General features: G+C 40.4%; 17 protein-coding genes and 2 long non-coding RNA genes across 32 annotated transcripts; 16 read left to right on the top strand and 3 right to left on the bottom strand.

Annotated features, from left to right (window-relative positions):
• Positions 1–18,893: 18,893 nt before the first annotated feature.
• Positions 18,894–48,659, top strand: znf1035 (zinc finger protein 1035). Of its 2 annotated transcripts, none has more exons than XM_034697084.1 (4): positions 18,894–19,433; positions 37,989–38,043; positions 39,528–39,579; positions 39,664–48,659. In XM_034697084.1, the coding sequence occupies exon 4, from the start codon at positions 39,705–39,707 to the stop codon at positions 47,961–47,963; it is 8,259 nt and encodes a 2,752-aa protein (XP_034552975.1). In that variant the 5' UTR covers positions 18,894–19,433; positions 37,989–38,043; positions 39,528–39,579; positions 39,664–39,704; the 3' UTR covers positions 47,964–48,659. The 2 variants fall into 2 exon arrangements, with proteins under 2 accessions (XP_034552975.1, XP_034552976.1); XM_034697085.1 differs by lacking the exon at positions 18,894–19,433 and adding an exon at positions 26,510–26,592.
• LOC117822382 lies at positions 31,307–31,821 on the bottom strand. Its single transcript, XR_004633162.1, has 2 exons — positions 31,729–31,821; positions 31,307–31,433 (listed from the first exon to the last, which is right to left on the bottom strand). It is a non-coding gene; the product is annotated as an uncharacterized LOC117822382 (long non-coding RNA).
• A 9,972-nt stretch (positions 48,660–58,631) lies between the features above and the next one.
• Positions 58,632–66,970, top strand: im:7147486 (zinc finger protein 865). The gene is made up of 2 exons (XM_034698097.1): positions 58,632–58,913; positions 63,562–66,970. The coding sequence occupies exon 2, from the start codon at positions 63,615–63,617 to the stop codon at positions 66,594–66,596; it is 2,982 nt and encodes a 993-aa protein (XP_034553988.1). The 5' UTR covers positions 58,632–58,913; positions 63,562–63,614; the 3' UTR covers positions 66,597–66,970.
• Positions 66,971–69,715: 2,745 nt separating this feature from the next.
• On the top strand, positions 69,716–75,150 carry LOC117822927. Its single transcript, XM_034697887.1, has 2 exons — positions 69,716–69,927; positions 73,007–75,150. The coding sequence occupies exon 2, from the start codon at positions 73,059–73,061 to the stop codon at positions 74,643–74,645; it is 1,587 nt and encodes a 528-aa protein (XP_034553778.1). The 5' UTR covers positions 69,716–69,927; positions 73,007–73,058; the 3' UTR covers positions 74,646–75,150.
• Positions 75,151–78,464: 3,314 nt separating this feature from the next.
• si:dkeyp-84f3.9 lies at positions 78,465–87,323 on the top strand. Its single transcript, XM_034698608.1, has 3 exons — positions 78,465–78,747; positions 80,305–80,429; positions 81,901–87,323. The coding sequence occupies exons 1-3, from the start codon at positions 78,708–78,710 to the stop codon at positions 85,381–85,383; spliced, it is 3,648 nt and encodes a 1,215-aa protein (XP_034554499.1). The 5' UTR covers positions 78,465–78,707; the 3' UTR covers positions 85,384–87,323.
• Positions 87,324–88,160: 837 nt separating this feature from the next.
• On the bottom strand, positions 88,161–89,569 carry prss1 (serine protease 1). Its single transcript, XM_034698229.1, has 5 exons — positions 89,457–89,569; positions 89,160–89,316; positions 88,780–89,033; positions 88,554–88,690; positions 88,161–88,453 (listed from the first exon to the last, which is right to left on the bottom strand). The coding sequence occupies exons 1-5, from the start codon at positions 89,494–89,496 to the stop codon at positions 88,304–88,306; spliced, it is 738 nt and encodes a 245-aa protein (XP_034554120.1). The 5' UTR covers positions 89,497–89,569; the 3' UTR covers positions 88,161–88,303.
• Positions 89,570–93,340: 3,771 nt separating this feature from the next.
• On the top strand, positions 93,341–97,204 carry si:ch211-261d7.3 (myb-related transcription factor, partner of profilin). The gene is made up of 4 exons (XM_034698228.1): positions 93,341–93,473; positions 93,768–94,508; positions 94,906–95,328; positions 95,420–97,204. The coding sequence occupies exons 2-4, from the start codon at positions 94,253–94,255 to the stop codon at positions 96,259–96,261; spliced, it is 1,521 nt and encodes a 506-aa protein (XP_034554119.1). The 5' UTR covers positions 93,341–93,473; positions 93,768–94,252; the 3' UTR covers positions 96,262–97,204.
• A 1,373-nt stretch (positions 97,205–98,577) lies between these two features.
• zgc:66448 (uncharacterized protein LOC327401 homolog) lies at positions 98,578–104,558 on the top strand. 4 transcript variants are annotated; one of them, XM_034697465.1, is made up of 4 exons: positions 98,733–99,205; positions 99,471–100,501; positions 100,616–100,792; positions 102,800–104,558. In XM_034697465.1, the coding sequence occupies exons 1-4, from the start codon at positions 98,809–98,811 to the stop codon at positions 103,076–103,078; spliced, it is 1,884 nt and encodes a 627-aa protein (XP_034553356.1). In that variant the 5' UTR covers positions 98,733–98,808; the 3' UTR covers positions 103,079–104,558. The 4 variants fall into 4 exon arrangements, with proteins under 4 accessions (XP_034553354.1, XP_034553353.1, XP_034553356.1 ...); XM_034697463.1 differs by having other exon boundaries at positions 98,578–99,205; positions 100,616–104,558; XM_034697464.1 differs by having other exon boundaries at positions 99,471–100,792.
• Positions 104,559–105,964: 1,406 nt separating this feature from the next.
• Positions 105,965–117,689, top strand: si:ch211-261d7.6 (zinc finger protein 184). 2 transcript variants are annotated; one of them, XM_034697947.1, is made up of 3 exons: positions 105,965–106,339; positions 108,977–110,521; positions 115,962–117,689. In XM_034697947.1, the coding sequence occupies exons 1-3, from the start codon at positions 106,216–106,218 to the stop codon at positions 117,233–117,235; spliced, it is 2,943 nt and encodes a 980-aa protein (XP_034553838.1). In that variant the 5' UTR covers positions 105,965–106,215; the 3' UTR covers positions 117,236–117,689. The 2 variants fall into 2 exon arrangements, with proteins under 2 accessions (XP_034553838.1, XP_034553837.1); XM_034697946.1 differs by lacking the exon at positions 115,962–117,689 and having other exon boundaries at positions 108,977–114,321.
• Positions 117,690–118,860: 1,171 nt separating this feature from the next.
• On the top strand, positions 118,861–127,469 carry LOC117822912 (zinc finger protein 440-like). Of its 2 annotated transcripts, none has more exons than XM_034697866.1 (6): positions 118,861–118,972; positions 119,363–119,462; positions 122,986–123,498; positions 123,998–124,773; positions 124,861–124,957; positions 125,529–127,469. In XM_034697866.1, the coding sequence occupies exons 2-6, from the start codon at positions 119,426–119,428 to the stop codon at positions 125,558–125,560; spliced, it is 1,455 nt and encodes a 484-aa protein (XP_034553757.1). In that variant the 5' UTR covers positions 118,861–118,972; positions 119,363–119,425; the 3' UTR covers positions 125,561–127,469. The 2 variants fall into 2 exon arrangements, with proteins under 2 accessions (XP_034553757.1, XP_034553756.1); XM_034697865.1 differs by having other exon boundaries at positions 124,861–124,983.
• Positions 127,470–129,092: 1,623 nt separating this feature from the next.
• LOC117823002 (zinc finger protein 90-like) lies at positions 129,093–136,386 on the top strand. Of its 3 annotated transcripts, none has more exons than XM_034698017.1 (6): positions 129,093–129,223; positions 129,472–129,687; positions 130,997–131,509; positions 132,364–132,767; positions 132,856–133,090; positions 134,684–136,386. In XM_034698017.1, the coding sequence occupies exons 2-6, from the start codon at positions 129,528–129,530 to the stop codon at positions 136,033–136,035; spliced, it is 2,664 nt and encodes an 887-aa protein (XP_034553908.1). In that variant the 5' UTR covers positions 129,093–129,223; positions 129,472–129,527; the 3' UTR covers positions 136,036–136,386. The 3 variants fall into 3 exon arrangements, with proteins under 3 accessions (XP_034553908.1, XP_034553910.1, XP_034553909.1); XM_034698019.1 differs by having other exon boundaries at positions 129,116–129,228; XM_034698018.1 differs by having other exon boundaries at positions 129,173–129,292.
• Positions 136,387–139,191: 2,805 nt separating this feature from the next.
• Positions 139,192–153,447, top strand: LOC117822775. Of its 2 annotated transcripts, none has more exons than XM_034697684.1 (10): positions 139,192–139,293; positions 139,769–140,311; positions 142,546–143,052; positions 145,302–148,903; positions 148,992–149,253; positions 149,488–149,685; positions 149,774–149,866; positions 151,016–151,202; positions 151,491–151,698; positions 151,802–153,447. In XM_034697684.1, exons 2-10 carry the CDS (start codon positions 139,825–139,827, stop codon positions 153,065–153,067), a joined length of 6,810 nt encoding a protein of 2,269 aa, XP_034553575.1. In that variant the 5' UTR covers positions 139,192–139,293; positions 139,769–139,824; the 3' UTR covers positions 153,068–153,447. The 2 variants fall into 2 exon arrangements, with proteins under 2 accessions (XP_034553575.1, XP_034553574.1); XM_034697683.1 differs by having other exon boundaries at positions 139,205–139,389.
• Positions 153,448–155,275: 1,828 nt separating this feature from the next.
• znf576.2 (zinc finger protein 576, tandem duplicate 2) lies at positions 155,276–160,090 on the top strand. The gene is made up of 5 exons (XM_034697729.1): positions 155,276–155,407; positions 157,117–157,302; positions 157,406–157,521; positions 158,003–158,146; positions 158,285–160,090. The coding sequence occupies exons 2-5, from the start codon at positions 157,158–157,160 to the stop codon at positions 159,128–159,130; spliced, it is 1,251 nt and encodes a 416-aa protein (XP_034553620.1). The 5' UTR covers positions 155,276–155,407; positions 157,117–157,157; the 3' UTR covers positions 159,131–160,090.
• Positions 160,091–163,057: 2,967 nt separating this feature from the next.
• On the top strand, positions 163,058–171,423 carry wu:fe05a04 (zinc finger protein 623). 2 transcript variants are annotated; one of them, XM_034696924.1, is made up of 4 exons: positions 163,058–163,334; positions 164,998–165,529; positions 165,815–166,776; positions 168,631–171,423. In XM_034696924.1, exons 2-4 carry the CDS (start codon positions 165,007–165,009, stop codon positions 169,360–169,362), a joined length of 2,217 nt encoding a protein of 738 aa, XP_034552815.1. In that variant the 5' UTR covers positions 163,058–163,334; positions 164,998–165,006; the 3' UTR covers positions 169,363–171,423. The 2 variants fall into 2 exon arrangements, with proteins under 2 accessions (XP_034552815.1, XP_034552814.1); XM_034696923.1 differs by having other exon boundaries at positions 163,058–163,444.
• A 1,409-nt stretch (positions 171,424–172,832) lies between these two features.
• Positions 172,833–176,119, top strand: si:ch211-79k12.2 (uncharacterized protein LOC568844 homolog). Its single transcript, XM_034696927.1, has 4 exons — positions 172,833–172,894; positions 173,000–173,065; positions 173,205–173,490; positions 173,598–176,119. Exons 2-4 carry the CDS (start codon positions 173,039–173,041, stop codon positions 175,166–175,168), a joined length of 1,884 nt encoding a protein of 627 aa, XP_034552818.1. The 5' UTR covers positions 172,833–172,894; positions 173,000–173,038; the 3' UTR covers positions 175,169–176,119.
• On the bottom strand, positions 175,350–188,024 carry si:dkey-34d22.1 (discoidin, CUB and LCCL domain-containing protein 1). 2 transcript variants are annotated; one of them, XM_034696925.1, is made up of 15 exons: positions 187,829–188,024; positions 183,615–183,833; positions 182,878–183,015; positions 181,781–181,832; positions 181,624–181,696; positions 181,399–181,532; positions 181,271–181,308; positions 179,700–179,855; positions 179,171–179,283; positions 178,880–179,051; positions 178,602–178,691; positions 178,088–178,181; positions 177,850–177,887; positions 177,660–177,770; positions 175,350–176,775 (listed from the first exon to the last, which is right to left on the bottom strand). In XM_034696925.1, exons 1-15 carry the CDS (start codon positions 187,929–187,931, stop codon positions 176,381–176,383), a joined length of 1,926 nt encoding a protein of 641 aa, XP_034552816.1. In that variant the 5' UTR covers positions 187,932–188,024; the 3' UTR covers positions 175,350–176,380. The 2 variants fall into 2 exon arrangements, with proteins under 2 accessions (XP_034552816.1, XP_034552817.1); XM_034696926.1 differs by having other exon boundaries at positions 177,660–177,767; positions 187,829–188,019.
• Positions 188,025–190,814: 2,790 nt separating this feature from the next.
• On the top strand, positions 190,815–203,581 carry LOC117822282 (glucocorticoid modulatory element-binding protein 1-like). 2 transcript variants are annotated; one of them, XM_034696929.1, is made up of 10 exons: positions 190,815–191,435; positions 192,797–192,938; positions 193,259–193,317; positions 193,610–193,731; positions 193,819–193,922; positions 195,824–196,008; positions 196,326–196,475; positions 199,346–199,483; positions 202,658–202,774; positions 202,868–203,581. In XM_034696929.1, exons 2-10 carry the CDS (start codon positions 192,814–192,816, stop codon positions 203,371–203,373), a joined length of 1,506 nt encoding a protein of 501 aa, XP_034552820.1. In that variant the 5' UTR covers positions 190,815–191,435; positions 192,797–192,813; the 3' UTR covers positions 203,374–203,581. The 2 variants fall into 2 exon arrangements, with proteins under 2 accessions (XP_034552820.1, XP_034552819.1); XM_034696928.1 differs by lacking the exon at positions 190,815–191,435 and adding an exon at positions 191,505–191,605.
• Positions 203,582–209,051: 5,470 nt separating this feature from the next.
• ptprub (protein tyrosine phosphatase receptor type Ub) lies at positions 209,052–407,428 on the top strand. Of its 2 annotated transcripts, XM_034697921.1 has the most exons (30): positions 209,052–209,568; positions 275,350–275,481; positions 310,153–310,424; positions 322,259–322,340; positions 328,423–328,538; positions 334,143–334,317; positions 339,194–339,487; positions 349,629–349,946; positions 352,268–352,377; positions 355,732–355,933; positions 357,575–357,677; positions 357,768–358,041; positions 362,699–362,735; positions 366,084–366,222; positions 367,193–367,216; positions 367,445–367,599; positions 368,738–368,925; positions 377,861–377,930; positions 378,030–378,106; positions 384,669–384,705; positions 385,875–385,972; positions 389,216–389,332; positions 390,174–390,328; positions 393,283–393,418; positions 394,142–394,291; positions 396,917–397,231; positions 399,994–400,119; positions 402,066–402,223; positions 405,020–405,155; positions 405,267–407,428. In XM_034697921.1, exons 1-30 carry the CDS (start codon positions 209,499–209,501, stop codon positions 405,327–405,329), a joined length of 4,329 nt encoding a protein of 1,442 aa, XP_034553812.1. In that variant the 5' UTR covers positions 209,052–209,498; the 3' UTR covers positions 405,330–407,428. The 2 variants fall into 2 exon arrangements, with proteins under 2 accessions (XP_034553812.1, XP_034553813.1); XM_034697922.1 differs by lacking the exon at positions 367,193–367,216 and having other exon boundaries at positions 209,257–209,568.
• A 136,961-nt stretch (positions 407,429–544,389) lies between these two features.
• LOC117823505 lies at positions 544,390–544,969 on the top strand. Its single transcript, XR_004633418.1, has 2 exons — positions 544,390–544,436; positions 544,549–544,969. It is a non-coding gene; the product is annotated as an uncharacterized LOC117823505 (long non-coding RNA).
• The last annotated feature ends 26,610 nt before the right edge of the window (positions 544,970–571,579 follow it).

The raw sequence follows: 571,579 nt of genomic DNA, 5'->3' as shown, positions 1-571,579 counted from the left end.
TTTCTTTCGGGTATAGGGCTACTGACTTGGTCTATTTCTGATTTGTCTGTTCCTCAGAGTTTTTCAGAAGTAAAGGTGTGTTCCTTTTCCCTGGTGCATTTGGAAATGTGAGATGATTTCCAGCTTTACATGCTGCTTTCAGTCCATCAGAGAGTTTATGAATCACCAATAATTTGAGACTGGCCTCTGACTTCTGGGATCATGATGTTGTTGATTCTAAAGCTGAGGTCCACAAACAGCATCCCTGCATAACCTCCAAAGAATATGACCTGCTTTTCCAGTTTGCAAACTACAAGGTGATTAAACTAGACATAAACCAAGGCTTGATCATGATTAAACCTGTTTGTTTTCTTCACACAAAAAAGCAACACATCAATATGCAGTCCTTAAAAACTACACAACACTTATCATTTGTTTCTGAGCAGGGTGCTCCACCAAGTGGACAAACGTTTACATAAAGATAAAACCATATCTAGAAATAGAAATCACACACACTTTTTGTGCCAGACTTAAACACTGACAACAGTGTTTTGCAGAGAGTTCAGCAGGTTATAGTAAATAAATACCTTCTAACATGTATATCTGTTTTCATTGCTGTATGACACAATGAACTTTCAAGCAGGCATCACTACGTTTCCTGGGTTGGGGAACAAATCATTTCAGAATGAAGCTGCACACGAGGAAATAAAAGTCAGTGAGACATGAATTATGGTGATATTTTAGAAATGAACAACAAGTGAAATATAGAGTCCATACTGTCAGACTTGGCTGTATTTCTATGAACTAGCTTTTTAATCTAGATGTCTTTTGTCACATGTCCACTTGGCACATGATGTCATATACTTCAAGAGCAAAAAAGCACAGTCAGCATACACTCACAATCACATGCCAGAGTTTGACTAGGGTAACGTGTGCTGTTGACACATCTTCAACTGGACTCTGACAGAGGTACAGTTGTTGTTATATGTTACCCTATATGTGTACAAAATGGTGCGATGGGGCTGAGACAGTAAAAGCATCTGATAACGGCTATTAAGAGGGTAAAAAAAGGATGAAGTCTGTTTTTTTTTCAATGCTATAGTTCCTAAAGCATGCTGCTTTCTGAAGAGGTTCAGATTTCTATGAAGTGGGAAGAAAATCATACTAGCATTTATCTCACAGACTGCTTATTAGGTTAAACTCTGTAAGTCAAAGACAGTTTAGGAAAGTGATTTTCCAGGGGCATTTAGATTTTGTTGTAGGAAGTCAAGAACAACAATAATTTAGGCTTTCAAGGGTATAAAAAACACGTATAAAACACAGAGAAACTGCAAATGACATACAGTACAACCAATTAATCACTGTATCTTTGCTTTGTCATTTCAGATCTCTGAACAGTGATTTGAAATTGCCAAAGTCACTTTGAATAACATAAGTACAATAGATGCATCAGACAGAAAAGGCTATACATATATGGACCAGTATTTTGAGCTGAGACAGTCTCTCATCATGTCTCTCATTGTTTTCTGCCTGGCCTTTGTTCTTGATGTGCTCGGGAATGGAGTTATCTGGGTGACTGGAAACATTTTGGCAAGTTAATTCTCGTGGTTTTCAATGTGGACAGATGTATGTCTGTGGTGTGGCCAGTGTGGGCTCAGAACAATCATAATATCTGTAAGGTGTCCTGTGTGAGCTTGGGTGGTTGGGTACTGGTTCTCAGCTCCCCGGATCTTACCTTTAAGAACGCAGGGCTATCATATGAAAAATAGAGACATCATCATCTGCGTCAACAACCTTGCCCTTTCCAATGACAATAAAACTGTGAGTCCCACTGTGAGTTTTGTTTTCAGGCCATGACCACCACCTGCTTCCTCCTGGGTTTTGTTGTCCCCTTCACTGTCAGTGTCTCCTGTTATGCTATGATAATGCATCCTCCTAGAAGAAAACACACATTGAGGATTTGACACTCCCACCAGTTTTGTTTTTTGTTTTTATATTTTGATGGCTGCTTGCTTTGAGTTGTTTTCTGTCAATTATTGGATGTCCTTCAAAGCTTGATTCGAAAAGAAAACTGGACTTGGTAGAAACTCCAGAATTCCTAATTCAAGAATTTCTATAAAGTGCAGTTACCTTTTCGGATCAAGCTTTGAATTACCATGACCTGGATGACTAAGGACCTTCACAACCTTTGGATGTCCTTGTTTAATTTATATCAATTTGCATTATAATATCCAACCAGGAGTACTGTTTTAATGTATGGATGATGTGGGCAATATGATTGTTAATGACAATAAAAAGCTTAAATATTTATCACTGGCTTATCACTGGACCATTAAAGCTGGGGTTGGTAGTCAGATTTAGATACACTTTTTGTTATACTGGTTAAAATGATCTGGCAATCAATACATAATGTGTTCTTAAAAAAGAGGGAAACAAAGCTGCTATCTACAGCAGGAGTCAACCTGGGAAAACACCAACCAATCCCTGCCATCAGGATCCAAATTATGAAACCAATCAAATCCTGTCCTGCCGTTCTGCCCGCCTCCTTCACGTACATTTCATGTTTGTTGTTGTTTTTAACTTTCACTGTGATAATGTTTTGGTGTTTTCATATCGCTGAGTGAGACATGAGTTGACTTGGTGCAAAACACAAATGATGTGCTGAGGACCGGTTTTAAATCAGTCACGATCATATGGTCGCGAATCAGCGGCGCTCATGCATGTGAGCGGGGGCGTCATTTTGGGGGAGCTCTGAGGGGAGAGGGCGTTAGACGGAGTCCTGAGGAATGGCTACAGTCAATTTCATGCTAGTTTTCTGTGACTAACAACCCTAGCTTTAACATCCAGTGTATTATTTTAATCAAATGAAAGCACATTCGTGAAATGAAGCATAGTTTATTTTAACGACAGCACGGGTGTGAATGTTTGATATTGTGTAAAATAATTATTATTATTATTATTATTATTTATTTATTTTTTAGAGCACCACATTCAAACAACAGTTTTACACCATTTTCAATCATCATAACATAAAGTTTTCAACCATTTCACAGTCTGCCAGTGTCCATATCTGTCTCTCTTTTCATCGTCCATCTCCAATGCCACTCTCCCCCTCTTTCCCCCCCCCCCTTCCCAGGGCCTTCCAAAAACAATGAAAATAAATGATTTCTCTGATAAAACAGATAACAAGAATATTTCCATTCTTTTTAATCTTTATTTTGGTAACCTTTAGAAGTTAAATCTTTTTTTAAGTGTTTTTGTAATTTTCTTTATAGTATATTTCTATATCAGTGATGTCATTGTGTATTATTCAGCTGTACAATTAAAAATGTGATGAAAAACTCAAGTCAAAAAGAGTGATGGTTATGTTTCATTCAAAACTACACTGCACATCAATGCTGTATGTGAATATTTAGTGAACTGTAATTTGGGAAAACGTCGTGGACGTATGACGCAGCGTTATGATGTCATTGACGTGCCTGGTACCTCTCTCATGACGCTCCGGAGACTGGAGCGTAGCCTCGGCCTGCTAGGACGCCTTGTGGTCACGTAACACGAAGCAGTATTAGAGGGACCCTACTCATGTAATTAACGGTGTTCCGAGATGTTCCAGCTCTTTTGGTAAGCTATGCTAAAGTTATAATTAAAACGATAACCGCCTGAATGCACGGGGATACAAAATACTGGCCCCACTGTGTGAAAACGATAGCCGAGGCTAGCAGCAGCTAATGGTAGCTCTCAACTGATCATATTATTCACCTATAACATCACGTTTACTTTAGGAAATGTGTTGGTGGCTCTAACATCATGCATGTCTGTGACTCTGGATTCTTCAGTAACAAGTCACTAATGTAGATACAGCATGAACGCTTTCTCTCAGAGAAGGTTAATGCTAATCAGCGGGCTAACTACAGTAGACGCTAGGAGGAGTGTTAGGTCGCCCCCAGGTGGCAGACTTCTCGTTCGTTCGTTTGTTTGTTTGTTTGTTTCAGCACACAGGGATGAATGATGGTCGTTAAATCCTGATAACAGTATGTAACTAATGATTATGATTTTGATCATCCAAGGTAACTTTGGTTAAAGTTATGTCAGTGCTATCATTTTCAAGAGCAATGAAGACATTTGCAGGTGCCAGTGTTATCGCCCTACTGGTTTCTATGCTAACTAGTTTCCGTGACCCAGCTGTGTTGTATTTACATAAAGGCAGGCGCAGTGCTCTGCTTCAGACAAAAGATTTGCCACACATTCACAAACATATTATTAGAAGTTCTCGGGTCTCAGCTCACATCTATTGCAGCAAGAATAGCTTGATCAGTGAGAAGTGCATCACAGCTACCGACAAAAGTAATTACATTTGTAGTAGGGATGACCACAATTAATCGATTATCGATTAATTGATTGTTAAGAAATTACTCGAAACACGCATTTTTGTTATCAATTTTCCGTCACGTGGAACAAACATCATGTGGTCTCATATTACACTCAGCTATCAGGGAGGTATTTTAAGTTTAAAGCATGTTTCGATGTGAATCAGCTGTTAAAGGTGTTGCGCACAGCGGAGACGCTCAGTTGGGGGCTGCGGCTGCGCGTAAGGTCTGCACGTGCGCTTTTTTAAAGAGGATCAATACGCAACTGCTGCCAACAACAACACGGGCACGAAGAGTGACAGCTTTAAACAGGACATTTTAACCTTTGGATACAAAGGCAACAGACAGGTGGGAAATTCAGGTACACTATGTTTGCAGACCAGCAACATAATATCCGTCTGAGCTTTTCTGCAGCTGGACTGATAGTGACCCGATTGCGCTCCCGGCTGACACCTGACTGAATACACATGATTATTTTTCTCAATAAGAACGAGTAGACAGAAAACTGGACACTGAGAGTCTGAGCCTGATCGTTGATATTCTGCGTGTCAAACATGTACCCGTATTCAATCCCGGCAGTGATATGCATTTTGTTGCTGTAGAAAATATAACTTAGGGGGAAGACAACGTATTTGGCCTTTTTTTTTACGTAAGAATAATAATGTTTTTTTTTTATCAATTTTTTATCAAAGATCGATCACGGAAAATACTTAAAATGTACATCCCTAATTTGTAGAAATAAAGTATTTTCAAACATAAGCAGTAGGGATGCGGGATATTGGATTTTTTGCCGATATCCAATATGCCGATATTTTACAACTCATTTAGCCGATTACCGATACAGATTTTTTTTTTCCGCACACCTAATTGCAGCGATCATCAATTCTCTCTACTCGTATCACATTTGTTATGTAATATTCATTTCTTGTGCAAAATAAGAAAAAATCTTAAAACTTTGAACTGCATATTTATTTATGATAATTGCTTTCAAACAAAATTCATAAAAAAAGATACATCCTACTTAAAACTTGGATGATGCTCTCCCTGAGACAATCATAATAATTCACACAACCAGGGCAAATTTGGTCAATTTCACATTTGACATAGTAAGTAAACCAAACCTCTGTTCACAGGGAACATGTGAAAAGTGCAAATGTACAGAAATTAAACCCAAATTAAATAAAATGGTTTACTCTTTGACAGTAAATTTGCCTGAATTAGTCAGCTACATGTACCTTACAGACTGCTGCTTAAATTCAAATGTAACTTCAAACACGACCCCAACATTTGTACAGCAGCCCATTATTGTATTGGTTAATTATATCGGCTGATATCGGCGTGTTGGCCGATATTCGATAGTTCATTTTAAAGCCAATATCAGCCGATACCAATAATGTGCTGATAATATCGTGCATCCCTAATAAGCGGAGTTGGATTCGTTCCCACGAGGGCAAAATATGAATCTATCAGGACTCCGCTGTCTAAGCTCGTGAGCCACCGAGCTCACTCTGATATAAAGATTTTGACAGGTATCAATCAACAACGTCATCATCCAGGTCACAGCCAGGGAACATGTTGGTCTGTGCTCATCTGAAACAACTGGTTTGAGAGTTGTCTCTAAACTACGGCCTTATTAACCACTTCACTGCAGCCCACTACGTCACTTTACTTTGTGACAGGTTAAACATTTACCATTCGTGAGCTGTTTCATTTTCACAGCTCTTTTGCATTGGAGCACTTTTACTTGATTAATGCTAAAGCTGTGATGATGGTTGGAAGTTCGACATGAAGAAAGTGTAGCCTGTATCACCACTGTTTTCCTAAAATGAGCCATTAATATTATGTTGTGTTTTAGTCTTTTAGTGTTTTAGTGCTTTTTGTTGTATAATTTGTGAAGAGATGCATCAAGCTGGCTGTATCGTTGCATGATTCACTTGGTATTGACAACTGATCACATCTGAGATACTTTCTAGTTTCTGTAGAGGTGCAAAAAGGACATAAATATAGCATCCATTTGACTCAGACCATTGCTTTTAATTTATGTTTATATGCAATTGTTTTGCTTGTTTTTATATGCACATTTGTGTTTCAACTTGAATTTAGATGGTTTCTCAACATGTGCTCCGCTTGTTGTTAGCTCAGAATTATTAATACAACTTAAAAAACAAAACATGAATCACCTCAGCCTCGCTTTGAACCAAGTAAAAAGTGGATATATTTTTCATTCTCTATCTCTAGGCTTCTTGTTGTTTTCTGCTTGCTGCTGGTATAGTTTGAAAGTTCAGGATGACTCACAGGTGCACCTAGATGGGAACTGTCTAATAGGAGAACATAGGAGTGTCTAAATAAAAGTCTATCTTATAGATAACAGTGTAGATCGATGTTTAGGCTTTCCATTGATTTGACTGGACCTTTTTTAATTGATTATTGGTTTTACATTCAAGTTCAGTCAGGGTCAGGATTTGTTGCTTCTGCAGTATTCCAATGAGCTATCTGTCCTGGGAATTATGGGCTCTGTTAGATTTTGTTGTACAAAAATGTCCCAATTGTGACAATCCCCTCTTTGAAGTCAGTGTTCCTTTTGTGGATTCAATCATTCTGTAAGTTGTTGTTGCTGTTGGCATCTATTCTAGTCTTCTTGCAATCTGGTTTGTTAGCTGTTACACAGGTTTACAAGGGATCAGTGTCCAGTCCAGATCTGTGTTCGATCCGTCTCCGGTCCACTGCGGTCCGACTTTCCCGCTGTAATCACTGAATCAACGATGATCCTCCTCCTCTGCTCATCCTTGTTGTCTTTATCGTCCTCTGAAACCTCTGACCTGTTGACTCCAGGCCTGGCTCCACTCAAAATTACATTTTGTTGTCGTTGTTAAGTGAAAAACAATCTAGCGATAACATGGAGTTTTATTCTGAAAATTCACTAGATGTTTTCATTTAGTTTTGGTGCCTGATCTCCTGTCCTGCTCAATCTGCTCTGTGCAGATTGATGCGTCGTACTCTGGCATCAGGCAAAAATAGAAGTCTTGCATATCTGATTCAGGGGGCTCTGGCCTGCTGGATCAGAGACGCAGCCAGAATGCAATGGAGCGGATCCAGTGGAAGTTAACACATTCAATCAATCAATCAATCAATCTTTATTTGTATAGCGCCAAATCACAACAAACGTTATCTCAAGACGCTTTTACAAACATAGGAGGTCTAGACCACACTATGTCAAATTATGAACAGAGACCCAACACCAAGACAGGGTAAGACTCAGTCTGACCCCACCTTAATCCATCATGAGCATTGCACATCACAGTATTTAGCTAGTTACAGTGGTGAGGAAAAACTTCCTTTTAACAGGCAGAAACCTCAGGCAGAACCAGACTCATGTTAGACAGCCATCATGCCTCGACTGAGTTGGGTCTTACCAGAATAGAAACCTATCAGATCCGGTGCCGTGAAGGACCGGTGACGGACCAGACATGGATCTGGCTTACTGTTTGGATGCAAGATTGAAGTAGCAGTTCTTGTTTCTAGAGTTCAAGATTGTTGCAAGTAGGAATGCATCGAAAATTCAGCCACCAAAAGACTTTTATCACTGAAACAACACGGCCGAAACAGAATGTTGTGATGACACAAGAAAAAAACGCGGCCAGTACGTGCTTGTCTGAATAAGGGCCAACATGTCTGCATCCGTTATTCCTTTAACTGCAGCACTAAAGCGTCTTCTAAGCAAAGAGGTTGAGACAGACCACGGAGTGAAAACAATGAAAAGTACACTCTTAGAGTCAGTCAGCACACGGTTCACTGAGATCTGTTCGGATCCTCTGCACTTCATCGTGGCTGTACTTGATCCACGTTATAAAGATCATTACTTGGATGAGGGAATAAAGCAGCGATGCACGAGAAACGTTCCATGCCGCGATGGATGCGGAGAACTCGCTTGGAGCCGGAGAAGCGTGCAGGAGAAGGAGAACAGAGCGCAGAAAAAAGGACTCGTCTCTCTGAACCAGATGAGGGGCATGCACCCTCGTTGTCTGATATGTTCAATGAGATCCTTGATTTTAGTGAGGTTAGTACACAGTCAGAGCCATAAATGCAATGGTAGGGGAGACCGGGGACAGTTGTAACATTTTTGGCATTTCTGTCTCTAACTTTGAGCTCTTTTAACGCAGTGTGTTCAAACTGATATACAAACTAGCTTCAAGTCTCTGCTAATAAATGGCCAAGAAAGTGCAACACAAACAGAAAATGCATGGCTTAATCTCAAATCCAAGGAGTGAAATGTTATAACTGTCTGTGGGCTCCCTACTAATAATTGGTATAATAATTTATTTTGTTGTTTCGGTTTTCGGGCTTGGTTTCCTCATTTTCGGTTTTCAGTTTCAGCCAGGAATTTTCATTTTGGCGCATCCCTCATTTATATGGGTATTTAGTGGTGCTGTTACTCAACTTAGGTCTTGATCCCCACAGCTGAGTATTAAAAATCCCTCAAAGTATTAAAAATGTGCAGTGACTGCCATCCACAGGTTAAAACTGGACTACTGCAATTACATTTTTCTATAGGCTGATCTAGTGCTTGATGACGTATTTCATACAGGCTTTTGTCACTGAATCCCATAAAGCAAACCTTACTCGGCTCTGTAAACTGTGAGGAGTGCAGTGGACTATGAGAATTAAGGCTGGTTTCAAAAGTATTTTGGCTTTAGTGAACATTCTAGCCTTGAGCTCTTAGCTCTGAACTGCTGATATTTGTTTGTGTGTTTGAGACTATGATTTATGACACAGCTGATTGTATCAGCACGAAGGCGTGAGTGTCTTCACCAAGTGGCAACCTCCAGTCTAAAAATATGAGTCCAATGCTGAAGTGCTAAAAACTGCAGTTCATCAGGGATCTGCTTGAGGCTGGCTCCGGATGTACCGGAAGTCATATACACATGAATGGGAAAAAGACGATCTTTACAGCAGAAATAAACTTATTTACAGCCTGGTACAAAAGACGAGTGTAGTCTGGATAGCTCATTTCTCGATGTGCTCTCACTGGGAGGGGGGTGAATTTTTTTCTAACGTGGCAATTTCGAAGATATTGAGATTACTAGTCTTCCAATGAGAGGCACAGCTGACTGTGGCAACACTGTAACTGTTGGTTAGGAGGCTCAAACTCCGCCTCTTTACGTCACATTGGCTCAACAGCAGCAATATGGCTGCCGCAGACAATTGGTCTCAAAACAGCTCTTCAGAAACAGATGGGTGACGTCATGGATACTACGTCCATATTTTATACAGTCTGTGTTCTTCACCCTAATGCAATACCTTTGACTGCCATAGGGTTGAGAAATCTCTGTCAACATTCAGTTGCTGTTGTTGCTACTGAAGCGGAACAGTCACCCTCCTCTGTAGTAATCACATCCAAACTTTGTAGTAATCGTCATATAGTATGAAAATACATGACAGAAGTTACCAGTCTGAAGCTATGTGCAGATTTTGTCTTTATTGCTTTAGCCTTTCGGTGGTCTCTCATTAACTTTATGCGTTTTTAAATGTTCTTGCATTTGTCAGTATTAGTATTGGCCGAAACCAGTTTTAGAAAGTCCAATATTGTAATGATAATGTTAAGTGTGCTGCTGATGCTGGGGAACTGTTTCTGTTCCAGGTTGCGTTCAGTGGTTGCTTTGGGGTATACTGCTTTTAAACCTTTAAGTGACTTTCAAGGCAGAGGTCAGCAGGAAAAGAGTTTGTTTCAGTGGTGAGTTGTCTCCTTTCAATGCACTTGTCACTGCTGAGGCAGATTGTAAGGTGTCCTTCAGTAAGGGCATGAGTAGTGCAGGGAATTTTTGTGCTTGGTTGATGACTCTCTGGATGACCTTCCTGTATGCTGCTGAGCAGTAAGCATAACATTCTGTAACAGTTTTCCGCTTTGGAGCAGCGGAAAAGGGCCAGAGCAGCTTGGAAAACAGGCTGATATTCCAGAGAGCCCTGAGGAAGTAGCTATTGTTAGGATTTATTTTTTTGCCGAGAAGTGGATTTGACTGTATTTGAGAGGTTCACTTTGATGTGGGATCTTAGGAATTTAAAGTTAGACAGTCAGATCTCTCTTCAATGAACCAAACAAGAAAAATGAAGTAAAGGTTCTGTCTAAAAGTTTTCATCAATAATTTTATTCCACCAAGCGGACCAGTTCGGTATGCAAATGTAAGCGTTTCCACTATCAAAAGTTGGGTACGGTACCAAAATCACCAATCTGTTTGGAACCCTTCTGTTTGGGCACCAAGTGTGCCTATCCAACCCTAAACTGTGGGGTTAGACACGTGTTGGTGGAGAGGAGGGAGGAGAGATCTTACTTGAATTCATCAACTAAACAGAATATCACATACTGGTGTTTTAGGATAAACAGGGCATGCATGCTCACAATAGCAGGCAATGCTTGTCCAAATCAGATTTGCTATTGTATTAAAGAAACAGTCCCAATAAACATGCAAACATTTTTGACATCTTGCTTGTACCTTTGGTACAAAGGTTTTGCTGGAGCTACTATGATTTGGAGGCTCGAGTATAACTACTGTGCGCTACAAACACACAATCCCTAAGCTAGCTTAGTTCATACTTTTCTGATGGAAACAAATGTTCCTCTATTATGAGTGACTATTCACCATGTCAGCACACCACAGATACGTGATGGAAGTTGGATGCATTTCACCGTGAAATGTATTTTTTTAAAGATAGTTAACTCAATTCTCAATGTTAATTGTGAAACATTGCTTTTGCAAATGCCTGTAAATGGCCTCAGTTCGTCAAGCTCTATCTGGTACACCTTGAACACAAGCTAAAAACCCATCCCAACCTCTCTGGCAAGGGTTGATAACATAGTGGCAGTCTGTCTAAACTGGTCAACATGTGTCATCAGACCTAGTTTGGTTTCTTTGATATCAATTCAAAGTGACATTATATTCTGATACATTGTTAATGATGGAATTTATTCTTTTTATCCTCTAAGGTGCAGACACAACATGGAGAAATGGACAATCTCAGCAGATGAGTGGACATTCAGCTCATGAGGACACTCTGATTGCAGATTCAAGTATTCCCACATTGCAACAGTTTTTGTGGGCATCTGGCTCGAGTTGGACTCATACTTCCAGTTTGAAAAGTGATGCCATCAGCCTATGGACAAATGAATTTCATCATGGAAAAGCAGAAATCTCTGAACAGTGTTGCTTCAGCACAGTTAATTGGAGAATCAAGCACTTTTATCTGCACCGAGTGTGGTGATGGGTTCAGCCAGTACTCTAATTTGCTGGCACACATGCCCATTCATGGACCTTTGGAGTCATTCTCCTTTGATGGCTCATCCAATGGATTTGAAATCCCACGAGAATATGTGCTACAAGAAAATGGAACGCTGACGGTTGTGAACGGCTTAGTGCAGTCACATACACCAGTAAAACCTGCATCTCCTGGCATTCTACCATCACATTATCACTCTGCCTCCAGCAAACCAGTGTCTCCAGCCCCAATGCCCCAGCCTTCTTCCTGTCGAGATGTGTTTCGGCCAAGGCCACCAGATCTGAACATGGACAAGTCACGTCAGGGCCATTACCGTTGTGAAGTATGTAACAGGTCATTTAACAGCCTGCAAAGTTTAAATCGTCACCAGCAATACAGAAATACAGAACGAGGTTACAAATGTACTTTGTGCTGCAAGATTTTTGAGGGTAGACAGGAACTTAAGAGACACCTCAAAGACCACACCAATGAAAGGTTTCACTGCTGTAGTCATTGTGGTAAGCGGTTCCTTAAAGCAGATGCCCTGAATGCTCATCTAAGAGAAAAGCACAACTCCTCCAGTGCAACAGCATCAGATAAACCTGAGACTAAGCAGGGGAAAAAGACGGAGAAAGCGTATCCTTGTCGAAAGTGCAACCTGAATTTCTTCTGGATTTCTGATTATCAGATACATTCACTGTACCATTGCAAAGGAAAAGAGCCCAGGGCTACTCTTTCATCTGAAATAGAAAATGAAGTGAATATCAAGAATGGAGAAGTCACACAACTTGAAAACTGCTACAATGGCAAATCTGTCAACATTAAGAATGGAGATAGTAAAATCTTTAGGGATACTAGTAGTAAGCTTGATCACTCCGTCACACCATACAGATGTGGTTTATGTGGGGATCGTTTCCAAAGGTTGACAGCCCTTAAAGAGCATCATCGCACACATCAAACACAGGAAGAGATAGATCAGCTAAGTCAAGAATCACAAAGAACTTTTAAGCGAAAAATATCACCTAAAAGCAGGCGTCGAAGAGCAAGTAATCCGAATGGCAAATTGCACCCTTGCAAACACTGTCACCGTGTCTTTAATCATTCTAGTAGTTTATCACGGCACATGAGATACCATAAGGGTACCATGCACACATGTGTACTTTGTGGGAGACATTTCCCACAGCGCTGTGATTTGAGACGACATATAGCCATGTACCACAAAACTGAATTGGAAAAGAAACCTGGTTTGAAAAACTTGATCACAAATCCACAAAATGGGCCTGAGAACAATCCTGTGATCAGTGAGAAAGTCACAAGCTCCCCAGATGAGAAAACTAAGAGTTCCTCTGACACTGAACAAACAACTTCCCCAGAGCAGCAGCAAGTGGGTAAACAATCTGGAAAAGGGGGCCGGATAAACTACAAGTGTCAGGAATGTGGAAAGAGATTTGGGCTGTTATGTGTGTACCAACGCCACTTGCGCTACCACAAAAAGGAACCGAGCAAGTGCCCGAGGTGTCCAGCTCAATTCATGAATTCTGCCTCCCTTGAACTTCACCTTCAAAATCACCCAAGCAATGGAGAAGCAGGGGATGTTGGACAAACAAGCCTTACCCCTGGTTCCAGGGGGGACCCTGCTCAAGAAAAGGGTAATCAAGAGGAAGTAGAGGATGACTATATGGACAATACTCCAAATGATAAAGCTAATTCCTCAGAGGCTCTGTATGAATGCACTGAGTGCACTGAGACATTCTCATGCCTGGAGACATTTCTTCAGCACCAGTCCTCTCATGGCTCAGAAAACAATGGGTAACTATCATGTCTGACCTGTCATTGTTTTTGCCAACAATCACACTCTGGGACTTGAGTGTTTTTGATTGAAAATATTTTTGTATAACTGTGTAGATTATAAATATAAAATCTGTGATTCCGTTCTCTCACTACTCTTAAAATCTTTGTTTGCTATAAGGAAATAATCCAGTCAGAACCAGAGGGAGGATGGATGGTGGGTGGGAGAATATGAGGACATTAAATTATATTGGAGAAGTGTTCAACAGGCCACGGTTGGATCTTAAACGTTGCTTTTTATTCTTTTTTGTACGGTATTGCTACATTGTTTTACTTGCAATTATGTGACTTTGGGATGTGGACATGTGGTCGCCTTTGTGTATATCTTTTTTGGAAATATAGCATTGTAACTGATAAGCGTTTTAATTTGTACCATTAAAATTAAGCAGAAATTCTGATATTGTCTATCGGTTTTGCTTTCACCACCTTTCTGCTGCTATTTGGCAGCAAGAAAACCTACGTTGTTAGAACTGTTCAAATTCAAGGGTACTTGACAATTTCAGGGACATTTTTTTTCATTTGATAACAATCATACCTGTGATGTTTGAGTATTGGTTCCTGAATCCCCCTTTAAAAAGGTCTACAGAGACTTTCAGAGGTGTTAACCCACAAGGCACAGTGTTATCCTGTGAGAAAATATAGTATGTAAATGAAACCACAATGTCCAATATGGGTGATCTTGTCTATGTATTCAATGGCATGGACACCAAGCTGGAAAGACATACATGTTGGTGAAAAGATGGTTGTGTATAGATGGGTATATTGATAAAGGTTTTCTGCTCCAAAATAGCCTTATGCTGCCAATTATGGCTTTCACTTGTTGCTTAAATAATGCGGAAAAAAATGATGGCACCTTAGTTCTTTACTTCAGAGTCAAGCCGGACTTCGACCAGATCAGTTCCCGGTCCGTCTCCACTCCGCTGTAGTTCGGCTCCACGCCATCTCTTCCGTCAACACCCACCGGCTGCAGTTTCAGAATGCAGCACATAGCCGGACCACTGGACAGCTGGAGTCACGAGACCAAGGTTTTAACTCTGTAATTACTGACTCAACGATTATCTGCCCCCTCTCCTGATCCGTGTTGTCCTTATTGGCTCTGAAAACCTCTGAACTGTTGACTCTAGGCCTAGCTGCGCTCATCATGACTGTTGTAGTCAAGTGAAAAATTATCTTGTGATAAGTGTTTTATTCTTCATTTGAACTGGCTGTTTTAATTTTTTAATTTTGGTGCCTGACTTCCTGTCCATCTGCTCTGTGATGATTTATGCATCGGGCTCCGGCATTCAGCAAAAATAGAAGTCTTGCATACCTGCTGCGCCTGCCTGATCAGAATTGCAGATGGTACGAAACAGAGCGGAGCCAGTGGAAATTAATACATTGACTATAATTGAAACCCATCAGCTCTGTGACGGAATGGAGATGGAGACGGACTGGAGACAGATCTGGTGGAATTAGCCGTTTGCGCAGTTAATGTTAGCAATTTGTGTTTGCAGCTTTGTCCATAGTGAATGTTGTGTTGCTCTTAGAGGCATGATCATTTTTGCCTTGCTGTACCTTTGGCATTGGGGTCACAGCCACAGTGCAAAATTAATGGTTTCCATGACATACCAAGGGGATATAGGTACTGACTTTCCACATGTTTATCATTAAAGACAGAAAGCTTTTAATGGTGCTGTATTGACTACTTCCAGAACATTTGGGCACCTAATAGCTCTAGGATCTTGTTTATTATGTTCATTATAAATTATTATTATTTATGAGACTCATTCTGTTACAGAGCATTGAGGCTGAAACAGCTTCCATCATGTTTAAGTTCATGCAATAATCTATGGAGGTGGTAGGAGAATGCAAATGTAATGTGTACTGACAAGGAGATGTGTGTAAGGCATAGTGATTTGGCAATGCATACAAATATCATTTGGAGTGAAAAGAGCAAGCACATAAAAAGGTACCCATGGTACAATGCATTGTCCACAAAGAAATATCCGATATCATGCTAACCTTGAGTTACTTTCATCAAATACCTGACCAAAAAGACATGGCCAGAAAGTTGAAAGTAAAAAAATGGTGGGTCACTCAGGAGAGTCAGGTTGGAAGGCTAATAAGCAAGATGTGCAATTCCTAACAGGTTATTAAGTGGGTTCCTGCTCATTGACATGTTTGGGAAGTTACATCACCAAGTGCCTTGTACTCTCAAAATACAGTTCACAGTCATATCCCTTTGCTGCATGTCACCCCCACTCTCTACTCCCCATGTCTCCTGTTACATTTCAGCTGTCCTATTCAAGCAAGATTAAAATGCCAAAAGTTAATGAAACAAACAAAAACATTACTTGTGCCCCAATGAAAAGGATTGGCATTCAGTCAGGATACCCTTCCCATAATGCTCTATGAGCAACGTACTTCATGGCTATGGTGGCCAGAACCCAAACAGCAATGCCAACTTCAGCAGACCCAGGCTGTGTTCAGACCAAGTGGCAACCTCCGGTCTAAAAATATGAGTCCAATGCGGAAGTGCTAAATACTGCAGTTCATCGAGGATCTGCTTGAGGCCGGCTACGGAAGTACCAGAAGTCACATACACATGAATGGGAAGAAGCCGATCTTTACAGCAAACTAAACAGGTTTACAGCCTGGTACAAAAGACGTGTGTAGTCTGGATAGCTCATTTCTCAAGAATGAGGGGGGTGAATTTTTTTCTAATGTGGCAGTTTCTAAGATATTTAGATTACGAGTCTTCCAATGAGAGGCACAGCTGACTGTGGGAGCACTGTAGCTGTTGGCTAGGAGGCTCAAACTCCGCTTCTTTACATCACACTGGCTCGACAGCCAACTATTGACCTTAAACAGCTCTTCAGAAACAGATGGGTGACGTCACGGATCCATATTTTATACAGTCTATGGATCGTACAAGCTCCAGGTATTTGGGCCCCTAGTGGTCATCATGACCCAAACTTGTAGGTTGGCAGTGAGAGCCAGTACTTCAACAGGGTTATCAAGTGGGCACCTGCTTTTACTCTTTTATCCAGTTAAATCCATTACACCTTGGAGAGGCTCAACAGTAAGCTCTGCTATCCAAGAGGCACCCACTCCATGTTAGCTCTCACTTGGATACCTTAGACAAAGTTCAGGTAAGAAAATTACCTAAAAGCTCTAAATAAAACCAAAAAAAACAACAAAGCAGTGGTGGGGCCAGTGGCTCTGGATGTAGTTTGCTTTGACATTGGATTAAGTCTCAGCAGCAGGAACCTCTGGTGGAGGTGGAAACAGGGTGGGGCTAGGTTTGGCTCAAGTATTGGGACGAGGTTTTTGTTAGACCTAACATGAAACAAGAAAATAACTGATCAACTTAGCCACCTTGTTCCATTTTGTTTACTACCGCTGGCCTGGTCCAACAAAGTCTCCACATCCTCATAGCATGATTTAGTTAAGTGAGGGGATGCAGTGTACTCCTTACAATGTGTTCAACAGCAGATGTTATTCAGTACCTGCATTGATATCTTATGTCTGCCACTGTCCAGAGATCAGTGATTGTAAAGCTTCACTCTGTTGCATGTCACTATGTAACTTAAGTTAGCATGCCTTGCCACCTGTTACTTCAAAAGACTCAAAGTAGTGAGTTGTGAGCCTAGCAGTTTGGGATATCGTAATGGTTCTATTGATCAATTTTTTTCAAACGTCCAGACACAGATGAAAAACAGCAACTATTCATTCACACCTGAGGAGCAAGAGGTTCTGGAGCTAGGTATCTCTCTCCCCCTCTCTATCTCTCTCATGAACGGTCATGGTCAGAAGAAGGAAACGCGTACATTGGCACCAAAACCGAAGGAAGAGGTTCTGCTATTGGTTGCAATGCTGATGCAGAAGGTGGCACAAACTTTCATCCCCATTAACTACCAGTTCATGTGTCCTGGTCAAAATCTGACACTGGTCTGTTAACCACTAACTAAAGTTTGTGTTGATGACCATGTGCCTCCCTGGGGCACTTGTTACTCCTGCAAGATCCCTGAGTGCCGTTAGCCTAGCGGTTCAAGCTAGGTCGTATGCGGGTAGTCCTCGTTGCGGCAGTTCAGCTCCTGGCCTCCCGCAAAGATCCCAACCGTGTTTGTGTATTTCTTCGAGAGCATGATTCCAATGACTGACTTGTATGGCTGAGCACCCTTTGGTCATCATTCAACACCAGGTGCAAATGATAACTTTAACCGAAATCATGATCAAATGGAGCAAGCCAATTTCCCATTAAAACTGGGACCTCTATTTATTTGTATTTATTCATTTATTTGGGGGCAACATAAATGCCCTTGCAAATGTTCCTTACAGATGCATTATGTAAATTCAATGAGATTTGTAAGACCCAGGATGTAACCTTTCAAAATCAAAATGCAATGACACTGAAAAGGAACAGTGACCGACGTATCATAGGTGGGCCTGCCATGGAATACCTGAGTTTGTGAATTACCTGGTAACAGGCAACAGACCAAGTTTGTGCATTCAGACCTTTCCCTCTGTCAGATTATTTCTATCTGAAGCACCAAGCTTCATCATGAAAATCATTTTTTAAAAATTGCTCCCCCTGTAGGGCTGACTTGTTGTCAGGCTCCAGAATCTCTGGTTTGCACTTTATTGCTTGGCAGACTATCACTGCATTGGAATGCAACTGATGGGTCCCCTATCTCACATGTCATGCCAAAAACAGTCCCAAAAAGCAATGCCTGTTTAAAGCAGCATTTGTCAGTAAGGGACAGGAGAGACAGGCAGGATTGATCCCATCCAAACTCTTTTCTTTTTCCCTTTCCACACTACTGTATTTCTTGCCTTCTCTCTGCACCAACAAGTGCAACGTCGGGAAGGCACATTATGAAGAGCAACCTTCGATCTCCATTTAGCATAACACATTTCTCTATGATGCCATGGTTTTTGTCTGTTGTCCATTTTGTCAATACTTTGGATATTGGGAGGGGGGTTGGAGGGAACATTGTTTCATAATTGTATTATTTATTCAGTGATCTACACCTCCTGAAGTAAGTCTGATGGGTAATTGAGATATAATTTAGAACAAGCTTTGTAAAACTGGTCACAAAATAATAGACAGTTCATAAGGGTATGTGTACCAATTATGGCAAAACTATCATTCTCCTCTTGAAACCATGTGGGTTTTTTTCCATGAGAACTGGTTCTTCTGTGCCTGGGGGACCTGCAAGAAGGGAGGGAGCCATTTTGTAACCAGGCTTACCCACAAAATGGTTGTGTGTACTCATTAACCCTTTAAGGACCGACCACATCCAGTCTATCTACTAATGCCGGTTTTCAGTGAGTTCTTCAGTGATTCTGAGTGTTCAAATTCAACATAGTGGTAATAAAGCTGCACCTGAGTCCCCTTCCCCTCTGAGGACTCCAACAATCAGCCAGTAACAGAAGGCACAAGTGGTGCTGCCTGACTGCCTGAGCACGTAAGGAGGGCAGGACAGCAGCAGCAGCAGCAAAGAGGAACCACGACGTGGTTGGCCGGAAGGAGTCGTGCAACCGCTCCGCCAGGCTCAGACAGGAACAGCCATAGAGCGCGGAGGGGCGGTCCCTCTCTGAGTCCCTGCACCTTGTTATTGGTTGTATTATATGCACGGTTGTATAACCTACGTACAATGCTATGCACATTTTTTTGGAAATGCGCGAAGAATTACTAATCTGATGGAGACGGATTGAAGGCTATCACCGGGCTCCGGAGCACAACAACAAGGCTACTAGCTTGTGTGGTGAGGGAGAAACACAAAGGTTTTAAGAGTGACTCACTACCACCGACTTACAGTCCAGAAAGAAAGGAGGTCTCACGGGGAAGACGGAAGCCATAGTCAAGGAGGACTGCATTTGTCCCCTGATTCTAGACGTCCTGTCTGCTAACGGAGTCCGTGATGGATAAAAGAACAGACCATGCTGCTGAGAGACCCTAAATGATACCCGACGGAGGGAGGAGGAGAAACGGGGAGCTCTGAACTGGTAAGAGATCTTCTGCCCAAGAAGAAGCCGTTAGCTTTCTGTTGTCAGTGTTAGCTTACATTGTGGTAGGCAGTAATGTAGCTAACGTGCTAGTTCCACCAGTGTTAACGTCTAACGTCAGTAAAATATGATCTAACACGTGGTTGAAGTCACAAACCACGCCGCTGCTGTGGATGAAATGCGGTCTTTGTTTAGCACCATTACATGTTTACTCGCTGCCCTCTTTCAAAGAGGACTTCATGCACAACACAAAGCATCAATCAGGACAGGGGAAACACTGCATGTAGACCTGTGCTCATACACTGTATGGAATATAAATCACAGGGAAGGCTGTGCCAAAACTCACAGAAACTACCTTAGTATGGAGGGCAAGAGGTGTTAAAAACACCTGCTGCCAATTATTCACAAGTGTTATGTTATTCAAAAGGTTTACTATCTCCTCAGCAACTTATTGAAAAAGTTACTACCCTGCTGCTTTTAAATATAAACTACCAATCTGTCAAACTTGCCCCAAAATAAGTATTTTAATACTGCCATTAACTTATATGGTGTATTTGCATAGTTAGTTTGCTCCCCCTGTGTGTGTGGGTGAGTGGCTGTGTGTCTGTCTTCATTGTGCTCCAAGCAATGTTGTAATTCCACCTTTCCTCAAAATAATATATTACTTCAAAGCATATCCTCATCTTTAAAATATGGTGGCGCTGAAGTGCAGATCACAACTGCAAATCAGAAAACGCAACTTCAAATCAGAAAACACAACTGCAAATCAGAAAACACAACGACATAAACCAAACTGGAAGAAGTAGGTAGGTTTTCTGATTTGCAGTAGTTTTTTCTGATTCGTAGTTGTGATCTGCACTTCAGGGCCACCATATTAAAATATTCCAGCCTAATTCAACACCCTGTGAATTAAAGCGCCATAACCAAGATAGAATTATCAGTACCACACATTACCGCCTTAATCACAGCCAGTTCAGTGCTGGACTATTTCGTTGATATTTAATATCTCTGTTTGTAACAGCAGCAGAGTTGATAATGGAGTCGAAACTAATGTTTATACGGGGACATGGTGATGCCTGTCCGGCTTCTGCGACCCCATAATGCGATTTGTAGTCACTAGGGGGTGTAAGGGTACACACAAGTTTCAGTTCTGTTCGGTACACTATTTTGAAGCTTGGTTCGTTGTATTTTTGGTACAGTAAGGGGAGAAAAAAGGTACAAATAAAAAGCAGCTTTTAAGATATAATGAGATAAAAAAGATATAGAATAAAACACTATAGTCTATATTAGGGATGTATATTTTATGTATTTTCCATGGCAATTTTAACGATCAATTATTGATTAATCAATAAAAAAAAAAACATTGTTACTCATGTTAAAAACAATGCCAAATACGTTTTTTCCACCAAAATTGTATTTTCTACAGCAACAAAATGAATATAACTGATGGTATTGAATACTGATACATGTTTAACACTGATTATCAACGATCAGGCTCATAAAAATATTCTCCGTGGACATAGTCTTATAAAGTCAGGGCTCATAGTACAAACAAAAAGTACTTCAGACTCACAGAGTCCAGTTTTCTGTCTACTCGTTCTTATTGAGAAAAATAAACATGTGTATTCGATCAGGTGTCAGCCAGGAAAGCAACCGGGTTATAATCAGTCCAGCTGCAGAAAAGCTCAGACGGCTCTGATGTTGCTGGTCTTCAAACATAGCGTACTAGCAATTCCCACCAGTCTGTTGGCTCTCTATCCAAAGGTGGGAAATGTCCTGTTTAAAGTTGTCAACCGTCGTGTCGTTGTTGACAGCAAAACCTTTAACAGCTGATTCACATCGAAACTTGCTTTAAGCTTAAAACACCTCCCTGATAGCTGAATGTAATGAGACTGAGTGAGTGAAAATTGAAAACAAAAATGCGTGTTTCGATTAATGTCTTAACAATCATTAATCGATGAATTGTGTGCATCCCTAGTCTATATCAATATAGTTTATGTTGCATTAAAATAACAAGTTTCTTCCGTTGAAGTTCGCCCATCTCTTGTCATCGTCTGTCCCTCTCCACCCTGCCCTGCCTCTCTCCCCATGAGCAAATCTAAAAAGCTGCTTTGCCCCGGCCACTCACAATAACCATTCTTGTGTGCAGCGAGAACAAGGACACAGATAAAGACAGTAGTAAGGCTGCTAAAGAGAATCTGGCCGGTACAATAGAAAATACTGGCTCAATTATTTGGAGACAGTTCGGTTTGAAATTTCAGATAAGCGGCAGAATAATTATACTGTAGAGAATGCCCAAAACAGGCTGTAACAAGTGGCAGAAGCTCGTGTTTTGGTCGCAGACTGCATGCTGCAATAGCAAACTTGCACTGTTGAATGAATTGTTTGGAAGACAAAAATGATGCCAGGCCCAATGCTCAGTAAAAATATGGTTTACAGTAAGAAGCACTTACATTAACATGCCTGTGACCAACAGTATCCTGCTTTCACTTCTGAAATGAGTTTTTAATTTCCATAAGTAATGTTTTTGGTGTCATATTTCATTTACATATTGAGAGTGCAGCTGGCTGTTGGTTAAAGTGCCTTTGTATGACATGGCATTGGGTCGTTGTGGATTTAACTGATTTAGTCTTTATTTCTTCACAAAAAAATGTGGAGTTTGATTTGTTCTGTGGTGGAGCTTTCTCATGGCGCTGTAGTGTTAACTGTGAAAAAGTTGTGTTAGTCGTTAACTACATATTAACCTCATTAGTAACAAAGTCTAGAATCTGTCCAACAACACTTAGCTAACAGTGTTCCCGATTGTCAGACAAGTCAGCTATGCCTCTCATGGAAAACTTGTCATCTTAATAGCTTCTAAACTGCCATGTTATGAAAACATTCCCCCCTGTACAGTGTGTTCCGATCAAGAAATTAGCTATTCAGACTACACTCATTTTTTGTACCAGGCTGTAAACATGTTTATTTTTGCTGTAAAGATCGGCTCTTTTGAATTTGTGTGTATGTGGTTACCGGTCATTTCGGAGCCAGCCTCAATTAGACTCCAAGGAACTGCAGATTTTAACCCTTCCGCATTGGCTTCAATTCTCGCGGCCAGAGGTTGCCACATGATCAAAACCAATTATCTTGCACACAACAACCACGGTTTTCTCCACCGTCTTCTAACCGGTTCATTTTGCACACCATTCACTCAATTCAAAAATGCATGTTACTAATTTGTCTGTTTGGTGCCACTTTAGAAACAAGGCAGTGCAAGTTGGCAACCCCTGTGGAAGGGTACCTGCTTCTATGTAAAGGCTCACTGTAAGGTAACACAAACAATACAGTTATTATATTCAGGTGATTATACACTCATTTAAACATACTCCTGAATTTTATATTCCGTTATACCAAGTCTGTTCTGCTAAATGCTGTTCACTGATACACACTGCAGCTTCAGATCAAGTACTCACTATTTCATAGGGAACCAATGAGTGATCTAATTTGAATGAATTTGGTTAATCAGTCACGGTGTCGGGTGAATTTGGTTAATCAGAGTAGTTAGACAAATTGTGTTTTCCCAGTTAATGTATTTCAGTTATGAATCTGCACATGGTGAAAACAAGACAACCACGGCCTACTGCTGGATTTAGGGCTTTAAAATTCACTCCAGTTTGAACCAGGGTTAACATTAGCTGGCATTTACCGGCTGTTAGCTGGTTTCACGTCCAGTTGTCTGGCATATAGAGATGTCATCGGCCAAAATGTCCGGTGGTAAAATTACCAAATATATAACTAATTTAAGACGGGGGTTTTCCCTCTAAACTGCACGTGAAAAAGTAGACTAGTCTTATATTCTGAGTCTACACTTTTACAGACAAACATACATTCATGACCGGGCCGTGAAGCAGCAGATTTTTTTGAGTGTTGACCAAACGCCATGTGCCACGTGTACTGATTGACAGCGGCACGGAGAAAACAGTCAAACCTGAATACTCAAAAACATCAGGAAACCGCTTCTCCACTGATGACGGACGTGCTAAAATGTGTGTAACCATAGCTCCTACTTTGACAAGTTCACAGAAGGTTAAGATCATATGCTTTATGAATAGTTTAATCAAGTTTAGCCTCTGGGGACTGATTGCATGCATGTGGATTACTCCCTTCAGCGCAGTGTGCATAGGACATTACCAAACAGTCCCCCGTTACTTGAAAACGGAATTTGGAGCGGCGTTGGGTGCAGAGGGGCACGGAGGACACCGGAGACCGGACAGACATGGCAGGTCACGCCTGTTGGCCCCGGACCAGAGGAGGCTCAGGTTAGAGTAAAAGTGCAGGGCTCACAGGATGATGGACAGAGAAATCTCTGCTGCCTTTCATCTTTACTTCAGAAGTTGGACTAAAACAAATAAATTCAACATGCTGCAGTCATACGGCCCTATTTCACAACTGCCGGACATTTTAAGGTGGAGCATTTTCTTGTCACTCAGTGCTTGATTTCACGTCGTGATTCAGAACACCTTAAAGGTCAAAATGATTACTGACCAGTGTTCGCTCTAATCGTTTTTCTTGTATGACAAACACTTTAGTGCTTATTGGATCATGTCCACGTGAATGTAAACTGGATTATGCAAACTGCACTTTAAGTTAAAAAAGTCTAGGCTTGCTCGTCCGTTGCGCTACAATACAGTCTCTCTCCCTCCCCCTCTTTCTCAATGCAGCAGGTTGGCATCGACGCGCTGTCTCCCGGTGCTTGATCATGTTATTTATGAATTGATCGGTTTCAAATTTTAAATTTGATTTTCTAGCTTACCGTGTCAGTGTTTTATTGCTAGTAAATGTAAGTTATTAAGCAGATATGGCTATTCAGAGCGTATGTCTGACAGTTGTTCTATATGGCCGGAATTCTGGAATACCACCGGCCAAACTGGCTGATGTAAAAAAAAAAAAAAAGCCTACCGTAAACTCTGGTTTGTACATAATTAGTACATAATCTGTGTAACCTTCCCATTGATATAATTACATCAGCACTTCATCTGGATCTAAACAGTGTTGGAAGATTATTGAAAAAGAAGGGACAGATACCTTACTCGTAATTTCAGCCTTCCTATTCATTCCTACCTCGTATTATTCTTTTATTACATTTTGCAGAGTTTTTTATAATGTCCATAGTCTGTGGATAATTTGATTTAATTAGTCTGTTTTTAAGTTTGCTTCCTTTGTACCTTCTTACCTTCATCAGTCAGAAGAGTTCAAGGTCTTACAATCCTTGATCCCAGGGCTTGTTCTTACCGTCTGTCCCACAGGGCAGAACTGAGATGGACTAAACGGCATTGAAAGTTGCTGTTCTCTGTACTTGAAAGGACTAACAAAAGAGCTGAAGCTAAATGAACTGCTCTCATTGGGTGATTTGAAGGTGATGTTGCACAATGTGGAGGCAGAAACATCAGGCTGGATCTGCTCTGCTTGATGTATTTGGTTGATTTTGACAAACATTTGCCGTTTTATTCTGTTCTGTCATGTTATTTTTATGTTTTTTAGACACTTTGCAGAGGTTCATGATGACATGGCATGCTTTATTCCTGGCAGACAAGAATTGTCACCAGACATATTTAAATGGCCTATTAATAACTGGAATAATGCCTGATCTGAATAACAACGCTTCATGTGAACACCTCTTTGAAACAGATTGGTCCGATTCAGTTCAGAAAGAAATTCCATCCGATCAGGGGGGTGGTTTATGTGGTTGTCATAGACTGTATGATAAATGAACATAGTATCCTTGAGTCACCCATCTCTTTCTGAAGCACTGTTTGAGGCTTATCGTCGGCAGCTGCCATATTGGAAATGCTGAACTCAACCTAAGTTCTGTTGAGCTAGTGTGAGGTAAAGAGGCAGGCTTTATTCCTCTTCACTAACAGCTACGGTCAGCTATGCCTCTCATATGCAAAACTCGTAATCTTAATATCTTCTAAACTGCTGTGTGATGCGAGCGGCCTCAAAGCCCGCCTCTTTACATCACAATGGCTTGACAGAAGCAATATGTCTGCTGTCGCCGATTGGCCTCAAAACAGCGCTTCAGAAACAGATGGGTGACGTCATGGATACTATGTCCATATTTTATACAGTCTGTGTTCTGGAGCCAGCCTCAAGTGGAAACTCAAACACACGCGTCAGCTTCTTTTGTCACTTCAGAAGCTTGGTTGTTACTGTTGATGTTAGAAGAGGAGATGTGACATAATTATTTGACACATTTGTTGTTCAATTCAGGCTCCAGCAACATTATTTCTGTATTAGAAGAGCAGTATGAGTAATGACAAGAGAAAAGGTTACAGCAATGACCGGATGAGTCATCAAACTTCCCATAATCATTGTTTCCCTTGAACAAACACTAGAATCTGTTATGCCGTAGACTGAGGTATCCTTGTCCTTTTATGGGTAATTTAAGTGAGTGCTTTGTTTTGTGGAATAGCATTGACATCAGTTTTGTGGCTCTACCAACTAGATTGTTTCTGTGCACGTCTTGGCTTAGATTGACCACACAGGCACGATAGGTCAGCGCCCGTTTGGCAGTATTTTGGTTTCATCTTTTTACAAAGAAAGGAGATGGAGGTGCGTTGTGGAAATGGTGCTCCTTTTTGTCTGCACAGTGAGATTGTCTTGGTAAAGGACATCTCCTGCAGCACTGGACCCCAAGACAGCAGAGTCTTGTGTGTGGATACACAACCTTTCTTCTCAGGGGCCCTGTCTCACATGAGTCCAACAGCAAGTGATTGTCAATGGGTGAAGTCCCTTACAACACCAAGGCAGACTTTATGGAGTGTTTTTTATTGTAAACTGAGCTTAATTTGAAGCCTCTTGAGAAGGCTAGCCTGCTTATGCTAACAGCTCTCCCAGAACAATGGGAGGCTTTGCTGTCTGGCTAGTATGCCAGCAGTTCCTCGTGCATAAGGCCTGAGTCTCCGCTCTGACCTGTCATAATGGTCAGAGCAGAGAAAATGGGTGTTACAATGGGTTTCAGCACCCTCCCACTACTTCTTCTGCGTGTGTGTGTTTTCCACTTTAATGCCTTACTCTTGTGTTACATGGGGGTGCAAGTACAGAATGTCCTGGTCTCCATGGTTACCAGAGCTTCACCCCTGAGGAGCCCCTGCTGCAGGTTCCTGTTGATGCGGCCTTGGTGAGTTGGCAGCTGCAGAGGCCCACACACTATCAGAGAGTTAACTGGTGCTCACATCAAAATAAGGTCCTATGATGTCTAACAGGACTAGTCATCCCATACCATAACCTTTACCCTCTTAAGTGGGAGACGTCCTGATAGACAGTGTATAAAAGGCCCACAGTAAGCAGCTCTGATACAGGAGATATAAGAGCAAAGAGGAAGAAAACCCATTGGCCTTCGCTGACCGATTCTTTTGAACAACAGACCCCTGGGACGGGATGCTCAAATGTAGCCATGGCCCACCAAACTCGTATATTTGCTCCAATGGAAATGATACTGCCTGGTCTTTGTGGTGCTCCCTTTGAGCCACTTGAAGATTTGAGATTTCTTTCACACCAGACTGCTTCTTGCTCTGACCTTTGCCAAGTGAATAGGCACACTTCATGAGTTGGCTGTACATCTAACTTGTATTCAGTTCACAGTGGTGGATATGAAATCGACGGTATAACTCTATGGCTTTAAGCATCTGTCCCCATCCGTTTTGCTTCTTAGGAGAAGTGGAGGTTGAGTTCCCTGTGTCCTGTGCATACTATCACAGTCAGAGTGTAAGTTTGTGTCCAACTATTTGTCTGTTTCACTGATCCAGCCAGGGGCAAAGCCCTGTCAAAAGACTGACTTTTCTCACATTCAGTAAGGGTCATGGCAACTTAATTGGGCCTTTTTTTTAAATAGGTATCTGTGAGTGATATCTGTGCTGCAGCCAGTTGGTTATGGCTGCTCAGTTTTGTTCTCTTTAACAGTTTCAATGCAACAGCCTCTTAAGTGGCTCATTCTGTTCTTGTCTGTTTGGTGTGCTGCACTTGAGCCAGTGGTGTGTTTCCAATTTAGTGGCTACTCTGCAGTGCAATAATACAAGTTTTATACTATTTTGGAAGTAAAACCAAAAGGAACATTTTAACTTAAATTTGGTTTCCTGAAGGAGAGGAGGGAAGGACAACTTTTGGTTGTCCCTCCATGCAGCTGGGCTCTGTGAAGAGTGTCTACTGATCTTAAGGCAAGGCAAGGGCAAGGCAGCTTTATTTGTATAGCGCATTTCATACACGAGGGCAACTCAATGTGCTTTACATTAAAACATTAAAAGCATTGGAGACATTCAGACAGGCATACAATAACACATAAAACAGAAAAGAAAAGGAAAATTAGAAATATTAAAAATTACATTAAAATTTTAATTTAAAGCGAGTTAAAATAATCTAAGATAGGAAGGCAGTGGCAAATAAAAAAGTCTTAGTCTTTGATTTAAAAGAGGTGAGAGTTGGAGCAGACCTACAGCTTTCAGGGAGTGTGTTCCAGATATGTGGTGCATAATGACTAAACGCTGCTTCACCATGTTTCGTTCTGACTCTAGGAACTGAAAGCAGACCAGTACCTGATGACCTCAGAGGTCGAGGTGGTTCATAAAGTAGTAGCAGATCAGCAATGTATTTTGGGCCTAAACCATTCAGTGCTTTATAACCCATCAGCAGGATTTTAAAGTCTATTCTCTGACAGACAGGAAGCCAGTGTAGAGATCTAAGAACTGGAGTGATGTGGTCTACTTTTTTGGTCCTTGTTAGGACTCGAGCAGCAGCATTCTGTATGAGCTGCAGTCGTCTGGTGAACTTTTTATGGAGTCCTGTAAAGACCCCGTTACAGTAGTCTAGTCTGCTAAAGATAAATGCATGGACCAGTTTTTCTGCATCCTGCTGAGACATAAGTCATTTAACCCTCGATATATTCTTAAGGTGATAATAGGCTGACTTTGTAATTGTCTTAATGTGGCTGCTGAAATTAAGGTCTGAGTCTATGACTACACCAAGGTTTCTGGCTTGGTTTGAACATTTCATCATTGCAGATTGGAGCTGAGCAGTAACCTTTAACCTTTCTTCCTTGGCTCCAAAAACAATCATTTCAGTTTTTTCTTTGTTTAACTGGAGAAAGTTCTGGCTCGTCCAGTCATTGATTTGTTCAATGCATTTACTCAGTGTTTGTATGGGACTATAATCCCCTGGTGATATGGTGATGTAAATGTGTGTGTCATCTGCATAGCTATGGTATTTTATTTGGTTGTTTCTTATTATCTGACCTAAGGGGAGCATGTAGATGTTGAATAGTAGAGGCCCCAGAATGGATCCCTGAGGTACTCCACATACGATTTTCATCCGTTCAGATGTGTATTTACCTATAGACACAAAATAGTCCCGGTCATTTAAATAGGACTTAAGCCAATTTAGTACTGCACCAGAGAGTCCCACCCAGTTTTCAAGTCTGTCCAGTAGTATCTTGTGGTCAACTGTGTCAAAAGCAGCACTAAGATCAAGTGATACCAAAACTGAAATTTTGCCATTGTCTGTGTTTAAATGAATATCATTGAGGACCTTGACTAGAGCGGTCTCTGTGCTGTGATGTGATCGGAATCCTGATTGGAAGACATCAAAACAGTCATTTATCATTAGATAATTGTTCAGTTGTTGAAAAACAGCTTTTTCAATAATTTTACTTAAAAAAGGGAGGTTTGATATCGGCCTATAGTTGTTCATTTCAGATGCATCTAAATTGTTCTTCTTCAGGAGTGGTTTAATTACTGCTGTTTTCATGGCCTGGGGGAAGACACCTGTAAGAAGAGACATGTTGACAATTTGAAGCAGATCTGAGGTCATGCAGTCTGAAACCTTTTTGAAAAATGGTGATGGTAGAATATCAAGGCAGCAGGATGAGGATTTCAAATGTTGTATTATATCTTGTAGGTTTTTGTAATTTATTGGATTAAATTGTGTCATAGTGATTGAGTTGTTTTTTGGTGGACACACAGATAACACATTCCCAGTACCTCGTACAGTAGTGCTGACTGCTTGTCTGATTTTCTGAATTTTGGCAGTGAAGAAGAATGCAAATTCATTGCAGGCCTTGATAGATAAATGTTCAGAGGCCACTGGCACAGGGGGGTTTGTTAGCCTGTCGACTGTAGCAAACAGGGCGCGTGCATTATCTTTGTTTTTGGAGATAACGTCTGAGAAGAAGGTCTGCCTTGACTTTTTCAGTTCTAGATTAAACATGTGAAGTCTTTCTTTATAAATGTCATAATGAACCTGAAGCTTTGTTTTACGCCACCTGCGCTCAGCTTTTCGACATTCTTTTTTTCATGTTTGACCTGCATGGTATTCCTCCAAGGCGATTTTTTCTTATTGGAGACCACTTTTACTTTAGTTGGTGCAATGGAATCAATAATGTTTGTAATTTTTAAAGTGAAATCTTCTACAAGTTCATTTGCAGAGAACCTAGAGAGGGGGGTTATGGAAGAGAAAGCCTGAATAAATATATCACTGGTACTTTCAGTAATGTAACGTTTTGAGATAACCTCAGTTTGAACATTAGTGTTCACAGATAAATCACTTTCAAAGAAAACACAGCAGTGATCAGAGAGAGCAACATCAGATACCAGAACCTTGGAAATGTTTAGACCCTTGGAGATAACCAAGTCTAGGATGTGGCCCCTGTTGTGTGTGGGCTGCGTCACATGCTGAGTGAGTCCAAAGTTGTCAAGGACATAACACAGTTCTTCAGTCACTCTGTCCTCAGGTTTGTCAACATGGATGTTAAAATCACCAACAATTAAAACAGAATCAAGTCAGTGCAGATAAGAGACAGGAGTTCAACAAGGTTATCAAAGAAATCAGTACAGTATTTAGGTGGTCTGTAAATATTAAGAAATATAGACCGAGAGGATGTATTTAACTGAAGAGCCACATATTCAAAAGAAGTGAAATTTCCATAAAACACCTGCTTGCATTTGAATAACTCATTAAAAATTATACTAACACCTCCTCCTTTTTTATGCGTTCTAGTCTCACTCATGAAAGAGAAGTTTGGAGGGCATGATTCAATGTGTACAGCTGCACTGTTATCTTGGTCTAACCAAGTCTCCGTTAAAAACATAAAATTGAGATTATGTTTAATAATAAAATCATTTATTAAAAAAGATTTGCCTCCTAGAGACCTGATATTTAATAAAGCTAAGTTTAGTGAGTTAAAACCAGTTGTGTTATTTTTTACAGCTGTTTGTGGCTGACAAGGAATTGGAGCTAAATTTAATAAGTTGGCAGATTTAGTCGAGTATCTTCTGTTTCTTAGCAGATTTACCCTTTTTCTATTTCCTGCCAACAGAGGAATTGAGGAGGCTACCTGAATTCCACAGGGCCCCGGCTTTTCCTGGTTGAAAACATTAATGATATCAGCTTTGAAGCCTGGACCCGGCTCATATCAGTTAGAATTGTTATGATGATGACGATTCTGAGGAGGTGAAGGGGCTTTGTGAAGTTTCTGTGATGGTGGTTTCGGGCGCGGTGGTGGGCTGGGGGCTGGGCGATGGGGTAGATTTAGGGGAGAAAATATGGGATTTGGACGGGGTGTAAGCTTGATTCCAACATTGACAAGCTTTTTCATCTCATCCGTAAAATCCAGGAGGGGGGAGGAGGGAGAGAGAGTGACTGGAGAGGGCGGGGAGTTGGCTGGTGTTTGGGGTGGTGAAGAATAGAAGTCTCCTCCTGTTGGGAGTGGAGGCCACTCCTCTTGTTGGGGGGTGGAATATGGCCGCAGTGGAGGCCACTCCTCTTGTTGGGGGGGTGAAGATTGCCGCAGTCTAGGACGCTCCTCTCGTTGGGGGGTTGAAGTTGGCGGCACTGGAGGAAGCTCCTCTTGGGGGGGTGAAGGTGGCGGCAATGAAGACTCCTCCTGGCTCAGCGATCTCAGTCGTTTTCCTCCAGAATGTGGTCTTATCTTCTGTTTTGTTTTGTCTTGTCTCTTGTCCTTGGCCAGGGAAGCTGGTGTGTGATACACAGAGTAAAATAGGTTGGAGGTGAACAATCTTACTCCTGACTTGTTGAGGCAAAATCCATCTGCCTTAAAAAGGTGTCTGCGTTCCCAGAAAATATTAAAATTGTCAATAAAGTTCACTGATTGAGCAGCACATGTAGCTTTGAGCCATTTGTTCAAAATCAACAGCCTGCTGAATCTTTCGTCCCCTCTTCGGACAGTCGGTAGAGGGCCACTGATAAACACCACAGTATCAACAGATCTGACTTTGCGCAGCAGATCAGTAAAATCTTGTTTCAATACCTCAGATTGTTGCTTCACAACATCCAAGGCCCCAGTGTGAAGAATGAGTGATTTCACCGTTGTGTGGTCAGCAACAATGTCCAGAATTTTGTCATAGATGTCAGAGACCGAATCGTTGGTGAAGCAGAGGACTTTGGTGTTTCTCTTGCCACAGAGGCTACTGACCTCTTTCACGGCACCATCGCCCACGATCAGTGTTTCAGGGCCAGTCGTCAGCTCCCTCTGCAGCCTTTTGCTTATAGATTTGGTCTCGTACCTAAGGACTGTGATGACAGACGTACTTGTGCAGGCATAGACTAACATATGTAATTGCAGCTCACCTGCCTTGGATGGAGGCATCTCCTGCATAGACTGTATAAAATATGGACGTAGTATCTGTGACATCACCCATCTGTTCCTAAACGCTGTTTTGAAGGCAATCAACGGCGGCAGCCATATTGGAATTGTGGAACTCAACCAGGCAGAGTGTGACGTAGTGTGAGCCTCCTAGCCAACAGCTATGTGTTCCCGACTGGCAGTCACGTCAGTCATGTCCTTTTTTGGGCAAAAACTCGTAATCTTAATATCTTCTGAACCGTCACGTTAGAAAAAAATTCGCCCCCCTCACGGTGTGTGCCGATAGAGAGATTAGCTTCGCAGGGCCAAGACGTTTTTTGAACCTTTCTGTAAACATGTTTATTAATGCTGCAAAGATCGTCTTTTTCCCTTTCATGTCTATGTGGTTTTCGGTGTTTCTGCAACCAGCCTCAAGCGGATTCTCGATATATTGCAGTTTATAACACTTCCGCATGGGCATCATAGTTTGAGACCGGAGTTTGCCGCTTGATCTCCTGTCAGGGTCATAATATCCCGATTTGTCCATCCCGAATTACAGATAGAAAGCTCACTGGGCAACAGATGTGACTCAAACGGGAAATGGTTATACGTAAACAACAGGTCTTGGAAGCACTGATGAAGCAGCAGAGTACCCATTTGTGGTGATCTCTTGAGAACAGAAACAGCTGATCAGTGATAAGAATGAAAGTATGGAGTGAGGAAAGAATTAGTAGAGAACCCTTAGCCAAGTGACCTCAGCTGCAACAGACTAACAATAGCAGCATTATTTTAAAAAAGAAAGGACAGTAGAAAACCCTGACAATAAACAGGTAAAAACATGGTTGCAGTAATGACCTTGACAGCTCCTGCTCCAATGTAAAGACTGATTTATACTTCTGCGTCTCCCCTACGCAGAAGGGGCTGACGCGGACATGAGCCCCACATACTTGTGTGTCTGTGTCGCGCAGCAATTCTCCGCCGAAATGCATGAGGGCAGTGCGGTCTCTCTGATAGCCGGCCGCCTGCTTCAGGTCGGAAGTATTGTAAATGCGGGAAAGACAAAGCCACCGAGCGGACCAATCACAGGGCTTGAGGTCCACGTCAGCTCTACGTGGAGTTAAATTTTGGAGAAGGTGCACATCAGCTACGTGCGTATGCCTCGGCGTAGGTACGGGAGCTACGCGGACCCCCGGTGTAGGGTACGCGGTTGATTCAACGCAGAAGTATAAATCAGCCTTAAGGGTAGGTCCCCCCCCCCCCCCCCCCCCCTTCTATACTGACAATCACCTCCTGATTTTTCCTCATTGACACTGAGGTCGGCCAAGGCCACCAGCTGTTCACCTGCTTCTTGTACTGTAACTCATTGTGGGAAATGATTTCCACCTCTGTTATGTAATCTGCAGGCTTGACAACATGTCTGCTGAAGTACTTGGCTATGCTGTCATAAGTTAGCACAGTGTCCAGTTTGGGGTTTGTCACCCATCCCTTGTATGAGCCTGTGTGAAGCATGATTTGTCCTGCTGCGTCGTATCAACAGCGTAGCCTATGTGCATAGGTCTGCGTAGCTCCCGTACCTACACAGAGGCCTATGCACTCCAAAATGTAACTACGCATCAACATTGACACAGACCGCAAGCCCTGTGATTGGTCTGCTTGGGGGCCTTGTATTTCCTGCATTTACAGCACTTCCGGGATCCTCTCCCATCAGCATTTCATCGGTCGTGTACTTCATCTCCTCTGATGTGTCCTCTATTCTTCCCATAGGCTGTATAGAATATGGACGTAGTATCCGTGACGTCACCCATCTGTGCCTGAGCGCTGTTTTGAAGCCAATCGACGGCGGCAGCTATATTGGAAATGCTGAACTCAACCAGGCAGAGTGTGACGTAAAGGGACGGAGTTTGAGCCTCCTAGCCAACCACTTTGTGTTCCCGACCGGGAGTCAAGTCAGTCATGTCCTTATTTGGGCGAAACTTGTAATCTTAATATCTTCTGAACTGTTGCGTAGGAAAGAAATTCACCCTCCTTACAGTGTGTGCCGATAGAGAGATTAGCTTCGTAGAGCCAAGCCGTTTTTGAACCTTTCTGTAATGTTTATTAATGCTGCAAAGATCTTCTTTTTCCCATTCATTTCTATGTGGTTTCCGGTGTTTCTGCAGCCAGCCTCAAGTGGATTCTCAATGTATTGCAGTTTATAACACTTGGGCATGGGCTTCATCGTTTGAGACCGGAGGTTGCCGCTTGATTCTTCCCTGTAATTATTGCTGTATGATAAACAGCAACATGTATCAGCTGTAAATTAACATCATACGCTCAGAATCGCTGTGATAAAGTAAACAGGGAATTTAGCAGGGCAGGAAACAGGCAACCTGACTGTCCTGCCTGCAAGCGTTTCGGCAGATAAATAATACAGTAGCACAGAAAATGTATAATTAGCAATTTACCAGGTGCTAAAAATTAAACTGATAAAACAGAGCAAGTGGTAGGGATATTACAAACGATAATGATATTGCACAGAAACAAAATGGTTGGGATATTTCACAGGAACACAAGTTGTTGACTGATTAACAATCAGAATAGTTTAAGGTAGGATGACTTCCTGTGGCGTTCTGGGGTGCATTTAGGGGAATGAGTCTTGCTCTGAATGTGATCCTGTGTTTCAGCAGCAAGCTGTAGAGAGGGTGGTGGATGTTGTCTATGATGGCGTGGAGCTTTGTCAGTGTCCTCCTCTCTGACACCACTGTCAGAGAGTCAAGCTCCACCCTGACAACATTACTGGCCTAACGGATGAGTTTGTTCAGTCTGTTGGCATCTGCTACCCTCAGCCTGCTGCCCCAGCTCACCACAGCAAACAGGATAGCACTGGCCAACACATACTCGTAGAACATCCTCAGCATCGTCCTGCAGATGTTGAAGTTTAGCCTCCTCGGGAAGTAGAGTTAGCTCGGGCCCTTCTTGCAGACAGCTTCAGTGTTCCTGCTTCCTGAAGAAAACATTTGCGACCATTGCTGCAATTTTCTCCTTTTCTGAATCTCACACTTCTACACATGTATTTCCAGAGACTGAGCATGGCTGTAAAATGTAAACATTCACGCAACGCCGTGTCACAAAAACACCAACGTAAAGATCGATATGCCCATCCCTAGGTGATAGTTGTTCAGGAATGACACTGTTGGGGTATTAGGAACAGGGATGATGATTGCAGTTTTGAGGCATAACGGCTCAGTTGCCTGTGACAGTAAAGTGCTTAAAATGTCTGTCAGTATCTCTCAAGCACTGTCACAGTCCTTGAAGACCTTGCTTGGCTTTTTTTTTTTTTAAGGTTATGTTTTTGGGCATTTTTGCCTTCATTGGATAGGAAAGCTGGAGAGAGACTGAATGTGGGGAGCAGAGAGTGGGGGAAGACATGCAGCAATGGTAGAGGCCGGGAGCCTGCAACCGCTGTGACGAGGACTATAGACCCTTTATATGAGGCATGTGCTTAGAACGCTAGGCCAATAGTGCCCCAAAAGAGCTTCTTTCCTACACCATAGGGTTCTTAGGTTTGTGGTCAGGGTAGTTTGTGATGTGTTGCTGCTTATATAGCCCAGGTCAAATGATTCATACTCCAGAAGGTCCAAACCACCCCAGTGTGTGTTGCTGCTTCTCTGAACCCATGCCAATCAGTGCATTCAAAACAGTCTGTGAGCACAGAATGAAATATGATCATAGAAACTCACATGCCGTCAGTTTCTCAATTTTGGAATAGCTGAAGATCATTGATCTGGAATGCAGAATACATCATATTCTTATTTATCCAAGTTTTCATTAGGAGAAGAATAGTTCTTCATCTCCTTGTAGGCGTGCACTCACAGCCTTCGCAGTTTTGTCTAACTTAACTTTGTTAGAGGGGCTAGCCATGCTAGTCTGCTGTCCTCACAAGCTGTGGTCTACCTAGCAACGCTTAAAGATTTGGTGAAATTTTCAATTTTTCCAAGAGTTCAAATTAGTTGCAGTATTATGTCCATAGGGTAGAATCCCCAAAAGTACCAGGAACAAGAGAAGCTACTGTACTACTGAGTGCTGACATGTCAGTGCTTAAAATCTTTAAAACCAAATTGGAACCTGGTTCTTTGTCACAAAGTAAACTCCTTTGGTTCTGTAGCTGCTGTTGGAGTTTTTCTCTGCTAGCAGGAATTTTCGTGGTGATGTTTTCAGATCACTTTTGTTACTTACTGCCTTATTAGCAGTGTTGAGATGTTCCTTGATGATTGTGATCACATGATTGGTGTTCCATGTGAAAGAGACAGCTTGACAGGATTAGTTTTTAGGTTTAAAGCTGGGGTTCGTAGTCAGACTTGGATACACTTTTTGTCATACTGGTTAAAATGATCTTAATGTCCCGATGGCAATCAATACATAATGTGTTCTTTAAAAAGAGTGAAAAAAAGCTGCTATCTACAGCCGGAGTAAACCTGGGAAAACACCAACCAATCACCGTTTTGGGTCCCACAATTTTAAACCAATCAAATCAAGTCCTGCTGTTCTGCCCGCCTCCTGCATGTACATTTCCCCGGCATGCACTCCCCGTCTCCTGCCGCTGCTTCCCCTGCCTCTATTTACTGCCCCTCTCGCTTGACCTCGGGCCTGTCCCCTCTGACCGGATGAGGTGCTTTGCTCAGGACTGTAGTCCGGATCAGAGTCTTAAAAGCTCACACCACGGGGGCTCTGACAAGCAAAAGAATTAATGACATTCAGTAAGTCCTACAGAAATGTATATGTACTGTAGCGTCCGTCCGGACTCTGTAGTGATGACGAGCCGATTCGTGAACACGTTGAGTTTTAATAACCGGTCCCTGTCGGCCGTGATCACGCCAATCAACAAAGCAACAATCAATGTTTGAATGAATGAAAAACTTCTCCTCTTATTTCTCCTCTCTCCCGCTCACACACTCTACACCTCAGTCTCCTGATGCCTTCACTAACCGTCAACACTGTAGGAATTAAGAACATCTACACTGAACACGTTTAACAAACAGTAGAGCTGTTACAGTATTATATGCGTTATAACTTTTCTCCTGATATCGTGTCACCGGTACAACTGGATAATGCTAGAATGACAGTTGTGAGAACTAACACTTGCCATGTTTGTTTGTGTTTTTAACTTTCACTATGATAATGTTTTGGTGAGGACCGGTTTTTAATCGGTCACGATCATATGGCCGCGATATGATCACGATCAGTGGCACTCGCGCATGCATGCAGGGGCGTCGTTTTGGAGGAGCTCTGAGGGAGGAGGGGAGGGGTTAGACGGAGTCCTGAAGAAATGCTACATTCAAATTCATGCTAGTTTTCTGAGACTACCAACCCTAACTTTAAGTTCTAAAACCATAAAGTATGTTGCTCTGACCAGAAACTAACTACTGTTGTACTGTGGTTGCATATTATGTAACTAACCCAAAACCTATGAAATGTTTAACACCTGAGAGGTGGATTTGAAGAGCATGTAGCTGCCCAAAAATGAAAACTGGCAATGGCAACAGAAGTTAATTTACATTCACAGCAACTACACTATACTCCAACAGCAGCCCAGTGACATGACAAAATAACCTGTGTATGGAAAAATACCAAATAACTTCTCAAGCAGGATTTAGAACTCCACTGCAGCTCTGTTTGCTAAATACATAAAATAAATGAATGGTATGTAATCAAAATGAGTATGCACATACTAAATCTACGTATAAAAAGTCCTTTGGTAAGAAAGTGAGCCCAGAGTTTCCCCCATTTGTCAGTCCAGCCCTTTGCATATTAGTTCACTGCTTTTGGTGTGTGCCATTTCAAGGACACAGGCATTTATCTGTCTTGGCTGAAGCAATACCTGATGATGCTTTTTTAGCTTCCTGAAACCAAATCCATAGTTGGTTCTTATTTTACTAAAAAGAAATGCATTTCTGTCAATTTTACAGGAGCCGGGACTGATGTCTTTGAAGATTTGTGTACCAGCAGACATTGGAACTCCAGGTACAGCACTTTTTTTCTTGTTAGATAACATTATAATGGTTGTTAATTCTCATGTTTTTTTCTGCAAGTAAAATTGGTTTTATAGTGTGCTTAATGTTATCATTTCCACTGCTCATGCTGTACTTACTGGTGTTAAGCCAGAATAGGTCTGCCTTTGCTTAGCTCAAATGCTAAATGCAAAATAGATGGGTATGAAGGAATTCCGGTCATAGGTAGCCATGCATAAGAAGAGTAAAGGATACTGTGTTCATTGGGATTTGGCTTAAGACACTGGTGAGACATGAAGTACAACCCACTTGGATAAAATCTTCAACCTCTTGGAATATAAAAAGAGGTTAGATTCAAATTCTGTAAACAGGGTCACTTGTCAAGTGTTCCTGTCTCACCCTCACTGCACCCTTCGTTTCTTCTGGTCTGTCTACCAGTCATCCCTGCCACCTGATCAAGCTCAACATCCAGTGGTGACATGATGACAGCAATACTTACCAATTCACTATCGTTTCAATGGCATATGGCTTCTGTCAAACCCTTATGATAATACAGTACAAGTAAGAAAGAAAAAACTCCTCACTACTGAGACGCTGGAGCCAGATCTTCATTTATTAAATGGCAAAGTTCTTGATCAGCAAGCCTGTTTCTATCTGGTGTTGTTTTTTCACCTTGCTTCAGCTTCTTCTCACACATCACAAATAGAATTTGGTCCCCATAGCTTGGAGTCAGGGCACTATGGCTTCTTTCTTGGGCATCATCAAGCTAACATTGTACCAAATCTTGGGCCTTTATTTTGTGAAGCAGATTTGTGTAGGCTTTAGGTCTTTTATAACCAGGCTCCATAGGTGCAGACTTGGCCCCTTAGCACTCACCTGTAGGACTTTTTGCAATAGTCTACTCCTTGGAGGAACCCACTGACCTTTTGGTCTGACCCTTAGGAATCAAAGGGTCAGAATCTGACCCCATGGCCGACAGATCTTCTGGGACAAATTAACCATAGTTGCTTATCGACCAGAGGTACCAAGAACTTTTAGTTCCAGGAACAACTCTTCAAGGAACTAAATGTGCCCTGTGGCTCTTTGTTGTCTGTGTTTCCACCGCTGCCTGAAGTCCTGCAAAGATAATGCAAATCAGGACATTGACTTGAAATAAAAACACTCTGGGTACACAACCAATCAGAGACATTCAGCATTGTAGGCCATATCCCACAAAGTTCCTGGACCTACTCCCTGAGCAGGGACTTTTTGGGGGAATAACTACTCTGGAACTAAGTTTAGACCGTGATTCCTGCTGTCCAAATGCACAGAGTTCCTATTGTTGAGGGGGACTAGGGGGAAGTTCCTGCTGTCAAAAAGCCCCTGATGTCAATATAATTGATCAGTTTTGTAACCTAGTTGATGTCAAGTTTTTACTGGAGTAATTTTTGATTGTTTTTAAGAAACTATTATTTTTGTCACTTAACACAAGTAAAATGAATCCAATTATATTTCTAGGTTTCTATCCAGATGTAACCCACATCCCAGACAGATCTAGCTCCAAGGAAAGGTCAGAGATGTTCTTCACAATTTTTCTCTTTTCTTATATGATGTTATTTGTGTTTTATAATTCTTTGCCTCTTTACATTTTCAGGATTGTATGAAATAAGATCTTGCTCCGAGCCTTTGCAAAGGATGGCTCATAGGTGGGATTCATACTTCCATAATCCTCCACCATTAGCATCGGACCCCAGCACTTTCAGAAGGCCTCAAGAATCAGAAAGAAGTCCTCCTGACCATATTGAGAACTTCATCGGACACCATGATTTCTCCAGCACAGTGGCTTCACATGAAACCCCTCCTAACTCAAATTTCAACACAAATTGTTTCTCAGACCCCAGTGTTGGAAATTCTCGTTCAGACTGTGTTTATCAGAGATACTACAAAGACACTCAGTGGCAAGCAGATGACAGACAACACGAAAAAGATTACTTGCCAAATAGTGAACTCTCTGACTTTTCCACAGATGGACTGTCAGCATCTGTATCTTTTCCTTCATCTTTTGCAACAGACATACAAGGACTAAACCAGGACTGTGGAATACTAGCTACATCATTTCTGGAGAACTACTCTGATGTCAGTAGCTGCTCAGATGCAGATGCCAATGAAACAAGACCCTCCTGTAAATTTGCTGCAAGTAGTTCATTTCCGAAACCTAAAATTGGTGTGGCTGCTAAACACAGCTCTTCCGAATGGATTCTTCCTCGTCCTGGAAACATGAACTTTCAAACTGAGAGTCAATGCCCTGGCATGTCAGAGACCACAGTCCGCTTGCAAAGCCCTTCAAATGTACATACAGGAGAACACATAGTTCAGATTGCACATGACAAGATCAGCAGTCCAGACAAAACATTCAAATACGAAGGGGAAGATCAGCTGCCTGCTACCTCTGATGTGGTGGCAACTTCCAGCACTGAGAATACAAAGGATGCAAATGATACTAATGGTGGAAATCGGAAACAAATGAATGAAGTTGAGACAAAACAAGGGGAATCTTCCAACATCCTGACAAGTACCTCCAAAAACTTTATTGATGGAAAAGAGGAGTTCCCAGTCGGCAATAAGAAAGAGCAGATTTCAGAAACTACTCTAAATAGCATGACCACTTTTGAAGATGAGCAAGATCATGTTGATGAAGAGTTAATTGAAGAGGGATTAAAGCAATCAATCCTCCAGGAAAATGAGGGATTTGATAACTCCACTGGTGGTCAAGCTAGAGACATGATGGAGGATCAGCTGGATGAAAGTGAAAGGTTGGAAGGTGAAAGGAAAGAACCCGAATCCGCGAATGGTCAAGATAACATGGAGACCAACAGTCAGGAGACTAAAATGAAGTCAAACACTTCTCAATCTTCAGATCCACTTGTCATTGATGCGTCTGACTCTAAGGATGTCACTCATGGATTGGGAGAATGCACCAGTACCTTGAAGAACAAACCTAAATCCTGTTTACAGTTTCCCGAGCATCTGGAAAGGATGGAGGAGGATAATGACTGTACAAGCTCTCTCGCTCCTGGTGTAGGTGATCATTTCAGCCTTGCAAGTGACGAGGATGAGGCAAGCATGGACAGTCATTCAGAGCTCTGCTTACAGCCAAGTAGCCCAGACAAAGGGGAAAATCCCAGTCAAGACAACAAATGGACAAGTCAAGTAGAGATGGCAAATACTGCTACTGCTTTAGATTCTGATCAAAATGGTCCTGGTGAAATTCTATCTGTTGATACTGGAGACAAGTCAATGCAAGGCGTTTCTGATAGCATGGATGACAGCAAACAGTCAAATACTTCAAGCACAGACATGTATCCCTGTCTTCAAAAAGAAAGGACAAGTGCAACAGAAAAAACAAATACGACTTCTTGTCCTATTCAGGATCAGCCACCTATTGAAACCCTTGAGGCACTTGAATTGGACAGTTGTAGTGGAGATGTGGCTGAAAATTCAAGAGAATCATTTCAAAGGTTGGATGCATCTACAGAAGAATCATCAGTACTTGACATGTTGTATGGTGAACCTCTCTCAAGAGAGGAGTCTTCTTGTGACACTGAAACAAAACTTGACATCAATCAATATGAAGACCCATCTTTGGTTGGACCTGATGATAACAGCATGGACTGTTCAGAAAGCCGAGCACCTCAACTAAAGTCCTCAGCACAAATGAGAAACCTTCTGCAGCCTGTTGTAATATTGAAGACCTCAGAACCAATAAACACAATAATGAATTCCTTGCAATGTGCAAATTGCCGACACACAACCCTAAATATGGATCAACTTATTGAACACCAGCATAGTTGTCATTTAGTGTACAACTTTCAGTTTTGCGAGACATGCAATATCTACCTGATGAGGAGTGAGGAAGCAGAAAAACATGTGTGTGGTGAAACCAAAGGGACTGCTGCTGCAGAGAGCTCTCAGCTGTCCTCTGATTCCAGCAAACGGAAGAGAGGGAAAAAAACAGGCAAGCATAAATGCATAAGGTGCCAACTCAGATTTTCAAAACTGTATCAGTACATTGGGCATATGAGGTCTCACACTGGCAAAACACCTTATCTCTGTGATGGATGTGGCTTATATTTTTCAAACTCTACTTCCCTACGAAGACACAAGGTTATACCTGGGAGATGCAAGAAGTCAGAACGGCCTGTTCAAGATTCCAAGTCTGACATCAGCAAAACAGAATCACCACCACAAAAGACCTCAGTCCAGAATAAGCCATCAACAAGTCTACTCAAATGTCATGTAAAGCTTGTTGACGTCTCCAAAACTCATCTGTGTGTTCTATGTAGTAAAACCTTCTCGACTTCACAGGAGGCCAAAAAGCACTTCAAAACCGAACACAAGGAGAAGAAAGTTTCAGTTCCTTCAAATCAGTGTACTACAACACAAAGCAATGAGAAAAGCCAGACAAAGAACGAGACTAGCAGTAAATTCAAATGTCCTCTTTGCCCACGCGTTTTCAAGTTCTCATACAACAGGAATAAACATTTACGCTATTGTGTCAAAGATTCAGTATATGGTGGCAAAGGAAAAACTGATGGTAAATTTCCATGTCCCTTGTGCCATGCAACCTTCTCTTTGTCAGCAAACCGGAAAAGACATATACATACATTTTGCCTCAGACAATATCTTGGTAGGCTTGGAAAAGTAAGCAAAATGTCAAAGCAGAAGTTTCAACAGATAAAAAACGGGGAGACTGAACAGTCAAGACAGTCAAAAGAAAATGAGAAGAAAGCACTGACAAAAGAGAATGAGAAGAAAGCCCTGACAAAAGGATGTGTGCAGATAAAACGAGCAACCCAAGCTTTAACAGCAAAGACTACACCGCGTTACTATTGCAACCTTTGTCCAGCAGTATTTTTTGATGGCTCCGGAAAGTACAGGCACATGAAGAAACATGAGTTGTTCAAACTCACTGGAAAAGTTTTTAAGTATCGGAATTCAGTTTCATCAGTTTCATCAACTGAAACTAAGAAAAGTCTAAGCTGTTCTCTTTGTGGCAAATGTTTTGGCACAACGCAGTCACTGGTGAAACACAAGCGCTATCACAACAAAGCAGAACGACCATACGCCTGCCTGCAGTGTGGGAAATCATTCAAGAGGCAGGCCCATCTGATTGGTCACACAGTTACACACCAGAAAAGGTTGCAGTGTACGGTCTGCAGAAAGATTCTACCAACTGTTGGAGAACTCATAAAGCACAGACGCTTACATCCTCAAAAAGGAAACCTAAAATGCCCATACTGCACTCAGGAGATTAAGTATCCTGCTCACTTCCTCAAGCATGTACGCTCCCACCAAAAACAAGAGGAAAAGGCACCACAGCAAGAAGAAAGACTGTCAATAAAAACAAAGCAGTCCTTTGAACCTGTGAAAGAGGAGAGTGGAGTGAACGAGCTGCAGTGTTCCCTTTGCAGGGAGGTATTTTCTAATGCCCATCTGCTGAGAAAACATTGTCTGACTCATGTATCCAGATCTACGAACAAGTGTCCCTTTTGCAAGAATAATTTTAGTAATCGCCGCTATTTGCTTCGTCATTTGGTCGTACATACTGGTGATAAACCCTTTTCCTGCATTCACTGTGGGAAACAGTTTTACCGGGATGTTTACCTTCAACTTCACGCTGAGAAGTGTTCAGCTGCCCCAACCACACATCATGTCAAAGCAGACCCTGACACCCAAAGAAAATGTTCTCTTCAGTGCTCCTATTGTCCACGGGTGTTAAAGGACAAAGCCCGCCTGATGGCTCATCACAAAGGACACATGGCAAACTCTCTGGTTCTGTGCTCAAGATGTCGGAAGTTCTATGGACCTAAAAGAATAAAATATCATCAGAGGAAATGTAATGGTACTTTAAAGGATAATGCTGCCTCATCACCATCTGTTAATATCAATTTAAGTGAAAGCACACCACAGGTTGTCAAGAGAATGCCTTTACAATCGAGTGCAACCAAGATGCTTCAGTTCAAATGCTCACACTGTTCAGAGAGGTTCAGGTACCGATCATTGCTCTTGAGACACCTTGTTAAACATACTGGTTTGCAGCCCTATGCATGTTCACAATGCGGCAAGAGATTTCGGAGTCGTACTATGTGTACACAGCATGAAGCATTCTGTGATGGGGACCACAAGAGTATGGAGTCTGACGTAAAAAGTGATGCTGCAACACAATCCCCAAACATCCCCAATCTCAGAGAGAAAGCACACAGGCCCCAAGTAAAAGGTGACGGTGAATTCAAGTGCAAATTCTGCACCAAGACCTTCATGAAACCCCGCAACCTGAGACGTCATATTTTGACACACAATGAAGTTAAGCCATACCGCTGTAAAGCCTGCGACAGCTGCTTCTCAAGGTATGATCATTTAAAAGTACATCAGTCTCGTTGTAGAGGGAAAAAGCAACGCTTGCAAGTTTGTATTCCCAAAATCAGCATAAATGATGTTGGCAAGGGATGGCAAAATAAGTTTGGGACTGATTTTGCTGAAAAACAGGAGACGTTTGAATGCAGAGCCTGTTCAAGAATCTTCCCAACTCAGTCTAAACTTTCTCGACACAACACTCTGTACCATATAGAGAAACGATTCAAGTGTCCAAACTGTTGCTCAGCATTCTCCCATGCAAAAACTCTGAAAATGCACAGGAGGATGAGAAAGTGTAGAAAGGTCTCTTTGTCAACATCAGCAACATGTCTACCACCAGGCAACAACTCATCCACAGAAAATCTGATAAAACCCCTGCATGAGGTGCGCAGTAGTGTTTTTCAGAGGATCCAGCCCTATCTTAGCAAAAAGCATAGACACGTGTGTAGATATTGTCCCCGTGCTTTTGTAACCAGTGGGCAGTTAGACATGCACACTCGCCTGCACACAGGTGAGAAGCCGTATGCCTGTGATTATTGTGGTATGAGATTTATAAGGAAAGACTATGTGAAGCGTCATTACCCAAAGTGCAACAAGAAGGGTGGACAAAGTAAAGTTCTCTGTGATGGATGTGGTGGATTTTTCTCTCCTGATAAGCTACAAAATCACAAAAAAAGTTGCATCTTACTGCCAAGCTTTGCAGAGTCAACAGGTAGCCAAAGCCAACCGTCAACCTCTAAAAGCCCACCAAAAGGCTTTTCCTGTGCATACTGTAGTTCCCGTTTTTTGCTGTTTTCACAGCTCCAAGAACATTTCATAAATTCACACAAGATGGAAACGATGGTATCCCCTGTGACTACTGCTCCCCTACAACAACATCTGTCAAATATTCCCAACATAAAGGAAGAGCCTTTGGTTGAGAGTTGTAGTGTTGCTAATGTTATCTGTAACCTAGATACAGCTCTAGATATGGAGGTGTCTGACCAGTTTTACTGCGAAGTGTGTGACATGTCTTTTACATGCAAAAGTGGACTAACTTCTCATCAGCGTGTACACCAAAAAGAGTATCCTTATAACTGTAAAAGATGCAAACGAGGCTACTGGAATAAAAACCTTTATCGCAGTCATTCCAGGAAATGTAGAATGCCATGTGTATCAGAGAGCAGTACATCACCACAGCTGGAAGTTCCCTTGAAAGCAAGGATTGATTTTGCGCTGAATGACTCTGTTCTTTATGGCTCCAAATCAACTGGCACTGGAGTTGTACAGACAAACTCCTCCTGCCAGGAGGACATAGTGGATGACTCCCAGAGAAATTCCGATGTACAACGAGAGCAAAGCACCTCAAGTAAAGAGAAGAAACCGGTGCTGTACCAATGTTCAGAATGTGATAAGAGCTTCTCAGATGGCTTAATGCTCATCAGTCACCTTGAAGACCATGGGAGACAGGAACAAGAGAAACGGCGCAATGCATGCTCTAAGTGCGGAAGGGTATTCTCTAGTCAAGGAAATCTTCAAAAGCACTTGAAGGTCCATCTCCTCGATGGAGATAGTTTTTCTTGCCCTGACTGCTCCATGATCCTTGACTCTCTATCTAAGCTTGAAATCCACAGAACATGTCACGATCCAAATAGACCGTATTCTTGCAAATTATGTAATCAAAGGTTTTGGACAAGACCAGCTCTATGTAATCATTACACTGAGGCCCATCCAAATGATGTATATACTTGTCGTTTCTGTAACAAGGCCTATGCAGCCAAAAAATCACTGGCAAGACACTACAAAACTTGGCATTTTAAAGAGCTCAAGGATCAGGAAAGAAAAACGCAGGGAAAAAACAGCAAGGAAAAACAATCCAGCAGTCAACCCAGCTCTGCTGAAAGCAATGGGGATGAAAACCACTGCAGTGGGGACAGCGACTCAGACTCTGCTCCTTACTTTCCATGCCATGTGTGTGGCAAAACTTTCCCAACATCAGAAAGCCTAGAGGATCATCAGCGTTGTCACCTGGGCGAAAAACCACATGAATGTGAGGAGTGTGGTCGATGTTTTTTCCAGGCATCCCAGTTGCAGCAGCATCAACGAATGCATCAGTCTGAGTTTCAGTGTCAGTTATGCGGCAGGGGCTTTGTTACTCTCTTTGCACTGCGTACTCACAAGCATTCTCATGGGAAGAACCGTCCACACCGGTGTTCTAAGTGTGACCTCAGTTTCACAGGACCCTCACAGTTGGCAGAGCACATGACCACCCATCGTGAAGAGAGTTTCCCTTGTGATATATGCAACCGTGTGTTTCCCTCCAAGAGTAGTAGAGTTGAGCATCGAAAAAGCCACTCTAAGTCAAGCAAGCGCCAGCCACCTTCAGTTTCAAGGGAAGATAATGAGAAAGTTGGGTCATCTGAGCTTAAATACCGCTGTGGTGTCTGTAATGACCGTTTCAGAGACCCGGAGGAGCTCTCCGAGCATGGTTGCATTGCAGCTAAAGAGCGACAATACTCATGTTCAGACTGCGATAAGCATTTTCTGCATGCATCCCACCTGAAAAAGCACAGGGCCACCCATAAAGTATCATGGTCTAGTAGTGAATACCCATGTAATCATTGCAACCGCAGTTTTTCTTCATCCCAGGACTTCCTCAGCCATGCTAAAAGCCATGTTGACTCCAAAGCAAAAAGTGATCCCAACACCCAGGAGGAAGATGGAGGTTCTTCACAGAGTTTCATTTGTCCAGTCTGTCACCAGTGTTTCACCAGTGCAACAGAACTAATTGGCCATTTTCCTATGCACCCTGATGGTACATTTGAATGCAAAATTTGTGGAATATCATTTCCTTCAGAGAGTCAGCTTAAAGAGCATGAGCAAAGTCATCCAATATCTGATACTGAATTTGAATGCACAGAATGCGGCCAGAGCTTTTTAGGAGGCAATGATTTCTCCCAGCACGAATGCTCCCACCAAAAACGCAGAGAAAAGGCGACTGGAGACTCAAAGCCGTCAACTAAAACATCCCTTGCGACCCATAATCCCACAGCAGAGGAAGAAGAGGTTGACGTGACGGGAGAGGATGTGTATGATTGCGTTGTTTGCTCAATGCAGTTCTCCTCAAAAAGTAGTCTTCTGGAGCATCAAAATAATCAGCACACAAGAACCAGAGAGAAACCATTCAAATGTGAGCTTTGTGGGAATAGGTTTGCCCTAAGGCGGTACCTGAGAGAGCATGAGAGAAGGCACCGTCAAAAATCTACAAAGCAAAATAGCAATCAGTTGGCAGAAAACAACCTGAACTGTACTCAGTGTCTGATTACGTTCCATACAGCGGAGGAGCTGTCTTCGCATATGAGACTGCATGCTGAAAAAGAAGGTGGAGAGTACCGTTGTGACATGTGCTACAAGTCTTTCAGCCAGTTGTCTTTACTTAAGCAGCACCAAGAGAGTCATGTCGGCGAAATTGTATATGAATGCACAGAATGTGACAAAGCGTTTGCTTTTCCTCACTTGTTGGAGGAACATCAGCAGACACATGTAGGGTCCTCTCAGTAGAAAAAGTGTTATGAACCCTCCTATCTTAAGTTTCCTTTGAATAACTGAAACTAAACTTACTTGAATTTCCTTTCATGCCTTATGTCTGACTGTACCTCGGCTCGTAAACACTATGTAAATCTCTTTGGTATTTTTGGCCCTTGTTGTACATACGAGTCTTTGCTCATGTCACTTTGACAGGGTTTTTTCTCCTACATTTCTACATTTGCTTTCTGTATAGTTTGAAGTTGTAATTTTTGAATTTTCATGCAGTTCAGTAGCGGAAAAGCATCTTGACAGTGTTTGTAAATACAAAAATGTGTACAGTTGATACATATCCTGTGTGTTAGATACAGGTAAACATGATTGGTTATAATGTAAATTAAATGTCTTTTGATAAAGGCTCTTTTTTTTATCAAGCATAATAATTTTTTGTTAGACACTTATTTTAAGATAGCCTTTATTTTTGACTCATGTAAGATTTCAAACGGATCGTTTTAATATTAATTTTCTGACTTCTCATCTATTAGAGGTATCATTGAAATTTTCAGTTCAACATTTTCCTGTTTATCTTGTGTTACATTTTTGATAGAAGCATCTTGTTCAGATGTTTGAAACATGTTCATACTGTATTTTTCTCATAACATGAGAATGTTAGTTTCTCAAGAAACTCAAGTTGATGCATTCACAAAGGAGTAAAATCAACTAGAAAATGTATTTCTGGCTCTATTGTCTTTTTTTGAAACTTCAGTTGAAGATGGGAACGAAGCCAATGGAATATTGGCTTGTTAAATCAAAATCATCAGAATCAGCTTTATTGGCCAGGTATGTTTGAACACACAAGGAATTTGACTTGGTAAATTGTGCTCTCTTTTTACAAGGCATAAGAATAAGACATACAATAAAAATAAAAATATAATAATAACATCAGCTATAAATACAAAAGAACAACAAAGGTGTGACTAATATGTACAGGCTAAAATAATATAATAGTGCAGAGGTAGTTTTTACATTAAAAAAAAGTATATGTGGGTGATGGTTAAATAATAAAATAAAGAAAAATATGTGAATTCTGCTTGGAGAATTGTTGCATTGTATATTTACATGTATACATCATGATTAAGAAAACATGTAACCCAAAGCAGTAAAGCTAAGAAAAGCAAGCCATCCAAATAAGAGCTAACAAATTGAAAGCTGGTGGAGTTATCACAGTTCAAAGCTATGTAGTCAGGCAAACATCAGGCAGAATTTTTTTGTTTTGTGCTGGACAAGCAGTGGCAAAACAATATTTTTTGAAAATGGTGTTTATCCTGAACTTCCTTTGTTTGAATCATTTCATTTCATCATCATCTTGATTTCCAAAAATACAATTGATGTTGTGCTTATTTTGCGCAGCCTTCTAAAAGTTTACCACTTGAAGATAATTTAATATTAGAATTTCATGATGCAATTATCTGTGATCATCTGTTTTTAGGCTTTACAGCATAATTCTTTTGAAATACATCTGTTAAAGTTTTAAGCAAAAAGATGAGAATCTAATATTAGGATGAAGCCCCCCAAATACAAGAATCAGTTTCATTCATACATTCTGACATGAAGCCAAAGTAAATTGAGAGTAACTGCAGGAGCAAAAAACACGTTGTCTTTCTGACTGGAGGACCTGTTTATGTTTATGTTTATTTATTTGCACATTTAAAATAGATAAGATAAATAATATACTGTGCAGGAAGAGGCAGAAAACTCTGAGAGCTTATTTTGAAGCCTCCACCCAAATAATGTTCTAATATCAGAAATTAATTTTAAAAAAATACTAAATTGACACATATAAAGACAATGGTTGATACTAAAAAATAAAATAACATAAGAATATATAAAATTAATTTGTCATTAATTTGGTAAAACATTTAGGAGGATGAAGAAATAAAGTTTGATGAGTTGAGTAAGAGTGGACCTGTGAAATTAATTTGAAGTAAGATCAGGGATATTCCCTTCTCGTTGTATTTTATACAAAAAAACCACATATTTGACAGATATTGATGTTATAGATAATAATATATATAATAATCTTTATTTATAGAGCACTTTTCAAAAACTGTTACAAAGTGCTTAACAACGCCTCAAGGACGTGCAAAATAAAGAGCATTTTAAAAAGCCATACAGACGGTGCAAGTGTCATTACCATTAAAAGAACATAAAATCATAAAAACATATAAAACAAAGTAAAAAGCAAAATAAAAGCAGGACCCTGTGCAAGACACCATGATCAAATAAAATCAGGAAATGCTCTTCGATAAAAGTATGTTTTGAGAGATGAATTAAAAGAGAGCACAGAGTCCGCCAACCTAATTTGCTCCGGCAGTTCATTCCACAGCTGTGGGGCCTGGACTGCAAACGCCTTGTCCCTCCTTGTTTTAAGACAAGTTTTTGGGACTGACAATAGCTCTTTGCCCGAGGATCGCAGATTGCACACTGGAGTGTACGGTGTTAAAAGGTCAGAGATAAAACTGGGGCCGAGACCGTGCAGAGCTTTAAAAGTAACCAATAAAATCTTAAAATCAATTCTAAAACGTACTGGCAGCCAATGTAGTGAAGCTAAAACAGGCAGTCTGTCAAGGGATTTTTGATTAAGACAGGTAAAAAAGCTGTTACAGTAGTCGTACAGTAGATATTAAGAAGCTGGAGTTTCTAAAACAAAGGAGCAGATGAGACATGTGGCTTTAATAACCTAATAGGACCTGACTAAAGCAGATTATTGTCAGGCCAATTGATGTAAAAGTAAAGATAAAGGATGAATTAACCCTGACATTTTAAAGGGGCATGTCTATGACAAATCTAAAACTTAAATGGACCTTGATTCAGAGGTTCCAGTTAACAGGCCTGAGCATTTTCTGGAACACCCCTAAGGTATGATATTTCATTTTCCAGCTGGGTCCTGGTACTGAATTAGAAAAAAAAAAAAACATTTGGAATTGATTCTGTTTGCTTTGCTTCACCAGTGACAATTAAACTTTTTCTGAGTAAGTCAAGTCACAAGTCAGAAGCCAAGTGAGCTGCCTTCAGCTCCGACTCAATCAGTCACATGACCCCTCGCTGATGAATAGCAAAAATCCCTGCAGCTCTGAGTTATGAAGGTGCTTAAACTACAAGGCAGGATTTTTTTTGGTGGAGGTGGTGTAACTTCAGGATGAAGGTAAGATTTTCAGTGCTCGCATACGCTCTACCCTGAAACTTCTAACCTTGTCCAGCAGGTTTGGTTTGAAATAAGATATAAACCCTTTTAAAACCAGCTACTGGCATTGTTTTCATGAGCTCTATGGGCAGATAGTCAGGAAGGAAAGAGTGTCAAGAGACTCATGGATCATCTTTCAAATAATACATTAATTGTGCTTCTTACAGAGACTGAAGGATGCACTAAAGCACTGCACTTGTTGCAGTCATAACATTTCAAAGTAAGATGACTTACAGCTTTGACTTATATGAGTAGCTACCACACAAACAACCCTGTTGTACTGGGCCCAGGAAACATTGGAGCAACCATGTGATCATCTTTTCATGTCACATGATTAAAGTTTTAATCTGTACCTGCCTCCACCTGCCATCAGTGCTTCTTGCCATAGTCTGTCCTACGGAGGAGCTCAGACAAATAAGAAAGACATTAATGCACACTAAGCAACAAGACATACTGTATTTTTCACTCTGCTTGATATCCTGACTGAAATTATTCATTATTAATTGCTGTTTGTACACACATTGACATGAAGTAAGCTTGCCTTCCTGGCTTTTCTGCACCAGTGGCATGAACTTGTTCAGCTTCACTGAGATTCTGAAGGTTGAAAAAATTGGTCTTCAAATTGTAGCCTTAGAAGTTGGAGTAAAAGCACTGACACAATGTGACAAAGTGTTTGCAAAGCTGTTTGACTTCAATCACATTTTTACTTTTAAACATTTAATGTCTCCCTTGCAGAAGAGGAACAGAAGCAAGGGTTATTAAGTTAGTGGATGCAGGATCTTCTGAACCTCATGGAAGACAATCAACAAGGGGGATATTACAGTAGATTAGTTATTTCTCTCAGGGCAAGGATTCATTCTTATTTTGTTTTCAAAGAACTCATTGATTCAAAACTAACCTCTAGGTAGGTATTGCAGTTGAAGGAGTCCAGGTCCAGCTTTAGACTATGGGGGTGGCTTCTATCTCATACAAGGCACCAGCTTTGCCCTCTGTCTTTTTCTCTCTCTGCACATCTGGATCTGCAATCAACAGACCTGCCTGTCATCAAACATTTCACTACATGCACTGATGGTCTGTCCCTGTTGAAGTGTTATACCGTACAGAGTTTATACATATACCTCAGGTCCAACTCTCATGTAGCCTGATTTGTCACCACCCTGCTGCCCTGCTGTCTTGCCTTATACCTGCTTTCCCTGTCTCCAGGATCTCCATTTTTCCATATATGCTTTGCTACTTCACCAAGCCCACCTGCCAGCCAACTTTTCCCAAATGACTTCTCTATTTCCCCACACAAACTTCATCCAGTCCCTTTTTACTACTCCCCAGTCAGCTCTCCTTGATAATCTGTTGTCTGTCTGCATCAAGGTGCAGCTGAACTCATAACACTTGTAGTTCTAGGTTGGTAGTTTGCAGTACATTTATAAATCGTCAAAAACAAGACTTCATTTTAATTTTAATTTTAATTTATTTATTTATTTATTATAGGATAGCCCCTTGAGACGCAGCATCTCGTTTTCAAGGGGTCCCATAAGTCCCAAGACTTGAAACTGCAACGTTGTTTACGGCAGCTCAAGTAGTTCCTTCAATTTTTGTCTGGCCCTATAGTTGATATGCAAAAACCTTAGGAGACAGCATTTTGGATGTGAACTGCACCCTGGGAAATACAGCTACACCTATTCTACTGGTCTGTGTTTGCTTGTACCCAGCTGTCATCTGAAGGTCAAGTTACAAGCTATCAACATTCATGGATTCCTTCCTTATCAACCAGAAGGGGGGCTTTACTTGTGAGGCAACGGGACAAGAGCTAAGTAATTCAGTTACATCTTGTTACAGGAGCTACTGCTGCGTCATTGTTTTATGCATTTAATAATTGGACTGTTGGGTGCTTTTAAGGATCAGTTCAGAGGTCATTTTAATTTTATACAGACGTTGGTGATTTGAAGAAACTGTGCATCCATCCAGGAAATGAGAGAACATACATTTTACCATGGGTATTTTCCAAGTCAGCTATTGACATCTTTTGTAACATTGCATACAATGTATGTAAGACAACCAAGGCATGCAAAGCCAATACAAAACAGTGGATTAGAGTGGTATGTAGTGCACCCAATAAATATATTATTTTACTCTTTTTAATAAAAATTCACATGTATTTTTTATAAACTCCTGGAATTTCTTCAAGACCAAGGTGAGTTTTTCAGTGCAGTGTGTGCTAAGTCTGTGCTATGGTTACCTCTGACCTGACACCACAGCAGGTTCAAAATGCCTCAACAACTTGAACCCTGCTCCTATCTACAAAGAAATGGAAACCAAGGCCTCCATCAACCAAGTGACATCAGATGTGAATCTGTGCCCTCAAGCATATGAAGAGTTTAGTATCTTTTGTGCAAGAGGTTTGTATCTACATCTCCCCCAAGTCCACAAAAAATGTTAGAATGACTCACCAACTGATACCACTACTCTACAGCTCAACAGAAAAGCGATTTTGGCCCATCATTACACCATCATCTGATTTACAAAGAACAACAAGGCTACATAGTCCAGCCTTGAATTGGTTGAATTAAAGGGAATGCTGTGTGCTTAACGTGCAAGGTTACAACCTGGGTATCATCTTCTGATCCTGAATCAAATTCTAATCAAGCTAAAGACTGCACTTAGCCTGCCAACTAGTAAGAACATATGCACAAGGAGAAACTAGCAACAAATGGGTATCTATAACTGATTAATGCCAGAGAAAAGCCCTGTTTGTTTTATTGTTGTGTGCAATCAGCCTTGAGGACTCTCCATTAAATAAATGAAAATAAATCCTGGTTCATCAGTGTTTGACTTGTAATAAGTTCCTTTTTATGTGCTCAAGGTTAAATCATTGACAAAAAATCATATAATATGAGAAAAAGTGAGGTGTGCAGTCGAGTCCCCCTTAACACTTGGTGCAAGTAATAGATGAACTGTTAAGGCATTGGAGCCCATTATTCACTACTCACAACTTAAAGAGTGACAGTTATATTTTATACACATGTAGAAGCCAGTAAAAATTATGTGTTTTGGGGGCATATTGGTGTCCATGGGCAAAACTTTCTCAGTGCATCACATGACCTGCAGTTTTAACTGTAGCTACAGCGTCACTCACAGCCAGCCCTAACAGACTTGGTGCCCTAGGCAAGATTTCAACTAGTGCCCCTTGTATTCAGGGTTCCCACGCGTCCTGGAAAACCTGGAAAACCTGGAAAACCTGGAAAACCTGGAAAACAGTTGACCAGTTTTCCAGTACTGGAAAACACCTGGAAAATGGGAGAAAAAGTAAAATGTCCTGGAAAATCACATATAGTCCTGGAAAATTATTCCAACATGGCTGTGTGCGACCTGATCCGATTAACAAACAGATCCCCATTCATTGAAAGTTGAGAGCACGCTGTGCTGGAAAAGACAGCAACACTGCGCAACTTTTTTCACATCTTTTCTCCTTCACTTCATAATCATGCATTCACAGAAAACAGGGGTATATTGTTTATGTTTTATGGTACGTTAACCTTGTAGAGTACTCTTTTGATTCAAAGAGTATTATATTTAAGTTGTAGTGTGACCAGTGGAGTCGCGCAGAGAGCTTGGGGGTCTGTGCCTCACAACTTTCTCTGCAGGCTGAGAGCTAAATTACCGTACTCTTGCTCAGTTGTTCTCAAAATGGGGTCCTGGGACCCCTGGGGTCCGTGAACCGTAGCGTGGGGGTCCGTGAAATAATTTGAATACATTTCTAATAAATTATAAAATTGTGCTGTGTCATTACAAAACAGCATATACACCATTGTTATGATACCATTTGGTGGCTCGAAGGGATATGTGAGTCTTCCTACTGTTAATTTTCTGAAAGCGTTTAAGATCAATTACTTGAAAAGTATAAATGCTGTCATGTTGAGTCCACAAGGAATGAAATGTCCCTCTCTTTTACCTTAATTTTGCAAAAACTAATGGTTTGTGGGTTGAAAACCCTTTTACGTACAGTGTTTTTATGAGAAGCCTTATAATTGCCCAATTGTGTGCATTTATTCTGTTACAAAACTATTCTTACCCTAACCCTAGGTTAGGGTTAAGGTAAGGGTTTTGATTAGGGTTAGGGTAAGGGTTGAGTTAGGGTTGTGTTAAGGGTTAGGGATAGGGTTAAGGTATGATTAGGGTTAGGGTTGTGATTAGGGTTATGATTAGGGTTAGGGTTGTGATTAGGGTAAGGCTTAGGGTTAGGGTTAGGATAAGGGTTAGGGTAAGGGTTATGATTAGGGTAAGGGTTAGGGTTAAGATTAGGGTTAGGATTAGGGTTAGGGTTAGGGTTAAGATTAGGGTTAGGGTTAGGGTTATGATTAGGGTTAGGGTTAGGATTAGGGTTAGGGTTATGATTAGGGTTAGGGTAAGGGTTAGGGTTGGGGTTAAGATTAGGGTTAGGATTAGGGTTAGGGTAAGGGTTAGGGTTAAGATTAGGGTTAGGATTAGGGTTAGGGTAAGGGTTAGGGTTACGATTAGGGTTAGGATTAGGGTAAGGGTTGGGGTTAAGATTAGGGTTAGGATTAGGGTTAGGTTAAGGGTTAGGGTTAAGATTAGGGTTAGGATTAGGGTTAGGGTAAGGGTTAGGGTTAAGATTAGGGTTGGGTTAGGGTTAAGATTAGGGTTAGGGTTAGGATTAGGGTTAGGGTTATGATTAGGGTTAGGGTAAGGGTAAGGGTTAGGGTTAAGATTAGGGTAAGGGTTAGGGTTAAGATTAGGGTTAGGGTTAGGATTAGGGTAAGGGTTATGATTAGGGTTAGGGTAAGGATTAGGGTTAGGGTTATGATTAGGGTTAGGGGTTAGGGTTAGGGTTGTGATTAGGGTAAGGGTTGTGATTAGGGTTAGGGTTAGGATTAGGGTTAGGGTCAGGGTTAGGTTTAGGATTAGGGTTAGGGTTAGGGTTAGGGTTATGATTAGGGTTAGGGTTAGGGTTAAGATTAGGGTTAGGATTAGGGTTAGGATTAGGGTTAGGATTAGGGTTAGGGTTAGGATTAGGGTTAGGGTTAGGGGTAAGATTAGGGTTAGGGTTAGGGTTGTGATTAGGGTTAGGGTTAGGATTAGGGTTAGGGTTAGGGTTTGGGTTATGATTAGGGTTAGGGTTAGGGTTAGGGTTATGATTAGGGTTAGGGTTAGGGTTAAGATTAGGGTTAGGGTTAGGGTTAGGGTTAAGATTAGGGTTAGGGTTATGATTAGGGTTAGGGTTAGGGTTAAGATTAGGGTTAGGGTTAGGGTTATGATTAGGGTTAGGGTTAGGGTTATGATTAGGGTTAGGGTTAGGGTTATGATTAGGGTTAGGGTTAGGGTTAAGATTAGGGTTAGGGTTAGGGTTCGGGTTAGGGTTAAGATTAGGGTTAGGATTAGGATTAGGGTTAGGGTTAGTGTTATGATTAGGGTTAGGGTTAGGGTTAGGGTTAGGGTTGTGATTAGGGTTAGGATTAGGGTTAGGGTTGTTATTAGGGTTAGGGTTAGGATTAGGATTAGGATTAGGGTTAGGGTTAGGGTTGGGATTAGGGTTAGGATTAAGATTAGGGTTGTTATTAGGGTTAGGGTTAGGATTAGGGTTAGGGTTAGGGTTAGGGTTGGGATTAGGGTTAGGGTTAGGGTTAGGGTTAGGGCTAGGATTAGGGTTAGAACTAAACTCATGCAAACAGAACCAGGACCAATCTCAAGCAAACAGAACCAAAACCAAATCAGAACCGAACCAAAACCGAACCAGAACCGAACCAGAGCTGAACCAGTACCGAACCGAACCAGAACCGAACCAGAACCGAACCAGAACCGAACCAGAACCGAACCAGAACCGTACCAGAACCGAACCAGAACCGAACCAGAACCGAACTGAACCAGAACCGTACCAGAACCGAACCAGAACCGAACAGAGCCGAACCAGAACCCAATCAGAACCGAACCAGAACCGAACCAGAACCGAACCAGAATCTAACAGAACCAAACCAGAACATAACTAAACCAGAACCGAACAGAACCGAATCAGAACCAGAACTAAACTCAAGCAAACAGAACCAGAACTTAACTCGAGCAAACAGAACCAGAACCAAAGTCAAGCAAACATTATTAATGTCCTCAGGTTGGCATTGAGATAAATCAGATGCCTCAGCTTGAATGGGCTGATCTGATTTCTCCTCCCAGTGAGTATTTGCCCAGTCTTCAAGAAGACTCTCTCTGAAGGAACAGATGTAGCCAGGATACACAGCCTCCCCTCCATCACCTGTATCCTATATCCTCACATGTGATTGGCCACATGGCTGCCATGCTGACCAATCAAAACAAAGTTCTGCTGTAGGCAGAGCTGGGACTGAGCACTGTGAGAGCTAAGCAGCAAAAGCAAAAACTGGGAGCCGGCTCTCTCTCGATGTGAGCTGGCTTTTTGTTTAGGTTTATATATTTATTGCCCTTACTGTCTTGTTGTGTCCTTACTGTCTTGTGGTGTTCATACTGTCTTGTTATGTCTTACTGTCTTGATGCAATTTTACTGTCTTGTTCTGTCTTGTTGCGTCCTTACTGTCTTGTGGTGTTCATACTGTCTTTTTGTGTCCTTACTGTTTTGTTGTATCCTTACAGTCTTGTTGTGTCCTTACTGTTTTTGTGCTCTTACTGTCTTGTGGTGTCCTTACTGTCTTGTTGCATCCTTACTGTCTTGTTGTGTTCTTACTGTCTTGTTGTGTTCTTACTGTCTTGTTGCGTCCTTACTGTCTTGTTGCGTCCTTACTGTCTTGTTCTGTCTTGTTGCATCCTTACTGTCTTGTTGCGTCCTTACTGTCTTGTTGCGTCCTTACGGTCTTGTTGCATCCTTACTGTCTTGTGGTGTTCATACTGTCTTGTTATGTCTTACTGTCTTGATGCAATTTTACTGTCTTGTTCTGTCTTGTTGAATCCTTACTGTCTTTTTGTGTCCTTACTGTTTTGTTGTATCCTTACAGTCTTGTTGTGTCCTTACTGTCTTGTTGTGTCCGTACCGTCTTGTTGTGTCCTTAAGGTCTTGTTCTGTCTTGTTGCGTCATTACTGTCTTGTTGTGTCCTTACTGTCTTGTTGTCAAGTACCAGTGTTCCATTCACCACATCAAATTCCTTGTGTGTGCAAGCTCACTTGGCAATAAAGCTTTCTTCAATCTTGAACCGTATACACTTCAAAAAGTGATTTCGAAACCATTTTTTAAAAACCAAAAGTGGATAACAAGCTTTTAGATGTTTACTGGCATCAATCCGCAATTTAATTCAAATTTTATAAAATAAAATAGTATTATTTTTCCTATTATCTTCAAATTTTCTTCCTCACTCATTTAGGGCGCAGTCGGCGCCCCCTAGCATTTGCCTATACTGCCTATACCACGGGCCGGCCCTGGCGTCAATCTCAATTCGCGCGGTGCAGCCGAGTCGCTCAACATAACCAACCACTTTCTCTAGGGGCTTCAATGAACTGCGCATGTGCGGACCAACCTCTTGTGTCTTTCCGTTCCGCGCCTGTGAAGTACCCTGCAGCTCCACCACAGCTCCCAACCATCTCAAGCTCGGCACTCTTCCTCCTGGCGGGGTATCACGTTTTTGTCCAACCAAAGATCTGGGCAGAACAGCTTTTCCTCTTGGGACTGCATGGTCTCTGCGTGACCAGATGTCTGCTGAGCCATTTCTCCTCCTCATGCTCAGCTATTGTGGACTCGCTGTGCAGCATAACGCTTTCATTCCTGCAGCTGGTGAGTACATGAAAATGAAAAAGGTTGGATTTTGTGCAGGACCTGGTCCACAGGGTCATCATTGATAGCTTGCTAGCGTTAGTTCTTCATTTGTTCGGCCTTCTTCATGAACGTGGCCGGTCACCTCCCCCCTGGTTAGCTCGCACTAGCAGCCCCATCTGAGGTGTTTGGAGAGGGTAGCTTTCCCCAGCGTTATGAGGGAAAGCTCTTAAAATGCTGCTGATCAGTAGGACTCGTGTGGACGGCTCATTTGCATAGAAGTGGAGCCAGAATATATTGATCTGATGAGTATAACAGTAATGTGTATTTCTTGCGGTATGCTTGTTAGCAATGATGCCAGCTAACGAGCTAACAATACATGAGCGTCGGACCCCGATGTGTTGACAGCAGCAGCTCTGATCCAGTTGTTGTTCTGATGATCACCTCATGTTTGGAGGCTGACTGGCTTGTTTACCTTTCTATTATTTGCTCATCAAGATAATGCAAGACGTAAATAAGACACCCGAATCCGTTATCTTTATATGTTGTCATTATAGACTTAATTTATGCTGTGGTTTGTTATCAAACAATTATTTTTTCACAATATATCAGTGGTGGACAAAGTACACAGCTTCTTTATTTGAGTAGTATAGATACTCCAGATTAAATATTACTCCAATACAAGTGAAAGTTGCTCTGTCAAATTATTACTTGAGTGAAAGTCCTGGAGTACTTGCTTTTAAAAATACTTAAAGTATTCAAAGTACTTATTAAAAATTCTTTAAAAAATGTAAAATACATAAGTGCAGTGAAGAATACATAGGAGTACATTCAGTTACATCATGTTTATTTAGAAACCATTACATGAAATCTCTAAAAACTACACCATGGAATAAAAACAGAAACTAAGTTTTGATTTGATTTGATTTGATGACTTTATTTCGAACATGTAAAAGTAAAAAAAATACAATTAAAAAAAAAAAGCAGAAAAGAAGAAAGAGTTATACAAACATAAAATAAAAAGAAACAGTTTTACAAAAGAAACAATCAATATTAGCAAGCAGTGAAACAATTTACTCTACAAGTTACACCAAGCACAGACAACTTATGATGTTCATCTGGAATAAAACAAACGTTTTGTAGCTCAGCTCGCTTTCTCAGGTTGGAGTGTGAATGTTTGTTTGTTTGAGCAGAGTGGGAAACAAGGAGAACATTTAAAATGATACTTATCATTCTTCATTTCAAAAAACTCTAACACAGGCTGAAGATATGACCATGTGTGCTCATGAGGAGAAATATAGCCATCATTACCACCTCTAAATGAACCGCTCTCTGTTTGCTCCACGTTCAACCGTGGAGACGCACGATATACAGGTATGACTAAACCCCTGAGACAAACAGAACTACACAAACACAGTTTACTGTCTTTAGGATCAGATTTCAGAAAAGAGAAGGAAACTCATGAGCTGACTTCAAAGCAAAAGTAGAGAGTAACTAGAGCACTGATGTAGTGGAGTCAAAAGTACAATAATTGTCTTCTAAATGTAGTGGAGTAAAAGTAATAAGTTACCCCAAAAAATAATACTCAAGTAAAGTACAGATTATTAAAAAAATGTACTTAAGTACAGTTAGGGTTGCAAAATTCTGGGAATTTTCATAGTTGGAAACTTTCCATGGGAATAAACCAGGAATTGACTAAATTGAAGGTTGGCTCTCAATACGGAACTTAAATATAGTTGGGGAAAATATATTTGAGCATAATCCTGACTAAACCAACCAGATTTCATGCAAGTACAGTTGAATATCTATGCTAAAGTACATTCTATTCTATTCCATCCCTCAATCATGTGCACATAGCACACTGCTTACTGCAGGGCTATTGAGACCACGCCCCCTACATGCACTTTTTATTTGCGTGTTGAATGGGACTTTTTTGGAGGGAGAGGGGCACTCTTCATTTAACATTTTGAATGGGACTTTGATGGGATTGCATTTTGTTAATTTTTGAATGGGTTGGGTCGGGGGATGAGTAATATTTAACTCAAAATTCCCGTTTTTTTCATCAATGAAAAAAATGATTGATCAATAAAATGTTTAACACTTGATAAAGTTCTTCTTACAAATACACCTGTTTTAATTGTATTATTTTGGATGGATGTCTGATGATAACAAAACAAATATTTATGCTTGGATATGATAACTTTCCATTAAATTCCCATAATTTCCAATTTGGAATATTTTCAAAATTTCCCCAGCTTATCTTCCCATGGAAATTTACCGGAAATCACGTACGTTCAGTTTGTAAAGCACACTTGCTCTGTGGTGATGTGTGTCACATTGACTCATTTATTCAGACCTGAATACACTTCTGTTACATCGTCTTTGATGAGTTCTTAAGCAATGTTTCCTACATTAGTGAGCAAACATCTTAAAAACACTTTTAACTTAGCAAGTTTGTCATACTTTGGCCCTGCTTAGAGTCTAGATATCTATATCACAGGTTTGCATCATTTTACCCCTGCTTTCAGGATAAGGTAGCTAGACTACAGCATACTATATAAATCTGTCAAAAATAGGGTGTGGACCTGTTGTTGTTGGGAGTGTTTCAATTTCAGCAGAAGACTTGACAGGTTTCCAGGCAAGTCTGTGTCTCTTAAGGCAGGTGTATGTCTCTTTATGTTGCAATGAAGGGCATACCTGAGGTGCTCTGTTGAGTAAGATTCTGGGAAACAATGCAGTGCAAGGCAGCAGTGACAAAGAAGAGCTGTTCATTATGTTCTTCATCCCTTGGCCCCAGTTAGATAAACCTGCTCCACTTCACTAATGCTGCAAGACTCTACGAGAGAGTGATTGTGAAAGGAGCCCAGTGTATACTTGTGATTGCAAACCATGTCAAACTACCTTCCTCGGCCACTTTTATGAATTAGCCCGTTAGCTTTAGCTTCTTGAAGACTCAAGTCATGTGCCATGATGGAGCCCTGCGGTGGCGAGTGATTCCAGATTGATTTCCCCCAAAGCAAGTCTTTATTGTTTGCTTAAAGTGTAGAAAGAACATGTCGATAATATATCAAAAATGATATAATCTGAACCCTGACTTTACATCCTGATGGGGGGGTGACTGGGGAGGGGGAGGGTGGAGGGTGTCCAATTATTCCATGATCACTCAATTGAGTATAATATGTGAATAAGAATGTGAGAAAAACAAATAAAGTCTATCTAAAAAGGAAAAACTAAATAAAATGATATAATCTACTTGGGATGCACGATATTATCGGCACATTATCGGATATCGGCCAACACGCCGATATCCGATAATGTGCCGATATAATTAACTTATAAAATAATGGTCTGCTTCACACATGTTGGGCTCATGTTTTAAGTTAAATTTGAATTTAAGCAGCAGTACATGTAGCTGACTAATTTAGGCACATTTACTGTCAAAGAGTAAAAATTTTTTTTTATTTGGGTTTAATTGCTGTATGGTTGCACTTTTCACATGTTCCATGTGAACAGAGGTTAGGTTTACTTACTTACTATGTCAAATGTGAAATTGGCCAAATTTGCCCTGGTTGTGGGTATTGTTATGACTGTCTCAGTCAATCAATCAATCAAGCTTTATTTATAAAGCACCTTTCATACAAATCAAATGCAACCCAAAGTGCTTTACAGTGATTCAAAAACAAGAAATAAGCAGAAATGAAACAATGGCAAGACATATTAGGGGGAAATAATAATAATAATAATGATAATAATAAAAATAATAAGATAACATCAAATAAAATAGAGACTAATTTACACCAACAATAAAATGTGTGTAATTAAAATAAGTTAAAGCATCAAAATTAAGAATAAAAATAGTTAAAATAAATAGATTTAAAAAGGGTAAGGATAAGAGTTGAAAAATATATATTAAGGCTAAAAATATCCATAAAACTGAGTAGATAAGTAAAAATTAAGTAAATTATTGAATGAATAAATGCATAAAAATAGAATAAGGTAACAGTTAAAATTACTAAAATAATAAAGTAAACATTTAAATCAATATTATAGTAAAAGGTGGTAATAAAATTGTTAAACCCCACATAAAAGCCAGACTGAATAAATTTGTTTTTAGTTTACATTTAAAAGTCTCAGGGAGATCATCATCCAAGTTTTAAGTAGGATGTATCTTTTTGTATGAAAGCTATCGTCATAGATAAATATGCAGTTTTAAGTCTTAAGTATTTTTCTTATTTTGCACAAGAAATGAATATTACATAACAAATGTGATAAGAGTATCACCATAATACTGTACGCTAATTCCAATACAGAAGAGAATTGATGATCTCTGCAACTAGGTGTGCGGAAAAAAATATCGGTATTAGTAATCGGCTAAATGAGTTGTAAAATATCAGATATCAGCAAAAAATCCAATATCTTGCATCCTTATAATCTACCTTTTAATTACTAAATTTTAAAGAGCTAGACTTATAGTGAAGTGTCCTTGTTTTGCAGGTGTATAATAAAAGCATATAAAAGATTGTTTAGCTGACAAGACTTGCATAATGAAAAACGAAGGGTAGCTAGAAAGATTTATTGTTGAAAAAAATATTGATTGCAAATGTTTAAATTGTGATTATCCATTTTCGTTCAGTGACATTGATTTGTGTCTGCTCTGTGTGATTTACAGGAAACATCCTTGTATGACTTCAACACCTGGATTGCCTTGTTGGTTTGGCTGCCATGATGCTTGGTTTACAGGGAAGTACTTCATCCCCAAAAGTGTTTCGTTGTGTGGCATGTTCGGCCACCTTCACAGGATTGGCCTCCTTACTAGTCCATCAGGCAACGCATGCAAGTGCACTTCCCAAGGCCCCTACCCCTCCACAACAAGGCAGCAGCCCCCATGAAATGCTGTTTTCAAGTACGGACTCATCCAGTGAGCGCCCGAGTCCATCCACTCTACTTCCTGAGGGCCCTTTACCTTCTTTTTTTATTTGTGACTGTGGAGACGAATTTCAGGACTTTAGTCTAATGCTTGAGCATAAGCGATCACATGTCTCTCAACTACAGCAAACGCAGCCTCTGGATAATAATGATACTGCCTCTGGACTGGGTTGTGATGAAGCTCTGCCGACCCAACATTCATCATTCAGTCCAACTGTAAATCAGCCAGATTTGGTCCTTAGATGTCTCTCTACCTCAGGGACCTCAGCTGCTGAAATGCTCCCGTTAACACAAAGTCAAGCAGATGAAAGCTTGGAAGATGGCATTGCTAAAGTAAGTCCAACCCAAAGCCAGTGTACAACTCCTCTAGATGAGAGTGATGAACAACTTGAGAACATGTCAGCAGAATCAGAACAAATGCTGGAGACAGCAGAGGACATGCATTCCCAGGACACAACAAGTCAAAATAACTTGAGTTTACCCAAAAGTAATGCCCTTATGAAGCTTTTAGCATCAGCATACATGAACTGCTCTCCAGCCTCTCAGTCCCAGGATCAGAATGATGACATGGTGACCCCAAAACAAGAAGTTGTCCAAGTTGACATAACACCAGGACCAAAAACTGAGGTACCCCCCATCAATGATCTCTCTATTGCACAGTTAAGGCGTCTGCTTGCAACACCTGGTATAAAGACAAAAGCTCCATCCATAAGCAAAGTTCTCGAATCTAGCAAAAAGAGGGTTGTCTCTCTGACTAAGACTTTCTCACCTGTTGTGGTTCTTGAAACTCGGCAAAAGCTTAAGGACCCTGGCAGTAACGGCATATATGGCAGGTATCAATGCGGCCGCTGCCGTAGGGTCTTTCAAAACTTGGACAAACTGACAGAGCATCATTTCTTGCACAAGAAAGAGAGGATTAAATGTTGTCGTCGCTGTAAACAGCTGATCATTGGGCGTCTGCCTTTACGTGACAATCACGTGTGCCCTCATATGGGGAACAACACTACACAGCTGTCAAGCTCTTTAAAAAACAAGTCACCATTTGCCCCTAAAATAGTGCCATTCCATAGTCAAAACAATGCAAGGAAAGTTTTCTTTTGTCCACTGTGCAAGCACAGCTATGCACGTAGATGGAACCTAAAAATGCACAAGTGCTTGGGCCCAAGGTCATCACCTCCTGGGCCAGCCAATCCTTCCATTCAGAAAGTGCTGGCATTGAGATCAAACACTAAAACTAAAACAGATACAGAGGTGAACGCTGGATCTCAAAGTGTTGCTGTGGGCACTGAAGTTTCTGGTCATATCAAGGTAGAAGTGACCTCTCCAGATTCAGAGCAGTCTGCAGTTTCACAGTTGGCCTGGGTGCATCCAGCAAAGAGCTTCTCCCCATTTTACTCCAAATCTTCCATGATGGAACAGAGTAATAATGCTGCTTTGAGTGTGATTTCTCTCCAGCAAGGAGAAGAAAACAGTTGCTGGGATGCAGCAGCAGGTGATAAAGAAGACAGCGATGAAGGGCAGTGGACAATGCCCTTGGATGATGAATTGGAGGTGCTTAGCTCTGCAGAGAAAGCTGGTAATGGTGCAGGGGGGACCAAATCTGTGCCCTCAAGCCTGCGCTATTTTGTCAGAGATGGTGTAAAACGTTACCCTTGCACCAGGTGCCAGAAAACCTACAGTCGGCCGTGTACTTTGAGGCGCCATCTACGACTGTGTGGGTTTAGGCCTCGAGGACTAGGGGCTGTAGCACAAAGCAGCACACTAGGTGCCATGCCACCAAATGCCAACAATAATAAACCAATGTTTCCTTGTTTCGTCTGTGGGAGAATCTTCAATCGCAAAGATAACATGATGGTCCACAGAAGGAAGTGTCAGTTGCGACGGACAGTGGCAGGGGCTGTGGGTGAAACTGGGCAGCAGAACATGTCAATTACTTCAGCAGACTGTGAGACCCAAGTGGATGATGGAGGCAACTGGGGTATCATGTCACTGCCCTCAGTACTTCCAAGAAGGGTGACTTGTGAGTGTGGTGCTGGATTTACATCTCCCAGGCTTCTCCTAGAGCATTTGCAGAAGCATGCACAAGAATCGTACACATGCCCGACTTGTGGAGAGACCGTAAGTTCCTGGGCTGACTACGAAGTGCATCTGCAAATCCATATGCATCCTCATCATCAACTGCTTAAAGGATTACAGCCACAAAGATCACAACCCCTTTTACTTAGATTTCAGCAGCCACGGCCTCAGCAGCCGCAGCCCCAGCAGCAGCCATCGCAGTCAGTTCATCAGCCTGCACAGAAGCAATCTGTCAAAGTAGCAACACAGCTTCAAGATCCATCATCAAAACAGCAACGACTTGTGTGTACACGATGTGGCAACACTTTTGCCACTCGTTGCTCCCTTAGAAGACACCTAACCTGGAATCGATGCAAAGGTGCACGGGTTACAAATCTGCCCTCAAACCCACCCAAAAGCTATCACTGTTCCCACTGCAACTCTGACTTCCCAAACACAATCAGTCTTTTATTTCACCAGAGGAGTGGGGCCTGCAAGCCAGCCATAAAGCCTGTGCGCTGCCCTGTTTGTCTTCGCTGGTTTGGCACGGTAGAGAGTTTGCAGAAACACCTGCTTACCCACAAACAGTCCGAATCATACCGCTGTGATGTTTGCCAGGGTACATATCCAAGCATGAAATCACTCAAAAACCACCGCAGGAGGATCCATCGCATCATGGCTGGAGACAGTAATATAAAAACACAAGAACAATTAGCTTCTTAGGGATTCTTCAGATTTTTTAATGAAAAAAAATGACCTTTACCTGAGCGTTCAGTATTTCAGAACAAGGCAGATTGATTATGATGTGTTATGTATTTGCCTTTTGAAATGTCATTCTTTTTTCTTTTTTACTCTCCATAGATTATAAGATGTTGTACAGCCACTTGCTTTTTATACAGCTCTAAGAGTGTAATTGTAGCTTGCCAATGTAAAAAAAGCTTTCATATACTGTACATTTTGGTTTTATCAACTTAATCATTTTATGACATAGTCACATTAGCCTGTAAAATAGTATTTGGTAGTCAAACTTTTATCACATGATTGTGATGTAGCTTGCTGTCTGTTGTGTCAATAAACTTGAATGTAAAACATTTCAATTTTTGTTTTGAGACATGGTTTCTGGCATCTTATATTCCTTATAACAAAAAATGCTGCATTATCATGTAGAGATTTTACCGTAAATATTTTCTACAGAAAAAGTTTAAAGATAACAGTAATAACTTAATTAATAATCCCTTATTAATATACAAAAATAAGTAGATGCCTCTATTTTGGTCTTCAAATTCGATTATCCATAGGGGAGACCAGATACAGAGGGTTGACTTCCTAGATTGATTTGAATAATTGATTTGATATGTAGTAACTTCTGTGTATTTAATTTAGAAGTACTTGTTTAAAACAAAGTTAATTGAGTGCACTTGCCTTTGGGTTATACATGGGAGTATTAATGTAATATGTGTAGTGTCTCTCTGGAGGCTGGATTGCTACTGGAATAAAGCAGACTGCAGACTTGTTGCCACAAAGCATTAGTGTCTTGCAAGCACCAGGGTTTAGTGAGTCATCATACAAAGAATGAAGCTTATTGTTTGCAGACATGATGAACACCCTAAGGTGGCTCTTGTCCAGTTCAGTCAGTTTTGCAAAACTGTCGCTATATTATCCTGTTCTTATTAGTTTATCCTGATAATTAGATTTTTACTCCCATGCAGCCTTGTGCAACAAAAAATACTACCACACGTATTTTTGAAGGGTGCTGAAATATCCACAATATAAATAATGTACGCAGTGTCTGTAAATTCAATGTGCTGCACTAAAGTGTGTAAAAAATGGATGTATGATGACAGAGGGGGTACCAGGTTTCTTAGATGGGCATTTGTGGTAGTCCATAATCTTTGTTGCTTGCCCTTAAGATCTTAAAGGTACCCTTGTCAGTAGATCGCCCTCTTCCATGGCAGTGGCAGCAGTGGACCAGGTGGTGATGGAGGAAGTGAGGCTCAGTAATGGGAGAGCAGTTCACCATAGTAGTCACTGCATGGTAAGTTAAAAAGTCTGTTTACTCAACTAGACCAAGGTGCACACTGAGCTAAAATATAAGATATCCTCTCTCTGGGGATCAGTGTGTTTGAAGTCCATGTTTTGCTTGTTTTTAAGATTACACTTCTTCAGGTGTTACAATTTTGCTTAATTTAATGGCTATTTAATGAATAAATAAATAAATATTGAATTGGCAGTAGTTGTAGTAATTAAAAATGATTAAATGTCTTCCATTTAAAACAGTATGTTACACTCAATGTTACCTGTGTCCTTGACAATGGTTACCTACAGACTGTAGTCTTCCTAAAATGAATGAACTGAGCTGTTTCTCATATTAAACAGGAAACTTACACTTATAGTGAGGTAAAATAAAGTGAACAAGTCAGCATGAGTCAGGAAGAGTTCCTTCACTCAGAGTCTGACTTTTTTTTCCCCAAAAACTTTGTTTATTGGCTTTTTCACAATTCCAATAAAAAAACTAACATTTTGTGTACAATTCACAAATAGAGACATACAGGGGCGATTCTAGGATTGGATGTTTAGGGGTGCTGAGCACCCAGAGAGCTGCTCAGCCGGGCAAGATAAACTTCACTGTTTTGTACATTTTAATTTAATTTCATTACCACATTTGTGAAAGAAAAACACTTTTTGGGAAAGTCTGTGACTAAACCATCAAATCTGATAAAGTTGATTTAAATACTGAGCCACAGCAAAAGAGAAATGGATTGGAATCATAACAGAAACATATGGTAACCCTAATTTCTGGGGAAGACTACTCATTTTGATACAGCAGCTCCTCAACATATACATAAACAGTATGTATGTTTCTGGAGTAAACCAGCCCCCTATAGTGAGTACCAAAAATACCAAAAATTGACATTGGAGTTATTTTTTGGACTTTCATTTCAAATGCAATGCACAACATGTAAAACACATGAACAGAAATGTACCTTTTCAATGTTTCTCTCTGCCTTTTTCCTTCTTGTCTGTATTTTAGAATTTCATAAGTTTTGCGTGTCACTATTCTCTGTTTTCTTACCTGGTTCTTCCTGATCTTGCACTCTCTCCTCTACTTCCCCTTTTTCATCACGGTGGAGCTGCTTTATTTTTGTTGTTAAAATATGACATTTCAACCAAGTACTGTATGGTTTTGAAACTTTTGTAGCTTGTTAAAAAGGACATACAGTAAAAAAAATATATAAAAATCTCTCAAATTTTAAGGGTGCTGGGATTCAATTTAGGGGTGCTTCAGCACCCCCAAAAATGGGCTAGAAACGCCTATGGAAGATAAACACTGGACAATCAACTTCCCCCCCGTAAGAAAAACAGACACAAACACACAGAGAAAGTTAAAATAAAAAATAAAATGTATATAAGTAAAATAAAGCAATTGGACAACAGTAATACTAATCATATAATAATACATATACATACACATTTATTCTTTTTTGGTTGTTATTTTGTCAAAGTCCCTCTCCCATATTGTTAAAGGTGGACCATGAGACAAGTATGAGTGTGAAGGGAGATAAAGAGAGTGTCTGACATTTTAAATTTCCATTTTTCAGTCAGTTGTGCTCAAATGTCTCTATGAGATAAACAAACAGAAGTTAACATAGCCATGTCAAGTGTATACTGTTGCAAACACATGCATACTGTTCACTAGGATGTCATAATTTAACTGCTAAGTTCATGCTATCCTATTTATTTGTGTTATATGCACCAAAATTCAAGGACTCATAATTGGAGGTGAGGCAGAAGAACCTCCAGCCGACAGGTGTCAGTATAAACCAGCAGAACCTCGACGCCCGGCTGTCAAAGCGCGCCATCCACCGAAGAAGAGGGAGGCTCCTGCTTCCTCTTCTTTTAGATAGATGTGGCTAAAGAGCTAGCTGCCCTGTACGCCGGCTAGTTATCCAGCTTGTGGGTATAAAATAACGACCATCGACGCTTTCTTCGCGGATTGTTGCGAACATAAAGCAGAATCCTGACACAGCTACACAGACAGTGACTGAATGTGAAGGTAAGGCAACGTTATTCACCCTCAGCTAATGTAGGCTAGCGTTAGCATTGGAGGCTATTAGCAAGACAAGCCCGCGTTCACAAAAATAACATACACACGAATATTCAACATGTTTCTACCAGTGTTTATTAAGCGATGATGAAGAAGGGTGTACATGCCACTGTTAAACCTGGATGATGTGTCACAACCGAGAGGAAGAATGGTAACATATAGAGTTCATCATTAGGTCGTAGCACTTGCCTTCAGATACATTCAAATACTTCTAGTCTTTTATGGGATTAACAAGCTGCAGTCATCTATCCATAGCTAATCATGCGTTTCATGTAGCTCGGAGCATTCGTTGAATTAATGGGACACATTAATTTGGTCACCATTGGACTACCTCAGGGGCGTCAAACTCACTTCAGTTCAGGGGCCACATACAGCCCGAGTTGATCTGAAGTGGGCCGGACCAGTAAAATCATAACATAATAACCTATGAATGACGACAGCTTTAACTGTATCCCTTTGTTTTGGTGCAAAAAGTACAAGTACTTTCTGGAAATGTTCACATTACATGAACTATCTTTCTACAAAAACAACTGTTGTGTTTTTTGCCATGATGAGTCTCACAGTGGGCCAAATATTTTACTATTTATTATTAATAATAATAATAATAACAATTAGTATTATTATAATACATTTTATTTATAAAAGCGCTTTAAAAGATTCTCCAAGACACTTTACAAGAAAATAAATTATACAATAGAAAAGCAAAGGAAAGCAAGGCAGCAAAACAAAACAAAAATCAATCAATTATAGGTTAAAAGCCTTTGTAAATAGGTGGGTTTTGAGTCCAGGTTTGAATTTGGTGAGTGAGGGAGAGAATCTGAGGTGCTGGGGGAGAGAGTTCCAGAGGGTGGGGGCTAGGGGTGCAATGGATCAAAAAACTCACGGTTCGGATCGGATCACGGTTTTTAGTCACGGATCGGATCATTTTTCGGATCAGCAAAAAAAAAAGAAGACAAGACAAATATAACTTTGTTCTCCATTTATTTTGTAAAACACTTTGCCCATTAAATAAAAACGAGATTCAACTCAAAATGTACAGCTTGTGCAAAGCACCCTATCTGTGGGCCCAGTCCTGCCTCATTCACTGCATTTCATGGCATGGCAAGTGAAGGAGCAGAGGAACTTCAAAAGTTTCACTCCATTTATTCTTTCATTTGCTGATTTTCACCGTCCACTTTTCTTTGAGCTGCAAACTGTGAACACACCGTTTTCGTGCATTCTAGGGTCCTACAGCTGGCAAAGTACCAATATGCGAACCGCTCCAGAAACGAAAGTGAAAGTTCAAAATTGCACTCGCAGCAGTGAACTCTAAGTGACCCAGGAACAGCCTGTCTGCGTATCTGACATGGAGACAAGTCCCGGTAAACACACTGTGACCCGACCAAAACACAGAGTGAAGGAATAACAGTTCGGGGGCCATAAATAGGCGGCCGGATGTTGACGGCCTCTGGTCTAGTGGGTGCGCAACAGAGTTTCATAACGTGGCTTAATCACATTCAGCATTCAGTGTATTTCACAGGGAAACCAAAATGCTCCCATACATGTGACTTACAAGATGCAGGAGGTCTTTCAAGTTCCTCTGCTCCTTCACTTGCCATGACAACAGCTGCGCTTGACGAGTGAGTGTGGATTGAACATGCGGTCATCACGTGAACACGCGCAACTTTTTTCATCAACCGATCCGCAGACCACGTCCGTGCCGAACCGTGGAGAGGCATCCGTACGGATCACGGATCAACGATGATCCGTTGCACCACTAGTGGGGGCAGTGACAGAGAAAGACCTGTCCCCCCAGGTTTGGTGCTTGGGTTTGGTGAGAGGGGTGAGGAGGTTGGCATTTAAGCCCTGAAACCTGCTGCTAACGCACCAAACACACAGGTTTCCCATTCACCTGACACAGAGTGTAATGTTTACTGTAGAAGAACAGAGAGATTATAATAATGAAGAAGGTAAAGTTGATTATTTTGGACCCCTCAGCTCCAGCATGAACAGTTTGCTTGCTGGACAGTGTTGTATGCAGGGGTGTAGTGCTAGTGTTAGTAGTTAGTGGATCATTTTATATTGCTCTAAACAGTTTTTATGAATCTCAACCAGATTATGAAAACAGCAAGTCATCTATTTTCTCACTATGAGAAAAAAGGTCCCTGGAAAAAAAAGCGCTGTCAGGTGCGCTCCATCAGCACTATGATTTTATGCGACCCCCAGAGGACAAATTTGACATAGTAGTTACTTTTATAAAAAAATATAAGATAAAAAAAAACCTTTAACATGTTGCAAATCTGAAAAGCTGTTTAATAAACATATGCTTAAAGGCCTTCTCCGGTACTACCACCCCTCCCGCCGTCTCCGATCCTCTGACTCCAACCTCCTCACTCCCATCACTAAATCCAAGCACCGTACCTTGGGGGACCGGGCCTTTGCCATAGCCGCCCCCACCCTCTGGAACTCTCTCCCCCCACACATCCGTGCTTCTGACTCACTCCTTTCATTTAAGAAACAGTTAAAAAATTACCTTTTCAAACAGGCATTCCCCTCACATTAATTTTTCCACCTCTTCCCTTGTCGTCTGCTTGTCTTGTATGTCTTTATTTGTATTTATTTATTTATTTGTAAAGCGTCTTTGAGTTGTTTAAAAGCGCTATATAAAACTTAGGTATTATTATTATTATTATTATTATTATTATTATTTAAACAAAGTAAAGTGTTGGAGCTTGTATTATTCAAAATTTTGACTCCAATATTTACCCTTTTACTGCAAATGAATATTGGCTCCAAATATCAGTTATCCGCCTCCTTGACTTCTAATAATCGGTATCAGTTTCGGCCCTGAAAAAACATATCAGTCTATCTCTAGTTAATGTCTTCTCTGTAATTTTTTCACTTTGCAAAGTCGTTCCGAGGGCCGGATTGGAACTTCTGGCAGACCGGTTTTGGCCCGCCAGCCGCATGTTTGACACCCCTGGACTAACTGATAGTACTATATTAAGTGTTGCCATTTCAGTGATCTTTTAAAACCTTCTTTTTACAGGACAGATGTGGAAGAGTGCTCAACTTCATCAATAAATACACCCGAGTGCAACATGACCATGGAGAGAGGGAGGCAAAAACTGCACAACGTCCTGGATGATGGCTTGGGCAAGGACTTGATGGACGCTGGGCGGTTTTGCTTCAGTTGTGAGCAGATATTTGCAGATAGGAGATGCGTGGAGGAACACATGTGCTCTGCTGCAAGTCACATCTGCTCTTGTGGAACTGAGTTTGCTAGATACAGTGACATGCTGGAGCACAGCACTACACATGAACCAGGGCATCAAGTGCTTGACCACGAAACCATTAAAAAGCGCAGAGTTGAGAAACGCATAGCAGAGGAAGCACAGCTGAAAAGATTAGAGACAGGTGAGGTTGTCTGGAAAGCACCTAAATTAGGGAATGTGGCATCAATGTCTTTGCCTGTGAAGCATATGCGGCAAGTACCCAATGCATCAGCTCACATGTCACTGCAGCCTGCACAGATTTCGCAAGTGCCTGGGTTGTACCCTACTTTGTCACAACCATCTCTGCTTCAAAATTCTTTAAACTCTGCAACAGACATGAAGAATATTTTTGCAGGTGTAGGTGCACCGACAGTGGATCTTTGGACACTTTACCAGCCAGTGGTGATGTTGCAAACGGTGCGCAAATTTAGCAAGAACAAGCCATACTCCTGCAGCAAATGTGGTCAGTGTTTTATAACTAAAAAGTCTCTCATATCCCATCACAGCGCTCATGTTGTAGATAAAGTGTCGGGCTGTATAGGATGTGGGCTGCTCCTCTCTAGCAGGAAGATAGTGCCTCGCTTCCATGTTTGTAATGCACCCAACAGTTCTACCAAATTCAAACTCATTACTGCAAGACCGGTAGGTTTCAAGCCACTTAATGAGGCAGGACCAAGCAAGAGTCAGAGTTCTCCTGGACCACAGGTCTCTCCCTATCTAGAGTATGGAAGGCAGAATCCCCATGCCGCCATTAATGGCATTCAGGCAACCCATGGCACTTCAGCTCTGCAGTTAAAACATTTGAACATCGGAACATCCAGTCAAAGCAACCAGGGGCTTCATGTCTCTCCCTCCATGCATTGCAAGAGACAAAATCCAAACCCAGCCAAGCCTTTCATCTCCCATCCATCAAAGTTTCACCGTCCAAATCCCAATAAAAGTGGTCGAGGGCATCCCATGCTTCTCTCTGGGCAGTTGAAGAGACCCACAACATTCATATCAGTTGTACCAGGCAAACACATGCAGACATCTTCTAGACCAAATGGATTCACATGTCGAGTCTGTCTTATTCCCTTTGAATCTGCCCAGATGCTTCAGAGGCACAAGTGTATCAAAGCACAGGAGTTCATGGCACAGCGAGGTAGCAGTAAGAATAACAAAGTCACAAGGGTCACACCAATGGCAGGCCAGCTTCCTGCCCAGGTGAACGGGGAGAGGAAACTTGGGGCTCCTAGTGACATAAAGATAACCCAAGTCATGGCTGTGGATGTGGAACAAGGGCAAGGAATCGCTCCTGTGGAGGAGGACACAGAGATGGATATGGACGATGATTGCTATATCATCGAAAACGGACCAGACAAATCTGCTGAGATGATTTACCAAGTGACCTCATCTGTCCCTATTAAGACTTGACGGACTGAAGAGTCACATCCGATTTGCATGTCACATTTTGTTTTTTAACAGGACCAAGTGCATAAAGAACAAAGTCTTCGGGTTGGGGCATCTAACTGTTCAGGTTCATAGCACGGGAGCTCAATGCTTTCCTGGCTTTCTCTAATGTAAAAAGACAGAGACATGTATGATGAATTGACATCAAACATCCATCTTCATTAAGTTGGATTTCTTCTGTCAGTGAACGTTGAAATATTACTTTCCCAAAAGTCCAATATTGGTTGTACTACAATGATCTTAGAAGATGAATAAAGTAACATTGTGTTCAGATGGTATGTTAATGGTTTACTCAAGTTTGCCGAGATAACCATGTGCTGCATTATTGTTTTTTATTTCTATATGTTTTAGTATGATCAGAATGTGTTGTGAGGCTGTTGAATTTACCACAATACCTTGTGTTCTTACCAGCTTTGTCAGACTTATAGAATACAGTATATGTTGTATTAAACTATATTTTTAAACTCAATGTGTTTGTCCTGTTTTGATAATGCAGCACCTAGTATTATTAACAGTAAGTCAAATTGATAAGATAAGATAAGATACTCCTTTATTGGTCCCACAATGGGGAAATTCATGGAGTTACAGCAGCAAACAAAAAGGTGTACAGTACAAGAATTTAACAAGAATATATATAGAAAAGAAATGTCCATCAGAGACGACAGATTGGCCATAATTCTCCTGTCAGCCACCACCTCCACAGGGTCCAGGATTGAGCAGGCCTTCTTCACCAGTTAGTTCAGTCTGGCTATCCTGTCCGCCCACATCAGGTGAAATCCTTCCAATGTGGAGTTTGTGTCCAGTGTTAGCTCTGTTAGCATGATGCTACTCTGCCAGTATTCCCTCTGATGCTGGGTTATTTATTATGCTTAGGTTATTTGGATAAAGACTAAATGCATATGCTTTTAACCTCAGATCTCTGTCAATAGAAGCAGTACAAGCAGTAATGGTAGTTTACAACCTGGAAGGCCTTTATGAGCCCTAGAAGTATAGTCCAAGTATAGATATGACAGAAGTGTTAGTAAAGTAAAACAAGTATTTCTAAGTGTAGTTGATTGAAATTAAATTAGAAATAAGAGGTTCAGTTTAGGTCAGAAGACATCTTGATATCAATGTCATGACCTTTGAATGCAGTCTGCCTCTTGTGACTTACACTTGGTGGTATCAAAAAGAACAATGAATTCATCATATGTTTCAGGTCTGTGTATTAAAATAGGCCGCCCCCCTTGATGCATGCTCTATGTAATTGTAACTTTATTTCTTACTCAACAGAATACGGTGGCCCTGAAGTGCAAATCACTACGGCAAATCAGAAAACACTACGACATTGACCAAACCGGAAGAAGTAGGTACCCTCGGGGGACATGACTCATTGCTGATTGGACTGGTCTATCTTTTGACACTGATTCGCCGTTGTGTTTTCTGATTTGCCGTTGTGATTTGCACTTCAGGGCCACTGTAACAGAAGGATTTAAGACATACTCCCTTTTTGAAGTGTCATGATATTGCCAGTCTAATCACCTCTTCAGAAGTATGCTAGCATTTTGAATGAAAGAATGAATAACGGAACCGCTTTTTTTTTTTTTGCATCCTTCTCGACATCTGATAATGAATCTCTTTAAATAAGTGGTGTAACAGTATTTCTCAATCGCTAAAACAGTAAACCCTATTGTCTGAAACAAATTCTTAGCGGCCTGAACCCATGTATGGAATCAGTCACTCTTTTGGCAAAACCATAAACACTTTTCACCTGGTTAGACACAACTTGCAAACACATTCTCACTCACTAAAACACATGCTGCACTGTGATGCACTTGTGTTGCATAATGGTAAGCACAGGTAGCAAAAGTTTAACACATTTGAAGCACAGGTGTCACAGCTTGAACACAACCACTCAAAACTGATTACACTTGTGTCTAATGATGTGAGGAAACCAGTATAAGCCAGTTCAGAGAGCACTGGTTGTTGAGGGTTGTTCAATGGGCAGAAATAGTCTGAGAGGCAGAGGAAGAGTGAGTAAGAGATGGTCGAGGAGGAAGAGGAGGGGAGTGAAATCGAGAAAGACAAAGAACAGTAACCTCTGATGAAATCTTATCTACTGTGATAGACCATGTTCTTGTCCATGGAATGACAATGAGGGAAGAGAATGTGGATGAAGTCCTGTGGCCTGACCCAGCATGTAAAAATTATGCTGTGGCTGAATGATTGTAGATACTGTAAGCACTTAAGTTTGATTTTGTGGATTACACTGTAATGTTCTTGTTACTGTATACAGGTACTCAATTCAAAGAGGATTTTTATTTTTTTTTGCAAAATTGATTTAGCCTACTGTGAACAATAAACATTATTTATACAGCTTCATATCCTGAGCATTGTGTTTTAAATTTTCTGATGTGGTGAGTAATGACTGCTCAGTATTTTTCATTGACTTGGGGTATGATCTGACAACACTGATTGGTTTTGCAGGAAGAATTCAGAGGTTTGGTGAATGTAGTTTGAAAATTTGGTTTTGTGCTTATAGTGTTGAGTAAAGCGTGGTGGATGTCGTGGTGGATGTCTCTACTGGCAGGTCTCCCTTCATGCACAGTTTAACCTCTGCAAATGATCCAGAGCGCAGCAGCACATCTGGTCTTCAACCAGCCTAAGACAGCTCATGTCACTCCCCTGCTCATTTCGCTACACTGGCTTCCAGTTGCAGCTTGCATCAGATACAAAACTCTAATCATGACTTACAAAGCAGTAACCAAAACTGCTCCAGTTTACCTGGAACCCCTCATCCAGGTCTACTGCCCTTCTCGCCTGCTACGCTCAGCCTCTGAAAAGCGCCTAGTGCTTCAAGCACAAGGCCTCAAAATCACTAGCTCGACTCTTCTCTTCTGTTGCCCCTAAATAGTGGAATGAATTGTCCAACTCCATTCGATCTGCAGAGTCCCTCTCTACTTTCAAAAGACAGCTAAAGACCCAGCTCTTTAGGAAGCACTATGCACTTAGCTAGACTGTTCTTCACTGTTGTCCCCGGTGGCTGACCATGTCGTCCAGCTACAGTTGACTCACACTGTCCTGCTCTACTCTGGGAATCTGTGTTCAGCTCTTGAGTGACCCAGCACTTTGTACTTTGGTCATTATTGTGGTGATGTTAATTGTTGATGATGATAATGGAAAATCTTAAATGGTTTATTTGTTTCATTGTAGATGTTCCTTATTTTACAAAAAATAAAAAAATAAAAATCCTTATTTACTTTTGTGCATTGCCTTTACACTGCTTGGCAGTACCTGCACCCAAATAGACTTGAAGCACTTTGTTACTCTTACTGATCTTGTTTCCTCTTGTCTAGATCTTTGCTTGTGTTGTTCTTGTTCTCGTATGCACGTCGCTTTGGATAAAAGCGTCTGCTAAATGACATTGTAACAAAAATGACATTGTAAGAAATGTGTTTTAGCAATTGAGAAATACAGTTAATGACAAGTATTCATTCTTCCCCGTTTTCCCCACTAGAGGGGGTCATTTTCAAGAAAACAAGTCGAAGTTGTGCGTCCATTTTTGATGAGGTACATATTCACCCAGAAGAATGGATGCAGCGTTCACGTGCTGATTTCGTGCTTGTTTTCTCTATAGCATTGAAAGTAAATCACCATGAGAAAGCAGAAACAAAACACCTGAACACAGACATGTCTCAGTGGCTGGTGTGCACATTATGCACTTGCTTTTTTCCCCTAAATTCTTCCCCAGCAGAACGATGAGAGGTGCTCCATGTGAAGTTGAAGTCTGTAGTCACCCACAGCACACAAAGTATCCATTCGATGAGTGCATTCTCTCGGCGTGATTGACACTTTCGGGGGTTGCTTTGTGCTTGGATATCGAGTGGCCTGCATCTGCAAACTGCCCCGGAAAGAGTGGCAATCCAGGTCCTTGTTAAAAACTCAGCATATAGACCTGTGCACTTTCTTAAAAAGGGGCTGAACAGATAGCAGATGTGAGCTTTGAGCCGGCCAGTGCTAGCTAGCTTGTTGGGCAGCGGTCAGTGCATGGCTACGCAGAGACAAGTCTTGACTCTCTCCCACGCAGGCAAGCTGGTTTTGTTCTCTACCATCTATTGCATGTTTTGAAAAATTGCAGTAAAAAGCTCTATTACCATAAAGACTGTAATATGAACTGACATTGTACTGAACTGTTGGGTGTTGTGTGGCCTGTAACGTGAAATAGTAAGAGGCCTACCAGAAGATAACGCCTACATTGTTAGTCATGCTGTTGTTATCGTTTTATGATAATGAAAGCTGGATGCTGAGGCTGAATGGTCCTTCCATGGTGTTTGACATACATCTAAAGATGCGTTTATGTCACGGTGTGTTTGTGTGAGCACTGGTGACAGCAATCAGAAGCCATTCGTGCCTTTTATATATCAGTAACACTTTTAATGTACCTGAACCGAAGATGAAAAGTAAGCTAGTCTTTTTTTAGCAAAACATCACATTCAAGTTCTTCACAAACCACAGCTCCATGCTGTGAGTCTCTTGTTGAGCATGCTCTGATAACATAAGTTTTACAGTGTCTTTAAAGTCTAAGATAAGAGCTGTGATGGATTCACTCTGAAGGTAAAGTTATCCATGAAGATATTCTAAAGGCACCACTTTCAAAACCATTAGAAAATATAACATACACAGACATTATATATGTATATTATATACATGTATACAATGTCTGTATATAATATACATGAATCGTTTAGGGTTGGATTTTATTAAGTTGTTAATTTATTCTAAATGTTATAATTAATGTTAGATACTTTAAGTTCATTATTCTAAGATTTAAAAAAATAAATAATAACACATGAATATAATTCATGTTCTGACATCTATTGTAATTTTGTGATAACTGATTACTTATGTGAATACATTAAGAAATCAAAATACATAATGGCTAAATAATATTTTTGTTGGGGAGATGTGTAGGTTGTTTCAGAAAAAGGAATATTCGTTATCATTATTGCTGCAAGCTTACCAAAGTCATGAACATTTTTTGGAGATATCCCCCCTCTGTTTTTTTCACAAATGGCACCCTGTGTATATATATGTGTGTGTGTGTGTTGTGAATGTTTTGTTTTTAGGGTCATGTTAACTGATAAATTCTGATGCCCTTTTATTCATCCAGCATTGAAGCCTAAGCTGATGCCAACAGAGCCTTTTGTTCAAGTAATAGATGATCCTTTTTTAATGCAAATTAATTAAATGCTGAGTTTTTAAATAAAATGTTAATCAGCAAAGTAACTACTAGCTGTTACTCTATAGAAAAGTAGTACAGTACGTAATTAAGTGTACGAAAAATGTGGTGAAACTGCTTGCATTGAGTTTGTTATTGTTTCTTTTGAAAGTTTTCTTGTTATTAAGTTTCCTAAAAGCCTGTGCTTGAATCACTGATGTAAAATGTGTTCGTCACATATAACGGTTTGGACTTTTTCTTTTCTCATCATCAGGTCAGCCACTTGACAAATAAGCACAGCTTAAACTTTACTCAAACAACGATAGATGTCTGTTTATAATTGTTGTGATGTTATAACATTTTGCTGTATCAGTGCACCTCAGTGAATTTTTGCTTATAGCATCTTTGTCTCTGTTTGATCCATAGATCTTGACATGGGGAGTAAAATGTCCTTTGGCAGAGGAAGCAGTGACCAAAGCACAGTTGCTGAGTTAACCTCTGTGACATCGCAGACTCGAAACTCCATTCATATCCCGACAGACTGCAAGCAGGTAGCTTGTGAGAGAGACAGTTAACCCAACTTTTTGCTTTGGTTCAATTTCTAAAGAAGCTTGCTGATATGATATTAATGTATTTTCTGTTTTTAAATCCTCCCTTAATGTTTTTCAAAATGTGCTGTGTATTATTTCAAGGTTGGGACACCGTTTAGGCAAGGCAAGGCAAGGCAGGTTTATTTGTTCAGCACCATTCATACAAAGAGCAGTTCAAAGTGCTTTTCAGAGTTAATAATAAAACAAAAACCAGATAAGTAACAATCAAAAAAACATACAGCAAACACTTAAAACATTTACATTTTATATGCTGCCAGTTTATGTTTGGCATACTCTGTCTCTCTATCTGTACTTATGTAACTTAACGTACAAAGTGAATAGTGTTGGGTCTTATTATTTATTTAAATTAGGAGGGATCATTCTAAAAAAACAGCCTCCCTTCACTGCTTTGGAGTCCATAACTTGCGGACTCTTACTGTCCCGCCGGACACAGAATCACAACTGATCTTGTCTTAACCGTACTGAACCCTTTAAACACTCGATTCATCTCAGAACTTATTCCCATGAGTGAAGACTCGCACATTGAGTCTTTTTTGTGTCGAGTCGCAGCCCGACGCTGGCTCAGACCTCTTGCCACCCTTGCAGGGTGTTTGTATGCCCAACATCTAATAGATCCAATATAAGCTTAATTCCATAACACCATACCTTGAGTATAATGTATAATGTTTCTAAAAATGTTTTGAAATAGTTAACTATTTGCTCACACTGTCTCTCATAGAGTGATGAAACTCTTCTCATCTTCACTTCTGAGAGCCTCCTCCTCTCTGCAGTGTCCTTATTATACACAGTCATGTAACTAACCTGTTGCAGGTTAACCTCATCTCATAGTTGAGAGATGTTCATCCAGGTGTTTTTATCATTACACAACTTTTTTTGTGTTTTGCTGTCCCTTTCCCAACTTGTTTTGAAACATGGAATTTGAAATGACACTATATTTTTCATTAAACATATTTTTCTGTTTCAATATTTGATATGTTTTCTTTAACTATTATCAATTAAATATATTGTTTATATGATTTGCAGATCAAATCAGTTTTACTGACATCCTACACAGTGTTCCAACTTTTAGATTTTAGCTTATTTTGTTATGCTTTTGTTGATCGGCTGGCACCCAAAAGAAGGGGGAACAGTCTCTCAAGGGTTAAGATACTTAATAGTAATTTGATTCTGTTTTATGGGATCGTTTTCATTTATCAACATATGTTTGCAAGTTTCCAGTGTTTACTCTTTATCTTTGTTTACATGCATTTAGGTGTAATCCAGGGATTTAACTTAATAGAGTCAAGATACAGATTTAAATGCAATAGAAAAAACAATCAAGGCATTAATGTTAGTTAACTATTAAGTGTTTAGTATATGTCCAGCACCCCATTACAATATGAGTGACAGATCTATATTTTCCCTTCTGCAGATAACTGAGGACAAAAGATGCGGTGAAGAGGACCTGAACTCCAGGGAGGACGAGGACAGGAAAGTGACTGAACCTGCACCTGAATCCCACTCATCAGGCCATTCAGAGTCTGATAGCCTGGTGAACTCTGAAACAGAAGGCAGGACCAAGTGTGAACACAATGAGCAATCAACGCCAGAGGTAGGGATAGAAGCCAGCATTCCAATGACATCTGCAAGTGTGTGTAGCTCCACGACAGACAGCCAGAGACAGACTGTGGGGGGCCGCAGAAAACGAGGGCGTCCTCGTAAACCAAAACGTTTGTGTCCTGCGGACCAGAAAATTCCAGATTCTGCTGTTTTTGATGCAGTTCAACACAAGGAGATTAGTACGACAATACCTTTGCCAACACTCTTAAAGAACCATACCAGTGATGATGTGCCTAACCTTGCAGAGGGTCCCTTAATTAGTAATTTATCTCACACTGAGGCAGCTGGACTTCCAACTGTATCTGAATGTAAAGTAGAGGATGGTGCCCTTGTGCTGCCAAAAAGAAGAGGAAGAGGAAGGCCAAGAAAATGTGATGTCCCAAGCGTCACAACAGTGCGTGCTAAGGCTCGAGTTCCTGCTCGAGCTAACATTGCAAGTGGTCCTGTGCGAATATTGAGAAGTAGAGGAGATCAACACCTTTCGACAAAGAACGGAAAGACTGAGTCTAATATCAAGACGGAACCTGTGCAAAGTGAAGAGACTCTCATGGAAATTAGCGATACGTTTAATTTTCAAGATATTAAAAGACGAGGGACTGATCTGGCTGATCAGCAAATCCCAGCGAAAGTATCCAGACTGGATGTTTCCCAGGAGGCCTTGGTGTCAAGCAAGAGCACATACTGTTTGGAGAAAGGTGAGACAGATAAGCAGGTGGACTCAAACACTGACAAACATGAGACTGATACAGATGGAAAGGGTAGTCGAGGCTCACTAAAGCCTGGCGAGGAGCAACAGACACAACCAGGGCAAGGTTTACTGTCACGGAGAAATGTGCAGCCATCCTCTAAGCAATCAGCCGAGCTACTCTCAGAGAATCCCAACAGTACAAACGTGTTAAGTCCCAATTTAAGTGAAAAAATAAAACTCTCTTCAGACTTTTGTGGCAGCCAGGTGTCACAATTAAACAGCATGCTTCAATCTGTAGGGAATACAAGTTTGAAGAACTCAGAGCCCTCCAGCACAAAAGTCACAAAATCCTTGGAACAATCACCTGAACCTATTGGAAAAGTCTCTGCAGTGAAAGCTGAAAACACAGAGATAGAGCTGGATCGTTTAAATCCTGTGGCACAGTCAAATACCACTAAAACCTTAAAATACAGTGCCTTCCCTAACGTTATACCTGAGGGTCCACACAGTCAGAGAAACTTCATGAGACGGAAGAAAGGTGCCAAAAGAAGGAGAAGAATGAATCATGTTTTCATACCGAAAGCAGATCCAGTAGAAGGAAGCGATTACACTCAACAACAAGCAGACTCTGAAAAGATGGATGTGCAGGACAACCCAGATGGCATTGCAAATTTCACCTATATTAAAAGAGGGGGGAAAACTCTGTTGAAATGTGATTACTGTGGGCAAACGTGTAAATTTCTCTCTCAGCTCATCATTCACCAACGCATTCATACAGGAGAAAGACCGTTCAAATGCCCCGAGTGTGGCCGAGGTTTTAGCAAAAATTCAAACTTAAACCTTCACCTCAAGGTGCACAGGAAGAACAGCTTATTTCAAAAGTGTCAGTTTTGCAAGATCAGATTCTCCGCCTCTGAGTATGCAGATCATGTGTGTATTCACGCAAATGTGCTGGAAGAGGATGCTGAGAACGACAAATATGAAGAACCCATCACAGAACCCATCACAGAGACCATCCGGGAAGTCAGCCCTGGACTTGATGCGCCAGTTAGCAAAGAAAAAAGAGAGAAAAAGGTGTGTGAATACTGTGGCAAAACATTCCCATTTCAGTCTGCTCTCATTAGACACGTGCGTGTCCACACTGGAGAGAAGCCTTTTAAATGTGACATATGTGGGAAAGCTTTTGGTCAGTCCTATTTCCTGCGTGTTCACGAGCTGACACACTGGTCTGTGAAGCGTTACAACTGCACACGCTGTGAAAAATCCTTCAGTCATTACAGCAATGCAAAAAATCACACTTGCGTTGAGGACAGAAGTGATGATTTTCAGCCCAACAGAGGTGCAAAGCCTTCACTTACATACACGTGCCACATTTGCAAGAATGTGTTTAACCACCTGCAGGAGTTCAATAGCCACATGAAAGCCCACAGTGGCGCAAAGCTTTATCGCTGCATGTATTGTGACAAGCTGTTTGGTTTGCTGTCCGAATACAATGCCCATCGCAGTCAGTGCAGAGGCGAGAGGAGTGCGTCCAGCTCTGCAATAAAAGAGGAGGAGACAATGACTTTAATACAGTATGCAGTACCTGCAGGTAGATTTTCATTGGGGCAAAATTCAGCCTCATCCCTCACAGCTGCAAACAGCGAAACACAGAGAAAAGCATCCCAGACCGCCCGCAAGAAAGGCTCTGCTTACTTTAAGAAACCGTTCCAGTCAACTGTCATACCTGCTCACCACCTCTCACACTTTGTTTCAAAGTTGAACAAACTGGATAACCGCTCAGACCCCAGGAAATATTTTTGTCCAAGCTGTGGGAGACTCTTCAGACACATGGGTAGACTCAGAGCCCACATGCTCACACATCCCCCTTCTACAAGTTACACCTGCGCCTGCTGTGGTAAGACTCTGAAGAACTGGAAAAAACTGTGGCATCATCAGAGAATCCATCGACAGAGGCCGGGCCGCTTCACCTGTCCCCAATGTGGGCAAGGTTTTCGGTTTGTGGAGTCGTACAAGCAGCACATGAGCCAGCATCCAGAGTTCCAGTGGACCCAGGTCAGAACAAAGACAGCCTCCCTGCCTTATCAGTGTGAGCAGTGCAGGAGCAGCTTCAGGACTCTAGATTTGCTTTTCAGTCACCAGCTTTGTCATTCCTCAACACAAGACATGCACAAGGTCTGTGATTTTGATTTATCCATGGATGATCATGCTACACAGTCTAGCAGGAGGATGTTTAATCCTCTGTTAAATAACCACATGGCTCCATTACATACAGAACCTGAGCAGAACCACTCTTCACTGGCCACTTCGTTTAAATATCCAGACCCAGTTAGCAAAGCAAACATGGTCTCTTTTGTCCACAATCAAGGTGTTGAGTCAGGTCAAACTATCCAATCAAGAGAAAACAATCATGACAGAACAGCTGAAAACAAACTCAGAAAACCCATTACACCCCTGAGAACTGTGAAAAGATACAAGACCCAAAATGCCAGCATATCAAATGAAGGATGTTCAGATGGTTTTAATTGTGCTGTTTGTGGTAACTCGTATTCTGCCATATCAGACCTTTATCAACATTATTTGCAGCATGCTCGATGTCAGGTGTAATGTATCAAAATGGAGATCCCTCACCCAGTATATCTGTACATCCACTTTTTACCGTGCTAACACAGGAATCCTGTAGTCTAAGCTTTGAAACAGTTCATTTCACATCTGAAAAAGGGTTTCAGAAATTGAAATGCCTCAAAAAGGATGCTCACCGTCATATATTCAACCTGTCATGCTCAGCTTTCACACTCAGAATTACACACTGAGGGCCGGATTCACTAAGAATGGAGTGCAGCCACTAATAGCACCAAGATTTGCACAAGGTCTAATTCACAAAGCCATTCCACTGATGACATTCAAGTGCACAAATGCCCACAAACCTCTGTAGCTCTGTGCAGTTTGCTCCAGTTTTGCACCTGATTGTGACTGAGTTCAGCTGCCACAGCTGTCATCCTGAAGGTGCTACATTCCATCCACATACTGTATATAATACCCAGAAAGGAGAGGGAAGCTTCTTACCATTTGTAGAGTCCATTCATGACTAATGTGATACGCATTTCACAGTTTATAACCAGTTGTCTTCCTGCAGAAAGCAGCTGGTTCAGGTCACAAAAACAAACAGATAATAAACATTGTGTTGTGCGTAATGTGTGTCGTGCATTAGTATGTACGGGGGTTGAGCCTCAGACAGCCAGACTGATTCAACCCCCCCCAATTATCATAATAATGGTAATTTCAAAGTAATGTTAACAGACTTAACGTACATATGTGTTATTTTTAGGTTATCATGAGTTTAAAAGGTTGCATTGAATGCTCATAAACACTATGGTGCAGTTACGGTGCAACTTTCAGCAGACAGTAAAATTTTCACTCTAACTGTGCAGGACTGTAAGTGCCAGTGAATTGAGTGTGATTTGCAATGAGGTTCAATTGCATAGAAATGAATGCAGCATTAAAATGTATGCAAACAACACTGGAACACGGAGATGCAATTAGCTCTGCAGCACAGTTTGTGGAGCATTTAACCCTCTGCTCATGCTTTGTGAATTAGACTCTTCTTTTTTCATTTGCACAAGTTCAACAGGCTCAAACGCTGCACAATCCTTTAATGAATCAAGCTCTGAGTGTACAAAAGGACAGCAAAGTAATTCCACCAAGTTTGTCAGTCAAGAAGAAGCCTTTAATTCTTATTCTCTTGTTACATTATCATGTTCCTTTTTAAAAAGAACAGAATAAAGGTTGCATTTTAAATGTAGGTATATGAATAGGTGGATTGTGCCAAAGGAGCCGCCAACTCACTGAGAAAGGTGCAGCAAATATTTTGTACATTCAGCGTCAAGCTAAAATCAGGCCTGAGACATTATACTACACGATTCTACAAAACAGGCATTTGATTGTGTACTTTAATGAGTCAGAAGTCTACAAGGGAAATAAAAACTGATACATTCAGAGCCCTCATTCATCATTGTTGCCCTCAGGTCATATTCAAAGTTAGGATGAGGAAAAAAAAAATTAAAGCAGATTCAAAACTAATCATGCAGCTAACCTTTTTGTTTCACCAAACTGGCTGATAGTATTACAGTGTATTAATATTACCAATTAATTACACAACTGTGCAGTTTTACAAATGTCAACTGTTAGTATTATTTGAAGTCATGGATGCCAAGACATGCTTTGCTCTGGTCTCTAATGCTTGTATCTCCTTTTTGTATTCAAAATTCTTCAATGAACATCAATTCTTTTCACACACATGTTTTGCAAATAGTTGACTCTGTTGTCCACAGGTATTGTGATGGCTGAATACAAGTGATGCAGAATTGTCTTTAAGGTGCGTTGTTCGGCTTCCATTATTGTTTACTGCCTTTGAAAACCTACATTTTCATCTTTCAGTGCCGGACTTAATTTGTTTGAATTATGACAACTTGTAAAAGATGTTTCCCTATTGTACATGACTTCATGCTTTAGTTTGTCTTCAACCAATAAAGGTCACTTTTGTATCAGTGTGTGGTATTCTGTCATTTTAAGGTCAGAATTTCATGCTTACATGTGGGTAGATAAACACTTTCTCTTGTTTTGAAATATCAGCAAGATCCATAGATTAAGAAATATCAAAACAGTTTTTAGAATCTTGATGAATTGCTGATTTTATATATTTTGTCACAATTAATTTGTTTTTTAATAATGCATGTAAAATTACATATTTGCATTTCAAAACAGTAAGTCCATATTAACAATGAGAAGTAATTCTCCTCAGTGTCTTCATTTGGAAATCAAATGAAAGCAATAAAATGTACTTTTCTTCACTTTTAGATCTATTATTCAAACAAATGCTTTGCTGCTACATCAGAGAGGGGATAGAAATAGATAGATAGAATAGAAAGAAGGAATAAAATGTGATTTAAATACAAATAAAATAAAGTATATACAGAAGCGCAGAATAGTTTTAATTATCTACGTACAAAAGTACTGGGAATGAAGGGGAGGTTGCTCGCTCATATCCGTCTGATTACCTGTATGTTAAGCTCATTCTGTAGGTGGACGTCAAATTTCTAGTGTTAAATGGTGCTGTGAATTAAGACTTCCTTGTCACTCAGTTTTCGCAAATACTGAGGTAAGTTTGAAAATACATCAGATCAGGGGTTGTCTCCAAATGTATTAATTCCACAGTAATATGATTGAGTACAAAATTAAATTTCTAGTCAAACAGTCAAATAAATGCAGTGTGATTTATGTTTTAAGTCATCAAAGGCAAACAAATAACTGAAGTGTCTTTACTTGGAGGACATGGTACTGCTGATCTAGAAGTTGTACACAGAAAGACAAACCTCAAGCAAAAATTATGTAGAATAATTTTTATTTTACAACAAGTCAACTTTACAATGTGTTCACAGTGATTTTGGGCATAATTGTTGTTAATTTCCAAGCCCATGTTTCAGCCATGAAACACATGAGACCGGCTGCCAACCAAAGAGTCATCCATTTAGTTGGAGGACATGGTGCTGCGGATCCAAGAGTTGTAGTTGCAGACCTTGGCGTAGACTCCAGGCTGGTTCCTCTCGGCACAGCCGTAACCCCAGGACACCACACCCTGCAGCTGACCATTGCACACAACAGGGCCACCAGAGTCTCCCTGATGGGACACAGACAGAGAAGAAAACATGTGAGCAGAGATGTTCTGATGTCTTGTCTGATCACTCGATGAAACGATAATGAGGACTTTGATCTGGTACCTGGCAGGAGTCCTTGCCTCCCTCGAGGAAGCCAGCACAGAACATGTTGGAGGTGATCTGTCCAGGGTAGGAGGATCTGCAACTGCTGTCGCTCAGGATGGGAGCATCCAGGCACCTCAGACGGTCAGGGTAGTTGCCTAGAGAGTAGAAGAATGAATACATGTATATAATCATACATTATCATGTACCAGAGCTATGTCTCATTGATTTTCAGTCTTTCACTGACTTCCAGAGCCGCTCATGTTGCCCCATCCAGAGATGAGACAGCGAGAGCCAGAGCTGGCACAGCTGGAGGGCAGGGACACGGTGCGGACGTAGCTGTTCAGGGTGGCGGGCTTGCTCAGCTTGATCAGCATGATGTCATTGTCCAGGTTGCGGCTGCTGTATCTGGGATGACGGATGACCTTGGCAGAGTTGATGAACTGCTCTGTGCCCTCATTGACTGCAATGTTGTGCTCACCAAGACGCACCTGGATGCGGCTGCAGAGACACACATGAGAGTGTGATCATAGGGTGAATGCAAAATCTGTATAGCAGCCTTGCGTTGTAGCCCAGGCTGCTGCAAAGATTCAATACATTTAGTTTGGATTAAACATTTTTCCTTACGACTTGTAGCAGTGAGCAGCAGACACCACCCAGGTGCTGGAGATCAGGGAGCCTCCACAGAAGTGGTAGCCAGAGTTCAGAGAGACCTGGTAGGGCACAGAGTTCTTTCTGCACTCATAGCCTCCAACAATCTTGTCATCCTCAATGGGAGCAGCATCTGACATTCAAAGAGAGTTTTGAAGTTAAGTTTAGCAGGACATTAATTATCACAGAAATGTCAGGGTAGTTAAAGTTATAGTCACACCCTTGAATGGACATAAAGACTAAAGTCTTCACTCAAAGTGAAGTCATACTCACAAGCCACTGCGAACAGGGCCAAAAGAATGAAAGCCTTCATGGTGGTTCCTGTCTGAGCCTCGGTGTCTGCTCTGCTGCTCTGCAGCCCTTTTTATACCCTCTCTGCCTCCCTGTTATCTGATTGACCAAGGACACATATTTACATTTTTAGCTTTCTCTGTTTGTTTAATGTGTGTGAAAAGACATCTGGAGGCCCCGGGGCCAAGTTACTGATGATTTGTAATTTGTCCCGGTGTTACCTGAAACACATTTATTTTTATTAACCCTTAGACACAGGTACCATTTTTACTGAATCTATGTTCAACACAGACAAACATTTAATTTTAGTTGAATATATAAATCCTAATAAAATGAAATAATTATCTGTGTAATCCAAAAATGGTTTCACAAATATGCTGACTTTGCAGTCTTCTCCTGACTTTAGTTATATCCTTATAGACAGACAAGAAGACCAATATTTTTCTACAGCTCACATCAAAATGACAGCTAGACATGACATGAAGGTGGCTGTACAGTGGAAGATACATGAAGAAGTAAACATGTTTGTTAAAGTAAAAGGCTGATTTTACAGGTTCAGGGTTTGATCAATGTTCCTGACAATAAAACATGAATAGACAATTACAGAGGCAATGTTTTTTTTAGACATTTTAAAAAAGAAAAAATTGATTGATTTTGAGGAATGTAACATTTTTAATACACTTTAAATGATGTTAAACACCTGTATTTTATAATGGAAAAAAAACACAAAGATTGATTATTTACTATAACTTAGGTGCTAATGCAATATATTTCCAGGGAGTTATCACAGCCTTAAATATGTCAATGATGTGCAACAACTTTGATTTTTATGCATTATTATTTTTGACAGTGTAAGACTTAAGTCAAACAAAATCCATGTGACTAAAAGGTCAATGTACAGTTATGGCATTAAATACTTTAATTATTATAATTTATTACTTTCAGAATGTCTCAGATAAACATATATATATGTATATATATGTGTGCATCTAATACAACACCCCTCATTGCTTTCCTCAATTCAGGTGTATTTCGTATTTACAGAACAGGAAAAATATACAACTTGACCATGAGCACACATTTTTCTGTTTTTAAACATCTCATTTTTAGATTGGTCAGTTTTTTATGATTACGTTTGTGATGTTAAAAAGAAATAGTGATTTAAATCTGGTTGTAAATTTCATCTGTAATCTTTCAGAGATTTAACATGTCTCTCACATTTTGAAAAACACTAAAACTAACTTCATGAACAACTTATTGAGAAACATAAATCAAATTCTTGTCTTTGAAAACAGTAATACAGATTATCCTCATGGACTAATACTCATATTCTTCTATATTCTATATTTGGATTTTCTGATGTGTGGAAACACATCTGGAGGGTGAAACAGTATATTGATATATTGATATCAAGTCGTACCTCCAATCACACTCTAAAGTTGATGACACAGATGTAGTTTTTATTTGTTTTCAGATCAGATCATTGTGTTGTTTCCAGGAAACCCAAAAGCATTTCTTATTCATCTCTGTAACACCTGTTCTCCTTTCAATGAAATGTTTACATTGCTACCATTCTTTGAAACCAGTCATTTCAACAGATATCTCACAGCTCTTTATCTTAGTTTTTTTCAAGGATTTTTCTATCCATCTTGCACAATGATTAAATATTATCCTACCTGGGAAACAGCCGCATGGTCAAAGAGGAGAGCACATGGATTTACATACTATCTTTAGACTTATATCCAATCAACCAGAACACCCCTTCTTTACCTTCTGTTTACTACATTTTTACACTCTAATAAAATGTGTTATGTTCCAACAAAAAATACATGCATTCAAGGAAAATCATTGCAGCAACAAAAGACAAACTGACGATTGCATTTCATCATAGTGACATACTAAAAAACATTTTTTAATCTTTTTTCCTGCATTTATTCCTAATTATTTTCTCATAGGTTTTTTTAATGAAACCATACGAAGTTAATAAAAAGATGTTCTCGAGGAAATCAGATGAAATACAGAGTCTGTGTTTTATTGATTGTGTTTAGCTGTAATGAATTGATTGTGAATTACCAGAGGTCATTTCATGAAGGCCATAGTTTTTCTCCCTTCCAAGCCAGTCGGATTACATACTGCCTGTAAACTGTGTTTTTCATCATTTGGATGTTTAACTGATTAAATCCACTAGGTCGATTTGCATTTGATTAGTAATTAATTATTGATAATTAATTGAAAGATTTGCGCTCTGTCAGAATTATTCTGCATTAATGAAAAAACTAATCTGGCCCTCCATTAGTCCTTTCAAAAAAAAGCCTTCGTTTTACGTGAGTACATTTTTGATTACTTAATACCATATTCTGTTGATAATATGTTGCAAAATGTTTATTTATTGCACTAAGTACACATGAATTATTTTGTCTGTAACCATCTTTTCCAAACTTTGGTGTTTTTTTTATATTCAAGAGTAAAGGTGTTCATATACAGGTAGTAGAAGACAGTAACCCATAAATCAAGTAAAGACAGATTAAATAATATAAACATATTATACACACAGAAAACAGGACAACAATACAATAGGCTATATATAAAGTAAATACACTTATGACAGCAAAAATTACATATATAAAATAAGATATACTTTACTGGTCCCCCATTGGGGGAAATTCTTTTGTTACAGCAGCTTACAACACGGGGCAGGGGAATACAACAATGTACTAACATAATTAAAAAATATAATAACAATAATAATAGCAATGACAAGGGTAAAATAGAATAGAATAAAATAAAATAGAATAATATATATATATATATATATATAGAGAGAGAGAGAGAGAGAGAGAGAGAGAGAGAGAGAGAGAGAGAGTAAATACACTCATGACAACAAAAAAACAAAACATAGACAAATATGTAAATAATTGTTTACCCAGGAGTCTCAGGGAAAAAGGTGTTATAATAGTTCATGAATTTGATGCCTTTTTTGCCATTGACTAAAAGAAATAATTTAATAAGGGACTTGAATTCTAGAAGGAAAATTGAAAACTTCGGAAGTGACTTTGAGAATATCTGTTTGTGAATGAAAAACTTGGCATACAGTTTAATGAAGTTTATTGTATATTTAAGAGCAATATTTTCCTTGTTATCATAGTAACAAACAACATCTTTGAGTTCAGGAGAATTCACATAATTAGCAGCTGAGAAAAAATGAGATTCAATGTCTTTCCAGAATCATTTGGATAGTTCACATTAAAAAAAAAAGGTGATTTAACTTATGATGGTTTTGTTTGGTTTACTGTTTTCTTTTTTGTTTTAATTTGGAAATTTTGGATGAGTGTATGTTTGTATGTCTATATATATTTGTATATATATTTATATTTCTGTTTGTGTATATGTATATTTTTATTATTAATATTTTTATCAAACTTTATCATTACTATTTATAAGCTGGAGTCACAAGTGTGGTCATTGTTGTTTGTAATGTTGTAATATGATAATATAGTAATAATCTAATCATATGTACATTGTTGATGCCACTAAACAAAAGGCGCTCATATATGTATCTGTCACCATTATTGTAAAATCCTGTGAATGCTAATAATAAAAAAAAAAAAGGTGAGAAATTGTTTCTGTATCGTTTTTGAAATAGTTGTACTCATTCTCAATATCTGTAAACTTAACAGGGTAAATTTGATGTAGTATTTTGAAGTGTTCCTCCTAAGCTTTGTTTGTGATGCAGTATCTATAAGGTAAAAGCCAGGCCCTCCTCCAGAAGCTATCATAATTTGTTGTATAATATGTTGCAAATTGTTTATTTATTGCACTAAGTCCTCATTAATCCATTTGTCGGTAACCATCTTTTCCAAACTTTGGTTGCTCCTGCACGCACCTCCTCGGTGACGTCACTAGTACGCGACTGTCCTCGGTTTGTGTCGGCTGCTGAGCTAACAGCTGCAGCAATTGTGTTTTGTTTTTGTTTTGCCTACCATGTGCAGCTATCTTGAGGTAAGACACACGACAGCCTCCGTCTCCTCATCGTTTCTCTTCAGGTGTCGCTGGCAGCTCAGCCTCCTTGCTGCTTCTCCTGAAACAACACTCGCTCGTTAGCTTACAGCTAGCTCCGATGCAAGATCAGCACCTAATGTATGCGGAATGCGCAACCATTGCGGATGTGGTGCAGACAAAATTGCGCATCGATGCGACAGAATACAGAAGTCACCATATCTGAGATAAAGAAGAACGCTGTTTATAAATGCTTCACAGTAGTAAGCAGTGTTGTGTATTGTTTTTGTATTTCAGCTCTGGGGGCGATTCTCTGTCCGGATGAAGCAGCTCAGACTTTGACAGCTGACGGGTAGACTACAGTATGCCTTCAACACAGCATAGTTTGTTGTTGTTTTTCTTTCCAGGAAACTATAAATTTAAATGAAAATGATAGTGGGAAGTAAGTGGCTACAACAGCAAGCCATTAAAGTATCTGGACTTTATTCTATAATCTTACAATAAGATTGTACCCCTCTTTTAGATGCTGTGATGTCTTGAATCATTTTAGAAGTCAAAAAACAATCAGTGCACTTTAACTCTGTATTTCCTATGACATTACTCCATTACATGCAGTGCAGCTGTTCAAAAAGCAGGCTTATTATTATCTGATGCAACAACTGGGACTTGAAATGTATTTAACTGTAGGTTCAGTCGCACCTTGAACTTGTGTTAATGGGGCAGCAGCTGTCAGTATCAGAATTGGCCCAGCAGTCAGTTCTGCTGTGAATCAGGTCTGACCCATGACTGAGTACTACGAGGAGGGGGGGCTGCTGTACGAGCAATCACCTCCCATGCACATCAAAGTGGAGTCTCCGGAGGGACCCTTTGGAGGGGGAGCCTCGGAAAACGGCTTCCCCAGGGAGGATGAGGACTCGGATGGTAGCTGTGACCAAAGCAGTGGATTACCTGGGGGCCTCCCCTTCAACGTGGTAGTGGTGCATCCAAACATCATGGCACCTGGCATGTCCTCAGATGACCTCCTGTCAATCGAACAAAGTAAGCTTGAAAGACATTAAGAATTTGACTGGATGGGATGGGGGCATTTATTTATTTATTTGTTCATCAGAGCAGAGTATGTGCTCTCAAGTAGAACTGTGAATCAAATATGTACATATGTATTTAAAAGAAAAAAGCTTTATCAGCAGATTAATAAAACAAATCCTTTATAGGCATTATTCCATTTGATTTATGCAAACATCTACAGCATTTTGCTTCACCATGAGACAAATTAGCTGAGCTAAAATATAGATATATTTTACTGTTTCATGCCTTGTAAGAGGTAGTATTAGTTCAATATGTGTTGTTTTTGCACAGTGTAAACAAAACTGTCATCGTAAAGCACATTTCTCTTCCTCACGTGCTTGATATTTTCCCATTACTTTTCTCTCCCCAGGCAGAGCTATGTCAGCTGCTTTGGCCGCTGGTGGTGCAGGAAAAAGAAAAAGCCGTTTCAGTGGGGCCGAGCTAGAGGTGTTGGTGTCAGAAGTCACTCGGTGTGAAGGGGAGCTCTTTGGTCCTGCAGGGAGGCTCAGGCGGCGGGAGAGAGAGCGCATCTGGGCAGGAATCCTAGAAAGAGTCAATGCTGTTTCAAGAGTCCCACGTACCCTAAGAGAGGTGAAGAAACGCTGGGACGACTTGAAGAGACGCAATGGAGGCAGGCTAGCTGATGCTCGCCATCGCAGCTGTTACCTGCCGTCCAGCAGAGGGGCTTCGATGCTTGGACGTCCACAGACAAGCCCCAGGCTTCCACATGCCAGACAAAAACAAAGTACCAGACCAAAGCCCAGTTTCCCATGCTTCCCTGACCCAGATACAGGTAAAATAAGTTGTCTGGTCTGATTATTCAGCTATAGTCTTTATAGATTTTACAGTTGTAACTTATATTTACTTACAATTGTTTTTGGCAGTTGTAGGAGTGGAAGGATCAGAAAGAGATGGCTTGGAGAAAGATGAGGACAATCCTGAGCGGGAAAGAGATATTGGAGAACCTGAGTGTGAACCTGTAGAGAACAGCATGGAGGACAAATTGGGATTAGGACTGGGTCTGGGCATAGGACCACCCCCTTCCTCAGAACGATGGCTGCCTCCTTCACCCCTTTACAGTGCTCCTTTCCTTAATGGCAGCCCCCAGCCCACTAGTCCTCAGCCATCACTTGGAGCGCAGCAGGGTCCTCTTGAAGCCCCTCCACGCAGCTCTTGGCTTGAAGATGAGCTACGAGGATTAGGGGAAGCAGCAATTCAACTGGGGAACAGGGTAGAAAAGAGTTTGCGGGAATTTGGGGATGGTTTCAGACAAGACATGAGAACACTTGTCACTTCACAAGAAGCTTTAGCAGTCAGTCTACAACAAAACAATGTCCTCTTGCAAAGGCTGCTAGGAGTGCTTGAGGCCCAGCAACAACCACAGCCGCAGCAACATCGTGTACAACAAGCACACCAAACACAATCATCTCAACAGCACCTACAGTCGCAGCCAACTCAGCAGCAGCAACTACAACACATCGAACCACAGCAGCAACTACAGCAACAACAGCAGATTGAAGAACCACTGCAGACACAACTACAGCATGCTCAGCAGCAGCCAGTGGTAGCCCAGCATTCAAATAATCAGTCAGCAGTAGCAGTAGTGCCTGCATCATCGTCCCCTGATGTACATGGCACTCTTCCCTCTGATCCACCCACAGAAACAAATGTGCAGAGGCCAAGGCGAGGAAGAGCTGTCGATCACAGGCGCAGAAGACGGCGCTGAAGTATAATTACTTACATGGACATCATGCATATTTAGTGTTTGAAAATGTTACAGAAAGTGATGCGTTGTTTCTTTTGAAATCATTTTTATGAAGAATAAACCGAGTTATCTGGGGTGTTACATAACACTCCAAATCAGTAGCTCATCTTACACCTAAGTATGTCTTCAGAGAGGACTGAAGTAGATATGAAGATTAGACACATGACATAATAGGGTGGCCTTGATATAAGCTTGGATCTGAGACATATGTTTTATTGTGCTCAAAAACTTCCCGAAAAACAAGTTGGACTGCACTCATGAGATTTTAATGCCTGGACAGCAGCACCAAGCTGTAGGTGCTGATGTTTCATATGCATGTCACTGTACAAGCTTAGCAACAGAACTATGAAGCTCATAATGCTCTCTCTAGTTCAGATTTGTCTTAAATCTCCTGATACACTAACTACATCGTCCGAAAGTACCTGTAATCTGCAGTTGCTAACGTATATAGTGGTTATACAGCTATTGTAATTACCTGCTTATGTATGCTTGTGCTTTTTTAACAGTTTCATGGTACTTACTTTTGCAGCTATAGCTGAACAATAAAATTAGACTGTGTTCTGTTCATGGTGTTTTGAAAAAAAAATTATACAATTGAAAAATAACTGGTTTTTGGTGGTCTGCAAAATGAACAAAATTGGGGCATAAACATCACCGCAGTCTTAAGACTTTAAATCAATATGTTTCTGGTGGGATTCCAAACCATACATAAGTCTGTAGGGGGTTTTTGTTATAAACTTGCATGCAGAATGATGGATGTCTCTGTAGATAGGTGCAAACAGATGAAAACAGCATATGGCAATTATCGAAGTAGTTTTGCACAAGCTATATTTTGTAGATAAGTACTGCTCTGGTGAAATGTTATTAAACCTAAATAAATATCAGACATGGACTGTAAAGAAAACCAGCTGATCATTGTGGATTTTTCACCTATAGCATTTAAAGTTGTATAATTAAAGCTGCTGTTGGTAGTCAGAGTAAACATCTGTTCACAGAGAGGGACTTTGAATGTCAACACTATCCCTCCCAACCAGATTTCCTCTTAACCCCCCAACACAGATCGTCGTCTGCAGTCATGATAATGCCAAACTCATAACCAATCGGAGGATGTAGTAGGGGCCGCCCCTTAACCAATCAGGATAGAGGATTGGAGATAAGCTATGATTGGTCTGCCATAACGGTAACAAGGGGAATAATTACATTGCTTGATACAAAGGCATTGGAAAACGCAGATTACTCCACTAACCAATGAGTACCGATGGGCATTATGACCTTTCCTCCAAACCCAGAAGAAAAAAGCAACATTTTTTACACCATTCCTACCAACAGCAGCTTTAATGTGAGTAACAGCTCAGTTCATTCATTTTAGGAATAATTACTTTATCCCTTCGCCAAGTTTTTAACCACTCCTCTTCTTTTTAACAGATGGCTGCTCAGAGAAATAATTTCTTCCTCTTGTGATGGATCTAATTATTTTCAAGTCTTTATGTGAGGTCCAGTCTTTAACAAACATTTCAACAAATCCCTATACTCTACATCCACTGAGTTTTTACTTTGAACAATTCCTTTAGTTCTTACTTACCGGTAATTGACAGCAAATACTCTGTGGTGACCTTTGCACAATTTAACTCTTTAAATAAAATGTTAAGTCCTCTAGTTTTAATGTTTTATCTTCAGCTTTTTATTCATTCAATAGGGATGTGTTGTGTTCCTTACATAGACATACAGTTGTGCTCATAAGTTTACATACCCTGGCAGAATTTGTGATTTTTTTTGGGCCATTTTTCAGAGAATATGAATGATAATATAAAAACTTTTTTTTCACTCATGATTAGTTGTTGGTTGAAGATTTTTTTTTTTATCAAACAACTGTTTACTCTCAATTAGGGCCACTGAAAAAAAAAATAAAATAAAATAAAATTCTTTTTTTATTATTATTCTGAGATTAAAGTCAGAATTCTGAGTTTTTTCTCAGATTTCTGACTTTAATCTCAGAATTCTGACTTTTTCTGAGAATAATAAAAAAAAAATGTTTTGACCTTAATTTTTTTTTTTCAGTGGCCCTAATCCTCTTCCGTACTTTTAATATCATAATGACAACAGAAACCATAAATTCTGCCATGGTGTGTAAACGTATGAGCACAACTGTACATTGTTTGTGTAGAAAATTAAGTATTTTAGAAACAACAGTATGATAATAAAAATCTGTAGGGCAAAGTCTTTTACACCATTCCTACCAACAGCAGCTTTAATTGTTATGCTGAAAAGTTTATGTTGACTTGCTGAAGTTGTGAAAAGCGTGCTTGGTGTGTACAACAACAATATCACAGCGGTAGTGGGAGACGGTTTCTTCAATTTAATTACATCTCCTGACATAATGAACCACAGCTGACTGAAAGCAACACGAGCTTTATTTTGAAAACCTCGGTCGGAAATCCCATTCCTTGTCCACGCTTGCTAGCATGATACTTGTGTGTTCTTGTGGACAAGGGGGTGCATGGGGGAAACATGGCCGCTGTAGACCCGTCGGAGTCTCCTAAACGGCTCGAATCCCCTGCGGAGGAGGAGGTAACATGTGGGAAGAAAACCGAGGCGGAAGAGTTGGTGTGCAGGTTAAATCAGAAAGATGGAATATGTGTTAATAAAACCACAGAGAGCACCGACGAAGTGCAGAGGACCAGTCCTGGGAACGACGGCGGCTGCACTGCCAGCCATTCCGAGGTTAGTGTCGAGTCCGGTGCTGCTGGAGCCGACCAAACGACATGCAATTCACCGACAAAACCACCGACGACGGGGGAGAAACACACCGAGGCTCCAGGCAGCGACCACAGGGATTTCGACTGGTCAGAAACCGAGGACAACAACGAAGAGGCGCTGAAACAGAAGCAGGAAAATGATATGTGTGGTATGCTAACATTGTTAATGTTTTTTTATAGTTAGCTTTAGCCTGCAGGCTAACCTGAGCCGAGCTACCTCTTCATATTGATATATATACATATATGACACCGTGCAAACTCAGCTAACACACATTTCCTTAAGAAAATAAAGCAAGCATCATGCACTGTAGTTTGTGATCTCAGTTTTGGATAGATAGCTCTGATAGGTGTGCACATATTCCAGGTAAGCCAGTTGTTGACTGTTCAAATCTGTGATGTGCTTTTCTTCCCCAGACCTGAGTAATGTAACTGAGAGTGCTGAAGAGGTACAGCAGGACACACATGTTGATGATGAAGCTACAGATGATGCAGAGGAGACACACGATGAGGAGGAGGAGGCGAACTCACATTCTGATGCAAAGCACACAAAGATGCAACCAGAGACCGAGGGGCCGGTCGGACAAGTTGATGGGATAGAGGACGCTGCTGCTGCTGCTGCTGAGGATGAGGAGGAGGAGGGAAAAAAGAAGGGGGAGAAGGGAGCTGACATAATAGTTAAGCCAAAAAAGTGCCGTTTGGTGTGTAAGGAGTGCGGGAAGAGGTTCACCCGGCGCGAGACGTTCAACCTTCACCGCCACTTTCATGCACACGAGGATGAGCTCACGCCCCTTACCTGTAAAGAGTGCGGCCTTACTTTTCAGCACCGCAGCAGCCTCATTAAACACAGGAATGAACACAAGGAGAAGGAGGAGCAACTTCTTGTTCCAAAGAAGGAGGTGCAGACGATGGAGGCGGGTAGCTTTGAGTGTGCAGAATGTGAGAGGATCTTCTCTACAGTGGGAAAGCTGAGAGACCACAACTGCGTCAATGCTGTAGAAAAGCCTTACCACTGCCCCCTGTGCCGCCAAGAGTTCCAGTTTAAGGTTTCTGTCACTAAGCACATGATGACCCACTCCCAGGAGAGCAACTTTACATGCCAAGAGTGCAGTCAAACTTTTCCAAATGCCACGGCCCTGCGCTTCCACCAGCGATGTCACACCGCCCTAAAACCCTATGAATGCCCTGAGTGCGGCATGGTCTTCAAACACTACTCCGTCATGGAAGACCACCGGCGCAAGCACACAGACAACACACGCTCTCACCTGTGCAACATCTGCGGTAAGACCTTCAAGTACAGCAGCCTCCTCCATCAGCATCAGTATCTGCACACAGGCCAGAAACCCTTCCGCTGCCCTGAATGTGGCAAAACATTTGCCTTTGCCCAGAACATGAAGGCACACTGCCGCCAGCATAGACGGCTGGAAAACAACTGTCCCAGTGAGCAGGTGAGCAAGCAGGCTCCTGTGTCCTCGCAGGAAGCATTTAGTGGGCTGGGAAAAGAGAACACACACCAGATTGAAGAACCAAAACGCTCATTTAATTGCCCTCTTTGTCCCCAGACATACTTGGCGCCAGCTAACCTGAGAGCCCACATGCTAGTTCATGAGGCTGAGTATGAGAAGCTGGATCGGACACCCAGACCCCCAACTGAGGTTAACAAAGTCTGGGATAAAGGACTCGCCTGTCCCCACTGCCCAGGTGTTTTTCGTGATGAATCCGCTTTAAATGTACATCTGGTGAGTTTTCACAAGCCTGTAGCACATTATGTTGAAGAGGTACCGTCCCCACCTAAAAAACTATTTATCCCTATAAGCAGTAGTACTAGTAGTGTGCAGGGCAAATGGAGAGGTGAAGGTCTGAAGTCTTACAAATGTTCTGAGTGTGCAAAAACTTTCCGTCATCGCTCGGTGCTAGAGCTGCATATGCGCATACATTCCAAGGACAAGCCTTACCAGTGCAAAGTGTGTGGAAAAGGCTTTAGATTCAGTAGCTACTTACAGCAGCATCTCATCATCCACACAGGCAAGAAGCCATACAAATGTCCCGACTGTGGGAAGGATTTTGCCTTTATGCAGAACATGAAAACACACCAGAAGCTGCATCAGGAAAAACCGTTTCGCTGCACAAACTGCCGCAAAGGCTACAGCGATGAGTCCCAACTGCAGCAGCATATGTTATCACACAATGGTGACAAACCTCACAAGTGTGACCAGTGTGACAAGAGCTTTGGATTAGCCTATCTGCTGCGTGATCACATGAACACACACACAGGGGAGAGACCGCATCACTGCAATGAGTGTAACAAATCCTTTTCCTGGTTTAGCAGCCTGCTTGTTCACCAAAAGATTCACGCTCGCAAGCGCCAGAATTTTAGCCAGTATAATTCTTTCCCCCTGGTTACTAAAATAAGAGGCAGGGGGAGGAGAGGAGGGAGACCATGGGGCTGGTCTCGACAATTAGGTGGTTCAGGTATGCTTAGTGCTCAGCCGTCTCCATATTCAATTTCTGCATTGAGAGATGCTGAGTTGCATAGAAGGGCAGTCCAGACACAGTCTTCCATGGTCTCATCCCGCATGGATTTACAAAGCAGAAAGCAAAAGGAGCCGTGGTTACCTGACCTTCACCCTCAACCAGTGCAGTGGAAGGTAGACGGTGGAGAAGTAATGCCTGCCCCATCATCACAGCAGCAACATGCAGCTCTACAGCAGAACCAGTTTGAAAACCCATCACAGTCAGGACTACAGCAGCACCATCAGAGGAGTCCGGGCTGGGCAGATAGCCCTTTGTTAACACAGTCAGGCTCCACATCTGTTCAGAGCTCAGAGTCATCACACATGAAAGAGAGTCCTGCTTCTGTCATCAGCTCCTTCCTGGCAGCTGTGCCACAAAAATCCAGCCCGTCAGCAGTGAGCGAGATGGAGCACAGGCAGCCCAAGCCTCTTATTTGGAGTAGCCCAACCACATCCACAATGCTAGCTTCCACAAGCTCTTTGCATGATTTTTCTATTCCGTCCTACATAGACGGTGCAGCTTTGTGGAGCATCAGACCTGCCCTACAGGCTAATTCACAGAGTTCTCCAAAAAAGCTTGGTCAAGAGCTTCAACTGCCAAGATGGCCAGGTGCCCTGGTGTCAATGCAAAAGGAGCCGTCCACACCTTCAAAAAAAGAGGACAGTAGGGTGTGGGACCTAAGTGATCCTCAAGTTATACCATCAACTCTTAGCCAGCCAGAGAAGCCGTGGAACGGCTGTGACCTACAAAACCAGTGGGTTCCAGGCTTAGTGGGAACATCCACGTCAGCTCAAATAGACCAAAGCAGTGCTATGCCAATTTCCACTCCTGTTTCTCATGGGGTGGGTAGCACCTTGTGGGATATACAAACACCACCAGGTATTCCAAAGACTTTGAACTCTGAGAAATTAGTAAATACTCAAGAGTTTCAGCTTCAGCAAAAACAGGTGGCGTCTGGCTGGGCCAATATACAGAGTCAAACGTCACAAAAAGTTCCTATCTCCATTCAATACGAGCCTCATCGGTTTGGCCAGGGGTTGGGAACACCAATATGGGGCTTCCAAAGTAATGCTGTGGGTGCTCAAACACTTCTGGGCACTGGGCAACTCAAACCTGGGAATGGGCAGGAGCTGCAGCAACAGCCGATGGTTACAGGAACTCAAATAATCATAAATCAGCCTTCTCCCTTTTTTTCACCTCCCCTTGCTCCCATCCCTCCTCTTGCTTTGCAGGGCCCTCACCCTCTTCACTCTGTCGCAGTTGGTGCACTTCCAAGACCGCCACACCCAAATATTTTTTTCACACCACAGGCAGTCATGAGTGAGAGGCCACACTTGGCACAGACCCTGTCCCTACCTCAGCTTGCCCCTCGGACAGAACCTCACAAACTTGGACCCCGCCTGCCTTTTGCTCCAGAACGGCTCCTCCAGTGCATGATATGCGGGTGCTCTCTTCCACGAGAATTGGATCTACAAATGCATTACTTACAACATGCACAAGGAGAGATTTGACATTTGTACACTAGAAACAGAACATAGTCTGTTTTTTGTTTCATTTTCACATGTATATTTTTTTCCAGTAGAACCTTGTTTATTTAACCCTAAGTTGTGCGGTTTAGCCGGTTGAGAGGATGGGCATTAAAAACAAAAAGATAAAGTGGAACTTGATTTATTCTGCACACTGCCCATTTTAGGGTGTATATGTGTGCCATTAATTTCCTTTAACTATCTTTTAAAATGCATTCATGCTATCTAAATGCTTTCCTGGTTTAAATAACTTCTGAAGGGGGCAGATTGAGGGGTTCTACTGTTTGCATTTCATTTTATTGCCAACAGCGTTTAGATTTAGAGTAAATTAGTACTTTTATAGCTCTGTTCATATGTCCTGAACTATTTGAACTGTGTTCCTTTATGTACAGTATACTGTGTGCCTTTTATGAGTACAGTCTGCATGTCTGCTGTCTTTGTATTCTAGACCTAGTTTGTGCTTCAAGTAGACTCAACAATCAGACCTCACTCCCGAAACACAAACTATTTCCAACATCCTGAAAAGAATTGTTGGTTTTTGCTTTTGATGAGGGGAGGGGGAGGGTTGTTGGGCTCATTGATTACATGTGTCAAAACATACAATGAAAAGTGGACTGCTTACAGTACAACAAGCACTTGTATTCAAAGGGGCCAATGTCCAAATATATTTTAAGATAAGTTCGCATCATAACAAATTTGCTAAGAGCATAAATATCTGTAAACAAATGAGAAGTTTACACCATTAATAAGTAAGTTTTCTCCAAATGTAACTGTTGAGATTACAATCAAAAGGGAGTAAGTAGCTTCTTAACATAATTATTCAAGACACTGTTATTAAATAAAAAGACATTTTGAAATAGATTACTTTCATTATGTCATGTTTTGTCATTAATATTTTAGCAATGGCAAGACAAACATAAAACTGGTAATATAAAATAGATGTCTTGCTCTGATCTGTCTATTTTCTGAAGATGTGTCATGGCTTGTATACTTGATAATTCTATTTTGAAGTCATTCTTGGCAACACTACTTGGCACCTACTGTAAAACGATGAGTTACATTCATTGTGCATCTCTTAACTAAGTGCGTATTTCGGATTGGGGAGTATCTATGATTATAAAATTAGGTCCACTTTTGAGTACAATTCATTGTGTTTATTTGTGAATACTAAATGACTTCATTCCATAACATTAGATTTAGCTGAGTACACAATCCTGTTTCCTCTTACAATAATGGGCATTTGAGTAGCTATGGTGGCCCAAAAAACTGACTGATAAACTTCATTACTACTGTAAAATAAACACATGGTCATTTGTATTAAGAATTGTCCCTGTGTGTCTTGACCTTCAGCGTCTTCATAAACATGTGCCCTTCTACCTCTATCCACTGTTAAAGCATGGAAAGAAATAGAAATTTCTCATGATGTCTACGTATCGGATTAAATAAAACTTGCCTTTGATTATGATTTTGTGTTGTGTTCTACTTGTTATGAAACATAATTCAAAGGTTTTAATATTGTTAAAGGATATTAAAAGATTAACTGCAAAACGTATTAAAGCAAATTAGGATCACTAAATTTTAATTTTCACTGAGATCCTGCCCGGAGGTGAGCATAATGTTTTCAAACACCTTACACTTGTTGATGACGTTACAATATTATTTGTAATTAAATACTGAATGTCCAAACCTGTATTCCAAGGTTTACTTTGCCATTCAACCATGTTAAAAACATGAAGAATGAACAAACTAGACCTTATAAATTGATCAGTACATAACCTAAAAGCCTGTAATAAATAAAAAGAAAACATTGTAGCATGTTATTTCGGTCTTGTAACTAATTGGTCCACTGTCTGGCAGTAAAATCACATTCCGTGTGTCCTCCCTATATTTTGTGTCCATGAGAACTCAGTGTGTCAACAACTACTGTCTAATTCAGGGGTGTCAAACATGCGGCCCTCGGGCCAAAACCAGCCCGCCAGAGGTTTCATTCCGGCCTGCGCAACGACTGCAAAGAGAAAAGAATTACAGAGAAGACATTAACTGCAATTTTTCAATAAAAGTAACTACAATTTCAAATTGATCCTCTGGGGGTGTGAATAAATCATAGTGCTGACGGAGCACTAGTGAGAAAATAGATGACTTGCAGTTTACATAATCCATTTGAGATTCATAAAGACTTGTTAGAGCACTATAAGATGATCCACTAACTACTAACACCAGCACTACACCCCTGAATACAACACTGTCCAGCAAGCAAACTGTTCATGCTGGAGCTGAGGGGTCCAAAATAATCAACTCGACCTTCTTCATTCATATTATAATTGATCTGTTCTTTTGCAGTAAACATTACACTCTGTCTGGTGAATGGGTAACCTGTATGCTTGGTGTATTCGCAAGAGGTTTCAGGGCTTAAAGAGTAAAATATTTGGCTCAGTATGAGACTCATCATGGCAAAAAATACAACAGATGTTTTTGTAGAAAGATAGTCCATTAAATGTGAACATTTTCAGAATGTACTTTTTTGCACCAAAACAAAGGGAAAATTAAGAGTTGTTGTCATTCATAGGTTATTATGATTTTACTGGTCCGGCCTACTTCAGATCAACTTGGGCTTTATGTGGCTAATGATCATAGACTGTAAATAAAATGATAGTAGTGTGGGTGTGGCCTGTCTGGAGTTATTAAAGACCTATAATCAAAGTATCCAACCTGAAAACGACTGGAGTAACGTTAAATCTGGAAAGATAATTTTCGATGCAGTACATTCTGTTTAATTATGGTCTGACTCAAAAATAAAAACAGTTATACTCATACTTCTACATTTTAATTTTTGGATTCAATGCAAAACTCTTGAAGGAGAAAACCGACGAAGAAGAAGAACTTCCGGTGGCCGATCCACTGCCTGATGTGTCTGCGCGAGGGAGCTGATAGTCCCTCTTCGTATCTCTGAATATATTACTCAGCGTGCTGTTGTAATGAACCCGATTGGCATGCTAACTTTGTATTTTGTCCCGTTTTGTTGTAAGTGACGGTGGTACACCAAAATTAAATTAAAAAACGGTGGTGCCGTGAAGCTAATGAGCATTAGCTAGAGCAGGCTAGCTATCCAAAACAGAGCCAAGATGGACGAAGCTGTCGGAGCTGCTGCTGCTGCGGTCAGAGAGGACGGAGCTGAAATGAGACCCCCCAACGGAGACCCAGCATCTGGAGACAGCAAGTGTCCAGCGGCTGAGAGCAACAGTGAAAGTACGTATTTAGCAGCCTTTATGAGACCTAAACAGAGCTTCAATCACACCATCAAAATATTCAGACGTAGCAACCTCCTATTCCGATGTCAGTACGGATACAAGAGTCATGTCTGTAAAAATGACTGCTAGCTGAAGCTAAAGATGCAACGAAATCAATACTAATTCAACTTATCTTTCTACAGTAGAGGATTAGGGTCACTGGAAAAAAATAAAAATTAAGGTCAACATTTTCTATTATTATTATTATTATGAGAATAAATTCTGAGATTAAAGTGTAACTAAACCCAAAACCTCTTCTTCTTTTTTTTGCTGAGAACATACTTATATAGGGATTTAGTAGTGCTGTTAATCAATGTGGGTCTTGATCCCAGTAGTTGAGCATTAAGTATTAGAATTACTCAAATTGTGTTGAAAATGTGTGTAGAGACTGCCATCTGCAGGTCGAAACCTGACTACTGCAATGGAGTTTTTCTAGTGGCTGGCTGAGTTCACGGTGACATATTTGGTACTTGCGTCTGTCATCGTACCCTATATAACCTACCTCACCACATTCAACAAACTCCAGCCCCGACCAAATTTATGTATTGACGTTCCAATGGCATTTTTTAAAATTCTTGGGTAGATGTAATTCCTTAAAACTCGGGGGTTTAGTTACCCTTTGAAGTCAGATTCCCGATTTTAATCTCAGAATTCTGACCTTTTTCCTTACAATTCTGACTTTAATCTCACAATTTGGATTTTTTTTACACAAGTCTGACTTTAATCTCAGGAACCTGACTTTAATCTCAGAATCCTGACTTTAATCTCACAATTCTGACTTTAATCTCAGAATTTGGAATTTTTTTTCTCACAATTCTGACTTTAATCTCAAAATTCAGACTTTTTCCTCCCAATTTGGACTTTAATCTCAAAATTCAGACTTTTTCCTCCCAATTTGGACTTTAATCTCAAAATTCAGACTTTAATCTTAGAATTCAGACTTTTTTCTCACAATTTGGACTTTAATCTCAAAATTCAGACTTTTTCCTCCCAATTTGGACTTTAATCTCAAAATTCAGACTTTAATCTTAGAATTCAGACTTTTTTTCTCACAATTTGGACTTTAATCTCAAAATTCAGACTTTTTCCTCCCAATTTGGACTTTAATCTCAAAATTCAGACTTTAATCTTAGAATTCAGACTTTTTTTCTCACAATTTGGACTTTAATCTCAAAATTCAGACTTTTTCCTCCCAATTTGGACTTTAATCTCAAAATTCAGACTTTAATCTTAGAATTCAGACTTTTTTCTCACAATTCGGACCTTAATCTCAGAATTCTGACCTTTTGACCTTCATTTTTTTATTTCTCTGGTGGCCCTAACCGTCCTCCGTATTTTTCTCTAAAAATATTGTGCACCTAATTTTGTGGGCAACACACATTACTGTCTATGCCACTTGAAGTGGCATCAATGTCTTTTTCTCTCTCTCTCTTTCTCTGTTACATACTTCAGGTTCAGCCTTCCTTTTTAAAAAAAAAAAATTTATATTCAAGAGTAATGGTGTTCATTTACAGGTAGTAGAAGACAGTAACAAATATAAATCAAGTGAAGACAGATTCATAATATGACCATATCATACATACAGAAGACAGGACAACAATACATTATATGTAAAGTAAATACACTCATAACAAATCAAAAACTAAACTAAACCGTATACAGAATATGTAAATAATTGTTTACCTAGGAGTCTCAGGGAAAAAATGTGTTAGAATAGTTCATGAATTTGATGCATTTTTTGTCTTTGACTAAAAGAAATGATTTAATAAGGGACTTGAATTCTAGAGGGAAAATTAAAAACTTTGGAAGTGACTGCGAATTTCTGTTTGTGAATGAAAAACTTAGCATATAGTATATTGAAGTTTATGATATATTCAAGAGCAATATTTTCCTTGTTATCATAGTAACAAACAACCTCTTTGAGTATTAGAGAATAAACATTATTGGCAGCTAAAAAAATGAGATTCAATGTCCTTCCAGAATCTATTGGATAGTTCACATTAAAAAAAAAAGGTGAGAAATAGTTTCTGTATCGTTTTTGCAAAAGTTGCACTCATTCTCAATATCTGTAAACTTAGCAATGGAATTATAAAGTATGTTAATGTTTCGACCAAATTAGTCCCACCTTTTGGAAGCACTCAAGAGTTTAACTTCAGCCAATTTTGATAAAATAATCTGTTTTCTTATTCTAACAAGTTTCTAATTTTTAGACTAATATTACATTTTCTGAAGTCAGGCTAAATCTGAGCTCTGTCATTTGATTGGACAAAGCAAGCTTTAGTTATCAGAGAAGAAAATCACTGTTTTATTCCACAACACTCTATTGCAACTTTGGTGTTTTGTAACTTCCACTTAACTAAAAAATACATCATGTTCTGCGGCCATCCTACCAAATTACTGAATGATTTCACAAAGGTCATTAAGTGTATGTATCATACATTTGAGCCCTTCTGTAATATGTTGGAAAGCTTCTAATCAGTTTTGATAATAAAGACTTAAATTGGTCCCGTGTTTTTGTAATTGATGTATTTTCCTTTTTTCAAATGTCTGGAACTAGGAGTGGCTTTAAACCCTTTTGTCCCCTCTTTGTCTTTAGGGGTCGGGGTTTTCTGCTGTCAGGACTGTGGGGAGACCTTCAGCGAGGAGGCAGCCTACACGGAGCATTGTCATCAGCATTCAGACAAAAAAAATGATGGTGCAGAAAAGGACACAGAAAAACATTTCTGTACTCTTTGTTCTCTATCATTTGTTGGACCAAGTGAGTTCCACTCACACATGGAAAAGACACATGGTGAAGCCTCCCAGAAACAGCCTGATGTTCAACAAAATCCTGGAACAAGTCAACACACCTATGAATGTCCTGACTGTGGAAAATGTTATGAAGTATTCGGACACTTTCTCAACCATCAGCGTTCACACAGACAAGCCTCCAAATCAGTTTTTCATGACCTTGAACATTTGAAAAAGAAGTCATTTCAGTGTGAGTCTTGTGGCCGGAGTTATTCTCGAGCCTCAGCTCTTGATGCACACCGGCGCTGTCATGAGGAAAAGTTAGTGAAGGCACGAAACAAGAGTTCAGGCGATGCAGTCCACACTGAGGAGTCAACAGTTGAAGCCAAGCCTTCTCCAAAACAGACAGACAACACTCCTGAGAAAAAATATAAGTGTTCATGTGGTAAAGCGTTTACTGCTCTGATGCGCCTTAAAACGCATCAAAGATTCAGCCGCAACAGTCAGTGCTCTCCAGAGGACATGATAGACAAACCAAAGAAAGCCGGCAGTGAATTTCAATGCACTGAGTGTAATAAGACTTTTAGTAGCCATATAGCTCTCTTCAACCATCAGCGATGGCATTCCAATTTCTCAAGTGATCCTTCAAAAAAGTTCCCATGTGAATTATGTGGAAAAGCATTTGTGACTCTCAGCTTCTACTACAGGCATCAGCGTACAGTGCACAGTGATGAGACCCCAGCTAAGTCCTTCCTTCACCAAGTGTGTCAGCTACAGAAGAAAGCGTTTGAATGTAAAGACTGCGGGCTTAAGTTTTCCAGGGAATCAGCACTTCACTCCCATCAGCTCCTTCACACGGATAATTTCAGAGAAACAGAGATCGGGCAGACCCCCCTGCATCCCGAACAGAACACTCTGGAAAGTGAAAGAAAGGACACAGAGCAGGAAGAAATGAAACCAGAGGATGTGCTTTTTACCAGTGCTTCTGAAAACGAAGTAAATGTAGATGAAACTGATGAGGACGTTGAGTGTTATGGACCTGGGGACTTCAATGTACAGGTGATAAGTGCAAGTGAATCTGAGGGGGAGGAGGAGGAGGAGGAGTCCGTCCAAGACCTGAATCCTGATCTAGAGCTGCTGTGTGAATCAGATCAGGAACAACGAGATGACGGTGACACTGGACCTTTTGCCAGCAGAACGTTTTCAAAACCAGAACTGGATTTGAAAATCGTACAAATTGACTTTGAGCCAGCTGACGTGCAGTGTGCTCCGATAGAGAGGGAGCCCGAGGGTAACTCGACAGGGGAAAGATTTGATTGCCCAGATTGTTACCGTTGGTTTACTAGTGCTTCATCACTGCGCGTTCACAGAATGTGGCATGGCATTCGTAAGAGGAAACACCAGACTCAAGGTCAGTCAGAGGCAGCTCACACATTCGACACATGTGGCCATGAGGCCAGTAGCTTTGTATCACACCGCAGTCACATACAACACCACACAAATCAAAACACAAACAATGATGTAATGTATCCAACAGAGGGATCAGAAAAGAAAAATTTGACTTGCAATGAGTGTGGTAAATGCTTCTCCAGATTGTCTGCTTTAGTCTCACACCAGTTGCATCATCCTAAAAGAAAACAATTCCAATGCCCTGACTGCATGATGTCTTATTCCTATGCTGCTAGCTTGTTTAATCATATGAAAAACTGCTCTTCACAAAAGAAAGACAATTCTTCTGACACTCAAAAAGCGTACAATCCAAAGAAAACCCTGCTAGGCCCAAAGCTTTATCATTGTGAACAATGCGGGAAGGGTTTTTGGTCCCTGGGAGCTTACTCCCATCACAAGCAAAATCAAACTCAGTGTGTAGATTTGAGGCTCAGGAAAGGTGATATAGATTCTTTGCACATGGTTAATGGACACTCACGCTCCAGTGTTAAAGTTGCGTGTCCGGTATGCGGTAGAAAGTTCCGCCACAAGGGCATTATGGCGTTACACATGCGAAAACATGAAAATGGAAATCATAAATGCGAGCTCTGCAACAGGTCATTCCGTCTTTTTTCCAGCCTCCTCAGACATCAGGTAGTGCATAGTGACCAGTTACTCCCACCTCCTATCAAGTCTTTCCAACATCAGGTCGATCAGTTAAAAAAGAACACATACAGCTGTCCTGACTGCGGGAAGCTGTTTTCACGGGCCAAAGCGCTTCAATTTCACATGAAAAGCCACGGGTACGAGACCGGCCACTCGCCATCGTCACCCAAATCCTCTGTGACTCTGGAGGATCTCCAGTGTGCAACATGTCTCGCACATTTCAATAACAAGGCCTCTTTGAGGGCTCATCAAAAACTTTGCATCAAAAGAGAAAGTCAAGCTTTTAATTGTACAGCAGACCCCTCAGAAAATGATGCTACTAAATGGCCCAAGAGTAGTATGGAGGCGAGCACACCGGAAACCTCCAAGCAAATAACAGTTACAAAAGTTAAGCAGGAAGTGGACGGTGAGGAGCAAACGGCGGGAAATGAAACGGGTTTTGGCACGAACAATTTAAAATACAAATGCAAAAAGTGCGACAGAAGCTTTTCAGTGATTGGAGCTTTAAATTTCCACAAAAGGATTCATGTAGAGAGTTACAAACCTGTAGTTAAATCAAGATTGTCCATGTCCGTGATGCTTAAGAAATCTAAACAGGAAGACTCGACTAAAGGTCTATTTCACTGCTCCGAATGTGGAAGGAGATTCATGTCAAACTCAGCGCTCGGCTCCCACAGACGATGGCACAAAGAAAAGAAACTGTCGCGGTCCTTGCCAAAAGATGATGATTTGAAATCTCTTAGCAACAAGACAGACGTCGGACCCTTTCATTGTGACAAATGTGGCAAACAGTTTTTCAATCATTGTGTTCTCCAGCGCCACCAGATGTTTAATCCTCTGTGTCAGACCAAGCCTGAGCAAGAGCCGGATTCAGACAAGATCACAAGGAGCAGCGTCATGCAGGAAAAACCTGAGTTTTCATGTCCAGAATGTAAAAAAACATTTGTGCAGCATTCACTGCTAGCTGCTCACTGTGAAAATGAGCACAGTCAAACTTTGAAAGCCGCACATCTTCAAGGACACCACCACGGCTTGGTTGAGGAAGTCCAAGAACATGTGGATACGACTGTTCACAAGTGTGAGTCTGTGTCTTCAAATGTGAAGCACAAAGTTCACCAGTGTCCCCTCTGCTCTCTGGCATTTGCTAAAGCAAGAGGACTGCGTGCCCACAGATGGCAGGTTCACTCGAGGGGCACTAAAAGCAAAAGTAATCTGATCTTGAGCATAAAGAATCCCCTAGCTTCAAGTAGTGAAGTCAGCACTGATGATTCTTCAGTTGTAGAAAATGCTATAGTGAAAGATATCCCTGTTGGTAGAGAGAAGAAAATCAAAATAGACCCCTCGCCCGTGAAGTTGAGCTCATGCCTTAACAGTGTGAAGCAGAGTAGCTCTGCAGGAGGTGCCATCTTTGACCATACGAAAGAGGGCCTGGAGGTAAAGCATGGGTCCAAACAGGAGATCCTTACTCCTGAAACCACGGCAGAGATTTCCCCACCTGGTGCCCGCTTGTCTGAGCACACAGTCAAATGCCTCTTCAAGTGTGACAAGTGTGGGAAAGCTTTCCAGACAGAGGAACAACTGGGCAGCCATAAGACCAAAGCAAAGAGCCGGCCTTATTGTTGCGCCCTTTGTTGTCAAGGCTTTTGGACTGAGAGTCAGCTGCAGCAACACCTCGCCTGGCACGATGAAGTCCGCTGTCGACTCCCAAACGAGGTCCGGTACAGGCTCAGTGCCGCTTTGACCTCAAAGCCTCTTAAACTCATCATGGCCTCTGCTAGCACCAAAGGGAAGTCCTCTCCCATCAAACCTGACAGCCTGTCACAAAACAGCCACAAGTGCCAACATTGTGGCAAAGCCTTTCTTTCACCGTCTGCGTTACAGAAACATGAAACTCAACATTGTAATGACTCGTATCACTGCTCAATTTGTCCCAGGACCTTCAGCGAGATACAGGACCTGATCGATCATCACCAGGAATGTATCGGTGATTACAAAAAGCTGAATGACGCCCCTGCTGCTGTCACATCAGGAGAAACCACTGGCCTTACTTGCCTTGAATGTGGAACTACTTTTAGTCAAGAAACTGATTTGCACCAGCACTATACAGAACATGCCCGTGGAGTGTTTTAGGCTGAACTACCTGAAAAGGACTGAGATGAGATCAAGACACTGTAGATTGTAGATTTGTTTATTATTATTAATTCAGAGTTTGCCAAACTACCCAAATGTGTGAAGCAAGAAATTCTTTGTGAGACTGTCGTGTTGGTTGGGTATAAACATGCTTTCTCTATTGACTGTATACGTAGGATTTGTTTTAATGTTAAAGTTGTTGTTAAGTTGTTTGAGTTACATTTCCATACCCTGGCCTTTCCTCTACACTGGATTAGTATCTTTGTACAAATGATAGATCTCATGGATGGACTTTTCTAGCCATCATTTGATTCACATTTGAATAGATCTCTTGGACCTTGTCAATCACTGGATGATGTATGGTAGTTTGTATCGAAACATGAGAACATGATCTAGAAACATTTATGCATGTTACCTATTTCATAGAGCAATGAAAGTGAGTCACTTGTATTACTAAGCTTATGAAGCTATGGAATGAATTCAGCACAAAAACTGTGTTTACATTTTTCTGGTATCATCTTTGAGAGATTGGGGTTTTGCAGAATTAAGGTGTTTATGCCACGTTCAGAGAGCAGACATCGAAGTGAGTGATCTGTACCATTTATGTAGATTGATCACAGAAATGTGCTGATGTTAAACACCACAGCAGGGTACCAGCTGAAGACATTTCATAATCAAGTGGTTGTATGATGTTTGCATCATATTAGTATTATTTGTTGTTTACGCTCCCGTTCATTCCTTTTCTGTTAGATGTTGTGAGAGGATAAAAACTAAAGTAACACTGTCATGTAGAGAAGTTGTTAATCTAAACTTGTAGAGTGAGAAATGGTATTTGTGTTGTAGAAGAGATGTAACTTTATTATATTAATATTTAATTTCTTCAGATGACCAGATCTGCACTTAGATGACTTGTTGAACTTGCTGTATTTGAAAGAAAGAAGAAATTCTGCTGAAAGTTCAAATAAAAAGATTAATTCTTTGCCTGAAGTTCTGAGGTGCTTGATTAATTCAATTTCAGTTTATTTGATCCACATGTTTCCAAATGGTTACCTTCTTTTCTCTGATTGGAAAAATATTTCCTCATGTTCTACTTAGTCTATGGGGCTGAGATTTGTGCCACTAGAAACTGAAATTTTAATAATAATATTGAATTTGAAAAGCATGATTTGAAATTGAAATTGAAAGTAATATTTTGAAACTGAATTTATGTGCTTTGAAATTGTATTTATCCTACTTGAAAATTCAACTCTATTTTCCTTAAAGGCACTATGAGGAGTTTTTAAGTGGTTGAGAAACAGACTGAAACTGATACTGATGCCTCTTTATGACCTTCAAAAGTAAACAAGACCATGCACAACAACACTGACAGCTTCTCTGTTGTCATTTTTAATGCCTGACACCGCTCTGAGGGGGTAGGTGTCAGATCAGATGATTGACACCTCGCTTTAGAAACACCCCGTTATGTCTATTTTCATGGCAAATAATCACACCGTGTGATACATTGGTATGTTAAACACAACAGGATGAGGTTATTGTCTGATGATACAAATTTTGCATGTACAGAATAAGAGATAAGAGGTATCATGTTGTCCACAAGGGGGCGCCAGAATCGATACAAACCAAAAGTTCCTCACAGCAGCTTTAAATTCAAAAAGCAAATTAATTCAGTTTCAAAACATTACTTTAAATTTCAAATCATGCTTTTCAAATTCAATATTATTATTCAATTTCAGTTTCTAGTGGCACAAATCTCAGCCCATATTAGTCCAGGCCGTGTAACATGAGGATCAAAGCTGCAGTACATTTAAAAATGATGTCCAACACTTAAAGCAGTGTTTTTAAACCTTTTTTTAACCCAAGGCACATTTCTTACTTTAAAAAAACCCAGAGTCACACCACCAACCAACAATGGTAAAATTATAAAAAGCATGATTATAAATAAAATACTTAAAAATAAAAGAAGATCAACACAGTAAAACTAATAAAATAAGTAAGAGTGGAAAGAAAAGTTAAAAATAGGAGAGCATTAACAAGATAAGGTGAATACAAGAAATAAATAGATAAATACATACTTAATTTTTATAAAAAAAGATAATAAATGTTAAAACAATGATTTAAATTTCATCTATTGATCATGAATCATTTGCAGGTGGTCTGTTCCCTGATTTAATTCTTTAAAAAATGTCATCTGTGATGACTTTTTTGACATTTTCACTGAAGTTAACAATTTGCAAACTACTTTCAAATACGTCCAACACACTGAACAGTGCTACTGCCATAAATAGAGGTTAAGGCTCCATAGAAGCTTCACTGTTACTCAAAGATAACCAAGGTTATAGTCTAAACTTTTCAAGTTAAAAGGATCACAGCTAAATAAGACTTAGCACTTGACCTTGACCTGCTTTCAGCCCCCTCACCTAATGTATGAACAAAGAGAAAGGCCAAAAGTCTTGTACATTACACATGCTGCAGTTAAACTTAAGAAGTAACCACACTGACCCATTGGATAAAACAAATTCACTGATTTATTTATGATGATGAAAATACAGCAAATGAAGTGGCAACATTTAAACATGTAATTTATATATATGTATATGTATACATTTGTTTTTGTTTTTTTTCTGCAGACACACCGCGAGGCTTTACATGTGCACAGTGTGGACTGAAGTTCATAAACTGGAGAATCTACAAGACTCACCTGCGCCTGCATACTGAGGCTTGGTTGGGAGAAAACAGGAATCCTGCAGCACAACTGGACTTAAGGAGAGAGAACGATGGTGAAAACATAGATAACGACACAGGTGATGATGAAAATGTGTCAAGAAACCCCTCAGAGTTAATACAAGGTGTTAGAATGGACAGGCGCTTAAAGAAAAAGAAACGTTCTTGTATTGTGTGTGGTAAAGTTTATAAGTACCTCAGTTCATTCCTGAAACACCAGCAGCAGCACAAAAATGACAGTCCTGAGATGATTTACGTCAATAGAGGGTCTAAATATGGGTGTGCAGACTGTGGGAGGGTCTTTGGAAGGAAAGCACGGTTACTTTGTCACATGAGAACTCACAGGCCACGTGCACCAGTAAACTTAAAATCTCTCAAATGTGATCAGTGTAACAAAAGCTTTACCAATGAACATTCTTGGAAGAATCACATTGAGCTCCATAAGCAGAAACCATTCTGGTGTCTGAGTTGTCCCAAAGGGTTTTTCAATGAACAGTCACTAAAGAAACATCAGCTGAGACACAATCAGAGAAAACATACCTGCAGTATTTGCAGCAAGAGCTTCATTCTGCGCTCACACCTTACATATCACCACAACACCCACACTGGAGCCAAACCTTTCCAGTGCACAGTCTGTGGGAAAGCCTATGCCCATCCTATGAATCTGATTACACACCGGAAAAAACATGCTAGAGTTTATGCTGGATCCAGTGGGATGCATCTGGGGTTGAAGAAAGCCATTGTTGCAAAGAAGCTAGAGATTAAAAAGCAGAGACTGACTTTCACCAGAGTCACTGAGGAAAGGGACACAAACATGAGTGAGCTGCCAGGGAAGGGAGAATGTATGGAGGAAAGAAGAGGCGAAAAAAAGACTGGTGAAGATGCTGAGTTTGGGGACAGTGTACATTATGGCGGAATGAAAAGTAGGGCGCCAGAGCATCACTTCAAGATCTCAAAGGCACTGGGCCTTGATGCAGTGAGATCAGAAACCTTTCAGCCACGCAAAAAAGAGCAAGTTGGCCAGAAAGAGACACAAGAAAGAATCCTGTATGAAGACCACAAGTATTGTGAATGGGAGTGTTGTGTTTGTGATATGGGCTTTGATGAAGTTGCAGAACTGCATATGCATTACATAAAGCATGCTACTGGGGAGCTGCCGATTCCACATGATGATCTATAGGACTGAAAGCTTCCAATCTGATGTCCAGGGCTAGGTAGGTGGTTTAGGTGTATCATGCGTAGGGGGCTTAGAATCTTTTTTTTTTTTCTGAAGTTATATTTTTGGGGCTTTTACACCTTTATTGATAGAGAGAGAAGACAGTGGATAATGTAGGAAACTAGGGGAGAGTGGGGGAATGACATGCGGGAAGGGAGCCGCAGACTGGATTCAAACCCGGGACCACCGGCTACATGGGCGCGCAACTTAACCATTGAGGCCAATTCCGCGTCCATGGGCTTAGAATTTTGAACCTCTGTCTTGTAACACACATTGAGGACAAACATTGATTATTAGTATGCTTAGCTTTGTCTGTCTGTATTTTTTAACTGAGGGGAAATGGTCATATGCTGATTATGTAACTGAAGTATATTTACCTCTATCTGTTTCTGAAACTTAATTAAATGAATTGAAAGTCTTTTTTTGTGCTGTTTGTCTTTCTGTCCACAGGAAAAATAATTAATTGTTGGGGTTTTTCACTCATTACAGTGTTTGCTGAGTACTCTGATGTTTAGCAGGCAAATTAGAGTAGTAGTTAAAATATTTTTGAGCTTAAGATAAGATAAGATAAGATATACTTTATTGGTCCCCCATTGGGGGAAATTCTTTTGTTACAGCAGCTAACAACACGGGACAGGGGAATACAACAATGTACTAACATAGTTAAAAAATATGTAATAACAATAATAATAGCAATGGCAAGGGTAAAATAGAATAGAATAAAATAAAATAAAATAAAATAAGGCAACTATTACAGATGTATACACACTATGTACACTTCTATCTGATAAATAGATACGGTAAGTTATTGCACGGATTAAATTGCACCAGGTTATTTAAACAAACATACACAGTATGAAGAACAGTGCGATTCAGATGGATACAGTAGTTATTTGTGAATGTGCCAAGTCACATAGTAACTTCCATGTAGTGGAATGAAAGATGAGAACAGATGATTAACGGGACACAGCAGTGCTGGTGTTAAACAGTCTGATTGCAGATGGGATGAAGGACCTGCGGTAGCGCTCCGTCCTGCAGGGTGGGAGTCTCAGTCTGCTGCTGAAGGAGCTGCTCAGGGACCCCACAGTCTCATGCAGGGGGTGAGAGGGATTGTCCATGATGGATGTCAGCTTGGCAAACATCCTCCTCTCACCCACCTCTTCTATGGAGTCCAGAGGACAGCCCAGGACAGAACTGGCCCTCCTGACCAGTCTGTTTAGTCTTTTCCTGTCCCTGTCTGTCCTCCCTGCTCCCAGCAGATCACTGCATAGAAAAAAGCAGACGCTACCGCAGTGTCATAAAATGTCCGTAACAGAGTCCTGCACACTCCGAAGGACCTCAGTCTTCTGTACAGGCCGTCGGTGTTGTGTGACCAGTCCAGTTTATTGTTGAGGTGAATGTATTCATTCAATTTATTTATGCATCCAGAAAAGATTGTGTGGTGCCTTTTCCAACAGGGGTGCTGCAGCACCCTCAGCACCCCTACTTCCCACGGCCATGCCTGTAGGGCACATAGACTGTAAATAAAAAGGTAGGGCAGTATTACACTTTCCAGTGTACAGCCTAGGAAGATCCCACCCCCGTCCAGAAGGGGGCGGTAAAGCACCTGAAAGCTGTGTTTGACCCGCCAAGAACATTAACAACAAAAGAAGAAGCAGGAGAGGACGGAGAAGAAGGAGGGGAAGAGAAGATTGTTTGTTGGTATGCATATCGTGAAATATCCTAACTCCTGCGTTAATTTGACTGTTCAATTGTCCGTGCAACCGGGGTCCTCCAAAATGTTTGTGTAGTATTCTCGATGCATTAGAAATGCTAACATTTGCATCCTGTTTTTCCTGCTATCAATGCATGCTGTGCAGGCTAACTCAGCGTGCAGCTCTTATCTACAACCTTTATCTGTGGTTATTGAAGGGGGAATTGTTCAGCGAAACTAAAATCCCCTGTTCCTGCAAATAGGAGTGTTGAATTGGGATCCCCTTCATGCCCTGGTCTCCAGAGCACGAAGGAGATCAGACTCCCAACCTCATTGTTTTTTGAGCTAGGATGCTATATTTCAATCACACGTTCTTCTGTTTCCCAAATGTGCCACAGACTTCTGAAAACGTGCATTTGAGAAGCCAAGAGAACGGACTCGAGCAGACAGCAGGGGAGAAAATGGAACCATATGACCTAGACTTGTTCCCTGACACATGTGAGTATTTGTGTTATCCTGTGTTCTTCTGTGGTCAGATCCAGGTAGACCCTCTACCTACCAGTGGAATAACTACCGAATAGGGGAGAACGGGGTTGGTTGTCACACTTTTTACTGTTTTGATGATTGCTCATCATCAAAACCTCTTTCAATAGTCATTCCTAATTAAATTAAAGCTTAAGGCGTTGGCTTGAAATGTGTATCCCTCTCATTTTCCAACTCATTGTAACAAAGAGGCAATTAACTATCAAAGAAACTCTGATACATTGTGACAACCAACCCCATCACAGGGATGGTTGTCAAACACTATGGGGTTGGTTGTCACACACTATGGGGATGGTTGTCTCACACTATGGGGATGGTTGTCACACACTATGGGGTTGGTTGTCTCACACTATGGGGTTGGTTGTCTCACACTATGGGGTTGGTTGTCACACACTATGGGGTTGGTTGTCTCACACTATGGGGATGGTTGTCACACACTATGGGGTTGGTTGTCACACACTGTGGGGTTGGTTGTCTCACACTATGGGGTTGGTTGTCACACACTATGGGGTTGGTTGTCTCACACTATGGGGATGGTTGTCGCACACTATGGGGTTGGTTGTCACACACTATGGGGTTGGTTGTCACACACTATGGGGATGGTTGTCACACACTATGGGGTTGGTTGTCTCACACTATGGGGTTGGTTGTCTCACACTATGGGGTTGGTTGTCACACACTATGGGGTTGGTTGTCTCACACTATGGGGTTGGTTGTCACACACTATGGGGTTGGTTGTCTCACACTATGGGGATGGTTGTCGCACACTATGGGGTTGGTTGTCACACACTATGGGGTTGGTTGTCTCACACTATGGGGATGGTTGTCTCACACTATGGGGATGGTTGTCTCACACTATGGGGATGGTTGTCGCACACTATGGGGTTGGTTGTCACACACTGTGGGGTTGGTTGTCACACACTATGGGGTTGGTTGTCACACACTATGGGGATGGTTGTCACACACTATGGGGATGGTTGTCTCACACTATGGGGATGGTTGTCGCACACTATGGGGTTGGTTGTCACACACTGTGGGGTTGGTTGTCACACACTATGGGGTTGGTTGTCTCACACTATGGGGTTGGTTGTCGCACACTATGGGGTTGGTTGTCTCACACTGTGGGGTTGGTTGTCACACACTATGGGGTTGGTTGTCACACACTGTGGGGTTGGTTGTCACACACTATGGGGTTGGTTGTCTCACACTATGGGGATGGTTGTCTCACACTATGGGGATGGTTGTCTCACACTATGGGGATGGTTGTCGCACACTATGGGGTTGGTTGTCACACACTGTGGGGTTGGTTGTCACACACTATGGGGATGGTTGTCACACACTATGGGGTTAGTTGTCTCACACTATGGGGTTGGTTGTCACACACTATGGGGTTGGTTGTCACACACTATGGGGATGGTTGTCACACACTATGGGGTTAGTTGTCACACACTATGGGGATGGTTGTCACACACTATGGGGTTAGTTGTCTCACACTATGGGGTTGGTTGTCTCACACTATGGGGTTGGTTGTCACACACTATGGGGTTAGTTGTCTCACACTATGGGGTTGGTTGTCTCACACTATGGGGTTGGTTGTCTCACACTATGGGGTTGGTTGTCACACACTATGGGGTTGGTTGTCACACACTATGGGGTTGGTTGTCTCACACTATGGGGTTGGTTGTCACACACTGGGGTTAGTTGTCTCACACTATGGGGTTGGTTGTCACACACTATGGGGTTGGTTGTCTCACACTATGGGGTTGGTTGTCACACACTATGGGGATGGTTGTCACACACTATGGGGTTGGTTGTCACACACTATAGGGTTAGTTGTCTCACACTATGGGGTTGGTTGTCACACACTATGGGGTTAGTTGTCTCACACTATGGGGTTGGTTGTCACACACTATGGGGTTGGTTGTCACACACTATGGGGTTGGTTGTCACACACTATGGGGTTGGTTGTCTCACACTATGGGGTTGGTTGTCACACACTATGGGGTTGGTTGTCACAATGGTATTTCAATGGAAAAAATCTTTTTAAAAAGGCAAGAAGGCAGAACTAAATTTGAAAGTTTAATTGCACTGACAAGAGATAGGCCTACATAACTTAATGCATTTTAACATAAACTGAGCAAGGAACATGAACAGGAAACAAATGTTTAGGCCAGCCTATGGAACAACATAAAGAACAAAACAAATAGGCCTAACAATAATGGCCAACTCAACTGTTTGTTACATGTGACAACCAACCCCAAAGAGAATGTGACGACCAAACCCAACTGGAAATTTTTGCTAGCATCAAGGCTAACAATCATCTAACAATTAGTTAGCTAGCTAATAAAAATGTAAACTATAGCATTCCCCTCACACTTTGTAAGGGTGACACTTGTTTTATTATAAACCCATCGTTTAAAAGCCTACAAGAAAAATACTGAGGAGCTGAATATTTACAATTTGACATGAAAAACACAAAAAGTCCTCTCACCTCAAGTTCAGCTGTATTACTCCAGAGAAGATTATGTAGGTGAGCTCTGATCCTAATTCTGGAATTGTCCATACCCCAATTTGAGAGACAGCGCCCTCTGGTGGTGAGATATGAGTGTGCCAACCAACCCGTGTGACAACCAACCCCATTCTCCCCTACATCACTATATTGTTAATTGTCCATATGATTCATTATTATAACCTTAACTGAGGACTTGATAGTTGTTTAAAAGAATAATTTCAATAGATACTGCTCTTCTAAAGGTACTTTGTTAAATACAGAAAAAGTCTGCTGTTTGGTTCTGCCTTACAGATACAGTGTTAAGAGAAATAAGATGAGATATACTTTATTGGTACCCCATTGGGGGAAATTCTTTTGTTACAGCAGCTAACAACACGGGACAGGGGAATACAACAATGTACTAACATAGTTAAAAAATACAATAGCAATAATAATAGCAATGGCAAGGGTAAAATAAAATATGGCAACTATTATAGATGTATACACACTATGTACACTTCTATATGATAAATAGATAAGGTATGTTATTGCACGGATAAAATTGCACCAGGTTATTTAAACAAACATACACAGTATGAAGAACAGTGCGAGTCAGATGGATACAATAGTTATTTGTGACATAGTAACTGCCATGTTGGGGAAAGAAAGATGAGACCAGCTTATTAACGGGACATTGTAGTGCTGGTGTTAAAACAGTCTGATTGCAGATGGGATGAATGATATGAAATATATAAGAAGTTTGGGTTAAGTATGTGAAGAAATAGTGTTAAGTATGTACATGTAGAGTACATGTTTGTATACCAAAGAGCAAAGTTCAAAATATCTTGTTTGATTTGAATGCAGCTTTATCTCGATTTAAGAGGAAGCTGTAGACGATTTTTTATTATCCTTTATTTTCTGTCAGTGTTTTCCTCTATTCTGATTATATGAATATCAATGACATATAAACTTCTCCTCTCCCTGTAGCACCCAAGAACTCCCTGCAGTGCAACAAGTGTCACATAATCTTCTACGATCACAAGAAACACACGCGTCATATGAAGAGGAACCACCCAGAAGAATATGAACAGTTTTTATTGAGGACTTCCTTTTTTGTGTGCTATGTTTGTAGCCACCATTTCTCAAGCTCCGTAGAGCTCATAGCTCACCAGAAGACTCACACGGACAAGAAACCTTACAAGTGTGTGATCTGCGACATTGCCTTTGTAAGATTATCACAGCTCACCAATCATAAGAAAATTCATTTCAGCATGGATGGTTATCCATGCTTGGACTGTGGCACAATGTTCAAAACTTTGTGTATGTTGACTACTCACCGCCGCAAACACACTGGAGAGATGCCGTTTATTTGCAAGCCGTGTGGAAAGAGATTTGCAATGACCAAACATCTGGAGGAACATTCACGTTGTTGTTCTAAAGGAGGTGGAGGAAAAAGCTCAGCTAAAGCAAACCAGAAGGTAGTAAAGAAGAAATATTATGGTAAGAAAATGTCACAGATGTCACACATGAAAATGGAAAATACTCTTAGTTATTTTAGGGATTTTACCGCACAGTAATAGTCCATATGTTAAATTCTCATTCAGATTAAAATTCCTAACATGACCTGTTGGTCACATTTATTTGATGGTAGTTATTCAACAACTTTTTTTCAACAGCATTTGATTACATATATGACACTTGCATTTGCTAGTAGACGAATACAACCCACTGTCACAAAAAACTAAATATGATTGAACTGATCCAAAATTCTAAATTATTCAGAAAAGACAGTCTATCAGTAGTTTATATTAGTTTGGTTATCTTGTAAAATTATTTAGTTTTGTTAATTTTGTAGTTAATTAGTTTGGTTAAAAAAACACTAATGGATTCATGTCGTCAAATTGAATCAAGTTTTTTTTATTATACAGTCACAACATATGTCTTGTAGTATCTTGGATGTATCACAATGCAGTAACTTTTTTCCCATTCATTTTTTTAGGTGTTAAGAAAATCTATCCTTGTTCTCTGTGCAACTTGACTTACAAGAGTTCTTACACCATGCTGAAGCACATACAAATCAGGCACGCTTCGCTGCTTTCTGCAGCTAGTAAAGCTCCTCCAGGTGGACATCCAATGGCCCTACCTGTCACCCAAGATACACTTAGGCGGCTTCTGACCAAAGGACCTGTGAACAAAATTGACGCCCAAATGGACCCAAAGCAGATTTCCGCACTCATTGACTTTTTGGCATGTATGCAGAAAGGAAACTGTGTTGTCAAACAGGAACAGGTGACACCCCATGCTCCACCACTGGAAGTTCAGGAGATATCACAAGAAACAGAAAGTGTGAATTTGAGTCTCAGTCCACCACAACAGGATTTATATGGAGAACCATCTGATAATGAACCAACGTCAGAAAACCAACCACAGAGTGAGAGGGATAACTGGTCTTTTGGTAGAGGCACAGTTCACCTAAATGAATCTAAAGGATCCTGCAGTACTGCTGACGTTATAGGCACTGGCAGACTCACTGGAAAAGCTACAGATGAAACAACTGAGAAAACTCTCACTTTGCAGACTGTTTCATGTTCCATTTATCAAGAGGCTTCTGTTAACATGGATGTGAAGAAGGTAATAATTAAACGAGAAATAAAGCATGAAGAGGAGAGTGACCATTCTGGTGTGGTCATTCTTGAAGAGGTCCTTAGCTCTGCACCACAATTGACTGCTGATGAGGAGGTGTACCTGAAGACGGAAATGAGCGGTACAAAAAAGGTGAGACAGTAACTGTACCATTACATGTCATACAGTTAAAATCAATGAAGAATTTACCTTTTTAACTGGTATTTGTCTTATTTCTAGGTTTTCAAACCTATTGCTGTGAATGGAGTGCAGGACATAAAAATCGAACAGGTCATATCACTGGCTGAACCAATGTGGGAGGACAGACAGAGGACAAGTGAGCAACCACAGCACCACAGTGATGTAAGGACAGTCCTGGTGGAGGGGGAGTGCGGCCTTGTGCTGAATGAGGCTCATGCCACACAGGGCAGTAGTTTCTGCTGAAATGAGGAGCTAGTTCACGTAAACAAATCAAGTCCAAGTAAATCTCAGACCACCCCGCATTACTATATTTTCAGAGATGTTATTGTTCATCCTTAGCCTTAGACTTGTTCATGTCCTCCAGGATCATTGGCTGATGACTGGTAGTGAATATCTAGATACATATTCAAAAAAAGGAAGAAGCATGTTTGCATTTAACCAATTTTCCCGAGAAATGAAAATGAGTGTTCATCCCTCACCCAATTTTGTGAACAAATAGAAGAGCCACAAGTCAACCAGTAGTATCTGCACTGACACATTTTCACAAGAACACTGTAAAACTGAATTCCCTGATAAGTCCATTCTTCTGCTATGTTATCTAATATACTGAGAATGCTTTGACACTGAAAATACAGCAATTGAAATGGCTAGATTTTAAGACGTAAAGAATCTGAATTGAGAAGTGTTTATCTTTCTAATTTTTGCAGGCACACGGGGCAGCCCAGTATGTACCAATTGAGAACTGGTGTTTACCGACTGGGAGGTCTTGGAAGACTCACCTGCATCAGCATCCTCAGGAAGAGGGTGAGAATGAAGCGAAGAAAAGCAAGGATGAAGACAGATGGTGATGAACCATGAGAAGTTAAGTGCCAACAATCCCTTCAGGACACCAGGGGTTGGATGGCAGAGTTTTTATTTTAAAAGTTATATTTTGGAACATTTTGCCTTTCATTCATAAGACTGCGGAAGAGAGATCATAAACATAGGGAGCAGAGAGTGGGGTATGGCATGCAGCAAACAGTCGGGGCTTTGTATGGGGAGCATGCTTAAACCACTTGGCCAACAGTGCCCCTAGTTGGCAGAGTTTTGATAAAAAATTAATGTCATTTTTGTTTTGTCTGTGGTAAAGTTTAAAATTACCAGAGTTCATTTATGAAATACAAGCAGCCGCACAACAAATCTGCTCCTTCAAGTAAATGTGTCCCAGAGTGTCTAGATATAAGTGCCCAGACTGTGGGATGGTCTTTATCAGGAAAGCACGGCTACTTGACTTTGACTAGTCCAGGTCATGTTGACTAGTGAACTTAGAATAAAATAAAATAAAATCCTTTATTGTCATTGCATGTTTGCATACAGCAACATTTTGTGTGTCTTATAAAAGAAGACTGTTCCGTTCATCCGCCTAACACATTCAGATACACGCATTTTAAAAATAGTAAAACAAAGTAATTAATTGAAAGGGATCAAGGTCATATGCAGTGATTGCACATCAGTCAGTCTGTGGTGATGCCATTAAAATTGACATGGTAGTGGTGTGGAAGGGAGGGGGATTGGGGGTGAGAGTTCACTTCATTTATTACTGTAGGGTAAAAACTGTTCTTAAGTCTTGAGGTGTTGCATGTAAGGGTCCTCTACCAGAGGGTAGATGGTGAAGGGGATGAGTGTTATCATTAACAATCCTACAGGCTCTGCTATGGTAGCGAGACCTGTATATGAATTCCATACCAGGTTGTGACACAGTATGTCAGGATGCTCTCCACTGTGCAGTGGTAAAACGACTCCAGTAGAGTTGCAGTGAGGTTGGCCCTCCTCATCGTCCTGAGGAAGTATAATCTTTGTTGGGTCTTTTTTACTAGAGCTGTGGAGTTTACAGTCCACTTGAAGTCCTGGCTGATGGTCGGTCCCTATGAATCTAATCCTGCAGACCCTCTCCACCTCCTCTTCACCAGAGTCACTGAGGAAAGGGATGCAAACATGAGTGAGCTGCCAGGGAAGTGAGATTGTATGGGGGAAAGCAGAAGGGAAAAGTCGTGTGAAGATGCTGAGTTAGGGGACAGTGTGCAACATGGAAATATTAACAGTAGGGAGCCAGAGCTTCACTTCAAGATCTGAAAACCACTGCTCCTTGCTGCACTGAAAAGAAAACCACTTAAAACATCAACATAACTAGAGAGACACAAGACACAGTCATGTATGAAGATCACAAGTATTGTGAATGGGAGTGTTGTGTTTGTGATATGGGTTTTGATGAAGTTGCAGAGCTGCATATGCATTATATAAAGCATGCTGCTGGGGAGCTGCCGATTCCACATGATGATCTATTGGTCTGAAAGCTTCCAATCTGATGTCCAGGGCTAAGCAACGTAGTTCAAGTAATTAACTTAGTTTTTAATGTTTGTATCATGTGTAGTGTGCTTAGAATTTTGAACCTCTGTCCTGTAACACACATTAAAGACAAACCTCCTTGAGCAATTGATTATTATTAGTATGTACAACAGAGGAAACCTTGAAAGCCTGATGCAATGAGATTTTACAAGATTTTTTTTAACTGAGACGAAACGGTCATATGCTAGTGACATAAACTGAATGTATAACTGAAATAAATCTACCTCCTTATTCTGGAACGTAATAAAGTGTTTACACCCTTACATCATGTTTATTTAGAAACCATTACTTGAAATTTCTAAAAAATATACCATGGAATAAAAAAAGCAACTATGTTACTCCAAGCACAGACAACTTAGTTGAAATGTTCATGTGGAATGAAACAAACGTGACGTAGCTCAACACGCTTTCTCAGGTTGGACAGTGAATTTTTGTATGTTTGGGCAGAGTGGGAAACCGGGAGAACATGTTTCATTCTTCATTTCAAAAACCTCTAACACGGGCTGAAGAAATGACCATGGGTGCTCAGGTGGAGAATTATGGCCATCATTACCACCTCTAAATGAACTGCCTGATCTGAGTGAAATTTGCTCTGTGTTTGCTCCACGTTCAACCGTGGAGACGCGCGATATAGAGGTATGACTAAACCACTGAGACAAACAGAACTACACAAACACGTTACTGTCTTAGGGATCAGATTTCAGAAAAGATAAGGAAATTCATGAGCTGACTTCAAAGCAAAAGTAGAGAGTAACTAGAGCACTGATAGAAATGTAGTGGAGTGAAAAGTAAAATAATTGTCTTCTGAATGTAGTGGAGTAATTTTCTCCAAAAAATAATACTCAAGTAAAGTACAGATACTCAAAAAATGTACTTAAGTACAGTACTCAAGTAAATTTACTTTGTTGCTGTCCACCACTGCAAAAGTTCTGTGACGACTCCGCCATTGTTGGCCTAATCATCATTGGGGACGACAGGGAGTACAGAGAATTGATGCAGGATTTTGCAGTCTGGTGCCAGAGAAACCCCCTCCAGCTCAATGAAGGAAAGACCAAAGAGCCGGTGGTGGATTTCAGAAGAAGCAAGCTCAGGTCTTTTGGTGTGGAGGGGGCTCTTCTGAAGTCCTTCTTTGACTCAGTGGTGGCATTAACCATCTTCTTTGGAGTGGTCTGCTGGGGAAGCAGCATCTCTGCTGCTGACAGGAAGAAGCTGAACAGACTGGTGAAGAAGGCCAGCTCTGTCCTGGGCTGCCCACTGGACCCCGTGGAGGTGGTGGCTGACAGGAGGATGATAGCAAAGCTATCTTCTCTGATGGACAACACGTCACACCCCCTCCAGGAGACCATAACAAGACTAGGTAGCTCGTTCAGTGACAGACTTCTTCACCCGCGGTGTCTCACGGAGAGATACCGCAGGTCTTTTCTTCCTGCAGTGGTCAGACTCTATAACCAATAATATATATATATATATATATATATATATATATATATATATATATATATATATATATATATGTGTGATTTTAAGATATGCTTATCTTTTACCCCTTTAATTTTAATTGCTAATAACTTTTTAGTAATTGTTACTTTATAGGCTCTTGTTTGCTTATATATTTATTTTGCACTGTCTACTCTGTCACTGTGACACTTGAATTTCCTTGTTGTGGGACGAGTAAAGGACTCTCTTATCTTACTCTCTTATCTTATGTGATGGTTTTTATGGGAGCATTGTGGAGATGCCTGGGCACTGTGGTACAAAGATGACTGTTGAGCATGTAGTTTTTCAATGTTGTCATTTGTCAATACCATGGTCATATAGTAGATAGCCAGAACCTCAAAAGCACAATAGAAGGGTAAAGGGGTAAAGGGCTGCCACTCCAGCCCAGAAGGGGGCGGTAAGACACCTAAAAGCTGCTGTCTCCCGCCAACAACGACAACAACAAGAGAAGAAGACGAAGAAAGAAGAAGAAGATGAATATAAAGTATGAAGATAAGCCCGGGCAGGCATTCAGTATTTGGTAACGTAAGATTTTCCTATCTTTGCATCTCTATATGAAAGCTGCATGGTCGTACAACATATCTAAAGGGTATGCATTAGCAGAAATGCGTAAACCAGTGAAGGCTATGAAGCTTACTTAGCGGACTACCGTTGTCTTTATACCTGAGGTTGTTCAGGAGGAATTCCATAGTAAAACTGAAACTCTCTGTCTATGCCAATGAAACTGCTGAAATACATTTGAATCACACGTTCTTATATGTTCTCTAGATGTGTCTTGGACTCATGTAAACATGTGCATTTGAGAAGGCAAGCTACGGGAAGCCATGCAAAGCCAAACAAACACTGGACCAAACCCTGTGACCACAACAACCACAGAGCTACAGATGGAGACCAGGACTGAAGCTCAGCCAGCACAAAGTGAACCACATGCACAGCTGGAAGAGAGGGACCTATTGACTTCAGACAGGCTCAATCCTCCCATAAGTCAGTATTTTACTTTCTTTGTGTCATTCTGTGCTTTGTCTATGGTCTAACCAAACATCATCATCCTGTAAATTAATCAATCAATCAAGCTTTATTTATAAAGCACCCTTCATACAAATCAAATGCAAGCTTTACAGTGATTGAAAAACAAGAAAGAAGCAGAAATAAAACAATGGCAAGACATATCAGGGGAAAATAATAAAAATAATAATAAAAATAATAATTTAATTAAATTCAAATTGAAATAACAAAATAAAACAGAGACCAATGCACACCAACAATAAAATATGTGTAATTAAAACGAGTTGAAACATCAAAATTAAGAATACAAATAGATAAAATAAATAGATTTAAAAAGGGTAAGGATAATAGTTGAAAATAAAACTAAATATAAAACTGAATAGATAAATAAAATAAATACATAAAAATAGAATAAGATAACAGTTAAAATTTCTAAAATAATAAAGCAACATTAAAATCAATATTACAGTAAAAGGTAAGTAATGCAATTGTTAAACCCTACTTAAAAGCCAGACTGAATGCGTTTTTAGTTTACATTGAAATGTCTCAATATCTCTGTCAGTTCCTCTCAGATCCTCTGGCAGGCTGTTCCATAGTTTTAGGAGCGTCAACAAGTGTTTTAGTTCTGCTCTTAGGAACAGGGGGAAAGAGAGAAGAGAAAGGATCTCCCTTTAGTTGTATTTTATCAATGAATCAATCAATATTAATTTGCATAACGCCAAATCACAACAAACGTTATCTCAAGGTGCTTTTACAAACATAGCAGGTCTAGACCACTCTATGTTATATAATTAACAAAGACCCAACACCAAGACAGGATAACTCTCAGTCTTATCTAATCTTAATCCACCATGAGCATTGCCCCTCGCAGTGTTTAGCTAGTTACAGTGGCAAGGAAAAACTTTGTTTTAACAGGCAGAAACCTCGAGCAGAACCAGACTCATGTTAGACAGCCATCTGCCTCCACCGAGTTAGGGTTGGAAAGAGGGATAGAGGAGAATAAGAGGGAGAGAGAGTGATGATAGTGATGAGAGGAATAGTAGTTGTAATAGCTGCTGCCGCTGGAGTCCAGCATGTCCGTATCAGCTGGAGTCTTGAACGACCACAGCAGGAGGACATCTATGGCAACGACTTGATTTGGATTTTATTTGGACAGTCTTTGTAAAGTAGCCATGTTTATAATCCAGAGTGAAAATGTTTTACAAGCCTTTAATTTATTTTAGGGTTTTCTTCTATTCTGATTACATGGATATAAGTGACTTATAACCTTCTCTCCCTCCCCTTGTAGCATCTCAGCCCCTTTTGCAGTGCCTCGAGTGCCACATAATCTTCGGGGATCACAAGAGACAAGAACGTCACATGAAGCTGAGCCACCCAGAAGAATATGAACAATTCATACTGAGGAATTCCTTTTTTACTTGTTACGTTTGCAGCCTCCAATTCACAAACTCCACAGAGCTCAAGGTCCACCAGAAGACCCACATAGAGAAGAAACCCTACAAGTGTGCGATCTGTGGACAGGCTTTCAACAGATCATATCAGCTCACCCTTCATAAGAAAATTCATCTAAGCAAGGATGGTTATCCATGCACTGACTGTGGCAAAGCGTGCAAAACAATAACATTGTTGAAGTATCACCGCCGCACACACACAGGAGAGAGGCCGTTTGTTTGTAAGGAGTGTGGAAGGAGATTTGCCATGTCCAAATATCTGAAGAAACATAGCCTGTCACATTTAAAAACGAGTGCTAAGGGAGATGGGGGAAATATCTCAGATGAAGCACAAGAAAAGAAAGATGATGGTAAGAAAATGTATATGTCACAGATGTACTTTTATGTCTTATATTAAAACAGGAAATACTGTACTCTTAGTTATACAAGTGATATGGGTCTCCAGTGACAGCCTGCATGTTAAGTTCTCGTTAAAATTAAAATGACATAACTCTGCTCTAGAAAGTCCCATTTCCAAAGCATAAAAATGACAGACTTATTTGATCCCTTAATTTTCCTCTAGCACCAAAATGAGGGTCACATTTATTTGACGGTGGTTATTCAAAAATTTTTAAACACTTTTAGACAAATGTTATCCACCATCACAGTAAAATGACACATTTTAGTACAGTAAAGGGAGGCTGTAGGTACACATTATACCTAGGACTATTATTTGCTCTGTGCTACAGCTTCACACAGCTGCAACATGGTTTAGGCTTTAAGACTTGGTTCCATTTTCTGATCCAAAATTCTAAATTATTAGGTACACACAGTCTGTTAGGGATCTATATTTCATTTAACAAATGAGTTATAAAAATGAAAGGAAAAAAAGGATGGAATTTGGCCTGATAATTGCAATGCATGAATTACATACAATACATAGGTTAACTCTTGGGGCAGTAAAAGCTCTCTTAGTACTGGAGCTGTAAGAGGAACTGGAAAATCAATTTTAGTGTCTTGTATTTTTTTGTTGTTTCGTAAGATTCATTTGTTTAATTTTTCCCATTGGTGTAGACCAAAACAGATAAGTGAGGATTGTTTTAATCAAAGTAAAAATTCTATAACCTTTCATCCTAAAACATCACAAACTTATAATAAACATTGACCTGCTGTTTGCAAAAAATATCACAATGCAGTAACTTTTATTTTTTTATTTATTTTTTAGGTGGTTCTGAAAACAGTCCTTGTTCTACATTCAACACCACTTTGAAGAGCACCAACTCTCTGCTGAATCACATGAAAGAAAAGCATTCTTCGCTGCCTGCTGAAACCAGTGAGGCTCCTCCTGCTGGACACCAAATAAAACAAAGTACACCCATTATTTCTCAATCAGTCTCCCAACCTCTGCAGCTGGGGGCCCATGGACCTCTGCATAAAGATGGTGCCGTTATGGACACAGAGCAGATGCGCAGACACTCTGACTCTTTGAAAATAATGCAGGAGATAATCATTAAAAAAGAAATAAAGGTTGAAGAGGAAGACAACTGGGACACGTCTGTTTGCATCACACCAAAATTGACTGCTGACCAGGAGCTGTACCTGAAGACGGAAATGAACACTGCAAGACAGGTGAGACAGTAACTGTACCATTTAGTATAATAGGATAAAAATCAATGAAGAATTTAACTTTATTAACTGACATTTGTCTTATTTCTAGGGTTTGAACCCTGTTGCAGAGCACGGAGTTCAGCTCCTTATGAGCCAGGGGATCGAAATCAAAGAGATCATCTTAGATCCATCGCTGGCTGATGCATCATCACTGGACTCTGATGTAAGGACAGTCCTGGTGAAGGAGGAGTACAGCCATGTGCTGAATGAGGCTCAGGCCACACAGGACAGTAGTATCTGCTGGAGTGTGGAGCCAGTAAATGTTGGAAACACCTCAAGTCCAAGTAAGTATAAGACCACTCTACATTACTACATTTTCAGGGTTATTGTTGTTCATCCTTAGACTAAGACTTGGTAATCTTCTGATGACTGGTAGTGAATATCTAGACACATTTTCGAAAAAAATTAGAAACATGTTTGCATTTAACCAGTTTCCCCAAGAAATAAAATTGAGTGTTGGGAGAGGTAGAGTTTACTTTGGACATTAGGCCACCAAGGTGAAAGGAAAGGGAGACTGTAGTAATGCAAGCAAATGCCTCTTCAGCCCCAGGACCAAATAGAGTCCCCTACCCCTAGCTGAATTTATAAAAGGGCATCATATGTACTTTGATTCTGTTGAAGATTCCTAATAATAGTTTTGGATAAAGAAGATATAACAAGAGCTTGGTGTGTAGAGCAATCCTAATTCCCAAGGAGAAAGAGTCTTCTGCTCAGTTTAGGACCATATCCCTCCTGGATGTAAGGTAAGATTTTTTCAGTATAGTAGCACAGAGGCAAGCAAACTACTATTGACAGGAATCAACACATTTCAAATCTTCAACTGAAAAGCGGACAAATTATGAATGTTTTCTTATTCTGTCTTGACTTCATTATGTTTTTCTTTGGTTGAAATCATAGACGGTATAAAATATGGACGTAGTATCCGTGACGTCACCCATGTGTTTCTGAACGCTGTTTTGAAGCCAATCAGCAGTGGCAGCCATATTGCTGCTGTCGAGCCAGTGTGACGTGGGGCTTTGAGAGGCGGGCTTTGAGCCTCCTAGCCAACAGCTACAGTGTTCCCACAGGCAGCTGTGCCTCTCATTGGAAGACTAGTAATCTCAATATCTTCAAAATTGCCGCGTTAGAAAAAAATTCACCCCACTCACAGTGAGAAGACATCGAGAAATTAGCTATTCAGACTACACTCATCTTTTGTACCAGGCTGTAAACATGTTTATTTCTGCTGCAAAGATTGTCTTTTTCCCATTCATGTGTATGTGACTTCCGGTACTTCCGGAGCCAGCCTCAAGCGGATCCTCGATGAACTGCAGCTTTTAACACTTCCACATTGACTCATATTTTTAGACCGGAGGTTGCCGCTTGGTTGAAATACCTATATTCTAAAAAGATTTGTATTCATATAATGTCTTTCTGGGTGTCTTCTGGTCCTTAATCTCTCACAACTTCTTTTAATCCAACCAACTGAGCAGTCACATTGCATTGTGTTATTTAGCTCAAGGCACCACATATGGTTCACAGTCACTTTCAGACATTAAACTTTAAATGTTTTTATGTGAAATGATTTGAGATAAGAAAAAATTGTTGGAGGGGTTGAAGACTTAGCACTTCACATTGTATTGCTCCACCCTTCACTAGAATTGTGAACAAAGAGACGAGCAATGAGTCTGGATTTAAATGCAGCAGTTAAACTTAACTCGTAGTAAACACACTGACACATTTTCACTGGATTATTAGGGGAAACAAGTTCACTGATGAATTCAGAGGTCTGCTACTTCATTTATACTCTGATGAAGACAATAAAGCAAATTAAATGGCCATATTTGAACATAGAAATGGTTTGAATTGAGATGGGGGTTTTTTTTCTATTTTTGCAGGCAAACAGGGCAGCCTTGCATGTAATGATTGTGGACTGAAGTTTATCGACCGGCAGATCTTTGAGACTCACCTGCACCAGCATGCTCTAGAAGAGGATGAGGAGGCAGAGGAGGAGGAACCTGAGACAAGAGAGGACAGGGATCCTTCAGCACAACTGGACTGTACAAAGGTGGATGATGGCGAAACCAAGGATGACGACACAGGTGGTGATGAAAATGTGTCCACCATGAGCAGTTCATTGGAATCAAAACCCTCAGGCTTAACACCTGGTGGTGGAGTGGAAGGAGTTTTGATGAAGAATGGACTTCATTCCTGTTTGGTGTGTGGTAAAGTTTATAAATACCTGATTTCATTCAGGAAACACCAGCAGCAGCACAACAAAACCGCTCCTTCAAGTAATAGTGTCCAAAAAGGGTCTAAATATGAGTGTCCAGACTGCGGGATGGACTTTATCAGGAAAGCACGGCTGATTGGTCACATGAGAACTCACTGGTCACGTGGACCAGTAAACTTAGAATCTCTCAAATGTGATCAGTGTAACAAAAGCTTTACCACTGAAAAGTCCTGGGAGTCTCACATTAAGCTCCATAAACGAAAACCATTTTGGTGTGTGAGTTGTTCAAAAGGGTTTTTCAATGAACAGTCACTAGAGAAACATCAGCTGAGACACGATCAGAGAAAACATACCTGCAATATTTGCAGCAAGAGCTTCATTCTGCACACACAGCTTATGCATCACCACAACACCCATACTGGAGCCAAACCTTTCCAGTGCACAGTCTGTGGGAAAGCATTTGGGCATCCTTTAAATCTGATTAAACACCAAAAAAAACATGTTAGAATTTATGCCGGATCCAGTGGGATGCATCTGGGGTTGAAGAAATCTGCAATTATTGCAAAGAAGCTAGAGATTAAAAAGCAGAGACAAACTTTCACTAGTGTTGCTGATGAGTTGGATGCAAACATGAGTGAGCAGCCAGACATGGGAGATTGGGTGGAGGAGAGCAGGACACCAAAGGGCTATGTAGGTGCTGAGTGTGGGGACAGTGTGTACTCTCCAGACTTTGACTGCTGGGAGCCAGTACATCACTGCAACACATCAAAGCCACCTGGTTCAGCTGCATCTGATGCACATCATGAATCCACGTTTGAAACCTTGCAGCCACAAACAGGACACCAGTTACACAAAATGGAGACACAAGACACAATCCAGTATGAAGATCACAAGTATTGTGAATGGGAGTGTTGTGTTTGTGATATGGGCTTTGAGGAAGTAGCAGAGCTGCATATGCATTATATAAAGCATGCTACTGGGGAGCTGCCGATTCCACATGATGATCTATTGGGTTGAAAGCTCACATAGGTCATATTTTCATACTGGTGCAGAGGGCTTAGTGACAGAGTGGACAGTTTAGTTTTAATCAATATGTATCGAGTGTTCTTGGAGTTTTTAGTCTTTGCTCATTGTTCACATTGAGGAGAAATACCAATGTACTGTTGATTATTGGTATGTGCAAGAGAGGAAGCCTCAAAAGTTCAAAGACTGATGCAGGGACATTATTTTACAGATTTCTGTTCATTTGTTTTTCTTTTTACTGAGATAAGATGGACATTGTGTTAAGGTGACAATCTGAGAATCCAACTGAAGTTAATCTACCTCCTTGTATGTTTTACACCTAATAAAATGTAACGCATAAAATTAGATTTTTTTGTGTTTTCTTTCCGTTCCAAGGCAAGGCAAGGCAAGGCGACTTTATTTGTATGGCGCATTTCATACACAACTCAATGTGCTTTACATTAAAACATTAAAAGCATTGGAAACATTCAGACAAGCATGAAAGAGCACAATAAAAATGTCAAATATTATAAAACAGAAAAGAAAAGGAAAATTAGAAATATATTAAAATTAAAATTAAAATTTGAAGTGAGTTAGAATAAGCTAAGAAAAATATTTCAACATGACAATGAAGTGAACGCAGATTCTCACATACATTAGTGATGCATTTAAATTATCTGAGCTCATGGTATGACCCTCGACTGCCAGTGTGAACTAAATTGTCTGCATAATATATCAACATGACTTTCCCTGAGAGCTGACGATTCACCACAAACTGGCTTTGAATTGTGCTTCTGTCAGGAAATACTCAACTTAGTGTTTCTTACATCATTAGTTCTGCCTTCCGTTTTTTGTGAGGATGTTATTTCATCAACCCGCAAAACTTGTATTGTGATTAGAAACTGTATTGCTGTCATCAGGTCACTCTCTTTGCTTACATGTGATGAAATGTTTAACGCTGTAGTGCTGCTCCTTCTGTGGTCACGTATTCATCTTTTAAACGGTTGAGCTGGTTCTCGGTTTTCCAATTCTATTTATGGATTTTTTCAGATGCCTTTAGACTGCCATTAAGATACATAGAAGTTTTTAAAGCAGTCTCAAGTCTACAGCTTTGCTCCCCAACTCTGTAGCGAATACTGGACAATACAAGACAACAATTCAAGAGGGCATACTTACGGAAGCCCTTAAAGGACATGATTAAATACATTTTATTTTCTCTGTTTTCTCCAGATAATAAGAAAAATAAGTTGAGATCTCAAAAAACAGAGAAAATAAAATTGTATTTCATCATGTTCTTTTAGGGCTAAAAATAAAAGGAGCTCATTTATTCATATGGTAACCAAGTAACTTCAGGTAGTAGGAAAGGGCTGTATTCAGTTTCTTTAATTGTTTTGTTTTTTTCGCACACATTGTTTAGCAACTTTTGCCTCAGTAAAGAGTAGAAATAAGTTTTGTTGGTGAAATTTATCTTACAGGTTGAAGATCAAAAACACATTAAACAAGCTTTGTTCTCTGGATCAAACGAGATAAATGATCCCATTATCAAGAGAAAAATAAGTGGAGATAACAAGATTTGTTTTCTTGAGATAGTGATAAAATTAACTAGTTATCTCGAGAAAATGGAGAAAATGAAATTATTTAATCATGTCCTTTTAGGGCTCCTGTCTAAAATTTAACATGCTTTTTAAAAAAAGTTTTGTTTATGGCTTCAAACCCTTACATAAGTTAATTTCATGATGGTATATTTTATACGGTGGCCCTGAAGGACAAAACAAATTTACAAAAGATGAAACACTATCACAAAGTTGGAGACAATTTTACATTTTGGAAAACATTTTTACATTTTATAAAACAAAATTAAATCAGCAAAACACTTTTACCAAAGCCAAAACAAATTTACATTTAAGGAAACAAATTTACAAAAGATGAAACACTTTTACCGTTGAGTCTGACTCCTTTTAGCCTGACTCCATTTAGCCTGAGGCGATGTGGTCTGAGGCCGTTTCATTTGAATTCTGACACATGTTGAAGGTTGAGCGGAGATATGACAGAGCTTTTCTGGAGACATGATTCTTTTTCATCTGAGGTCTGACACCTCACTCTGAGACCCGAGGAAGTCCTAATATGTAAACCATGTCCATCTCCGTGTGGTTTCTCTCCATCAAAACAAACTCAAGCCCCGTTTCCACCAAGCGGTTCAGTTCGGTTCGTCTCGGTACGGCACGCATTTTGTGGCGTTTCAATTGACTAAAACCGGGACAGGTCCCCAAATTACCGAGCCGTACGTCCCACTTCTTGGTACCCCTCTGTTGGGGTGCCAGACATACCGATCCGACCCCAGAAGGTGGAGCTAGAAACACCGCAGTCCGTTGGTTGGTCGAAAGAATCGTCACTTCCCGGGCCACAGCGGTAATAAAGAACAACACATAACCCCGCCATGTTTGAATCTCCAGTGGACTTCGGGAAGATAGCTTTTTTTGTTTGGAAAATGGCGTAAAGAAACAGCGTTCCATGGTCGACCGCGGAGGTGCAGACTTTCCTCGCGTTTTTTCTTCTTTGTTATATTTATTAGTGGGGTACACTGTATGGCGCTGCCATGACGACATACTATTACGTAGCAGGCTATCAGCATCTGGCTTACTCCCCGCCCACCAAGTAGGGCACAGTTGGCTGTGGAAACGCAAACAGGATCAGGCGTTACCGATCCAACCCGTACCAAACTGTACTGATCAATACCAGACTGCTTGGTGGAAACCAGCCATAAATGAACCCTCACTAGATCACTACTGGATCACTTCCAGTACTTGGTACATTCCCTTTCCGTAAAAATGAAATGTTAATTTATTTCAGAAATTGTAAAAGTGTTCCATCATTTGTAAAAATGTTTTTGTAAAATTGTTTTATCTTTTGAAATTTTGTTTCCTTAAATGTAAATTTGTTTTGTCCTTGGTAAAAGTGTTTTGCTGATGTAATTTTGTTTTATAAAATATAAAAAAGTTTTCCAAAATGTAAAATTTGTCTCCAACTTCGTAAAAATGTTTCATCTTTTGTAAATTTGTTTTGTCCTTCAGGGCCACCGTAATTTTGGCTTAAAACAAACCAACAAACAAAACAAAGTTTGAGGACACACTTAGACAAACTACAATTCCCATGATCCTCTGCGGCTTATTGCAGACGTGACGTCACATTATGTGCAGCTGGTGTGCAGCAGCTCTGTTGTGTTTGCTTTGTGCGAAGCGACGCGGAGATGTTTGGGTCGATGTATCAACATAGGTAACGTTAAATGTACATCTTCCTGAATTCGTTCAGCTTTACTAATGTCTGTGTGACCAACAGCCGTGCAGAGTGAAAGAAGAAACAGCCTACCAGGTACATTAACACACTAGAGATGCTAACAGGCAGCCCGTTTCATCGCAGAGGATTTGGGCTAACTCAGCGGGCTACCATTATTATAGTACCTTAATATTTTGAAAGAAATACAATTAGAATCATGCATTGTGACAAGACTGTGTTCATACTCATGAAAGAGATGGATATTCTAGTTGATAGCTTATATCAGCATCCAACATCTATCCTGGGCGTCGGTCTGATTCAACTATTAGAAATCCATTCATTCTCTTTCCCCAGCTGTAGTCATGTAAATGAAAAAGATACAAATAACTGCTTTTGAACAGTGAAAAGGCAAAAGCTTATTCATTTTGTGACAGTTAGATACATTTGAATCTCACATGTTCTTATGTGTTTTCAGGATCCTTCATAGACACATGTAGACAGTGCATTTGAGAAGCCGGGATATAGGGAGTCATGCAGAGTCAGACCCAAGCACACAGTGGGCCAAACCCTGTGGCCACAGCAACAGCAAAGCTACAACTGGACACTCCAACTGAAGCTCAGCCAGCACAGAGTGAACCACATGCACAAGAGGAAGAGAAAGGACACGCCGGTCCTGCTGAGACTGAAACATCAGTCACCTCACATGAAAATGGGACAGAGGTGCACACTGCAGAAACACATGCAGGTGTGGCAATCGCACAAGCAGAGCTGAATGAGCCTGCTGATCAGCCACTCACTGAGCCCTCAGATAGCATCAAGGGGATGGAGATGGACTCTGCTTCAAAACTAGGTACCCCCAATGAACCTGTACCTGATAGAAATACAAACTCTAAGTGTGGTGACCCAGGGTCAAAGACAAAGCATCAAGGGGTGCATGGTGGAAGGAAATATGTTCCTTCTAAGAAGGCAATGGTCGATCCGCTGAAGATGGACATGTCCATGGTCTTTCCTCTCTCATGTGAGTATTTTACTGTAGTGGTGGGCGAATCGATTCTGTGGTGTTGATATATCGATATTTACACGCTACTCGTATGAGTATTGATTACTCTAATAAAATATCGATACCAATTAATAAATGCAAAATAAAAGCGCATGTGTCACTTCTGACTCTTTTAGGGTAACTTACTCCAAAGTTTGGAACCGACAAATTCAGAGCCATCATGATCACAGTGTCATTTTAACAGTAGTCATGGTGAAGAGGCTGTTTTAAGCTTTCCACTCAGATCATTTAAATAGAGGATGTTGATTATTTATTATTTATGTGTTTTCTAAATTTATTTCATTGTTTAAAAAAGGCCAGCAAAGGATTTGCATATTCAAGTTTTTAATTTAACAGTAGGGGAAAACGGGGTTGGTTGTCACACTTTTTACTGTTTTGATGATTGCTCATCATCAAAACATCTTTCAATAGTCATTCCTAATTAAATTGAAGCTTAAGGTGTTGGCTTGAGATGTGTATCCCTCTCATTTTCCAACTCATTGTAACAAAGAGGCAATTAACAATCAAAGAAACTCTGATACATTGTGACAACCAACCCCATCACGGGGATGGTTGTCACACACTACTATGGGGTTGGTTGTCACACACTATGGGGTTGGTTGTCACACACTATGGGGTTGGTTGTCACACACTATGGGGTTGGTTGTCACACACTATGGGGTTGGTTGTCTCACACTATGGGGTTGGTTGTCACACACTATGGGGTTGGTTGTCACACACTATGGGGTTGGTTGTCACACACTATGGGGTTGGTTGTCACAATGGTATTTCAATGGAAAAAATCTTTCTAAAAAGGCAAGAAGGCAGAACTAAATTTGAAAGTTTAATTGCACTGACAAGAGAGGCCTACATAACTTAATGCATTTTAACATAAAATGAGCAAGGAACATGAACAGGAAACACATCTTTAGGCCAGCCTATATAACAACATAAAGAACAAAACAAATAGGGCTAACAATAATGGCCTACTCAACTAGGCTACATGCAGTCACTGTCTGAGTTACAGTGATGGCAAATGTTGGGTCTGCGCACTCAAACTCATTTCACCATGCATGGTTTTGCCAACATAGGGGTTAGTTGTTACATGTGACAACAAACCCCAAAGAGAATGTGACGACCAACCCCAACTGGAATTTGTTGCTAGCATCAAGGCTAACAATCATCTAACAACTACTCAGCTAGCTAATAAAAATCTAAACTATAGCTTTCCCCTCACACTTTGTAAGGGTAACACTTGTTTTGTTATAAACCCATCGTTTAAAAGCCTAGAAGAAAAATACTGAGGAGCTGAATATTTACAATTTGACATGATAAACACAAAAAGTCCTCTCACCTCAAGTTCAGTTGTCTTACTCCAGAGACGACTATGTAGGTGAGCTCTGATCCTAATTCTGGAAATGTCCATACCCCAATTTGAGAGACAGCGCCCTCTGGTGGCGAGATATAACGAGTGTGCCAACCAACCCGTGTGACATCCAACCCTGTTCTCCTCTATTTGTCATGGGACTTGTCTTTCAAGGGTTGCATTTTATTGAAAAAAATAAATCACTGAAAGTATCGGTATCGGGTATTGAAAAAATTGCCAAAAAAGTAATCTGTATCGCATTGAATCATATAAGTGTGGTATCGCCCAGCACTATTTTACTTCGTTTGTGTTTGTCATTTTGTGTTATACCTACTGTCTACTGTTTACAGTCATTTTATAACATTCTTTTAAATAATACTGTTCATCAAAAAACACTTCTATCTATGGCTCTACTGTACAGAAACATTATCAAGTTTGTTTAAACATATACTTCTAGAATCTTATGTTCATTAGCAGCCAAACAAAATACTGCAGGTTGGAACTACATCCTTTTAACATTCTGTAGAAAAAGCAGTTTGCACATGTGCAGTTAGGTTTTGTTTATAAGAGCACTGCAGGTATCTGCACCAAGACAGGGTTGTGTATTCGGGGGGAAGGTTTAGGGGGTGTAGACATTTCATTGTAAAACATAAAACCGAAATTTGCCATTACAAGTGCAAAATAATCTGTTGAATACATATCCCTATCACAATGTTGGTTTTATTGCAGCATTACCTTGCTGTTAAGGGAAAGCTGTAGAAGAGGTGGGCTCTTTTGTCCCAGAGATTCCAGAGTATATTCTTATTACATGGATTTAAGTGACAACGTCTTCTCCTCTTTCCTGTAGCATCTGAGCTCTCTTTGCAGTGCCTCGAGTGCCACATCATCTTCAGTGACCCCAAGAGTAAAGAGCGTCATCTGAAGATGAGCCACCCAGCAGAATATGAACAATGCATACTGAGGAATGCCCTTTTTGCCTGCTACGTTTGTGAACGCCACTTCTCAAACTCCACAGAGCTCATGGTCCACCAGAAGGCCCACATAGAGAAGACACCTTTCAAGTGTCTGATCTGTGGCCTGGCCTTCAAAAAGACATCAGAGCTCACCCTTCATAAGAAAATTCATTTTGGCCTGGATGGTTATCGATGCACTGACTGTGGCAAAGCTTGCAAAACAACGACATTATTGAAGTATCACCGCCGCACACACACTGGAGAGAGGCCGTATATTTGCAAGGAATGTGGACGGAGATTTGCCATGCCCAAAACTCTGCAGAGACATGAATTGTCACATCTGAAAAACAGTCTGGGAGATGAAGGAAATATCTCAGATAAAGCACAGGAGAAAGATGAGGGTGAGAATATTTCTATGTCACAAATGTGCTTTCTTGTTACATGTAAAAAAAGAAACACCCTTAAAGTGTTCTTACACAGCTGTGTTAAGCACTCGATTCTGATTGGTCCATCCTCCATTTTAGTTGTCCATATTTCTTGAAGTAGATGATGTCAAGTATATATATATATATATATATTACAGATAATGGCAGATTTACTATAATCAAATCTATGCAAAAGAAAAAGTCTGGTTAGTTTCATGTTTTTCACAGTGAAGAAAAAAAGATAGAAAAAAAGCAGAGAAAAGGCACAGAAGGATAAAGACACATACACTGTGGACAATGACAGAGAAATCTACAAAATATAAAATGGTGCATGAAGGAAACACTTGCTATACAGCTTTGTTCAACAACCTATAAATGGAAAAGAAACGTCAGTTTAATGAAAGTAATAACATTTTCAGAAGTCTACAGAGTTAACCTTTACCATAGGTGCAGCTCAATCTGTGAGTGTAACAGACTGTTTTGAATGAAAGAAACAACCATTTTTAGATAATAACAATCATATCCAGAAAAATATTTGGTATAAAATTATTGATTTGTTAAGTTAGAAGCCATGTGATAAGCAGGATAAACCCTTCAGGGTGAGCAAGACCCCAAAGTCAGAGTTCTAGTATGCATAACCACCTGCACACTATACAAGTCCATGTATGTTATGTAGCCACCAGCTAAAAACACAAACAAGTACACCCCAAATATTGATTATAAGATAATTTTATTGATTTCAAAATGATTGATTTGTACAGCAAAAAATAAATGGCGCGTCTGATTCGACTACTGCTAAATTCTTCAAATTCTTCAGCCTGCTTGCTGAACATTTCAATTCACTGTCAAGTTAAAACATTAGCCTGCTTATTTGTTGTAATTAACATTGAACTGAACATTTACATTGAAGGTAACGTTAAACAAGGTGAACAGGACTCCTGCAGTCATTATTTCCTGACCCTCAAAACTCTCAAGACCAGCCGGAGAAACTAACAGTTTTTTTCTAGATTATTTGCTTGGGCTTTTAGCCTTCATTGGATAGGTCAACTTTAGAGAGAGACAGGATATGTTGTAAAAAGAAGGGTGATGACATGCACCAAATACTTGTCAGGGACTGATACAGGACTTGTTTACCACTGTTGGAATGGGGACTACATGGGGCAACTGAGCTTAACCTGTGTCCTTGGAAACTTTGGAAAGTTTTAGCCTCAATGCTTACCAATTCAAAATGCTCCAAAAAGCTGAACCAGGAACGAGGATTGCAAATTTTAAATTGCAAATTAGCCATGGTTAGAAGTCTTATCTACACTGCTTCGGTTGCACTATTATTAGATATAACGATGCCTACATGTACTGTCCCTGTCAAATAAAACATATAAAATGGAAAGTAACATTTTTGCCACAGTGAAATGGGCCTGGGTCCATTCTGCAAACTGATTTGGTGTAATGTCTGTGACCAAGTCAAGATTATTCAATTCAGAATAATTCTTTTTGTTATGGGGGTTTGACCAGTCAGAATCAAGTATTTAACACAACCAGGTAATAATCTGCTATAATAACCTGCTCACTATACATTACCCTTTTCACATGTCTTGTCAGTGTTCTCAGTGTTCAATGTCCGTTCAGACTGACATTTCTTAACAGCTATGAAATAGAATGAAATCAAAGTTTGTAGAGACATTCATACTTCCAAAGCATAAACAAATGACTGACTTAGCAGATCCATTGACTGTCCTCCAGCACTTCCCAGAGAGTCCCATGTAGTTGGGGGAAATTATATGACAACTACTCTAAAATTGAAAAAAAAAAACAGTCTCTTAGTGGTCTGGCATAAATACAAATAAGTAATTAACCAAAGTTAAGTAATTCATATGGTAATGACATTTTAGATAGTGATTGCATTACATACATTACATACATTACATACAACATAGAAGCTTACTTTCTTAATTATAAATACTGAAGTTATAAAAGAAAACTGAAACGGTTACTCCAAATATCTGTATTTATTTTCTCGTACATTTTTGTTCTCTTGTACGTTAATTTTTTTCCTTTAGTATTGTTGAAAACAAATTATTTATGCATTATTATTTTGAGATTTAAAAATATATATATTGAAAATTCCATAACCCTCCATCCTAAAACAACCCACAACCAAAATAAATGTAATTTAGTATTATAGATAATATCACAGTTCAATAACTTTTTCCTTTTTTTATTTCTAGGCGTTTCTAAAAACTATCCTTGTTCTGCATGCAAAGCCACTTTCAAGAGTCCTAAGACAAGGCAGCGTCACATGAAATCCAAACATACCTCCCCTGCTGCAGCAAGTAAGGGTCTTCCAGTTGGACACCAAAGAGGTACGCCCATTATTACTCCAATATCCATATCCCAACCTACACTGTTACAGCTGGAAGCCACTGGACCTCTGCAAAAAGTTGATGCCAACATTGACACAGAACAGATTCGCAGACTTATTGAATCTTTGGGAAATGTGCAGAAAGTAAACCAAGTTGTCATATTGGGGCAGTTGCCACCTCACGCACCACCACTGGAAGTGCAGCAGATATTTCAAGGAACTGAAAATGTGAATTTTAACTTCTATCCACCACAAATAGATTTCATGGGTCTGAAACAGCAGGAATGTAAGACGGTTGAACTGGACCCTCTAAACAACCCCTGCGACCCTATGGAACAAACAATCATACTGGAGCCTATTACACCTGATGGACAGCTTGAAACGGCCCCTTTCTCAGAACTAGGTTCCCACATAGTAACAGTTGAAAACACAGAGTTCACTCTCATTCAGACTGAACAAACAGAGAGACCTGAGGGAGAGGAGTTGCCTCAGATTCTTCAACAGCCAGGCATTAGTGCACTTTATTCAGATCCTGTGGATAATGTGATTTGTCAAGATGAACAAAACCTAGAGCAAACAGTCATATTAGAACTTACCCCTGCCTTGATTCCAACTGTGGAATTGGAACAAACCCAAACTATGGCACAAAACGTTTTTTTTCCTTCCACTTTGGTAACAACTACTGAATCAGAGAAGATTCCTGATACGGCTCTAGATCAGATGGTAATTGATGCACCCAATACCAACCTGTCAATTCCACCTCTTCCTTTGAAGTTGGAGTTGACACCTCCACAGAAAGGGCAACAGGACAAACCCTCGTACCTTTTTATTCCAGCAGAGCCACTTAGAAAAACTCCAAGTGAATCTAAAACCCATCCCCAAGAGGAGGTGAATTTGCAGATGCAAACGGCGAGTAAAGATCTGATCCACCCCTCCCTGAATAAAGCTGTACCACTAGAGACAAAGGAAAATGATGTTCAGGAACCATCTGAAGGAGAATCATCTCACCAAGAGCGTTCTCAACAAAAAACCTCTAAACAACATGGCTCTGAACAAGATTCATCAGAGAACTTGATGCTAGAAAGCCAGGAGGATCAGGAGAAGGTGGACAACCTGTCTGGAATAGTGGAGCCATCTGCTAAAGAAGAGGGTCAATCAAAATCAGAGGCCAAAAAGTTCTCACAGATTTCAGAGTTACCCTTAAATGTAATGTCAGCTCAAGAGCTGGTGAAGGTACGGAAAAGAAAACCAGCTAGAGCCTTTTACTTCCAAGGATATAAGCAAGATCTGGCTGGATCTATATACGATGATTTTTCGATATATGCTGCCCCTGCTAAACGCCAAAAAACGAAAAAGTCTCATCTTGTTGTTAAATTTGGCCCACAAAGCAAAGATAAAAAGAACAAGAAACAGAAAAAGCCATCACAGCAGCATAGGACAATGCAGGAAGAAGTGTTAAGAGGTAAAACACCAGCCATACATCTCTCAAAGAAAAAAGTATCATCACAGAAGAAGGGGAAAAAAGGAAAAAAGAAAGGGGAGCATGTGGTATCTGCTGACACATTAAAGTCACCTGCATCAATCCAGGACCCACAGCTGCAACAAAACAAAGAGGATAAAAGAAAAAAGAAAAAGCAAAAAGGAGTAGCTGGGATGGATGATGCCAATAACATAAGTAAGCAAAAAATTGCAGCATCACCCGTTTCTAAGAAAAAACAGGTGAAAATGATTCAAAGAGATCAGCCCAAGATTGCAAAAGTTGGAAAGGGAAAGGACATTTCAGCAAGAAAGGTAAAAGATAAGTCAAAAACAAGCACCGCTTCAACAGCCCAAACTAGCCAACAATTAACAGAAGACTCTCTACTTCTACTGAAAGGCCACAAACAGCCTCAGTTGAAAGTTTACAAGTTAGACCCTTTAAAAGCACCTGGCAGTACGCTAGAGGATTCACCTAATGAGTCCCAAAAAATGTCTGGACAGAGTAAAGACAAACTCAAACATCCAACAAGTGTGTCAGTAAATTATCTCGTAACAGAAGGTAGGAAAAAGGGAGGAAGACCCAAGAAGAACCAGAAAGCTCTTTCATTATTGTCCTCAAAAAAGGGTTCCCATAAACCGGCTGAGTCCCTTCCAAACAAGCCAAAGACCACCAGGAAACGTAAAGCCTCTTCAAAAGTGGAGACTGAAGGGGTGATAACTTCTTCACATTCCAAGCGTGCCTTAGAGTGCCAAGACTGTGGGGAAAGATTTAGTGAGGTCTCGTCCCTTCAGAAGCACAAGACATTGGTTCATGTTGTAGAGAGTCCTGGTCTTACTTACACCAATGGGAACGTCTTTGAAGGTGTCTCCAGGTTGGAACTTTACCAGCTTCCACAACCGCGCGATAAGGCTGTCAGGTTGATGAATGCTGCAACAGGCTGGGACACTGAGCCTGAAATGGGAGAGATCGCATCAGAAGACAGAGAGCGAAATGTCTCTTTTCCTGCTTTGATTCCATCGCCATCTTTACCTGTGCCACCCTTGGATGTTGAAATAGGCACCTATGTAGATAAAGCTGGCTCTACAATAGAATCAGACAATCAGTCAACATCGGATCAAATAAGAAACAGTGACACTCATTCAAATATCCAGTCTGTGTCGTGTTTTAGTGCCTCTGTTCAGACACACAGTTCAGAGACAGGTGAGCCTTTGGTATCAGATATGGACAAGCACGGAGAACCTACCTTGATAGAAAAAGATTCAGAAGTCCAGAGTACTTTGGATGAAGACATCAAGGAGGACTTTTTTGAGGTAGATTTGGTCACTGTAGGGGAGCAGAATGAGAGAGATAATCCAGAATCTCTTGAAGACAAAATTCACCAAAATAAATCAGATGGACCCTGCAGTTCTGAGGCAAGAGGAACTGACAAAGTCCCTGAGCAAATTTCTGGTGAAATAGCTGAAAAAACTCTAACCTCACAGACTGTTTCATGCTCCACTCATCAAGAGGAGATCAAAGAAGAGGAGGAAGAAGTCTTGGTCCAGAAAAAAAAAGAAGGGGAAGGGAATACTATGAGGAATGCTGCAAAAAGTGGGGGTAGAGCAGGACATCAAAAGAGGGACCTGGTCTCTAAGAAGGTCTCTGCGAAAGATACTGTCAGAGGATCAGGATCTGAAAAAGAACAAGTCGAATGTCAGGCAGCTTACGAAAGCCGTCCAATCACCTCTGATTCAGAAATAACTGATGAAAGTGGGACCAAACCTGAACTTGAGGCCAACAGTGCTAATACTTCTGCAGAGAGAACTCCTGATGAGCGAGTCGTGTTTGAGCCGGAGTCGATCACCACAGGTGTAGAAAAGGTGAATGAAAAAGAATATGACAGGGACACGTCTCCAGTTGTCATACTTGAGAGGGTCCTCACTTCTACACCAAAAGTAAACGCTGACATGCAGCCGAACCTGAAGATCACAAAGAACAACAAGAGACAGGTGAGTAACTAACGTTACCAACAAATAGCATCCAGGAAAAATTAGTGAAAGATTTCATGTAGTGAATTTACATTTGTCTTCTTTCCAGGGATTTGATAATAGAGCTGAGAAAGAAGTACTGGGAAGCCAAGAGATCAAGGTTGAAGAGATTGTCTCAGATCCACCCCTGGCTGGTCCAGCATGTCCAAACAGACGGAGTGCAAGTGTGCAACCGCAGCACCACTGTGATGTGACGACAGTCCTTGTGAAGGAGGAGTGCAGCCTTGTGCTGAATGAGGCTCAGACCATGCAGGGCAGTAGAATCCGCTGGAATGTGGAGCCAGTTAATGTTGTAAACACCTCCAGCTCAAGTAAGTATAAGACCACTCTGCAGTTCATCATGTATGATAAATCCCATTATTTGCTTTTTCTTACACCGTGTCCTAACAGCATGCAAAACGAGTTAGCATTGACAGTATTAATAAGAACTACTGTTTTCTGCCTCGTCTGTATGGAACAATAACTGATCACTGCCCTGCCCTTCTTCGGTAGGGTGGCCTTTGAGGACTTATTTTATCATAGGTTTTTTGATGTGTTGCTTTCAGTGATAAACAGTGGTGCAACAACCAGAGACTGTAACGTCCCTCCTGAGTTCAACAGCAACCAGTGTATCTTCTACCCAGTGAAGGAGGAGGAGAGGGAGGTTCCTGTGGGTGCTGCTCAGACCAGCAGCGAAAATGTTTCCATAGGATCATCTAACAATGTCCAGCACACAGAGTATCAAGCAAAACAAAGTAGCTTAAGTGAGTCATTGTTTTTTCTGGTGATGTTTTCCTCTAACCAAAGGTTAAAGGAAGAGCTCTATTTGAATGTTGAATATGTTACCAACAGATGTAGGGCGCCATCCTGTGGCTGACTACCAGGAGAAGAGAGTGAGCTGTTTATCGTCAGAAACAGGAGACAGTGACTTTACAGCTGGTCATGGTATGTTTCTTGTTTTCTTAAATGGTGATAACTTGTACATAATCTATCACCAACCTAACCCCCAATTTGTACAGGGAGGGTGTGCGCCGCGCCACAGGTTTGCTCTGTCCGACGGTGTGCGCCCTGCTACACAGGACGCGTGTTTGGAGCGTAGGGCCAGCTCAGAGCAGCTGAGTTCAGTATAGAGAGAACAACATGGAAACAACATGTTACAGAGCCGCTCTTCGGTTACTCAGTTGGATAGTATTCCACTACTTTTGTGCTTTAATCATTGCTAAGTATGCTGCATAACTACAAAGTTTAGTTTCTGCAAGCTTAGATGTGTTTAATATTAATAATTCTGCTCTACTTTGTTGTACTGTTAGCTTCTGACACAATTATCATCTCATCACAATGTCCTGTTGTAGTCAACATGGATCATGGATATGTGAATCTTTGGAGTTCAAATCCATAATCGATGAGTATTTCTGATATATACCATCTTTTAAAGGGTTGAGAGCATAGACTGTATAAAATATGGATGTAGTATCCGTGACATCACCCACCTGTTTCTGAAGAGCTGTTTTGAGGCCAATTGTCGTCAGCAGCCATATTGCTGCTGTGGAGCCAGTGTGACGTAAAGAGGCAGAGTTTGAGCCTCCTAGCCAACAGCTACAGTGTTCCCACGGTCAGCTGTGCCTCTCATTGGAGGGCTCGTAATCTCAATATCTTCAAAAATGCCGCGTTAGAAAAAATTCACCCCCCTCTACAGTGTGTGCCGATCGAGAAATGAGCTATCCAGACTACACTCGTCTTTTGTACCAGGCTGTAAACATGTTTATTTCTGCTGTAAAGATCGGCTTTTTCCCATTCATGTGTATGTGACTTCCGGTACCTCTGGAGCCAGCCTCAAGCGGATTCTCAATGAACTGCAGCTTTTAACATTTCCGCATTGGACTAATATTTTTAGACCGGAGGTTGATGCTTGGTTGGGAGACGTATATGTTGTTTTATTTTGAAATTGAGCGGATGTTGCATGCCATCCTCGTGTCTGACTTCCTGTCCAGGTCGATCTTTTCTGGTCAGATTGATGCGTGCTGGGCGTGGGCGCTGGTAAAAAAAAAGGTGATCAAACTAACTCCTATGACTGACCCCTATTTTAATTTTCAGCTGACACTGATGCTGAATGGCAGCATCCTCCAGATGTCCAGGACTTTCTCCTCCAGAGTTCTGATGAAGAGGATGTGGAGGGTTTTGAATTGTCTGATCCTCAGCTTGACTCTGAAGCAGAAGTAATGGCCTACTTCAACAAGAACCAAGCAATCAACTCACAACAACCAGATGACACATCACAAAAGTACAGTATATCTGACTTTTTTTTTTTACAGTGTACAAACACTCAGAACAAAAAAACACATTTTACTACCAAGTTTTCAAAAGTTAACATTCTCATAGTGTGTAGAAAACGTGTGTTATTGTGACTTACAGTGACCTCAAATTGAATAATTCAAGAAAAACTCAATGTTGGACATTCATATGTTGAAGAATGAATGTTAACTGTACTTGCTATGAGGTGGTAATTGTTATGTTCTTGCATGTGATGCTCAGTTATTTACACGATTGCTTATTTGATCCTCCTCTTTAGTTCGCCATCTTCAAAGATCCATTCTCAGGCACCACGAGAGGAAGGGAGGACCAGAAAGCCCATTGATTACTTCTCTGATTATTTTGGTTGGGACACCTGGGTAGAAATTGCAAACTGTACAAACAAACTGTCCAACATATCCAATCCTGTCACAGCCAGAGAGGTCGCACAGTTTGTTGGGATCCACATTGCAATGGGGACTTTAAAGGTACTAAGTGTTGTGTTGTGACCCTTTTCTTGAGTGCTCTTCTGGTGTTGTTTTTCACATGAAAGTCCACTAACAGTTGATTTAATGTCTCACTACTTTTCAGTTTCCCAGTCCGAGGCTCTACTGGGAGGACTTGACTAAGGTGCCGCTGATTGCTGAAGCAATGCCACTCTCTCGATTCATCGAGCTGTCTCGTATGTTGAAACTTGCTTATCCTGCGAAGGATCTCGTCGACAGTGATATTCAAAAAGGGAGACAGGATATTGATTCACATCAAAGTAGTGTAAATCAAAGTGAAATTTCACCACCCAGCGATGAACAGAGGGCAGTGAACACTCCAAAGGACAACTCAGTAACACAAATAGATCCCCTGTGGAAGGCACAGCCATTATTGTGTCGCTTTAAAGCAGGGTGCCAGTCACTGAGACGAGATGGCAATTACGCAGTTGACCAATATCCACTTCCTCTGACTGGGAAGATGCACAGTAAGAAACTGTCTCTCCACTGCACTAAATTAATTGGATTTGGTGGTTTACTCTTGCATGTGGATTTTAAAATGGGTCGGAGTTGCAAAGAAGATGCTGTAGAAAAAATGGTTCCCAGAGGTAGTATGGTGTTTCTTTGCAAACAGGAACTGTCCACCCCTGCTATGCTGGAGCGTCTGTTAGTTGCCGGGGTTCATGGTGCAGGCAGGGTCGGAGGAGCACGAGGACAGATTGGAGACGAGTTTGTGAGCTCAGATGGGAAGTTGATGTTACGTAGATCACACTGTGGCTTCATACTTTCTACTGCAGGGAATGGCCAGAGGAACATGGCTTCGCTCATTGACAACTTTGAGAAGGCCCAAATGTCAGCTCATCTCAACAGAGACCTTTTAAATCTTTACTCCATTCCTCTGACTGCCTCCGCCCCTACCTGCTGGCCTCAAGCCTTGCTCTGGTACCTGACAGATCTCACTTTGGTCAACTCCTGGCTCCTTTACAGGCAGGATCACAGGGCAGCGTCCACACCTTTGTCTTTTATGGCCTTCAGGCTGGAGGTATCCAAAGCTTTCATCCAGTCAAGCGGCTCTGATACCCAGGACTCAGTTCCGTCTCGATCTCCTCTAGAGAAAGCACATGCAATACATGAAACCCCCAATCCTAGCCTGGTGGAAGAAAGTCCTCTTCCGGATGCAGCCACACGGTATGATGGCTCAGGCCACTGGCCAGAGCAACTTGCTGAGGGAGAAGGGGGAAGATGCCGTTTTGGGGACTGTCAAAGAACATCTCGAGTGCTTTGCCTTAAGTGCTGTGTCTTTCTTTGTATCTCACGCAACCACAACTGCTTTTTAAATTTCCATAGTCAAGGGGATCTAGGAAAAAAGTAGCATACATTAACTTTTTCAGTGTTTGTCAAAAATATTGTTTAGCCCCAATGTCTTTTAAACTTTTTCAAAATGCTTTCCACTGTCCTTGCTATTGTTTTGAGATATATTTATGCAGCAGTTTAAAGAACATGCTTTATGATAAGCCTAATTTGTCATAGAGCAAGTGTAAAAATAAATTTGCCTTCAAAGGAAATGCAAAAATATGCTTAAAGCCATGAACTTTGTAAAATAAGTGTAAATTTTAAATTTGTCATTTCAATTATCAAGTTTTTTGTACATTTTAAAATGGATCTCATGCACATTTCATAATGAGCTCTTTGTTTGGTTCTATGTATTTAAAAAGTGAAATTGGATTTAAAACCAATAAAAGACTAAATATACATCATGTGTTGTTTATTGAATCTTTGAAAATTGATTTTAGAAAAGTGCTTTCAACAAACTTTTGCTGACAGTCATTTTGGCAGGTCATATTTAGTAAAGCAGGTGCTGGGATGTGTTTCATCGACAATGGCTCTGATATATATTTATATGTTTCAGTTAGCTTAACCATCATTCACAGAAGCATCCCGAAATTAAAGAAGCAAATTGGAATTCAGCCAATTTTAAATGATACAGCGTAAGCTTCTCCATTTCAAAATACAAGAGATGGATTGTTTCAATTTTTTTTATGTGATACAAGGACTATGTCTTCCCATTTGCATTGATTAGGTAACCTATTTTGAAAGAGAAAATCCAAAAGCTAATGTTAAAATATTGACATTGACTAAAATATTATATACAATATTGACTAAAATGTAGGAATGTAAAAATATTACAGATAAGATTGTGCAAATACATTTATTTGACAAGTAAGACTAGAACAGGATGCAGGAAAGAGGCGGGTAAACAAAACAACTATTGTACTTTTCAATAATGTGTTCTGCGTCACGTGACAGAAATCAACCATAGAATTGGTTTGAAAAGAAGATGAGTTTGGTTCAGATCCATGTCGAGAGAAGGCTGTCTCCCTTGGTGTGTTTTGGGATTGTTCTTGGTATTTGTGTTTTTTGTTTTAATAACACGTGTGTGTGAAATGAGGGACATATACAATTTGTTCTACTACACTGTAGAACTTTTAATAATAATAATAACTGTATTTATATAGCACATTTAAAAACAAATATTTACAAAGTGCTTTGACAAACAAAGCATGGTTCAAATAACATAGCAAACATTTCGAACGATAGGGAACTTTAACAATGCAAAAAAAATGCAACAAGGTTCAAAGGAAAACATGTCAATTAAACAGAATGAATTGGTGGGACAATAGACCAGTAAATCATTGTTGAGAGGTTTTTTTTAAGGATAAATGAATAAAATAAATAAAAATAGATGAGTAAACAAAAGCATTAAAAGGACAATAAAAAAGGTTTTTGGAGGATAACATCACATCGGGAAAATTAGAAAAAGTGTTCAGGATAAACCAGGAACATTAAAATAATAAATTTGAAAAATAAAAATAAATTAAAACAACAGATAATCAAAAACAATTTAAAACAATTAATTAGTTGGATAAAAATGAATATTAATAATAATAAAGTAAAAGTGGTTAGAAAGATAAAGTCACATAAAAGCAAGTCTGTAAAATGGGTTTTAAGAAGAGATTTAAAATATGTACTTCATTGTTTCAATTAAACAACGTTTTTTCCTTACAGGGACACAGTGTTCTCTTTAATCAGCAAAACAACTAGTATTGAAATATGGAAGCATATATGTACCAAAATTAAAAACCAAAAATGTTACCAAAAATTTAAATTTAAATGTAACCAAAAAAATGTGCAAGCTTGAACATAAAAGTTAAAATGAAAAAGGAAGGATTTCTTTTTGATTTTATTTTTGATTTTAAAAAAAAATGTGTATTCATTCGGAAAATTATAAAGCATTTCTGTGAACACATTTTAATTTGGGAATTTTCTTTTTGATTTGAATTCTGATGCTAATTAGGAGGGGCATTTTTTTTTTAGATTTAAAAGCATAATGTCATTTTCTTTTTCATTTCAATTGTGTAACATAATTAGTATTGTTGAAGATGACAATTAAAATACAAATATGATTTTTGAATATTAATTATATTTATAGGTCAAATAATGCGCACATGGTACATATATGCTTCCATATTCAAACTTACTTGACCACTGTTTTGTTTCCTCCATATATTATCCTGACAATACAGTAGTGACGAATCCCCCGGCAGCCATTTTAGCTGTAACACCAGCGTACACTAGGAAGTGTCCGATCTATGTGTTGTGCTTCTGTAGGGTCAACTCTCTCAGTCAAACTAGCTTCAAAGAGCGGGGAGAGGTAACGTGAACGTCTACTCATTCTTTACATGTTACAAATCTATTCTTCTGTGTGGATACAAGTAAGCGTGCATGGTAGTAAACCATGCACATTATCACTAATCGATGTGTTGAACCATGGTGCTGTGAAAAGGCGCAGAAAGTATTGTATCTGATTTGAATGGCAGCCAGTGTTGTTAGCGCTAACCGATAGCAAGCTAGCTACCTTATTATTTAAATTTGTATGATAGCTACGTGCTAGTGTGATAAACTAAATAGTTACCATTGCTGTAGACGCCTTCCGTTTCATAGCTAGAGTAGTCTAAGAGTTTTAACCATGTTGTAGAAGCTCGTAAGCTTGCACGTATAGCTAGTTAGCTTAGCATTAGTTAGCGGCCTTGCAGACAGTAACGTAGCGTCAGCCACATTTAGCTGAAACTTGATGCTCCAAGGGGAACTAGAGGAATAGTTGCACATATGCATTGTGATTAATTTAAACAAATGTTCCTCTCACTAACTACTCAGTGGGGAAAATGATGTTCCAGCTTTCAAACATTGATTGACGATAGAGATCCCATGTTGTGGATCACACAGTTTTGCGTGCAGCTGCAGCTTTTACATGGAGCCAAAACGATCACTGTAATGTGTGGTATTAAAAATAAAATTTGGCATTAAAAAACACAGCCTGAAACTGAATAAAGAAACATTGGCATTGAAACATTTGTATTGTAACGACTTCAAAACAGGTATTGCATTTTACAATAAAAGTGTTTCAATGCCAATGTTTCTTTATTTCAGTTTCAGGCTGTGTTTTCAATCCTAAGTTTTATTTTCAATACCAAACATTAAGGTCACCATTTTGGCTCCATACTTTTAACCCTCCTGTTATTTTGCGGGTCAAATTTACCCTTTTTAAAGTTTATTTTAGGCAATATATGCCTTCCAAACCAGCTTAATGCTGCATCAAAATCTAGGCTGCATTGGACAGGAGAGGGGTCTCGTGTTAATTTATCAAATTCACTTCATAAAGAAAAACAAAATTAAAATGTAAAATAAAATTAACAAAAATGTCTGTCATGTAAAATATTGTATTTATATTTAGGGATTTCCAATGTACCTTTAAAATAAGTTTTAACATGAATTTTAATGAAACACGAGTGAGTTATCCTCATTGAACCATGATCTGTGAAAATTAAAGAACACAAATGGACTAAATCTTTTTTTTGTAATTAGTATTTTATTGGTTTTTAAATAAGACTTATCACATTTGGGTGAAAAACAAATGTCTCCTTTTATTTTTTTTTTACACTAAACAGATAAAAATAAACCCATTTAACTAATAATAATTGAAAGCAAAACCCACAGTTAAAAAACAAAAACAAACATCGACAATCCACATTACCAATGTATTTCAAATACTCTCCCCACTTTGCCACATATTTCTCCAGCCATAGACTAAATCTTGAATTAAATGGTTAGCAATGGAGTTAAAAAGTGGATTTTTTGAGGTTCTGACACTTTTGGGTAATTAATAATAATAATAATAATGAATTTTATTTATCACGCACTTTACATTTGGAGCAAATCTCAAAGTGCTACAGGGCATAATTGAATATTCCCCGGGTCAAATTGACACAGGAACATTATTGATGTTCTAGATAAACAAATATAACAGGAGGGTTAACGTCATGTGTTACTAATCTTTTGTAATTTTAACCTTGTTTTGCACAGATCAAGTGTGAGGGCTTGCTGAGACTGCCCAGTGTATCAGGATGGACTCTGACATTTTGAACATAGAGGAGATAGTGATGGGACGGGGATTGCCGGATCCACCCCCAGAAGCCCCCCCTGAAAAGCCAGCCGAACCCTACAAACCGATCACTCTGAATGGACCTCCAGCGTCCACTGTTCAACCCTGTAAGTAGGAATGTGTTGCTAACTTGTGGATGAAAAGGGCAAAAGCAGCAGAATTCTTTTTAAATCTTTGCACAGTCTCTAAAATCTTCTCCTGTTCCTTCAGACCAGCATGAGAACCTGCAGTGTTTCCAGTGCTTCATCACATTCTGCAGTGCAAAAGCCAAGGAGAGGCATATGAAGAAAAGCCACAGGGAAGAGTACAAGCAACAGCTTCAGCAGGTACGCCTCACATTATTAACTCTTGCATGTTGATGTGTAGATTAGATTGTGCTGTAGAAATAAAAATACATAGAACAATATCAGTAGTATATAAGTCTATTTAGATAATGAATTTGTCCTAAGATAACATTTGTCATGAATTGGCACTGTAAGAATGAAAATTGATTTTTTTTTCTGTCTCATCCTGTAAACCTTTATTCTTTTACATTGTTGTAAAGTTACTGGCATTGCAAGAAAAACTATGAGTGCTAATATATATTCATATGATGCTGATTGTGATTAATTAATCTCTAATAAAATGTTTGGTTATAAACAGTATATACATTATAGACAGTGTTAGCTTTTAATAACTTAAATAAAAATTGCTCACACTTAATTTTCTTGGCAAACAATGAAAATGTGATAAACTTGAGTTTAACATTTAGAATAAACATAATCTAACGCTGTTTTCACATTGCCTGTCTTCTTTGCTTCTCCACAGGGCAACACATTATTCACCTGCTATGTCTGTGATCGTACGTTCCTGTCATCTGAGGAACTGACACAGCACCAGCCAACACACAGCAAAGATGACAAGCCCTTCAAATGCGTTCACTGCAAAGAGAGCTTTAAAACCTTCTCTGAAGTGAGTAAAATGTTTTGTTTTCATTAATAAAGGTTGTCAATGGCAGCACCAAACTCACACACTACAAATGCCAACACAAGTACTGAGCACATTGTGACTTTTATGACATGCATTTTGTTCTACTTCTCACCTTTGCAGCTCACAACCCACAGAAGACAGGTGTGTCCAGAAAAACAGCTGGTATGTAAAGATTGCAACGAAACCTTCCGGAGTCCTGGACTGCTGCGCACTCATCGCCTGACTCAGCATCCACGTCCAGATGTAGAACCTGCAGAACAGCCAGAGGTCCCTACAAAAATCCACCGCTGTAAGAAGTGTAGCCAGAGCTTTGACACAGAGTCAGAGCTGATAGAACACCAGGAAAAGTACCCTGAAGGTCAGCAATGCAACGGCAGTGCTCAACCTGTCAAGAAACGTGGGCGGCCTACCAAAACCGAAGACCCTCCTGCAGGCGCTGAGAAAAAGGGAAAGCGGAAAAAAAAGGATGAGGCAGAAGCACCTGAGGAGGAAGAGAAGGCCACCGACACATCAGAGTCAGCAGCCTCTCCAACTGAGGAAAAGGGAAAAGCAGGTGCAGCGAAACGTGGCCGTCCAGCTAAAGCTGCACCAAAATCAGAAACAGAAGAAACGAAGAGTCCAGAGGATGAAAGTCAGGCCTCCACAAAGGAGAAGAAACCTAAAGTTGATCCTGCTCCGGCCCGTCAGCACCCCTGTCCTGAGTGTGACCTCACATTTCCTGCCTTGATTCATCTTCGGGCTCACAAGAAGGAGAAACACACCCCACGGAAAGCCCACCCCTGTGAAGAATGTGAGGAGAGCTTTGCCCGTCCTGAGCAGCTGGACGCCCACATGTCACGAGCTCACGTCGTGGGTCGCTTTGCCTGTGCAACCTGTGGGAAGAGCTTTGGTCGTGAGCGCACCTTAAAAGCTCACGAGAAAAGCCACCCAGAGGAGAATCCTGAAAACCCAAGTGCCAAGAGATAATTGAGACTTGGGGACCTTGCAGAAAGTGTATGGTTCTTGAAGATTTTAGTCATGAATTGTCCTTCTTTTTTCTTTTAACATTGGAGATCTGGTGCTCCAGACGATGCTTTCACATGAGTTTGTAATGGTTTTGACAATGATGTTTTAGCAAGCTTTGAATATAGAGATGAGTTTTGATCATGAGCTGTTGAATTTATGGACAAACAGACACATCTCCTGGATTGACTAACCAAATGTAGTTGAATCTACCGTTAACACCTTTTGTCTCAAAGTTTCTTATTTTATTATTTGTAAAAACAAAAACAATTTTGAGTAACTTTTAAAATAATTTGTTTCAGTTTGAAAGTGTGAACTGTGTGGTGTGAATTTCTTACTTTGTGTTTTAAGTTACACAGCTCATTTTGTGGTTAAAAAATGTTTTTTTTTATGATTTCTCGAAGCAGATGGGTAAATTCACATTTCGACATTTTGAAGCTAATTAGATATCTAGTAGAGATACAATGTTTGAATGTTTAGACAGTTTGTCATAAGAAAACCATAATGTACAGCTTCTGGTTCCTATTATTGCTTTTTTTACATTTTATGTTTCTTTCTACATTAAGTCCGATTGACAAAGAATTTTAGCTTAATTCAGTTAAAGTTTAAATTAATTTCAGCCAATTGCTTCAGATCAGATGTGGAGTGTTTGGCTTGTGTGCAGAAATGATCCATTATAATCCTGATTTGTCTCACAGTAAAATTTCCTCCTTTATTTTTTCACATATTAAAACAATATTTAATGTCTTAGACATTTCTTAAATGGAACTCATGGCTCTTTAATGCCTACAAGTCCCATAGGGAACTGTATATATCATGTGTTATTCACTGATCTGATTGTCTTTCTCCCCAACTGCAATGTGTCTGGACACTGCAAAAATGTAATAAAACAAGCTTTCCCAAGGGAGGCTGCTGAGGAAACAACCCAATGTGCTGGTCTTTATCACTTGTTATGCTTGAACCCTACCTGAAATATATATTATGTGAAGAGTACTTATTCTATACTTTCAAAGTCACACACACAGTGAGTATATCACAAGGTTATATTGTAAATTAGCAGGATTATTGGTGAGTGATGCCAGAGATGTCTTCCTGCTGTGGACGTACCAGACTCCAGCTGATACGAACATGCTGGAATCCAACGGCAACAGCAACTACTACTAATCATCCCATCACTATCATCGCTCTCTCTCCCTCTTATTCTCCTTTTCTCCCTCTTTCCAACCCCAACTCGGTCGAGGCAGATGGCTGTGTAACATGAGTCTGGTTCTGCTCGAGGTTTCTGCCTATTAAAAGGAAGTTTTCCTCTCAGCTGTAATTAGCTAAACACTGTGAGGTGTTCTGCTCATGGTGGATAAAGATGAGATCAGACTGAGTCTTATCCTGTCTTGGTGTTGGGTCTTTGTTATAATTAAACATGGAGTACGGTCTAGACCTGCCTATGTTTGTAAAAGCATCTTGAGATAAAGTTTGTTGTGATTTGGCGCTATACAAATATAGATTGATTGATTGTATATGTTAAATACATATTTAACTGTTCTTTGAAAAGATAGCTTCGGTTGATACTTAACTTGAGCTCCAGTTGCACCCCTCAGAGTTGTATCAATATACTTTAAACTGGCAGTAATGTGTAAGCATCCCTTTCCCCTCTAATGAGCTTTTAGAAGAGACTTGTCAACACATCAGTAGTATGCTGTTTTCATATATTTTGAAAATTTCTTAGGAGCAAAGCTGCTGTTTTCTTGATTCTGTATCAAATAACAGAAATACCAGAACAATGAACAATGTTGATTGATCACTTATTAAAAACATTTTATTCGTCTTTTATTGGGTCTATTTTAACTTTTGCGATGATCTGTTGGTTTGATAACCTCCGCCTTGTTAACAAAAACAGAATGGGTAATATTATCATAGTCTGTGATTGTTGGCGTTAATCTTAATGATCTTGGCCATCTTTATCAAATAAGAGCCACTCAGGCAAAGGCCATCCTTGAAGACCCTCACCACCCCCTTCATTCAAAGTTTAAACTTTTGCCAACAGGGAGGAGGTTCACAAACAGATACAGTATCTTAGATCATTTGTGTCCTCGGCTGCTGGGTATTTAACCAAGCTGTAGGTTTGTTGCCATTTAACATGCATTGGTGTACCTTTTTTTCATATGCAGAAAAATGATGTCATCCACAGGAGTAATGTAGTTATGTATTTAAATTAAATGTGTGAACTTATGTTTGTTTATTATGTGTATTGCTTGTGTGTATGTGATGCTTGTGGGGACTTCTGTTGCAAACCGAATACGTACGTCTCTGCCTCCGGAGTTTCTGACACCCTCAAGTCAAGCTGGGAGGCAGAACTTGGGGAACAATTATCAGAGGATACCTGGAATGTAAGCTTGAAATATGTGCACGAGTGTTCCATTAATGGACACTGTTCAATACAATTTTAAATTTTGTAGACTGCACTATTCAAAGTCCAAATTGCACAGAATATTCCCTGATATTTCACCACACTGTGATAAATGCAATTCAACAGAATCAACTTTAACACACAGTTATGCCCTGTGTCCCAGCTTGCAGAATTTCTGGATTGGAAATATTTAGTTTTCTTTCACAAGTTCTTGGGGTTAAGATTAAACCTGAAGCCATATTGATCATCTTTGGGGTGTCAGAGGGGCTCAGGAATCTCCAAGTCTCTAAACAATGTATTTTATCTTATGGGCTGCTTACTGCTAAGAAACTGATCCTCCTATTTTGGAAGAAGAAAGAATAAGCGCCTACTCTCAAATTGTGGTTAACAGAGATGATGGAAACACTTCATGTAGAGAGAATTTGATTTATTCTTAAGAACAGACTTGAGAAATTTGAAAAAATTTGGCACCCACTGATCTCCTTTTTGCAGAGCTGAAATGATCAACTTTTTGTGTGGCCTACATTGTCAGGTCCTTAGGAGGGTTGAGGGAGGGGGGAGGATGGGGAGAATAAGTTATTGTTCTACTGTTAACTTAATGCTCTGATGATGACAGTTTTGCATGATGATAAGGAATGAATAATCCGACTGGTTGATACTGTAGACTGTGAGATCAGGCCTTTGAATTGCACTGTTACATGAAAATTGAATGTCTATGTGGATGCTTTGTGGAGATCTTGTTTTACTTAATAAATATATTGAAACACAAAACAGTACTTCTCTGTTCAACATTGTCTGTTCGTAAATTTTACCTCTGGTGTCATGTCATATCACCAGAGAAGGGAAAGGGAGGCATTTCCACAAAATACAGAGGAGTGTTAAGGTAACAAGGGTAGGGAGTGGACAAAGGAGAGAGGAGATAGTGTTGACTAGGTTATGGTTAGGGCACTGTGCATTAAATCAAACACTGAAATGATAGGGGAACATGAGACGGGTGTATGAGAGGGATGTCGAGTGGAGGAGTCTGTAGAGTGCGTTATTTCGAGGTGTAGGGAGTATGTATGAGACACACAGAGAAAGGATGAGGCAGGAGCTAGGGGAATTGGGATTAGGGGAGTTCACATTGAAAGGGGTATTGAGTATGGATGACAGCACTGGTCAGGGTTTTGTTAGGTTTTTAAAGAGCACAAGGATTTTTCACAGGGTGTGAGGGAGGATGATGGGGGGTGGGGGGTAGTTATTTGGATATGGGGAAAGAGGGGTAAAGGTGTATAGGGAGTGTAAGATTGTGCGTGTGTGTTTGTGTGTGTGTGTGTGTGTGGTGGGGGGGGGGGTGTAAGTTCACTGTCTGATCCACACTCCGGAGCAGATGGGGGCGGTAATACACCTAACAAGCTGGATGCCAGCCGCCTGCTAGAAACAAGATTCAGAAGAAGAAGATGTCATACCACTCCAAGCCACTAGGTGTGCTCGAGCACCAACAGCAACTTCCTGTTTCCGTGTGGGTCATTTGTATTTCCCTCCTTACTATTGTGTTGTGTGTGTGTGTTCGTAGCTTGCTAGTCGACTAGCACTGCTCTCCTAATTTCCACGTCGAGTTAGTGAATCGTTTCGTTTATGGCTTACAAACTGCATTTCTTTTTTTGCTTTGGTATAAAAGTATACAACTGAGGTTTAAAAGCATGTGGCCAATTATTCAGAAGCAGCGCCATGCCATGATCATTTCCTCCTACCTGGTGTGAGAGGTGAAAACAGCTCAATGAGGTGTGTAGTAAATGGACTGACATGGAAAGTTTGTTTGTCAAGCTTGTGAGAAATAACAGAAAGAAGAAAACGGAGACATTAAGGCACAGAGACGTGTAGTTGATTGACAGGTAAGTCAAGACGAAAGGGAATATGAATGAAATGTCAAAATTAATTCACATGAAAACATTCTCTTCTAGACTCTGACTCAACGTTTTATATGATTGTCACTTAAATGGTCATTGCACACATTAGTGATGTTCGATACCTACGATTTCCTTTCCGATCTGATACTGAGTAAAATTCAGGCTGTTATTGGCGATACCGATACTTAGTGCAAATAAAATGAAATAAAATAAAATAAAGATAAAAATACAATTTAGATATATACAATGTTACAAATTGAATTTAGATTAAATAGCAGTAATTACAGGCAGTATTAAAAATGTTTCAGTAGTGACAGGTTGACATGGTGTGATTAAAGTTGGTAATGACAGATTAATCAAAAAATAAAAATAATATGGGTATGTAGTATGACCGTGAGTTGTAGTAAACAATAATAATGTACTATAACATAATATAATATAGCAAGATGATTATATAATACAGGATATTATGCATTATACTGCCAGCAGCAGTCAAGAAAGTCAGTTCGGGATGAGATGATGGAGTGTGACTGAGTGTGACAGACAGAGCAGGGATGGTATGGATCTGAAATACACCTAATGTGTCTGGTAAATCTAATAAAAAGTAGTGTATTTCTGAGTTATCTATTTATTTATTTATTTTAAACTCATAAGTATATCGAGGCAGCAACCTCATTTACAATATAGCCGAGCTAATACAACAACAGAAAAACTAAACAGAGGACAGAATCATACAAAATATGTGAAAATGGTGTTTTAAACACACAAAAAAAAGAAAATAAGTAAAAATAAATTATTGTTTAATTATTAAGAACTAGAACTAGTAGTTCCAACCAACCGCGCATCATTTAGAAAAGATCTCAATGGTTTAGTTACTTTCTACTGTGTTCCTGTTAATGATATACATTCATAGACTGTAAAAAAATATGGACGTAGGATCCGTGACGTCACCCATCTGTTTCTGAAGAGCTGTTTTGAGACCAATCGGCTACGGCAGCCATATTGCTTCTGTCGAGCCAGTGTGACGTAAAGAGGCGGGCTTTGAGCCTCCTAGCCAACAGCTGCAGTGTTCCTGCAGGCAGCTGTGCCTCTCATTGGAAGACTAGTAATCTCAATATCTTCTAAATTACCGAATTAGAAAAAAATTCCCCCCCCTCACAGTGAGAGGACATCGAGAAATTAGCTATTCAGACTACACTCATCTTTTGTACCAGGCTGTAAACATGTTTATTAATGCTGCAAAGATCGTCTTTTCCTCATTCATGTGTATGTGACTTCCGGTACTTCCGGAGCCAGCCTCAAGCGGATCCTCAATGAACTGCAGCTTCTAACACTTCCGCATTGGACTCATATTTTTAGACCGGAGGTTGCCGCTTGTATACATTGCATCAAATGACTGAAGTATCAAAAGTATCAATTTTTTTATTTGAGAATCAATTTTAGAGCATAAAGATCTGATATCGGAAATATCGATATCTCAGTATTGATCTGCACATCACTAGCACACATGCTAAATTCTCTGTTTCATTCCTTCACAGACAGAAATCATGTCTATTGAATACACCATTGATATCCAGCTAACTGAGCTGGGATTTCCAACGACCACTCTAGATCCGCTGAACAGCTCGGACAGAGAAACACCTTGTCGCTCCACATCACCTGATGACACATCCTCACCCAGCCACCCTCCCACTACTACATGCTCAACCTCATACAAACAAAAGCTCCTGGTCACTGGCCATGAGTGTGATGATGGGAAAGAAGCAGGTGGAGTCAACCAGGATGAAAGCTTTGAACAAAGAGCAGTGAATTCCACATCCCCCCTGTTAATACCTGCTCAGAGTCTTCAAGCTGAACCAGACGTAATACCTCTTGAGCTGCCTGTGCCCGCATTAAACCACTTGACTTCTAGACCAGAACTGCTGCAACAGGCCAAAAAAAAAGATGGGAGTAAAAAGAGGGGTTCAACAGAAGAGAAACAGGATGACTCTGATGACAGCGATGTTTCAGTAGTTTATGAGGATGAAGCGCTTGATGAGGAGGATGAGGATGAAGAAGAACTTAACCCTGGTATGACTCATTCACGCCACGCTCGTAAACATCCAGTTTAATATTGTTGACCCTGTGCATCCTTTGAATATGCTGAATTGCTGTAACTGTATACATTAACATTGCTTGTTAACCTTTGACCTGTTTAACTCAAATATGTTGTATCAAGTGTACAGTGAGATATCTGTCAGATAATAATTATAATTTTATAGATTTCATTGATTTTCCTGCATGCTGTTTGAACATCATTAACCAATCAGATTTAAACATTAAACTAACTTTTTTATTTCATTCTCCTTTCCACAGACTCGAGTAAGTTAGGGGACTACAGCTGCAGTGTTTGCGGTCTACACCTTCCCTGCAAACTCATGCTCCAAGACCACATGAACCTGCACACTGGAGACCACCCGTACTACTGTACCGAATGTGGAAAGCGCTTCCGCCGGACCATCAACTACCGCAACCATCTGCGCAAGCACGCTCAGACTGAAAGGGAGCGCTTCAAGTGTCGTGTTTGTCGTAAGGACTTCACATACCACGAGGATTTGAAATACCATTTGGCTATTTCTCACTGGGAGGATAAATATTACGAATGTGATCACTGCAAACGTGTGTTTACCTCCCTGGAGGCGTGTCAATATCACGTGACTAATCATCAATGTCTGCAGAAGGAAATCTGTGAAAGGTGTGGGGGCTCTTTCCCCTCTTCTAAACACCTTGCGCGACACAAGAGGGACGACTGCCATAACGTTTTTAGATGCACAGAGTGCAAAAAAATCTTTATCAAAAAGAATTCTCTGCTGAAGCACAGCTTCACCCACCTTGGTGTGTCGGCTTACACCTGCGTGCGATGCCACTGCCACTTCCGCCTGCCAAAGCTTTACCTTCTGCACAAATGTGAACCTAAACGCATTCACTGCGTGGCGTGTCTGAGAGAGTTCTTCAGTCAGAAAGACTTCCAGCAGCACAAAAAGGACACTGGCTGCTGGGGCAATCAGGGGCCCAAAGGGGATGAGATCAGATGTTTGGAGTGTGGACAGATGTTTGACACTTTGGATGAGCTGAAGAAACACGCTGGGGCTCACCAGAGGGTGCTGAAGTGTGCTGAATGCGGGAAGGGATTCAGGTCGGCCTTGCTCCTAATGTCCCACATGGGGGGTCATGCCGGAAAGTCACCATGCCTTTGTCAAAGCTGTGGGCTCGGCTTTCCCCATCAGCAGAACTACAACGGTCACCTGAAAACCTGTGGACAAACACCTCAGCCTAAGGTGAGTGTGGGGCACCATGGGGATGTACAGTTTATTTTTGTCCTCCCATAAATTGAGTTCTGGTAGCAACCATTTTTCTTCAGGAGTAACTTATATTAGGCAAACATGCAGTATTAAACTTGGTGGGGCCCTGGTAGCAATTGCACTGTACTCCTGCGGTTTTAACACTTCACAAGGGTTTATTAATCAAGGCTGAATTATCCACAGACATCTCTGCTCTTCAAAACAAACTGCTACCTATTTATTAAAACTTAAATCCTCTTTTTAGGATAATTAAAGTACTCTCCCACTTCAGCTTTCTGGTCCCTTAAATTTTTTTTCTATTCATAGAGGGCATACACTTTATCCACCTTAAACTCAAAAAATACTTTTCCATAAACTCTCACATGTACTGTTAAGTGATGGTAGTTTGATCCATGCACATTGACCGAAAATGATGTCTTTCATAGTAAATTGAATGTACATTGACTCAAGCTGGACCCCCTATCAAGATACTTCTATCCCTCAGCCTTTAGTTCTTTTCATCTTGATTAAATTTAAATGTTTCACTTCTGTTTGTAATAATTAAGCCTGATTTATACTTCTGCATCAAATCATCGACCTGTGGTGGTTCTGGGGAGGGGCCAACAGGGGCCAGTGCCCTTGTAAAATTGAACCCGGACCCCCCTGTGGCCCCTCCTCCACACCAAACAAATATCATACGATAAAATATGCTTTGGTATCGCTTTAGTGTAAATGAGCATAAATGTGCAGAAAGGTGCTACATTTGCCATTACACTGCTATCTTTCCCCAAACACAGGTAAGCAAATATTACCTTTTTGTTCAGTCTTAAGCGTCTCATAAGTTGCACATGTTACATTTATGTCTGTTTCAGACAGACAGAGAGCAGAGGAGACTGGACCAGAGAATGTCACCTGGTCCATGTATGACTTTTATTAGTCCTGACCTTCAGACTGCTGGCAGGGAGCTTACAACACTGTACAATGATTAGTACAAAATAAGTATGAAAATGAAAATGGACAAAACAGAGAGCACCGACTCTGAAGATACACACACCACTAGATGGTGAAAGCTCATTTTGAGACATTCAATGACTTCTTCTTTGCAAGCCCTCATTTTGGGTGTGCAGGAGTTAAATCTCTGATGACGTGATATCAAAGCAGGAGTTATTATTGTTAGATTTTTCTGAAATTCTGTTATTGTGACAGCTCTAGCCATGTAGTAATTAACTGATTGAATATGCACTGTTAGCTGAGAAAATACTATGCATTTTTAATAGCTAATAAAACAATGCTAAATTATGTCTGCATAGCGTTATCTAGTTCTAAGTCATTACAAAGGTAAAGTCAACATGCTCTTCACCTGCCCTAACTCTCTTTTGTCAGGGTTGAATGGGTCCCTCTGACAACACCCGTGGCCCTAGCCTGCTGCCACCCCCACCCCCCAATAAAATTGGTCTAGAACCGCCACTGTCATTGACGTAGCCTACGTGCGTCAGTCCGTGTAGCTCCCGTACTGCATTTACATCACTACCGGGATCCCTGTACATCGGCTGCACATTTCCCTTGTATTTAATCTCCTCAGACAATTAACAACATGTATCAGCTGTACATTAACATAAAACGCTCGGAATCGATGCGAAAAAGTAAACAGAGAACATAGCTGGTAACAGGCGACCCGACTATCAGAGAGACCACACAAACGTTTCGGCGGAGGATTGCTGCGTGATACGGACACATCGACGCAGAAGTAGGTAGTGCTCACGTCTGTGTCGACCACAGCTGTGGAGGGTCGACGCAGAAGTATAAACCAGGCTTTAGTGACAATGATGTTTCTGTTGTTTCTAATTTTAGAGTTCTGCCAAGAAATCTCATGCGTCGAAGAGGACTCCATCCGGGACAACATCGCTCAACACAAAGCCAGAGTTCAAAGCAAAACAAGTCAGAGCAAATAAAAAACTCTGCAAAACTTCTGCTGTTCCAAAAAACATTAACCCAGCAGAGGTGACTCATAATTCTGCACCTGTGACAGAGGATATGTCTGCCAGTGTTAATCCATCATCTGGATTATGGAAGATAACTCTTGACAGACCTCTGCCTCCAGCTAGTGATCTTGTCTTCTTTCTTCCTGTTTGTGCAACACAAACAGATGGCCTAGCTCTTCCTTCTGTGGTAAGTCAGACTCCCGCAGCTCCAGCTATGCAGGTCCAGTCTCAAGTACCTTTCCCGCTTGTTTCACATGAACACCTCGGAGTGAGTGCTGCCCTCGGACCGCCTCTGGATGCTCCCCTGGATATGGTAACTGGGATTAAACAGGATCCAATTTGTGACTTACCCTTTGATTTGTCCATGAAGTCATCGAAGTCTGCTTGGGATGCCGCTCCTCTCCTTCCTGTTAAAAGTGAGCCTGTTAAAAGTGAGCCAGAGGAGCTTAAAATCCCAATAGATGCTTATAACTCTACAGGACAAGAACTGAAACACAGCAATGTAGATCCATACCATGAAGTGAAGTGCTTCAAAACTGACCCGATGGATCTGTCTATATCCTCTGGACTGGTCAAGGACATTAAGAAGGAGGCCAGCTGAGGGACCCTCTATGAAGCATGTGGCATAACCAGGTTGTCTTATGTCAGCCTTCTCAACAAAACATAACACCTTATTCCAAAACAACGGGTTTAACAACATGGTAATCAATTTTCTTTGTTTGCCTAAGTTCTCTGTACAAGGCTTCTTGGTCTCATTCCACTTTTGACTCATCTTCCCCACAAACATGAGTGATTGTGGGCTGCTTCTCTACTCAGGTAATAATAAGAAACAGCAATAGGGGTTAGAAAGACATGAGGGCAAACAGTAGCCCTGTTTCTGAGATTACATTATGTAAATCAATCACTAACTATATTTATGTTTCCAACACACATGACCATTAAGAGCTCTTTTTTGTTTTCTGCATTGTACAAGATAGGTGGTTATGACCAAGGGGACTGCTGTGAGGTACTGGAGGCCAAGATGCATGAGTGTGGTGCAGACACGGCCAAGTGGAGGTACACTGGGACCAGGGTTTTATTTTTAGTTACTAATTCATCCGTACGAATCCATCTAAATCGTTATTCTGATTCCAATACTATTTTGACTGATGCATTGCAATGTTTCATTTTTCTGAGATAATGCTGTCTACTGAATGTAAGGTTGCTTTGACAGAAAGAGAAGGCAACAGGATGTATTCAGTTTTGTGTTGCTTTTTTTCTGCCCTGTTCCAAGGTGTTTCTATCAAACAGAGGAAAATGTTAACATTTCCTGGGCTGAGATTTTATACTGACTAAAGAGATTACCATAAGGGACTTAAGTAAAATGGCTGCACTGCAATTAAAAGTATCCGATGAAGCTGCTTAAATAAGTCAAATCTTGAGAACTAGTTCAAAAGAAAAAAAATGGACTAGATCAGATAATCCAATCTCTAGTTTGTGTTGTGCAGAACTTTTATGTAGGGCTGATATAACTTTGTTCCAAAAAATCTGCATCAAACAGAGTATTTAATTTAGAGCAATTATTAGGAACTCTTAGTGTGTGGATTTTGGTGCCCCTGTAAACAAAGTGTATATAGTGTGAAGTTCCTTAACTTCCTAATTATCTGGATTGCTTATCTCGCTGTCGGCCTTTATCTGGACCAGTTTGAAAATGGGACAAACGTATGATGGATTATCCTGGATAATTCTAATATATATATAACTTTTTGATTACTGTGCTCTGAACATAGCCTCATAGCGTTCTCCTTCATGCTGATGGTTGGGTGTGAAGGATTAGTTACCATGGCTTTGTAAAAGAGATCCACCTTCATGATAAAATGTGGCCTTAGGCTCATTCACCCATCTAACCCATGAATCTTGCTGTGCAATTCACCCCTCTGATCATGGTTTTTGATTCATGGTGGCTGTCAGAGCGAGATTGATTATGGAAGTTGATGTTTCTAGCCATGCTTACACTGGTGTAAAATAAATGAGCATGACATTTCCAACGAGGTCAAAAAATAATCTGGATAAAAGTCCATAAATTGCATTTCCTACTTCAGGATGTCAAGATCCTTCAAAGACACACTTAATGTTGTCTGCACCTGTAGCATGGGGCTTTTGTTTGACAGCCATAACAATAGACTCTTTACTGTTGTATCTGGCTCTGTCCCACCACCGCTAAACCCTGATATGATGAAGCAGGTTATTGAGTTTTTTTCCTACTTGAAATACTGAATAGACTAACCTGTTAACTGTGTGACTTATTATAAAGAGTAAGATAAGTAAATAAAAACATTCCAGCTCTGGTTTATGATTGGGTTTGTTGGGTTTGTATTTTAGGTGATGCTTCTGGCGATCAAAATCTTGGTCAAAAAGCCATGCAATATTGTACAGAATCTCTCACAGCATTAAACATATTCTGTGTTCTCTGGGTTAATTTACATGTATTTAAGTTAAAGGAATCACTGGATTTTTAGGTAGACTGCTGTAGACAGGAAAAGTGAGTCCTTGTTTAGTTGCGAATAATAATGGTGATCAATATTTTGCAATTCTATCACCTGTTGATTTTGTGAGTCTGTTGATGTTTTTTTATTTTTCTACGGGTGAATAAACATTTGCACTCGATGCTACATCATGATAATATGGTATCCTTTTTTGTTCTACAGATTTCTATTGTATTTTGTTTATCTGGAAAGACACTCCCTTCGTGTGTGCTCCTTGTGGGTCTTCCTCTGTAGAGAATGTAGTGATGAATGAATGTGCAAAATCCCACTTAAAGGATATCAGTTCCCTTTGTTTGCAGAGATATTGCAGATTCAAAGATCATCCAAAGGTTCATGTAAGTATTTTACCAAGGTAAGGTCTAAAAACCAACCTGGTAGATTGACTGTAAGTCTAAACTGATTTTTGGTCAATACAGCAAAAATAAATAGTTTAAACAGTTAGTTAAACAATATATTGGCTTTTCCCTGGATTCATTTATTGTAGAGTTTTGTCTCTTACCCCCAAAAACTTGGTACTCTTTTATTACAGACCGGATCAACTACAAAATACTTATCCTCACCTTCAAATCCATACACAACCGTGCCTTTCCATATCTCTCCCACATTTTAAATGCAAACACAAAACTCATCTGTTTAAACTGGCTTACTCCATCTGCAGTGGCGTGTCCAGACGGGTGGCACTGGCATCCTTTGAAATCCAATTGGCCACCCCAAAATCCTAAACTATGACTGGCTGTTTGCCTTGTCAGAGGTGGCATTTCTGTTAAAAAATCTATCATTTGGGATGAGTTAAAAGGCTGACAGTAGATTTCTTTATTAGTGCCCTCAAATGTGACTTTGAAACACATTTTGTAAGACAGTAAATAATCAAGCTTATAAGATTTATGCCACTTTGTCGTGGTTTTTTTTAAGTCAAAAGGAATATAACAACTGTTTAATACTTTAATGAAAGGCTGTGAAGACAAAGGGTAAATGTTATTTATTTGTTAATGCACTGGACACCCCTGCCTACGTGAGCACCTCAGTTGGGCCACCCCAGTCAAAAAGTTCTGGACACGCCCCTGTCCATCTGACCACAACTCCATTGTCCATTCTTTTTAAACTTTTTAAACTGTATTTTATTCCTGCTTTTTATTTAAACTCTGTGATGTAAGGTGGCCTTAAGTGTCAAGAAAGGCACCTATAAATGCAATACATTATTATTATTATTATTATTATTAGTATCATTATTTTTATTCAAAAGAAGAAAAATAACATCTCGCAGCATGAATGTTGCTCACAAAATGTATACAATGCTATTTTTTTGTTTGCTTGCTGTAATATTTATAGATTTTTTCCTAAATTGAAATTAATATAACCATTTGTATTTTCTTTTACTTTGAAAACGTATTTTGATATATTTTTATGAGTCATTCACATACACTTCAGATTTTTCAAGTCAATGCATCATATTTCGTATCATGTTCTGGTAAGTTGACATGTATATGTCGTACATCCATTGAATGTAATGTTGTAAGAAAAAGACGCGGGAAAGGAAGACGGTCATCTTGTCACGTGATTTAAAAAACCCGGAAACACAACCTCCACCAGATGACGAGAGAGCTGAACGTGAGTGTGCCACAGTGCAGATGTAATAACGTCATTAAGAACATGTTCATTGTCTGCCTGTCTCCTTAACACCACAAACAAACTCATTGAAATCCTTTATTCTAGTGCTCGCCCAGGCTGCAGCAGTAGCGTTTGTTTACATTCATGGACAAAGAAAAGAGGAGCGACACTGTAAGTAGACGGGACACTTTGCCTCTTGCAATATTAAGAGGAACTCGCTAATTCAGCACAAGACGAGACACATTTAAGTGCTTTATCATTTTTATCCTATGCTTCATAATTTGCATAACTGCGTCATTATTTTCTACAGTGCTCCTGGATGGAGATGCATCAGTTCATTGGTGACCTTATCACATCTGGAAGCAGCACGAAGAATCAGCCTAATGGGCTGAACGCAGCATGGGGCGTGGTCGGTGACGGTGCTGATGGTGGTGGTGGTGGTGGTGGTAGTGGTGAGTCTGTAGGGTTCAGAGGTGCTTCACTTGGACCTCCACTGCAACCTCAACCTCCCCAGGAGAAGCCAGAGGCAGAGCCTGGGAAACAGATCCAGATCGGTGCTACACAGAGGAAAGAAGAGACCAGGCCAGCTCGAAAAGGTAAGAGCCACAAATAATTTAAAGGCATGTTCTTGAGAAGATTCAAGACTGTTATTTAACTTTTTTTAAATTTTTTTTTTTATTCTCTATGTCTCTTCAATGCATAGATGTGTATTTTGCCTGCACCTGCCCTGGCTGCCCTTACTCAACTTCTTCACACTTATTTGAGACTTTAAAACACAGACAACCTTTGACCTCCAGCAGCAACACTCCAATGAGCCTCAGCTTAGCAGACACTGAACCAAGCAGCACCACTACATCTGAACTAGAGACAGGACCATCCTGCCGCCCACACAGGGAGGAGGCGAATAGAGGGACTCAGAGCTCAGCAGTACCCTCAGACATACCTCTTTCCAGAACTGATGCCGGCTCCTTGTCCCACCTCTCCTTATTTCCCTGCTTGTGTTGCCATCGCAGCCTCCAAACTTGCGCCCATGCATTGAGCCACCATGACAGTTTAGATTCACCATTTTCTCACACCCCCGCCCACGCTCACGCTCACGCTCATCATCATTTTCACCACCACCACTGTCCGTTAACCTCTTGTTTACCCTGCCCTCAGTTCTCAAGCCCCTTCCCTTGCTTGTCTTGCCAGCACTCCTTCCCCACCTGTGCTCAGGTGTGCCACCACCAGCACAGACAAACAAACACAAAGCAACAAGAGGAAGGGAGCCGGGCAGCATCGACCATGTTGTCACTGCATCCCTGCATGCACTGCTCGGCTTCCTTTTCCAGACCTTCACAGTTGCTGCAGCACCAGCGCTGTGAGCACGCCCAAAAACCATCCGGCTTCCTCTGCACAGAGTGCGGCAGGACCTTCAACTCGCACAGCAACCTCCGCATCCACCTCAATGTGCACACTGGAGCCCGGCCCTACTCCTGCGCTGACTGTGGAAAGAGTTTCAGCCAGTCTGGGGCTCTGAAGATCCACAGACGAATTCACACAGGTGAGAGGCCATATTTATGTGGATTTTGTGGTAGGGGGTTCCCCCATCTTGCAGGGGTCCGGGCCCATCAGAGGACCCACACAGGAGAGAAACCCTACCGCTGTAGCCACTGTGGGAAATGCTTCACTCAGTCTGGAGCTCTTAAGATCCACACTCGGATTCACACAGGAGAAAAGCCTTTTGTCTGCGACCTCTGTGGGAAGAGCTTCTCAAACCGTTCTGGGATTCGCTTCCACTACCGCACAGTCCACGGACTCGCCCCTGAACATACTGGAGAACCTGAACCAGGGAGTGTGTATCAGGGACCAGCAGGTAGAGGTTATCCTCTGGGGCGTCCAAAGACTTTTCCTCGTGCCAGCATTGGGCTTCATACCCATAAAAGTCTGGATAGCAGCTCACATACAACTCAAAGTTCCACAGCCTCTCCTGCTTGTCGTGGCTCGGCTTCTCTTGTGCGGAATGAGAGTAAATCTCCGTCAGAAGGATCAGACCCAGACAGTGACAATGAGGTGCTGGTGTACACATGTGAAGACTGTGGACTGCGTTTTAACGATGCCCCGTCCAGGAACAGACACCAGACTGTGATGCACTACTCCTCTGTAAGGGGAGAGGAGGAGGGCCAAAGGAAAGATTTCAGCACAAATGAGACAGTCTGTGATAACATTGTAGGGGGAGATCATGACTTTGGTATAATACAACAAGGTGGAAATAAGAATAGACAACAGAAATGAAAAGACTTGTGTTAGAAACATATTCTGGAGTTAACTCCTTGATATCACACTTCTTTAAAGCTATTCCGAATTGATTTCAATTACAAATTGCCACTTTGTACAAATATATCACTGCCAGTTTCCATCACAGAACAACCTTTAACACCTGTCTGCTGCAGTCACACACCAGTCCAAATCTTGATTCATTTTCTTAACAAAGTTGATTTATTGGGCATTATTCAGCTGTGGAAGTAATGGAGTGTTTCAGTGACATTTTTAGATGCAACAAAAGGCCTGGTTTTAGGGGGAAAAAGTACAATCTTACGTCTTTCATATATTCTTCTTCTTCTTTGTCTCAAAATCAACTTGAAAAGCAACATCTTTCCAGATTTCTAAATCAAGTTTTTAGTAATTGTATGTGGTTAACACCAACATGTCTCCAACAAAAATGACTGGACATTCAATGGAATAATAGAAAGTCACAGAAGCCTAAAAAATTAAATAGACCACATGATGGAATCGGTGGGTGTGTCTTAGTCAAGGTCACTGTGGTCCATGCTAATCCATGTAATGTTCAGTCCTCCATCTGGATCACAGCTCCACCTTGCCTGTCGTGCCTTTGTTTTAATTTAACGCAATGTTTATTCTGTTAGAAATGGATGAAAATGATCTGAAGTGTTAGAACCAGCCGACAAATAAATACACTTTTAAAATGTTAACAGCTCTAGAGTGCCACCTAGTGGTTCTGCACAATCACAGCAACAATTCTAACCACTTTGTTACTCTGTACCATTTATAGTGCTTTATAAATGTTTCTTTTAAACATGCCGAAATGATACATTATGAATAAAAAGTTTTGTGAGGACAATTAACATATTCAATAGACTTGTTTTTGCATTAATACATTGCTGTAAGTGTTTTTTAAAAGTGCAACTTGTGATAAAACATCTCACTATTAAACAGTTCCTCTGAGTCATGACTGAACGTGGATTTTCTTTGTACAACAACATATCTGTGTAAAGAAAATATTTGCATCCATATGGCTCTCAGATCAGTGTACTGTACACGTAGTCCACCGTGCCTTGTAGACTTTTGGCTCATCCCTGGGGTGCAGCTCTGTCAGTGTAAGCACACTGGACAACACTGTCTGGCTTTGTGTTCCGCTGAGATCACCCTCTGGTCCTTACACATTTATCTCTCTAAGAAGAGTCTTTTTCTCAATGTCCGAGCTGCTCACAAAGGCTCTTCATACGTGTGCTTCTGTAGGGATGAGTTACGTGACTTGGGTTCAGCATAGACCACACTGACAGGGCGTGGGCCGTTAGCATGAAGAGCGGGAGTACAGTAGCCGTTGGACAGCATTCTGTGAGAAGGGCAGTCATACTGAGAGCGGCTGGATGTTGTCCTCGTGCCGGCGCTGGGTGCTGGTACAAGAGGTCCATGTGACTCAGAGGGCTGCTCGCTGAATGGGGTGGCGTACTCGGGCTCCGGGGGAAGAGGCTCAGCGTACTCTGGAAGGCTTCCAGGAGTGTCATAATGGCTGAAGGTGAAGGGGGCTGTGTAGCCCTCTTCTGAGGAAGGTCTGAATGTCGACCCGATTTTCTGTCCAACAGCAGGCTCGGCATAGTCTGGAAAGATGATTTCACAAAGAAGTTAGTCAAAACAAAAATTATGTTCCATTTGAAATGAAAAAGCAGTTTCATCTGAACTTGCCAATATCAGTTTGTCCAACTTTAATCGAACACACATCTATTTTTTCTTCGTGTTTCTGTCATTTCTGTAGGCACTGCCAGCACGGATCAGTTTCCAAGCAACCAGCATACGCTCTAAGGTCCCAGCCACAAGCAAGGTGTAACAGGGCTGTGACAATCCTGTCTCAAACATGCAATGTAAAGGGGGTTAATGTCTCCTTAAAATCAGGGACAGTAGGCTTACAGTGCAGCACTTGGATCCATCCAGACCTCTTAGAAGAGGCTGAGGCGTGGGGGGCAAAGACCTTACCCAAGAGCCCACAGGGAGCCTCAGAACCAGAGCTATTTTAATTAGACAGGCTTTAGTGAGGGCTCTGATTGTCTTAGCTTTGACCCTCTGTCCTGTTTATCACTGGACCTCTCAGCGAAGGGCCCCCTCACTGGGGGGAGGGGATGGACGGGGAAGGCAAAGAGTGGGGGAGCTGTTGAACGGGGAGGAGGGTGTGCGCTGAGCGCCCTTTATCGAGCTCCAATTAAAGGGTCCCTTTCAGAGCGGCTCCCTGGACCAAAGAAAGGAATGTTTATACCGCGGCTGGGTGATGGGCTGAGCTGGGGGGGAAAGAATGGAGCGCCCGTGGAGAGAGCTGTTTGCTTGTCAGGCCTGGCAGGAGCTTCTCAAACTGACTGCTGAAGCCAGAGAATGTTAGAGCAGGAAACAGGGTGTAGGGACAGCAGTGCCTCAGAACTTTAAATCACAAGTAAACCCTGACAGTCAATGAAAAAGGGAGCAAAAAAGGCCGCAGCTGAGTATGACTTCTTACCATTAAGGGGAGGGCTTGGCAGAGCATCATGGACATTTCTCTTCAGAGGGTAGGAGATAAGCTCGGACTGGGAGCAGGGGAGACTCTTTGACTGAAAGCTTTGACAACCTGCTTGACACACAAGCATACAGTTTTAGAAGATTTGATTATGGAAAAATGCTGAGAAATAGCGAAAGAGGACGAGACTTACTTGTGGGCAGAGAGTACTTTAGTTGTGATTCTTTTTTCCTGCACAGTGAAGAAGATGAACACATTTAAGTTCTGGACATGACAGTTTCTAAAGCACTCAAACATCATTCTAAGGGCTGATAAACAATTAGTCAAATTTGGGTGGACAGAAAATGAATGTGTCTTTTGTCAGGCAAAAATACTTTCTTCACTTTCTTCTTAAATTCCCAATGCATAGAAAATAATAAAAAATCTGGTACCTTCTTTTCCACCAGACTCCAGCTAACAAACAACTGCCACACATTATCAGCGCCAAGACCACTCCCACTGCCACTATGACTGGCTGACTGGAGCCTGTAGGACAGTAAGTGGGTGAGTGAGCAAACAGTTGTACAAGTGCGAGGGAGGAATGCATTTTATTGCCATACAAGCAAAGACAATGTGCATTGTTTTAACTGATGAATCATGTTAAGTAAACAATCATTTATTCTTATTGTAAAAATATAAAATACATATTACTTTGTTGCAATATGTTTTCTTTCTGTTTTTACTTAATTTAATTGCTCCTATAAATGATTGTTGATATAATAGTTATTTTGCATAAGGACTTTGGTTGTTGTTTTAGCATGGTTGATGGATGATCATAACATTTGCATGAATCTGTGAACATCACGTACTTTGATCCTCCTTGTTTTTATTACTTGTTATTGAAGGAAGATAAAGAAAAGTAAACATAAGTATTATAAAAAGTACAAGTGATAGAGAGGTACACACTCAGTCTCGTCTCCACTAACACTGGACCCTCAGTGGGGGTCGGAGTGGGGCTGGGCTGTGTATCCATGTTCACTTTGATGGATGGAGATTCTGTTTGAACATCACACACACACACACACACACACACACACACACACACACACACACACACACACACACACACACACACACACACACACACACACACACACACACACACACACACACATTATAATTTCACACTGCTTTACAGATATAATCCACAGGTGTTTTTGGCACAAGACAGCAGGACCACCCACCTGCTCCTGGGCGTGACCTTGGGGTGAATTTGGCAGTACAGCCCAGGACCTGGACCTGAGATGAGGCTCTGCTTTGCCATTTCACCGGCTGCAAACGGACAAACCGAGCCACCACTGGGGGGAAAAGGCTGTTGAGCGCCCTAAGGTGGCCGTCAGTGTAGGCCTGAAACACCTGGAGGCCACACCAAGCAGGTAAATCATTGACAGAGAACACCAGGAAGTACACATCAGCTCTGTTTAACAGAATAAGAACCAACAAGCTCACATGAGTGAAAGCAGAACAATACACACCTTTTTTTCTTTGCTCAGAGCGCCTTTGTAAAGCTTCCAATTTTTTCTGTCCTTGCTGAAAAGAAGAATGAAGGATTCTATGTAGTACTTGTTTGATCCTGTTGTTATTATTCCTGAAAAAAAGAGCATGCTTTTTAGTTTTGCATATGATATGTTTGATGGTTACAAACAAAACAAAAGTTCTTTGTTGGAATGAACTGATGCACTCTTTTAATCTACATTTTTTTTGTGTCCTTTTGTCAACAAATCTTATCAACAGACAAAATCAAAAATGTGTAGAGCCACCTCTCAGCACTTTTGGACTTCCCTGTCCTAACATTATAATCAACTTCCACTCATTGATATATTTTAGTAGCTTTTGGCCAGTGTCAGAGTCATAACAGACTTCAAATAAAAACACAATACTTATTTGTTGACGGTAAGCTATAGAGTATACAGAATGACAACAGGCTTATACTTTTAATGACATCATTAAAGTATATAAAGTTTTGGTAACATTTTCAAAACAACAAATCCTTCTTAAACGTACCTGTGATTGTGCTTCTGTCACTCAGCTCCAGCTCCACCCACGGCTCTTGGTCATTACTGTCTGCTGTCCATGGTAAGAACATTGTGTGCTCTTGACTCTTCTTATCCCAGAAAGATGAGGCATTCAAAGCAGACACACTCAGGATGGTGTTACATTCTGTTGGTTTTGAGCAGAGGGATTAATGGACTGATGAATGTTAACCCTAGTAATTTCATACATAACCCCAAATCCATAAGAGTTAAGTTGCGGTATAAAATGTTCATGAAAACAAGATTCTGATGGTTTGCTAATAATTTAAATCCTTTTTTTTTTTAGATTGAAATAGTGCAAAGACTATATGTGACGTGTTGAAAATGAAAATGTTACCCTTATGGAATTGGGGTTATACAACATTAAAATACATAAAAAGCAATAAAAGATGAATTGCATGAACTAAAGCTAGTTTTTCAAACCCTGAAAGGCATAGAAGTTTCTGGCTATCATAAGTACTGCTGTGTGAAGCCACGTTTACAAAATTCTTAAAGCTACAGTGAGGAGTTTTAATTTTGTGTTGATCATAGTGACCACTGCAAACAAGCTGTCCTGTACCTCTTAGTTCTCTGCTGACCCTGTCTTGATCATGCACATGCACATTAGCAGAAGCAGCATTTTGTCATGAAGGAAAATCTACCTACTCAGTGTTATTTCTGTCAAACTTATCACCCCTCGCTGTGAATCTTTTCTGTGGAAAATGCACACAAAGCTGTCTAACACCAACCACATGGCAGACATGACAGTCTTTAAAATGACTTCTTGGCAATAGTCGGTATTGCCGCTTATTGTCTGGTTTGCTTTTGTAGGTCATCTTTAGAGGCAGTGGTGTTATTCTGAGTCTGCTTCATGACCATAGACTGTATATATAATGGACGTAGTATCCTTGACGTCACCCATCTGTTTCTGTAACACTGTTTTGAAGCCGATCGTCAGCGGGTGCCATATTGGAAACACCGAACTCAACCTAAAGTCTGGGGAGCCAGTGTGAGGTAAAGAGGCGGGGCTTTGAGCCTCCTAGCCAACAGCTACAGTGTTCCCGCCTGTTAATCAAGTCAGCTGTGCCTCTCATAATGGAAAACTCGCAATCTTAATATCTTTGAAACTGCTGCGTTATGAAAAAATTCACCCCCTGTACAGTGTGAGCCGATCGAGAAATGAGCTATCCAGACTACACTTATATTTTGTACCAGGTTGTAAACATGTTTATTTCTGCTGTAAAGATCGGCTCTTTTGAATTGGTGTGTATGTGGTTTCTAGTACTTCCAGAGCCAGCCTCAAGGGGACACTCGTGAAACTGCAGATTTTAACACTTCCGCATTGGCTTCAATTCTCCCAGCTTGAGGTTGCCGCTTGTTCATGACCAGTCAAAAACTCCTCACAGGAGCTTTAAATACTAAAGACTTTCTTAGGAAATCTAAATGAGCAATGTGAATGATATACAACTATTGTAATACATTGGTTAAAATACTGTAGATGCTAAATGGTTATGCTCTTTGAAACTTGTGTTGTGCAGTTGAGTAGTGATGTCGTTCTTGTACCTTGACTGAAGAGCAGCTTCTTCTCAGATAATGATCCCCTGCCAAAAGAAAACAAAGGTCAATACGACCAAAGAAAATCAAGTACAAACGGATTTTGAACTTTTTGATTACGATTAAAGAACACTTACATTTTTGACAGGACACCGTTGGCAAAGGTGGATTCATAGAGTTTAATACTTTTCCCACGGTTCACAGTGACATGACCTCCCAGACTATCAGACACTGCTCCTGCATGAACTGCAGCCTTGCATAGGACTGAGGTCTGCATAACAGAATACATGATGCTTTTATAGAAGTTGAATCAAACGCAACATGTGCTCATGGGCTAGCTTGGTGAACTGTTGTTTACTTACATCTCTGTAACCTTGCTCAGAGTTTCCCCAAACATCGCCTGTGACATTCTTACACCCAGCAGGACAGTACACACTGAGGAACAGCAGAATGAGAAGTAAGACACATTCATAGCTCTACTAGAAAACAAAAAGGTAAAGGGTTATAGAGGTGACTTACCTCAATAGCTGCCAGCTGTAATGAGATCCTCGTTGTAAACAAGAAATGAGATCTGTTACGATAAACAGACACTCAGATTAACACTCCACACATATCATTTAAGCTTTCTTACAAAGAGCTTAAACAGCACATCTCCAGCTTAGATAATCCCATCAAACAACACACAATCAGACTCTGTGTGACACAGGCGAACATGTTCTATGTGCGCTATATTCGGAGATGAGCAGTCGTCACTGTTGATGTGACTAAAGCCTTTGTTTCTGTGACTTTGTCACAGTTCACGAGTACAGTGAAAGGTCCTCGTGTGATCCAAGTTAACAGACAGGGGTTTGTACGTCTGGACATGGGCTTAGCTCCAGACATCCAGACACTGCCAGATTTCATAAACAAGTCAGTAAAAACAGGAAACTATGAACATACTGTACAATACGGATGACTTCAGACAGGGGAAAGGAAGCTATCCCTAAATATAGACCAGGATTCAGACAAACAAGCCCACATGGTTATTAAAATGATACAGGAGCAAGAACTTAACCTTTAGGTCTTATTGCTTCAAAGTTTAACAACCCTAGATAAATCAATGTGTACGTTTTAATTTGTTGTTTCAATGGCAAAAAGAGATACATTATGCAGACACAAATGCAAGATCAACCGCCTTGCAGTAAATGTGGGATAGTCTTGGGTTTGCAATGGTTAACGGTTTAAGAGGGAGGTGAGAAAAAGAATTCCAGCCACTCCAAGCGACAGACTGAAGCCTGAGGCCTCACTCCATTCAGCCTCAGTGAAGGAGTCTGTCTCCGGCTCTCTGAGCAAACACGCCACAGCAAGGATAGCGATGGAGGATGAATGCCAATAAGAAGTGACTCACACACACACGCACATCAACACACACACATGGGAAAATGTTCACACAGACATTGGGTGTGTAACTAACTCCGGTGTGAGCTTGTAGAGGAGCAAAATCTAAAAGTTCAATATAAACTACAAATATGTATGGCTCAGCTGAAGCTTGTTCTACGTTAGTGAACCACAGACGTCATTCTTTTCATGAGCATGTTAGCACTTCACAAACAGTGGTTCAGCTCTGAATATCATACCTGGGTACCGGTCTGTGGTATAAGACAGTAGAAACCCTCGTCCTGAGCGGTGTGGGCCTGACCTGAAACTTATTGTCGCTTCATTGCTTCTTAGAGTCAGATTCTTCTGTGATGCATCAAGCCTCCCACACACTGGACCTGTAAGATCGCACACACACAAACTACATTTGTAAACGCACACACACATTTCCACAGTGACCACAGACGCCTGCACAGATAGAACCTCACATTCAGATAGTTAACCACTATTTCCTGTTATGTTTGTCTCTAATAACAACAACTCTATAGCTATAATTGAAACGGATAGACCGTCACATGAAGAATGTACATGTATGAGCACCTCCCCATCAGAGAGAACCAAATTAAACTCATAAAATAGGTTTTGTAGGATCTGATAAAGATCATTAAAGGCTGCTCAACTGAATATTTTACAGCCTATATTTCTCAACCAATATTCTGCTGCGATGTCAGAACTTTATGCCCTTAAGGCACTGTTTGATACACCTGGTTTGGAATGATGCACATGCCTCTTGCATAAAGGGGTTTGCCTGTTCAGTCGATGTGTCAATAGAAAGGCATGCATGGTGTGTATTCCACAATCATAGCTGGAAGAACGTCACTTGTCATATACAGCATTGAGATTATATAAGTGTAGTTTAAGAAGAGAATGAAAACAAGAGAGGAGATTAAATGGACTTCTATAATGTCTGAGGCGTTGTAATGTTAAATCTTCTTACCCAGACTCTGTTCTCCGTTCTTGTCTATAATCACAAGAGAGCCGTTTCTGCACCCTGGACTGTTCTCGATGTCGAAATCCCCGAACAGCAGTCGCAGTCGCCCCTCTGGCACCCGGAGCCTCCACTTACACCAGGTGTTGCTGGGGTAGGTGCCCGGGTAGTTCTGAGAGGCCAACGTGCCAGACTCTGGGCCCAGCACTGTGTGTCCGCAGCCATTACCTGAAACAACACACGGAGAACAGAGAGGCTGTGAGTCAGAAAATCAGTTTGGGGGCTGTTCTGTTTCATCCTACTTATGACCATGTTGCAAGGAATGGCTGCTGCTTCCGGTTGCTTTTTTGGTGTCATGGTTCAGATGTGCACCCCATGTACAGAGGCTACTCCAGCCCAAGTTCAATCCCAGCCAACAGCGCTTTGCTGCCTGTCATTCCCCACTCCCTCTACTTAGTTTCCTACTGGATCCACTGTCATATCTCTCAATTAAGGAATAAAAAGCCCAAAATAAACTTTAAAAAATCTTCTGGAGTTTAGCTACTTCCATGCATCTGATTGAGTGATATGGTGATGTTTTATATATGCATGCATCAGCTCAGTGCCTTCATTCTCTGGATACTGTTTATCATGGAGCTCCTAGGTTCATTACAAGTCTTAAGTCCCTAACTCATCACTGCTCCCTGTATGCTCAAGTTGGCTGGTCTGCATTGTCTACCTGTAGATTAAATCCCTGGCATGTCCTTATTTATAAGGTGATTCTTAACTTGCTTCCCTCATATTTATGTGATTTTATTCACTTAAAAATACTGGAAGCTATAGTCTCTGACCTGTGACACAGTCACAACACTTGTTTTTGCGTTCGGTCCCCAGAGTGCGTCTTGAAATGGGAAAAAAGAGTTTTAGATACTCAGCTCCTGCAGCTTGGAACTTGCTGCAGGAGAATTTGGGTTTGAGGGAGCTTGTCTTTTTAAATGTTTTTGTAGCAGCCATGAAGGATTTGAGTGTTTAGAGCTGGGTCTCTGTACTTTTTGTTGACCGCTTTTTTCTTTGATCACTTTATTTATCTGTTTGTGCACTTATCACGATTTGATTATCACTTTTCGTTAATGAAAGGTTAACTTATTTTTGTTTTTACGTCAGTGGTTTTTGCTTTTAGCACGTCAGACACTTTACCAAGCCCAACCTCAGCCTCTCAGCGGCTTTTGGATCTTTGTAGTCGCTATTACAGTTTTTAAGAGTAGAATGAAGGCATTGGAGGAAGATGTATCAGCTTGTAGATGCTTTGACTGATGAATTCTTTAGTCCATGATATGTTGTCATGTTTTAGAGTTGTGTGTTGTTTGTAATGTTGTTGGAACGTACTGCTGCTGAACTTGGCCAGAAAACTTTTGTAAAAGAGATTTTTCGTCTCAATGAGGTTTTTCCTGGTTAAATACAATTTAAATATACAAAATATATAAAAAATGTAGGGATGTGTTTGTTGTCACTTCAAACCCTTTCAATTTAAGGGCAGAACATTTTTATTTATTTTAGAATTTGAGAGTAACAAAAGTTAAAATTGAGGATGTTTCATAAAATGAATCACTGTGTAGAATAAATGTCATTGTTACAGAGTACAAACAAGTTTTGATAATATTAAATTCCAATGAGAACAAGAAGTGGTACTAAGAGATATTTCAGACTTTTTTTTCAACTTATTATTGACTAATACTGAAAAATAACATCACATAGGCATATTTACATCTTTTTGTTGGACTCAAATTCAACATCCAAAAGGGCTCTGCTGAACATTACTGAAGACTAAAGGAACCAGCAAGTTCTTATGTATTTGACACCCCAGAATGAGCAGAGTATAAGCTTCTTCTTTTTTTTAAGTTATATTTTTGGGCATTTTTTCCTTTAATGGATCGGTCAACTGAAGAGAGACAGGAAATGTGGAGAGTAAAGAGTGGGGGAGGACATGCAGCAAATGGTCGAGGCTGGAATCAAACCTGCGACCTCTGTGACGAGGGCTATAGCCTCTATTGTACTAATAACGTGCCTCAAAGTATCAGCTTTTTGAAGGTTTACCAGTCAAATACTCAAATAATGAGCTCCCCAGTTGCTTCAGCTGTCCTGTTAAACAGGTACTGACTAACAAGAAATATTCATCTCCCACAAAACGGGGAAAATTCAATTATTCTTTAACAAATGTTACCTCAGTTGAACTTTTAACACATCAGTGCCAGTGAAAAGTAAGCAGCTGAGCACCTCAAGTTCAAACAGAAATCCTGATACCTCAGACGTGTCGTCATGAGTTCTCTTAATTCAATACACAGAATATTAATGCTTTGTTATTGCACTACTACAGGACAGATGAGTAACAAGTCTCCTCTGAACATGCACAGCAGACCCGGGCATGTTTCTACTCTTCTGATCATTACTGTGAGATGACACAACTGTACTCAAAAGACTATAGTCTGGAGTCAGAGCAGAGGACGCTCCCCTAATACAAAACGTTAAATAATTTCCCCGTGTGTGAAAATATTATCCGATAAAAACTCTTTTTTTCTGAGCGTTTCCTTTAAAAGTTGATTCATAACATTCTCTGACCTACGGTTGGTATGACTAACCCGTCTGACTGGAACACAAATATTTAGATCCTCTAACATCCCGTGGGTTGCAGAAAATAAATGAGTCAATTACCACAGTGGTCACACAGAGACAAGTTCTGTGGGGGTGGCAGACTCAAAATCCCTCTCCCCACAAAATGTCAAGAGTTGACGTGCTCCAAGAATGGTCAAAACTTGAAAAGGCACCAGGGTCAATCCAAGCCCTCGCATCATCCCTGTCCTGTCTTCCATATAAGGCTGCTGGAGATCTGTAGAGGGGGAACAGGAGGATAACCTTCCCCTCACCCTGTGTCACACACATCCTGCATCACAACAGCCGTTCCCCTGCTTCCCGACAGCTCCTTGGCCCCTAACAATACCGTAGACCTTCAGATGTTATTGCCCCTCCTCAAACCCCCAAAGGATTCCCTGGAAATGCCACAGCGACACACTGTAGCCACAGGCAACAGAGCGAGGATCTGTCACCTTCCGGTTGGAGGCCTCAGTGGCTGCAATGCTGGGGAAGTTCTGGGTGGCTGGAAATCTTTCCCTGCTCACTGAACCTTCTCTCCGGGGCTGTCTGTTTCGAGTTTGATTCAGAGTGTGTGAGCTCTGAACAGAAAGTTAGAGACTAAATTGCAGGAAAATGCGAGCGAGCTGGGTGGCAGGATAGCAATCCAAAGCAGCCCAGCGACATTGTTTTCCACATGCCTGCAGGTCCTTACAGGTCCACACTAGCAGACGGGATGTTCACCTGTGCTACCTGTCACTACATCGCCGTATCCTGTCTTGTGTGTCAATCACAATGTTGTAACACCAAAGCTGCAATGTTTCCCCCTCAACCTGGCCCCACCAAATCTCATTGCATACTTTCCATCAAGCTCAGTGTGATTCAGAAGAAGTAATTGACCCTGGACTTAATCATCTTCCTCTGAGAGACAGACACAAACAACTAGGGAGATTTGTGGTGTTACAGTCACAGTCTGTGGGGGAGTAAATTGTTTCTCTATTTGTCTGTGTATATGTATGGTGAGTGTGATTCATAGTGAGTTGAGTGTTGTTTGGAGAGAAAACCAGTGGGAAAGGTAGGCTGACAGCTGGGAGTAGGTAAACATGCACAAGGGAAAAGTATGTAAAGAATGCAACCATAACATCACATCTACCTTTGTGCAAACCTGGGAAAGGAAATACAGCATTTTGCCACAGACTTAATCACAGACAAAGAAGTCTAAGCAGTGTTAGTTTGTTCAGGATCATGCTGTATAGACAGAACTGACAGCAGAACATGTCGAAACGGTCAGGACTTGTCTATCTAAAACAACAGGGCTGGGTAAAGGATTTAAAATGTGATAAAAGATAGCCTCATGACTTGTGTTATGATAATGACAGGCTTGGGTAGGATGCAAAGCCCACTTGTGCTGGTGGCACTTCTGAAATGCTTAATTTAACTATATTTAAAAATAAACCATCCATTTAAAAAACAAAACAAACAGTTACTTATCTGGTATCTGTTTCTGTGGACCATTAAGCTGGTGCTCGTAGCATTAAGCTCACAGTATGATTGAAACAGACCCTCTTCTCAAAGTCTTTATCTTTTCAAAGGCGAAAGATAATAGGTCATTTTCTTACCCTCCTGGCCGTGAACACCAATAGAACAGACGCTGAAAAATATCCAGAAACCAGCAACAAGAGACTTCACAGCATCCCGGATGTTTTCGCACTTTGCCAGCATGTTTTCCAGGGGTCTGCATGTAGAAAAGTAAGGTGCAAACCCTGACGGCTCGGGGTCCTGGCTTCAGTGAAAAGTTGTAGTACAAAGTTCTGCTTATTTTCTATTGGCTAAGGGGCGTGAGTCGAGCTGTGATTGGCTCTCCGTCAGTGTCAATCAAAAGATCGCAGGCATTCCATTCCCAAGTATGGGTGGGCTGATTAGTAGGTGTTGGAGAGATGGGATTTATGGCTCTTTGAAGGGAACCGGATCTTGAGGAGCCGTTCGTTTCAAAGAGCCGTTCAATAGACTGGCTCCTTGGCTCATTGGTATATTTATTTATTTTTTAGAAGTCAACCAGGGGGAACTCGTTTTTATCAAGGAAACAATCACTGGTAGCAGTTATAAGATTTTGATCAGAAAATTCAAACTTACACATCTCACCAATATTTATACTCTATTGGTGGGAATTATTCTGAAATATTGATTACAATTTCATTTGGCATTGTAAACATTTCATTAGATGGTGGCATATCCTCACGCTTCAACAGTGAGCTCACTATTTTGAAAATTCCCTCACCTTAAAAAACTTTGTGGCACTATAAAAACTACACAGGCTACAGACTTTAAATTACTGTAAAGTTTTCCACACAAGAACATTTTTACAATACAGGAAAACATTTAAAGATAATAAATAAGAATACATATATACGTATATAAACGATACAACTAGAATAAAAATTAGGACATAATAAAAATGGGAATGCAAAATTGTACTACCACAACTGGTGTTTCTACACCAAGCGGCAACCTCCGGTCTAAAAAAATGAGTCCAATGCGGAAGTGCTAAAAACTGCAGTTCATCGAAGATCTGCTTGAGGCTGGCTCCGGAAGTACCGGAAACCACATACACACCAATTAAAAAAAATACGATCTTTACAGCAGAAATAAACATGTTTACAGCCTGGTACAAAAAACAAGTGTAGTCTGGATAGCTCATTTCTCGATCGGCACACACTGTACGGGGTTGATTTTTTTTTCTAACAAGGCAATTTCGAAGATATTTAGATTACGAGTCTTCCAATAAAAGGCACAGCTGACTGCAGGAACACTGCAGCTGTTGGCTAGGAGGCTCAAAGGCTGCCTCTTAACGTCACAATCGCTCGACAGCAGCAATATTGGCCTCAAAACAGCTCTTCAGAAACAGATGGGTGATGTCACGGACCTACGTCCATATTTTATACAATCATGTTCTACACCTGAACTACTTTACAAACAAGAGCTCAGCTCCTTGACTCGAATCCAAGATATACTTTATTGGTTCCCCATTTGAGGGAAATTCTTTTGTTGCAGCAGCTTACAACACAGGACAGGGGAATACAACAATGTACTAACATAGTTAAAAAATATAATAACAGTAATAATAGCAATGACAAGGTAAAATAAAATAAAATAAAATAAAATATGACAACTATTACAGATGTATACACACTATGTACACTTCTATCTGATAAATTGATAGTAAGGTATGTTAAGAAGAATCCACATCGAAACAATGTAAACAATAACAAAGTTAGGAAAACAACACTTCCCATCAAATCACTTTACAAGCAAACATTAAAGGTACTGGACAAGAAGCCAAAAAGTTATCACTACTGCAATATCATACAGAAGTATAACCTCTTAACTTCTGAAAATTGTGTGGGTTTTGCTGATGCTTGTTTAGTGTTTAAAGTGATAAATGGTCTGGCTGCTCCCCCATTAAAAGAGTTTGGAAGTCAGCAGATAATGGAAGAAGAACTAGGACAGCAAATAGAGGTTACTGTGTCATACACCACAGATCTTCTGAATTTTGTAAACCTGCCCTCTCTGTTAGAGAAACAACTGATTGGAACCAAGCGGCAAACTCCGGTCTCAAATGATGAAGCCAATGCGGAAGTGCTATAAACTGCAATACATCGAAAATCCGCTTGAGGCTGGCTGCAGAAACACCGGAAACCACATAGATATGAATGGGAAAAAGACGATCTTTTTAGCATTAATAAACATGTTTACAGCCTGGTTCAAAAAACGTCTTGGCCCTACAACGCTAATCTCTCTAATGGCACACACTGTACGGGTGGTGAATTTTTTTCTAGCGTGATGGTTAAGAAGATATTAAGATTATGAGTTTTGCCCAAATAAGGATATGACTGACGTGACTCCCGGTCGGGAACACACAGCCATTGGCTAAGAGGCTCACACTACGTCACACTCTGCCTAGTTGAGTTCCGCATTTCCAATATGGCTGCTGCCGTCGATTTGCTTCAAAACAGCGCTCAGGAACAGATGGGTGACGTCACGGATACTACGTCCATATTTTATACAGTCTATGATTGGAACTCATTACTGAGTAAAATCAGAATTGCTGAATTTAAGTCCTGGATGAAATCATGGCTAAAATCAACCAAATCTTGTACTTAAATATAATGACTTTCATAGTGTACTGCTTTTAGCTATTTATATTTTATCATCGTGTTGATAGTTTGGGTGTTAATGTATCCCTCTTGTTTTATATTGGTTATGTTTAAATTATGTAGTGTTTGTTTTAAACAGAGGCATTGTCTCTGCCTCCTGCCCAGGGACTACAGATGTAAATTAGCTGCTAGCTAACTCTGGTAAAACTAAATGGCTGCACACTGTCCCTGTTGAAATAAACAAATAAACAAAATAAAGTGTAGACAATAAGTGTGAACAAAAGACTCATGGGGCACGCAGGTGAGACGTGAAGGCAGCGTGGGCAATCTGCATATAAAACGTCTCCCAAATGAACGGCTCGCAACTGCGAATCGGTTCTCACCGTTCACTTAAAAGAGTCGTTTAAAAGACCGACTCGTTCACGAACGTCACATCTCTATTCTGCTGTCTTCGAAGCTAACACTGACCCAAATTGTTAGATTACCTCACTGTTCCAGCGAGGCGCTTTCAACTGTTCAATAAAATTAAAGTAAGGGTTCAAAGTAGATATCATGAGGGTAACATTTAAAGTTAAGTTTGCTCGAATTATCTACACAACTATTTCTTTACTCTACTAAAAAAGCAAACCCTGCCATCTTCTGGTGAAATGCTGGCAACAACAATAACACAACACGCGACTGTTGAACACTTTATATTGCATGAAAACCAACATAAGACGACACCACTGAAGCAAGCCGTGTTGTTGAGTCTGTAACTAAACACGGGGCAACAGGCTTTAATAGTACTTTGTGAACACCTTTAGGGACATAACACATGTATCTGAGGCTTGATATCACCCAGCCTGTGCAGTGCCATGGCTCAGAGGTGCTCAAACCAAGCCGTGAGCTCGCACATAAGAGCAGTTTGACCGATTTACACATCGCGTGCGAACTAACCGCTTCTCGTGACAGCGGGACAGATGCTTCTCAGGCAAATGCTGCCTTCACTGCAGGAAGTGTAACGAAGCAGCACGGCGCATGCTCTTCAGCCTCTCCTACAAGCGGAGGATGAATTATCTCCTGCTGTAAAACGGTAGGTAAAACTGTGATTATATGATCTAAAGTGTGTTTTGTAGTTTTGGAGTCCACCCGTGTGTTTGTGTGCACTCTCTGTGGAGCAGGAGCGCGCACCGTCGCACTGTTGTTGGCCGGGGTGTGCGTGCCGCCGCACTAACAGACGTCAGTTTGAGTGGATGAAGGAGGGTGAGCAAGGCACGCAACTGTCCGTGTCGGAGTTGGTGATCCAACAAGGGCTACTTGTTATAGGAGTAAAATATAACGATCGGTCACCTTTATCACACGGAACGGTTGCCTTCTGTTTCTCCACCATGGATTTATCCTTCTACACAGTTTGTTTGAGATTTATATCCTCCATTTGTGATCTTTCGATATCCCCCTCCAATGTACCCTTATGCTTTTGCTACAGCTTGTAATGGCACTGAAAGAAAAACAGGGACACAATCACATTTTAATGTAGTTGTTTCCTTTCAATGATTGCTCTATTTCTGTTTCTGAGGGGGATTCACACTTCTCTTTTTAAATTGCAAGGGTCTATTGATAATAGTTTCACATTTGACACATCTTAGATGTCTTTTTATGCTTTGTATCTCTGAACACCAATAATTCCAGTAGTTTTGGACATTCGACAACCTTCTACCTCATAATTTAACTGTCACCTTTTCAAAAACCATATGGGACTCATATACATACTTTATTGTAATGTACACCTTTTTGTTTGCTGCTGTAACTCCATGAATTTCCCCATTGTGGGACAAATAAAAGAGTATCTTATCTTATCTTATCTTATCTTATCTTATCTAATCAAATGCCCACAGACACAAACAAACACAGTCTATAATGCACAGGGTTATATCAACTGGACTTGTATATTCTGCTTCATCTGACTTGCTACCACCACCTTTGCCAGTTCTATTATTTCGATGAGTCTCATGCTGTTTTCACATATGTTGCTTGATAAGTAAATGGAAAAAACTTTGCATAAACAGTGCTCATGTGATGTGATTTGATAGTTCCATTATCATAGATAAACTTATGACAAGACATGGCTCTTGTTAAATCCTCAGTGACTGTTGTATTGCTGCAGTATTTTACACTTAAGGCTTCATTACCAAGGTGTTTAGCTAAACCTTTAAGCTTTTCCCATTATCTGCTGCAGGATATTCATGCACATTCTTAATAGCAATAGAAGAAGCAGGCCCCTGTGAGGATTATGTCACTATTAACCCAGTACCAATTCATTTCTATGGCAGTTGCATGCCAGAAAAGGCTGTTGGGGGAGGCTTTCATAGACTTGTGTATGCATTAGATAGCATCCCTGCATGCGTGTGTGTGATTTGGATGTTAACATGCGTGCCCAACTCTCTCTGCGTGCAGCTCGGTGGGGAGGGGTGATGGCGGGTGCTGAGGTCACTGTGTCTTCAGGGGATCTCATGATGCTGAAGGAAGAGGAAGGAGAGGCCAGTGGCAGCGACCATAAGACTCAAGTCATCCTGCACCTGCAACCCATCCTGCAAGGGTAACATTGTTTTTATTAGCATGCACTGTAATGTCATGCACTAGCCAGAAAGACAGGCATATATGGATGCACAGTCAAATATTCTGTTTTCCCCCATGTGTGTAGCTTTGATAGGAATATCTTAACTCTACATTGTTGCAGTTTAACCCAAGTTAAGTTCAATGCAAAAGTAAGGAATTAAGTAAATAAATCATTTGCATTTCTGTAAGGTTAGACATGCAGCTGTTTACATATTTGACTGTTAAATTCAGAACTAGTGAACTGTCAGCTGACATGAAATGTTTATTCTGTGAAGTGTAACCCTCTGTCACCCTCTGCAGGGTAAACGATGACATTGCTGACACTGGCACTACAGTCTTGGCCATAGAGACACATCATGGTAGGTTTACACGTCCCTCAGAGATTTAACACCACTAACAAAAAGACATATCAAATCCAGAACTTGCTTAGTTCAGTCAGTGTGTTCTGAGTACTAATAAATATCTCAACCTAAAAAAATAAATAATTATTTGATAAGAAATTTGATGAGCTCACTGGTTTAGATTTTTATTGTCACATGATTTCAGCATTCATTAGCATCATGGAAGGTATTTTTGAGTGACTTTAAACATCAAAAAACAATTTTATGTTTGCACTTATTATATTTCTGTTTTCATGCTTATAATCTGTAGAAGACAGTAAAGCAGAAGGAGAGGAGATCGAGTACGGCTACCCCATCACCTGCGGAGACAGCCGAGCTGTTCTACTTTTTAAAAAGTTTGTGTGCCCTGGAATCAACGTGAGATGTGTCAAAGTAAGTTAATGATTGAATGTGATTATTCCTTTTTCTATATTCCGATTATATTTAAGCATACATTATGTTTTCTTCTTATTTTTTCAGTTCAATGAACAGCTCATCAGTCCTAAGCAGTTTGTACACCTGGCTGGAAAAGCCACTCTGAAGGACTGGAAAAGGGCCATCAGACTTGGAGGGGTAATGCTCAGGTACACTTAGTCCTGTCTATTAAAAATGCATTATTAGTCTGAAGAGAAAAAAAAAAAAGAGTAGCTACTGTATGCTGCTGGGTCACTGCAGAAACCCCCTACAGGTGCTCTTTGGATACTTCGGGTCATGTGGTTTGCTGTCATGAACTGACAGAACCATTGATTGGGTAGTTCTAAGATCTTTATAAGGTGTAGCTTTTTGGGTCCACTTTGATTTTGTTGTGTTGTGTGCCAGGTCTGTTTTTTCTTCCTTTCTCTTAATCTGTGTTTTCATATATTTATTTTTCAAAGATTACCTCAGAGGCTTATCTTTGCCTTTATCGACAGGACAGTGGACACAGTAAAAAGCAGGGAAGAGAAAGTGGGGGATCAATCCAGCATTCAGTCCACCTTTATTTATACCTGAGAGATCATTGAGGGACATTTACAATGATACTGCGTCAGATACAGAGGTAATTAAAGGAAAGACGAAGCAATTGGAGAAACGTGAAAAGAGACTGAATTTAAGACAGTTAAAGTCATCAAATGGGATAAATTCTGACATGAAAGTAAAACAATCCAAAGACAGAATAAAACAAGGTGTATCAGAAAGAATGTAAACTGTACTAAAATGGTTAAATGACTGTTAAAAATGATTTTATTTTGTTTTTTAAACTAATAAGTTATGCTTATGTAGGACAGTCACAAAGTGGTTTAAAGGTCAGTGATCTAAAATGTCCATAACTTTAACTCAAGGAATATGCAGAAGTAGCTGAAGTGTGTGTCTAATGCAAACAGTATAGGAATCAGAGAGGCTCAGTGAGGTATAATGGTAATTTACCTAAAAGCGCTTTATACATTAAAAGAGACAGATAAATATTCCATCTCTTCTGGAGAGATGTTCACGTAGCATTATTACAGAGGATACACCAGTGAATTATGGAGGTTATGAGTAATACATCTAAGTGCAGAGTGATAAATGGAGTCCAGGAGTTCAAGGTATTTGGTATTGGACCCAAACTGCCCACTTTGAGAACTGTAGCTTCTGTACAAGGGGCTTGACTGCAGAGTGGCTCCTCTTTGTTTTTATTTTTGTTCTCTTAGGATATTTTTGTTCTCTCTTTACTTATTTTCCCTCCCCTCATCCTGATTTCCTTCTCTCCTTTTCCCTCTTTATTGATAAAGTGATACTTCCTTGTTTTCAGCCATTAGACTTGCACATTCAAGGAACATAATCCTCCCACTCAGCTGATCAGTGTAACTCACCACTACTGCTGAGATGGTCCTGATTAAGACTTACTGTACATTGGTGTCCCCTACTTTAAGAATATATTTTGCCATGTAAAAGACATTTTGATTCCATGCAGATCCATCAGTATGTCTTTGTGTTTTGTATTTTATTGAGTACACTATTAGTCAGACTAGTGTTTTCCCCATAGCTTGACTGGAGACTCATGCAGGCTAACAGTTACTTTGAATGACCTTAAAGGGAGTTCCTCACATTACACTTGTTGTGTCAGGGTTAAACTGTCAGACTTAAAACACCTCAGTCTCATGTAATTTGCACTTGCATGGTGTCTGTCTGCATCAGGCTTTGCCGCTACATTCCAGAGGTAGCGGGTAAGCAGCAACATCATGATAGCAGGATCAAATAACACGCAAGCAAGCTATTGAGGGATACTTCTCACCGGACTGATCGTGTTTGCACTTGTTCTTGGTGTTTCTGTGAGTCAATATACTGTACCAGCTCAATGATATCTTTATTTCTCTAGGGTTCACATCACAGGCTTCCTGTCGAACAAGCCTCAGGGAAGCTATTCGGAATGTTCAACTTATTCAATTTACCCTTTGACACCCCCTCAGCAGTTGTGAAACAAAATGTTTTCTTGTGTTGCTCCTTTGACCTGCTTCTCCCCTCACAGGAAAATGATGGACTCCGGCCAGATAGATTTCTACCAGCATGACACTGTGTGCAGCAACACCTGCCGCAGCACTAAATTCGATGTGCTGATCAACAGTACGCGGCTTCCTCCTGGGACCTCAGTGCAGCCGGGCCCGTCGTGTCTGCCTCTCGACCCTCTTGGAGGACAGGTGCCTCCCCTGACAGGTAGATTCCAGTTGGCATTCTCAGTTAGATTTTTTTTGCCTCTCACATATGCTGGGGCTGCTGTTTTGCAGGATGCAGATAAAACTTTAGAGGCCACCTGGATACAATGTTTCTGCAATCTGAAAACAAGAGGAGTTATTCTGAAATCTGCTGTTGGAGGATAATACAGATTCTGGATATTAGTTTAACAAATTATTGCAGATTAATAATGCACTTGTTTCTTTAATTGACAGTTAGATCTTCTGAACTGTCTTTCCTCTTCCTGCTCACATTCAATAGTAATATGAGATGTATATGCAACTCTGTTTTCATTCCAGGGGAGGTTGTGCATGATGCAGCAGAGGTAGAGGAACCTTTAGAGGAGAAGTTCAGCGCAGCAGCAGAGTGGAGTCCTGGTCGAGCTCGACCTGTAAATCCCACAACAGCTAATGGACATGCTGCAAAGAGAAAGAGAGCTGACACGCCTGGTAAATATATGAAGGGATACACTGTTGCTTGTTAAACAGACTGAACAGTATCAAATATAGTGAGGGAGAAATATTCAGAAATAGGTGGTGTGACGCAAAAGCTATTTTGAACATCAAGGGCTGGAGAGAGGCCTCATTCATTTTGCTTACTTGTATAATAATATGCCCAACAGCAGGTACTACTCACATACAGTGATTTTTTTGTATAGGAGTTACTACATTAGCAGGCCTATAAGTTTCATGGTACTCTCTATTGACAGATTCTACTTCAGATTTTGAATCTGTACTCAGGGTCTGGAACTTTAGTATAATAAGCGGCCTAGTTTCTGTTTGTAGTATGATTGAGGTCTGAGTAGTACTGACAAATAACGTATCAGCAGGCTTCGATGTATGCAGAAAAAACAGTCCATATAGAGAGCAAAAGCAGAAGGAATGCCATCCACAGCAATGATATCCCACTTCCAACCAATGGTAATGTTACTAGTGTTATAGATCAAAATTTTCAACTTAAGCAACTCCATTTAAAAAATGTGCATTTCAAAAGTTGATTCATTTTCTTCTCCCGGATAGACATGACAAAGCTTGCATTTCTTCCTTCTCTAAATATGCGTCATAATATTGTTATTTTCAAAATAAAAGCTCCTGTGAGGAAAGGTTTTAGCTGCTTAAGAAACAGACTGGATTGAATATTGATGCCTTTTCTTGATCTACAAACGAAAAACCAGAGCATAATCATGAAGAAATATTAAGTCATTTTTAATGGCTGAAACTGCTGTGGTCAGGTGTAGCACAAAGTGGTTAATTTTATGCTACAAAAAGAGACAACTCCATTATTAAGATTCACTGTGAGTTATACATTTACCTGTTGAAAGAAAGCAGGATGAGAATTGTTTGTCCTAAAAAACAAGAGAAAATCAGCAAAGAGATAAGAGGCACTGCTTTGTCCACAAAGGGTGCCAACATTTCTCACAGGAGCTTAAAGGCCTCTTAATCACAAGTAGATTACAAGAAATCAGTCTATTTTGTGGAGGAGAGTCACGGCAGAGTGAAGCCTCTGGATAACTTACTATCTACAGTTACACTGAGACCTCTTAGAAATAGATGATCAGTCCATCGGCTGGGGGATGGAATGAATCAAGAAATGACAGCGTTTACTTTGCAGGAATATCTGGAGGGGTGAATATATCTTCATTTTTGTTCTAAGCACTTAACAAGTTAATGGTAGGACTGTAAACAAGCATGAAAGGAAGTCTTGGCTAGAAGTAGCCTGTCGCTAACTGTTGGCTGGCGAGCTAATGTTGGAGATGTTGGCCATCCCACTGAGAGGCACATATTGTCGATAATAGCCAAGGATAGCTGATGGGTTGCAAAACTAGTTTCATGTAAAAGTATAGCAATCCAATGTATCACTTAATGTCCATTGTAGCTTCAACTACATCATCTGAAACCCAAGAAGTGCTATTTACTTCTGATATGACCCACTTTGTCAGCTCATAAAGGGCAGCACCCTGGAGGTATATTCTATAAGTTCATAAGGTACCTTGCTATTATGGGAGAGGGCACAGGTGCAGCTCACTGACCTGCAGTCCTCCTGGTGTCACACATTCCCGAGTCGTGTCCTTTCCAAGGAGGCAGCCCTGCTTTATGATGAGGACGAGAAATGTAACATTTGGCCTGAGTTTGACAGCTACAATCATGAATGATAAATTAAAAGAAAAGGGAGAACTGAATGCTAACACCAGTCTGCTGCTTCTCTAACCATGTTAAAACACAGAACCGATGAACTTCTGAATCTGCAGTTTAGAGATTTTCTGCTATTCTATCACATAGGCCTCAAATATGGGGTGACTATTTTCAGGAAGAGTCGCATCCCTTCATGTTAACATGGACTGGATCTCAGCATTTCTATGTGTGCCTTTCCCAGCAGGGATCTGAGCTTTGATTTAAGGGCTTTTAAAGGTGACCTGATTAGGCATTGTTCCAGCTGGAGTTGGTAACTTCGCCTCAGGTGATCTTTCCTGTGAATGGTAAATTACGGTGCCTCGCTGCACAAACAGTATTGCTTTTCAAAGAGCTTAAAACAAAGTGACAAATCTCAGTAAAACCACTCTACCTAAGACTACGCTGCTCTATCTCAGGGAATGTGCTTCTTCACATTATCGAAAATTCTCCGCCTGGAGAATCATGAATTGAGCTTCAGATAGCTGTAAATGGGAGTTCAAATATTTCCCAAGGACATATTGCATTTATCTTGACAGACATTTAAGCAAACGCAAAAGTGGACGCATTTCTTCTGAGATAAGATATCAAGCACCTCTGACATTTCATCACTCTAATATACTTAACCTCTATTTTGTTCATCTTTGTACCGATTCCAAGTCATTTTTCATCCTTAGTTCAATCTGCTGGTCCTCTTTTCTTACCCATTTCCTCCTCATTCCTTTCTTCCACTATCAACCGTTTAACATCCTCTCCCCCAGCTCTGCTTCTCTGCCGTTTTCTCTATCTTGTTATTTCTTTCTTTTTTCATTGTTTCTTCAACCTTTGCCGGTTATTTCTGCTTCCCTCCTGAATTTATTACCCTCTTTCAAGCCTTTAACTCTCCTCTAACCTCACTTCCAGAGATTTTCCTGCCCCCATACTCAATCTCATTTATTCCACATTTCTTATTTATTTTTCTCTGCCTTTCCGTTCTCATCCAGTTTAGCCATCTGCATCCACAGGAGTGCGTACTTTTGCACACATACACAAATATTCACTATGATGTTCTCAGCAGCACTTTGTCTTTTTAAAATGAAAATACCAACACACACCTATACAAAGTCCACCACATATCATAATAATGTCCCACTTTTACTGACCTCGTCCAGATGGAGTACTGAGCTTGTGGCAGGGTGTGGCAGACTCTGGGCTGATGAGGGAAGTCCTGTCCAGCCTCCAGACTGAATTATTGGCCACTCTGAAAGGAGTGGAAGCCCGCAGTGAGAAGGCCAACCTTCAGGAGACAGGTGAGCTGCCACGATGAGACTGTGCTAACTAACGGGCTGAAAAGAACTGCTTTGAATTAAGTCACATGTCAGTGAAGTTTCAGAACAGTCATTAAAAAAGCAAAGAGTGCAGTATAAAGTTAGGGGTTATCACAAAGGTAGAAGGCTGGAAAGACGACTACCACATTAATTACATTTAAAAAAAGAGCAAACAAAAGCTCAGTGTAATTAAGTCTGAGGAAAAGAGATTCCTGAAAACTATGTCCAGAAAAACTCTGGTGGGATGAGGAAACATTCACGCCAGGAGGAGGGCTGATAAAACAAACTGGCACTCCCTGCACCCTTGCCCTCCCTGCACACTTCCTGCAGAGGGTCCGTCACTCAAACCAACCCTTCCTCACTCAAGGTTCAAGGTTAACTTTATTGTCTTTCAGTCACATTTAAAAAAATGAAGGAACGAAACACATTACTCAGGTCCAGCAGCGTACAGAATACAACAAGCTAAAAATAGACTCTGTAAACAAATAAATAGATAACCTAAAGCCTACAGTAAGTAAATATAAAAACGTAGTTTAAAACCAGCGAGAAAGTGCTGTAATGTGTGCATGCAGTCACAGCCGTAAAGTGCAGAGAACAGACTTAGGTCAGAGAGTTTACATTCCACCTCAAAGTAAACTCCACTTGAATTCACACTTACAGCTAAATGAAGAACACTTCATTAGAGGTGGAGGAATCAGATACAGTGTCAGGCTTTGTAAGGTACTCCCCTCCCTCCCATAGGAACAGGAACTTAATGTAACCATGGTTACTTGTCATAAAACTAATGAGTAGTCGACATAAATAACCATTCAGAGACTCATAAAAATCCCTCCACAGTGTGAGGAACACCTCTCAATCACCTACCTCTTTAGGTGGCATTTCTGTTTCTGTTGAGATCTCATTGTTTGTATCTAATGCTTATCATGTGCTTAGTTGTTGCATGTTTCTATAAATAGAAAATACTTTACAATCAAATAACATGTCAACTACTTTCAAGACTTGAAAATCTACATGCAATGTACAATTTTGAATCTATTTCATACGATATTTTTTGTATCATTTTTAAAGCAGTTTATATCTGCAAGGGTTATAACAGATCTTTGATTAATGGCACATCTTGCATGGCGAAGAAAAACCTGTGTTACACTTAATTCACTGAGTCAGCATCAGTGCAGAGTCACTGAGAGGTTTTGAACTGCACTCAAAGTGGTAGACCCTTCACGTCACGTGAGCTCACAAACAGAGTGGAAGTGTGTCAGCAGAGGGTGTAGGGAGCAGTTTCAGAAAGGCCCATTGAGTGTGGTCGAAAACCTCTAAATGTGTGGAGTGGAAGTGGGCTGTTAAAACCCTCCAACAGCAAGTCTGCACTGCTGCAGGAGTAATGCTGTTTTTTGGTCATCATGGAGAATGTTCTGTAGATGAAGGTTGTGTGTTATAATCTGAATTTAAGTGGCTTTGTGAAGGACATGCACATTATAAACTACATTAAAAACAAAAAAGGAAATCCCTCCAATAAGATAAAGTGTGAGAGATTTGAATGAGTCTGCCTAATGTTTTTTTTTTTTAACTGCAGATGAATTATTACACTGTAAAAATGGATTTTAGGTTTTAGTTACCTCAGCTCACTTTCTTAAGTCAGTTCAACTTAAATGTCAGTTTTACTTGAAATATCAAGTAAAATAGTGTCCAACTAATCAGTCCAACCAGAGTAGTTCAGGTAACATAGATTTCCATGTTGATACAACTAGATTTAAGTATGGCCCCTGCACAAATGCATAGAAAACCCCTTATAGTCACTGGAGTGACCAACCTTTACAATCCCATGTGCTGCAAGAGACACTCAGTTTGGATCAATGTTTTAATACTTTTCTGCGTGCAGTGCAGAAGCTAAGTGTTTACAAAAAGATAAATGTTCGATGTGTGATATCTGTAGACTTTTTTACTACTTAGTTTCTGTTTTTAAACCTACATAGTTCTTATATAGTTAGAGCACTTCTCTGTTATTCTGCTTACAGTTTTGTGAGCTAAGTGTTTACTTCTAGATCAATATTGAACATATGGCTGTTGCCATATTAATCCATTCTTCATGATAGTATTCTGATGCCAAGTCCAATTCAAACATAAAAGCTATTGTCAGTTTTGACATTGAATAAAGTATTTTGAATGTTGTCCCATGTTGAGAAATAATTTTTATGTAGTATGTTTTTAAATAGAGGCTTTGGTTGTTTTAAGTGAAGTACTTGTTTTTTTAATGATAATTGGCTGCCTTAAAAAGATAAGTTGATTCAACAAAACACTTTGTTGAGCTAACATTTTAGACATGTTTGCAGAAGTATTAATTATAAATTGATCCAACACGATGCTTAGTTCAGGCAAGTTACCTTTACATGTTTTAAAAACTCAATATACCTGTAGAAACATGTTGATCTAATTTGTTTTTACTAAAAAGGCTTGTCGATTAAACTTAAAGTATGAAGTTGATAGAACTAATTTATCAGCACTGTCTTTGTCACCCCAACTAATAAAACTAAGTTTGAGGAACTAAGACAAATGTTGAAACAACTTAAATTTCTTGGCTTGCTGAACTTAACATTTTAGGGCCGCCAGGTTACAAATTATTTTACATTGAACTAATTATTTTTTCTTACTGTGTAGTGTGACATTTAAGCATGGTAACACAACATTCCTATTTTTACAGGAGTGATGGGGGTACATCTCAGAGCTTGACGTTGTATCTAACCTCTACATATTGTGATTCTGCAACTGTGCCAGAATTAAGTTCTGCCATCACTACACCTTTTGCAGTTACACATTGCACCCTGAAACATGGGGATACTTGTGTACCATTGTGTCATTTTACACCTCTACATACAGCGTTGTGACAGAAAAGACTAAACACACTGGGAAGTTAAAGGTAACACAAAATGAGAGAGGCACACAATCTAAAAGGCAGGAATAGAAACAAAGGAAAGAAGTAATGCATCACATACTTGGGACGGGAAAGTGACTAAATCAATCTGGATATTCTGTCTGACAACAGAAATGAAAGTAATACAACTAAAGAGGTATTTCACATTCTATGAAGTCTAGTTTGAGAAGAATATTGCAGATTGTAGAAGTGGTTTGTTACTGACATAAGACTTTTTGTTTTGTCAGATGCTGTTATCCTTAATTCCCTGTGCAAGATGTTTGGACTTTTAGACTCAGTGAAGCAAGCTTTGAACCTGAAGCGCAGCCAGGATGAGGAGAACAAAATGCATCACAATGTTTATGGTAAGAAATGTGACAGAAATATGATAAAAGCTAAATAAACATACAGGAATATCATGGAGAACTGAGTTTATTTTATTCTTTTTGCTCCTTTAGTGTTAGATGACATCTTGGAGGACCAGAGGAAGCAGAGTTATGATAAATGCTCCTACAAAATTCACTCCTTGAAACACTTACGACAGCAACGTCACAACCTGCCAAACAGCCAAACGCACAACCTGCTGTCCCCTGTCAAAACCAGCCCAGGAATCCAGCCTCCAGCTTCTGCTTTATCGGCTGCATCATACGCTCAGCTCAACATCAACCCTCACATCTTCACCCACTCCTCTACCTCCACCAGCCGGGGTTATCATGCAGGAGCTGGCAGGACGGACAGGGGTGGCCATGGTGCCAGACTGGAGAGGGAGCAGGAGCTGGGGGAAATGGCAAACCGCGAGAGGTTTCACACGAGGGGACGGGAGGAGACCTCCGGGATCCACAAAGAGCCTGGACAGAGGACTATTAAACTTCAAGCAGAGGAAGGAGAAGAGACGGCGGGGTTGCATGAGATTGAAAAGGTGGTAATAGGAGGAAAGGTATCAAAGAAACATAAAAGTAAGTAAAGATCATGACCTCAAAGGGAAGCTGACTAAGGAAGGGAATGTGCCTGGAGCGAGGAGACTAGGAGGGGGAGGAGATTAAAAGAACAGCGTAACTGTCACAATCTGTACTCTCTGTCTCGCATATTCATACACTTTTATAACAGATTCATTGTTTAACTCATTTTTTAAAATCAAAAATGCAAAAATAAAAATCACTGTCTCGAGCTTCCTTATGTTTACATTTTTGTGTTTCCAAGATAACAACAAACAAAAGTTAGGAAGGCTACAGTATTTTGCATTTCTGAAATACAAAGACATCTCTTTGAGTTCCAGGAAATTAAGATGGACATTTTTTTTACAACTACTGTTTTCTAAATCTTTTCTAAATCTTGAGTGATTAAGCAATAAAATAAATCATGAAAATAATTAAAAGGACGTCCTGGAACACAGACTTTTTCCCGAATACAAACGAAGTATGTATGAAATCAGTCTATATTCCTAAATCAGATTTTTAAGAGGCTTCTGATGTCTGTAAATATGATATTGGGTTCTATTTATGATCTTTTGTGATGGTATGTTTCCTTGTCTTAAGGTGGTTGGCAACTTTTTCAGATTTTGTCACAAATATTTCCTCAAACTTTTATAATTAATTTCCAAGACTATTTGTAATTGAACATGTATTTAGTGAACTACACTTGTGGGTTGAATCATACATTTTTGGGGATTCTGTGGAATATATCTCTCACTCAGGCTCGTCTTTGGGCTCGTTTTGCAATGCCTAAGACCTGCCTCAGATCTATGCATCAAACTATCATAGTCTGAGGAATAGATTCTTCTTATTATTTAACAGTGAAAACAATATAAAGTACTGTGACTGTTAATGTGCTGTTCTACTTTAAACAGGGTGCTGTAAACTGATGTGCTGCAAATACATAACTCTCTTTATTTCCTTTCCCTCTTCTCTTTACTCTGGAGAAAATGTATAGTAGAAAAAAACATGTGCACACAAGGATGTGACGAAAAAACATTGATGTTCCAAAATAATGTTGTAACATAATGGACACTTTTGAAATAAAATACATTATGTTTAATATTTAAACAAAGGCAGTGTTTTAGCTTGTGTTCTACAGATAAAGTCATGATGATGACATTTGTTAAATGCAGATCGTTCAATGACTAACTGACATGCAAACGTTTTTAGTTTGTTTTTTATTTTTTTATTTTTCACATTGTGGTGCGAGTCTAACTCCTTTCATTCATCTCTTCCTCACAATCACATTCAGCTTACTTCTGATTGTTAGTGCTTTGGCCTTGGTTCAGTTCATTTAAAGCTAACTGGTAATCCAACAATGAATGACACTAAAAACTAGAACAGCAAGTCCTGGAGAAATTACAGTGTGAGGGCTGGCAGTTATGAGCCTCTGCTCCTGTTGCTGCCAACAATGATGCCGCTACAGCCTCTGCCACCTGCAATTTGCTGCTGCAATCATCCCAGTCCTTAAGCAACCACCTACAGATGAAACAGTAACTACTACTAAATACTACTTTATCCTCCCCCTTTTTAGTTTAATGGTATGAAATCTTTCTTTTGTGATTGCCAAAGAGCAATCTATGTGCCAATGTGCACAAAGTACTGCTTGCTACCTTAGAGTTTGAACCTATGACGTTTGAGTCTTCAGAATGGTGGAGATACCTTCTGTTTTATCAGCTTAGTCACAGTAGAGACAAAAAAGCAACACACTATTCCACAACTTGAGGATTGTATCACTAGTGCAACACTTCTGTCATGGCCATTAAACTTTAAAGCAACATTCCAAATATGGGTCATGAAATCTTTGGAGAAATCACATTATTCAGATCGTTTCAGGAGTATTTTCAGAATTAGTAACATTAGTAACATTCAGACAAATATTAACAGGATTTAAATTTTTTTTAAATAAACTAGTGATTACTATAAGAAATATCTACCACTATGGGCTCACTGTTTGAAATATGTGATCATTGGAATATTGGAATTTTAAATATTTAAAAATGTTTTTTTCCCATTGGGATATTATTTGACTTAAGTTTTGGCGGGTAACAGATGCTAACGTATTTGGCATGTTCTATCTCTTGACCAGAGATTGAGCCTTGCAGCGAATCTGCATCCTTTAAGGAACACTGTGCGAAACGGGAGTTCCTTACTAGCTGACCAACTAGTGGTGCCATGGGTATCTTTTTTGGACTTGTTTAGCATCAGTAGATTGGACACCTTACATAAAACTTAAATACTCTAACACTTGTAGTTGCTGAAATATCATGTTACAGTCTCTTAGACTTCCATTATAATTTTCAGTATTTAAATCTCCTGTGAGGAGGTTTAACTGGTTTTGAAAAAGAGAGAAAGTACAGTGATGCCTGTATATGCTTTATATAAACAAACTAACCCAATAGCAAAAGTATCAGGAAATGCAATTCAAAGAACAGTGCGGAAAAAAACCCAACTCTTTATACCTTTGTCACTTCAAGCATTCATAATGGAGGATAAATCTGACTTATTTCCCATGAAAAAAGAAACTAAGTTATTTAACTACCTCTGTGTAAGTACACCTGTACAGAACAAGATCAGCAGCGATAAAATAACTCTCCCGCACTCTCCTTTCCCACAGGGGGGCGCTTCATCTATATCAATGCATCATGCTAACATTGAGAATAGTCGTGCATATCTCCTGAATGAGCTGTAGAGTTTGACATTAACATTATGTTTCTGGCACAAAGGTGAGGATAATAGATACATGCCACAACCTATGAAATAATAACAATAACTATACTGTAAAGATAGCCTGATTGTGCGAGTTTTGCCAGTGTTCACACTAATAAACTAACTGCTGTGTTGGTTCATTCTAAAAGCATTACAAAATTGTGATTACACCACAATCACTGATGTCAGACTTTTTTTGTGACATATACCACTGTTTGGTGATTGCTGTTTCAAAGTTTCATCTCACAGATATAGCAGAACTTTTCCACCCTGTGATTTTCTGTTTCTTTGACTTTAGAAGCACCAAACTGCATGCCGAGGCTGTGTGTGCTGTGTGATGGACAGTTATAGTTTGATAGCGCACTCCTCTCTGTACTGTAATGATATGTTATTATGAATGAATGCACGACACTGCCTGTGCAGATGTAGTTGTTTGTGAGGGGGTCGTGAGTGGCAGCGGAGAAAATGCTTGATAAAAATGACTTTCATCATAGTGCAGCTGTCTACATCCCCACTGATGCCTGTCCTCTTGTCGGATTCAAACAGTGTTTTGCAACATCCTGTTCCTGCAAATTAAACTATCATGCAGTTGAACAGATCCAGGCCAAACTACTCTCTAGTTTAAATAAATTGCTGCTCTGTGCCTTGAATACCAGGGCACAAAAATGGCTACCATGCATCAGGCAGGTGCAATTACAGGTGTTAGCTTGACATACGCTGTGCTCCTTTAGTTAAATTAAGTAATTTACAGAGCAATCCATCGTTCATGTGTCATTCAGGGCTAACAATATTAGAGACTGCGATGTGCGCTCATGTTGGAAGCCTCAGATGCGTCTGTTTGCCCCCTTTAATTTAATACACCACTTTAGTGTTCACACATGACAACAAACTGAGTGATGAATAGCCTGCATAATGGCCTCTTGATCCAATTGGGATTCCTGGAGCCACAGCTAAATGTGTCTGCCAAACCATGTTTTAACATCAGGTTAGTTCATGCAGGGGAGCTAGTGCAACATCAGCACTTTTGCAAGATGTTTAATCTAAAGGTGAATCTTGGAGAAAACTTGACATTGTAACGTGTACCAGAGGACATCCAGGGGACTAGTGTCCATCAACTCAACAAATATTCACCTTTAATACTTTCAGTATGCTGTGCATAACTTTGTGATGCTTGAGAACCCAGAGGATATTTTTTAGTGTCATAGTCACAGCAGCTCTTTCAGTCTTTATAAATTGAGATGTTTACTTTCAAGTAAAATCAAATCCAAGGGTGGGTTTTTGTCAGGCATCCCCTCAACAAACATGGCCAGCTGCAAGTGGAGAAGAAAAAAGTAAGCTCATCAAAATGCAGATTCAGTGCGCACAGAATAATATATGGAGATGTATGCTTTGCACCTGTCACAAAGAAGTATAAAGGTATGCTGACCTGTCTTTCCTGAGTAAGGAAAGTGTGTGACTACCTCTACCTCAACCCTCAAAACAGCAGCTACAATGGAGAAACATCATTGTATCCTGTACAGGTTAACTGTAGCTGTGTTCCATCTAGAAGCTGGATAAAGAATTAGTATTTAAAACATGGGAACTGACGTGAGGAAAGTACACAGCACCATGACGGGTATCTGGTGAGTGTGTTTTCAACCTGATGTTGTCAGACTGGGATCCTGCAACTGCTCAGCTGGGAACATGGTGACAGCTGTTATGAGCTGTTCTGTGGGAAGATATAGTAACTTCTCTTTTGAATAATGCTAGGTAAATAAATAATAAATAAATAATAAATAAATGAAAAAGACCATCACCATGTCAGGGTTCCAACAAACACATTTAAACCCTTGTTTTAAAATACTGACACAGGGGCGTTGGTGGCCTAGCGGTCTAAGCACCCCACATACAGAGGCTACAGTCCTCGCTGCAGGGGTCGCCGGTTTGATTCCTGGCCATGAACATTTCCTTCCCCCACTCTCTACTCCCCATGTTTCCTGTCTCTCTTCAGCTGTCCTATCAAATAATGGCAAAAAAAAAAAAAAAAAAAAATGAAATAAAATATTGACATGGCCACACACACACACACACACACACACACACACACACACACACACACACACACACACACACACACACACACACACACACACACACACACACACACACACACTCTGATTCGAACCCTCTTGAACCTGATTGGCACTTCCGCATCTGCAGTAGCTTGTCCAGAGGGGTGGCCAAGGGTGGTACTGGCACCCCTTGAAATCCAATTTGCCACCCCAAGGGCCACCCCAAAATCCTAAACTATGATTGGCTGTTTGCCTTGTCAGAAGTGGGGTTTCAATTACAATCTATAATTTGTAATTTGGGATGAGTTAAAAGGCTGACAGTAGATTTCTTTATTAGTGCCCTCAAATGTGACTTTGAAAAAAACATTTTTTGTAAGTCCTTAAAGAATTAAGCTTTGAAGATTTATGCCACTTTGTCATGTTTTCTTTTTTTAGGTCAAAATAAATATAACATGTTTGGCCATAGTGGAAGCAATATATTCCATGGAAAAACTGACACATTACCTGCGGACTAAAGCACGGACCCATGGTCAACGCTGGAATAAATGGACTGATTACAAGAATAAAAAGACAGGTGGTGATACCTGCTGTGCGGAAAACACTTCACAAAACAACAATATAGATACTGAGAAAGAGCCCCTTACTATATTTATGTTTGTTTATGTATGTTTTGTGTATTTGTTGTGCTTTATGTTTGTCAATATTGGAAAAAAGCAAATAAAAAGTAAAAAAAAAAAAAAAAAGGAATATAACAACTGTTTGATACTTTAATGAAAGTAGGTTGTGAAGACAGAAAGGGTAAATGTTATTTATGTTTAAATGCACTGGACACCCCTGCCTATGTGAGAGCCTCAGTTGGGTCACCCCAGGTCAAAAAGTTCTGGACACGCCCCTGCGCATCTGACGTCACTTTCAAACCTCAAACAACCTTTCGAGAAAGTAAAAAAAGTCTGCCTTTCCAGTGTCTTAAACTCATAGTCCCCACAAAGATGTAAGTACAGGTGCACAAAAACACCCAGTCCTGGTTTTACATGGCTGACGTTTGAGTACCACACCGTCGTTGCAGGTTCCGGCCGCTTGGAGGCGCCCTGCTCTTACTTTGAGCATGCAGGGGAAGAAGTGGAGGCTGGGAAAGGAAAGTGGGCTTGAGAAGAAATCTCTTCCCTGAACTGTTTACCCTGACGTCAGTTTGCAGAACTAGCTCTGCCCTGTCTCCCTCAGTGTCTGTGAAAGTCTTTTCAGTGAGAATTGGGGGAGTAGATGGGCTCGGCTCTACCTGCTCACGCGCCCGGACCTCACGGAGTGAATGAAATGATTCCTTCTGCTCATTTAAAGTGGACTAAAACAGCTACGCGATGAACACCTGCGCCTTTCTGTTGATTTTGACTGTTCAGATCTACGCCGATGGCATTGAGGGGCCAACAGGTAAGGCATATTTCCATCTCCATGTCTTGAGTGCAGTTTGAAAGTTTTGGCACGCTGTTAAACTCTGCTTCTGGAAAAAGCAGTGCAAGTCTGGGGAAGATGTCAACTTTGTGCTACCTTAACCTGACACGCTTGTGTGTTTATCTGCGCCTTACCGCTGCTGAAGTGGGACAGTGGTAGTCCCCTCTGGCAGGAAAAAGCAAAAATATTATTCAGACGAGTTTGAAAACGGAAGGATAAGTTTGCGTAATATCAGAGTCATGCGAGGAATTCGGGTTATTTTAGGGGACTGGGTCTGGGTGTTCAGGGGAAAGCTCCCATTTCCTAAAACTGCACAATCCTCGTCTCGTTGCTGTCTTGGCTGTTCTGGTTTTACTCAGGCGTATATTTTAAGGTTGCCTGGAAGGTGTGACATTGTGTTCCTCACTTTGATATAAGTCAGAGCCACATGTCTCCTTAGAAATACAACGAACAACATTTCAACGACCCTTAGGCAATTTAATAGATATTTGAGAGTCAGAATTTCCCCAAAATCCCAGCAGCCCGAGTTCAATCAGTGATGATATCCAGGACCTGGAGCTGCTCCATGCCGTTGTTAGGGTTGGAAAGCCTGGTTGGATAGTGTCTCCTTACATATTGATGAGGTTTGAAGTATTCTTATGGGTATTTTATGTTTGATTCTAAATCCTCTAGCTGCTGTTTTTTCTCCTGTTGTGCAGAGCCATGCCCATGTGCTCACAGAAATCACCTGATATCAGAAATAGGACTTGAAGAGTAGTTAAAAAGAGGCGGTTGGTCTTCTGTTTTATGTGCACTTTTGAGGATAAGAGAATCAAAATTAAACATTCTCTTTCACTACTCCCATGTCAGACACTTTATTAGATTTTTGTTGTAATGATTTAAAAATATGTCTACATTTGAGAGCCTGTCACTGCCACACACTGGAGAGATTGAAAGTGAAACCCAGAGTGGCAAAAATAAAATCCTTTTACAGGAATCTGACATAGACCTTTTCATATTCATGTTTTCAAAATATGCTTTTATACCCTGAGTACTATTAGTCATTCATGCAATGCTATTACAAAGCTGCATTTTGGGCTTTTTTTTTTATTAAAGCGAAAAAATGTTGTGGGCCTTTTCAAGTCTCTTTGTCACACACACACACACACACACTCATACACACACTCAACTACACACACACATATACATGCATAATTTTTTACCCCGGTAGCACATAAAACCAGGGTAATAAGGGAGAAATATTGATGACATTTACACTGCAGGGTCTTTTAACACTGTGTAACAATGCGGCCTAGTGTTAGTCATACGCATGTTAAAGAAATGCCTCATTATGTGGAGATCAGAAGGAGGCTTGACTTTTTTTGGTTGAAATTTGCTGCTACGTTTGTGCTCCCCTGGTGTTTTTTTGTTTCATAAGGAATTGGTAAAAACATTTCTAATCCGTAATACTCATATTTAGAGCGCAGCAAGAAACAGGAACGAAAAAAATCAACAAAACCATGCAAGCAGGTTGTGTATTGTCACGAGCTGAATGGAGCAGATCATTAAGAGGAATGGGCTGCAACATATGAAGGATTAAATCACACGCAGGTAATTAAAAGAGCTCAATGGAACAGTGGCGCTTGACTACGACCATGTCAGAGAGCCTGTCAACAAAAATTTACATGGTGTTTTATTTTTTTGGTGATAACCAGAGTGTGACATCTGTGCTTTGACTTTCCCTAATTGTCAACCCTACTAGTTCCCTTGGCTGCTGCTCCTCCTGCTGACTCCCTTCATGCTTTTCTGCTCGCCTGAAGAGGAGAATCTAAGGAGCATAAACGCAGGCTTGACTCCCACAATCTTCAGAGTGTCTCGTTTGATTAACACTCCGCCTTTATTGCTGTAATCGTGTGAAGACCACACCTTAACCTTCAATGCTTAATAACACTTAGAGCTTTGCACTCCTTTGGGGATTTCATGCCTTTTTCACCTGATCCAATCCATATTTCCCATAACTCTTTCTTTCTTATGCCGCGGTCGGTCCAGGCTGTCAGTTCGGGGGGGGAAGTGAAATTATTAGAGGCTATGAAATATGGAGGCTCTCTGCTGCACTGGACTGACTGTAGTAAAGGGGGAAAAACATCACATTCGCATCATATTTGCTCACACACAGAGAGGTTATGAGCATGAAGGTCCAGTTTCCATGTGCAGCGCTGTGGGTTTTTTCATGCTGTAAGAGTCCAATATGACACTTCTACTCTCTCTGTTGTGTCATATGGGATTTGAATGGATGTTCACTTACCATCTGTCTCCTCTATTAGCAGAAAATGTTGTCAACTCAGTGGTGTAATTATCTCTCATCTCATGACTCGTTTCCCAGTTTGATCTAAAGTTAAGGCAGAATATCCTTTTGGCTTATTTCAGTGGATAAGTGAAGGCTTGGATACAGATGAAAAGGACTGGGACGCCAAGACCATCTAGTTAAAGTGTGGTGGAGTGTATAATAATAACAAACATCAGAAATGGTGCTTTGAAACGTTATACGTTATCATTACCATGTATGAGCAAGAAGGAGTACAGCTCTATTTATCTGACAGGCAAATAATTGTAAAGCAAATTCTTGTCAAACATTTGCTTTTTATGGGAATTTCTTTTATCCTTTTCTCTGTCAAATGTGGTAGTAAACTAAATATATGTCTGAATTTTGGACTTTTGGTCAATAACAGCTTATGTGAAGAACATTTCTTTTTACCAATATTGAAGGCAGTCCAGAAAAACAGCAACGTATAGGAGAATTTGTTTTACTGCCTTGTCATATCAATACATAAATTGATTGAAAACATCCTTTTCCTTTTTCCTTAAATTCATGTTATCAGAGAGAGAGAGAGAGAGAGAGAGAGAGAGAGAGAGAGAGGAGAGAGAGAGAGAGAGAGAGGAGAGAGAGAGAGAGAGAGAGAGAGAGAGAGAGAGAGAGAGAGAGGAGAGAGAGAGAGAGAGAGAGAGAGAGAGAGAGAGAGAGGAGAGAGAGAGAGAGAGAGAGAGAGAGGGGATAGTAGTCGTGCTTGAGTCAAGTATTGGAGGGAGAGTCAAGAGAGTGAGCGCTGCTAATGAAATCAGTGTGGTGAAACAACATCACCAGACAGCAACATTTCCTTTTAGTCCCATTCAAGGTTCCTCTGTAAGCTCTACACATCTGCACAACAATTAACACATAGATGCGTCCAAACCATAGACTGTATAAATAACGGTAATGTGAGGTAAAGAGGCGGACTTTGAGCCTCCTAGCCAACAGCTACAGTGTTCCCGCCTGTCAATCAGGCGGGAACACTGTAGTCAGCTGTGCCTCTCATAATGGAAACTCGTAATCTGAATATCTTAGAAATTGCTGCGTTATGGAAAAAATTCACCCTGTAGAGTGTGTGCTGATCGAGAAATGAGCTATCCAGACTACACTCACTGTCTTAACAGACTGTAAACATGTTTATTTATGCTGTAAAGATCGGCTTTTTTAAATTGGTGTGTATGTGGTTTCTGGTACTTCTGGAGCCAGCCGCAATGGGAACCGGGAAACTGCAGTTTTTAGCACTTCTGCATTGGCTTCAATTCTCACGGCCGGAGGTTGCCGCTTGGTCCAAACACAGCAACATGATTTTACAGCAAAGATTTTCAATACGTATCGTATTGTGACCCATCCATTGTGATACACATCATCTGAGGTCCTTGTCAATAATCTAGCCGTGTCAATATTTGACCTTTTAAAGACCAAACTCCTAAATATGCTAGCATTGACAGGTGCCCTGACACACTGAAACATGCAGACAGAAGAAAAAAAACAACTAAGATTAAAAACAAGCATGCCATCAAAACTATTCAGTACACGAGCAAAATGTTTCTTCAGAATGCATATTTGTTGCGTTATTTCTCTCACAGCCTCTATTTGTAGTGGCTTTATGAGTACTTAAGAGTCCATTAGATGCGTTCTTTGAGACAATAAACATCTAACTGATAGAAAAGAGCCTGAGCTACGCATTATGGTTGGAAAAGAGGGAATGTAACCATCATGTCGGAAATATTGTCTCACTCGTACCACAGGGTTGCAGACGACCCACAAAGTGGAAGTGTTCCCTGCAGGAGCTAGGCCACCATCTGTGGAAAGAGGGTGAGGGGCGGTGGGGATAGGGCCTAGAATCCGTCTCCTGAAAAAGACTGGTTGATTTCCATCTTTGCGGGATCACAGGGAGTAATTCACACAGCAGATGGAAAACTTTGCAACAGGGAGGGAGAGGGGGATTGGAGGGAAAGAAGAGAGAGTTTTATTTCTATAAAAGAAATAAAGAATGACAGAAGGATTGATTCACGTGGATTTTTTGTTTTTGCTATGGGCATAGTAGGACTTGTGCTTGTGAGCCATTCTGCCTCTAGCACTACCATGAGTTATTAAAGAGGATGCCTATGAGAGGAGTCCTCTGCTTCCTCCACTTCTCTGTCTCTGATCTGTTGTAATTCGCAGCTTTGTGAAGGAGAGCGAGCCGCTCCTGATTGTCTCACGTCACATGACTGGAAGACAAAACATATACATGTACTGCATGTGTTCAAGAATCCTGATTAATGCACAGCAACGTGTCCAATCAGGGGCCTTGTCTCTTCAACCGGTCACATTTCTCATTTTCTTGCGATGCATCTCACCTCACTTTGTCCTGAGCTGCTGAGTGTGCAGACATTTCTTTACGCTAGACTGTAGCTCACGCACATCTTGTGATGGTTGTGCTTAATTAATCCTGCTGAGCATTTAGTTACTCTTGTTTTAATGATCACATGTTACTGCTCTGCTTCTAAATCAGGCCTGACTTTTATTTATATATATTTTTTGTCTTTCACAAAAGCATTGTGAGTTTCGGTGTACTCAGGCGGAGGATTGTTTGCTCTTCTTAAAGGTCACGGACGGGTTGGCAGTCATGTTTCTAAGGCAGGAAGAGAAAGAGCAGGCCATGGCCTTTGAGAAGAGGGCAGTGCCCAAAAGCAGGATTGTTCCCGCCGGTTGTGTCCTCTGCCATGTAGCCTGGCCTTCTTCTCTGTGACCTGCGCTCTTCTATATCAAATCTCAATGGTAAACAAAGAGGTCTTGAATAAAAACAAACAAACACAGTGTTGATTTTACTAGGGTATGAAACCTGCTCTCCTCTATTACTATGATTTTTCTAGCATATTCATGAAAATAAGGCATGGATGTTAGCATCTTTGCTTGTTGCTGTTTTGCCAGTAAGAGGTAAAAAAAGAATCCGGCACACTCAGGAAGGTCCCACATTGCAGAGTGACTCAGCTCTGACTCTGATGCTAGCTGGGACTTGAGAGAGCCACTATGAGCTTTTCAGGGTTACCCTGAGACCTTCCAGCCCCCCCCCCCGGAACAGATGCCAAGACAGAGATTTACAGTCAGCTCCCTGCCCTGGCCTTCCTCTTCCTTTTCCTCTCCACTCTGCAGCAGCAGCCTGAGTGCAGGCTTCACAGCTCCTTCGGCCAGGTGTTATTAATGTGGTATTGATCTCTCAGACTCCGGCAAGTCCATTTTACTTACATTTGATCAAAGTGGCATCCCGCTTGTGGCCTGCAAGTTTGATGTGGAGTGGGAATCAGCAAGCCAGCCAGCTAGCCAGCCAGCCAGCCGGGACTCGCATGACGTAATTGCATACAAAGAGCTGGGTTTTCAGCCGAAGAGCGTCTGCTGCATTGTGTGGAGAAAAAAAGTAGAAATCTTCTCAAACATGAAAGAGTGAGCCTCATTTCCATATGAGGGCTGTATATATTACAACTAAGCTCCAAAATATCCTGTTGATGTGCTGGTCTAAAATGACAGCGCTATTATGCACATTATCACTTAAAAGCATGTGTTTTACTTGAATAATGGACCTGAAAATGTATCATTCAGCACAGATGGGCTGGTGTTTAAAGTTCTGATGTGAAGGAGTGCGAGACTGCGTAGCTCAAGCACACTCACACAGATGTGTAATTATCCAACAAAGAAAGAAGCAGGGCTGCGAGTTGCAGACGTTTCAATCCTTGTGTTTTTTTTCTTCCCCGAGGTAGCGAGCTCCAGACTGCACAAAGTGGGTCTCCAAGAGTGATGCTGCAAGTGCTGCTCTTTATCCTCCACCCAGAGGAACGAAAACCTCCTGAGCGGTTTATATTTAGCCCACTGGCCGTGTTTCTCTACCTTTCTCCTGTGTCAACAAAGTTCCAGCCAGTTTCACCGGTCCCTCTGATGTGTGTTTGTGTAGAGAGTAACAAATGCAGGGGTCACCAGAGTCAGGGTTCAGGATTAGGGCCGGGATTGCGGCATAAACATCCGACCTGTTGTCTGAGCTGCCTGCAGTGCTCTGCTGGTGAAATCTGAACCGCTGACACTCCTCTAAAAGTCAAAACACTCGTCTTCAGGATATTTCTCTCCCCGGTGGTGTAACAGATGCGGGCTTCCTCTTGTCTTTGTGCTGTGATGCCTGCTCTCTAAAGGCAGGCAGTATTTCTGGTTCGACCAGTGGTCTCTAAGGTCCGAGAAATCCACAGAGACCCAGCAGTGAACCCAGACACTTATCACCCAGATGTATGTCACGCTTGTTAGACTGACACTCTTTCACATAAACTTTATTAGGACAGTGAAAATTGAAATGCATTAAAGTGTAACAGAGCGTGGATAACGTGGGGTGTGCTGATGTAAAGAGCGTAGTGTTTGAGGCCTTCACAGCATGACATCAAAGTGAAACTGAGCCCCTTCAGAAAACAACACACCTGCTCAGTTGTAGAGCTTTATCTGGGGTTGCTGTTGCCCCTGTTTGTTGTTGATTTGAAGGCATTTTGTCCCTCTTTCTGTGCAGCTCAGTCGCATGGCACAGCGGTGACACTGGGCTGTGACAGCTGCTGTTGCTGGTGGGTTATGGGTAGGTCATGGCAGCTGAAGTTGCACAGGTGCCAGCTGGCGGTAAATCAGTCAGCGGACTGGTTCCAGACCTGTTGAGCCCCCTTAAAAGGTACAAAGAAGTACGTGATCTACAGCTTTATCAAATAGGACTTGATATTGATGAAGCTCACTTTTTTTTTTACTAATGGGGGTTTCAGAGGGTTCATGAAATCTTTAGTTGAAGTGAGAACATCAGACTCAGCCAAAGTGAAACTGCAGTGACGTGGATGTTGCATGCAGTTTCATCACAGCTCTATGCTGGAAAAATTCTCCTTGTAGAAAAAATATGGTTTGATTTTTCTCTGACTATGTATGGAATCCTTACTCTAAACTCACTGTACTGGCATCATACCTGTCTTCTTTTTAAAGTAACTAGAAACAGCAGATACACGCCGGCTGTGGGAGGATGCTATAATATGATAGCAGCACGCCCGGTTCTCACAGTCAGCCAGGTTCAAAAGCTTTTGTCAAGTGATGTTGGTAAAGAGACTTTGAGAACTTGGTGATCTGGACTCTTTGTTCACATTCGGCTGTTGAATGTGAGACAGAACAAAAGCAGACCTATTGATTTCCCAAACACAGCCTGTCACACTCAGCTTATTGTCTTGTTCCTCTTGAAACTCTCCTTTCGATCCTGAATGACCTTCCATCACAGTCCTCCTCGCTTTGACATGCTGCTGCTGGGGATTGTTAGCACGGTTTTTATAGAAACAGTCCTTCCCCTGTGGCTGTTGAGACATTTCAGGGGCAGGCAGTTCAGGGATTGCACCTTCCTTTTTTTTCTGGCAATTCTCCAGTGTCATGTTATTCACTGTGTGCAATTCAAGTCACTCATTAACAAATGACTCATGGAAAACACTTTCTATTATTCATTTCTTTTGACAAGGTGGTATAAAGACCTGGGGGCAGTGATGAACTCTGGACTATGCAGGAGTCATATCTTTGAATGCTTTAACAGAGAGCGCTCCTGATCGGAAAAGTATGTGCTTTCTAACATCAGAGTATTTATGTAGCTCAGAAACAAAGACACAGCAGTATTCCTCATAATGTGAGCATATGGACTTTGATGTGTAAGTCTGTTTCTACACCCCAAATGAGGCGATCCTCCTCTCAGCTGAATGTCAGGTGGGGTAATCTTGACAATCCTTCCTCCAGGCACTCTGGTGCTTCGCAGCCCTCCAGTGCCCTCCAGCTCCTCCTAGGCCACTGATTGCTGAGCGGCTTCTTGAGAGACAGCTCTACAAACAGTTTGAAAGACCTTTTGTTTGTTCCTGTGCTTGGCCGCCTGATTTGGCCCGCCGGGCAAGAGGAGGGCAGGAATGGGAAGGAGATGGTCCCTAAGAGATGAAGGGGTTTGTGGCGGGATTGAAGTGGGCACCAAACATGACCCGGAGCCTTGTATCCTTGTACAGTGAGGCGAAGACTGTGTCCACAGTAGTGTTTGAAAATGCCTCTGTCTTGGCCTGCCATCCATGCTAAGCTGGCAATGAAAATTGACCTTTTTGAAGGCGCCTCCCATGGATGATTCCTAAAATGCTGCTCTCACAGTGCGCACAGGGGAAATGGGAGCTTTTCAGAAACGCTGACACCACCATTGTGATGTGATCTACTGTAAAGCTGCTGCCCTGAGGGGCCTGCGCACGCCCCAATGGAGGAGATTTCAGCGCTTTTCTATTGTTTTTGGCATTTTGATATGAATGGCAAGCTTTTTAGAGAAGTGCCGTCCGTATCATTTTTTAAATAGCGTGAAACCAAAGGCAGTGCACCGTTTGCGTGTGTCACATCAGCGCACACCCACCAATATGCAAGAATGTCCAGGGAGCCCACGGGGTGTCGTTAACAAAGAGCTTAATTCAAACCTCAAACAGAAGATTATAATAATTGCTCAGCCCTTCTGTGTGTGCGTCTGTGTGTGTGGGTGTTTGAGAGGGTGTTTGTATGCATGCTGGTGAGTGCCATTGTGTTTTCTGTGCTTGTGGCAGGGGGCAGATTGGCGATTGTTCCCACCTGATTATATGTAAATATTCACTGCACTCCTTTGGCCATTGTGAACTTCCATAAATCACAAGCGTGTGGATTATTACAGAGCTTTTGTTTGCTTTTTTCTTCCACGGTGGGAAAATGCTAATGACAGAATTAGCATACTGCATTAAGGACATATTCCTGTGATGATAAAACGTTGCGCTGCAGAGTGTAAAAAGCAGGACGCTGTTGTGGCAACAGGCTTCAGGGTGCATTCTGTGTTTATAGAGTAGGTGGACTGCAGTGTGTGTTGGAGACCCAAGAGCAGGTCAGCCCTGGCCTTTGTCTGACAGGACAGCCAGGGTAATTAAGAATCAGCTTAAACTGGGATTATGGCTGGAAGTAGGCTGATCACAGGGGACAGGAGAAAAGGCATTAGGAGAATGGTGGTTAATATGGGTATTACTCTGCTTAGCTGTGGTATCATGTGACAATGAGAGAACAGACAATAGAACCCTGTTGATGCTCAGATCCCTTGCTAATAGGCTTTACTCAAGATAGCTTTGTTTACCCACAGTGTGCTCTCCACCTTCCTTCTTTATCTCCCTTCTTCACACATTCAAACTTTTCATAATTTGTCTCAACCTAATTAGAAAATGGTAATATTTTGCCGTACACTTCCCAGAGGCATTTTAGCAGTGTTCAGACGCATTTGCCTTACACCAGCACCTTTGAAAAGAAACATTGATGATTGTTCATCTCTCTTGTGAATGCTCGCTCACACACACACACTCTCTTGCTGTTTTTGAGATATTTTTCTGGAATGTAATTAATGTTCTCATTAACTGAGTGAACGAGCTGCGAGGCAGAACTAAAAGCATGATACCCTTGGGTCCTCGCCCTCCTCTACTTTAGGAAACATGGCCGTGGAAATGGATAGCCTGTGTTTGGTGTGTGAAACAGAGAATGGTGAGGTAGCTACTTTCTTCTTAGTCCAGCTTTTTATTGTGAAGGGGGTAACCTGATACCTGCAGCCTCTGCACCACAACTGAAGCCATTTACCGCCCTTTAGAAAGGATATGGAAGCAGGCCAGTGTGAATAACAACAACGATGTGAGCAGGTTTATCCAAACACAGAAAGGTGACATTAAATGGCCTCGCTAATTCATTGCATTACTCTTATTTACAGTGAACCTGGGCCTCTATTCCTGGTAACAGCTCTTTCATTGTATTAAAAAACCTTCCTGCAGGTGGATATTTGGCAGAGTTATCAGTGCATGGCGTGACACAGCATTGCTTTGTTTTTGACCTTGTTGAGAGGGAGCAGGGAATTGTTTTCCACAGTCTTTAAGAGCTAATCCCATCAGAGGGAGAGCACAGCATGGAGGGATAACTCAGTCATGTCTGAGGTAGTGCTGCCAGAACAAGAGGCAGACAGGAATGTGTTTGTCTGGCTAACTTGGCTTTATTCACTCCTGACTGGAAAAGCAAAAGGGGAGGTGGGGGGTGGGGGGTAGTCCTCTTAGACAACTTGACTTCTTAATTCCTTTCTCTGAGCCATGAGAGAGAGAGCGGATGTCTGATTCTGTGAGCCTCTCGTGTGACAGTGAAAGCAGGAGACATCTTTGGATTGGGATTCAGTCGTGGTTTGGGGAGATTCAACGGTGGCTCAGACTGTCATTATGGCAGATGAATTAACTAGGTTTTACCTCTCAGAGGAGGGTTTCTCGCTTCACTGGCTGTCTGTTGGCTTGGTTAGGCACATGTGCTCCTGAGGGGAACGGGGCCCATTCTGTGCTTAGGCCATCGAAGTGAGGATTTATCCCAGCCCAGTGAGTCCCTGTGGTGCCACAAACTCCTGCTGAAGGATTTGAGGAAGGTCTGCCCGCCTGTCTGACAGAGCTTGGCAAGATGATTTTTCTTTATCTGTTCTAAACGTTTAAGTGGAAACCTGTGGTTACAATGAGCTGGTTGAAAATATTAAAGGGAGGAATGTGGGTGAAAGAGGACACAGGGGGTTTTAGTGAAGAAAATGTGTTTTTCATAAGTGGTGACGGTGTTGTGTGCTCTTACAAAACTACTGGAAAAATAAGTCTAAAACAGCGTGGAACCACTTACATGATGAATCACACTTTATTAATGTTTAAGAATTGGAGCCCAATCACTTCAACATGTTATATTGATTGTTAACTAAAGTTTCTATCTATCTATTCAACACAACTAAACACAGCCATAAACCGTACTGCTATTTCAAACATTTCATCGCCTTTTTTCAAACTGACAGCTGGTTTATGTAAACGCTGATGAAATGTGTGGCTCTTTGAACATGCATTCTGAACATGTCACTTTCTCCAACAAAGCATGACTGCCAATGAGCAACATTAAGTAACATTTAAAATGAATAAACTGCCACTTAAACATGTGTCCTCATGCTTGTGTGTAACAAACATTTTCACACAAAAGATGACAGCTAATCAAACAAAAGTCACCATCGTATATATATGAAAATATACATATAAAAATGAGGGATATTTTAGAATATTTGAATAATCGTTTAATAATAAATAAACATCAAACTGGGCGTGGACTTAGCCTAATGGTTAAGTTGGGCGCCCATGAAGCGGGTGGCCCAGGTTTAGCTTGCGGCTTCTTTCCTGCATGTCATTCCCCCCACTCTCTCCCTGTTTCCTATACTATCCACTTTCCTCTCCTCTATAATAAATGTGTAAAGGCCCCAAAAATATAGCTTAAAAAATAAACATCAAACTGTTAATTTAACTTTTATCTCATCTTTACAATGATTTTTTTCTGTTTTATTTATAGCCCCTGGTTGTAATGTGGTACAAACTTCTTCCAGTGGTTTAAGGGCATCTGAAAGCTGTTCTATTTGCCATTATATAACCAAAAGTTCCATATAACATAAGAAAGCATACTCTGTGAGACTTCTGGAAGGAACGTCTACCAAAAAATGAACATAAATGAGGTTAAGTGCAAACTTTATAGTTCAAAGTAGAATATCCTTCATATTTCTAGAATAAATTTGCACCGTCATTGAATGGGTTTCCCTCTCCTTTTGTCTGTGGAGTGGGGTTGGGGGCAACTATTCGAATAATCAGCGCATAGTTAGCTGGTCTATTGAATAGAGTTTTTGCCCACCCTTAATGAAAATCATAAGTAGTCATCAAAAAACCTACAAATATCAGATTAAAAAATGATAACAGTTTGGTCTAGATTAACATTTTTAAGACTGTGGTGTTAATACCTTTAGTGTAGCGTGCACACACACATTATGTTGTACAACATATTCACATGCTCTATGGAAAGTCAAGACCTCGGCCTATTCACTAAATTAAGAGATTAAGACATGCGACCCAGTTTTTCGGCTTAAGACGATGCCCTATGAACTGGTGACTTTCAGCCAGTGCGTCTGTGGTCGTTGATGCTATAGCTGTCAAAAACAGAAAGAGTGAAGACATATCTGAGGGATACACTTTGGCATTCTAACGAAAAGAGACCCTTTCCGTTTTTGAGCTGTTGCATCCATCGCAGCCTCTAACCCATTCAGCTGAATGCCTCCAGTTAACAGGGGTCACGTATTAAATCAGAACACCGGTTTAGTTTTGGAAAGTGCTGCTTCTTCCCACCCCAGCTTCCCTGTTGTCAGCATGATAGACAAAGTACATAAGTATATAAATAGAAATATTAATAATAGTTAAACTACTGGTTATTCTGGTGCCCAGTGAAGGTGTCTATGTTCCATTATTTAGTAGACTACACTGGCACATCTGAGTTTGCTTGCCAAGTTATTAAAAATCTGACCTGTCTCAAGTTCAGGTTGGTAAAACATGACTTCAGGGTTTTACATTTTATTGATCGATTAATATCTTTCAGCTCTGTCCCAATAGTTCAAAGGTCAAATGGTTGATGAGAGGAACTTTCCTGATGAATTAAAGAGCCAAAAAGTTGGAACATGTACACAGCTAGAGGAAGGTAAATGTTATACTCCAGATGAGATCTCCCACTCTTAAATATTTTACACAATGATGGGGTCTGCTCTAGGCTTTTCCAGTTGGAAGACGAAACTTAAGCAGTACTTCAACACCATAGCTAGTTTTTACTAAGTGTATTTAAACACTTGCTGGGGTTGCATCTGTTTGTTTTCCTCGAAGGCTTTTATTGTGAAGCAGCTGCAAAGAGCTTTGGGTCTGAATTACTGGAAGACAAACATGGGGAGCATCTGCTTTCTCACAGCTGTTGCCTGCTGCTGATTTGGTTCCGCTAAGTACTGCTGTATTTCACTAACACATTGATCAATACAGTATCGGGCTTTATTAATGATACTGATATACAAAATGACTCCATGGCTTTGGCTCTGATCTGGTTGATCGACTGGAACCCCCTCATTCAACTAGCCACAGCTCTGTAACAGTCCTCCATGTGGAGCTGGTCCTGTCCTACTTGTCCAGACATGAAAAAACAAGATATCACATCCTTCCCTGTCAAGGTGCTTTTCTTTCCGGTTCTTAATTTCTCTTCCTTCACTCCTCCATCATTCCCTCAGCGTGTTTCTCTCGTCTCCATGTCTTTGTCCTTGTCCTCTCAGCCTCAGGGGCGTCTCAGGGATCTACAGTACGCTCAGTGTTTCTTGAAGGGTTCAGTATTCCAGGCAGGGGTGAGCGCCAGCTCAAACTAGACTCGTCTTTGAGTGGGTGTGTGTCTGCCTGCCTCCCCAGACACTCATTAAGCTTGTGCGTGAAGGTGTGTGTGTGTGTGTGTGTGTGTGTGTGTGTGTGTGTGTGTGTGTGTGTGTGTGTGTGTGTGTGTGTGTGTGTGTGTGTGTGTGTGTGTGTGTGTGTGTCTGCAGGCTGAGGGGGGGACATGCGGGCATGTGGAGGTTAAAAGGCCCCCGACAGAGACATAATTTCCCAGCCTGGGGCAAAGGGAGAAGGTAACTTCATTAGCCAGTTCCCGCTCTACAGATTAACTTGATTATAGTAACCAATTCTCTGTGGCGACGTTGATGCAGACTGCAAACGTCACACCTGGAACTGAAATCTGTGCATCTTATTTGCTGTTTGGAAGCGTGTGTGTGTGTGTGTGTGTGTGTGTGTGTGTGTGTGTGTGTGTGTGTGTGTGTGTGTGTGTGTGTGTGTGTGTGTGTGTGTGTGTGTGTGTGTGTGTGTGTGTGTGTGTGTAGATGCACATGTGAGCATGTGCAATGAAAGGAGGAAAAGAAGGAGGGTCAGCTACACCTGGGACATTTGGCTGCACTGTAATTTGCAAAGTGACTCATTTTGAGTTAATGAGCAGGTACACGTTTTAAAATTTGGTTGATGGAAGGCACACTCTTGCTTTAATGTGTACTTGTGTGTATACAGCCCCCCCCCCCCCCCCCCCCCCCCACACACACACACACACACACATACACATACACATTTAGCAGCATGTCTTGTAGATTTCTATTGTCTTTGTTTTCCTACTCCTGAATTATCTGGTAATGTATCCTTTGCACGGATTATGCACAAAGATCAGCAGTCATGCATAGTCACACTGCTGGCCTTTTCATTGCTCGCAGGGCAAACAATATTAACCTCTTTTAACCTGAATTGATTCACAGCACCTCTTGACTTCACTCTCCACACTGGAGGATAGGATTGTTGAGACTTCACGTATACATATGTTTTCACTCCCTTGAGGCACACCTCGTGCTAAAGATGTATCAAAATTAGTTTTGTATCATTTGCAGGAAGTAGTTCACTGAAACAATGAAACCCTTCCGCTTTTCTTCTCTGAGACTTTATTGACCTGAAAATAGAGGAATTTATTTTCAAAGGGCTTGTTAGATTAGAACTGTCTAAGCCCCCCGCATGAAGCTGTGTGCTTCAGATTAAACACTTTAAGTCTCTTAGGGGGGAGTTGTCTTGAAGGCCACTCTCATGCCTAGACTCGCCTCTTATCCACTAATGCATTGTTCTAGCTTTGTCTCTGCTCTCACCTGTTGCACCGGAACATGTCTCCCCTGTGAATCCGTGCATGTTCTGCAAAAGTATGTTTTCTTTACGCGCAGACTCTCACTGCTGTAAAATAACATAAATAAGAAAAGGCTCTGGTGCAGTAAAAGTATTCCTGAGCCCTCTATCAGACTCCCAGTGAGGGTATTTTTTCTGACCTACAAATGCTTCAGAAAACACACTCGCACAAACACATATACACATGCTCAGGCTTGTCAGCTCCCCAGTCATGTATCCCGGTCAAGGTTAAGAAGAGTGAGGAGGAGGGGGACGGGGAGGGCAGGTAAAGCTGGTGGAGAAATGCAGACACATGGAGATGAGAAGAGGGAGCGAGGGATTGGGAAACGCAGCCTCTCACATGTTGTGCCGACAGCAGCTGCCCTGTTGTTGTCACTCTGGAGCTGACAGGCCAGATTCTCTGGGATTCTGCCGAGCTGCCGCTTTTGATAAAGTGTTTTTAGGAAATGAGGAAAACTGAGCTGACTGCAACCTCTGCCTTTAACGCCCGTGGAAGTGAAGTTGTCTTAGCAATCATTGCTTGAAGAGCTTTTCGTGCTAATTTCTTGCTCCTTGGTGGCTGCTCAGAGAAGACAGCAAGGACAGATTGTGATGCTGCAGGGAAAATGAGCACATGGACACGTATATGTTTACAAGCGCAGATTATAATTTGAGGGGAAATTACAGTTTTGGATTTCTCCAGTCATGTCTTTATTATGATGGTGCTGTGTGTGTGGTTTGCAGTACAGCCGCCAGGCACCAACAAACCCAGACAAAGGCAGCCACTCAGGTAGATCATTAGTGGTTATATCAACATGAAAGCTCATAACACAACATGGTATGTTATTATCTCAGCAGCCACTATACTCACGTTGTTTTGGCCTCTAGCGGTACGCAGGGTGGAGAGCTTCCTGTTGCCGCTCCTGTTTTTGTTTGTGGCACCTTTTCATGGCTGGGGATCTGCTGCCTGCATGCAGAAAGGTTGCCCTCTCTCCATGGCCTTTGATATAATCATTATGAAAAATAACCAGGAGTGGTCAGTTGATCAGGATTGGGTTTTTTTACTGCCTGTAGCTAGGGTCATGTTCAGAGCCCAGCAGGGACACACAGAGTGCTTTTTTCCTACTTACTGAACCATTTCAGACACATCATTAAATTCTTATATTTGCATATGGGATTAAATATCTTGATTTATTATTTTGAGGTTTGTTGAGGCCATACTTGTCAGTGATAGAAAATATATAACCTGCTTTGAAAGTAGAATTCCACCAATGCATGTAAAGTGGATTTGCTAAGACTGTAGAAAGAACTGCTGGAATGATGGATGTTGAATGGACTCCAGCTCCAGCTGTTTTGTTTAAAAAAAAAAGACATTGAGATTTTGTGTTATTTAAACTCTGACACTTCCCTCTGACTAGAGTTATAAAATCTCAACACATTGCAATATATTCAAGCTGTAAGCCTTATTTTGTGATATGTATCCCAAGATTCTGGTCCATACACGAACCTAACCCCCAAATATTATGTAGTGATGCCTTCTCCAACAAAAAACTGTCTGTCTGGTCAGAAATGTTAAAATCTGAAATTTGCTTTCTTTCAACAACATAAACAGATTGACATTTAAGTGTTAGAAAATAAAAGATGAAGGAATTTGCTTTATTTGGGGATTTATGGGCACACACTTGGCTGAGTGGTTTAGTTGCCCATGTAGCCTGTGGCCTCTCCCACGTCATTCCCCAACTCTCTCCCAGTTTCCTACGCTATCCACTTTCACTCTCCTCTATGAAATAAAGGTGAAAAAGCCCCAAAAATATGACTTTATTTAGTGTTTTATTTATTTTAGGGCTATCAGACGATTCATTTTATAAATTCTGAATAATGGCAAAATTTTAACAACTAATCGCAGATTTTCAACTAGTAATCACGATTAATCGAAAAAAAATGTGAACTCTTATTTTTTTTATATGAACAATTTAAAGCTCCTGTGAGGAACTTTCGGTTTATGTAGATTTTAGTGACCCCCTGTGGACAAAACACACTTTGCTCATTTTGTCTTGTACAAGTTTAATTAATGTTTCTTGACAAAAAATGTCATCCTGCTCTCTGTTGAAAGTCCGATGTGTCACTCATCAAGATTCTTTAGACTGTAGAATATATTTAAATTAAAAGCTGAATCAGCAACTGACCCCTGACTCCTGACACCTACCCCTGTCCAGTAGTTTTAGGCATTAAAAATAACTATACAGAAATAGTCTGTATTTTTTTTTATACTCTTGTTTGCTTTTTTAGGTCAGAAAGAGGCAGCAGTATTCATTTCAGCCTGTTTCAAAACCTGTTAAAAACTCCTCACAGGAGCTTTAAAGCAATTCTTACCAGTGTCTTGATTTAGGAATCAAGTGCTTGTAATGAAATGTATTTTATGATCTTTTGGATTAATTATTCAAATAAATGCTTGACTGCTCCACCAGTGTTGTGTGAAACCAAAACTTAGAGGTAGGAGAAAGATATAAAGTGCTCATTCTTTGAACTGCATTATACATTTTTTTCCCCAAAGAACAAACCTCTTAAAAGATGCTCTGGACCGCATGTACAAAATGTCCAATCAGTGTTGTTATGGTGTGTAGTTACTAAATTATGAAACTTGCTGATGTCCAGTGATTCCACGTTAATGCAACAGCATTTGCGCTGTTCCAGTTTGGTTGCCTTCTCTGCTTCATACATGTCCCATATGTGGGAAACTATTGTTCCTGGCACTACTAAAGCTTGACGAACCTGAAAACGTCCTTTAAACCGAGCCACAAGTCCCACTGACATCGTTCTAAGTAGCTGCACCTGTAGGCTTAGCTCATATACAGTGGTAGCTCCAAGTTGAACTACTTAGGTGATATTTTCGTTCTGTTTGACACAAAGTACAGATCACTTTTGACTTGCTCTATGTGAGATTTTTAAAGTGAAATGTGCCGTTCAAAAGTGGTGTTGTTATGTTCTGGTAGCAGCAGGAGCAGCGGCGTAACTATGGTGAGCCGAAAGGGATATAGAAGGCACACAATTAAAAACAAAGGTTCTAATTGGGATCAGCATGTCAACTCTGACAGCCCTAATTTATTTAGTATAGCAATGAGCCACATACAGGGTTACTTTAGAACACCTGTCCCTACAACTAGATGGACAAAACACAAACACACACATGCACACACAAAAAGAATCCACAGTAACCAGTAAACAAAGCCTGATGAAAAGCAGCTTTCATTTAGGATTTTGTTCACAATGGAATGCATTATTTATCCAAAAAATGTATTAACTCCACTGTTTTAACCCAAAAGTGAAATTGCTGGTTGTTTTTCATGGTTTGTATGAATTCATCTTTGAATATTTTCTTTTCAGTGTTCCGGTTGTGACATTAAATTACATGTGATGTAACAAATGCCGACAAAAAATCAAAACAGATGCCAACACATTCATCCCCCTGCCTGCTCAGTGTCTTCTTTAAACTCATTGTGAGGAAGAAATCCTTCATCTAAATGATACTGAAGCAAAACATTCATGTCCCTTTTTGAATGATCAGTATGCAGATAAATAGTAAAGTGCTTCTTTGGAAACTATGAGAGGTCTCCAGGTTCACTGTTCATTTCCCATGTTGTCTGTTTTGGCTTCTTTAAACTCTCCTCTCTGAGCACCATGCTCAGCAGAAAATCAGTCTTACCTCAGAGGAGGGGCAAGCACAGTGGGGTTAGCAGAGGTGGTAATGCTATTATGACTGCTCCGGATTCAGCTCTGCTTGTCATACTTTTTTTTTGTGCACTGTTCTGCATTCACATCTTTATCGAATGGATCCATTCATTTGACACAATTCCCCCCTACACACACACCCTCAGGCTAAACTTTCACAGGGGGGGCTATATTTACACGGCCTCCTCCTTTTTTTACATTATTTTCAGATGTGCTATGGCATGTTCTTGGCAGCGATGAGAACTTTGCATGTCTTTAGCGCCCACGGCACAAAGAGCTAGGAGTTAGAAATGTTTCATATCCTGCACAAAACAGCACCATGCTTTAGTCGAGTTTTCATGAGTCTGCTGGCAGGAGCAACCACAACCTGAGCTTTTCATATGCATGTGTTTGGTGCTGCCGGAGCTGAGAAAGAGGTGCTCTCTGGGCACAATGAGATCCCTCTCTTGTCACGCTCTGTTTTTTCCCCAGTTTTTCTATCCTTCATTCCTTCTCCTCCCTCTCACTGTCTTTCCTTCTCCTTCTCTCCTCGTCTCACATCATCCCAGCCTCTTACTCTGTGGGATCTCGCAATCTCCTGTGTGAAGCCTCAAATCAACTCCAGCAGCAAGACTGGGCAGAGCGGGTGTCATCCCGCAGCAAGGCCACGCAGCAGCAATGTGAGATTGACGGGCTGTGTAGCCAGATGCATTCTGCTTCACTGCACTTACTGTGTGTGTGTGTCTGGGCACGTGTGTGTTTATGATTTGCGGGATGGATGGAGACAAAGGGAATGAGAGAGAGAGAGAGACAGAGAGAGGAAACTGGAGGCCAGGGGGAACCAGCTTTGCTTTTGTGGGGTTTACATAATTAATGCTTTGTTAAACAGAACTGTGTCTACACAGAGTATCAGCTCAAATCACAAATACAAATATTGTCAAGAGGATAAGCGTGGAAAACTCTCAAAAAGCCTCGCAATGGGCTAAACACAGCATCTATATATGTTCATCACTCTGGTGGTTGAAGGTAATTAAATCCCAGGTAATGAAAAGCTCTTTACTTTGTCTCGGGGCCGTTCAGACTCCCTTGAATCCCTGCATGAATTTATCGTCGTCTGTACGTTTGTGTCGTGACTGCACCAGTGTGACCAGTTTTATTGTTTGATCAGATTGTTCTCAGTTTCTTTTCCTCTCCCCTCACTTTTAGATAAACATGTTTGTTCTGGGGCTTTACTGACAAATTGAAGTGACTTAACTCAATCATCAACATCCAGGCCGGTCCAAATGAAATCATTTTTATGAGTGTTTGTGCGTGTGTTTCTCCTGAGCTCGGGTTACAGTTGTTTGTCATTCAGAGGCAACCGGGGCTCGCGAGAAACCACTATGATTAGCCTTCCTGCCCCTGGGACTGTATAGCTTTCCAGGACCTGCTCTGTCAGCACCAAACAGGACATTTATCACAAACTCCACCTCAATCCTGCAGCCCCACACAGCATGGGAGGCAGGCTCATATCTTCTCCTGCATGCAAACACAGAAAGACAAACACAGCTATGAAGATAATGCATTAATGCAATGTGTGGCGGTACAAATAATTGCAAGATGTGGGATAGAAGTCCCCTGATGGATGCAAACCATAACAAATACACAAAAGCGTCCATGACACGAAATAGAGAACAAAAGAAGAAGGGAACATAATGAGTTGTGGGGTTGTAGGGGTCACTCAAAGTTGTATGAAGCACTCACAGTCCTTGATTTTACATCATGGCTTATTTATGCGTACATTAGTTTTAAAATAACAACTGATGTGAAACAGTTACAGATATCATGGTGCCTCTTTCTTAAAACCGCATGCAATCAATTTTGTTCACCTCCTCAACAATATGTACTTACTACTGAAGGTGTTAATTCAAACTTGGCAGCCAAAGCAGCTTATTTACATATCAAACAGATACTGAGCAACAGTAGCATACAGAATTTATGGATGTATTTCTCAACCTCTGTCTAGCAAAGGTCCAGGGTTAGCTTGTTTTTAAGCTCTGTTTTGGTCTTTATCAACCAATTCTCAGGCAGTTTAATGTTTTACCATGATGCAGATCTTATGTTGCTAGTAGCAATGTATAGCTAGCTGCTTTCTCAGTATTTCTGCCACTAAAGGCTTTGAAGATGGCCTCTGGTGTTTTTAAAGCTCTTCTACTGTAAACAGATGGTTAGAAAGCTAAGGTGGAGTTAGCATCGTGTAAAACTAAAACTATGTGCTAAATATGCTAAAAGTAATACAGTCAACTGATTTTTTTTTATCAGTTTCATGTTTTACCTTGTTGCTACTAGCTATATGTAGCTATTTGCTTACTTAGTAGCCTATTTTTCCCACTTGAGGCTTTAAAGATGATTCCTGTAATTTTTTTTAAAATCTCCTTTACTAAAAATGTGGAATTAAAATCCTGTAAAGCCAAAACCCTGATGATAAAAGATACTAACAGTGACCTTCCTCAGTAAGGAAAGTAGCTATTGGCTGTCCTAAATGTAGCTAGAAGTCGCTAAATGACGTCATCACTTAATTAGCATAATTTAAATTCTAATGGATGCTGCAGGAGAGACGTGTGACGTTGAGGGAGAGCAAAAAGAGAGTTAAAAACACAGTAAATATGTTTAAAATTACACCCCCCCCATAGCAAAATTGGTCAGATAGGTCTGGGCTAGATCTGGCGTCAAGCCGGCACTGCTGGCTGACTGCTGGCATGGCAAGTGGACCAGGTCTGGCAATGATGGTATGGTATATATGATGGCATGCCACATCTGGCCCAATTGTGGCTTGGTTTATGTGGCCCAGGTCTGTCCATGCCTTATCCGGTGGCCCGACTAAGGTAGAGCTTGTGATTAAGCTGGCCCATGTGTGGGCCGTCTCTGGCAAACTATATCTGGGCCACTTAAGGGCCGTCATTCTTTGAGGTATGTTGGCCAAGACTAAGTGTATTGTGGGCCAGAACCGGGCCAGACCAATTTTGCTATGTGGGACTTAGGAGCCGACAACAAATGAAAGTGAAACATTACATTTTTCAACCATAACATTTTCTAAATTTGTGTTGTATACAATCTTCATTAACAGTCTAAATGGATTAAAAAGAGACAGTATGGGTTCAGCCAGCGTTGTCTTCCTACATGCGTGATACATTTTCAGTCTGAATGCTGAGGGATGAACAACGCCTGCTCTAAATGCAGCCGCTGCTCGTTGAGAACGACACTTTCACGTCAGTCTCAAAAAGTCTTCATTAAACACCAGAAAAAGTCGCTAGATTTGTCGTTTTTTTGAAAAGAGTCACTAGAGGGTTCTGAAAACCCGTTAAGTATAGCGACAAAGTCACTAAGTTGGCAACACTGACAATGACACATGCAAAGCAGCTAGCTAGCTAACGCATATTTGCATTTAGCAGCTACATTCTAATAATTTTCACAGAAGTTTGTGGAAAAAAAGGTGCTTGAAGAGAGTGAATGACGTCTTTAATTCATTACATGACCACAGGAATGTTTTCATATTAATGCTGACATGTTTCTGCCTCTGGACGTATTAAACTCTTTGCTCAAAATTTAAACTCATCAACTTCTCATGGTGATAATATAACATTTTTAATTTTAAAACTTTGTGTGTAGTGCTCACTCTGTTAATATAGCTTTGGAAACCTCCCAAGTGTTAGCATTAGCATATATCAGTCATAAAGCCTAATTGGCAGTGTGCTAGCACTTATGTGTTAACTAGCTATTAAAAATGGAATAGAATAAACACAAGGCTGAGAGTGTTTACCCAGCACTACTGTAAATTAATCTCATTAGTGAGTCCATGCACACAAAGCACTTATTTATTTATTTATTTATGAGGAAACATATTTGAGTCAAGGATGTTGAAGCTAAACAACAGTGGAAAAACTTTTGGGAGAAGAAATTAATGAAAAAGATTAATGACAAGTTTTATTAACCCTGCTTAATTAGACCATCAAAGCATTACACACACACACACACACGCACGCACGCACGCACGCACGCACGCACACACACACACACACGCACGCACGCACGCACGCACACACACACACACACACACACACACACACAGGTGAAGTATAGCAGGGCGCATTGCAGTCTCACTCATCAGACTCAGGCGTTGTGAGTGTAAATCAGCCTCAGAGCTCCGTAAGTCATACTCATAATGCACTGCATGCAACTGCATGGCAGTATTTAATATGACTGAATGACTGTGATGAAAAACTGCAGATGAAATGGCTTTAATGTGGTCCTGACTTACTGTTGGTGGTTCGTGATAACCCTCTAAGAAGCTCTTTAAAGGGTAATGCACTTTACAACTCTACTCCGAGCAACACATTAATAACCTTCCTGAAGGCAATTTTGCCATTTTGTCTTCATTATCTGGAACTCATCGAGGTGTATGTTGATATACTACAGCAGCACTTATCATTCAATTTGAGTGATGTACATTCATGATGAAGATGTTTAGTTACCAAGGTTTGTTGGTCCATCAGAGTAGAGATGGATTGATTAGTCATTTCAGGAGTTTGATGCCCAAGATTTGATCAAATGTTTCATTAGAAGATTTAATCAAAGAATACATAAAGTAGTTGGTACCAGCTTCTTGAATGTTAGGTTTTGCTGCATTTCCTCATCTTAAATTATGTTGAGGAGTTATCATTGCAAATTGCTTTATTATTTATCAGTTTTCCAGCTGTGTCTGTGCTGCAGTGTTTGCAAGAAGCAGCACCCTTTTTCAGTAAACACAAGCAGATGAAAGTGGCTCAAATAGCCCGTTACGACAATTGATTTTCCATTGTATGAAAAATTGTCCTGTTTCTAATTACATTTTCGGTCATTAGGAACCAACCTTCAACAAATCTCTGAAACATGTCCGTACATTATGTGTTGAATTGTTCTAAAGATTTCTCTGATGCGTAAACTGTCACGCTGCTATGTGTCAATTGCGCCCTGCTCGTCATTAGCCGGAGGTTATAAACAAGATTGTATGATCGATACTTTAACCCGCTGAAGCAGTCTGTCATGTCTCCTCCATCACACTCTTCTTCCCTCTCAGATACACAGGGTGTTTCTATGACTGGCTGCTTGTGTGAAGTCAATAACACATTTGTTAGAAGCCCGCCCGGCTCCCACAAGAGGGACCACTCCGGGTTCATCATTGGCTGATTAGACATACGTTTGTCTTCTATCGACCTGTTAGGCCTGCTGCATGATCCACAACACTTCCTCTCTCCACCCTCTCTCCGTTTTTCATCACGCCGCTCGTCCTGCTGACAGCTCGCTATTCATACATTAAAGTGGCACAGGGACTGACAGCGAATTTGTCTCGCTGAGGTTTGGGCTGTAATTGTGCCTGGAGATATGTTGACCCAGTTAAAGGCAATGAAGTGATAACTGACTGGATGCGAACTGTGGATCAGTTTTATGGAAAGCGAGGACATTTGGAAACATTAAAAAATCGGAATCTTTCGAGGGAATCTGGACCTCTTTTGACATGCTAATGTTTTCATTCAGTGTGCAAATAATTGTGCAAACTGGTGTTCATTAGGTGGTGTTTGTACATTTCAGCTCTCATTACCAGGAGGTAGAGAGTTTTGCTTTAAAATCTAAATAATTTTACAAACTTTCCAGATAGCAGTCCAGTATTGGGATCTCTTAAAGCCTCATATTGCAGTCATTATGTAGAGTGCAACTTGTTCCTTAACACTTCTTTTTAAAAGATCCATCAATGCCCAAAAATTGTTACCTACCATTGTCAAAATATGTTAAAAAAACAACAATTCTGACTCATTGGAGCTGTTCAGAAGTCCATTCTCCAGGCTGTGCTATCAGAACTGATGGGCCCATTATTGACATAATTGGAAGCTGTATCTCTCAAGATGGAGAGAATAAAAGCTTTCTTGAAAGTAGAACACAGTTCAATACAGGAACAAACATCAGTAATAATGCTCCAAACAGGGCTGTTAATTTTTTTTATATTCAAGTGCTTCAATAAATTGCTGCTAAGTTCTGCTGTAATTTCTCCTGGGCTCTGTAATTTTTTATAGCTATTCTTAAAATAACAGACAAGAAAAGAGAGGGAAAGTGCCTTAGTGCTAATTGCCTCGGGAGAAAGCTTGCTCGTAAATGTGCCGATAGTGGAGCTGATATTACTCTACCTCTGACTCTACCTGTGCTGGGCTCAGGTCTCAGGTGAACCGCTCTGCAACAATAGAAAAAGGAATACTTCTATGAGCGGCTCGCAAGTACTAGTCAGGGTTTGCTGTGCTTTTTTCAGGCCATTTTGCCCCCAGCAATCTTTCCTTACAGTGCTTAGAAATAATGCTAATCATCTGTGATAATGGGTAGGAAGGAGAAGGAGGTAAATACAAACCAATCAAGAGTGAAAAGTGTCAAATGGGTGTACATAAATTTCCATTTGAAGAGTTCTGTATGCCTCTCAAACAGACTGCCAAGTGGCTGTGTATTTTTTTTTTTTTAAACCGAGCTCAAACTGCCACAGGCAAGATGGTAGCTGTTATTTATGTTCAAAGACTTTGGCTGTGATTGAAAAGGCACCACTCTCTTTGATACACCACTGTGTATCAATCAATCAATCATGAGTGTGTATGAGTGAGCTCGCCTCAGACTTGCGCTGCCTCGTAGTTTTACAGCACTCACATCATTAGAGTTTGTAAGAGGAGAAGTCACGTATAAGACGAACAAGGTGGAGAAGGTGGAGAAGCCGCGACGCAGCTCGGTCTGCTGACGCGCCTTGATGATGTCTCTGTTCTTCGTTCGCTGGGGGAAAAAAAGGGAGAAGTTTAGCGACTGATCGGACGCTAATGAGACATGACTATTGCCTGTGATTGGAAAAATGAGACATCCGAGGTTGCTTTTGTTTGACATTTCTCAGCTTGTTTAAAATCTATCCTGCTGTTCATTCCTGTGGTGCCATTTTCTCTAATAAAAATCTCACCACTCACTGCTTTAAGTACCTTGTTATTTTTATTTTTCATGTACTTTCCTATTTGTAGACAGACAGGAGGAACTTGTACTGGCAAGAGCAAAGGTGCAACATGACAGCAAAGTTAAATAGGTCGAGGAAAAATGAGTGTTTCACACTTATAAATAGGTGTAGTTTATTTAAATTCAGACAGTCACACATTCTGGCTAACAGCCTTTAAAGGTTCTTTAAAAATTAATTTGATAGAACACCTTGTTCGTACTAATCACACAGTGTTCTCTGGTTAATAAAACATCGTCATGTATTTTTTGTAGATCTTTAAAAAAAAAAAAAATTGTAGTTTGTAGGAGTTTCATAAAAGTATCAGCTGGGTACAATAAATATTCTAAAAGGTGAAGTCCTGTCCGATGTCCTTTCTTTGTTTTTCAGTGTTCTGTGTATTTTTATCAAAGCATTTATCTCTTTTGCATCCACATTTCGCTCCCACACTCCCAGACAATATCGCTGTTGAACGTGTCTGCTGATACGCAAGCCTGTGCTCGCCCGTGACTGACAAACATCCCCTCTCCTGTCCCCTGAGGCCTGCGGTTGAATAATAAAGACCCAAGGACAAATTTTCCCCGCATCTGAATACAGCAGCGTTCGTTCTTTCTGATCTCGATTATGAAACAGTGGCTGGTTTTTTTTTCTGTGAAAGCGCCGTGTTAATATTAATCTGAAGTGAAGTTTTGACACAGGCTATTTATTGGTTGAAGTCAAGATCGGAGTGTAGCTGAAGGACTGATTTTGTCGATTAACTCCCAGCAGGAACTTCAAACGAGAGCTGAGAGTGAAACCTTCCAGAATAAAAAGATTCAAAGCAGTGACCCAACTGATTACCCTTGTGTTCACCTTGTCAACTCATAGCTCTGTGAAGAACACAGGAGGAGAGGAGGGAGAGACGCTAATCTCAGACGAGCGACTGATACTTTTTATGCAGATTACATGCAGAGTATTTTTAACCGTGCAAACTCTGGTGGATAACAAATTGTTTGTTTGGGGGCTTTGACAGTTTGTTTGAATATGTAAATAGTGCTGAGGGAAGAGAGTGAGGGGAGGCAGACAGAGATAACGCTGCTCATTTGCAATCAAGTCTTTAGATGATACTTGCTGGCAACAAGTAACCTTTAAGTAACCTCTTAACATTCGTTTCATTCTTTTATGTCCTCTTTAGTAGCTAAGAGGAGGCAAATATGCTTTCCAGAGATCCCCACAAAGTGATGCTGCCCCTGTGGTGGGGGAAGTAATGCGTTATCCTTTCATATTATGTTGTGTCATCTTTATAATTATTATAGGTTAGTTTATAAATTGATTGTGCTTTGCTGTCCAACATGTTTTAGTGTGGGATCACTTTATATGTTACATTTACTCTTTAAATTCCCTGGCCCTCTTCACAGACACACACAACACACCTTGAGCTATCTTCTCTTTATAACTACAATGGCTTGTCCCGCCCCGCCCCGCCCCCTACAGTCTCTCGCTGTATGTGTTTGATGTGTTGACAGCACTCATCAGCAGCAGGTGCACAAATAACTCAACTTATTTCGTGTGAGGTGAAACTTGTTAATGACGTAGAATTACACAACAATCCAAGATGAAGAATGGCAGAATGGCATTGGCAGCTTTGCATGAATTTAAAAACTGTAGTGTATGAAGGTTCATACCTAGCATGAAAAATTGCATCTCATCACTGCATACAAAAGGAAGGGGCAGAGAGCAATAACAGATTATCCAGTTCATCGACCTTGAATGGTGATCTTGTACAGGTATAAAAACAGAGAAATGTAAAATGTTAGGCTGTTTACCTTGGCAGCTTTAGCCCAGGCATGTTCTATCATTCATTTCATCCAACAGATGCTATTTTTATAGTCTTGCTGTGTATTTTGTGGATCATATTTTCAAATCTTAAATCAGCAAGAAACTTATTTTGTCAGGATATTCTATGCCAAATTTCATACTTGAATGACAAAGAACGCAATAGTTACACCTTATTTTCTGGATTTATCGTGCCAGGGGCATTTTTCAAAAAGGGGGTTTTCGCCCCTCACACCAAACTGCCCCAAGTTAAGAGTGCTCATTATCAACTTGAGAAGGCCCAAGGTATAGGCTAACTGAAAGCACTAGAGAAAAAAAAGTAGCAAAAAACATCCTGAGGGCTGGGCCTGGTGCCCAGCCTGTGTATGGGAAACACTGGCGTCATTGCACAGTGACTTTTATAGATATACTTTTACAGTGTATTCCAACTCTTTACTGAAGCTGTAGGGTGCTCACATTGAATGCAATAAAATAACTTAAGCCTGTAGATCTATCCTTTCATCCCTCTATATATTTCAACCAATTTTAACTTGACACATGGCTCCGTGTCTTTGGAGCCATTAGTATGTCCAATAAGTGAACTGAAGACAAATCTCTCAATTTACCACTTCAAATATGTTCCATAATTTATCTATCTGGGAATGAGCTTTGGGATTTTGACCAAAAGAAAGTTACTTGATGTTTTAATTTACATATGGAGCTTCCAACGTAGCGAGAACGTGTACCCATGTAGCTGTGAAAGCAATGCTTTTAACAGATAGTCCAAATGGTGTCTTCCACTTGCATTTTAATGAGCTTTAGATGCGTCACAATCCGTATGAAGAGCAAAGAAACAAAACCCATCATCTCCCGTCTGATGACAATTTTAGTTTTCCCTTCATCCCTGTTAACAATCACCTGGAATGAAGAATGTATAATGAACAGATGGCCATTTAAAGTACAATCCCAGGAGGGTGAGTAAGACCCTGTGCAAAGCAGAGTGGTCTTACTCATTCTGTTCCCCAGTTTGGAATGCTAAATAAAACTTTTTGCCACAGTGTCAACAAGTAGTGCTCAAATGTGCTCCTTTCTGTAGATTGATTTGATGTGACGTGGGTGATCAGGTTGTCCCTAGTTTTGTGTTTAGTACTGAGAATGAATTACTGTCTTTCAGGGTTTTGACTGATCAGAATCAGGTATTTAAAACAGAGGAGTTAGAGACTATTTCACAGATTAATTCATTTTTTTTCTTCAGATGTTTGGTTTAAAAAAACAAAAAAGTCTTGGCTTGAAGTTACTGCCAGCCACATTGGTTGCCAGAGGCTAATACATCATGACATTGTCAGATTTGGTTCCAAGATTGCCCGTAAGCTGACATGAACTGCAGACTGCAAGATCTTTATTTGTGTAGTTACAGCCTGGTTGTGTTCTCACCCAAGTTTCTTATGCTGTATGACACTTTTACGTAAAAAGAAACTTTTAGGAAAGGAAGAAAGTGGATGCACTTAATAATTTCCCCCTTTTTATTAACAAGGATCAAGCAAAGCCAACTCCAGTTCAAACCACCTTCTTCTAATGATCACTGCTGGCCTTCAAAGTGAAAAGCAGATTCTATAAACGGAATTGTCACCTGCTTTGCATCTTTAGTAAATAATAGAAATTATTACTACACAGTTACCGAGGGGAGGTAATTACAGCATGACAGGTCTTTGTCATGTAAGGTATGTCTGTCAGCTCTTGATGTGGGTGTTCAACAGGTGACATCTGTTGAAATACTTAACCCACACTAGGAGTTTATGATATGGCTGCTGTTCATCCTTTAGTCCAGTATAAATCCAGATATAGTTTATGAATTCTAGGGACAGATGTGATTTTCTCTACAAGTGGAACATGAACAATCAAATGCTCAGGGAACAACTGCAGCTCCTTCTCATTTGAAGGTTTCTGGTTTCTGAACTCTGTAAGAACAGCCGACCAAAGGTCAGGTCCAAAACACGTGGTCTGGATTATGTAGGGGGGGGGGGGGGGGGGCTACTCTTTTCCAACCAAGGTCAAACACTTTATGGATCAAGTTGAAAATGTTTGATCTTGGCTGGAAAATAATTAAACAATACATTAAGAATGTTTAAATTGTGGTTAATATTAATGAATCCAATTTTATCAAAAAACAAACAACAAAACAAAATATTTCATTAAGGGGTTTGGGTATGGGGTATGATACATTTGAATGCAAGAAGTCTATAATTGATTTGGTCATTAACTACTCTGCACAGCTGACGTAGCGATGAGCTGATTGGCTGTTGAAACAGGCATTACGTTGGTGAGTTTATTTGTTTAAATTCAGTCACAAGAAATCATCAAACAGTTAACGAGCGGCTAAGCCAAGCTGAGACATGCCAGCTAAGAGGAATGGAATTTTATGCTTCTAAACTAAAAGGGTTTAGTCTCATTTCAAACCTCTGGTATGAACTTGACCAGGGTTGATTTTTGACAACTATTTTAGATTCAGTCTTTTGACAAAAATTCGTATGGTTTCAGTTTTAGTCACATTTGAGTCATTTTTGCTCCTCACAGTTTCCGTCTCGTTTTAGTCGATGACAACTCAAAACATGTCAGCCAAGTTTTAGTTAATTAAAAGTCATGACATTGGGCTGTGTTTCCCTGTCGCAGCGGTACCTGTGCCTGTGGTGACAGGCGTGCTGAATAGACATTCAGGTAATTTTGTTCTCAACTGCATTGTCATCTTTGATGGTTGAGAGTTATTCAAAACTGTGACTTGTCATACTTAATGTGCTCTTTAACATATCCCCATACTGGGATAATTTGAAACTATTACAGTTAACAGCAGTGAAACAGCAAGTATTAAACTTGTGTCACAGTGGTAGCTGGTTGTGCCTTTGTCACAAAAAAGGAGAACAAAAAAATCATCAGTGAAAACGACAAAGATTCATTGAAGCAGGGACAATTTGTACCTGTGGATCTCTTGTTGCAGATAAGCGATCTTACTTTGGTTGTTCCCCCTGATAGAGACGTTGACGTGATGAACAAAGATTTGGCCATATTTAGTGTTGTCATCTTCCTCTACCTCTCTTTCCAACCCCAACACAGTTGAGGCAGATGTCTGTCTTACATGAGTCCAGTTCTGCTCGAGGTTTCTGCCTGTTAAGGGAAGTTTTTCCTTGCTGTTGTAGCTTATAAATGCAGCAAAGTGCTCTGCTCATGGTGTATTAAGATGAGATAAGACAGAGTCCTGACTGTAAGATGGAACTGGATCGTATCATGTCTTGATGTTGGGTCTTTGTTAATAATATAACATGGAGTATGGTCAAGACCTGCTATGTTTGTAAAGCGTCTTGAGATAACATTTGTTGGGATTTGGTGCTATAACTATACAGATTAATTGATTGATGATGTTGTCTCACTCTAGTCATTAAAAAAAGAGCCTTTATGAGTCCTTGTATTCAACATTATTATAAACACATTAACACTGAACTTGACTTTAGTCCCTCCTGAGGGCCTCTTTGATATGATTGTATCTGTGGCTGCAGGAGCTGAGCTAAGCCTTCAGGGTAGCCTTGATGAGGATAACAGAGGTCAGCAGCGCGCCAGTAAAACATTGTATTGCACTTTTCTTGTGTGGTTAATTTGTGTGCTTGAATTTCCCAATTGAAAAGTTGATTTCCACGTTTCTCTCTCCTGCCTGTGTTTTCACATCATGCACGTCACATGCTCCACACGCTTCCCAGATAAATGAATGGGAGAAAATGGATTAATTCTTGGCCTGCTCCGATTAATTCCAAGAACAGGTCATGCACTCTCACCCACTTGCATCCTCCCCTCACACCCACTGACCCCCCCTGTGTGTTCATGCTCTAAAATCAGCCTAATTTTGGAGGTGACCTGCTGCTCCTGAGATTAAGTTATGTATCCTTCTCCTAATCCTCGAAGACAAGTGTGTGTGTGTGAGCGGTGTGGCCAAGTTCTGCAGCATGTCATCCACTAACAGATGGCATAAATCATTCTCTTAAACGCTGCATTAAGTATTAATCATTCTCAGTGCTGTCACTGTCACACTGTTCGGTGGGCCGCTCGCGTGCAAAGTGTGATTAATGGAGGTGGAGATTTAAGGAGCCACTTTTGAGCCCCCACCCCTTTTACCTGGCTGCCCCTATTGGCTGTAGCTGGCCTGATGGGTCACCTGCACTTTCAAAGCAGTGATCTCGGAGGAGTGACCAAATGGATCAGAGCGGATAATTCACTCTTTATTGTGGCGAAACCGATCCGTCTCTTCAGGGAAGATAAAGTAGTAAAAATGAGCTACCATTTGTCAAATGGACCTGATATCATGTTTCATTTGTCTGTGCAGCTTTTGTCTGTGATGCTCTTTTCTTTCTTCTTCAAGCAAAGTGTCAGAAAACCCAGAGAACACAACTAAAGAGAAATAGTTTGATACAGTAGGGGGCTTGAGATTATCTGGAGCGAGAGTGTCTCATTCTCTGCACCATCACACTTTGGAACTGTGGATATTACCTCCATAATTTACTGCCATTTGGTGGAGACAGAAAGTTTCATGCAATTGTCTGTTTGAGATAAGTTTTCTCAATTTTCTTGACAAAATTCAGTGTGAAAGAACTTGATAAAACACATTTGCGAGCAGTGAAACATTTGACACTCTTACAGTTGGTGACTGCAGAGCGTTTAGTTGCCTTTTGACAGCTCAGATGTCTTTTCGTTGTTTGCTTTCTTTGTGTTAATTCTTCGCTTATGAACTGTTTTTGGATTGATTTTCTTCAAACCTGTGAAGGAAACTTTGTTGGCTGATTGTTGTAAATGTTTTCACTAAGCTTTTATCCACATTTGAAAAACCATTGTGTCTGACTGCTGTTGAATTTTAGATAGTAGTCCCAAATATGAGGGCTTCGGTTCTTGTGAGCAGTTACAAAGATTGCTCAATACCCTTACTCAGAGAGCATAATTTCTGCCATTATAGTAAAGGCTCCATTAAAGCCTCTTTCACATACGCACTCCTGAAAATTACCAAACATTTTCATGAGTTTTGCTTCCAAAATTTAAAAACTTAGAAATTATTCTCCTTCTTAAACCTCTGATGTTTTTATTCATTCTGTTTGCACCATTTGCTCTTTTGGTTTTGCATGGGTGCATGCTCTAAACTCGTTACTCCTGCCCATTTGCTGGGAATACATTTTCTTGAATATCACATTGGCTCACCTTCTCAACTTCTTGAGGACATTTCTGTAGAGGGAAAGCTGGAAAAACTATTATTACAGCTGTTTGCGCTCACATGCAACCCACTCTGAAAGTTTCAGGAGGTTTTCAGGAGCTTCCTGGATATGTGAATACAGCAATCGTGAGTCAATCCCAACACACAACGTTGTCTTAATCACTACTAAATTGTTTGACTTCCTCTTTACTCAGCTCCCTTCAAATTCAGTGCACAACTAATTTTTGTAAAAAACTGAGCTGTGTCCAATACACTAGTGCTACCAATATACCAGTACAAGATGCAGTGAGAGGGCTTTATTGTGTTATGGTAGGGAGAAGCGAGTGCTGCTTCTCTAGTGCAAAGCATGCTGGATACTAGGGATGGGCATTTCAAGCCAAAGTGCTATACGATAATCATTGGCATCTATCTATTCGACGATTATTTGAATAATCTCGCGCCCCCTCCACACACACATGCAGAGACCTGTCCTATTAACCAGCAGCAGGACGAGGTGCTGCTAGTATTGGGCTCGGCGTCTGTCTTCATCTTTATGTCAGTGTTTCTGAGACGCTGTGCGGAGTGTATATTCACATTTTACAGCCATGCTCAGTCTCTGGAAATACGTGTGTAGTGTGAGATTCAGAAATGGAGAAAATCGCTGAGACTGTTGCAAATGTTTTCTTCTTCTTTTGAGGTTTTATGCAGTTTGCATTCTTCTTCTCCTGTTACTTAATGCGGTTAGCAAACAGCTTTAAGATGCTCTATAGCCACTGTTTGGCGGGAATACCATATTACAACCAGGCACCGGTAAAGACAATGAAAAATTTTACATTTAAAATAAGAAATTATTCGCAGTAACTCTTTGATTTTTACTAAGTGAACAAATATTTGAATATTCAAATATTCCAAGATCATGTCCCATCCCTACTGGATACATAGTGAGGCAGATCAGTCAAGTGGCACCACTTTTTAACATTTTTTTCCCTTATTAGGTCCTTATCATGAAACGTAAAGAAGGTGGTGTACTAAGTGTTGTACGGTGGTGTGAGTCTCTGCAAATTGTTTGTGCGCTTACCTCACAACTATCAACGCTACAGTAGACTGAGCTCCACTATGGTACAGGTAGTTGGCAGGGTGGTGAAAACAGATGCTGCATATATGCATAGATACTGCACATTGCTGAACACTATGGAAGTCTCCACGCAGGAACACAGTTTAAACCAAAGATGCATACAGGGAACCAGGACACTCTGAAAAAGAGACCACAGTGTCAGATGGATCTAAAACACATAGTGGGTCAGGTAAAACTTCACACTCATCTATTATTCACTAAGCAGTTTGCACTTGCTCTTTCAAACCAGAGCAAAATACTTTTCAGGAATTAAAATGTCCTGTAGCATCCTGTCTGATTTTTTGAATTTCTAAGGTAGTTGAATTTCTAGTCAGGTGTTGCTGGACTTCTGCTGGAACTTGTGATTTTGTCTGTTATAAAAATGAACCTCTAATTAAAGTAGTTTTTAAGCTAGGCCCAAATCTCTCATAAGACAGCTTTCTCTTCATCATCTGTCACCATGTTTCCCATCTCTTACAAAGCCTTCCGGTTATGTGCTCTGTCAGCTCTGGCCCCAAGTTGAACACTCTCCTCTCTGCTCCCCTCACTCCTTTGCCACCCTCGCCCCTCGGTGCCTGGGTTTCCCCCCTCTTCTTCTCAGCACTCTCGACCTGATGTTGATGCAGAGTGAAAGACCACTGGCGCTCCTCTGACATCCCCTGCTCAGCTCCCTCTGTGTCTGGTCTCCAATCTACTGCCTTTGCATCCCATTTTCTTTGCTCCAGGCTCCGAGCTTCATCTCCCACTCTGCACTCCTCTCTCCTTCACCCCTCCTCCCTCATCTCCCTCATCTCCACTACTGCTGCTGCTGGGCTGCTCCGAGTCAGAGCTGCAGCTGATGTGGTTTGGCGAGCCGTGCCAACTGAGATACAATGCATAATTATGTTGTCAGAGGACATCATGATGGAAACATCTCGGTCCCAAGATATTACGTTGGGATCCAATCACTCTGCATCCTTCTCTTTGTGCAGCTTCACAAAAACGGGGCTCAAAACGTCTGGAGAGAACCAATTGGTGCTTGTTTTCACCACTCTGAGCAGTTGTCTCTTCCAAAAAGCTTGTTAGAGAGATTCTCACAACAAGTCCTTTTGTTTTCATGACTCTTGCAGCTGAGATATTTTTAGTGATATGCTTTCAGCCCATTTGAATCTTCATCTATGAAGCCTGGGTTCATGCACAGGTTCATCCATGAGTCATACGTATATGTTGAAGCAAATTAATGTGATGTTAAGACATGCTCTAAAAGAGATGCTCCCAGAGTTCCTAGAGCAATTAACCTCGATAGATAACCCTTGGGATGTTATTGGACTCTGCCTCTTTCCATCAATGTTGGCTCTGATAATTAAACTAGAAGATATCTATCAGCCTCTGGTTCAATTTTTAACTTTTTCTTCCTTTGCTGACTGAAATTGAAATGTGATGTTTGATGATGTGTCATTAATGACAGCTAATTTTCCCCCAGGCTCCGCAGGCACATTATTTGGCACAATAGAGGAAGAAGAGATGCGCACACGGGACATAAACAATTAACACAAATGACTTGAAGGAGTCTGCAATTTTTGAGAGATACGCGTTCCATCAACACCTGCATTCAGAGCCAAATTGCAGTTTCATTGAATACGCAAGACGTTACAATAGCCGCCCAATTTCAGTGTAATTAGATTTTATAATTAGGAGACAAATTGATCTTTCTGAAAATCTTCCTGAGCAGAAGCAAGACAGACGCTCGCTGAGAGATGTGAAGTGTACCAGCAGGGACTCTCCGCCTATAGAGTAGACAACAGGGGAAATATCAGAGCAACACGCCTCAAATAAAGCCGCTCAGCCCCCCATTTCCAGTCTAATACCATGTGTCCCCCGGTATTTACACCTTTAAGCTCCTCAGTGAGAGGCCTAAAACTGCTTGATCCCTGATTAACACCCTTAACTTTGTTTACATTGGCCGTGTAATGTAGCTGTAGAAGTCCCAGTGGGGGAACTGGTAGGGAAATGGCTCCTCAGGTGAGCTTTATGCAGATTTTTAGTCGTATACATTATTGAGTCGTTCACCAATTGAAAAAACCTAAAGAATGTACCAACCCTGTGGATCACTGAGTAAAAATGTCCCCCCCTTATTTTAACAGTTCATTTCACCTTCAGCTTTACTGACACAACTTTGCACCTTCATGGAAGATATTATTACACAAAAGTGCACGTCTTGAAAAAAGCTTGTGAGAAAAAGCAGTGAGTAGACACCTCATGAAAGGATGGGATTATTTCCTGACCTTTTGCGAAATCACATTGGTCTTTGAAAGCAGCTAAAACCTTTCACAACGTGCCACCATGAAAATGTATTTGAGGTGCTTTTATGGCCTGTGGAAAATGATCCCTCTTTTAAGCTGAGGTGTAGTATAGGAAGTTCTGATTCATTTTTTACTCACAAAAACTCTTGGCTTTCTAAAAGCAACATTTTGGGGAGCAAAGTGGGTACACTTTGCTCAGCTACAAGTCTCTTTTTACATGAACCAAAATGACTAGCTTTGTTCCCTATTGCATGATTTCCTTTAAAATCACAGCAGATGTGAAACAAGTGTAATTTAAAATGATTGGCTTTTGAAGATAAAGACTACAGCAGTCATATTTCAGTGATTTGGATGATTGGATATGCTACATATTTGATTTTGGGGCCTTCATTTGGTGTTTGATGTGCATGGTTGTCGACGCTCCAAAGAGAATATTAGAGAAGTGGGTCATTTGAGATGAATTTATTCTGTAAAATGAAAAATAGATCCATACAGATGAATTGCTAAGTAAAGACACGGCTCATATGTAGAGCTTAAGCTGCTCCTTTGTCGTGGTGTGTTAAATGGAAGCTTCAGTTTGAGATGAGGAGAGTCCAGCAGCAATAAAACATCAAGTCTTGTCTCCGCATAGAAGTCAGATATTTCCTCTCATTCCTTGTTGAGAGCTGCATATAACCTCTGATTTCCTATTGGTTCAACATCTGTACATGTGAAGGGGGGATGGAAGTAGCCTTTAGGGTCTTACATCAGCCGACCAACTGGGGCAGAATTTCAAGTGAGGCAGAGCGGGGTGCAGACATATCTGAGGGCTCCGCATGCTTTAATGTTGGCTATGTTAATGTTTAAGGTTACATTCTGCATTAACACCGCTGATCATACTTTGCCGCTAGCATTGAAAATATTACTGTTTGTTGCAGCTTTGCTATCATGGAACTCATGTGCTTGATTTCAGGTTGATAGTTCCTTGAAAAAAAAAAACCACTTAGTAGAAACGTAGCCTGGAGCGTAAAAGGTGTTTTAATTTTGGCATGTGCTTTGAATACAAACACAAATGATAAATATGGTCCAAAAACTGCAAGAAATGTCTTTCCCTTTCATTCTGGAGTTATACAGCACCTTAACAATAACAGTCAGCCCAGAAAGAAAAATGTTGTGAGGAATTTGGATGTGCAGTCAGAGTCCACATTAGTGTTCAGGGCTCTCATTCTTCTGGCCGGCAGCCATTTATAACAAATGAACCCCTCTCTCACCATCTTCCAGCCTCGGTCCTCTACATCTGCCAGAATAATGTCCTCATTCTGCAGATCTCAGAGATTTTTCCTTAGATATTCCAAAGTTACCTCAGCAGCAGAATTGCATGAGTTTTCAAAGAAATGTATTGTTAAGGGACCAGTGCTTTGCAGGGCCCAAAGGGACTCTTTTGTGTACTCTCGGAGTGTTTTCATGTTGAATTGGATGTTTTGCAAAATGGTGTGAGAAATGTGCTGAGCAACGTTCCTCAAAAGTTTGGAAGTGACAGTGTTCCCACACCTGGAATGTATATTTTGATATTATTTGGTAAAAAAAAAAGCAGCCAAGTCATCACAATATTTCATCTTCATCCGTCGTTTCTCACAAGCAAGACAGCTGCTGCCGTCAGTCGGTGGTAGACGCCTGCTTTTTCATTGTCCAATAAAGCAGAGGATGAAAGCACAGATGCCGCAGATTTCTCGGCACATTGTGTTTTCCTTTTTAACGTCTTCCACACACATGAAGAACTCATCTCAGCTCACACAGGGCACAGTAATTGAAACTGCTTAGGGATTCCTGGAATTGCTTTCTTTGGCGAAAGCTAATTCCAAACTCTAAAAGAGAGGGGGAGAGAGAGACAGAGAATGGTGATCAGCACAGAGCACGGTGATCGAAAGGCCATCACCAGCCTGTATGTAAGACTCAGTGGAAAATCTGCTTCAGTGAGTACAGCCGCGCTGAAGCTACATAGGTGCTTCCTGGGGCGAGCTTGAGCCCATTCCTCAACCCTCACCTCCCTCACAATGGGCCAATAGTTTAATTAGCTTTCTTACAGCAAGTCTTGGCAGCCTTCCCCCTATCTGTCCCCCACAGACTTTCTCACCTCAAACACTGTCCCTTACTGGTTGGCTGAGGTCCAATGGACAGCGCCACTCCCTAAGATCTTAACCTCTTTTACTCTTAGTGCTGAACTGCTAGGTTTAGTTTTTCTAGTTTTACTGTTGGGGATGAAACATTTGAAGATTTGGTGCATTTAAACAGATAATCACCCTCCATGCTGATGATACTCTGATATTCAGTATATTTTTAGAGTTTTTGTGGGATAAATCTCCTTAATCTTCGCTGTGTCCGTGCTGTTTTTAATTTTAACAACCAACTGTCTGACGTTTGTGACTCCTAACCAGCTGGGACAGAACAGAAATGTAGATTTGTTCAAAGTGGTATTTTCCTCCCCAGAGAGCTTTGAGTAGCTCTTCAAAGTGCTGTGACTGAGGCATGGCTAATCACTTTACACAAGGCTTTTTGTTCCTGCCGTCTCCACTTGGCCTTACATGGCTGGGACACGCTTTTGTCCTCGTCTTGTCTCACCCTCGTTGCTGACACGCCCAGCCGGCTCTCATCTTCTTTCCTCTCTCTCTCCACAAGGTATCGACAGCAGACAGTCAGAGTCTTGCTGTTTAGTACCCGAGAGACTGGAGGAAACACTTGTGCACACTTCTGTATTATGTTTGAAAACACACAGCGGCAGTGACCTAGAATCAGCCCCGGTTCGCTCGTGTTTTTCTCAGCGTCAATCTGGAACTCGTCAGGACTCCAAAAAAATTCAAACCACAGATTGATGAGGAGTATCAGCAAGCTGGTAGGTGACCAACACCTACCATCTTTCATTTTTACACATTCCACGTCTGCTCCAAAAAACAGCTGAACCAACAGAGTCTAGTATTTCAGCTGGGATCTTTCAGATATCAGCATTACTGTGTTTGGAACGCTGTAAAAGTCTAGTACGCAAGCAGTGACATTTAACAGAACCCCCGAAGTGTCTTTACCACCTCTTTGCTTCACCTCTCAAGAATGGAGGAAGAAATAAGAATTAACAGAGAGACAGGTTGCTTTATTGGCCTTGACATCAGGACGGTCTGGATTTTGCTTTGTTTGTTGCCTCTGTTTCTATCTCCTCTAGGATTGAGTGTGAAAGCTCATCCTCATGTGTGATTGCTTGATGTCTATTCCCATTTCCCCACACGTCCATCTTTGTTTGAGTGACGGCCTATCTGCTCAGTGTCTCTGTAGTAGCAGCAGCAGCAGCAGCAGCAGCGTATATCGCACATATAAATGAACGCTTACAGACGGAGGCACACTTGAAAACTCTTGCGTATCGACTGGACTGGCCGCTTGGCTCCGGCCACAGTGAGATTGATGCAAAACACCACACGACTGGGCAGGTGGCAGCTGCACCAGGAAGTAAGTCCACAGCAGGCCAAAGAACCATGTGTTCATAAGAACTGCCCGGATACGAGACGACCAGGATCAGGTGGACGTTGACGGCTGGCTGGGTGGCAGCCCAGAAAGAGTGACGGAGCAGGTGGAAGCTGGAAGGAGAGAAGAAAACTGTTGATAAGTGTCTTTACTCCAGTTTGACTTTTTGCCCTCCCCAGCCTTTCTTTGTTCCCTTTTTCTTTTATTTATTTTAGCACAGTGCTTTTTGACTTTGTTGTCAGTCAGATTAGCATTGTTGTTTAGAAGTTGCCCCAAAGGACCGTTTCTGAGAGCCATCTGGAGAACCAGGTTGTCTGTTTGTAGATACTGAAGCAGGTCCCTCAGTGTCACTTCACACATAAACAGAAAGTGTGCTTTTTTATTTCCTTTCCTTTCTCTTTTGTTGCTTCTCTCTTCCTTTCTGTTTTTCAGGACATGAAGGGATAGCTTTAATTTTTTTAACTGAGGTTCTGGGAGATATTGATTATTATAAATGTTTTACCAACAGTAGAAGTAAATACATTTAATTGGCAAGGTTTGTTTTTCAAAATAAAACAAACAAACAAAAAGAAATGTGACAATGAGTGGGAAACAGACTCAAATCAATCTCAATGTGAACAAACATACAGCTTGAAACTTAGCTGTTCTCTTAAGCTTCTCACTTTCACAGAAAATCAAGAATTAAATGAACTCAAGAAACAAACCATCCATCCATCCATCCATCCATCCATCCATCCATCCATCCATCCATCCATCCAATCATCCATTATCTTGACTGCTTGTCCCGTCAGGGGTCATGGGGGGCTGGAGCCTATCCCAGCTGACTTCGGGCAGAAAGCAGGGTACACCCTGGACAGGTCGCCAACCTATCACAAGGCAAACATTGAAAGACAGACAACCATTTACGCACACACTCACACCTACGGGCCAACAAACCAACCTTGTTTTTTTCATCATGAATTTCAATTTGTTTGTCTGCCATTTAAGGTGTAATTGGTCCTCAATTAGTGATATTACAGTGTTGAACCCTAATCTTCTGGAACTGCTCGATGGCGTCAGTGACATTTTTAGAGTGCAAGTGTCTGAGCTACTTAAATAAAGTAATTGCAAGTGTTCTCATAATTGAAAACATTAAAAATGGGGAGAGTCTTATTTACCTGTGACTATTTCTAACAGTTTATATGTGTAGGGCACACCTGGAAAAGAGACCCCTGTCTCGGTGTGTCTTCCCTGCCAAAACAAAGGACAAAAAAATAGCTTCCAATGAAAGTTTGATGACCACCATTTTTAAAATATATTTAAGCAGTAAACTCATATATTTGCATAAATGTAGTGGATAAAAATGCTCATGATGGGCGTGGATTTAGCTCAGTGGTTATGTTGCGTTCCCATATGGTGGGCAGCCTGGATTCAATTCCAATTGTGCGATCCTGTTCCCGCATATAATTCCCCCACTCTTTCACCTATTTTCCTGCTCTATCCTCCGTCCTCTGCCCTGTCCTCTCTAAAGAAAGGTGTAAAAGCCCCAAAAGATATAACTTTTAAAAAGCACATTATTTGCATTTATTATCACAGAATTTCGCAAAGTTCTGTGACAATATGTTCTAGATTAAATGGAAACCAGACTACTGACAGTTGTAGAGTCCTGCAGTGACGCTGTACCTGTGTGTGTTTGTGTGGTTGTGTGGGGGTGAACACACATCCAGCTCTCCTCTCTTTAAACAAACAGTGGCATGTCCCTCCCTGCCTTCTACTGTTTCCCTTTTTCGCATGCGTCTGATCTCTTCTCAGACCTGTGAAGGTTCATATTCAACATGAGACGTCCCACATAAATCCCTGCATCAACAAAAGGGGACACACTGACCTTTCTCTATCTGTCTGATCACCTGCAGAGCATGTGTCAGGTGTTGCGGCTTATCGGACCTAAGGAGCAGAGGGCAAAGAGAGATTGTCTAATTCACTGACCACGGATGGTGACCTTATAAGGTTAAAAAACAAAGACAGAAAAACATAGAAATGGAGGGCATTTTATTCGGACAGCCCTCTCAGGTGTTGTTTTTATGTGAAAAACACTGAAACTACTGAGGTGCAAACAGCAGATGTCAGTAGTTTGTCTCAGTGTTGGAGACCCTGACAGAGCACCTTTCAGGAGGCTGGTTTCAGTATAATCTCACTCTGATAATCAGCTGCAGAGCTCAGTCAGCATAACACTGTCCTTCTTAATTGGCTTGTTCTGTAGTAGCACTACTGTCACTTCCTTTCTTCACTGGTTACCAAATAATAATGTCATCACGCTCAAAAGGGAGGATGCCCCTTGTCTGCTTAGCGATTAAGTCATCAGTTACTTGGATACTTTTCAGCTTCTGACAAGCTGAGACTAATTTGCAGTTTAATTGAATAACTGTATGTTGTTGACTAAACCATCAACACGTGTCACCTTGTTTGATGTTTGTGACATTTACTGCCATGCAGATTTCCTCTTTCATTAATGTGATATATTTACAGGGGAGGTAGCTCTGTCAGTTAGCATTAGAATAGCTTAGCTGTAATTTAATACAGGTCCTGTCCTTTTCAGTGGCAATGCTGGCAAATTAATGCCAAATTTAAAGTGATTTGTCCAAAACTGTATGAAAAACCTGTGATTTGTCATAGCACATGAGATATTTGTCAGTGTGGTGTTTTTGCACTGCTTTGAAGGGAGTTGATCTTAGAACCCTCCCTGATTTATAGTTTCTAGTCCAAAAATCATTAAAGGGTTTGTTGCACTACAAATAAAAAACAAACTGTAACAATGAGCCTCTACAATATAAATTCTTCAAGCAGTCTTAAAGCAAACAGTGCTACGCTAACAGCTCTATTAGCATTAAACTGGCTAACACCAGAGCTAAGCTAGCATGCCAAACAAAACAGTAACTGATATTTCACATATGTATACTTTTCCAGCTTCACTTCTCTAAGCTCTCAAAGGGAGGCCTCTGGATTCTTTAGGCTAACTATGTTAGCTTTAGACTTGCTCATAGCTAGCAGACGACTTGCTGGTGAAGCTAATGAAACACTACAACCTATTGGGGGTAGGGATGACTAGTCATTGATTATTGAACTGGTTATTCTACAATATTGAAAAATAACTTAATGGGTCTTTTTTTTTTATGACTTAAGTTTTATTGGATTTAAAATTTTCAACAGCACATATCCACAACATACAGGACCAAATAGTGCCAGGCCAAAAAGTGAAAAAAAAAGCAAAACGATAAAATGTGAGTTTGACCGGCATGAAAAAGAATAAAAAACAAACAGACAAATAGACAAAACAACAAACAGAGAAGAAAAATACTGTGTAGACAATAAAAAAGCACAAATAATGAGAATAACAAAATACCAGTATTAACAAGAGATTTTGGGCGAGTTAACAAGATGTCCATCGTACCACTTTCAGACGTCCTCTACCCATACTTCACATATAGATATTTAATCAATGTCCATCCAACAGTGTCCACACTGCTTCCTTTCACCGCGCCATCACCATACCTCCTGCATTCAGTTCAGAGTCCCAACAACCACACTGCAAAGAAAATGTCTCTATATGTTTACAAATACAAACAACTTGTTGTACAATGTATACATTATATAGTCTGACATTCAACAAAAACAGTCAGCTAGTGCCCAGAAGGTTCCCCTGTGGTGAGTGAAACTGCAGAAACTTTCCCTATTTATCATTATACTTTTTTACCTCATTTATTAGGCTGTAGGATATTCCTTAATGGGTCTTATTGAAAGATCACGATGAAAAAAAAAAGAGATGAGAAGGAGAGAAAAAGATGAAGTGCTATATGATACATATTTTAAGGTGAGGGACTGAAAATCTAAAACTAAAGGCTGATTTATACTTCTGCGTTGAATCAACGGCGTACCCTACGCCGGGGGTCCGCGTAGCTCCTGTACCTACACCGAGGCCTACGCACGTAGCTGACGTGCACCTCCTCCAAAATGTAACTCCCCGTAGAGCCGACGCGGACCGAAGCTCTGCGATTGGTCCGCTCGGCGGCTTTGTATTTCCCGCATTTACAACACTTCCGGGATCCTGGACATCAGCCGCACATCGGCCGTGTATTTCATCTCCTCCTCTCTATTCTTCATGTAATCATGTCTGTATGATAAACAGCAACATGTATCAGCTGTAGATTAACATAACATGCTCTGAATCTCTGTGGAAAAGTAAACAGAGATCGTAGCGGGACCGGAAGCAGGCGGCCGGCTATCAGAGAGACCGCACTGCCCTCAAGCGTTTCGGCGGAGAATTGCTGCGCGACACAGACACACCGACGCACAAGTATGTGGGGCTCATGTCCGCGTCAGCCCCTGCTGCGTAGGGGAGATGCAGAAGTATAAATCAGCCTTAACTGTGATTCTTACTTTTGTCTGTTAAATTGTTTGTCACTAATTTCTCCTCAAACATCGCACATTACTGATATGTTTCTATGAAAAGCAAGTTTCAGTTTACAGATCTTGCAGGCAGCTCTTTTCTTTGCAGCATCAAATCAAATGCACCTAGACCTGATGGTGCTCTGTCGTGCTCTGTCTGCTCTGGGCACCTCCTGTTTTGTTTACCTGTCGCTTCCTGGTCACTGTTTTGCATGTGCCCTTCTGAGCTGAGATAGTCATGATGCAAGATGTCTCTCTTCTTAGCATTTCAACTTTGCACAATGATCCCATGGCACTAAAAAATGTGCGTTCACATCAACAACAACTCATTGACTTTCTAGTTTGGTCATCGATTTTTGTAGATGACCTTGAAGAATCATTGCATCCTGGTTTGGTGGTCACCTGGAAATTATTTAGTGCATTGAGTGGATATTTTCATGCGAGTGCTGTTAACAGTCTGAATATAGACACTGTTGTTTAACACCAATGACATTCTTGCTTCACAAGTTGCTAGTGGGACTGTAACAAATGAGGTCCTTCATGCCAAACAGACCAATAAAACTTGGTGGACTTATTGACTGAAAGCTGTTTGGGGTCAGCCTCAGTTTGGCATATTGAAAAAGGTTATGTGTAATATGATGCCACATTCAAATGTGCTGCTGTCATTCAAAGTAGATCAAACCATACTTGTTTTGTCCAGATGTAGATGATTTGCTTCTAAGTATTAAACTCTCAATGAATAATTAATTTTCCAGCTCCCCCTCCCCCAACCTGAAACTTTGATTACTGCTAGTTGCCATTAATTTTTAATGTTGTAGGGAGAACTTGAAAATTGAAACCAAGTTCTCAGGGGCTTTAAAATATGCTGCAAATATGCAAAGGTTCAGCAAACACAATGTTATACTCCAGCTTTACTGTCAGCTTGTAATTAAACTGTTGAAATCCTGCCTGGTTTAGGAGAAACATTTGCCTGTGAATGCTTCCTGATTTTCAATGTTTACATAATTTTTCAAGTGCATTCGGCGTTATTCACTTCTGGTGTTTGTGTTTGACGCAGCTTGCAGGATTTTTGCACTAAGTAACATCATAACTGGTTATCCATCTGTGCCTGTATTTGTACTGTTTTTATTTCCTTTCCTTTTTTCATATAAGGAGAGTGCAGCTAATTGTGACCTCTGTTCCTCCTTAGTGCTTGCAGCAACAGTTTGAAAACGGTAGAACAAAGGTCATGTTTCTCAGCTGAGTTAACTTGCCAAAACCGGTTCCAGATCAGGGATTAATTACCCAGAAACGTCCTTTAAAAGGGTACAATTATCTGCCCTTTTTTTCCTCCTCATTGATGCCAAAAGTAGAAAGAATTACAGAAAGGAAAAGTCACACAGCTTCATTGCTAAAAGCGCAGCAGGAACAATGGGAGAGAGAGGGGAAAAGGAAAGAAAAACAAAGTCTACTCACTGACACGTTCCTCTCCCCTCCCTTTTTGTGATCCTGTTCATGGCTTGGAGGAATTGAAAGGCTGCAGGTCTTGGAGACAGCAATTGGCTATTTTTGTGTTAGCTGAATTGACAGGCAGCAGAGCGGTGAAGCTGCTACAGGGTTTGCGGTTTAGCACAGTTGATAGACACCTTTCTTTTCAAGCAGGGAGGACGCTGCGGGCAGTTTGATTAGGATGCACAGTCAAATGGAGTCGGCTCAGCTGGCCAGGAGATGCCTGCTGTTATTGTGAGGTCAGAAATAATAGTCTGGTGTCTGCTTGTGTGGGAGCTTGTTTGCTTTTCTGAAATAATTCCGGACACTTCATGCAGACTCTGTGGTGAGGACCTTTACATAAAACTTAAGGTGGCCCTTTGGCTTATATTCAGGAGCACAACCTCACTGCGGGCAGTTTGGGAAAAATCACAGAGAAGTTGTTATCTAACTTTGGCTGCTATACCAGTGAACAACTTAGCTATTTACTGTAGCTGTTCAGCTACGATGATATACAAAAAATGTTAATTTTTTCTTTGACATTTTCAAGTCAGCATTGTTTCACATTTTCCAGTTACTGCAACATTTGGACCAAAGACCTACAGCTGCTGCTTCTTAATACATTTACAATAAAATATGTTTTGTTTAACACCTTATAGTAATCAAATAATAATCTTTATGCACATTTGAATTCTAACCATAGCATAGAAAGCATAATAATGATATGATTCATAATTCTAAGGTGGATCTTTAATCAAACAAGTTTAGAATTTATTGGAATTAAAAGCATCAGTTATTCCAAAAGAAAGTTGTTTCATACTGCTGTGCTCTGACCTGTTTTTAAACAGATCAATGTAGCTCTCTTTTTAAATCAAAGTACTGTAGCATCTCCAATAGGTTAAAGATACATTTTTTTTATAACATCATAAACAGGGTTCCCACGCGTCCTGGAAAACCTGGAAAACCTGGCTGCGTTTGACCTGACCCTATTAACAAAACACATCCCCATTCATTGAAAGTTGAGTGCACGCTGTGCTGGAAAGACAGCGACACTGCGCAACTTTTTTCACATCTTTTCTCCTTCACTTCATAATCATGCATTCACAGAAAACAGGGGTATATTGTTTATGTTTTATGGTACATTTGGCTCAATTACCGTACTCTAGCTCAGTTGTTCTCAAAGTGTGGTCCTGGGACCCCTGGGGGTCTGCGAACCATAGCATGGGGGTCCGTGAAATAATTTGAATACATTTCTAATAAATTATGAAATTGGGCTGTGTCATTACAAACAGCATATACACCATTGTTATGATACCATTTGGTGGCTCGAAGGGATATGTGAGTCTTGCTGCTGTTAATTTTCTGAAAGCGTTTAAGATCAATTACTTGAAAAGTATAAATGCTGTCATGTTGAGTCCACAAGGAATGAAATGACCCTCTGTTTTAAAGTATACAAGTGGGATTTACTTGATTCAAATTGAAGTGTTATCTGTTCATCACTATGGTACAGGTCTGAAGTATTTACATTGATACGTTTTACAATACAAATAGTTCCAAGGGCAACTAAGAGTGCAAATGGTAGTAAGCATGTACTTTAGTGATGGAGAGTTTGGCTCTTTTCAGAGAGCCGGCTCTTTTAACTCGGCTCCCAAAGAAGAGCCGGATCTTTTGACTCCCGAACGGCTCCTAATTTAGGATCTTTTGTAGCCGTATGTTTGACCTTAATTTTGCAAAAACTAATGGTTTGTGTTGAAAACCCTTTTACGTACGGTGTGTTTATGAGAAGCCTTATAATTGCCCAATTGTGTGCATTTATTCTGTTACAAAATCATTCTAACCCTGATCCTAGGGTTATGATTAGGGTTAGAGTTGTGATTAGGGTGAGGGTTCTGATTAGGGTCAGGGTTGTGGTAAGGGCTGTAATTAGGGTTAGGGTTGTGATTAGGGTTAGGGTTGTGATTAGGGTCAGGGTTAGGGTTAGGGTTAGGGTTGTGATTAGGGTTGTGATTAGGGTTAGGGTTAGGGTTATGATTAGGGTTAGGGTTAGGGTTATGATTAGGGTTAGGGTTAGGGTTATGATTAGGGTTAGGGTTATGATTAGGGTTAGGGTTGTGATTAGGGTTAGGGTTGGGGTTAGGGTTAGGGTTGTGATTAGGGTTAGGGTTAGGGTTGTGATTAGGGTTAGGGTTGTGATTAGGGTTAGGGTTTGGGTTAGGGTTAGGGTTATGATTAGGGTTAGGGTTAGGGTTAGGGTTGTGATTAGGGTTAGGGTTGTGATTAGGGTTAGGGTTTTGATTAGGGTTGGGGTTAGGGTTAGGGTTGTGATTACGCTTAGGGTTGTGATTAGGGTTAGGGTTCGGGTTGTGAATAGGGTTAGGGCTGTGATTAGAGTTAGGGTTGAGATTAGGGTTAGGGTTGTGATTAGGGTTTGGGTTGTGATTAGGGTTAGGGTTGTGATAAGGGTTAGGGTTAGAACTAAATTTAAGCATACAGAACCAGAACCAAACTCATGTCAACAGAACCGGAATCAAACTCAACCAGAACCGAACCAGACTTGAACCAGAACCAAACCAGAACCGAATCAGACCTGAACCAGAACAGAACCAGAACTGAACCAGAACCATACCAGAACTGAACCAGAACCGAACCGAACCGGAACCGAACCAGAACCGAACCGAACCAGAACTGTTCCAGAACCGTACCAGAACCGTACCAGAACTGAACCAGACTTGAACCAGAACCAAACCAGAACCGAACCAGACCCGAACCAGAACCGAACCAGAACCGTACCAGAACTGAATCAGAACTGAACCAGAACTGAACCGGAACCGAACCAGGACCATACCAGAAACGAACCAGAACCGAACCAGAACCGTACCAGAACCGAACCAGACTTGAACCAGAACCAAACCAGAACCAAACCAGACCCGAACCAGAACTGAACCAGACCCGAACCAGAACTGAACCAGAACCGTACCAGAACTGAACCAGAACTGAACCAGAACTGAACCGGAACCGAACCAGGACCATACCAGAACCGAACCAGAACCGAACCAGAACCGTACCAGAACCGAACCAGAACCGAACCAGACTTGAACCAGAAACAAACCAGAACAGAACCGAACCAGAACCATACCAGAACAGAACCAGAACAGAACCAGAACAGAACCAGAACCGAACTCAAGCAAACTGAACCAAAACCAGAACCAAACTCAAGCAAACAGAACCAGAACCAAACTCAAGCAAACATTATTCATGTCTTCAGGTTGGCATTGAGAAAAATCAGATGCCTCAGCTTGAGTGGGCTGATCTGATTTCTCCTCTCAGTGAGTATTTGCCCGGTCTTCAAGAAGACTCTCTGAAGGAACAGATGTAGCCAGGATACACAGCCTCCCCTCCATCACCTGTATCCTATATCCTCACATATGATTGGCCGCATGGCCGCCATGCTGACCAATCAAAACAAAGTTCTGCTGTGAGCAGAGCTGGGGCTGAGCACTGTGAGAGCTAAGCAGAGAAAGGAACAAACTGGAAGCCGGCTCTCTCTTGATGCGAGCCAGCTCTTCTGATTCACTATAAAGCATCGGCTCTCAGAACCGCAGCTTTTGATCATGACACATCACTAATGTGCTTAATCTGTGTTACAATTATGAGGGGGCCATGGACAATTTTCTCACCTGTAAGGGGTCCCTGGCTCCAAAAAGTTTGAGATCCCCTGCTCTAGCTAGCAGGAGTGCAAACTCCTGATAGTGAAAACTAACGGAACAAAAAGAGCGACACAACTGCACAGAAACTCCACGTTGTAGACATAGGGATGTCTACAATGTAAACTGTCTTCCTGCGTGGCGATGTCTATTATGATCAGGGGATCATAATAGACATCGCCACGCAGGAAGACAGTTAACATTTTTTTAAATCTCTGAGAGATCTTCAAATACAGAGTGCGTCTTTACACCGGTGAGATTTTTTCAGAGTTTACGGTAACTCAAATAAAAAAACGTGACATTTGCTTTGTTTTGTATCGACCACTTAGCAGGATGAATATCATGATTAAGCAGGTATATTTTGAGTCTGAGTTGAGTTGAGAAACATTTGTGGACATTTTTGTCATTCAGATCTATTTAGGTCATTAAAGCACTGATCCTCTGATCATTATTATTATTTAATTATTTCAGTAAGGCAGCTTCCTGATTCCTTTGCTGACTCTTTTGTTTTTTTCTTAGCTCATTTTATATTTATTGAGAAAAGAGAAAGCTGAGATGTTGCCCATCATTGTTGCTTGGTTGCACTAATAAAGTGAAGTGCTGTACATCTGTGGTTGCATTATTCTATTATCAATTTGCCATCATTTTTAAGTATGTAAGAGATGATTTCATTGATAGCCATAGACTACATGTCTTTCAATGTAGAATTCCACTGAGAGGAACATATTAGACTATTTAGGAACTAAATTAGGAACTAAATTTAGACGGTTTTGCAACATTTAGCAATGTTGGCATGTGCTGTGTGGAAAATAAGCTGTTTGCAAGTTATCTTAGAGCATAAGTGAAAATTACAGGAAATATATGAACAGTGGAAAAAATGTAATGTACTTGAAGGTTAATGAGCTAGCCTTGTCAGTGAAAAGGAACAGCTTTTGGACTTTCCCACTCATTAATTTATGCCTTAAAGTAAAGGTGTGAAGGTAGATTCTTGACAGGAACCGGCACAAAGACCCAAACGCACGACTAATTCACAAAAAAAAGGCTCTTGAGTAATTAAAACATAGTACAGACGAAACATCACAGCAATTGCTGGAAAACTCTAAAGACAGAAACAAAAATACAGCAGCGCTGGAAAACCTCTAAGGACTAATTTCACTGCCCCAGACAGAAAGACTTGACAATGTGGATTACGACCGTACAAGACACGACAATCTGGCACAAGACAAAGGGAGATGCAGACTAATATACATGAGGTAATGGGACACAGGTGGAAACAATGAGGGGTGGGGACGACATTCACCACAGTGGGGAAACACCAGGGCAGGGAGTGAAGTTGCCTGAAACGAGAGGAGAGACGTGACTACAAACAGTAACATTACTAACAGTGGACATCACAAACATGCAAGACAAGACTAAAATAAAAGGTGCAACTCAACATAAACGACAAGACATGACAATTCTCCATTACCTGGTTTAACAGCCAGCACAAGACACTGAGATGAAATCCCAAACATCCAAGGATCTATAACAGGAGTGCAAAGTTATTTTACAATTACCAAGGGGGTATCTGCCGTTTTCCTGAAACAAATAAGAGAAAAACATATCTGACATTACAAGATTCCAGAGGCAATCAAAAAGCAGTTTTTTCTGATCAGCTGTTCAGTTCAGAATCACAAATGACAAAAACACAGTTGTCACATTTTAGAAGTTAAGTTGAAAGACTGTTTATTCTCACATCGGAAAAAATACTCTATAATTAGTTTGATTTATCAGTAGAGCAGCTGTACACGTTTCTGTAGATGAATTAAAAGTATTGTGTCATCCAAGAAGCTACATCCATCAAACTATTGGATTCTCTTAAATATCATTCAAACCAAAAGTTGAACACCTAATCAGATTAAATGATTGATCAAATAAGCACTGTGTGAGACTGTTATCTTATCACAGATTTTTTTGGCTCACCGTGCTAAATATATGCAATTTCATTTCTCTCCTACTGCTACATTTCATATATCATAACAAGTTTTTTGATATTAGGAGCACCTATGTTGTTCCAGTCCCTTGAAAAACACAAGTGCTGAAATGAAAGTGGGTTTTTTTTAGTACAGAGACGCATCCCACAGTCCTTCACCACTCTCAACACAAACACTCTGAATATATCCTCCCTTTGAACTTACATTAGCAAATGAGTTTCTTTATGTGTCTCTCAAATGTAAAAGAGCACTTCTAAACAAGAGCCTGAAATGAAACAGATGTTAAAGATGGAGCCAATAGAGAAGGTAGATTTCCCCCTGCTAATGAAACCAATTCATTATCAAGCCATTGCAATCTACTCCAGTCACATCTTTTCTTCTGTGAAGCTGAAGAGAAATGTAAAGTTGGGATGAATATGATTGAGAACTTAAGAAAACCTCGTCTACTCAGAGAAGATCAACAGTATGGAAACAAGAAAAAATGATTAAAATAAGCTCCTTATGAGCAGCGTGAACTGCATTTCTCCTCCCCTTTACCCTAACCCCACAGGAACAGAGAAGTGAAATAATTGATGTTTTTTTTCCTCAGAGAAGCAGAAACAGGAGACAACAAGCTCAGATTGCTTTTGTCTTAGCGCCCTTGTTTCCCTTTGTGTTGCCCTCAGAATAGCGCTGAACGAATAATATACAAGGAACAATATTTTTTTGACTCGTATTCTTCTGACATCTGAGATACTTTTTATCAGTAACCTACTGTGGAGGATGAAATATCACACCAGTCCTCTAAAGAGAAGGAAAAATTAATTTCAAGATGAATTGCAGCCGACTAGGATCTTAGGATTCAGGGTGAATGCAGCTGTATGAAGCCTTTGTGTCATTGTTCATCCTTAGAAGATGAAAAGGGAAATGTTCTTGAACTGTGTAACTTCATTTGATTTATGATATTAAAATTATGGGGGAGGAGAGGAGTCAAAAAAGGTGAGGCTGTGTAATTTTTCATTTTGCTCTTTCACTTTTTCTCCTCCGTAAGTTAGATTTAAGTTTGAAAGCGCAAAAAAATAAGAACTTGGTTTTGAACCATTAATCTTAAAGGTAGATTATCTAACATAAGAGTAGCAATTATTATTATCTGCCAAAAGCCAACTAGATCAATGTGTCAGATTTAAAAAAACAGAAGCTTTTGATTGTTAATACTTTTAAAGGTAGACCATTTTATCCCAATAGTGTGTTTTTTCTCTCAAGTGCACTGTAGCTCCCGAATTCTCTAATTCAGTAATTACAAAACTAATTTCAAAAAGGTAAGACACTTTATAAAATGTTATTAAAACAAATGATGTTTTGTAAATCATTCAAATCCTATATTCTAATTTTAACAATACAACAACCTATTAAATGGTGAATCCCTCAGGCACTGCATTATAAACAGACATGACTCTAAAGTAGAAATCACTGCTTAGGCTAAAAGTCCCCTCCCAAAGTCATTGTCTGTAACCACAGTTTGTCAATGCATCACACATGCAGATTTAAACTGTACAATGCAAAGATGAAACCATATAGAAATATAATCTAGAAACCCTGATGACTTATTTGGGATTGAATTCATTTAAGATGTGCTAAGGCAGAGTGGAAACTGTCCTGTAGTCTGACTAATTTTACATTATTTTTTTAAATCATGGATGCCGTTTCCTCTGCTCCAAACAGGAGAGGGATCACAAAATCCAACATCCGGGATGGTATAAAGCATTTTACACATCTGGGAAGGCTCCATTAATTATGAACAATATATAGAGGTCTTTGAGCAACATATGCTGCCATCCAGTCAATGCCTTTTTCAGGAAAGACAATGCCAAACCACATACTGCATGTATTACAACAGTATGGCTCTGTAGTAGAGGAGTCCTGGTGCTAAACTAACCTGCCTGCAGTCTGGACTTATCACCCACTGAAAACACTTGGCAGACTGTAGAGCAGCTGAACTCCTATATTAGGTAAGAATGGGACAACATTTAACTCCAGAAACTGTTCCCTTCAGTTCTAAAATGTTAAGTGTTGTTATAAAAAGAGGTGATGCAAGACAATAGTAAACATGCCCCTATCTCACCTGCTTTGAAATATGATGCTGGCATCAAATTGAAAATGAGCATATATTTCTAATAAACGATACATCTTTTAAAATGTCATCATTTGATATGTTGTCTTTGCACTATTTTCCATTAAAGATAGGGTTTAAATTATTTGAAAACCATCAGTTTTGTGTTTTTTTTAAACATTATTCACAGCTTCCCACATTTGTCCCAACTGGGGTTATAAATGTGTCAAAAAGTAATAAAGTGTCATTCAAAGAGAAAGTAACAGCAAGAATAAAACATGTTTGAATACTAGGTAACCACGACTCACCAACTCACCATTTTGTTAACTTTAGCAGCTGTTGAACAACTTGGCTACCATGCATACAAATGTATTACCCTCTGACAATCAAGTATTGATATCATTGATTTCTTTCTCCTACTTTGAAACCAATAACATCTTTCCAACAGTCCACCAAATCCCTCTAAACCAAATGTATAATACATTTAGCTCATCATTATTAAAGTTTTATACCAGTTACCTCTACAGAATGAAATAAAGTTAAGTACTGCTGTTAAATTAAAACTTGGTGAGTGGTAGAAATGGCTCCCGAAGAGAGAGCTGGAGGTTCAGTGTATGGCAGCCATGTTGTTTCGGACTAAAATGTGATTTGTCCTTCTGGAATATTGTTTTTCCTGCCTCAGATCTTGTTGTGGAACAGTCTAGTGTCTTGGATGTTGGTAATACCTTACACTGTTTCAAAACAGTGTTACAATTTAACAACTGTGGGCCACTGAAGGCTATAAGAGTTGGCAGTTGAAAAAAAGTTGACATAAATTGCCTCATGTGCTGTCATCTGAGTCAGCTGAAGTCGGGTTGAAGACTGGGTTTATTGCATTAGACTGAAAAATGTAAAATATAGTCAAAAGCTCTTTATCTTAAGGGCATTTAAATTGCAGCTACCATAATTACACCAATACTTCAGACCAAACTGCCAGTGATCAATTGGCATTGTGGGAGATGTAGGCTCCAGGTTTTTACAGCGGATATGCGTGCTTGAAAAAAAAACAGCAAGATTTTACAAGTTATGCTGCGGGATATTTTAAATATTTTAGGACGAAGGACAAATCGCTCTTTTTGTATCCAGTGATAAGTGCCCTTTAAAGATTTCAATGAGATTCACAAACTCATTGAGTGAGCATTTAAAGTTATTACAGAGGGTTGTTTTCAGATTCAGTGTCGTATTATTTGAACATTATGGGATAAGGGTGTCACATTCCTTTAAATAAAGGGGAGAGCCAAAAGAAAATGTTAATAATGCTTTGAGGGCCATCTTTACCTTCACTCCCACCCCCTATAAATTTCTGTCGCGACTCTTATCTCTCCACCACTGGATACTTTATGTCAGTATATTTTAGAGAGGCTCACCCTGAAGCTCCTCACCTTTACTGTACATGTTCTCCATCTTCAACCCTTTTCTTTGCTTTCTTACTCTGTTTCCCGGCCCTCTGTGTGTGTGTGTGTGTGTGACCGGGCACACCCAGGCACCAGGGGTTGAGTTATTAATGCCCGAGGAGGCAGAGAGATGATTTCATTGCGTATTCAGGTGTGGGGATGGATGGCTTTCAGAGGCAGCCAGGGGAGTGCTAGAGAGGAGAGCCTCTGTGGAGAATAAATATACCTGTCTGTGCTGCTGATGCATCGCTCCACACTCACTGCAATGCAAATCAAACCACCCCCCCCTCCCTAACTGCTTCCAGTATTACTCACTCATTCCCACCTGGACCCCCACCAGCCGGGTGCTCAGTCACCCCCGTACACTCAGATGAGTCTCTTTGCGCAGAGCAAAAGAGGCTTTCAGGTACGGGCGGACTTCCCAGAGCTGGGTTTGATTCCCATTTGTTGATGATGATCCGACAGCCATCCGTGCCTCATCATCGCACTACATTTCCCAGGTGACTTCACAGGTTCAGGTGTTCATTACCCACCCTGACTGGCACATAATTAAGGGCACAGGCTGTTGACATTAAAGTAAAGGTTGTGGTTGGTTTCTCGGTACAGACATATCATCTTTTACTTTTCTCTGAATAAACGAGAGGCTGGTGGTTTCAGCCCCTATCTTAAAACTGGAAGCATTTTCAGTTGGTTTTGGTAAATTTCAGGCAATAACAACAGGGTGATTCTATTTCCTGGACCACAAGAGAACACAGCTGTGTGTTCATCACTTGTTTGCACTTAGTCTTATTTATTTATTTTCCTATGAGACTGGATGTGAAACTCTCATGTTCAGTGCCAAACACTGCTGGCAGCTAAGGATCCAAAGAATTTCAAGGAAAACAACATGAAGGGTAATTGCAGTTGTTTTACAACAATATATATATTTTTTAATTAAATTGTCTTTTGATCAAAGAATAGTTTTAACTATCAGGAATGCCTTTGATTGGCTTTTGTTGTGTCAAAGTTAGTTTAGAAGATGGATACCACTCTCATATCTTCTGTTAAGCAGAAAAAGATTTCTGCAGCTCTTTCTTGAGTATTGTGTTTGGTGATTGTTTTCAAGCAAGCGAGCAGCCAACTCTGTCTTCAAAGAATGTCATTCATGTACCGTTAATTGCAACAGAAATATCAAAAGTACTGAATAAATATCATACGGGGATGGAAAAAACAGAAATATAGTTATTGAAGGGTTTGCTGTTTAACAACAGGGCCTCTCTGATATTCCCTAAACTCTTATCTCCATTGGTGCTGACATATTTAACTGGTGACATATGTTGGCATGCACAGAAATGATCTTGCTGGTGGGGACCCAGGACTGACTTCCTACTAGACCCAACCACCCAAAATTTACATTTTACTCACAATAAAATAGCAAAGATCCCTCAGGTTGGTACGGTTCACAGCAGAACATGATTCTTGTGTCAATTTGAAGCAGTTGTCAATCATGATGTCACATTTCTTCTTTTGTATAACATCAAATAACCTATTGAAACTAAACTTCTGTGAAAAGTATAAACTTTAACACAAACTAACATTAGAAGAACGAACACATAAGACAAGCGTGTTTAAAAAATAAAATTTGACATTGTATTTTAATTTTCTTGTTTGAAGCATATACCATGGAGGAGGCAGGCTTTAAGACACAGTCACAGGGGAGAGCTCCAAATGTTTTGGCATTACTTCAGGGGAGAAGTTGTGTCATCTATTTTTTTATATAGCTTATATAGAATTTCTGCACATTGTTACGGAAGGAATAGGCGTAGAATTAATTAAATAATAATAATCTGAAACTCTACACATAGGCAAAGTTTCAACTTAAAAAAAGAAGGATACTTTAAACAGCCAACTTTTAGTCTAACTATGACCAGATGACCAGAACTGAAGAAGTGCCATAACAGGGATAAGATTATGGAACATTTTGGGTAACACTTTACAATAAGGGTCCCTTAATTAGCGTTAGTTAATGCATTATTAAGTATTAATTAACAGTTTAATAATAGTTTAATAATCGTTATAATGTATTACCTAACATTAACTAACCCCATTAGTTAATGTATTAATAAGCAGTTAATTAATGTCCACTGCTCAGAGTTAATTAATACATTATTAAGCATTAATAAAAGTTACAAAACTTAATTAGTTAACCATTAGTGAATGCTTTCTGGACCCTTATTGTAAAGTGTAACACATGCATCACTTAAGTAACACATTATAAATGCTAAACTGCCTCATAAGCATTACTTAACCATAATTAAGCATTAGTGAATGCTTTTTGGACCCTTATTGTAAAGTGTAACACATGTATCCCTTAGGTAACACATACGCTGAAGCAAAATGAGTTGAAATGTAGTTGAAGCAACACATATACAGAATTCAACACATTTTATTTAGAATAAAACAGATAATCACAGATAACATCTCAACTGGCACAGAGAAGTACGGTGGCCCTGAGAGCTCACAGCACTGCAACTTCAGAAAACACATGCAAAAAGACAAAACACAAGCAAATTAAGAAAACATCTTCATCAATTTGACAACACATACGCAGCATTTAGAAAACGCGATGCAAAGACCACAACACAATACATTAGAAAAACGTGCTGCAAATAGACAGCAACACAACAGAAGTGTTTCCAGAGGACACCTAAAAGTGATGCACACGCTTATGCTTATGCTGATGCTTATGAGGCAGTTTAGCATTTATAATGTGTTACTTAAGTGATGCATGTGTTACACTTTACAATAAGGGTCCAGAAAGCATTCACTAATGGTTAACTAATTAAGTTTTGTAACTTTTATTAATGCTTAATAATGTATTAATTAACTCTGAGCAGTGGACATTAATTAACTGCTTATTAATACATTAACTAATGGGGTTAGTTAATGTTAGGTAATACATTATAACGATTATTAAACTATTATTAAACTGTTAATTAATACTTAATAATGCATTAACTAACGCTAATTAAGGGACCCTTATTGTAAAGTGTTACCACATTTTGCATATGTCACATTACTGAAATTAGTTAACCACCCATTTAGTTTGTAGTTTGGGTTCGAGTAATGGAAAGAGGAGAAGTCATTCTTTAATCATTGCTCACCACTAGAGACCTTATGTGCCTTTTTTATTACATTGTGAAAAGTGTTGAAATTAAATGAACTAGACTTTATAGCAAGTCTCGATACAGTGAAGGAATTAAGGGGATGAAACACAGTTTCTCTTTTAAGTTTACTATAAATGTTTTATCAATTTATATCAGATTTATATGAATGAATAAATCTGTGGTCTGGGATCATACTAAAAATAAACATTGTTTTATGCTTCCAGTGAGCTGTCTCAAGAAGCCAAGAATTAGTCATGTCCACACAAAGAGACATCCCTTTAACTAACGTACACCACTATTCACCTATCCACTGTTTAGAGATCTGAGTGGTTTGTATAACAAGTCAGTACTCCAACAAGTCCCACTAATTCACAATCTGTTCGAGCTGAATCTTTGAGAAGATTAACTAAAGTGTTTCAGATCAAATGATTGCTTTCAACTTTGTTACAGATTGTCCTCTTTGAAAGTAAAATAAAAAGTGCACATTTTGAAATTAGACTGTTGCAGTCCATTCTCAGACTGCAGCTCCAATTTAAAATGTCAACTCAAATATTGTTGATACCACGAGGAAGGGCTCCGACTCTCCTTTAAGTTTGTCCTCTCTTCATTTAGCTGTGTTTGGTTTATTCAAGTGGAAAGTTGTCTGAGGAGAAGCACCTTAAATAAGCTTCCTCCAGCGTCCTTATGCTTAAAACATATGCAAATACAGGGGATAAGCAACAACTCTGACAGTATTCACTGTGCATAGCTGACACTCTAATTAGGTAGCAGGGAAGGGGATTAAACAAGTAAACAGAGGAAGAGATACCAAATCTAAGCTACATGTGACACCAACAACTGATACAAACAGAGAGAGTCACTGCCTTGATTAACTGCACAAATAAAATCAGGGAACATTTTTATGTATCTGTGTGACTGTGGTGGCGAATTGGAGTGTCTGGTAAACAAGTTGCAAACTTATTTTATGTCCGTATGAAATCAAAGAGAACTACTGCGTCCATCCTCTGATGGAGCATGGCTCATTGTTTCCACTGTGTAAATCTGAAGGTGTTTTTATTGGCTATAAAGTCAGGGTGGTTGTGTATTAATTCATATATGTCGAGATCTGTGTCCCAGTAAACTCTGAAATCTGGTTTAAACCAGAAAGCGTCAAAAGCTCTTCCACCTGTCTGTAAATCAACCCAATCATCATCCTCGTCTAAGCACTCTGATTTCGCCTTTCATCCTTAACCTAGAGCGTCTTGGGTTGTTTTTCAAGATTTGATCTAGTTGTCCAATCTTTTCACTCCCAAGAGACACAGCATGTTCTTTCTGTAGGCCTACCTTATACATTTAACAAGCTCACAAACCTGGCTTGGAGATAGAGACACTCTGATTATAACAGAGAGCCTTAAGCCAGTGGCACAAACATTTTAATTATAATTATATCTAAGGGGCTCCGTAGTCTATACTAATTTGTTCTCATTAAACACCTTCCCAAAGAATAAAGTAGCCAGCAAACATTTGGCTCAAACTTCTACCTGTTAACTATTTTTGTTTGCCAAATGTAGTCCCTAGAAAATAAATATAATTTATCTGCTTGGTGAATTATTTAAATTTAAAGCTCAACCAAGAGCTAGTTCTCTCAATAATCCATGGTGCCATCTTTTTCTGTAAAAGTATAATCTATGAACCACAAATAAACTTTAAAAAGTAACACCAAACTTAATGAGAGGCAATTCATCTTGTAAAATGTTGGATTATATAAAGCTCAGTTAATGAGCAGATTATTTAGAATTACTGAAGTGATCCATCTATTTTTTATTGTTTGTTGTTAACTTTTTGTTTTTTCATGAATCACTTTCTATAAATTAATTTCATTCATCATACCTGGGAGACTATTATGTTATCATCATGGTGCTTGTGTGTTGGTGTATGATAAGTGAACACCAGTAAGGTATAGTGTATAGTGAGCAGCTGTTCATGAGGATTCCGACAGAGTTAGTATGACTGTAGCTGCTTACCAAACAAGTTCAGACAGCGTAACCCTCAGATTCCACAGTTTGTAAAGCTTCCACGGTGACAGATTCATATCAGTCTACTTGTGAGATGAAATAATAAAACTAAACATTTAACTCAAGGTCACATTAAAACACTAGCCTAATCATTTGTTATTATTTAAATCAAACTGATCATGTCTGTTGAAGGTAATGTGAGCCAAGGTGAATGTGACTTCTGCAGAAATAGATATGTGGACATTTACTGTATGTGCTCATTTGGTTCTCCTTCTTGACACAACTTCAACTTCAAACACAAGAGTTATAACCAGGGTGTAAAATTAACTTTTTAACTCATCTGCCATTGGCTAGTGACCTCCAAAAATTTACCAGCCAACAATATTTTTCACCAGCCAAATAAAAACGTATAGTGACATTACTCTGTTTAGCTTTCTGTTCCTCTTCTTGATCGTCTCCTGCCTCTTTGTTTATCCTTTTTTTTTGTGGTGGCTTCACACCGGGAATGTGTCGCCACATCTTCCTCGAAACGCTCTTCCCGCCGTGCTTCTTCAAGCTAAGGGAATGAATAGAATTCCAGTAGCTGACGTCACGCCGTTCCCGACGTACCAAATCACAACCATAGACTGTATAAAATATGGACGTAGTATCTGTGACGTCACCCATCTGTTCCTGAGAGCTGTTTTGAAGCAAATCGACGGCAGCAGCCATATTGGTAATGCGGAACTCAACTAGGCAGAGTGTGACGTAGTGTGAGTCTCTAAGCCAATGGCTATGTGTTCCCGACCGGGAGTCACGTCAGTCATGTCCTTATTTGGGCTAAACTTGTAATCTTAATATCTTCTTAACCGTCATGTTAGAAAAAAATGTACTCCCCGTACAGTGTGTACCATTAGAGAGATTAGCTTTGTAGAGCCAAGACGTTTTTTGAACCAGGCTGTAAACATGTTTATTAATGCTGCAAAGATCGTCTTTTTCCCATTCATATCTATGTGGTTTCCGGTGTTTCTGCAGCCAGCCTCAAGCGGATTTTCGATGTATTGCAGTTTATAGCACTTCCGCATTGGCTTCATCATTTGAGACCGGAGTTTGCCGCTTGACCACAACACAAGCACAGCGCGCCCGAGGGTCAAAATAAATACAGCCTGACAGTCGGCAGAAATGGGCGAAAGTATGAAAACAAAACCTCACATGCAATACAAAATTTTCCATCAACCACTGGCGGGTGTGTGTTTTTGTTTTACGCACCAAACTAATTTTTTACCAGCCATTGGCACTTGGCGGATGCTAATTTTACGCCCTGGTTATAACTTATAACATTGTTTCTATTATTACTACCGATTATGGTTTTAGTTTCTTTGTAGGAATTTGCAGCTTAGAGATGCAAACACCAGTTCTGCTGCTGCTGCCTGGATTGCCAGACAGGATCTATTATTGAACATCCTTCGTGTTTTCTAGCCAACCAATTTTTACAAAAAGTACAGTTTTTGCCACAGTGTCAACAGGGGAGGTGAAACATGGCTGACTATTTTCCGCAGATTAATTTGATATGATATGTGTGATCAGGTTGTCCCTGGTGTTGCTTTTGCTGTTGAGAATTAATCACTGTTGTTATGAGTTGTGACCTATCATAATCAAGTATTTAACAAAGCAGGTTAATAAGATGAAGAGTGACTGAGTGGATCTGTAACATTAAGCCGTTTTATAAACATCAAGCTAACAAGAAATCAGACTGGGAACAGTTCCTAACTTTAACAAAATGTTGGCAGTATCTGACTTTGCTCTGGTCATCGCGCTTAACAACACTGTAATTATTCAGGTAAAAAATGGCCGCTGACACGCCTTACACCCATTGATCCTGGTGAAGGAGGTGAGGAGAGGGAGGGTGTTTGTCTTGATGGATTAGCTCAATCTCTCCTGCTGCGCTGTTAGGAGATGACATTCCCGAGCAGTGCTGGCTACCTTCCTTTTGAACGATGAGACTTTTGTGGGGAGGAGTCTGCAGGCTTCATTTACCGAAGCAGCAGGGAATAATATAGTGGCAGCGTTTGGATGTGTCAGGTCCCATATCTCTGGCTGTTCTATTAGAAATAGACCCCAGTGCGGGACAATTAACCCCTGGCCTCAGCAGCAGATCTGTGCAGTAAGAGCCCAGCACGGGGCAATAAATCAAACCCAGAGGGAGAAACACACACTCCCTCCTTTGCTGCTGCTGCTACTGCTGGTGCTATCACCCTGCAGACTGAGCATGCATGATGGTAGATATTCACTGTGTTATCGTATAATCGCTTGAGGTGCAAGAGTGAGGTAATGGGTTGGCTGTCCTGAAGTGAGAACACTGTCTGGAGAAAAGTTCAACACCTTGGACCAACTCTAAACCAAAGATCAACAAGTCAGCTCATCTTCCTCATGCTGCCTCCTGTCAATGTGCAAATAGATTCCTATAGAACAGCAGGCAACGCAAGAGTTTTATTTACCTTGATGATATGTTGGTGTTTGTCATGACGCACAGCCAGAGCCCAGTGGTATTAACTAATCCCATTCATATGCATTCACATGCAGGATATCAGAGGCTGGGATCAAACCGCATACCTCTCCACTGATTCTACCGCTGACCCCCAGCCGCCTAAACTATATGGTGCTTTGTAAAGGCTGTATATCATCCCTGTTCTGTTTAACCCATTTCCCCTGCTGTAGTCTGAAGCTCTACAGGTGATGATGATTGCTTAACGAGATGCACCTGGTCTTGAAATAGAGTTGAAAAGTTCAGTGCTGATCTTAAAGGCTTCTGGAGTTAGCCAGCAAGTTTGTATTGCTGTGTTTCAGTACTTCTGCCTTCAGTTGGTGATAAGTTCATGATTTGGATTTGTATGTTTGTAGATAATTTCAATTAAAGCTAGGGTTGGTAGTCACGGAAAACTAGCATGAATTTGAATGTAGCATTTCCTCAGGACTCCGTGCAACCAGAGGGGACAGGCCCAAGGTCGAGCGAGAGGGGCAGTAAATAGGGGCAGGGGACGGGTAGTGTACGCCGGGGAAATGTTCGCGCAGGAGGCGGGCAGAATGGCAGGACGGGATTTGATTGGTTTCATAAATTGGACCCTAAAGGCGGGGGTTGGTTGGTGTTTTCCCAAGTTTACTCCGGCTGTAGATAGGGGCTTTATTTTGCTCTCTTTTAAGAACACATTATGTATTGATTGCCAATAACAAAAAGTTTATCTAGATCTGACTACCAACCCCAGCTTTAAGGGTCAGAATTATCAGGTGTATCACAATATGATACAATATGCAATACGTAGCCCACTATAACGATGACGTCACAACGCAGCGAATCTGTGATAATCAATACATTTCAATAGATGGACTTCATGGACTTCATTATTTCTCACAGGCTTATCCACAGTTGTATCACACAAGTCAGGGTGACAATATGTTGATGTATTGATATTTTTCCCACTCCTGATTTCAGCTGTGAGTATTGAAGGTGTTTCATGTTGTTAATTTTGGGGTCAGCTGAGGGAAGTTGTTCATCCTATGGGGCCTCCTTAGGGTAGGCAGTGACAAATGGGGACTCGTCCAGGCAGAAAGAACGAAACCCGAAACATGAACTGAAGTAACCTTTCTAGTTTTTGAGCATTGATTAAATGAAGTTTTTAGTTTCGAGTATGTAGAACCAACAATTACCGAAAGCTAGAATTGGCATTGAATTCTTGATCTTTCAGTAATTTGCTAACCAGATATATCCTCACTTAAATCAGCAACCAGTCCAATTTAATCTCTATTTCTTCATTATTTTTTAAAGCTGTTTTTAATGCTGACTTTAAACCCTGATATATTAAAAACAAAGATATAGATCATTATATTTGTGTTATTTTCTCCATAAAGGCCTGCTTATTTTGCACCACTACATTTTGTATTTGCAGTTTTCCCCTCTGAAAATCAAAATCGTGACCCGCCCTATCACAGTCTTCCTTTTGTCCTCAATTTTATTTGGCCTGTAACCTACCAAACCAATGCAACAATCATTATAACCTGTTAATGGCTGAAAGCAATGGCTATCTTCTGCATTAGTAGTAAAACAGTGAGTTATAAATCCTTTCTACAATGAGAACAGCTGCTTTTTTGTCTGCAGCCCGTCATATTGAGACCATTTGTTTAATGGCAGATTAGAGGGAGGAATGAGTGGCGATAAAGCTGCAGACCACGGGGGTCACCTTCAGGACCCGCCCGTGGTTATTCCTATCATTAGCATGTAGCATCTCATGCTGTCCTACTCCAATGATTACTGACACAAGCTCTTATGACTTTGCTGTTCAAACTGCCCACTGTTACACTGTAATTCTCACACTGATGGACTAATGTGAGATATGACGACAGATGCAGAGAGCAGTGACTGCAGCACATTATTCAGGACCCAAGGGCCATTAAAGCCATAGCTATTAAATATAATTTGAAGAAATTAGCTTTTTGGCGCATGAAATAGCAGGTTGTGAGGTATTATGATAATCACTACTTTCCCCAGGGTGCCTGCTTCCCCCAAATGTTATTACTGCTTGTATGCCTTTGTGGATTGGTTTTGGGGTATGTAGTTTTGTTTGTGAATTTTTATGGGAGGGGGTTTTTCTCTGCAGGTGCAGGGGTACTCACTGACTCTGCTCAGGTTTGGGTTCTGTGTGTCAGTCTGAAGTAATCATTGCCTTACTTGTTTTAAGTTTGCGAGAATTAATGAACATATGAACACACTTTATTTTGTCCAATTTTAACACCCAGTGCTCTGTGTTTGACATGGGATATTAACCTCACATTCAAATGTATTAATTTTTTTTAATGAAGTCAAGCTGGTGGTCACAGTCACTCTTGCATTTTATGACACTGTTAAAATTTTAAATCTTTAAATAGTTCCTTACAAAGTCTGTTCTAAACATTCTGCAGTATTCTCTGATACTCAAAGGGCTGGGCGATAATTCCATAATGATAATTATCGTGATATAAGGGGGCGCTAATGAGTCGTTAGCCTAACACTTCATTTAATACACTTCATTTAAATACTTTCATTATGTTGGTAAAGGAAGAGCACAGAGACAACTTCTGCTATGCATTTCTAAAACGTTTAATGTCCACTGCGACCGTAGTACAACTGAACCCTGCACTGTGGGAAACATCATCACTCTGCCCGCTACCCTTAGTAATCTTAAAGGGGAGTACACAACTCAAAACAATACTCTCCTAAACTGATACACAGAATACAATTTGAAATATCTTTGTTGTAAATTTAAATCAAATTATGCAAATAACCTCAACCTGTGAAAAATTAGAATCTACAAACTAAAGCTTAACAAAAGTCTCATCTTACACAAAAGACCTGCTTCCTGTTTCTTAGCACAAACTAACAACCTGTCTGGTTTCTTCAACTTTCATTCAGGACAATAAATCTGCCTTTACATTTAAATGAAATAATGATTGATATTTATCGTGATAATTATCGATAGCGACTGGTATTAAATATTTTATCGTGATAACAGCATTTTCAATAATGCCCAGCTCTAGATACTTATATTAATATTCATGTGAGGCATTGTCTAACACAGGTTTATTTGTATGGGAGGGTCAAATGTTTTAGTTTGACTATTCAAGGGTTGCTTTATTTATCTATCTATCAGAGTTGTATAGTGATCTTTCAGCAGCTTTCATTATGAAGCCAAACAGCACCAGATCAATATATGATCTATGTACAAAACTAGGTTGCAGCAGCTTTGCAAAGCTTGGACATGGTGAACTGTTCACTATAAAAGCAAGTGCAGGTCATTACCTATGAGACAGAAAAGAGGTGGTCAGTGGTGCTTCAGAGCACATTTCATTGTGGCTGCTTGGTTTTGGCAGTTGTTCAAGTTTACAGTGCAGAATGACGACATCTTGGTTCATAAATTCTGAGCTCTTAAAACTGAACTGTAAAACTAAATGTTTTCCTTTTTTAATGTTTGATTTTTCTTTCTTTTCAGCGGCAGGCTGCACGTTTGAAGAGGATTCAGACCCTAACCTGTGCGACTTTGCCCAGGGGGAGGAGGATGACTTTGATTGGCTGCTGTTTCGGACGTACAGCTCGCCTTACACCAACTCCGACCTCCTGCGGGGTGAGTGTTACTCCCTCCTAAGGCTCTGTACTGTAGTTCTTTATAAATCTTACACTGAAACACAGTGAGTTCATACTGCAGCAGACAGAGCTATTTTTTTTAGAAATGCCAGTAGTTTTGTGAGCTTCTGTTTCTTTAAAATATAAAAAAAACATTACTTTTGTATGAAGCGGTGTGGCAGTCATATCCAAAAAATGTGACTATGTGCAATCCCGTCTTTATAGATGTCCAGCCTCCATTATGCATCAGCTTTAATGAAGCACTCACCCTAGATTTGTCTGCTTCCCGCTAACCCCAAGGATAATTTTATGTTAACCAGCCTCACAGGACTAATGGAAACCAGCATTTTCCTGCCATCATCCTCTCTGCTGCTGGTTGCCAGAGGGAGATGGCATGCATAGTTTATAAGGCGCTCCTCCATCTCTGCATTAACAAATACCTACAGGGATCTGACAAAGGGAAGAGTGCTGTTTCACCTCCTCAGCAGAAACACCGGTGGCAGCAGTGGGCTCTGTGCCGGAGCACTGTTACTCTGGAAGCTTTCAGTATGATAAAGGAACAGACCTACCCATCAATCAGACATTGTATGTGAATTGAAGCAATCCACAAAAACAGGCGCAATTTATTATTTTCCAAGCGAGGGGGCAAAAAAAGCTTTACACACTCAAGACAAGGTAGTGATTTAAGAAAATATTGACTTGTAGAGCATTTAAAAATACCCTAAAATGCTGTTAACTGTTTCACCATGTTTTCTAAAAGCTGCAGATAATTCTGATTTATAGGACTAAAACTCCCTCTTGTCCTCAGGCGTCCTTCAGAATATAATTTTAAACTCAATAAATCGCCAATTTTATCCTAAACTCTCAAACCACACCTCGTTCACCTCCACATTATCAGCATTCGAGGGAGAATCCGCCTGCAGCCACCAGCCAATTCTCGGCAGGCGATGAGATAATTAATATTTTTCCCTTTGGGTTTAATTAAAACTTCCTGCCATGGTATTTAAAATGATCTGAGGCCTCCAGTGGAGCAGAGTGGCACAGGTGGAGTGAGGCTGGTACTGTAACCTGCACATGGCGAGAGCTAGATCGATCTGCTCTGAGAGACAGGAGACAAATTCAGTCTAATTTATGATCGGCTCAGCCTTCAGCCCTGCAGAAGAAGCGGTGCTCTGCTCATGTTCTTTGTCTGATTGGTGTCCCTACGTATTGAAAACTCTGCCTGTTACACCATGACATTTTCACTGGCACAGGAAATGTTTTCTTGTCTTTTTTCCCTTCTTTCTCTCTGAATTAATCCCGTGTTGACTTCTAACCATGTCTCACATTAAGCAGCCAAGGTGGGAGGATAACAAGAGTTTATGAGATAAGGCTATTTACATTGGACGAGTATTAACTTTGTGGGGCTGAGAAACTGGCGTCGAGGGAAGATTAGTAAACACAGCTGAGATAGCAGCAGCTTGTGTCTCCCAGGAGAAATTACAGACCACCGTTCCCATGAAAGAGAAAATAGTCTTGGAAAAAAGGAGTGGTGAGATCTTAATAAGAATGGCCTGTTTTTATCACTTTCCCCTTTATTTTGAATTAGATCAGAGATGTCTGCTTGCTATTGATAATCTCGGCTTCTCTTGCTGTTTTAATGAACAAGATCATCTTGCTGGAGGATGACCTTGTAAAGAGGAATGTGTCTGCATGTCAAGTGTACCTCGTTTTTCTGAAAGGCAGATTTATCAGGTTGAAAAGTTATGGGCCTGCTGCTGTATCCATTACAGAGTATCAGGTTGGCCTTAAAGGAGAAATCCATTATAGGCTTGAAAAAGCTTGAAAAGAAGATTATGGTAATATATCTTCCTTTACTTGTCCGCCTTGTTAAGTGTTGTAGTTTTCTAATTCTAATAACAACAGGTCAAACGGCATTTCCAGCTGAAATACAATGAAGATAAAAGCAGCCTTCTCAGATCTTTGACATAAACAGCTCACCACAAGCTAAACAAACCCATCTTGTTGCTTGCACTTTGTGCCAATGTGCAAATAGCAGCAAGAACTCCCATGTTTGTTTGGCAACAAAAGTCAGGAACACAAAAGCAGATTTGGGGATTTACTGCTCGTGTTTTTGATCTATCTAAATGAATGGAAACAGTCTGCAAATAATTGAGATTAAAGATAAAAATGTATGTTTGATATTTTTCGGTTGCCACACAAAAGGAAATTCTAACAATTGCTTAGCCTAGGATTAGCTCCTTGTGCATCTTTGTATCTTTGCAGATGGGTCACACTCAGTGTAGAGTCCCATCTGGTCAAACGTCTTGGATTAGAGGTTCTGGATGTTGTCCAATATCCACTTGTTCTTGTCACAGTTCTGCTGCATTTGCTGGACTATACCCGAAGTGCCCAACCAGTTTGCAGCATTTTGTAAACGCATTCCTGAAACCAGTGTTAATTTGATTTTAGACTATGACAAGCTAAAGTGCATCACTGATAATAAAAATTCTGACGAAAATATGTTTTGATTTAGTTGACGAGATGATGACGAGGCAAAACTTTAGTGGCGGACTGTCCATGTTTCCCCCGCTGTGCATCTAATCTTTAAAAATAAAAGTGATGCATTCCTGTGACAGGCACAGTGTTAGCTTGGTCACTACCTGCAGCAGGTGTGCTGTGTGAACCAGCTCTCCCCACCTCCATGCCAAGACACAATCGGGGGACGTCTGTTTAATATTTAATGTTTGCTGTTTTTGCCGCTCTCACTGTAAAAAGCTCTCGTCTACAGCTTGATTTATTCCAGTTTGGTGAAACATCAGACACATTTTGTAAGTTTTAATCAACTCCTTGTTATCAAAGATGCAGATGCATTTCAGAGTGCCGTGAACAGATTGACTGTCCAGTGCCTCTGTTGCTGCGAGGTGCATTCAAGGGCCGTCGTAAATGTGCAATACAGCCCTTTCATGGCATTTTCCTGTGAATCAATAGAATCACAATACAGTCACAGTGGTCACATCAAGAATGTTTTCTTTTGACTTTTTAGCAGGGCCAGGCTGAATTATTTAACTTAAGATATTACACAAGCAAAAGTGTTAAAGGAGTGAAATGTTGATGATTTTAACACTTGGTATAACCCTGTTACCAATATCTGATCAACTACATGAATTATTTAAAGAGTGAAGATGTTTCGGCAAAAATCAAAGACTAAAATGTTTTGAGTTTCCGGCCGCTGACTAAAACTAGACTAAAACTATAAAGGGCTGAAAAGACTAAAATGTCACTAAAACTAACAGGCATTTTCATCTAAAGACTAAGACTAAATGTAAAATAGCCGCCAAAATTAACACTGCCTGAAACCACTGTCAGACTGACGTAACAATAGACTTCAATGCGCATTACGCTCCTTACTGTGTTAGAGTACAGACCGGAGTAATCAAGAGGGACCTAAGTAGGAAATTTAATTAAAACATTTTTGAAGGATTAATTATCATGTTAATTATACCCTTTATCTGCATTGCGATTGACCTACTACAAAAAGAAAAACATTCAAAGTGCACATAGTTGGGCTCGTCACACATTGCGATTTTGTAAATGTTGTGGTGGAGTGTCAACTAACATGAATCATTAATAAAGCACAACCAAAGCTCACAAATTAAATGCTCACACCATACAGTCTGATTGTCAGACATGACCTGAGTGCTCACACTGTATGTGATAAATCAGGGACAAATTATCACCTCTCTGACATGTCAACAAAAAACAGTAAATGTGGAAACTTTGTTAAAGTATAATTAGTGGTAAAGTTGTTTTTCTTGGATTGCATTAAATTGCACAGGTGGTCATAATGTTATGGTTGATTGGTGTTTCCTTGACCACCAGGCCATAGGATCTCAAATAAGACTGTAAACACCCATTTGGGATACTAGTACACGTAAGGGGTTAGGAAAGGGTCCCAGTTCAACTCTCTGTACCAGGTGTTTGCTTTCTGTGCCAGTGAGGACACAAATCTCCCTCAGTTATCCACCTCAGTCGACAGAAAATGTCTCTTGGATGTGCAGAAATTGAGGCTTTAGTTTCCAGCTGAGTCATACAGAAATGTTCTGACAGTTCTGAAATAGAGTGTTGAAATATGCCACAGCTTCTTTATCACTGTGTGTTGCATGCTAATCTCCAAATTCTCCCCCCTCCCTGTTTTTAAATGTTGTCTCTGCTGCCCATAGCGCACAAACAGTGAAGGTAACTTTCAGAAAAAGGCTTCTCTGCAGGCTGGAATCCAGCCCTGTCTGTCTGTTTGAACATCATATTGTAACAAGCCATGAGGTGAATTGATTTGTTTTATTAGCTGCAAGCGCAATAGATCTTTGAATAAATACCCTCAGACATGAATGTTCTCTTTATCCGAATGGGACCTTGTGTCGCAGAAAGGGTAAGGCTTACATGAAGCATTGCTTTGAGCATTATCTGGGGGTCAGAGCCTGGTCAATCGGCACATATTGTAGCAGCAGGCTCAATGTAATGACCTTAACAGAGCTAATTCATACAGTAAAACACACAGTCCTCCATCTGTATCTCTTGTATCCTCTACCAGTCGTCTGTGGAGGACAATGTCATATCTTCTGGCCTTTACTATCCGTCACCTCTCACCCCTGCCTGGCCCCGGGCACACACACCACAGAGCGCCATCCATGAGTGCGTGTGTGTCATTGACAGTGACTCGAGATTCATCTGTGTCTGTGAAAGGACGAAGCAGAGTGAGGAGACAGATACATCTGCTGTAGGAGCACGTTGTTATCAGAGCTGACCAGCCGTCCTCACTGGTTTAATACCCTATTACACTGCCCTCCTTCACCTTTCCATTCTCACAGACTACTTTACCACATTTATTATATATCATCTCATTTTAAAGGTCTCAATTATTGTTGATTCACAATAGGTTGGCTTTGCCCTGCAACATTTTAAACACTTGCATATGTGCTGCACGATATCCTGCAAATACTTTATTCAGTTGCTCTTGACTTTTAATTAAAAGTCTTTATTCTGCACGGTGGTGCAGTGGGTAGCGCTGTTGCCTCACAGCTAGAAGGTTCCTGGTTCAAAATCCCCGGCCGGACAGGTGCCTTTCTGTGTGGAGTTTGCATGTTCTCCCCGTGCATGCGTGGGTTTTCTATAGAAATACTGACAAGTTGTGAATTTTCTTAAGTGAAAGCCTTACAATGCATTAATGTAAACCCAATGATACATTTAATAATTGCAGCTGCATTGTTTGCAGCATAACAAAAAAGTGAAAGAGCCATTCACCACCCACAACAGCTAACTTCTCAAGCTAATAATGATGCTATGCAAGCTAACAGTACAGTCATCTTCAGCGAACGCTAGAGGCTAATTTTAAAACTCTTTGGGTGTGAAGAAGAATATTTTTTAATGTTTCAAAGTTAATTTGTCCATTTTAAACAACTCACCAACAGTTGCCAGTCATTAACAAGGACACCTAGCAAGCTAGAAGCTAGCTCAGATGAAAGGTGATCAGTGAGATAATTTAGTCCCAAAGAACAAGTCGTGTACACTGCCACAATACAGACTTAAAATCAAAGAAGAGACTATATGAAACAGAAACATATCAGGCAGGGAAAAAAACAGTTGCTTTTGAAACCCACACATTTACTTAAAATCTGTTATAGCTTAGCAAGCAGCTAGCTTAATACACATAGCAGTTTAAATTTAGCTTACACTTCATTTTCTACAGTTTTTTTCCTGATAAAATTTTGTAAGCCACCAGTACAGAAACATTGTGAGTTTTTAAGGTCCTTTTAAGGTCCTTTTAAGGTCCTTTTAAGATCGTAATTGAAATTACAATGGTGAAATAGTTTTGGCTTTTTTAATGTCTATATAAGTGCAGTTAGAGAACATGAGCTTGTAAACTCTTTTCTTTAGAAAGTCTAAACTGTCCCTTTGTGTGAAAATCATTTTCTTAATGGGTGGGGTACATTTCTGTTGTTCAACTTAAAAAAGAAAAGAAAAATATAGTGCAGATTTGAAATGGTGAGCAGATATGTGGAGCCTGAAGTCATGGTTGAGTAAATCTTAATAAAAAATGATGCAATGGCTTAAGCAGTGTATCAGCTTTAACAGGCTTGGCTTCAAGGATAAAACTGTGGGACGAAGTACAAAATGAGAAATGAAAGAAAATGGCTTGTTGTTTGTTTTCTGCAGCTTTTTTCATGAATAGAGGTTGAAGAGAGAGAGAGAGCTTCTGTATTATTTTCATTTAACTTGAGTTACAAAGGACAATCCTTCCCTTGAAGAGATGCGTGTGTGGTTTTTGTTTCAGCCAAATGTTCCACCCACTGATTTCACTAATCAACACACCTTCAGTCAGAGAGGGAGGAACTAATTAGTGAAATAAGCAGCTGGAGTATTTGGTAGGAATGATAACCTACCGAGAACCGGACACCAGTGGCTCACAGTGATAATTGCTTATGACACATTACTTCAAGACAACGATCATATTTATTGATCAGTGATGTGTTCATATAAATGTCTGGAGGCTCATTCTCCGTAAACGTATCAAGGAAATGCCTCTCACCACATACAGGTATTGAATTAAAACAAATTAAGTGAATAGTCATTTGGGGAAGTGGACAACAGCTCCCTTTATGCTCTCTCAACAAGGTAAAGAGGAGTTGTTTATGTGAATGATAGAGACTTATTGTTTCCAGAGCAGACATAGTGAGTCTAACTGGAGGTAGCTCTTTGAAGATATTTTTAAGTATTTATTTCTGCACACACATATACATGCACACACTCGAGTGATAGATAGGTATGGTAATGCAACCCCTTTTTGGCTGTAGTTTCCATCTAATTAGTGTCGCTTTAGAGGGACAGCCAGAGTGCTTTTATATCCGAGGTTGCAGGTTTAACAACATAATTGAGGCTTGGGAAGCGCACTCAGGATTGTAGCCAAATAGACCCACTGGGTGAATCACCTTAACTCAGGTGAGATGAAGTTGCCGGTCACTCAAAGCACGAGAGTTCAGCTCATTAAAAAGGCCGTGCGGGTGACGACTGCAATTTAGCGGCAGCTTCATTCATCTTTGCTGCATATATTAGGAATTTTGTTTTTAGCTCACATATAATTGGCTCTATTTGACAAACTCAAGCAGATGGAGATTTATCGTTTATCTTGTGCTTTAAGCTATCTCAGCACAGTTTGTAGAGGAATGAATAGTAATGTAGGCTGACCTAGAGGGTTACTGCATCAGCACATGCAGTCCAGCTTCTCTCATATTTTCTTTGGGGAAAACATTGCAGCTTCAGTATAAGGTATTTTCAGAATGTTTGGCTCCTTCTTGTACATTTCCTTGTGTTAAGTTTATTGAATCTTTGTGAAATCCTTTGGAGAAAATGTGACTAGATTCTACAGCAAAGCTGAAAGAGCATTGTGCATCTGTAGTTAAAAGAGTGCCTTGAGACAGATGTGAAGGTCCACATGCTGACATGCTCACAAAAAGAGCTGTCAATTTCTTAATTGTTCGCTGTTTTTTATTTTTTTGCCACTATAGTAACTTGAGTTTTTGTTTTTGCTACTAGAATTTAATTAGCTTTAGGGATGAGTATTAAAACCGTTTTTTTTTTAGGACCTTGTTCCACATTTTCAAAACCTGACAATCAATAACATTTGGGCTTTTTTATTTTTCTATCGAGTCTCACGGGTCCTGTGTTTTAATTAAGCGGCAGCCTCCAGTCTCAAAATATGAAGCCCTTGCAGAAGTGTTATAAACTGTATTTCATCGGGCATCTGCTTCAGGCTGGCTGCAGAAAAAAATGGGAACCCAATACACACCAATCCAGTCATGACTCTTGATTCAAATAACTGGTGCAAAAACATACATCTATTGTCTTGTAAAATAAACACAAGGTACTGTTTATCTTTCAACGTTTTTGGATTAAATTGAATTTCCAGCCAACAGGTATTAAAGTACATAAGGAAGAGTTCTGATAGTCAACTGCTTGCAAGGATGTCTGAGCATGCAACAAGGTCTAAAGTTCAGCTACAAGGCACAGCAGAGGCTGTACTTGCTCAGACAGCTCAGGAAGTTCAACCTGCCCCGAGAACTGCTCATCATCTTTTACACCTCAATCATCCAGTCTGTCCTGTCTCTCTCAATCACTGTTTGGTTTCCCTCTGCCTCCAAACGTGACAGGCACAGACTGCAGCACACAGTCAGGTCTGCAGAGAAGATCATTGGAATCAGCCTGCCTTCCATCCAGGACTTGTACCGGTCAAGGACCAGGAAGCGGGCCAGTAACATCTCTGCAGACCCCTCACATCCTGGACACTCACTTTTCAAACTCCTCCCCTCCGGTCGGCGTTACAGAGCTCTGTACGCAAAAACCTCCAGACACAGAAACAGTTTCTTCCCCCAGGCCGTCACACTGATGAACACTTAACACTGTGTCATAAACCAGCTACCTCATGGACAGAGCCACCTTTATCTTTGCACTATTGCACGTTATGTTTTTCTATTCTTTCTTTATTGCACTCGTGCCTTTTTTACTTATATATATATATTTTTTTTTATTAGTACTTGATTTTTAGTGTCTGTCTATTTATGTTTGTACAGGGAGTACGCAAAAAATACCAGAGTCAAATTCTTGTATTCTTGAGAAACATTGTGAATAAAGTTCTTTCTGATTCTGATTTTACCCAAACAAAAAATAAGAAAAATGCAAAATGCAATCCATGTTGCAGGATAATATCTTGTGTTGTAAAGACATTGTAACCTGGATCAAAGTTGTGGAACAACAAACTGACGGAATAGCATTTCCATCCAGAGAGACATGAACTATATTACATTTAGTGGCTAGGTCTCAATGAGTGTACAAATATTTAGCTATAGTGGATGAAATATTGCCTGTAACACATTTTAACAAATAAATACACACAAACAATAATTGCTTTTAGAAAAACAACAAATCAGTCATGTTGTGTGCAGAAGAACCAATCAGATACTTAAGGTGTCTTTACTCCTAGTCTCTTCCTAATACAAACCATAAATAATAAATGTATCTCATGGCTGCTAATGTGCTTAGGGCCAATATTGATGCATAAAGCCTGTGTAAGCTCAGCACACAGAGCTTTGGTCACAGAGATGGTTACAAAACCGTTGGCAATTTTGTATCATCTAATCCATCTAAGGCACTGTGTTACATTCTTAGTAAGCAAAAGATTAACAGAGTTAAAAGAATCTTTGTGATCAAATGTGAACACTTGAATTATCTTTAAAGCCATTTCTACTCCCACTGGCTTTGAACATGGACTCCAAATATTTGAAGTTTACTTTCTTCTTCTCCTCTGCTAATCACACACTCCCTCTTTGGTGATCATGGGGCTGGAATAAGCTTTGTATGTGTGCCTGGTGTGGATAGTTTCAGTATGTGTGTTTGGAAATTTCCCAACCTCTGTGCACTCCATTACTCCCCTGTGCTCCACTTTTGCTCCAGCTCTTTCTGAATGTTCACAGATCACAGGATCCAGGGCCTTGGCAAGTTATGTGAAACCAGAACACACAGAATCCAAGTATTTCTAAAAATGCTGTTTGTATATAGGTCTGTGTTAAGCTGCCTCACTATGCATGAATTAGAAATAAACGAAGAACGTAACGAAAAGTTCTGCGTTCGTATCCACAATAAGTCATTCATGATCCATTCTGGGCTACATTTGTTTTACCAGAGAGAAGGCGTCTCTGATGTTTCAGTCAGCACTCAGACGCAGACAGTAGAGCTGTCAGAACAAGATGTATTCAGATTTGTTCATTAATTTAAAAAATGTTCACATTTTTGACAGCTCTCTTTGCTCATGTCTGCTCAAAGCAGAACAGTTAGAGATGCTAGAAAGGATCCTCAGTTATTTTCACAACATAAACCTTTCTTTTGCATTAATCATCAACTAAACGATTCAAAATCATAAATAACACTGATTGATTATTACTCTAGCTGGATAACAGGCTTTTCCTGAAAACATCAGTGATCCTTCAACATTTAGTGTCTCATTTCCTTTAAATGCTTGATCGATTGCATACACAGACAATGGGCTTTACTGTAAGCAAGCATTTAGTCCTGAAACAGTGCCGACATACAAAGTAGTTTTGGTTGGATGTTCTCAGGTTGCTTCTCAAGTATCTTTCGCCATCTTTCCTACAATTTTAGAACGTTTGATTTGATAACGTTGCTAAGATTTAAAGATGAAGATACCTTTGTGCTCTGTGTGCTCCTAGAAACTGTTTGCATGTTATCTGCTCTGTTGTTCACAATTTATGCCTGACGTCATTAGTCATTGCCAACTAAGAATGTGGTCAAACTGTAAACAGATGAGGAATGTTCTAAAGAGACGATTTGCCTCTCTTTTTAACATACATTTAATTTGACTGACTGACTAGTGTAAAGATTAATTAACATCCATGAAGCAGTCAAACTTGAGCAAAATGTATTTAACACGGCCACACCACATCTTTCAGTGAACAATGTCAAATTGGTTTACATAGGGTGGCTAACATTAGCAGAGCTAGCCCTACCAGCCATCAGTCTTCCATGTAGGTTAACATCCACATGCCTGTGCTGGTTACGCAGTACTCACGATGAGTGCTTACAGCATTTAACACGACACGAAACATAAAACTTATATCTCCATTTTCTAGATCAAAATACTGACAAATTTGGATGCTGCTGGCCTAGGAGTCTAAGCGCCCCACATACAGAGGCTACAGTCCTCGTTGCAGAGGTCGCCAGTTTGTTCTTCCCCCACTCTCTGCTCCCCACATTTCCTGTCTCTCCTCAGCTGTCCTATCAATAAAGACAAAAAAGCCCCCAAAAATAACTTAAAAATATTAGATAAAATAAAATACTGATAAATCTCGCTTTGCTACGGAAAGCCATCTATCATCTTCGCTTTTTTACATCGGGGTAGTAGAGCATTTTAACAGTGTTTCAGTGGCTTTTACTGGAGCTAAACACCGGGATAATGGTGGGTGACTTCAATAAAGCCAATACATAGCAAAAAATTATTCTGGCATCTCAGGCCTATAGTAATAATATCATTTCTAACTAGTTCAATTAATAAAATTGTTGTTGAAACATGCTCACATCACTAAAACAGAAGGTTAGGGTTATAAACATTTACTTGAGTCAAGAATCAGTTTCTTAACTGATAACTGAAAAATAACATCAACTGTGCATGATTCAGGGTTTATTAGGAATGCCAACAATACCAGTGTTATTTGAACATAATACATATATAATACACCAATATTTTTGCCATACCAACCTTTTGATTGCAGGTTTATTGAGGTATTTGAAAAAACAACAATGTTGCTTATTCCGCATTGGTTTACTGCACATACTCCACTTTTGCCGGTGATGTTATTATGCTGCTACCAACAGAAATGAAGTTCCCATGGTCTACATAAAAAAAGAGCAAGAGTGCATATAAGGTGGATCAGTGATGAGAATGAAGAGGTGAACTCGTTCTCTAATAAAAAAAAAATAGAGTTCAAAACTTGAGTCATCCTGCTTTATTAAAATTCTCGACAGAAACAAGCCCTTATAACACTAAACTCATTTTGCTATGGGATCACAGCGCTGCACTTATTATTGCCAACTTGCTGACTGGCTATATGAATGTCATTATTCTCCAGCATACACTTTATTTTCATTGTCAGGTTGACTGCTCTTCTAAGGGGAAATAAAACGTTGTAGTGTTCTCCTGTGGGAGTGTGAAGCAGCCGCCATCTGCTTATAAATGCAGTGCCCTGTGTCCCTCTGGGACCCTCATTCATACTTCACAGGTCCCATTGGGAGAACTGGTTGCATTATCAAGGATTCATGAAATTGCTTCACTGTGCAACAGCTCTTCATAAGCATCCATATAACCATTCAAGAGAACGTTTTATGTCTGATTTGTAGACATATTGCAAAGCTTATTTTTTAAAACACACATTTAAATTTAACATCATGATTTAACTTTTACATATTTTACCCTTAAATCAAAATCATGTCTTCACTTCAAGGCTAGTCCCACACCATCCACACATTGCTGTACTACTACAATACTACTGTTGTTCTTGCTTTTTTTCCACAACTCTTTTAGTCGATTATCTCACCCCAAAATAAAAAAGAAATGTCATCTTTCAAAGAACTCCAGTATCTCTACCAGCTGTCACTGTGGCTGAGTAGATCTAAGATGCATCATTGAGGACTAAAACAGCACTTTATATTTCACTGCTTTTAGTATCCTAACTGTAATAGAGGCAAAAAGATTTAGATAATGTCAAAGATAAACACCTTGAAATGGCGTGAGCAGCATTTGAATGTGATGATTGATCCTCTGCTGCGAGACTTAATGGCTTAAGTGTATTTTCTCCTCAGAGTTGGTGGGTGGCGATCCTTGAGCTAGGAGGGGCTCCGATTGAAGGTTATTTCAGCTCCATCTTTCACTGGAGAAACATTGATTGAAGACGTATGAACCTCTTGAGTTTGGCGTCAGATTGGCAGTCAGATTCTCACGAAGAGCCAAGAGGGTCCTTCAGAAAATAAAGACGTGGGGACACAACATTTCCCCCCCTTCCTTGTGTTCCCTCTAAATCTCTCCTCCATCCCTGCCTTCTCATTCACACTCTTCCTCTCAGGTGTAATTTAATTCAGCGGCGTTACCATAATAACTCTTGTCTTGCACAACACCCTGTCAGTAATTGATATGTAGGCTCGGCTTCTGGGTGGAGCCATTTGCATTAAATTGTGTTAACTGATATGATAATGAATGTGAAAGGCCTGATGCAAGCAGAATGACTAACTGGAGATGGATGGCTATTCGAATTATACACAATAAGTAATATATTATATCAAGTCTCAGGGGAACTCTGCTCCATCTGCATTTGCTGCCTGTCTTTTACCAGGATCAGCCTGGTTATAAATAGCTTGTATCACATCTGGCAGCTCCTACCATCCTCATCCACTTTACTTTACTCAGTGCGGGATGCAGAGTGAGTTAGAATTAAAAGGGATTCAAGAAGTAGAGCTAAGTAAAATATACTGTGCTAGAATCGTTTTATTTTCTGCATTGGAGGTATCTGGAAAAAGACAAAATGTCTGCTACGTCTCCGTCTTTTATGTGCCAATCTGTTCAGTATGCTGTCCATCTTTCTTAGACGGGCTGCAGACAATAAGCCTCTCAAGCTTCACCAAACTTTGTAATTCTCTATTAACACATATCAAAGGCTTATTGCCTCTCCAATGAGTTATTACTTCATGAAAGGCTCGGATAAAGATGAGACAGTCGGCTAAAACAAAGATGAATTAGCTGCAGCGAAGTGAACTTTTTATATTTAAATCTTTTTGTTGAAAACATCATCATCCTTGAATCATTCAGAGTATTCAGATGGTGGATTCAGCAGCCTCTGAAATGAGAGATATTCTTTTTGAGGTATGCCGTCTGCCTTTATGGCTTCTGTAGGATTACTGCACTCAATTCCTCTTTCACAGTCCCTGTTATTTCTGTTTTTACTCCCTCCATCAAATCTCTCCAGTACCTCCTACCGTCAGGAATATATCGACTGCCATTACAGAGTGGGAATGGCATAAAAAGGCGCCTGTCTTTCGCAATTATGATCAAAATGTGGCTGCAGAAGCCTGCGCGAGCCACAGCTTGAAGCCTTGCAATTGCTCTGAAAACAGAATATTTGTACCATAACAAAAAAACATCATAGACTGGGCGATATAGCTCCATCATGGCATTGCGGCCCCTACGTTCTGAGTGTTGTTTGTAATCGGAGTGAAGAGCATGTCCCTCCGAGGAACGCTCCCAGGGTGTTACAGCTAATGACTGCTGGGGCTTCTCCACGAGGAGCTGTCTGACAGTGTTTGCTCACATATTAATATCAGAAGATGGGAACGGGGACAACGGAACACGCTGCAAATTGGTGCGGCAACAAAGCAACATGTGCATGAACAAAGATGGCACAGGCACTCAAACGCACACCATCCTGCGTTCATATAGTGGGCTGACTTACAGGGTGCATATACAGGATTTAATTATGTCAGGGAACATAAGAGCATCTGCAGCTGCACTGCCTCGTGTCTGTTTATGTGAGTTTTGAGACAGCACCATAAAGTGAAATCTGGAAGCTCTGCATCAGTTTTATTGTGACAGTACAATTATGAAGCTCCAGCTCCCACTGCTATGTGGGCCGCTCCTTGTCACCTTGCTAAGGGCCCCGCTCTCTAAAGGGAGCAATAGAAGAAAGCCATAATCATAACTTCAGTCGAAAAACTCATATTCTTTTATACGCTCTGCTTGTAATGTTTTTCATTGCAGAGAAAACAGGGAAATCCAGAATCCAACTTGAGGGAAACATAACGTTTCAAAAGCCCTTCTCGTGAACATGACTCCTACAGAGAGGCGAGCCTACTCTCTCTGTCGTCTGATGTGTTCTCTTTGAGGTGGCGGGATTGGACTACGATACTCAGCTGGATGCCCCTCGCATCGCCACAGAAACATTCCCACAAAACAGCTGCAGGATTTGCACCCTGCTTAACCTAATTTATATGAGGCCTCTCTGGGAGAAGAGCAGTCGTTCTAGCCCTGGATCACATGGACCTATTTTTACATGCATACACTCCCACACAAACACACAAACACACATTCACACACTTTTTCCATTTCACCGAGTCTCAGGCTGTTCTCTCAAAGTGCACATTTGCACCTGTATCCATCCCCCACAGCTTATCTCTCACTCATTTGCTCACACTCCTCTCTTTTTCATAATGCTCCCTCCCTGCCTCGCTCTTACACTTGTATTTCTCACAGAGCTATAGCATGATACTGTAAATAAGATCACACTGCAGCTCTGGCTGGTGTATTAAAAATGCAGACTCAGACAGACGAAGATTTGGCTTCAATTCTCTGGAGAAGCGAGCCGTCTGTGCTGTGGCGGGGCAGGACCAGCCACGCACACAGCCACCTCAAATCTGTGCTCAACTCTGCAGGAGTGTGAGCATCTGGGTGTGAGTGTGTCGCTATTTATTTACTCAGTTGTCCTCGAGTGTGTTAGTTTCCAGACTCAACCTGTACCTGCTCAGCTGAATTTCAGCTTATTTGCAGCCAAACAACCCCTCTCGGTGCTCTTATTTTGAAGAGGAACTCTCTCTTCTCCTTATCCTGCGTCAAGAAGAGTCGAAAAAACACACACACAGAGAGAAACAAACTTGCTGCAGAATACAGCAGAGCCAATTAGAGGCTAATCTAACAACGCACAACAATTTCCACAATGCACTGGCCTATCTTATTTTAATTGAATTAGGAGAGAAGCAAAATAAAGCAGATATTCCCTCCGCATTTCTCCGAGCCTGATTACAGGGAGCGAACGCTGTTAGAGATTGCGGTGGCTGGGTCAGAGTTGTGCTATTTCCTGCTACGATTAGAGGGCCAGATAACCAAGATTTATTAGCCAAACAGCCTGACAATTAATTAGGAAGCGGGGCTGGACTAATCCTGTTTCCACGGGTCGAACCTCCTTGTACTTCCGAGAGCAGCAGAAGAACACTTCAAAGACAAGGGAAATAAAGAAAGGCTTAAATCAGCACCCATACATGTGCTGTTATGGTATAGTTACTGTGTTTGTGGCCTGTGTTTGCAACTGTGAGTTAAAGTGATGCAGGAGTTATTATTAATATATGTCTCTTCAGGATGGACACATGCAAGGCTGTTTACAGTGGATGGCTGCAGCTGGAAATCTTCCCTCTGACGTATTAAGCGTGAAGGTTTTAGCCCATTCCACAGTTCAAAGACTTGTCTCTAATGCTGCTGGCTTTAGGGCTTGTCCTTTTTTTTCCTCCTTTTTTCTTCCCCCACTGCTCTGCTGGGCTTCATCTCATGGAGACCTCTCGCCCTGGGAGGCTTGGCAGGTCGCAGCACCACACAGAAACGTACAGTCTGCTCCCTTTGTTCCGAGCACTCTTGGCATTTGGTCCCATAAGACCTCAGGCTCTTTAAACGCTACACACACCAGCAAGCAGATGGCTGGGAAGCTTTGTTTTGGTCATTAGTAAGCCATCTACTTTGGGACTGGTGCTATTTCTTTTTTATTACAAAGTCAGGCAAAGGCTATAGCAGAATTTGGCTCAAGGAAGAAATTGGTAAGGAGTGGATATGTGAAATATTGGATCAAAAATTATGGCAGACTCACGACAGAGGGCAGTTAAACTGAGGGGCTGTGTTAGTGTATAGTTAAAGCTTATTATGCACCGAGTGGAAGTGAAGTGATACCTGAGCATATGGTGTAGCACCCCAGAGGAAGTCTGAATCTGCTGTCATTATGACCCACAAAAATAGAGGAGGAAACACAGACACTTGTCTCACTCAGCAAAGTGTAAACGAGCACACAAGGCTTTAAGAAATCTTGTGTCTACATGACATCAGGGAATCAGAGGAAATCAGTATGGTTAAGTTTCACCAGATTTTGTGTTTTATATAAGAAATTCAATTATCAATGTTGAAACACTGGATTTGTAAATTAAGCTTAAAAATGTGTAGATCGTGAATCATTCTTCCTCCACAATCTCTCAAAATATCCACTAGTTTGGTTAGCACTGGACTCTGCCTCACACAGAGTGAATTAAATGTTCATCATGTATAAACAGTTTATCTCTCTGTTCCATTTATGACATTTAAGATTTTAATTTCCCTGACATTTTAAGATTCAAAACCGCATTGTACCAAAATGGACACGTGTACATGACATTTACACAATAGCACACACATTGGTACATAATGCAATGGCAAAATATAGTATTTTATGCATAGATTCTTGAATTCAGTCATAAATTATGGATCCCACAGTAGATGGTCTGATCAAAGTCCTCGAGAAAGCTTGGTGACGTCTTTTTTCCCCAAAGAGAAAGTCTGCATCTAAAATGGGAATAAACTCTTAAGTTTAACAGAGCTGCCTCCATTTTTGAATATGGGTCATGCTGTGAAAGTAAAGAAGAACATATCAGTGAGAGTGTACTTAAAACTTGCTCAACCACCTCCCGTGGATAGAGAGAGGGTAAAACAGGGAGGTAGATCTTCGCCTGAGTGTATACCTGTTCCAACCTGTGAATCTCAGGTTTTTACAGCTTAACTAAGTTATTTTCGAGCACTGCACTTCTTGGCTGCATTTATCTCAGAGTCAGCCGGTGGATCCTTGGGTCTCCGTCCATCTGGCTCTATTGTTGATTGCAGACAGACTGGCTGATGAGTGCAGCCTGCATGTGGAGGCAGAAATGGGGCCCTGCGCTCGGAGGAGCTCCCTTTAGGCCGGGTCTTGGCAGGGCTTTTCAGAGCTGCTCCCTCGCAAACCCTCTGAAAGCGAGCACAGCAGTCTCCTCGGCTGCCTAATGGCCGTGCTGCTGCTCTTCAGAGTTTGGCAGTTGACAGTTTCTGATCCTTTTTAAGCACGAGATAAAGCCCTGGCAGACATCGAGAAGTGGAGTCTGAGTTTTCCGCTGAGATTTGGTAACTGGGAGATTTTCATGGGGAAAAAAGGTTTTGTGTGCTGTGATTTATTGATTATTTTAAAGTGAATTTTGTAAAGCTACGGTCCTTTCCAGGATTTCTGGAGACGACTGAGCAAACATCTTTAAATTCATCATTTTGCAAAGTTTGTTTGTTTGAAATTCCCCCTTGACTTGCTAACTTAGAAATACTGATGACACAAGAAAAACACAACAAAGTTGGGTTGGAAGTTTTTTTCTTTATTAGCTACGGACCATTTCCAAGGACAAACCGTATCATCCGCATGCAGGTTAAGTCAATAACTGTTTGTTTCCCAATGTGTTGAACATATATCCATTCCAAGAGGCCAGTGCTGTGGTCCAAGAAAGACTAGTCCATCATCTGTGATCAGCTCTAATGAATCTCCTTTAGATACAAAAAAAGGAAGAGACAGAAACGAAGACTAGATGGCAAATCAGAAAACAATTTCTGTTTAGTAATACTAAAAGACAAAACTGGAAGTAAAGCAGAAGGGCAACAGATTACATACAGCGAACCGAGGAGAAAGAAACAGAGTCTGTGGAATTTGGATTCCAAATTTGTTCCCCCTGCGTCTGTTTTAATCACTCCTCATTGTGTTTAGTGTGCACAGTTGCGTACCTAAGGCAGTGTGTTGAAAACAAAGGCTCAGTGAGGACTTGGCTGTGCTGCTTTACCGCCTAACTGCATTTCTGTCTTTTTTTCTCCTTTTATTCTGAAGGATTTTTTTCTTCCTCTCTCACAGTCTTGTTGTCAGGACAAGGATGTCACACGGCAGACAGGCACCACAAAGAGGGTCGGAAAAAAAAAAACCCACTCTGCTCTTAGCCGGCAGAGGTAGTAATCGATGGGACGTTGAACAAAAAAAAAGAAAACAGAGGAAGAGAAGCACACTTTCTGCCAGGCCTTGGAACACACAAACCACTTTCAAGAGGGAGAAAGACGTGCTTTTTGACAGGCTTTGCTGTCCTGCTGTATACACATGATTTTTTAGCAATGGAAAATACTGAAATGTGATATGAAAGCAGGTGTGGCATCCATTGTTTTAAAGATGGTGGAGTAATTAGTCGTCTGTGTTACCGTAATGTTCTGTTCTGTATCCACGAGAGCATGGAGACACACAGCAGGTGTTTGTTTTCATACAACAGACATTCCTCATCAAGTGACAGCCACGGTCACCAAGCAGTGCTTATTGCACATTGGTGCATAAATTACCCAAAAATACAACAGCATTCATAACGATTTTTTTTTTACTATTTGAACATGCAGAAAATATTTTATCACTGGCGTTCATTAGTTTTTAGTGACAGCTCTGTAGCTTTACGAAATCCCAGAGGAGGGTCACTGCAGTCTAAACTTTAATCAGCCTTTTTACTCAGCAGACATTTTGACAGGTCAGATTAGAAAAAGCACAGGTGTGATTAATTACTATTAATGGCTGACAGTATCAAAGGCACTTGTATTACTCCTGCTGTCTCACTGGTTTTGTGTACTGTGACACTTAAAACAGAGCAGTTGTTAAAAAGATCCGGTTGGGTGCACCGGTGCCTAATGGTTAAGCCACACACCACATAACTGGCCAGGGTGCTATTTTTTAATGGGAACTTCTGTGGCATGTCACACCCCCCTCTTTTCACCCAGTCTTTCCTGTCTCTCTGCTCTCGGAGTTATCAAGTAAAAGCCAAAAAGCCAAAAAAAAAAAGTTGATCTATCCATTGCCACATTACTGCCTCTGCTCTCAGTCTGGATACCTCACAAATAAGATAGATCAGGTAGTTGTATTTTTTTCTGTGATAATCATTTTCAAATGAGGACAATTTTAAAGGCAGCCTCTATAGCGTCAGAACTTGGGAAGCAGACATCAAGTTCTGGTGATAGCACTGAATAAGAGAGATGTCTCTGTTCCGTTTGTGGAGCTCAAAGCAAATTTGATATCAAATTCCAAAGAGATTTCTTTGTTCAAAGTTGTTCCAATAAAAACATTGGACTTAGTCTGTGGACCATGTCACCTTGATGTTGTATTTGGAAAGGTATTTGCGATCAAAGCGGCTCTGGAACCTGTTGAATGGCCGATTTGTATTTGAACGGTAATTGTGTAAGAATTCTTGAGCTGTAGACCTTTTTTTCTTTTACCAGCAGACATTTTTTTCCAACCAGAAAATCAAAGCATAGCTGTTACTTATGACATTGACAAGTTTTCACAGAGACAGACTGTTGCTTTTATCCCACTAAATAATTTCCAGACTTTACGTCGAGGTCTGAAGTCATTAGTAGCAGTTCAATCATTTTGTTCTGATGAAAACACAGAAGTGTTGATTCCTGCCGCATGACGGAGCCACAACATTTGACATCACTACCCATGGTTCTGTATTATTGGAATCTTTATATATTTGTGTGTCCAGTAAGTTTTAAATCATTCCAGTCGCACTGAATGTGAAATTTGAATCATTCATGGGAGTTCAAACATTTCAACTCACAAAACAAATTTGCTTGATGCTGTGTTGGGAACATAGACTGTATGAATAATGGACGTAGAATCTGCAATTTCACCCATCTGTTCCTGGGCGCCGTTTTGAAGCCAATTGTCGGCGGGAGCCATATTGGTAATGCTGAACTCAACCAAACTTAGTGTGAGGTAAAGAGGCAGGGTTTGAGCCTCCTAGCCAACAACTATGTGTTCCGCCTGTCAGTCAAGTCAGTCATGTCCTTATTTGGGAAAAACTTGTAATCTTAATATCCTCTGAACTGGCGTCGACCCCGTACAGTGTGTGCCGATAAAGAAATTAGCTACGTAGACCCACAACGTTTTTTTGAACCAGGCTGTAAACATGTTCATTAATGCTGCATAGTTTGCAGTTTATAAAACTTCTGCATGGGCTTCATATTCTGAGGCTGGAGGTTGCCGCTTGGCTGGGAAGGCATATCAGCATTAAGATTTGACTTCCTGGGATGCATTAGATATGATCGATCCAACCTCATTTAAAACTAATAAAGCATTTTAAAGGAAAGAGCACAAATTTTTACCTTTTGTTACTTTAGTAAAGTATGATTAATCAGGTTCATATCTCTGTCGTCAGTCAAAGTTCAGCCTCTGTGTGGCTCAGGGTTTACAGTGAAACTGAGACCCACATGAACAAACACTTCTCAGCTGGAAGTTAGTTTCCTTTGGAGAAATCTTCTCAGGGGAATATTATCAAAAACAGGCTGTAATGCGGTTAATTTCACCCTTGTATCTATAGGATCTTGGTGAGTAAGGCCATGGGAATATTTTCTTTGCTTTTGGTCAGCACACACCTTCAGAACTAAGCACTACTTAGAGTCTAAGCTTGTGAATCCAGCCTGAAAACTCTGAAATTGTAGAAGCTAAGTGAAATGTAGTCATCATTAATTTCACCATACTTGGACATCTTTCTTGTTTGCCTCTTGGAGCGCTTTATTACATCCTTGTTGCATGTTGCAACAGAGTGTATAACACCTGTTTAAAATACTGGAGATGTAAACAAACAAAGAAAATTCTCAGATTTTCTTGTTAACTGTTGACATCTCCAGAAATTCCTAGTAATGTTTGCAGCATCTCTGTGGAGGCCAAGGTCACGGCTCTACTAGCTGTCACAATGATGAGTGGTTCTTCCTGCGATAGAGCGTCTGCCCACCAAACAGGGGGGGATTGACAGTTAATCACAAGCACATTACACCTCCGGGATGGGCGGAGCAGCAGCCTCCTGCCTCTGGCTCCAGCCTGCCTGTCATTATGATGACTCTGCGGCCTATCAGTGTCGGCCTCAGATTTATCTGCCAGCCACTAGACTGTGGCCTCGTCCTGGGCTGAGCCTGGCACCTGTCCATCCATCAGCATATAAAGCCCTCCTGTGATGTGGCGGACACAATCGCTCTCTCTGCACAGCACCGCGCCACCACATGGCAACGCTTTTGTTCACATTGTTAAGTCCGTGACTACATCTAAATAAATGCTGCAGAGTGTTTGCATAGAATGTGCCCCAACAATACAAATCTGTAGAGCCACAGAGAAGCTACGTTATTGTTGGAAAGCTTTCAGAGTTTGTTGGGACTTAAGTGTTTTTGGAGAGATATTGTGGGCGGACAACTTTGCCGATGCCAGTGTTTGAAGGCTCTTTTAAACAAGTTGAGTAATTACTAAAAAGCATGCTGAAGGCCATTTAAGCTGCATCTGTCCACACTGCTGTGACATGAATTTCCAGATTAGCCATATATGTGCGTGAACAAACAGTTTGTGTGGAGAGGAACGGAGCAGACTGTATATAGGGTTGTTTTGCTTGAATTGCTTATTATGCTGATTTATCACTGTTGACTCTAATATCCTGGGATATAGTGCGCCTAGAGCCATGCAATTAAATCACTACAGTGTTGACTTTCAGTGGAGCTCTAGAAACTACAAATATCTTTCAAGTACACGTAACATGACGGTCATATTAAAAAAAGAAATGTCTCAGGAGGTGCTTTGGACTTTAAAGCATGTCGGCATTTGCCAACTGTCACTCATTTCCTCCTGTGACTAGCTCATTAGCTTTGTGTCAGGACAGATGACCAAACCATTGCGTGCATTATTATGCTACTGCACCCTCCATCCCTGGAAGCCTCTCATTTTACCACAGGGGCATGTCGCCATGCTGACATGCTAATGGGATCAGTCATTGATAACAATGAGCTAATGAAAATCTAATCAGAAAAGCAGCCCGACGTTGGATTGTTTTTCTCCTTCCCTGGATGTCGCTCTGCCTCTCCTCTGCGTCCTGTGAGATTTGCAAAGTCATCCTCTGAAAATATAATATTCATGCATCCATTTAGTCCTTTGTGTTACCTGAGGGGCTTAAAATTAAGTTCTTCAAAAGATTTAAAAGCAGAGGTTGTCTTTCTATTGCAGCAATGTTAAATTTAGCTTTTTAAAGGGGTGTACAGGAACTGAGTTAATGGAGCCCCATTAATTTGTTCTATTTTAACTTCCTCCTCCTGGGGTGTTGAGCAGCAGGACAAAGAGTAGGTCAATGCTGCAGATGAAACAAGGTGTTAAAAATCCCAGCAGGGAGGATCAGATGAATCTGAACACATGGAATTAGGAGCATTCCTGTGCAACAGTTATGGAAATCCAGAGTTTTGCATACAGTTGCACTGTCATGATGGGGGACAATGTGTTCTGCTCTTTTCTCAGTTCATGGCAGTATTGCTCATGGGACAAAGCTAAGTGGGATGAAGCCCTGAAGGCCTAGATGCTGCGTGGAATAAATGGGCAGGCTCTACAGAGAAATGTGCGAATGCCCTGTAGGCGTTAAATGTAGGCCGGCGGTGGAGAGCCATATGCGCATTGTCTGGAATGGAAATGTTGGAAAGTTGCACCTGAGTTACATTGGAGCATATGTTCAGCAGTAGATTTAACATAATCAGACATTATGTAAATGCTAAATAATAAATGTCCCTGAAAACATGTTTTTTGTTTACCCTGAGTCTTTTTTTTCCTCTGCAGAAAAAGTATGAATTTATGAGTTTATCCCTGAAGGCACATGTAATGGATACAGTTTTTTAGCTTTAAAAGGCTATTAGTATCTTTTACGACTTACTGACAGATCGACTACCTCACATACCAAATAGAGAGAATACCTTGTCTATTGATCATGATGGATGGTGTTACAAAAAGACCCTTGACCTCATATTGAAGCACAGCACTTATCAATATTATATTTGCTGTTATGGAAGCCCGGGGCTAATTGTTCTATAGGGGGAAGAGTGTGTCTCTTATAGCTGTGTGATGTGTTCTCATGGGGGATGAAAGGCTGATAAAGTGCTGCTGAGCGCTTAAAGGCGAGGTTTATGGATTTCCAAATCAGCCCCAAGCCACAGCTGAGCAGGCAACGAGGTTCCAGCCGCTCTCTCCACATGTTCATAATGTGCGTTTTCTTTGCTTTCCAGATCTTCTGTATGTTCCAGATAACGGAACACGGACACATTATCAGAGCTGTCTGTCAGCCGCACACACTTAATTCCCCATCAAGAAGTTCAGCACAGATGCAAATTAGAAAGGGGATTTGCAGGCAATTGCTTTGCTGCAACAAATCACAGCAGCAACAAAAAAGAGCATCAAAACTGCGTCTTCACAGTCTTGATGTATCTTAAATATAAACACTTCTTCTTGAGTATCGTGCAGTTTATTTATGATGCCTTGGTTGGTTTAATGCATTTTCTTGGTGCCCTGTGGGCTCTGTGACATGTTCATTTTGTACAACATCAGTGAGGGCTTGCACTTTGGCCAGACAGCTAATGGTGATGCATGGCTCATTGGTGAGAAACTTTATTTTTTTTCTCTCTACAGACCGAATAGAGACAGAATTAATCAGGGCCGCATGGTTATCTTGTTTGTCTGTCTGTGTTAGAGGTCATGGCCTGACTACATGGTTGATTACATCCTTGACCAACCTTCAGAGCCCCAGGGGTGATCTTACCCTCCCTGTCTTGCGAGCACACACACTCCCATAGAGCACACTGTGCAACAAAAGGCTGAGAGTTGGCACTGCAGGTATCAGGCTGCGAGGAGATAGAAATCAAGCAAGTTTTTTTTGTGTTTCACCTGTACTCAAACTAGGGATGCACCGATCCTACTTTTTAGGCCCTGATATCGATATCAATACCTGGGCTTTGGTATCTGCCGATACCGCTACTAGCCGATCCGATCCCAGGGGTCGGAAATATAACTTTGGCACCCAGCCCCGGTATCATTTGTGCGCGGGAAACACATTAAAATTAGAATCATGACGCAAAATAATGCAAACGAGCTGACTTGTTCAGGTAGGCTGGGGTCCAGGCAGAGCAGTGTTAGAAACATTATTTACGTGATGGTGAACTGTACCTGGGTTCCAAGTGCGAAATAAAGGGTGGAATCCCTTATTTCAAGGATCTGGAACAATTAAATCCAATAACCTGTCTGTTTTTTCACACTTGGAATCCATTAATCGAAGGTTTCTTGCTTCTTTGCAGTAGGCTACAGCTGACGTAAACTTCTTCCTTTGGGCTCCCATTACACTTTTCAGCTGGACTGCCATCTGTCGAAACATTACCGCTGCACATGTTGCAAGTTTCCCACGGAGTTGTTAGCAAAAGAAGCGTGACATGCATCTCAACTGCAGAGTCTCTGTAGTTATCCTCCATCATGCTCCACCGGGTAAAAATGCACAGACCGACTGGCGCTGATGACGTAGGAGACGCACATGGCTGTCGTAAGCCATATGGATCGGCAATATATATCGGCCCCTTGTGTCTGATCCAGCCGATATCGGATACCAGGATCGGATCGTTACATCCCTAACTCAAACTAAGAAGATTTATAACAAACAATAAGAAACAAGGCGAGATATTTTTTATATGAAGAATGATACTATTGAACATGGCCTATTGTTTGCTACAATACAAACAGATTGTGGTAGGTGGTATTCCTCTGCTGCTCCATGGCTCAGTTTTATGATATGTTAAGAATCTGAGAAGTCAAGAATGTGTTAAAGGACACATTTGCAATTGTTCTTTTCATTAGTAATGCTGGCAGTGAAATCTGAACTAATCTATTTTAATGAGTCATTAATGTCATTCATATGGTCGTGATCGACACTGTATATGGAGGATTTTCTTCTGTTTAACCCAGACTGCAGCACACGTCACCTCTGTCTGCCTGGCGGTGGCTTAAATGGACAGCTGGCGTGACAGAGTCGCTGATGCCTGCAGAGGAAATATTTCTGCTCATCCTGTGTTGATTTAACTTGGAATGAGAAAAAAGCAGTCGCACACTTATTTCCAAAATGCTGCATGCTTATTAGGACTTGCACATAGTTTAGGCTACAGCACGGATGGTCAACAGTGCACCATGTAGTTTTAAGCATTCAGGACTCAGTGGGTGATTTGGCTGATCAGTGCTTCTTTAGCCTTGATGAGAACAAATCAGGGAACTTTTTTTCTTGTTGCCTTTAAATGCTTTGTGGAAATTTCTACTTGTAAATTATGGAGTAAAAATTACAGCTTTCTTGAGATTTTTTTAGGTTTCATTTTTATTCTTTATTTTCTCTTTATGGATTGGAGAGACATAGAAGAGGGTTGGGGTAGACATCCATTTAGGGGTGGGGGCCAGGAGGCGAATCTGCAATCGATGAGACAAGGACTATAGCCTCTGTACATGTGGTGTCTGCTCTACTGACTGAGAAAAACAAGTCTCATGTTTTGAGAAGTTTCATCCTGAAATAGCAAAAACATTTTTTTCTCAAGCAATAAAATGACATAATTTATTAAAATGAGGACAAGGTGGTCCAGGGTTTCTACACTTACACAAAGAGTCTTGTGGGCTCCCTTTGAAATCCACTTTTTCCTGACACAAAACTGTATCAAACCAAATCACAGAATACAATGTTAATTATACGTATGAGTCCAACCAAGCTGCTATGACACAAAACGACCATGAGTCAATGTTTGAGATCTCAAGTACTGAAAGTGATTACACTACGAGTACTACAACCACTGAGTGCTGTTTACTCTGTATAGGACCTAAAGTGAATGACTGAAAGAGGAACTAGTCCAAGGACAGCCAAGAATCCTTTTTTTCATGGAATGGCTATTTGGTGTTAACTTTAGACATAGAAAGACTGAGAACAAGTGCCTTTTCAAGTTTTAATGCATTTAGATAACAAGGCAGAAGCAGACAAAAAGCAAATATCTATGTCCCTCCCTCTCTTTTCTCTTGTGTCTGCTCGTCTGCTTCTCTCCTGGGCAAATCTGGCAGTTGATCCTGAACTGCCTGGAGGACAATTCAAAAGGTCAGCTCCAGCAGACTGTTGAGAAAATACACCTTTTCTCTCTCTTCCCTTAGCTCTCTGCTTGGAAAGAAGACAACAGCACTTGCTGACGTGGCCTTATCTTTCACAAATGCTGGAAGGCACGGGCTACTTCGACAAAAGCACCACTTGTATTTCATTTATTTTCTGTTGGAACATCAGTCCTCGGCTGGCCCCTTACTCGCACACTCTCCATTTCTACCGTGATGTCCCCAGAGGCGTCAGTAATGGTCTACTAGCCATGTACTTCAGCACGATAAAGACCTGCAGAGAAACCAGTCACAGCTCTGGGAAAGAATGAGAGGATAAGACAAAGTTTAGAGGAGGAATTGAGGATGAGTTGTTTAAGGGGAGACAAAGAAAAAACACCAATAGAAAAGTTCCTCTCAGTGCCACACCATAAGAACTATTCCAGTCTGTTCTCTTAACTTTTTAGCATTTTAAATCATGGACCCAGGATGCTTTCAAGTAAAAATAAATAAATGTATAAAGTAATACTGTTAGATCATTAACACTTGTAACTTAATGAAGGAGGATATATCATTTAAAATTGATCTTTGGTCAGTGAGAAATACCACAGCCAGAGGGCTGTTAGTTTCAAAGAACAGAAAAAGTCGATACTTGATGTACTCTGCTTTGAATATTTTAAAAGTTGTGGAGAGAGAGAGAATGTGCGTGATGGATTATGGTAGCGATAATGAAAAATGATATGAGAGAGAGAGAGAATGAGTGTGACGGAGGCGGAGCTGTGAGTGATAGAACGAGTGGGGGGTGAAAATGAGATTAGGTTCCTCTCTTCAGGTGGTGTGTCAGCCTTGGGAATGGAAAAGCTGTCAGTCCTTCATGCCGTGATGCAAAGCTGCAGGGCTGTTCTATTGATCCAGGTGCAATAGAGAAGGCTCTAATGCAGCTAACACTGATGTTTTTACTTGTTTGACATTATGGTCTGTGTGTTAGTGGACGTGTTATCTGGTACAGTAAATCAAATTATAACACTGAAAACTGAAATACGCCATTGATTCTAATTGACTTATTTTATTTGCAACATGCCTTACATTCTAATAATCAATAGAATAGAATGTATTGATTGCTGTGTTTCTAACTTTTAAAAAAAAGGGACACAGTACACGTAGCTAACATTAGCTTAAACCACTAGCTAGTTACAGTTAACAACTCTAGCTAGCAGCCTTAGTCATTCCATCCGGCAGACTTAAGGCTGATTTATACTTCTGCGTCGCCCCTACGCAGCAGGGGCTGACGCGGACATGAGCCCCACATACTTCTGCGTCGATGTGTCCGTGTCGCGCAGCAATTCTCCTCCGAAACGCTTGAGGGCAGTGTGGTCTCTCTGATAGCCGGCCGCCTGCTTCCGGTCCTGCTACGATCTCTGTTTACTTTTCCACAGAGATTCAGAGCGTGTTATGTTAATCTACAGCTGATACATGTTGCTGTTTATCATACAGACATGATTACATGAAGAATAGAGAGGAGGAGATGAAATACACGGCCGATGTGTGGCCGATGTCCGGGATCCCAGAAGTGCTGTGAATGCGGGAAAGACAAAGCCGTCGAGCGGACCAATCACAGAGCTTGCGGTCCGCGTCGGCTCTATACGTAGTTACATTTTGGAGGAGGTGCACGTCAGCTACGTGCGTAGGCCTCTGCGTAGGTACGGGAGCTACGCGGACCTACGGCGTAGGCTACGGCGTCGATTCGACGCAGAAGTATAAATCAGCCTTTAGTCTAACTTTTCACTTTCTATTGTATGATTCGAGGACATATTGTTTCCTACAACATACTTTATATTACTGTTATAGGATTTGAAAGTCAAATGTAGAGAGTATAACTTTAAGAGTCCTGGGGCTTGGTTAACTGTAAGCTAGTAGCACAAAAAGAAGATGTTGAATGTAAGACAAAAACTTCCCTTTACATAACTGTGTAAAATCTAAATCAGATTCAGGCACTCTTGGACGGAAAGAGAGACTCTGATAAATAAGCAGACCCAACCAAAATAAGAGGGTATTGTAAATATCAGTATGTGGCAAACTTTGTTAACAAAAGTTATGAAAGTCAAAACAGAATTAAAATCTTGCCAAACTTCCTTCTAAATGTTGAGACAAAACTGTTGTGCTGCTTTTCTTTTTGAGCATAAGGTCAGCCTCAGCCTCCTCATAGGAAGGTACTCATTGCTTGTCATTGTGATAAGTTGATTAAGTCCATGTGGGGTCTTATTATTGGTTTGTCCCTGTGTGCGATCTTCCATTAGGAAGGGAACTTGTCTATCCTCTCTACGGGTTTCCTTTCATCGAAGCTGCCATCAATTTTTTTCTTCTTCAATCCAGGATTGCCTTGTAACATCCTGAAGGTCAGACTGCCTGAAATCTCCCCCCAAAAAAATCAAACGTTAACTGTATTTGTGGTTACAACAGTAATAAACACTTGTGTCTGATGTGAGCAACAAAGCATTTATGTTTGAGATTGAAAGCACTTATTGCTCTGTGAACAGCTTTACTACGTGATGAGGCAGTTTTACATTTGAGAGCCGATTTTCTCACAGTGAGACAAGACATCAGGGAAATGACAACACTAATGTGCCTTTCAGACCAATGACCAAGGCTCCTTTCTTCCCTTGATTTTGCACAATTTATTTACTTATCTGTTTGTGCTGAAGGTTATTGCAGCCAGCAGCAAATAAATTAACTCTTGGAGGGACATTGGATCCAAGAAGATTGAGATCCTTCATGACCTTCTGAGATCAGAGCAATGGCTGAATTAAAGGAAGGAGCTGTAAGCACATGTAATGCAGGAAAAAGGAGCGTGTCCAGTCTTTTTTTGAATGGGTAGCCCGACTTAGGGGCTGACTTGTGCACTGGTGACATGAAGTGCGCACTCACAAAAACACATAGCATATTTGCCTTATCTGTCTCACTGTATCTACTATGTTCTCCAAACATTAAACTATCACACACGTTTTATTCCTATGTGTAATTTTGAACTTAAAACATAAAACAAAACATCGGCCGTAAATCCTTGAGGACTCAAAAAGAAGATATGTCTCCAAGTCACAATTTAGAGTACTAGCACAATAAAATATCCCATACTGAAATGAAAAACAAAGGTTCAAGCAGCCTGTTGCAACACAGCCAAAAAAACTGCTATTGACATTTGACAAGGCTGGGTGGCACTAGGCGGGGAAGAACAGATTTCAAAGGGGGCCAATCCTCTTTCTGAACACATCCCTGATGGGAGGGAAAAAAACAGTAGAAGAACCTGCCTCCCCTTTTCCCCCTCAATTTATTGTCATCATATCCCATTTGATAAAAATGCATCTCAATCCAAGTGTCCTTTTTATATTTTGTGACCTCATGTGAAATATCAATGCTTCTCAACCCAGACCCATCTCTGTTTGTCATCCTCCTTTCTTACCAAAGATAGTGTCACCTCTAGCCCGTGACCAGGTTGTAGTCCAGCCGTGCTCCGTATGAATTATGATGTGCTGGATCGTTCCTAATCTTGTTATGGATGTTCTTTTGCCCTTGAGTGGGGGGGCATCAATGGATGGGTGGAACTCTATCAGATTTCACAGCGCTTTGGAGTATAATTCATGAAAGATGCTGCCTTCTGTGTGTAGGGGTCATGCTTGGTAGCACTAAACACTACAGTTTGATCTGATTAGTTCTTGTTTGTTTCCCAGCATTAACCTTTGTTATGAGAATGTGAACAAGGGGAGTTATTTACATGAAAACAGGAAAGGAAACAGAGGAAATCAATTAGAATATTAGAAGATAAGGAAAGATAACAAAGGTAATTAAACAAATAAAAGCTCAGTATGCAGAGACAGACGTTAGCTACACATTAAAAACGATACCAGGATTAATGCAGGAAATCCTTCAATTAAAAGTGAGGTTAAAATTTCACTTGAATGCTGATTCTGGTCAGGTTATAGCCTGAGGTTCTTGTTGATGCTGACTGAAAAGGTCAATTTGAAACCTGGCAGTTCGTTGGATTATAAGCAGAGATTAACAGAAAAATGTAGGAAACATACGCATTTAACCAAAGTGTTATTCAACCTGCTGTTGATATAATTACTTAGAAACTGATCAAGACTGCACTAGGGACAGCATGGAAAGGTTAAAAAAAGGGGCCTTGACAGTTTTTTTTTCAACTGAAAAAAGCCATAGAAGGTAAATGAACAGACTGTAAGTTCAAGTGGGAGAGAACCAACAGCTGAAATGACTTCAGTTTGCAGAACAAAGACACTGCAGATGTTTCCTGCTAAACAAACACATGAAGGCTAGAGTGCAGATAACATACTGAAGGTTACAGTCAAGTGTGCAATCATCAAGTTGTTTAATATAAAAGCTGCCCACTTCCAGTCCAGGGGAACTTTTCAGATAGATTCAAGGATTTCTGTGAGAGGCGGAATGGAGCCACTTCTTTGTGTGGTCAAGGCTTCAACCTCTTCTTTATTTCTCAAAAGTAACAAGTTCTTCATGTTCCCAGTATCATCTGAATGTGTTCCAGTCTCAAGGTAAAGTCTGATCCAACTAGCTGTAAAGTTAACATTAAAACTGCAGTGCCCAACACTTGTTTTCCTCCTTTGTCAGTGAGAGAAATCGGACCAATAAAGTTGATATGTGCTTTAGAATACACTTAAAGCCAGACTAAAATTCAGAAATACTTGTACAAATCCATGGTTCCAAGGCAGTTTCTCTTTATTGAGGCAGAGAGAATGCTTCCAATACTTTGCAAACACAAACCTATGCTGGATCATGAACGTGACACGTTATTTGGCGCTCTCCATCGAGGAAAAGCTCTACCATTAGTTATTTGTGTTTGTCCACAATTAATATATTTTAAGCTGTTATACGTCTTCTCATCACCAAGTTTATTTTTATCTCGAGGATCAGAAACTTTTCGGGGACGCTTCATATGTTTTTCTACCAAAGGCTCGCCATGTTCTACCCAAATACATCACTGGAGCTGCTTCCTACTTTGGTTTTGGCAAAACAGTCATTGCTGTGCTGGTTGACTTGAAACAGCACTACTGCTGTGCCAGCATGGGAATGTGGCCACAGGCTCCAGTATAAAAACACTTGTACACCTTGAAATTTTGATGCATTTACCAGGCTGAAGGATTAGTATTATTTGAACCTACTTGTTTAGATGTTTGAAGGTGTCAGATGTTCATTTGTAAGTGGAAGTGCACATTTTGCTTTAACTATAACATCTTATTCAGAGTCTTCCAGTGAGGAGTAATTTGGCTAACAATTGAATCGTCTAATTTGTTAATTAATTTTTTCTCATGCTGGAAAGTTTTGTGTTTTAACCTGTTTTATTGCATTGAAATGGCAAAAAGCATACAAACATGATGGACTGATGCTCTGCCAGGACAGGCAGTGTGAAGACTAGGTGCCTAGAATTATTGCTCTTTTACTACATTATGTAATTTCATTAATTGAAGGCCTTGCTCCCCTAATTGTTTACCTCACATTATGTGTTCTGAACCTTAATTCTATTTCCACAATGTGTAATTCATTTACATGCATTTCTCATGCACCACATGCACTCACAGGCAGCACCTTATTAAAAAAGATGACTTCACCTATCTACAATTTGAATCTCAAAGGAGGTTAGAGGGCAGCAGACTGACTGCTTCATATGTCCCCACCTCACATTATAGTAAACTGCAAAGTCAACAGAAAGGTGTTAATAATGTCTATATATAAAAAAGAGGGCAGACTTCCAGGATATAACCAGCGGTGAGGACAGTCCGGCTGCCACCATTCAGCCCTTTGCTTTTATTTTATGAGTCCCTCGTGGGCCTGCAGGGTGCAGGAGAGGAGATGGATCCTGAAAGATCTAATTAAGCAGAGCAAAATGAGAGTGCCGAGATTTCGAGCCCAGGACGAGACACAAATCAGGGGCTGTTGACAGCCAGCTGCAGGGCAATGGGGCTTTGCAGGAAAGGCCGTACTCTAGCCTGCAGATAACGACCATCTCTACCCATCTGTGGTCCTGGGTTTAACTTTCTTTAGAGCTCCGGGCCAGAGGTTGTGAATCTCAATCTCATTATGTAAAACATCAGCCTGCGAATCCAGACGTTCTGTCTTATTTGTACTTAAAGAGGTAATTAGTGTTTCTCAGTAGCTGGGCGGTGCTGGCACGAAGAAGATGACTCCATCAGGTGTGGGCTTGTTTGTAGTGTATTAAGTTAAGGATGAGGTGTCTTTTTGAGGCTGAAAACATTCAAGAGTTCTGTATGCACAACTAAAAGACTTGTGTGTAAATGGTGAGTGTTCTAGACGATGTTAAAACATGAAGTTGTGTGTTTTTTGTCTGTAAAGCTAATTCAGAAAGAGGGGCAGACTGTGTGGGATGTAAAGACATTTTTCTCTGTCTGGCAATCTAGCGTTCACATGTATTACATCTGAGTGCAGAATAAATGTCTTCAGGACACCTGGCGCCATGTCTGCCACTGTCTGCTCTCCTGGGCTTATTTCTGACGGAGAACAGAAAGACCTTGGAGTACAAAGACAACAGGCTTGATTATGTGAGTACACAGGATGGTCTCCCAACATTGCTGTGCTAATCACGTTAGCGGGCGCAGACTCGAGGCAGGACAGATGCTAGGCAAAGGGCAATGGGGTTATGTTATCCTGATTAGAGGAGGCTTCAGGGGGTTTGTGAATCTCATTTCCTACCTCTGCGTCACCTTGCAGTGGGAAAACTGCCGTTGGTTCTTTGTCTGTCGCTCAGGCTGTCGGCTTTTTCTTCCAGCTCTCACTTGTTCCATGCATCTCTCTCCAGTATTCACCAGAAGTAGTTCCTCAGCCAGCACCGATTTGTGTCTTTTTATTCTACAGGGCACATTTCTTTTCTTGTTATCAACCGCCCACACACAGCTCTGAGTTGTGGGAGAATACTTTCATTTTTATTCTTGTGGATTCACCCTGCTAAAAGTGGTTAAAAGAGGATTTGTTCCTTTGTGACATGTTTGCCTTGGTTCACATGAGCCTGCATAACTGAAATCCCTGAGTGAGTCATGTACAAACCACCAGCATTTATCTATAAATCTACACCACTAATGAAAAGTGCAGTATCGACATATTCACAGCATACACAACATTGTAAGTTAACTGTATTAGTTTTAATATTTCTAGTCATCCTGGCCACACAGAAAGTAGAAAGAATGTTTGATATACACTACCAGTCAAAAGTTTGGAAACACCTTCTCATTCAAGGGTTTTTATTTATTTTAATTATTTGAAACACTGTAGATTAATACCAAAGACATCAAAACTATGAAAGAACACATATGGAATTATTTAACTAACAAAAAAGTGTTAAACCAGAATATGTTTTATATTTTAGATTCTGTAAAGTAGCCCCCTTTTTCCTTCATGACAGCTTTGCACACTCTTGGTATTCTCTCAGTCTGCTTCATGAAGTGGTCTCCTGGAATGGTTTCTAATTAACATGAGCCTTGTCAAGAGTTCATTTGTAGAATGACTTGCCTTCTTAATGTGTTTGAGACCATCAGTTGTGTTGTTCAGAGGTAGGGTTAGCACACAATGGATAGCCCTATTTGACTACTGTTGTAATCCATATTTTGGCAAAACCAGATTATTTCATAGTTTTGATGTCTTCAGTATTAATCTACAATGTTGAAAATAATTAAAATAAATAAAGAACATTGAATGAGAAGGTGTGTCCAAACTTTTGACTGGTAGTGTACAACTCATAATACAGAGTGAGGGGGTGTACGTTACATATAATTTCGCCTTTAATAGCTTTCATTTGTTAGAGTATAAAAAACTAAATTATCTATTGATTAAAAATACACAAAAAATATAGTGTTATTCCTCCCTCTAGAAAAAGAGCTGTGGAGACAGTGCATGTGTCTGTTTTGTGGCTTTTAATTTCCAATTTAAAATGATTCAATGCTGCAGGCATTTTTGCTGCTTGTTAACTTTCAAAACTCATGCTTCACTGCTGTAACTTGTGGATGTGTTTCTAATGCGTATATGACAGCTGGTGCAGAGGGAACACTGTTATTTAAAGTAAACCAAAAATTACAATGCATTTGAGGCAGAAAATAGCTTCTACCTAACAGTCAAGTTATACATAGATTGGCTTCAAATCCAATCATCCAAACTTTAATAACTTTTAATATTGTCATTCACAACATGAATTCTTCACAAGAGCATGTCTTTGCATTCAGAGAACAGGCTCATAGGAAAATGTCAGTAAAGTTGAATAACAAATTAATTTCTTCCTTTTCCAGGATCCTATATGTTGGTGAACTCCTCCCAGCATGCCGTGGGTCATCGTGCTCAGCTGCTGCTGCAGACCCTGAGTGAAAATGACACTCACTGCGTCCAGTTCAGCTACTTCCTGTACAGTCGGGATGGCCACAGTCCAGGGGCCCTGAGGGCTTATGTGCGAGTGAACGGAGGTCCGGTTGGCAGTCCGGTGTGGAACACGTCTGGGTCTCACGCTAAACAGTGGCACCAGGTGGAGCTGGCTGTCAGCACCTTCTGGCCCAATGAATACCAGGTATGTGCCAACTTATAACATTGATGCATAGTGTTTTAATGAAGGAAGCTACTCCCCTGACCCTGATGAGTTCAACATTTAAGACTTTCTTGTTAAAGATTTGCAGACCCAATGACCAACATCTTCAGCAGCTGAAAGATGTAACACTGTAAACCTCTGTTGATCACCATTCATGTTAGCCTCGAGCTGAATCTGGTGTTAATTACCTGCATTTGCAATTTAATTAGCATCGATTCCCCTGTGAATGTACCCGATGTTAGAGCTCGAAGGCCTTAACTGGGTCTCCAGTGGGCATGCCTGATATTCCACCCGTTGAGACCTGTGCACAGAGTATTTAGCCATCCCTACTAATTAGCATAGCATGTCATTACCTACTCACAGTGGATGGGGATTGACTGGCATTTCAAATAGGCACCTGGTGTGCTGTGGTCTGTCGATGGCACAGTCAGGTGAGTGTGAGGGATATCCTTCAATTAATCCTTTTTTTTCTGCAGCTCTGCAGAACTGTCAAAAAGCAATTAAGTTGAGTGGTGTGCATTTTATCAAGAACTGTCAATCCTCAAGACTTAATTAAAACCTGTTCAGCCCAGCCTGACCTTCATCAAGTAAATAATTGTCCTTTGTACAAACATGTGGGGTGACACTGTTGTACAATCTTTCAACAAAAATATGGTAAGCTATAAAGCCAACAGTAACGAATACATGTGGTATACCAAAAGGAGCACTCAAACACATTATCTAGTGTTTGTGTTTCATAGCGACATACATTTACAGGGAGATAAGGGCTTCATTTTCAACCACTGAAATGGAAATTTTCAATTGACAGCCTGTGATGTTGAATAATAAAGCCAAAGCAGATGGACCAAATGGATCCCCATTTGATCCTATGTGAAAATAACCACTTTAAAGCAGAATTAAACATGTTTACTGCCTGGTTGAATAATGGTTTGGGCTTTGTGGTTCATTTATTATTTGCACCAACTGTATCAGGTTTTGTTTGATGAGACAACTGCTTTGGTTATATTAAGGCCAAGTGTTATACCAGAAAATGCATTACTAAGTGCACAGCTAAGTTGACTGACAGTTGAGTGCATTGTAGTTGATGCTTATAGAGTGTAAGCTCCACCTCTTTGTCTTTCTTTAGGTTTAATGAAAGTTAGGCTTTGTCACTTTTCCCAAAATGGCGCCCTCCACTGTTGGGCTTCATATTATCCCTGTAGAAAACCACAGTCTATGCAAACAAACCCTAGCTACTACAGATGAGGCTGCTAACTTTATTTTTTCAACTCAGTTGCCACAACTCCGTTTACAAAATGACCGTAAGCGCTACCAATTAGCACCACTGGGTACAGCTGCTCACAAACAAACTAGCAAGGACTCCTGCCAGTGAAAGTGCTCATCAGCTCAGTTTTTCACAAATTATTCATGGCACTTTCAGTGGGAATTATTACTTTTACACTACCCTTATTAAATGTTTTAAATAGCTGTTGCTCTCATGCTGAATGTTGAACAATGAGTGTGCTGAAAACGGTCGAGTGTCTCACTAAGGACCGCTTCACTGCTGATGGATGTAGTTGTAGTGAGAGCTAAACTGTGATCTCTGTGTTATGAAACAGACCCCAAACTGCTACTCTGCCCTATCAGCACATCAGAAGAGAGAAGTCACGAATGTTACAATGTCATGTTTTATCCTGCCTCTTCTTTCTCTGTCAAGTGTTTCAACAGAGAGTGAATCTGCCAGTGTACTTAGCTGATCTCCCTGTGCCCCTTCTCTCTCAAAGTGGGGTTGTGTATTTTTCTGTTTCATAGTCCTGGATTTCCCAGAAAACAGTGAATGCTCATAGGTGAGGAAGAATTGTGCTGTGGCTTCTAACAGAAACAGAAGGATCTAAATGAGTGTATGAGGAAAAGAAGAAAGCTGGAATTGGAGAAGGATGTAAGCCTCACACTGAAATAAGTCCAGACAATGAAGCTTGTCATGGAAAGGTTTAAACCTCTAATGACCTAGCTTTGATGTTACGTAGCTGAAAACACAGCGCTCAGTTTTATTGGATTAAGTTTGGTCACCAGAGCCCAGTAGTTTAAATCTCAATTATCAGGATTTGGAAATTCATCTTTTACTTTTAAGGTTCAGCTAAACTATCTTACTTTTGTGTGTTTTTTAAAGCAACATTGGATTAGATCACCCAGAACCTAATCCAAATTTGTCAAGATTACCAAATCAGGATTAACGGAACTCCAAATTGGACTACATATTAAAATCTAGGCCGTTAGCTATGTAACAGGTAGGGCAACCAGCAATCAAAGGCTCAGAGGGAGGGTTTTTATTTGAGAGCAGTTGAGTTCAGGTTGTCCCATGAAGACCTCTTTGGTAAAAACAATATGCAGTTGGTCAAATTCTTCATTGTAACTAACATAAAGTGAAAACTGAAAGGAAAAGTTCATATTTGTTTGATATCAAAATCTCTTTGTGTGGTTATTTCATGACTTCAGACTCAAGACTTTATTACTAAGTACTTTTAATCCAACAATAATGTAACAAAAAGTGTTTCCAAAAATGAAAAAAAAAATATGAAAACTGTATGAAAACCGCATTCACCCATTCATACTCATTCACTCACTGATGGTAGAGGCTGCTAATGTAAGGAACCATCAGTATTAGCTAATCTCATTCGTACACATTCACACACTTACCACATCTCCACTCTCTGCAGAGCTGCAATGTGCACTCTATTCTTGAGAGTGCTGAATTCTATCCACATAAACCATGAGCTGACTGGAGAGAGAAAGTCTAGCACAGTCTGTGTGTGCAGGGCTGAGCCACAGACCACTGGTTATGTAAAAATTGTTATGTCAAAGTAATATTAACATACTTTATATACAGATGTATTATCTTAAGCCATCCAGCTTGACAAACTCCAGCACACTTACCACCAACTCTCAGCAGTTATTAGATATGTCACTCTAACTGTGCAGTGCAGTTACAGCCACTGTTTGTGAATCAGGTGTTATTTGCAATGAGGCTCTTTTTGGCTAGTATGCACAGGTGTAGCAGGCGCAAAAACCTTCTGTGAATTAGGCCCTTAATTTTAATTGCTGCTTTATTGCAGTGGAAGTTTCATGAGAAGCCTTGTGTCATCCTGATCTTCTTTGTTGTAGTAACAGGTATCATACTCAAAATATGAGTATTATATGCTACATCATTAAAATGTTGAATGTTTGACTTGTTCAAAAGTCTGAGAAAGAAAATAAGCCGGCACTCACTCAGCGCCACAACAAGTCTATTAGACCACAACAAGGAGAGCACACTGTGGTTTTGTACTCTGCTTTTTTTCTTGCTGCTTCTATGTGATGTGCATATAACCAACCTTTTTTGAGTTTAAAATTTTTATGACGCTTTATTCCTGAAATTCAGAGAGACCTGCTCTGCACTGGGATCCAGATAATCCTGATGTTATAGACCAAATGTATCCCAGTAACTCACAGAGCTTTTAAAAAAGGAAACAATGTGAAAGTTTAATCCAGATCAAAACAAAAACATAAATACTTTGTCCCACTTCATTTTTGCTAACAACTTACTTTAAGGTTTGATCCTACCTGATGCCCAAAAACTTGTAGTTTCAGAGTGAAGTATCTGGTTGCAGGATGTAAGGGAAAATAAAAACAGCCCTCCTCCTCTTCTTTGCTTTCTCTCGCTTTTCACATTTCACTTATTTTACTCACCCCAGCTTGAGCTTTTTCCCAGCACAAAGCAAGCAAAACAAACTGCCCTGCTCAAAGTCACATATAGCAAAGCTTACATTGTTAATCCCTCTGCAGCCAAAAACCTCATCACTGTGGAATGACACAAGGTCTCGCTTTGCAGCACGCCGCTGCTTTTTGTTACACAGACAAAAAAGAAAGGGGTAAAAGGGTGTGAGGCTGAATGTTTTCTTTAATGTCTCTAGCTGTCCTCTTTTGTTAACTGGCAGGTATGAGGCTGCTTCAACACAGTTTTCTTGCAATGAGACTTAGAGCTATATAAAACATCAGATGTCTCTTGTGTGACTTTAAATACCAGAGGGTTTGAGTTGTATCAGCTCCTCAGTAAGTTTAATTCAACCACTTTGGATTTTAAGTGATAGGTAGACACATACACCCTTTCATTGAACCAGCAAACCTCCTTTGAAGCAGAGGAGGAGAATATGTGCTTCTTATCATTGTCTCGTGAGTGACATAAATCCCAGGACCATTCATTTTAGAGATGGATTTTATATCCACATTTTTTTCCCACCTTATTAGATTTCAGGTCATATTGAGCTCCCATTTCCTTGCCTACAGCACCAGGATACAAAATGTCAGCGTAGCCTTTTTCAATACACAGAGACAGATGTAAGAGATAAGTCTCAAGGTTGCTCATCTCTAGAATCAGATGTAGGGTGTAGTAGAATACTCTGTTTACACGATGCACAGTTTTTGTTCTGTGTCTTAAAAACATTAATCGGAAAGTTAATTAAAACAGTAAAAGCATTTCTTTAATCAGAGCCAAATACTAAGAAAATTATTATTCTGAACACTTAAATCATCTCATTATGTTTTTTTTCACATGCCTGGTGAAATGAAAAATTATAGTCTTGGTTCCTTACGGCTTGAGCACTTCGCATAATTTTATCATTCATGCAGGACTTTCTCTAAACACATCCATATTGCGATTTATTGGTGTTAATCATAAGTTCAGGGCTGTTCTGTGATCAGTTTGCACTTTATATTAATGTCAGCTTTGACAAGCATTACACACACAACTTTCTTCTATTACAGTTGGGAGATTGGGATTTGGAGAAATCCAAGAGTGTAGGATCACCTTGACATGTCCTGATTGAAGATGTTGTACGTCTGTGTGTGTGTGGTGTACTTTGCCATATTTCTCTCTGCCTGTTATTGGTAGAAATGTTTGCAGTACCAGGAGAACCTTGTTATCAAATATTAAAGATGTTATCCAGCCCTCCAAGACTAACAACTAGAGCCGAGACGTGTCCCACTCCTCTCTTTACCATCTCTGGCTTTCATCTCTCCACTTAGTCTCCCTCCAAATGTCAGAATCTTCTCCTGACTTTCCCACTCATGTATTGCCTTACTTTTCCACATGTCGATTTTTACATATACTTAGTTTGAAAATGTTCATTTATATTGTTGCTGTTGGGCAGAAACCTTGTATCTCCATATTTCAACATTTAAATTATTTGCATGAATCAATGCTACTAACCTCCCTTCATACCCGCCAGTTGACTTTCTTGAATTAATGAATGAACAGAATTAAAAAAAACAACTTGTAGTTGAATCTTCTGCAGTTTTTAGGTAAGTGAAAAACATAGTTTTTTTTAAACTTTTTGGAAAGTAGTGGTTTTGTAGATAGAAGGTGTCTACCTGACGGTGACGACTGACATAACACTCACTTTTTAAGTCAAATTTTCTTCAGTTTATCTCTTCAGTCTAATTGTTATTCATGCACATGCATGCAAGTCATGTGATAGCTTGGCTTGAGTAAGACTTCACTGTAATATTCAATCCAAACATCAGCTGATCTGAAACTGTCAGCCTCAGAAGTGTCAATAATTTTTAACTTCTCCCTCATTTCATACAGTGTTTAAACTCGAGGAAGGATTATTTTTACTGCTACTTTGGTTGGAATCATAAACAAACACAATCTGTCAATGGAGAATTGTTTTAAAGGTATAATTCAGTATTTGGAAAATATGTTGATTTTGCTTCGGAAGAGCAAGAAGAGCCGATCAATATCAATCTAATGCCTGTGAGTGTAACTGTTCCTGCAAGATTCAACCAGTTTTTGAGCTGTAAACATTATGACTGCTTTGAGACCAATGCTGGCTTTAATTTTAACAGTTTATTTCAGTATTACAACAATTTGCTCCGGTTCTGTCTCAGATCATTTATAAGCACTGCAAGGCCAGTGATTACTAATTGATTCGTAGTTTCAATTAAACCCTTCCTAAAACTAATAATTGTTTTTTCCATCATAGTTACAGCTTCTGTAAGTAGTGTTAGCTACTTATAACAGACTGAAATGGATACTGATGTCTACCTATGAGCTAAAAAAGAAAATCATGTTCTACACATCTATAATAAACTTGCTATATGGTAGGTTTTATAAACAGCCTTCAATGCAAAAAATTAAAAACCAAGCATGAGTTATGTCATGTCTTATTTCTAGTATAAAATGTCTTATTAGACGTCAAAACAAGTCTAACAAAATGTCTCATTTTAGGATTTCACCGGCCATGACTAAGGCCTGAATTGCTCGTAATTAGTAAAAAAAATAAAAATCTGCCAATGAATATTATTAGAAAAAACTACTTCAGTTTCTTGAATTAAGACATTATCCTTATTTTAAGACATTCACAAGTAAAATGTTCCTATTCAGTTGGCAGATTTTCTTACTCATTACAAGCAAGTCAGGCCTTATTTTTTTAAGATCTTAATATAAGACATGTTTCTGAACTTGTCAAGTGAATGTGGCTTATATTAAGTATAATAAGATCTTTTTATTAAACATAAAAAATACACTTGCTCAGTTTTGAGTCATTGAGTTATTTGCGAATATTCATGATTAGTGATACATCTGACTATTATGAGACAGCAGGACGAGATAATTTGGTCTGAAGCTTAACCCACACATTTAGAGGAAAAATCAGTGAATATTTATGAAGTACCATCAAGATCAACAAAATCCAAAAGTTTGTTGCAGGAGCTTGTGTAATTATGTTTGTATATATGTAAATAGTATCTTGTTTGTTTCATCAGAGCAAAATCCAACATAATAGTTTGAGGTTTTGGTTGGGTTGTATACTTTATTATTATTTTTTAACCTTTATTTAACCAGATAAGTCCCATTGAGATCAAGACCTCATTTTCAAGGGCGACCTGGCCAAGAGGTCAGCAGCACACGTCAGAATAAATGGCACAACTCAACAACATGGAACATATATGCAGACAGTATGTAGAAGCAAACAATAATAATTTAAAAAGTGCAACTTATTTTCAAGTAAAGTGCAGTTTGTGAATATAAAACAGCATTTTAAAAACACAGGCACTGTTCTGGGGTCTTTCTTTCATTTAAGATAGACTTAAAGGTGTCCAGAGAGATGAGACCATACTTGACCATCTCTTGCTCTCAGGAGGGTGCTCTTTACTTTTATGTGACACAGGCTGGCAGGCAGAATTTAAAAGCGGTGGTGGTATGCACCTTAAAGTTGTTTATGATATACTGATAAACCAAGAGAAGAAGAAGAACTCACTGGAGTCTTGTTACCACCCTGAGCCTGCTTGGAGTATACTTTGTGTTGAACCTAGCCAATCTATTTTAGGCTAGCTAACCCTGAGATTAACACAAAATTCCAAAGTAGTATGGATTAGAGATGAGCGTGTTAAGTCACTTAATGTTTAAACATCCTTACCCATGCTAGTCAGCACCAGGTTTTACTTGTTGGTGCACAATTATTTATACCTTTATTAATATTGGTCTGAATGCAGGTCACATGTTGTGTCTAAGCTGTAGTGCAGCCAACCACCACTAGTTGGGGCTGTAGACTCCATGAACCTGTGTTTAGCCGTGTTAATGATTTCTGATGACTGTTTTCTAAGTTTTTTCTTACCTTTAGACTAGCAGGTTAGTTTGAATTTAATTTATGTTTATAGGACTTTAAAATTAGTTGGAACAGTATGGTTACTCTTCTTCCTAAAAGCAGGCTTGCTTTGAGAGACAATAGTGGCAAAATAATTTCCTGTTGTTTCTCAAACACTGTTTTGTCTCGGTCTGATCACACGTAGCCTTAGCTTGACCTTTTCACCCAGACATGCTGAGTCATAAATTTCCCCATAAGGCCATCTTGTTTACTTATTAGACTCATTTTGTTAAAAAACAACGAACAAATTTGAAAGCCGCTGGCACATCAAAGACTTGTAAATGAGGATAATCATGTCTCAGCTTTGTCTGATAATATCTCCTATTTTCCCGCTGCTGCCTGCTCAGAGTCCTGCAAGCTGAGCCTGTGGCTATGGTAAAATATACTGAGCTATATTCCTCACACTTCCACTGTATTTCAGACACAGACAGTTATCCTCTGACATTTTCCACCTGAACAGATTTACTTCACCATGTGACCTTTAGTCTGTGAATACTTATGGAGTTATTTATCTATGACTGCGTGTAATGGTGAGTGAAAGCCCTCTGCCTAATGGTGTCTCCCGCCTGGAATGGGAAAAGGTAGAAGCTGCTTTATAGAGCCAGATAAATTGTCTCTTGATTTGTATACATTACAATAGCCTCTAAAAGCCACTTTTACAAGGTAATGTAATATGTTCTCCTAATGTGCATTTTATACCAGTCATAAATCACTGTACGTCACACTTTTATTATTTTTTTCAGGAGATGATTCCTGCATTTTAATCTCATGGTAGTAAAGTAGCCATTCATTAGAATAAAGTTTGGGCACATGGAAAGTTTCATTGGGAAAGTGGCTTTCAATAAAAATCTGGGGAGGTTGTTTATTGAAATAAATGCTCTGGATGTCTCGCTCTTAATAACCTCCTAGCCTAATGGCTAAGAAGACTGTGGATTAAACAGTAATCAATCTCTTATTGAGTGCTTTAGAGCAGCGAAGAGGAATAACACCTTCAATCAGGCTTTCAGAGACCGTTTTTTGTCCTCTTCCTTGTATACCGTTAAACCTAATGGGTGTTTCTGGCTAATTTTGATGTTAGCCTAACAACAGTGCAAATGTGTGCTTATACAGCTCCTTCAGAACTACATGTCGGAGGATACTGTGCTGTAATTACAGAGGTGAATATTGCATGTTTATGCAGGAGCGCACCAGGAAGGAGGTAAAGAAGGAGGCATAGGGAAAAGATGGACAGCAACAGAAATGAAAAGAGACAAAGAAAATCTAAAAGAGTGGAATGAAAGGGAAGGATCCTGCGCAGGCTTCAAAGAAAATAAACCACCTGAAATAGGGCAGAAGAGGGGGAATGATGAAAACAGGAAATGTTAATATCCTTTAAAAAAACAACAACAACTGTGGCATCTTCCAGCTCCGGTTCCAACAGTGTCTGGAAGCAAACAAGAAAATTAACTGTGGCAGAAGCGGATTAGCCTCAGTGTTTTTCCGTAAAGACAGAGCAGGGTCGCCCTCCAACACTGAGACCCAGCGGCCTGAACCGCCTGCTTTCCCTTTTGAACTTCCCTCTCCACTCAGCCTCTCCTTCTGTCTGCTCCCGGCCTCCCCTCTCTCCTATAGGCACACCTGGCTTTCTGCGTGTCGTCCTGTCAGGAGTTTTTTAGCTGACCCCAATCTACTCACATCCCCATCATGAAGTGTCGACGTAGCTGCCTTTAGGGGTGGTGCATGGCCAGGGTACTTGTCACACCAATTGTTGCTGTAATCACTCGTCTTCCTCTCCTAGTCTGGGGAGGTGGGCTATCTCCATCCTGCTGACTGTGGAGGGCTGGATTTTTAGGCCAGAGGTCAGGAGATTTTGTTGTTACTCCTATATTAGTTGCGATAACAGAAGTGGAGTATGGTGGGAAGGGTTATCTCTGTGTCCTATTGATCAGGGTTTAGAAGTGTTCTACTCTTTTTGTGAAATATGTCTCCAGCAATGTCTGCAAAAAAACTGTTGGATAACAGGAGAAACCTTTAAGTAACAATATGAAGGGTTGCTGAGAGTTTAAAGAAATAGTGATCAAAGGAAGAAAAAACAGATATTCAGGTTTTGGTTTCAGGCTGAAACATCTAATGAGATATCAACAATCAACAATAATATGATGAGGTATATTTAAATTAGAATGTCATTTCCTGACTATTAATATTGCTTTGGGGGTCCCCTTCCAGGCTGCCATCTTGCTAAGTTTCTACAGTAGCAGAGAACAGACAAACTAAAAACATATGTGTCTTTGTATTTACAGAGTGGCTGCATGAAAGGAAGATGATGAAGAAGAGAGTGGTTTTGTTGTCTGAAACAATTTTGTATTGATGTTTTTGACTTGTCAAATAGAAGATCATACTGATCATACGTCACAGGAGCTTCTTGTCTTCAAAGGCAACCATTGCTTTGCCAAAGGGAGGGGTGAGCATGGGAGTGTTCTAATCTAGAATCTGATATCGCAAAATAGTCCCATTCTTATATCCTCTACCTTTAAGGAAAACATTTATCAGGAAAAATTATCTTTTGAAGTTGCTCAAACTGAGATAAAAAAGTGTCCCTATTGTATCAAACTGAGTAGAATAAATGCAAATCCATCTGCAACTTTTACTACTTCCTTCAAAAGCTTTTGATCCAATCAAAGCCATCACCACACTGAATAAAAATGTATAAATTCCATTTCAGTCACGACCACTCTCGTCAAAAGAATTTGCATGCATTATGTTATATTTGGCGGTATGGCTCTGTTCCGGGAGCTCCCTGCCCTTCCAAGTGCTCATGTGGAATGCCAAAGCCTGAGGTGGGGTGAGCATACCTCCCCTCCTTTTAATGTGAATACATGAAAAGCCAAGACAAGGAGAGCAGCAGCAGCAAAGTGCAGCTGTTAGCGCAATTGTTTGAAAATATGGTGTTTTTTGCAAAGAGGTTTGTTTCCATACAAAGGGGCCTATTTTGCTCCAGGTTAAAACATTATGGCTCATTTAAATGAATGCTAACAACACCAGCTCACAGTTATTCTCTTTGCCTTGAAAGAACCCCTTGTGGATCAGAGGATGTTCATTCTGGCTCATGGCACTGAAGCCGTGTAACCCTTTTTGTGAATCAAGCCCTGAGTATTATATTGGAGCCAGTGTAGACATTTTTAGAGAAGTTACTTTAACCTGTGTGATGATTGATACTATTTTGTTGTATGCCTGATGCATTTGAAGAATTTTTTGCTGAAGATTCAGCTTTTAAGATTTTCATCCTTGCAGTGAATAGCCAAGTGATTGAACCTGTCCTGACTTTGAGAAAAATGAGCTCCATTTTTGCACTATGTGTGTAAAACACAAGCATCAGACGAATGTTAAGAGTGACTTCAATTATACAAGGTTGCTAGTTTGAGCGTGTGTGTTTGTGTGTGTGCGTTTGAGAGTGGCATTCTCAGTAAAAATCAAGACCCACTGATGGGAGCCATGTTGTAATTATTTGGTCAGAGGATTATAAGAAACAATAACTCGAAGCTGGCTTTCGATCAAACGTTCGGATGGAGGACTGTCCTTGCTGCTGCGAAAACAAACATCACCCCTGCGTCTCATAACTCCCTCACTGTTCCTGAGGATGGTGATTTGATATTGATTAGGTTTCATGTGAGCCCTCTGCTCATCCAGCTTATTGTCTACAGGATGGTGTGGAGCTTTGTCCTCCCCTGAGTCTCGTGGCCCTGTACAAGCTGTATTATCTGCTCTTATGGCTTCACAGCAGCCTGCGCCCTGAATGGAGAATAGAGCTCATGACTCAGGCACCACATTGTGTGCTTCCTGATAAAGCTATTATTTCTCCAGGCCCTGCGGACTCCGGTAGAACTTATCCATCTCTCTATTTTTATGCTGCTGTCTTTCCCTATTTCTCTCATTGTCTGTCTTTTTGTTTTGGGTCAACAGATGAGCAACAATGAGGCGTTGGTGTTGTAATTAATGCGTCTGTCACTGAGAGGGGACAAGAGCAATAGAATTCACACAGCTCTTCATGTTCTTTAGAAAATTGCTCTTGTGCTCCAGCTTCGAGAGCAGCAGGTTAGCTACGAGTGTATGCTTTAGCTGCTGTGGTTTTTGAATTAACTCTGATCATTATGTATTCACGTTCTTTCACTTTTGCAGGTGCTGATTGAGGCAACAGTTTCCAGAGAGCGGCGCGGCTACATTGCCCTAGATGACATCATGGTGCTCAACTATCCCTGCTGTAAGTGCCTCTTCTAACAATGGATCGCAATTACTGGAGGTGCTGGAGGACAAAAAGGTTTAGTGGTTTGAGGGGGGAATTGCATTTTTATGCGGCATGAAACATGAACCAGAGGAGGTGAAGAGTTCTGGTGGATCAGCCTTTTGTGTTACTCCTGCATGTTGTCCTGGGGCATTCTGCAACAACACCATTAAAACACTGTGACACCTAATGCCAACACTTCCTTCCACCTGCAACACAGCTGCTGCCCTGTCGCTGGCCTTGTTTGAAATCTAGATGAATACATGTGTTAATCAGTAAAACCCCAAATTTGCTTTCTGAAATATCTTCTCTTTCATGACCTTCGCCCTGAGTGGAAGCAGGGTTTAACTTTATGCCGGCCCACGTCATACAAAGGGTTTTTTTTCTAACAAGTGTTGCATTTTTAAGCTCTATGAAAATGCCTTCTCTTTGGGGTATTTTGTTTTGTAAGCTTTGGTTCCCTGCAGTGAGGGCTATTTGTGTCAGTGGTGTAAAAGCAAAGGTAGCAGTTCAGTATGTTGTCACCCCCTGAGGACCCTGTGTAAAACATATTTAGCAAACCCCCTGAGCAATACCTGGACAAAGTCTCTCTGTGACACATGCTCTCTCCCTGTGTGACCCACTGCTGAACACGTGCAAGTAGCACATTGAACAGCCATGTTTCACACTGCTTTGAGTGACTCAAATAACTGACTCAAGCTTGGAAGGTTATTTTTTATCTAATGGGGGTTTTAAGAGATAGTTCCGCTTTTTTGAAGTCGGGGTGTTTGAGGTACTTGTCAGTAGTAAGTTTATTAGCCTCAGGGAATGCCGTTCAGCTCAGATCAACTCTACCACGTAATTTAGCTCATTTTAACAACCAAAGCATTATTGTTGGTATAAGTGTGTGCTGTATTTGGTATTATTCTGCGCTTATTTTGCTGTCAGAAAGCTTATTGGTTTTTGCACTAATGTCGTGCATGGCACACACGTGTTCTTCCACCTGCAGTGCACTTACCAGCCAATCCGGTCTAAGATGTACACATCACTGATAAATTGAGATTTTTTTGCGAACTGAAGAGAAAGGAAATGTAGTGTTAAAAAAAGAAACAAAGTTTGTCTCGCTCCCAGCTGACGGGGCCGACGGCGCTGGGGAGTCAGGGTTCTTGCCCAGCCCCCTCACTCTGACCACAAAGACAGACAGTAGGTTGTGGGTTTATGTTGTGGGACCAGCAGAGGACAGGGTGGGTCCAAAACTTTGAACTCTTCAAAAAAACCTGCAGGGCGTGAAGCTTGTTGCGGAGAGGAACATTGAGCCGTCACATCCAGAGCGTTTGAGAAAATAACTTGATTCATGTTTGAGACACAAATTAAATCAGCTTTTTAAATAAGTATTTAAAATGTGTTCCAATCTGAGGACAAATCGCTTGCTCCTCATCGCATGTTTTGTATGAGTGCATACATTTGACATCATTGTAGGCATTAAACAACCAAACATTATTGTGCTAGCACTGTAGAGTTTGTTATTTCAGCTCAATGTGGTGTACTCTGAGAAGATAAATTTATTGTAACGCCATAACTTGTTTAATCTCTTCAGATCTGTTAAATTGCAACAGCATTAACCTCCCAAACTTAATTGATTATACTTAAGGGCTGTGGGGAAAAAAGAGCACGGGACAACTCCCGTGTGCAGCACATCGAACTCTTGACACATTTACTTAATCTCAAACCATATCACCCTGAGCCATTTTAAAGAGGCAGTGCAATATATAAAAATATATAAATAGAAGTCTTTCAAACTTCATTAAAGACTCAATGATATAAATACTTAGACCAAAATAAAATCTCATCTTCCAATATCATGCGTACTGTTGTTACCAAGTCCCACTCATGACAGCAAGAAGCTCTCTAAGTTCCTGGGCATGGACTCATAGTTTACACACTTGCATTCATTTTGTTTCCAAATATTATGAAGACAAATGTTTGTCAACAACCTTTATTTTCATGACCAAGATGAGACAAAGACAAGCTAAAAATGCATCACATGGTAATAAAAACTCAATAAAAGATTATCGAGACAATATGAGACAAAAATGCTGATGATGGACTGTCAGACGTTCAAAATCCATGATATTTTCCCCTACTTCTATTTTGTCAAAATACAAGCAATGCAGCCTTGTGACAGGCTGAGTTGGTTGAGGTGCGCAGTGTTGACTTGGTCACTCTCCTACAACAAGTGTGCTGTAGATACAAATTCTAACTGCTAACCGCATCTTTCTCATTTTCACTGATGAAAAAAAATTTCCCAGTGCATGCCAGCAACAAAGCCACAACCATATTAAGATAAGATAAGATAAGATGGACTTTATTGATCCCCTATTGGTTTACATTTTTTTGTTACAGCAGTTTTCAGCAAGAGACAGGAGAGTACGACATTTTACTTCCAACGTTAAAAGAGAATAATAAAAGATAACAAAATAAGAATAATATAAAATAAAATAAATTTAATATAATAAATATATACATTTATACACTATACACTATGGACACTTTCTACTTGTGCATAGTTTAGTTTTTGCACCATCACTTTTACCTCTTTTGTATCTTTGTGCAATGCAGTTTCCTTAACTTAGTAGATCAGCAGGGACAGCACAGCAGCATTGCATTGGTGAGAGACTCTATAGGCTATATTATTCAAGTAAGGTATTACACAAGTTAAAGTGCTGCAAGACTTTGACTTGAAGAAATGACAAAAATGTAATAAAAGTATATGACTAAAACTAGGTATAAAACTTTAAAGGCCATAATAGACTAAAATGTGATTAAAACTAATATGCATTTACATCTAAAGGCAAAGACTAAGACTGAAAAAGATCTTAAAAAGCTTCCAAAATGAACACTGCTCTCCAGTTAGCACAGAAGTTTCTCCTCTCTTTCTTTTGCTCTATTGAGTTCATCCTCTGTAAATTCAGGTTTATTAAGGTGTGCTCTTGTGTCTACAGTAACCAGCCTGACATTCTGAATCACTTATTAATTAGTTTGGCTGTATTTTTGCATACGTGGTAGAGCGGATCCCATCTGCAGCATTTGATAGACTTGCTTCCGTTGGGTTCTCTGGCCTCTTTCTGAACAAAGGGGCTGAGCTGACTGACATCACTTGTAGGTAACACACTTACTGTTGACAAGGATAATAAGCTGAAATGCTGTATTAACATTGTGCTGCTCTGTTCCAAATTGTTGGTTGTATAAATGTAGGGTGTCTGTCAAACGTTATCATTTTACCACATTCAGATAAATAAGCATCTGAAAAGACAGCTGATGGTGAGAAAAACAGAGGACAATTTGGGCCATATATCAAAGCAGAAAAAGATATCTGATGTGCTGTTTGACAACAGCTAACATTAGCATTCAACCACTTACTAGCTGAAATAAAACTCTTTGGAGGCACAATCTTAATGTCATGGGAAACTCAGAGGTAACATTTGACAAGATCGGCTCAAAAAAACACAAACGCTCAACTCATATAACTTGTAACTCTTTAATAGAGTGGGAAAGAACAAGAATTCACAGCAACGCTAGTAATGCAAACAGGAACAAAAAATCAAAGCAATGCTGGAAAAGGGTACAAACTTGACTTGACTGGGAACACGGCTTGACAACTTGAACGAGACAAATGGACTCTGTACATGACACGACGATCTGACACAAGACAAAGGGAGATGCAGACTTTATACATGAGGTAATGGGACACAGGTGGAAACAATGAGGGGCAGGGATGACAATCACCCCAGAGGATAAACACCAGGGCAGGGAGTGAAGTTGCCTGAAACGAGAGGAGAGACGTGCCTACAAAATAAAAAAGGACATGACAAACACGAAAGACAGGACAGAGGTAAAAGGTGCAACTTAACACAAACGACGAGACATGACAACATTTCAGCAGTCAGGAATTCATGCTTTTCTTATATCAAAGGTCAAAAGTTCCAAATAGTAATATTAGCTTTCTGTCTGCCGCTGAGCTTTCGGTCACTTTAGCTAACACATGGCTAAGAGTCAACATTAGCTGCTGTTTGACCTTAGCTGACCGGTTAAGAAACAGATTGTTTTAGGATAAGAAACAGATGGCCTCTCCTATGGATTTTCACATTTCATTGTCTAACCTGTTTTTTTATCAATCCAGAAGTGAAATAATTTGTTAGATACTCTACATTTATTCCACCTACAACCTGAAATGAAGCAGTGAGACACTATGACAACATTTGTCCTTCCCACTCTAAGTATGAGGTGAAAGAAAACGAGCAGCTGTGTGAACACGGTCATCTGTGTTTAGAGAGTGACTTTCAGGCATGTCAGGCTACCAGTGATATACCAGTGATTTTATTTAATAACACTTTCTATGAGAGTGGTACATAACCTTACTGCATGCACACCACCCAGTCCGCCACCCTGTTTCTCTCTTAGACGGCAGATGGCATCTTCTGAACGCTCCCACTGTGGCCATTAAATAATTAAGACTCTCATCAAGACCTGAGCATGCCTTATGATGTGGCACACAGCCAGCCTGCACCACTTGGCAGTGAACCATGTGTGGAGAGGAGGAGTGAAAACTGGAGGGAAGTGTCACATACTTAAAAAAATGAAATAAAATACAAGCTCAACAAGTTCCTTTTTTGTGATTTTTCGATAAAGCATAGTTGACATTTTTGTTTTATTCTCCCGAGTCATAGTCTTTGACTTTGCTACCAGTGTTACACCCCAATGAAATATTTATCACACTAAAAAGTCCTGAGGATAAGATCTGACACATTTAGCTGTATAACACCACAGATCTTGCCAAATGGAGTTTTTTCTTTTTCCTCCCATCTCACTCATTACAGTGTTTGTTTATGTTCGGCTCTCGGGCATGAATTATGAATTAACCTTAGGAGGGAAAGTCACTCAAAGGAAACATGGCCGCCTGCGGGGTACAGATGTGAACATCCTCCTCTTACTACTGTACACAAACAAGCTCAACAAATTGTCATCTCCCCGTTCTGCAAGATAGCAACACAAAACCAAGCAGGAGATGTGTGAGACCCAAACATTTTCCTCTCCCCTGATGCTTCAGCTTCACTGCTGCTCTGCCATGTCTCCCTGTCAATCACTCAGAGTGACACGTGGTCTTCTCCTACCCCATTTTTCTGAGATGGCAGACATCATCTCTGGCGTTTACCCAGTGATTTCACTCTGCAGGGGTCTGGATCTCACTTGTCTATTGTTAATCACAGAGATGGGTGAGAGGGCTACTCCCACACACTGACTCATTTGTAGCGCCGCTCAGCATGCTGGGACATTATTAGTCAAAATGTGGAGGACTGATTCCCACTCTGAGGCTTTCCTTCTGCAGATTCACTCCCACATGTGGTTCATGTATAGAATACCTCTAATCTGATGTTATTTGTGTCACTGGTAATGGGCACAGGATGACCCTCTCAAAACAGACAAAATAATCTGCACATCAACAGAAACACTGCATCTTGACACTTTTTTTGAATCTTATGTTCAAATATATGTTAATGTAATGACAGGCCTTCTCATCCTCACAAAGTTCTGTGTGCTGTGAAGAAGTGAAAAGTATGTGTACAACAACCTCTTTCCCCCCAGTGTCAGAACATTCAAAAAATCCAAAGGAATAAAAGAAAAAACTACTGCAACTTTTTTCTCTTTTGGAAAACTTGCTTCAGTGTTTTTTAGCTAACATTTTTTTGTATCTCTGCTTTATGGAATTGATGAATAATAATTCCTTTACAGCTAAGTGAATTGGAAATGGATATAGCAATTTAGGTTATTTTTACTTTAATTCATTAAACTAAGAAAACCTGCAACTGCTTGAGGTTTTTCAGTAATGTTTATGATTATGAATTAGTTATAAACAAGTACTAGACCAAGTTTTATGAGCTCTTTCTTCTTTGCTGATGTATTTGAAAAAATAAAAGAGCCTTGAAAAAGCTGCACTTTATGTATATTGATGAAAAGTAGCGAGCTAAAAAGGTAATGGAGTTTTGATAGCACTGCTTTCCCTCTTGTGTCTCTCTCTCTTTAGATAAAGCGCCGCACTTCTCGAGGCTCGGAGACGAGGAGGTCAACGCCGGGCAAAATGCTACCTTCCAATGTGTTGCTGCTGGAAGAGCTTCAGAGGCTGAGAAGTTCCTGCTGGAGGTCAGTGATTTAATGGTGGAGGTTACAGAAAGCAACCTGTCTCTGACTTAGATGTGAGTTGATATTTTTACCTCAGAAACAGTCAATAGAACACAAGACAAGCTGGTATATCTGTAAGTCCTCCATCTTTTAGAGACATTTAAGGCCATGGAAAAAATGAAATGGCAGGTCCCTGGGTTCAAACATGTAAAAACATGACCCCTTTTTGTTAAGAAAATAGATAAGCCACACAAAAATGACATAATTTTCTGTTATGTTGTGTGTTTTTTTGTTGTTTAGCTTTTTAAACATGTTGTTTGATGTGCGTGTGGCTGTTTTGCATCACTTTGAAGCTGTTGTAGTTATCTTTTTAACATTCCATTTATGACTTTTTTGTCATTTCGTGTCACTTTGCACTTGTTTTACATATCTTTGATGTTGTTTATGAGTCTGGTTGTGATCGTTGTATTTGTGATCGTTTCGCATCTCTTTGAAGCTGCTACGTCTCTCTGTTATGTTTACATTTAGGACTTTTGTTGTCATTCTGTGTCGCTTTGTTATCGTTTTGTATCTCTTTGAAGCAGCTGTGCTTTTTTTATTTTGGTTTACATTTAGGACTTTTCTTGTCATTTTGTGTCTGTTTGTTGTTGTTTTGAATCTCTTTCAAGTGAATTTGATAATTCAGGTACTGAAGTGAACAATTAAGATTAACACTTAATTCCAGATCAAATGTGTAGCTTTACACTAGCACTCAATATAACTTTGTATAGGGACAGGATGTTACCTTGTATCAGTGCAACAGGGTTTACTCTGTTCTTCAATCATTATGTTTTCTCAGACGTGTTTACGCTAAAACACAGATAGTAGAGGGAGTGTTAATGCTGTGAAGGCCGTGAAGGCCTTGGCGCCTCCTCACTTCACTGCCTTTGAAAAGTTACACTGTTTAAAAGATCATAGCGTTCCTCACCCCCTCCTGTTTGTATTCAGATCATGTGCTGTGCTTTGGATATCGGTCTTTTTATCTAGAATGGCTTGTTCTGTGAAGGTGAGGCAGGTCATACAGTCTTTACCTCCTCTGGGAATAAATGGGGAACTTAAGATCCCCCTCTTTATGTAGCTCTGATTAAAGTACCAAACATTACTGCGCTGTAGGGCTCATTTTTTCTTCTCCTCGTGCAATCACAATGCGCAGCCACACATTCTCTGCTTGAGCCAACATCTTACCTCCCACTACAGCCCGCCAGTGTTAATCATGGTTGACCTTAGGCAAACCTACTGTATTGTTTGAAACCAGGAGATGTGTGATTTATGTAATTGATGCCTCCTCACTCCCACCGCTTTGCACGCTTTATCAAACCACCCATTTGGTCACAACACAAGGATGAAGACAAATTGTTTTGGTAATTAGCTGGCATAACCACACAGGCATCTGCTGTAATGAGATCTTCCGGCCACTAAATTGCCTCTCCTCAATCTTTACTGTCCTCTTCTCCTCAGCCGTCTTTCTTTCTGCTGCACATGTGTCTGTTTCAGCTGTTTTGTCCTCATGAACTCTTATCATTCTTGCCGTCTCTCGTTGTGCCCTTTTGTGCTCATTGTTTCTTATGCACCAGCTGCAGCACCGTCTTGGCTGCACACGCCCACTAGATTAACAGACCGTTTTGTCGTTTCCTCGCCAATTAGCTACAGCCAGATTGTTTATGTTACATGAAGTGATATCAAGCTTTCTTGATTTATCCTGATTTAACCCAGCATACTGTGATCCACAGGCTAGGTAGTGAAAATGAAATATACTGAGTGCATGGTGGAGTGCATGTATAATTGAGATTTTTGTTCTCTCCTTGTGGTCACAAGATTTGTTGCCTGCTTAACCCTAATCAGCGGGTGTGTGTTTATGTGTTTCTTCATGAGGGCCCTGCATGAGATATGTGTGGTCTGTGGGTTTTTGAAGGTCCAAATCAGAGGTACAACAGAAGCCTAGCACAAACCAAAGGTCTCTATGTGAGTCCCTGCATGCTCACACGATCTGAATCCTGTACAAATAGAAAGAGAGAGTATCATCTTTAATGTCCACCGTTTCACACCAAGAGAATGGCCTGAAAACGTGAGACAAACTGTCACATTCAATGTGCTTTTGTTGAGACTATGCAGAGTTGACGGATGCTTGTGGTTTTAATGGTGTGTAACAATGTGAGAAATGCCTCTCACAGTGCAACAGCAAGGTGCATCATGCAACATTCATGTGAGCAGCGTTCTGTTTCTAACATCACTACCTCCCTCTGTTTCTCACTCTCTGCACCAACTCACTACTGTTTATGTTGTTCCTGCTTTGAGATATCCCTCAGCCAGCCTGCTTTATTTTGTTTTTCACCCAAACACAAGGTCTGTGATCTGCTTTTCATCCATTAGCCTTTTTCCCTCACTGATTAAACCTTAATGCATTTAAGCCCATCTGCCTCCCTTTTCTAACTGCTGAGCAGCGAAATGTTTTCAGTTCAATAACTTTATACACAGAGGACGAGTGAGGTTCTAGATGGGCTTCATTAAGGGACGACATTCATGACATCTATTACCCCCATAATCACTATTATTTTAACAAGATTTCATTTGTTGTCGTTAAAGCATGTTTGATTGCATGATTAAATCAGAGAAACGGTTCCGTCATGTGTATCAAAGTGCATAAGACTGGAAGATCCCGCTTTATAATTCGCTCAGATCTAATAAAAAGCGACATAGATAGCAATCAGTTAAGTGTGTTTGTTACATTATTAGCTTCAGGTCTCAGGAGTTCACTGGGCAATAACTGCTTACAAAGGCTAATGTAGGTAATGGCTGTTTGTGTGCGTTTATGGTGGAGATTTGATGGTGGGTGTACCTTTTAATTAAAAATACATGAAAAGAAGAAAGTACTTTTGCATTACTACTTTACTATACACTAAACATAATGTAATCATATTAAAACAGAAAGCTTTGAGGAGAGTGGGAGAAGGAGGGAAGAAAGAGAGAAAGGATAAAAAAGATACTAATTACTCTAAAAATCCTGAGGGGAGTTTTGAAGTGGTTACAAAACAAATTTATACAGATGCCTGCGCATGACTTACAAATGCAAACAAGACCATTGGTGAGAAGATGGTGATTTTTTGTGGAAGGTCACACACAAATTAATAAACAGCTACAGAGAAGCATCTTTACTTAGATTTCCATGGCAAATATTTATGATAAGTGATGGGTTTGACTGTTAGGAGACAGGAGAAGTTCTTTTGTTTTATCTTTAAAGTTAGATTTTAGATGGATAGGATAGCTGACGAGAGACAGGAAATATGGGGAGCAGAGTGGGTAAAGGCATGCAGCAAATGGAGAAAGCCAGGGGTCGAACCTGCATCCACTGCAACAAGGACTATAGCCTCCGTATATGGGGCACTTGCTCAGGCCGCTAGTCCAATGGTGCCCCAGGAGGGTTTTATTATATCAGACACTGCTACTTACAGGACTGACTCTATAAATAGAGGGGTGTCTATAGGGGGCGCCAAAATCATTACAAACCAAAAGTTCCTTGCAAGAGCTTTAAAAATATGTTTTTACTTGTGTAACCTTGAGCACATTAATTATAGAACTCACAATATACAGATTTTCGCTCTAATATAAAACTCATTTAATCAAGATAAATTTCAGCGCCCTAGTTTAATGGAAAATTTAACTATTTTTACTTTATGGATACTTTGTACATCTAAATCCATATCACCAGACACTCTCAAATTAAACATAAGATTCCACACTATGGGCCTGATCTACTAAGATCCCAGATAACGAGCGCTAAATTGTGCAAACAAAACAATTGCATGTGCTACTTATGGGCGTGTTGCGGGTGATTTACTCAATTTGCTCATTTGACAGACACAATCCTCGGTGCACCCGGTTAGTACATCAGCTCTGTGCGTGCTGTCAAGTTTGCACGTGTTGTTATGCACGCAAACCTTTAGCAGATCAGGCCCAAAGAGTATGTACTCCTGCTATGACCCAAATTTCTCCAGAAAGCTTTACCTGGCAGGTTAACCATTCCTTGAAGCAAAATGAATCAAGCCAAATAAAGATGCACACTGCGCACCAGGACTAAACACAGCAATATGGTGCACAGGTGGCACAGGTTTGGTAGCCTCAGCTACATGAGGACGGTGACTATTGGCTGCATATTAAATATAGACAGTGCACCTCCAACTCCTCCCATTGAGACATGAGAAGCCAAATATGGTCTAACATATTGTGATGGCGGAGCCAAGGCGTAGGTAGAAGAGATCTGTCTGGTTAAGCCACTGAACTGATGTCATACCCCGTCTTATAACCAAAACACACACACTTAAACTCACAGATACAATGTCAAATATCCCTCAGGTGGGGACAGTCCACAGCAGAACAGCTTATTGGGTTAATTTGTGGACATTTATGGCTATGGAGAGTTCAATGACTCTTGTGCTAGTGCTTGTTATGTCACCTCTCATCATTTCTCCTGTACTCTGCTGATCTAGTACAGAGCGCTGCAGGAGCCCATCAGAGCTGTCAATCACTTATCTAACATCAAATGACTAATTAAAACTAAGCTTTCTGAAAAATGAAACACTTGCAAATAAATCAGGAACAGAACTAACTGCTTTGACACATACAACTGTATGTGCTGTGTATTTTTATTTTGTAGTTTGACCCGTGTTCTATCTGTTATAGTGGAGGAGGTAGGCTTTATGACCTGTTCTCTAGCTAGTCACCAGGGGTAGCTCTAAAAGTTCTGGCTCCATGTGGCATAGCTTTTGATCCGTCCAAGTTTTCAACAGTCCTGGCTCAAAAAAATAGCCATATCTTAAGCAAATGCAGGAGCATAACTGGCCTTATTCTGGCCCCATGTTTGGACACAGTCAGAGTATGAAAATCTGCCAAGTCAGTGTCTGCTTTAAATATCTCATCAGAATGTTTGTCTGCCTGTGTTACATTTATACTTGAATGTTCCAAATCCAGGAGCTGGATGAGCCATAATGTAGAGTCTGTGTTGCTCCTGTGTGTTTTAATAGCGGTTATTCGATAAGAGACTGTTTTGAGTTATTCCCCAGACTGTTCTCATGTCTTTCTTTAACTTAAAGAGTCACTCTGCTAATACAGAGTCAATAAAGGTACATGTTCTATGCTTGTCAATCTGTGAAAACAGTTATTCTTATTGGATGAATTACAGGTAGCAGCTCAATTACAAACTCAGGGTGTGGAGTTTCAAAGGCATTAAGCTGAGACAGACCAATGAGTAGCCTTGCGGGTTGCATTATCAGAAGTGTTGGATCCAGGGCTTAGGGAGCTTATCTCATACCAGGAAATTTAGTAACAGTTACAATATACTTGCCTCAGCTTCAAAGAGCCTTTCTTAACTGTGTGTGTGTTTGTGTGTGTGTGTATCTGTGTGTGTGTGTGTGTGTGTGTGTGTGTGTGTGTGTGTGTGTGTGTTTGAATCAGTGGCCCATGTGTATATTTGTGTGGCTGTTGCACATCAAACACTGTTTGAGATGACATGTACCTGTGTTTGTGTGAGGGAGAGTGGAACACGATGACCCGTTCTGTTTTTCTCTGACCCTGTCCTTTCCTGCCTTCCAGAGACACAATGGGGAGATTTTAACAGCGGCGTCAGTCAAGCACTTGAGTCACTGGCGCTTTGTGGTATCCTTCCAGCTAGACAGCGCCCAGAGAACAGACCAAGACCTTTACCGATGTGTCACTCAGTCCCCCAGGGGCTCCGGGGTCTCAAACTTTGCTGAACTTGTAGTAAAAGGTAAATACACTCTTCTCTTCCTATCTTGTTGTTCTCTTCCTCCCTCTTGTGATTCATCCTTCCCAACCATTATTTTTTCGGCTGTTGACATGATAATAGGATTTTCTGCTCTTCTTGGTCACAGTGGATTACTGCGTGTGATTCAAATAGGAACTGAAAACGAAATTGATCCTAACAAGCAGTGATAGCCACGAGTGTGAACACATTTCAAAAGAAGCACAGGACATCGTTTGTGGATGATGGAGGAAATCCCAGACACCTATTTCCAATTGATTTCCCTATAACGCCTTAATCACAAATTGCACGGCTGCTCCACACACGAGGGCTCAGAGGCTGGCACAACACTATCTCCCCGACACGTGTTGTTTTCTGAGCTGCAGTTGTCAAATAGGCTGCCACACTCAGCTCTTCAGCTCTCTGTCAAAAAGCTGCTCACTTGACTCGGACTCCTGCAGACCCTGTCATATCATGTACCACAGATGGTGACCTCACTCCCATTACTCACTTCAGCCCCCCAGCCTGACACTGCTTTGACAGCATAGTAATGACATGGCTGTGGGAGGGTTTGATGGCACAACAATCTCCAGCCCCGAGCGAGCAGAAGATAAGACAGAGAAAAAAGGATGTGAAGGTTGCCAAATCTCCTTGTCTTTGACTGTATGCTCCAGGGCAAAAGAGGTGTTTTAGATTTATTGGTAATACGGTAATGTTGGCTGGCGGGTTCACCATTGGGTTGGTTGGTCCATCTTTTTTAACAGATTTAAATATCTGAAGAACTATTGCCATGACATTTGTATGGACATTAATGGTCCCTAAAAAAGTAATAAAATGATGATAAAGTGGTATGATCAGGTCAAAAAATTCTGGTTTCCAAGTCTCCACTCTAGACCAAATATCTGCAAAACTGACAACATTTTCTGCAACCCTAAACTAAACTGTGTGTTAAAGGCTCATTTGTAAACTTTTGAACCATAAAGCTTATACCAGGGGTGTCAAACTGATTTCAGTTCAGGGCCACATACTGTACAGCCCATTTTGTTATCAAGTGGGCCGGACCAGTAAAATCATAACATAATAACCTATGAAGAAAGACAACTACAAATGTTGCCCTCAGTTTTAGTGCAGAAAGCACTAGTCAATTCTGAAAATGTTCACATTTAATGAACTATATTTTTACTAAAACAGCTGTTGTATTTTTTGCCATGATGAGTCTCATAGTGGGGCCAAATATTATATTCTTTAAGGACTGAAACCTGCTGTGGACACACCAACTGAACAGGTTTCTCCATCAGCACAATGATTGTATGCAACCCCCAGAGAATAAATCTGATATAGCACTTACTTTTAGTGAAAAATTGCAGTTAATGTCTTCTCTGTAATTTTTTCATTTTGGGAAGTCATCCGCGGGCCGGATTGGAACCTCTGGTGGGCCGGTTTTGGCCCACGGGCTGTATATTTGACACACCTGGCTTATACCATAGGTTGTATAAAACATGAATGTAGTCTCAGTGACGTCACCCATTGGTTTCTCAAGTAGAGTTCTGAAGCCTCTTGCCAGATTGGAAATCCTGGCTCATAAGTCTTACAGTCCACCTAACAAGAGGCAAAGAGGTGGAGATAATCGGGCCTTTAGCCTCCTCACTCAAAGCTGAAGTGTGCTGATCTGTCAGTCAGGTCAGCCATGCCCCTAATCATGAAAAACTCTAACTTTAATAGCTTCAAACGCTAATTAGTAATACAAAGAAATCACCCTAGCACAGTGTGTACAAATAAAAGATTGAGCTAATCAGATCAAAACTGTTTTTGAACCAGGCTGTGAACATGTTTATTTTGGCTGTAAAAATGATTAAGGATTTTCAAGGATGAGTGTTTGTACAAAATGTCCAATCAGTGTCAATATGGTGTTCAGTTATTTATTCCAAGATTATTTTGGTTGCTCACTGATGCCAGTGATCCAGGTTAATGTGAGAGCATTTGCACTTTTAAGAATTCCAGTTTGGAGGTTTTCTCTGTTTCATACAGACGTATGTACGCCTGAAAATATTGTTCACCTGGTTTAAAAACGTAATGCATACATTTTCTGACCTTAAAGCTAAGGTTGGTAGTCACGGAAAACTAGCATGAATTTGAATGTAGCATTTCCTCAGGACTCCGTCTAATTTATTCAAACATTGATTGTTGTTTTGTTGGTTGGCGTGATCACGGCCGACAGTGACCGGTTATTAAAGCTCAACGTGTTCACGAATCGGCTCGTCATCCCTACAGCGTCCGGACGGACGCTACAATACATATACATTTCTGTAGGACTTACTAAATGTAATTGGTTTTTTTGCTTGTCAGAGCCCCTGTGGTGAGAGCCTTTTAGACTCTGATCCGGACTACAGTCCTGAGCAAAGCACCTCGGGTCAGAGGGGACAGGCCCGAGGTCGAGCGAGAGGGGCAGTAAATAGAGGCAGGGGAAGCAGAGGCAGGGGACTCGGAGTGCATGCCGGGGAAATGTACGCGAAGGAGGCGGGCAGAACGGCAAGACAGGATTTGATTGGTTTCATAAATTGGACCCTAAAGTCGGTGATTGGTTGGTGTTTTCCCAGGTTTACTCCGGCTGTAGATCGCAGCTTTTTTTCACTCTTTTTTAGGAACACATCATATTGATTGCCATCGGGACATAAAGATCATTTTAACCAGTATAACAAAAAGTGTATCTAATCTGACTACCAACCCCAGCTTTAATCACATCACAGTTGGCGCTTTGGCGCTGACAGCATTAATGCTAACAATAACCTGCTATTAGTAAATGCCTAATAATAAGGACATTGGTTTATTTTATTGTTAAACCTCACAAGATTTCAACTTATAGGTTGAAAATAATAGGCATTTTATGTAGTTAGCATCAGTGGTGGTATGCTAATAATAGCATTTTACTCTGCCTGTTAGAACCCCAACCGAGCAACGTGTATTGCTGTTGCCTTTTCTTTAATTTCTAGCATGACTGTTGACTCAGAGTGTTGATTGTCAAAGAAAGTAAACCTCTTTTATGTATATAAATCAGTCATATAAAACAGGTAAACATAAACATTATGTCATGCTAAAACTAGATGATGAACATAGTAAACAATATACCTGCTGAGTGTCAGCATTAGCATGCTGATGACAGGACTCTGCTGTGCCTGTGACAGCCTCACAGAGCCTCTTGCATGGCTGTTTTTACTCATAGTCTGTTTATGTTTAAGCATGAAATAAATCTCTTTAAATTTATATGAAGCATGGCTTTGGTTTAGTGTTGTGATACAGGCCAATTGCCACAGTTCAAAATGGATCCCCTTTTGCCAAAATATCACTAAACCCACTCGCCAGCAGTTGCCAGTAAATGAAGAGTCAGTAAATGCGCTCATAGAAGGCCATGAAATCCCATTTAGGGCGCACACACTGTCAGAAAATAAGTATTATTTCATCTGCATGGTTGTTGCTTTGATTCTTTTTTTATAACGAGGACAAAGATGTTATTTTTGGCAGATTAAGGCCCTCCAGTCGATATGATGACCGGCTGTAAGTCATGTTCAAGTCAGCTGGCTGTAGCTCCATAATCTATTTCACAGGAGCGCAGAACGAGTCCTTAACGAGACTTCCATAAATCCCTCTCTCCCCCTACTGCACCACAGAGAAGAGCCTAATCATCCCCTTAATGAGTTGGATCCACTCATTTCAAGACCGTAGATTCCATGCAGGAATCATGATGAAGCCCCTTATCGCCCATAGAGGACAGCAATATGTCCAATTAATGAATTAAACATTTCCATCTTTCTCCTTGAGGTATTGTATGCCTCTAGCTTTTGTTGTGGCCCCGTGGTTGTTATATTGTGATCCTGAGCATATTTGAAGATGTGTTTTCAGTTATTTGCAGCCTGTTTAAGCATAAATCTCAGTACAGAGAAATCCTTAATTAAACAGAAAGTAGCTCTGAGAGCAATGTTTAGTTTGAGAATAACTGCATGCAGAGGGAAACAAAGAAATAGGCAAGTCATAGATTACTGATAAAAATACATTGTAAATAAACACATTTAATGACGAGAAAAAAATAAGAGAGTTTTATATTTGGCCCCTCTCTAACCTATATTTGGTCTCTCATTATGGATGCGGATGATGAGCTGTTTCAGGCTAAGTCAAGGCGAAAGGAAGCTCTGCAGAGTAGAGGTGAGGTGCTGGTTAAGTTGAAAGCCTGCAGAGAGGAGGACCACAAAAGATAGAGGCGCCTCTGTGGGAATGAAGGATTAGTCACAGCCACAGATCTAACTCTGATCTTTTCTCATGCTTTGTCCTCGTTTCTTTTGCATTCCCTTCCCTCCCCACACTGCTGCCCGTGTAATTGTTCAGTCGCTTGGATCTGCCAGTGAGTGACATTTGAACGATGGGCTCTGGAATTAATCTTTGGTTTGACAATCTTTACTGGGAGTGATGCAGAGTCTGCTCTTTCATCATTGGTGGCCGGCTCTGAGGACAGCACACTCACTTAAATAGGAAGATGTACAGCAAGTAATCCTTCAGTTACAAAGATCATACACATTTAGTGTGCTGCACGCACAGATGTTTCTTTACTCACTGCTGTGGTGAAATGTATGCAAGGCTTGAAATGCCTTCTTAATAGCCCTGACTAATCTGCTATTTGAACACAGTTTGACCTGCTCACATCCTGCACTCTCTAGGGACTCATTTAAGACCCATTGGGCTTTAATGTAATCTGTTTGGATACAGCTAATTAATAAAAATTAACACCACAACCTTACCTACCAAGTGTGTGCAGCAGTGCCACGGGCCTGTCAGCAAACCCTTTGTGCAAGGAGAAAAACAAAAACACTGCTTTCCATTTCCTCTCTCACAGTACCTCCATCCCCCATCGCGCCGCCCCAGCTGCTGCGTGCCGGCTCCACTTACCTGATCATCCAGCTCAACACCAACTCTATCCTGGGAGATGGCCCCATTATTAGGAAAGAGATTGAGTACCGCGCCAGCCAGTCTCCCTGGTCAGAGGTGCATGGAGTCAACATGGTCACCTATAAGCTGTGGCACCTGGATCCAGACACGGAGTACCACATCAGCGTGCTGCTGACTCGGCCTGGTGAGGGAGGAACTGGACCACCTGGACCCCCTCTTGTGAGCAGGACCAAGTGTGCAGGTGAGAGATTAACCATCTGATGCAGATATTTCCAACCTTTTTGGCTATCAAAACACAGTATTGTTGTGGCAGGCATGGTCTTCCAGCACATTGGTAAAAAATGCGAGATGTCACAGTAGAGTCACAAACTGCTTTGTGAACCAATGGGTCGTTTCGGACCGGATAGGACTATATTTTTAGATGAAAGAATAGACGCCCTTCTTACCCCTTTGTCCCAGTTGACAAGTAAACATCATAGTGTCCTGTCAATCACACAACATTGCAACACATTCAAGCATAGTCTACTTATTATCAAGTATACTTAAAATAACACAGCAGTGTTTTAAGCAAAAGTCATGCTACATTGAAGAAGACCTGAAACTTAAAACAATAAACTTGTTTCAAAAATTGTCAAGGAGGAAATATGGTAATTTATTTCACTGGTTTGATACAATCAGACTTCAGTTTGCACACCACTTAAGTTGCCACCTGCTGTACATTAGCAGAAATGTGTGGCTGTTTTAGAAACTGCCTACTATACTAGCAGTATGTATTGATTTGGCCAAAATTCAGTATGTAGTAAGTAGTATGTGAAGAAGAGCAAAATCTGCAGTATGCCAAAACTCCCCGGATGTCTACTGATTTGGGAAAATTTCACAGTATGCATCGGACCAGTCTGCCTCGCGTACTGTTTCCCATAATGCACAGCGTTAACGTTCTGCTTTTTCTTTCCTCTTCTTATTTTGACGGGGGGAAGTCCGTTTTGATGTGCAGTGAAAATTATTAAATTCCATATAAACCACTTCCTAACTTTTATAATGTTTAGTGATGCTAAAGAAGCAGTTTCTCTATCAGCTTGGCCGTTGTTTACTTCCGCATTCTGAAACCGGAATTTCAGTGACGTCTGGCCCAGCATCCTGCAACACAGATCGAACAGAACAGTCAGACTACATACTACATTCATACGCAGTATGTAGTAGGCAATACCTACTGCCTACTACATTAGTAGGTAGTATGTAGCAGGCTGTTTCAAAAACAGCCTATGTCTAAGACATTTCTGCATTGGCTTCTTGAAATCAAGAGGGTACCTCCTTGTTTTATATACAGTGTATTTACTATGATTTTCCATAGTTAAATCAGTAGATTAGGTTTTTATTGAGTTTTTGGAGACCACGATAGACAAAAGTATCATTAATTTCACAAGACAAAAGAGACTGTCAGAAAAGTTGGAAAACATTAGTATAGAATTATATATCAGAAGTGTTATTTTATTATTATGTCTCTCCCTTTTATCTAAACATTTATTCATACAACAGAGCCATTTTTTAACGCCTGACTCGGAACATAAAGGCGCTACTACTATCTGTTTTTCACCGTCCAGTGGCTGCTGCTGCGTTAAGCTCAAAACACACCGCCCACCACACAGCTTTTATCCATATGCTGTTTGTTTTAAGCTGAATCATAGATTATTGTTTACCTTATCACTTGCATCGTTTCCATGGTGTTCTGGTATTGGTCATAATGGCTGTAGAGATAAGAGGCAGTAACCGTCTATTTATTATTTTCCCACTGGGGTTTTTTTGTTTGGGCAAAGACATTTGCTCTGAAAGGACCCGTTATGCAATGTGTGATGCTCAAGAGAATTACAATGTGGACTGTTAAGGTGACACAGCGGCACAGAGCCCTGGATAAAACTCCTATCTGTTCAGCATAAACAAGATTCATGGGGCAGCATAACCTTCACTGCACCCTTTGCCAAGTAACTGCACTTTCATTTTCACATTTTCCTCTGTTAATAAAATGAATCTAGATTAAAATAACACCTGAAGATACTTCGCCTTGGACTTAATTAATTAATCACATGAAAGCTCAATAGTTAAAAGTCAAGATGCCCAAAAGCCAATACCGAAACTTCAGAGAGTCTGAAATTATGAGCCATCATCTGCCACGATAATCTGCTAAAATTCAATCAGAGAGCAGCTGATAGACACGTTTTGACTCAGTCTCTGCATTCACTTATCTCATAAGAGAAGGCACACTTGCTATCAGTGGCGGCTCTGAACTCTGGAGCTGAGGAGACTTTTTTTTCGCTGCAAGCGTGGCAGCATTGGTTTGACAGTTAAATAAAAGATAACAGCTGGTTGACTGCAGTTGTTAGCCGAGAGCATGTTACTCTGGTATCTTATGAAGAGGAGGGAAATTTCATACGGCATGCATAATAAATGGACAAAGATTTGTAGGTGAGAATAATGGAGACATAACAATTACATACACTACATGAAACAAAACAGACTAATCTGAAGATTTCTTTTTTTGATTTATCGATTAGTTTCTTGGTCCATCAAATGTACAATAGAAATTGGTACAACCCCAATTTTAAAAAAAAGTCTGGACACTGTGAATATGAATAAAAATAGAATTTGATGGTTTGCAAAACATTTAAACCCTCCAGTTAAAGGCATTTCTTCCATTGTGTTGCATCACCTTTCCTTTAACAACCCTCTGTAGATGATTGGGAACCATGGAGACCAGTTTCTGGAGTTTTGAATGTGAAATGTTTTCCCATTCTTTTTTTTTTGAGTTATATTTTTGGGGCATTTTGCCTTTATTTTATAGGACAGCCAAAGAGAGATAGGATGTGTGGGGAGTAGAGAGTGGGAGAAGCCCTTGTCGCAGCTGTCTAGGATGGGAGTTGAACCCAGGACCGTTGCGACAAGGGATATAGTTTAAACCGCTAGTAAACATGCATGCAGGACAGAACAGAGGCTGCTTTACCGGACCAGCAGGTGTCTGGTTTGATGAACTTGTTGTTACAAACATGTGGAGGAGAAATGTATCATGGTGAAAAGAGATACAGATACAAAAATGGCACCATGTTTTCCCATTTTTTCCTGAAATAGGATTCTGTCTGCTCAATAGTTTGGTGTCTCCTTTGTTATATTTTCCCTTTCATGAAACACCAGATGTTTTCAATGGGTTGCAAGTCTGGACTGAAGGCAGGCCAGTTTAGCACTTGTAGTATAGGTAAAATGTGGTTCAGCATTGTCTTGCTCAAATATGTAAGGTCTTCCCTGAAGAAGGCATTGTCTGGATGGCAGCACATGTTGCTCTAAAACCTTTATATATTGTTCAGCGTTAAAGGTGCCTTGCTAGATGTGTGAGCTAATGATGCTATGGACACTGATACATCCCCATACCATCAATAATGCTGGCTTTTGCACTGTGTGCTGATAACAAGGTGGACGGTTCCTCCCCTCTTTAGGGCAGAGGACTTGTCACAAGTCTGTAATTTCCAAAAAGAAAGTCAAAGTTAGAATTTATCAGACCACTGGAAAATTTCCCACTTTGGCAAAGTCCTAACCCCCTTTCTGAAGCATACGGTTCTCCGCAAATGATGTAAAGGAAAAATCAGACATAAGAATCCAAAATTTGGATTTGGACCATTTTAAACCAGTTATTGGATTATAAAGAATGTTAATGTATTCAACTCATGGTGTACCGACCAAAACATTATTGCAGCAGCAGGACATTGTTCCTGTTTAGGGTCTTGGCTCCAACCCTCATCATTCCTCACAGATTAACTTTACATACAGTAATTGAGGAGTAATGAGATAATATCTAAAAGTCCCTGTAGTCTGAGCCTGAAGGTGGGTGCTGGGGAGGTGGTGGGGCTGAAAGTTTGAGCTCAGCACTGATACAGAGAGGCAGTGGCATTAGCAAAGCAGAAGCAGAGACTGGAAATCTTGCAGCTTAAGTAGACTGACTAATTGGAAGGATGGTTTGTCAGGTGATTTTTAGAATGACGCATTGCAAATGTGAAAGTAGTGCAGCTCTAGTTACCTGCCTCAACTAGCTTGCAGACATCGCTCCATTATCAGTGATTTTAAGATTTACAGCTTGTAGGTTATTTTTGCAGCTCCGAACACCATCTTTTTGAAGTCACAAATATGCAGGAGGAGTTAGTAAGGAAGTCACTAATAGATGGTACCATTACTTCGGCAGATATTTTGTCTAATTAAATCTCCTGTGAGGAGTTTTTAGCTGCTTATAAAACAGACAGATGAAGGGGTTGACAGCACACTGTCAAGGCAATCTTTTCCCCATATTTTATGTTTTATATTCTTGATCAGGGATACATTGACTGTTGAAAGACAGCAGGATAGGATTTTTTGTTGAAAAACTTTCACACAGTTGATCAGCAAAAATATAAGAGGTTCCACTTTGTTCCTAGGGGGCGCCAAAACTGAAACAAACCACAAGTTCCTCACATGAACTTGAATCAGAAGATACTGTATGGCCCAATCCACCCTCAAGCACTCACTGACTTTGAGGCCCATTCCCTCTAAGTCCGTGAGGGCTTAGGGCTGTCCCACTGCCAAATCATTGAGTGTGTGAGGGATCTCTCACTGACTTTTTGAGACATTTATGCCCCCTTTCCGTAAGTGGGCATTTTTGCAGACTTAGCGTAAGGGAATTACCCAGGGTTCATAGTATTGTGACGTGAAACACGGGGTTCCCAGGGGAAGCCCGTGAGCATGGAAAGGTAAACGAACGCTGTAACATGAATTAAAAAAAAGTGCGATAGTAAAAAAAAAGCATGACAGTTGCAACGCAATTTACAGGTAAAAAAGTTTGCCTGTAAGTATAAATATAGAAAACAGCCTTAATCTATTCATCTTCACATATATGTGTATAAACAGTATAATTTATATATTTGTTGTTATATAGCCCATATATATATTTTAAATGTTGTGGTTAAGCAGTCTGTACGGTAAGAGCCTGGATTAGATGGCGGTCAGTTGTCCCTTAAGCGCCTTGAATTTGAGGAAAGTAAAAATTGTGCAATAAAAATCCCTAATATCGCTAAGATGAGCTGGTGACGTCATGCAGGTCAGGTGAGAAGTCGCAAAGTGCTGTCCCATTACCGATTCTACAGTTTGAACCCTTACAGCCTCCTGCCCTCAATCACTTTCCAGCTGACGTCAATTAAGTCAAGAAGGGCTCAGGGCTCAGGGAGGACATTGAGATTGGTCCTGTTTTCTTTTGAGTTGTGCCGATATTGGCCGCCACTTTGGGCAAATATGGACCTCTTATCTCTTTGCTAATCTTTTGTTGTGTGCCGTCCTGCTTTCTAACAGTGAAATGTGTCCCTCTGTGTGCATACTTGTTGATGAAAATGGAAAGAAAGGCTGTTTCTTCATGTCTGACACTTACCCCCCAAACAGTGGTTTTGGGAATTTAAATGACAGCATGAAAATTGTCAGTCTTGTTGCTGGTGGTCTCGTTTGGTTTGCAGGTCATAAAGAGCCACTGGTTTTAATTTCAATCTGTTTCACAACCAGTTAAAGTAACCTCACAGGGGCTTTAAATGTGTGAAAGCAATACAAAATGGACTAAAATAAAGTTAAACAGGGGAGTGTGACGTCTTTAAAATTCTAGTTTTATGGAAGTAGTGTTTCAAAGCCAGAAGACATTTGGCTTACACTCATATCTGACAAAGAAGCAACACTTTCTCATATCCTACAACGCAGAAGCAGCAGATGTTTTACTAGTTATCAAAATAGATTCTAATGAAATCTCTGTCCCTTAAATCAGTCGGTGATTGTTCCAGCTCTGTTGGACTATCCTCAGCCTCTCTTTGGCGTTTTTTTGCAGCCAAAAATTGAATTCCCCGTCAAAATAAATGTTATAGATTGCAAATTTTATTATTACTCATTTTCTGATCCCAATTCTAATCCCTTTTTTTAAATGACAAAATTTCTACCATCTGCTCATACCTTTGCCCCACTGTTATCTGTCACAGTGTAGATACAAAGCGCCATGGGAGCAGAGCAGAATACAAGCAGGTCACACCCAATGCTTACTTTAAAATATCTACACACACAGCCCGTATATAGATCAAAGAGCACTGTGTTGATGCAGATGCACACAAAGATTCAGGAAGTCATTACTGCTCGCTACATCTGCAATGTATGTGCAGCAGTGACATGAAATGGAGAGCTTTGTGTTACCCAGAGGCGGTCTGTGGCTGCGTGTCTTCCACGGTCATCACTCTTCCCTATGCCCAATGGTCTCTTCCTGCCACACACCATCCCTCACATATCTCCCTTCCCCGGCTCCGGTAGAGCCTCCCCGGCCCCCTCTCCAATGACATATTAAAGCTACTCTCCTCTCCCAACAGCCACAGACATCCCCCATTCATCAGGCCCCATGACTGAGCTCACAGGCCTCCCTCACCAGTCCCCGCTCACCCCGCCCCGACTCAAGAGGCACAGAAAATTCACAATAAAGAAGTTAAAAAAAAGTCGATATCAAGAGAAAGAAGGCTGCTGCGTGGGAGTGTGTGTGGGAGAGAGAAGATAGTTTTTCAAAGCCAGACAGAGAAACAGTAAAAATGAATCGAGTGAACGTGCGAGAGGTGAAGCGAGCGAGGATCAACTGTGTACGGAAATTGCTTTCACAGTAGCTGGTGTCGGTGTTTGTGAAAGTGGCTAAACTCAGCCTTTAATGATGTATTTACATTTCATCCACTGTGACATTAGCTTGTTCAACCATGTGTGGAATAAGTAATACAGCTGTGAGTGCTGAGCTGTTAAACAGGGCATTTAGATGCAGTACTAGTTCAATACAGGAGAAGTATAGGTGAAATTAATTTTGCTACTGTGTCTGTGTTGGGTTTTGCCTCGAGGTCGCTGAAAAGCTGAGTGACTTTTGTTTGGAGGATTTTTTATTTATTGCAGTGCAGATGCATTCAATGATTCCTGCACAGCCTGATCACTTCTTACAGGTCTGACCGGGGCGTGTCACTGTCATTACATACTCCACTTGAATAAAAAAAAGAAAGACTAAACAAATGACTCACATGACCTCACCTTTGAAGAAATGTCCTTACCTGTTTTGTCTCTGTAATTGAATTGAAAGTTATTTTACTTTTTTAGAAAGCTTGAAATGACCTTGCTCCTTCATACTTTAAAGATTCCCTTTCATGTCATGACCAGGGTCACTTATTTTATATGTTCCTAATGTGTGCCACAAATGATTTTTGTTTTCATACCTTTTGACTCATTTCATTTGAGTATCAAAACGGTAAGAGTTGTCTGTATTTTTAAAGACCTGTTGTTTTTTTCTGGCTTTTAAATCAGAGTAATGGTATGACCTGTGTCTTAATTTCAATCGTCGTTTACCCAGCTTCTCCCTGGTGATTATTTTGACTTATTTAACTGGTAAGTCTTCTATCTGTTGTCACTTTTGTTCTTATTTATTTATGTCTGTCCTTTTGTGAACCCTTCTGGGCTTTGCATTTGGATGAAAGGTGCCATAAAAATCAAGTTAAGTTGACAGGAGACTCTAATCACCACCTGGTTCCTTGAGCTCCTCTGACCCTACCTCCAAACCATCTGGTCAACACTCCCTCTCTTGACCTCACATTCCACCACTGAGTCCTCCCGGTCCTCCTGGCCCTCCTGTCCCTCCTTGCCCTCATTTGCTGTTGGCCTGATTGTGCTTATGACCAATACATTTCATGGTTGGAGTTGTTGCCGTGGTTTCGGGGAGCTGATAACTATGGAGCAAACAGAAGGGACATTTTGATTCTGAAAGAAAAGTGAATTTCCCCCCCAGAGACCGTGTCTTTTCACTGTGACTAATCTTACTCTTCCATGGCCATGCTGAGCGTTCCCCTCCCTCACAAACATGTTGGCTAGCCGGATACATCGTGCGCACACACCTCCTCACAGGGCCGAGCCGTCCTCGTGCTGGCGCTGTAAAACTAATGGCCGTGAATGTGAACATGGTCTCCGCCTGGCTCTGATGGCCATCCAGGTGTGCTTGATGAGCCATTGCTGTGATTATCAGCACGGTGCATTAGCACAGCTTGAAGCCCCTCAAGTAAATCACAGAGGAGAGGCGAGCATTTGTACTGCAGGTGGTCCCAGAACTACGTTAATGGGCTTCCACCTGCTGCTGGGTCACTGAACCTTCTGGAAAGCCTCTAGTCATGATGCTCCGGTTCTGTTAACACTGGAGCATGACTAAAATTAGCCACATTAGGTGCACCAGTGATTTGCCTTTCTTGGCATGTCATTCATCATGTCTTGCATTCTGAGCCAGAAGTCCTCTATACGTTCACATTTGGGTGTTTTGCTTGCATTTTTGCTTGCACTTGGACAGGCGTGCATGTCTGTAAAAATGAGGTTTTCCCATCTGACAAAGTCGCACCAGATCCTGTCCACAGATGCATGCAGTCTTAAGCTGCTCCACTCTGTCCTGCTGTTGTTCGATGTCACGGTTTTTGGGGCGATAATAGACCAGAACCTGTCACATCCACTCTGAATTCCAATCTCCGAGGATCAACATGGTGCTCTGGGCTTCGGGCCACGTTGGGATGGCTGCAGCTTTCACGCCACAGGGTGCAGGAGAATGGGTGGGTGCTCGTGGCAGACTGACAAATAAGACGAGGCAAGGGGAAGGGGCTGGCACAAATGTCCACTTTGAGAAAAAACCCACAATGAGCACACTGTGGCCTCTTTGGCGGCCCTTTCATCAACTCAGCAGTTAAATGCTTCTCTTTATTTAGCTCTCAGACTGTGCAGACTATCAATTGCACCATTAAGACAATCAACAGTCACACTGAACAATGGAACATTAACATTTCTTGCTTGGTGCAGTCTACTACTTTGCGATTACTGCGCCCACCCATTTATCTGCTGCCACATTAGTCTAGAGGCTCAGATCAATGCTTGGGTCATATTTCCATCTAGCATGAGATGCCGGACTCCAAATTAAAAGAGAAAGTTGGTGAGTGCAAAAGCCTTCAGTGGGAATTGGAGGTGTTAGAAAAGCTCACTGTGAACAAATTGCTCTAACAAAGGGGGTGATAAGTGCATACGAAATCTGGCTTAGGCCTACTGTGCCTAATAATGCCAGCATGTTAAGTTACATGTGTTGAAGATTGTATTAGACAGAACGAGAGGGAAATTAGATAAAAAGAAAGTGATAAAGTTATAAGCCTATGCAATTATTTTATACAGCAAATGGGTGTCAGAGTGTCCTTGCACAACCGTGAACCACCTTACAAATCCATTTTCTTAGATAATTCTTGTTTTAGTGCATTAGCCCTTGCTCAGTGATGCATTAGCCGCCTTATTTAAGTTCCCTGCACTAATCTGCGCTGCAGTGTGAATCCCACTGAGTGTGAGAGTCAGTTAAGAAATGGAGACCTTGGACAGTAACCTCAAACTCAACTGATCTCTCCCTGTACCCCATATCTCTGCTGTCATTCCCTGCCTCCCCGGCCCATTACTCAACACAGCCTATTAAAAGAATAAAGCGATAGAATACATTTTGTAGCATATTGCTTAGCAAAAAGGCATTGATGGTGTTATTAATGGCCACTGATAAATGCCCCCATTGATGCTGAGGATGTCCTTGGCTTCACTCAGCTTCTCTGCAGTTTTCGGACGTTCTCCCTAACACTGGCTGCTCTGTGTTTCTGCATATAGAGCCTCTCTGTGTCTTTCAGCAAAGCCATTACATTTGGATATCACAGACAGAGCTGTTGTTCTTTGGTTTGAGTCAGTGAAAGTCAGGGTTAACCCCGGCAGTGACCAGAATTAACTCGGTGCCTTCTAAAAATATGCGACAGGCCATCGCGGTGACCCAGCAGTAAAAGTGTCCGGCGGAAGTGAGTGCCCTTGTGCGGCACTGAATTTTTTACTTGTGAGAGTGTGTGTGTGGATCAAACCTGAGGGTGAAGGAGTAGAACTGCTGGATAGTCGATTTTCTCTGTGACACAGAGGCTTGAACTGGTGGGAGTGAGACAGCAACCAGCAGCCTGTCCCATTAATTAGCGCAATTGGCAAGAGTTCCTACTCTGCTATGGGGGATGTGGGTGGGATATGCTGGCAGCAGAATGTTGACCTCCATGTTGCGATGGGGCAAAATGGCGGATGTGTAGGAGGGGAATAAGTAAAAAAGAAACTCAAGGGTAGTCCTGGGACACACTGTCTTCTGCTGTTTTCTTTGTCAAAAATCTAATATTTTATAATAAAGGCTTCGGGACTTTTTAAATGACTTTACTTGTTCTTGTCACTGGATCCCTGCCTTTTTTCAACACGCAATATTCTCTTTTCGTTTCTCTCCCGATCTTTCTTCTGTCTACCAGAGCCAATGCGAGCGTTGCGGGGCCTCACAGCGACAGACATCCAGCCCAGGCAGTTGTCCCTGCAGTGGGAGAATCTGGCGTTCAACCTGACACGCTGCCATACCTACTCAGTGTCCCTATGCTACCGCTACACCACAGCGGGAGGCGGTGGAGGCCACAACACCACGGTGCGGGAGTGCCTGGCAGTGGAACACAACGCCTCACGCTTCACGCTGCGTGATCTGCCACCCTACCACGGCATCCATGTCCGTCTGTCACTGGCCAACCCGGAGGGGAAGAAGGAGGGCAGAGAGGTCACCTTCCAGACTGAGGAGGACAGTAAGTCTCCTGAGGGGTCACGGAAATAGATAGTATGAAGCCAGAGGACGAGAAAAGTTAAATTGTGACAGTGTGGTAAACATTTTGAGAGGAAGTGCCATCTGAACTCCAGTGTACTTAATGAACAGTTTAGTGTTATGGATATAGCAATCACATGCACTGGACAAACTCAACAAACATGATAAGACAAACAAACCACTTTGACTACAGGGAGCGTCAAAATCATTGCATATCAAAAGTTCCTCACTTGAGATTAAAAGCAAAACACACTTTGACCTATGAAATGATCACATAGTTAATTTACATCTCTTTAAAACATTTTCAACTTTTACAAGTGATTATTTAAACGTTGTTATTACCTGCAAGGTGTACCAAATAAACTGATAATCTTTACACTTTAGTTTGCATTTTATCTTCTTTTGGGGAAAGGCAAGTCTGGCAAGTTTCAGAACCAAGAGAATTCAAGGTGCTTCACACAAGTCCTTGAATGAATCATCACAAAGGTCAGAAAAAACACACTGAAAGAAGATATTTAAAAATCATGAAAAGACAACATTTAACAGTTTAAAAACAGCTACTTAAAATAAGATGAAATGAAAACAGAAAACACGGAAGGTTGAAAAAATTGAAGTTTTGAAATATATGTATAGTTTGTTAAAATAATCTAATGAAAGGCAGCTGTAAACAGGTGAACCTTCAACCTGGATATAAAAGAACTTCAGAAAGTTTCAGCAGACGTGATATTTTTCCGGGAGTTTGTTCCAGATATTTGGAGCATGAAAACTGAACGCTGCTTCTCTGTATTTGGTTCTGACTCTGGGGACAGAAATTGCACTTGTCCCAGAGGACCTGAGCAGTCTAGGTGGATAATAAACCATCTAGGTTTTGGGGAAAAAAGACCATTCCATTGTAAAGATTTGAATTTATTTCAGCAACAATACCAGACGTGAAATACAGTATGTCAGTGTGCTGAAAGGATGTCAGGATACACGCCCTAGTTGATACAAAAGTTTAAATGAATTTTATTTTCAGCACCAGAATTCTAATGTTCACATCCTGAATTGTGATTACACTGATTACTTTCACAGTGATTTTAGAATAGTATGATATCCCAAAGATACGAGGTTACCTGAACTAGTCGGCTTTTAAAGTAAAAGTCAGAAAGGTGACTCTTCAGACCGATGGCCTATAACCAAAGTGTTGGTATTGCATTTGGCTGGTCCTGTTATGTTTTTTTTTTAAAAGCTTTTTAAGTGTCATACAAATGAAGTCCACATTAAGTGGTTGTAGTTGTACAAATTCATGTGCCAACAAGTTTAGTGAAAGTTTGCTTTTTCACAAATATTTTAACACATTTACACTTCTAACACTTCTTCCAGCTGCCTTGTTTTCCTCAAACACAGTAAAAAGAGAGGGTGACCATCTGACAGAGGCTGAATCAGCATTACAAAAGATCCTTTTCATTTTCAGAAGAAACTAACATAAAAGAAAAACATTATATCTAAGACTCTGGCAACCCCAAGATAGGATTTTGTGCTTATGTCTTATCTCCAACTATTTCTTTGTGCTGTAGCACATCGTCTGTATGCAGCCTGTGGGAGAAATCAATTCTGCCGTGAAAAAAATCAAAACAAACAAGATTTTTCAGAAATTGATATATATACGGAGAGAGAGAAAAAAAAGGAGAGTTTGAGCAAGTTAGAGTTTTCTACTGAAGATAAACGTGTCTGTAGATACACGGTACACGTCAACTATCAGTACTTCTTCCAAAAGCCTTAATAAGCAGCTCTGTCCTCGATACTAACTCGATTAAAAACATAACAGTTGACTCAGCGGTTTGGCTGGCTTGCTTTAGCCTCAGGCCTGAATCTCACATAACAGTCTTTCTCTGTACAGCGCTCACACAGACCATAGGGAGTGGGGCTGCAACCGAATGGCCCAAAAATCTGTTAACACACTCTAATATTGAACGCTCAGGCATTCACAGTCCTTTCACTGCCACTCAAAAAACAAGTTTACTAGCAAGAGTCTGACAAATTCATCAATATTTTCCAAGTTTCCCTGAAGATTGATATCAAATTTTAATATTCTTCATAGTGTCTCTTTCTCTTGTCTATGTTGTGGTTACATAAGAGACGGAGTTCATAAATGAACTGTGTCCTTATCTGATGTTCTCTCTCTGTTGCTCTCTGGCTGTCTCGTGTGCTGCATTGTTCTGAGCTGCTGTGACATTCCCGGCTGTGATGCCGACAGCAGAGGCTCACTGTTGGATTAACACTTACATTTTCCTGACAAATGTTTGTTCTGACTATTTCTAATAGTCCCCGGAGGCATTGCACCAGAGTCGCTCACCTTCACCCCGCTGGATGACATGATCTTTCTGAAGTGGGAGGAGCCTGTTGAGCCGAATGGCCTCATAACCCAATATGAGGTAAGTTCATAAAGACACTGAACACCAAATATCTTTGTCATGTCAAAAGTTCTGTCAAAGCCTATTTGATTAGTAAAGTATTCAAAGTTTTGCTTTTTTCTCATCATCCCACATAGCAAAATTGGTCTGGCCCGGTTCTGGCCCACAATGCACTTAGACTCGTCCAACATACCGCAAAGAAGGACGGCCCTTAAGTGGCCCAGATATAGTTTGCAAGAAACAGCCCACACATGGGCCAGCTTAATCACAAGCTCAACCTTAATCGGCCAAGATAAGGCATGGACAGATCTGGGCCACATAAACCAAGCCACAATCGGGCCTGATGTGACGTACCATCATATATACAATACCATCATTGCCAGACCTGGTCCAAATCCGGTTGACATACCACTTGCCATGCCAGCAGTCAGCCAGCAGTGCCGGCTTGACGCCAGATCTGGCCCAGACCTATCAGACCAGTTTTGCTATGTGGGATATAGTAACAGCCAAAGAGAAAAGACTTGAATCCGTATTACTTACAAACTTCATCTGTTACTAGTGTGTCATCATCCTTCAATCCAGCGCCAACAGACAGCTGCTAATGTTTGTTTTAGCTAATGTTAGTTTAGGCTAATGTGAGTTTGGGCTAACTTTAGCTTAAGCTAGCTTAAGATAAGGCTAATTCTCAGTTAAGAAACACCAGACAGTGTGTTAAGCTAATGCTACTCTTTTTCTTTAAAAGCCTAGACCGTTTTGTAATTTTAAACCCTGAAACCACTGTGCTCTGTTGATCTTACAATTGGCATCCATAGTTGGTGTACAGTATGCTATTCAGAGCCACAAAACATGCAACACAGAGTGAAGGCTTACAGGCAAGGAAGTCAGTTCAAACAACTCATAGCTTTCTAGTTCAAGGCATGCTTTTGACATGATATACAGGCCAACACTTATCATTTGTATGTAATGTGAACTACCATTAAGTTCATGGTACTTATGTGGTCGCAAAAAAATTCTATAACTTCGACAGCCATCTTTTTTGTTTACATTGATACTTTGACTGCAAATGAAACACCCATATAACATAGACTGTTGTGGTTGACCTGACCTGAATTAGGTCAGATGTAGAGCTGTCTAGACTTGAGGTGGACCAGCTGCATCTACCAGAGCAAATAAAACACGGTCTTGTAGATTTTCCCCATGCAATTAAGAGTAGAACTAGGTAAGCTAGCCAGATATTATCTTAAGCTTTGCAGCTTTGGCGAGAGCAGATAAATAATTCACTTTGAACCTTTCTTTTAACTTTCTCTTGTGATTTAGTTTTGAAAAGCTACACACTCTGAATCTTCCATCAACTCTGCTTGTGGAGAAATCTAGAGCTAGACAGACCTGCTGTTATTAGCTACTGATGCTAAGCTATTATGAAGGACTGGGTTTAGTGTTCACCGAAATTTTTGGAGGTCAATTTCCTTTTCAACTAAAATGAAATCAAAGGAAAAACCCAACATTGAAGGCGCTATTATTGTGAAACTCATGAAGTACACAGAGCGTTCAAGTTTGAACATCTTCAAATAACAATTGTGCCAAATCCTTTTGCTGAATGTGCGAAGTGGACCTTGTCATCAGATTGTTTGGCTACTGTATCTTGGTTTTCAAACTGCAAACAATATAGGGTACTGTACTCTCTCTTTGTCCCTCATTTTAATACTCAAAAAGCACAAACCTTCATGCCCTATATTGCTCTGTATTTATGGCAATGCAAAGGCAATACCAAGCATCTCTTAGTAACCTTTATATTTTCCAGGAAATGTTATGTGCCTGTATGTTCGGTTATTTACATGCCCAACGGTAAAATCCTCTCATCTCTCTTCCATGAGCATTTTTCCTCGAGGGGAAGGATAAAGGCTCCTGCGGTTGGCATGACACAGATATGTTCACTTAAGTCCAATTTATATTTACTTTGAACCTTTTTATGCATGGTGAACTTTGCCTACATGCTTGGTTCCCTCTCACTGACCTCATTCACATGGCCTTTCACGCAATGCCGGTTTGTGCCATTAAAATAGAGACCTGTGTCATTAATGGATAGCCCACCAACTGCAGTGCTGTCGGCTTCACTATTAACAGGATAATGACTTTGAGTGTACGGTATGCTCACAGCCTGTGGTAAACGATCAGCAGGCCTACCTATCTTTGAGGCGTCTTTCCATGGCCTCTCTTGCAGTGTCCTCTCAAGGATATTATTAAATAGGATTTGTGGTTTGACATATAAAGTGAAAGCTGCACAGGATTTTTTTTTCTCTGTGGTGTGTTGATCTCCTTCGGCTGAGGGAGAAAGCTGTATACAGAGCTGAAGAAATCCCCTTCATTTCTCTCAGATTAAACCGTTGACCACTCTGCCTGAGCCCATCAGCCGCCATGCTGTCCTGCAAGCCCTCCTCACAGCTCTGTGCTCTGTTGGACATCTTTTATGTCTGTCTTTGTGGAGGAAACACAGAGGTCCTTCTGCGTTTAGTTAACAGGATGGCCCATAATTCTATCTTCACACTAAGGAGGCATGAGCACGCATTAAGCCCTTCTTATGATAATCAGCCAAGCCTTTGCTTTGGCTTGAGTGGCATCTTCTGTGTGTGTGGTGTGTGCATTTTTTGTCAAAGCTTGCGAGTGTGTGTTCAATCCTTCAATGGAGTGGATCTCTTGCAGCTCTAATGTATATCCTAATGTGCTCACCCTTGTCTGATTGCAGTAAGGTCATCTCATTTAGCTCTCTACTATTCCAAAGAGTATAAGTGGAAATCCTCATGAGAGTGCAGTGCTGGCAAGGCAAATCACCTCCTCAGTAAAAACTTACTTTCACATTTTAAAGGACACTTATGCACAGCAATTTTGGAGTGTTAATGAACGTTAATTGAACTTTTAAACACTTAGCAATATTGATTTAAACACTTTAATTCAATTTTACTCTGAGTAGTCTTCTGTCCATGGTTTTCATAATGCATTACTGGCTCAGAAATTCTTTTACAACTCAGGGTACTTTTTGAAAAACTCACCTTGACTTAACAGTGCCAATGTCAATCAAGTCCTTTTCATCTAAAACCTTAAACACTCATGAGGAAATAGCACACTGATTTAGAGAGGCAAATTCATTTCTGTCTAAGTTTTTTCTATCAATGAAACATAAGAATTACTGGTTATGACAGAGCCATTTGTGCTGCAAGTTAATGACCTCCTCCTCTCATCAGCATGAAACTCCCAAATGAGTCACTCAAAATCTAGTAGTCGCCACAATAATGAATCATGCAATTAGTGCAAAGGTGACTCTGGTTTATCCTCTGTTACTCTGAGACCATCTTGTTCTGTTTTCTCTCCCCATAACAGATCAGCTACCAGAGCATTGAGTCATCAGATCCAGGCATCAACGTCCCAGGACCGAGGAGAACTGTGTCCAAGCTGAAGAACGAGACTTACCACATGTTCTCCAACCTCCACCCTGGGACAACATACCTAATCTCTGTTAGAGCTCGTACAGCTAAAGGCTTCGGTCAGACAGCCCTCACGGAAATCACCACCAACATTTCAGGTATTAGCACCACTCACTGAACGAGCAGCTGGTGCTTAAGAGGGAGTGTGAAAGCTAAAATTGTCAAAGAGATACAGAGACAGACAGCGTCTTGGTGTAGGAGCTGCTCTCTGTGCCATCAGTGCCTATCACAAACAGGTACACCACCAGACTTCACCCACTGAGTGCTATAATTAGGATCCAACTTTTCTCTCTTTTGACCTCAGCATCTTCCTCCTCCATCTCTCCAAGGCAAAACTACTGCTCCCCCAGCGTAGCAGCTATTTTCTGTTGCCTCTCCAAACTCCTGACACACTGTCATCTTACAGTCCTAGAGACATAAATTAAGTCGCAGGAAGCAGAGAAACACCACAGAGGGGACACTGCCAGGTTTTGTGTTTTAAGAAAGATGCAGTACATCCTTGGGACCAGAATGTCACCTCAGAGAGTCTCAGAGCTTATTACTGGCGATAGATATCCAGCCTTTGTGTTTCTATTTTCCTTTAATGATGCATTTGCGCCTGTAAAGGGATGGGATTACCCCTCTTAGGAACCCACAGCAGCTCCACTCCCACCCTGTCCCACTCACTCATTTACTCTCCCTCACTCCTTCTGCCCCCTATCTCTTTACAGGGAGGCCAGATTTGTTTAATTATAGATTTAGTGCACAATCACTGCTTACTGGCTGTGCGTCAGGAAGAGCATTGGCACAAAGCCAGACCGCAGATAGAGTCCAAAAGTCTTCCTAGATCATCCTCAACCTCCTCCACTGGCCCACGGTGCAGAACATTCACTTACACTGAGCGTCTCTCAAATCTGCTCTGACAGCTAGCAAACACTGAACACCTTCAACAGCTACTACTGTCAGCATCTCCGAGCAATACCCACCACAGACTATCCAACTGCACACATTTCCTCATTTGCATGCATACACATACTCCGAGGCGTGTGCACTGCTGCAGCTGATACACAACCAATCCTCAAAGAAAGTCTGTCTGGCAGCAAAGCATCAAACCTTTTTTTAGTTCTACAAACCACAACAGACCTTTATGTCAACAAATGCACACAGGGTGTTTCCTTAATGATGTAAGCATCTTTCTGTTAAGGTACAGTATTCACAAACCCATTTTGATTTGATTATTGACAATTTCACCTGAACAGTTTGCTCCGTCTCACATCACTAATTAACAACTTACCACTACTAATATTAAAGAAAAATGTGCCAGCACGTCCTCACCAGGAGGGAATGACTCCAGCCAAATCCTTACAAATGAGAAGCCCACTTAATTTAGCCTCACATTCATGACTTTTGGACTCGTATCCAACAAAACTACAGGGGAAATTTAAAACAGTGTTTTGAACGTGAAGAATAAGGGTATTTGTCGCACTAGCACTGTCAGTCATTAATGCAGAGAAAGGGTCCAGTAGTTTATGGAATACTGAGAGGATGAGCATGTTTGTGGGGAGGTAGCAAGGGGCAGACTACATCGAAGTAGCCTAAATTAAAATTAGACAAGAAACCATGGTAATAATAGTGTTATTTACAGTATATAGCACACAAAGATATAGCCCATAGTGCTCCAATGAGATAGAAATGTGTGCATCGGTATGTGTGTTTGAGTGTGTCTTCAATATGACTGACAAGAAAGTGTGTGTTTTTAGCTCCCACCTTTGATTATGGAGACATGCCATCCCCACTGAGTGAAACAGAGAGCACCATTACTGTCTTGCTGCGCCCCGCCCAAGGCAGAGGGGCACCTGTCAGGTGAGCGAATCCTCCCCAATCCACATATTAGACTTTATTTTTCTAGCAAGCAATGGTTATTAAAGGTGAACCCCCCATCCCCCTGTTCAGCACATACCAGGTCGTGGTTGAAGAGGAGACGGGGAAGAAAGTGAAGAGGGAGCTGGGGCTTCAGGAGTGTTTCCCGCTGCCCATGTCTCATGGTGAGGCGCAAGCTCGAGGCACCCCGCACTACTACACAGCCGAGCTGCCGCCCAGCAGCCTCCCCGAGGCAAGTCCCTTCACTGTGGGTGACAATCACACTTACAACGGCTACTGGAACAGCCCCCTGGACCCTCGCAAAAGCTACCTTGTCTACTTCCAAGCGATGAGTAACTTCAGAGGGGTGAGTGATTTTAAATTCCCACCAGCGGTGCAGTAGATCTGGCAACACTTCACTGGCTAATGTAGACATTAGCGCTCGGAATAATTCTGAGCCAGTGATGAGTGCTGTTAATTAGTATCTGTATTTACTAATGCTGTGGTTGACGCTGTAGGACAGTTGGCATTGTCTGGGCTCACAACCCTTGAAAGCATATTTGTGTGGGTTGAGGGCTTGTTTGATGAAAACATATTGAGCTGGCAGAACTTGGAAATTATGTAGCACATATCCAACCGCTTTGATTCTTTGCAAACAAAGCATGTCTGAAGCAGGGAATTAGTTGCATGCTTTACTTACTTCTACCAAAGCCGTGATTAGCTGGAATTACTCAGAGTCAATAACGTACTTCACTTCATTCGTCTTACACTTTCTCCTCTTCTGTCCTGTGTCTTTCTTCTTTGTCCTGTAGCTTCAGGAATGTCATACAATGGTCCTTTTATTGTTATCCTTATCTTTTCACTTGCATCCAAATACTTGAGTAGCTCTGAGAAATAGCAAGTGTGGTGGTCCAAGGTCATCAGGTTGATTGCGTCACATGTCTGCATTTGTATTCACACTTTCTGAAACCTATGTTGATCACCTTATAAGGGAAGTACTTCATTCTACACTGTTTTATTTCCATCCGTTTCACCGAGCGCATAAAGCCCTCTGGTCTCCAGTCATACCCAGTGGACACCACATTACCTCTCCAAATTCCATTACAGGAAGAGCTCCTACCTGGGTGAGGCAATTACTTAGGGATAATTGGGCACAGGTGCAGATGATGAGAGGTAGAAAGCTGCTGCTTTAATATCCGCACACTGTGGCAACAGAGTTGAGACGTGTTGCTGTAGGTAACGCAGCCTTCTGTGATCATCAACTCAGAATAAATACCTGCAAGCTGAGCCACTGGTCTGTTTGACTATAGGAGTCCTGTTGGTGGTTACATTGTGATCATGCCATTTAAAGTCCCATGAACAAAGCTAGGTGGTTTATCCCCACCAGCAGCATCTTTTTCCAGCTCAATGGAGAAACACACGGAGGGACTGCAGTGTGAGCACTCTACACAACCAGGCTACTAAGCACGGGATTAGATAGGGGAGGCCTGGCTTTACCGGCGGATGGGATTAGGTTTTGTTTTGCCTGGCAGGGGGCCAGCACCCATGACCTACAATGAGCGGAGCACAGTGCCAAATCCCACAGCCAGCACGGTCCCCCAGTCTTTGAAACCCCCACTGCCTCTGCCTGGAAGTACAGTCACAGTCACTGTTGAAGTCTGGGCAGTCCTGTGTTAGTGCTGTAGGGCCTCCTGAATGAACAGGAACATGTGATGTCAGGGCAGGAACTTACTTTTGGAAGCTACAAATGGATTTCAAATTTAAGAACAACAAGGTTAATGCAGCAAACTTAAACAACTGGCTTGCTTTAGCATGAATGTTTCTGACATCAGACCTTCCTCCGTTTAGAATCGTGGTCAGGGTGGGAGTTTTCCGTTTTCACGCACAAAAAGTCATTTTTTTCCTCAGGATTCAATCAAGTCTGCACAGCTGAGGGCTGGCAAGTTTATAGGCATAAAAAGAGACAACAGCAGGACACAGATGACATGACACAGCATGGCTATGGCAACACGTACGTACACATGAGGGCTGTAGCCTCAAAAGTGCTCATTGTACTTAAAAAATTAAATAAAGAACATAACAGCAGTAATTTCAGCATTAACAAACCAACACAAAATACATTGTGGCACTGATGCCTCTGTTAATGTTATTATTAACATAACAGAATCATTTTTTTCACATTTTACAGCCTTTTCACAGCAGTCACATCTAAGTGTAAATGAGAGAGTCTATTAAAACCACAAAGCACATGTTAGGGTTCAGCTCCTGCAGCGTTCATGCTCTACAAGGGTTAAGTTTTTCAAAATGTATTTGGTGCATATTTTGTCTTCTCTTTTTGTCATTTTTTCTTCCTGCTTTCTCCATGTGCAATTATGCCTCTCAGGCCTTTTTTTTCACATTTTAGCACACAGCTCACTCTGTCACAAAGACGCAAGCCAAAAAGAGGATTTTAGCATTGTAAATGTGCTTTTGCACAGAAGCATCAATACATTCAGCTTAGGCATGTACTGTGGGACATTTGTATAGTGCTTCTTGGACTGTGTACAGACGAGGGAAACATAATTACCTTATGCCGACTCATTTTGGAAGAAGACAAAACACAGTACCTGCTCTTGTACTAAAAGGGTAGCTGGCACTGAAAGCAGTTCTCCCTTTAGAGAGAAACATCAGAAAACAGTCACATATTTATTCGCCTAGAACGAATGCTGATAAGGGTTTCTGCTTATACATGGGGTTACAAAGTTGACTATGAACAGTGTTCACACTCTGAACACCTCATTAAAACATAAACAAAATTTCCCACTCACCTATTTTATCTTTTAATTGTTCAGTGCATTATTATTGTTTGTTGTGTGGTCTGTTTGTGTTTGTATTGACTGTTTTTGTAGAGGGAATACAGTGGCAGCCATGGGAATAGTTTAAACAGTACAAGACACCCTTAATATTTGGCATTTACCCATGCTAATTATCCGCAGAGTGCCTGTCAAGCCTCTCTAATTGTTTTGATTGATTCATCTAAAGAGGTACTTGAAATAGCCCAGATATGCACTGCATCTTTGCTAGCAATAGCATCATTTGTTACATCTTCTCCTATATTTCCCAACTTCACACAGACACACTTTAGAACCTTGAGTGTGTGTTGTGGAAGCCTCTTGTTGCATGTTTATGTTTTCTATTTAGCGCTTCCAGGAAGCAGCAGCCCCTCTGGCTTGACTGTCATAGCGCAGCCAGACGTGTGATGTGAGTCGCAAGATAGTAAGCGTGCCAATCAACTCTTCTGCTGAGCGAGCACACAACAAATAACACGTACATTTTACAGAGGGAATTTTATCAATCACAAGAGGCTGTTTTTCTTAATATCTACAGTAAATGGATGTACAAGTACTGGGTAATAATTTACCAAAGCTTGTAATGGTTGACTGGATGGGATGATTTTATATAATGGAGACTTGTTTAGATGAATCAGCTTTTTATGTGATTGAAAGTATTTTCTAGAACTGAGTCATCTCAAAGTCAGCAGACAGCATTTCAGGAAAACACATGAAGTGGAAAGGAACATAGCATAAAATTAAAACTAGGTGAGTATTGATTGTTCTTTAAAATAAAGAGATAACAAGAAGCAATTCAAATAAACTCTATCAAAGTAGGAGCACCAACAAACCCAGGCTAAACAATGAGCACTTATAGACATGAAGGGCAGGGTTAAGTCGAATTTCAACAACTGAGAAATCTTGCTCACTGCTGTAGTAGTCATGGAATTATTATTGTTCTTAATTTTCAGGGTCCTCAGAGAGTGAATCCTCCTAACTTTATCAATGAGATCCTGTTAGTGAAACTCCAGGTTTAAATTTGTGATTTTAAGGGAGTTTTGTAATAATGATGACACATGACCAGTTAATTTTAAAATCAAAGACACTCACTTAGTGTTAAGCTCTCCTTATCAAATGTTAGCAACAGAGATGCTAAAAAAAAGGCATACATCACATATGTCAAACTAAGACAAAGTGCTTTGCATCCATAATTTCAGCTTTGTCGTAGAGGGAGTTCAACAAAAACCATGGCTGAAAGAATTTAATACCTTATGCAGAAGGTAAACACACGCTCTGTCATTCTCTGAGTCTGTGCGGTTGGTTTATGGAAATGAAATGACAGTCTGTCTGACAGACAACATGTTTGTCTTCAGTCTGGCTCTGTGTTTTCAGATCAAACTATTGGGTTAAGACCTTGTTAAAGTGTCTGTCAGCTTGAAATGGATTTTCAATTTTAGCAAAACCAATTTAAATGGAGTTTGAGGAAAGCACTTTTTGCTCATTTCCGAACAGGCTAATTTGCATAATTATCCCATAATGCCTGAATTAGCATCTGTAAATCTTAATTTGATAATGCATCTCCTCCAAGAGGTGGCAGGATGGAATTGGATTACAGTCCTGGATCTCATTAGTCCTGTTTGACAAAGGTCCTTTTCATAACACTGAGATGTCATCAGCCGAAATTTGAATAAAATTAATTCCTTTTCATAGCGGTGCACTGGTCTGAAACCCTCCTCTTAATTATGCGCGCTTGCTTTCAACTCTCATATTTTTCCTCCAGCAAGAATCTCTAACCTTCTCCTCAAACTCTTCACCACAGCTTTCTGATTTCAGATATTGTGTCATCAACAGGACTCCTGTCTTAGAGGCAGTTTGTCCTTTTAATCTGCTTTGACTCCTACGGGTTGTCCGTGGATCTGTTCAAAACCAAATGATGCTTTTTAGAGGCATGCAGCTCACTCATGTTTAGAAATCGCAATATTTAATAGAAACAGCAGTCAGAGGAGACTACTCTATTTCTAAATGTTACGTCATCGTGTATCAAGGGAGTAAACATGTTTTAATGTTCATTCAGAGTGTTCTTTTTAACATCTGCTGTGGTCATATTTATACAGAATGTGTGTGTGTCTTATACCTCTTAATTTTTTTACATCCCTTTCATGCAGAATGCAAACTGACACCCTCCCTCTGGTGTCTGTTTTATTTCTCTTTCAGGAATCCAGAATAAACTGCATCCGCATCGCTCGCAAAGGTATGTAAACACAAGTTTTTCTCTTCCCTCAGAAGATGTGACCTTGATGATTTTCCTGCATTATTTCTGAGTCTGCCTGCTCAGAAACAAATCAAGTTAAGGATGTCAATGTAACAGCACAGTTAATTTTTGGTCGATAATGCATCGTCTTTTCACCACTGTAAAGTACAAAGGTGGAGATCTGGACAAATCTCCACTGACGGTTGTTGCTGGTTGTTTAGCGACGGGCCTCTGAGAAAAGGGCAACAAGCAGGGAGGGATTAGAGGTCAGCCTTTCATCCTGTTTGTTTGGGGGCAGACGCTGGGACACAGTATATCAAAGGCAGTCTCTTTGTTCTCATCAGCAGCCCAATAGATGGCTACATCTGAGGGCTTTGACCTCAGCGCGGTCCAGAAGGGTCCTCCAGATCAAAACTTCCAGATGGAGCTACCTTGGCCTATCACAATGAGAAAGCCCCACGCTCCTCCTCCCTCCTACCTCTGCGGCTCCTGGATTCAAAGGCACATGAAAAGGGCATGGAAATTGACTCTGAGTCCTTATGGCAGGAGAGCCCCTCTGCTATAGTTCACTGTCAGATTGTAGCGAATAAAAGTCATGTATTCATAGTTCTCATAGCACTGCAACAGTAAGCAGAGCCTTGCAAGTAAAATGGTCTTGGCAGGGGTGTTTTTTTGTAAGTGAAGGCCTCTTTTGGTGAGTTAAAAAACCCAAAAAGATGAGGCACTCCTCAAGCACACCGCCAAAAGGCAAGGCCAGACTTTTTAGCTGAGTGTCTCACTCCATCTGCCCAGCACAGACACACAGACACCTGCCTGGGCATTGATTAATTATGCTTTCTCACAGCAATGGGCTTTCCACTGTGCTCGCCTCTTTTCTTTGGGACTGAGCAAAAAAAAAAAGGAAAGAGAAAATGCACAATGGAGCTCTAAAAGTCAAAATAGATTAATTCTGATAAGTAGAAAGGCGAGATATGAACAGTAGAATAAGACCTGGAGGTAAGAGGAGATAAAAAAAATAAAAAAGGAGAGAAAGAAATATAATGGAAAGTAATGATTTATAAAAGTCCAAGCATTACATCATCCACTCGAGATGATGTAACTGGAAAAAAAAAACAGTGAGAGGCAGATTGATAGGAAAGATATTCTCAGGGTGATTTCCAATTTCAAGGTGCGACAGGTCAGAGTATTTTTTTCCTCCTCGTTTGCAATCCTTGTGATCCCTCTACCATCAACATAGTCCCTGCATCATCGGGTCCTAAGCCGTTATTATCAAGCAGCCCATCACAAGCAAAGTGGAGGCAAATGATTCTGGCTTGGATAACAAAGCTGGAGATTACATTTCAACTTCCAGGTGACAGTTTAATTAAGGATCCTCTGGCAGGCTCAGTACTACAATAGACTTCCATTTCTCCTTTAAGTGCCAATTTCCAGCATTGGGCAGCTGGCAGGTGCATGGATTCATGTGGAAATCTATTTTCATGCTCGTGTTTGGTTTAATAGAAAATTCCTGGCTAAATGTGGCAAAACCGCCTTACCTGTCTAAAATGTCAGAGAAGTAAAATTGATTTCTCACCTCCTCTTCATCTACATTTTCAGCCAGTATGAAATACCCCAGTAATTCATGTGTTCATGTGATTTCAATGAAGTCAAAGCTTGGGGTAAACAGAGGCAGTCTGTGGATGGTTTTTTGAATGAAGCACCTTGAGACAGGATGAAATCTCACATGTTTTCCATTAAAGGCGCTCACAGACACAAACACATCTTCAATGCTTGTGTGTGTGTGAACAACAAACACAGAATAATGTTTGATTCAGCCTGACTAAACCCCCTCCTACCACTTCTGCAAAATAAAGTTTAAGTGTATCAGATGTTGTGTCTCTACTCCAAACAGCCCACACAGAAATGTCACACTTTTTGGAACAAAATGTTGTGTAGAGGAAGAAACTTGAAAAGCAATTTTCAGAGGAGTTTTCTAAGACCGAGTAAGTTTGCAAAATCAAGCCAATGACTCATTTCCTCCATTCAGAATTGCCAAAACATCAATGATTAGAAAATCCTGCCCAGTGATGAAATTTTTTTGTCTTATTTTAATCTTTATTTTGAATTTTAGCCTTTTGAGCACCATAAAGCGCTCATGGCTGCAGATATGTAGGCTCAAACATGGTTTTCATTCACTCTGCCCCAGATCTGATTGTTCCCCAGCAGCCTGTGAGCTATAGCTCTATCCTCAGGCCTGCTCTGACTTTCTGCCGCTCTGCAGACAGGTTGTGCTGTTCCAACAAGCTCAGAAGGGCTACTTTCAGGGCTGTCATGGCCTGGAGGACAGGCTGACACACACACATACACAAAGACACACACACACACAAGAAAAACTAGATCAGTGGGGCCCTGCAACAAGACAAAGAAACACTCGCTGCTCAGCACCATTTACATAAGTATGAAGCTTTATGCCAGAGAAATGAATACCCTGCTATTATGATAACGACCTCTCCAGCAGCTCACAGACACCAGGGCACCTTGAGATTATACTGCAGGGCTGTTTGGACGACATGTGACTCAGGAAAATGCAATATTTTATTCATTACGAGAAAGAATGGCCCTTTAACTTTCAGTGCTTATTTTGGAGCACAAAAAAAGTGTTATTAGAACATCATAAGGTGTCAGATTATTGCTGCAATGTCATTCAAAACTTCAAGTTTAACAGCAGATTTGAGAAACATCTGCTGCAAGCCTTTTATTGAACATGACTAATCGGTTTAGCAAATTAGTTTCCGTCTTTAAGCTGGCTTATTGCAAACTTTGTGAAAGTAGTTTCTTCTTATACATCAATTTATAGCCATTCATTTGTTTGTGTTCTCGATTCCTTTCTGTAAACATCATTATATATCTTTTGGAGTACAAATAGCTCTTTGAAAGCCTTTCAGACAGCTAAAGTTTCATTCTGCATGCCAGCCGATCATTTAGTTACTCAGAGCATATCTCTGAGCGCTGCAGTTTGTTGTGTTGGACAACACAGACACAGAGTTTGCATTGCTCGAGGAATCACTTCTTTATTTGTTTGTCTTCTTTGGCTATTCAAAAAACACCACTGTAAAGCATTTCAGTGAAAAGGCCCATATAACTCAGGGACTCTCCTCACAAACATTGATAAGCAGTGTGAATGTCTGCATGGTTGTGTGAAAACTACATTTGTAAGGAAGAAAGTTTTATAGGCTTAAATGATAAGTTTCTCAAGGCTGTGACTTTTCAATTTATTTTCACACGCCTCCATGTAAACATTTCCCCGACACCTCATTCCTTTACATTCTGTGTTTACATTGTCTGTTTAATGTGTATTTGTGCTTCTAGCGGCCTGCAAAGATCACCGCAAGGCTCTGGAGGTGTCCCAACACTCCGAGGAGATGGGTCTGATTCTGGGGGTGTGTGCCGGAGGTCTGATCGTCCTCATCCTTCTGCTGGGTGCCGTCATCATCATCATTAAGAAAGGGTAAACTTCTGCTGATAACCGATGAGCACAAAAAATGCCTCATTATGCACAAACACACCGTCTCTTCCACATTGTTTTTCTCCTTATGTTTTGTTCCAAACAGTTCAGTAATCACTTTTTATGCTAGCTGAACTTTCGCTAAAGGTCATGCTTGTTTAGGGGAGAAGCTGGACCAACAGCCAGAGCTGAGTTGTTTCCTTTCCCTCATGACGCACCAGAGGGACCAAACAACTCTTAACTATGGAGCCTATCTGAGTGTGAAGTATTTAATTAGAGGCGGATGGAATTCAATTAACCACTTAATTACGCACACCAAGCAGAGGCCTGACCCTTAAATGAGATGCTAATTGAGAGTGAGAAGGTGTGCTTTTAGAGATTATTAGCCAATGATCCCACAGGTCGACACAAGCCCAGCTACACCTCTCCCTTTGCACCTGTTTAGTAGTCTGAGTATGAGTATCTAAAAGGGCTTAACCTGCTTTCTTTAAATAAGATTTATTTGAATCTAAAGAACCTGCCTTGCTAAATGGAAAGCTACTCAGGGCTCCTGCAATCATTATTTAATGGCTGACTCAGCGTCCAGGCTAATATTGAATAATCTTGATTTAAAGAGTCTCCACCTTCACTGCAGATTAGTCTTAGTTCCACTGCTAAGCCACCATGAAGATCGCTCTGCGAGAATTGATTGCTAAATTTGCTGTGGCAGGAAACCTCATGGTCCAGTCCTTGAAGCGTTACAATGAGAAATATTTGATAGACATAAAAAACGGTTTCTCTGACACTCTTTGGTTTGGTCCTGCTTGTTATGTTGCATGTATCATATGGCTGCCTGCATGGCCGAGCTTGTTGGGAGAAGCTTCTCATTTTCACTGTAATCAGTGCATTCTGTGCACAGCTGACATTGCCTTCATCTTACATCTCTACTCTCTCTTGATTGCTTTGTTTTATCCTTCTCCTGCACTCTTGCCAGAAGGGACTACTACTCTTACTACCCGTAAGTGACTCTACTTCTCCATTGTTCTGTGATCCATCATGCTTGTGCTTTGGCTGTCAATCATAAGGTTAAGACTGAAAACATCATACAGCAGGTCTTTGCTTGTGGCTATTTCTACACTGCTCTCAGTATTAACCTCCTTTTTTTTCTTCTATCTGTGTCTGTCTATTACAACCCATCCTTCACTGTAAACCCACCTCTTCCATCGTCTTCTTTATCCACCAATAGGAAACAAGTGAACATGAATAAGACGCCTATTACCTACCGGCAGGAGAAGAGCCATTTGGGCTCCATGGAGCGCAGTTTCACAGACCAGAGCACTCTACAGGAGGATGAAAGAATGGCTCTTTCCTTCATGGATGCACACACCTGTGGCACACGGGGTAAGAATCACACATACAGCACAGTGAACACGTACCTACCACAACTACACAAAGCAATTTCAGACTTGACGTACATCATGGCTGACTTTGTAATCTTGTTGACCGTCACTCATACACCCATAAATATCTGAATCATACTGAGAGATAGTTATCATGCTATGTGAAAAATAGTCTGGGCTATGACTTACTTCAGCTATTCACTGGAGGACACAAGATGGAAAAAAGGGAGGAGTTGCACAAGTGAAGTAATATATTTGAGTGAATCAAAAGGAATGATTTGTCACTACATTTCATCTTGATCTGCACTCTTGTATTGTCAGTCTCACTGAGAGGGAAAGACAGATGTGTTTGCTCTAAAGTTAGTACTCATCTTGGTCTGCTTCACTCGTCAACCGAGACAGGGCTGCTGTCACATCTGTGTTAGATCTGTTATGAAGATATTTTACCCAGACAAACCTTATCAAAGTGACACTACTCTAACATTTACTGTGCAGAATATGGCAGTATCAGCAGTACTGGAGGTTAATATATGTTAGCACCAGGGAGTATGCACCATACTTAAAGCTGGGGTTGGTAGTCAGATTTAGATACACTTTTTGTCATACTGGTTAAAATGATCTTTATGTCCTGATGGCAATCAATACATAATGTGTTCTTAAAAAAGAGTGAAAAAAGCTGCTATCTACAGCTGGAGTAAACCTGGGAAAACACCAACCAATCTCCGTTTTTGGGGCCCAAAATTTTAAACCAATCACATCCCGTCCTGCTGTTCTGCCCGCCTCCTGCGTGTACATTTCCCTGGCGTGCACTCCCCGTCCCCTGCCTCTGCTTCTCCTGCCTATTTACTGCCCCTCTCGCTCGACCTCAGGCCTGTCCCTTCTGACCCGATTAGGTGCTTTGCTTAGGACTGTAGTCCGGATCAGAGTCTAAAAAGCTCTCACCACGGGGGCTCTGACAAGCAAAAGAATTAATGACATTTAGTAAGTCCTGAGGAAATGCTACATTCAAATTCATGCTAGTTTTCCAAGACTACCATCCCTAGCTTTAAGTTTAAGAAAAAGTTTGATTTTTTTATTAGTCTTAAGTGAGTTTTTTCAGACTATCGCTGACATTACTAATTTGTCCTTGTTCTGTGCAGGTGACGCTCGTAGTTCTGTGAATGAGGCCAGCAGCCTGCTAGGAGGCTCCCCTCGGCACCAGTGTGGACGTAAAGGCTCACCCTACCACACAGGGCAGCTTCACCCCGCTGTCCGCGTGGCTGACCTTCTCCAGCACATCAATCAGATGAAGACCGCTGAGGGCTATGGCTTTAAACAGGAGTATGAGGTGAGAGGGCACTAAAACACTTCTCACTTACTCTCTGACAACAATGACAGCTATTACACCTTACTCTGACAGTATGCAATGAGCATGCATCAGTGTCAAGTACTGTTGAGCATTACAAGCAAGATTTCAGAGCAGCATTCTGAATAACAGTGTTACTAAAAATGCAGTGATTGTATTCTTCAACAACCAACCTGTTCTGTAAAATCAATGGCATGTTTATTATTGCTCTTTTTATTGTTAAAGAGTGGTGAGTGAGAAAACTAGAGGCAAAAACACTCAAACTGCGGTTATATAACCACTCCAATGTCACAGTTGAAGGCTCACTCACCTTTATTTATTCTCATGATGAAATTGAGAAACTGGTGCAGTTATCTTCATCTTTATGTTGCCTATCAAAGCTTTAACTTGTTTCTGAACTTAGCTTGTTGCCGACGTTATAGCATCTCAGTGCTCAGGGGGAGAGGAATATTTCCTACATGTTTTCCCCCTCTCCCTGTGAAGTATGTTTTCTATAGTGTTCTGTGTAGTATTTGTGGAAACACGAGTCTCATGAGGGAGCTGTCGTAGCAGAAGCTTTCTTAGAGGAGCAGAACACCTAAGAAGTGCCATTAAAATAAAGCCATAGATGTTAAGATATAAAGCAGCACTGCCTGCCTGTACAGGGTCACTGTTTTCTATGACACTGCTTGGTATGAAAATGACTAAAAGGTGCCCTTATTGTTTCTTTTACAGTAAACGAAATAAGTTCTCTGCAGTTTATGATACAAAGGCTGCAGTTCTTCTGTGCACCCATCGAACCAACCGTTTATCAACCATTTGTTTATTTATCCATCCGTCCATTCATGTATTCATCCATCAATCCGTGAATCTGTTTATCCACCAAAGCATCTATATATCCATCTATCCCTCAATCCATCAGTCCATTAATCCATTCATCTATTTATCAATCCATCCAGCATTCATCCATCCATCCATCTATCCATTCATTCATCATCCATCTCTCATCCATCCTAAATCCTTCCATCCATCTTTCATCCATCTATCCATCTATCAATCCATCCATCCATCCATCCATCCATCCATCCATCCATCCATCCATTCATCCATCCATCCATTTATCATTTTAACAATCCTTCCATTATCCATCCATTCATCCATCCATCCATCCATCCATCCATCCATCCATCCATCCATCCATTTATCGCTTTAACAATCCTTCCAGCATTCATCCATCCTAAATCCATCCATCCATCCATCCATCCATCTATTGTCATCCAAAATTCATCCATCCGTTCATCCACTTGCTCATGGACCCACCAATCCATTTATTCATCCCTTCATCTATGTATCTATCCATCATTCCTTCAACGATCTATCCATCCATCCAACCACCCATCCATCCATCCATCCATCCATCCATCCATCCATCCATCCATCCATCCATCCATCCGTCCATCCCTTCATTCATCCATCATCCCTTCATCCATCCATCATCCCTTAATGCATCATCTATACATCATTCCATTCATCAATTGTCCCTTCATGCATCCATCCATCCAATAATGCATCCATCCATCCACCCACTGATTCCTTAATGCATCAATCTATACATCCATCCATTCATCAATCGTCCCTTCATGCATCCTTCCATCCATCTTTCATCCATCCATCCATCTATCAATCCATCCATCCATCCATCCATTTATCGCTTTAACAATCCTTCCAGCATTCATCCATCCATCCATCCATCCATCCATCCATCCATTTATCGCTTTAACAATCCTTCCAGCATCCATCCATCCATCCATCTCTTATCCATCTCTCATCCATCCTAAATCCATCCATCCATCCATCCATCCATCCATCCATCCATCCATCCATCCATCCATCCATCCATCCATCCATCCATCCATCCATCCATCCATCCATCCATCCAGCATTCATCCATCCTAAATCCATCCATCCATCCATCCATCCATTGTCAATCCCAAATTCATCCATCCAGTCATCCACTTGCTCATCCACCACCAATCCATTTATTCATCCCTTCATCCATCTATCCATCCATCATTCCTTCAACGATCCATCCATTGATCCATCCATCCATCCATTGATCCATCCATCCATCCATTGATCCATCCATCCATCCATCCATCCATCCATCCATCCATCCATCCATCCATCCATCCATCCATCCATCCATCCGTCCATCCATCATCCCTTCATCCATCCATCATATAATGCATCCATCCATCCACCCACCGATTCCTTAATGCATCAATCTATACATCCATCCATTCATCAATCGTCCCTTCATGCATCCATCCATCCATCCATTATTGCATCCATCCATCATCCATCTCTCATCCATCACTCATCCATCCTAAATCCAGTCGTCAGTGTTGAGGGCCCATGACAGAACACCAAGATCCTACAAGATTTTTTTTCGATCCTTGCTGTACTGAGTCCAACAGCTATGTAGGAAGAAATGTTGATTCTGACCTCTTGTATCTTTGCGCCAAGTGGAAGGGTGTAGCAGAGACAAAGCTGTGCTCTGTGTGTTAACTCCCTATTCACTATAAGGTGCAGTATACTGGGTGCACTGACATATTCCCATTTCTGGTTAACCTTGGTACTGCTGACATAGCAGAGAAAGCTTATAGTTTAAAGGGCAGCTGGTGTAGTTTTTAATAAGTGAAAGTGTTGTTATTGATGTAACAACACTACTTGATGCCCGAGGGAGGAAGACAGGTCAGCACCAAGGCTTTGCCCAGCAGGAGTGGTCGACCTTAATTGGCAACATTGTTAGGAGGCCGAAAGTCTTCTTTGAGGAACTTTTAAATCCTAAGACAAAACCTGTTTTCCAGGTAGTGCTTGACGATTCTGGGAATGTTTGAGCTTGTATACCCTGAAGAGGAAGGTTTACCAGATTAAGGTGCCTATGAAAGAGCAGACTAATGCCCCAGATCTTAAAACCTTTCTAGATTACTGACATGTCACAGATAATGGCTACTCCTCTTGGTGGATTTCAGCCACAGGACATTAGATCTTTTAGTAGCTGCTTTAGTAGCAACTGCATTGTCTCAAATAAGATTGATGAAGTGTCTTAAAATGGAGTTGTTCAGTTGCCTTTATTGGCTGTGAGTTGTAGTAAGGAGGATCTTGTCTGATTACCTCACCTTGTGGATAACTGCTATCTTAGAGAGGCCGTGTTAGTCAAAGTGGTTCTTGCCAGTGTGGTGTGGGAGGCCATCAATCCTCCTCTGACATCATTCGTGCACCTCCTCACCACCCACTGAAATTAATTAGTGGGGTTAAAAAGGCATCTGGATCACACTGTTGCTTTGCGTATGAATAAGTCATCCTCATTTAGGCCCAAAGAAGACCTCTGTCATGATGGCAGGCCTGATGAGGTTAAATGTCTCTGGAGGTTTTCTATCTTTGTGAGTCTCCTGTCCACAGCTTACAGATTGTAGGGCAGGGAAGAGGAGATAGAGGTGAGTTGAAGGGGGTTGAGTGGAAAGAGAAGAAAAATGAAAGGGTGCAATGGAAGACTCGTAAAAAAAAGAGACCTCTTGGCTTCCATGCCCTGTTACCTCCAAATAACCCCCCTCCCATCACAATGTTAGTATTTACCATCCTGTGCAACATAGGCTGCGACAGAAAAGCTATAATTCCCATAGGTAACCATCAGACGTTGACACATGGCATTTTCTTAACCTTGGGGAAGGCTCTGTGTTGTTGCTAAGATGTGAGGAGATGATGAGTTAGATCTTCACAAGGCATAGGTGATGCTCCATGATGATCCTGCTAAGATCCCAACTGTTGTAATCCCTTTAAGCCTGCAGTCTTATAAATCAATCTAAATCCCTCTGTGGAAAAAAATAGCTACCAATTGAGACATAGCAGATTTACAATTCCAGTGCGTATGTTTCAGAGTCTGGAGGGAGGAGGACAGTTTTTGGGTGTCAGGAGGGCTCGGTTTTTGTTGTAGTTTAAGTAATATTTCCCACCTGTACTTTAGAAGGCTGGGACTGTATGCAGAGATTGCAGTCTGTGTGGAGAGCAAAAATAATGAGTAAAATTACACATTTCATTAAAGCTGGGGTTGGTAATCAGATTTAGATACACTTTTTGTCATACTGGTTAAAATGATCTTTATGTCCTGATGGCAATCAATACATGATGTGTTCCTAAAAAAGAGTGAAAAAAAACTGCTATCTACAGCCGGAGTAAACCTGAGAAAACACCAACCAATCACCGTTTTTTGGCTCCCCAAATTTTAAACCAATCAAATCCCGCCCAGCCGTTCTGCCCTCCTCCTGCGCGTACATTTCCCCGGCGTGCACTCCTCCGAGTCCCCGTCTCCTGTCCCCTCTGACCTAATGAGGTGCTTTGCTCAGGACTGTAGTCCGGATCAGAGTCTAAAAAGCTCTCACTAACAAGCAGAATAATTAATGACGTTCAGTAAGTCCTACAGAAAATATATATTTATTGTAGCGTCCGTCCGGACGCTGTAGTGATGACGAGCCGATTCGTGAAAACGTTGAGCTTTAATAACCGGTCACTGTCGGCCGTGATCACGCCAACCAGCAAAGCAACAATCAATGTTTGAATGAATGAAGAACTTCTCCTCTCCTCTCTCCCTCTCGCACTCTCTACACCTCTCCTGATACCTTCACTGACCGTCAACACTGTAGGAATTAAGAACATCAACACTGAACACGTTTAACAATCAGTAGATCTGTTACAGTATTACATGTGTTATAACTTTTGTCCTGATATCGTGTCACCGGTACAACTGGATAATGCTAGCATGATAGTTGTGAGTACTAACAGCAGCCATGTTTGTTTGTGTTTTTAACTTTCACTATGATAATGTTTTGGTGAGGACCGGTTTTGAATCAGTCACGATCATATGGTCGAGAATCAGCGGCGCTCGTGCATGTGTGCGGGGGGGGGTGTGTCGTTTTGGAGGAGCTCCGAGGGAGGAGGGGAGGGGTTAGACAGAGACATGAGGAAAAGCTACATTCAAATTCATGCCGGTTTTCCGAGACTACCAACCCTAGCTTTAACTTCCATCCACAGTTAACTGCAAAAGTGAAATTTACAATATGGTCATAGATGTCAACTCTCATTCTTATCTCGAACTGCATTCTTGTTTCTCAAGATGCTGGTGGAATGGTAAACGATGCAAAGAAAAGAAAGTTTGGTCTAAAATAAGCACTGGCTGGAAACCTTAAAAAAATTGTCCGTTGTTCCCAGAGGCTTTTGTTGTGTCAGATTGTAGCCTGTGGGTTCCAAGATTGGCCAAGCCATCGTCCAGTTTTATCACAAACTGACAAACACAAAATTGACTCGAAAAACTATTGTTGTTTGTTGTAAACTCTTTGACTTTAATTGCTGCTTGCTTAGTTTGTGCACCAATGTACTTCTATACTGAACCCTAAGTGTATAGTTGTTTTGTTTTGCAGAACAGTACTTATGCACCTCCTGTTGTTTCAGCTGCTGCTACCTCTAGTTGTACATTTCAGGTCACACAGTGAATAGCCCAGGTCTCTGTATACCTGCCTCAGTGAAAAAATTGGAGCTGAAACTAGTGTTCACACCCTAGGGAGGAGTTTTTCCCGGTCACCATGGGCTGTAGCATTCATGAAAAAGAGAAAACATCTTTTGTCTCTGGTTCATGCTTTCCCCTCTGGAACTCTGCTTGTAGACTCATTAAACTGTCCCTCACGGGCAAAACACACTCAACTGAAAAAATCAATACACACCTCTTTGTTATTTTTTATTTTTTTACTTTCTGTGCTGGAGTATGTGTTGTGATGGAGTGTCTCTCTCCATTATAAAGGAAAATGATGAGCAGTATCATATTACACTCCCCTGGCAGGTATAGGTTTTTATTTCCCTGAAGAATACCTATGTTGTGTAAAACTGATCAAGAATTTACAGTGAGCTGTAAAGGGGCTTGTGTGTGTGGCAGCTGCTGTCACTGCAGTCATATTCCCACTGTGGAAAGGTACAAGAAAACAACAGCAGATATTTACTGGAGAACTCAAACTTTCAGTGTTACACTTTGCTCCTTGAGGCTGAGGTTAACAGGACTCATTGATTCAAAGTTTAGTTACAGCAAGGAAATTTGACATTTTATGCTTATTTTAAAAAGTTACCTCATGCTAAATATTCGTGTGAAGTTTACATTAAGTTTGATAATCATGTACTAGAAATCTCTGATTGGATTTTTACTGAATGTGATGGGATTTTGAATCTCGTCACTATTTTGGCATTTAAGAAATGGAAGTGAAATAATGACAGGGTGTAACCATTAGGGAACAAATCCATATCTAGTGGGATGTTGAGAGTACAATGTTAAAATTAAAACAGTGTAGTACTGCAATATTGTTTCCTTTTATCTCATTTAACTAATTTAGGATGATTCTCTTCACCAACCCTCCCTGCTGATCCCCACCAAAAAGCTTTTCTAATTGATTTTCCACAGGTCTGTGTCGATTTCCTTCCCTCCTCTTCAATACACTGCCACTCAGCCACTATCTCAAGGTGTTTTTTCCCCTCTTTCTGCTCCTCTCCTCCCGAGAGGGCTTTGCACAGGAGTGGTGGGAGTAGAGAAACGAAGAGAGCACAGAAGTCTAGTGTTAAAAACGTAAGAGAGGAAGATCAAGAAAAAAGAGGTGGTCAGGAGGAGAAGTAATAAAAAGAGCTAGATTGAGATAAAGAGAACAAGGATTTCAGAGAGAGAATCAGACCCCGAGAGAGAGTGCATAGAAAGAGGAGGGAAAAATGTGGAGGAGGGTGTAATCCCATGCAGGATTTGGCTGGTTCTTGGCTCTCTGTGGGGAGAACTGCGTTGTAATCCCCTGCTCAGCATGCAGACTTGAGCAGAGTTTCACCAAATTCCCCTTGTGGCTGGAAACCACAGGGGGTAGACTGGCATTGGTGTGTATGTGTCTGTGTGTGTGTGTGTGTGTGTGTTAACGTATCTGAAGGGGCTGTTTGCGGGCTTAATTTGGTCCAACGGTGGACGTCTTAAAGTAGCTTATGATGCATATGAGAGTAAGCGTGAGCAAGTGCATTCATGCAGACAAGAATATGATGGGAATGAGGAGATGTTATAATACAGCTGAGCAGACAACCACCAAACAGGTGCGAGACAGTTTCTCTGCCTTCGCTATAATTACAAGATATTTCTTCATGCAGTGATAAGTATACTGAAAACATTAAATCAGTTGCACAGCAGTAACCATCTGTTGATGGTTAGCCCGCTGTTTGGTACATTTCATCCACTCTGATGCATATTATATACATGAAAGAGTCCACCATCAGTTTTTTTTCTGTTCTCAAAGAGAAAATAGTTTACTTAGATAACATGGCATATTTAAATTTGAAATTTGTGTTAAAGGATGCGTCTTTGATTTTAGACTTGTTAGATAAAAAGCATGGTTCTCATGTGAAGCCTTAGATGTTGCTAGCCCCATTTATAAGCTTAGGTGCCTTGTTAAGTTAGTGTAAGCACTCGTTAATCTCTTTCCCCAGCTGACTTTATATGTTCCAAGTGACTCTTTTTGATCCCCAAAAAAATTGGAAGCTTAATTTGGTGGCTACATCATGCTAAAGAATGAGGGTCCCACATAGCAGATAGGTCTGGGCCAGATCTGGCGTCAAGCCGGCACTACTGGCTGACTTCTGGCATGGCAAGTGGTATGTCAACCGGATGTGAACCAGGTCTGGAAATTATGACATTGTATATATGATGGCATGGCACATCTGGCCCAATTGTGGCTTGGTTTATATGGCCCAGATCTGTCCATGCCGCATCCAGAACCAGGCCAGACCAATTTTGCTATGTGGGGTGAATCTAAGTGTTTAGCTAGCATCTTCACCAGTTGAACATCTATGTGAAGACAAAGAAATAAACAGTCCGTATTGTCCATTGAAACCAGGTCGTCACAGTATTTCAGTTATGAATGATGAAATTAAATTAAATGAATCAAGAATGTAACAACACTGGTATTTTGGTATTTTGGTATTTTGGTTTGAACTAGGCACACCCTTGTTGTACTGCTTCTTATCTGAGATACTTGTTTAGCTTTCAAACAGGGCTTTGCTTCTTTCGTAAAGCGAGGGCATGTTTTTAGAGGGCAACTACTCCACGAGTTTGGCTGCCTTTAACAGTGTTAGCTGAGCAGACTGCAGTGTTCACATCTTACACTAATAAATAAAGAGAGCAACCACAACAAGATGGTACACAACTGAGCTACAGAGCTACTGAGCCAATATTAAAGTATGAAGCTACCCTAGGTTACAGCAGTGACTGTTTCATACGATCCTCTTTTGCTCTTGTGTTTGTGCTTTTTGAAAAGGATATAAAAAAACACCATGCTTCCAAGTTCTTTTATATGATTACTTCTTTCACAACCCAATGTACAACTAACAGTGTGTTATAAGATACAGAGCTTGACAAACATGTTGTGTGAGTTTATTTGGATAAGCTCCAATTTGATAACCAATGTTAGGTCAAAATGTGAGTCACATGACAACAATTACACCCACCAGCCTCTGCTGTGCTAATAAAAAAGATGTACTTGTTGTTGAGCTGCCTTGATGGGTCTCATTTAAACTTTAAACCCAGTAAAATTATAGTGTCTATGTCATAAATTTGAACATAACCAGTGATGTTCTGGAAGTGGCTGATAAGAACTTTAGGACCAAATGGGAACTCTATGAACCTCTTGGAAATACTTGTTAATTAACTATCATGCATAAGGATTACCAATATGTGCAGAGTTGGTCTTGGTCTCCCAAGCTGTACTTTTAAGATGCATCTTTAGCTCTTGACATGCTAACCCTGAAACTTATTTCATTACCACATTACCACTGTCCTGAAATGTGTAACAAGCATCTCTCTCCCTCTCTGCAGAGTTTCTTTGATGGCTGGGACTGCACAAAGAAGGACAAAACCAAAGGAAGGAATGACACCCTGTTGGGATGTGAGTCACTGTAACCTATTTCTACCTTATTAATATAGAACATGTTCAGGAAACTTTGTATTTCACCATCTCTTGCACTTTTGTGCTTTTGTGTCTCAGACGACCGCCACAGAGTCAAGCTCCACCCTCTCCTGGGAGACCCCAACTCGGACTACATCAATGCTAACTACATTGACGTAAGTCTAATCCTTTTTTTCTGCCTCTGTTGTCAAGGGATACAAACAGGGACTCTATCTCTCACCCCGTGCAAAGCCACAGTCCATCTCTCTCATTTCTGTAAGCTCACCAGTCTGCTGGCCCACTTTCACCTGAAAGCTTTCATCCAATCAAACACCCTTCCTGTTGGTGTTTGGCCGGATGCCATGGTTGTAAATTGCTGCACTGAATCCCTGACCCAAACTGACTCAGCTATCACTTTTATTAAAACAGAGTGCAATAAATGCATTTAATTCTTTCAGAGGAGATAACCCCTTTCTGTAAGATGTCACTAATCCCCAAAAATTACATAGACGTGATTGATGTTATTCAATCTCAGGATGGGCTGGGAGGAGATGATCCTGTCTGCTGTTCACCTTAAATGTCAGCAACAAATGCAGCTCAGCAGTAACATTCTCACTGATCACATGAAATACATGTTTCCGTTGCTGATGTGTCTCACACAGTCTCATTCATACGTGTTCCCATTCATGAAAAACAAGAGGAGGCTGCGTGTACTCAGAAAGCAGAACTGTCAGCTTAGATGGCGCCAATAGAGTAAATAACAAAAGAAATAGACCCAGATATTTTAGAAAGAGAGGATTTTACTCCCAGAGAGGAACTAGTTATTTGGTCCTTGTGTGAATTTGCTCTCACAGTTGTCAGCTGTGTTTTAGGTGCCCTGTCAAGGGAAGTCTGGTGATCTTCTTCGTTTATTTTGCTCGCCTCTCGTTGGACTTCTGATGAGTAAAATGGCCCTCGGTCCCTGCTCCTGTTTGAGTCTGATAAGAGGCAGGCAGATCCTGTCTTTTGCAAAGTTTTGCTAATAACTTTGTTTGAAACTGCCAGATATTTAGTGAGAGAAAATTACAAATGTATAAATTTCAGGTTCGATTCCGTCTTTGGTCTTAATAGTGTCATCAAAATGTTTAACACTTTAGAGCATTTTCCTTTCTCTTTTATCTCTCTGTGGATAATGGCCAGTGGTGAGATGCTTTTAGAGAGTTCATTAGAATGAGAGGGCGGTAAAAACCTGGCCTGCTGTCAGGACTGTTATTGTGAGGATCTCCATTAGCGTTTAGGGTGCAAAGGTATCAGCATTAGAGAGAAAACACCACTCAGCGGATCCTACGGTGTCAGTGTCACTGGTTTTGCTCCAGAGAAGGGCGACCCAGCTAGCTGAATAGTAACTACCCAGCTACAGGAGAGCATATTTTAGACAGCTTGTGATTATTTCACCAGGGGTTAAATGAAAAAGTTTCCCCTCCCTTGAGACATTATTGGGCTTCTTAAAGAGGAGGTGAGAGAGTGCAGGCTCTCTGTTTCCCCTGTCACTTTCTCTGCTTAATGCTGCAAGTTACCTCGACAGGTTCACAACTTTGCATGAATTTAAGAGTTACCTGAATGTGTTGCAAATGGAGAGCAGTCTGGTGGTTAGGTGTGTGGCTGTAGCTAATTAACCTTTTGTTCACTTTTAAAGAGTATGGTCTGGCTAACAGGTTAAGAATGGCTACACATCAAACACAAACTCAAAGAAACTTATTCAGATGTTGAATGTAACTAGAAAGTAGTAACCTTCCTTTGAGACGCTGAAAAGTTTTCTTAATTTGCTTTTGCTGTTAGTCATCAGGTACACCAACAAAGTTTCACAACGTTTGTTTTGTGGTTTGATAGTTGGCTTGACTCAGTTGTTAAAAGATAAAGTCACGAATTTCACATTTAATCTGTAGCAGTTGGTGGGTTTTTGTTGCCAGGTTAATTTCAGTCAAATCTGATTAATCTCAACCTACACAGTCAGGGATCAATGAATAATGGATTGTTGTTTAATTTCTAGAGTTCCTGAGTCAGTCCTGATCCTGAATATTATTAAGAAATAGTTCAGTACAGAAAACTGTGTACAGGTCTCAGAGTGGATTACTGTACAACAAAAACCATAACAAAAAAGTTGTACACAGCTTTTTGTCCAATAAATTGCCCCAAAGGATGTCATTTGAGTCAGCGCTGCATGGGGTTGAAAAATACGTGTTGGAAACGAGGTTAATTTGAAACTGTCAACGTTTTTTTAATTTTGTTTGGGATGTTTCCAATTTCAGTTAAATTCAAATTAGTTTTTTTATGTTAGTTTGTTGAGTTTTGTTCTGATATTTTCAAAATGCTTCCTTTTGGTTTAGTTTTATTAGTTTGAGTTTTGTGTATTTTATTATTTGTCAGGGTCAAAATGGATAGAAAAGAATGATGAAAAAACAACACTGTAAAGAGAGGTAATCAAATATAAAACGGATTTAAGTCAACAAATATATTTTTTGAAACTGTAGTTGTTATTTTGTTACTTTTTGTTAAAGAAAATAACTTTAGTCAGAATATAAAAATCCTTTGGGTGTTGAGTTGAAAAAAGAGTGACTCGCAGGTCTTTTGAGGAAGCAGCTTGAGGCTCCATTAACTGCTTGAAGCAGAACACAAACAACATATATATCTAAACAAACTGCTCACCAATGAGTGCCTGACTTGATGCTGTTAAAGAGCAGACAGAGTTTGGTGGAGAGAAATAATAAAAATAATTTAAAGTTTTTTTCTGTTACTTTTTACTCCCTCCCACATGATAAACGCTGAGAGTGTAAGTCTGAATTGATTTTGAATTCAATTTAAGGTTCAAGGATTTAAAGGTTTTTATTGTCAATTTTCATTGTATATACGAGACATACAGGGAAAACGAGATGCTGTTTCTCTCTTCCAGCTTTTAAATATCTAAAATTTAAATATAAAATACAATAAAATATAATAAAAAAATGACTGTTTCAGAATAAGAGACCAGGTTGACCACGTAGATTCAACTGTCACACTTGTAACAGTAGCTTGTACCAGATACAGTCCACCAGTTCTTAATCAAACCCTGCTCCTATAGTTTTCCCTTTATACACTGCTGGACTCTAAAGAAATGAAAAAAAAAACTAATAGCATGTTCATAAAACATATGAGAGTCCACTTTTTCATATTAGCAACATAATGAATATAGAAAACAAAGCAGCAGGATTCCACTTTTTCAACTTTCTGTGAACAGAAAATCCTAGTGTTAACAATTGAAAAGTTGAATAAAGCATTGATTCAGGCAGGCCACGATGTCAAGCTGCTCTTGACGCCAGACCAGCTCAGCTGATTGTGTCAATGCATCCATTGGCAAATAGTAAAATGGGCGTTCTATTTAAACTGCTTTAGCTTGCCTAATCTTGCTGCTTCCCCTGCAATCAACTTTGCAACCCACCTCCACAGAAGCACCGGTCGGTGTCTTTGCCTCTGCTCTACCTGCCTTGGTTTTTCATATATGCACATGAAAGAGAGGGGAGATGCTCTCTCTCCCCCTCAGGCTTTGGCATTCCATGTAAGCACATGGAAGGGCAGGGAGCTCCAAGCACAGAGCCATACCGCCAAATATAACTTATTGCATGCGACTAATAAATTCTCTTTGACAAGAACGTTAATAAGCATAAGTTAAAAAACAATCCCTTTAGTTCACAATTTACCTCTAAAATAAGTACTCTATTACATAAACCCCGGTCCTGCTGTATGATACAAACACGCTCACACACACACACCCACACACACACACACTTCTTCCACCTGTCTGTAACCATAACTCCTAACTTACCAAAAGCTTCTTTCATTAACTAGCCTATATGTCTTCTTTTTCTACTCCCCCTCCCCTCTTCCTCGACCTTGGACCCTGTAGATTCGGATAAACAGGGAAGTAAGTACTTCACTGCTCCTTCTTCTGCCTGCCATCGCTCTGTTGTCGCTCTCTCCCCCTCTTCCCTTTCCAGTATCCTCTATCCACAAATGCTCAAAGGTCAGAGGGTTTCCAAAAAAGAGAGTAGAACATGTCCTTTTGGCTAATGATTTAAATTATACTCAGTGAAATGTGTCCTCTGCGGGTAGAGCACCCTGCTGTCTCTGTTAGTTCTCATAAGTGGCCAAGACTCAGAAAGTTTAGTTGCTATGGTGACCAATCTTAAGTGGAGGAGTGGTGGCATTGATAGTGCTGATGGTGTTTGGACGAAGCCAGAGGAATTGTGGATAGCAGGCCTCAGCGCTGGTCATCCATCTCCATTTCAAACATGTCCCTATTTATTTGTGTGCAGTTTTGTAACCCATTGTCAGCGTCAACACACCCCGCATATTAGCAAAAAGGACAAGATCTGTTATAAACATGGATGGGCTGTCAAGGGGATTTGCTAAGGATGGGTGTGTGGTGGAATTTATTGTGTGAAAGTTTTCAGTCATCCAAATCATAGTGATGGGAATATTGATCCAAAAGGCAAGCAGACTAGACCTCCCACCTGTTCCTGTTGTCAACAAACACAGCTGTCAGGGAGTCATTGTTCATAATGTGTTATAAAGACGGTTCAAAAGAGCAGCATTGCTCCTCTACTTGGCCCCCCACTTAACAACAGAGATTTCCTTCTCCTCTTTGTTATACCATTGTTTTGTTCACCTATCTCGAGTTCTTTCAATGTCTTCAGCTTAAGAAGCCTCTGAAGAAGAAGAAGAAGAAGAAGAAGAAGAAGAAGAAGAAGAAGAAGAAGAAGAAGAAGAAGAAGAAGAAGAAGAAGAAAGAAGAAGAAGAAGAAGAAGAAGAAGAAGAAGGAGGAGGAGGAGGAGGAGGAGGAGGAGGAGGAGGAGGAGGAGGAGGAGAGGAGGAGGAGAGAAGAAGAAGAAGAAGAAGAAGAAGAAGAAGCAGAAGCAGAAGAAGCAGCAGGAGGAGGAGGAGGAGAAGGAGGAGAAGGAGAAGAAGAAGAAGAAGAAGAAGCAGAAGAAGCAGCGGGAGGAGGAGGAGGAGGAGGAGAAGGAGAAGAAGAAGAAGAAGAAGAAGAAGAAGAAGAAGCTTGTCTCGTCTCGTCACATGGGGTAGACATGCGCAGGAATAATAATATTACCCCAACCAGGAAGAAACGATCAGATCAAGTCTTTTGCCTGAATATTCATCAGTCTTTTCCAATTAAGGTGTTTCTGGGAAGCGTTTTGTTCTGATCAGGATATTATCTTGATTATGATTGGTCCATGTTAACATAGCTGTGTTAACAAGTCAAGAGCCACGTTAATAACCATTTGACCACTGTGATCATTAGCTCACTTATAACCCAATTCTATTTCTGGCTCGATCCACCAGTCAGTTTAGAACCAACAGATGCTTTTGGCGCATCTTCAAGAACTGAAACCTAGTCCAGTTGCCTTTTGAATCAACATTAAGATTATCAGGATACAGCTGACCCTAACTTTGCAAACTTTGCTAAAGAAGTTGTTATCGGATCAACTTCTCATCCAGCTGTTCCTTTTAACATGAACACAAACCAAAGACATCCAAGGTGATGTGTCTTTGTGACAGGTGTCTCCTTTACCTGACAGGTTAAATAAGAAGCACTTATTTCCAGTACTTCTTTAGAACAGTTTCCTCGTCTCTCTTTAGTGTTCATGCTTCAAAGTCCCTTAGGTTGTCCTTATCCTGTTTTATTCCCTTCAAGGCTGTGGAGGTGACACCTCATCATTCACCCATATTCACCACATACTCACCGTGTGAAAACATCTCTCATCTGTATCAAAGGCTGTCACGTGCTTTGATATGAAGGATCTCAGAATGCTTCACCATACATATCAGAGTTTGCCTTGAACATAGTTAATTTAAGTGTAAATTCAAATATACAAGATATTCTTAATATGAGAGGTATGACAGGTGAGGATATTTTCTGAAGAATGTGTGGTTTAGATGTATAAATTAATCATCTTGGAGTTTTAGTGCCTGTCCAAAGTATTCATACTTTTCCATATGTTAAAATGTCACAGCTGAAACATTAAAATGGATTTATTGGTATTGCGTATAATGGAACAACGCAAAAAGTTTATATTTTTTAATTCCATTTCATAGATTTTTTTCCTGAATAAATTAATGAATGGCATTGAGTGCTGTGCTTTAAAATTTCAAACTAAAATCTGATTTAGCCAGCAGGTCCAAGGTTGACTTATTCATTCAACAGATGTATGCCTTTTGGACTTCTCTTCTTCGTGAATCAAATACCCCCATAAGTCTCTCTGAGAACTTGGGAAATGTGGAAAAGTCTGAAACATGTTAATACTTCTTTAAGGCACTGTATGAGACTTATTTTATCATTGATAAGAACTGATCTGTTTTGATGGGACAGCACTCTGTTAAATTTCTCATGGATTCACTCATTGATTACTCAGCGAGTGTCACAGACGGAATCACAATCACATTCTCAGAGATTGATCAGCAGTTTGTAAAGATAATGTATTTCCCACATGTTGCCTTGACTGCTCTATACTCTTGCTAAGTCTCAGAGGGCGGAGAGGTGGTCTGGAGTCAGCATGAGGTTAGAATTGATGCTAGAAATTGGCGTTACAGTTGCAGGGGGTGGGTCGGCATGTAGAGATGAAAGGGAGGGAAAAGAAGGGTGAGACAGAGAGACACCTCACTGTACAGCTGTGCCTGAGGCGCAGATGGCTTACTCAGCATGTCCTCCCTCTTCTCTCTTTCAGGGCTACCATCGATCCAACCACTTCATCGCCACTCAGGGTGAGTATCTCGGCAAGGCTGTGTGGGTGTGTGTGTGCAGGATGGTGAACCTTTTTTTTGCGGAGGTGTAATAGATGGATGATGATCAAGCCAATGAGCCCACTCATGCTCAGTCCCCTGTCCAAAAGCATCTCTCGGGCCAGTCCGAAGGTGATGTTGTGACTACAAACCTGTGACTGCTGTCTGAGTGATGCGACTGAATTAGTTATTGCGAAAGGGGAACAGTAAAGCACATGGTTATGTGAGGGACGGTGAAGACTGCGCAAGTGGTTATGTGAATTTGAATTCTGACAGGGTGAGCATGACCCTGACACGTAGCTATGATTTAAAAACGATTTATGTATACAAGTCTCTCTGATTCCACGGTTGGTTACACTTCCATGACAACCGATTCTTATCAGCCCTCTTGCAGGATGAATAAGCATTGAACTGAACATTTTAATTACCATCCAATTAGTAAGAAAGCCGGGTTATAAAGCTTCTAAGAGTTCTCTTGATTTGAAAAGGAAAATCTAAGTAAAATGCTAAGCTAAACTTGTTCACTCAACAGATTTGTGCCCTGAAACTGCTCTTGTTTGTTAATCAAAAAGTAAATAACCTAAATAAGTCTACTTGAACTCCAGGTTGTAAGACTTCACTTTCCACCTATATGTGTGTCTGCAATTGTTAAAAATTCCCCACTGCTGTCTTTTTTCCACCCCAAGGATTGTCAGTATCTAGGGAGCTCCCGTCACAAAGTCACTCAAGGTCTGCTCTTCTGCTTATCTTGCACCAGCCCCTGTAAGAGAGACAGAGAAATGAAATGTGTAGGAGAGAATAAAAAGACGTCAGCAGGGTTTTTGTCTGTCTGAGCATTTCTTTCCTACGTGAACCTTGTTTTAAAGTTGTACCTCGCCTCCTGAACGTCTCCTCTTCAGATGACAATGAGTGACTGATGGTCCTCCGGGCTTTCATCATCAGCCACTGCTGTTTGTTTTGTCACCCGTCGCCCCCTTTCCCTTCTGCCTGGAATCCTCAATAACGGCACAATCTTGAGAGATCAGTACCTTGTCGTCTGAGGAAGGACACTTACGTTGCATTAATACGAGATTTCACAACAGCGGAGACTCTCTGATTGAGAGCAAAGGCTTTGATGCTGTTGTCTTTCTCTCTTTCCTCCTTCCCACCAGGACCCAAGCAGGAGACTCTGTATGATTTCTGGAGGATGGTGTGGCAGGAAAATTGTTTCAGCATCGTTATGATCACTAAGCTGGTGGAGGTTGGCAGGGTAAGTGATGTGCATATGCAACACCACCAACGTCCCCATCCCCATCCACAAGTAGAAGAACATTTAGGAGGCTATAGGAAAGGCTGTCATGTTTTTGATAAGTACAGATCTCACAGAACTTTGCTGAACAGCATGACAGCGGTTTAGATGCACTGCATTTAAGTGAATACAAATATCACAAGCTGAAGCCTAGTGCCTCACTGTTAAAGGAATAGTTCAAAATGTATGCAAATAATGCTCCCTCTCATACCTGTTCACTAATAACAGTACAGCTATTTTGTAGTTTAATGCAACTAATCGTTTATTTGCACAGATACTTAGTTTATTTTTCATTTTCATTCTTAATTTTTATAATTGGCTACTATTGCATCTTTGTTTTATGGATAATGTGTGATTTTAAATAATTGTTTTTCTATTGTTTTGTTTTGTTGTGTGGACCCCAGGCAGACTAGCAACCACAATGTGTAAGCTAATGGGGATCCTAATAGAGAAATAAAGAAATAAAGCTACCAGTTCGTTAGCTTAATAAGTAAGACTGGAAACAGCTTGTTTTGTCCTAGAGTGTGTGTGTTCATGTAAATATATTAGGGCTGTCAATATTATACATTTTTTAATTGCAATAAATTGCATGATTGTCCATAGTTAACTTGTAAGTACTCACTTATTACTCACTTATTATTAATTAATTTCTTTTTATCTGTTGTAAATGTCACTGAAAGGGATATTTTCCCCCTTCTAATACTCTGAGCAAAATTGGAATGGACAAGTAGACTTGCTCCATGCAATGTAAGATTAATTTCATTGCAGCATTCCAAAAAAATGACAAACACTGTCCAGAATATTCTCCAGAATAACCACAAGGGGACTGCATGCTCAAAGAATAAACTAGAAGCATAGCATGACAAACTCAAGCCGAACAGGCAACTGATGGGTATATTGACCAAGTAATAATATCACTGAGGTACCTTGAACTTTCACAGTTAAAGCAAATAATCTCACATAGTATAATTGGCTATGCTGGATAGTTTGTATCACAGATGTTAGGATAACTTTGACAAGGAGGAGAAGGGCTCTCTGGATCAGCTGTCAGCTTGGAAGTTGATATTTGCGACGAATGCCGGTGGACCCAAAATAAGTTGAGATAAGATAATACTTCCCTGGGGGGAAATTTGGTTGTTTCAGACATAGTAGCAACAGTAGTAGTACCCTCAGTTCACATCTACAATGAGTACTAATAATAACTTTGGTCTTGTGGGGCTTTAAAGTGGAGGTTTCTTTATTCATTTCTGCTTAAAGAGGATTGTGTCTTCTAGTCATCCACAACAGCTAGAAGCATTTAGAGGTTAGCCACAGGGTAGCAGGTTAGCATCAGAAAGTTACAGACAACAGGATGCCGATTTCCAAATTAGCAGTCTATTCTAAAGAGCCTAACGTCAACCATGCCAGGTCTCCATGGCACTATTTGAAAAATACAGAAAATAGGCTCTACCTTGTGGCACTATCTGGTACTGCAGTTATATCACCTGTGGAATGACTAATAGCAGGCTGCAGGTCATATCACAGACATAAACTGTATGTTAACAATCATAGATTGGCGTTTGTGCGTAAATCCTGTGTCAAAAGAAATAGTTGTGTATAAAGGAATTTAAATTTAGGGTTATTTACCCATTATGTTTGACAGCCCTAATATATATATCTATATTCTCTTAGTGTCAATTAAATAACAAAACAGAGGAAAGGTTCTACACAAAGTCCCTGTGCTCTCCCTTGAGCACATGCAATTTACTGGATCATTACATTGGTTATCTTTTATTTGTGTGTTTCCAAACATCATGAAACTGTACTGGAGTGTTTTATAGAAATGTATATCATGACTATAATGATTATAGAGTCCATGAAATGTGCCATAAAGTACCTGAGATACATAAAAATGTCCTCTCTCTGCCACATATCTGTGGCTGCTAACTTCATATGTATGCTGCATGACTACACAGGTTTAATGGCTGTACTGCAATACTCTTGTTTTTCAACTCACATAAACATCCATAGTGTTTGTATTTTTCACTTCGCCCTCCATCCTTTTCAGTCTAGGCAAAAGAAACACATTACCTGCGTGGATGGTTAAAATGACACCATTTTTCTAGCAGCAGTTCTCCTACATCCAATTTAGTTCTCCATCCTAACAATTCTGGGAACAGTCAACAAACGAGGACTGGTCTGTGCAGCTGAATCCAAATAACACCTCCATTAAATAAAAAAAAATTGCCTCCTTTGTGCCTGGTGTTGGTGCAAAAGATTGCTGCCCTCCTGTTCATTACGCTTTCCACCATTATGTGATTATTGTGCCTTTCTTTTCTTTGCCCTCCGAGATGAAGTATCTGCAGAGGAACAAGTTGTTTTTGTTCTTTTCCACAGCGTTTGCAGCTCAGACTCTGTATGTTTTCAACTTATTAAATGCCACCGAGATTCTTAGTTCTAGTAAAACCAACAAAAGAACTTCATGCTTTTATTTTAATCACATGATTAGGGCTTAAGATGATTCCGCTCTTACTTTAACTTTTTTGATGCTAAATACAATATCTCTGTTAATAATACAATCGAGTTCTTCATGCTTAAGTAAATATCAACATTTTAAGATAAAAAGGACTTTCCTTAAATCCAAAATTGGCCTTAGGAAAGATTTAAGCTTTAGATACATCAAGTCAACTCTAACTAAAAGCTTCAGGTTCTCCATTTTTGCACCTGTAAGTAAAAATAACACACATCTACTGCCACTTGTTGAACTGTTTTACCTCATTCTTGCAGCACATTTCATGGAAGTACATTAGCAGGTCTCTTTCCATGAAATACAAAGTTTAAGATTCATTTTGGAACACAAATAGGGGAAGAGAAATTCCTTCTAAAGTGGAAGGTGATGTAGATTTTACAACAGTACACAGTCCTAGCATCGGTTTAAGGAACAGGATTTCCACAGGATAATATTTTCTATGAACAACTGAGGTTTTTTTTTTGCGTATGCTGCCTTAAGACTCCATCATTATCCTTAATGTCAGGCTATTTGAGAATGATCTGTGTTCAAAGGTGCGGTTGAAACAGTTGAACATTTTTGCTGCAGGGAAAAATGGAGATTCAACCTTCTATCAAACAGATTTATTTATGCTACATGAACTTCAGTTTTGCTGGATCATTCTTCAGGTACTCCAGCAGAGGGTTTGAATCTGTGGTTCCTCTGCTTTGAAACAGGTGAAATGCTGTAAATACTGGCCTGATGACAGCGAGATGTACGGTGACATCAAAATCACTCTGCTAAAGACAGAGACGCTGGCTGAATACACAGTTCGCACCTTTGCCTTGGAGAGGGTGAGTGTGTCTGAGGTTTACATTTTCGCTGCCATTGTTTGCATTTGTAAGTATTTCTGGAAATTTGCAGTATTACATTAACAGCTGGTTTTGGACTTACTGCTGATGTGTGTGAGGGCCATATGTTAAACTGAGAGGAATTAACACTAGTAGCTGTGTGAATGCCCCTGCCGTCTTTTCGACATAGCTGTAACAGTGTTGTGCCCCTGTTGGCCTTCATCCTGTCAATCTCCTGGGGGATCTCTCATTGGAGGGGCTCAGAGCGGCGCAGCAGTTGACAGTGGCACAAACACAGCGTTATCATCACACTGTCACATTCGCTCTCCACAGGCACACGGCTGCTTATTCAAATCGGCACGAATTTAGAAGCTGGTGACAGTTTGTTTTTCATAGCCCTTTTTTAAATTCTTTTTTTGGATTCCTGTCTTCAACAAATCTTTGCTTTGCGTTGCTTCACTTTGTCATCTCTGTACAGAGGAAGAAATTGCTGTGTGACTGCAGCAGCCTCCCAGAGTAGAGAATCCTCCCAGGTCTCCCTGAGCTCAGAGAGCCTCAGTCATTTCTTTCTGCGTGTCTGTCACTCCCCAGCTAGCTAGCATGTGACACCCGGAGGCCCTACTGTCCTAGAAGACCTAGCACCCCACATAAATAATGTCCTAGTTGTTCTCACACTGAACTGAGAAATCTGTCACTTCTATCGCAGCGGGGGAATGTCTCAGAATGGATGGGAGCATGTTTTGGATGAAAAAGTGGCCCTATGGGCTGTTGCATTGTGGGTAAATGCCATTTAAATGCAACGTTTAGCATGCAATGGTAATGTGTACTGTTTTTTCTCTGACAGAGAGGATATTCAACCAAGCACGAGGTGCGTCAGTTCCACTTTACATCCTGGCCTGAGCACGGCGTGCCCTATCATGCCACGGGACTGTTGGCCTTTATACGAAGAGTGAAAGCTTCCACACCTCCTGATGCTGGCCCTGTTGTGGTCCACTGCAGGTAGTCAAGTGTATCTTAGCAACAGCAACTACCTGCAGTGATGTGAAACCTAGCTAACAGTTATTCTTTTTAGTAAATATGAGTGGTTGTCACATTTCATTTTTCAAGAGTGCTACAAGAAACACTGTCAAGATAGGGATCTCAAGGGAGACTGAGGAACACTAGGATGTACAAAGAGAGGGTCATGGGATTGACGTAGGGTTGCAGTTAGCTTATGTAGGCTACTTTTCGTCAGTGTTTGTAAGACTACTTGTCCCATCAACAATATAAATGTTACAACATCAACTCCTTTTTAGAAATTGTAAGTTTAAAGGTGACATATCATGCAAAATTGACTTTTTAATGGTTCTTTACCTGAAATATGTTTCCCTGGCATGTCTACAAACCCCCCGAGAATGAAAAAAATCCATTCTGCCCCTGTTTTGATTTCTCCACCTTTCTGTGAATGTGTGTGAAACGAGCCGTTTCAGACTTCCGTGTTTTTGTTACGTAACAACAATATCCGGTCTGTCACGAAGTCAGAGCTCGGAGCTTGTTCAGCCCATAGACTGTATAAAATAATACTGAATCCCTCCCCCGTTTTTCATTACCTGCACAAATGTGTGCTAACAAGGAGCTTAGGAGGGAGGCATGCTAGTTGTAGGCTGTCTTAATAAACACAAAGGTCGGTTTTACTCCCCACGTCTGCAGATTTGACAACAACGACATACTGACAATAAAACAACAAGAAACACTAAATCTGTGACCAATCCTTCATAAAAGGTCCTGCTGCCTTTCTGGCAGAGGTCGGTTTTACTCCCCACGTCTGCAGATTTGAAGATCTAGTGGATGATTTTTATTTATCATGGATAAGTGCTAGCGCTAGTTAGCATAGCCACATAGCTACATGTTCGTAGCTGTGTACCAAGACACACGTCTACATACTGATAAATAAAACAACAAGAAACACTAAATCTATGACCAATGGTTCAGAAAGGTCCTGCTACAGGCGCCTCTCCATCAGGATCAGATTCAGAGGGTTGAAGTAACGTGATCTCTGAGCAGCCGTGTATATTCAGCCAACATGTAAACATTAGATCAACGTGCTGGAGAGCCGAGGCACATCCACTTCCTGAGGGGGCGTGGTCAGATAGAAAACAGAGTGTTCTGAGGAGGACTGAAGAAGAGGACTTTTCAGGCAGACCAAAATCTGATTTCAAAGTGTTTTTTTGAGCATAAACTTTAAAGACATGTTTTGGGGACCTCTTAGACCAATATATATTGATGAAAAAAGCGTGATATGTCACCTTTAAGGTTTCCCAAATAACCTTTCATGTATCTCTACCTTTTTTATGCTAAGTTTTACTTAAAATTAAAGAAAAACAACTTCATAAGAAGAACAATGAACATATTCAGATTTTAAAATGTTCAATTTGCAAAGTAGCTTGTCATAATTTCACTGTGAAAAAGTGTCTGAAGATTTTATCACAATAGTTCCAGAAAAGGTTGTAATAACTTCAAAGAAACTTTTTCAGGAGTGTTGTTTCATAAAGGGAAAGAAAAAACATAATGTACTAAATTGAAAGCTAATTTCAAATAATTTCATAGCAAATGTAGCCCTACTTGAAGGAACAACTTGTAATCTATAGGACCAAAAATAGCTAGCTATGGGGCAGAAAGTGTTGCGCATTAGCACAGAGTATGCCATGCATTATTCGACCCTGTTTCTAAAACAGTAGGGATGCTGTTTAAAATGTGAATAGAAACAGAAGGTGGTGATATGCATGAAACTGAAACATGTCATTTAATAGAGGACCACATATCAACTGTTGAAACCTAGAATTTAATTTTTTTTTTTTATGGGGGGATATATATTCCCATTTTCAATCGTATGCCAGCAACAGGTTTCAAGAAAGTTGGGACATAGGCAACAAAAGTCTGGATAAACAAACACCTGGTTGAGCATCTCTCTATTAACCAGGTTAATTGGCAACACATCAGTCACATGATCGGACACAGAAGTATCATCCCAGAGAGACTGAGTCTTTCTGAGGAGCAGCTCAGCACTGGAAGCCGGACCACCTCTTCAGCCCGCGCCTTTGAGGCTCCAGAGGAAAGGAACGATATGGCTAGTTATCAGCTCACAGTTCAAAAGCCGGCATCTAAAACAGTATGAGGGTGCATTAGTGAATATGGTTTGTGTGACCTGCACATTTATAAAGGCAACATTGATGCTGAATGATTTACACAGGTTTTGGAGCAACTTATGCTGCCAAGCAGACATTTTTTTCAGTAAAGGCTTTGATTATTCAAACAAGACAATGCCAAGCTACATTCTGCATGTGTAACAACAGCATAGCTCTATAAGAAAAGACTAGACTGAACTGTCTGCTGTCCTAATGTGTCACACGCTGAAAATGTTAATTGCATTGTGACACGTGGAATACAACAAAGAAGACATCAAAGTATTGAGCAGCTCAAATCCTTCATCAAGCAAGGATGAGAAATTATTCCAATGACAGTAAATAGTTTCACAATCACTCACAGTGTGAGTGTTGATAAGAAGAGGGGATGAAACAGTTGAAGACATGACCCTGTGCTAACTTTTGGAAACTTGTCGCTAGCATCAGATTCAAACAAGTGTACGTTTTTTCCAAAAACAATCAAAGTTTCAGTTCAACATTGTATGTGTTGTTTTTGTGCTATTTTCAATAAGGGGGTTTCATTGTTATGCAAATCACTGCACTCTGTTTCTATTCACATTTTATTTAGTGTCCTGACATTTTTGGAAACAAGGTTGTACCTTGTAGCAATCCTTCAAGACCATACAGTTCCTATTTAAAACATTTATTGCTAATAACTTATTCTCCTAAGCAGACAAGCTGTGTTAAAGTACAACCTTTTTTTCCTCACTGATGATTTATTGCTTTGAAATCGTACATGATTCCTCATGAAAGATATCCTTTGTGTACCAGTGTGGGGGCTGGACGTACTGGCTGCTACATCGTGCTTGATGTCATGCTGGACATGGCCGAATGTGAGGGCGTGGTGGACATCTACAACTGTGTGAAAACCCTTTGCTCTCGACGCATCAACATGATCCAGACAGAGGTTAGATCAAGTGCACAGCCAGGAACAGCTTCACATTCAAACCCAGACATATATCTCATATTTCCTGCACATATGCAGAAGGTTACGCTTCTGACCACAGCACGGTAACCTCTCTCCACTGGAAAGATTGTAGAGAATCAGGTTTTTTAAACATTTGTTTTTCCCTCCTGTTGTTTTGAAATTCAAAGAGCGAGTGGGGTGTATTATCATACTCCCCCTGTGGGACTTATGTAAAGGTCATTGCAATAGTTTGAGAGAAAAGACTCTTATTGTCTTTCTGTGTGCTGCGTAGGCACGTGCTGTTCTTTTAGATCTCAGGATGATTTGCATATTCAGCTCTTATTATGTAAATGCAGCATTGACTTAGCTGTTTATTACATTTGTACATATTGGCAGGGGTGCTCTAATTAGATGCACACTCATTCTGTTTGTTTGCTTAGAAAGAAATATAATACTTTTATACAACTGCTTTGATTCACTACCACTCACACGAGAGCTTATATTAGAATTAAACAGAGGTTACAAAATACCTCTGCCATTCATTAAGTCGTTTAATTGTGTTAAATCTACATATGTTCTTGACCTGTCTTCTTTTTTAAGTCTCCTCAGCTGTTAGCAAATATTACACACTTTTCATGTAATCTCAAACCCACCAGGGTACATGTGTAAGCCCAAGTATGCACATGTACAGCTCCTAATAGTGTTGTCCAATTGTTTCTTTAGGAGCAGTACATCTTCATTCATGATGCCATCCTGGAGGCCTGTCTGTGTGGGGAGACGGCCATCTTGGTGAACGAGTTTGCGGTCACTTACAAAGAGATGCTGCGAGTTGATTCCCAGAGTAATTCATCTCAGCTACGGGAAGAGTTTCAGGTCAGTGCTGTGACCTCGTTCAATTTCTGAGCACAGTTTCATATTTTGCTAAAATATGCAGCCATTAAAAAAAGAACATGCAAACACATACTCTAATTTACACAGCCCACACACTGTCATTAACATTCATAATGGAATGGATAAAAACTCACCAGAAAAATATCTTTCCTCACTTAAAGCTGGGGTTGGTAATCGGATTTAGATACACTTTTTGCTTTACTGGTTAAAATTATCTTTATGTCCCGATGGCAATCAATACATAATGTGTTCTTAAAAAAGAGCGAAACAAAGCTGCCATTTATAGCCAGAGTAAACCTGGGAAAACACCAACCAATCCTTGCCATGAGGAGCCAAAAAAGGAAACCAATCAAATCCCGTTCTGCTGTTCTGCCCGCCTCCTGCGCGTACATTTCCCTGGCTTGCACTCCTCCGAGTCCCCGTCTCCTGCCTCTGCTTCCCCTGACTCTATTTACTGCCCCTCTCGCTCGTCCTCGGGCCTGTCCCCTCTGACCTGATGAGGTGCTTTGCTCAGGACTGTAGTCCGGATCAGAGTCTAAAAAGCTCTCACCACGGGGGCTCTGACAAGCAGAAGAATTAATGACATTTACTCAGTCCTACAGAAAATGTATATGTACTGTAGCGTCCGTCCGGACGCTGTAGTGATGACGAGCTGATTCGTGAACACGTTGATCTTTAATAACCGGTCACTGTCGGCCGTGAACACGCCAATCAACAAAACAACAATCAATGTTTGAATTAATGAAAAACTTCTCTTGTCTCTCCTCTCTCCCGCTCGCACTCTCTACACCTCTCCTGATGCCTTCACTAACCGTCAACACTGTAGGAATTAAGAACATCTACACTGAACACGTTTAACAAACAGTAGAGTTGTTACAGTATTATATGTGTTATAACTTTTCTCTTGATATCGTGTCACCGGTACAACTGGATAATGCTAGCATGATAGTTGTGAGTACTAACAGCAGCCATGTTTGTTTGTGTTTTTAACTTTCACTATGATAATGTTTTGGTGAGGACCGGTTTTTAATCAGTCACGATCATATGGTCATGAATCAGCGGCGCTCGTGCATGTGAGCGGGGGCGTCATTTTAGAGGAGCTCCGAGGGAGGAGGGGAGGGGTTAGACAGAGTCCTGAAGACATGCTACATTCAAATTCATGCTAGTTTTCCATGACTACCAACCCCGGCTTTAAGCACTCACAACTAATACAACACTATAACAATATGATACTAAAACTGTCTGTCCTTGTTCCACAGTATTGTAGCACTGCTAATAAGACACCAGTATTGCTAATAATCTAAACCTTTGAATACCCTTTTTTGAAGTGATTCTGCTTACCAGTATAACATCCAAACAATAATAATACAGTGTCTCTATAAGTTGATGTTGGTGTTGTGATGCAGATGTTTCCAGAGAAAGGTGATAGAGGATATAAAGAAAAATATTTTGCAGACATGTTGAAGGGTGTATATTTGCATATGTATCTTATTCATAAGTTTTTCTGTGGACTCAACATAAACAACCCACTTGGTGCTCACTCCCATGAACAGCAGACAACAAAACATCTCCTCTGTTGTGGAAATGAAGTACTTCACAGCAGAGAGAGTTCAGACAAGAATAGACTAATGGGCATATGCGTGTGCTGGTGTCATGCATCTATCTATAAGTTTGTGTTGTTTGCATATGCAAAGGATTTTGTTAGTTTCCCTTTCGCTTTTGATTCCCTGTGACTGTCACTGAAATCCTCTGCCTGGTGCTTTGTAGGAATGAGCTCTCAGAACATTTCATTAGATGTTGATTAGAAGAGGAGGATAGCCAGCTGTGTTCCCACATGCTTCTTCTGCCCCATCCACCTCCTTCCTTCATCTGCTGTGCTGTTCAAGCGGCAGCCGCATTGATTTCAGGTTTAGCATTTCAAAGTTCGACTGGAAAAGGTGCATGCTTCCCCACTTAAAGGTATACAGTTTTACTCTACACAGAAATTATTACCATGGATTCTATCGTGGAAATAGGTAATCGTCTTGTAACTGGTGTTGCCTACTGATTAGAAACTGTTCTCAGAGGAAAATATTTATCCCTCACTTTGATCTGGGAAACATTTATGAACAACACTATCGTTGAAAGCCTCTCCTGGCCAAATTAACTTTGTGTTAAGAGAGAAGTCCCAGATCTGTTATTGATGCTGTGGATTAATAATCCATTTTTTTCATGTTTTTTTAATGTAATAACAGCTGAATGACCAAAGCTGAAACCACATGCAGTTTCTTTAGAGTTTTATTTTTTACTTCCTCATGTATCGTGCAGTTTGCCTAATTAATCTTGTATCTTTGAAATCAGTTTGTCAGCATGATGCTTCCTGTATTAAAGACTCTTACAGTTAAACTTATTTGATATTTGGCATCCTCTACATCACAGACCTCCCTCCCTCTGTCTGATTCACTTCTTCCCTCCTCCTCTTCCTCCTCCTCCTTCTCTCTAACATCTCTGACTCCTGTGCTGTGTCTCACCGCTCCTCAAGCCTTCCATCTTTTTAAACGCTCCCTTCGATTTTCATTCCTGCCTCTTCTCACTCTTATCTCACCTCTTAAACATTTCCATTCACAGACGCTCAACTCCGTCACCCCACACCTGGATGTGGAAGAGTGCAGCATCGCTCTGTTGCCCAGAAACCGAGAGAAGAACCGCAGCATGGATGTTCTGCCGCCTGATCGTGCCCTGGCCTTCCTGGTTACAACAGAAGGGGAAAGCAACAATTACATCAACGCCGCTCTCGCCGACAGCTTCCACCGGCAGGCTGCTTTCATTGTGACCCCTCACCCTCTGCCCGGCACCACGGCCGACTTCTGGAGGCTAGTCTTTGACTATGGCTGCACAGCTGTTGTCATGCTCAACCAACTCAACCAGTCAAATTCTGCCTGGGTAAGGTCAAAAAGTTATATACTGTTATATTGCCATTGATTCGTCCACACTATAGGGAAGAATAGACGTTGCAATTTCTTGAGTTCACTCACACAGCAGCCACAGTCTGCTGTGTGAGTGAGTTTTTACTTCCAGTCTGGAGGTTATCTGAACTTTACTTGAGACTTTTTCCTGTCATCCCCCTCCCTCACTGCTTCTCTATCTTTCTGTGCTTAGGATTAGTTCCTTCATCCCATTTTGTCAGGCTTTGATCCCTGACCACAATGATCTCAAGGCACAACTAGATAACACCCGCCCCAGTTTTTTTCTTTCTCCTCCTCAAGTTACATCTCCGGAGAATAGGCTTGCATTACCCTCCAGCCACATCCCAGGGTTCTTTTTTTGTTGGCGCCCCACTTTTTTTCTCATGAGCATATGTTCCTCTGTGTGCCGCAAAACTCGCTGTTCTTTCTAACACTTACAGTAATAGCAATAGTAATGAGCAGCAACTCAACACAACTTTCAAGATCAAGATTTAATTAAAAACACAACGGAGCACTTCTAACAAATAATTCAATGAATGTCACAATTTTTTAGTAGAATGGCATTTCCATTGTGAGTGGCTTTGTTAAGCTATTCCATGTGGTTTTAGCTCTAACTGCAATACCTGATCTTATAGAGCTCTATAACACATAATACAGTGATATAATGATAAAGGCTTCAAAGTAAGCAAGAGGTCCTCACGTAATGACAGAGATATCATCATTTTAGAGTTTTTGTCAGCAGTCAGGCTGCTTTCTTTAAGCAAATTTAGCTGTCCCTAGAATCATCTTATCGGCACAGATAAACAGATGATTGCAACAATACAAAAACATATTAAAAGGAAGCAGACGGAAAAGTCAAGTATCACGTAAAGATAGAAATATCTAGATATTTATCAGGTGAAAGGTAGAAGACAGAGCAAGGCTTCAGTGGTGACATATGGCTCCAGAATAATACTGATCAAATGTAGCTCCCAAATATTTTGCAAAATGAACACTGTACTCCAAAAAATGTCAAAACTGGCACAGTCTTACTACATAATTATTCATCCAATAATGTGCATCCCACTTTTGTTGGGGTAATGCTCAGGGAGATTGGCAGGCATCCGATCCATAATGGCAGATAAACAGCTGTGCAGAGATGGCAAAGCTGAATAATTCATCTCCATTGGGGCAACAACTATAATAATCAGCAAAATGACAAATAGAAATAAGACATTTTACCATTTTTGCTCAGAGTGGCTTAATGAAAATTGCAAAGACAGAATAGAAATGGTCCCAAAACAGATCCTTGTGGTACACCACATAGAGACGCTGCCTGGGACGAGAACAACAGACCTGAAACTCAAAACAAAACATTTCATACTTTTGAGTCAGATTCTGAAACAAAGCATTCCTGCACAGACAATTGGGTAACATTCAAATGAATGTGCTGAATCACAGGCAGGGATTTGTGAGTTAATGGCTCATGCAGAATGTAGATTTTTGGTTTTAGGCATAAATACAAGATTTACAAGCTTTGCAGAGTCTAGTTATAAATGTTAACCATTTCAAATATGCATCATAGCCTCAGAGAGCAGGTGCTTTTTCATGTTTATAAATATTGTTTTTGTCTAAGGTCTGCCCTGGCTTAGTGTAAAATCAGTGTAACATTTTTTGTAGGTGTTTCTGTGATGGAGCTCATTTGGTGGAAACATTTCAGTGTCTCTCAAACACAGACAGTCCGCTCATGTAGGGTAGGCAGTTTCCTGTGAAGAAAGGATAAAAACTCATGCAAAAGAAGTTACCCCTAAAATGAAATAAGTCAATAATTAACCTCATAGTATTTGTATGAATCAAGCGGCAACCTCTGGTCTCAAGAAATGCTAAAATTTGCAGTATTTCACTACTTCTCATTTAACTGCCTCAACCTGGGCTTTGTTAACACTGGAACAATATAAACTAATGATCTTACATCATCTTATAGGATGTGCCTTTAAAACTGAGAAATGCAGAGAATCAGTGATGGATTTTAAGAACGTAGGTTTGTATCAAAGTTTGTGTAGTGTTGTAAAAATAAAAAATAGAGAAGAAACTGAAAGTACCAATGTTCAATCTCATTTCTATCCTCCTCCCTGTAAATGTTTTTCATCTTGTTTCATCCAGTGCTCTACAGTTCATTTTAGGTCTGGCAGAAAATTTGAGTTATTGCTCGTTTAAGTTGTTCCTTGCAAAATCTTGTTATGAACTCTGGTGTGAAGTTCATTTGTGGCGATGGAGTACTCTGCCGTCCTCTTGTTGCAATCTCTCAAAGCACATTACACGTCTCGCTCCCTGGGCTGACTCTCTCCCCTTATTAACATCAGTGTTTGACTCTTTAATGAGTAAATATATAAATGTATTTATATTGCACCTTTCTGAACCAAAGTTACAAGGTACCACACAGATAGACATTCAAAATCAAAGGATAAAACAAGTAGCAGGTTTAAACAGTTAAATGAAGAATTTACATCGACTAGAATTAAATAAAAATAAATAAATAAATCAACTCAAAACCGGTGTCAGCAAAGATATAAGAGGAGTCACATTCTCCACAGGGAGAAATCAACATAAACAGAAAGTTCTTCCCAGGGGCTTCAACTTCTCATTTCCAAAGTTTTAAGGGCAATGTCAAAGCTTTGGCACCAACTACTGTGGAATACATAGAGTGTATAAATATCACATTAAACAGCTAATACATATCTGATCTCGCTCCACCTGTAGCCGTGTGTTCAGTACTGGCCGGAGCCGGGTTTGCAGCAGTACGGGCCCATGGAGGTGGAGTTTCTGTCCATGTCAGCGGACGAGGATGTCATCACTCGTCTGTTCCGGGTCAAGAACGTAACAAGGGTGAGTCACTGCGCTTTCAACAAAAACACCTGCACGAGAACATGTTGTACCACTCAGTGGTATTTCACGAAAGACGGCTCCAACCTCATTAGAAATGCATTAGCTGTGGTCCTCTGTGTGACATTTTACCTACAGTACATTTAGAGCTGCCAGCTGTAATGTGCATCTAAGAACCTGACACAAGTCGTCAAAATCAAAGTGCTTGGACTGAATTGGCTGTAATAAAAGACCTGATACCTTCACAACATTCTACACAACTCCCTGTGCCTGAGCAGTTTTTAAAGTTATATTTTTTTTGGCCTTTTTGCCTTTTATTTGATAGGATAGTGAAGAGAGACAGGAAATGTGTGGAGCAGAGAGCGGGGGAAGACATGCAGGAAATGGTCGACCAGCCGGGAATCGAACCGGCAACCCCTGCGACGAGGACTATAGCCTCTATATGTGGGGCGCTTAGACTGCTAGGCCACCAGCACCCCTGCCTGAACAGTTTTTGAATTAGCATTGTCACCCATCCATTTAGCTTTACAATGCATACACAGAAGCTCTTTACTAATTGGTCATTATGGGATGTTAAAAATAAAAGCCCTCAAAATAGAAACTTTAGATGTATTCATACTCAGCATGATGGTAGATCATTAAAAATATATTTATAGACTGAATTATACATACTGTACAGGGCATTGTTTGACATTCTTTTCTCCTGAAAACTAAAGCACAGCAACAACTGTTATCATAAGATATTCCAAGTCATACATATTTTAAGATATTTTTATGGAAAACATGTGAGAGAAGCCCATTGACATGCATGCTACAAAGGTCAGTCTCTTCCTTTTTCAATTTCTTCTTGTCATTACCTAGATAGACGTCTCCCCTCTCCTTTGTGCCTGTCAGCATATTAAAGAGGGCTCTTATCAGGCGGCTGAAGCAGAGTGTCCTTTGATTTGCTAATAAACACTGTCACGCATTAAAAAAGTAATCTGGCATGTAGAGAATCACAAAACTGGCTAAATTAAGAAACTGACAGTTCTGACGTGGAAAAGAAAGCAACTTTTCCTCCAGATGTTTGCATATGTATGAAACAATTATTTTCACTTCACACACTTGAACACTTCAACCACTGTTAGTTGTGTGTGTGTGTGCATGAATGCAGATTTGGGTCGTGCCTGGGGATTTGCATAAGCACATGCATGCATTCTGCTCAAGATTCACTGTCAACCAATTATTAAAGAAATCTGTATGCAAGAAGTCTCCCCAGCTGCCATTAGAGGCGGCGCGACATGAAGTGCACAGAACTTCCTGTCTTGATTGGCGTCTTCACCTCCCCTTTTTCGATCGGCCCTCTTGTTCCCCTCTCTACCTGTGTCACCTTATTTGTACCTTCTGCACACCACTGTCAAGGAGAGGGCAACTTAACACAGCATGGAAGACATCAGATCACACAGAAATAACACACACCACTCCCTCTCTTAGTGTATGTTTCCTGTGTGTGACAATGATATACAAGGGTAGGGAGTTAAAGTCAGAGGAAGTGCACTGTAAGCATATGTATGTGTGGCTTTGAGAGTAGTAAAAAAAAAGGACATTGTGTAAATCCCACATCCGCTGAGGCAATTCCTCCATGCATCGTTGGTGTCTCTGCCAGCCCAATTTGCATGACTTACAGTTCTCCACTGGTCCTTAAGTATTGGGTGAGATTCTACAGGACAAGGTTATGAACACACAGGGACCTCTTGCGCACACAGCCAGAGCCACGCTTTCACCTGCAAACTCATATATCTCAGAGTGGGTATGCTGAGCGAGCACAGCTAAGAGTGCCAGCACGAGCCTGGGGAGCACTCAGACCCGGGTGTTAACAGGCACTCGCAGAAATACTGAAACCACCAAGAAATGCAACACAACAGCTACAGCTCCACTCTGATTCAATGTGTTTTCTGTTTCTTCTGAAGCTCCAAGAGGGCCAGCTGGTGGTGTGTCAGTTCCAGTTCCTGCGTTGGTCGCCGTATCGTGATGTCCCCGACTCCAAGAAGGCTTTCCTCAACCTGCTGGCGCAAGTGCACAAGTGGCAGAGGGAGTGTGGAGAGGGACGCACTGTTGTCCACTGCCTGTGAGTAATATGTTAGCAAAATACATCATGTACTGTAAATAAAAAGAGGAGGAGACAAGGCAGCAATAAACAGTCTCTGTCTGAAATGCCATGAATTAGCTTTTGAAGAGTGACATTTAAAAGGGCATATAAAACGGGAGCTTATTCATAGAGGGGAGATGTCTGGGAGAAAATGGAAAAGCATGACCAAATCTGATGAATTATGACAGAGAGTCTTTATTTTTTTTCCAACCCTTTATTACTTGATGCTTGAACACAGAATAGAGGCTTATATATATATATAGGTGAGAGGATATGAAAAGAACCAGACATGGCCCAATGTAGCCCCAAAATAATAACATACAATTGAAAGAAGACAATAACAGTAAAACAAAACCACCAAGCTAATATAGATGATGCTGAAATACCATACATAGAATGAGAACAAAAGAGAAAAGCTAGATAATTCAAAAGAACACCCTAAAGCAAGGTTTACATTTGGATAGGGACAGTAGGGGAATATCCCTGCTTTTATTCAGATACTGTCAAATTGTCCATACTCACCCCAGAGACACACAAAATAATTATGTCCCCACCAATGTTGAGACAAAACCTATACTCTAGAACCTTAAGTAATAAACAAAATACAAACAGGAATTATTGGTGACTACATCTAACGACAGGGACTCTTTCCTTGTTTTTGTGAAAGGTGAGGGGTTAGGTTGTGTCTGTGGTTCGGTTAAATGACATTAAGTGCACAAATTGTGCCACACAATGCCGTGCTGTGGCCAAGTGCTAAGTGCGCTGTTGTGTGCTCCCATGTTGTCCTTAGCCCACGAAGCGCACACCCGCTGATGAATATGAATGTGGCGTCCAGCTCATTGCCAACCCATTGCACGTTTATCCCCACCGCCCCCAACCAAAAGCACATCACTCAGCGCTGTCACACAGTGTTACCCACGACAACCAGGGAAAGAGATTATGGAGATCAAATCAATTATGGCTTAATACAGAATGCAATGGTTCTCACTACAGTAAATCTGGGACTGCCAAAGCACTGACGACGATTGATTACCTTAATATTGCTTGTATACGCTGCCGAGGCTGCCATACCCACCTTCCCTGCCCCTGTCTCAGGAGGCAGAAAGTGGATTGTCCTCCTCTGGTTTATTGATATTGCCTTTCATTGATGATGACCAGGATGGTATTTCCAAGGAAATGCCACATCATATTGTTAGTTCTCAATTTCTTTCCACCTTGCAGCTTTTCTTATGATGCTATTTTTGTATCAAGATGTTGTGCATACATGTTGTGTGACACAGAAACAGTTTGATGAGATTACACACTCTCTGCCCTCTCTGCTTCTATTGTCTTACTGTCTTCCAGAAGCCTCTTTAACACATCTGGAGACTTATTATTGTTATTTAGAGATATATATACACATATACTGAAAATTGTGTCCATGCAATACTATGCGATTAAGCTTGTGTCATTTGGATGAGTCAGAATCTAAACCTCAACTGCGTCTATTGGAAGCAATAAAGGAAAAGGCTGTTACTACATCATATTGGAAAAAAGGCTTTTATGAAGTTCAGAAATTATATAAATAAAAAAAGTTTCATAGATAAGATCAATATGCTAGGCTTTGTGGGGCTGTACTCAGGCATGGTTGTATATTTAGTTAGATACCAACCAATATCAGCCTGCAAACATGTTCACAGCAGCAATCACTGGCTGTATATTAAGATGGATGGTGTGCAGCAACCCTTTCCATTGAACAAAAGTGAAGCTGGAATAATCCCCTTGATGCTAACCTGATGTACACTTGAAATTAAGTTGTTTGATATAGTAATTTGTAGTAATCTGTGTTATGCCATGAGTAAGTCGAGCATAGTTAGTCAAGTGTTGTATATAAAAGATTTAAGGTCATGTAAGTTTTAGTTTAGTACACTAAATTAGCTTTTTTAAGTTCAACTAATTATATCTATTTCACTTTACAGAGGGTCTAAAAGTTGTATTAGTTTTGCTAACTTTAGGCTTGAATATTTTACTAACTGGATGTCTCAGTGTTTTGGTAATGTGATTGGTAGCCAGTCTGCACAGAAGGGTTCAGCGGGTGGAACTGCGGTATTGATTTCCCACTTTTTCGTCCAACCAAAACACTCAGTTTACCAACCAAAAAACGGCATTGATGTATCAAGCTTGACCAGAGCATAACAATCTCTTGAGTCAGCTTGAAGCAGACACCCCCAGTTATGGAAAATGTAATGGCTCTTTTGTTAATGTCAGTCAAACTCTGAAAACCTGCAGGAGCTGCATTTGTCAACAGATCTGTCAATCATGACATTATACCCCATTTTTAGCATCAAACAACTAATTGATAATTTATTCTTTGGAAAGGTTATCACTTGGACATCAATCAGCACGGTCAGAAAGCATGGTTAATAACCTACTGCAGCAAGTCAATACAGGGAGCTTCAAATGTTCTGGCTTCACTTTTGGGAAGCTGTGTTGTTGTTGTTCATCTTTTTACACATGTCATGGTGACATTGCTTACATGCGTATGTCAGGGAAACTAATGACGATTTATCCTTAGGGGAATATAAATGGCAATCCATCAAATAGTTATCTCCACATTTGTTGAAGAACAAAAAATGTTAACCTCATAATTGCACCAGAGGTGATCACCAAATGAATGAATTTATCCCCGTGGGACTGCAATTAATGCATTCGAGGATTACCACTAGCTGTTAATGAAGTTGAAGAAGAAGAAGCCTCTCTCTAGTGTGTAAAATGAATGCATCTCTTCCTGTGCAGTAACGGCGGTGGTCGCAGTGGCTCCCTCTGTGCCTGCAACATTCTCCTGGAGATGATCCAGTACCAAAACATGGTAGACATCTTCTACGCTGTCAAAACTCTACGCAACTGCAAACCCAACATGGTGGAGTCCCTGGTATGACGGTTTCTGATGATAAATTGTATTAAGATGTATTTTGTTGTGTATTAACGGGTCTCTTATTACTCCCATGTTTATTTAATTGAATAATATTGTGTTTTTCTGCAGGACCAGTATCGATTCTGCTATGACCTTGTCCTGGAGTACTTGGACTGCTTTGATGATAGATAGCAACTAAATGTTTACCACAGCCGCAGTATCCCAACCGCTGGAGATTTGATTTTGATACCACCCGGTGACCCCTCTGCTTTAATGTTTGGACCTGTGGACTCTGCACAGAGAGGACTGCAAAGGAAGGAGAGAAAGAAGAAAACATGGTCGTGGTTCTAACTTTTAACCTTTAATGTACAGCCGTGATTTCCTCTTCGTTGGTGATGTTTATCTTTTTTGATTTTTTTTGTGCTTTTCTTGGTCCTCTTTGCCTCCAGATTGCAGTTTTTTTGTGCTAGAGGCTTGGGTAGCAGCAAAACAATATTGCCATCTACAAAAAGGACCTGTCTTCTCTGAAGAGGGGTCACCTCAGCTGTATTTCATCGTTTCACTTAAACAAATAAGCGGCTGGATGAAATTTCAGACTTTAACAGGATTTGAAGAAGGTGAAAGCAGTTTTCCTCTCTCTTAAGAGCTACATACAACAGCAACCTGCTGAGGTTGTGGCATGACTTATCAACCATACCATAAACTGCCTTATATTTGATGCTCGGACAGATTTATTCAAAGCACTGAATAAATCCAGAAGGTTGTCACACTGGTGTTCCAGCAGCAACAGGAGATTTTAAGAGGAGACCTACAGGATTAAGACAGAGCCCAGTCCTGAACAGAAACTGTAAAGTCGTGCGATGTGTTGTATTTTGCCATAACGTCTGTGCTGGATTACCACGTGTGCTAGAAGTGGATGTTTCCTGGGACCACATCTCCGGGCCCTTAGCCACCACGGGAGATTCCTGTCTCATTACTGTCACAGTGCCAATCCCACTGACTGACTTGAAACCTCTCTTTACTTTGTTCTTGATATTTGCCTAGAAACATCCAGTATGTACCACCCTCTGAAGTGATTGTTTGTATTTCATACCCGTTGTGAAGAAAGAAGGAGCAGGGAAAACTGTTGGAAATACACACACTAATATGTGTGTGTGAAATGATGTTTTTTTAATGCTGTGGTGAAGTGTCTAAATTAGTGCTTTGTCACAGGTTTGTGTCCGTACCTTACTTTTATTCTTTATTGTCTGAGGCATTTGGTCTCTCTGTAAAATTTTCCACTCAAGATCAGCCAGTTTGGAGCTATCCTAATCCTTTTATGTAAGAATTGTTTGTGCGTTAAAAAAAAAAACAAGGGGGCATTATGCAGAAGGAAAAAAGCTACTTGAGTCACCTCTCATCAGTTAGAAAATTTGTGTTTTCGCGTTAATGATTCTTTCCCACATCCCTCAAAGGAAAATGTTTATTTCTTATTTTTAAATGAGATTTACTAAAAACACAGTCTCCCACAGACTATATTGTTAAAATATTTAACTGACTGACTTCGTGGACCAATTCCTGCAGCTCTTTTGTAGCTTTTAAAGCCAATCCAAAAATGTCAGACAGGTTAGCATGTGTGCTACACAAAATGATCTTAGCTTTAAAATCTCATTCAGAAAGCCCAACTCAGACAGGAGACAGTTTTTTGTTTTGTTTTTTACTTCCAGAAGCAAGAAAATATATATCCTGCACTCCATTATATCCTTTTAAATATGTTATTCTCCACTCCGTCTCCTAGAACTCCTTTAGGTGCAGGTTTTTAAAGAGGGCGGCTCTTCAGGACCTGCCCTAATAAACAAGGAGAGACACCCTGAAGCTCACAGACTCTGGGAAGAGGCAGCTAGTGAACTCTGTTGCCAGTTTGCAGCTCTCACTCTGGCTCAGGTGGAGGAATATGAGTTGAATCTTAACAGTATCCTGACATCAGCAGGCTCCCACAGGTTCACCGATGTAGAGCAGCTGGTTTCTGATGAGGACGAAGTCACAGTAAAGCTAAAGAGTAGTCAGTGATCGGACGCAGAGCCACTGGAGGAAGTGCCTGGACACTTTTTCTGGAGGGTTGGAAGGATTGTGTACATACAGATGTATATTATTTTCTGTGAATACTTTGTGAATAATATACTATATGTTTGCCGAGAGTAAAGACGTACAATAAGAAACACTACATAACCACCAAGGTGAATGTGCTGTAAATGAACATTTTGTGAGTTTTATTGCCAGAAATTTTAACTGAGTAAAACATGTCCGTCGAAGCATGTATGAATCCATTTCATTTCATATACTTTATTTCAGAAGATTCCAGTCCACGTCTTTTCTTTCAGCAGCCAGGACCATGTGAGTGCATTGTACTTTTACCATTCCAAAGCCTTTTATTCTGAAGCTCTCTGAGAGTCCCATAGATTTCACTCGTGCGTCTCTGTATGAACCGACGGAAAATGACTACTGTGTTTTTGACCATTGTATTTGTGGGGGGAAAGGTGTGTATTTAATGAGAGGGTGATGGAGAAGAGATGTATTTGGGGGTCAGGAAGGGGGTTTGTTCTGAGGAATAACAACAATAAAAGAACAAAGGGGGAAAAAAGAGATGCGTGGTTGTCTTTTTATCATCGAATGTTCTGTCAAAAATGCAAACACAGCGAGGAAATCCAGTGCGGTTTTTATAATTGGTTTGTCAGCAGAAGCAGAGACCTGACAGCTGGGCTGGACTTCCTGTCTATAAGCCTCTGACCATCCTGCGGTTTCACATACGGATGTGTTCTTTTAGCAGCTCCCCTCGCCTTGAACCGCATCGACCATTTGATCTCTTGCCCTCTTTAATCTCTCACTTTATTCTTTCCCCTTTTCATCATCCCCTTTCTGCCCGCCCAACCTCTTTCTCTGTCCTCCTCTCACCTTCCCCCATCCTCAACTCCTCTTCCATCACTTTCATTTCTTCCTCCCATCCTTCTCCATCTCTCTCTTGCTCAGAGTAAGGTGACTCCAGACCGCAGACTTCCTCTTTCACCCACAGCTGTGATGAATAATGCAGGAGTCCTGCAAGCAGATCCAGTGTTTAGCAGAGGGACAAGTCGGATTAATTAGAGGACAAGACCCCCTTTCCCTTTCGTGTGAGGAGAACCTTTATATTATTTGGACATTGAACTGCCTAAAACAAACTTTCAAATGGAATTGAAGATAGTTTTTATAAATGCTGTCTTATACAGATTTCTTATTTGTCAGTGAAAAGATGCAAAAAAAATCTACATGATAAATGTAAGACAGTATTTTAAATCAGGGAGGTAATTTACCTTGCCGTATTTAATACCTGCAAGATTTTCTCAATTTACTTACTCACCTGCAGAAAGCTATTACGACCTGGAATCCTTCGCGGCAAGCTCCATCATCCTTTGCTCCTCCGATTTGACCGCTGGTTTAAATTAGCGGGTAATTGGAATCTTATCATTTAATTCTGGCGGTGTAATGACTGCAGTGTAAGGTAACTTATCACCCCAGCCAAGATCCAACCGGGTCTTTGTCTTCTCTCCCCGGGCTCCATGTCTAATGTTCCTCTGCTGACAGGTTGGATGGATGTCAGAGTCTCCTTTGTCTCCCTGGTGAGACACTGGATTCACGTGTGTGTTTTGTGAAACTACCTTGAGGTCCAACCGCTAGCTGTGTTAGATGATGTTAGAAGGGAGGGTCAGATATGATCCAATACTAAAACAAATTTTATTTTTTCACTGATTTTACTTAGGTTGGCTCATTATTTCTCAGCGATTGATGTTATACTTTGGTTAATCATTCCAACAAACAGTCCTTTCCTTCAAGCTTAGTATACAACTCATTACTAATGACCTCTGGATATTTGAACAATCAAATCTGTTACCTATGAAGTACTTTTTGACCACTTATTGATAGATTTTTAGCAGCAATTACCATTTATAGATGGCCTTTGGTTAACTTTTATTTTTATTTTGATCCTTTATCCACTGCTTTTATTCATTTACTTGCAGTTGTGGATGGTAACAAAGTAAATTTACTTAGGACATGTACTTAAACTATTTTTTTATGTATCTGTACATTACTTGAGTATTATTTTTGTAGAAACTCGTGACATTTAATCCACAAAGTTCAAGAATCCAATTTTTCAAGGAGTTCTTTTAGCCTTATATTTACCGGAAAATTTGGTGTATAAGATGCAATTTTTTTGGGGGGGGCTTTTTGCCTTTATTTGATATGAAAGCTGAAGAGAGACAGATATAGTGGGAAGTGGAGAGTGGGGGAAGACATGCAGGAAGTGGTCGCGGCCGGGAGTTGAATCGGCGACCTTCGTGACGAGGACAGTAGCCTCTGTGTGGGGCTCTTAGACCGCTAGGCCACCAATGCCCCTAATACGCATTTTTAATACCCTTTTTGCCATGTAAAAAGTGAGCTACGTCCTATACACTGGTGCAACCAATATACCAGTGTAAAATGTAGAGTGAGATACTTTATTCTGTCATGGATTTACCCAGAAGATAGTAAAATACTCTAAAAAACACTTTGTTGTGGATAAAAATAAGAAAGAAAGACAGAAAACAGTTGTTGCTATAAAGTAAATAAATCTTGTAGAGTGCTAGTTTGATGGAAAAGACTCCTCAGTTCAAGATAAGTGACCAGCAGAGTTGGATGGCATGTTTCTCTGCGAACTGGTTTGCAGGCTGTGGGTCCTTCAGTACCTCACAACTTTCAACGCTACCATAAACTGAGCTAGCAGGATGGCAAGTACTGCAAAGAGCCTCACATCTGCATAGAAACTACACATTGCTAAATGCAATAGAAGTGTTGTCACAGGACGACAGCTTGCATTTTATAGACCGGTGTGACGTATTCTGTGGATTTCATAATACTTCTTTGATGTTTTTGACATTTTGCTGGCTTTCTAACCAAAATTAACACATTTGCAAAGCAGGAGTTGTTTAAACTTAGTAAGATTGGAGAAAAGGGAAAACTTTTTAGGTAGAGATGTCAGAGATCACAGGTATTTGGATTCATTTTTCTAAACTGACTTCCTATAATTTCAAGTTAGTTGAGTTACTGTGTATTATTGTCATCTACCAGACAGAAACATGAGCTGGTAACAGGGGTGGAAATCATTTGAAAGCAAGTGTTCTCACTTTCTGCCAAACAACCAGAGATAGGATACAAATGGGTAACCTCTATGAAGGTTAAAACATTGGCAGAATGCTACTCTACAAAACGTGGAGGTGTTTCCAACTAATATTAAATGTTTCCAGGTGCACTGCTTTGCTAATAAATGCAAATAAAATCCAATATTCTCTGTGAGGATATTGTCACAAAAGCTTTGCAGGTGACCTTGCCAAAGCCTCAGTCAATAAGTAGAGGGAGGGGATACATATCCTTTAACATAGAGTGGAAATAGTGTTAGGCTTTTAGGAATGAGAGGTTATACCTGGATCAATGTGTGATATGATTTCCTAGCAGCTACACAAACTTAAACAGCTATTCTCTGAGGACGAATTCTGCTCCTGTATCTGCAGTTTTCCCATACATCCTGGTGGAGCTGAACTTCTGCTGAAAAGTGCAGCAAAGAAGACAGGAGAGGAGACTCCAGCTTTGTGTTCAGCAGAGCGAGGAGGGAGAGGAGCTGGCCAGATGGCTCCGTCCACCATGTTTTCTCTCGCCGGTTCCATCGCCACAGTCTGCCAGACCGCAGCCCTTATCTCAGCAGTGTGCTCGCAGTTCAGTGAAAGTCACGGTTCACGTGAGAGAGAGGGAGCTCGTGATGGTTCCAGCCCAGATCACTCAGGCAAACAAGAAGCCAGAGACAGATAACCAGGATCAGAGGACACATGAGCGACCCAACCGTCCCTTGTCCTCGTTATCACACTCACCTCTTGCTGTTAGTTTTTTCCGAACCACGGACACCAGAAACATTCAGCTTTTCATTTAGGACGCTTCAACCTGTTGCAGTTTGTGGCCTTGAATTCAACAGTTTAATCAAGCCAGTGGAGGAATGAAATTCTTATCATGAAACACAAAAAGGTGGAGGGGAAGGATGAAATCCAGGAAAAACAAGAAGTGATTTAGAAGTTTATTATCTGAAATATTAGTTTGATTTGATTTATTTGGTTCACCCAGGAAAATAAATTACAAAAAGGAAAATATTAAAGCAGGGGTGAGTGTTAGAAAGCTGTAAATGGTTTGAATGAAAAACACATTTAAAAGTTGTTTCATATGTAACACAAAGATTCAAAATCATCCAAACAACCTTATTATGAGTGCTCAAGAACTCATATGAAAAAAATGCAGATTTAAGAGTTAGAGGAAAAATGTAATAAAGCAAGAAATGTTAGCCTATCCAGAGTATGACCAATATTTTTTCATATTGGTCTTCACTTTTTATGGAAGACACAACAGAATAAAGAAATAAAAATGTTTAATCCTCAGAATACCCCCCCACCCCCCCACCCCCCCGACAGCTCACAAATAGGGTTGGTAAATACCAAGGAGTTGATTGTCAAGTAGGGTAACAATGTAATGTTAGTTATTAATTAAATAGTTTGAAATTTAAGCCCGAAAATCAATCATACAGATCAAATATCAATGTATCTGAAATGTATGAGTCCCACTCTGTATTGCAGTTAACAAAAGAATGATTGGCTACTGGGGGAGGTTGATCACAGGTAAAGAAAGTAAGTTAAACCGTATTATGTATAATAATCTGCTTAACCTGCACAACACAGGTGCCTATGCATCACCATGGATTTTAAAGGTTAAGCAGATACTGGATGACTGTGGCATGTCTTACCTCTGGATCACACAGCAGTGTAACATTAACTGGCTTAGACAAACGGTTGAACAGAGGCTTAAAGATCAGTTTTTGCAAAAGTGGCAAGGTGAACTTGATAAAATGACATCATGTGATTTATATGTACAATTTAAACGAGATGTAAAACTAGAAAATTATTTGTTATTTGAAAACCAGAAGTATAGACAGGCTATTTGTAATTTTAGAACGAATAACACCAGGATCCCTAAGGTCACGGGAAGGTATAAAGACCTGGATAGAAAACTGAGGATTTGTAATCTCTGTAATGATGATAGTGTAGGGGACGAGTACCATATTTTGTTTGAATGCAGGAACACAAGCATTCTGAATAATAGAGAGAGGTTCATACCCAGGTATTATTTTCAACGTCCCTCTGTGTTTAAATTAATTCTACTTTTGAAATCAGATAAGCCAAAACTAATCTGTAAATTAGAGGCTTTTCTGAAGAATGTCCTTCCATTGTTTAAGTAAGATCTGTTGTACTTCAAACATGCCGTGTGCCATCATTATATTGTTTTGTTATTTGTAATTTATGTTCTGTGGCTCCATACCATGTGATCATTGTCTGAGCATCAAATTAAAATGAAAATGAAAATGAAATGAATGTCTTCATGGCAAAACAATCCCAAGGGAGGTGAAGATATTTCTCTCCAAGGATAATCTTTTGTTGTTCATACCTATAGAGATGTGGAGTCTTGAGGGTCTCTAGAGAAGCTTGTAAATGATCTTATGTCAACATGAGCCATTTCTAGGTTTTGGCAATAAAGCATCTCTGAGCTGCCATGAATTTGAGGGATGGGCTTATCAAAAGGTCAGCGCTTTGAGGGACTGGCTTAGCAACTGGATTTATCCTTCGGTTTATTTAGAGCAGAAAAATGGGCCACACGCGACGGCGAACATCAATCACCCTTCATTGTGATTCTCTGAAAACATTGACAGGAGCAGAAGTATTTTTGATGTGTTTAAGGGTTAGTAAATAGAGTCTTGGAATATACTGCGGTCAATAAAGTGTGACATTTCACTTTGTTGTTGTTGAAAAGTTGCAGAAAGAACATCCAGGCACGCAGCAGAAACATAGATAAGCCAGTTCTAAAGAAATGAGACAGAAACTTAACTCTAAACCTCGGATACCACAGTTTCTGTTTTTTAGAAGGGTGGGGTGCTTTCTGCTTCTCAGCATACTTTGCTGTTGTGTTTCTAATCCATTAATTCAAGGACAGGGCTGGCTAAAATAAATCCTGCTATCAACTTTAAAGGCAATTACAACTACAAAGCTAGCGCTGCAGCCACTCCTTACAGTCTTCAATTCTTGAATGGTTTCCAGGTTTCTCGAAGTCTCTGTTTATGCTTCTGTTTTCCCTTCATCTACCTCTCAGCTGTCCCCCCACTTCCTCTCGTCTCTGTTCCCCTCACTCCCCCTGTCATTCTTCTCTTTCCTCCTCCTCTGGCACTTGGGGGAAATACATGCAGCTATGAGTGGACAGTTGCACAACTGAAAGTACCATATTTAACCTCGGGGAGAACAACAGTCGCCCTCTTCCTCCTCATCTCTCTTCCACACTCCCATACCCCCAGTCCTCTTTCTGACATCCCTGCAGCTCTGCGTGTTCCCGTCCTGCAGCTGCATCATATCTTCCTCCTGCCATGGCTAAGTACTGTAACGCCAGCTGAGGAAATGGTCTGATGCGCCTTCTATGAAAATGTGGCACAGAAAACTGCTGTCAACACCATGGCTTTGGGGCCTATGTAGAGTCATTCACAATGTCCTGAATCCAGCAGGTCAGGCTAAGGTAAACATTCAAACTGCAAATATGAATATGTGAGAGGGAAGCTCTTATAAAGAAAAAAATCACAAAATTAAATTAACAATTGAATTACATAAAATCTAAGCAAACATCGTGTCACACAAAAATTGATTCATTGTATGTTGTGGAAGAATTGTCTAAATTTGGTTTCATGCCTTCCAAAATGGACTCAGTCAAAGTGTGCATTAACTTAATTCATAGCAAGTCTCACAGATCCTTTAAATTGTTTTTATAGTACATTTAATTACTTAAGTATGTGTATATATGTGTGCATATATGTATATAGATACAAGTTTTTCCTCACTATGATCTTTCTATCTATATGTATACATGAGTACATTCTTTTCCTTTTTTTTTTTAATGTAATGCTGTCGAACCTCGTTTAGTTTACTTGTTTTGTTTTGTTTGTTTGTTTTTTCATTTTATATGTGTATTGGTTACTAGTGTGTATTATATGTTTGTCTTGTAGGACCCCCTCAACACAAGATGATACATCTCAAGGGGTTATTCCTAATAAAATATTTCAAAGTATCATACCAGTTACATTTTGTATAGGGCTTTATTATAATAATATAGCCACAGGTATCTGTCAATCCTGCAGTTCGTTCTCAACTCTGAGTCTCCCTGCATTCATTTTTTAGGTCACAGCTTTTACTTTACTTAAACCAAACACTAACTTCAATAAAAAAAAAACTGTATTTCTTTTCAACAGGAGACTTCTCTTAAGACTGTTTAGCATAGGCGGCGCCAGGGAGGGGCTTGGGCGTGTTCAAGCTACATGTTATAGGCATAGCACCCTCAAAACACCACCAACAAATATCTGATTTAATTACATTTTTAATATTCTCTTTACACGTGAGTGGGTCCTATATATTTCAATTTAAGTCAAAACATAAATCATAAATATTTATTTTTTTCCCATGAAAAAATATAATGAAACGCCGAATCAGTTGAGTTGAATCAGATGATCATTTTCAGCCAATCGCGCAGCACGCGTTAAACCTTTGACCTTACGCCCACTTAAGTTTGTTTGAGCGCCAGTTTCCGCTTGTTTGGCAACAGTGTGCATCACAATAGATTGTTTTGTCCTTCATAAATGTCCGCGAAGTTATTAACATCAAAGGAGAGGGATGGTGATCCAAGTAAGGTTTATTCCCGTGCTGTTTGTGGGGGCTGAGGGAGATTCAGAAGTATCAGTCACTGACCGGGATTAAGAAAAGTCTGAGGACGTGGACGAAGAAGAGGATGGGGACACAGATTTGCTGCTGAGGAATCAAGCATTTCCAAAGACACTAGCAATCATCCCCTGGAGTATCCAATTTCTTCAAAAACAACCATGCATTCGCGGCCAACCATAACAACAGACCGCTTTATTATGAAGACATCAATGGTAAGTGCGTATTTTCCTGGCTGCGGTGCGTAAATTCAATGCATTTGATGGTTGAGGCCCATGTCTCGAATTTTTGGAGGCCTACTTATTCCTGTGCGTTGCTCATTAATGAAATGATGAAGAGTGGAATACTGTTGATTTTGTTTGATCTTAGTATCTGAGCAAAAATGAGATGTGTAGCTTGTTGCGTGTATGCAGGCCTTGTCACTGACTCAGGCAGGCTTGTTTGTTCACCTTCATTTGAAACTTCCACCTTTTGTTTTACATTTAAGACATTATTAGTGTCACGGGACATGCGTCTGTGAGCGACTGTACGTGTGGACGCATATGTTTGCGCATGGGTGTGTTTGTGCCCATTGGTGCCTTTTATGCGCATACATGTGTTTGTGCGCATGGGTGTATTTGTGCCCATTGGTGCGTTTATGCGCATAGGTGTGTTTGTGCGCATGGAATGTAGGCATTTATTTAAATATCTTCCATTTGACAGCACTATCACTGTTAAGATGAACACCCTCATAGCACCAGCAAACAAAATACCAGCTGGTGAGGATAAAGGATCATTTAGCAGCTAAAAAGAAAAATATGATGGAAACCAAATAAAGCTGATGTGAAGTAAGTCTTCTACTTGAAGCCCTATTAAGGTCAAAGAGATTATCGACAATTAGTTGGTTATTAATCTTGACAAGTCATTGCTACAAATAAAAATCTTAACATGGTCATAAAGCTATTTTCCTCCTAAATGACTCAGCCAAAAGAGTTTAATTGTTTGCAGACTTGGCCGTTGGTCTCTTAAAAAGTACAACTTTTATTTGGTGTTTACTTTGTGTTCTGTGGTAGCTTTGTCTTTAGCCTAACCACTTTTTGCTAGTGCAAGATTTGGAAGCAACAGTCACAGATATGGGAGCACTCAAAAGTTAAAACTGAAAATATGCTTCTGGATAGATTTTAAAGGTTTTGACCAAAAGAAAAGCATACAGAAAGAAGCATTATATCAAGGTAACTGAAAAAAGCACAAACGTACATATCCTGTGAGTTGTAAGCTTACTAACAGCATGATATTTATAGGTGAATTAAATGTCAACTGTTAATCCAATGAAGCTAGTTTGCTCAACACTGAGTGAGGCTGATTACAAACAAATCCTTACTAACGTTTAAAACGGTAAAACCACCTCTAGCTAGTCAGTGTAGCATCATACGAAGAAAGAACTAACTATATCTCACAGTTTTAAGGCGACTAACATAGGTAGTGACCTCTGCAGACACAATCTGAGTTTAAAGACCAATCATTGTATGAGGGGGTGTTGTGCTGGATTACTTTTTAGCTATGTAGTGACTTCTCAGAGTTTGGTTGTTTGTAAAACCTTAAAGCGTCAACAATGAAGCAATCTCTCTTTAAGCAGATTCCATTTCTTTATGAGATATTTTGTTTCACATAGTTTTCAGGCAGTGTTTTTGCATCTTCTCCCAAATTGAACATGGCAAACTGGGCTGACCTTTTCACTACCTCTGTGAGACAAACTGGTTTTTACTTTAACAGCGAGACTGACTGACTCGGCTACAAATTGGTCTCTGGGTTTAAGAGTCTCGTCTCTTGCCCAGAGACGGCAGCTGTCAGTGTCATGTTCGGGTCTCTCACAAGCTTCAAACATAATTAGAGTGAGGAAGGAGCTATTTCTCTTCATCTCCCACCATGGCTTTCCATTTAATGCTGTGCCTGAACCACAGAGCACCGGGGATTATGCTGTCATGTCATGTAGACCAGGATCTTGGAAATACATGCATAGAGATATGAACTCTTAAATATTGCATTGCACAGGTCAGGCTGCTCGTCTGTACTTCAAGAATACCACCTTGCTGGAAAAGAAAAAGTCTTTGGAGACTGCTGTCAGACAGGGTAACAACAGAATAATTCATGGCCCTGTTTTCCCTACATTTCAATGTCTCCCCACTTTTTTCTTTAGAGCTTATTATCAATTTCACTCCTGCTCTTGCAATTTCCCAGCCTTTCTTTTTCATGTCTCCTCATTTTTTTCTCCTACCTTGCATATGTTTCTCTTTTTATAAACCTCTTTATCAGCCCTAGCTTTCTCTTTCCTTTTAAGCTCCTTTGTCCCTTTTCTTTCGTCTCTTTGCATTTCACCTGCTCTGTGTCAGGTGAGGTGGCTGGTGGAGGTGGGAGTCTCTGACAGCTGCTGAAGTGTCTGTAGAGTTGAGATCTCGTCTGCTCTTCCCTCTCAGCTGTCTACCACGCCATGTGGCCGGGCAGACTGGGTCGTGACACGCTTTGTGGGGTCATGTTTTTGATGTTGTTGTGTCACTCAAAGCGGGGCACACAGCATCCTCAGAGGAGGCCACAGTCACTCTACCTACTGTTACAACCAGCTTACTCTGCACTTGTCACTGCATCCCTTTCACAGGACTCAAACTTAGCATCAGCAATGTGGCACAAATCAGTCATGCAGGCTGTGTCGTAGATATTGTGTTGTTTTGTCACTTTTGTTTGAAGAGCTGCTGCTTCACTGTTCACTTTGATTGTCAAGTGATAGAAGAGGGAAAATATCACAACAACAGAAATATACAGTCCCAGTCTCCAACGTGTGAACTGGACTTGTTCTTTTTATCCAAGCTGTGTTATTTTAAAGAGTGCACTGATACTTTGTGGCATCCATAACAGCTTTTTTGATGTTAATCTGCTGGAATGAGTGGGAAAAAAAGGACAAACATTGAGTTGTGCTGTATATTACATTGAGCTTGACATGTGTCTCTAAAGTTACAACTACTGATTCTAATTGCCATGCATGGCAGAGTACATGTCTGTGCTGTAGATGGAAGAACTGCAGGTTTTGTGATCCCCTCACCCATTTTTCAACAATTCTCAAACCTGAATTTGCAAATCTGCAGAGACAGAGTAACTATCTAATACTGATAGCTGTATTCCACTGTCTCTTTATACATATGATATACATATGATTACTTTCCAGTTTGGGTTGCCTTAGGCTGATTTATACTTCTGGGTCACCCCAATGCAGCAGGCGCTGACATGGACATGACATCGCGCAGCAATTCTCCGTCGAACTGGTCGTCCACTTCCGGTCCAGCTACGATCTCTGTTTACTTTTCCACAGAGATTCAGAGTGTGTTATGTTAATCTACAGCTGATACATGTTGCTGTTTATCATACAGACATGATTACATGAAGAATAGAGAGGAGGAGATTAAATACAAAGCCGATGTGCAGCCAATGAGCGGGGATCACAGAAGTGCTGTAAATGCAGGAAATACAATGCCTCTGAGTGGTCCAATCACAGGGCTTGCAGTCCGTGGCGATTCTACAGGTAGTAAAATTTTGGAGGAGGTGCACGTCAGCTATGTGCACAGGACTCTGTGTCGGTACAGGAGCTACAAAGACCTCCGGTGAAGGCTACGCCGTCGATTCGACGCAGAAGTATATATCTGCCTTCACTCAGAGAATACATGACAGAGAACTTCCCTTAATTTGGCAGTTTAAAAGTGTTAGATTAAAAAAAGACAAAGATATATTTTAAGAAATGTTGGATTAGTGACAGTTTTATATGGAAAATATGTTTGACACTTCTGTCTTGTACTTACGTCCATTTTTTTGGGGGGGAGGAGACCTCTGAGATTAAAAATGCTCCCTTTAAAAACCTCAAGAATCCAAAGTAAAATAGGAATGCTAACTTTAAAGGGATGGTATTAATGCTACAGTGCTGAAACATTTCTATATAGTGTTTGTACACTAACACTTACATTAGTGTTTAGGTCAGACTGTCTTCAATCAAGCTACATTAAAGGGTAAAGTTGACCTGATCTACAGCGGTTAATACATGGTTTCTCAACCAAGGGGCTGAGCTGACCAACAAGGAACACCTCACTGAAATAACAACCAAACTGTCACTTTAAAGCAAAATTGAAAAATTGGCCTAGCAGTCTAAGCACGCGCCCCATATACAGAGGCTATAGTCCTTGTTGCAGCGGTTGCAGGTTCAACTCCCGGCCTCTACCATTTGCTGCATGTCTTCCCTCACTCTCCACTTCCCACATTTCCTGCCTCCCTATACATAAAACCCCCAAACTTCATATAATAATAATAATAATAATAATAATAATAATAATAATAATAATGAATTAGAACATTTTAGCCTGAGCCCTTTGGACCTGCTTTGTCCAACTAAGCATTCATGCAAAGAGCAGGATTTATTTTGCCTTTTAAGCGTCACTAGCATGCTAACTACATTGCAATTTTGTTGTTTGCTATCGTAAAGAAAGGATGATCAGAATGTAGTTCTTCTTTGCTGTAAAAGTAGCTACATGTGGCAGCCATAACACCTTGATGTTGGCAGTATAAGTTGGCAAAGAAGAAATGCTTTCTAATGGATTTAGTTGATTTTATTCAGGAATTATAAATACTGTATTAATGTACAGATTTATGAGCTAGTAGATACCCTAATCCTGTCGTTTAGTTTGGACAGGAGCTATTACCCGTACTGTTCTAAACAACACAACAGTAGAAGTATGCATCTTTGAATGTATTTATTCCCAGTTTTGCTGTGTTTATCTCATTTTATTTCTGCTCTTGTCAGCCGGCTATAACAGCCCTCACCAATGGGGATGCTACGGATGCAGATTGAATGCACACAGACAGATGAGAAGGGTTTCCTCGTCACAAACACATTGTACGTGTTAGACAACACAGTCCGAGTTTCAGGAAAATGCTCTGTGTGTGTGTCTGTCTGTTTTTCTTACACATGACTGCCTGTCCACAGTCCCACTGGGGGAAAGCTGGGTTCAGCTTCTGTCAGTTTATGGGGTGAAAGCCTCCGTCATGTTCAGTGGTTTTAGACCGGCCAGGGCTCAATATGCTGATTGGTTAGTGCAACCTGCTTTTACCTTGTCAGACATGTTGACAACATGGACAGATGGTTGATGTTGTATCTTGTCAGATAGGGGGTTGAATGAGTGATGAAAAGAGAGAAAAGTTTGAACAGAGGGTGGTGTAAGGACAACGATCCTAGTCTGACAATGTCTCATCTCCTCGCAGACATGCATCATTAGGGGTGAAACAGCAGGGGCTCCTGTCTGATCTCTTCACAATAAATGTTAAATCCAACAGTTTAGGCCATTAGAAGGAGCCATTTGTCACATTGATTTCAAATGAGATTAATTTGTATTTTTATTACCCATCTGATGCTTCTAATGATGTTTTTCAAACATCACTCTCTTGTGGCTCATTGTGGCGTGGAGCACATTGCTCAAACGTTAATTTACCATCTTTGCAAAGAAGTTTATTGCAGCGGCAGTGGCCAAATAAAGGTGGCTTTGAGCCTTGACACTCTATTTATCCTAGCCAGGAGTTAGCCTGATTTTAAACTCCACAGAAATCCACATGGACGCTCGCTCAGGTTAAGGTGTAAATTGAAAAGTACGCCTTCATCATCAAGTCACACCGAGAGAGTGAAATTCTCCCTTGTCCTCCTAATTTTCCATCCTGGAGCTCTGCAACACCTGTGTAATTAGCCTCGCAACTTGGTAGCAACACGCATATACACTCAAACACACTTTCTTTGGCTAGTACACACTTACAAAACAGAAGTGTGTGTGTTGAGTTCAAAGACAGACATATGCATATAAAAAAATACATTAAAATTAGAACTTTTTGTTCACGCAACAGTTTCCAAGTACCTGGTTTTGCTTTAAGTTATTCCTCGCCACCTGTTTTTTTTTGGTTCTAAATAGTTCAGCGTTTTCTCACCTGCCTCGGAGCCTTCATGGTTCTGGCTCTCGGGCTTTGTGAAGGCTGCTGCTCAGAGATTGTTTGCAGCCGCAGGCACTTCCAGCTCAGTTCCAGGGGAAAGGAAAAGCAATTCCATGCTTGGGCCGCAGTGAATCCGTCTCTGTCAGTTCCGCTACTTGATGCCCTCAAATCACATCCCCCCCCACACCCCACCCATCCGCTCTCCCATCAGCCCTTGCTGTTCTGTGATCAGGGAGTGAAAGAGCATCAGCCTAGTAGTGAAATGAGGATGCGCTTTACATGCTCTTTTGCCGTACCATCCTCCTTGATGTCATTCACTTCTGTTCCGTGGCGCTTGCAATTTCCCGCTCTGCAATGAGACACCATACTTCACGCAGGAGTAGTCACAGCCTGCGGTTATAATATCTGTCTATTTAAATCCTAAACAGGAATCATATTAAGATTCTTCACTTTTATTTAAGAAGCAGACCCTTAATCTTAGAGAACAACATTTAACATAGGAACCTTTTTTGTTTCATTTTTAAATAATAAGTAGATTAATGTGCATCTTGATATCCGCCATGCTTGCCTCAAACAGAATAAAGTCAGTGTGAGTTTTGTGCCTACCTTTTAAAACATGAACAGCTTTCAGATACTTTGCCAGTATTCTGTTTTCAAATGATAAATTCATTGCCTGTGAGACTTTGATTTAACAGATGATGTATGAACAGCTCTCTCAGTGTTGTGAGGTCAACTTTCCAGTCTCTTTAGATAAGTGTATAAGTCATAGACTACACTGTGCTACAGTCAGAGAGTTGCTTGAGTGTTGATCAGAGGAACACCTGTGACCTCTGGCTGTTAATCGGTATGTCTAAGTTTGTTCCTGAAGGCCACTCATCTTGCTGTAACTTCCTGAAACTCTCATTACAGCCTCTTTACCTCCTTGAGCTGATTGCTGTGCAGTGCATCTTCATCCCTGCATGGACAGAAATTCATACTTGTCACCCAGGAAGTTTGTCTTCCCACTCATTTTACCCTCAAACTTGTGCGTTTTATCACCGCTTCTTTGCCTGCTCACTAAATTTGTTGCCTTGCCTTTGTAGAAAACAGTGACACATAATTTTTGAAAGTGATGAAGGCATACAGGATGATTGATGGCGGCATATTGGATGGGAAAATAACGTTCTGGACCGTTAATTTTACCAAGTCAAGGAAGCAGCCTCAGACTGTCAACACAGGAAATGAGTAGGATTTATCTCTGGCCTAGTGTCTGGGTGTACTCTCCTGTGCTGGATGCATTTATATGGGAACACAGTGAGGGGTTTCAAAAGGGTTTACAACAGGCCTACGCATTTGTACAAGCTTTGAGACAAAAAGGATCCAATGATAGCATCTTATTAAATATTAATCTTGTGTAGTTAGGGCAAATAAAAAAATGTTAAAGGGCATAAAGATCGTTTTTGCATTGTTTAACACAGCAGTGCTGGGCAATGGTAGGTGACCCCGGTCATCCTTAGATGTAACTCAATCGTTCCCCCATCCTTTCCACGTTATTTCCTTTTGTCAGTGCAAACACAAACCATCACGCTGTGCAATACAAACAACAAAAGCTTTGCAATAATGGAATACCCTCACAGAAACAGACGTGTAATTTTGGATGCACTGCTGCAGAGCTTTAATGCATACAAGGTGAGAACAACAACAAAACCAATATGGAGCTGATAGTAAAAGTGGTAAACTGAATATATGACTGTTTTGCACCACACTTTTATACTTAATGCTGATTTAAAGATTCTTTGAAATGTTTAATTGATACCACACCCCTTCATTGACTCTGTTAACGAGAGCATAAAACATACATGCTGAGAATGGCTCGCTATGTTTTTGTTTTGTTTTTAAAAAAAATAAACTTTTTTAAAACCAGGAAGCACAAGAGCAGCAGTGTGTAAGTAAGCCATAAATATTAACATATCTGGTAAACAACTTGTTAAGGCCCACCTGCTGCAGCATTCCATTAGGTTTACTGGTTAGAGTGTATGCTCAGCGGCTCTATCCTGCTCCATTGGGTTTGGGTTTGATTCCATAATCATTCATTCATTGTCATACTTAAAACACAATGACGCTCTAGATTTATCCTGCAGAACAAGAAGCATGCTATTTCCATTACTGACTTAGCTTTAAGTTCCAGGGGAATAACATAAGATAACATAAAGATAAGATAACATGTACTTTATTAATCCCCATGGGGGAAATTCAAGGCTTACCCTCTGGTGTTTTCTGATCATGTTGCACACAGTTTTTTATACATACATACTATGGACATGCAGTGTGGAGGCTGCCATCAACCGAGCAGTTGGGGGAATGCTGTGCCTTACTCAAGGGCACATTGGCAGTGCCCAGGTGAATGGACCAGCACCTTCCCAGCCACTGGTACAGTTGTCAAATGTATATATTCATACCGTGACTTGAACCGGCGACCCTCTGGTTTCCAAGCCATGTCCCTATGGACTGAGCTACTGCCATCCAGGTCCCCATGGCACATTTAACAGTTCCAACTATTGGCAGCAGTGTAGGTCCACTGTGTCGACAGCTGCAACAGTTGTTGTTAATGTAGACATACAGGTCCCCTCCTTTGTTTGTACCTGACTCCATCGTCTGGTCTGTTCTGAAAACAATAATGCACTCTAGCTAAATGTCAGGGTCAGGCACACTGAGATATAACCATGTCTGCGTGAGTTAGGCACAGCTGTCATTCTGACCTTGTCCATCTTATTGGTGAAAGACCTGGCATTGATGAGGTTTAGGCTCAGCATGTGCTTCATACATCCATCCATATACATTTGTATGTAGAAAACATAACACACTGGAACAATTCCTTTATCACTTAACTTACACATCAATACATATCGTATATTCTTGTGGTAGTGCTGCAGGTTTAGGAGGTATCATAGCATCACCTTCGAGGATTGCTCTCTGTTTCAGATGTGATCAGGTTTCATGGGAGCAAATCGGACTTGATGCGAGCTGACACACATATTTTCCCTGTGACACTTCTGTCTCCTCTCGCATAAGTCACTGTCAGTGACCCCTGAGTCAGGAGAGAGGTGTGAGGGAATCATACACCGCCTGCTAAAGCTGCCGATTAATCTTGCTGTGAGTTGTGACAGCAACACTTTCTCCTTAGGGGTGAAGTACTGGTGGGCACAATCCTTCACCATGCTGATGGTGTTTTTTTTTTGTTTTTTTTTTTTAAATCTGTAGCACTTGTATTCTTAAACATTGCAGTTTTAATGTCTCCAGGTTACTTTGAGATTCCTCTTAGTCACACATTAGCTCTCCAGTGAAAGCATTTTGTGTCACACCTGAAGTATAAGCAATCACTCACACAAGGTGGACTGTTTAATTCATATCATTTACACCAAGGTCTACTGTGAAGTATCTTACATGTGGCGTACAGTCTGCCTAAAAATTAAGAGATGAGCGTTTGTTTTGAACACTCCTAAAGTAGACCTTGTGTCGAAATGCGTAAGCATTTATTAAGTGTGATGTGAGCCAAATAAACTAGTGAAATGTAAGTGTTTTGTCCTTGATCACTTGTATTTTGAGCCATGCTTCCTTGCATATTTTTTTAACACTGCTGGAACTTGGATAAGAACTCGGCTTATTGGTGAAACATTACCTCCTCCCCAACTGAGTCAGTTACAGTCTGGACTGATAGTCTACTTTAAATCAGAAACACTCTAATGGTATTCAGATTGAAAATTAATTACCTGTAGCTTTCCATCACTGTATATTGTTAATATTAGATAGTTTGAGCTCTGCCAATCTTTACCTGCACCCTATAAGGAGCACTATCACCTGAATTAGAGCACATGTTGAGGCTAAAGAACACATGTTTCTGCTGTCAGGATATATATAGGTACAATGGCTGGATCCTGTAGTCTGAACAGACAACATCTCCACCTTGATTCATTTACCATTACTACCCTGTCAATCACACACACTCCTCATTTCACAGGAAAATATAAAGAGCTGGCCTGAATCATTGCATGTGGTCGGAGGGCTTGAACTCAATCAGCACTGCAGAAATGCAGTTCCTCCACACAGAGCATGATGGAGAGGCATTTCAGAGTCCAGGCATCCTAGATTGCCACACAGTTACACTCTTATCCCCAGGGTAGAAGATTGAACAACAGGAAACTAGCTATTACCATGGCCTTGTTTGTAATTTCTGGCTAGACATGACAGCAGAGTGGCAAGCAAAGGTGTCCACTGTGCCCTCAGAAGAAAAGTGCAGTACACAACCTTTCAGAGCCGACAAAAGCACAACCAGGGCTCCTCAGAGGAGCAGAAAGGATCCTGATGGAGGCAAAGAGAAGGGGAGAAAGCTGCTGTATGTAAAAAAAACCATGGGCTTTAATTTGGTTGGGATGACACTGCTATAACACTACAAGAGAAACATGAAATAAACATTGTATCACTACAGGAAGACTGCCCTGTATCTGGCACAGATCAAAAAGCCACAGTTTGATGCTACTCTAAGAGGAGGCTAATGAAATCATAGATCCATCTGAGGAGACAAGATAGGACGATTTTTTGATGATTCTGCATTCTGTAATTAAATTAGTTGCATTTTTGTTGTTGGTTTAGAAATGTGCTTGTTGAGTTATTTTCAGTAGCCTCTTATATTATTAAATAGCTGTAAATGTTTATTTGGAGAATTGCGCTCACCGAAGTCATTAATACTCTCCATAGATGCATCATGAATAATTTGCTGTATTGGACAGTGGGTGAAAGCTTGTACTCCTGACTTATGAGTCTGAGTGGGTTGTCTTATGTCTTGTTGTCTACGATCAGGGCTGCAACTAGGAAATATTTTCATTGTCGACTAGTCATTGATTATAGAAAAGGAATATTCGATTCATCAGTTAAAGGCCCTGTGAGGAGTTTTGAACTGGCTGAGAAACAGACTGAAAATGATACTGATGCCTCTTTATGACCTTCAATAGCAAACAAGACCATCAGCAGCAACACTGACACCTTCTCTGTTGTCATTTTTAATGCCTGAAACCACCCTGGGGGGGTAGGTGTCAGACCAGATGATGGACATCTCGCTTCAGAAACAGCCTTTATTTGACTGTTTTCATGGCAAATAATCACATTGCCTGATAAAGTTGACTGTTAAAGACAAAAGGATGAGGTTTTTGTTGAAAACACTACTTTTTGCATGTATAGGACAAGAGATAAGAGGTATCGCTTTGTCCACAAGGGGCGCCAGAATTGATATAAAACAAAAGTTCCTCACAGCACCTTTAATATTAGCTTTTTAATCTAACATTACTCTTTTTAACTCATTAAATGCCATAAAAAATCTGTAAGACATATTTGTTTTAGTGTGTGGCATGGTAGAAGTTTAGTTAGTAGAGGAGAAAGAAAAGAGATAAAAAGTGCCATAACATACAGATTTTAACGTGAGGGACTGAAAATGAAAACTCACGCAGTGTGGCTCTCACTTTGTTCCTTTAAGTCGTTTGTGATGATGGTATTGCATTGGTTGCTGCCATGTTGCTATTTTTTGTTTACCTGTCACTTCCTGGAAGCTGTTTAGCACCTGCCATGTTCAGCAAAGATAGTAATGCTGCAAGATGTCTCACTCAATAGTCGTATATTTTGCTATGATTTGTTTAGCATGTACCATTTTTTAGCAAAGATAGTAAGGACGCAAGATGTCTCTATTATTACATTTGTTAGTACTATTAACATAATTGAAAAATGAATAAATAAATAAATGAATTATATGGACAGAATTACGTTGGTACAAGGTTCTGACTGAATTGTATGTACCACATTAATTGTTTTGATTGATTTTCCATTAATTGCCCGGCCGTATCTTGGATTCATTCAAAGTGGTGGAATTGCTGAACAAGGGTTGAGAACACTTTTCATGGCCAATAGACCCCTTTCATTGCCACCATTGTGACTTGCCATTGAAAGGAGATCACAGGTGTAACTAATAATGCAATTAAAAAATGCTGTGTTCTATTGAAATGGGTCAGTAAGCCTGAGAAGTGGACCTAGCGAGCAAAATGACAGTAATTACCGTTATTAATTACACCTGATCACGTCCACTCTGACAGGGCAAAATGTCTGCTGAGAAAAGAAGGCCTGTTTTATAGAGTGTTTAAAGGTTCCTTTGTTTTGCCAAGGGTATTTTTATCACTATGATATATACTACAATAGATTTGACAATCAAAGCCCAATGGTTTTTGTCTCAGTAAACTGACTTTGTTGTTTTTTTTGTGCCCATAAATGAAGCTAAAATGGTTTCAATAAAGTCAGGCAGAGGCACTTAACACCACATGGAGCTTCTTGCTACTGACAGGGGAGCTTTTAGCTTTACTCTAAAATCATCTCTCAGCATGAAGTGTAAATGCTCTTTTGTGCTTTCTGGAGGCCTGAAGGGAAATCAACATTAATGCTTTCATTTTAGCCCAACTTCCAATATAATCTTTTATTTTGATCACAGATTTAATTGGCTTTTCATGTGACAAAGATTTCATTTATTTTGAAATAATAGTGCTTGGGTCTGGGTTTGAATTGTAGACGCTTCAAAATCAAATCCCATTAAGGATTCCTGGATCTTTAATTGTCACTGCAATTACTTTTATCATAAAAACTACTCAACTAAAGTGTTTTTTTCTTTATAAGATGGGAGAAAGGGAGATGGGGTAAATGTCACGCTGAGGAGAAAAAAAAAAGCCTTGTAGTATTCAGGCCTACTCCATCTGTGCAACAGAGAAGGACTAAATGTGCATAAATAGGCTCCAGAAGCAGTTTATCCACCACAGATATGATATCAGTGAAACCACCAGCTAGAAACATCTGTTTCATTGGCATTATGAAGATATTATGTGTTGATATTTGCAGCACTCAAAATGATGAAATGAAACAAGTTGATCTTAATAGACTCAGTCATTTCAGTTTTACATAAACAATCCTCAAGGTTTATATTTGTTGATTTTCAGTGTAGTAGTTTTATCTTGGAGGTATAATGTCTCAGGATTTTTGTTTTGTTTTTCAAACAAGATTTAATTCAGTATATTACAACCTTGCAATAACAATCCAATTAACCTTGCTCCATCCTCACAGAGTTCAACAGTGCAGCTGACAGCATGATGCAGTGCTTACGTGGCTGGGACTTTACAAATGGAGAGATAATTAAAAAGGGATAGATCTCCAACCGGGGCCTCTGTAATGACCCTTCACCAAAGACATAAACAACTCTTGTTATGACTGTGCCAACAAAACCTCCATTAGGATGGGGTATAATTAACAGGAACAGCATAAATGTTAAAATCCATTGATCTTTCTAGTTTTACCACCCACAGCTGGCTGTGCTAGTGGGCCCTAAGGCTCAACCCATTAGTCTTCTGACTAAAACATCATAAAAATGAAGATTCACAGACTTTGTGATGGAAACCTCTACAGATCAAAGTAGTTGTGTCAGGATTTGTGTTAGAAATTAGACGCAAGTTTGAACAAACAGATAGCCAGGGAAACTTTTAGAGAAGAAACACTAACATGAAATCCAGGCTGTTTGGTTCTCCACCTGGGCTGAGGGTTAAAGTCCTTCACTATCTGCTGTGAATACTGTGGAGGAGAGAAACTATCCATCTGTTGAATCTTAGTTTCCTCATCCTCTAGCAGTCTGCTCTCTTCTGGTGCTGAGTGTCCAGGTGTTCCAGGTCTTTAAAAGGACAAGTGGCTTCAAGTATGAACTGCATACATTTGAAGTATCAGAGCCCTTAAGCATATGCTAAGTCTACTCCTCAATGTGTTGTATTAAAACCATGCTGTTAAAACATAATGACCTCCAGAAAAATAACTGTTAAACCAAGATCAATGTCCTTTCTTTGCCAGCAATCACGCTCAGACTTATCACCAACACAAGGAGCAGACTGAGAAAAAAGGTGCAGTGATTTTGGCTCAATCACTCTCTGAAGAACCGCTTACCTGAAGACAGTCTTTTCAAAAATGGGAGAGTGGGCTGATGGGAAGTGTGTGTGAGAGCAACAGACAACCCTGTAATCTTATTGAAGACCTATCCACCTGTCCAGAGTGAGACAAGATGGCCGCTGAGCAATCTAGCATGACTATTTAACTACGACCAACTGTAAGGACCCTATGTAAATGATCTAAAATGCATGGTTTAATAATTATATTATAATAATAATAATAAAAATAATAATAATAATTGATAGGATTTGTAGGGCGCTTTTCATGGTACTCAAAGTCGCTTTAAATAAAAATAAATAAAACAGAACAAAGACAGAGGTGGGGCGGGAGTAGAGGTAAAATAAATGAGGGTGTGTCCATCTACAATAGGCTATTTAAGTGGTGTATAATTTCGGCAACAAGTGAGGTGCAGGCTGCAAAGAAGTTGGATTACGTCCCTTGATCATTCAAAGGTGTGTTTTGGGCATATCATGAATCAAACCAATTGGTGTGTCTGCTCCATAGACTGTATGGACGTAGTATCCGTGACGTCATCCATCTGTCCCTGAGCGCTGTTTTGAAGCCAATCTTTGGCGGGAGCCATGTTGGTTATGCTGAACTCAACCAGACTAAGTGTGAGGTAAAGAGGTGGGGTTTGAGCCTTCTAGCCAACAGCTATGTGTACCCGCCTGTCACTCAAGTCAGTCATGTCCTTATTTGTGCAAAACTCTAATCTTAATATCTTTTGAACCGTCGCGTTAGAAAAAATTCACCCCCCGTACAGTGTGTGCTGATAGAGAAATTAGCTACGTAGAGCCAAGCCTTTTTTTGAACCAGGCTGTAAACATGTTTATTAATGCTGCAAAGATCGTCTTTTTGAATTGGTGTCTATGTGGTTTCTGGTGTTTCTGCAGCCAGCCTCAAGCGGATTCTTGGTGTATTGCAGTTTATAACACTTCCGCATGGGCTTCATATTTTGAGACCGAAGGTTGCCGCTTGGTCTGCTCTCATTTCCCAAGAGTGTGCCTGCAACCAGGCGTGTCAGTATTTACATGGCCGATCTCAAATTTTCGACTTAAATAGACTGGACTCGAGCCAGTACATTTAACTTCTCTCCTTCCATTGTGCCCCTAAAATTCAGAAAACGCTAACATGTCAATGCATGGATTGATTTTATAGCCACTGAAACAATTCCTCTGCACAGCAAAAACAATCAGGGGATTTCTGACTTATCAGACGAGTGTACATTTGCCTTTTTCTGCATTTATTCAACAGATTGTGCATCAAATACAGCACATATGATTGAGAGCTTGGTGATGATCTGCAGTTTTTGGTCCATGCAGGGCTGAGATGAAGCGCATGTGAGGAGATAGTGGTGACAGTGTCCTTATCTTCTGGAATCAATAGATTTTCCCAAAACTAAGGAGTGTCGGGATGTATGAAGATGAGGGGAAAAGTTCTCACTTCTCCAATTCCTGTATCCCAATAGAAAAAACTAAATTTCACTGTATCAGCAAAATCTTTACTGATATTGATTATGAGTGGGAGCACTGCTGCACATCTCTGTGTGTAAAAACTCTATCTTACTGTCACTGATGCACTTAGCAGGAAAGTACTGTGCCACTGACTTTAGACTTAACACCAGGTTTTTGTTGGTCTGAGGTCCAGATGCTTTCTGCTTCCTTAAGAAAGCAATGCTTCACATTTGCACCTGATCTCATTCCAAATCCAACACACTAATGGGCTAACCATAGACTGTATAAAATACGGACGTAGTATCCGTGACGTCATCCATCTGTTCCTGAGCACTGTTTTGAAGCCAATCAACAGCGGCAGCCATATTGAAAATGCAGAACTCAACCAGGCATAGTGTGACATAAAGAGGCAGAGTTTGAGGCTCCTAGACAACAGCTATGTGTTCCAGTCCAGGAGTCAAGTCAGTCATGTCCTTATTTGGGCAAAAACTCATAATCTTAATATCTTCTGAACTGTTGCCTTAGAAAAAAAATTCACCCCCCCCGTACAGTGTGTGCCATTAGAGAGATTAGCTACATAGAGCCAAAACCGTTTTTTTGAACCAGGCTGTAAACATGTTTATTAATGCTGCAAAGATCATCTTTTTTGAATTGGTGTGTATGTAGTTTCTGGTGTTTCTGCAGCCAGCTTCAAGAGGATTCTTGGTGTATTGCAGTTTATAACACTTCCTCATGGGCTTCATATTTTGAGACCAGAGGTTGCCGCTTGGCGCTAACATAGATACAAGTTAACTCGCTATCTACACTGCGTGGTCACTAGGCATTATAGTTACAAGTGCGTCATGTAGAAAATAGCAATAACACTTACACTGTACACCAAATTCTTTGCACTGGGTGTACAATAGTGTTTCCTATAGAACTATTGCTAATGTCTTTGCTCGTTAAGGTCATGCTTATTCCCTTGATTATAACGGTATAGCTGGTTAGCTTAACCTAGCTTAAAGACAGCTCTATGCTAAATTAAGATACACGGCCAGCCTAGCCCAGACCAAACTACAATCTGTTTTACTGTCATCTTTTCAAATCCCTGATTACAGTGTTATATCTCATTAACGTTCCTCTGTTTTGTGTTGAACTACACGTAAAGCAAAGTTAAAAAATGTCATGTTGCTGTCTCACCTTATATTTCCAGTCCAGTGCCAAACTCAGCTGATCTAAATCAAGCTAGCCGGCTGCCGATGCTAGCATGTTACCAATGTTCTCGCATAACTTCTGCTAGAAATAGTGTTGTAGTCCAGTCATCAAACTTCTGGTTTGAGTAGAGTTTCAAGTCCCCAGTGTTAGATTCTCATCTTGTGACAAAGACTCCACCAAGTTTTTGGTTGACTTTTGGAGGTGTGGAAAAGACATTTTATATATCAGCATTAGATTTTGAGTGATTATTAGTGAAGTTTAAGTGCTGTGTGTAAACGTGCGCCTTGTAATGGAGGCACACTTGTTGTTTCTGTTGTTTTGGGATCACTGCAGGTGTTTGATGACCTCGAAAATACTTGAAACCCACGCTTTATTGATCAAGATTTTAACTCATGAACCATCTTGGACCCTCACTGATAAGATAAGATAAGATATTTCTTTATTTGTCCCACAATGGGGAAATTTAAAGTGTTACAGCAGCAAAGTACTACTGTAACACTTAAATTGATAAATTGCTGTAATTTAAAAAGTAAATAAGCATATCTTAAGAAAATTATATGTACATAACAAAATAGGTCAATTTACAATATATTTACAAAACCAGTGATACAGTGTGAAGCTAGCAGCTTTCTAACATAACAGTCTAAGTTACTCTGGAATCTCATTTAGTCTCCTGGGTGAAGAGAAGTCTGCTTAGATTTGAGATTGCTCCCGTCTTCGGTGGTTCTTTTCTACACATATTGCACCACTCTTGCTTGTAAAATGCTGTAAAATCTCAAAGCAAAACTCCTGTTTTTTACTGAATAAATGATTAGGGCCTTGTACAAAAGGAAATGTAAAACAGGCTTCATCAGTAAACAAGTCCGAGTCCTCCTCTTCATCTTGAGCGTACAAATGCAGTCAATAAGTGTTTCAAAATAAATTCTCCATATTCCTCTTAGCTTATAAAAATGTTAATTTTGATAAACCATGCTCCAGTAACCTGATATTCTTGACAGCATTTTGGAATTGGAGCAAAATCAAGTGGATACAACAAAGCTAAATGCTTGAAGGCGAGACGGCAGCTGGCAGCTGACCTTAAGCTGCCTGCTTTGGTATGTAGAGGAACTCTGCCCAGTTACTGTATTTTATCACCATGTTTGCTTGAGGCTCAGTGCTGCAGGGCTGCTTAACTCTGAGTGTTAGTACAAAGGACTATATGAGATAACAGGACAGATCAGGTGCCAAAGTCTCAGCCACAGTTGGTCCAGTTGGTCCGTAGCCCGCATCCAAAGAGCTTCTACGAGACCGCCAGAGGGTCCACAACAATCCTTCAACACCTGTCAAAAGCAGAAAATTGTCCTTCACAGCAGCAGGCTGAGCAAACAGCCCTGAGGTTTGAAACAATATCACAAGTCCAATGATTTTATTTATAGCTTTAATACAAAGATGACTTCTTCCTCTCAGTCTTGCCCCTGGGGCTTATGGGTATGACCGACAGTGTCATAAAACGCTGTGGCAAATGACGTTCCTGGAGACAATGACCCAAGGCCTTAAAAACACACAATGAGCATAAAAATGACCTTTCACTTTGCTCAAGTACTGTGTATATGGTGAAGCACGTGTGTTATGTGTCCCTGTGTGTGTGCTCCTCTATGCACATGTGAACACATTCTGTGCATGTGCATCTCCTTCACGGCTGAGTGCCTCCCACTTTGCTTTTCATGGGACGGTGTTCCAAGGGTGAAATGATACATTTTTAGAGATGAATTGGCAGATATAGGCTAAGAAATAAAAACCCGTCTGTACCTACCCCTGGTTAAATTACATCCTGTTCTTGCCTTTCAAATTAAAATGACAGATTCTTAGAATTCCTTTAGATGAAAATGAAAAATGAAAAATGTAGAATATAATGTGCCTGAAGCTACTTTGTGGTGTCAAGCCACCCAACCCCAGGGAGAGAGATGTTAAACTGCTGGCTGTGTCTCTGGCCTTGAACGCACTCACCCATGGCAGTATTTATTCATGCCTTTCAGTGTCCCAGTGACTAATACCCTTGCTAGTAGAGGTTGAAGGAATATGCATGAGTAATATATCTTGTGGGACCTCCCTTTTTTTTTGCTCATGTTTGTGTTCTGTTAATGTATATCCAACATGTTGAAGATTAAAGAAACAAATCTTCCCCCACAGCGATGAAACACGCTGACTGCCCATAACATGCTATAATGGCCATCCATGTAATATACAACTAGAAGGCCTGAGGGGTTTGAAATCCCTGATGTTTTATAATTGCACAGTAAAGATGAGCGCAGAAAGAAGTCTATTCTCTTTTCGCTTTGCCTGAAACCAACCTGAAAACACTCAAAAATATCTGAATCCACACTTTTCACAAATGCACCATGGCAGGCATAAAATGTGCCTGACTTACGTTTTCACACATTGTAAAAGTATGGAGTAGTTTTTGTCCAAGTTGAAGGTACAAATGTACTCCGTTTTATCCTGAGGCAGGGTTACTAAAGTCAGAAAGGCACTTGGGTGGTGCAAGCGGAAAGAACTACAAAGACAGAAGTGAATGCCCAGCAGTGTGTTCGGCCCGATTGAATAAAACCTGTAGTGTTCCCTAGTGGGAAGCTGTTGAAGGATCACGTCCTTGTACTGTATTAAGGCAGTATTGTACTTATATAGGCTACTTTCAAAGCCCCTGGGGGTTTTGTATCCCATAGTGTGCAAGTCTACCTTTTTCTGAGTGTGAAATCCAAAGTTTTACAGAGAGTTTAATTTTCTTTTTCCATCTTTTTTCTGCACAATTGGATGTTCCAACAATATGGTAGAGTGTATACAGGACGTACAAACTAAACAACCTGGCATTTAGAGAAACATGTGTTTGTGTATAAACTAGGGATGTACATTTAAAGTATTTTCCATGATCGATTTTTGGAAATGTTAACGATCAATTATCGATTAATTGATTAAAAAACATTATTATTCTTATGTCAAAAACAATGCCAAATTCATTTTCCCCCCTAAATTGTATTTTCTACAGCAACAAAATCCATCTAACTGACGGGATTGAATACGGGCACATGTTTGACACGCAGAATATCAACGATCAGGCTCATTAAACTATTCTACGCAGACATAGTCTTATAAAGTGAAGGCTGAGACTACTAACAGAAAAGTACTTCAGACTCACAGTGTCCAGTTTTCCGTCTACTCGTTCTTATTGAGAAAAATAAACATGTGTATTCGGTCAGGTGTCAGCCGGGAGCGCAACCGGGTCATAATCAGTCCCGCTGCAGAAAAGCTCAGACGGCTCTGATGTTGCTGGTCTGCAAACATAGTGTACCTGCATTTCCCCCCAGTCTGTTGTCTTCGTATCCAAAGGTGGGTAATATCCTGTGTAAAGTTGTCAAACTTCGTGTCCGTGACGTTGTTGGCAGCAGTTTTGTATTGATCCTCTTTTAAAAAGCGCACGTGGAGACCTGACGCACAGCCGCAGCTCCCAGCTGAGTGTCTCCGCTGTGTGCAACACCTTTAACAGCTGGTTCACATCGAAACATGCTTTAAACTTAAAACACCTCCCTGATAGATGAGTGTAATATGAGACCACATGATGTTTGTTCCACGTGACGGAAAATTGATAACAAAAATTCGTGTTTCGAGTAATTTCTTAACAATCAATTAATCGATAATCGATTAATTGTGGTCATCCCTAGTATAAACGGAAAAAATGCTAATGGGAAGTGAAACTGCTGAGATTTGAGATGAGGTTAAGTTTCTCAAATCTCATTCTTTACTTAAAGTCCTAAAAACAGCTCTCTAAATGTTTCAAGAATGTTACTCAAGTATACATAAGCATGGAGGCCGTACGTGTATGTTTTCTCTTTAATTTGATTTTAAAGCTGCATTAAGAGTGTTGTTCTTCTTTTGAATTATTTACGTCACATGTCCTGAGGCCAAATTTATGTCTGAGCTAGACTCTGAAACTGCTTGGTTTATAGATATTTTCTTGTAAGTGAACACAGGAGGGAGTTTTTAAGCTGCAAACCTGAAGAGCTGAAGAATGAAATATTAAGATGAGATTTCTGACGTAATGCTTTGAGCGAAAACATCAGAGAGCGGAAAAGGAGAGGCTGTATTTTATGAATATCACTCCCACAAGAAACAAAAACTCTACAGTAGAAGAAAAAACAGACGACAGTGTCGCTCTAAGCACCTATCAGGTCATCTCGCACTCTGATAGATTTATTGAAAAATCATATATTGCATAGTCAAGCACATGTCTGCTTCCTCTTTCTTTCTTCCTCCCTTCTTCAGACTGGCTTTTTCTATCCTTGGGGGAGTGCTTTACATAAACAGCCGGAGCTGGTGGAGAGCACTCTGTATTGAGCCCTTAGCCTTCAATTTCTGTGTTATAATAGCTTCACAAACATCATCACAAATCCTCTTCTGCCAATAATGGACCTCTTTTCAATTGCTGGCTCACACTTATCCCACCAAGTGACATTGCTTGCTCTTTTGGAAAACCTAGATAATATTATCTCTCCTGGCCATGCAATCATTATATTTCTGCAGAACACCCTGTGAATGATCAGTCGCACGCACGCACGCACGCACGCACGCACGCACGCACGCACGCACGCACGCACGCACGCACGCACGCACGCACGCACGCACGCACGCACAGTTTTCAGGCATGATGCACACGCAAATAGACCTTCACAAATACAGTAATTATGTGACTACACATAATCACCTATGCACACACACACAAGCACAACAACACACTGGAAAAGTGCAAATGACAAAATATGACTCTGTTCACCAAAGTTAACAACTAAAGTGAGGTAACTGATTTAAAGGGACAGTGTTTTTTTATTTTATTGATTGGGGCTCTATGAGGCACTTACGCGTATTACCCATATGTCATCCATGTTAGCTCCGCCCCTTTTTTGAGAACCTGGTCAGACAGCAATAGAAGCTAGGCTATCTACCCCTACAGCTGGGATAATTTTACTACTTAGTTTATGCAATTTTCTGAAAAGCTTGTTGTATTTTGAAAATTTCAGAGCTCTCTACCATTAGAAAGCTACTTTGTATTAGCACATGTGCTTGGTTGAAAACATACGTGTTATTACACCTGTAGCACACTCATTAGCTGTTTGGGTCTGAACAATGAAAGACAAACAATGTAACTTTTTCCCAGAATATTTTGAATTTTGATCCCTCATCTCACTTCTCTCATATCAGTTTGACAAAATTTCTAGGAATAGATTCTGGACAGATATATACTGACACAGTAATGGCAGTAGAGTTTGTTATTTAGCTCAGTCTTCCCCTTCAACAGCTAAGATACTACATTTTGATAAATTAAATACATCCTGTTAAACATGGGTTGAGTCATTTTGCAAAGAAAAAACGTAAAAGCCCAAAACTCACTTTGAACTCACTTTCACTAAGTTGTCTGTTTTTTCTGATTGAACTTCTGAAAATTGAAGAAAGTTGATTAAACAGCAACAGGAATATCTGGATGGTGAGTGATGCAGACTTCAGCTATATGTGATCTGCTGGTGTCCTCTGATTCAGTCCTGAAATACTGTTGTTACCAAGTCCCACTCCTGACAGCAGTACCTTTCTGGGTTCATGGGCTTATAGTAAACACACCTGCACCATCAGGTAACAAAGAATCTCTCCATTTAGCACAGAAGTCTCCTTCGGTCCGCAGATTTTCATTCTTCCTCTGTAAATTCACAGTGACCTCCTGTGTCCACAGTGAACAGCACGTCATTGTTGCACTCATTTTTTAATTTGGTTGTATTTTTTTCTCTTTCAAAGCCAACAGACTCATGGGCTTCAATCAATGCAAGTTGTATTTTTTTGTGTTTTGGTGCCATTAGTGCTATATTTCAGTGCTGAAACAACGTGGCAACACTAAATGTATATAGCGTACACGTACACCAATTAAATGTTTGAATCTGTTTTTTTTTAAAACCTTGTTTGATTCCCACATCATGGTACATAGTTAAAATGGATTTACTTAAAAGTAATGGAATCTTAAATATTTGTTTGAATATGAGATTCATTATGACAAACCTGCAATTTAAAAAAAATTAATTATTTGACAACCATCATGATAATATGTAGCTTAACCCTAAACAATGACCCAAACTCACAGCTCACTGACGCTTTAGGGAGCTGCAGATTCAGGTAATGTTTCTCAGTAGGTTCATCACCATAGACACCTTGCATCTCACGCATTGTTATCTGAGACAATGTATGGATTGTGTAGCAGCTGTGCAGGCATCATGGGAGTTCATTAACGCTGTTCTGATTAGAAGAGATGTTTCTTTTAGTCCCAAAAAAAAAGAGTAAAGTTATGAAAGAGAGACTCACCTGCTCCGACCTTATATAACAAACACTTCTGAGACATGTTTTTGTTTCTTTATTTGTTAATGAGTCTCTACCTGGATCTGGGGAATTCAGCAAAAAGAATGATCAACACAAAGGGATGCCTGGGGCATAATCTGTTCACAGACAGGATCTGTGGTCTGATGTTCTCCAGGAGTGTTTATTTTGTCAGATTGTATGTTGCATTTTGTTCAGTGCACATCTCAGCATTGTGATTAGCTGCTCTTGATGACACAGAGTAGGAAAGAGAGAAAACAGACAAAGAGCAAACAGATGGCTGCGCAGAAGCAATTTCGCTGAACAGACCAAAAAAGCACATCAGAACACAATGTAATTGTGGCTATTACATTACACTGTTCAACTCCAGGTTTCCCTCACAGATTTCACTGATGCCCGAGGGGGAAGCAGTTCTGCTGAAAAAAACATGTAATTTGTCTACTCAGGCTTATTGTATATTTGTTTGTGCAATGAAATATAAAAGGCTTTTTCAAACAAAAGAGCAGGCACTTAAAATTAAAACACTCTCATTTTGTTTAACTTCACTTTAATTACACAGTCACAAAGGATAATTAATGATTTGAATATTGTTAGCCCAATGGGAAATGTCCGTAATCCACCACTGAATGAATATATACAGACTACAAGAGCTGCAGCCTCATGATTGGGTCTTTTTAAAAAGAAAAGTAATCATGGGGGAACTAATGGAACTGATATCCTCTAAATAATAACTATCACATGGTGTAATTATCAGTTGTAAATTCTGAAGATGATAATGGAGTTTTGGGGCTGTTTGCTATCAATACACTTCACAGATATTGTGCAATTACAGCCCAGAAATGGTAAGTATGAGTGGACCTTCAATCTTTGGATTGTTCAATGAGCTAATGCTGTGGTCGTTGCTCTGTAAAATAAAGAAGCACACCCTGTTAGTTATCTAAGCCTGTTTTACACATTACACATACACACTGCACTCCTGAAAATGACATTATCCAGGTGAATACAAGTGATTGAATCTGTTCACCTGAACTTCTTGCACACTTTTTTCTGCCAACCCCCTAAAAGTGCCAGAGTAAAGTTCATATGAGTCAATGTGTGAACACAGCAGGCAATAGTCTGTTAACAGGCTGGTACTTCCTGCTTATGACAGGTGTAATTTCAGCCAGTAACCGTGTCAGCTTGGCTGTTACTAAGATTTTTAAGAGCTTTCGTACACTCTTTTGGAAATCAGAGATTTTGCTGGTATCACAAATTGTCAAGAATTCTGTTTCAGGAATATAAATCTCCACAGACATGGGAGCATTTACTATGAGACACGTGTTTAACTATGGACAGAGATAAAAAGAGATGGATGAGGGGCTTTGGATGGAGAATCTTTTGCCTTCCTCCCAGTGAAAAAATGTTCTGAAGAAACACCTCCGATCCAAACACTGAGATTGAAAGATAAACCCTCAAATAGATCAGAGGTACACTTCTCAGAAGTCAAGGATGTGCATTGTGTCTTCTCCATTATTTTTCAGGGACCCAACAACATGAAAAAACAGTTAACATATATTTTCATTGATTTCTATTTGGTGAAAGAGCTGGGCAATGCAACAGATCAGAGGTATCTCACCCTTTCCGAAGCTGTGGCTTGTCTGAACAGGTTTGTAATGAAGCTATAAGTGCAGTAGCTACAAAATACATATATAATTTAAATTCAGTCCCCTTAATATACTTTAAAAAAAGAGAAGCAACCTTTCTTTAAAGGAGAAGTTCCAACAGCCACCAAGTTACATTACATTCTAGCAGTATTATAAGTGATGGGCAACTCAGTAACAAATTGCTGTAACTCCACTATACTAGTTCTAACCAGTAGTGTATCCAGTTACTTTTCAAATTCAAGAACAATGTTGAAATTACTGAAATTTTAAAGTTCTTGTTACTCTTTACTTTAACATCAAATAGCCCATGACTACATGGAAGACTGATCTGACTCAGCAGGCAAGGTCACGCCTACATCAGCACAACCGAGAAGAATATAATTTGCAATAAACACACACTATGACAGGGGATCATTAAGGCGTGGGCTCTCTACTATGAGGAAATACCAGCATTCATTTTCCTTGTTGGCTCAGTGGAAATATATAAGGTGCTTGTCAATAGTAAGTGTATTAGCCACAGGGGATGCTGGTCAGCTCAGCCTCTTTGCTGAGAAAGCAGCTGGGGAACCAGGATGGAAGGGAGGCTATCAACCACAGGGAGAGGGGTCAGCTTTACCAGGTAATTTAGCTAATTTTGACAAACTCCAACAAAAGCACTATTCGTGGTGGAATTGCTCTCTTTGGAAAAATGGGTGAGACCAGAGACAGGAGACAATCATATGAGAAGAAAAATAACTAATTCTGAAGCTACTTTTAAAAGTAACTATTTTTATTGTGTTTTGACCAAGCGGCAACCTCCGATCTTAAAATATGACGCCCATGCGAGGCGCTATAAACTGCATATTGATTGAGCGTCCGCTTGAGGCTGGCTGCAGAAACACTGGAAACAACGTACACACCCATTCAAAAAAGATGATCTTTACAACATTAATAAACATGTTTACAGCCTGGTTCAAAAACAGTTTAGGCCTGAGTAGCTCATTTCTGTATTGGCACCAAAGACCGTATAAATAATGGACGTAGTATCCGTGACGTCACCCATCTGTTCCTGAAGCGCCGTTTTGAAGCCAATCATCGGCGGGAGCCATGCTGGAAATGGTGAATTCAACCAACTGCTGTGGAGCTAGTGTGAGGTGCTGATAGTGCCGATCGAGAAATGAGCTATCCAGACGACACTTGTTTTTTGTACCAGGCTGTAAACGTGTTTATTTCTGCTGTAAAGATCGGCTTTTTTGGATTTGTGTGTATGTGGTTTCCGGTACTTCCAGAGCCAGCCTCAAGCAGACACTTGAGAAACTGCAGCTTTTAACACTTCCGCATTTGCTTCAATTCTCATGACTGCAGGTTGACGCTTTATTGGCACACAATGTGTGGAGGGTGAATTTTTATAAATTGTCATTTTTGAAGATGCAAAACGTACCGAGTTTTGCCTGAAAAAGGGCATGGCTGACTTGATTGACAGGCAGGCACCCTGTACCTGTTAGCGAAAAGGCTAAAGGCCAGCCTCTTTACCTCACACTAGATTGGACAAAGTTAGGTTGAGTTCAGCATTTCAATACGGCACCTGCCGATGATCGGCTTCATGACAGGGTTTCAGAAACAGATGGGTGATGTCACAGATAATGCGTTAATTTACTATACAGTCTATGGTAGTGCCTCGGTCAGTAATTAAACTGCTTTTGATTGTAGTGACTAGAAATTGGGACACATTTTCAGTGACTTCCCTGATATTGCAAATGAGCCCTCCTCCATAAAGGGTCAACGAACACAAAGTTATCTTCCAGCTAGGAGGGAAGCCCAACAGCTTAAGATACATACTGGGACACTTTATTAAAACAAAGTATCCTCATTTTCCCAACCACCCACCTGGGTCCCCAATTGACTCCTTCCTCACCTTTGACCCCACTCAAAAACGCTCCATTTCTTTATTATACAGCGCCATTGACTCCCTTAACCCCGACCCCACAACCAAACTGAAACTGACATGGGAGCAGGAACTTGGCATTACTGTACCTGATGACCAATGGGAGCAAAGCCTCGCTCTTGTCCATTCAGCTTCACTGTGTGCCAGACACGGTCTTTTGCAGTGTAAGGTTATATTCAGAGCACACTACACAAATGCACGACTGGCTAAAATCTACCCAGACACTGATGACACTTGTAACAGATGCAAGAATTCACCTGCTAATCACTTCCATATGTTCTGGTCCTGCCCACAACTACAAGGATTTTGGAGTCAAATTTTTGGTACACTGGGAACAGTGTTTCACACAGTCCTTCTCCCTGACCCACTCACTGTCCTATTTGGTGTCCCACCTTCTGGAGTGCCCAACCTCTCAGCGGCCCAACGGCATGTCTTAGCCTTTACAACCCTACTAGCTAGACGCCTCATCCTGTTCAGGTGGAAGCACACGCTCCCTCCTTCCCATAACAGCTGGCTCAGGGAGATCCTCAGTCATATCCAACTTGAGAAGATCCGATTCTCACTTGCAGGATCAAGGAACTCTTTTGACAAGACCTGGAAGCCCTTCACCGAATACCTAGACAAAACAACTGTTCATCCAGACGAAGCTTAGTTGCCCCCCCCCCCCCTCCCCCTCTCTCTCTCTCTTCCCTTCTCTCCCCTCATCTATCTCTAGAGCCTTAATGTTTGTCTAGCTTTTCAATTTTTAGTCCTTTACTTATCTATCCTCCCTAATTTGGTCCGTCTGTTTTGTGTGTTGGGTTTTTTTTTTTTTTTTTTAATTTTTATTTATTCATTTATTTATTTATTTTTGTTGTTGTTTTTTGTTTTTGTTGTCTTATGTAAGTATTGTGAGGTTTTGGGTGGGAGGGACTTGGGGTTATGGTCGTGAATAGGCCAGTAAAATTGTTGCAAAATGTTGCATTGAAATGCGGTCATTTGTGCACACTCTTTGTACCTACCTTTTTTTTTATACTGTCAAGCCTACATGCACTGTACTATCAAAATCACTAAAAAGAATTGTGAAAGAAAGATACATACTGGGACTCTTTAGTGCCTGTCAACTACATGTAACCACTGCTCCAACATCAAAAAATAGAGAGAATGCACTGACCTTAAAATAAAAGAGGTGCAACAAAATAAACATCTCATAAATTGAGACTCCATGTAGTTTACCGCCTCACCTGCCCTTGCAACTCAACACTCTCAGAGGTGCCTAAGAGACAGGAAAGCAGAACATAAATATGCTATAAAAACTAACTATGTGGTACCCGATGGTATGTTATACTTTCAAAACTGCCATCGGAGCAATAAAAGCCTTCTGAAGGGGGGAATTAAGCAGGCGGGTCTTTCTATAAGAGTTGGTGACAGCGTTGATAGATTGCCTCAACAAGAGACCCATTAGATCTTAAGATTTGATGCCATGATATACCCAGGTCTAGATGAGGAGATAAAGTTAAGTAATTTCTACAATAGTTTGACCCTGTCTGGGTTCAATCTGGTCAGCGTTTCTTCTTGTTGCATTTTTTATCTTAGATATGACATGATTAAGGAAGGGTTATTCCTCAATCCTTGGTTCTAGCGAGGGTGCCTGAGGCCAACCTCTGTGGCATCCCTCTATTGTCAGTCACCTTTTGTCGAACACGTCTTCTTTCTCATCAACCGTGGCAATTCAGCGTGTTTCTTAAAATGTAATTCATTGTGTTAAAACTCCTTGTTTAATCAAAACCGGTGAAGCATATTGACAAACATTCTGCCTCCAAAATGTTTGCAGACCCAAGAGAAGCTTGTAAAATTAAATGGTTTGTTTTTTCATCACTATTTATTGTAAACTGCTTAGTTTGGACGAGGAAAAATAAGAATACACAGCGGGTATGCAAATGCTTTTCTGCTGCAGCAAACAGAGGGAGATGCACATTGTTAAACTTCTTTCCTCTTTAACAGTCTTGTATTTAAGAGTCATGGAGGGCAAAACAGTTCAAAATGCTTACAACTTTCCTCTGAGAATCACCGCAGGGTGTGAGTAAGCCTCCAACTGAACTTGTTGATGCTGGCAGGCTACAACTTGCAAAGTGCAGCTCTGGCTGTGGCAGACCGCCTTTGAAGTGATGCAGAAATTCATTGCAAAAGCTAAAGGAAGTCATGGTCTGCTGAGCCCCAGAAGTGTGAGAAAATGGTTTCAGATTAAGTATAAATGATGTGATGGAAGAAGGATTACTTTTTAATCCATGCTGGATTTTGCACCAACAGTTAGCAGTAATATCTCAACACTTTTACTACACTGCAGATCATTACAAAGATTCAGAGGGAGGGGTGCAGATTTTTGAGGCTTTTGATGTACTTCATTGACTTTTCCATACAGGTGATGTTCTCAAGTGCAGCATAACATCTGAAATCAATCAAGAAATGTTTAATGTCTTTAACTGCGGCTTACATTTCCTCTCTTGTAACTTGTTTGATAGTACTGTTTCAAGTTAAAAATGTCCAAGCATTGGGCTTCAGATATATCTGGCTGTGTCCTCAGACAACATTCAGTTTTGTTGTCGCTGTGAGGTGTGAAGCAGCTGAGGCGAGACAAGAAGGGAAACCATTTGTGTTGCTTTAAAGAATAATATCCTGTCATTCTTGTCTTTTGTACTTTCATCCGGCTGTTGTACTCAGCGTGTTGGAATAGTTGAATCCAGCATAAAACCAAGCAGTCATGCACTGAATCCTCAAATTTGACACGTTCCCTCTTGTTGAATCCCTCCCATCTCAAACTGTGTTCTGTAAGAGTCAGTAAGATGGAGAGAGTTGTTAGAGTCACTTTGTATTTTCACAGTCAATCACATGCATGTGGACCCTGAAATCTGCATCTGATTGTGCACACTGTCAGCTGAAGGATTTAGATTCTATTTTATTTAACATTTAAGTGATGCCTCAAGAAAAATGCATTTCTGTAAGGAGTAAGATACTCTCGCCCTCTCCCTGCAGACTTCAAACTGTTTCTGGCAACTTTGGCGGATTCCCAATTGGACAAGTTTTCTTTTTGTAAATGAAGTGTCAAACAATCATAAAAGAAACTCTCAGTCCACTCCCACAGCAGCACTTTTTCACCATCCACCTGTCCTATGAGCATGTTCTCAACAACCACATTTGTAAAAAGATAACCAAAAGAATGTTTTTGAATTGTCATGCACAGCCCTGTCTAACTCAAATGTGTTTCCTGCGTTCCAAATGGTCAGGCAAACAGTTCTGTTCAAGCTCAATTATAGGCCGATGCAGGACACTGTACTGTGTTCCCAAACTGAAACTGGCTGAGCAGAAGATCACAATATGCTGCATTGAATCAAGACATACAGAAAGAACCCAAGTTCATTCAGTTGGTAAAACTAGCCTCCTCCATCCTTCTGTGTGAGTAACTTGCCTGACAGCCAATCAGCTAATAGCTGTAAGAATTAACAGTGAGCTGAAGGCGGGCTCATGAGGCATTTATTTAGGGTATGTGTAGACTAAGTGCTCGACCTTTGAAGTGCCTAATCGTGCATACAGAAACAGGGGCAGAGAGTGTGTTCGCCCCCCTGATGATGGATCCTGCCTTGGCAAATGCCAAAAGGATCAAGCAGATGCTGAAACATCTGTGAGTTTAATTCACTCACTGAAATCTCCATATGGGGATTCTCCCTTGGTGTTATGGGTGAGAAATAATTAATCCTTGTATTATTCATCGCTTTCACAGTGCTTCCCGTTGTATGGTGGCAGTTTCCATAGCAAACACTGTACTTGTTGTCACATATGGGGGTGCCCTGTTGATTGGAATACCATAATGAGTTCAGGAAACATCCACTTGTTCCAGCGGTTTCCCTTCCACTCACTCCTTGATCTCCAGGATTCTTTTCATTATACCTGCAATTACACAGTCCGCAGTAAATTATTGAAAAACACAGTTATATTTAGTTCAAACATCATAGAATACATCGCAACTATATAATGGACTACATTAAAATGACTGATTTTCTCAGGTAGAACTTCATTCAGCCAATCTGTGTGAGGCTAATCTTTGGTGTTTGGACGCACAGATATTAATAGGCTACACCAAATAAAGTGAGAGAACAAAGCACTTACACAATGACAAATCTATGACCCTTTTAGGCAGTTTGCTGCAGATTTCCAGTTTCCCAGCAGAGCCAGAATGCATCATCTGGCCAGATATAATCACGTTAGACCTGTGGGATCTGAAATGTTCTCACACCTGAGCAGAATGATTGTTGCTAACATGAACACCTCATTATTCATTTTCCCTCCTGAAGACAGAAACATGTCAAACACATGGAAAAAAACCAAAACAAGAGGCTCACCAAGTGAAAAGGTCTGAACATCAAAGTGAGTGAGTCAAAGTTTTATAGCCAGTTTAGGACAGTTTATAGCCCTTTTTGTATTGCCAGTTCAAGATGTGATATGTCTGTTGTTATGTCTCTCTTTCAATATTCAATCCCTGTTCTAAAACATTGGGACCCTGTGATAGCAGGCAGGTCAGTTTAGCAGGCTGATGTAAATGCAGCCTTTAAAAACACAGTAAGTCACGTCATAAATGTTCATCAGACAACATTATGAGCTTATATGAGGAGTGGGGGAAGTTAAAGACTGTATAGAAGTGTATCACTCAGGGGCAGCCACAGCTTTATATGTATCCATGTAGATGCACATCATACGGCTGGGTGCAGCTACAGCTGTTGCCAGTTAGTTCAGCGCTCTAGGTGAAAATACAAGGCAAGACGTCAGTTGTAGCTAAGTCCTAGCTAAGATGTACATTTTTATGAAGGATGCTGGAAATCAAGTTTTAAAAATGTCCTAGACATGTTCATTAATTTTAGAATGTCAATCCAGGATAATAAATAATAAAGACAGTGCTTTTCTTTACAACGCAATCCATATGTAAGCAACCAGAGCAGTCAAAGCAGAGCATTGTTTGCAAATTGCAGATCACCATAGAGATAAACTGACATTTATTTACTGAAGGATTTAACAGGCAAAGCTTCCCCATGCTTGATATCCTCACATTGGCTGTTTTTATCCACAGACTACAGGGCAAACAATGACGGGGATTCTTTTTTCAGCTCCCAAAACTCTTGTCAAAACTTTTTAAACTTACTTTGATAGTGCTAACATGCAACTTTCTCAGAAGGTTCTGCTGAGATATACAGTACATGTGGCCCCAAGGTGTTACATGGATCCAACTTTCAATCAATTTGCAGGCCTGTGAGACCAAGGCTGCTAGAAATAGTCCTGTCCCCCTGCTGGTCCTATTGACAAGCCCTGCTGTCAGAGGACACTAGAGTTTATTTCTTAGACAATAGATTAAAGGAAAAGAGGTGAACGAGGTTGATGAGCATGGATTTCTGAGTGCACGTAAGGCACAATGCAAAGTTTACAGTTGCAGCAGAAGACAGGATACAGCTAGGTACACAAAAATACACTCAGAATAACCTTGCCTGCAGATGATCAAATAAAAACAGTTCAAAGAGTGGAAAATAAACCTTCATTAGAACTGACAAAAGCCTCTTATACACGAAAAGAGACTAAGCAAAGATGTCATTAAAACTTCTGAATGTCTCTTTCTCTGTGATTGAGCATGTGAGGATTATGATACCCTTGTTGTTAAATTGCGAGACCTCTCTTTGTTTGTGTTTTCTCCTGGCACAGAGTCAATCCAAGGTAATTTCTTTGAGACCGCTCATACTTCTGTATCAAGCAGCCTTGGTGCAGCAGGAAAACAGAGCAGCTGTGCAAATAGCTAGCAAAGGGAAATGCTTAATGGAAACAAAGCAGTTCAGGAAGATGGAGCATCAAAACACTGTAAGGGAGGAATTGAATGAGAATAACCTCTAGTAACAGCAAAAACAACACATCGTTTGCCCTCACTATCCGTCTCAAGATCTCTTTAACAAAGCAGATTGCCCTAAACATATTTCAGCACAAATCACAGGTTGTACAGACCTTGGTGGAGAGGCTGATCTCTGCACTCTGCTGCCCAGAGCTGCTCTTCTAGCCCTTATCCTGATAGAACTTAAACATAGCTAGATTTAGGGGATGAGCTGGATGGGGAGGAGATAATTCTTACCACTGTACTGGGAACTCTATTCTTGGCAGATGTGATATCAATGCATGTAACAAAACTTTCTTCTTGGAGCTTGTCCAGATCAATCAATTAAACTTTATATATATAGCACCAAACCACAACAAATTTTATCTCAAGATGCTTTACAAACATAGCAGGTCTAGATCATACTCTATGTTAAATTATTAACAAAGACCCAACATCAAGACAGAATAAGATCCAGACCCATCTTACAGGCAGACTCTGTCTGATCTCATCTAAATCCACCATGATCCGAGCACTTTGTGGCATTTAGCAAGTTACAGCCACAAGTAAAAACTTCCTTTTAACAGGCAGAAACCTCGAGCAGAACTAGACTCATGTTAGAAAGCAATCTGCCTCAACTGTGTTGGGGTTGAAAAGAGGGACCAAACATCCCTGTTTTGTCTAATGGCCATCCCAACACATGGACAAAGTTTGTGCTCATGTGCTGAGTCTGAATCCTAAGACTGATAATCATAGCCCATATCCATCTTACATTGTCACCACCTTTTACGTTCGGGGTCGAGAGTGGCTGCAGCCTATCTCGCTCTATCCCAACATTCATTCGGCATGAGGTGGGGTACACCCTGGACAGGTCACAGGGCTAAAATGCAGACAACTATTCACACACACACTCACAATTATAGGGAATTTAGAATGTGGAAGGAATTCTGAGTACCCAGGCACGCATGGGGAAATCACGCACCTGCAGAATCATCTTGCTATGAGGCAACATCGCTTACCACCATTGTGCAGCCCCAATAGCCCAATAACTCATAGCAATATTTATGGACTTTAATTACAGCCTTTTTCATTTTAGGTCATATAGATGTGGAATTGTTGCCATGATTAATGAAAAAATTAAGTAAAGGTGTAGCTATAGATATGGCAGTGCAGTAGAAAGTAAAAGCTTGACTGTAACAGCATGTAGCTGTTAGCACCAGTATTTCTGAATCAGTAATTTTTGGCCATTAGGTTGGGTTTCATTGAAAGGACAATTTTACCTCACATAAATACATAATGACTGATTTAAATTCATGTGAATGGCTGTGCCACAGAGATCCAATCTGATCTGCTGCAGTTTGTGGTGCATTTAACCGTTACCATGTGCTTTGTGAATCAGACAGTGTCTTTTTGTCTCATTTCCACAGGTCTAGCAGGCGCAGAGTAATCTTTTTGTGAATCAGGCCCTCAGTCAGAACACGGGTGGGCATCGAGATGTCATCGATGTCGAGCACTCAGTCTGAATACATTCTGTGGGCTCTTATTTAGTTCACAGTTGGAGTTTGTATTTAATGCAGCTGCATGCTGTGCTAACTTTAAAAAGAGTATTATTTGGATGTTCAGCTTTGAGTCACCTGTGCACAAATAATTCTATGGAGGCCAAAAAGAAAAGTATTCAAATTAACCGAACCTTTTTATGAGCTCAATTTAACAATAGACCCAGTCAATTAAAATGCTGTTTGTTTGCCTATAGAGGCACCAGGGGAACGATGGAGACCTCTACAAAGCGCTTTGAGTTTTTCAGGTGAAGATTGGGAGCAAGCAACAAAAAACCTTTCAAGTTAATTTGCATTCTAATCTCAGCAGCCACATTGAAGGCCTTTGGGCCGACTCAGTGGATGTTGTTTACGTCCCGACTTCTGATAGACCCAGCAGAATAAAACTACAACATTTAATATTATGAACTACAAATATTAAGTTATCCTCTGAAATACAGCCATGAATTTGGAATACTAACAATTCCACAGTCTTCACATTCATTATATTTATCATAATAAAGGGATATGGAGATAAAGAGCTGCACTCTTGGTTACAGGGGTTTAAATTTTATGCACAAGATCTGAGCCAATTGTAAATTCTCAAATTGTATTCTGTAGCTAACAGGTCACCAGGGAGGCCAGAAGTGGATAAATGTGATTCCTTTTAAAACCCTGACGGCTGAATTTGATATGAGCACAAGTTCAGGAACTGTGCTTTAATGAGCACAGGAACTAACCAACAACGATGGCAATTTGACTACCAATTTTAGTCATCGAAGTTAAAAATAGGCACAGTCATTGGAGCATGAGACACCACGCATTTACTGTTAATTTAAATGGGAAACATGATTTGCATCTTAAATGAGTTGGACAAAATATAAACTCGAAGTGTTTTTCTGCTTTCTCTGTCTTTATTGGGAAGTGAGTATAAATTAGCTGTAATTTAAAGCAATTTATTTCCTTTTTAACCCCAAAGTGTGGAGTCAAATAACTAATCTTCCTCTTAGCGAATTAAACTCTGGACTGCTCTAACAACTTTAACTTTGAGCAAAATGTTTCCATTGGGCTTAAAAACAGCATTAATGTACTTATATAAAAGTAATGTGAGTGTTTTGTCAAGCTAATATTATACCAAATAATTTCCTATCACATGGATGCTATCCTCCTCCTCCCTTCTTCTTTCTCTTTCCCTCTCTCTTGTCTCTCTTTAAGTCTTCATTGCTCTATTCCTGCTCCTGTTTCCTGGCTGGCTTCTTATCAGACATGTTCAGCTGTCGGTGGAGCATCCACAGAGACTGTCAGTGTATTGGCCTGCTTGGCAATGGTTGGAGTTTTTTTATTCTTTTAGTCTGAAAATCTTTCTTCAGTCTACTAATTTCTCCTTTACATTTCCTCCCACCTTTACATAGGTGAGCGGTGCAATGAGAGCACTTACTGAGTGGGTTTATAGATTTTCAGAGTATTTACTCCTTGCTTCATCAGGCCTTGTAAGCAACGTGTTCCCTTTAGAGGTTTGGATTTCTGCGAACTCTTGTACAGATGGAATAATTGAGTGAGTGTAACATGGATGAGGAGTTTTGTTGGGAAAATGTTTAGATTCCTCCCCAGTATCATAGTGCTCAGGAATAAAAGGTCATCAGAGAGTCTCTTTAACTGGCAGCAAAACCATGGTGCTACATGGATGGTAATGATATGCTTTCATCATTGGAGTTCTTCAGACTGATAAATTGTTCACTAGTTTCTATAGTAACATTTTTGTTCAGAAGAGGTCAGCACAAGACTGAAGAGAGGAATAAGAGCAATACAGTCTACTCCTGTGCTCTGTGACAGCCTTTCCCAAACGTTGGGTTGAGATCAAAATATCCCAACTGGCAGAATACAATATGTTAAAATTGAGTGAATTCATTTGCTCATTACTTTAGTGCTATGCTGGAGTTCAGCTCAAATACTGAGAGAAAAGTGTTTCACAACTGGGTGATATCTGAGTCTGATTAAAATTTAAACCTCTTTCGGTGCATTGACTGTGTGAGCAGCTGTCACTCGCCCCCTTCTCTCATCCCCTGCCCCGGCAGTGACACCTGTGTATGCGGGGCAGAGTGAGAGAGCGGTATAAGTTACCCGTGAGTATTATTTTTTTAGCTGCTTTTCCCCTTGATCCTGGGTAGCATACTTTATATCGGACCAAAATTTCAAAGAAGTGTTCACAAACGCTGGCTTCACCAAAGTCATTAGAAATACAGAAGCCTCAATGTGTTTTGAATGGGGGGGGGGGGGGGGACTCGGTAACCAGACCATACAATTCAACAAATTGGACAGACATCTCAAAACTAAGCATCCACAACATCAAGGAGAGTCCATTGAATCTCCCTATGTAAGAATGGCCTTTAAGGAAAGATGTGACAATGGTTTGAGAATGAAAAAGTAACATTTCGTCATGTGTTAGTGTTGTGTTTGAATTTTTAGTTTTGCATGTCTGACTAACATTGCCATAATCCTGTTGCCAGATAGAAAACGTTAAATATTAGCTGTGAGTTTAGTGTGACTTCATTCACACATGTGCGGCAACCTCCGGTCTGAAATGATGAAGCCCATGCGGAAGTGTTATAAGCTGCAATTCATTGAGAATCCACTTGAGGCTGGCTGAAGAAACACCGGAAACCACATAGACCCCAATTCAAAAAAGACGATCTTTGCAGCATTAATAAACATGTTTACAGCCTGGTTCAAAAAACAGCTTGGCTCTACGAAGCTAATCTCTCTATCGGCACACACTGTACGTGACAGTTCAGAAGATAAGATTAGTTTTTGCCCAAATAAGGACATGACTGACATGACTCCCGGACGGGAACACACGGCTATTGGCTAGGAGGCTCAAACTCCGCCCCTTTACGTCAGACTATGGGTGCATCTCAAGGCTCTAAACTGCAGTCTCCTCGCTCCTCGCTCCTCGGTCGAACCGGAAGTACTTACTGACGCGCCATTTTAACTTGCGTCCCAAAGCTCTAAACGCTGCTGGAGGAGAGAGGAGCGAGGATCGAGGAGACTGATCCGAGGAGGGATAATCGAGGAAACACGAGAGCAGACTTTGCGGAAGTCTTTTCTCTGACAGACACGCCCCCTTATCGAATATCACTCACCGATTGGACGCTGCAGCGGCTCGGATTTAACCGAAACTTAACATCAGCTGAGTTTAATAACAGAGAAAAGATGGACCTTAAAACAGTCATTAAGGGTGCCCTGAAACAGACCTTAAAACAGTCACTAAGGGTGCCCTGAAACAGATCAGAAACATCCGTCGGTTTCTAAACCGTCTGTGTGTGATGAGCTGAGATTGAAAAGTGTTTGATGTGAATTTTAAAAACAAAATACTGATCGCAAAATCATAAATTCAATATAACAGAGGATGGATAATGTTACATCTGATTGTTTTTGTCAGATTCACTGTCTAATGAAATAGAGTAATAGAGTCTAACATCATTGATAGAATATATATCAATGATCAGTTATTCCTCCTGTTAGTTTCCACATTTGTTCTTGTTTTCTTCATGAAGAGAAGTCTGACAGTAAAGTTTGTCTGTTAGTAAAAACACTTGTTATATTTCCAGTCAGGTTAATAAAGTTTCATACGAGGCTGATCATTAATGAGCACAGGGTTTGAAAAGAGTTGCATGGTTTCTATTTTCCCTTAAAGTAATAAATAATTTAATAATGAGGCATTTTACCGGTGAATCGATCCGCGATGCTTCAGAACAGAATAAACAGAGAGCTGATTCTCTTCATGAGCAAGTGTGTGTTAAACATGTAAACACAGAGACAGAGCTCTGTTACTGTTTATATTTATCAGAGTTATTACAGTGAAACATGTGTGCAGACACAAACAGCTGTTTAAAGCCGTCATCACAAACCGACGTCGCTTCACGTGACGCTCCGGAGGAGGGGACGTCTCATTTCTCTAAATACAAATCTCCTCTCTCCTCTCTCCTCTCGTTTCATTTCCTCGCATCTCTGGTGGGCGGGACTAAGACGCGAGGAAGAGACGCGAGGAAGAGACGCGAGGATGGACGTTTAGAGCTTTGAGATGCACCCAATGACTGGTTGAGTTCCGCATTTCCAATATGGCTGCTGCTGTCGATTTGCTTCATAACAGTGCTCAGGAACAGACGGTGACGTCACGGATACTACGTCCATTATTTATACAGTCTATGGTTTGTACCTTTGAACATGTGAAAGCTAACACTTATGACACACAGGAATAATATTTGACTAATTAGCATTTTAAATGCCTAATGACAGCAAAAGGTTTAGTGTACAGTGGCATCTGACACACTTGTGTCAGGATTATATGAATGGTGATTTGAGTGTCATGCCAGCTGCAGGGTTCCCACGTGTCCTGGAAAACCTGGAAAACCTGGAAAACCTGGAAAACAGTTGACCAGTTTTCCAGTACTGGAAAACACCTGTAAAATGGGAGAAAAAGTAAAATGTCCTGGAAAATCACATATAGTCCTGGAAAATTATTCCAACATGTCTGCGTGTGACCTGACCCTATTAACAAAACACATCCCCATTCATTGAAAGTTGAGAGCACGCTGTGCTGGAAAAGACAGCGACACTGCACAACTTTTTTCACATATTTTCTCCTTCACTTCATAATCATGCATTCACAGAAAACGGGGGTATATTGTCTAGTTTTATGGTACATTAACCTTGTAGAGTACTCTTTTGATTCAAAGAGTATAATATTTAAGTTATAGTGTGACCAGTGGAGTCGCGCAGAGAGCTTGGGGGTCTGTGCCTCACAACTTTCTCTGCAGGCTGAGAGCTCAATTACCGTACTCTAGCTCAGTTGTTCTCAAAGTGGGGTCCTGGGACCCCTGGGGGTCTGCGAACCATAGCATGGGTGTCTGTGAAATAATTTGAATAAATTTCTATTAAATTATAAAATTGTCCTGTCATTACAAAACAGCATATACACCATTGTTATAATACCATTTGGTGGCTCGAAGGGATATGTGAGTCTTGCTGCTGTTAATTTTCTGAAAGCGTTTAAGATCAATTACTTGAAAAGTATAAATGCTGTCATGTTGAGTCCACAAGGAATTAAATGACCCTCTGTTTTAAAGTATACAAGTGGTATTTACTTGATTCAAATTGAAGTGTTATCTGTTCATCACTATGGTACAGGTCTGAAGTATTTACATTGATACGTTTTACAATACAAATAGTTCCAAGGGCAACTAAGAGTGCAAATGGTAGTAAGCATGTACTTTAGTGATGGGAAGTTGGGCTCTTTTCAGAGGGCCGGCTCTTTTGACTTGGCTCCCAAAGAAGAGCCCGCTCTTTCGACTCCTGAGCGGCTCCTAATTTAGGATCTTTTGTAGCCATTTGTTTGACCTTAACTTTGCAAAAAATAATGGTTTGTGTTGAAAACCCTTTTACGTACAGTGTATTTATGAGAATCCTTATAATTAACCAATTTGGTGCATATATCCTGTTACAAAACCATTCTAACCCTGATCCTAGGGTTAGGGTTAGAATAAGGGTTAGGGTTAGGTTAAGGGTTAGGGTTAGGATTAGGGTTAGGGTTAGAATTAGGGTTAGGATTAGGTTTAGGGTTCGGGTTGTGATTAGGGTTAGGGTTAGGGTTCTGATTAGGGTTAGGGTTGTGATTAGGGTTAGAGTTAGGGTTGTGATTAGAGTAAGGGTTAGGATTAGAGTTAGAGTTAGGGTTGGCATTGATTAGGGTTTAAGGTTAGGGTTGTGATTAGGGTTAGGGTTAGGATTATGGGTTAGGGTTAGGGTTAGGGTTGTGATTAGGGTTAGGGTTGGGATTAGGGTTAGGATTAGGGTTAGGGTTTTGATTAGGGTTAGGGTTAGGGTTGTGATTAGGGTTAGGGTTGGGATTAGGATTAGGGTTAGGGTTAGGGTTGTGATTAGGGTTAGGGTTGGGATTAGGATTAGGGTTAGGGTTAGGGTTGGCATTGATTAGGGTTAGGGTTAGGGTTTTGATTAGGGTTAGGGTTAGGATTATGGGTTAGGGTTAGGATTAGAGTTAGGGTTAGGGTTTGATTAGGGTTAGGATTAGGGTTAGGGTTAGGTTTAGGGTCGGAATTAGGGTCAGGGTTAGGATTAGGGTTAGGGTTCTGATTAGGATTAGGGTCAGGGTTGTGATTAGGGTTAGGGTTAGAACCAGAATTAAACTTAAGCAAACAGAACCAGAACCAAACTCAAGGGAACCGAACGAGAACAGAACCAGAACCATACCAGAACTGAACCATACCGAACCAGAACAGAACCAGAACCAAAACCGAACCAGAACCGAACCTTGCCAGTACCATACCTGAACCAAACCAGAACCAAACCAGAACCGAACTCAAGCAAATAGAACCAGAACCAAACTCAAGCAAACCGAACCAGAACCGAACCGTACCAGAACCGAACCAGAAACGAACTAGAACCGATCCAGAACCGAACCGAACCAGAACCGAACAAGAACCGAACCGAACCAGAACCGAACCGAACCAGAACCGAACCATAACCGAACCAGAACCAGAACCAGAACAGCACCAGATTCGAACCTGAACCGAATCAGAACCGAACCAGAACAGATTCAGAACCGTACTAGTACCTAACCAGAACCAGAACCGAACCAGAACCAAACTCAAGCAAACAGAACCAGAACCAAACTTAAGCAAACAGAACCAGAACCAAACTCTAGCAAGTAGAACCAGAACCAGAAGCAAACTCATGCAAACAGAACCAAACTGGAGCAAACATTATTATTGTCCTCAGGTTTGCATTGACAGCTTGAGTGGGCCGATCTGATTTCTCCTCTCAGTGAGTATTTGCCCGGTCTTCAAGAAGACTCTCTCTGAAGGAACAGATGAAGCCACGATACACAGCCTCCCCTCCATCACCTGTATCCTATATCCTCACATGTGATTGGCCGCATGGCCGCCATGCTGACCAATCAAAACAAAGTTCTGCTGTGAGCAGAGCTGGGGCTGAGCACTGTGAGAGCTAAGCAGTGAAAGGAAAAAACTGGGAGCTGGCTCTCTCTCGATGTGAGCCGGCTCTTCTGATTCACTATAAAGCATCGGCTCTCAGAGCCGCAGCTTTTGATCATGACACATCACTAATGTGCTTAATCTGTGTTACAATTATGAGGGGGCCTTGGACAATTTTCTCACCTGTAAGGGGTCCCTGGCTCCAAAAAGTGTCAGAAGCCCTGCTCTAGCTAGTAGGAGTCCAAATCCCGATAGTGAAAACAAACGGAACAAAAAGAGCGACACAGCTGCACAGAAACTCCACGTTGTTGACATCGCTGATCCTAATAGACATCGCCATGCAGGAAGACAGTTTACATTTTTTTAAATCTCTGAGAGATCTTCAAATACAGAGTGCGTCTTTACACCGGTGTGATTTTTTTCAGAGTTTACTGTAACTCAAATAAAAAAACATGACATTTGCTTTGTTTTATATCGACCACTTAGCAGGATGAATATCATGATTAAGCAGGTATATTTTGAGTTTGAGTTGAGTTGAGAAACATTTGTGGACATTTTTGTCATTCAGTTCTGTTTAGGTCATTAATGCACTGATCCTCTGATCATTATTGATTCCTTTGCTGGCTCTTTTGTTTTTTTCTTAGCTCATTTTATATTTTTTGAGAAAAGAGAAAGCTGAGATGTTGCCCATCATTGTTACTTGGTTGCACTAATAAAGTGAAGTGCTGTACATCTGTGGTTGCATTATTCTATTATCAATTTGCCATAATTTTTAAGTATGTAAGAGATGATTTCATTGATAGCCATAGACTACATGTCTTTCAATGTAGACTTCCACTGAGAGGAACATATTAGACTATTTAGGAACTAAATTAGGAACTAAATTTAGACTGTCATACCAGCTTGATCATCAATAAAAATGTCCTGGAAATGTCCTGGAAAATGATCTCTGGAAAAGAGTGGGAACCCTGCAGCTGTGTGTTCACATCTGTTCGGTGTGTATGTGCTCCCATAGTCCATAATAGACAAGCTTGTGTGAATCACCTTTCAGTTATTGAAGCGTATTCTGCTGCGTTAATGTGTGCTGGAGAGCAGCGTTGTGAGCTATGAATACAGAGAGATTTTTGATCATATTAAATTTTCCACATGGACAGAACAACCGAGAATATAAAGTTCTGTTTTAAGCCTGGGTTTTAGTTTGAACATACATTTTGTAATTTAATTTCTCCTGTAATCAGCACTGAAGAAACTCAATTTATTATGTTTGTGAAAATTGCCGGCACTTTCTGATACCCTTTGAATTATTAAGCTCTGCAATTTGAATCATTAAGTTTAGTGAAAGAATGGCTTTATGTACTTTTAAGATGACATGTTTTGGATATAATGTCCCCTTGTTACTGCCTCTGGCTCTTCTTCACTATATTTATTCTGTTGGATGTTAAAAATAATCTCAAAATACTACAGCAAACTAGGGTTGAGGATTTACCATAATCCTTGTAATTGATTACTCGAATTTCCTAATGAACGATTACTTGAGTACTCGCAATTATTATTATTTTTTAACCATAAACAAAAATAATAAATAAAAGTCCGTCGGACACGGACCTACCGGACCAGATTTTTAGTAAGTTCTGCTGCCTTTTCTTCAGACATCTTTTCCACTCTTGTAGTTGTTGTTCTCCGTGATGGTAGCTTGTACTCCGGCTCAACAAACGCGATCAGCTCTTTGAAGCCTTCTCCTTCCACAACTTAATGGGAGCATATCTCCAGTTACCATTTTGGTTATTATCAGGCTAATCTTCTCCGCTCTGGTTTCATCACAACGACCTATGTTAACAGGGCGAGCAAAAGACGTGATGCAAGACTGCCTGTTATCCGTCTCCACTGTTTTCTCCTTGTGCTTTAAGCACATGGGGTTAAGCATCAAACTAGTATTTACATGCAATGTAAGTTTAACGCCACATATCTTGCAATGCACATTAACTTCATCGTTTTTTCGAAGTACTTCCAGACATTACTTTTTTTAACTGACATGTCGCAGGTGTCGCAGACGGTTCAGTGTTTGTTGTGCTTTCGCTGTCGGTTGAATAACGTGTTCCTAAAGTGTTGCCATAGCTGCCGTAAAACAGTTGTTTTTGCTGAAATCTGGCTCGGTGTTTGCTAAAGCTGAAACCATGGCCGGAGAAGTCAAACCTTTATATCCTGTTAATTATTTTCCTACCTAGTATATTCAGTTAGGCGAAAACAAAAGCACACGCTGTATGATTTCACGTTATCTTGCCAGGTGCGCGAGTAACAAAATGCTATTTGAATAATGGGGTCAACGGCGAGTACTCGAGTACTCGAGTACTCGAGTAATCGTACCCATCCCTACAGCAAACTGCATAAGATGAAGTTTTAAAGGTGACATATCATGCAAAATTGACTTTTTAATGGTTCTTTACCTGAAATATGTGTCCCTGGCATGTCTACAAACCCCCCGAGAATGAAAAAAATCCATTCTGCCCCTGTTCTGATTTCTACACCTTTCTGTAAATGTGTGTGAAACGAGCCGTTTCAGACTTCCGTGTTTTTGTTACGTAACAACAATATCCGGTCTGTCACGGAGTCAGAGCTCAGAGCTTGTTCAGCCCATAGACTGTATAAAATAATACTGAATCCCTCCCCCGTTTTTCATTACCTGCACAAATGTGTGCTAACAAGGAGCTTAGGAGGGAGGCATGCTAGTTGTAGGCTGTCTTAATAAACACAAAGGTCGGTTTTACTCCCCACGTCTGCAGATTTGAAGATCTAGTGGATTATTTTTATTTGTCATGGATAAGTGCTAGCGCTAGTTAGCATAGCCACATAGCTACATGTTTGTAGCTGTAGCTGTAGCTGTAGCTGTAGCTGTAGCTGTAGCTGTAGCTGTAGCTGTAGCTGTGTACCAAGACACACGTCGACATACTGACAAATAAAACAACAAGAAACACAGAATCTGTGACCAATCCTTCATAAAAGGTCCCGCTGCCTTTCTGGCAGAGGTCGGTTTTACTCCCCACGTCTGCAGATTTGAAGATCTAGTGGATGATTTTTATTTATCATGGATAAGTGCTAGCGCTAGTTAGCATAGCCACATAGCTACATGTTCGTAGCTGTGTACCAAGACACACGTCTACATACTGATAAATAAAACAACAAGAAACACTAAATCTATGACCAATCGTTCAGAAAGGTCCTGCTACAGGCGCCTCTCCGTCAGGATCAGATTCAGAGGGTTGAAGTAACGCGATCTCTGAGCAGCCGTGTATATTCAGCCAACATGTAAACATTAGATCAACGTGCTGGAGAGCCGAGGCACATCCACTTCCGGAGGGGGCGTGGTCAGAGGGAAAACAGAGTGTTCTGAGGAGGACTGAAGAAAAGGACTTTTCAGGCATGTCAAAATCTGATTTCAAAGTGTTTTTTTGAGCATAAACTTTAAAGACATGTTTTGGGGACCTCTTAGACCAATATATATTTGATGAAAAAAGCGTGATATGTCACCTTTAATGATCTCTGTGAGGGAATGAAGAACATGCCCACACTGGTCACACTGAATAAACCCTCAGTCAGGGAAACAGCTCATCAATAATCTGCCTTTAATTTTCTTGGAGCAGTGTTCCAGGTGGACAAGAAACGGCTACAGCTATCTCTCTACCTCAGCGCGCAGCAGACCCCGAGGGACAGACCCATTAACACCGATCTGTTTATACTGCCTCACCTCAATCTGAGCACCAAGCTCCCAACTAATGTCAGCCATGTTTAACAACCACCTGTCTTATCACATGTACACACAGAGAGGAAGCAATGTGGAGAAATCAATCATGCACTACACTTGTGTCAATTGCTGTGGAAAATTGGAAATAAGACATTCAGAGAAAACTGTAAATTGAGCAGTGATTCACCCAAGTATAGACCAGAGGGCTGGGTTTCTTGAAATACATATTTAAACTCTTCTCAATATAGAACCAAATATATCACTGTGATGAACTGTTAAATATAAAGATCTAATTTATTTATTTATAAACATATTGATGTTCCCTAAAATCCAGGATTTGGGTCACACTGGTACATATGACACAGTCTGTTTTTTAAGCCTCTCACAGTGAAAACAGTTCTCACTGTCCTTGTTTCCCATTGCATTCAACAAAGTCCTCAACATTGTCTGTGCTGTGAGCACTTCTTTCGAATACCATCTGTTTTTGTCAGCCAGAGTTTCCAAAACTGCAAGCAGTATATGTATAAGCTCATCCTATGGCAGGTTTTATAGTTGTATGCAGGTTCACACTGAAAGTGAGCTAGCTCAAAGTTCAGTCCACACAGACTAAAATTAACTAGTTTATGTTCAATGTTCATTTGACTTTATTCTACTGTAGTATTATAGACATATTTAGTTTTTTTTTAAGTTACATTTTATGGGCATTTTTGCCTTTCATGGATAGGACAGCTGAAGAGGGACAGGGAATATTGGGAGTAGAGAGTGGGGGAGGACATGCAGTAAATGGTCGAGGCTGGAATGGAGGGGGGAATCGAACCTGCAACCTCTGCAACGAGGGCTATAGCCTCTGTATATGGATTGCACTTAGACCACTAGTCCAATGACGCCCCAGACATATATTGAGTTTCAAAGGCAAAAAATCTCAATTAAACGTTGGAAAACTTTGAAAAATATAACATATAATACTAATAGTAACACTGAACAAACTAACACAAAATGTGAATAATTCTCCATTCTCAAAAAGCTACACCTCTCTGAAATCAAACATGTTATTAGTGGTTAGGATCTGTCCTGATTTGTTCATACAGCTCCTTCAAATGTTCGCTATAGCTTGTATCATCATGCTAACGACATCTGAATTACTAGCAACATAAGCCCTGCTGAATACCGACTAGATGACGTAAATTTGACTTTGGCTGTTGTACAACACAGTGCTCTGTATTAACTCACGGTAACTCTTGATACCTCTCAAATCCTCCCGCAATGAACTACTTGGCCGTTCGCATTCTTTGCCGCTCACCAAAATATGAGCACGTTCAATACAAATTTTCAGTTGATTACGAAGAAAAGTGTTCAGATTCACATATTAGTATTGATATCAGAACAAGTATTACTATAAATAATATTCAATTGACAAGCAAATCCACTCCTACTGAGCAACTGCAGGGGTGAATTCATTATTGTGTTTAGTCCTGTACAGTGGATGATGGTGGGGATTACTGGGGGTTATGATGGCACATGTCCTTGATGAAGCTTTAGCTATAGCATAGCCCCATATTCCTTGTAAAATGCCTCTCTTTCTATTTCATACTGGTGTATTGGTTGCAGCTCACTTTTGGATAGAAAAAAAGGATAAAAATGGCATCTTATGGATTGGCTTGGCCGTTGAGTGGCATATCCCGTGTGCAGGGGCTAAAGTCCTTGAGTAGGGCAGCTTGGGTTCAATTACAGCCTGTGGCTCTTTGCCGCATGTTATTCCCAACACTTACTTCCAAGTTTCATACCCTATCCATTGTCCTATCTCACTTTATCAAACATTAAAGCCACAAAAATACACTTTAAAAGAAGTGCATCTTTTACACATAGTTTTATGGTAGGCTTGGTATTATGTACTTTTTATATAGTTAAACAGCTTAGTACCATAAATATAACAAATGTCTTAAAAAGGCTACATGTATCTACACAAATTCAGCATTAACATGGTCATTAAGGCAACCCTGTCTTCAAGAAATCACAGTTTACACTACTTAATTGCATATTGCAAGAGTGTTTTGTGTGAATGAAATGCTGTCATTTTGATAAATAAAATGGGTAAATATTTTTGATTTACATAAATTGCAAGCACAAAACATTGATACAGGAAGGAAATGCTAACTGACACAGGTTTTTGATTAGTCTCACTTGCTGCAATAGAAGCATTAATTCACTTTTGCATGATTAAGCCGCGGTGAAATTTGGGTAAGATTACAGTAAGATTCAGGCATTGACAAAAAACTGAAGGCACCTGCAGTGAATTGAATTTTTTAAACAGAATTTGTAATAGAAATTCAAATTTACATAAACCCAGGCTGTCTCCAATCACAGCTAAAGGGCTTGTGTTGTCCAAATATAATCAGACTTGGCCGTCTCCGGGGTTGAAGCCCTGAGGTAGCGAAACACAGTGTCTTCTGTTAATATTAAAATGGATGGAAGCTTGATTCCATTTAGCTTCTTCAGTTTAAGAGTCCAGGTATTTATTGTGTTGTGTCAAGTTGGCTCACTGTCAAACTGTCATGGCTTACTGCTACACATGTATACAACAGAGACATCGTTAATGTTATTAGTAACACCTGTGACAAGTCAACATGTCTGCTGTGAATTAGGCCTGCTGGGTGAAATAAACCATGAGCTAAAGGTAACCTGACGCAAACACTGTAAGTATTTTTATATGAACATGTCAGACACTGACGTTTGCAAAAGCTTTCTGTCCACCTGGATTTCATGACAGAAATCTGCTGTCAGCTCAAAGTCTAAGCACAGCTGTCACCATATTGTTTGGCTGTGCTTGAGTGAGATATTTACAGTAAGTCACAGTGTGTGTTCTGGAGTCGTGAGGGGAGAAGGTTTAAGGGCTTTTGAAGTGATATCCTCACTTCCATTCTTATCTGTGTCTGTGCCCAACGTTGACAAAATTGGTCCAAACATGTAGGATGGAGGAGATAAAATATACACTATCCTGGTTTCAGAGTTGGCAAATCCTGCTTTATCTGGAAGAGAAAATTATCTTTAGGCCTGAAGTAAAACTTTCATCAGACATTTGATGTAACATTGAGCCATCCTAGGAGTTTAGTCAAATTGGTCTAATATGATGAAAATGCTTTTGGTAGAAACACTTTTTTCTTAAAAGCTCCATGACCAGACACAGTAAACCTAGGATAAATACTGGAGATGCCTCTGAAAAATCAAGAGAGGTTAGATTGTAGAAAGGTTTCAAGACTGACACAGAGCAGGGACATTTTCTCCTAAACAGGTAAGCAGACAGCTGACAGGTAAGCAAAAATCTATCTGATTTCTAATTTGACATGGCTGCTAGGAGGGATAGGCATTATATTTAGTGGGTGAGTAAGATTATTGGCCACACACAGCCAGTGGAGTGATAGTTTGCTTGTCATTTTAATACAAGCTAATTGCTATCACTAGCCAGACTGGCTCTGGTGGTGCCAAACAGTGGTCACACATCAGTATTTCTTTGAAGTCATACAAAGTCACACATTTTGATTTCATTGCATGTTATTTGTAAAAATCAGCACCATGATAACATAATCTAGAAAGTAGTAAGGCTGGCAGTCACTCCACAGTCTCCAACAGGCTTAGTAGCTACTTTAAATATAGACAGATATGCAGCTAACATTGACATTTTCTAAAGAGTCGAAAGGAACTGGTTCCCTATTTGCAAACAATAAGGAAGAAGTACAAACGTTGGCTTAAGTTTATAAAATCAAGTGATTGACTAATCCCATGACATTTTTCAGTTTCAGCCTCGCCTTGCTCTCCTGAACCTTTAGCGTCACGGCGCAGCAAGTTGGCTCTTAAGCCTGATTTATACTTATGTGTCGAATTGACTTCATACCCATAGGTCTGCATAGCTCCCGTACCTACGCAGAGGCATAAGTACGTAGCTGACGCGCACCTCCTTCAAAATGTAACTGTGTGTCGAAACGACGCGGACTGCAATCCTCTGTGCATTTACAGATCTTCCAAGATCTCTGCACATCGGTTGTGTATTTGATTTCCTCCTTGTCCTCTCTATTCTTCCATGTAATCATTTCTATATGATACACAGCAACATGAAACAGCTGTAAATTAACATAATACGCTTGGAATTGCTGTGAAAAAGTGAAGAGAGAAGGTAGCGGGGCTGAAAACAGGCGACCCAACTATCAGAGAGACCACACTGCCCTCAAGCGTTTTGGCGGAGAAATGCTGAGCGACACGGACACGGACACATCCACACACATGTATGTAATGCTCATGTCCATAATGAAATGCTCAGAAGTATAAACCAGCCTTTTGGAGGAGGGGGCGGAAACGGCTCTCTCCAACGTTTGGAATTTGAACTGCAGTACTCATTTTTTACACTAAGTGTAAGACTTAGATATTACTTTTTTAAATACATGAAGGTATTTAATTTTATTTGCATTGTATTGTTGTTAGTCCACTTTTACATACAATTTAACTACTGTATATACCACATTAATATATATTAAGAAATATTTTATCTTCAACTTAGTCCCAATTGTGGGGATGCATCCTTTTGAGGGAACCATGTCAAGAACAATTGCGTTGCAGTCTGTCCAATCTTTAAGGCTTCTTTGAGTGAAGCCGACCAATGCTCCCCACTTCTCCCTGCCCAGGAAGGATGCACCCGATGCATCCTTCCCGGGCACACATATCCCAAGATTCATTGTGCAACAATTCAAATGAGATGGTGCAGTCTTGAGTGGCTGAGTAATACACATTTTAAATGTTAGTTAGTCTCAACTCAACCCAATAGCTGTGTTTCAGTGTTGGAAACAAACACTGCCATGAAACTTTAAAGTATCTTTAAAATAGGAGGTTACATGGCTGCTCAAGGGCTTCAGTAGATAATGCATGGACCATTGTAACTGTATATTGATTTGTTTTTTATGGAAGTCTTTGAAAATGGTTGGTCTCACTTGAAACACAAACACGCCATCAGACCACCTGTCTGTGTATCTTTTCTGCCAAATAACACACAGACAGGTGGTTGTCAAAGGATACCAGAGAACAAGGGGATATTTTCAGCACCAAAATAGGATGTTAACCATGTGACACATGTCCCCAGCATTCTTTTACATTCATTATCTCAGTACATGTCAGACACAGCCAGAAGCAGCAGCAAAGAAGCCATTAAGCCTTATCTATTATTGAACAGTCAAAGGCCTTCTAATGGTTAGAAATTGCTGACACAAAGATTCTTTCACAGTCATATGATTTACAGTCTGTCTGCTCCAAAAGACCATAAACACACACAGACACGCACACACACACTTAGCAGAATCTTGTTATTAATCTTTCCACGAGAGCAGTCAGTGGCCTGCTTTAATCTGCTCTTCCTGTTGTGTTGTGTTGTGAGGAGCATAGTCAGAGTTGCTTAGCCATGTGACAGCTCCGACTGCATCCTCCTCGACATTACTATTTCATGAGGATAAAGACATCGAGATGACAGAGATGGCTACCCTTTCACCAATAACTGCAAAGGATGTGATGCAGCTTCACTGCCCGCTCTACTATGTGTCTGCGGGTTCACTGCGTTGATGTGACCATTAAGAGAAACAATCTCAGGCCTCTATCAGCAGACTTATATTTCCTGACCATTTGGTCTGACAAGCAGCAGCACTTTGAAAGTCTGGAGCAGTCTCACACTTATCATGGATGAGACTAACAGTACAAATGACTTCATGGTGAGTCATAACAGACCTTTGCAGTCGCACCGACAAGTTAGAAAGGTCAGAAATAGCATTTTAATTTGTGTTATTTTACAGCAATTTAGAGTGCTCATTCTGAAAACAGCTTTGGGCCAGAAAAAAACGGTTTTCCTGTTGTGCCACATAAACATCGGCTAAAAATCTCAGCCACTGTGATGTAGAGAAGGCAGACATGGATATCATTAAAATACAAGAATTTCACACATTGAAAAAAACATGGAGCACCGGCGACCTGTTAGCACAATACAATTGCACAGCAAGTCAGAATATTTGTCTGAGGTGTGACAGAGATTGTTGGAAATAACCTTACTTCTATCTCAGGCATGCAGTGCAGGAGCAAACAGACTGCAACACACTTCAGCTCAAATCTTTTAGGCTTGAGTTGTTAAGTCTTAACAGCTTCAAGCCTTAAAGGTGCAGTGTGTAGGATTCAGAAGCATCAAGCAGAACAGACTTGGTAGAAATGGAATATAATACAAGTATTTTTTAATAATTTTATAATCGGCTGAATATAAAAGCTGCTTTATTAACGTAGAATGAGCTTTTATATCTGCAAGTGGAGTGGGAGTCCCTCCACAGAGGCATGCTTCTACAGAGTTGACAAACTTCTAAGTGCTAGATGCACTACACCTTTAATATACAGTTGTGCTCACAAGTTTTCATACCCTGGCAGAATTTGTGATTTTTTTTGGGCCATTTTTCAGAGAATATGAATGATAACATAATTTATTTTTTTCAACTTATGGTTAGTGGTTGGGTGAAGCAAAATGTTTATCAAGCATCTGTGTTTACTCTTTTTATACCATAATGACATCATAAACTACCCAAGAAACCATAAATTATGCCAGGGTATGTAAACTTATGAGCACAACTGAAATAGATAAATTATAGATCAATGAAACCCCTGCTGTCTTGAAAGAAGTTAGCTTCACAATATTTGTTTAACCAATCTGTAAATAAGTTTATATCTGCTGAGATTTTGAGCTAATCATCAATACAGTCATTTGGAATTGACTTCCGTTAAGAGCCCACCTCATGTGGCCACTTGAAGAACAGCAGTTTTCATCACTTCAAAATAGGTGTCATCCCTTAGCTCTGGTGATTGCCAATTTCCAAGTCAGAATCTCACATGAAGTCCTCATGTGCTTGTAGTTTTTGAATAATGTAGCTTTGCTATGCTTTTTTCAAAATCAGAGGTGAAGGACACACGCTTTCAAGGTTCAAGGTTCAAGCTTTCTTTATTATCCCCGGGGGGCAATTTGTCTTTCAGTCAGCGGTGACACAAACAAACAAAACAGTACAACACCAACATCAAAGCATTCAAAACGGTAACAACAACAACAGTAACAACTGGAAACAACAGTTATGCTGCATTGTTAAGCAGACTAGCTGCTGTCGGTACAAAAGAGTTCCTCTTCCTATTCGTCCTGCTATTCGGCATTGCGAATCTGCAGCCTGAGGGAAGCCGGCGAAATTCAAGAAAAAGGGGATGGTATGGGTCAGCCACGATGGACCAGGCCTTGCTGAGGTTCCTGGCTCGGTGGAGGCTTGACATGTCAGGCAGGGGTGTGCCCGCAACCCTGCTGCATATCTTGACTATGGCCTGCAGTCTGTTTTTGTTTTTTAGACTCGTTGACCCATACCAAGACACCATTGAAAAGGTTAAAAGCAATTCAATAAAACAGGAATAAAACATCTTCATAAAAGTCGTGTCGACATTAAAACCCCTGAGCTTCCGATAAAAGTACATTCTTTGGTGGGCTTTTTTACAGACAGCGTTGACCTGATGCTCGAATGTCAGTTTGTCGTCAATAAAAGTGCCAAGATATCTGTGCCTGTTCACAATGTCCACTTCCGCATCATCAATAAAAACAGGGGAAAAGGCAGTGGGGGTCTTCTTAAAATCAATGACGAGCTCCTTTGTCTTCCCTTTTTAATGCTTCCACCTTCTGTTAAGTATTTTGTGACTCTTCATGGTCAGTTGTGTAAACACACCTTGTTTAATACATCCAGGCTGTCAGCTGGTTATACCTTTTCATGTTTTCATTTTATTTTTATTTTTGAATTATGTTTTTGGGCATTTTTGCCTTTATTGATAGGACAGCTGAAGAGAGACAGGAAATGTGGGGAGTAGAGAGAGGGGGAAGACATGCAGCACATGGTCGACCGGCCGGGAGTCGAACCGGCGACCTCTGCGACGAGGACTGTTGCCTCTTTACGTGGGGCGCTTAGACGGCTAGGCCACCAGCGCCTCCCTTTAATGTTGTCTGACCTTTCATTAGTGTTTGGCCTCTGTGCTGAATAAGACTGCTTCTTGAAATTCAAAAGTCTTTTTTTTAATTTAAAAGCAGCCATGTGGTTATGGTGAAGAGAGGGAGGAGGAGTGAAATAAGCAGCTCAAATGGAGGGATAACATCTCAGGTCTCCTGTGTAGCTAATGAGAAGGCTCCTCTAAAAGGCTTGTGAGCTGCGTGTGAACAGAGCTGACTGTTGTAAGGTGAGTGCTAATCAGGCCTTTTGCATGCTCTGACAACCCTGTGTGCGCCCAACAATTACAATGTTGAGGATTAGTGAGTTCTGCAGAACCACACAATGTCAAACTGCAATCATTAAATGATGGTTCCTCTTGGTTGCCTCAGCCAAAAATCACATGGTGCATTTGTATGCTAATGAAAGTTCGAAGAAGTCCTGCATGTGGAATATTTATCATTGGTTGAATGGCTATATTTGATATCATGTTGCAAGAAAACACATTATTTTATGTGTATGTGCACCAATATTTTGAAAACCTTTTATAAAATTGAACATAGTGTATACTCTCATAATAATTCTGTTTACCAATTCATAGACAGTAATTTTAAATGTGTCAGACACTGTAAAACTCTGTATGTCAGGCAGCTAAGTTATGCCTGCTGAAACATTTGTTTCCATCAATTATACTTTTACTGTTGAGTCATTAGTTGAATCATTATCAACATAATTGAATAGTCCCAAAAAGTTCTTCTACTGTATACATGAAATACAAAGCCACTGCTAGCTTGTTGTAGTGCAAAGTTTATTAAGAGCATGAAAACGACAACCCAGCCTGTCAAGAGGTCACATATAGGTGTACCAGCAATCTTAAGGCTGATTTATACTTCTGCGTCGAATCGACGGCGTAGCCTACGCCGTAGGTCCGCGTAGCTCCCGTACCTACGCAGAGGCCTACGCACGTAGCTGACGTGCACCTCCTCCAAAATGTAACTCCCCGTAGAGCCAACGCGGACCGCAAGCTCTGTGATTGGTCCGCTCGACGGCTTTGTCTTTCCCGCATTCACAGCACTTCCGGGATCCCAGACATCGGCCACACATCGGCCGTGTATTTCATCTCCTCCTCTCTATTCTTCATGTAATCATGTCTGTATGATAAACAGCAACATGTATCAGCTGTAGATTAATAGAACACACTCTGAATCTCTGTGGAAAAGTAAACAGAGATCGTAGCAGGACCGGAAGCAGGCGACCGGCTATCAGAGAGACCACACTGCCCTCAAGCGTTTCGGAGGAGAATTGCTGCGCGACACGGACACATCGACGCAGAAGTATGTGGGGCTCATGTCCGCGTCAGCCCCTGCTGCGTAGGGGACGCAGAAGTATAAATCAGCCTTTAGAGCTAACAAATCCACCATTATCAATATTTTGTATTTATTTTTTCATCAGTGTCCAGTCTTTAAGCAAAGCTCAGCTGACTTCCTTGATATTTCTTTTTCAAATTTTCTTGCCAAAGCCTCTTTTCTGTCTCTTATTTAAGTAAGTCTTTTCTTTGTGAGATTTCTTGAAATGCGCTGTATAGCATACTTTTCATTCTGAGATCAGCCTGCAGCTTTGAGTTTCTCCAAGACAAAACCACCATGAGGGTTAGCCTCAGTCATTAATGGGGTGACTCCCAAATCAATTATCATCGACTTAAGGCCAACATTATTGGCTTGTACGACATTACTGTTGTACCATTATCCCTTAATTATATTGAAAGCAAAGCACTGCTGGTGCAGCTTGTTCTCCTGTACAGTACAAAAACAAGACGAGGAACTAATCATGCTTTCTAACACACACACATGACCTGAGGCGTTACCAGTGTTCTTGTTGCATTCTAATGAATTCATTAGCAAGCAACAGTGATTTATTTGTTTAAAAGCAACACATGATCGCTGATGGCAAGGGAACAGAAAGGTGCACAATTAAATATTTGCTCTAAGTGGAGAGTTAAATATTTTCAGTGGACTAATCAAGATTCACACACAAGCAGCAGGAAGAGCAATAGACCATAAACAGCTGATGCTTCGCTTCACAACCTTGACATTATGTCAATTGCATAACCTTGGCCCCAAGTTGTTCCTAAAGAGCATTAATACTGTTTGATAGTGTTGGAGTTTTAGGAAAATGACCTTGATCTTCATGCAGGTAAGGTAACATTTCCTGAATAAGAACTTATTGAGTTCATTTTTTGACTTCTCCTGTATATGGGGCAACATTTCATCTACTTTCTTTTTTGTCAGAACATCATCAGTTCTTTGTCACATGGATGAAAGGATACAGAGGAAGATGAGAAATTCCTCTCCCTCATTGAAATCCTTGCTTTCCCTCAGAAATGTTGAAACTTTTCCCCCCTGAAAGTTAAGTTCAACAGTTTAGGTTAATGCTGTGCTCTGGGCAGGAGTTGATTTTTGCTGTAATCTGATTTACTTGATACCAGCCTTTTTTTCGAATGAATCTTTTGCTGCTATTTAATTGAGTCTCAAAAGTATAGTCAGTGCAGCTTTGTGTGGGCTTGTTCCTTCTCAGTGAATATTTAGCAACCATATATTAGCTTAAAGTAACAGTTAATGGGAGTTGGGTTTGACTGTGGCCTTGAGGTGTTCTCTCTCTGCCCAGTGTGACCTTCAACTCCAATTTTGATCATGGCTGAAAGAGTCTTACCCGACCTGACCTGATTTGAGCTCCCTGTTATTATTCAGTAAGAGCTACGGATTGTTGTTCATATTTCCATTCTTCCTACACTCTCAGAGAAAATCAGGTGATAAAAGAGTTTCTGCACTGCAAAGCTCCTGATAACAACACAATGGCTCTGACCACCAGACTCTGTCTCTCTCTCTTTCACATTCCCCTCTCTCTCTCTCTCTCTCTCTCTCTCTCTCTCTCTCTCTCTCTCTCTCTCTCTCTCTCTCTCTCTCTCTCTCTCTCTCTCTGCTAAGTTCAGTTCAAAAGCTTTTCATCTCTTGTTTGATTTATCAAAACATGAGGGTTAGCTGTTGGTTTTTCAATATCTATGTCTACAGTATTCGTTGATCATGTGTTACAGCCAAAGTTGGAGGTCACAATTAAACAGATTACCAATTAACTTTGTGCAATCTGCCATGACCTCTATGAGATGATTGACTTTGTTGACTTCTTCTCTTGCTTCACACTACAGTTGACATTTATCGTTTGAGGGTCTTGAAAACACCTGGTGGATTACTCTGAAATTTTATACAAACTATGTCAACTTCAAACTATTTTACATAAGTGATTTCCTTAAAAACAGCGGTCTTAAGAAGGTCCAAACTCTATGTTTAGAGGATTGGTTTATGACCAAAAACCTGCACAACTAAGAATATACCTTTCATTTTTGTGGTGAATTTCACACTTGCTGAGCATCAATGTCTTAGCATCATCAATCAATAAAGCACAACAGTTGAATCATGCTCTGAGCCAAAATGCTAACATCATGCTAATCTTTGAGCAAAACCCCCATAGATATTTATAACAAAATGTTCCTCTGTTTGTTCTTATTTTTCAGACCAGTCTATTGTGAAAGTGTCCTTCCCTGGTCTGTACTGGTGCATTTCTGATGCTTTGTAAGCCAGTGTTTGAATGTCAGCCCATTGATTTCCAAAATAAAGCCCTAGAAAATGAAAAAAAAAAAAAGAATCAACAAATTGTTTTAACCTGCCGATATATAAAAGATGGACTACCTTGGTTACTGCTCTGTTTTGTAGCATATGACATTACACACATAATTCTTCCCTTTGCTCTGAGGGTGGATCTGTCTAGAGGTCAGGATAGAAGATGGAAGGTCTGAGATGGAGAAAGAGAGTGCTGGTCCTCTCTGTCAGAGATAAGACAGCTATAAAGGATGAGGCCAACTGGCAGCAGAAGAGAAAAGGGCAAATTATCTGATATACCAGAGGCTTTGAATTCTCTGTGAATACCAGCAGAGAATAAACAAGAGACTCCAGCATCCTGAATCACTGGATAGAGGACTACTTTAACCTTTACTTTTTATTGTCACAGATAAAGATAGCTGATCTGCTTGATTGGTTTATTCTGTAAGATTATACTGTACATGTTGTCTTGATGCCCTTTATCATACAACAGCACATGCACAGATAAGACAACTCCTACACATATCAGTTATTTGATTGACATGTTAATTAAGATGGCTTTTCTTCCAAGGGTCACGTACTTATAGGTAAATGAGGCTTTGTCAGCTTGTGTTGTCAGGTAGGCAGCAATCTCCAGGGAAAACTAAGCCAACACCAAAGTGCTAGAAACGGCAGCTCCCTAACCCAGCTCCAATAGTGAGTCAACCCCACTGCAGCCAAGGAAAAATGCCCAACATTACAGCAGAATTAAACATTCATAGCCTGAAAAACAATGTTTTAGTCAACATTGTTCATTTCTGTCTTTGCAGAGTGGGAATTGTTGTACATTTCACCCATTTCATTTGAATTAAGCCTCAAAGTAATGCTTAATGAGTGGTGTGGTCACTTTGAGTGACAGGTAAGTAGAGCGAGCTGTCTGCTAGGCATCATATCAGCTTATTCCAGTCAATGAACTTTTTCTTGTTTTATGCAGTTGGTGCCTTTTGGGAACTTCTCATGAAACATTTGAAAAATGTCTTTCCATACAGTTCTTGGTACTAACACAAACAGGTCACTCCAGTAGTCTGTGCTCCAGCTTCCTTTGGTGGTTATAGTAAAATTCTAGCAAGTATACTGCACTCTTTTGCTGACTCTCTCTGTGTTTCTCATTTATTTATTTTGTTGTTTTAAGTCTCCTGATTTGTTTTGTTCACCTGACTTTTGAGCAGGGAGTCAGCTATGGTCCAAAAGCCCTTGAAGCTCCATTATTTTAGCAGATAATAACCCTGTGTCAGCAGCCACCGTAGATTTAAATGGACTCAGTGGAAATCATAGTGATTAGCTGCTTCATTTACCGGCTAACAAATGAGCCACAAGTGTTGTCTTTTTAGCTTCGATCACTTTGCATTAAAAAACCCTCTCTCCTATCCAGGCCCACCTCTTGTCCAAATATGGTAACTTCTGGTTCCAAGCAACTTGAAAGTAGCCAGTCAGACATGTCAACAAATCAACGGGTCATTAGAATATCAAGATACCCTGCAATAATCAAACTAAATTAATGTAAAATAAGTGAAGTTTTTTGGTTGGAGTGATTACAAATCCAGTCATGCAACATCGATAGATGATAAAAGTATAAATGCTAAAACATGGATTGATTGCCTTTAACTCTGTCATTTGATATTTAGCTGAACGGATCCCTCAGCAGATTACCTGCTGCTCTGCCCTCTCCTCCTGTCATCGCGACAGTCCCTGTACGTGTCTGACAGGCAGTACTGCCTGGTGTTTGACCTCTGAGGATGTTCCTCTTATGTGTGAGTGTGCACTGACAGCAGTGCAATGCCAGAGTAAAGCCTGCGTGTTGAAGAGAGAGAGGACTGCAGCTTCACTGCAGACCAGATCCCTACCGAGGCAGCTATCTATAGCAGCAGACTCATCAGCTGTCACAGAAACCTCCGCACACTATTCCTGTCCAAATTAATTTGCTGAAACCTGTCTCAGGTTCTCATTTCTGCCATTCTAATTTGTAGCTTCTGCTCTTTTTTTATAAGTTCCTGTCCGTTTCAGCAATCTGTCCGCAGTCTGTCATCAATTTTTACTTTTCTCATTCCCCGTTAATCATCAACTTGAACCTTAACTCACCTGTGTTTCTCTTCTTCTGTCGTTCCTGCTGCACACTTTTAATAGCTTTTTTGTTGGCACTGTAGGAAGCCAAACTCAACTAAACACTCATTATCAGTGCAAACATGAAAGTTAATGTAGAAAATGTCTCTAGGTCTTTCTCTGTCAGCTGTCTCTATTGTACTCCATGAGGAATAAGTCAGCACAAGAAAAAAATTAGAATTCAAAGTAAAAAAAGAAACAAATAGTAGTATGGCTTGCTATGGTCTTTTAAATTTTTTTTCTTTAACATTTTAAGGTAATCGAAACAAAATATTCACTGAATTTTAATAAAGTCTGGGTTAAAACTGCACTGCCTGTCCAGGAAAAAATCACATATCGTTGTATTGTATTGTTGTATCTGATTCAGAAGTGTTGTCTCATCCCCACCATGAATGGCACTTTGTTATTTCCACAATAATGTACTTTCTGTCATGTGTCGTCTCTTCTAGAGACCTCATACCAGATACACTCAACCTGAAATGTTGTCTTACATTTAAGTCTTTATTTAATGGCAATAGTACATGTTTCAGCTTTCCCTGTCTGCAGCAGTACATAGCTTGTCTTATGGACTTCATACAACACTACTACGACAAAAAAGATCTGTATAAAAGTTAAAAATCTGCAGGTCCATTTTAGTGATGGTGTTCCTCTAATAATGCATGTATTCCAAATATGTCAGATGTGTTCAAAGAGGAAACAGTGAGCAAAACACACACAGACACACATTAATCAGGTGTGTCAAATCAAGTAGCACTATGTGAGCTGTTCATGATGACGTTGGAAGTACGAAAGGTTTTAGGAAATTACTACCTTGTACTTGTTTGAGTTGATATTAAAGTGTTTTTTAACTGGTGTTTCTTAAACATTGAGATATGAATAACAGTTCCATATTGAGATATCAGAGCTATGCTGACTGGTAATGCAAGGTATCTGGAGAAAAACACACTAACACCACTAATTTCTGCTTCAACTTTACAATGCAGAAAATATTTCTACGTAAAAAGTTAAAATAAAAAAAGTGTAATAGTACATGCAGAAACTTTTAAAGTGCTTTTATAAATAAAATGTATTATTACTAACATAACAGGAAGTGCTGAGAACTGGTGCATTATTACAGCCCTGTTACAGACTTAAGCATAGTTCACAACGTTCCACTGAAAACCACCATCAACTGCAATTACTTCAGTTTGAATGCCTGTAGGAACGATCACAGCTTTCATTTGCTCTGGCAGAAATGGCAGCAAAAGAACAGAACATATCAAATGCAGTGTAATCATCAGTGAAGCTGAATAGATGTGTGATTTAAATCCCCTATTATTTTCCATTACAAAGTGACACTAAAGCAGTCTGTGGCCGAGCTTTCGCCCCGGAAAGTCCAGCCCCATTCCTTCTAAGTTTCTGTTTGAACGTCTGAGGTCTATTCAGAGAAAACAACCTAAGGACACGATGAGGTGATTACTGGAAGCCAACCTGACTTATCTACATTTGTGATCCACAGCGTTGAAAAGCAAACAGTGAACGTTGATAGATGTGTTAGGCAGCATACATGCAACGACCTTGAGCTACCTTTCTTATCAGTAACATGTTATTTAATGCCATATTTATGAAGGCATTTAAGCAGTATTTCATTCATGAGCTATTGCTAAAGATTATATCTAAATTACCATCACATGAATATACCGCGACTTAAAGATGACATATCACGCTTTTTTCATCAATATATATTGGTCTAAGAGGTCCCCAAAACATGTCTTTAAAGTTTATGCTCAAAAAAACACTTTGAAATCAGATTTTGGCCTGCCTGAAAAGTCCTTTTCTTCAGTCCTCCTCAGAACACTCTGTTTTCCCTCTGACCACGCCCCCTCCGGAAGTGGATGTGCCCTCGGCTCTCCAGCACGTTGATCTAATGTTTACATGTTGGCTGAATATACACGGCTGCTCAGAGATCGTGTTACTTCAACCCTCTGAATCTGATCCTGACGGAGAGGCGCCTGTAGCAGGACCTTTCTGAACGATTGGTCACAGATTTAGTGTTTCTTGTTGTTTTATTTATCAGTATGTAGACGTGTGTCTTGGTACACAGCTACGAACATGTAGCTATGTGGCTATGCTAACTAGCGCTAGCACTTATCCATGATAAATAAAAATCATCCACTAGATCTTCAAATCTGCAGACGTGGAGAGTAAAACCGACCTCTGCCAGAAAGGCAGCAGGACCTTTTCTGAAGGATTGGTCACAGATTTAGTGTTTCTTGTTGTTTTATTTGTCAGTATGTCGACGTGTGTCTTGGTACACAGCTACCGCTACAGCTACAGCTACAGCTATGAACATGTAGCTATGTGGCTATGCTAATTAGCGCTAGCACTTATCCATGACAAATAAAAATCATCCACTAGATCTTCAAATCTGCAGACGTGGGAAGTAAAACCGACCTTTGTGTTTATTAAGACAGCCTACAACTAGCATGTCTCCCTCCTAAGCTCCTTGTTAGCACACATTTGTGCAGGTAATGAAAAACGGGGGAGGGATTCAGTATTATTTTATACAGTCTATGGGCTGAACAAGCTCCGAGCTCTGACTCCGTGACAGACCGGATATTGTTGTTACGTAACAAAAACACGGAAGTCTGAAACGGCTCGTTTCACACACATTTACAGAAAGGTGAAGAAATCAGAACAGGGGCAGAATGGATTTTTTTCATTCTCGGGGGGTTTTTAGACATGCCAGGGAAACATATTTCAGGTAGAGAACCATTAAAAAGTCAATTTTGCATGATATGTCACCTTTAACATTCTTCCAGGGGAATATTAGATGAGAGTGTTGGTTTTCAAGGAACATTTTTCAGCCACTGAGATGGGTGTCCTGAGTAAGCCTGGGAGCCTAAGTAGTCTCCTTCACATGCAACAATGTCAAGGCGGTGAACATGTTTGACAGAAATGGTGGAATGTGTTAACCCTGACTTCTTGCAGACGTTTTCTTGCAAACCCCCTTGTAAAAAGTCTTCTTTAATTTGTGATGAGCCAATTTGTGAACCCAGAAGTTAAGAATCTGGAACATTCACAGCCAGGTGGACAAATATGTCATTGCTCACACTGAGGAACGTTTCTGTACTATGCCTACAGTATACTGCTGGCCTCAGATGCCCGTGTTCAGTGCTTTCTCCCATTACCTTATCCAGAGTATTTCTAGTTTTATAGAGCACCTAACACTGACAATCCCCTGCAGTGACGTGCATGTGTGAAAGTCAATTCCAATAAATTTCCGGTCCTGGTTGTTCTGAATCCACTTAGAAAATATCAGGAGTTCACAGTGTTTCTGTTACAGCAACTTTGAATACAATTAATCTCAGAGTTCTCCTTGCACACGCCTTTACCGCACTGTCTGGTTCTTCAAGTGTTCACACAAGTAAGATGAGTGAGTGTGCTGACCTTGCTTACCTAAGCTTAGCTAATTATCATATCTGCCAACCAAAACCAAAACCAAGTGTTTATGTCTGTCTGATTCATATGCTAACACAATGAGGAGGATCAGTCTTGTGTCACTGGAATGACTTTGAAATTTCACTGTTTTGACAATGACATTTTTTGAACTGGATGCTGGATTGCAGGCTCCATCACAGAACCAAAAAGAATCATTCTTAATATTGAGTTAGCAGCCGACACTTCACACCTTTTACTTCTGACTTGAACTGGTGACATCTCACCACTATCATCTCTCTTTCTGTCTTCTTCTCCTCCATCCCTCTTTCCAACCCCAACTCAGTCGAGGCAGATGGCTGTCTAAAATGAGTCTGGTTCTGCTCGAGATTTCTGCCTGTTTATAAGGAAGTTTCTCCATTGCTACCGTAACTTGCTAAATGCTGTTAGGCGCAATGCTCATAGTGGATTAAGATGACATAAGACTGAGTCTCACCCTGTCTTTATGTTGGGTCTTTGTTAATAATTTAACATAGAGTATGGTCTAGAAATGCTATGCTGCTGTTGTGATTTGGCACTGTATAAATAAAGCTTGAATGATGTTACAGACCTCAACACATGAACTTAACCATTGTTGTAGCGGTAGAGTCTTTGTAAGACATATTACCAACAATAGGCATCCACACAAATATCTCTCATCGTGGATAACTCAATACTTAGATTTCCGAGTTTTTAAAAGAATAGTTTTACACTTTGGAGGGTAAGAGTACTCACTCTCTTTAAGCTAACTTCTCTTTGCACTGTTTATTGTCAAGCCCCCCCAAAAAACCCAAACAGATTCTAAGAAGGGTGTTGATCCTGCCAAGAGATAGCCCTGGCAGATAAACCCCTTAAACACCAAAGCTTCTATTTAATTTGTTAATACTAAACATGATATGAAATAGTCAGTAGTAGGCTATGGCTAAACAATTGTCTCACCCTAATTTCTCTTTCCTTATGCTAGGCTACACTAGGGCTGTCAATGAATATTCTAAATTCGAATATATATTCAAATATTAAAAAAAAAAACAGAGATTCGATTGTGAAAATTAATATTCGACTGTGGAAAAATCACATCGGCGGCTGCTTTGCGAGTGGGCGCACTGCATGACAGGTCAGGGACAGGTCACAGGAGTCACACATGCACAGCGTGAAGCAGACGGCAGAGAGAAATCCTTCCGTTCCCGGATCCTCAGTGCACTCTGAACACGTCTTTTCCTCCGCTGGGAACATAGTGAATGAAAAGAGATCTGTCCTCTTCACATGTGGACTGTCTCGTGTTTTTGGCAAATAACCTGTCAGGCCTAAGACCCTACATTGACAGTGGACTAAAAGAGCCCGACAATCAGTGACACTGGGATAAAATGCAGTTTTTCCTCTTTGTTTTTATACAAGCGCCAAGAATGTAAGTGGACTACTTTTTCGTTTTTAACTTCAATTAATGTTAATATTTGCTTCAATCACTGAATGAAGCCTGCCTATATTAGGGACAAGAGTCGGGACCTTTAATTGCTTGCACAAGTCTTGTTCAGCACTCACTCAGCGCATTACGCACAGAGAGGGGGGCGAGCGAGCGAGCGAAAGGTCTACGGTCTTAAAAGTGTTAAGATATAGACCATTAGGTAATTTACTTGTTTTGTAATGTGTAGGTATGTTTTAGGCATGTTATATCTTAAATAAAAATACATATACAAGTAGTTATGTCTCCTTGTATTAGTTTGTCCACCTGTGATTGACATGATGCACAAATATAGATATTCGAATGGTTCGAACCTATGGGATTTTTTTAGAGCGAATATTCGAACGTCATTTTGGAGCAATTTTGACAGCCCTAGCCTACACTAATTAGCTACAGAAGGCTGTGATAAGAGATAAGAATCTCCTTTAAATATAAGAAAAATAAACAAATTTGTTGACTGCTGATCTGGATGGTGCATGTCAATCTCATCTCGTTGTATGAATGAATGCATAATATTGTCTCTGTGGCAGCTGACATATTGAGCTGGTGAAGTAATTTGTATGCATGTGCAGGAGCGATCTAGCTCATGGAGCTGTGGGATTTACGTAATACCCCAAACTAAAGCACACATTTAACCTACAAGATGAACATCGAAGACCCCTCAGTCTGCTTCAGTTCACAGCAGAACAGATCCTTGCATCAGTTTGAAGCTAACACTCAAGGTTATGGAAAGTTCAATGACCCTAGTGATCGTCTCTTGTTGTCCCTTCTCTACTCTGAAGGAGCCCACATTTGAAAACAGAATTATCAATCATGTTGTTACATGAAATAAACCACTGAAGCATGAGTCAGAAAAAATTGACATGTATTTTAATTTTCTAGTGTGACCCATGTTCCATCTGTTAACATGGAGGAGGTGGGCTTTAAGACCTTTACTGCAGCTACTCATCTTGGGGAGCTCTGTAAGTATTGGCTTCACTTTGGAGAAGCCATTGTGCTGTGCATGCTTTTACACAGTTTCTAAGCAAAGGAGATTCACATTAACATACAAGCAGATACTTCACGCAGTTTTGAACACAACTGTTTGTAAAGGTAGTTATATTTCAATTGTTTTAATAGGAAACAAACATATGAAGTTTGTTAATGCTCAGTGGATTTGTATACTTACAACATATTTAACAGCTGATATTTCTTTATGCTGCTCTCTTTGCTACAGACTGTACATCCCGGCTCACTACAACTGGATCTGGAAATGGAAATACATTTAGTTACACCGTTCCTTTTCCTACTATAAAAAGACAGAACGTCTTGACAATGTCTTTATGAGTTTTGCTGGTGTTATCAACATAGTTTCAATTTGAAAAAAAAGTTTGAAATGAGGTGTTTTCTTTTATATCATTTCAAGCTTTAACTTAGTTTGGGGTCATTTCTATGCAGACCAAATGAATCCTCCCATGCAACCATCCGTGTGAGAACATGACAGGGGTGTTTGTAACAAGCTACAGAGAGGAAATTGTGGCTGGCCAGGTTGTTTACCTCAGTGAACACACGATTGGGGCACTAAATTGAAAGACAGGATTATAGAGAAAATCCGGATAGATATCAGAGGATGTGTGCTTCAAAAAGGAGCTTGGTCAACAAACCCAGCCCCCTTTTCATCTCAGTGAAATTATACCACCTCTTCTCTTGTCTCTCTATAGCGCTCATTCTTAGAAAAATTCAATATGCAGCAAGTGTATCCAAAATACTTACTCTGCTGTATCAAATTCAACACTTTTCTCTCAGGAGCCGGATTTGCACCTGCTGAATCTCCTCCAAGGGGCTCTTTAGAAGTGTTTCTTTGACTCTGCATTGAGAACGACTCAGAGATTATGCAGCTGTGCTGATTCTGGTTTCAGATTAAGGCCTGAAATTCTCAAGTCCAGCAGAGATAAGTCTAGACCAGGTGACTTTAGCAAAAAAAACTGTCTCTGCTGGGAGTTCTAGCGGCATGGTTATCTGATACTGGAAGCTATGATCAGGCGATACAACCACGGACAATCTGCTGTGTAGTCCTCTTGTGTGCTCCCCAGATACACAGAGGTTATCTTTGGACATCCTGAAGAGCTGCTGTGTTGTACCTCAGGGGGGCAGGGTAGAAGAATCTCTCCATTCCCAAAGGAAGATTGCTTCAAACTCAGCCAGGCTGAGAAACAATCCAGTGGGAGTCAGCTGGAGACATGGATAGCAGCCATGCAGCTCTGATAAGCTTCTGCCCAAACAATATTTAACATTCAGCATCTACATCTTATGATGCATCCAACATTTACGATGCACTGGGACTGTGGATTGAATGCAGGATGGATGGCCTCTCAGTATTGAAAGAGAATGTGATAACAGTGATGGAATAATAAAAGCTGACATTGATTTTCACCTCTGGCATTGTGGTATAAGAACGTGTGGAGAAAAATCAGCAATTCAAATAATCATTTTGATTGAAAACTATCATAAATTGGTGTTATCACTTCTCAAATTCATTTTAGTGAAGAGAATCTATTTAATGGCTCCAATATTAAACCAAACACTTAAGTCTAAGCCAGTTATTTATCTGGTACAGTATATCATGATAATTATGGGCTGTAAAGGATTTATGGGGGATTACAAAGTTGCCATTATGTAAAAAATACAGGAGCTGTGTTGTTATATGTGCTGCTAAAAGCTTAAAAACAGATCAATCATCCTCGGGAGCATTTCATTTTCTGCTGTAGGAGAACTTCCCCCGTCTCTATTACTGCCTCTGAATTATTTAACACCCTTACACATTCACATGATGGACACTTAATTTCATTCCTTGTTAAAATCTGCATAATTTTTGCTGTTAGTTATTAAGCAACATAACAGAAGCTGGGTAATGAATTTGTTGTTCGTTCAACGTCTAGGAAGACATTTAAAAACAGTCAAATGATAGCTTAAGTCATACCGCATAATAAACCAAATGAATAAGTCGTGTGAGGCTCTCCCAGCAGTGTTTTCATCTTCACTTTGACTGATTAAGCTTCGTGCACATTCAACAAAAGCAACAGAGCAGGAAATAATCACAGTGTTACTGAGACATAAAAGATAGTGAAGCGTCTGTGAATGTTTCTGTTGTGTTTCTAAAGGGTGTTGAAGATCTACATTCATACCTGTCTCTTTCAGAGGTGGCAAATCCTCTCTATAATCATTTCATATTGATGAGCTAAGGAAGGAAAATAATTTATTTTCAGCATGAAAATCCCTGTTAAGATTAAACTTCATAATCTCCCTCCACGGAATAATTTCACAATCACAGATAAGAGATTATATTCAGGAAACAGGTTACCCAAAATATCAGAGAGCAGGGTTTGTCTGAAGTCAGAATAATCCTTTATACTCAACTCAATTTCAAATATCGTTTTCTAATATGCAATATGTGATATTTGAATATATTTGAGGGGGAAAGTATTCAGAGAGTCACTGGGGCATGTGCAGTGTATATATTGAGCTGCGGAAGGTGATGAAGTGTATCAGGACTATATGAGCTCTTTCTCCTCTTTTACTGTTGAACTCAGGTATAAAATAAGGGAAAATATGACTGTAAGCCTGCCCAGATTTTTTCTTAAATAGTTCTGATTTGTAGATGTAGATGTTGAAACTCAGAATGGAATAGTGGCCTCTGACCCACATTAAGATACATAAGATATTGCATGTAATGTGTCTGTTATCGTTAAGGTAACTGCAATAGCTGAAAGCAGAAACTTTATTTAAAACAGTCTGAAATAGGTTACAACATGTATATTAAGTTTTTTTTTTTTTTTAATATATGAAGCTTTTGTATTTATTATCCTGTTATGATACAATGAAATCAATGCTCTGGCCAAAAGGAGTCACAAGTCCTGAAAATCAAGATGGGAGAGGTGTTCAAGTCCTGAACTCCTGACTCAGAAGATGGAGATGGGGACTCAGACTTCATCATTGACAAAGACTGTTTTATGGTTTGTTTAGTTTTGTATGAGGCACTAACAGTTTAATCAATTTTTGCTGTCCCAGGTTTTAAAGTAAATGTAAGCAAGAGAAGTGTAGCATGTAAAAAATCATGGAGCAGAAGACCAGACAACCTAAACTTGACGCAAGTCATTGTCGGGCAGCTCAAATGACACGAATTGGACGATGTGAATGGCGTCAAATTGAATAAATGAACCAGATTATACATGAAAATGGTGCAAATTTGCGACATGTTTAACACTTCACTTGCTTCTTTCGCTCATATGCAAGGGTGGAAAAATCTGAACTCCAGTGAGTCATTTGCATTGCAATGGAAAATCAGCTTACAGATCTTTTGGTGACGTATGATGTGACGAATGGACCAGTGGAGATTCATTCATCTGGTAAATACAGGACAATTTGATTGTTTCTGTGTGGCTTCCCTTAACTCTGTTTTTCTATTGTAACAGGAATAAGCCGGAGTTCACGTAGTGAGGAGTAGGGCTGAACGATTTTGGAAAATAATCTAATTACGATTATTTTCCTTAATATTGCGATTGCGATTTAGTATACGATTATTTTTTCAAGGTCCTCTTCATGTATTTTTCAACAAACACAAGTAATAAATCAATCTGTATTATAATAAACAATATCAGATTTATTATACACAAACTGTTCTTTCTCATAGGCTAGACTTCTGTTAAGATAAAGGCAAATGAAGCATGAATTAATATGAAAGACGCTTTATTCATCTACTTCAATTACAGTTGTAAACTTACTGAATCCTTTGACTTGCAGTCTTGTAAGCGTTCACCACAACTAATTAACAAAATTCTGCCAAACAAGTGTTTTCAGTTTAAAGCATGTTTGGATGTGAACCAGCCGACTGAAGGTGTTGCTCACAGCGGAGACGCTCAGCTGGAGGCTGCGGCTGAGTGACAGGTCTCTTTTTTCTCCGCTGACGGACTGATTCTGACCCGGTTGCGCTCCTGACTGACACCTGACCACGTAAACATGCTTATTTTTCTCAATAAGAACCAGTAGACAGAAAACTGGACACTGTGAGTCTTAAATATGATTCTGTTCAGTTGTCCTGTTGCAGTAAATCCACATGTTGTCTGGGTCTTCACTGATTCTGCGTCTGCGGAGATTATTTATAAGCCTGATGATCGGTTCCTCTGCTGAGGTCATTTTTAACAAAACAACAAATCAAAACTTAGCGTGGCTTAAGTTGTTTTCTTCATCCCCTGCTCACACGTGTCTCGTTCTTCTGAGTTTTTTTGCCGTCGGCAAACCAGCTGAAAGGCGCATTACGGCCACCTACTGCATGCATGTCACGTAAGGCTGCGTCTGTGTACATGAAACTTTTTCTTTTTTTTTAATCGCAGCCTTTGTGATTTGATAATTGCATTCCATTACATTGCGATGTCGGTTTGAATTCGATTATTCGTTCAGCCCTAGTGAGGAGGTTGGATTATCTGATGAAATGTGAAAACCTGTGTCTGTCACTTGATTGCAGCCATCGGTCATACCAGCAAGTAAGAACTTCCCCCTTTAGCATAACTGGCTTTCCCATTTAATGTCGTCAAACTCAACCTTGTTTGATAACAAAAGACTGGAGTGAAAATTTGAGTCATGGCGACTCTTGTAGACGCAATTTTGATGTGCAAATGGAACCAGTTATTTGTGCAAAATAGGCAAGTCACAAAGTACTCTGGCGTTTGTACAAGTGCAAATTAGGCGATTGTTCGAGTTTGGTGTGAATGTGACATTAGGATATGGTGACTCAACTCAGATTCGTCTTTGATGATTTGGACTCAGACTTGGACACTGGGGAAACCCATGCTAACTCCACCGTGACAGATCTGAATCTCAGACCTTCCTATAGGCTTATCAGTGCTAAGCCTCAAAATGTGTTTAGTGTGGACAATCTCAAGCAAACATCTCGACTCGTGAGATTTTCCAGATGGCCAAGGCAGAAAATGCGACCTTAGTCCGTTGCCTAATTAAGCTGTGATTTCACAAAAATTTGAGGATGTTATCACATAAATGAGACCATTAAGCCATGATCATGAGCACAACTATTTTACGTCCAGATAATGAGATCCTTCAATCCTGATATCAAGATAATGAGGGTAAAAAATAAATGGGTAGCCACGGCTTCTGTATAGTGTAAGTCCAGTTCTGGCTATGTGGACAGAGTCTGTCTGACTGATGCTCATTCTGCTTTAGATTGTTAACATGACATTGACATAACATTTTTAATAAGTCAACAGAAATAATGAGCATGCTTTTCATTCTGTAAATATTCCTGCTGCCTGATGGTCTCTGTCTGTCAAGTTCTTTAATTTTTGTGCAGCGTCCCAACTTGAAAGGACAGACAGACAATCAGACCAAAAGTGACTGGACTCCACTCAAATTAGTCAACGTGTATCTTATTTCCTCCTTTTATCTGATTTCTTTCATCCCAGAGTTTTTTAGACACAGTTCCCATTAATTAGGTGAAAAACCTTTAAATAGAGGAATAAAAAAGACAAAAGAAATACCTGCATCAAAACACATGCAAATGCAACATAATCACAGAGCAAGAAACCAAAAAGCAGCATCTGATTCAATGTAACTTAAACAACTGTCTCATTGCTTTTTATCACAATTAATATAATTAATAAATCAATTCAACTTTCAGGAGACCTGCCAAAACGAAGTTATTCAAATAAATATATTTTATCATCTCATATGAAACAAGTCAGTTATTTATTCATTAATCATGTATCATGTGTGTTTTTAACAGTCCCAGTATTTATAATCTTTTAATACAAACTTTAACTAAACAAACATTTCAGCAGCGCGCAGATGAAGCGCGTGCCCGAGCCGGCACCGCAGCAGCAGCGATCATCAGCTGACAAACACACATTCAAAAACCAGCTCCTACAGGCTGCCTCTTCGGTTTCTTTAGATTGTCCTCTGCACCACCAATCTACTCCATACAGCAGTCTGTTTTAAAGTGCAGCGCTTCTGCCCGCTGCTCTCCAGTGCGCGCTCTGACCTGCACCAGGTGCGCCTGATGAGACACCTCATGCCTGTTCACAGCTGATTTCTCGTTTATTTACAGATTTATATTCAGATTTGTACTACATACTAAACAATCTAATCATGATTTAGTATATTTATCTAGTCATTATCGTAACATCTCTTGTTTATTGATCCATTGATCTGTTTATTTATTTATTTATTTATTTGCTCTGCATAGCAGCATACGTTTTAGTCATACTATATAGATACTTATTTTTGTAAACTCACCTAGGATAGAGTAGATTTTATTTCTAATATCATAAATATATAATATAAATATATAAATATAAATATATATCTCTTAACATATTAGAGCCTAGTTAATTATGATTAGTTCATTTTCTACAGTTTTTAATTCTATTTCTACAGTTTGACTTGACACTGTCCAAGCTCTGATGTGAGGTGAAGATATCCGTCTCAGAGTCCAGAAATGTGGCATTCAGGGTGTTCATACTTGGAGGACCTGATGTTAGGGTTTGTCATTTTAAGAGGCCAAAACAAAAAGCTTCAGATACATTTTGTTTTCAATTCTCTTGTTTATCTATGGAGGGAAGTCATTCATTTGGATATTATGAATGACTTAATGAATGAATATATTTCTCTAGATTTCACCTTGTTCTTTAAATTTCCATCTCTGTAAGTGTTGATATTTGATGAATTGACACTTTAATGCCGTGGAAAATTCTTCGTCAAACTGTCATTCAAGAAGTGCTGAACTGAAAACCTGATCAGATCATTGAAAACTCACGCTTCAAATTTACCAATTGACAAGTCTTTCAACTTCAACCATTCACTGCAATTCAGACTGTAATTACCACCAAAGCACAGTTTTGACTCAGTTTGCTGTAATTTTGGTAATTGGCTTGTACTGAAGGCTGTCAAATGACTCTGTTGATGAATGAGTTGTTACTCCTCTCATTAACTTGCTTCTGAATACCTGCAGGCTCAACGCTGAAATCACCAAAGCTTGGTGTATGTTTTATTTCTCAGGTCAGTTTAGTTCAGCACAGCAGGGCATGTTTAAGTCTGAATTATTAAACATGTTATTTGACTTTTTGTAGTTTACACAAAATCACACTGCTGCTTTATTATTCATCAATAGAAGTTAAAGCTCTTGCAACTTTTTGCTAAAGAAGGAGAGATGCAATGAATGAATTTGACAAAGTAGACACAGCATCCTATTCTCAGCGCAGACAACATGACTGTGTTAAATCAGGGCACCGAGGGGCTCAAAGATAAAGCCAGATGAAAGTCTCTTTGATTGTAAGTTTATCTGTTTGAGCTGTTGACATTTAAACAAGACTTGTTCATTAAAATATTCTTGTTCACAGGGTTGTGTTGGTTGCAGAAATAAACTAAATTTAGATCTTCTCATTAAAGGTCACATAGAATGAACGACGGCATGGTTTGCAAAAAAAATAATTGCGCTGTTATCACAGAGACTATGTAGGTGTGAAACAAGCATCAAATGAAAAGCACAGCTGACCATCAAACACAAACTGCCCTCTTGGAATAAGGTGAACAGGATTTATGAAGAGCAATACACAGTAAATGAAGAGTGAGGACTGTGATATGATTTATAGGCTACCCTTATCAATAATGACAACACAAAAAATTATAGCTAAATGGAGTATACGCCGTTTCCTTTACATTAGAATGAACATCAAAGCATGAATCCATGAGAGATCTTGCACAGACAGCTGTTCTATTGTAGTTTTCTGTCTCTGTGAAGGGGCAGAGTAACGTCATATATAGGTTTAAACTTTCTAACCAATCTTTTTTTTTTGGTGCAGTTAAAGGCACTATGAGGAGTTTTTCACCAGCTGAGAAACAGACTGAAACCAACACTGATGCCTCTTTATGACCTTCAAAAGCAAACAAAACCATAAACAACAACACTGATACCTTCTCTGTTGTCATTTTTAATGCCTTAAACCACTCAGAGGGGGTAGGTGTCAGACCACATGATTGACATTTGGCTTTACAAACACCCTTTTTCAGCTGTTTTCATGGCAAATAATCACATTGAGTGATACATCTGGCTGTTAATAGACAGCTGGGTGAGGTTTTTGTTGAAAACATTACTTTTGCATGTACAGAACAAGAGATAAGAGGTATCACTTTGTCCACAATGGGGCACCAAAATTGATATTAATCAAAAGTTCCTCACAGCAGCTTTAATATTCTAATATTATATTAATGTTATATTTTGATATAATACAGAATGCAATATTTAAGACTTCTATGAAGTAATGGGAGGAGATCTGATGATCCAGACTTTCTTTATCTTCTCTATCTTTTCCAGAGACAGTCTGACAGAAAAATACTGGAAACCAAAATGTTAAGACTGAAAAAGACTGTACAGCAGATATTCGACTAAAATTAGAAATGGTGGTAGACACGCCTAAAAATACTATAAAGATAAGGGTTTCTCACTAATTCAGTCTATAAGAGCAAACATGTAAACAAACTCGCTCTTCCTCTTGCACTTCCTCCGTAAAGAAAGAGATTAATTAATGGATTTACATTGAGCTCCCCAAAACCATGTTAGTGTGCACGCTTGCCTCTCTTAATGACATCTACATCAGACAGAACACAGAGCAAACATACCAAAATAGAAGTGCTGGAAAACAGCAGATAGGAGGGGCACAGAATCTGTATGAGTATGTGTGTGATGTTGAGATGAAGTAGGCTGAGGAGTCATCCTGAGCGCCCCCCTACAATCTCCCAGCACTATTCCCTTGACATTTTACTCCCTAGATTCCTCCGACGCTCTGTGAAAGATGTTGCTGCTTTGAGAGATCAACAGAATAGACCCTTGATGACATTAATAAGGGTTCTGCAGCTGCAGAGGAGACAGAAGTGCAGCAGGAGGAAACCTATTTCTCTGCTGATCCTTGTGCCCTCACAGCGCCCCCTGTGGTCAGTCGGCAAGCATGCTGCTACTCAGTGTAATGTGGTAATTAGCCACTAATAAGGGAATCTGCAATCTTCCTCAACACAAGAAAATAATCATCAATATTAGAGAATAGCAGGTTGATTTTTTTAGTACAATGACATAAAAATGACAAAACGGTCGTTGTCTTTGTAACGATTTAGAGGTTGGACACCAAAAGATCCATCACACAGCATCCCACATGTTCTATTGGCGACCATAATGCTTAAATGTCTGATGAATGTCGTTAAAATACACCACATAGAGCGACAATGATTGTGGACCACAATATATGAGCCATTTCAGAGTAAAATCTCAATCCCCTCAGGCTGTGAGCGTCCAGACCTGCTCCTCATTTTCTTAGGGAGAAAAATAACAATGTCCTATACGCTCTCGCACAAACAAAGTGCTCCTGTTTGGTTCCTCATTTCCATGCAGCTGTCTGAGTCTGGGAGAGACGATAATAGATCTGCTGACTTCCAAATGAGTTTCATGAGAGCAACCTTCTTTTGCAATAAAATCTAATGTACGGATGTAGAGGATAAAAGCTCATATAACGGTCCATGTGCTGTCAGAGGAGCCGAACGTGGTTGATGCATTACAAACTGCCTTTACCTTCTGATTTCTGTCTGTCTGGTGTGAAATATGAGCAACTTCACATTGCTCTGATTCAAGTAATAAAGAGTGATGTGGTAATCTGAATCTGAATCTACCTCATATCTTATATCAGACAGTGGAGGAGTAAAAGCGTGTGCCTCTAAGCTTCTTTTCAAGCAGTTTTTGTTTTGACAGTGAGGTTCTTTAATGGCTGCTTTTTTAATATTGAGAGAAAACGAAGCCACTGTGCTGCAAAAAACACACATGCAACACTATTAGAAATTTGAAAACTGGGCAGTGTCATTGAACTGCCGTCCCCTGCAGGACTGCGCTGTCTGCTACAGATGGGTTCAATGTGTGCTCCAACTAAACCAGGCTGGCTACACCCCTGCTATAATGGGCCTTATCTGACAGAGGGATTAGTGTTCAGCAGAGCAAAAACACCATTTAGCCATGGTCAGCTGGGAGGGCGCTAAAAAAGAACCCTGTGTGATGCATTGGCTTTGTGATCTCTCAGCAAATTAAAGGAAACACGGGAGCCTTGACTTTGCCTCATTACAGCTGCTTGTAGTTATTGGAATTAAAGAAGAATCGGGTGAACACAACTAACCAGCAAAGCTGAGGAAATGTGAAAGGACAAGACCAGAGGGGTTCACTGTGTGAGGTTAACTAGCCTTGCCTTGAGACAGGAATTAATACACTACACGAAATCCCATGAAGTGCCTTTTCTCTTGTTTCTTGGGGTTTTTAAATTATCCGAAAACAGCTGAAACGTGAAAGGGAACTTCTGTATATCAGGGAGTGGCAATACCCTAAAAACTGCTTTTCAGCTGTGATGTTGTTCTTTTTTTAAATAGATCAGTGGCTTGTCTTTTGTCCTATTCTTCAAAGGACCATCTGCTCTCATTAACCTTCATCTTGAGGTAATTTGCAGCAGTACTTAAAAATGCCATAGTGAGATTTAAAGTGTGTGAATTTTCAGTTTTGTTTGATCAACACCTGCTGTGTGGAGACAAAAATTAAAGCCTGGGCTTAACCCCATCTCACTGACTGATGGAAAAGCTTTCTTTCCAAACATCAACTGTGCTAATTAAAACTAAAATAAAAGTGATAAAAGAGGTCATCTCTCACTTGATGCATTTTCAGGACATTTTGTTATAGACTCAGCAAAGAAGGTACAGAGTATACAGTGTATAAAGGGCCTTATTTCTATGATTACTAGCGCTCTGTCTGCAGCACATACAAGTGAATTGGAGCATGTTCCACTACTTTTTTGCTCGTTAAGCAGCGCTAAATGAGGGTGCTAAATGAAGGTGCTAAGTGAGGCGATGGGTGCACAGAAGTTCAGCTTCTGTTCTTAAATAGCCCATGAATATCTGAGAGTTTTCAGTCTTAATTCTCACACAAGACTTCCACCAGATCAGTGTCTGGTCTGTCTCCAATCTGCTGCTGTCCGGCTCTGTGCTCTCTCGTCCGTCAATACCAACCGGTTGCGTTTTCAGAACACAGCATGTAGCAGGACTGCCGCACAGCTGTAGTCATATGACCGAGGTTTCCACGCAGTAATTACTGAATCAATGATTGTCCGACTCTTCTCTTTATCCTTATTGTCTTTATTGGCCTGGCTCCGCTCATTATGACAGTTTGTTGTCATAGTTAAGTGGAAAACGATCTGCTGATAACAGAGTGTTTTATTCTGAAAATTAACCAGATTTTTTATTTTGTTTTGGTGCCTGACTTCCTGTCCGGCATCCAGGGAAAAGTAGAAGTCTTGCTGATCTGGAGAGCTCTGGCATTACGCAGCCGAAACGCAATTGAGCGGACCCAGTGGAAGTTAACACATTGACTAGAATATAAACCTATCAGATCTGGTGCCATGACGGACCGGAGAGAAACCGGACATGGATCTGGTGGAATTTTGCTGTTTGTAGTGCAGGCTCATACTGGCATGTTTGACTTCTTTCCTTTTACTGAACACAGAGAACAGCAACAGGTGTATGAAATATGTAGACATAAGTTGTATCCATTGAAACATGCATGTTTTGCTTTTTAAGCATCATGGATGCTAATGTTGTGTTCACACCAGACGCAAATAAAATCATTTGCGCGAATGAATTACACGTAAAGTCAATGTGGAGACGCCAATACACGCGAGTAGAGGTCTGGCAGCATTAATCGCACGAATTAAGTGAATCATTCAAGCGAATGTGTTATGGTCCTGATTTTTTTGTTATTTGCCCTAACCCTCTCTCTCTCTGCCTGCAGGTTGCATGGGTAGGGGCGGGGCCGGTCTCCTCAGGAGTGAGGCTCATCAGGCACACCTGTCCCTGATTTTCTCATCAGCACTGGCTTCTTAAGCTGCCACCAAACACTCCTCCAGTGCCAGATTATTTTCCTCTAGCCGCATGCTCCATGTCCCATTGTAGCCCTGCTCCTGAGGAGATTCAAGCCACGCTTTCTGTGTACTTATCTCGAGTGTTTTCCAGAGGATTGATTCCTAGTTTTTTGTTTGTGAGTTTTTTGATAGAACCTTTTTCCCCCTTTTTGGGTGATTTTGTGTTACTCCTAGTTTTGTACTTTTTCTCAGTTGTTTTTACCCGCAAGGCGCTTTAGTTGAACCTTGTTTTTTTGCTTAATGAATATTTTTTTCCCTGTACTCTGCATTTGGGTCCTGGTCCTTTGCTCAAGCCGTAACAGAATGAAGCGAATCATTTGAGCGAATGAAGCAAATCATTTGCGTGAATTGCGCGATCGTTCACGTCTAGTGTGAACGCAACATACAGTACGTGTGAAATGACAACTGCATTAGGTGAGAAATGACAATGGTACTTTGCCCATGGTGAGACAGATGTAGGACGGGGCCCTTATTCTTTATACTGAGCAGATAAGTTCATTCTGGTGTTACAGAGTGACCAAAATGACGTTATCTCTGTTCCTATGGCAACAATTAGTTTCAGCTCACCTGATTCATGATAAAGGCAGAGCAGGATGTAAAGCTTTCAAAGTGGTATGTGCCACTCATGCTTTGGTTGTATCCCTCATGTTTGTCTGCTTTAAAGCTGACATGTTTGTGTTGCAGCTGTTGTTTCTGTGACCTTGGTGATGGCCTGCTCTTTCTGTAGTCTGAGCAGTGATTCATCTTCACATGTTGCCCTTTGCTTCAACTCCAGGAGTGGATCTGCACAGTTTACCAAGCTGTGAAGAAACAAAGGCGCTTTGTTTTCCAAAGAGAAACAATTTACAGCAGAGCAGGAAACTGGAACACGTTGTGCATTTTCAGCTGTAGGGCATGATACATTTTATATGAGAAATGTAATCCTTCAGCTGATTCAGTCATTGTTTAGTGATATACATATGCATGCATCATAAAAAACAAATTCAATCATACCAAAATTCTCTTTAGAGTATCTGAGGTTCTCTAATCTATGCCGGAGTGCAAACTAGGAAACTTTCACCACATGTACGACCATTATTGGCTCTTTTTTATACCTGAATGTGGAGCTAGCTCAGTTGAGCTGGATAGTGTTGGTAATCAATTGAGGGTAATTAGGTTTGCTTGATCATTGCCCTTTAGCTGAGAGAATCTTTTTCTTTCTTATAAGCCCTGTCCTCCTTCAGCCAGAAGAGTGTTGGCAACAGCAGAGTAGAGTGTGACTTAAGTACACAACAACATTTCATTATGGTACCTTACTTTTTAGATCCAGAAAATTCTAAATAAAGCAAAACAAGAAAGTTTTGATTCAGAGTTCTACTTTTTTCAGTCACTGTATCTTTCGGTAAAATATATGTACTGTTCCAAAGTGTGTGTGGGTGTGTGTGCGTGTGTGTGCGTGTGTGTGGGTGTTCTGTTACAAACAATTAATGTTTAATCCAGATCAATGGCATAATTGTTTGTCCATGTTAACTTGTGATTAATTTGTGATTAATTGTACATTTTTTATCTATTGTAAATGTGACTTAAAGGGATACTTATCAATTTTTTTAACACTCTTAGCAAAATGATAGTAAGCAAATATGCGTGCTGTATGCAAATGTTTGATTATTGTTGCAGCAATCCAAAACATCAACAAACACTGTCCAGAAAAATCTCCAGAAACCATCCATCCATTTTCTTCCGCTTATCCGGGGTTGGGTTGCGGGGGTAGCAGTCCAAGCAAATTGACCCAGACATCCCTCTCTCCAGCAACACTTCCCAGCTCCTCCTGGGGAATCCCGAGGCAATCCCAGATCAGGTGGGTGATATAATCCCTCCACCGAGTTCTGGGTCTACCCCGGGGCCTTCATCCAGTTGGACGTGCCCGGAACACCTCTAAAGGGAGGCATCCAGAATGCATCCCTTATCAGATGCTCGAACCACCTCCTTTCGACATGGAGGAGCAGCGGTTCTACTCCGAGCTCCCTCCGGATGTCCGAACTCCTGTCTCTATCTCTAAGGCTGAGCCCAGAGACCCTTCAGAGGAAACTCATTCCAGCCGCTTGTATCTTCGATCTTATCCTTTTGGTCATGACCCACAGCTCATGACCATAGGTGAGGGTTGGAATGTAGACCGACTAGGAAATTGAGAGCTTAGCCTTCCGGCTCAGCTCCCTCTTCACCACGACGGTCCGATACAACGTCCGCATCACTGCTGACGCTGCACCAATCCGCCTGTGGATCACAAGCTCCATTTTACCCCCACTCGCGAACAAGACCCCGAGATACTTAAACTCCCCCACTTGGGGCAACATCTCACTCCCCACCGAGAGAGGGCAATCCACTGTTTTCTGGCAGAGAACCATGGCCTCAGACTTGGAGGTACAGACTCTCATCCCGGCCACTTTGCACTGAGATGCAAACCGCCCCAATGCCTGTTGGAGGTCCCATCTCGAAGAAGCCAACAGAACTACATCGTCTGCAAAAAGTAGAGATGAAATTCTGAGCCCCCCGAACTGGAGACCCTCCTCCCACCGGCTGTGCCTTGAGATCCTGTCCATAAAGATTAAAACAGGATCGGTGACAAGGGGCAACCCTGGTGGAGGCCAACACGCACTGAGAACGTGTCTGACTTTGTGCCAAGTATGCAGAGACTGCTCTAAATTTGGTTGTACAGGGATTAGATAGCTTGCAGTAGCGGCCCCCAAACCCCATACTCCTGCAGTACCCCCCACAAAAGCCCCCGTGGAACACGATCGTAGGCCTTCTCCAAGTCCACAAAACACATGTAGACTGGATAGGCAATCTCCCATGCCCCCTCCAGAAGCCTCTTAAAGAGCTGGTCCAGGAGCCTCCTAAAAAGCTGGTCCACTGTCCCATGGCCAGGATGAAAACCACATTGTTCCTCCTGTGTCCGAGTTGCAACCACTGGTCCAAGCCTCCTTTCCAGCACCCTAGAGTAGACGTTTCCAGGGAGGCTGTGAAGTGTGATACCCCTATAAGTGGATCACACTCTGCGGTCCCCGAAGAGAAGGGGGAAAAAAAGGGAACCACCACCCCGGTCTGCCACTCAATAGGCATTGTCCCAGACCTCCATGTGACACTGAATCTCCAGAATAACCTAGAGAAATATACTAAAAGCACAACATGGTGAATTGATGCCCAAAGAAGCAACTTCAGATGGACATATTGACTTGAATGTAACATTACATAATACTAACACAAAGTAGTGTTCAGCTTTACACTTTTTAAGGTTAACTAAATATCCTGCTTTATGGGGCGGCTGTGCCTCGGTGGCAGGGTCAGCCGTTTCTCAATCAGAAGGTTGGGGCATTGATCCCAGGTCCCTCTGTCCACATGCCAAAGTGACATTGGGCACTTAACCCTGAACTGCCCCTGGTGGCTGTTCCAGGTGTGTGAGAATGGGATTAGTTAACACTGATGGTCTCTTTACTTAGAAGCCTCTGCCATCAGTGTATGAATGTGGTGTGAATGGGTTAATGTGATTTGCAATGTAAAAGGACTTTGAGTGGTCAAAGGATTCAAGGAAGCACTTTATAAGCACCTTCCATTTACCACTGTAAGATGCTCAACACAAAAAATTGAACCTCATGCATCACAACAGGCACATTGCATGACAAGTACATCAGGCAACTACATTTTTTAGCACCAGCAACTGATCAGTCTAACGTTTATAAATGCAATGAGCTCTGTACCTGCACCTTGTGGTGCTGGCTTAAGAAGTGGGCAGCATCGCCGTCACTGATGATACTGTGTGTGCCTGTTGTTGTTTTTGGGCATATTTGTCAGTTAATAGGCAAAATGTAAGGCTCATTGTCTGTTGAGCTACAAAAGCAATATATTACTGCAGTCAATCTATTTTACATACTGTGCAAAAATAAGGATTAATTTTTAGCTCCATCTCCCACTGACTTCCTCCTTCGCTTATCTCATCTGAGCCTCTGCAGTCATCCATTATCTCCTCCTACCAAGAGAAGCTTGTCGCACACTATACAAGTTGTACTGTTAACACAGCTCCTGCCACAAGAGACAAATCAAATGCCTGAATTACCATATCCCAGTGAAGTGTATATATTGTAGCAAAACATATTGTGCTACCTATTGTGTCGCTGACAAATGTTGAACACTGAGCGATACATCCAGAGTTTTTTTTACCTGAGAGGCAGCATGAGCTACATGTAAACGTACAACACACACACACACATGTTAATAAAGGTGTGAGAAAAAAAAAAACATGCACATGTTGGAATGAAATACATGTAGTACACTCATTTCTTCTCCCCTAATACTTAAATAGAGCTACTAGCACAACAGCATACACATAAAATTAAGCTTCCTATGTTCCCCAAACAACAAGGGCGATGAATTTTGTTCCACATCTTGAATCAAAAAAGGCCTTTCTTCAAAGACAAAGCAGAGAAAATTATCAATTATAACAAGCAACAGATCTTGAAATGTACAAATGGGATCTTTTTTTTTAAGACAGACAGGCATGCTCTTTCACATTGTGTTGTAAAAGAGCATCCTAAACTGGAAAATGAAAGAAAACAAGAGCAGTGCCTGGAGCAAATCAATCTTATAATTATAGTTCAATCAGGGGAGACGTCACCAGAGTGCAAAGTTATTTATTTTACAAGTTTACAGAAAAGATGGCTTCTGTTTGTATTTAAAATGGGTAGTGAGGCCAGTGCAGCAGGATGACTGGTAGATAAGGGTTGTTCCAAAATGTAGTAGATTTAATAGTGAGAAGCATCAGCTGAAAAGCAGGGGAGATAGTGATGGAGAGTGAATGAAGTCATCCTGTTTTTATCTACTAATTTAGTTAGTCATCAACCAATCATCTTACTGCATTCAAACTTTAAATCTGTTCTCCTCTCTGCATCAGTCAGTTGTCAATTTAGTGCAGCTTTGTTGCAACTCCTCCCCCCCAATAACCTCCAGTTAATAAGTGCCCGTTTTGTGCACTTTGGAAGTTCGCACCTCAAAACAGCCTGCAGCGTTTCTCACCACCAACACCCGTGTCTGGTATCCTATCTTATGGGTTGAAGTAAGGTACAGGAGTGTTTTTATATCATTACATTTAGCCTATTGTGGAAAGTAAAAATGGCCGACCAACTAATATTCAGGTGTTACTCATGCATCTGAGTAAATTGACAATTTTCTCCCTGGAATTAGGTAAGATTTTTTTCTCTTGACATGCTGGTAATTATTGCAGTGACCATATCAAAGCCAAAATGGAAACAAGTTCCGACACTCATTTAATGAAATCTAAAAGAACAAGAGAAAAACACATATCTCTACAATCCTGTTTTTCAACAGTGGATAATATGATAATGCTCGCCAAAGAGGCTTTCACAGACTGCAATCACTTGAAGCCTCTGCCTGTGCAAAATCTGCTGTTTGAAGTGCCTGGTACAAACAATTACAGGAAGCGAGACTCTTTCTGTTGTCGGCCTGTCTGACAAAATTCCCAAAGGTGTTTTACAGTCGCAGCATGAAGTCCTCCACTCTGCTGTTCTTGTCTGTCCCCCTGGGCATTAATGTCCAGTGAAACAACAGCCTGGCTGTTGTTCAAACAGTGGAGGTGGTCAAATTAAATCAGAAGGGACACGTAGATCTTTTAGTTACACAAGAAACTGTTTACATGCACTCAAAAGGGAAACACCAGTCTAAGAGGCACAGTCTGAACATCTCAAAACATATCATTATCACTACTTTGTAGCAAAATCAATCATAATCAAAAACAGACACACTCCAGCCTGCATGTTTGTATTTTATTTGTCTGCGAGCCTTGATGAACCAAGTTACAAAAAACAAAATGTTACACAACACATCATCATCCCATGCATGTTTCTTGAGAACATGTCCATATCTCAATAACTCCACTTGTATAGAGGAGCTGACAAGAAGCACCAGATGGTGCAGGTACAGCACTGAAACTATGAGGAGCAGATCAGATAGAAACCACACCCAGACTGACGACCATATGGATGAGGAGCAGTGTTCAGAGAGAGCTCGTCAGTGAAACCAATCACATCTCAGATGAAAAATGCCACCTCCATTAAGAATACCCCTTCACCACCAGGTGCCTGTAAGACAGGAACCTCCGGTTAACTCTCACTAAGACAGATGACACAGAGCAGGGTAATGCGTTTCAGATACATCAGAGATCACTGTATGCATTTGCAGGGTGCTGTATATGTATATTATGCAGGACTACAAATCCTATGGATAAAATAAAGAAGAATCATTATGATATAGTTTAAGAAAGCCCTGAAGCTGCAGCTGAGCTATTTTTCCGGATTGCAGATACAAACCTAACACAGTCCATACAGAATACGTTCGAAAGGCTTTTGCTCTATTTATTCTTATTGTTTATTTTGAGTAGGAGGCAGTGAATGCATTAAACTGTCACATGAATTTAGACTTGCCAGGAATATGGGAGGCAATGTTTTCTTCATAGATGTTTGGATGAAAGCAAGTATGAAGCTATTATTGGAGCAAAAATAACTGAGCACCTGCAACAGTGGAAGTTGTAGCTGTGGAAAATAGTCACACACATGTAAAAATATAAACCTGAAGCCTCAGAGACAAACACTTCATGAGTGGAAAACTTGTGTATTTTTTAACCAACACCAAACACAACTCAAGAGCACATCTCAAATTCTTAATGCACAAACCTCTTCTTCACCACACTAACTCTCATACACTCATATTGTATAAATGCGCACATAAATGTTCTTATCAGAAGAGGTGAATCAATGTATAAAAATCACATGACAACAACTCCAAAGCATTAATCCATTTTTCTACAGTTTGTGTAGAACTTTTGAAGACTTTTGTTCTGCAAACTCTCACCCCAATGTTAGAAAGATGGTGGACTGCTTCACTGGTGTGCTGTAACAGGAGTGAGCTAATCAGACCAAAACTGTCTTTTGCACTACACCAGGCTTTAAACATAAAAGCACAAAATTAAACACAAATAATAATAATAATAATAATAATAATAATAATAATAATAATAATAATAATAATAATAATAATAATAATAATACATTTTATTTATAAAGCGCTTTTCTAAAAACTCAAATACACTGCACAAAGGATAAAACATCATATAAAACAACAGAATAATAAAAACATGAATGAAATACATTTAAAAAGCAATCATACGTTAAAAGCAGTTCTAAACAGGTGGGTTTTGGTGAGTGATTTGAAGGTGGACAGGTTGGGGCAGGTTCTAATGTTGAGTGGTAAGGCGTTTCAGAGGGTGGGGGCGGCGACAGAGAAAGCTCTGTCCCCCCAGGTTTGGTGCTTGGTGTCAGGTGGTAGGGAGAGGAGGTGGGCGTTGGAGGATCGGAGGTTACGGGAGGGGGTGTGGTGATGGAGCAGGTCGGTGAGGTAAGAGGGGGCCTGGTTATGGAGGGCTTTGTGGGTGAGGAGGAGGATTTTGAAATGTATGCCCTGTTTGATAGGGAGCCAGTGGAGGTTTTGGAGGACAGGGGTGATGTGGTCACGTGAGCAGGTGTTGGTTAGCAGGCGGTCGGCAGAGTTCTGGATATATTGTAGTTTGTTGAGTTGTTTTGAAGGAAGGCCATAGAAGATGCTATTGCAGTAAATCAAGTCTTGAAGTGATAAAGTAGTGGATTAGGGTTTCAGCGGTGGAAAAGGAGAGAGATGGACGGAGATGGGCGATATTATTAAGGTGGAAGCAGGCGGTTTTGGTGATGTGCTTGATGTGCTGTTCCAGAGTGAGATGGAAGTTGAAAATGATACCGAGGTTGTGAACATGTGAGGACGGAGTGAGGGAAGCATTTGATTTTTGCAGTAAAGCTTTTTCAAATGGTTGTGTGTGGCACACTCGAGGAACTGCAGTTTTGAGCACCTCCAAAATTATTTCATTTCTCAAAGCCAGAGGTTGCCACTTGGTAGAAACCTACCATCTCAACATACAAAAAGAAAATGTAACCCAGGTTATTTTCTGTAGTTCGCAGGATTTACAAATTTCTGATGTTCCATAAATGCATCACACAGGTTTACACAAGCCCCCTAAATGCATCACGTGCAAGCTATCAGTGAATACCAGAAGCATCTACGGGAAACAGGAGTTTCTCTCGCAGCTATTAGAGAATGCAGAGCATTAAGTTCCTGTGCAATTCTTAAGACACAGATCTAAAATCTACAACGTTACAGTTGGTGGTTTCCGAAGGCTGCAGCCAGTTTCAGCCACTCTACTGTCTGCCTGTTCCTGCTGGAACTGATTTCCGTTATCTACTTTGGTGTCTTCATTTTTGAGCAAGCTTTTCATTTGGGTAAATTTTTATTTCGTGAAGCTGACATTTTACTGCCACTCCAAAGAGAGAAGGTGTTTTATGCCCTTACAAAGTTGAAACGCTTCTGGTCTATTTTAGGACAGTAATCTCTAAGACTCTTTTTAAGGGCATTTGAAATGCCAGTTCTTTATTGGTTTTGTAATTTTTTTCAGAATAATTTCTGGTCTTTGTTTTTTGTTTTCAATATTTCCCCCCCTTTTCATATATACGTATCTACATCTCAACATCTGCGCATTTTTTCTGCAGTATTTACATTAATAATTGCAAGAGAAATAGCAGGTTGTTAGAATAAGTACAGTGGGGCAAAACAGTATTTAGTCAGCCACTGATTTTGCAAGTTCTCCCACTTAGAAAGATGAGAGAGGTCTGTAATTTTGCATGTCTTCCATTTTCTTACAATTGCTTCCACAGTTGATTTATTCCCACCAACCTGCTTGCCTTTTGTAGATTCACTCTTCCCAGCCTGGTGCAGGTCCACAATTTTCTTCCTGGTGTCCTTCGACAGCTCTTTGGTCTTGGCCATGGTTGAGTTTGGAGTCTGACTGTTTGAGGCTGTGGACAGGTGTCTTTTATACAGATAACCAGTTCAAACAGGTGCCATTAATACAGGTAACAAGTGGAGGACAGAAGAGCTTCTTAAAGAAGAAGTTACAGGTCTGTGAGAGCCAGAAATCTTGCTTGTTTTTGGGTGACCAAATACTTATTTTCCACCATAATTCACAAATTAATTCTTTAAAAATCCTACAATGTGATTTCCTGAATTTTTTTGTCTCATTTTGTCTCTCATAGTTGAAGTGTACCTCTGATGAAAATTACAGACCTCTCTCATCTTTCTAAGTGGGAGAACTTGCAAAATCAGTGGCTGACTAAATACTTTTTTGCCCCACTGTATGTGTGACCTGTGGTTTAACAAGACACAATTCTGCTAACAGAGTGGAGTGGGTGTATAGAATAATGTACTGCACATGGCAACAGATGCTACTGTCAAGTGCTATGGACAAGAGGAAGCTGTGAAGAGAGTCTGGCACCTTGTAAGGGTGCTATTCACACTCTCAGGCCAACAATATGTTTGAAATAATGTCACTGGCTTCATGCGTTTCCAGTCACCAATGAAAATGCTTCGGGCTGACACTGATCTTTTCCTATCAAAGGCTGACAAGAAAAGACAGGACCTGATATTGAAATGTTATGATTCAATTACTGCTGCTGTCAAATATGATTTCTTTTACACTACCTTGGAGTTAGACCTCTCCAGAAGTTCTCATTACTTGTCCAGACTCTGGTTCAACTGTTCACTGGATCCACGTTGATGTATTGGTAATTCTGCACTCATTTACAAGGCAATTAGAAGTCTGTCCAAGTAATCATCACTCCATTTGCAGAGCAAGGCATGCTTGAACAAATTATTGATAAACCTCGTTGCAGGAAAATTAAATTCTGGGCAGACAAGAATTTTGAGCTGGAGTTTTCCCTTGAGGGTGGACTGCATGTTATGTCCTTGGCAGTCAAATGTGTATTATCAACTCACAAAGAAACTGCATAGAGTGTTTGGTGTAGTCCCCTGCTAATCTGTTGGCACTGACTGCTGTTCTTCCTTGTTGGGTTTTATTTAAATTCCATCAAAAGCAAGTTGCTTAATACAATAAATATTTGTCCTCTATTCAAAAGAAAGAACCCTGAAGGGGAAACAGTCATAAAATACAACAAAGAAGCCAGCCCAAAGCACAGCTGAGTACTGTACTGTAAAAGTCTTACTATAAGCAGATGTGGCAGAACCCCAGAGGCTGATGGCTAAAGTCTCAAACAACACACTTCATTAATTTCATTAGTTTGGTCCACTCCTGAGAGGGTGAAAACGATTGCACTGCATTGATTAGAATTAATTAATATTGATTGGGATTAATCCAGCAGAACAAGGCATGCAAGAGCTTTGGTGATGTCTCATGATGAGGTCCCTGAAAAACCTGCACAGACTCATTTATGTAATGAGCTCTATCCAAAGTTTGAGGAAAAGCCTGCTGAGTGGTAAGTGTTATGAACATGTGTGAGAAAGGTTTGTTTGTGTTTACTTAGAGGAGTGGAAAAAACAGGTTTCTCTGTGGTAGTGTGTTGAATATTACCTCACCTTGTTGAAAATTACAGCTTAATGAAAGGTGACCCCATAGCCTTGACGATATTGTACTGGATCCATTAGCTGATAGAATCAACATATCAGCGCTACCTAACACTACTACATAAGAGCATGTGCATGCAAGAAAAGTCAAATGGCTAGTCCTGTGGGCAGAGCCACATGAATGGTTAACAAAAGAAAAAAGGTGCTTGATTACTGTTAGCTATTTTACTCTTTGATGCTGCTTGTAAAAATGTTGTGTCAAAAAAATATAACCCTAGAGAATGTACTTTTGTACTACACACCAGCACTCTGTGATAGTCTTGACACTTGTATTTACCCAATTACAGTCGTGCTTTTACTCAACAGGGCAGCACTATGGTCTCATTCATAAACATTTGGTACACACACAGAAAACGTGTTATATGTACAAACAAGCTCGATCTTAAAATATGCACACCAGTAAGCGAACCCTGACTTATGGGTGTGAACATTTGAAGCTGGGGGGAATTGGAGATGGATGAAACCCAGGACGCGTGTTACTTACTCAGTTTATTTATTCTGCGTAATCATAATCATTTAAATCAGCTTATATCATTTGTATGCATGAGTGAGCAGTTTTCTAGCAATCCCTTTCAGTTTAATAATATAAAAGCATACCATAAAGTCCACTGGATATTTAATCAGCATTTGACCAACAAAGTGTTGGTAGTTTTAGCTGTTATTGGGGCTGTCAATTATATATTTTTTAATTGTGATTAATAGCAGAATTTCAATGTTAATTGTGATTAATCACATTTTTAAAATTCCGAATTTAGCATTTCTAAACAGTTTTATAAGTTGGCAATGTTTTTCAATTCTTTTTTTTTTAAAGTTATGTTTTTGGCCTTTTTGCCTTTATTAGATAGTACAGCTGAAGAGAGACAGGAAATGTGGGGAGTAGAGAGTGGGGAAAGACATGCAGGAAATGGTCGACTGGCCGGGAATCGAACCGGCGACCCCTGCGACGAGGACTGCAGCCTCTGTACATGGGGTGCTTAGACCGCTAGGCCACCAGCAACCCTGTTTTGCAATTCTTAACTGATTCATACCAGACACAAAAGATGAGACTCCTGTTGATAGCATCAGATTCAGAAGATGATATCGGAGTGATTTTTTTTAAGAAGCTGTCTGCTCCAAGAGAGTCTCAAGCTTCTTGTTTTTTCATGAATTCTGCACCAGTCGGCATGGCTGGAGTGCATCATTGCTGATGGAGATCAAGCGCTGATGGCGCATCTTTGTGTCTTTGCAGCTGTGATATCACACTCAGGTGTTACATCCCGGCTCATAGGACGCAACAAAAACGGGAGAGGAGACGAAGTATACGAAAGTGATTACAAATTTATTACAAAAGTAAGATAATAGTGCACAACGAAAACACAACAGGAGCGCCGCGCCGCGGTGTCGCCACGGGGTGAGAGCAGAGGGGTGCCCGACCAGAGAGACCCACGCCGGCTGGGAGAGCTCTTTATACCGCCTGCCCCAGGTGCAGCCCATCCCCTTGACGACCCAGACCTGCAAAGACACACACACAGACACACAGACATACCTAGTGGTGTGGAGGGGTCGTCACACAGGAAAGAGCTCCATCTGGTGAAAATGTATTGGATTAGAGGCTCTGGCTGTATTATATGCAATTATAAAAATGTATACACAATTCAAAATAACTAACGTGTTAATTTTGGACATTGAAGGCGTTAAACGCATTAATGCCTGACAGCCCTAGCTGTTATCCTTTAATAGTGCATGTGTCACCACATATGACTTTTAGTCTCAACAAAAAAACCTTTGCTTTAAGGCTCAAAAAGCTCAGCAGTACCATTCTGGCTGCATCAAAACTCCTCCTTCTCCTCAGAACATCTTCATCAACTGCACGGCTTTATTGTGTAAATTAACAAAAAGTTGAAACTAAACCAGTGACAAGTCTCATATAATCATTACATATCATTCATTAATAAAAATACTGATAAACATCCTGTAAATATGACAGTGATATGTAACACATAATGTTGAATGATAAGTGTAGTGGTGGTGCTGGAGGTCTGTGAATGCAGCAGCACTGTGGTGTCACTCTACTTTTTTTAAATGTATTTCTATGGAAAGAAGTTGAAGCTCACCTGACCATGAACTCTTGTTTTATAAACTTTCAATCTTCATCTGTCTGGCTGTTTTATTCTGTTTAAATACTTATTTTCATTGTGCTGACTATACTTAACCCATGATCACTGCACCCCAAACAGTGATTGTATCCATCCCATCAAGCAAGTAATCAACATACTTATTTATAAGTCTTTCTGCTGTTATCAAGTCAAATATATCCTACTTTTTTGTCCTTTAGAGCAAGCACGACAAAATTAAAAGTTGAGTCAGGGAAAGCAGCGGTGTACAGCAAGCCATTACTTATGCTCTGGTAATTTGATTATACTGACTTTGGGCAGCATGTTGTGCCACGCTCCTGGGCTGGGAAATATCAAATTAATAATTGCAATTGACAGGCAGCCCATATGTCAGTGTGTTGATTTAGCTAGCAGGGAAGATGGTGTCTTTGCTACCCTCCCCTCCCTTACACAGACATCTGTGCGGTAAATTACTAGCACCAGTGAACCACCGGAAACCATTTGTTTGATTCTTTTTCCATGTATGTACGTACATGTGTGTGTGTCTGTGTGTATGCGTGTGAAAGAGATAACAGGAAAAGTGTGTGTGAGATAACAGGAAACAGAAACAGTCTGGGGAAAAGTTAAATGTAATGAAGTAAATATAAGAGGAAAAAAGAGATCATAGATTAAAAATGAAGTCAAATATGGTCTTTAAAGAAGCTGCATTAACCAAAGATGTTCAAATAGTATTTTCCTGATACTTACACCAATTCCTATACCTGAGTATAGATTGAGTGGCATCCATTTGATACCAGTCTGGTTGAAAAAATTAATAATATTGGTAGGAAAAATCTGATTTGCAAGCTTTGCCAAGCAATACAGCAGCTTGTCATATAACATACACATAGGTTGTTTTTTACATGTGCATTAACAATCTGTACTAGAGTGTTCAGTGTTCTAATTATACAGAAATTGTTGATGTGTTTCATAAGCAACATGTAGCTGGTTTATGTAGTGTAGCAGTATTTGTTTAACATGGAACAGATACAGTACTTTATATAAGGAAAAATTCAGTTTCACTATCACAAGCTCAAGAAACTTGCACTTCTTAGGTCATATATTCATCAGCAACTTATGCTATCTTGAGGTTTCATTAGACTAAGAATAGAGGTTTATTTGTCATTAATATTTTTTTTTCTATTGCAAAAAACAAAATGAAAAACAGTTATCTCCTTGGAGCAGCTCTCATCCCCAAAAAGTCCTTAATTGACAAAAATGAAGTGAGGAACAAGTGAGGAATATTTGCTCACTTGTTCTGCAAAAATAAGAAAACCCATTCATTTCATGGCAGCTGTGTCTCTGTGTACTCAGGCTTGGATTGGATAAGCTAGAAATGCCTTCAGCTATCCTTAAGTGTGCAATCACAACAGAGTGATAAATGCATGACTTGAAGCGAACTTTTCTGAGAAGGTGAAGATGTCTTAAAACAATATCATATCATATAATATATCATAAAGTCAGGGAATGAAAAAAATATCTGAAATCATCCCACTATAGATTTTCTATAAAACATTGGAATAATGTTGTTTATGAACGTCTGGATAACCTCTGCAAAAAGTAAAGAATAGAACTCTTCGAATGACATTATTTGAAGACTCAGTCAACTTCATTTCTCATGAATTACCGACAACATCATTTTAACTCAGATTATGAATATCTGAAACTAGGTTAACAATGGGTCAAGTGTATCTGCCGAGCTTGTAGCAAAACATGTCAAGATCTGTTGGTGACGCTCTCAAGATCTGTTGGTGACGCTAGGAGACATTTAATTTTGAGTGGTTAATGAAGAAACACTATCAAGTGAAGTGCAAAGATCCCACTCTGAGGTGACCTGAAAGGTGCACAGGAAAGAGTTCACAATTTAATGCACGCTTTGAAGTACAGTTGCAGGAACTTAAGTGCACCTAATGTGCACTTGATTGATGTTCCTACAAGTACCTCAAGTGCACACGTTAAAGTGCACTTGAAAATGTGCACTTTTGAGTCCAAAATGGCAGAACAACATCTGAAATGTAATTCAAGATGCACAATTTACAAGAGAAACTTAAGAAGAAACAACTAAATTGTATACTAAAATTACACTCTAAAGTTTTATTCACACATCTTTTAGTGCACTTTTTATGCACACTTCCCAGTGCACTTTGCTTAGTTTAACCTTTGAAGTGTGTACTTTCAAGTGCAACTTGAAAGTACACAATGAGAAATGTACACTTCTAAGGTCACATTAAAGCGCACAAACTAAAGTGCATACTTTGAACAGCACTTATAGGTGCACACATTTAATTGCACACTTTTAGGTGAACTTTTTAAAGCTCAAAATTTAAAAGGCATGCTTTTAGGGCAACTGAAAATGCAAAAAAATGTAATTGCACACATTTTTCTGACTGCATACTTTTAGGTGCTGTATGGGGCAAAGTAATGTTTCAGGTTATTAATGACTGTTCGATTTATTTAGCATTAGTATAGTTAAGAAATTGTTGTAGTAAAGCATGTAAGAATTCTAATTAGATTTGGTTGTTTAACACTATTATAGTTTATTTTTTTGATAAGACACTGTCTCTTTAATATAGGATTGTGTGTGGCACAGACAGTTGGAGGAGTCGGTGGAATCTAGACTGGTTTGGAGTCGCACAGTTTTTTACCGTGTCTGTCCAGAATTAGATTAGAATCCTGCATCATCTGCTAAATTTTTGGTTTTGTGACACTGACGGAACATCGCAATAAAGTTGTTTTTGTTTTTACAACATACAACGGTGGATAATTGCTCTGGATGCAACAGGGAGACAAGTGTAAGCCAGGACTTCCAGCTAACAATACAGTTTCGTCAGCTACAGGTGCATTGCTAAAATTTCATAATTTTAAGTGCACTTTTCATCATACACTTTTGAGTCCAACACTTGAAGCGCAAACTTCGAAGAAAACATATTTTAGTGTTTAAATGTGTTTACATTTTCATAGTCACTAAATGGGGGGTTCTTTCTTTTAGATAACACTGTTCTGTATGTATGCTGCAAATGAAGCCTCTAGGATGTGACACGCAGGGGCACATCTGCTCTGTTAGCAGTCTGTACATGAAGCCACTGTTAATGGGAATACTAAACTCTAAAGCATATTCACTTGACATCTGACTATGCCTGCCCACTGCAAATCAACAATTCACATCTGCTCGGCCACACTGTTCACTTGGTGGTGTGAATTAAGGAGTCTGTTCAATCCGACCTGCACCCCAAACTGAGCGTTTCATTTAACGGTATTACATTGTTTTAATAAAGATGGATTATTACCAAATAGTGAATGGGAAAAGCTGCTGAACAGCATCATTTGCAACTCAGTCTACGCTGCCAGGTATATTAGCATCTTGTAACCAGCTGATCAGCTGTTAACAATACTCAACAAATGCAAGCCAATTTTCTTGCTTTTCAGGTTAAGTAGATTTTGCATTTGATGATCTTAGGGCTGCACCAATGTGATATCAGAATAACTTTTCCTCTGGGTAAGTCACGGAGAATGGACTTTTGGTTTTGCATCAAAGAGTTATAAAGATGCAGCATGACACATTTCAGTTCATTTGCCTCACTATTGCACACTCTAAGTTTTGACTATTTTCAGATCAGATGGGGTTTTTTTTGGGGGGGGGGGGGGGGGGGTCTGCCTTTATTTGACCATCAGCTGAAGCGAGACAAGAAATGTGGGGAGTAGAGAGTGAAGGAAGACATTTATCAAATGGCCTTGCAGGGAGTCGAACCAGTGACCACTGCAATGAGGACTAGCCTCTGTATGTGGGGCACATTGCCACTGTCATCACAGGAATGAAATGTTTAAACAAATATCTTAAAAAGTGTTTCATGCCTGGCTGTATTGGCATTTGTCAGAAATTCCATTTGAGCAACAGTGGGGTAAACAATAACACAAAAATACTTTGACTCATAACCAGACCAAGGCTTTTAGATTGAAGCTACAAAAAAAGATGGAAAAAATAGATAACTAAATGTTGCTTTGCTGAGGTTGATAATGTTCTGAAACGGTGTTATTTATTAAACAGGCGTGTGATTGGTGTGTGAAAAGTCACACGGAAACAAATCAATACGCGATCAGTTAATCAGTCATTTTTTGTTTCTATTCCATTACTGTGTATTATAAGCACCTGCCTGGAGCTCTGCACTTACACTGCAGAAATTGGTCAGAGGACACCTAAATGAGCAAGATTGCAACACTGCATAATTTAAGACTTCTCTCAATATTGTTTTGACGTGTTGCTGTGATCGCTGCCATGCTGACAGCCACAACACAGCCATGTTAATTATTCACAGCTCCAAACACTGCTCAGATCAATAATTAACTAGAGAAACTGAGAAGAATCACTGAAAGTCTAGCTGACTAAAGCACAATAAAATGCATTAATACAAGGCTTTTATGTGAAGGAAGTCTGATATGAACTTGTTTTGATCTCTGATTCGACGAACATGTTCAATGTGCTGTGAAAACTCGGAGCCAAGTGTCTGTGTATCTGTGCGCGTGTGACAGTGTGCATGTGTGTGGAGTAATGAGTAATGCTGCTGAAGGGCTACATGCCAAGCAACATAGTGAACCTTCTGTGCCTTGTGAACACACATTTCTTCTTATTGATGCATATTTTGTAACAGAACCCGTGCAGATCAAACGGATTATGTTAAAGAAACAATAATACTATTTTCACCATACCCAACTGGTACGTTTTAAAAGCTCTGCAGCCGTGCAACTCTGTGTGCCTGGCTTGTTTGTGTAAATAAATAGTTGATGACTGTAAAAAATTATACACCAACAGCACTGCATAAACAGAATCACAACATCAAGGGGTTGGTGAGTTTTGCTTTCATGGTGTTTGCTTTGACTGGGAGGAGATAAACACAGGTAACTGCGTTATGACACAGTTCACCTTCTACAGCAATAACCAAACAACTTAAAGGCCAGATTTTACCTGTATTTTCTGAATGTTTCCACAGAGCTGGCTTTGGAACCCTTCATTATGTGGAGTGAATGTAGACTGCATGTACTTTATTTATGAAGCTGCATTGGGTATGTTGTTTTCATAATCAGAACCTTTTCCACATTTGCTGGATGCTGTGTATTTTTCAGGTACCAAGAAAAAGGTGCTACATTTTGGCACCATTGAATGCAGGCAGGGGGTGATGCTGGGATCGACACTCTCTCATACAAAAATTCAAAATGGCATTCAACTGAAGACTGAAGTCTGATAAGGTGGAAACAATATGCAGTTGATATAAAAACATGTCAGACTATAACTTGACCTGAGGTTCCTGAATAAAGCTTGTCAGGACAGTTTCCCCACCTGCTTGCTTTTGCTTTCAAAACACACCTCTGCCTGAGTGACGATGGAAAAAGCAAACATGTCATCCCTCATGACTGATGCAGAGTCTCTCGGGAGCTAACTCTAAAAAATGTGTCACCTTCTTTATACCTGTAAAGGCAGTTTACTGGAGCTCGTCATTCAGATGTTGACATATCGGAACAGAGTGATGAGATGCATCAAGCTTTCATGGTATCTTTAAATTGCATCTGAGATATCTGGGATAATACCTGTGACTGACAGACAGATGAACAAACAGATCTAAGCTAAGAGACACGTTACTTTAGAGTTCCAATTAGAAGTTTGTGCCATCAGGATTCAAACTATTTCAGTCTCACTACTTGTTAAAGCTGCAAAGAAAGTGCTGAAGTACCTTGTTTGCTCTTGAATAGTTTGAGACATTACCTTGACTGACAAAGAACTGAAACTACAGATTTTTCGCTTCAATCCATTTGTTTGAGTTAGCAGAGAAAAAGTCAGGACAGTTATTCATCAGTGATAGAATTCTCAAGGTTGTTTTGCATTTGAATTTCCAACAAAACCCTTAAACAGGATAACATGACAGCACCATGAAATACTGCTTTTTTATTAAGTCATTCAAATAACTATTAGACTGTCAGTAGAGTCTGTTATAATACACTTACTCAGATTGACCTATCCTTTGCTTTAGACTCCTGTATTTTCCACCCAAACACAATGTTCAAGAAGAGGACAAAGTGTTTCCTCCTTTAAGGGTGTTCTGGTTCAGTCCCAGAGACAGACGGCTTATTGACTGCCACCACACTGCACCTTGCCCTCCGACTTAGTTTGTGCTGTACTGCTGGCAATTTTGAGCAATAGGCTTGCTGTCTGGCAGAGGCTAACATGTTCTGTCCGAAAGCAGCCGTTGTACCAATAACCACCTGCTGTGCAGCTGGAAATGACTTCCAGACACGGAGTCAAACTTTGCTGTGAAGAATGCTGCTCTTAGGTTGAACGACAGCAACGTAAGTGAGCAGTATTACTCCAGCTTTGATTTCAGGGGCGTCCAGGGGGTCTGTAGAAGTAAACCCCTTCAGCCACTTCAGGAAAAAGAAACTCTGTGAGCATTGTAAGGCTACTACAGAAAATCAGCAACATTAGCCAATCACGTTTCTGCTCTTTCAAATGTCTAAAATGAGGGACAAACGTCCCAATAGCTTGGAGGTGATGAGAGTGAAAAAAATGTATTGGTCCAGGATTTTTCTTTTCTTTCTCTCAAGGTTAAAGGGAAATGTCTTTGTTGCATTACAAATAAGTAAGCTAAAAATATTTTCATGGGTTTTTTTGTCTCATCAACAGTATCGGGGAAGCCTAAAATTATACAAAATATTGCTTCAAAGATGAGCGTATTGATGATTAACTCTTAACACTCAATTTTAATAACTTTTCTATTATCTGCAAGTGAGCTGAGGCTCATACACCAGTGTGACAGTTTAAAATGCAGAAAAAGGCATTAGGTTGTATTTAGTTTTTTACTCAGAAGATAGTGCTGGAAAGGGCAAGTGACTGCTTCAAGTGCAAAGCATACTGTATGTCCAAAGCATACTTGGATTTCTTAAAGCTCTCCTCCCTCATTAGGCCGTAATCATGCATTTAAAGTGAACCGTGGTATACTATAAGTTAATACATCTTGTGGAGTGCTGGATAGATTGAAGAGACTCCTCAAATTTGAAATTGCTGATGAAGCAAATGTCACAACTTTTTGTTGCCACTGTAATTCTGCTTAAAGTTTCCATTTAATGCAATGTTTAGCTGTTCGCAACATATCCAAGTCATCTTTCAAGCAAGCTTTTGAATTCAGTTGGAAAAAAACATCACAAATTCAGCCTTTATAGAGGATCTGCAGCCTCATAGTCTGGAAGATATCTCACGACCCCCCATTCGCGTTTCTTGAACCCCCCCAGGGGGTCCTGACCCAAACTTTGGGAACCCCTGGTCTAAGGGAAGAGGGTGCAGCCTGGTGGTTTTATGAGCAGCCTGTGTCTGCAAAGCCGAATGCTGCAGATTCAGAACTGCAGTTCTAAGACCCTTTTGTTTGCAACAGCACAACTTCTTAGATCATCAACTTCTGCATTTACCACCCTGATGATTTTTTTTCATAATCCAATGTTAAGTTTCAAAAATATGGACTTTGATTAACATTGTCAGTTTCCAAATGCAACCTATAGAAGTTAGAATATTCTTTCACACACTTTTGAAGGCCATACTAAACCTAAGTTATATTTCAATTTTATACACACTTCTTACAATAAATACTGACTAAATATTCGGGTTCGGATCCTTTGAAATGTTCTAATCTACACAAAGTGGCTTTAAGTGCAGAAAAGAAACTGAATGACTTGTTTTAGAGTATACCTTTGTAGCTGAAAAGTAAAAGGTCAACTCAAGTTGAAAATATGACTGTGTAATATCATTTCTTGATAAGATTCCAAAAATATACATATATCATCACACTTATTTTCATGCAGTGCCTTTATGTCTCTCAAACTGGCAGCAACAATTGTGTTGATTATATCCCTCTTTTGTGTCTGCAGCAATTACCACCAACTCAGGCAATCAAAGGGCTTCAAAAATCATATTACTCCTTCAATAATCTTGAGCACAATCAGAGTCAGAGTTTATCTGACTTTTCTGTCAGAAGCTTTTACTGTGAGTTTATACCTTTGTGCAAAGCTTTGGCTTAAACAGTTAAATGTTAGTTTTCTAAAAAAAAAAAAAAAAAAGATGCCTTCACTTTTGACTGACACTATTCTGTGTCACTGTTTTTGATGTTTCTCTTAGATAGAGGTGGGAAAAGGTCTTACACTTGTGAATAAACTGACAAGCACAGTAAATTCTCACATAGGCATTGGATAGGACCCGGGTGCTGTGCTTACTAAGCTTGTTCCTCTTTAGCTTGTATCTCTGGGGCAGTAACTCTATGCCCCTTTCTTATCTTATCACAGGGTTGCATTCAGCAGAGCAGCACACAGTAGAAGTCACCTTGGTGCTAGAAAGAGATGGGAACGCTCCTCCAGAGAGGATTGTCATGACGTAGGGATGTGTGCCACTGCAGTCAGGCTGATCCAAACAAGCCTGGTATACTGGCTGTAAAGCTCATGTTCACTACAAAACCCAAACATCAGTCAGCTGGACTGGCAGTGTTAAGCTCAGAACACACAGATTGCTTTCAACTTACTGCAAAAAGTCTTCAAACTATTTTGTTTATTCCCTTCGTTAGAGGTGTCCATCAGTAAATGTGACATGTGGTGGCATTTGGGTGATAATAAAAAAAAATCGGGCACTTCACTGCAATGTTGTGAACGTATGTTGCTTTAATTTGATTGCTGGAGCAGTAGTCTGCTGTGGACGTTCCAGACTCCAGCTGCTACTCTTTCCAACTCTGAGTCTGGTTCTGCTTGTTAACGGGAAGTTTTTCCTTGCTGCTGTGACTAGCTAAATAATGCAAGGTGCAATGCTCATGGTGGATTAAGATGAGATAAGACTGAATTTTACCCTGTGATAATGCAGGGTCTTTGTTAATAATTTAACATAGAGTACGGTCTAGACCTGCTATGTTTGTAAAAGCGTCTTCAGAGAACATTTGTTGTGATTTGGCGCTATACAAATAAAGATTGATTGGTTGATTGATGGCAGTTGATAGGGTCAGCAAATGTAAGGCATCCCTTTAACGTCATCAACAAATGTAAATTAGCCAGTTTCCTGAACCTATAGTATTTTGTTTAGTCCTAATAATAAGGGAAAATAAGATAATTCAACAGAGAAATATGCTTTGATACAGAAGTAAAGGAAACACTACATGTAATGGAAAAAAATTGCTGAGTGTGCAATATTCTTTATGTGGTTACTCAACTAATCGCCAGAATAATTGATGGACTCCTCAAATACTAAAATACTTGTTTACTGCATCCCAATGAGCAAGAATCAAAATCAGCAGGCCAGCCTTTCTGAAAAATGAGAAATCTGAATCAGCTAATCTACCTATTTTCTCAAAGGTTAGAAAATAATTAAAGAGATGGAGGGGGACTCAAGCAATGGTCTATAAATTAGTATAATGATCTAAGTTTGGCTGTTTAGGAACAATGTTATTTATTCATTTTACATAACATATGAATTCTAATAAGGATGTAATCAACGTGAGGACTGTCCTCCACAGAGAACTGGCATTCGAGGAAAATAGATCCCAAAACAAACTTGTATTTTTGCCTTCATATCTCCATAAAGCTGGTCTAAGGCAGGCAGATCAAGGCAGAGAAAAAAACCTACTGTACAAGCAAGTGCTTGTTACCATGCATCCACTTAAAGGGTCTGATGCTTTTCTCAGAAGTGGCTCAAGACATAACAGTGTCAACAGAAAGACATAGTACTACAGTTGTTGGCTCTACTGTACAGTATGTAGTCCCTCTATAAGGAGAAAACATACCAATGTTGCATGTCTAACTTATTTATGCTGCTGTGAAGAGACAACAGATATGGTTTCCGAAGGTCTTGAGACCATATTAATCTTCTGAAATCAGAGTTCAGGAATTAAGGAAGAAGTTCTTGAAAAAAGAATTTGAGGAAAACTACTTTTTACATTATTGACTTTTTATTGAAGGATGTTACTCCCAATTCACGAGCAAAGCTGTGACAAGAACATCCATGATGGCCTCAGGATTCAAACAGCTGAGTTGTTTGACATTGAACAAACAAAGAAAACGTTTATTTAATAATCAACGTCATCGTTTACTTTTTGAAGCTTTGTTTTTCTCTTGTCCAGAATAATTTTCTCTGTCCTTGACACACATGCGCAGTAGTGGTAATCGGGGTCAGCCGTGATGTCACTGGAAAAGTTATGCCCAAACAGTATCATGGCTAACCAGCTAAGGAGCTCGAAAGTTTGGGAGCATTTTTCCAGAATAAAAGAGAAGAATGTGCAATGCAAAGAACTTGCCTTCCATGGTAGTACAACGGCGAGCATCTGAAAAGGAAGCACGTCGTGGCTGATTCAATTTCTGACGAAGAGGGACAGCCGCCTCGGTAAGCTAATGGGCTAGTTAGCTGCTAATATTAACGTCAACAGTGAGCTATTTACTTAACAGTGATGTCATGTTTGAATAGGAAATGTGATGACGCTAATATTTTATAGTGCTACTTCAATGGACAACGTTGTTACCATTGTGCCTTCATTTTATTTTGCACTATCACAGAAGAAAATGTCAGAAATGCTGCTTCAAGCTGCAAAGTTCATTAAAAGTTGAATGAACTATCATCTTAATTGTCTTTATTTTTAATTAGCACATACCTTAAACACTTCAAGCTGGAAACAAATGATGGTTATATAAGAGCAGCTGCGTGCTGCTGCAGTAAGCTGCAATTTACTTATGATCCGATTAGTCGACTAATCACAAAAATAATCGGTGACTAGTCGATTATCAAAATAATAGTTTGTATCAGCCCTAGCAAACTCTGAGGTAGCTGTTTTGTCACACAGCTAGAAAAAAAGTAGTTTGACAAACTCATTGTCTGTTATGGTCCTCTTTATTTTCTAGAGATTGAAATATCTCTTGATCAGTGGGTGCTATTGATGAAGCTGTTTTGTTGTGTGCTCACTCTGAGTAGTGGTTTAAGAAGTCCTTCATTAAAATCTGCATGCCTTGAAGCTTTATCAAACTTTTTTCTGTTTAGTTTAAGCATCTGCTTATTACACCAGATATTTAAATCCATTCAATTTAATTAAATGCTTTAATTTTACAACATAGCTACTCCTAATTTATTCCTCATTTTAGTAATTAGCATTTTGATAAAACAGTAAATAGGAAGAATGTTGCAACTTTCAGTGTCGGCTTATCGTGAAATGACACACAATAAGAACTTGCAAATAATTGCAAAACTGCAAAAACAGAAGTCAGGGTTTTAGCATCACTTGTTGCTATATAAGCAGATAACGTTTATGGACTCATCTAATTGGCTTCCATCATTGTCAGACATGATTTCAAGTCATTTTTTACTGGCAGGCCTACATTGCTACCAGCTCAATGGTTTGAAATTTGATTGTCATCGTTCTATTAAATAAAGAGCCACAAATGTGCCTTTGTCTGTTATTAAGAAGATAGACTGTGGCCATGTTGTTTTATCTCATCATCATTACCCAATGTGTATTTGTATTCTGCACACAGAGAGCTCGCAGGGGATTATTATGTCTTTCATGTAATGGCGAGAGAATGTGAGGGCGTAGCGGATGAAGATGGGGCGATTGCATCTTTCATTGTTTGTTTTTTTTCTCTTTTCCAGCTAATTAACCAAATAAATCTTGCAGTCAGGTTTTGCACTGCTGGAAACTGAAGCTTCTATGTTCCTATTGATTGCCATGCTCCACATGAGTAAGGATCATTGACTAGCTGAGGGAGAAAGAGATGTTACACACTTCTGTCCTCTCTCTTAAAAGAAAACTCGATCTTTGAGGATGTATCGGATGCTTCTATCTACATCGACTTATGCTTCCTATTGAAAAGCACACAGGAAGGCTTTTGAACATCAAATGATAACCTTTCAATGTTTTATTAGAAGTAAATACTTTTTAAGTATTGGGGCCATTTCAAGAGTTACCAGCCACTCTTAATCCTCTGATCTTTCTTAGCAATAAAAAAATCCCATAGGATCATCACATTTGTTTTGTCTCCTGCAGTGAGCCTCCATGTGCTAATAGAAGTCACTTCTCACATCCTGGTCAGTCTGCAGAGTCGATTTCAAAGACAGTGATTCATGCTTCGGACGCCTCAGCTGTTAATGGGAACAATTAAGAAAAAGCGAGGTGCCTGGTAAGACTGTTGCAGGGTTGATTTATGAGTTACAGAGGAATTTTGTGCTCACATAACTCCCCATTCCTCTGCAGCTAAGGGGTCTGATGATAGCTTCTCGGATTGACTTCCACTTAGTTGAATGAAATGATACAATCCAGAGTGACCAATAACCACAGAGGGCAGCAGGAAATTGTCCCTGGGGTCCAGCCTCAAGATGAAAGCAATAATCCATTCTTTAATAAAGTCTTCCCGCCTGTCAACATCAAAAGTTCCTGTTTCTGTGATTCTAAGTCTTTCTCAAAACAGTTGTGATTAGTGACCTTGTCTCACAGCGGAGTATGAATTAGCATGGGATGGTTCAAAGACTGAAAGGAATTATAAAGATAAAGATTAAATTAAATTGCATTAATCAGAAAGGAACACTTTACATAATACAAAAGACTTGAACCAAAGAAAGAGTTAAGAAAAAGACTATGTAATCTGGATTTGCTCACAGATCAAACACATTAAGTAAGAATACTTTTTAATCATTAATTTGCACGTTTGGTAGCGATGTTGCCTCAAAGCAAGGAGGTTCTTGGTTCGAATCCCCAGTCGGGCAAGTGCCTTCTGTGTGGAATTTGCATGCGTGTATTCTCTCCGGGTACTCCGGCTTCCTCCCACAGTCCAGGTTAATTTGTTACTCTAAATTGTCTGTAGGTTTGAGTGTGTGCGTGAATTGTTGTCTGTCTCTCCACGTTTGCCCTGTGAGCACCGCTGAACACCTGTGAAACTGATTATATTGGGCTTGATTTCCCCCTCCTATAAAAAGAAAGCAAAGTTCTTTTCTTAAGATAGTCTTGCCAGGTTTTTCTGTGAGGCATGTTAAGAGTGATTTTACTTCCCCTGTTCTGCTCTGAAGAAGATCGTTGTCACACAAACTCAAGTAAAATACATTTCAGTCAGACAACTCACGTTTACTTAATAAGTTTATTGCAGCATACAGTATTGTGTTTGGCGTGTGGGCTCCGAATTTCATTACTCCTCGTAGATTATTTAAATGCAGACATTAGGAGCAATGAGAGAGGACTAACCCCCCCGGAGCCCGCAGGTGGAAGCCGGGGAGGAGGTGGGGACAAACTTCACACAGCACTGAGCAGAACAGCAGGAGCACTGCAAGCAGAGGCAGAGACAGGAGGCTTGCCGTTTAAATAGACCGCCGAATGAGGATGTTGAGATCAGCTGATGGAGAGGTGGTGACGTGTCAGTATGATGAGCGCGGCTCGAGTTGTCTGCCTGAACTAGCTTGCAGGCGGCGCTCCATATATCAAACTTATTTGATATTTACAATCAGATGAACCCTGAAACTCTGTCAAACACAATAGCAATCAAGCCATGGTGACAATAGTTATTGCAAAGTATAAAGATAGATGTCCGAAATGTAGGATGGACCTGTGATCTGTGGCAACAACATGAGTTTTTACAAAACATGTCCTGCCAAACATACAATAATCAAACTGACAAGAGGAAGAGTTGGACAGAAATTGCCACACTCTCAGTGAATGTACCAGATAGCTAAGCAGTTAGCAACAATTAGCATGACAGCCATCCCATCAGTGGCCATGTTTGTTTACACTGAAGTCACATTTGACCTTGAGAGATTTTGTGAGATTTCTAGTTTTTAGAGCCTGTCACAAATTACTGTGTCCAGTAATTTTAGTTTTAGTGTTTATCAAATTCACTCTACACACAAAAACACCCTCATTTGGTGGGTGGCAGGTGGCTAATTTCCAGCCCTGATTAGAAAGGGTCCATGACCTGCAAATCCAGAGAGATTACTGTACTGGCAGATTCTGTTGTCATCTGTTGTATTTTATGCTCACACACGGATGCATGTTGACATTGTTTTTAATGCACAGACCCAACGCTCTGATGAAGACCATAGGCTTAACAAGCAGCGCACGGTTGACAGAATGAGATAATCCACCGCATTTTAAAGCTGCACAGACTGAATCTGACAACACAACAGTTTAAAAGTTGTCCTGCAAGTTCTGTGTTTTGTAAAAAATGTATGTGCTTGTGACAAAACAGCGAACTCTGTCAGTGTCAGATTATGTAAACCAGGTGCACTGCAAAGATTGTAATCGCAAAGACAGCCTCACTCTGTTTGAAAAAAATTACTCATAGGCTTACTGACTCTTACCTGTTTATCATTTAAAACAATTTCAAGTTTAAATAATTGAACATTTTGTAGAACAAATGTGTTTAAATGTTTCTTTTGTCGGACATGAATAATTCTGAATAAAACAGATTTTTGAGAGGAAATATTGAATAGGAGATAAAGCCTGTGTGGGCACTATACTGTATGTTCATAGAAGTTTGAGTTCAGGCTTGATTAGTTAATGATTTTTCTCCTTCTTTTCAGTTACAGTTACACTGCCTTCTTTTTATTTGATGATGTCATCTTATTGTCTTGTAAATTATTTGGAGAATCTATTGTCCCCAGGGGGTAATTTGGTTTGCAACAGTAGTCCCCACACACATCATATACACACAAGCAATACACATAATAAACAAACATTTTTTCTGCATATGAGACCAAAGTACCACAATCCTATGTGAAATGGCAACAACCCTACAGCTCATTGAAAACATGATGATGCTTTAAATCTTACTAGAAAGTAAATTCATGCAGTTATTATTGAGACGAGTAGTAATGTGCTGCCACAGAAACAAAGTGAAATGAAAATTCTGACATGCAAGCTTAATAAGTAAGCTGTTCTTTACAGAATACAGGGATGTACCTCACATTGCCTGTGCTGTGGTACCTGTGGTGGGCATAGTACACAACTTCATTACTTGAGTCATAGTTCAGACACCCCAGGTCAAATATTGCTCCAATACAAGAGTAAGTTGCACAATCAAATTATAACTTTAATTAAGGTTACAAGAAGAAATGTAGTGGAGTCAAAGGGACCATATTTGTAATTCAAATTTAGTGGAGTAAGAGTAATAAGTGTCCCTAAAAATAATACTCAAGAAAAGTACAAATAATCAAAAAAGGTACTAAAGTACATTATTTACTTTGTTGTTGGTGTGCGTAAGCTGTCATTGCGTGGAACTAATACGTCATCTTATCAGTCATACAATTTTCCCATATGCCAATATCAATATGTACCCTTTTAAGCCTTTATCAGCCACTTATACCAATGTTATGCCAAAAATATCATGCATCCCTAACAAAATGTGTTGAGACAGGTGCAGTTACTTCCTGGCCTTCAGGGAAGATGTGGTGGGTAGATATTGAAAAGGCTTTTTAGAGGGTTTTCACATAGAAAAAAACACATTCTCTCAATTCCACTTTCTGCACTTTTGTAGAAATGCACCCACTCTGCTGAAAATGAGATGCTGAGTATAATGGACTAAAAGGTCAGAAAAGGAGGATATTTCTTTATAGACATTTGCATAAAAAGGCAAACTAATATTTCTTCCCCTGGGGAAGAAAGAAGTGTTTTATCCTTAAAGCATAGTTGGACATTAGTTTCATTAAGTCGATGTTTCGTTTTGTGTGAAAGCATAAAGGAGATGAAGTGTGGTGCACTGTTTGTCCTCTGCTAGTGCTGTTTGTGTTTACTTGGGCAACAGATTATTGTTTGTTTGGATGGTTTTGTAGGACTGGTCCTAGGGGGGCATGATCGTCCTGGCAGTTTTCTATTCATCCGGACTCCACAGGGAGTTGTTTGATGTTTTCATTAACCTGCGCCCTGCTTGTCTGGAGGCTGCAGGATGGCTTCGGGACCTTGGCACTCCATGCTTCCCACACCTCACATGCGCCCAGGAGAGTTCAATCACATGCCCTGCATGGGGGCTAGGCTGACTGGTGGGATACACTACAGCCTTGGACAAGATTAAGTTATATTTCCCAGCTCAGTGTGTGCAGAGGGACAGTTCAGTTAAATGCAGATGCCACAGGTCTGAGCGTAAGTTATTTGCATTGATAAATCAATCAAGGCATGTTTGACAGTGTGAGAGGAGACTCCTGGGGTCAGGGCGTAAAGAGACATTTCTTTCAAAGGGTTCTTTACACTGTGACATTTGAGTCTTGTAAGTGTAACGCCGTAACTTGTTTAATCTCTTCAGACCTATTAAACTGCAGCAGCGTTAACTTGAAACTTAATTAATTATACTTAAGGGCTGTGGGAAAGAAAGAGCAGGGGACAACTTCTACTGTGCGTCGTGACGCCTTTGATGACCCTTCATCAACATAGGACAACAGCACATCGAACTTGTGACACATTTACTTAAACTCAAACCATATCACCCTGAGCAACCTTAAAGAGGCAGTGTAATATATGAAATAGAAGTCTTTCAAACTTCATTAAAGACGCAATGATACAAATACTTAGACCAAAAAAAGTCTTATCTTACATAAGTGTAATCATTTCTAAATAGTCAAAATTAGGGCACAAAATTCTTTCGTGCATCCTTTACCAAACTTAGAAGTACCACGACCCATTTTGAAATACAGAAGTACCCTGGGGCCAGCTCAAACTTGGAAGGGAGGACCATTCTTTCTGCTTTACACTCACGTGACAGTTAGCTAAATAGTGCAAAATCAGAAGAGCTGAAGAGAGAAGATGAAGAGAACGCTGAGGGTTTTCTTTTTCACAGAAAATGTAACTCCTGAAGCTGGTGATGATGGGGAGGTTGTGAATGTGGATGCACCAGTGGCAAAGAAGGCTCACAGTTCTTGGAGAGTGGCTAAAAGACTTTGAATGGCTCTGCTATAAAAATGGCACAATGCTCTGCCTTCCCTGTAAAGCTCATGGGACAGAGGTTGCAGGTAACACTGTGTTTGCAGAATACTGTAGTTGTGGGGCTGCTTCATTTTGCTGGCGCACCTTACTTTTTGAAGATAGGAGCATCAGTGCTGTAAGTAAAAAATCATCATTATGAGCCCTGCTGATGTCCCCCCTGCATGACAACTGTATGGCTACTTCATATTTAGATGTGTGGTAGTTTGACATTTCCAGCTCATAAATGATTCATATCTTTGTGTAACTTTCAGTATTTACGATTCAGTTTCACATTTGGGGGAATTATTCATTCAGAGCCTTTTTTGAACACAGTGTACAATGTGACAGATTCTCATTGACTGCAAGGGGAAACTAAATGAGTGATGAGGCGGATTGTTTGTGATACAGAAGCACTGATGCAGCCCCACAGAATCATTATCTCTTTATAATAAGGCAGTACAATAAGTGAAGGCAAAGAAAAACTGTGAAAATTGGATAAATGGACAAAACACTAGCAGCTTTTGTTGTAATAAAGTGTATGGAGACATAAGTACATACTCAGGAGTTTAATAAGATAACGCATCTGTGCCGCCTGTGTACAATTTACAGAATAGTGTGAATTATTAACACCTAACACCTTACACTTCGTATCTAAGATTATATACTTCATATATAAAGTGTAAAACATATACAAAGGTGGGTCAAGGCTCTTTTACTACCTATTCTTGTAATCCTTTGAGGTGTTTTTGTTCACCAGTTTCAGACTAGATGAGCGCTGGCTGGGTAAAGGGCTGCTGTACCTCAAGTCTCTGGCTCGTGCTCGTCATAGCATTCACAAAGGCTGCATGTTGACTGTGTTGTCTCTCCCACAAGTTTCACCCAAAAATAAGACTATAAACCATCATACTAACAAAATGTTAGAAGTCATCATGATCAATTCTTTACAGGTAAAGGAAAATAGGTTTTTGGTCTACTATAAATTATCAATGCAGCTCTTAACATCCTGGCCAAGATCTGCATGTGCCTAATGTAAAAATTGGCAAACCTATTATGTAGATTGTCAACAGACGAGAGACGCACCAGTCTAATCTGTTAACATGCTGTTCTGGAGCCATTACTTATGCTTAGACTGTTTGATTTCTTGTCCGCCTCACCACTATCATCACTCTTTCCATCTCTTCATCTCCCTCTATCCCACTTTCCAACCCTAATTGGTCAAGCCAGATGGCTGTCTAACACGAGTCTGGTTCTGCTCAAGGTTTTCTATCTGTTAAAAGGACGTCTTTCCTTAACCCTGTAACTTGCTAAATGCTGTGAAGTTCTCTTCAGGGTTCCCACGCGTCCTGGAAAAACTGGAAAACCTGGAAAACAGTTGACCAGTTTTCCAGTACTGGAAAACACCTGGAAAATGGGAAAAAAAGTAAAATGTCCTCGAAAATCAGAGATTGTCCTGGAAAATTATTCCAACATGACTGTGTGCAATCTAACAAGGTTAAAAAAAACACATCCCTATTCAACATTTGTGGCCATTTTTGTCATTCAGTTCTATTTAGGTCAATTTATGCACTGATCCTCTGATTTTTATTATTATTATTTATTTCAGTAAGGCAGTTTCCAGAGTCCTTTGCTGGATTTTTTGTTTTTTACTTAGCTAATTTTGTATTTTTTGAGAAAAGAGAAAGCTGAGATGAGAGTTGCCCACCATTGTTGCTTGGTTGCACTAATAAAGTGAAGTGCTGTCCATCTGTGGTTGCATTGTTCTATAATCAATTTGCCATCATTTTTAAGTATGTAAGAGATGATTTCATGGATAGCCATAGACTGCATGTCTTCAATGTAGACTTCCACTGAGAGGAACATATTAGACTATTTAGGAACTAAATTTAGACTGTCATACCAGCTTGATCATCATTGAAAATGTCCTTGAAATGTCCTGGAAAATGATCTCTGGAAAAGAGTGGGAACCCTGCCTCTTCTAATGGTGTATTAAGATGAGATAAGACTGAGTCCTGTCTATAAGATGGGACTGGATCTTGTCCTGTCTTAATGTTGGGCCTATGTTGATAATGTAACAGAGTATGGTCTAGACCTACTTTGTTTGTAAAGAGTCTTCAGATAACATGTGTTGTGATTTGGCGCTATACAAATACAGACTGATTGATAGATTGATTTTTCTCATACAGGTCTGTTACCATGTGATGTCTTTGGTTCTGAATTACTTTTTTTTTTCTAAATATAAAATGTTGATATACTTTGTGAGAAATGAACTTAGACTGGAACATCCTCTTAGCTTTAGTGAGCAAATGTGTTTGAAAATGTAAGAGAAAAAAAAAGAAAGTAGTGCATGGATGTGACAAGAACATTCTAGTCTATAACAGTGAGTTCATACATGTAATACTGCTTTTCAACATGCTAGAAAAATCTAATGAAGTTACTGGAGTGGCATCATTTCAGTGATATTAGTTTGTTCTTGAAGAAACCACATCACTAACTAGAGGCATACTGATCAAAAGCTTTCAGAAGGCACAGACAAAAGGAAGATGTAGCTGGTTTCATTTATGGGAAGTGTACGCTTAATTAACCATAGACACATGAGCTTCCCTTCTTTGCTGCGTGGCTCCAGTGAACCACAAACTGAGGCCACCTTTGACTCATTTCTGAATTTCTATGAAGTGATGGTAATTTGCTGCTAATCTACACGTTTCAGGAGACAATATTATCAGTTTCAACATTTCAGTTTCAAATTTGTGTAGTTATATGTTTCAGTAAAGCTACAATGGCTCCATATATAAGCTTTTTGTTGTAAATCAGGTGCATATTGGGTAAAGATGATACATTTGCAGTGCTTTGTAGTAGTATTATGCAGTTGCTGACCCTCAAACAGAATAAACTGGCTTGCTGATTTAAAGCAAGTTTCACAACCCTAACTCCTAGATCTCCTCACTGCTATTGGTGCATTTTTTGGGATTCCCAAAAATACACTCAGTCTCTACTCGGCTTAAGTTATAGATCCATTCCTCCTGTCTGGGCTGACTGAAGTCAAGTGCAGCATAAGTCAACACTGAGAGCTTTAAGATTGTAATGGAGGCTAAAAACAGAGAGGTTGTGACGTAAAGAGATTTTGAATCTGAATCGTCTTGCTCCCTTTTTGAAAAGCTGGAAGTTTATTCACCCCCATTAAATAAGCTATGAAGCTGGTGAATAAAATGTTATCATGACTAAGTCAAGATGGTTAAACATGGAACAATATTTAAAACAGAAGGAATAAGGGCTGTTGGTTTGGCTAAGCAGTTGAGTCATGTGCCCCATGTACAGAGTCTGTAGTCCACGAGGTGTGCAGGGTTTGATTTAGCCCCATGGCCTTTTGCCACATATCATTCCCCACAAAGACACACTGACAAGTATGATGGTCATGTTAAGAAGATTATATAAAAAAATAGAGCCTTTCTATTATTTCATAAATGTCTTATAGACTCTGGGTTGAGGCTGTGCTAAGTCAAAGTCTGTAATTAAAAGAAGCAAAACTCTCATCCATCTGATTCAACATAAGTGTAGATGAACATTGCTCCTTTTGTATTAAACATGGTTGCTGTTTGTACACATACTGCCAAGTTACAAATTACCTCAACAGAATAGAGTCTGGTTCATGTGAGTTAGAAAGCTTTTTGTAGTGAAAATGATCAATGCCTTGCAGGCTAAATAGACCACACAGAGTCAATAGTGTTGTTCTTTTTGTAGCTCATTATTCCTGGTATGAATACATATTGCAAGTGTAAATAGTATAGATCAGGAACCTCTTACAGGTGAAAATTTTTTCCATGGACCCCCTCATAATTGTAACACAGATTAAGCACATGCTTACTACCATTTGCACTCTTAGTTGCCCTTGGAACTCTTTGTATTGTAAAACATATCAATATGAATCAAGTAAAAACCACTTGTAGACTTTAAAACAGAGGGTCATTTCATTCCTTGTGGACTCAACATGACAACATTTATACTTTTCAAGTAATTGATCTTAAACACCTTCAGAAAATTAACAGTAGCAAGACACATATCCCTTCGAGCCACCAAATGGTATCATAACAATGGTGTATATGACTGTAAAGAGTATGTGAAAATGATGCTGAGGTTTGGTTTGGTGATATAATATTCTCTTGCTTTTTATGCACCTGTTTAAAAAATTTAGGAGTTCTTGTTTTTTAAAATGTGTTCTCTACTTTAATGTGCTTAGGGGCTTAATCCCTTTTTGAGCTTGTTGTTTTGATATTAAAAAACAATAAAATTGTTTTTACAACTTTAACTTTTAGATATGTATCTGATTAATATCACTAAACTCCTGAATAAACACAAAATAGATCAGAGGAGTAGATATTGTATGGTAGAAAATGTGAAGAATCGGGCAAAAAAAAATGACAAACTGTTGTTTACTGACCTTTCAAAAAACAAACAAATTTATATTGACAAAAACAAATATAATTGAACCTCTACCTGCTGATATTATTTACTGATTCTAACTTCCATGTATTACTAGAGCCTAAAATTCTAATTGATTCTTTGAAGCCCTGTATGGATTTTCAGGTTCCTACTGAGAGCGGAAAATAGAAGTGAACATTACACACACACAACATGCATTGTTGGAGCCATGAAGGGACTTCAAGTGTTTATATTATGTTATTTTGAGGTTTAGGGTAGGATATTGTTTGTATACTTTTTGTGGTGTTATTTATGGTGTTTGTTTACAATATAGTTTATTGTGGGATTAGTTAATTAGGTTATTTACGGGTCATGTGTTAGGGGCGGGGATACCAAGTTAATTTAGGCCACCTGTGTCCCATTGTTTGAGGTGGAGAGAGGGGGTAAGCTGGGTCTCCGTACTTTTTGTTGACCGCTTGCTTTACGCTTGCTTTACGCTTGCTTTACGCTTGTTTTTCGCTTAATGAACGCTTATTTATCACTTACTTTTCCTATTTTTGTTTGTGCACTTTATCATGAGTTTATCATCCTTTTTTGTTATTAAAAGGTTAAACTTATTTTTGTGCATTAGTGTTTTTGCTTTAGCGCGTCTGGCTTTTGGCTCCTAGTAGTCGCTACATGCATAGTCCATCAAATAGGCTACTAAAACATTGGTTTATGTAAGGGGACTTTCTCACTACAGTACCTAAAAAGAGTTTCAATACATTTTTTTTAAGCTGTGATCAGTTTTTTTTATAAATCAAATGAAATAATGGTTACCTGTTATCATTTGTGAGAGAGGCAGAGGGAGCATAAAGTGCACTCACTTAAACTAAAAGTAACAAGTAAAAATAAACCCTCCATTTCAGCCTGCTTGGTGATGGGTGACCTGGCAGTTAAAAACATTTCATGCTGTCAGTCTATCAAAGAAAATAAACAAATAGCAGAGTTAAAGTGATGCTGTGTTAATGCCTCAGCCCCAAGTGTTGGAAAAAGCAGTCACAGTGGTGGTAGCTGACTGGAGTGGACCAAAAGAAGAAACCGTCTTTCTCCATTTATTCCTACGGCGTTTCCTGGGAGAGAAGTGATGCCCCTCTTCCATGGCCATTCAGGCTAGTTAGCTGGTACTCAGTCACAGTATCAACTGCCATGTCAACATTTACTCTGCAAAGCCTTACACTAGTCTGCTGTCTCATACTTTAATTTGTACATATAACCTGCTACAACACATTAACCCATGAATTTCAAACAATTGCATTTGTGTGAGTCCTTTTCTCCAACTCTGTGAAGGGCTTTCCCGTTGTGTTTTATTTGCTCAAACCTCAACTCCTCAAGTTCCTGCCCCACAGCCAATCCCAACACAGGACAAGTTACATTTGCCAAAAACAACCAATTAAATATAATAAAACAGAGTAGTTCAGATTTCTTTGTATAAAAAACTAGTTTCCAAGCATGTGAACGCCTGCTTAAGTCGAAAAAACATCTCAAAAACTTTGGGCAAGACTTTGGTGCCCACTTACAGAGTTGACATCATATTTCATCATCAACATGGTGGGAGACCAATGCTTTGTTAATGTCAAGAAACATATTGAAAATTCACATACGGTCCATCAACATTTTGCCCAATATAATTTGTAATATTGTATCACCATTAGTTGTTGTCCACATAGAGTGTGTGATGGAATTCAGCAACAAACTGGACACTGGACACAGAAGACTCAGGAGACTCTGACGGCTTACGTTGAAATAGTTTATGTAGAACTTGATCAAGGAGAAATAACATAACAGTACACAGGCAGGAGAGTGCAGTGCAATGCCAAGTCAGTTCTGACAGAAAAAACCCTTGGCATGGTGTTTATTCCCTCTGAAGACGACACTAAAGTTAGATAACCATGTTTGGACAATAGGAACACAACAAGTAGGAAGAAGACCTGTGCTCTAGTTCTGGAGACAGTAAGTCGGCCATAACACATAGATAAAGACGGGAGCAGGGGGAGAGACCTTGACTACTACCCTGACACGATCTCGCCCGTCACAGATGACATAGGAAACAAGTTACTCTAAACATGACATTTAGACTGAAAGAATACAATAGTTAAACATTCTTACATACATATATATAAGACTATGAAAATTCCACATAGAGTGGAGTCAAATACATTTAAAACCAGACTTTCCAAATTGAATCATGTGAACAATCGGAAGAACAAGTTCTCAACTAGGAAACTGGGACCATCCGAGCTAAACATTATGTTCTCATCACATATTTTCTATGTACCCTGCAAGCAATCTATTTAAAGTTGCAGGTCACACAGCTTAAATTGGACTCAACTTTTTAGTAGTAGATACCATAGATTTATATTAAAATGATTGCCAAGAGCTTCCTCTGCTGACCGGCTGCAGTATAGGTCTGTAATGTTAATAGAGGGAAAAGATATCAAACTCTACAATTAAAATACATGTTAAATTATTTATTCTCAGACATGGTTTCTGTCAGTATAGTTATTTCTTATTATGCTTATTTATTTGAAAGTTTTAATTTTTCTGCCAAGATTGGTTTTAATTAGTTGTCTAATTTTAAATAGATCAGGTGTGACATCATGATTGACAGCTTTGTTGACATATACAGCCTCCTGTGTATACCTTAATAGCACAGTAAATGAAGTATGGCATTGAACTTTCTGAAGCCATACGTTTCATGCTTCACACAAACACAAGAATATGTTTTTCTGTGGACTGTACCCACCTGAGGGATCTTTTTCAATCTTGATCTATGTTTTATAAGAAAGTTTAATGTGTGCTTTGGTTAGCCGGGTTGCTTCTGTGCTTGCCTTGGTTACACCAGTGTGAATGTTGGGCCTGTGGAGGGGAGTCTTTTGGCTTCAAAGCTCACAATTGGCAGAAATGAGGGGACATTGTCTATTTTATATGCAATTAATCATAGTGACCAAAAAGTATTGACTCCACAGAATAATCTGAGAAGGACGAATGAAAAATCAGGCGTTATTATATTTAAAGGGGGAAAAAATTACCCTTTGGGCTACAGTTAAAGTACAGGTCGATGGCATATGCTGGAAGTGATCACACTTTAATTCTCAGTGTTTGAAGTGTTTCAGTTTATTGACCAACCATTTATCTATGTACAATCCATGAAAAATATCAGTTTTTTTAACATGAGGACACACTGGATAAGGTTTTAGCAAGTAAAGATACAAAAAGAAGAAATCATTCAAATTTTGGTTACAATGACACTTTTTTTCCACATCACTGATCTTTCTCCTCCTCCAGCCTCTATATGGCTTTGTCACCATAGTATGAGAGTAATTATCTTTTGGGGTACAGGCTGAAATTAACCGTTTTTCTATTTGTTCACAACCACTTTACATTTTACCTTAATCTCAGAGGTAAGTTCATTCCCAGTGTAAGAGCCACTATGGCATTTAACAGGCGAGAGGTCATTTTCCAGAGTCAACTATCCATTCATTATAGTCCTCTGTTGAAATGAAATTAAACCAATGGCTCTCTGAAAATGAAAAGACGAACCTCTTAATCAACTTTAAATCTTGTACAGAGCGGCTTCTGTAGTTAATGTGATAAAACAACAAACACTGGCACAGAGTGCACATATTCTCAGAGATCTACAGGGGGTAATAAATCAAATAGATTAGAAAATGAAATTCATGCTTCATAAAACTTTTAGTACGAGCACCCAAATCACTGTTAGCAGCCTGAGAATTGCTCCCTCTTCCCTCTGTGCTTAAATAACCGTCAGTAAATAGATATAATGTGTGTCTGGGTCACAATCTATCAGTGTTACCTAACTGCAGGTTAATTCTCTCCTCGCTCCCTCTGTGGTCTTTCAACACACCATAGTTTGGCTCTAAATTTAAAGCTGTCACTGAGTCAGATTCATTTCCTCTTCAGACATCTGAAGAATCCCTTAATACCACATTCATTATCTCAGCTCATCCTTACAGTGCTTTAACATCCTTTGCACTTTATCACTTCATTTTTTTCACATCGAGGCCTTTTGTTTGGCGAGACATCTGCAGGAGCTAATTAGAAACCATTTGAAGGCTCATAATATGTTAAATATTAACTTAGATTTGTGAAATGCCTGCAGTGGCTTCTTCTGAGATTAAGAGGGATAATGAAGGATATCTCACCACTTCATCCATTAATGTACTCTAGTTTTCAAAGTTAGAGTAACTTTACACTGAAAACCTTTCTACCGTCTGCTTTATTTATACTCTATTTTAGCAGGGTCATCCTAGGCTTGACTTATTTAAATGATAAAGAGGATCTGAGGAAACATATATATTCAACTTTTATTCCACAGTTCTCTTTCTGAGCGCAGCTAAAAATGTTTAATGGCACCACTTAAAGTTTCTCATAGCTCCTCAGCTGGACTCCATCCTGTGCTTTTATTCCTTAACGGATGCACACTTTTTTAAAGATTAGAAAAACTTTCCGCCCCCTGCAGCTCAGGCTGTCTGATAAAGTGACAATTTATAGAAAGGCTATTTCCTGTACAAGCCAACCTCACCGTGGAGACACAGTGCTGTTTGCCAGAGCTGAAAGAACAATTCCGATTAGACAATTTAATTTGCTGATATATACGAGGGAGAGGACAAAAACAAATTAACTGGGGGAAGCAGACAGAGCCAGAGTTTGTAAATCAGTTGGATTGAAAATCTGTAGCTTCTTTTTTCTTCAACATGACAACCAGTTCATTAATACTTAGTCAAGACATCCAAACTCTCAAGAAATGATGATCATGCTATTTAGTCAAGGGCCAATTACCATGGGAACAAAACAGAGGAAAGCAAAAAAAGTGTCTCTACTGCTGTGAATAAATCATTGGAATTATTTTCTAATTTGAGTCAGACTGAAGAGCTTTAAATGATTTCTTCAGGTTGAAACAGAAGTCAACATGACACTCCCTGCATACATGTTGAGATCATTTCATCACTTTATCACTTTATAGTGGTATACTTCAGATACTATTGAATCAATTGTTAGGCATAGATTCTCATGTTCCTCGAATGGACCAGTTTGGTGTCTTTATGCATTCATATATTACAGCATATTAATAACTTTAAATCTTGTACTTAAAAGGTCTGTTTGCTAAAAACTCCATCTATCTGAAGCCTGGATTACACTTCTGCGTTGAATTGACGCCGTAGACAATGCTGTAGGTCTGCATAGCCCTTTTCCAACGCAGAGGCTCATGCACATAACCTGCAGTGCATCTCCTCCCACATGTAATCACAAGGTCAAACCAGGCAAGCCCTGTGATTGGTCCACTGGGCTGTATTACAGCCCCATCGGCTACTAGGGCACAAGGTCAACACAGAAGCAAACCAGGCTTTTTCTACAATGCAAGTGTGGCCTTACTGAAGAAGAGCAATTTGTAATTTTACTTCTATATGGTGTACAAACGCTCTACAAGACTGATTTCCCTGCAAAGAAAACATCAACTTTGAGGGTTCAAGGGCAAGTTAGCCGTGAAGCAGCCAAGTTTCACCAGGCCTAACACCATGGATGTAACTTTAGCATGTTTTCATATCAGTCACATTCTGGCTCAACACAAGAAGTGATTGTAGGACAGCTAAGTAGTAAAAGAAGTCTTTCATGCATATTTGTTCTAATGTGAGTCATAGGCATTTTCTAGCCCATTTTTGGGGGTGCTGAAGCACCTCTACATTGAATCCAAGCACCCCTACAATTTGAGAGATTTTTATTTTTTTTACTGTATGTCTTTTTTAACAAGCTACAAAAGTTTCAAAACCATACAGTACTTGGTTGAAACGGAATATTTTAACAACAAAAATAGAGCAGCTCCACCGCGTTTTACATGTTGTGCATTGCATTTGAAATGAAAGTCCAAAAAATAACTCCAATGTCAATTTTTGGTATTTTTGGCAATCAAAATAGGGGGCTGGTTTACTCCAGAAACATCCATACTGTTTATGTATATGTTGAGCTGCTGTATCAAAATGAGTTATCTTCCCCAGAAATGAGGGTTACCATATGTTTCTGTTATGATTCCAATCCATTTCTCTTTTGCTGTGGCTCAACATTTAAATAAACTTTATCAGATTTGATGGTTTAGTCAGAGACTTTCCCAAAAAGTGTTATACTTTCCTTTCTCAAATGTGGGAATTTGGGAAAAACAGTGAAATTTATCTTGCCCGGCCGGGCATCTCTCCTGGTGCTCAGCACCCCTTAACATCCGATCCTAGAATTGCCCCTGATGTGAGTTATGACAAATAAGCAGGCTGATGTTTTAACTTGATCTGCTCATATCGCACACATTTTCACAATATTACTGGCATTGTAGACATTAATCTATTTTATCTGTTGCTGTTGCTCAGTTTGTCAGTGTACTTTTCAAGCCCAACACAGCAGCAGATTACTTTTCACCTTGAGTCTGGTTCTGTCTGAGGCCACTGCCTGTTTAAAGGAAGTTTTTAAAAGTGTTTTGCTTATAGTGGATTATTGGGTCTCTATATATGATAAAACAAAGGTCTTGTTACACAAATAGAACACAGCACGGCGGCAACCCTCTGCGACCCAAGCTTCAGTAATGATTGTGGACACTAAGGGTTGCTTAATCATTAGTATCACCCCACAGATTTTTTTTTTGGCATCATGGTGAGATGGTCCCTCTCCATCTAAGTGTGTTAGGTCTCTCTCTCCTTCTCTCTCCCAGTCCCTTTGTATATCCTTATGTAATCTTTCTTTCACTTTCTCTTATTTTTATTTTTATTTATTTATTTTTTTGGCCCACCTAGGTGTGCACACCCTCTTTTACAGAACATGATATTAGCTGCCAATAAAAGATAGGCCAGAGTTCTAAGAGGGATGGTGATGGTTTCTATGCACACAGTCACAAGCACAGAAGAAAAAGGTTTTCTTTCTTTTCTTTTGCTGCAAGAATAAATTGCATTAATATTTGACAGTTTGTGACAAACATGACACAAACCAGAAATATATATGCAGACAAGAAAAAAAAACAAGAAAAAAAACAAACAAACAAAAAAACAACAACAAAAAAACAAAAACAAATAAGCAGGCTGATGTTTTAACTTGATCTGCTCATATCGCACACATTTTCACAATATTACTGGCATTGTAGACATTAATCTATTTTATCTGTTGCTGTTGCTCAGTTTGTCAGTGTACTTTTCAAGCCCAACACAGCAGCAGATTACTTTTCACCTTGAGTCTGGTTCTGTCTGAGGCCACTGCCTGTTTAAAGGAAGTTTTTAAAAGTGTTTTGCTTATAGTGGATTATTGGGTCTCTATATATGATAAAACAAAGAATACAGTCTAGACCTGTTTTTCTGTTCAGAGTCGAGAGTAAACAATTTATCATGTTATATTCAGCCAAAAAAAGTGATGAGACAACATCTTACTTCTTCTACTGTTTGAAAACTGAGTCACCTTACAGTATGCCGGAGAAGCTTTTACGAAAAATAAAAAAATAAATAAACAGAACAGAAACAATCCTAACATTCTAATTGTATTCTCTTTGCGACCAAACAGCAAGCAATCCTGGAAAGGTCACTTCCAAAAACAAAGCACTTTATCTTGATACCGTGTGGCAGCCAGGGGGTAGATGTACCCAAGCTCTCTATCACTATCACCTTTATAAATAACCATAGCAGAGTTAAAATAGCCATCTCCCCACTGTGTGTGTGTGTGTGTGTGTGTGTGTGTGTGTGTGTGTGTGTGTGTGTGTGTGTGTGTGTGTGTGTGTGTGTGTGTGTGTGTGTGTGTGTGTGTGTGTGTGTGTGTGTGTGTGTGTGTGACACATAAAATGGCATCATTTAATGAAGCAGCACTCTGACATGCAGAGGGTCTTGGTGGTCTGAGTGGCTGACAGGAAGACGTGTGAAAAAGCCTGTGGTGTCGTTTGATTGACGTGTCTTCTCAGACTCTCCCGGCTCTTCTCATTTAGCAGTAATACTTCCCATCCAAGCTGGACATTGCATATCATGAAATCATATGTGTGTGTGTGTGTGTGTGTGTGTGTTTGTTTGTGTGTGAGTGGTGTGGATGCTGTGGTGCTGTCCTTATGTTAAGCCACATTTTTTATCAGTGTACTTGCTAAGTCTTATTTAGCCTTTGCTTTAATGTTGAATTTTCACCTCTAATTTCTTTCAAACACAATAACTTTCCCTTCTTTTAGCAGTTCTTGTTACATTTCTATGTAAATGAGAGGGCCACTTAGTAAGGGACAGAAAACTGTTGCTGGAGGAACTATTATGTAGTTTAACTATTACACAACTACTGACAGGAATCCATGATTTTTTCAAAGGATGCCTTTGAGACAACATTGATTCATATTTCATGACTGCTTGTGGAAGACAATTACGTTTTTTTCCAAAGATCCACAGCTGAGTTAATGTGTACAAATCTACTGTTGTACAAAGCCATTAGCAGTAACTCTCACTGATATGGTTGATGAGTGACAGATTTATGGAGAGGCACACTCACCAACAGCAGACCCACAGGGAAGAAAACGGACTCTGCTCCTGCACCAGCTCCCTGTGCTGTCAGGATTATTTATGAATGTAAATACTGCTTCCTCTGCCTAGTAATTACTTTAAGAGTGCACTTCAATTAGAGTAGCTAATTAGTGTTTATCGTGTTTATGTTTTTGCTCCTCTCTCTCTCTGTCTGCTTCTCTCGTGGTCTCTCTCTCTCTTTCCCTGTTTCTCTGTGGCCTTGCATTTGCTGGCATCTTTAACATCTGCTGCAGAAAACTCTGCCCATGCTATCCCTCACTTTTTTTTTGAATTAATGATGTGTTATAATTTAATATTCAAATGAGCCTGCTTTGAAGTGTGGGAGTCATTAAGCTTATCGACTACAGCTCTGCTTGAGTCACAGAGAGCCACTGGGGGACAATCTGCCGCTCCATACAAAGGCGTTGTATATCTTAAAAACACAAACACAACGCTTTGACTATGACTACAGGAATTCACCTTTTAAGTTTGCTTTTACGTCAGCACTGAGAATTGTATATGTTTCATCTCCTTACTCTACATTACACTCACATTCACACACTCTCTCTCACATACACCTTAATGTTCTTAAATATTCTGATATATAGGAAACCCCTCATCTCTCTTTTGTACAGCAGTAATAGAGCCAACATGTGTCCTTGCACAGAGCTTCACATGTGCTTATGGGATTTAAAACAGGATAGAGTGTAGCAAACAAACTCAAGGATGTTAGAGGAATTGAGTATTAATGTGTCATTAAAGTGCGGGTAACATTTTTAAAACCATTATGCACAATTTCCATCAATGCAAGAAGGAACTAGCAGGAGAGAGACACATTTAGAAAGACAGCAGAAAGTTGATAGGCTGACGATAAGGGCGTGCCACTGAGCTATTGGATGACGCTGCTGTTGACTAACCAATGACAGCTCTGGAGCGTGCAGCTGGAGCGGGTGAGCTATTGAATGAGGGAGAGGAGAGATAACAACTGCTGTGATTGCTTTATAGTCTTCCTGTCTGAACTTTCGCTAGAGCTACATTAGCACTGCATCCAAACTTCTTTGACTTGAGGTCCCTTAAAACCACTCAACTCTCTCCCTGTGACTTTTAGTAATAGACTGGACTCAATTGATCATATTTCCATGACACCCATGTTCATGTGATAGTTTTCATTTCCCTGATTAATAATCCACTACAAAGAAAATGAATACTACAAATCCAAATAGACATTGGGTCAAAACCTAAGTTATAAAACATAGTTGGTATCCCATTACCTAACATAAGAACACAGCTAACCTTAGCATTCAGCTACTTCCTTGTTAACATTTATGTTTCAGAATCATGGATGAAAAAGGTGTAATGCACAAGCAAAGTTATTATTTTTTCATAGCTGACTTACTTTATAGCCCAAACATTAATGTTGCAGTTTACTTTTTATTTTCGTGTTAGATAACCAAAAGTAAAATGTTTACAGTACGACAAAGGCAGATGCCAGCGCTCTTACCTCCAACACTAGGGGATATAAGCCCCACTTGAGTTACTCTATCACTTATTATTTTCAACTTTATTGGCTAAACTTGTCTAATTATTCAGCCCACTTGTTGATTTGTTTGGGGGAAAGTGCAGGTACTGAAGTTACATTTTTTATCAAGCTGCAGAATTGAGAATTATATAGCCCCTACGATGAAGGTAAGATCACCAGTGTAGACATATTTACATATGCCAGGCATACACACATATGCATGTAGGATCTTCAGGACAAACATTATTGGAGAGATGTCAGAGTGAGTGGGCTGCACATGATTTGGCAAGTTCCTTCAGACTGCTGCCTCTAAGACCGAATGTTCAGAAAACTTGTCAATCACATCACTCATTTGAGGACCTTTGGGATATACTTTTTGACATCCAAAGGTGTCCTGCCCCTCATCAAAACCCCTGCATTATAAAACACCTATATGTGCCAAACTATTGAAATCATCTTAAGTCGTCTTCAGCAGAATCTGATCTTTTTTCCTGCAGGTGTCAAGTCCAATGTCCAGACTGCTGAAACTCTTACATCAGCATTCCCCAACATTTGTTCCAGCAGGCTCTTCAGCTGGAGACAGGTATAATTGGCCTTACCTGCCAAGCCCATTATATACACCTCAGTGCCCAAGACCCAAGTTGCTTAATCTTGGAAGCACTGATACAGAGCTCTCTCTGCTCTCTTTTTTAGTCTCATTAAGAGAGTTGTTTACAGCGGTAATATAGCCTGCTCAGTAGATTTGTCTGAAGTTACTTTAGTTTGTGTTTACTAGCCCATCCTGACAGCAAATTTTCTTTTGTATTGACCAGAACAAAGACAAGAAATATTCTGTTTCTCAGTCACAAATTATTCATGGGGTGTGCTCTTTCCACTTAAAATGAGTTAGGAAACATAACAGCTGGGTACCAGGATTTTTGGGGGTTTCTGTAAGCCTGAAATAAAACTTACATCACTGCAGTAGATTCAATTGAAAAAAAATAGTTCCGATCAAATGTCCAAATTATACAATCATCTGCTATGAAACACACTGTGACTCCTAAATGGTTGCTCCCTGCAAAGCATGCATCCAGTAATACCCCTCTGAAGATGTTTTGCATGTCAGTATTACCACTGAGAAATTTTCTACAGTAATCGATTGGTGCTGTGTCTTTAAATTTCAATTAGTCCGTATTATATAAGAGTATTTGGTCTATCAGACCTGAAATGTGTCTTTATGCACTGAATACCATAACATATTATGATTATTTTCTGAACTCATTTAAGCCACCCTCAGGATTTCAGGAGGAGTTTTGCACATTCCTGGGTTACAGATTGAATGCTTGTTTTGCCTGGTGGAGCAGCTATGAGTCAATGCAGAATATGTCAGGCTGATCAAACTAAACACTGCAGTCACAGGCTCAGATTTAATTGAGCAGTGAGCACTCACCAACATTAATGATAGCAAACAACTACTCAGTTGGATGAGAGACATCCAGCAAGCATCCTGTCTTTTGCAGAACGCCCTCTGTACATGTCTGAGAGTATTTATTTAATTATTTGGAATAGGGGATGATACACATTGATGAACAGGGACATGGGCATGGGCTAGACTGTAGCCTTATTAGCTAATTTTCATCTGTAGTCCTCTGCAAGCTGGTGGTATATATACAGTTGCAAGAAAAAGTATGTGAACCCTTTGGAATTACCTGGATTTCTGCATAAATTGGTCATAAAATGTGCTCTTATCTTCATATAAGTCCAAACAATAGACAAACACAGTCTGCTTAAACTAATTACACAAAAGAAGTATGTTTTCATATTTTTATTGACTACACCATGTAAACATTCACAGTGCAGGTAGGAAAAAGTATGTGAACCATTGGCTAATGACTTCTCTAAGAGCTCATTTGAGTCCAAAGTCGACCTACCTCGAGTCCAATCAATAAGAAGAGATTGGTGGTGTTGGTTAAAGCTGACCTGAGCTATAAAAAACACATACCAGTTTTGAGTTTGCTATTCTCAAGTAGCATTGCCTGATGTGAACCATTCCTCACACTAAAGAGCTCTCAGAAGACCTAAAATTAAGAATTGTTGACTTGCATGAGGCTGGAAAGGGTTACAAAAGTATTTCTAAAAGCCTTGATGTTCATTATCTGTGGTAAGACAAATTATCTATAAATGGAGACAGTTCAGCTGTAGCTACTCTCCCCAGGAGTGGCCGTCCTGTAAAGATGACTGCAAGAGAATAGTGCAGAATGCTCAATGAGGTGAAGAACAATCCTATAGTGTTAGATAAAGATGGGCGGCTGTGGCTCAGTGTGTAGAGTCGGAAGGTTGGCGGTTCAATCCCAGCTCCGGCAATCACATGCCGAAGTGTCCTTGAGCAAGGCACTGAACCCTGAGCCACCGCTGTTGTTCAGCAGAGGTGTGTGAATGTGAACGAATGAGATTAGCTAACACTGATGGTCCCTTACTGTAGCAGCCTCTACCATCAGTGAGTGAATGGGTATGAATGGGTGAACGTGACAGGTAGTGTAAAAGCACTTGAATGGTCAGAAAGACTAGAAATGCGCTATATAAGTACAAGTCCATTTACCGTCCATTTACCATAAAGACGTACACAAATCTCTGGCACATGCTAACATCTCTGTTGATGAATCTACAATACGTTAAACACTGAACGAGAATGGAATTCATGGGAGGACACCACGGAGGAAGCCACTGCTGTCCAAAAAAAATATTGCTGCACGTTTTAAATTAGCAAAAGAGCACCTGGATGTTCCCCAGCACTATTGGCAAAATATTCTGTGGACAGATGAAACAAAAGTTGTGTTGTTTGGAAGGAACATGCAACACTTTGTGTGGAGAAAAAATGCACAGCACACCAACATCAAAACCCCATCCCAACTGTGAAGTATGGTGGAGGGGGCATCATGATTTAGGGCTGCTTTGCTGCTAAAGGGCCTGGACAGGTTGCTATCATCAACGGATATTAAATTCCCAAGTTTATCAAGACATTTTGCAGGAGGACTTAAGGCCATCGATCCATCAATTGATGCTCAACAGATGGGGGATGCAACAGGACAACGGCCCAAAGCAAAGAAGTAAACCAAGATCAGAACCTTCAAGCTAAAACTTCAACAGATTTTAGTTGACTGTTGCTCCTGCTGATCACTTCTGACTTTATTTACATGCATACTTTTATACAATCATACTTCTTTACACCTTGCGCACATTGCTTGTTACTTATCCACTTTTGTTCTATTCATGTTTATATGTCTCTGTGTGTATGTATTCCTGTTGGCGCCTCTTGATCAGGTCATGTTTGTAAATGAGAACTGGTTCTCAAACATTTTTACCTGGTAAAATAAAGGTCTAATAAGAGAATGGCTTGAACAGACGAAAATACACCTTCTGGAGTGGCTCTGTCAGTGTCTTGACCTCAACCCGATTGAGATGCTGTGGCATGACCTCATGAGAGCAATTCACACCAGACATCTCAAGAACATTCCTGAACTGAAACAATTTTGTAAGGAGTAGGGGTCCAAAATTCCTCCTGACCATTGTGCAGGTCTGATCTGCATCTACAGAAAATGTTTGGTTGAGGTTAATGCTGCAAAAGGAGGGTCTACCAGTTATTAAATCCAAGGGTTCACATACTTTTTCCACCCTGCACTGTTAATGTTTACATGGTGTGGTCAATAAAAACAGGTTCAGGTTCAGGTTCAGGTTACTTTATTTGTACCCGTAGGTAAACTTGTTTTGCAGCCAGTGAGATGTTAGGTCGATACAAAATTACAAGATAGACTTCAGACAGAACAAACTACTTAATGTGCAAAACATACAAAAATATCCTAAAAACTAATCTAACACTAAAAATGGTAAAATGAATAGGCATGATAAAATGATAAAATGATAAAAGTGCTAAAGGTTCCATTTTAAAAAACATATCAGAAAACAGTCAACCATTAAAAACAATGGAATCACATGAATAAATAAGACAATCTGGGCTCAAGTCATAAGATTGGAGGCTGACTGTGTGGGAAAATAAAAGCTATTGCTTGTTCAGCTCAGTAACAGCAGCAGGAACAAAGCTTTTCTTGTGACGCTGTGTCCTGCACCTTGGGACTAAAAAACGTCGTCCAGAGTGAAGAAGCTGGAAACCACTGTGCAGATATAAAAACATTTGTGGTATTAGTTTAAGCAGACTGGGTATGTCTATTGTTGTGACTTAGATGAAGATCAGAACACATTTTCAGACCAATTTATGCAGAAATCCAGGTAATTCCAAAGGGTTCACATACTTTTCCTTGCAACTGTATATTAATGAATTTACATCAAGCATGTTCATGAGAAATAAAAAAACATACATAAAACCAGTCAACAAACAGAGACCAAAGCAACTATATAGTACTCTACAACCCTCCATATCAACATACAGTACAATAAAATACACACAACACAATATGGCTATGCTCAAGATAAAACTAGGAATAAAGGGACCATTAGAGGTCAAGTGCATAAAACATATGGAGTGCATAAGGAGGTAAGTAAAGTGCCAGACTGTTGAAGTGCTGAAGCGCTGTTATTGCACATAATTGTTATTGTAAATTGCACAATTACTCCACGCCTGTACCCTTCAAACATTACCTGTAAAGTAGTGGTGTAGCCTACTATTGATATCATGCAGGTTCTTGATGTAGATTTCTCAGTGGCAGCCTAAGCTGGTAGGATGAGATGAGGAGAAGGACAAGGACACAAAGCAGGTAAACAATCTGTAGAAGGCTGTGTCTGTTCGCAGTCTCCTGTAGGCCAGACGGTATCTGTCACTTTGGTGTGTTCTTGTGAGGGATCTCTCCACAGAGGTTGGCTGTGTGTCTGTTCAGTCGGCATCCACCTCCTTTAAATACGCCTTGTACTTGGAAAACAGACAGGAAGCCCTGGAACAATCTATTTAAAAGATCCTTATATATTTGACGGGATGTGAATAAAAAGGCAAAATATATTTATAGAGCACTTAAACCAGCACCAATATAAAATGCATTACCAATACACATAATAAAAATGAAATCACTCATTAAAGCAGGATAAACGCAAAACTGCAGAACATTTAATGCATTTTGGTACAGCGCTCTGTTTTCATTTCATTTCATTAAGGTTTGCGTTACAGGAAAAGCAAGAAAGTTGATTTAACTTTAACTTCACATATTTAAAAATAACACAAAATATATTCAACTATATTCTGTAGCAAAAGCAAACCTAACACTAAAGTCGACTAAAGTGAAATGCACTCCAGACATGCCGTGCTGGTACAGAAGTCTAACTATTTATACATGTAATTGAAGACCTGCAGTGAATGTAACATGTCATGTCACCATGGCAATGCACTCATCCTCAAGGAGTTCTCATTTGCACTCAGATATTTAACCAAAGAGAATATGAACACCTAACATACTGATTCCACCTGTGTTTATTTTGTGGATAGGAATAAACTCTTTATGTACAAAGTGTTGATTGGAAACACAGATTGCGTTAAAGCTCTGTGAGGAGTTTTACACTGCTTTTGAATTAGTCACACTCGTATACCATAGTTATGGAAAATAAACACAGAGAAGGAAACACATTTGAACAGGTTAAGCACAATTAAAAGCCCTGGAAATAAAATTGGTTTAAAGGTGTCTCTTAAAAGTCTCAACAGCGTGTGCCTCTATTATGACCTCCAGCATGGGAAGAATTTTGAAATGAATTCTGAAATGAACGGGGAGCCAGAGTAAGGAAGCAAGGAAAGTGGTGATGTCTTTGACCTTGTAAATAACCAGGCAGCAGCATTTGGACAAAGTTGTAGGCGGTATTTTTGTTTGAGAAATACCAAAGTAGAGTGAGTTGCAGTTAACCAGCCTGGATAATACTGGTGCATGAAAGATTGTTTCTCAGAAGGTTAGAGGGAATGCCTGATTTTGGATATGGTTCTAAATTGAAAGAAGCTGGACCTGAAAACTGAAATTAGCTGCTAGTTGAAACTTAATGTACTGTCAAATAAAAACTAAGGCTTTTTGCATGTGGTCTGACGTACACAGAGAGATGATTAAGGTTCTGGATGGTAAGAGTAATGTGTTTCTGTCTTTTCCTCATTTAGCTGAAGGAAGTTGTGAGCCAACCAGTCCTGAATATCCTAGACACAGTTTTGTAATCGGGTTACATCAGTCAGATTTTGAGAATTGAGGTAGTTCTGGGTATTATAGGTGTAGCAGTGGAAAGAGGTGTTGTGAGTCTGAATGGTTCTTCTTAATGGGAGCATAAACAGAAGAGTAGTATTAAAAATAAGACCTTTATAACTCCATTAGTTGCTTCCACAACAGATGCACACAAAGCTCCTCTGGAATGATTTATATTGTCCTATTACCTCTCTAGAACAGTTCCCTCAGTTCCCAAAAGTAGTATGGGAGGCAGAGTCTTAAGTTATCAGGGCTTTTCTCCTGTGGAACAAGTGGGCGAGTTTGACACTCTATTTTTAAGAGAAGCTTAAAACTTTTCTTTTTGATAAACCTTACAGTTAGAGCTGCCTCAGCTATAGGCTTATAGACTGCCGGCAGGGGGGCTTGATACACCAAGCTCCTGTCTCCTCTTCTGTCTCACTTCTATATTACTCACATTGTATCTACCCAAGAGAGATGATTTTAATGGTATCCTGTCCCCTGAATCACACTCTACGCCTACAGCAGTGGTCTTCAGCAGCAGAAGTCAGACAGATTTAGTGAGGGAAACAGTGTTGGACATGCTCCTTTAAGTCAGATTAACTGGTCGGGGACAATGAATAACATTAATGATTCCTGTTTGCTTAACATGCTGTATTAATCCTGTCATAATTCCAACCATTTCCTCTATTCTGGGCTTTATTTGGCTCATGTTGCTGTGTGATGAGATTAAACCTAAATAGAGGCTGCTTGGAGTTTAGACTGAGAGGATGAATTAGGTAGCAGAAAGCCGCGTTGGTGGAGGTGTTGAGGACTGCTGTCAAAATAATGAAGATGTCCAATGCTGGCCAGCCGCCCAGCATGTTTTTTAAAGCACCTTTACCAGTGACAGTCACTGAATGCTGCTGATGAATTTTGTTTTTGGCAGTACTTCTCAGTTGTGGGATGCAAAGAGGAAACTTTGGAAGGCATTTTTTTGTTCTCATCAACTGAATTTATAGTTCAATCAAAAATAGCTACACCCCCAATGTAGTGCAGTGAGGTACAAATGAGATTTGTACAAGACAAACTTTAACTGACTAAATTAAAAATATACTCAGACAACACGAGAAATCCTCCATAATTTCCTGTTCTGATCACTGGTTCATGCTTTGAAACTGATGTTGCAGCTCAGATAACAGCTTTCAGGGCCTCTAGGATGAGGAAATAGCCTCTGACAGAGTCATGTTCAGAGGCCGTTTGACACATCAAGGCTCATAAGTTTTACTTCAGTTTGGCCTTGAGAAAAGACCCATCATGGTTCCTCCGCACACTGTCTGCTATCTAATGAGCACTGCTGGTTAATTATGAAACAATGAAAACACCACAGTCCATACCAAGTTTTAACACACTGCCTCATCTACATAGACCAAAGAATGTTAATGATCAAGAGCATAGTAAATGTCTTTTGTTTCTTTGTTGAATAAACTGAATATTCTACGCTTCTTGAAAGATGAAAAATCAGGTCTAGCTGTCAGGAAACCAATTTTATTGTAGACATAAAAAAGCAACAAGTGTAATTTGCCACATTTTCCTTCATTGTGTTCTCAAAAGGCTCTTGTTGCCGAGAATAAAGGGAGATGATCTGCAAAAATATAACATAATGTAGCAAAATGAAAATAGGCTTCAAGTCATGTCACTTTTCTTTTCAATGTCATTCACAGTTTGTCTCTGGCTGGTTTTACTTCAGTGAAGCAGGAATAAGAAGCATGTGTATCAGGGCAAGAGAAAAACACTTTAGTGTGCAGTTATTACCTTTCTCTTTGCTTACATTTTCTGCCACTGATGTCTATATCCTGTAAAATGTAACAGATGTCAGTGCATCAGTAAAAGATGGTGAGCACACACACACACACACACACACACACACACACACACACACACACACACACACACACACACACACACAGAGGTCAGACAGAAAATGAAATGGTGAAACATATTGAGCAAGCTCTCTCTTATCCTCATTATTCAATAATGTATAATCCTCATTCTATTACTTTTGGACTCAGTAATAAAAACATGTTGGCCGGTTCCATCCGGACACCAGCTCTGCCCTCGGTACAATAATTGTTTGTTCTGGCTGACTGAGTCGGTGGATCTCCCACAGATAACGCTAAACACAATTTCCCCCAGGAGCCAAGTTTGCTGAGAAAAACCTGTGCAGTCCATTTCCCAGTAAAGGGCAAATTAAAGAGGGGAGAACAGGACCCTCCGGACTAAACATGGTGTGAACAGCATCTCAGATTCTTGAGTACATATATGTTGAATCCTTAGAGGACAATTCAATGAGATGTTTTTCTTGTTTCTCGCAAGCTGCCAACTTGAAGTGAATGCACATACATTTTCCGTCAATAATACACAGAAAATAAATCTGTATTGGTTTATTTTGAATTCGATTCTCCTGAGCCTTTATATCTGTCATTGTGGTCAAACCTATAGGTCAAGAAAACACAAAACATGTTATAAAATGCAGGAACATTGGCGTGTGTCTGTCATTGATCAGCAGGTGGTAGCCTATCCTGGCGAGGACCTCGATGAAGAAGCAATTGGAAAGCTCCTGTGTAATTGAAATGTCCCCGCTGTGTATAGATGTCTAGGAAGAGGAATGACAAATCAATAATCTCCGCTATTAAGTTGCTCTTTTTTTTTTCCTCTCCGTTTTCAGAGCTGGGGGATGGGTAGGTTAAAAAACATTGCTCCCTGTCAGGTGCGTTTGCATCTTGTGGGGTTCAATTTATCTAAAGGTCCAAAAATAAAGAAATTGCTGCCTCCCTGTTGCCTTGAGCTTGGAGAAATAAACAGTCAATATTTGCTCCTAGGGACCTGAAAGAGGACGCGCACATAAATCACCCAGCATGCACCTGTCCAAAGAATCAACCACCGAGTCCTGTGTCATCTCGTTTAGGATCACGCTGCTGCTGAGGCTCCCCTTCATCTTTGAATCAATGTGCCAGGGGGCGCTCCTGGTAGAAGACAGAAGATGAAAATTACTTTTCCATGGTTTCCCATTGTGCCTCCACAGCAGCCTGTTTACATGCACTTCAATACTATTCTGATGAAGATCGTAAACTATTGGACTCAAACTGGTTACACCCAGCAGAGCTCTTTCCTTCATTTCCCTCTTTATATGCTAATATATGGCTGCTATGCTGTGAGATAATTGCTTTTTTTATAGCAAAGTGTTTCTGTCAGGATCATAAAACAGTTCATAAATACAGTTTGAGCCCTGTAAAATACAGAGACTATGCTGTCTTGCTTTGTCAACTGATGCCTTTCAATATAAAATAATCCACCGGCCTGCTTAGCTTTTATTTTATTACACTGCTATGCTGAATACTGGATTCTAATTGGTCAATTACAGCACTATGAGGTCTGGAACGTCTTCATAGCTCAACATAGCCATGCAAGTCTTATCACAGTGAAGTCCTCTAAATTCGTCATTAGTCCATAGTGTGAAAAAAAAAAAGAAAGAAAAAAGACAAAACCATTAGAGAACAAACAAGAGAGGTCAAAAGACACTAAAACTTCTACAACAGAGAAATCTGCGATTAAAGATGGCACATGCCTCACACTGTAAAACAGGCAATTCGAGACAACAGTAGCTGCAGGTTTAGTGCTCATGGCCATCTAATGCTCCCCATATCTCCAGCTGACAAGTGAGGGGACATCCAGCGGGGAAAATGAGTTTGGATGTATCACTGACCAGGCCATTTCTGATGCCCTTTTCTAAGACAAATAAGACCTGTCCAGTAATGCAACAGGAGTCTCGCATCACATCCCGTGTCATGAGGGGAGGGAGATTTGCCCGCAGGAACCTCGTGCTGCTGTTATCAGGAGGAAATGGGCCTAAATGTTCAGCTCTGAAAGAATGATAGACCTCCATTGACCGGGGCAATCATGCTGAGACAACAGAGGGTTGTACACAGTTTCTCACATTACTCATGCTTGTGGACATTTTTATACCCTGTATGGTAGGTTTAATAGGATGTTATCAGTCCAGTATTGTGTAACGTGTACATGCTTCAAGTAAACTGAGTAAGTACATAATTAAAGAATTTCTTTATATGAAATATGTAGTGAAACAGAGGAGAATCTGTTAGTGCCAGGCATGAGTAATGCCTTTGAAAGCAGTGTTTTGTCTCTCAGTCTAATTGTTTTATTAGCGGGATATTCATTGGAGTGAAATACAGACAGAAGGCTGGCACAAGAAAAATGGAGATTCATATTGGATAATGGCTTCGTCTTTTCCCACTTTTCCCGTCTGCCAGTCTGTCTGTCTACTTAACACACACACACACTTGCACACACGCACACACTCATGGATCCCTCTGGTGTCGCACAAACACTTTCAGGGGTCCTGGCAATCTGTTCAATCATCCCCTTTTTGCAGGTCTTTATACGGCTCTCTGAGGTCTAATTATCAGTGACAGAGGACTACCCAGTTGAAAAAATGACAGAGCGTAAAGAACCGTCCCTCCTTCACCTCACTAAGCAGCAGGTTTTAATGTAGCAGCCTCCTAATAGTCAGAGCGTTAAGTGTTAATAGACGAGAATCATTGACTGCCTTCGAGGGATGAAGAGGCAGAAGCATGAGAACATAAATGAGAAGAGGGAGTCGTAATGTTCAGTGGGACACTTTTAATTGAAAATGATATTTAAAAGAGAATCACATGCTGCAGATGGATATCTTCCATTACTGCCGTGTCATAGGGAGGATAATAGAGTGACCATGTGAGTCCTGAAGAAGGAAGCAGGAAAAGATGTGAAGAGAAGTGAATGAAAACTTAGAGGTGCTCTTACACCTGCTGGTTTGGAGAAGCTGTTCTAAAGCAGGCGATGTTTCCCTGCTTGGCCTGGTTCATGTGGACATATGTGAATAAATCAATGACACTCTAATGCAGGACAAAACAAGCGAGCATGTTTGTCTACAGGGTTGGTCTCAGCTCACTTCCAAACAGACCCAGTAGTGTTTGCAGTGAGAACACAATCAAACCAGCATCTGGAACAAATAGCTACTTGACTCATCGCACAAGTAGTAGTAGGCTAGAATTAATAGATTCAGTAATACAGCTACAAGACATTTGTCCCTCATCAGTTGAGACTCCATGTTTCCAAACTGATATTGTACTTTTATATATTTGGGCTGGAGTTTTTTGGCCTTAATGCAACATTTTAAAAGCTCCTCTTATTCAAGCACTGCTTCACCACTCAACTTCTGCATTTTTTAAAGATTGGTTGTAAAAATGCTCATCTACTGATTGACAAATTCCACCAGATACATGTGCGGTCCGTCTCTGATTCATCATGGCACCGGATCTGATAGGTTTCTATTCTAATTAATGTTTTAACTCCCACTGGATCCGCTCTGTTGTGTTCTGGCTCCGTCTCTGATTCGGCAGGATTGAGCACAATGCATAAATCTCAACAGATTTAAATACAACGGTACAGGAAGTCAGGCACCAAAACAAATAAAACATCCAGTTAATTTTCAGAATAAAACACTCTGTGTTATCACCAGATCGTTTTTCATAAAACTATGACAACAAACTGTCAAGATGAGGGGAACCGGGCCTGGAGTCAACAGGTCAGAGGTTTTTAGAGGCCAATAAAGACAACATGGATGAGGAGAGTGGTTGGACAATCATTAATGCAGTAATTACTGCGGGAAAACCTCGGTCACATGACTGCTCTGTGCTGTATTCTGGATCTGGTGGGAGTCTCGGGTGAGGCATTTGGCTTCCCACAATGTGTGACCAGTAGGTATGGCATTTGTTTACATACACAGTAGAAAGAAGAGACTATTACGTTTTAATTTAAGGATGTAAAAGGCATTCAAACTTCAGTAGGTGGTCTTGTGTTTTTTCTAGGGCATGTATAAATGGATAATTCCTTTCAAACTCCCCATAAGACACTTTCAAGGTATAATCCTGCTTATAATATCCTTGTGATAACTGACCTGAAGGCCACTACTCTTCTTCTTTGCACTTAGTGGCCCTCAGTTTTGGCCTCCAGGTCATGCATTGGTACACCCCCCAGTCATTATTTCTTTCTCAAATTGACGTAGCTGCATTTTTTGATCCCGTAAGATAAAGGAATTTATTTTTTCTCCCTTAAAATGTCCACATTTATATAATGTGGTGATTCATCCTTGGCTCCATTTTTATCCAAGCTTATATTTTAGTATTTAGATCATGTAAGGATTTCTTCAGAGCACAGCGGAAGAGACAAGTACCAATATATGAGTCATGTAGATAAAACAATGCCATTGTGTGATCAAAAGGTCTCTTAGAAAGTTGACCTGTCAAAACAGCCATTTAAGGGGAAGAAGAGAGCAGAATAAAATAAATCTTTTAAACCCAAACCTTTAGGAAATACAGAGTACAGAAGAAAGAGGATCTGAGATGAGAGAGCACTGATCGATGTGTATTTCTCAAACCTTTGCGCTAAAGTTCCTCTACTTTCTCTACAACTTTGTGATACACAATCTAATTTATTCACTCTGTGTAGCTTGTGCAGCATGGCTGAATTAGGAAGGCTGGAAGCTGTGAATTACATTTATCAGCCGAAAGAGTTAACAACATGCCAGGTGGGATGATATGAAAGCCCAGGCTCAAAAGTGTAAAAGGGAATACAAAGTTAATCTAAACGCAGTGGGAGGTGCATGCTGCTCCACATGATAGGACGAGAGAGGGGAAGCTTATATTCTATGCAAAGCGAGTCTTTTCTGCAGAGATCTTAATGAAAGCATGGAATGAACATTGTCAGCCTAGATGTCCCCTGTTGTGCTCCACTGCCTCTCCCCAGATAACTCCTGGAAAAACCTCTCATCAATGCTTTATTGAACTTGAAGATAACGACAGCTGCTAATGCTGTCACCCTGCCAGAATCTGGAGCTTACAGTATCTCCACACTTATCTGATAATTTACAGGTTTCAGGTAAGTGGAGGGAGGAGCTGCACAGACAACAAAGGGAGATCATTGACGCATGGTTGACGATTCGCACCCTGTCAAGAATATGTGGGCTTCTACCATTTAACTGATCTGTTTGAGAACCCAGTGATTATGCTGCTCATTCATCCAAAGCAGTATGATGTTCCGTGTTGTAATAATACGATTTATCCTGTATGGCACTTTGTTCATCTGTCAATACATATGCAAGATAAATGTGCTTTTGTTTTTTGCGAATACAGTCCTGTGTCAATTAAAAGAAGGTGAGAAATTTACTTTTTTATGAACGTGGTGTTTTGAAACCTCTTCACCGTTTGCCAATTGAACCACCTGGCATGGGAAAATAAAAGTACACGGTGCTGCTAGATGCCAAGTTAGCTCAATCCCATATGGCAAATGTACACAAATAAGTTGCACATGTTGTATCTATCTGTCAGCTGTCGTTCTTTCTTAGCAGAGGATAGCTTTTAGTCATTTTGTCGGCTGCTCAATTTCTGCTGCTCGGACATGTAGCAGCAGGGAAGGGATTCACATATGGACGAACAGATAGGAATCAGATTGAAAAACACAATGAAAAAATAAAACCAGTAAAAAATCTTGAAAACAAACCTGAAAAACATTATGATTGATAAAAATGCCTAAAATTACTTAAAAGTTAAACAAGTTAGGGCAAATGCATAGTGGACAGGCAGTCATGTGAGCAAGACTCTTCTGCAAAACAAAAGGGATGAGCTGCATTTCAATTCATGATTGAGTTAAAACATTCGCCTGTTTGTTTGGTATAATTCACATCAAACTGAGTTTCAATCTCAGATAAAGAGTTTGCTCATTTTCAATGTTAACTGAAGCTAATGTTTTTCCACAGTGTTAACAGGTAGATGTCTGCAGATTGCAAGTTGCACGTGTTCACGTGATGACCGCATGTTCAATCCACACTCGCTCGTCATCGCAGCTAACTGTTATTCCTTCACTCTGTGTTTTGGTTGGTTCACCGCATGTTTCCCGGGACTTGTCTCCATTTTAACTTTCACTTTCGTTTATGGAGCAGTTCACATATTGGTACTTTGCAAGCTGTAGGACCCTAGAATTTACGAAAATGGTGTGTTCGAAGTTTGCAGCTGAAATAAAAATGGACGGTGAAAATCAGGGATTGAAAGAAGAATGGAGTGAAACTTTTGAAGTTCCTCTGCTCCTTGCCTTTTATTGATAGTACAGCTGAAGAGAGACATGAAATGTGGGGAGTAGAGAGTGGGGGAAGACATGCAGCAAATGGTCGGGGCCGGGAGTTGAGCCGACGACCCTTGCAACGAGAACTATAGCCTCTGTATGTGGGGCGATTAGACCGCTAGGCCACCAGTGCCCCAGTTTAATCCAGTATTATGTTGGTTTGGGATTGAAGCATTGAGGTGTGTGGTTGAGTGACATGGAATTGTTAATGTTTGGTATTAGTAAGAGTTTGTGTATGATGCACTGACGCTTTAAGGTTCTGCAGTTTCTTAGACTTAAAGCTCATTCTGATTTGCAGGATGTTGCAGTTTTTCTCAAGAATCAGTTGAACCGATATGGCATCCTTCATGGATACAAGATGATGCACCAGACTGGCACTTAAGACAGGATTGGGCAAATGCTTAAATACTGGTTAGCTAACCCTGTAGTGTCACTTACTGTATCTCCTTGATTCAGAAAAAAAACTGAGCACATCTTTAATTTTTCACAAAAACTTTTCTTGTTATTGTGAGATCAGTATCTCCTTAATCCAGAAAGACGGGGCCTCACACACCAAAATATAAAGAGAGGTTGTTTTGTCACGCTTAAAAATAAGATGTACTTCACTATGGGAAGTACAGTGTTAATAAAAATGTTAGAGTACATTTATTCTGCACTTTCCTCTTTAGAGAACAGACTGTACGACACAGAGGAGAGAGCACACGCTGTCTAAGTGGCCTGAAGATGAGATTTCATTATGTGGTTTAGTCATTTGTTTCTGTTACTGATATCTGACCACTGCTGTGCTGCACAGCTGCCAGCTGAATTAAAAGCCCAATCAAACCAGAACCAATAGAGGTCAAGTTCAGGAGCATGTGAGCACGGAGGATCGGTTTGTGCCAGAGTGATACAGATGGTCTTCTGTCTTCAGCACTCACTGTCAATCAGGCATCGCTCAGAGCCATTCATGCTCTGCTGTCACACAGACACACACACACACACACACACACAAAATCCTCTTTATCTCAAGGCGCCACAACTGTGTGAATATTTCCTATTGGTGGGATGCAGTCAGCAAGCAAACGGAGCCCACGGACATTTATGTGTCACATGTCGTTACTGCAGTGTGCTGAAAACTAATGGATTTATGGTATCCTGTTATCCACTGACAGTCATTGTTGTACACTGGGAGGCATGGCAGACTGACAAGTCAACATGTTAAAAATAAAAAATGTTGAAAAGCTTTAAATCAGAGAAGCACTTCAGTATTTTTAGAAAATAAACTTTTGCTTATACATCAGCACGGCTGATGAGGATTTTCATTCGGTGTCATTTCAGAGCATTTATCATATTAAAGGGAACAAATGGAGATACTCCGGTCCGGTTAAAGCAGAGAGTAAACATATAAAATACAATACTTAGAATGAATTTGGACTCAAGGGTAGAAAATCTACAATCTGTTTACAAAATACTAAACAAAAAATAAAAACTTTAGGTATGTACAGTATATATGGAATATGGATTTCAGTAAGTGAAGAACATTTAGATAAATAACCCCAGCTGGATATCTTGATATAAACAAAACAGCATGAAAACAAATAGAAAAAATTTCAAAAACAGATTTCAAAAATGGGCAGCAGCTTTGATTTGAAAAAACAAAACAAAACAGACTCAGCAGCATTTATTATGGCATACAAAGCTATTTCCAATCTTAAGCATGCATCCATCTCTCAGCTGTTTTTGAGCCTGGTAGCTCTGGCCTTGTTGCCAAACAACCTCCAATCTTTCTCCAACAAGTGCTTTAGGTATCAAATTAATCCAAAGAGTACTTGGATATTGCTATTCACGTGAAATGCATCATGGACTCGGAAGGGTTTCAGAATTACATTAAACCATGCCATTAAAAATACTGACAGTTTACTCAATTACATGTATGACTGAAATACAGAAAAAGTCGTTACTTTACCCTGAGGTAGGTTGGCGGTATACCTGAACCTCTATCCATAATTTCTAGTAAATTCAAACTCTTCAGGTCCCCTTATCAGGAATTATTACCCAGCATTCCAACCATTAACCTGGCTGTGTTAAATACTTGATTCTGATTGGTCAAAACCCCTTAACAATAGTAATTCATTCTAAATAGCTGCAGTTGCTGCTGCTATGTTCTCCATCCATTGAAAATTTTAACAGAAAAACTGTAATGTTCAGATTTTTAAAAAGTTAAATTTAATATGAATAAGTTTGACGTTGGTTGAGATAAATTAATTATCTTTAAATCAATGATATAATCTTTAAATAAATAATTAGAGTCAGCTTGTGATTTGTTGTTTGGTTGATATTCAGGTCATAAATGGGGAGTTAAATGTTTGTATAGTGAGCACGATGTTAAGCGAAATAGAATCCTAATCATGATGGGATTGTATTTGGAATAACTATACATTATTCCTCTCACAGAGCTCTGACAGATTGGACAGGTAAAAACGATTATCTGATCCTTTGATTTGAGGAGCTGTTCCTGTCCTCAGAAGCACTTACTGTACCTGACATAAACAGTGATTTTAAACTGATAGACAAACCCTGTGGAGAGACAGTAGTGTCTTCCTTGCTTTGTGGAGTACAAGTAACCTGGTGGATCATCAATTAATTTCCTTTTTCCATGGAGCATTAGCAATGGCTGTATGCAGAAGTTCCTCTGGAAGTGACTAGACAGACCAACAGCCGATCAGAGCAATGCAGCGTGTGACGTAGCGCAGAGCAGCAGAATTATTTCATTTGAAACGACTGCAATAGTGAACTCAACAAACCTTTCTACAAGGGGAAGCTGCCATCTTGGCTTTTTATGAAAGGCTGAAGCGGCGTTCCTGTCTCACAGTGTTCATTTCGTTAACGAAAATGATGATGAAAAATCAATACATCGATGACCCTTTTTTTATGACAAAGACAAAAAGATGACAAGTTTAAATATAATACTGATAATATGAACTAGAACAAATGTATATTTTGTTTTCATTAAAGAGACAATGACGAGACTAAAATGTTAGCGGACTGATGGACATTACAAATCCATGATTTTTTCCCTACTGTGCATCCATCTGTTAAAGTACAGGCAAGTCATTGTGACCTCAGAAAGAAAGTTTTCTTTTTACTTGACTTGGAGTAAGGCACACTCTTCTACATCAGGGGTTCCCAAACTTTTCAGCCCATAACCCGCAAAAATATATGTGCCAAAGTCTTGTGACCCCCACTGTCCCTAGAAATGATTAAATGTAGCTTCATACTTAATTTAGCTGGTATGTAGAAAATCAGCCTACCTACATTCACACGTGGCTGTGTTACCTGTGTTGCTTAGAATGAACCTGCTGCTTCTGATGCTTTAGTTAATTAACTGTTATTTAACCCTAACCTTAGGAGTCATCTGGCAACAAATACATTGAGAAACTAATGAAAAAAAAAATGATTTGCAAGGTTTTATTTCACATTTGATTACTATTTTTTGGACATTTTTACAATAATGTGTAAAATATTAAATTTCTGATTACTTAAACAAAAAAAAAAATCTGGTAGACATCTTTCGACCCCCCCACTAGTGTCTCGCGACCCCCACTTTTGGAACCCCTGTCCTACATTACCACTTTTATCTGTGTGAATTTTCCTTACATAGAAGGGACAGCATTACATTGGTGGTAGAGCCTAGGCTAAATTATTTAACTAGATATTACAAAAGCAAAAGTGTTAACAGAGTGAAGTGTTGCAGATTTTAACACTTGGGTACAGCCCTGATGCCAATATCTGATCGACTACATGAATGATTTTAAAAAGAGGAAATGTTCGGACTAAAATCAAAGAATAAATGTGACTCTAGTCAGAGTCACATTTATACTCTGACTAGACTAAAACTATAAAGGGCTATGGTGCCTAAAACTAACAGGCATGTTTGTCTTTAAACTAACACTAAAACTAAATCTAAAATAGAAAATTAGCACTGCTGTCTCATCGTCTTATAGAACCTGAGATTTTTTTTAGGAAAGGACTGTGATTTGTCTGAAGTCAGTAGAAAATCATTTAGAATGACACAAGCTTGAGACCCACCTAGAAAATCCCAGGCTGTAGTACAAGTGCAATCCTTCTATATGTGTCACTTCAGAAACCACTCATTATACACCAAATGATCAGCAATGCACGTTTCAAACTCTGATTAGAGTGTCAAAAATAGTTTTACGCTTAATTAGTTGCAGTCCTCTAAAACACAATCAACTGAAACACTCACACTAACACCATTTTCAAGTACAGATTTGTCTTTTAGTATTGGGCGTTTTTTTTAATTCAGGAAAATGCCCATGTCTGAAAAATAAGCTGATTTAAAACATCCCATCTCCCCCTGCTGTGTCCGTGCATGAGCTACAGATATTAGTGATGCTCAGCTGCCAAATAATTCACAAGTTTCACCGTTCTGCAGTGAATCAAGAGTCGAGCCTTGCCTCCACCTGTGAGCTGTTTTTTAATGCTTGTTAAGCACACACACACACACACACACACACACACACACACACATGCACAAACACACATGCACACAAAGATTCACACCAAAAGTCATTCTGTGTGACTGTGAAGTGTGGCAGTGAGGAGCTGTCTGATCCCACCGCTACAGGCCGGTTGCAATAGGAACTATAAATAGCTATTTGGCTGCACAACAGTTTGAAAAGAAAGGTTTCTAGTAAATGAAAGTTAAATTTTCATCTTCTCTCCTTGTTCAAATGCACCCAAAATCAACAAAGAATGATTTGGATCCACATTTTTCATAGAGAGGTGAGTTTCAAACATGAGGTTTCATAAAACCTATTGTAAGTGAGTTAGATTTCTTAGTGCAGCCACTTCTGTGAGTCACCCATACATGAATTACAGCTTGTACTCTTGGGAAATTATATTTTAGCTGAGAGTATAAAAAGAGGAGAAAACACAAAGACTGATTTCAGAGGTGGGGTACTGCTGAACAGTGCCTTTTTAGCGTATTATATTACTGTAGGCTTTTCTTGTATTTATCTCTGCAGCAAACCTTTCATTTCAGCGTGAGCATTGATAAAGCAGCTGTCATTTTAGACTAAGAGCACTGCAGTTTCCCATTAAATTCACTTTCTGTATTATTTGGTGGAACTTAGGTTTATGTTGAGTATAAAATTCTTATTCTGATTTTCTGATTGCACAGTTTTCCAAAGTTTGAAGTTAAGATAAGAGAGAAGGGAGTGTTGAGGATTGTCAATTCAATACATGTTCATCACACATTTCTAAAAGTCTTTTGCCTTTGTTTTGTTTTAATATATTTTATTGATTTTATCCTTGTTGTCATTTCTTTTTTGTAACATCCATTTAATCTGTTAATCATCCCATCTGCCACATCATTTTGCCCAGAATCTTTTTTTTTTATTGATTTCAGTATTTATTATCACTCAACTGAGTCATTGTCCTTCTGTCACTCTCATTGAAGTCATCTGCTCAGCCTTTTATTCCTTTCAAAAATGAGGCTCTTTGTTACTTTCTTTTAATAATAATGTTTTATTATTTAACAATTGTATGAATTAGTCAATGCGTTTTTTTTCTCTCTACCGACTTGACATCATTTTTTTTAAACGAGAAGCATAAAACTTAAAGGCAACCTCTTTAAAAATTAAAATGTGTTTATTTAATAAAACTCAAACAATCACAGACCTTAGATATTTACCCTGTAAATTTTAATCCACCCATCATCACTGCTGCTCAGCAAGTGTTCCTGTACAAGCACCTTCTTCACAGTAGTTGAGTTTTGGAGCCAGAGATAGGTCATCATAGCAGCTCTGCACGGCTCTGTTGCTTGAAAAAGGAGGCAGAAAGCTCATAACTGGAAAGAGAGAAGATATGAGCTGAGTGAACCACTTACACATGATTATGGTCGAGTGTTTCTCAATTACACACCAGACTTAAACCCTGATTATTAACTTTTTATAGAAAGCAATACATCTAATAATATAAATGTCTGCTGAGATGCATGCCCTTTGCAACAACTTGTAAAGCAAGTGATCTGAAACAATGCTTCTTCAGGATCCCTTATCCAGGAACTGATGTTTATTATTCTCTCTCCTTGTGATCCAGTTGCAGTCTCACCTCCAGCAAGTCATCATTCATCATTATGTTAAATCTAATCTTTGCATGTGACATTGTGTGTAATTTGGCATATGAAAATGTGTGTCCTACCCTGAACAAATTTGTGGTTTGAGAAGGGAGGTGAAGCTGAACAGAAAGTGTGAGTAATAGTAGTGTCCTTCTGCGAGGCAGACGGGCAGTAGTGTGCAGAAAGTCTTTAAAGACTGGTAAGAGCCTTGCTGCTCTGGCCTTAAGAAAAATGTCACGATTACTCACAGAGAGTTCCTCGCTTAAATAACCTGTAATTAAAATAGATTTGTCAGGCCTTAAGATGATAACTTAAGAGAAACGTATGCCGACACAGAAAATGATATATTCACCTGTTCTGACGTATTTTATTAATACTTCATTTCAACTACTTTCATGCTCCTTAGATTACTTTTGTGACTGTTGCTTTAGCTTTATGTCTCCCCTGTTCTGTTTGTCCTTTCTACCTTTCTGTGTTCTCATGCTCTGCTCAGGTGAATCTGATTAGCAAATAAGAGCACTTGGTCACCAGGATGTATAAGACCCAGTCAGGGACTCAGAAGTTGGAGGCTTCTGGAGTGGGAAATAATAAGATAAGATAAGATATACTTTATTCGTCCCCCATTGGGGGAAATTCTTTTGTTACAGCAGCTTACAACACGGGACAGGGCAATATAACAATGTACTAACATAGTTGAAAATATAATAACAATAATAATAGCAATGATAAAGGTAAAATAGAATAAAATAAAATAAGATAAAATAAAATAGATATATTGTGTGTTAGCCTCTCATTTACGGATTTTGTATTTCTGTTGTGACTTCTGAGTTAATGTTAGGTTGAAGCAAGGTAAAAATATAGCTTCCAAGATATCACCCAAGATAAACACAGTGCACAGTTTATGAGCTAAAAGCAAAAAAAAAATCAATAATTGACCACATGGTAGAGCTTTGAGTATAGTTTTTGAATAGGTTGGATATTTACCTGATTGAAACGTGTCAGCAGAAAGAGAGACTATAAAATACATATCCTGAGAGAGTTGTTTAATTTTACATTGGAATCAAGTTTTGAGCACGGGAGGAGATAGGAGCCATAAACTGCTAAATAATGACATCAAAACAAAGAGCAAAGGTGGCTCTTGAGAGATGTTGTGTCTGTGATAGTGTCAGTTTAACACTTTTGTTTCATGTTACAAACATGGAAACACTGCAGAATTTCAGATACCTATAGTAGCACCTAATAATGAGTCAGAATAAATAGCTTCTACTTTGGAGATGTATGTTGCTTGCACACTTAAGAAATGTGTTAATGCTCACATGGTTCAATGCTCTACATATCAATGCTACCCTGCTATTTTTCAATGTTTATGAAAGCAATATTTTTTTTCATGTTTCTGTCTTAGTTTGGCATCTAAGCAAGCCGACATTTACAACAGAACTAATAAACAGCTGAATTAGTTCAGCCTTGAACCAAGAAATATGCATTAAATTCAAAAATTGTGGAATCACTGTTTTTAAAAATAAAATGTTCAAAGGGAAACATGAAAATCTGTATTAAATTCAAGAATCATTCTTTAACAGAGAGAGGAAACATGTTACCCTGAACCTCACATTGGGTTTTTAGATTTAGAGAAGTGTCATAACAGCATTACAGAATAATGCAAACTTGAAAAGCAGGAAACAATGTCATGCATTGCTGCAGATTCACCTTGTTAATGAAGGTGAAAAGGCTAACCACAACCAAGCTTTGAGAATTTTTATGATTCTTATTGTCTTGCATTTCTCCCATAAGTCATCATTGTGATGTTTTTACATCAGCAGTGTTTTGAGATAAAGCTGCTGTTGGTAGTAACGGAGTAAACATCTGTTCAGAGAGAGGGACTTTGAATGTCAAGACTGCTCCTCCCAACCAGATTTCCTCTAAGCCCCCCAACACAGATCGGCGTGCGCAGTCATGATAATGCTGGACTCATAACCAATCGGAGGATGTAGTAGGGGCCGCCCCTTAACCAATCAGGACAGAGGATTGGAGATTAGCTATGATTGATCCGTCATAAAGGGAACAAGGGGAATAATAACATTGCTTGATACAAAGGCATTGGAAAACGCTGAGATTTTGCAATAGTCTCAAATTCCTTCACTTACTGATGAGAACTGACGGGCATTATGACCTTTACTCCAAACCCAGAAAAAAAAGTAATGATTTTTACACCATTCAGCAGCTTTAAACGAAAGAATGCAGAACTTGATCAAGCAATCAAAGGTGAATACTTTTATCTATTCATCTGCCTTAAAAGGTTCTACATTTATTGAACTAAACAACATGTCTGTAGTTTCACACAAATTAAGCAGTTCAGCCTAAAGGGACACATGACCATATTTTTATGTCAAGGTCACACTACAGACATGAATTCACTTGTGATTTAAGAAGAAGAGAACAAAACATTAAACCCATGTCTCGAAGCCCACAACTCCTTTATTCTTGTGAAGACTGATCTAGCTGAGTTTAAATTCCTGTTATACATGGAGGGAAACAAGACCACCCACCCTGCTGACACATCTCAATGTCCTTCATCTGGTATAAAGTTTGTGTTTCTTCATTTTACATTTCATGACCATTGCCACCATCCGCACTGTGTGTGGAAGCTGTCAAGCGTCGGTTTTCCTATCCCCTTCGTCCTTTTACTCACTTGGTTGAGCTTGATTGATGCAACGGCACAACATTCCCTCTTAATCCTATGCATTTTTAAAGAACTAGTGGCTCGCTTGCTGGGAACTCATTTCCAATGACTCTAACAGTATTGTAATAAGGCAGAGATAGTGCTGGCATGGTGCTTTGTATTGATTCAAGGCAGAGGTCCCTGAATTGTGATTCATTACAAAACCCTGCATAGCAAAAGAGAGAACTGTCTCTTGTGTTTGGAAGTTTGTGAGGATTTATGATAGCTATGTGTGCTCTTTGTCCCCATGTACCCCCAGCTTTAAATCATCAGCACAGCTTTGATAGTTATTGGACAATATTAGAATTTCATGCAGAGACATTACATCCAAGTACTTAGAGTTAGCAGTTACTCCTTTGCCAATATCAACTGCATATTTCAGAGCACAATAACCCAGCCAGAGACTGTTTGGGGGCTATACTGAATATTTTAACACCTCTGCATATTGTTCTTGCACTGGAATTGTTGTTCATCTTAAATGGCCTATAGCAGCTTCATCTTTCAAATTGTTCCTCCTGTTGAGAAGAGAGGGTTCTGTGGAATAATTTACAAATGGTAATCACTGAAGTATTAAAAAAACGTGTCAGACGGGATGCCATAAATACACAGATTTTTCTTTGTGTGCACAACACAAGCTGACAATGAACTTGGACAGTGTTACTCAGCATTTGCAAAGTCATCAGCTTCAAAACTCTGATCATTATCTGGCAAAACCTGCACAGCTGACACTCTAAAGGATGTTTGTTCCTGAGTTTGTGGTGCTTAGCGCTGCACAACAGCCTGATCGGAGGTTGACGTATAAAGCCATCAAAACCTTTGGAAAGGAGAAGTCAGTCAGTAGAGCAGCCGGCAAATACAGCCCTTGACGCTGTAGCCCAAGGCTTGACTCCAAACCCACAGCCCTTTGCTGCATGTCATCCTCACTGGATATTAAAAAAGGATGCAAATTTGAAAAGTAAAAATAAATGCAATGATGAAAAAATGCTGCAAAAAGTAGAAAATAGTTGCACTAACAGCAATCACGCTGCAAGTACATAAATTATGCAAAATTGAGAGTACACACCAGTGGTGTATGAGGGGGGGAAGTTAGGACAATTCTTTGGGCCCATCTCTGAGAGGGGCTCTACAGAATATCAGCTCATTTGCACAAACACAACAACTGCAGAACAAAAACACTGCAGGGTCGGTCAAAACAACACAGGCGCTCCAGGCCTGCAATGGGCGCTGACTGGAACTGGGCCGGTGAGATAGAGAACAACGCGGCACTGAATGTATCGATTGATAGACAACATAACAATATGCACCTCTGAGGGGGTTGTCTGTAAGGATGAGGTATCACTGATCACTTTGTCTGTTTAATTTGGCCACTGACAGCACTGAACACAAATATATTATAAATTATATACAGGTGCCTCTCAAAAAATCTGAAAATTGTGATTCTTTTTGTAGTTTAATTCAAAAAGGTAAGCTCTCACATATTTCATGTTGAGTGATTTTAAAGTGAACAATTTAAAGCCTTTCTTCTTTTTAATTTTGATGATTATGGATTATAGCTCATGAAAATCAGAATTATTCTCCAATTATTTGAATGTTTCCTAAGATCAAACAAAAAAGATTTACATGCAGATATGTCCAACTTCTTCAAAGGTTGTCTATTTATACACTGGGTATACTTGGTGGGGGCTCCTTTACCATGAATTACTACATTAATGCAATGTGGCATGGAGGTGATCAACCGGTGGCATTGCTGGTGCCCCAGGTTGCTTTAGTAGCAGCCTTCAGCTTGTCTGTGTTTTTGGCTCGGTTGTTCCTCAACTTCCTCTTGATAATACCTTCATAGATTCTCTACAGGGTTCAGGTCAGGTCAGGTCAGGGGAGTTGGCTGGCAAATCAAGCACAGTAATATCATGGTCAGCAAAACATTTGGTGGTAGTTTTGGCAGGTGTGGGCAGGTGCTAAGTAGAGATGGAAGAGGAAATCAGCAATTCCACTGTCAGCAGATTGAAGAATGAAGAGCTCTAAAATCTCCTTGTAGACGTTGTGTTGACTATAAACTTGATAAAGCACAGTGGACCAACACCAGCAGATGACATGGTTCCTGAAATCAACACAGACTGTGAAAACTTCACACTTGATTTCAGACACCTTGGATTTTGTGCCTCTAGACTCTTCCTCTAGGCTCTATGACCTCGATTAACAGACACAAAATTACTTACATCTGAAAAGAGGACTTTAGACCATTGAACAACAGTCCAGTTCTTTTTCTCCTTAGCCCAGGTAAGACACATCTGATGTTGTCTCTGGCTCAGGAGTTGCTTGCTATTAAGAATGTGACAGTTGCAGTCTCTTTCCTGAAGACGTCTGTGCCACCAGCCTCAGTCCACTCCTTGTGAAGCTGTCCCAAGCTCTTGAATCTACATTTCTTTAGAATCATCTGAAGGCTGTGATCAGACCTGTTGGTTTTGCACTTTTTCCTTCCACATTTTCCCCTTTCAGTAAATTTTCTATTAATATGCTTCATTAAAGCACTCTGTGAACAGACAGCCTTTTCAGCAATGACCTTTTCCGCTTTGTGGAGGGTGTCAATGATTTTTCTTCCGGACAATTATCAACTCAGAAGTCTTCCCCATGATAGTGGTTGCGTGTTCTGAACTAGACAGGTGGTATTTATGCTGTTCCAATACTAATTAACTTGAACTTGAAATGTAATATTGTAGTATTTGAGACATTTTTTTTAAATTCATTTTTAACTATAGGCTATCATTATCGAAATTAAAATAGAAGGATTCTTAAAAAGTTTTGACCTATATGCAATAAATTGAGATTATATTAAATTCTTCGTCTTATTAATAGAGACATTTTGAAATGTTTCCTGATATTCCATTTTTTTATGCACCTGTGTATTAAATGACTTTATGTATAAAACTATTTTCCAGTCATTACCCTGTTAAACTGAAAACTGTTGGCTTGTCTCATATTTTACACCCTGCAGGAGGATATAACTGAGAAAAGGTCAAATCACCAATTATTTGCTGCATCGTGGCTTCTCAGTGCACCTGATTATTTTAGACAAATTTCCCATTTCCCTCAAACTGTTACACACAAACACACACACACACACACACACACACACACACACACACACACACACACACACACACACACACACACACAAACATACACCTACTCAAAAACACACATTTGAAAGCTAAGTCAATGATGGAGGGGAACGAAACAGCATGCATATGCAAGAAAACAACCCAAATACTGGAGCAAAACAACAAAGCCTGCCTGGTCCCTCTATCTTCATTTGTCTGACAGGCGAGTGTGAGAGTGTGACAAGCTCCGATGAATAGTGTATCTGGACGAGTGCTTTAATGAGAGCAAGAAATGATCATTAGAGCTTCAATCTTAGCCTCATAGTGAAAGGATCATAAAGAATTTGAAGTCCTGATGTTACATAATGGCAGGTTGTAATGAAGTGACATAAATTGATATTAATGTCCTTGTTGATGGTCGGGAGGCGTTCAAACTATGAAGATATGTTTGTTGGAGAAGCTGTTTAGAAATTGCTGTTCCTGCCATAGAGCAGATAATCGCACCGCCCGGTCCATTCACACACCAGCCCTACTGAAGAATTGCTTTTTCAGCTGAACAAGTTTTTTTTTGTTGTATCCAGAGAAGAGAGCTGTTAGTATATTCATTGTTGCAGCATTGTAAAAGCAAAAGCATTGTGCTGTCAGTGTCAGAGTATGTATACTCTGCCCCATATTGGGTAGTTAACCAGACCAATGTGTTGCCTGTGGACATGCTAGATAACAATTGGTGGAATAATGTAAAAAAAGAAAAAAGAAAAGGCAGAGAACGGCTGTTCAACTGCAGTATAAACAGAAAAAGAAATCCCTGTAGGCAGTGTCCCCTCATATCTCTCTTTTCCCTGTGTTTTCTCTCCTCCCGCCCCTCCTCTCTCTGTGTCTCCCTGCATGTTTATGTATGGTCATACACAGTTTCATATCACTTGTGTACCCACAGCTGTGTGGGTGTCTCAATGTGTTTGTTTGTGTGTGTGTGTGTGTGTGTGTGTGTGTGTGCGGTTCTTTGTGCTGTTTTCCTTATGTCAACATGTGTGGCCCAAATCAAAGCGACTCAGACTGCCGAAATCCTGCGACAGCTGAGGCTGTGTTTTAACAGTTTCACTACTGTGAAATCAGTCGGTGACCCACGCTTTAGGAAGTGTTATATTCTACTGTGGGTAGTACTGTGGGTAGTTCAGCTCATTACTGCACTGTTAGCCTGGATTCAGACCTCATTTACTTTCTGACCCCTCGTGAACACAGATTTTCTACAGCGCCATATCACAGTGCTGTGTTTCAGCTGTTCCACTTTGTAGCTGCCTTTAGTTTTCTAATAATGGCATGTGCCTGCACCCACTTTTTTAACTTTGAATCAACCCTGTGTGTGAATTTTGGTACATGTATGCACTGTATGCATGCAGGTACTCTATGTATACCTGTGTGAGCCATCTCAGTCAAATTTCTGTTGCAGGCTAAAGCCTGATTTACACTTCTACGTCGAATCGACGGCGTAGCCGGAGGTCCGCGTAGCTCCTGTACCAACGCAGAGTCCTGTGCACTTAGCTGACGTACACCTCCTCAAGAATGTAACAATGCGTAGAATTGACGCGGATCGCAAGCCCTGTGATTGGTCCGCTCAGCGGCATTGTATTTCCCGCTCTTACAGTACTTCTGGGATCCCCGCTCATTGGCCACTCAGCCTTTTTTTTCCATCTCCTCCTCTCTATTCTTCATGTAATCATGTCTGTATGATAAACAGCAACATGTATCAGCTGTAGATTAACGTAACATGCTCTGAATCGCTGTGGAAAAGTAAACAGAGATCGTAGCGGGGCCGGAAGTGGACGACCGGGTATCAGAGAGACCACACTTCAAGTAATGTGTTGCCTTATCTTTGTCTTGCTTTTCCATAATTGGACTGATAGGTTTGGGGTTTTTTTTTCTAAGTTTTACATAAATATCACCTGAATATTGTTATTTTGAATTTTTTCTAGCCACAATAATCATTAGTTGAAAATGTGATATTCTGACAGCCATATAGTCTTAACTAATCTAATCAATCTAAGAAAATCAACAAGGTTTAATTGGGTTACATGTTGGGTATTACCAGTGGGCCTGAAATTGATCCTCTTGGGACACCTGTATCAATTATCAATAGACTGTGAACTATCAGAAACAGTGGTCTAACCTCAAAAACAAAGATACTGTTTCAAGGAGGTGTGTGCAAAAACAAGCTGCTTACAGAAACTTAGGATAAAAGTAGCAAAAGTCTTGGACAGATCTGCAGAACAGGGAGTGCAGTTCAGTGTTGCCCTGCATAAACAACTGAGGAGATATGCAAAGAAAGCATCCCCAGATGCCTCTCCTGCATGTATGAAAGATGGAGTGAGAATTTCACAGCAGGGAAGCCATGTGAAGCAGGAACAAGCCATGCTGATCTCCTAGGCTACAGATGATGAGAAAATGATGACTTTTTGAGAAATACAGCCCGTACAATGACATTCAATTTACACGTGGTAGTTCTTCTTTGCGTTGCCTCACTTTCTGGTCTTTTCCCTGTGATGATGACCGGTATTAATATTCACTGGATGAGTGCCTGAACACTGGTCTCCAACCATCTCCCAGTAGGGAAGCCATGAGTCAATACAGGGTGTGTGCACGGCCATACCTCCTCTATCCTTTACATTGGGAATAAACCAAGCACCACTGTGTGATAGAGGGGTTTGTTAGGCATGCTGTCATGTTCAAGGGCATACAGAGAGATTACTGGGTCTGCTTTAGGCAAAATGTTAACCTTGGAAAAGAAAGTTTTTCTACACATCTATTCACTCTTTGTGCTTGCAGTCTCAAATTCTGTTGGTTCAGTTTTTAAGACCCATGTTTCTTTCTAAAAGATTAAAATTTAGGCAAAGATTTGTTCAGGACAAAGCATTCCCAAATATGGAAGAGACTTCTGATTTAACTTTAGATATCTGTTTTTGGTGCTGGAGCCAGTATTTTGTTTGAAACCTTTAAACAGAAAAACATCCATCATGAACATCTTTAACTCCACCTGCTACAAAAAACACTCAGTGAACAGAGCACTGTGCCGACCCCTGCTGAAAACCTAATAACACTTAACAATATTGGAGCCATGGCTACCATGTCATCGAGCACGCTTCTCCATTCCTTTCAGATCTATCCCAAGGTGTGTGAGAAATATTCACGGAGGAGCAAAGTGACTCTGTATGCTTTTTCTTTGTGTTCTGTAAGAGCTTAAATAACAGCCCAGGTACTGAAAAGACTTTCCTTGAATAACCCATTTCTCATTTTATAGCCCTTGGTGAAGAAGTTTGATTTGAGCCTGGGTTGGAATTATAATTCAGGGGATGTCAGCATTTTAACAGCCTGTTGCCACCAACCTGAGCCTTTATGTGAGCGATTTATATGGTGACACATGCTGTTGCACTCTGTTAATGCTGGGAATATATGCATTTGACACATGAAAATCAACATAAAAATGTATTTAATGGCATAATGGAGGTGATTGTTCTTGATATATAAAGAAATCTTGGACAGAGCTGTAATAGCACAGAGAAAAACAGCAGCCAGGAGAAATCATGAAGTCATGAGGTTCCCAGAATAAAGGATTCCTTCCCTACAGCTTTCTCTATTCTTTCCATAAAAGCCTCCATGAGCTCATCATCTTTAGTTCAGGCTTTCAAATGTCTCCCATTTCTTTGCGCTAAGGAAAGAAAAGAGAATAGGTCCTTTGCCTTCATTAATCTGCTGAGTAGCTTCTCCTTCCTGCCTGGGCTAGAAACAGACACAGCGCAGGCCGCTCTAATGTGAAGTTAAGTGATGCTGAGGCTGCAGAGACAATCAGTGTAGAGCAATGATGTCTGCAGAGGCAGCTCGGGCTCAGCCTTAAAGAGCACCCATTAGCTCCCTTTTTAATGAAGCACGTCTCATAATGATATCTATTCTTTTCTCTTTACCTCCACGATAAGAAAGGAACAAACTTCCTGCCTCATAAAGCTGCCATTCTCTGGTGTGAAAAGCTGCTCAGGGACGGTTCAGCGATGGAGCATCGGAAAACCAAAGCCGCTTAAGAGCACAGTGATGCTTAAGATCCAGATGGCAAAAACCCAGAGTGTATTTACTCAACGTGATTTTGAACATCACTACAAAAACATGGGGATGGCAGTTCTGAATAACTTGCCACTACTGAAGGAGACTTGAGCATCAGTTCACACTTCGTTAACAAAGCTAAACCTTGTCTCTATTTACAGATTCCCCTTCAAAATGCAGAATCTGTAAGCGTAGGACCAAGTTTTGATATCTGAAGTGTTCTGTTTCCCACTTGTACCAAAAGAGGTATCAGCATATCCATGCAAGGAAACAATTCATGCAGTGAGCAGAAAAGGTGAAACAAAATCCCCTGTAATGAGATCCCACAACCCATTTATGGTTATCTAAATACACTTCAGCTACAGTTCATGTCTATGAACTGCTGTTTGTGACTGTCTAGGTTGGATTAGTTACTACAGGTCACCACTTTCTATATCAGCCTCTATAACCAATCAGACTCAATCAAACAACTTTATTTGTAAAGCACTTTCCATACAACAATAATGTAGCACAACATACATTTAACCACAAATTAAGTAGGTGGATTCCCCTTGTTGAAAGTGACACAAACATCTAACTCAGGGGTGTCAAACATGCGGCCCGCGGGCCAAAACCCCCCCCCCCAGAGGTTCCAATCCGGCCCGCTGAACGACTTTGTAAAGTGAAAAAATTACAGAGACGATATCAATTGCAATTTTTCAATTAAAGTAACTACCATTTTAAATTTGGGGTTGCATACAATCATAGTGCTGACTAAGCACTTTTTTCTCAAAGTGAGAAAATAGATGACTTGCTGTTTGCATAATCCGGTTGAGATTCATAGACTTTTTTGGAGCACTATAAGATGATCCACTAACACTAGAACTACACCCCTGCATACAACACTGTGCAGCAAGCAAACTGTTCATTCTGGAGCTGAGGGGTCCAAAATAATCAACTTTATCTTCTTCATTATTATAATCTATCTGTTCTTTTGATGTAAACATTACACACCCTGTGTCAGGTGAATGGGTAACCTGTGTGTTTGGTGTGTTCGCAGCAGGTTTCAGTGCTGAAAGAGTAAAATATTCAACCTCACTATGAGACTCATCATGGCAAAAAATACAACAGCTGTTTATGTAAAAAGATTGTTCATTAAATGTGAACATTTTCAGAATGTACTTGCACTTTTTTGCACTAAAACACAGAGAAGAGTTTTCATTATTTATAGGTTATTATGTTATGATTTTACTGGTCCGGCCCACTTCAGATCTATTTGGGCTGTATGTGGCCCCTGAACTGAAATGAGTTTGACACCCCTGATCTAAATAGATACACAGTAACAGAAAAATAATGATAAACTGGGCACAGTCTTAGCTACTAAAATGACCAGGGTACAACAAAAGCTCTTTGCACAATCCAGTCTCAGCCAGATTGCTGACTGCTGAATACATCTAGCCCCGAAGAGTCAGTTGTCCAAACCCTGTAATACCAGACATGGGTTCCAAGCTCAAAGCCATGTCTGTGCACTGATTAAGTGTTTGACTTACAGTGTGTGTCAGGATGAACATTATTCTCTCCAGTGGAGCATAGGCTGCAACCATATCTATCCCTGAAGACAACATTTATATCTTCATGTGCAAGAGGAAGACATTTTTAGAGAAATGTAATGCAGGTATACGTCTGGGCCTACATCCTGAACTCCCTAGATGTTATAATATTGAGTAGTCACTGGTCACAATTTTCTGTGGGCTAAACTGATGTATAATGTCTGATTTGGCTTACTCAAAGACTAAAAAAAAACATGGTTATGAAAGAATGGTGTCATCTGGGTTGTCTGTTGGGATCTTGAATTTTGTAACGAGCTGTTAAAAACAAGCATTAAAACAGGAGCTGTTTGTATAAAAATGACTGTACAGATGTTACAATGATAGAATGTTACAATGTTATTTAGCAGACGCTTTTATCCAAAGCTACGTACATACGAGAACAAGAACAACACAAGCAAAGATCTAGACAAGAGGAAACAAGATCAGTAAGTAACAAAGTGCTTCAAGTCCATTTGGGTACTGCCAAGCAGTGTAAAGGCAGTGCACAAAAGATGCAGGGGAGCGAAAGAAAGAGGCACTATGCTTCCGAGTTGCACTTTTTGAATTGTAGGACCAATTTCTATTTGGTGCTCAACACACTAAATGAGAGTCCTCCAGCTTTCAGGAATTACAATACTATGTCACATGTCAGAAATAAGCCATCGACGACTAATGCCAGTGACTGTTATAAGTGTTAAATGATTGTCCATCTTTGTTCAAGTTTTGAACTTAAGCTGATACATTTTGATGCCCTCTGATATTCAAGTATTAGAATTCTTCAAGTTCTTTTTTCGCCCTCAGTGCAGCCTCCGTCACTTTTAATGGATTATGAAATTTAAAGCTCATAAGCTTTTCTTTCCAGCTATTTAACATTGATCCAATGTTTCTTCAAAAGGATACTTTCACAGGGACCAATTATCATAAGACGCAGCTTTCAGTAAACAACAACCTTTCATTGTATTCACCACATTTGATCAACTTTTAATAACACAATTTTAAGCTCCCCCTCACATACCGTTGGAATATTTTTAAAGGCACAGCTTGCTTTAAACAGTAAAATCACATTACACTACACATAATTCATAGTCAGTCAAGTTCCCAAGGAGAGGTCTTTGTGAAAGAGAAAAGGTTGATAAACTGAGACACTTCAGTGTGAAAGCATCAATGCAGAGTGAATCCAAAGAAAGAAAACAGTATTTTATAAACACAGCTCTTTCAGTAGGAGAGGCAGAGAAGAGAGAGAAGAAGATGCAGAAAGTAGAAGCAAACTAAATGTTAGCTCCTTGTCGTAAGAAGTGCATTAGTGTGGGAGCGTTTTTATGTAATGACAGCCACTGCTAACCTTTACAACGACAAGCCTTACAATAGACGGCCAGCCTTTCACTGAGGTGTTTATCTTTGATGGCAAAGTGGAGAACAGTTTCATACTTCCAGGCGAGCGTTATTTTCCAGATCACTCTGAAATGGACTGTTCAGCCAAATTGTACAGCTGCTGAATCTGTGACAGCAAAGGCGACAGAGTGGCCTGTTATTTGGTTCACTACTTATTCAATATTGAGCAGGCAGCATTTAAACGAGTGACACAGATTTTATTTTAGTGAGTACACAGAAAGGTGGGCATGCTGCTCCAGCTCACACCTTTCTGTCAAAGCAAAAAAGATAGTGCAAGATTCTTTTTTTTCTTTTTTGTATTGTTATTTTGTGTGTACAGCAAAAAAAAAGGAGCTATTTTTTGTTGTTGAAGAACTCACTCTTTAAATAAGGAGAAAAACCCTCGGCTTCAGCTCCAAGTTCACGTGAAACAACTTCCTATATCAGTTTCTGGCCTACTAGCTCCCCCTGCTGGCTAAAATACAGGAATAAAATCATAACAGATATGCTTTGTATGTACTTTGCTACACCACACCTCTTCACATCAATCTTTTTCTCACCCAAAAAATCCCTCTGGTGTGGGAGCTATCTCAGCAGGAGATATTACTCAGCCTCGATTCAGAGAACAGCAAGATATACATTTTTTTTCCTCCTCTCACTCTCACATGGTGCTCCAGTAAAGTCATTACCGGGAGAAATTATGTATCCGCTGACATGGAATATTCATCAAAAACGTTCAGGGGAGGATCCCTTTGCTCACGAGTCATTAAAATCTGAATAAAATATAAATGACCCTGGTTCGTTTGTCTGGTTTTGGTGTCTCACTCATAAGTATAAAAATGTTCGATAAGATCTAGAGTGACGTTTGGGGATTCTACTGGAATACAGATTATCTGCATGTGTGCTGTGTCAAATAAACCCAGACATTTTAAAAATCAAGAAATGTTATAAAGACACGGATGAAAAATGGGAGATGAAATACGGTGTATTTTAGATGCATGTGACCTCGCAAGATAAGAGGCTTTATCAGCTTACTGATTAGTAATTCTCTGCAGAGTTAAGACATGTAAAATGAGTGCAGCTTGGGTGCCACAAGCCAACAAATAAAAGCAGTGCAACACTGAGGGAAGAACTGCAGACAATAGAGGATGATTATTAAGTTTCTTCTCATGCAAAGAGTCTTCCACTCTGAATTTCACACCTCGTACGAGTCCTGTTAGTGGCAGCTGAGTTCTCTTCACCCTGTGTTTTTGTGCAGCAGCGCCCACTAAAATGCAAAGAGCCACAGGGGGAGAGAGAGCAACACACAGAGGGAGATGGAAGAGGCTTAATCTGAGCGTCTCTTTCTAAACTGGAATTATCAGCTCCCGCTTTAATCTTCGAGGTAACGAAAAAACATTTGAATTCCATATAAGAGCCGCCTACTTACTTTAGATTGTACTCTGCCCGCCTACTAAAAATGCCAGCCCTGCTGCAGAGCATATTTGGCCATACAGCAGTGTGCGGCACACACAGTCCTAAGACATTGTTTAGTGTGTGGGAGCTCATTTTGGCAGTGTTTGACAGTTAAGCTTTTGTTTCTGTGAGCTTTATATTTGTTAGCGCGAGCCGAGGCAAAGCTCCAAAGAAATGAGGAGAGGGAGCGGTAGGAGAGGAGGACGTGGAGCATGGCGAGGCAAAGTCACGATAGAAGGCTTCTAATGGTTCACACTGGAGATAATAGCCTTCAGATGTAAGCGCTGTTGGAAATAAATCTCCTCTTATTCCACTTTTAATGGAAGGAACTGTAATAACAATGTTGTCTGCATAAAAAGCGAACAGAACTCAAAAATATTGCTCATATTGAGCTCTGAAAGGGATAATGAACTGCATTTCACAGACATGGAAATACCGCTGTCCCTGCTCATAAAAACTGTAACAATAAGTTGGTCCAATAAAGAAATATCGTCTCTGAACATCAAAACCTTGCTTTTGTTCAAGGTCTGCCCTCTAATAAACTACAACAGCTGGTTCAGGCCCTCACTTGTTCCAGGGCAAAAAAGCTTTAATCTGGTTTGGGGGCCATAATGAAATGTGCTCTTCATAAGGCCTGTAACCATATTAGGAGAAGGGAAATTTGATATTGAGGTGGCCTCCATGGCAACAGTGCCGGGGACTGTGAGTCCAGTGTTTGAGAGGATTTTGAAACAGATTCTTCTGGCTTGAGGGGAGATGACAATTTGGAGAGGGGGTATGTTGAAGGAGTTGCATTTGCACAGAGAAAGAAATCCTTTTGGAAATAAGATATGAATTCCTGCTCAGATCTTTTGGCTTTCCCACAGTTGATCCTTGCTTCGGGGAGTCAGGGGGATCATATTATACTCAAGACTTGTATTTTATGTAGTAAGGAGAATATATACTCAATGCGAGGAGCAGAAGTTCAAATGTATGATATTTTCCAGCATGATGAACTACTAGGATAAAGAGTGCGCCCTGTGTGAAAAGCCTCAGATAACTTCTGTTATGATTGGGTTGTGTATTATCAAAGCTTGATTGAGCATGCTGTCACTGTCACCGGTGGCTAATATGCCCTCACCCTCCTCACCACACCGAGGAAATAAATGTTTTTCTCTCTGTTCTGGACAAGTGTGGAAGGTCTATAATGAATTCTCCCCGTGGCATAAGCAGCTTTAATAAGACATTACTGAAAGAGAACCGATCACAGCCACAGGA

This window comes from Notolabrus celidotus, chromosome 12 (assembly GCF_009762535.1).
Source record: "Notolabrus celidotus isolate fNotCel1 chromosome 12, fNotCel1.pri, whole genome shotgun sequence".
Classification (NCBI taxonomy): domain Eukaryota; kingdom Metazoa; phylum Chordata; class Actinopteri; order Labriformes; family Labridae; genus Notolabrus; species Notolabrus celidotus.
This window is presented reverse-complemented; position numbering and strand designations above follow the sequence as displayed.

Bases quoted from the DNA above. Each gene is read 5' to 3' on its own strand.
- si:ch211-261d7.3 (XM_034698228.1), top strand. From the start codon at position 94,253: ATGACTGAGTACTACGAGGAGGGGGGGCTGCTGTACGAGCAATCACCT. The intron at 94,509-94,905 runs GTAAGCTTGAAA...TTCTCTCCCCAG, and splicing joins CCTCCTGTCAATCGAACAAA to GCAGAGCTATGTCAGCTGCT. The intron at 95,329-95,419 runs GTAAAATAAGTT...TGTTTTTGGCAG, and splicing joins CTTCCCTGACCCAGATACAG to TTGTAGGAGTGGAAGGATCA.
- LOC117822912 (XM_034697865.1), top strand. From the start codon at position 119,426: ATGGAACCATATGACCTAGACTTGTTCCCTGACACAT. The intron at 123,499-123,997 runs GTAAGAAAATGT...TCATTTTTTTAG, and splicing joins AGTAAAGAAGAAATATTATG to GTGTTAAGAAAATCTATCCT. The intron at 124,774-124,860 runs GTGAGACAGTAA...TCTTATTTCTAG, and splicing joins AAATGAGCGGTACAAAAAAG to GTTTTCAAACCTATTGCTGT.
- wu:fe05a04 (XM_034696924.1), top strand. From the start codon at position 165,007: ATGTCTATTGAATACACCATTGATATCCAGCTAACTGAGCTGGGATTT. The intron at 165,530-165,814 runs GTATGACTCATT...TCCTTTCCACAG, and splicing joins TGAAGAAGAACTTAACCCTG to ACTCGAGTAAGTTAGGGGAC. The intron at 166,777-168,630 runs GTGAGTGTGGGG...TTCTAATTTTAG, and splicing joins GACAAACACCTCAGCCTAAG to AGTTCTGCCAAGAAATCTCA.
- prss1 (XM_034698229.1), bottom strand. From the start codon at position 89,496: ATGAAGGCTTTCATTCTTTTGGCCCTGTTCGCAGTGGCTT. The intron at 89,034-89,159 runs GTAAGGAAAAAT...GTGTCTCTGCAG, and splicing joins GCTGCTCACTGCTACAAGTC to CCGCATCCAGGTGCGTCTTG. The intron at 88,691-88,779 runs GTCAGTGAAAGA...TCTACTCTCTAG, and splicing joins CAACATGAGCGGCTCTGGAA to GCAACTACCCTGACCGTCTG.
- zgc:66448 (XM_034697462.1), top strand. From the start codon at position 98,809: ATGGCCGCTGTAGACCCGTCGGAGTCTCCTAAACGGCTCGAATCCCCT. The intron at 99,206-99,470 runs GTATGCTAACAT...TTTCTTCCCCAG, and splicing joins GCAGGAAAATGATATGTGTG to ACCTGAGTAATGTAACTGAG.
- LOC117822775 (XM_034697684.1), top strand. From the start codon at position 139,825: ATGCAGAGTCAGACCCAAGCACACAGTGGGCCAAACCCTGTGGCCACA. The intron at 140,312-142,545 runs GTGAGTATTTTA...TCTTTCCTGTAG, and splicing joins CATGGTCTTTCCTCTCTCAT to CATCTGAGCTCTCTTTGCAG. The intron at 149,254-149,487 runs GTAAGTATAAGA...TGTTGCTTTCAG, and splicing joins TGTAAACACCTCCAGCTCAA to TGATAAACAGTGGTGCAACA.
- LOC117822927 (XM_034697887.1), top strand. From the start codon at position 73,059: ATGACCATGGAGAGAGGGAGGCAAAAACTGCACAACGTCCTGGATGAT.
- znf1035 (XM_034697084.1), top strand. From the start codon at position 39,705: ATGGCTCATAGGTGGGATTCATACTTCCATAATCCTCCACCATTAGCA.
- si:dkey-34d22.1 (XM_034696925.1), bottom strand. From the start codon at position 187,931: ATGCTGGCAAAGTGCGAAAACATCCGGGATGCTGTGAAGTCTCTTGTT. The intron at 181,697-181,780 runs GTAAGTCACCTC...GCTGTTCCTCAG, and splicing joins TACAGCTGGCAGCTATTGAG to TGTGTACTGTCCTGCTGGGT. The intron at 181,533-181,623 runs GTAAGTAAACAA...TCTGTTATGCAG, and splicing joins CTGAGCAAGGTTACAGAGAT to ACCTCAGTCCTATGCAAGGC.
- si:ch211-261d7.6 (XM_034697946.1), top strand. From the start codon at position 106,216: ATGGACGAAGCTGTCGGAGCTGCTGCTGCTGCGGTCAGAGAGGACGGA. The intron at 106,340-108,976 runs GTACGTATTTAG...CTTTGTCTTTAG, and splicing joins GGCTGAGAGCAACAGTGAAA to GGGTCGGGGTTTTCTGCTGT.
- LOC117822282 (XM_034696928.1), top strand. The intron at 193,923-195,823 runs GTACACTTAGTC...CTCCCCTCACAG, and splicing joins CTTGGAGGGGTAATGCTCAG to GAAAATGATGGACTCCGGCC. The intron at 196,476-199,345 runs GTAAATATATGA...GACCTCGTCCAG, and splicing joins AAAGAGAGCTGACACGCCTG to ATGGAGTACTGAGCTTGTGG.
- znf576.2 (XM_034697729.1), top strand. From the start codon at position 157,158: ATGGACTCTGACATTTTGAACATAGAGGAGATAGTGATGGGACGGGGA. The intron at 157,522-158,002 runs GTACGCCTCACA...GCTTCTCCACAG, and splicing joins ACAAGCAACAGCTTCAGCAG to GGCAACACATTATTCACCTG. The intron at 158,147-158,284 runs GTGAGTAAAATG...TCACCTTTGCAG, and splicing joins GCTTTAAAACCTTCTCTGAA to CTCACAACCCACAGAAGACA.
- ptprub (XM_034697921.1), top strand. From the start codon at position 209,499: ATGAACACCTGCGCCTTTCTGTTGATTTTGACTGTTCAGATCTACGCC. The intron at 328,539-334,142 runs GTCAGTGATTTA...CCTGCCTTCCAG, and splicing joins CTGAGAAGTTCCTGCTGGAG to AGACACAATGGGGAGATTTT. The intron at 385,973-389,215 runs GTAAGTGATGTG...GCTTTGAAACAG, and splicing joins AGCTGGTGGAGGTTGGCAGG to GTGAAATGCTGTAAATACTG.
- im:7147486 (XM_034698097.1), top strand. From the start codon at position 63,615: ATGATGCTTGGTTTACAGGGAAGTACTTCATCCCCAAAAGTGTTTCGT.
- si:dkeyp-84f3.9 (XM_034698608.1), top strand. From the start codon at position 78,708: ATGGCTACGCAGAGACAAGTCTTGACTCTCTCCCACGCAG. The intron at 78,748-80,304 runs GCAAGCTGGTTT...TTTGATCCATAG, and splicing joins CTTGACTCTCTCCCACGCAG to ATCTTGACATGGGGAGTAAA. The intron at 80,430-81,900 runs GTAGCTTGTGAG...TCCCTTCTGCAG, and splicing joins TCCCGACAGACTGCAAGCAG to ATAACTGAGGACAAAAGATG.
- si:ch211-79k12.2 (XM_034696927.1), top strand. From the start codon at position 173,039: ATGGACAAAGAAAAGAGGAGCGACACT. The intron at 173,066-173,204 runs GTAAGTAGACGG...TATTTTCTACAG, and splicing joins AAGAAAAGAGGAGCGACACT to TGCTCCTGGATGGAGATGCA. The intron at 173,491-173,597 runs GTAAGAGCCACA...TTCAATGCATAG, and splicing joins GACCAGGCCAGCTCGAAAAG to ATGTGTATTTTGCCTGCACC.
- LOC117823002 (XM_034698017.1), top strand. From the start codon at position 129,528: ATGCAAAGCCAAACAAACACTGGACCAAACCCTGTGACCACAACAACC. The intron at 129,688-130,996 runs GTCAGTATTTTA...CTCCCCTTGTAG, and splicing joins CAGGCTCAATCCTCCCATAA to CATCTCAGCCCCTTTTGCAG. The intron at 132,768-132,855 runs GTGAGACAGTAA...TCTTATTTCTAG, and splicing joins AAATGAACACTGCAAGACAG to GGTTTGAACCCTGTTGCAGA.